Genomic DNA, 545,311 nt, shown 5'->3' on the forward strand with positions numbered 1-545,311 from the left:
CCCGGAGTGTCTCATGGAGGGAAGGAGGCTTCAGGCTGGGGGAAGCACAAAGGGCAGCGCGGCTCGCTTGGAGCCGCCTGAGAGGGGAAACGAGCCCCCGGCCATTGAACCGAGACCAGAAGAGCAGGCAGGGGAGCAGGACAGCAAATGTGCTCGGCAGAGGCCAGAAGGGGACTAAGCTGACTTGGGGCCGAGGGACAGCTGCTATAGATTAGCTCTGCCATGTTCAGACAGTCCTCACCCCCCGCCGAGACGCGAAAGCAGCCCCCCCGCACCAAGACGCGAAAGCAGCCCCCCGCCCCAAGACAGAGCCCATCCCCGCAGCCAGAGTGGGCGCTTGCAGTTTGTGTGACTTTATTAAGAGTGCGACACAAGTTGGGGGGGGGGTGATTACAGAGGGGTGGGGTTGGGGCAGATGTGCACTCTTGGCTCAGTCCCAGTCCCCGTCGCCTTCAGGATTGTCATCTCGGGGGGGTTCCTGAAACTGGATGTTTGCCAGCATGTCCCGCATGGCTGCCATGAGCCTATTCACCCCCTGGTTAAGGTCCTGCCCTGCTCCAGCCTCTTCATCCCCGTCGTGCCTGATGTCCCCCTGCAACAGAGTCGAGCTGGAGCAGCCAGGCAGTGAGCTGCCTGCCTGGCTGCAGCAGGCAGGGACAGAGACAATGCCGCTTGCCAAAAAGCATCAGGCTGCTCCGCAACCTGACGTTTACACACTGCATATGCCAAGAGCCACTCCCTTCACAGAAACACTGTGCAGTGCAAACTTCTGTGTACCGACAGCAAAAGCCTGCTCCCATCTACCCGCAGCCGCTGACTGCACATACCTGCAAGTTAAAATTTGGCAGCAGCGATCGGAAGAAGAGAGATAAAGTGCTTTCGTTGGATGGATGATTCGTTCTGAAAGACAGAAGTCACACCATAGTTAAGGGGGCAGTTTGGTACTCAGCCTCTCGCTGGGGCTGAGACAGCACAGGGATGCTGGAGAGTGCCATGCTGTCTGGACCAACACACAGACACCCCCACCCCCACCCCCTAATACCCAGCCCCGAAAGCAGGGCGTTGGGGGGGTCTTGGGGATTTCTTACCCCAGGCAGCCAGCAGCTGGCCAGCCTCTAGGCAAAGCAGTCATTAAAAGCACTACCAGGTTTGCTCCAAGCTGACCGTGCACTGGACAAGTACGGGCTTCACCCGAACGGTCCGCACGCAGCACAGCTGGCTGCGCTTGGACCTGTATTTACCCCAACCCACCTCAGTTAAGAAACAGCCAAAGTTTTTCAGTGGCCTTTGTCTCAATGGCTGCGAAAAGCCAGCTGCTGCCTTCACCGGTGACCACCAGGGAAAAGCGGCAGGACCAGTCCTGCCTGTACGCTCTGCCCGTTGGCCAGCGCCACAAGCCAGGCAGCTCTTCCGCCGGGATGGAGGAGGACGTTGGCTCCGAGCGCCCACGTGCACCCAGGCCCGGGGCTGAGGGTGTGCCAGGAACATGCTGGCTGTGCCGGTGCTGAAACAAGGGGTGGAGAAGGTACCTGTCTGGTCTGGTGTAGGAAATGATGGAGTCCAAAGGGGGTAGGGGGTCGAACCCCATCACAGGCTGCGAGGTCACCTCCTGTAGGGGGGAAGAAGAAAGAAGGGGTGAAGGCTGCATCACCAGCAGCAGCAAACACCAAGGCATGGAGATAGTCGGACCAGATGGACAGCCCTTTGTCTTGGGGAGCACAACAGAGCTGGCCAGCCTGGCCTGCCCACACATGCCCCCGTGTGCTGTCCTGGGCAGCTGGGCACACAGGGAGGACACTTTGAGGTCAGGCAGATGGTTCTTGCTGGTGGCTGGGGTTTAAGACATGCCCAGCATCCACACATGCAGCAGGGATGCGAGTGCCATCATGCCGCAGCGCTGCCCACGCCCCGTCAGGGCCCCTCACCAGAGGCAGAGCTGCTGTGGCCTCCTTCATCTCTGAGAGGATGATGTGCCGGTAGATATTCCTGGGTGCACTCTGGTACCGCATCTTCCTCCTAAAGCAGGGAGGGGACACACAAGAGGATTGCACCGAGTACACCTCAGCATAGCCAGAGTTCCCTTTGTGCTTCTCTAGGTGCATCGCCAGCTTCATCCCTGGCTCTGGGGGCTCGCGCCGTATCGGACCGAGCCGGCTTAAGGCAAAGCTGAAGTCGCTTGGCAGCTGCTGACCTCCGGAGGAAAGAGCGGAACAGCTCAGGGACACTGTACAGACCCCTCTCACCAGGTCAGCAGACCAAACTTTGGTTTAGGACAAGCCCATACGCCTCCCCCTCCCGCTTCTCAGAGCTGGAAAGCGTTCCTAAGCACTCACCTGCCCTGCGCAGTAAATCCTGTGAGCTACACAGCCATCCCCACTTTCCCCAGCCAGCCCCTCTGCCCTCTCTGGGTGATTTCCAGGGCACACGCACAGCCCAGGCTGGGGGAAGCCAGCGCAGCACATGCTCCCCAGTGAGATGTACAGCTCTTCATTCACATTTGGGCAAAGTACGGAAGAAGAGTCCTTCCCAGCCCCACAGTGTAATCCTTGGCATCAAGCAGCCACCGTCGGATAGGCAGCTGTGGGGCTCTGAGCAAGCCCCAGCGCTGCTGCTGCCCAGGACAGAGCTCCTCTGGCGTGCAGAGCTCCCTGGCCCCCTCCGTCCGCGTGTTCCAGCACCCACGCCTGCTACGAGAGCCGCTCACCTCTGCCTGCTGCACTCACTTGTGCTCAGACTCCTCCACCAGCGGGTCCCGCGCATCCACCATGCGCAACACCTCATGGACGTTGGTCTCCAGCCATGCCATGACAGCTGGGTCCTTCCACAGGGAGTGAGTCCTTCCCACGTAGAGGGATGTCAGCTGGTTCAAGGCGGCAGGCTGGCTACGGGAGACAGTTGTTACTCAGGGCACTCTCCTCCTTCCCGCCAGCAGGTCCCTGTGTGGGCTGGCAAGGGCTTGTCTCTGCACCATGCTTCAGCGTGAGAACACAAAGAGAGGAATCGCAGGCTCCCTCCTTTGCTTTTTCCATCTACCTTCACCAGTTTTTCTGCCTCCGTCTATTTTTGGGATAAGCATAGCCATGAGATCAAAGTTAACGCTGCCCTGACCTGAGGGGGAGACCGTTTGCATGTTTAGGAGGACCACGTGCCAGGGAAATCCAGACTGGCAGGAGACAGCCTGCCCCCAGAGCACACATATGTTGTTCTCTCTTACTACATGTACCAACAAGCTTCAGTATGAACTTCTGACCCATCCACATTAAGGTGAGGTGGGTCTATTAGCATTATCTGGTGGCCGTTTTAGAAATCCATAACCGAAGCATCTAACAGCCTACTCAGGAAAACCAAATATTCTCCTACGCAGCTTTGTAACCCCATTAGCTGCCTGAGCAAGCAGAAGCCCCACTACCAGCAAAACTGATTCCTTCTCTTTAACTGAGAACATCTCCAGGGCTTACCTTATCTGAGCATTCAGCCCAAAGAAGGAATGGGACGCAACCCTGGCATCAGGCTGCACGCTGCAGTGATCCAGCAACGGCATCAGAACTGCAGGGAAAAGTCAGAGAGCTTGCTTTCAACAGCCTGGCGAGCAGCACCACAGAACATGCACCCGGTCACGGCAGCCAGGACCCATGCAAGGAGGGTGCAAGGATGCTGCTGGGGGTTATGCTGCATTTGATCTCTGTGTGAATAATGGAAATATCCAGAGTAAACAAAAAAGAAAACAAACTTCCCCCCCCACCCCAGTAAAATAAGGTGCAATTTTCTGCACTTAATACTGCTGGCCTTGGAACTTGAACAAGGGTTTTATTTCAGTCACCTTGACAAGAAGCAAAAATGATGGTTTCAGCCAACACAAACTAAACCTCTGTTCGAGAGCTGGTTATTCCTGCCTATAAAGACACACCCTGCTCTGGGCCCAGAGGGGCTGTGTATCTCCTTTCACGGACAGCAGCACCAACTGGATGAAAGCAAGAGTGACGGGCACCCATAGAGAGCACATCTAAAGCAGAGCAGTGTCTCGGAGGGAAAGCCAAGAGAGACTTGCTGTCTCTGGTCTGGGCAATCCTGGGGTGAAATATTTTCCTGCTCCAAGACTTTGGTTCTCATCCTCCCCCACCTTGCACACTCGTGACCATCTCTAATGAAGGGGCATCAGCTGCTCGGAGGAGGGTGCGCAGCAGGGAGGAACAATCACTGATCTCTTCCTAACACACAGAGGGCTCAGGGTTGCAGGGGCACTACCTGGTTCCTCGCACTGCCTCGCCACGCTGCGGGAAGGCTGAATCCCACCATCACCACCACCCCCCCAGGTGTAGGTACAGCAGTACAGCCTGCCTGAGCCGCATCACACTCTGAGTCACAGCTCCCATCTCCCACAAACAGAGGCAAACACCATTTGCAACCCACAGGCAAACTGCTGCCTCCGCATTTGACTGCCTGGAATCCAGCCTTCGCTCTCACAGATGAAGACAGTAACAAAGCCTGCGGGGACGGACTTACCGGTGGGGACAGACTTACCGCTTGGGAACATGATCAATGCGAGCTGGATGAGCTGGGTGGCTTTCTCCCGGGCTTGGCTTAGCTCCAGCTCCGAGCGCTCCTCCTGCTGGCTCAGGAACAAATAGGCCAGCGGCACCGAGAAGGCGAAATTGGGCAGCTGGGACAAATTCCGGTGACTCTGCAGGATCAGAGAGAGATATTTACCGAGAAATGATGCTATGCAGAATGATCTCGATGTGGCCAGGCTGCACACAGGGTGGGGTTTCTTGCTTGCTGAATTAAGTTACTTTCCATCCGCTGACTTGGTGCCCCCACAACTGAGTAAGCAATTTTGAGTTTGTACAATTGTTTGTGGGGTACCAGGATTACAAGAACGCACACCCCAGCCTTTACGGGTCATAGCGATGCTGTTGGGATGCCAGCCTGGCTGTGAGACAGCCCTCAAAGGGCCAATGGGGTTACAAAACCCTCACGGCTCTGTGGCACAGGGTGCCAGCCCGGGCAGGGAGAGCCCCAGGAACCAGCCCTCCCCTCTCTGCCCTCCACTCTCACCAGGGCTGCCTGCTGGCAACTCACCTCCCACTCCTGGAACATGCGGGTCAGGAAGGTGTATTCTCTAGCTCGGAGGGACAGAAAATCAATCAGCAGCAGCACACATAGCGGGTCGTTCTCTGGATCAAGGCTTCAGAGGGAGGCGAATGCAAGGGGAGGAAACAAAATCAGTGTCACAAAAGCTGAAATAGCTGCCCTCATTTCTAAGTCCAACAAGACTTCCCCGCTAGCATCCAAAGAGCTTCTGTGACTCAGCAAGTGGAGATAACGGGAACACGATTGCTCTCTCATGGCCAGGATGACGGTGCAACGCCCTGCCCGGTCTGCAGCGCTGCAGAGGGGCAACAGTCCCCGTCACCACCTGGCAGGAGGATCAATGGCCACAAACCGAGCCGGCTGAAGCCACTGTTGTACACATCTGTCTGCAGAGACTCTGAGCTCTGCTATAACAACCAGCTCAGCAGCCAAGAGCAAGGGCCACCCAGGTACCATCTATTTAAGCCTCCTTCTCAACAATCACCTCTCTCCAAAGCAGCACCACAGAGAAGAGCATGTGCCCAAAACTGACCTGTGATGCTGCATCTACAGGGAGCGGGAACAAGTCCCCACCAAGCCTGGGAGCAGCAGTACCCCTCTGGGTCTTTTTGTGTTCTCCCAAGCCTGAGACACCCTGCGCCATCCCACAGGGAACAGGGTGCAGCCCGCAGCAGGGGCACCTACCTCAGTATCAGCTTGCAGAACTCCAGGGCTGTACGGGGACAGCCTCTCTTTTCCAGGAACATCAGGTGCTTGAAGAGAGCCAGGAAGAAAGCCCTGTGGGGGGAACAGCAACAGGTTTTAGAAGCCAGACTTGGAGAGAAGCACCTTGGGCCACTCAAGAATGAGGACACATGGCCCGTCCCAGCTCCTTGCCCCCTGAGCATCAGTGCTGCTGTACAGCCAGGGGGGTCCAGGGAACCTGGCCTGCTGCAGTATGGGGTGCCACAGACCCCTCCATGTTCCCATCTCTTATATTTTATATCTCTTTGTGCAAGTATAGGGACAGCAAACCAGTGGCCTGCTCTGCAGACTGGGGCTGACAACTCAAACAACAGAAAACAAGCCAATCCCCAAAGTCCACACCCTGCCTTGGCCCAGCCCACCCAGTTGTGCAGGGACGGTGACACAGAGTGTGCACAACACACACAGTGGGAGGACCAACACCCAAACTGGTGTTACGGATCACAGTGTTCAGGTCACAGATGGCACAAAGCCCGTCAGCGAGCAGGTACTGGAAACATGAGCAATCTCTAGGTACAGCAGTTTGGAAGAGATGACTTGGATCAGCTGACTGGAAAATTCCCAGAATAAAGTCACCTTTCCCCACAGCTGCAGAGCTGTCACTACGTAAAGAGCCAGGCCAGGAGCAGTGCGAGTGCTGGGGACAAATGCCGAGCAGGCAGCACACAAGTGACCAAGCACAGCCATACACATGCAGCGTTTTTGTGACAAAACCAAGTGCCACCTTGGGCTAAGAAGTACTAATCACACAAGAAGGATGTGACGGGGAGGAACAGCTACTGCTCCAGTAAGAAATCCCTCAGGAAAGAGGATGCTTTGTAAAGAAACTTCAGTGCAAGAGCTGCTTGCTCCCCAGCACCCATCTCAGGAGCCATGCTGCTGCCTTGCTGAGGGGCACTGCCACTGATGGCCAAGCCTGTTCCGACAGAAAGGGATATTCAAGGTCCCCCCGCCAGCGTGGATGACCCAGCAGACATTGTGAATCTGGGTCTCTGTGTCTAAAGTAGGCCAGGGTACGCCGCGACGGCTCTCCGGCAGACACAGGGCAGGCAGGCGTGCCGTGCCGCCTACCTGTTCTCTGGCCGCCGGTAGTCCAGCCTGCAGGTCCCACTGGTGAGACTGAAGACGGGGTGGAAGGCGCACTCCAGGCTGTACAGCGCCCGCTCTGCAGACAACGAGGACAGTGTCAGGGCACACCACAACCCCGGCACACCATGCAGCCCCAGTGCTCACAAAACAGTTGATTTAGCCCAGAAGACGCCAATAATTGAGGGCTCCGGCACACATGAAATAAGTTTGTTCACAACCTAGCAAGGCACGAAGCTACTTCAGGGTATGTGGCTGCAAGAGATACCCAGGCAAGCGAGCCCTGTTCCCTTCTGTGGGCATTAGATCATGCTCTGGTTGTGAAAAGCAATTCTTCTGGAGGTCTGAGATTGAAGCTGCTACAGCTGCCTCTGCCAGAACTATCTTCACATGAGGAAGCCAAAGATCCTGTCCTCACTTCACCTCTAGCCCCTCCTGTCATGCTGTAGAGCACATGCCCCAGTTACCAAACAGCACATCTGACACCAGAGACTGCAGCACCGCAGTCCGAGGAGCGGCCAGCCCCCAGGATGACCCCTGCCCCAGGCAGCCTGCGGTGCCCCACGGAGCACAGCCTGACACGCTGACGCTGGTCAGAGGCAGGTGAGGCAGGCTGGCCCGCAGGGTTGGGCAGGCTCCCCAGAGCAGCCTCTCGCCCTGCTGTTTGCTCACAGCTACCAAATCAGACCCTCCCTCCTGCAAGGAATGTCCTACAAGTGGGACCCTGCCACGTCCACACAATCTGAAGACGAATGCCGATGTGCCTTTCCCCAGGCACACGTGCCCAGCTCTATATGAAAGCCCCCTGCAAAAGCTGCTGGCCTGTAGGATGATGCAAGTCTGAGCTCTCATGGCCCAAATCAAACACAGAGCCAAACCAACCCTTCCGCTTTGCTGCTTCTCTCTGAAACAAAACCAAAACTGAACCAAAAGCCTTTGATTATTAATTCAGGCCAGGACATCTGCTCCTCACCTCAGCTCTTACCTACAAGATCGCGGGCCATTTCCTGATCCTCCTGCATCCGGCACACGTCACTGAGTTGCAGAAGGGAGTCCACATGGTACGGGTTCATCTGAAGCAGCAGCTGCAGAAGAGCATGAGCTTGATTACATGATGGCACAAATCACTGGTTTCTTGTGCACACTGCCTAGGAGGCAAGATCCGTAAGCATGGCAGGGAGGCAAACACCCTGACACCACAAATAAGAGAGAGGGGCTGTTCTTGCCCCTGGGTCTGAAGGGGAAGAAATCCTGTCCCACACCATCAGAGCGCCAAGGCTCAGACTGCAGTGTAAGGCTGGGGACACACCTCACACGAAAGGCTGAAACTATGGATTAAAAGAGCCCAAGAACGGCCGTGATGGATGAAAGCAGAGGTCTGTTGTGCCCTGTCTCCAAAAGCAGGCGCCTGAGAAAGAGTGCATGAAGCTGGGAACACATGAAGGCTCCAGCACATCTAAGTTGCCAACTTTTAGGGGCTCAGGGACCCCCACTGTCAGAGATGCCATTTATGTTAATGGCATCACCTCTCGTGAATTTGTTCACTTACTGACCCAGGTACCTTTCCCACACCTCAGCTATATGACACAGGAAGCCACCGCTTGGGCACACAACGCAAAGAACTTCCCGTCCCCGCGTTGGAAAGGACAGCAGGGAGCTCGCTCTCTCTCCCCGCCCCACGCAGGATCCGAGCCCTCGATCGCAGCCTCCCTCAGGCAGCTCTCTCCCAGCCAACCCAGCTTTTCCAGTGCTGAGGCCCGGCCCGGCCTTTGATCATCTTTTCTGTTCTCCTCCAAATCTCTCCCCGCTCCACCATATCCTTTTGAAGGTGAAGGCCCAGAGCTGCACACAATTTTCAAGATGCAGGCAGCAGGCATAATTAAATTTTTGTTTTATTCTCTACCCCTTAACAATTCTGAGCATTTGGGTCAGGCTTTTGCTTCCTCTGGGTGCTGAGAGGACATTTTGGCACATCTATTACAATTCCATGATCCAGCTCCTGAACGGCAATGGGTTAAAACCATTTTTTTCCAGGCTTCAGAACAGACGTTTAACCACACCTAAAACCCTTTCACTAATTATATTATAAATGATGTACCTTTTCCAACCACCTAAAACTCAGTTTCACTATGAAAATACCAAAGCTACTTCAAATCCCCTCATGGTTTAGTTTCCGGACTTTTTTTCATTCCCTCAAAACTGAAAAATACAGCTTCAAAAGCTCCAGAAGTTGTACACCTGCAGGGTAGTGGCCAGCACGACCACCTACAGTACAAAGCCTTTATGTTCTAGGCCGGCCCAGCCCAGCGCCTTTGCCTCAGCACCACCTGCCTGATGTTTTACTCCTTCCTTGCTTCCTCTTAAGTTCCTTTCTAGTCCTCCTTTCTGGAAGGGATGGAGCACCTAGGGTCACGGTGATGGGAAAAAGTGCTCTTAATACACTTAAAACTTCACCAGCAAGACTGTTTTAACCCACTAGCAAGAGCAGAAAACACACTCACCGAGCAGCAACCCCCCCCCAAAATACTGTTCTGCATGCTGAAACCACAGCAGCAAGGCAGAACCAGGCTCCAGCTAAGTGAAGACTCTGGTTATCACAGATAAACTGTTTGGGGGTTTGAAGTACCTCTGGCATCGGCAAACCCATCTGTTAAGATTCTACCCTTAACAGAAAAATGGAAGGCTAACGGTGTCTTACAGGAATATCTTCAAACATAGCCAGACTCACTTAACAGGGACATAAAGACTAAAATGTACCATGGAAAACCCATCCTGCTCTGCATGGCCGTGTGAGACAGCATTTCAGCCATCCTGAGGACGCCGGCCCTCGGGTCGATCACTGCTGCATAGGAACTACCCTGCATTATTTAATGAGAATCCCGCAGTCCAGTTAGCAGGCAGAATTGATGAGCTGGAGAGAGCAGTGGCCATGAGCAGAGGGTGGGAAAGCAGAAGGAAGTAAACTATTTAGTAGACAATGGCCTCTTTAAGAAACTTCTGCAGGGCATGTATCCGAGCTCATGTGCCCAGGGTTTTCAGAGCAAAAATACCTCAGTTATGGTTCAGTGGGGTGCAGAGCAATTTTACTGTTGCTTATCACTACAAACCATAAATGTTACCATACAGTTTAATGAGCTTGGACACGCATGAAAAACTTTCAACACAAAGACTGTTTTGCTAAAATACCAAGAAAAGACACATTTTTCATCCATTCAAGAGTTTATAAATAGAACAGCTGTTAGTTTAGATTCCCATTTAAAGACTGGTTTATACAATATTTTTCCTTTCCCAGCTGAAGAGCTGAGACAAGGGAGCTTTATTCCTACACATCCAGCCAAACGGTCAGTTCCTGTGGGCTCCTCTTCCAGATGGCTACCTGGCACGCTTTCAGGCAGAGCCACCAAGGCTCGGCCACCAGCCACCGGACCTCCTTTGCACCAAGGTGGTCACTTACCTTATAAGGTGGCAGCGTTGCTTGCCAAGCTCTGCTTTCTCGCCCCACACAGAGAGGGCACAGGGCTCTACCACTCAACACTAGACTGGCAAAAAAATAAGTGCTGGGGATGCATCAGCCCACCTGCCCTGCCAGGGAAAGGGGCCACAGGAATGCAGCAGACAACAGCACGGGCAACCTGATTTCACAACATACCACAATGTTGTTGGGGTCCATGGACTCTACAGCATCCAAGAACTTGAACTGCACTTGCTGGTACTCGCGATGGTGTTCGAATGTGAAGTACTGCACTCCCCTCCTGGTGTCCACCAGCTGCATGGCAATACCTAGAGGGTGCACAGGAGACGTGGGTACCACTGCTGCCAGCCTGCGAGCACAGCAGCAAGAGCTCTTCTGCCTTCTTATTACACAGAAAGCTCATTACATCACTGGGTGCAAAGCCAGAAGCGTTTCTAGGAATTCCCACAGAATTTCACTCCTCTCCCTCCTCTCGTGAGTCAAAGCCCCAAACCCACCCAAGAAGCCCAGGCAGCTTGCTCTCCCCACAGATTCTTCTTGTTATCCAGCAATACTGCTGTTAAGAAGGGAAGTATTCATCACCTGCTACCTCCAATAAGGGGAAAAAAACTCCCCTCAAATGTTAAGATGCAATACAACAGATTTCTCCCTGTGAAGAAAGGAGCTATTTCCATCAGCTATTTCCATCCATTTCCAACAAGCAGTTCCCTTTCTGCATCAGCCAGTGTAAAGCCTGGGCCAGAACGATGAAAGCAGCTCCAGTTCCCGAGGCTCTAGGAAAGCCAGGCTGGCAGGAGCAGCCATCCGTGCCAACACAGGCATGGGACTGACGCACCCTGTTGGCTTAGTGGCAGCCTGGTGCTCTGGGAGGTGGCACCAAAAGCCTCACCTGTTTTGCTGTAGCGTGGCCAGGTGTTCTTGGGAGCTGTCAGCCACGTGCTGCGGACATACTGGCGCTGCCTTTGCCTTGGCCTGAGGAAATAAACACAACAGGTCACAATTTCTCTGTACCAATAGAATGAGGAGGGCTGAAACCAGCCAGAAAAAGGGTGATTCAAGTGGGGGGGGGGGAAAAGAAGAGATCCAACTTCTTCCCCAGCTGCAGCTCTGCCACACAGAGCTTTCGCCCAGAGCTTTACCATGTTTGCCTTCAAGACACAACATAGCTTCACTCAGGCTCATGCCTTACTTGAACCATTCATCTTTGGGCCAGCCAGTGCCTCCAGCATTTCCACTTCAATAGTTTCTCTCCCCTGTTTTTGTTCCTGCCAAGTTCTCAGCTGCCTCTTTGCTTCAAACAGCTTCCCAGGTCCAATTAAGAGAGCCCCATATTCCTCTGACTCATCTCTCTTCCCAGCCGTGCCTTCAAACGTCAGCTGGTTTAGTTTAAGCCATAGTCACAAATGCAACCAATTTACTGGCTCAGGGCAGGAGGAATTCAGAAATGATGGCTACTCTAAGCAAGCCACCTCTTCCCACTAAGAGACTGCTGCTCCTTCCTCAAACACTAAACATCCTTCCACAGACTTTCTCAGAGAAGGCTTCTGCTTCCACCATCACTGCTCTAAGCTTACACCCTTCTCATATGCACATTTTTCAACCAGCTCAGGAAAGCAGGGATTTTCTGGGTAACACTGACCACAGTGCCATGGATAACTGCATAGAGACCTCACACCCAGGAAGCAGTAGTTTCCCCAGGGCCCTGAAAGCAAGTGCCTGAGATCCCCTGGAGAGTATTCAGGGTCCACTCTGTAAGGCATCAGAGACTTTGGAATAGCAACAAGAGACAAATGCTGGACAAAAAAAGACAAAAAAACGGTCTAAGAGCCCATGAGTTTGAGTGAAATGACTTTAGAAGGGTGCTTTGACAATAAATGAGAGGGGAAATTGACAGAAGAAAAAGCAAATGCTAGCAAAAGCCTGGAAAAGTCTTACTCCCCTCCTCACACACACCAGACACAAAACAATACTCTACTGTCCCAACAAGCAACTATTAAATGAGTAAGACACCTCGAACCCAAGACACCCTGAACCCTGGCGTTCCTGCCTGGGTGTGGCACCAGGGGCTCAGTAAACCATACCAAGGGAAGGACAGACACAGCGATGTGGACTTTGAAAGGGTTTTAATATTAAATTCTGGACTAACCTCTGATCACCAAGAACAGCGCGAGCCCCAAAATATCTCTTCAATTCATTCTCTGGATTCAAGTTTCTGAGAAGGTTGAAACAAGAAAAGCTACCATCAGTTAAACGTAGGCAGAAATCTCACACTCGAGTCCTTTCCACCAACACCAAGTGCTCCGAACCTCAGTCTGTCTCTGGCCAAGCCCCTAAACTGTCACACACCCCCATGATCTGATATAACACAGAAAGGAGACTAGAAATGGTCGGAACAGGAGGCATCGAAAGCCCTGTTCAAATCAGATGCACGCTTCCTTCTTGCTCTGCTCCAAGGAAGGTGCTGAGCTAGGGAATACTTCTGCTGCCCTCTCCAGGCAGCTGGGGCCCCAGTCCGGGACACGGCCAGGACAGCCTCCCTTCAGGAGCGCATGCTTGGGGCACTCCTGCCCGGAAAACAGCAGATACCTGCTGCGAGTCCACCAGCGGCAGCCTGCCGTTTGGGCCAAGCACCCTAACCACTGTATGGAGGCTGGCAAGAATTAAAATACTTTTTTTTTTTTTTTTAAATACAAAGATCTTGTATCAAAAGCATAACAACACCTACAGTTTTCTTGATCTAACATTTGGCCCAGAGAAGGAAGGCATATTTAAGAGGGGTTTTCCAGTGAGCAGGGCTTGAAGAGAGGGCGAGAGAAGGCTGAAATCCAGCACTGCCAACGCTCACCCACTCGGAGATTATCCAGCTCTCAGAGGCTTCTGAATAATGTTTACTTGACCAGAGAAGGCACTGAAGCTTAAAACTACCTCTAGGTAAACACATATTCTGGCTTCACCGCAGTGTCACTGAACAGGCTGTGCTAGCACCAAGTGCTCATCAGCCTAGACTCAAGTTTTGATGCAGCACAACTGGAAGTTTTAAAACTGAGACTGGTAATTTGTCCCAGCTACAAGCGTAAATGTTTTCTACAACAACAGAAAGAGCTGCCAGTGCCTGCACCAGCCCAGGGCTCTGAAACACGCCGGACACACCACCCAGCCCATTCCCAACAGGCTTCCCAGTGTGACGCAGGCCCAGACGTTACAGATCTTGAGTTGGAGGTGGATTTATTCTTCAGCTCTTGGACACGCTGGGCACATAGTCCACTTTGTTGGCGGTGACATGAGAGAAAGGTTGGACAAGTCTAACTTGCTTTCCTGGTGAAATTAGCTTCTGGCACTGCTCAGCCCTCCTTGGAGGACGGCACATGCTGTACTGGTGTGTGCTGCTCACAGCACCCGTCTGAGTGCGGCCAGTCACCTGGCCAGGCAAATTTGCTGTCAAAGCTTTATGCACCCGGGCTCTCAGCAGCTCTGCAGAGATTCTCCTACAGAGTCACAGAGTTTTTTAGGCTGGAAGGCACCTCTGGAGGCTAATCTGATCCAGTTGCCCGCTCAAACCATGCTTGAGAATACGAGTCACCACTCAAAACTGAATGCAGCTCCAAGATCAACGGTTAGAAAAGGGGATGTGTGCAACCATCGCCACAACACCTTTCAAGCAATCCTGAATTCATAGCCAGATCGCACTGGGAGGTTCCCAACTTCATTCCTCAGGGGAACAGATACCCCTGTCACACCCAAAGCCAAGACCAGTAAGGAAGTACTTACTACCTGTGTTCTACATAGAGCAGAGGCCTACTGTCAGCAATTATTCCACTCTGGGTCTGCTGTGATAGCCCGCTGGTATCCTCAATCTTCTCCAGCAGGCTGTCGATGTCTTCCAGGTCATTGTCTTCCTTAAGATAGGCACATGCAAAGACAAGGTAGTTATTACAGAATGAGACCGCAGCAGGCAGGTCACCCAGCAGAGATCACACCCAGCTGCCTCCAGGTACTTCAGCTTGTCCCTATCTCTGTGATACTCACACAGCCCCCGCTGCTCACCAGGCTGCTACCCCATCGCCCAGCTTGGCTGTGCAGATACTGTCTTATCAAGGCCTCCAGCTCTCGAGTCAATACTCCCTATTCCCTCAGGAATCCCACCCAGAGCCCCCCTTCCCTCCCCAGCTGCCCCTGAAAGGGCTGGCTGCTCACTCAGGGTGTCACAGGGCTGTTGCTCTTCACACCATCGTCAATCTGAACGCACCAGCTGAATACATCTAACATGGGCAACAGCTGGCAGGGTGTCTGGTCTGCCCCTTTCCACCCAGCTTTCACTGGACTTTGTCTGGTTTATTTATATTACAATTCATATAATATCACAAAATGTTGGGGTGCTGATTTTAATCATAAATATTTAAATACTCAGCCTTTGCCATCTACTTTCCATGGAAACACTATGTTACTGCTGTGACCCTTGTAATAACGTATCAAAGGCTCATGATTTTAAACCAGCTCTAACATACTGCACTCTGGCTTTCCCCACCTTCTAACAACCCAAGAATACACCCAACAGCACACATTCCACAGTTGTATAACACTTTTATCCTGATTTTCCTCTATATTTTCCCCACAAATACCAAGTGACACATTTCTTATGTGGCTGTTTCACATCCTCCTCATGATGTACGTGGGTGGAACACGGAATTCCATTCATGACACCCAAACAGCACTGCAAGCTTGCCTTTTCCAGCTAAATATAGCCACTCCGCATGGAGTGGATACATGAAAAGCTTGTATTGTGCTTTGCACTTCAGCACTTGAACCAAGGCAGCATTATCTCTAGTTAGCAAATCAAACTGCTTGTTTCCGAGTATAAAGTTTGCCTAGAGCCTACAGCTGGCAGATGTTACCCTATCACTCATTCTCAGACTGGGAAATGGGCTCTGTGATTGGATTTTCGCTCCTGAGCTCTCTCAGCTGATTTCCCAGGGAGGAGGTGGCCAGCCAGGCACTTACACCGCAGCCACAGCATACCTGCTCAGCATTTCAGCATGCTGTGGCTTAGGATGTTTAACAAAGGATCTCCCTTGAGGGAATAGTTAGACTCCTAAATCTTAGCAGAAAACTAGCACCCACTTGAATTTTCTCGCTGTTGAATTTAAAAGACCAATGACTGTATTCCATTCAGTTTTCTAGTCTTGCTCAAGTAGGTAAAGTATATTCAAGCATGCACATTTGCCTCAGTTTCATCCACACCACACATAGACACTGGATGAAGTTCTCACTCTCCAAGCACACTTCCTTAGGGGTAGACAGCACTGAGAGAATCACTGTCCTCTTGCTCCCTTCACCACTGAGGGGATCGAGCAGGTCCCACAGGAAGAGCACTTGGCAGTGCATTTGCTGATAACGCACTAGCAGACGCTCCTGTCAGCATTCAGCTATCAGACATCAAACTACAGAGAAGGTGTGCGGCCACGTGCAGGGGAGAAGGGAACGTGAACAACGGCTGGCAGCGAGAGCTCTGTATGGCTCTGCAGAGCCAGGAGAGCTACCTAAGTAGGGCAAGGAAAATATAATGAAAATGGCAACGTTCTTCGCACAGTACCCCCAACTGTGTGAAGCCTTGGAGCAGAGATGAAAGAAGATGCCGCCACTGTGAGGATTTCAGCCCTAAGCATCTGCAGCAGAGCTGTGCCAGTCCGGCTGCTTGAAGCACTGCAGTCAAAAGCTGTTGTTGCCATTTTATAATTTTAAATGAGTACAATGCAAAAAGGAGCATTTTTGCCTCAATCTTTGCTGCAAGCACCTCGCAGTTGCCACTCTGTCAACCCCGATGTAGAAGTCAGCACAGTCACTAACTCTCAGAGCAAACGCAGACATACCAGAGTCTCCCCTGCTGAGGATTTCTTGGTTTTCCTTTTCTTTCTTTTCTTTCGTGGCTTGTTACTCAACACAGGCTGCAAAGATAAACGGAACGGCTGTCAGAGCATGCCCACGGACTGCAGGGATGAAAGCTCCATGAGTAGAAAAGTATTTCCCACAGGAATCAGCACACCAAGACGGCCCTTAAATGAAACCAATATTTACCCTTTCACGTCTGTCAGCAAGTGGAAATTAAGACAGAAGGAGAAAATGGAGGAAAGCACCAAAGGTTTACAACACCAGAAGTTTACAAACGTTAAGGTTAAACCTCACCTGACTTTCATATCAACATCCGAGACTACAAAATCAAGCAAGAAAGTTTAGATAGACCAGGTGTGGAAGAAACATTTCAGCTCTCCTTCAGTCTCCAAGATAAACTTTGCATCTGCCTTTCCAGCAAGCATGAAACTACTAGAAACTACCAGTCACTCCGATTTCCACAGAAACCAACACCTGCCTGAATGCACCAGGCAATACGGGCTCCTCTCGCTGCAGACGCAGCCTCTTCAGCTCACAAGGCTGCATGGTATTCCCTAACACAACAGGCAGGCACACTGCTGTCCACACTGACTCCTCCCCAGGGTGTACAGAAATGAGAAGCACATTTCCAGGATCTACACAGGTAAAACAGGAATGCTGTTACTTACTGTAACAACCCCACAGCTCCTGAGCTGATTTCAGAACCAGGGGAACATGCAGCCCTAATGTGGCTCTGTCAAATGGCAGGGAGAGGCCTGCCGAGGGCTCCCACGTTCCTACCCAGGGAAGCTCTGAGAGAAGCAGCAGGTGCACCCTGCAGGGCTTACGCAAACTCACCCGGTCAGGGCCTGCTGGAGCCACTGCTCACGTGGGAACCAACTGAGCAGAGACCACACTGTACACCCAGAACATGGTGAAGCCCCTGAGCTGCATGATGCCACCAGCACAGCTGGACCATGCACTGACGGTGGCCTTTGCTCCTCTGGTACCCAAACCCATGGGCACACACCCCAAATGCTAAGTTCTAGTGGGTGACGCCAGGGGGCCAATCCCCCTTCACCCCCCTCGACCCGCATCTCCAGTGCAATACAGGCTAGACTTGCAATGTCAAATTGTTAATTAAAGTGCCCCTTTCCTTACATTCTTCCGAAAGGAGACATTCCTGAGCAGATACAGATCACAGGAGGGAATCAACACAAAACAACAACAAAACGGCTCAGCTCGCTACAGGGAAGAGCAAGTTCAGCATTTAGTTTACATTCCTTGGAGTCTTCACATACTCCAAAACAAATGCTTCACTGGGCATTTACCCATCAGCCCAGCCCCACATACGATGCAGAGCTTAATGAATTGTGCAGCGAAGGGAGTAGAGAAGCAATGCCTGTTTCAGAGCCCCATGGTATTTTCCTTCTCATGCACTCTGCCTGACCTCGGTGCTCGTCAGGGCACAACACAAGGCCTTCCTCAGGAACCTCCCCTCTGCAGCTGTAAAATCTCCCCAGACCCTAGGCACAAACACAAGCCTCAGCACTTCTTCTCCTGGAGCTGCTTGCTCTCCTCCAGACCTGGAGCACCAAGCACCTGGGTTTAAGCTCCTTGTGTGTGTCCCTCCCCTGACGCTCACATCCTCAGCCTCTGACAAAACCCAGGCGCAAAGGAAAAGAAACTCTTGCCTGTCACCACAAAGCTCCTCAGCATGCACAGAAGCAGGGAGATAAGAAACCTTCTCTCTGCACCTCATGTGACAACTGCCATCATTACGAGATACCTGTGGTTTAGTTACCGTTTGGTCCGGTTGCTCTGCCTCCTCCCCATCTCCCTGCCCATCGCCTTCAGTCTCTTCAGTTACAGCCCCTTTGTTGTTCCCTTCTCCTGCATCCTGCTCGCCGAGTCGGGCATCCACTCGCTCTTCTCTGGATGGTGGCTCATCCTCCAACTCCTCGGCAGTGATCTGTGCAAACAGACAGACAAGCTGCAGAAAAAGCTGATGTGGGACTGTGCTCTGCCCTCTCCTGCTCCCCACGCGACAGAATTCCCCAGGGATCTGATCTGTTCTACTTCCACCTGCAAACGGAAGATAAACAAGTCGCAAAAGCAGCACAGGCCTCAGCTGCCTGCCTGACTTCTCCAGCAGACAGATGGGGACAACCCCTCACTTCAAGTGTGTCACCCAGCAGGCACGTGAACAGCTCCGCAGCCATCAACTTGCTGGAAGCGAGTGCAAGGCCACAATGACACGTCCACTGCATAACACGGCCAGCAGAAAAAAAGCACGGCCCTATCTGGACTCTGGTCTTCCTTGGGAAGAGCCCCCAAAACCAGCCTTGCCTACGCTTGCACAGCCAAGCCTTGGGGAAGGACAGGGAACCACTGGGGCTGGCCAAGGTGCCCAGAGAAGAAGGACCAGGCTCTGTCACCCCAGGGACCCATCTGTGCCCCCAGGGCCTGCCTGACTGCTGACCTCCAGCACTAGGATCTTGTGAGGTTGGGAAAGGGCAGGAATAGTCCCCAAAACAGTTTCATCCACTACCTGACCAACCCAATACTCAAGCGCAGCTCTGACAACATCGCAACCCAGACCACCCAGCCCCTCTCAGGCCTGCCTCCAATTCCTGCCCAGTTCAGCCCCAGTTGCTGCCCCCAAGCCCTCCCTATGCCCCCCATCTCACCCCAGCTCCTTTCCTTTCCTACCCTTCCGCTCACATCCCCCTCAGCTGAGCATCCCCCAGGCCCTCTCTGTCACCCACCACCCCAAACCCTTCAGTCCCACCCTGGTCACTGACCCCAAATCACTTCCTCCCACAAACTGCCATCTCTGTCACTCCCACCCAGCCACTGCCCCCCGGGTCACTGCCCCCCTCTCAGCTACTGCCACCCAGCCTCTCCGTACCCCCCAGTCACCCCACACACTCCCAGTCCCTGTCCCCAAATGACCCCCTCACAGTCACTGACAACTCTCAACCAACCCCCAAGTAACTGCGCCCTGCGCCCCCAAGCTGTCCCCTCCAGCCGCCCCTGTCCCCCCAGCTGTTCCCTCCAGCCGCCCCTGCCCCCCCCGCTGTCCCCTCCTGCAGCCCCAGTCCCCTCAGCCCCGGCACACACACACATATACACACACACACCCACACACCCCGCAGGCCCCAACCTCTCCCCCAGCACCGTCCCCGCTCACCAGCTCGAAGCGGTTGCTGACACCAGCGCGGGCGGACCCGCGGCATCCCCTCCCAGGGATGGCTGGCGGCGACCCCTCCCGGCCGGGCTCGGGCTCAGGCCCAGCCTCCAGGCCCAGCTGCCCCAGGCCCGGCTCCTCCTGGCCCCGCTGCTCGCCCCGCAGCCGCCTCAGCGCCCGCCGCGACATGGAGCCCGGCGCCACACTGCGCCTGCGCGCGTCGCTGCCCCCGCGCCTGCGCCGCCCCGCCCACTGCGCATGCGCCCGGCCCTCAGCACGCCGGCGCGCCCCGCCCTCACCGCCCCGCCCCTAGTGCGCCGGCGCAGTGTGCGGCGGCCGGGACCTGCTTCGCGTCCCGCGCCAGCACCGCGTGAAATATGTCGCGGCGGGTGCGTGGGGACCGTGCGCTTCCCCACGGCGAGACACGGCCCGGGGACACGGGTGGGACACTGGGACAAGCCGGGGGGAGCCCGGCGGCCGGGGGCACACAGTGGCGCGGGGGCCAGCATGGGGTGTTCCCACGAGCCGTGTGTGGGATCACGCGTGGGGCACAGCGGGGGGGGCAGGAGGGGCGGCCGGAGGGGGGACACGTTCAGGTGGGCCACGGTGGGGCGCTGGGGGTGGTGGGCCACCCGCCCCAGACCGGGGGGGATGCGCGCGCCCTCCACGCCAGCCCACCCACCCACGCAGGAACAGCCACGTGGCCCCGGGGCAGCCCAGCGGGTTTATTAGCCGGGGGACATACAGAGTGGCCGCGCCAGCCACGGCGCTGGGCATCCCGGCACCCGCCTGGCACACCGGGCCTGGCACAGCAGCGGGGCCAGAGGAGCGGGACTGGCAGCAGTGGTGCCCGTGGCACAATCCGCCCCCCGGGGCCATGCCAGCGTCCCGCCGGTGGCGGGGACAGGAGGGGACAGCAGGCACCCTGCCGTGCCGCTGGCCCACGCCACCCCCTGGTCCGTCAGGTATATAAATATAGAGGCTGTATGTATACATCCTATGTATATATGTACATCCAGGTGGCCACGAGCAGGGTCTAAGTCGGGGCAGCTGGCACCCCTGCGCCGTGCCCTTCACTTGTGCCACGAGTCGCCGTAGAGGGAGCGGGCCTTGGTGCGCCGTGGCGCAGCGTTGAGGACGGCCACGCTGCGGCGGCTGGAGCAGATGACATCGGTGACAAAGCCGGCGCAGTCGCTGCAGATGTCACGCAGGACAGAGCCCTGGGCATAGATGTGGGGGAACTCCTCTTCCACCCGGCGCCAGCACGTGCCCGGGAGCGAGCTGTGGCACAGGTGCACCGTCAGCCCCGGCACAACCGAGGGGAGGAGGGGAGGAGGTGGGGGGAGGAAGGCTCAGGGCTGTGACACTCACTGGAAGGTCTCTCGCCTCCGCAGTGGCAGGGCTTTGGCCAGCAGTGAGCCTGGGAGGCTCTCGAAGCCCAACGCGTAGACAGGGATGTGAGCCAGCTTCTTGGAAGGCATCTTCATCTGCCAGGTGTGCAGGCATCAGGGCAGGACAGGGACAGGGATGGGGCAGGACAGGGACAGGGAGGGAGCAGGACAGGGACACCTTGGCACTGGCCAGAGCCAGTCCCTTACCTTCAGGCTGCAGGAGCTGCATACAGACCTGGGGGGACAGAGAGAAGCTGGTGAGTGGGACCATGGCGGGGACCCCCCTGCCACCCTCCCAGCCCTGTGGCATGGCACGACACTCACCGCTTACAGAAGAGGCATGCTGCGGGCCAGGAGAAGAGGGGGAACTTGGCCCTGCAGCAGCAGCAGACCTGTGGGCAGAGCGGGGTGAGAGCCGGGGGCCGGGCAGGCAGCACTCAGCCCCTCTGGCCCCAGCTCCCACCTTCCCCTTCCGCAGGCTGCTGTACAGCTCCTTGCTCTGCAGGAACTTCTCCATCTCGGCCTTGACCAACACCCTGCGCACGTTGATCATCTCCTCCACGGTGAGGGCTAGGCTCTCCACCGGGTGGCTGAACTCCTGCGGGCAAGTGGGGACGTCAACCCGGTCTGCCACAGGGCTGCAGCGCACGGTGGGGACCGGAGCATCCCTGTGCCATGGGCAGCACCTCCTGGCATGGGCAAAAGATCCTGGCACCAGCAAAGCATCCCCAGCACGGTCAGGGAGTCCCCAACACCAGCAGTGTCCCAGCATGGACATAGGGCACATGGCATGGCATGTCTTAAGCCCCACATCCCGAGCAGAGGGAGTGGGGAGGCCATGGGGACTCCCCAGGTACTTTGTGCCCTCATGCCAGACTGCTGTGTGCCCATGGTCACGTTCTCACGGTATCCCCAGCCCTGGTGTCCCCAGCCTGACCCAGCCCTACTACCAGCACTCACCAGCCAGAGATGCTTGGAGCTGGTGCTGGGGGCTGCGCTGGATCCATCCTCCGGCCTCTCCTCCACAGCACCGAGGGCAGCCCGGGGCAGTGCTGAGCCGTCCGGCAGCGGGTGGCAGCTGGCAGGGACGGAGCCTGCAGGGGGAACAGGGAGGCCGTGGCAAGGCCACGCTGCCCAGTGCCAGCCCTGCCGCAGGGCACAGCACAGCCACCCCGGGGACGGAGGTGCTGCAGGGCTGGGGACCTCCGGCAGGTACCTGAGCGGGGTCGGGGCTCCGGCTGCAGCGGCTCTGGCTCCTGGGGCGCAGCCTGGCTGCCCCCCAGCTGGCTCTGCAGCTGTGCCAGGTCATGTTCTGAGAAGGAGCGGTCCCGCTTCAGCGGCACCTCTGTGCCCGGGGAGTCCTCCTCCTGCAGGGCCATGGGCACAGTGTCACCCCAGGGACCCTCTCACCCCTCCTGTACTCCCGTGTCCCCCCAGCCTCCACCCTCCCCAATGACCCAGGAGGCACACTGCGGGGGTGGAAGGGTCACCCCTTTACCCCTCAGCCTCAGGGCTGGAGGGAGCTAAGAGCTCTGCACCTGCAGGGAGATGCCCCCTGCACCCCCCTGGGCTGCGGGCACCAGCAGCATGGGCACCAGTGGTGTGAGCACTGGCACGGGCACTGGCAGCATGGGAGCTAGCAGTGTGTGTACTGACACAGGCACTGGGAACACGGGCACCAGTAGCAGGGGTACTGGAAGTGTGAGCACTGGCACAGGTACGGGCAGCACGGGCACCAGCAATGTGAGCACTAGCACAGGTACTGGCAGCACGGGCACCAGCAGTGTGGGCGCTGCTGTGTCCCCTCTCTTGCCTCGGAGAGGTTCATCTCCTCCATCTCAGCCAGGGTGGGTGCCTTGAGCAGGACACGTGGCCGTGGGCGTGCTGGCACGGTCACTGGGGACCGGGAGAGCTCGAGGCAGGAGCTGGAGGCCAGGCGGCCCGAGCAGGCGTGGGGGATGCAGGGCAGGGAGCTGTAGCCTGTGGACCAGGATGGGGCTCAGTCCTGGCACAGCAGGGACCTGCCCTGGTGCCGGGTGCGTGGCCAGCAGCCTGGCAGGGAGGGAATGCTGGTACCTTTCTGGCCATGGTATGGAGTCTCCACAGGCCGAAGCTTCCTCTCCTGCCTGATCTCCTCCAGGATCTTCTCATGGAGCGTCCTCTGCTTCTGGGGCAGGGGCCGCAGCCGCCGCTCTGATGCCTGCAGGATGCACCGATGGGACCTCAAGTGGTGGCTGTGGCTTAGGGACGACCACCCGCAGGGCACCCAGCCGGGTGGGCATGGCACCCATGTGACCTGCCAAGCCCAGGCTGGGCACTGCCATGCCATGGCGGTGTGCCGGTGCTGGCACTCACCTGCTTCAGTGGGGGCCGGGAGCGAATGAAGTCGAGGATGAGCTCATGGGCGTCCTTCTTCACCCGGGGGGGGATGTCTCCATCCACCTGGCAGAGGGGCCACGGGCAGTGTCAATGCCAGGGTGGCATGGCAGCAGGGCAGGGGACTGGCATGGTTTCACCCTGGCCATGCTCACCATGACTTTGCGGAGTTTGTAGTTGCGGGCACGGATGTCTTGCATGAGCATCTCGAAGGGGGTGAGCTGGTACTCGGTGGGCAGTGGGTTGAACTGCTTCTCCTGCACCTTCTTCAGTTTCACACCATGCCGCAGCTCCCGCATCAGCTGCACCCACAGCCGAGCCTGGGGGATGGACAGACATGGCATCAGCTCCCACACGGCTGCGGCACAGCCCCCCACACCCGGCCATGCTGCCGTACCCAGTCAGTGTTGCGCAAACTGCCCAGCTCCGCTGCTGGCCGCTCCTCCGCTTCCTCGTCCTCCTTCAGCTTCTGCAGCATCTGCCATGGCACGAGACGGCGTCACCCTGCCCCAGTGCCCAGCGGCACCGAGGGTCCGGCTGGGACCATGCCACAGGGCCACAGCTCTGATGGGCACCCCCATCCCTGCTATGAGCTGTCCATGCCGGCACCAGCCCGGGGCAGGTGGGAGCCAGGGGTACCACGGCACAGCACCCCGGGAGAGGGAGCTGGCAGCCCTGGTTGGGGTGCAGAGAGGAGCACCATGCGCACCCCAGTGTTTTGGGCTCACGGGTGGTTTCCCCGGCCAGGCAGTGGTGCCAGCTGTGCTGGCAGGTGCCTGCACTCACCTCCTTGGCATCGCGGATCTTGGCGAGGAAGGCTTTCAGCTCCACGGTCTCGGCAAAGAGAGCCCGGCAGACAGCCTGGTAGTGCGCCTGGGCCTCGGCGGGGTCAGCCAGGCGGGCGGCACAGCACTGCATGGCCTGCCCAAAGGTGCGCACGGCGCGCAGCGGCCCCTCGCCCCCCTCCTCCTCCTCCTCCTGCCCCCCGTAGCCCTCATCGGCCGTGCCGCAGCCACTGTCCTCCGAGTCGCTGTTGGTCATCAGGTCAATGAGCTGCTCCAGCCGTGGGCTCAGCTCCCGCTCCTCGTTCTCATCCAGCCCCCAGTCCAGTGCCCGGTAGATGGCGAAGCCCAACGACTGCACCATCTGAGGGGAGATGGCACTGGCAGGGCCCCAGCTGGACCCCAGCACTGGCCGCACCGGGAGGAGCCCCTCGGCACACATGACCAGCACCAGCTGCCCCCCGCTGCCTCAGACATGGGTGCTGGGTCTCACCCCCTACAGCACCCCAGGAACCCATCACTGCAGGGCAAGGGGGGGACAGGTGGCCATGCCCACCCAGGGACCCCCATGCTGGGTGTGACAGCAGATGGGCCAGGTCACCAGCAAGCTGCAGCAGGGCTGGACAGGCGTCCAGCCCCCACATACCTGGGCTTCAGCAGAGGGCGTCAGCAGCGGGGGCAGCTCTAGGGGGAGAAGGGCAGAGTCACCACTAGCATCTGCAGCCCCATGCTGGGCATCCCACCCAAGCATCACCTCCTGTCCCACACCCCAGGGCTGCTGCACCCACCCAGCCTCAGCTGGGGGGACCTGGCGGGGTGACCCTGAGTGGGTCCCAGCCTCAGTAGCTCCTACCCCAAACTGGGTCCCCCATCCCTAGCTGGACCCATCCTGACATAGCCTCAGGACATGGCTCCATGGGACAACGGTGACCTACGTGTTGAGTCTTGGCATCGGCAGTGCTGGTTACGAGCTGGTGGCACAGTCTCCGTTGCCCACCCTGCCCAGCCGAGCATGGTGAGCCTCACTCAGCATCACAGCACACACTGGCCCTGGGCAACGAGCCCAAACAGGCACCAGCCACTCAGTCCACTGCCTCCAGCCAGACCCAGAAGGCACATAGCAGGGGCAGTGTCACCCCTTTATCACTCAGCCCTGCAGCTGAAGGGAGCTGAGAGCTCTGCACCTGCAGGGAGATGTCCCCTACACCCTGCTGGGCTGTGGGCACTAGCAGTGTGGGCACTGGCAGTGTGGGCACTGGTGTGGACACCAGCAGTGTGGGCACTTGGCAGCATGAGCACCAGGAGGCAGGGGTGCAGTGAGGATGCACAGATCACCCAAAGGACATGACATGGATGCCTGGTATGCGCTGCAGTGATTTGTGTCCTTGTGTTTGTGCCCAACAATGCTGCTTCCCACTGCAGAGACAGCACAGCCAGACTATCGCATATACACATAGCACTGTGCCTACACACACACGAGCCCATGAGATGCTCGTGGGCAGCTCAGACCTCCCTGGCAGCTAGAGGGCTACAGGATGAGGAGCAGGAGTGGCTTTTTCATCATCCCCAAGGACAGTGCTCTGATGCCCCCAGCTCCACTTTCCTGATAGCAGCTGCAGTGCTCCTTCCCCAGCCCAGGGAAGCACCGGCCATTAGCTGTCCATTTAGCTGATCGATGTGGCAGCGAGCAGCAGCCGCAAGAAGGTGCCGGCCATGTGCTGGCTGTGTATCAGCAATGTGCCAGCCAGGCCAGGTGCTGCTCGGGAAGGGCAGTGCGAGTGGTGGAGATGCAGGGTCCAGCCATGCCATGTCACACATAAGACCAACATCACTCCCGCGCCCCAGGCTATGCCTGGCTCCCGCTGCACTGCCAGCCCTGGGATGCTCTGCCCTAGCTGGGAGAGGATGTGGCAGCACATCCCCTGTGATAGTGACATCGGCACCCCGGATCTGACGCTTGGCCGAAGCCCCTCTCACTGTCCATGGCTCGGTGAACTGGCAGGAGCTGGACCAGTGGGCTGAGCCTGGCTGGTCCCAGAAGCTCCCTCCAGCTGCTGGAGGAAGTTCCCATGGGGTGAGGAACTAGAGCAGCTCAGGCGGGTGCTGCCAGCTCATCTGACCCAGACTCTGTCCTGTGCCCGGGTGGAGCTGCCAAGCCCTGTGCCAGGCTGGTGCCACCACCTGCCGCGGCTCTGGGAGGCACCTGGAGCCCTTCCAGCTTTGGGCTTCACTGTGAAGGGCCCAGATTTGTCCCTGGGGAGGTGGCTCAGGCTGGCACAGGAAGGACTAGGGAGCAGGAGGCAGCACGGTGGCACTGACAGTGGCTCAGGGAAGGGTGTGGGGCTATTGCCATGTGCAACCGGTGGAGCTGGTGTGACCACACCGTGCCTAGCTGCCACAGCCACGTGCCATGGCAGTGTGTGGCCCTGCCCTGGGCACGGAGCTGCCCCATGCGCCCCAGGCCCCATGAGCCTCCTGCACCCCGCTCCCCATCTCCCACGGCTCAGCTTGTCCCCTGCCACTGAGAACATTCCTGCCCGGCCACCAGCAGTAAGGACATGCCATGACACTGCAGTGTCCCTGTCCGTCCACAAGACCCCAGGAGACCCTGCAGCGTCCGACAGCGCCAGGCACCGGGCACTGTCTCTGGGCACCCTGGCCTCCCCACAGGGCAAGACGGGCGAAGCCATTTGCCGTGTCTGTCATTAGGCACACGGGTGCTCACGCCGCACCAGCCGGCTCTGCTGCTGGCAGCCGGCCGAGCCTGACACAGGCCGGAACCGCCACGGCCCTGCCCGGCAGCGCCAGCCGCCCGCAGAGAGGGCATGGCTGACAGTCCGAAGGTCAGCGACGGTGCTGCCCCAAACCGCCACTCCCGGGGGACCGCAGGGACACACCAGGCAGTGGACAGTGTCCCCTGCAGGGTCTGGGGGTGCAGGTGTGTGTAGGCAGTGTGCCTGGCTCTGTGCCGTGCACCTGCAGGTGTGTGTCCCCGCGCCTGTCGGTCTGTCCTTGCCGGGTGTCCTGCAGCCCCGCGGTGGGGTCCGGCCCGGTGAACCCCGCACCCACGGGCACTCTGCACACCCCCCACCCTGGGGCCAGCCTCACCAGATCAGCCGGCCAGGCTCTGCCGGTGGCACTCCAGCCCTGCCCCTCCGGGCCACCAGCCCACGGCCTGCGCCAGTAACCGCAGTGCCAGCGATGGTCCCTGGCCGTGCCAGCGCCGGTGCCGATGCTGGTGCGCTGGTTCCTTGCTAGGGCCGGGGCTGGGGCCTCGCCTCCGTCCTTGCCGGTGCCGGTACCGCCTTCCTGCCCCCCGGTGCCAGCCCTCTTGCTCGTCCTCTCAGTCTCTCCGGTGCCGCAGCCGGTGCCCCCAGTGCCGCACCGGTCCCCTGCTGCCGGTGCCGGCGACGCCAGTGCCTGCCTCCCCTCCCCGGCGGGGCCGCTACCTCTGCCCATCCCTCCAGTGCCTGCCCCCCCATCCCCGGTACCGGCCCTACTCCACCGGTGCCGCTCCCTCTCGCCGGCTCCACTGCGGGTGCCCCCCTCCCCGTGCTGGTATCCCCGGGCCCCAGGGCTGTGCAGCACCCCGTGGCGGTGCCGGTAAACAGCACCGGCGCAGCCCCGCTCCCCGTGCGGCCGCTCCCTGTTCCACCCCGCGTTGCGGCGGTCGCTTACCGGGCGGCGGGGCGGGAAGGACGACGCTCCCGTCGCCGCGGAGGCGGATGTCGGCGGTGCGGAGAGGCGCGGCGGGGGCGGCGGCGGCGGCGGCGGCGCGGCAGCTCTGGAAGCAGAGCGCCCAGGCCTGCTCCTCGTTCAGCGGCTGCTCGTAGCACTTCAGCACCTCCTCCAGGGACAGCTCCCGCGGGGCCCCGCCGCCCGCCCGCGCCATCGCCCCATCCCCGCGCGCCGCCGCCGCCGCCCGCCGCCGCCGCCGCCGCCGCACCGGGCGGGCGGGGCCCCGGGAGGGGCGGGGGGCGCGGCGCGGCGGCGCGGAGCGGAGCGGAGCAGAGCAGCTGGCGGCGGATCGGACCGCCCCCGCCCCCGCGGCTTGGCCCCGCCCGAGCCACCGACTGCCGCCGCCGGGGGGGCCCACCGGGAGGCGGCGCGCTGGACGGAGCGGTACCGAGAGGCACGGCAAGGCTCGGCACGGCTCGGCAGGGCTCGGCACGGCACGGCTCGGCAGGGCTTGGCACGGCTCCGAAAGGCTCGGCAGGACTCGCAAGGCTCGGCAGGGCTTGGCACGGCTTGGCACGGCAAGGATCGGCAGGGTTCGGCATGCCTGGCACGGCTCGGCAGGGCTTGGCACGGCTCGGCAAGGCTCGGCTCTGAACGGCTAGGCTCGGCAGGGCTTGGCGTGGTTCAGCAGGGCTCTGCACGGCAAGGCTCGGCAGGGCTTGGCATGGCTTGGCACAGCTTGGCAGGGCTCATCCAGGCTTAGCACAGCTTGGCAGGGCTTAGCATGGCTTCTTACAGCACGGCAGGGCTTGGCACGGCTCAGCATGGCATGGTGGCTGAAGGCACCGGGATGGGGACCTGGAACCTCTGGGGGGACAGTGTCCCATGGGAACACAGTGTGTGGGGACAATGCCCTGCAGCAGCTGGAAAGGCTGGCATGGCACGGTGCTGATAGCTGGCTCATGCCCAGGCACCAGCAGGTCCCTCCAGACCCACGGCGTGGGCAGGATGGTCCTAGCAGAGCAGAAAGGCCCATGAAAGGTCAGCTAGAGCAAATTAAAGCTTTTGTCATGATGAGATTCCCATTTCCATGATGGAAGAAGCATAAAACCGCGTCTCAGCCCCATTAACCCATGAGCATAAACTGGGGTGAATTCCGGAGCCGTGCTGGCACGGTTGGGAGCGGGATAGAGCCACCACATGGGTGCTCATCTACTCCACACGGCCAAAGAGCTGTCCCGGGGCCAGAGACCTCCAGCAAAGAGCCTGGGATGGTGCCTGCAACGCCGTGGTGGAGAAATGCCCGTCTCGGAGATCCTGAGCAGTGTCGTCTCTGTCTCTGGGGAAGGAAATGGGAAAGCAGGGTCAGACAGCTGGGAATCACAGCCCTGCGCAGTGCCCCGGGCTTTGGGAAGGGGGAGGATGGATGCAGGTGATCCAAAGTGTCTGCACATCTTGGTTTTACCAAAATGCACCATTGCTGGGGCAGGAGCACATTGCAGGGGATAAGGAGCACATTGGGATCCCTGGCTGGATCTGCGCGTTGCAGGAGAGCCGCACGGCTCTGGTCCCCCAGGAGCAGCTCTTGGCTTCGGTGCTGGACGTCTGGGTCTGGCTTTCCTCACCAACAAGGGAGATTTGAATGTGACATTTACCCTGTAATCAGCTGGCTTTGGAGCCTGCTTTGGGAAGCGACTTTAGGGGGAGGAAAGCTGCGTGTGCTGTGCTGAGCTGGCTGCCGGCTTTCCTGCGCCACACACACCTGCCAGCGCCTCTGGACACAGCCAGAGCGGCACCGTCGGGGATGGGAGCGGGGAGGTTGTGCAGCGTTTGAAGGCAGCGATAACCCAACCTGCAGGATTCATGGGAATCCATTTGAATTATAAAGCACAAAGTCCTTTGCTATGGGTAAAACTGTAATTAATATAAGATCAAGATGTAATTAAAAGCTACTGTCTCAGAAAATAATCAACAAAAGCCAAGTGTGTATGTGCATAGGGGAAATATAATTAAAAATGAAAGAAATAGGGAGAAAAAAAACAATGAAGAGGTTGGGAAATGGTTGCATAGCACTCCAGCAGGGTTAGATTTCCTGGCTGCTGCCCACCCTCGGCAGTGAAGCAGGACGTGCCCCAGCGAACTGGCTGCGACAGAGGGCAGAGCCCTTCCCCAGCAGCCTGCAGCAGGGCTGTGTGCTGTGAGCCCCGTTTGTTTAACATATTCACACGGGTTTCATCTGTCACATGCAAAAAAAAAATCCTTACAAAGCCACAGAAACCTCAGAGGAGCACTCAGAGAACTCACGAGGTTGGATGCACCTATTCCACTTTCCTCAGATGCTGCAATAAACTGGGGGCCGCGAAAGAGAGTTTTACACGGTAGCTTGCTCTTGTTGCGTGCTGTCCTCAGATGTGGCCAGAGTTCAAGGAGCTTCCTGGTGTCGCTGCCTGGAGTGTGGCCTCTGGCTCCACACAGTGATGCTGAGGTCTTGGCTGCACCTCCCTGTGACCCCTCAGAGGGTTTCTTATCACCTTGGCCATCACGGTGATGGTTTCCTCCTGGTTTTTCTTCTTTGGTCAAACCAGAGACAAGTCCCTGACTGTGCCCGGTGTAATGCAGCACTTGCTGCTCCCAGACTTTCTGGTTCCCTGAAAAGCTCCAGCCAGCCCCAAGTCAAATGAGCCACCTGGTCTGGGGTGGAAGCAGGTCTGCAGCACCACTGTCTGTCAGGAGGCACCAGGCTCCTGGGGCACAGACGCTGTAAGAGCTCCCCAGTCTCTTCTCTGCATGAATAAACTTCTGGAGCACCCCAGAAACCTGAGCTCCAGGTCAGTCAGCCTGCTGCGGCCAGCCATGCTGAGTGATCCCTTTGCAGGAGCACAAGTGCTCCTGATGAAAGCCATGGGGGCTGTGAGCACTGAGGGCCAGCCCTGTCCTCAGCTGCAGCAGAGAAAGACCCAGGACACAGACAAGCCCATTCCACCCAGGCAAGTGTGGCTCATGGCTGTGGTGCTTGAATGGATCAGGCTGGATTCTGCAAAGCCACCCACTTTGCGGAGTCAGTTTTACTGCATAGGTTCTGGGGTTTTGCACTCCTCTTGTCTGGGTGCGAACAGCCAGGCTGAGTCTTTCTTTGAACAAGGGAAGTGAGCCTGCCGGCTCTCCTGCCCTCCTCCAGAGCTGCCAGTCCTACCTTAGGGACCCTGGGCCAGCCCCTGCCAGATCTGCCCTGCGGGAGGAGAGCAAGGTACTGCAACGGCTCAGGGGCTGGAGAGGCAGAGAGACTGAATCAGAGTGTTTGTTAAAGCTCCATTTCCTTTCTAGAGTCTTCTTCATTAATATTTTAATTAAAACCAGTTCTTGGTGCAGACTGCATTAACTCAGCATACCTCACAGATAATGCATTGCGGTATTAAATACAGCGAGCGTGGCTCTTTGCAGGCCAGTAAACCAGTGAGGCCACAGAGACTGGCCGGCAGTGTTGAGAACAGACATTTTCTGTTCCCTTTCCACCTGCAGGCAATGGCTCCCCTAGCCCACAGGGCGAGACCGCACAGGCGAGGGGCTGTGCAACACATGGGACACGGGTACCAACCAGCCTGTCTGCAGGGAGCCAGGGATGCTCGGGCACGACAGGACAGGGGACATCCTGGTGGCCCTGAGCCCCCACGTTCCTGGGATGTGTGCTGGTAGCTGGAGCTCAGCTCAGCTCCCCAGGCTGTGCAGTGCCCACCTGAGAGCTCAGAGGCAGGCAGCTTCCCTTCACCTCCAGCCAAAATTACCCTCCCTGCCCCACCCCACGCTCTCCTTTTCGTATCTCTTTGTACCTTGCTAAGTAATTCCTTTTCTTCTTCCCCATTCATCTCTGAGATATTTGGAGGCAGGTCCCTTCCCTTCCCCTTTCCTTTCTCCCCCAATGCAAATATTTCGTTTTATTGCAGATGAGTCCTTCCAGCTTCTTAATCACATTAATTACTGTCTCTAACCTCCCTCGATTCCTCAGTACTGACCTCCCATCTGACGCAGTACTCCCACTCCCCTTGGAGCCCATTCCTCCCGTCTGTCCCTTCCCAGGGACAACATGGAGGTGCCACCTCCCACAGCCAGGCTCCCACCCGTGCCTCCGCTCCCTCAGCTGTCACCATGTCCTCCGTTCCCCTGCGTAGGCCATTCCCACCATGTGCAAAATGAGCCCTTTGCAGATGTCCCCCACCGGCAGGGCTGCTGCAGGAGAGGTTTTGATTTGCTTTGCCGGCTCAGGGCTACCTCAGCTCGCCAGTCAGCACCAGAGCTCAGGGGGGCACAGGAGGGACGAACAGCCCCTCCAAAACCCAGGGCTGCTGCAAATTTGATGATGGCACCGGGGGTTTAAAGGGATTCAGAAATGTGATTCTGGGAAGGGTTTCACTTGCTGTCTCCGGGCTGAGATTCAGTGCTGCAGGTGCCCCTGGTGTGGCAGCAGGCTGGCTGTGGGAGCCCATTGCACTGCCAGTGCAGACCCGGAGCCTTGTGCTGCCTGGAAGGGCTTTCTCCAGCTCTCGGCAGCAAGTGCTGCTGACTCACCTGCTCCCATGGCCAGCACTGCAATAAAAACATCCCATGGCCAATTCCAGCACAGCATTTTTAACGTCTGCAAACAGAAGCTAGCCTCCTGACGGTGAATACCCTGGGGTTGTTCATCTGCCTGTACGCTGCCATCCTTATCAAAACGAATTACCACCTTCTGCTCCAAACCCTCTGCAGGGCACGCTAAGGGCAGCTAACCAGCAGCGGTTCATCTCCAAGAGGGATAAGATGAGAGGAAAATCCCTGTGGGAATTCCACACTGCTCCCTCTGAAACCTTTATTGCCCCCAGCAATGCCCAGTTGTGTGCGGCTGGGGATTTCTGCCCTTAGGAGTTCTTGTCGCCTTCCCTGGGCGGTACAATGGGCACGCAGGGAAGCATCCCTGAGGGAAGCAGGGCTGCAAGGAGCTCTCTGCAAGGAGAATCAGGCCGGGAGCAGGGAAACACTGTTGGACCTGGTGATAGGACCTGGTCCCAGGGCTGCTGCACCAGGAAGAGGCCTGAGATGTGGATGGCTGCCCCCAGCCCTGGTGGCCCTGGCCCCGCCAGTCTGTGGGGGTATCAGTTGCTGCTGTGCTAAGCCCCCCCACAGCCAGGCCTCAGGGTGAGCATCTTCCCCTCAGGGCCTCTCAGGGGAGACCCCTTCTCCTGGCGACCTGGCCTGAGCCACCCTGTCCTACACACACTGCCGCAAACAGCCTTCGTAGCGGGACGTATGCCCCTCACCGCGCCCTACCTTAGCGCATCCCACCTCGCCCATCCCGCCCCGCCGAACGACACCACCCACTCTCCCCAACATGGCTGCCGTCGCCTCCGCCACTACCAAGATGGCGGAGGGGGCGGGCGGGACCACGCCGCGCTTCCAGCCAATGGGAAGCGCCTGTCCCCCCGGCGGGCGGCCAATGGCGGCGCAGGGCGGGCAGGTTGGTTCGGCGGGGAGCGAGCGGGCCTGCCGCCATGGCCGGCCCAGGCGGGAGGACGTGGCGGGACCTGCTGGGTAGGTCCGGGCTGAGGTGGCGCCGGGGCTTCTCTGAGAGAGCTCTTGGCCTGGTGCTTCCTGCAGGGACAGCAGAGGTGAAGGGTGGGGTGAATGTCCCCTCTCTGCCCTCATAGACCCCCATCCTCCGGCCTGCCTGGCGCTCTGGGCTCCTGGCAGCCCCTCGCCTCAGCTCTCCTCAGCCCTGCTCCCCCCAGAACCCCTCTCCCAAAGGCTGGTGGCCTTCTTGCGGCCCCGCCGCACCTCCCGTCCTGGGCTGGGGGTGACAGGGCAGCACCTTGGTTGCTTTGGGCCGAGGGCCTTTGGAGGCCGATGGCTGCCAGTGCCTGGCAGGGCTTTGGCTGCTTGTGCTGAAGGCCATGGGGCTTTACCTGCAGAGCTGCCGGAGCAAACCAGGCAGAAACATCCCGCACTGCTCCTGTCACACAGCTGGCTAACCAGGGTCTGGCTGGGGCTGCCTTTGCTCTGTCCGAGATGTGTGCTGCAGCAGCAGAGAGCGAGGTGTCCTCGGGGGTGCTGTTGGAGCAAGCTGTGGTTATAAAAGAAATCCATATTTCTCAGCAGGGAGAGCCAGGAAAAGAAAAAGTGCCTTTGGGAGTGGAGCGGAGCTCCAGGAAGCGGCTCTGCGCCTTCTGGATCACCATCAGAACCTGAACGACCTCCTCTTGGAGGTAGGAGCACAATGGTTCAGGGTGTAATGGTCAGGCTGGGAATCACAGGAGATCCCAGCTGGAGGTGGGTTCCAGGGCCCTTCTTACGGCAACTGTAGAGTGAATGTCCTGGGAACACAGTTTTCATGGTATGTGAAAAGAAAGAGCAGCACTGTAGGAGTAAGCTGAAGTTGAGAGGTCTGTGTTGCAGAAATGAGATTATTTTTTTTCCTTTATCCTATGTTTTATTGTTCTAGACTAAAAATGGTCAAGTATGGTTTGGATTTGGGACAGAGGGAAATCTGGCACCATTTTCTTGGGGTCAGAACCGACTTCTTGTTCTAGAGAGAAAAAAAAAACTATCTGGAGTTGTTTGGGTTTTCTCTGAATTACCAGCCATTTTTGACTAAGGTGACTGTCTTTATGAAAACCTGTGTAATTTGCCTATATAGATGCTTGAGCCAACATTCTGACTTGGACATGTTCTACCTTCTGCTCACACACTGGAGAGAGCTTTTGACTTTGATAACTGCAATAGACAATTCAAATGCTTCCCACAGTTCAGCCACAAGGATGTTTATTTGTCTGCGTAATATTTCTATTCCAAGATAGAAATTCTGTTCCTGGTGCTGTTGCTGATCTGTTGGGTGACTGGGGACAAGTAACTTTGATTTCTATCTCCTTTTCTTTGCAGAAAATGATGATAACTATACATATGCTTCTTGTAAGGTGCCCTAAAATCTTTGTTTACTGTGACGGTGTGGGAGCTTGGTGTTAGTTTCAGTTCAGTTGCTCCAGCCCCCAAGAATGCCAGAGCTGCTCAGTATCCTTTAGAGGGAATAGGTTTGTGAATGTGTGTCAGAGACACCTAAGGCTGTTACATTTTTATTTGGCTTTCAGGTGGAGGGTTCAGCCAAACCAGCTGGACAGGATAGTGCAGAGCACCAGGAAGTATCGTCAGAATCATTTATAGGTGAGTGAAAGCATATCTATTAGAGACAGGTTTGGGAAATCATGTACTGAAGTTTTGCCTGTTAAGTATTACAATCCCAGTTTTACTTTCTTTTCATTGTTCTGGTCTCCCATCCAGCTACTTGTTTCTTACTTGTCTGGTGATGATGCACCTGGCAAGGGTCTGATTGTTGAATATTTTGATTATTTGAAAGTGTAACTGTAAGCCCCACAAGACTAAAATACAAAAATCTGTGGTTAGCAAGGAGTATTCCCTCTCTGTGGTTTTTCTGCCCTTTTATTTTTATGTACAGTAAAGGAACGATACATAGAAATGAAAATGATTTGCCCATTGCTGCAAATTACATCTCTGCCAGAAGGGGTTTAAGACTTGGGACTTATGTCTTCATAGTCACGTTTTTTAACCCTTTTTTTCCTCTCCCATGCTGACAGCTTTCTGCTTTGGTTTGTTTAGTCTCTGTTCTGCAGGAACAGGCCTCAAGATTGGGTGTGCCCACAGCAATCTTGGCAGCCAAAAATGCTGTTACCAACATCGAGCGGATCTGCCAGGCTTCTGCTGGCCCCTCTCAAGTCCCACTGCTGAACTTGGACCAGAGAGTAAGGGAAAAGGTTTACATTTAATTTATCAAGAAAACAGTGATGTTAGGTTTGACTTTAAATCCAGTTTATCTGTTCTGATAGTCACCCAAATGTGTAGGACTTGAGTGGATGATTATTAATTTCTGTGTCCAATATGCTCACAGAAGTACAGCGTTCTCCTTTACAGGAAAGCAGCTGGTTTTGACAGCTTGGAAATGAAGTTTTTTGTTTGTTGCTGAAGTGCAGTGTTACACAGGTCTCTTTAAGCAGATCCTGTGTTATCACCTCTGGTGTACCTCAGACTCAGTCTCTTCAATGCATGATTCCGTTTTTATTGATTGTCTCAGTTTGCAGTGTAGCCAGTTGTGGGATGGCCATCTGTGCAAAAGCTGTGCCGTGACTGCTGGCTCAAGTTGCCTCTGAGGAGATGTCAAGTGCCACTGCTGTCAGCCTGGCTGCTTTAGCTAAGCCTTAAGATGAAAAGTTTGGGCCTTTCCCATGAATCCTCTCTACCATTCAAGCTTTTAAAAAACAGTAAACGGGGAAAAGCAACAAATTGGTTTTCTAGGAACATGTTATTTACAAAGGCAATTATTTCTGCTTCATTTCTGGGGTAATTCCAGAAGAGGTTGTCTTGCTTGCTTCAAACGGTCAAGGATTTACTGGTGAACAATGTGTTCTGTTGCCCACTCTTCTGTCAAGAAATGTGGAAAATGAAGGTAAGAACTCATGGAGAAACGTTGCTGTGTTACAGACAGACCTCACACAGACTTAATCTGTGGGATGTGGTAGCGTGTTTTCAACCCTCCTCTCCCATCAAGGCCAGGGATAACTGCTAAAGGGACTGTTGAAGTGCTGTGATTTCTGTTCAGTTTCCCTCGCTGGGTTTTTTTGGTGACCTAGAGCAGTCTTGCAACTGCTCATCCCTGCTCTGATTAGCTGCAGTCATGAACTCCTCCTGAGAATGAATGTGGTCTTTCTGACCTTTCAAAAGCATGAACTGACTTATAAATGGTGTTGGTTTTTTTTTGTTTTGTTTATTTTAAAGCAAGTTCACTGGGAGCTTCCTTGTCTCTGTGCAAGGATTTGCTTTGTGTGGCCGCTTCAGAAAGACTGCCACAAAGGAGAGTTGACATGTACTGGTTTTGGGGAGCTAGGCAAGCAGCACTCCTGCCTCTCTGAAGGAGATGTTTAACTGTTCCTGTTTGTACTCTGCATGGCTGGTTCTCACTAGGAACCTGCTAGGAAGGGAATGGCAATACGGTGTCTGGAGTTACAGCATGGGTAAAGGGATTAAAATCATCTGAGGTGACACCACAGGTAAGAGACGGTTTGGGGGTATAGTTTTTTTTTCCTATTTAGTGTCACTGCCTTACTGTTCTCAATGAAATACACTAGTAACTTTCCATCAGTTGGCATGCAAGTTTGCTGTCTGGGCTAAGCAATTCAGATCAATTAACCAGGCAGTGTCGAAGCTCCCAGCCGGCTGTGGGAAGGCACAGTCCCAGAAGTCCTTTATGTACTTTGCCAGCAATATTCAGTGTGTCTCTGGCATTCTGGTTCTCTGGGAATGGTGATAAGCCTAAGTGAGTTCATGCAGAAAATGGCTTGAGAGAAATATGATAGCAGGTAACAGGTTGCATTGCTTCACAAATGTTGTGTTGTTTTGATTTCATTTGGGTGGTTTGTTTTCTAAGATAAGTGGTGCTCTAAGTGGAGTTAAGAATGTCTTGTGAGCAGGACAATTCTGTCTGCTCACTGCTCTGGTGGGAAAGAAGGAAGAGGCCGGTCTGCCAGGATAAACAGGCGTGCTGTAGTCTCAAGTGTCGGATCCTGGGCTGAAAATAGAATCCTGTATATTTTGTAGGCTGATTAAGATCTCCTCATTCTCAGGTAGACACAGACATCAAGTGCTGCTGTGTAATTGAGATTGTTATGGTAAAGAATTAAGTTGTCAAAGACAAAGTGTGTAGGCAAGTCTAGGGTCACGCTATGAGGCAGCTGCTGGTTGCTGCAGAAAGCTTGTGGAGCTTTGGTTTTTCTTTGGAGTGACTTGTGTGCCCAAGACTCCCAAGTACCTCTTCCTTCATGAGGAGTGAAGATTTTGTTTCTGTCTGGGACCATTTTTGTAGGGAGGCTGGAATGAGCAGAAGTTGCTGCTGCTGCACAGTTTTCCCTGCCAGGTGCACCCCACAGTCCTGTTTTGCTGGCACAGGACACTCTCCAGGACACACCGTTCCAGGCAGGAGCTGGAAGGGATGGTGCAGGGAGGAAAGCAGGGCAGCAGTTTCATCCGCACAGAAGCAATGCCTTATGCTGATTTTGCCAACAGCAAGCCTGGTGTTTAGAAGCAGGATGGCTCATGTGGTGTTTGATTTTCCTCTGTGTCTGTTGGCCCCTCTGCCCGTACAGTTGCAGTGTCTTTTTGTAGTCTCTTATTGGGAAATAGATTTGAGAGCAGCACTCGCTCCACAGAGACTTATAAACATTCAACAGGCTAAGTGGTAATTCTCTAATCTGTTTCTGGATCTGAATTAACAAGACTTGAAACTTTGTGATGTTACCTGTTTTCTGGGATATCCACTGCCTCTTTGAATATGTAGAATCAGGATTATTCCAGGGGGGCAAAGATGGATATAATTGTTACTTGACCATGAAAATTTAAAATGATGATGCATCTACAACCCACAACCATTCAAAATTTATAGGAAGGAAAAATCAAATATAATCTTTCCTCATATGGTATTTCCTATGTTGTTGTTTTAAAATTTTAGTAAGTTCTGGATAGTCTGAATAAATGGAACTTAGTTTTATTTTTTAATATATAATTTACATTACCCAAATGTTGAGTTTACTGCAAAATGCAGACTGTGACCTAATTGTGACATCTCATTAGGACCCTCCAGTGCTGGAAGCTGTGTGGCATCTGCACAGAGACGGCATCGTTGGACTGGGGGAGCTGCTGGAGAGGTAAGCAGAGGTTTATAGGCTTGCAGATGTATTTAATCTCTTAAAGCCTATTGAAATGTAATCGAGGATTAGTTATAAGTATTCTGGACTAAGAATATAGTCAGATGCTGGCAAGTGATCAGATTAGCAGGATTTAAGAAGTTACCCGGGTTTGAGAGGTTACTCTAGGTTAATTAGTGCAGTTTAAGGTGCAGTGGCTGATTTGAGGGCTACTGAATCAGCCACAATGTGAAGCAGAATGGTTCAGTGACAACCACCACTGCAGACTGTCCTAGGTGATGTTTCATCTCGTGCTTTGTTTCGCTGGCACAGATAGCTGCATGTGGGTGGTTACCACACTGTGTGGGAGAGGGCTCTGTAACCCAGCTCCTTCAGTTCATCTGGCCATGCCTCTGGCTCTGCTTTGGAAAGCCTGTAAAAATTAGTGCTTGATGAGAAGTCTTGCTTTGCAGAAGCCATGTGCTTCCATCTTCATAAAACCTTACAGTTTATTAAGGTTTAACAGATCTCCAGAGAACAGTTATCCTAAGAATTGATTTATTTTTTTCTCCCCCAATACAGACCTAACAACTAAAACCAGTTATCCTTTGTGATGTTCGGGTTGTTTTCTTATGATGTCAAAGGAATGTTACAGTGATCTTTTAGGGTTTTGATATTGGTTTACTTGTCTATTAATGTGATAGGAAAAAAAGCCTTCGGTGCCTGCTGTGCTTCAAATTTAAGGCAACCAAAGGGATAGATTAAGAGCTTAATTATTTATTTTAATCATTTTTGTCCAAGTATCTTATAAATCAGAACTAAAGTCTTTCCTCTAGCAAAACTTTCTAAACCAAAATACTTCAGTGTCAGAGATGAGGAAATATTTGAACACTCAATTTCACATGTGTATTTTCCTTTGGATGTGTTTGTTGTGGAATCTTTTTATAAAGCCAATAAAGCTCTTGCTGGTCCAAATCAAATAAATGAAATGCCACATCTAGGGCAGAGTTCTGCACAGAAGGCTCTTTCCTGAGTCTGAGAGAGGGTGGTGGGGAAAAAAACAAGCCTTAGAAAAAGCAGGAAGGATTGAAATGAATGTGCTTTTGTTTGTTCTCAGCAACCCAGCTGCCCCAGCTGCGGTGGAGTGGCTGTGCAGCAGCCTTTGTGGCCTCTGTAAGCAGGCGGAGGAGTCCTCAGAGGATGCAGCACTCGCTGGGCGTGTTCTCTCAGGCAAGGCTCTCAACTGGGTGCTGGTGGAGCAGGGCCTGGCTGCTGGTCTGCACAGCTTGCAGCAAGGGCTGTATGAATCAAAAGCTTGGAGGTGTAAGAACAGGGGCCTTGCTTTGCATTTTCTTACCTTGTTTCAGTGAGGGGAAATACGTTTTTATATTTTGTTAATTTAGCAAATTTTTTCCCCCTTAAAAGATAATTGGCTTGAATTTCTATATCCCTTGGAGTTACAATATGGAAGAAAGCGTAACTGCGAGGTGTGTGGGGCCACAAATTGAGAATGTGATGCTTCTGCTAAGTGTCTGAGATACTTTGGACCAGAAATGTTTAACAGTCCCATTTTCTCCCTCTCATTTTCTATTACTTACTTTGTGGTTTTGTTTAGAAAAGAAAAATCCCAACATAATTTGATTGAAGAGCTGTAGTCAGATCTTTGGACCCGTGCAGTTGGTCAGGTACAACCCGTATGAGTTTTGCAGTGGTAATAGAGCAGAAGACCTGTGAATTCTTTAGCGTTTAAAATCCTTTAAGTTTCTGTGCTCCTTTCATCCATTGTTCTAGGTCCTTTTGCCTGGGAGTCATTTTAGTCCAAGAAAATAAATGATTCCAGCTGACTGCTGCTTTTCAGACACTAGTCCTCCTGGGAAACCGAGATGGGGAGGCAAAAGAGCAAGTATATTGAAAGGGGGATGCTGAAACACTAATTCTTTCTTGATTTACAGACTTTGTGATTGTGTTTCTTCAGAGTGGCTTTCAGCAAACTTCAGCTCTGGGAAGGAAGCTGGAATTCAAGAAGGTCCCCTATGTAAGGACAAAATTAACCTATTTACAAACAGTTGTTTAAGTAGTTCCATTCTATACCTCCGTGCCTTGCTGAGTATAAATAATTTGGAGCTTAGAACAGCAAAGAAAGGATGGTGGTCCAGGTGCTGGAGTGGGTGAGAAGGAAATGGTGAGACCAGAACAGAGACTTTTAAGCTCACCAAGGTTTTTTAAAGCTTCCTTGGTCTCACCTTGATTGCTCGTTTTTTTTTCTGATTGAATGTGAGACGTGGAATGCTGGTAACCATGGGAAATGCTTGCCCTCTGTCTATTGTATCTGTTCTACAGTAGAGCCTGAGGTAAAAGTTAAGCTTTAAACTAAGAGGGACAAAACTCTTTCTTTGAGCCAGTTTACTTTTTCTGTATATAACTGCAGCGCTTTTAAATTTTAAATGGTCTTAATTTGTCAATTTTGTACAGATCTGTCATGCTGTCTTGCAAAGAATGTTGACATGTAAGTGTTTTTGTGATTTGTAGCTTTGTGCAGTCACTGCTGTTTGCTAGACTTATGTTGCTTGTTCGTTGTTAAATCTCTAAGGAGAAATCCTTTGCCTGGGATGCTTTTCCTCTGTTGTGCATATTTGTCACTGATTTTATGTGCCTCTGCTTTTCCCCTTCACTCTTGTAAGGTGAGTGTCTCCTAACACTGCAGGTAGTTTCCTGCCTTTAATGCCAGCTCTTTTTGATGCTCCCAGCTGCAGCATCAGGTAGATATCTGAGCTGATTTTTAACAAGTTTGATTTGAAGCAGTTGTAGCACAGAGAGTAGGCTAGGATAACTTTTTCTGCTTAGTAAATTTGAATTTATGAAGTCCCATGCATGTAAGCTGTTTTGCTGGGTTGCAGTTTGGATTTGCAGACTAATGTTTTGTGAAACCTATCATTGATTATTTTATGCTGAGCAAAGACATGTAATGTACATGTGTAATCTTTAAATGGCCAGTCTGCAAGAACTGTGCCACAGACAACGTGCCTGTCTTGGCCTGGACAGTCCTGCTGCTGCTGCTATGACCTCAAGCGTAGTAGTGTCTGATTTGCATTGCAAATCCTGATGCAGAAACACACACATGAGGGTTATTTTTGTCTTGTGTCATGGATGATCTTCATGGTAGGTTGCTCTATCTGCTGTACAGCAGAGGAAAAGCTCACTTACACCTCCTTGTGTGCCCTGCGCCAATGTATTAGTATAATCAGACTGGGTGGCTGCAGTTACTTGCCTGTCTCCTTAGTGACAGCACTTTACTACCACTTTTCTTGCTGGCGTCTTTCAGCAACATGCTCAGTGCTGCTGCAGAGCTTAGAGCTTTCCCCCTGCTGTAAGGTGACCAAAAACCAGGACGCAACACCAGCACTGCTCCCTCCCTTGTGTATCTCTTCCCGCGGGCACTGCCAGCCTTACCCCATGCCTCACAGGGGTCGTTGTCTGTAGACCAGAGATGCTTTACAGCCTTTGGAGTGCTTCTAGAAAGGGAAAGCTGTAAGAGAAGTGCTTTATTATTTAATATGTATGAGTCCCATCTTGGGTGGCCCTTTAACAGTGTTGGTAGTTGAAAAATAACCCTTATAAACACAGGACTAGGGGGATTTTGGAGGAAGGAAGCAGACTGTTGGCAGGCAGACAGGACTCTGCTAACCCGCTCTTCGTTTGACCTTCATGTTTGTGCAGCTTGCACTGCCACTGGCGGACTTGCAGTCTGTGTGTCTGAAATTGTATTAAATGAATTTTATATAAGGTATTTTTATTAGTGCATACTTTTAGGTCACCTTTGAGGAGTTTCACTTAACTAATCAGCTGCTTTGAAGAACATTAGGATCCTTTATGTAAAATAATTCACTATTAATGAAGACCTTCAGAGGCAGAGAAGGACAGGGGAGAGTAGCATGGGAGCACTGTGCTTCACAGTAATGATCTTGCTATATTGAACTCCTGTGCCTGAAGATAAGTAGAGTTTATCTCCTTTTCTCCATTCTCCCCTACTTAACCTTAAAGTATTCCTCAGCAGGAGAAGGAGAGCATTACATGCTGACACTGTGGACTGCCTTATGAAAGGCACGTGAGGGACACCTGTTTTGCTGCCCCAGCCCAGTAAATTTCCTTTTCGGGTGCTTCACTGAAAGATCTTAATAAACAAAACAAACTTTTAACAGTTAAAAGAGGAGGCTTTTAAAGGTAGGTTTAAAACAGAAAAAGAAACAGAAACAGAAAAAGTGCTGCTGCAGCAGGCTGTAAAGCAGAGTCTCTTAGTATGTGGCCTTTGAGTGGTATGGGCTGATCATCAAGACACCGTACTGTGCAAGCTGCCAACCTGTTTGACCTCTTACCAGTCATTTTAGGACAGCTCTAGCTTTTGGAGGAATTTCTGCTAAGCAAATGTGAAGTCCCACTGCTGTTACAAATGCATGGCACTCACAGCAGCATGCTCTTTGTTCGGCGAGGGCGGTTAAGACCGTTGTTTCCAGGGGTGGTTAATTCAAAGCTTGCTTGTGCAAATCCCTGCCTCCAGACAGAGTCTCTTCTTGTGCAGCTTTGCAGCATTCACACTTGCAGATGCACAATTAGGATTGGGTTTGGAAAGGAAATACTAATTTATGTGCATTTTTAAATGGCTTAATTATTAGCACATTCTTGGGAATGGTTTTAAATTGGTTCAAGGTTAGTGTTAATAGTTTTTGAGTCTGTGTCACTTTTTAAAAGAAATTTGTAAGAATTTAGCACTGTTGAATGGCTTCTGCACATTTCCCTAATGGGGTCACCTTCTTAAAGGTGCACAAAGTGCTTGCTCCTGTTAGTTCCTGCGTGTTCTTTAGTGTCACAGTTCCTACAATTTCCGTATCTCTTACTGTGGTTTTGTGTCTTTATTTGGGGTTACAGGGGTGCTTGATGCTGTTGGTAAAGAGAAGCAGGAAGACGTTTCCACATTGCAAGCAATGAGGTTCTGGTGAGAAATGCTGTTCCTCCAAAGAATGTCAGGAGGAGGTTTTTTATCCACTGTTACACTTGTTACTGAAACAGGGGGAAATGTTGTTTCCCCTTATGTTTAGTATTCTCCTTTCTAATAAAATATGTGCAAATGAAAATGCTTTAAAAAAGATAAGCATCAGGTAGGAAAGGGTGTTCTAGCAGTGTTGGAACCAATCTTGGAGCACCCTCTCGGCACACGGTGAGTTTCCCCTCTCAAGGTTTCTCACTCTGCTTCTGTGCAGAGACACCTGGAAGGTGCTGTCATCTCCTCCAATTCCTGCTTCTAAACCTGTTTAAAGTACTTTGTACATCCCAGCCTTCAGTCCTGTCCTGTGCAGGAGTATATGTTAAACTCAGGTTTGTAAATCTGATATCTACATAAACTAAGTAACCAATAGATTTAAAAAAAACACAAAACAAACCGTATGAAAAAGTATATATCTGGCAATTTGGTAAGATAGATATAAAAGAAAAACTAGGCATTCATCCTAATCAGTACCTGGTTGATCATATGTCCTGTGCATTGTTCCTGAATATTTCCTTGTCATTTGTAGGCTGAATGTGTTCAGTGTGTCAGTTTATAAAAGTGCAGTTCATCCGGATTCCTTGCAGCAGTTTTTTAGACACACCCTGACCGAGGTTCTTACCTACAACCCGTTGTTGAAAGGTAGGAATAGACGGGGAGAAGTGAATGTCTCCAGGGTGCGTTATTGTGTGTCTGGAGTTTCCTCCCACCCAAACCTTGCTGAATGGAGTCCAGCCTGGAGGAATCAGAGCCAGAGAAGTGCCTGACTCTCTAGCTCTTTCCCAGGTCTATATAAACAGGGTACCAGATCATACCAAAAAAGAAATTCATCTAGACTTTAGAGGGCTGTAGTTCAGAAGAAAACTTCAGATGGAAAATCAGTGCCTTCAAACAGAGCTTCGGCCAGCAGCTTGTGAACAGATATTGGGAGTAATACCTATGAGCAGCCTTTACGGAGTAGATGTGGGAGATCTCTGACCTCTGGGAGCAGTTCTGGCCAAAGGAGAAAAGGGGCGGGAGAGGTGGTGCTGCAGAGCGAGCTTGGGGCTAAACTAGTGTGGCCCCTGTGTGTGGGTTTACGCACAAGATGTGGCCTTTCCCTACTGATGAGGGGTTTCTTTTGATAGGTTAGAGATAAAGGCAGGAAGGCTTCTAATCTGTAAAGGCAGAAGATAGAATCCTTCTAGTTGTGAAGCTTGATGTTTTTGGGAAGAAATATGTTTAGGTCCCAGAATCTCTGGTAAAGTTACTCTGAGCTATGATCTAGAGCTGCTTGCCTGTTGTGTGGGAGAGCTGTGTCATTGCTGGTTTCCAGCTGAAAGAGATTATTGAAGAAAAAGACAATTCCTTGATGATTCCCTGTGCACACGCTATGTTGGCCTATGAATGTGTGATTGCACGAACAGCTTTGAGATGACATTCTCATAGCAAAATGGCAGGGTCCTTGTTGCTGGTGTTCCGAAGACAAGTGGGTGAGAGAGGACTTCTGTGAGCAGTTTTTAATGTATCTTGGTTAACTTTATGTGTTTTGGGGGTATTTTAAAATCTGTTGCTGAAGAGTAAAATTTTCTCTTTCTGGGTACAGTGTCTGATGCCATTCATATGCAGAAAGAGTGGAGCTTCACAAGGACTTGTTCACTGCTTACTACATTGTATCGCAAAGTAGGTCTTCCAGGTTTCACAAAGAGAACTTTATTACATTGGGTTTATACTCATTGAAATATCCAAATGAGATTATTTAAAAATACTGCGTTTCAGTCGCAGAATCTGAACCAGCTGCCAGAAGTTGTAGGCAGGAGGAAGCATGAAGAAAAAGTACTACAAGGATTTCTGTTCGTGCAAAGCTCTTCAATTACCGTCTTTGTTCTCATTAAGATGTGAATTTTTATTGTTAGAGAATATGACATGACTTCTGAAAGAACTGGGATATTACTGTTTATTTTAGCCAATGCTGGTTCCAAGCCAGGATGGTATCTCACCCTGGAAAGCTGATGCAAAAGATGCACACAGGATAGCTTTTTCAAAAGTTATACAAAAGACATCTGCGTGTTAGTCTTGACAGTCTGATTCACTCTTACGGGTGGCTGTATGTCATAGCTAAAATGAATTGCTATCACTCTTCCAGCTGTTTGTGGCATTCAGTGCAAAGGAGTCGATCAGCCAGCTGCAGCAAGTCCTGGAGACTCGTGAAGTGAACTGGCAGCATGTCCTCTCCTGTGTTTCCACGTTGGTAGTCTGTCAAGCTGAGGCTGAGCAACTGTTCAAAGGTAAGGAGGTACTGGCAAGCCTGCAAGCTAGTGTGTGCTTATTGCTTTCCAGGTACCGAAGGGTACTGGTGTACTACACTGACTGGTGTAGCAGCATAGTCATTTGTGGTTGCTGTTTTGAGATCGCTGCATGGAAAAGAACAGCAGAAAATCTGCTTTTCCTTTCAAACGTTCCATGTCAGTGGCAACATGAACGCCAGGCCTTGTGCCTGACGATTCTCAAACTTTGTGTGCAGCTAATAATGGTTTTGATAATTATCTTAAGTATTAATTTGAGTAGCAATTACGGAAGCTTAGTTCTTCTATCTCGCCTTTGCTAGCAGACCTTGTTTATTAGAGTTGCTTACTGATCATCTCATTGCTGGACCCCTACAATTCCTGCAGGTTGGAATCCAAGAGTATTTGGCTGTTGAAAGTGTATGAAAAAAGTATAAGCAAGTCCCAAAGGTTCCCCAAGCTGCAATACACATCCTTCTTCATTTGGCACATGTTTATCACAGATATTTATCTTCATTTACTATATAAAGTTACAGCACAGTTGTCAAGAGCAAGATTTGAGGTTAGTGTTTTATGTTTCTAGATCTACTGAGCCATCTCCTGATAAAGGCCTTTGGGAATTATGATATGGAAAATATGATCACTGCGTTCCTGATAGCTCGTCAGGCTGCTCTAGAGGGGCCTGCTGTGTTCATGCCTTACTCGGAATGGTTTAAGGTAAGACTAAAAGAGGCCTGACTAGTAATTATTAATTATGTGAGGAAACCTGCATGTAAGGAATATTCTGCTGCACAGCAAAAGCCTGGTTTCAAACAAGATTGCCAGGAATGAGAGAGAGAGAGAGGGGAAAAAAGAAAGAGTAGTAAGTGATTGTATTGGTATTAGGAGCGAGTTAGTATTTATTACTGCCTTTTTGTCTGGAAAGAATGTATTTATTTGGCTTGCTTTGATTTTCCTTTCTTTCATATTTTAAGTCCATCTTGCCTTCTCTAGTTACTTGTCAGGAATGCAGACGTGTAATTCCTGTTACAATCGTAATCTTGGATGTATTTCAGTATCTTGATAACCAACACAGTTGTTATTGCATAAGTTGTGGGTTATTGCAGATGAAGCATTCCTATTTCCTGGATGTTTGCATGCAGCTGTAATTGCTGTGTTTGACCTTAAAGATAATTGGCTGTTAGCTTCCAGTTGTAAACATTTAGGTATTTTAGGTATGCAAATCTCCACATAATTTAAAGCTGTAAATTCCTTTGTATGAGTTTGCAAATCTAAGCTCAGCCTTTGATAGAGTGTTCAGGATGTATCAAAAGGTAAACTAGTTGTGTTCCATGTAGTCTCAAACTGGATTCTTTTCCATATAACTCCCAGATAAACCTGTGCAGAAACCTGCAGATTTGTGGTTCCCTCATGGCTCTCAATCCTCTGGTGCATTTTGGTGTTGCTTTGTTTAACTCCTCTAAGTGTTCTTATGGTAGCACATCAAAATGTTGAGCATGACATGGCAGGCTTTCTGGAAACTGGACAACGAAACTCACAAGAAAACTTCTGTAGAAACTTTTCTGCAGAAAGATTCTCTTGACAGCAAACAGACATCTGTAATGGATGTCTGGGAGTTGTGCACTGAGGTACAGCATTGCTGGGATGGGGATTCTTTCTACGCTGAAAGGGGCTGCATTGTCATTTTCCTCTGTTTCAGGCTTCCTTTGGGAATGCTGGTGGTCACCATGGGAGCAGTAAGAAAGCTCTGGTCTTCCTCTTTGAGTTCTTGTCAGAGCTAGTGCCCTTTGAAGCAGCACCGTACTTGAAGGTGAGGAGATGCTAATAGAGATCGTTTTCTAAAAACCAATAAAGAACTGCTCCAAAGTGGATGTACTTGTGTCTTTGACTAGGTTCAGCTTACTGTTATTACAGTAATTGCATTATATGTCTTTGACTGGGTTCAGCATATTATTGATGATGTTATAGTAATTGCATTACTTCTGATACATTATTCAAAACATTTTCTTCCTGAAATAAGGAAGCAGAAAATTCTTTTGTTTACTTGACAACAAGGAGAGTTCCTTTCATGGAGTTGAATTCAAACAAGTTCACTGAAGTGTTTAGTGGTCGTTGTTGGGAAAAATTGCATGTTAGTTGCCATGAAGATGGCTTTTCTTAAAACAATAACATCTTCTGTGGGGAATGTTTGAGGTAAATGACGGTAAACATTAAGCAGAATTTTACACTAATTTCCTTTAAAAATGGAAAATCTTGTGATTTTCATATTTCAGGTCCATATAATGTACCCACCTTTTGTGCCAACAAAACATCGGTCGATTCTCTTGGAGTACATCACTCTGGCTAAAACCAGACTGGCTGACCTCAAGGTTAGTAAAAATTGTCTCTTTGAAGAGAGTTCTTTCTGGATCTGTCAAAATACTAGCTGTGTTGTGACCATGTGCATCTCTCCATAACATCACACAGGTTGCTATAGAAGATATGGGGCTGTATGAAGACTTGTCTTCCACAGATGAATCTGTGCAGGTACTGCTGGTCTGGCAGTCTTCTCCTCAGTCATGCCCCTTTTGCCCTGGAAAAGAGCTTAGGCTATCAACCTCTTTGCCATTCCTACCAAGCTCGAGCACGCTGCTGAATCTTTTCCCCGCTTTAAGATGGAGGGGTTAGCGGCTGTAAATACGCAGGCTCTCCCCAGATTTCTTGAAAACTACTTACCTGGGGGACAAATAGACTGTGATGAGGCTGCAGAGGAACTTGGTAATTAGCCAGCTAGCTACTGGCCAAGCAACACCTACATTAGTCCTCCAGTCAGCACCCGCTGTTGGAAGTAGGGAATTGCTGGCTACCTCTTTCCCATCCTGTACTGAGGGTTATAGTAAACAAATGGAAAATTCTGTGGGAGGGGGTTTAAGGGACAAAGGGAGATCTAATGTTGTTGTGTGGTGCTGGGATGGAGAGCACAGGCTTGCAGGAACTGGGGCTGCGCTAGCTCTGCCAGTTGACCAGAGCATATACTGCAATGAAATCTAGTCTTGTGATGAACTGAAAGTCGTAAGTGAAAATTTAATTTAATTTCTTCCAACTCTGATCTGTTTGTCGGTTGAGAAACTGGCACAGGTGGTTGCAATCTTAAGATGTCTTATGGCTCAAACAGGAGTAACTCAGGGCGGCAGTCCTGCCTGCAGTGTAGTAGCACAGACTGGAAGCAAAGATTATGGGTCTTGATTCCAAGTGTACAAACTAAAATGGAATAACAATAAACCATATTCAGAACAGAAAAGATATTGTCCCCGTGGGGGCCAACTGAAAAACAATGTGATGTTAACCAGGAGTAGCTGCTGCAGTTGCTGTAAGAGGTGTGTACAGAACTACATGGACCTTTGAGCTGTCCCAGAACAGCTGTTATAAATTACAGCCTTATTGAGGCAGGCTGATGGTTCAGGCCCTGTGTCTCTATCCTGCAGTTTTACTCTGCACATCAGGTAGTTCTTGTTATTCAACTGCCTTCATTCAGTCACTTCCCTTCACAGCACAGACAAGCAGGGAAGATCATCGTCATCCTTGATTTCTCACAATGTGTTTCTCTTGTTACTTGCATGAGCCAGCCCCAGGGCCAGGCACTTCGTGATGTTGAAAAGGCCCTTCAGATATTTGAAAACTCAAGGAAGATACCAACATCTGTGATAGAAGCCAGGTACCGTGTGCTTTTCAACTCTTCTTGGTTTTAGCTACAATAATAATAGTGAAAGCCAAGTCCAAATGAAAATAACAAGAAAAATTGAGGATGTGAGCGCAATGAAGGTTTGGGGAAATTCCTTCTGTGTTATCCACTTCCTCCATAGTCATCTAAATAGAGGCTAGTTGTGCAGAGAGCAAAAAGGCATATGCACACCTGCACGAGAAGTCCACGGTTGTTATAATAAAGAAAAAGCAAAATTAAAGAAACTAATAACTCTTGGCTAATCTGCACTTGATTTGTCTGTGGTTGTTCATGTCACCATGAATATTTCTTATCTGCAGGAGCCTAATTCTTGAAGTAATGAGATGGCACTTCGCAGCTTTGGCATTGTTAATATTTTGCTATATTTATTTTCTGTCTCAGTATTTTCAGGCGACCATATTATACTTCCTGGTTTCTTCCTGCTTTGCTCAGGCCACGTGTGGTTAGTATTTGGTTTTGGCTTTTTTTTGATCCTCCCATTTAGATGTGTGTTTGTAAATGGGTAATTTCTGCCTAACCTGCTTGTTTTTCTATTGCAGCTCCCTAAAATCCCAGATGCACGCATGGCTTTTATAGATTCTTTAAAGAGGTATTGAGACTTCCCAGTGTTATTTTCTGTGCTTCTGGACTTTCCCTTCAGAACATTTGACTTTACGTCAGTTTATCGGAGACTTTGACACTGTTTACAAAACGCTGAGTGTTGGCTAACCCTCTTGGCAGGGCTTCGTGCCCAGGCTTGTGGCTTGCAGGTTGTGGATGGGGTAGCTTATCTGTATAGGCGAATATTTTCAGTTCTGTAATTAGCCCTATAGCCACTGTGAAACCATTATCTAGGAGTCGTCACATGCAGCCCTCTGACTGCAGGCCAGATATATTTTTATGCAAACTCTGGAGAATACTGCTGTGTATAAAACTTCACCAGGAAGATGAGCCCCCCTGTGAAAGGCTCACCTCTCTTTGAGAGAGCATATGGGAAAAGTGAAAGAAAAAACTTAAATGTCTGTTGATGCTTCTTTATGAGCTGCTCTTAAGGACACCAGGGTAATGCCCCAGGAGAATGCAGCCCCCCTCAGAACTCAGGCTTGCCCTGTATGCATGTTTAAAAGTGCTTTTCTGCATTGCAGAAACAGCTTTATTTTAAGTTCAGTAATCCCTGTGTAACCTATCATGAAAAAAAAATGTTTGCAACAGTGTCTACAAATGAGGCATTTAGTCCTGCCTTGTCATTCCAGTCAAACTCTAAAATTAAAGACTGGATCATTTTTTTTTAAATTCTAAGAGAAGCAGATGAGTTCTAGGAGCCTCATGTAATATGGTTTTAATACTGAGGGCCTGCCCAGCAGGTGTCGGAGGTCAAACTTTGCTCTCCATCACATTAGTGTTTTAGATGTGTGAATACTGCATGTCACATAACTTACACTCTTACGTGATCTTAGATGCGTACTATATATGAACTAGGTATTAATGCATGCATTAATATATATAATATTGTTTTTGTGTAGTGTGTTACACATGTATAATAATTGCTGCAAAAGCCTTGGATATAAATTTCTGGCCCTTGTGTCAGATGATGATTAAAAAATGCTTCAGATGCTCTGTATGGAGATGGAGCTTCTAATTACATTTCACAGCATAGCTGTTGTTTATGCTTATATTTAATAAAGCTGAAGTTTGAATGTGGTTATGTGGTATAATAAATGTCTCATTTATTATTATAGAGCTGATAAAATACCCTTGAACTTGTACTCCACGTACATGCAAGCCTGTCGTGCTATGAAGGAGAAAATGTTACAAGGTAAAAAATACATTTACTTATGGATCAGTTTGAAGAAAAGATAATTTTTCCATTGATGCCCTCCTGAATTGAAAATGTTCAAAAAAATTATGGCTGACTAGGTCTTTAATCTATACGTAAATATGTGTACATTCTTTATGTCTTACTGAGATGTTAAATAGTTACTCTCATAATGACTTTCTCTGCCTACCCTGCTTGGGTGGGATTTTTGCAGTCCATGCGGAGCTGTGTGCTGTGCTGAGGCTGCAGATGATGTCTGAGCTAGCTGATTTAAATCTAGCTCAGATACATCTCCATGAATCGGCGTTTGCAGCTTGAATGCTCCTCAGCTCTGGCTAGCCCGGGGTGTGAACCTGCAGTGTCGATTCCCTTGCGCAATGGCACTTGTGCTGTCTGAATTCACCATCACCCTCTTTTAAGAATGGATTGCTCTGTGTGACTGATCTGGGGAAACAGGAGGGGTGAGGACTGGAGCCAGCGGTGAAGGGATTGCATAGTTTACATGTGTTTGGGTGGGAGTGCCCCACTAATTTCAGGTCTCATCACTGTAGCCACGTTGCTGGTGCAGTGTGTGTTGGTGTAATAGATATTTAATGAGCTCTTCTGCCTCTTTCAGCAAGTGGGTGTTTCAAACCCATCTTAAAATGGGTGATGTCCTCACCACAGGTTTGTATGAAATGAGAAGGTCAGACTAGTGAGCAGAGATCATCGCCAGAGTGCGGTGGAGATAAGTGTGCTCTGTGTACAGCGGCAAATCTGTAATTGACTCCTACTTGGGTCACTTTAGGCGTTTGAAGCATTCAGGAGATGCTGTAGCTCGAGAGGTGTGACAAAGCAGTCCTGGGGAACCGCAGATGTGCAGCAGTCTGGCTGCGGAGGTTGTCCTGGCAACCGGCAGGGATGAAGGATCCCTGCCTGCTGGGATCGGGATCGGCAGGATCCCAGGGGGTAGCCAGGGCTCTCTGCAGGAGTCCTTGAATTGCCAGTGACCTCTAGTGGTACAGTCTGAGCCGTGTCCCCTGTGTCCTGATCCTGTCCCCTGCATCCGCATCAGCTTCATCTGTGTCCTCTCGTGTCCCCTGTGCCCCGATTCTGTCCCCTGCATCCTGATCCATCCCTGGGGCTTTTGCACAGAGACTGGATTTAGGGCAGGATTGAGTATTGGCCGGCTTTAAGCGTGCCCTGGTTGGTAGTGCTCACTCTTGCACATAAAGGTGACTCAGCAGCCTCCTAACACCTTGTTGCTTTACAGTGTGTTTATACCAAGTATTAATTTTAACCTTTGTTATTTACTTCTCTTGTTCATGGTTGAGTTATTTCTGAGCTGTGTACAAGACGCTGTTGCTGCCTAACAAACTGTATGGGTGGGGTTTTTGGGCTGCACTGTGGCAGCTTGTTGCTGGTGGCATTCTCTTTCTAGTGGTAGAAAGAATTTCCTTTTATTTCTTTTAAACAAAAACCTGAATAGAGTAACATGTAACATCTGGAGACGTTGCATGGTGTTGGCGTGAGGAGAAGCTAATGATGTAGTATTCATGCTGTAATGTCTGTCTCTGTATTTTGAGACTGGTTCCAGTCTTTTGAGGACAACAAATGTTTCTTTGAGGGGCAGAGAGCTAAAGCAAGTAGAAAGAAAACTCTGAAAGGAGAACTCTTTTGCCTCTTGTCTTTGAAAACTGAATTCATTTCTGCAACTATGTGTAAACTCATAAATGATTAACCAAATAGCACATTTTTGAATGTAAAAACAAAGCTGTATATGTGACAGATTGACAGTTTGGGGTTCTGTTATAGCTTATAGAAAAGGAAATACTGCTTTTACAGAAAATGTATGGAGAGACTGCTGAATGCATGTTATGAACTGATATAATGTACAAAGGTGGGGATAATGTGTTGCATTTCCCTCTCTTCTTGTCTAGATGAATCACAAGCAGAGAGCAGCCATTCCAAAGAGCCAATTGAGCAGCTGAAGGCTGAACTGGCTGAACTAAGGATGCTGACTGTGGACCAAGCTAAATATGCAGGTATGCAGGAAGGCAAGTTATAGCTACCCATAATTGACTGTTACAAAAGCTGGGTTAATAAAATGTGGCTAATGCTAGCCAAAGCAACAGCAGTAGTTACTTGCCACGGGTACCTGAAGATCGTCATCTTTCAGATCTGTATAATCCTTTCAGCTATGAATATATATGTATATTTTAATGTCTGATGTATTTCCGGTGCTTCTGTTCAGAGCTTTAGGTCTGCATCTTTGCAATGATCACTTGGTACCACACTGATCTTTGCCAAGATGGGCAGCCCCATTCCTAGGGCTTGCCTGGTGACTTGGGGCCCCCTTTTGAAGGCTGTTTCTGGTGTGGGCCCTGATCAATTAGAATATTTATTTCACTTGCTCTTCTTCCTACTGTCTGGAGTTGTAAATATTTCATGTCTTCTATCCTGGTTCTCCTCTTCTCCTGTTACCTTCCCACAGATGTACCAGCACAGATTGCAGTGATTTCCGACAGACTGGCAACTGTCTTGGGCCACAGCAGTGATCAGAACGAAGCTGCTGCTTTGAATTCTCCAATCCAAGTTGACATTTCTGCCCCAAGGTTGGAACCCTGCCATAAGGGTGTGAGTACCACTGGGCCTGGGGTGAGAAATGAGTGGGGTTCTGTAGGTTAAAAGTGCAGCTGGATAGTCCATGTGAAAGGCTGATTTGTCTGTGAAAACAGGAAATACGCTTCTTTTGTCTACCTTGTTTTGCCCTGCAGAGATTACTGTATGTTTTAACCTCCTGGAAGCTGTTGGATGTCTAATGGTGAGATCTAGAGACACATTCTATCAGAGCAGACCTGTGATGAGCTAAGCGTTCTTCACCAGGCTTGTCTAGAAGTTTGTTGTGTGCTGGGATCATTCCTGGGTTGTTAGGGACTTAATTTTTCATCTCTTCTTAGTGCTAGTGGATCTGTACAACTTGTAGCAAATGTAATTATCTGATCTGTCTCCCTATTTTACTGTCAGGAAAAAATATATATGAAGCAGACAACTAGATCTAGATATCCATCCCAACAAGTAGGAATTAGCAGTGTGTCTCTAATTCCAGGTTGTCGATCTTCTGCTGACATCATTCTGCCAAAACCTAATAGCTGCTTCATATTTTAACCCTCCTGACAGGTAAGATGCAAGTAAAATAGGGAAATAAAAACTGGTTAATACACTAGAGCTCTAACACTTGGCCAGGGGTGAGGAAGGACTACTGGTTGTTCATACCCACTATGCCAGGCTGGTGTTTGCTGGCTGCTTTATTCTGAGTTTTTGTAGTCTAAGAACTAATGCACTTTAATGCATATGCATAAATAAAACACGTTTCTTCTCTGTTTTTAACTGATCCCTTCAGAAAAAGTGGCATTTGGCTCTGCTTTGTGCTCTGTGACAACATATAAAAACTTCCTACAAATACTAGGTGATCAGGTTGGTGATTTCAGCTCAGTGGTGGGGATGGGGAATGAAGCAAGTTCTTTTTGTCCAAGAATTACCTGCTGGCTGATGCTAGAGATCAGGGGAGGAGAGCATGCTTTTCTTTGACAGCTCATACTGATGTGTCTTTGGGGTGTCTTCTGGTGTGTTTGGTGCTTTTGGCACGTTCAACCTTCATCCCTAATGCCATACCTAATATGAAATGAGTGAGGCATGAAGTCTAATGCTGCAGGCACAAGAAGAGCAGCACGATACACCTTCTCTCTACCTCCTGTCCCCTTGGAAGTGACTCGGTTTGATTCTGGCCTGGGGTTTTTTTGATTCTGGCTACCTGAGGGAGTGGTAGCACTCCTCTGCCACTGGAAGGACTGTTAATAGCAATCTCCTTCACAGTGTGACAGAAGTCTGTAAACATTATGGTCAACATTTCAGTGTAAAATTGCTTTGTTGGAAAACAACAATGTACTGACAAGCTGCCTGCAATCCCAGCCGTCAACAGTACTGAACTAGGTGGCTGCCTCTCTGGAGTGCAGTGCACTTTGGCAGCTGGTGCATCTTTTCCCCTCTGTTTAACACTATTTTGCCCTGGAGCAGATGAAGCTGTATTGAAAACCTGGGCTGAAAAGTAGCTGGGATAAACAAGTGTCCCAGGAAATTGTTTCTAAATCCAACTCCCCATTCAGTCACCCCTGAGGATGTTTTTTTCTGTCAGCTGAGTGGGAAAGTCCCTCCTTCCCTCTGTTTCGCGACAGGATCTTATTGTATTAATTCCTTTTTGCTCTTGCTTTGTTTTTTTGATCCCATTTATTGCTCTGCTTCTGTTTACCTTGTGCTTTCTGTCTGAAAAAAGCTAACTGTGCCCCAGGCAGCTTCCTCCTCCTTGTTATCATCTCAGAACACCTCTTTGACTACATGTTATCAAGTATTAGAGGCAGGGCACTGGTGGTGTTCGTGTCTTTGTGTAGGGTTACTCTGTTCAGATATCCCAAAGGTGACACTTCCTTCGAGCATATACATGGAATGATAATTATCCTGTATTTACAAACAAGTATGGCTCAGGTTCACGGTGTTTAAGTATTTTTAAATACCTCTTCCTGTATTGGGGATAAAAGGTAAAATGAGCATGTGTTTTTTACCTTCTGCAGGCAGGGCCCATGTCTCTCCTTGTTTGTGAAGATGATGTGTGGACACAGGAATCTCTTACCTGCTCTTTTGGGCAGGCTCTGCCAGCTTATTTATCATCAGGTTAGTTTTCCAACCAACAATCATATGGTTATAGTGTACTAAAGGCTATCCTACCTCCATTTCCTGGGCTGTGGGGCATGTACCTGTCTGGACTGCACCATGGAGGGACTTGACTATCTTACAAGCTTAAAAAAAAAAAAACAACAACCAAAACACCAAAAAACCCCACAAAAACCAAAACTCTTTTCAGCCAAGTTATACTGACTTGCTCTCACAAATGTTAGCTGAATGTTTTCCTACAGAAATACTACTGTAGAAGGTTAATGCATTCAGAGATATATTTTAACAGAAGCTAAAATAAGCAAGTTTATGAACAAGCCAAAAGAAAAATAGTAGAATGTTTGATTCCTAAACTTCCACCACTAATTCACCAATAATTCAATTGTACCCCCCTTTTAAAAAAAATAAAAGTAAGACCCCCAAATCTGGGGTGCAGTAATGCATAGTTTTCTTTTACAGCACTGTTGTTTTTATTTCCTTTACCCTGTGATACTGCAGAGGTGAAATTAAAAGGCTGATAGGCTGGATTAGCTGTCACAGAAACTAAAAAACCTTGAGTCTGAAATTCTGCTGGGCTGAACTTACAGCCAGTTGCTTCAAACTACTGTTACAGAAACATACTGATTTTTCTGCGGGTTGACCAAAGATAGCTGCACAGTTTCAAGGAAGGGAGAACACTTTTGGTGTAACTGGTATCTCTCATCTGGTAAATTGACATTGCTACACATTAGCAATGGGCAGAAGCAATGTTTTGCTACTTGACTGATTATGAGGGTTTTGTTCTGAAAAAGGTTGTTTTGTTACAAATGAGACATCTGTCTCTCTTCAGTTCTCTACTTATCTTTGGCTTGCAGGGTCCTTCCCTGAATGATGCTCATATTTTAGGACTAGCAGCTTTTGTGATCCATTTAAGTGAATCCAGAGCCTTAATTCCTGAAGTGGAAGCCAATTTTGGAATTTCTCAGCCTGTTCCTGAAAAGGTCCTTTCCCTTTCTGAGTACTGGAACTGCTTGCTAGCATGCAGGACAAAAGAGTCGTTGGTCTTCTGCATGAGGTGAGATCATGCATCCACCACATCCTTGCTTCCCCAGGTGATGGGTTTAGCTTTGCTGGAGGGATGCTGGCAACACTCCTGTGCTCCTGCGGAGGATTTCCAGAGCATGTGTAGATGTTTCTGCTGCACAGAGGTGCTATGCAGAGAAACAGGCTGGTGGTGGTCCTGCATGAAATGGCATCCTGATGATCCTACTGCTTGCTGGAAGAAGGACTGACTGGATGCTGTCAAAGTTTTTTTTTTTAGTCTCTGCTTCTGAAATTTGTGCCATTAATGTACCTGGGGTTGGGAGCATATAAATATAAGTGGTCCCAAAACCAAATAGGTTTGGAACATGTTGGTTAAAAGCATTTTTAACACTCAGTCTTTGTTTTGACTCTAGACTTTATGACTGGGAACAGATATGATTGAACCAACCAGATAATGGAGTTCTTTCTTTTTCTCTATCAGGTTTTGCACTGCAGCAGCGTCTTATCTCATGTGCAAGTTTTCATCCTATTCTCATGGAGATTTGTGTGCCTTGCTTCCTCCTAGCCTTGTTAAGAAGGTAAAAGGAAAAAAGTTTTGCTATTACTTATGAGAAAGATTGGTTTCAGTTCAATTGCTTGCTGCAGACCCCTGTGTAACTATAACTTGTATGAAGAAAACTGTATAAAAATGCATCTTTGTACCCTCCCGTTTTACCACTCTGTGTGTTTGCTTGTTTGGCAGTTTCACACAACCAGAGGTTGCACTAGGCCTTTTTTTGTGATGGAAATGTGCAGGGGGTTTATGTCTTTTTCAGCTGCAGTACATCATGCCACGGCTGAGCTTAGAAGCTCGGGGGATCCTGTGCGAGGAGGCTAAACCTGACCTAATCTGGAGTTCCTTGTCATGCCCCTCTCTGAACTACAAAAGAGCCAGCCTTTGTTTATGGAAGCAAGCACGCTTTCGAGAGCTCTTGAAGGAAAAAACATTCCAGGTATAAATCTTTTCTATTACTTAAGTTCACACTGTAATTTTTGGGTGTTTTTTTCAGATCTGCCGTTTTCTTATAGGTGATAAAAAGCTTCCTGTAAAAAGTTACTGCCTGAAAAGCTGGTCTGACAGCTGAAGGTGTCGTGTGTGCTAGGTTATGGGCTCAATGTTGTTTGTAGATTTTGATGGTGATGAGAAGGTAGAAATAGAAAACTAGAGGTAAAGCTTTTGTGTCCTGCTCATTGCAAAAGCAGAAAGCTTGGCAAGGTATACTGCATCAGTAAGAAATGGATCAGAAGCTGAAGAGAAAAGGCCTGTCCATAACCTTCGCTTCCTACTGTGTACTGTCTATGAAGTGACGGTGAATCAAAGGACTGAAAGTACATGCTTTTTGGTTTTTTTGTGCTTTGGTCTAAATGTCAGTGTTCTCCTGAACCACCTGTGTATCTTGGATTGTGTGGCTCTGCCTTGCCGTGAAGCAGGTTAACATCTTGGCTATTCTCTTTATGCCATCCTTGCTATGTATCTGATTTGACAGGATTTCTTTTTTTAACCTAGTTTATATAAAACCAGTTTGTCTTTGTGCAGAGGAGTTTGTCATGTTACTAGAATGACTTCTTATGCTTGGCTAGCTTGATGTACAAGGGTAAAATACCTTTGCATTATAACCTTTCTTTGATGCTTATACCAGTCTGTCTGACTATGGTGCTTTGTTCATTTTAGCATTAATTTCTAATAACATACATTAATTCTGGTATCTAGACTTCAAGAAGATGAGCATGTTTGAAAATGTCAAAGGGGTGGGTATGTGTGGGTCTGTGCGAGAGATGCTTTATATTCTTGCTTTGAGTCAGTTTTTGAATGCCAGCGGGGTTTAGTTTCGTTTTCTTGCAAGGGAAACAGTACATGAACTTCTTTGGGTCGATGTCTCCTGTTTCATATCTCTTAATCTGCATGAGGTTGTGTCTGGGTATGGGTGAAGGTGGGTTTTATGTTGGGAAGAAGGTGGCTGTTTTGCACAAGTTACTTGTCTTGCTGGTCTGACCTCTTCCCCCAAATCGTTGCTTTTCCCAGTTGTCTTTCAGAGAGTGGCTGCTGTTGGAGCTGGAAGTGTGCCCCGAGAAGGATATTCTGTCTGCTTCAGAAAGGTAAGTGCAGAGGAGCTCTGTTGAAAAAGGAGTAGTTTGAGTCCTTTCCACCCAAATTAGGAAAAAGCATTGAAGATCAGGAAGTAAATTAAAAAGCTGCTGTGGGACACAAATGCCTGTCAGCTACTACGGTTTGTCCATAGTTCAAGCAACGCTAGAATGAGGCGTGTGTTTTAACTTGAGGAAGTTCACTGGGATAACCTCTGGCTTGCATGTGCAGTCCTTCCAAATAACTTTTCAGAAAACCTCCCTGTTTCTGGAAGCAAGAGATGACTGACACCAGGACATGTGCTGTCTGGTGGATGATTTTTTTTATACCTGTACTTAAGTGGGTGCTTTTATCTGTCATTCCACTGGGTGGGTGAACTTCCTTTTACATCAAGGGAAGGGCACCATTAAAATGTTGTGATAGATTTCCTGACTTCTCTTCAATACTGCAGACAGGATTTCCATTATTGGGCCATCTATCAATGGTATCTTCCTGCACCTTCTACTTCTGGTGGCTGTGACGGAGACCTGGAGAAGGCATGTGGCATTATTATCAATACCATTCTGGATTCCTCACAAAGGTATTCTGTGTCATGACTTGAACTTCTGCAGAAGCAATGGTTCTGCTAACGACCTTGCAAGCTAGGAGCTGTGAGCTTGTGCCTGACATGGGGCTGTGGAGGCGATTCCCTTCTCACAGGTCTGGCTGGAAGTGAAAGCTGGGAGGTGGCTCTGCATGAGTCACCAGTCTTTGCATAAGAATCTTGCTTTAGGTGACAGAGGTCTGAGGTTGCAGTCACAGATAGTACCTGGTCTGGTTTTTTGGTTGTTTTTTTTTTTTTAAAGTTGAATTTGTATTCAGATTTGTTCAGCCAGACAGGCATCAGTGCCCCTGAGAAGGTGGCTGAAGCTGGAAAATAAGGAGGGAGGGTTAGAGGAGAGTTGCTGTCTTGCCTACAGCTTATTTAAGGAACACTAATGTTAGAGCTTTATGTTCACCTGAAGCCATTTCACTTTACTTGAATTGTGTTATCTTCCTGAGCTAACAGGGTTAGTTACCTGGTGTGTCTCTTAATTTCAGGTTGGACCTGGGTAGCTGTGGCCAATCTAAGATGAGAGTCAATCCTGATATTCTCTGCAAGCTGCAGGTGACTTCAGATTTTGATGTGTATCTGTATGTTCAATCCTTGAATTTGCTCAGTCAAAGTATTTCCTGATACGCTGGTGTATGTAAGGCTGATGTTCAGTTCTCGCATGTGAGCAGTAGCATGGAAATTGAGAGTTTTTTTCTTGATCTCTCTGTGTTACTTCAGAGAAACATAGAGGATTTGAATGCAAACTAGTGTGTAGCCCCGACAAACTGTTTTCCCACCATCTCCCTCTTTAGGAGATAGTGCTGGAGCTGGGGTGTAGGCGCAAGTTACTTTCTGGATGCTTGGATGCCCAGAGACACTTCCTGTTTGAGATTCTCCAGGAAAGACTGAAAGACAGAGAACCTGGCTCTGCTTTGGGTGAGCAGCTATGGAGGCAGCAGGAGCTGCTGCTGCATAGAAGGTAAATGCAGCTCTGACGGCTGAGAATGCCTCAAACAAAACTGCTGTTCGAAGGAATTATGGTGTGTCCCTGCGCAGCTGGGTAGCCTCCCCTCTTATTCCACAGCAAGTGAAAATGACACTTTATGTCACGGTACTGGTTGTGCAAGAGATGCTTACTCCCTGGTACCAACATGCATTAACTGCATTTCAGTGTGCCATCTTGAGCGACGAGTTGTCCCTGCCACTAGATTGGATTTCAAAGACCACGCGTCTTCATGGACTCTTATTTACAGCCAGCAACACTCTTAATGCCACCACTTGTGTTAACCATTGTTAATTACTCTTTTTGCTGCTGTAACCTAGGTGTGCATTTCTGGTTTTGAGCCATTGATGGTATCTTTGAAAGTAGTGCGTATATCATTGAAGTGCAGTTTTTTTCCTGGGCAACTGGGAAGATTCCATGTGCAGTTTCTGTCAACATGTTTGAGATCTCTTAGACTCCCCAAATATCAAAAGGCACGTGCCCCAGGAGTGTGGAGTCTGATTCTCTTCCTGATGTTAACCTCAATTTTGTTTTTGTTCTTCCCTACCTAAGGATTCTGGTAGGGCTCCCTGCATCCGCTCTGATCAAGACATGTCGAAAAGGAATGAAAACCATGTTGGACTGTGAAGACTTTTTTTGTTTTGTAAACTCAGAGCTGGTATGTGTTGTTAGCCAAACGATAATTTCTTGTTGATAAATGCTGTAGGCAAAGACCTTAAACTTGGATTTAGGACAGGAGTTAAAATGCAGCCAAACTTAAACTTAGCTTATATCATACTGTAGGGAGGCTCAAGTTGTTATGCTTGATACTTCCCAGCTCCTAGCTCTGCAGAGGTCCCCTCAGCATTAAATAAACTACATTAAACTACTGCCTGCTGTAGGATGACTTTTGGGTTCATTCACTTGGAATTACGGTGGCATTTTACACTACTGAGAGAGAATCCTTGGGAAATAGTGTCAGCAAATCTGGGGCAGAGCCAGCCAGCATATCAGTGGTGGGAGCTGGGTGTGCACGGTCCAGGGGTAAATTCACCAGTGGGTGATCACAGCAGAGATGTGGTAGTAGCTTGGCCAGTTCTGGAGAAGTAGGAGTGTTCTTTCCAGTCACGTTGTTTGTGATGACATATGTCTTTGGTGCGCATGCATGTGCAGCAGCCTTGGGGATGCCTTCTCTCCTTTGTGTGGATATGTTGTCCTTCTGTGCCACCCTGTCTTTGTTGGTTGACGGTGGGTTAGAGTGAAATCAGCAGTGTTTTCGTGGAGGCCTAGAAGTAAGGGGCTGAGCATGCACTCTTCTCCAATATCTTGTGCCAGGACATTAAACTACTTTCCTGTGTGGGCAGTGAGATCCTGCTCATCCTCCTGCGTTACATGCACTGGAGAAACATTCAGAAACATCCCTCCAGCTTCCTGGGGGAAGATCAGTTGACTTGCAGGTCCCTCAGGGCACTGTTTTGTGCTCAAGGGATAGCTATCACTTCTATTTATTCACCCTGGCCAGCCTTTTCAGGCCCTTCTGAACTAGCATAATAGGCACAGCCAGAAACCTCCATTCATTCCAAGACAATCAAACTGCTGCTGCCATCCACAACATGTGGTAGGGCTGGGAAGGGCTGCCTGCTTTGCTTTCTAGTGCTGGGACTGTAAAGCACTACCTAATCATTAGAAATTAAGTTTCTGCAGGCTGAACTGATACTCAGGATCTCACTGGGTAATTTTGTGCTACCTGTTGTGCCAGACACCCAAAATGTTCAAAGAAAATCACAATTCAAAACAGAAGGAATGACTTCACACCCCCCCCCTCTTTTCTTCCCACAGAAGAATGTCTGTTCCAGAGGGTATGCGCTCTCCTACGACATCACTGCTCACTTTTTCAGGGTAACTGCTGCTTTTGTCATTCTGCTCCATTGTCCAGCTAGCCTGACTATGCTGTTCTTAGACACAAGATGTGCTATTTGTATTCTTGTTTTGAGAATTATTGTGTAGATTTCAAAAAGAAGAGCAATAATCCAGGAAACAGAAGAGAAGTAGCAGGAGGGGAAGTAGTGGTAGAGATTAATTTTAATACAATATAGCAAAGCTGTTGGGGGAAGGAGAAGCTGTTGGGTGCACGTTGCTTTTGCTGGGCCATGCTGACCCCTACAGTTATCTTTGATTAGTTTACACATGGCTTGGTGAGGTACTTCAAAGCAGCAAAGATATTTATGTAGTCATCTCGTAATTTATCCTCTTCCAGGGCCTGCTTAATGCCAGCTTGGACTGTGAAGACTCAGTAGAAGAGGTCAACAATGTTCTAACAGCATGTAAAACCAAATGTGCCATTCTGCTTTTTTCTGCAGCTGTAAGTGTTATTATTTCGTCTGAAGAGTACTAGATGAAAATTCAGTACCAGTTCAGACCACTTGTTTTTAAACTTCCTTTAATCTGAAGTGTGGGGGTAGTAATCCTTAATGCCTTTGGAAAATTACAGTGGTTTAGTACCCTTGGTATCGCTGATCCCAGCTCTGGACATGCAGCCTTGCTTCTGGGGTGTCACCACAGTAGTGGAACAGAGGCTGTTTAAGAGTGAAAAGCTGGAAGCTTGTCTTGGTTTCAGAGCACTGTGCTGGTTGTTACATGCCAAGCAACTGAAAAGTCCATAAAGCACAGCTATTTTTTTTTTCTTCTATGTCCTGTGCGTAACTCTTCATGCACTGTTTTACATGAGGATCCATGGTTTTTTTGCATGTGGTAAGCACGTATATCACCTTTGCAGAACTGTTCTTTTATTATGACTGGTCCTGCTAGAGAAGTTTCAGGGTGCCATGGTATGGACACAAATGATGCTCTTTGCACTTCCAGGATGTGAAACTTCTTATATTTCTTATGTGTGTATGTAGAATTTGGACTATAAAGGGGAAAGCCCCTTTCTCAGAGTATCTGGTTGAGATCGTGTGCATACCTGACTGCAAATAGCTACTGAGTATGCCACCACTAATGCTGCTGGCTTCCGTCTTTCTTCTTAGCTTTGGTGGCCAAGGCTGGAGCCAGTACTTTGCTCTCAGTGGAAGAGACTCTTTGGGACTCCACTCGCAGAAGAACTGGAAAGACTGAGGGAATGGCAGTCCTCGGCTGCCAGGTGAGGGCAGGAGTGTGGATCTGCAGGTGGGAGAACCTGCTCTCTTGAGGGATCAGCGCCTAGGAGGCCTGTTCTCCGAGCCAGGCTGAGTTTCAACAGGCATTATGAAATGCTAATGTGGATGGAGGCTTGTAGGACAGCTATATACACATTCCTTTGTAGAGTTTAAACTCAAAATGGGTTGTTATAATTATTTAGTCTGGCCTTCCATGTAATATGGGTCAGAGTTTCACCATAGGAAAAGAATCTTTTTAGAGACTAGAAGGCAGAATCCTCATTAGACAACACTCGAAATAGCCTTTAGCACAGTGTTGAGTCATTTGCTTAGGCTTCTGCACCCTTTGCCCTCTGGATTGGGTGAATCTCTGGTCTCCTGAAGCTACTGACTGCTCCTCTGCTAGATGCTTCCTTCTTTGCCTGTCATTACGCTGGCTGTTCAGCTTTCTGCAACTTTTCTCCAAAAGCTGGAAATCTAGTATAAGAATCTCCTTGCAGCATCGTTTGTTTCTGTAGTAGACAGTTAAATACCTGTCCAGCCTCTGACAAAAGGGATTTGGGAATGCTTCTGTCTGTTTCTAGACTTGTTGTTTGGTTTTTGGTTTGGTTTTGTTTTGTTTTTTAAACTGTCTCCATGTAGCATGCAACTGCAGGGGAAAAAATTTGGAGAGAACAATTTTGGTTATTTGATCCCAGTCACAAACTTAACACCCTTTGCCAAAGCCCCTGGTTTCCTCATTTATAGCTGTGATTTTTTTTTTTCTTTTTCTTTTTTTTTTCCCCTCCAAAACCATGACATGTTGGTTTTGTTCCCTAGCTTCCTTTCTTCTGGAGTCGCTTTCCCCCTCTCTGGCCCTCCTTGGATTTCAGCCGCCTTCTTCCATTGTATCATTCAACAGCATTCACCACGTGGACGAGAGAAAAATGCACTGAAGAGACTGGGGACTGACACAGAGCAGGCAAGACTGGATGCATTTAAAATGTCTGCTGTTCCCTACACTTGAGAACTAAAAGCAGAATGTCTTTAGCTGAGGAACGGTTGTCCTGAGATACTGCCGTATCCCTGGTAAACCCTGTTGTGAAATCTTGCTGGTGGCTAGTTGATAAAATGCAGCTGTAAACTGCCAGTTGCAAAATACTTATCCTAGAGTCAAAGTTGTTTCAAATGTAAACTTTTAACTCTGATACTGTGTCCTCTGTGAAGTCAGGGAGAACTATTAAACAGCTGCTTTAAACACTGATGGCAAAGAGAGGGCTGCTGCAATTGAGAGCTCAATCCATGGCATGCCGAGGTCACCACTCCCTCTGACAAAGGAGCAGTCCTTGTGGATTTTGGCTCAGACAACTTGGCTAGGAGGTTCAGGTGATGCAGAAGGTTGGTGAGACAGGAGTGCAGGCATTTTAATGGCTCTGGGAAGACAGACTGGGAATTTCAGTGTCAGATTTCCTGAGGGTTTTCCCAAGTCTGTTCCAGGAAATGCCTTTGCCATTTCACCATGCTCAGTGCCCTCCGTGCACAAGAATTCTTGGAAATGCTCTGCTGAGGAGGAAGCCTGGCTGCTGCCTGGCAGTGCTGCCTGATCTTCCAGGGGAGATAGCCAGGACCAGAGCTCAGTGTGGGGAGTGTCCCTGTACAGAGACGTTCACAGGTGAATAGTGCTGAAGCGGAAGCTGTGCTTTACGATTTACTCTTAAGTTTTATTGCTCCAGGCAGCAGTGATGGTAGCAGCTCCTTTTGCTACAGGATTGACTCCTCCACTGTTTATACTGGTCTAGAGCCAAAAGCTGCTAGTCGGGAACTGGTTTCACTGGGTTGATATGAGCATTTGGTAGATGTGGAATAACAGCAGCTTTCACCTCAAAGTCTGCCTTGAGATAGGAGAAGGATGCCAGGAAAAGTGAGAACAGTGGGAGGGCTGAGTGTAATTGGGGTCCCAGCAGCTGCCTGGTGTTCAGGCCTCAGGTCAGACCCTCTACTACTGCCCCAATATCTATGGGGTTGCACAAATATTTCTGTGGTGGGGACTTGGTCCCACACACAGGACTGGTGTGAGGTCAGGTGCTGAATCCCTTCAGGCAACAGACAAAGGGCAGATCTCTCTCTGTTGAGAGTGTTGTGAAATTAGCCACCTTTTGGGGATGGCACACTGTAGTTAAATGCAAGGAACCCAGGATTTCCACATCCAGAACTCCTTTTTGTTTGATCCATCCACGTGTAGCAGTCTGTGCCTCTGGAGAGCTCTCAGCTGAAGTGAAAGGTCTCTCGCTGCCATGTTCCCTGCCCTGGTCTGACCGCTGTGCAAGTGCAAACAGACCTGCGGTGCACAGAATATGCTGTGTGGCTTAGCCCGCTCCCTGCTCAGACAGAGACAGGAAATGAAGGTTAGCTTTACAACTGGTTTAGCAGCACAAATAACTTAGTTAACTTTAATTTCCTAGGATCGCAAAGCCACTGCATCCTTTGATTTGCATGGTAGGGATCCAGAAAAGTGATAACCAGTGTATGTTGGGACAAGATTACAACGGGCTTGCTGAGATGGGAGGTTGCACAGCGTCTGCTGGTGGTATGCCGTGCTGGCTATGGACCAGCAACTGCTGTCCTCCAGGTTTACATCTGTGCTTGCTCGTTCAGTTTTACCTGTGTTTGACAGAGGTTGTCATCTGTTGTCCAGCTTTCTGACTGCAGCAAGCCTTGCTTCAAGAGTAGTAAATATAGTGTGGAATTTACCCTTAGAAGCAATGAACGATGAAGTCAGGCTGCAGTCTGTTGTCTTCAAACACACTGCCTTCACCTGGAAGGAACAGCAGTGTTTGTAGTTCATCCCAGGTCCACCCTGGGAACATACTTGATGAAATGTTATTTCCCTGACTGGGACTGGAAAGCAAAAGTTCTGGGTCACCACCACAGATACAACTAACAGGCAGTCTCTCTTTTCCTTGCAGCTTCTTGTTTCTTTGCTGTTCTTTGCGCTCATGGATGTCATCTCAGCAAAAATAGCACCAAAGGTAAATTCAGCCCTGAGGGAATTCTCATGACACAAATGTGTCTAATCGGCTTGGTTTGCTGCCTAAAAATGCTTTGTACCGGTACTGTGAAGGCTGGTAGCTTGTTCTGCCAGAAGGAAGGGATCAGCAGCATCCCAGACAGAGCCTGCTGAAAGCCTTTCTGTCCCTATCAGATTAAACCTGTGTTTTCCTCTAACTGATGTTATCTCCCCTTTCACTATAGTAGCTTTTATTTCTCTTCCTTGAATGACTTGCTATTTTCAGTTCAGACTTTACACCTCCCAGGTAGCACAGGGACCTCATCTCTCTCTCTTAGCTTTTGTGTTGTGCCTCACAGTTGTTGGAGGACATTTTTCCTCAGGCTGGAAACATATGTGGTATTTCATAAGAGCAGGGGTCCCCAGCAAGGAGGAACATTAGTTTCCAAATGATTTAATGCTATTAAATGAAGCAAAGATGACAAGTTTCTTCCAGCAGCTGTCTGTCCTAAGCATCCTCCCACCTGTGAATGCTTGTTCCTGTCCCTTTGCTGTCTTCTCAGCTTTGAAGTGCAGCCGTTTGTGTAGTCACCTAACAGATTTGATCAGGGAGCAGATTCAAGTTAAAAATAATCATTTTGTCTCATGGTCTGCCTCTGGGAGGGTCTGGAGGAAGAGTCATTGAGGAAAGAAACATCTTGAGCAAACAGATCTGGGAGGTTATTCCAAGTAAAATGAGTAATACAAAAAACCCAGCCATTCAACAATCCCAAGACATGTTGTCACTAGGAAGGTTAGAGGGGGAAAAACCTGCTCTGGGGAGTGGGGTGGGTTGGTGCAGGACATGAAGTGGCTCTGTGCTGAGCACTGCTGGGAAGTGTGCTGGTGATGAGTCGGTTGCTCATGGGTGCTGCTTCCCCCTCTCTTGCAAATTGCTCTCTGCTGAGCCCTGTGGTGGCCTGGTTTGGTGACAAGGCACTGTGTTACTCCAATGCCTGATTGCCTGGGGGAGTCCAGGCTGCCAGGCCAGGGGAAGCACTTGGGCTGAATTTGTAAAGGTCCTTTAATAGAGCACTTCATGGACACACTCTCTTAAGAGGGGTTCCTTTCTGCTTTGATGCAACTAAAACCTAAGCCTAACTTGACCTGTCCTTTCTGACACCCAGGAGGGAGTGGATTTTCAGACTTCTCAGGAATGGTCCCTGGAGATCTTGCAATGCCTGGAAGAGAGGGGCATGTCCTGGCCACTTCTTTTCTATTCGGCAGAGAAAGGTGAGCGAGTCCTGCCTGCAAGGGTGGAAAGGTGAGGTTCAGTGCTGCCAGCTGCTCTCCTCTCTGTGATGAATGAATGTACCTGTAAGAAGGAACTGAGGGGCCTTTGTAAGCAGCACAAAAAACACTTGCCTGAGTAAAATTCCAGAACATCCTGCTTCTCAACCCTGCAGTATGGTGACCCAGCTGATGATCAGGAGCAACTGAAACTCAGTATTGTTCCCTGTGGTAGAGAAAGCCTCAGCGGGGAAGCTCGCTTCTCTCAGTGGTCACCCCCACCAAGCACCAGTGTTTGTTGTGGGCTGGAAGGAAACTGTATGGCCCCTGTGCTGCTGTAGAAGTATGCAAGGTGGCCTGAGGACTACTAAAGATGCTTAGTGCTTCTCTTTGTCCATTGCAGACCCTAGGAAATACCATGTCCTCCGCAGTGCAGCCTCGGACCACCACATCCAGCTCTTGCCTGTTGCATTCTACAGGTAATGTCCTGCTGGGTTCGGAAGGGAGGTGCTCGTGTACCCATGGCAGGGGCGTTGGGACGAGATGACCTTTAAGTCCCTTCCAGCCCAAACCATTCTGTGGTTTTGCGGCTGATCATTTGCATGTACAACAGCTGGCACAGAGGTAACTATGGCTGGCCTGCAGGTGGGCTGAGCAATTACATTAGCTGTGCAGGAGAGAATACTTGATCATGGCAGAATTGCTATTTAATGAGTCCTGTATCTTCTGCTAGAAGTTTCTCTTCATGCTCCAGAAGGGAGTGTCCCTGGCTGCCTTCCTGCTCCTGGCAGGGGGGCGGCCCTGCACCCTATGGGACTTGTAAAATGGACAGCGGCAAGAGCACCAGCTGTGTTTGCCTTCTGTCTTTCCGCGTTTGAGTCTACCACAGAACCAGTGCTAACCAGACACCGGGTGTGACCTCCTTTAGCCTCACCCCTTGCTTTCACCATGAGTTGCTCGCTCGAGAGCCCACCTTCCTCTACGTGGCGCTCGATCTGTACATCCAGCTGCTTCGACTCTTTGTGGAAGGGAAAGATCTGCCGCGGTCTGACCAAGCAGGCCAGAGCCCAGACCCCACAGAGCACGTGAGTGAAGCTGACTCTTTCGTAACTGTGAATCCTAACCTTTATCCCTGCCACTTGCAGCATCCCTCCTTGCTCCCACCTTCCTCTACAAAGCAAAGGGCGCTTGTGCAGCTGCCTTTGCAGGCAGTCAGCTTGCTTGCACCTTGGGGTTCAGAGAAGCTGCCTTGCTGCTGTCTTACTTGTACAGAACCTCAGGGTGGATGTAGTCACTACTGATGTGCAGAACCTGTGAATAGCCCCTAGGTGTGATGTAATGGTTCCTGTTTCACTTTGGAAGGCAAGGACTGAGGGCTGGAAGTGACATTGCGCTTGGCCTTTATCGGCTGTCTCTGTGTTCTCCAGGGGGATCCCTTGGAGCTGATCTCCACAGCCCGGCAGTTCCTGCTTGGTGCGATCCCACGCTGCCCTGCCCAAAGCTTTGGAAACATACAACCGGTGTGTTAATATTTTTCTTTTCCTGGTGTGCGAGAGCTGGGAGTGCTGCTTCTGCCTGTGTAGCCTTTCCTGGGTACTACTCCTGTACTGGTGCTGCTTGCTTAACCTGTGACACACTCAGCGTTTCCCCAACGCATTTAGGAGTGGTGGAGGACACCTGCTGCTCAGTCCAGTGCTAAAGCCACATCCTCCCTCCCAGGCTGCAGGCTCCTTCTCAGCCATTTTAAATGCTCATTCTTGCTCCCGCTGCTCGCTTAATGCTTGGTCTTGGGGGGGGAAATACCAAGCCCAGCAGAGCGGCACCTGTTGAAGTTTCCCACAGCAGCGGGTTGTCAGCCAGGAGACGGGTATTTCTGTGCCAGTTGGCAACAGCTTCCCTCTCCCTGCACTACAGCAAAACGCTGCAGTGTTGCTGTAACTCACCTTGAGGAAGGATGAGCAGGTCTGATAGCGGCTGCTTGCCCTCTCCCCAGCTCCTGGCCACGTGTGAAGAACTTGACCCAGCACTGAGAGCCACCCTCCTGCACGCCTCGAGGCCTGCTGTGGCCATGGAGCTGGAGGAAGAGCTGGTCCTGTTCTGACTGACGGGCAGAACACCCGGGCTAGGACAGAGGGACAGACAAGGTGCTACCTTTCACCACTGCTCTTTCTTTCAAATTACTTTGTAAATAATTTATTACAAGCATAACCATGAAGCTCTTGTTACAATAAAAAGTAGGTTACAAATTTCAGTTTAGACTTGCTTTGGGAGTTGTAATGTTTTGTTTTTTTCCAAAACAAAGTGTTTACTTAAAATTGCTCCACTGTCCTACATACCCTTAGAGCCACCTGAGGGCACTTCTGTACAGGCAGCAGCTTGTGCAGGCAGGGAACAGTTGTGGCCAACTCTGTTTCTACAATGGTGTGCGTGGGGAGAAGGGGGACCACGAAGGGGTGCTGCCGAACATCCATTCCCCTGGGATTAGACAGACTCTTAGTACAACACTGCTGAATCAGACGTGAGCATGGAGAATCACAGCATGATAACAAGCTTTTTCTGAGCAAGCTGAAGCTAATTCCACTGAGTTCTTTGGGAGACTAAAACGTAGATTAAAAAATCTCCACTCTGCTATAAGGTTTCTACAGGGCTGGACTGGGAAAGCTTCCCCGTCCCCCTCAGGTGGGCTCCTGCTGCGCAGTCACTTCTGGCTTTACCACCTGACTTTCCGAAGTCCCTGAAGTATTTAGGAGGAGAATGGGCTCTGGCTCCAGTGGCTTGGCTTTGTCCTGAGTCTGGGTCAGAGGGTGCACCATGGACATGTGGACATTAAGGTTATGGGCCTTCTCAAAGCGCTTCCCGCACTGGTCACAGGCAAACTCCAGCTCTGTCTCAGCTTTGTGTTTGGTCATGTGGTACTTGAGTGATGCTCGCTGTCGGCACTGGAAACCACAGATTTCACACCTGCGAAGGCAAAGTGGGGTGTCGGCACCAAGTCCAAGGACCCAGTCATGGCGTCTGCCCTTTGTCACACTGAATAAGCCCAAGAGGGGATGAGTATAGCCTCAGAGCTGCTCTCTCACAGCATCTCCCACAACTACCCCAGCCACACAACACGACTCTGCTCCTCAGGCCTGCAGCCCATCACCAGTAGCCGAGCAACTGCCTGCTAAACTCTGAACAACAGGAATGGAAGGAGGCACAAGACTTGCTCAGCAATGGGAAGCTCCAGAGCTGGAGCATGCATGCAGATGGACATTTAAAACAGTTCAGCCAGGACGCTGCCTGCCACAGGCAGGCTTTGTATCGGAGAACTGCTCTGTGCTAAGGGCAGTGACTGCGGGAGCTCAGCACAGCTTCCCCACCCCTCCTATCCCTTTTCTTAGCTACAAACAGATGGTCAGTGTGCACTTACTGCAAAGGCTTTGCTCCTGAGTGCCGCATCTGATGGACCGAGAGGTGTTTCCGTTGCTTAAATGTCTGCCCACATTCATCACAGATATAATTACGTACCTCTGCAATGGAAAAAGGGAAAGAGTCATTGATTCTGCCAATTTCTTAGTACATGAAACACACACACAGCTGCCCACGCCTGCCAGCGGAGTCTGAATTCCTCCCCTGCCTCATATCCTCCACGTGATGGCTTGTTGCAGGTTTACAGGCAAGACAGACTGTTCTGCACCCCACGCAGAGTCTTGCCACGGCACCTACAAGCCTTGTGCAGCGAAGTGCTGGGTGCCTGTGCTGCCCATCGCCTGCTGGGACACACCTGTGTGAATGAGTTTCACATGACGCTGCAGGTACCGGTCAATCATGAACACCTTGTTGCAGCCAGGATGAGGACAGGGCCTCTCCCGAACCTCTTCGTGATGCTCTTTGATGTGTTTCTGTAAAGAAAGGACAGAGCTTCTAACCACAGGGCTGCAGCTTCCCCACTGGAAAAAAACTTGGATCTCCCCAAAAACAAGACCCCCATCTTGGCAGGCTCACGCATCAGTGCTGCTTCACTGTAAAAAAACAGACTTGCATCCCAATCTACTCCTGGCAGCAGGGGCTTTAACAGGACACAGCAGAGCTTGTTCCAAGAGCTGCCACCGAGCCAGCAGCCCACTTCCAGAACAGGAGCATGAGAGCCAGTGCAGTTCCTGTTGTGTTTGGGAGTGCAGAAAAAGGCCTTGGACTCTCAGCAGACTGTTCAGTGGCTCGCTGCCTCCTGCAGAGTGAGGCGATGAATTAAACCTGTCACGGAGCCTCTCTTCATACGGAAATGGCTCTGTGGTACTCCAAGCTACAGTTTCAGGACAGGAACTCACCTTCATGCCATCTGCCCCTCTGTAGACAGCCGTGCATCCCTGGTAAGGACACTTGTAAATGGTAGGCAGCTCCTCCCTGCAAAGCAGAGGCCTGCTGTCAGCCAGCGTGCCGAGCGCCGGGCTGTCACCCAGCTTCCACCTGCTCCTTATTACCTTTCACATTTGATTTTTTTTTTCCAGCCTGGCTTAGGCCCTGGCTTCTTCCTTATTTTGGGCTCTTCTGCCTTCTTTGCTTCTTTGCTGTCGCTTTTCTTGCCAGAAACCCTTCCAAAGAAGATGAAAGAAGACAGACAGTGGTTTAATACTTGATCTTGGGTTTTAGCCCTCTCAGCTAATCGCCCCCGAGCGTTACACCGGGTCTGACAGCTCAGCCCGATGTGTGACGTGGCAAAGCAGGAGCACGCACACAGTCATGCAAGCGCAGTAACTAGGGCCAAGCCTGGGGGTGAGGGAGGTGGCCCAGCTTCAACCCGATGGGGAGCTCGGGGAACACAGGGGCTGGGGTGACAAAATGACCTCCAGGCAGGAACACATAAGAAACACGTAGGGAACAGAGACCATAAAGCAAAGCAATCGCGATGGCCCAGCGGAGCCCACCACAGTGCACACACAGCAGAGGCGGGCACCAGCCCCCCCCCCCCATCCACAGAGAGCTCTGCTCACCGCGCAGGAAGCCTCTTACTTCTTTTCGGGGTAAGGCTCGAAGGAGTCATCTGAAGATTGCACATTTCTCTTCTCATTTTCATCATCACTCAAGAAGTCCCTGAGAGAGAGAAGATGCACTTTACTGACACAGCACCGGGCTGGCACTTCAGCAGCAGCATCCGCAGCAGCAATGTGTGTTCTTCACTCTCAGCGCATCCATCTCCCCCACACCACGGCACGGCAGCAGAGGCTCCACGTGTGCTCCTCCCCCATAATCTCCCCAAGCAAACACAGCACTGGGGAACACAGCAAATAGCAAAATCAGGTCCTTTTAGGACTAGATGTCTGTAAGAATAATTGAACCACTGTCAGGAGAACAAAAGACTGGCTGTTACTGAAAAGATCTATTCATTGTTGAGGGATGTTGCCACCGCTTTCTATGCTGGGAAAATAATTTTGTAGAGCAAGAACATCATATAGTTGTCTGGCGCAGGTTAATTAAGCTGCAGGTCACTCCGTATTTCCTCATACGTAGCAGCCACATAGGCTTGGGTTTTTCTTTTTCCTCCTTTTAAGTCCTAAGCCATACAAGAAGCAATTAATCCTGAAGCCAGGAAACAGGCAATAAATTGTTGTGGCACTTTGGATATGACAGCTGACAGATTGAGCTGACACACTGAAATAAGCCTGCACTCAGCCGTTTGGTACTTTAAACACAGAAAGACTGCACTCAATTACCAGTTATTTACATTATTCACTTTAAATACCTATGGTTGAAGGATTTAGCCAAATCTTTGATCATGGAGACTACTAAGCTGCCAGTGTCCCTCCTCTTCCCGGGAGCAAACAGGGCGATTTCTCTGAGTGCCGCCTCTTGCCTGCGTTCTCACACCGACCGCTCTTCTGGAGCGGCCGCAAAGGGGATTGCTCTGAGGCTGAGGGGCTGGAGCAGCGGCATCCAGGACCAAGCAAGCCCCCACTGCCCCCTGCATGACTCCTTCCCCAGAGCAGAGAGGGGGGAATGAAACAGGACCTGGTTTGCTGGAAGCAGCCAGAGAGCACACACGTGTGCAAACACACACACGCCGCTGTGCAAACCACCACCCGCAGCAGCAGAGGCGGCAAGGAGGGGAGTTCAGCGCGTCAGCAGCGTGAGCTTTGTCACAGCTGCCACAGAGCCTGCGCCTCTGACACTGGTTCCAAGAGGCCTTGAGGGCCAGGTCACTCGTGGAGAAAAGAGCTCTCCGAGGCAGGTCATTTCATACTCGCAAAGAAGACATTTACGCTATTTTAAACCCACTCTTCTCTCACCCCTCAGAAAGGTCACTGAACTCGTCTTTTACCCGCTCATCCGACGTTGCAGACAGAACCTGCTTCCCACTCAACTGTCCTAGGGAATGAAGGAGAACACGGTGCGTTACAAGGAAAAGCAGCAAGAACAAGCCAGCGGAGACAGCTGCTGAGAAGGAACCAGCCCCTCCAGGTTCACTCAGCGTGGCTCATACCGCCTGAAAATATGTGCTCCACAACAAGTTAATGATTATTTAAAACCAAACTCCATGTCTCGTGCTCAGAGACTGCTCTTCCTGCGCCCTAGGGATGGGAAAGCCTTCAACCTGCAGTTGCCACAAGCATCTTTTGGTTTCCCCAAGACTCCTGCTTTGTAACTGAAAGACTTTTCCCCACATATGTCCCAGCTGCTGTTCCTCTTTCCAGCAGCGGACACCTGCAGCTGTCAGAGCTAAACACAGCCTGATTCTGTAACTCAAAATCTCTGTTAATTCCTCTTTTCTGGAAGCAGCATTTCATGGGGGCTCAGCAGTAAACCCATGTTAACTCAGCCCACAGCAAGCCCGCTCAGAGACTTCCCTTTGCGGACAGCAGGGCTCCTGCTGCTTGGCATCAGCTGCAGCGGGGCAGGGGAAACCCCTCCATGCTGGCATATGGAGAGGGTTTGGGTTCAGCAGAAACACACGTCTGGCAAATGTGGTGCAGGAGAAGCAGCAACCGTTCTGCACCACTCAGGAGGCACACATTACCCAGGACAGCAGCCTCCCGCCAGCCAGGCGCAGCCTGCTAAGGAACAGCCAGCTCTCACTGCGCCATCTGAGGGGGAAACAGCGCACTGGCTGAGGAGACCGGCTCTTTCTGGGTGATGTGGTCAGCCAAACCCGCATTCCCCCTTCCCCTCTGCAAGGCTCAGCATCCCTGGTCAGAGGCGATTCTCTGGGCAACCGGCAGTCCCCAGCTGGGGTCCGCATCCTCCCTGAGGAGCGGCAGTCTCCAAGGAGGGGTCCCAGTCCCATCGTTGCTCCCTGGGCCAGCTCTCCAGCTCCTTGCCCTTTCCCAGAGGCCTGCGGGGAGGTCAGAAGGCAAATCCCTTACCTGTGACACTGCTCAGTGGTGACACGGGCTGCAACAGGGCTTTCTCCTGTATGGAGGCCATGCTGTCCAGTTGCAAGTGAGATGAATCCCTGTCCTGCGGCAGCTCATTCTCCACGTTCAGTGGCACCGATGTGGTCCCTTTGTTTGCGGGCTGCTGGCAAGGAGTTGTCCTTACTGGAGCATGCTGGGGTTTGGGAGCAGAAACAGCCTCAGCATTGTCTGCGCCTGCCCCGTTGTCAGTCAAGTGCTGCGCCGTGCTCTTGTTCCATTCCCGTTTGACAGACAAGGCATTGTCGACAAGCACCGTGCTACAGTCCGAATCTGTATCCATGACATAGTCGTGCCCATCCCCACAGCCCCAGACAGCACGGATGATGCCGCAGTACTCGGAGGAGAGCACGCTCTGCAGGCTGGGCACCGACGTACAGCTCCCGGCGTGCGTGTGCGTCCACGTCACCAGGCTGTGCAGGCACTGGGGGCTGGAGGTGATCAGGTCCACTGTGGGAGGGGAGAGGCAGCACGCACACAGTCAGTGCCCTGGGCCAGCAAAGGGCACTGCCAGCTGCGGGGAGAGACAGGGAAAGACCCGCTCCCCCCACCCAGGGAGGGGACAGGGCTGCGGACCCGCTCCCCCCAAGGCCACACTGCACCATAAGGCAGGTGGGAGACACCCAGATGGACCGGGGGGGGGGGGGCAGTCCCATTGACTGCCAGCACTGTGAATTTTGCAGCTGAAAGTAAATTTCCAATCACCCCCAGTGTCTGCAGCAGCGGGGGTGGGCCTGGCACTGCCACCAAAGCCCGCTCTGCCTGCTCTCCGCACCCTCCACGTGAGCCCACACCAGTTCTGCTCCGCTCAGGGAGGCCAATGCCAGTGAGGATCCTCCTGGGGAGCTGGAGGGGAGAGCTCCTGGCCCAGGGAAGAGGGGGAATTGTAAGCAGCCAGACTAGGGCACGGCTGCGTGGAGGGACACAGGAACCGCCCTGCTGGGTGGTCGCTCCTCAACACCCGTAAAGCCCAGTGCTTTGCTGATGGTATCACTGAAAGCAAAGAGAAGTGGCTCTGGGAGCAGGGACTCACCCAGGCAGGAGGCACCTCCATCTGCACCCGGCTGGGCCTGGGCCGCGCCGCTCCTGCAAAAGCCAGAACAGCACAGTGGGGTCTCAGGGGTCATGGAGGGACCCGGCATCAACACGGGGCAATTTATCGCTCCTGATAGCTCCCGGGAAGAAAGAAGTGCAACGTACTTTCCTTTTGACTTCACATGGCCTGTGGGAGACGCATTCACCCTCTGGATAAATGTCCTGAGGACGCTGCGGCATTTGTAGAACTGGGCATGGCACTTCTTGCAGACGAACTGGGGGAGCGCGGGGTCCTGCCGCACCGCCACGCCGACCAGCCGCTGGAAGTCGGTGAAGAAGACCTGATCCACACGTCGCTGCTTCTCCGAGTTCTCCCCCATGACAGGCACCTTCCCGAAGGCATTGCGCAGGCTCCTGGAGGAGAACTTCCCGTGGCAGAGGCGACAATACCCAGTGCTCAGGGCTCTGCCGATTCCTGCCAGAGAAGGACCGAAGACTGGGTGCCTGCTGCGAGAGTATGGCAGCTGGCTATGGCCCGAAGGAAGATGTTCCCATTCCCCTTCCCTTGCTCTAGGCTGCCTCCAGAGCCCTGGCTTCAGCATGAGCACAGAAAAGCCAGGTAGGAAGAGAGACACCTTCCCCTTGACCCTCCCCTGCCGACTGGGGCACCACTGACCCTAAAATCAGCCTTTCTGGGAACCTCCTTCGAGCTGTAGCACATCCCGGGGCTCGCTCACATACGCTTGTGCTTTTGCCAAGACTGTCCCTCAGCTTAAGTAGTTCTTCTCCCTCCCCAGCGTTTATCTCCCAAGTATTTATAGCCAGCCCTCGGCTGCCACAAGCCTGAGCCGCCCCGGTGCTCACAGCCCAACCGAGCCGCCATTTCTCAGCCGCCTCGATGGTGCCCTGCAGCAGCGCAGGGAGCTGGGGGTGCGGGGCTCCTGTTCGGGGAGCGAGGCCAACCCGGAGCAGCGGGGCAGGATGCAAAGCATTCCCATTCCTGTGGCATCCCTACTCTGCAGAGCACGGCTGCATCCCTCTGCTGCGCCCTGACCGCCTGCCAGCATGAGGAAAACTCCCGGCTCCAGCCTCCTCCCGGCCCTGATGCAACACAGCTGTGCTCCAAACCCTCCGGGCCGCCCGCCGGGACAGGGAGGGAGCAGGGTCCTGCCTGCAGCCCCCACCAGCCCCCCCGCCATCGCCAAGACCACACAAATGGCTTTCAGAGCCCTTTGGGGTGCAGCTGCACACTGGGGACTGGTGGGGCCAGCCAGCAGAGCCCCCGGTGAGGGCACAGAAGCAAGGAGGAGCAGGAACCGTGGGGGTGAGCGCTTTGGAGGGCTCAAAGCTGCCCTCCCTGATTTTAAGCCCAGCAGGGGCGGGAGGGACAGCCACCCCCCCCAGCCTGGAGGGACATGCAGGCACTGCGGCCCCTGCCACCAGTGCTTTGCCCTCAGACACCCAACTCTGAGCCGTTTGAGGTGCAAAACTTATCTCCTGCACCCAGCCACACCGGCAGTGACGCGCTTGGCTATCGGCTGCCGCCACACCGGGGGACAGTGGCAGAGCCCCCCAGGATGGAGGGGAGGGTCAGCTCCCATCACTGTCCCCCGGGCTCTTCCCCCGTGGTGCTGCCGAAGCTCCCCCTTACCTCATCGGTCACCAACACCGGGAGCCCCAGCACTTTCCGGGGGAGGATGCTCTATGCAAACAGCCAAACCCAGGTCCTAGCATGGGGCAGAGCCGGAGAGCCCGGGGGGGAAGAGCTGGGGGGGGCGGAGAACTCGGGGGGGGGGGCGGGGGCAGAGCCCGGGGGAGCAGCGCCCCGGAAAGACCGCGGGGGGTGGGCTGCTCCCCGGCAGAGCACAGAGCCCCCGGTGCCCGGCAGCACACGCCCACCGGCACCCACTCACCAGCCTGCCCCGGGAGGCGGCCCCCGGTGCCCCGGGGGGCTGCGTGCCCGCGGTGCCCGGTGCCCCCCGCAGCGGCTCCGTGACCCCACCCGCGGGCACGGCCAGGCGGGGGTCCGGGCCGCCGCGTCCCAGCCCCACGGGGCACAGCGCCCCCCCCGGGCTGCTCCCTCGCCCCACTCGGGCCGGGCCTCACCTGCCTCCGGGGCCCCGCCGAGGGCGGCGGGCCGTGTCCAGGCGGCGGCCGCTGGGGCCCACCCCGCGGGGGCCTCGAGCCGCGCCGCCGCCGCCTCGGTCCCGCGGGCCGCCGGACCGGGCCGTCGCCGGGGCTCGGGGGCCGCCGCGCTGGGGCCGCCCGCGGCCGCCAGGAACCGGCCGCGCCGATCGCGCTTCATCGCCGCCGCCGCCGCGGGCCCGGCCCGCCCCGCCCCGCCCGGCGCAGCGCCCCCCGCCGGCCGGGAGGACCCCGCCGCCGGTCCGGCCCCGCCGCGCTCCGCCGGTGCCGCGGGCCCGATCGCGCCGTTCCGGGCGGCGGCCGCCGCCATGGCCGCTGCGGGCGGCGAGGGCCCCGCGGGGCCTCCCTGGGCGGGCCGGGCCCTGCAGAGCGCCATGAGGGCGGCCAGCGGCGCCCTGGAGATGGACAGCGCCGGGCGGCCGCGGGTGAGCGCGGAGCGGGCCGGGACCCTGGGGGCACCGGGAGGGCCGGGGGGTGCCCCGAGGTCCCGGGCAGGCTGCGGGGTCTGGCGGTCCCCGGGCCGCCTCCCCCGAGCCCGACACCCCCAGGCAAGGGCCCGATCCTGCCCCCCCGCAGGGCCCGGCGGGCTGCAGGGGTCTCACCGGTGCTACCGGGGTTGCGGGCCCCGCCCCCCCGGCTGCCCCCCTCCTGCCAGCGGGGCTGGGGCTGCCCGGGAGGGCCGCGGCTCACCCCTCCCCTCTGGCAGGAGGCCTACGTGGAGTACCTGAAGAGCATCGCCTTCATCGCTCAGGCCCTGCAGGAAGAGGCGGCGGGGACAGGTAGGGCAGGACCGCAGCCCCCCGCAGCCCCCCTGCGCCTCCTGGCCCTGCGGGGCTGGCACAGCCGTGGTCAGCGGGTGCCCTGCAGGTGGCCCTGACACCCGGCATGTCCCCCCAGACGGGAGTGAGGTGGTCACCCCCGACACCCCCAAGATGCTGAAGCTGGCCGAGCAGTGCCTGGAGAGAGTCAAGTCCATCGCAGCAGCGCTGGGTGAGCGAGGGGTCCTGGGGTCCCGCTGTGGGGAGCCGGCCCCCCCCCCGGGGCCAGGTTGGTGGGGGGGCACAGCTGACTCCTCTCTCATTCCCTCCCCAGGGAAAGCCCAGGCAAAACCGGCTGTGCAGGAGCGGGGTGGGGGCCCCGCGCCCCTCCCCCGGCACCGCAGGGTCTTCTCGGACGAGGGGGGGAAGCTCTCTCCTTTCCTGCCGCCGGAGATCTTCCAGAAGCTGCAGATTGCTGAGGCGCAGAGCACACGGAAGTACGGGGGCTCGGGGGGACACGGGGGGCTGGCATCTGCCCCACGCCTGCCCAGAGAGGCCGTGGGGCTGGGGTGGGTCATCCCCAGGCTCCCGCTCTGCTGGGGGGCACGGCGGCGAAGAGGCCCCAGCGCGTGTCATGGTGGGTGCTGAGGGCTGGTCCCCGGCAGGGAGCTGACGCCGCTGGAGGAGGCATCTCTGCAGAACCAGAAGCTGAAGGCCGCCTACGAGGCACGGGTGGCGCGGCTGAACCCCAGCCAGGCCCTGCAGAAGACCTCCCTGGCAAGTGGGGAGCCCCGCTGGGTGGGAGGCTGGGGCGAGAGGACTGCTGCTGGCTGGGAGGGGAGGTGGTCCCCGCGGTGCCTGGGGGACCCTCTGCTCCATGCCTGCCACACTGGCGGCCGCAGGTTTTGGGCAGGTGACCCCAACATGCTGCCTGCTTCGCAGACACTGTCCCTGCAGCGGCAGATGATGGAGAACTTGGTGATCGCCAAGGCTCGGGAGGAGACTGTATCCTTCCCGGCAGCAGAGAGCTCAAAGCGCCGGGCTCCGGCACAGCCCCACGTGCTGCCCAGGCGCCGGTGCCCTGTCCCTGCGCCGCAGCCATCCCACGCAGGCTTTTGGGGTCCCGGTCCTGTCCTGCAACCGGCTGATCAGGGGGATGGAGGTGGGAGAAGGGCTGATCCCGGCCCCCAGGCTGCCATGGCTGTGCTGGGGCAGCGGGTTGTGCCAGGGTGGTGGGCGAGTGGTGCCAGCTGGGTGCCGCTGCGGTGCGGGGCCCCCAGAGCCTTAACTCTGCCGTGGCCCAGCTGCAGCGGAAAATGGAGGAGCGGCGGCTGCGGCTGCAGGAGGCTGCCAACAGGTGAGCGGGGATGTCACAGCCAGGACCCGGGGGATGTCACAGCCAGGACCCCGGGGTCGCGCTGGCAGGTGCCCTCACCCAGGACCGTTGCATCACCAGGAGGTTCTCCAGCAGCGTGGCCCTCACGCCTGAGGAGCAGGAGCAGAGAGCTCTCTACGCTGCCATCCTCGAGTACGAGCAGGACCATGTGAGTACGCGCTGGAGGCTGCTGCTGTGGGTGCCGTGGGGATAGAGGACCATGCTGTGGGTGCAGGATACGTGCTGTCCTTGGGTGCCGTGGAGCAAGAGGCCTTGGCACCCCTGGGTGCTGCTGGGGCAGGGTGCTGTGCCATTCCCAGGCGGAGTGGGGGCTGGATGCTGTGCCATGGGACAGGGTGCTATTCTGTTCCCTGGCACTGTGGGGGCAGGAGGCTGTGCCGTGGGGCAGGGTGCCACGCCATCCCCACTGACCAGCTGTGGATGCTCACCAGGACTGGCCGAGGCAGTGGAAGGCCAGGCTGAAGCGGAGCCCGGCGGACCTCTCCCTGGTGTCGGGGCTCTTCTCCTGCCTCCTCAGGTAGTGCCGGGGTGGGAAGGGGCTCTGCCACGGCTGCTTGCTTGTGCCCCCTGCCCACCCCCTCCCTCTGCTTCCAGCTTCCCCGAGCACCCCATCGCCCAGCTCCTGCGGCAGCTGCAGTGTGCGGTGTACGCCCGCCTGTACTCGGCCATCAGCCAGGGCACCGCCGACACCGCGCCCGCCTCCCCCACCAGCCTCTCCTTCCTCTCGCTGGATGCGGGGGGCTCGCTGCTCACCGAGCCAGGGGGCCACCGGCTCCGGGCCTCCCGCAGTCTCCACTGCATGTTCTCAGTGCCCGAGCACGGCACAGCCGGGCTACGGCACAGCCTGTCCAGCATGCCCCTCACCGATGGCAGCCCCGGCACCCCCAAGGCAGAGGGTGGCTGGCCGGGGCCGGCGGCAGCCCCCCAGACCCCCCGGGAGAGCTCCTTCGAGGACCTGGAGCGGTTCCTGGCATCGCCCGAGGGTTGGGCCCCCGGGGAGCCCCCAGCCGGCCCCGCGAAGGAGATGGCACTGCCGGAGCAGCTGAAGGGCATCGTGCGGGACATCCACAACGCCATTGGTGAGCAACAGCTGCCGGGGTCGGGGGGACCCGCGGGGGCCAGGAAGGGGGTCTCCCCAGCCATGGGCTCTGTGGGGTGGGGAGGAGGGGCCCCCTGCACGCCATTGCTTTAGCTGGGGTGAGCTCGGGGTGCAGGGTGGGGAGGATGGGGGGAGTCTCACGTGCACCCGTCAAACACGCTGCGTAACTTGTCCCTTCCCAGACAGGCTGCTGTCCCTGACGCTGCTGGCCTTCGAGGGGCTCAGCACTGCCGCCAGCAAGGACCAGTGCCTGGCCTGCCTGGAGGAGGCCTTCTTCCCGCCGCTCTGGGCCCCACTGCTGGCCCTCTACAGGTACCACGGGCCCTGAGCTGGGCCGAGCCAGGCCCCCCCGGCCCCTGCCCCAGCAGCCCCTCGCCTCTCTGCCCGCAGGATTGTGCACCGGCCCCGCGAAGCAGCCCTGGCCCAGAGCATGGAGCAGCACCGGCACGCCAGCCCCGCCGACATGGGGCTGTCATCCCGGCTCTTCCCGCCAGCCCCTGGCTGCCCTGCGTATGGCTCCGCCATCGAGGACCTGCGGCTCATCCCGCTAGAAACCTGTCCTCGCAGAAAGCTGGAGTGCATCGGTGCGTAGTCGGGGGCTCTGGGCTGACAGGGGGGTCAGGGGGGTGGCAGGGTGATGCTCAGCACCTGCTCTGTGCCACAGTGCGAGCCCTGCGCGGCATCTGTGAGTGTGCCGAGGAGTACTGCGGTGCCCGGGACAGCCGGACCCCCACCTCTGCCGCCATGTGAGTATGGGGGGCACAGTGGGGAGCGGGGTGCTGGGGTGCCGGTGTGGGGCTGGGGGTTCCCGTGGCCACCGTGGCTGATGGTTCCTGTTGCCAGCAGTGGGGCGGATGACCTGCTGCCCATCCTGTCCTACGTGGTGCTGCAGACAGGGCTGCCGCAGCTGCTGCCCGAGTGCGCCGCCCTGGAGGAGTTCATCCACGAGGGGTAGGCGCCGGGGGTGCTGGGCCACATGGGCACCCCGGGGGGGGCACTGTCCCCGGAGCTGGAGGCGTGGGGATGGGAGCTGGATCAGAGTGTGGAGTGTGGCTGCTGTGGGCGCAGGGCTGTGGCGGGTGGCTGTGGCGGGTGGCTGTGGCGGTGTCCCAACCCTGGCAGTGTCCTGGCCGCAGCGGTGGGGTGACTGTGGTGGTGTCCTGGCCATGGTGGTGGTGGTGTCCCAACCTTGGAGGTAGCATGGCCATAGCAGTGTCCCAGCCGTGGTGGTAGCAGTGTCCTGGCCATGACAGTACGGTGGCCATGATGGTGTCCCAGCCATGATGCTGTGGTGGCCATGGCAGTGTCCTGTGTCCTGCCTATGATGGTGTGGTGCCATGGCAGTGTCCCTGCTGTGATGGTGGCGGTGTCCCAACCATGGTGGTGCAGTGGCTGTGGCAGCGTCCCAGTCTGTGACAGTGGCAGTATCTCAGTGGTGCTGGCGTAGTGGCTGTAGTGGTGTCCTAGCCATGGTAGCATCGCAGCCATGGTGGTGGCAGCATCCCAGCCGTGGCAATGCAGTGGCTGTGGCACTATCCTGGCCATGGCAGCATCCCAGCCGTGGCACTGTGGTGGCCGTGTCGGTGTCCCTGCGACGGTGTTGGCGGTGTGTGGTGCAGGTACCTGATCGGGGAGGAGGGGTACTGCCTGACGTCCCTGCAGAGCGCCCTGTCCTACGTGGAGTCCCTGCAGTGAGGCGGCAGCGGGGGACCCTCTCCCCGCCACCCACGGCCAGGTACTGCGCCCGTTCCCGCGGCAGGGGGGTCCCCGTGGCCGGCGGACGTGTCGCCGGGGGTTGCCGCAGGGGGTGCCACAGGGGGGTGCCGCTGGAGGTGCCCCCACTCCCGTCCTCCAGGGGGCGATGTCGACGCGGGGTCAACCCCGCCCGGGAGGCCACGCCCCTTCGATGTGACGGCGGCGGCGGGTGGCGCGGCGCGGGAAGCGGAAGGGGCGCCGGGACGGGACGGAGGGGAGCGGGGGGCTCACGCCGCTGCACCCGCAGGATGTGCGCGGGCTCGGCGCTGCGGCAGGAGTGCGGGCAGCTGTACCGGCAGCAGTACCGGCGCTGCCTTGAGCGGGCGCTGCGGCAGGGCCAGGCCGGGGCCTGCTCCGACGCGTCGCTCGGCCAGCGGCTGCGGCGGGAGCCGGCGCTGCTGGCGGCCCTGCAGGAGGACGCCCCCGCCGTGCTGGCCGGCGCGCTGCGGGGCCGCGGGGACCCGGGGCCGGCGCTGCGGGGGCTGGCCCGCGCCTTCGCCCTGCTGGAGCTGGCGGCCGCCAACCTCTACCTCTTCCCCTGGCGCAGGGAGTTCGGCGCCGTCCAGGTGAGCAGGCGCTGCCGGCCGGTGCCCGCGGCGGGGGGCGCCCCGGGGTGCCGGCCCCAGCTGTGCCCCTGTTCTCCTTGCAGACCTTCTCCGGCGCCTACGTGCACCTGCTGCGCCCGGCGCTCCCTGAAGCCGACTTGGTGCGGAGCTTTGCCCGGCTGGGCTACCGACGCGACGGCCACCGCCTGGTCCTCTCCCGGCTGCCCCCCGCGCCCGAGCTGCTCGCGGCCGCCTGCGGCTTCTTCGCCTGCCGGTTGGAGTGCGAGATCCTGGCGGAGGTGGTGCTGCGGCTGCAGCCGCGCCGGCTGCGCGCCGAGGAGCTGCTGGAAGCACGGCGGCTGGCGGGGGACCTGGAGGCCTGCGTGGAGATGCTGCAGCAGCTGGGGACCCAGTCCCAGGCGGCGGCTGCCAACTGCGGTGACGGTGTGGATCTCTACCGGGAGATGCCGGCCAGCTCCGAGGACTCGGAGGGAGAGGATGCAGCCCCCCCAGTGCTGTGGAGGGACCTTGGCAACCCACGAGGCGCTGGGGACGTACCTGGGAGGTGCTGGGACCGCTGCGGAGATGGTGAGCTTGGGCAGGAGCCAGTGTCCTCCGCAAGCAACCCGGACCCGGACACCTCCTCTCACCTCTACCTGGACCAGGAGCTCAGCAGGGCTGGCAGCCCGCTCTCTGCCCTAGCCATGGGGAGCCAAGAACCCCAGACACCAGGGGAGCCCCAGGATTTGCCGCCTGCCGCCCCCCAGGAAGCCCCTGAGCTGCCCTGCTACCAGCTGCACTCCTGCCTGCGCCAGGGCGCGCTGCCCTCCTACTGCTGCACGACCTGCCAGCAGCTGCACACTGGTGCCTGCGCGGCTGGGCAGGCTTGCCGCACCCGCCACCACGGGCAGGAGCTGCGCAGCAAGAGGCAGCAGCGGCTCTGGCTGCAGCGGACAGAGGTGGACATGCTGCTGGCAGAAGGCTCCAGGCCCTGGTCCTAGCACCCTGGGGTGCTGGCTGTTCCCATCCCTCCCCACTTGGGAGGGGATGGGGACAACCACCGCTCGGCCCAAGAGACACCAGACTTGCTGTGCCGGGGGGCAGCGGTGCCTGTGCCACGCTCTGCTTTGGCCCTGGGGCGGTAGGAGCCTGTCTGGCCCCTGCTCCAGCCCCGGCGCTCCTGCTGTAAACGGCTCAGTACATCTCAGTAAAGCATGGCTGCCTCGCAGTGTGGTGGTCTCATTCTGCCCTGCTGAGGGGGGGGTCGGGGGATGCAAAGTCCATGGGGAAGGGACATAACCCACGGTGCCATCCAACAGGACGTTGGGCAGCAGCTGTCACCTCCCAGGAGTGGGGCAGGGCTCTGCTTAAGGCCGTTTCAGGGAGGCAGAGCTCAGGGGTGTCCTTGTCCCCGGAGCAGGGCCACCCGGCCCAGCAGGAGCTGAGGAATGAGGCAATTCACTCCCCACTGCTGGCAGGTGCTTTTATTGATGGCAAAGCTGGGGTGGCCCCACGCAGCCAGCACCGGCCGAGCCCCGGCCTCTCCCTGCTGAGCCCCGGGCCCCGTTGCCTGTCCCCTGCCACCAGCGCTGTGCTCGCCCAGCCACAGCTGGAGCCTGCCCAGCTCTGGGGCAGGAGACCACATGGGGTGGGGGTGGGTTGCAGCGCTCCCCTCCAACAGCCAGCCGTCCCCACGCCGGTGCAGGGAAGGAAATTCAATTCTGGAGCCGTGCCGGGAAGGGATGGAGCCTGTGGCGTTGGTGCTGTTCCACCAAGAAAAGCCATCCCAGTTGGCGTGCACCATGCTTCCTCCCGCGGGACAGAGCTCAGGGCTTGCTGCGCTTCACCTGGCTCTCCGTCCCAGCGCTGGAGGTGGCTGCCCGCTTGTTGCGGTGGTGGGGGAAGGTGGGCATGAGCTCCGGCTCACAGGCTGCGGGGCAGAGGCCGGGGCGTCAGTGGGGCCCAGAGCATCCCAGCCCTGCCCCATGGGGTGTTTACTTACGCAGGGGCTTCTCCTTGAAGTAGGAGCTCTCCAGGCAGTCCTTCGCTGTTGCCCTGGGGGTACAAGGGGACATGGCAGGCACCCCTCCGAAGGCACTGACCTGCCCCCAGCTCTGGGGACGGCCTTGTCACAGGGGCGGTGGTGCCGACAGCTCCATCTGTGGGCAGGTTTCCTCCCCTGCCTGCCCCAGGTCCTGCCCATGCAGAGCTGCCACCAGCTCTTACCGCTTCTTGGGATCATACATGAAGAGGAAGTTGAGCAGCCGCAGCCCGGCCTCTGACAGCCAGGGGAACTTGTGCTTGAGGTTGTTGTAGGGCTGCTTCCGCAGCGTGTACTGACTCACCAGGGGCAGTTTGGAGAAACCCTGAGGGGATCAGGGCATGAGGCAGAGGCAGGGGGAACGGGCAGGGGGTGCGGGAAGCAGGGGACTGCTCTCACCGGCCAGATGTTTTCGTTGGGTGTCCCGAGGAGCTGCACAATAAGGTCGATCTGGTGGATCTCGGAGGTGCCCGGCAGCAGCGGCTTGTGGGCCAGCAGCTCGGCGAGGATGCAGCCCACAGCCCTGCAGAACAGAGGACACCTAAGTGTCAGTGGGGGCAGGAGAAGCCCCTCCACTGACACCCCCCCCCAGTGTGGGTCTGCAGCCCCACAGGCCCCTGCCCAGCCAGCCTCAGCACCTGCTGCCCCGCCCTTACCACATGTCAATGCTGGTGGTCTGGGTTGTCATCCCCAGCAGCAGCTCGGGTGCTCGGTACCTGCGTAGGAGACAGCACTGTCTCAAGGGGACCACGGTGGAGCTGGCACAAGCAAAGCGCCCGCTGCACTGCAAGGACTCAAGCGCATCACACCAAGCCAGCACAGCTTGGCCCCTAGCACTGGCCACTCACCACAGCGTGACGACTTTGGGGGTCATGGGCTTCGGCGGCATCCCGTAGGTGCGTGCCAGTCCAAAATCAGCTGCAACAGAGACTTGAGATCAGAAGGGAAGCAAGCTCCTCATTCTGACTGCATCACGGAGCAGAGGGAGAGCTGCAAGCACATCCGTGGCGAGAGCCAGACTGGCAGCTGCCGGTGGCTCACCTATCTTTACACAGCCTTTGTCAGTCATGAGCAGGTTGGACACCTTCAGATCCCTGCCGGGGAACAGAGAGCTGCTGGTCAGCGCCGAACCCCCACCCAGAGCTACTCCACACTGTGCTGCTGGCTCCCAGGACACAGGGGCTGCAGGTGAAGGGTGCTGTGGTCCGAGGGCTCAGCAGGCTCCCTCCCACCAGCCCCTTCCCCCTCTGTCCCCTTTCCCGCTGTGCTCACCCCGCTGCTCCCACCTGTGGATGATGTAGTTCTCGTGAAGGTACTGCAGGCCCTTGAGGACTTGCAGGATGATGCACTTCACCTGGAGACAGAGAACAGAAGCACCAACCTCTCTGTGAGAGCAGCACCAGCCAGGCAAACCCTTGGAGGTTAAACTCACTTGGGTGCCCTGCAGTCTGCCACACCTGTCACTGCTCTGCAGTGCATCAGTCCCCGTGTCCTCCCGGAGTAGCTCGCAGGCTGCCTGGGAGCATGTTTTCTCCCAACTCTGTTTCCCTGCCAGTTTGCTCCAGCCCAAAACCCAGCCTGAGAAGTCCCTGGAGCATCCTGTAAGAGCCAGCTAAGCCCAGGCTCCCCACGCAGCCCAGGAATCCCAGCTCACCTGGCACTGCCCAGCCCTGCTGAAGCCACAAGGTCCAGGGAGTCCACACCGGTGGCCAGTACGTTCTGGCTAGAGTAGCAGTACCCTTTCAGGGGTGATGTACCTAAAGCCCAGCACAACCTTTACCTGAGCCTCTGAAAAAGGTGTCTGCATGTTCTCCAGAAGGCTAGCTAGGTCCTGCTCACAGTAGCCCATCACCAGGAAAATGCTGTTATAGACAAGATGCAGTCAGGAGCCTCGCCCTAGACACCTCTCTGGTGCCCCAGTGCAGGTCTGTACTGCAAGAGGTGGCTCAGGGGACCGAGGTGGGTCTGAAAGGCAGAGAGGGCAGGAGACAATGGGAGGACAGAGCAGGGACTCTCACCTCTCCAGATGGTTCCCAACAACCACCTCCTTCAGCTCTACAATGTTGGGGTGCCGAAGCTGCAGGAGCAGGGTTATCTCCCGCAGGCTGCTGATAGGCATTCCTGCAGAAAGCAACTGCACGAGTGCCTCAGGCAGGGGCTGAGGACGCTCCCAGGACGCCATAGGAGCCACCCCCACCACAGCTCCCTGCTCCTCCATTACCGTCTTTCTCATTGTCCATCCGCACCTTCTTCAGAGCCACGGTCTCATCTGTCAGGGTGTCCCGGGCACGGTCTGGAAGAGCAGCACCGGCCACGCAGTCAGCACCAGCAAACAAACACTCGTTTTATCATGAGTCAGCGGGACCCCTGTGCTGATGAGCCACCCCCCAGCATTGGTTCCCCCAGTAGCAACCCCCAGCCCCACATGCTCTCACCACCAGCATGCAGGCAGGCGGGCCGCAGCCTACCCAGCAACCACCTCTGCCCCAGGCCTGGAGCGAGCGGCAATGCCACACTTACACACGATGCCATAGGTGCCCTCTCCGATCCGATTCAGTTTCTCGAACTCCTTCACACTCCGGCATCTTCCCAGCTGGAAGCAAAGAACCACATCCCAGGTGAGGGCTGTCTCTAGGGCAGCCCTCAGGGTCTCTCACCAGCCTTCCCAGGGACACGCGACCTCGGGGGCAGGCTGGCACCCTAACCCACGGCCCCCCTCCCACCGGACAGGCCGCCGGACCGCTCCGCTGCCTACGGGCCACACCAGCGTGACAGAAGCGCGGCGGGCGCCGCAGCCCGGGCAGCGGCTGGGGCAGGGGCGGCTCCCCCGGCCCCCTGCCCCGCACAGCTGCTCCCCGCGTCCCCGGCAGGGGCGACCTGGCCCTCGCTGCCCTCAGCAGGCCCCGGGCCCACCCGGCGGTCCCCAGGCCAAGGGGACCCTCCCCCCGGCCCGGACACCTCCGGAAGACGCGAAGGCCCGCCCGGCCTCGGCCTCGGCCTCGGCCCCGGCCCCTCACCCGGTCGGCCGCTGGCACCTCGAAGAAGCCCTCGCCCCGCAGCCGCCGCAGCCGCAGCGGCTCCAGCTCCCCCTCGGCAGGGCCGCCCTCGGCAGGGCCGCCCTCCGCCATGCCGCCCTGCGCCGCCGCCGTGACCCCGCCGTGACCCCGTCCCGCGCTGGCCCCGCCCCCCGTAACCTCCCGCCAGGCGGCTCTCTCGCGAGAATTGGCGCGCGCAGCCCGGAAGCGGCGGCGGTGGAACCCGGAAGCGACGCCGGGGCAGGATGGACGGTGAGGGCGGGTGGTGAGGGGTCCCGTCGCGGCGGGGCTGGGGCTTGTCCGGGTGGGCGGCACCGAGGGCGGGGGCAAGCCGGGGCCGCCGCGGGGCCGCCGGTGCCTGAGGCTGCGCTCTCCTTCCGTTCCAGACACGCTCTTCCAGCTGAAGGTGAGCGCGGCGGGACCCTCCGCCTCCTCTCCGTCACGTATCGCCGCGGCCGGTCCCGGAGGGCCGAGGATGGCGTCCGCCCCTCCCCGGGAGGTGCCTGGGGACCGTTCCGCCCGCTGACTCACGCCTCGCCGGGGTTTCTCCTGCTGCGGCCCAGAACAGACGGAGGCCCCAGCCCGCGGGGACCCGCCTTCCCGGGGGCGCGGGGTGCCGGGGGAGCCCCGCCGGTGCCGGCGGCTGCGGGAAGAGGGAGCCTGATGGCCGGGTTTGTTCGTTGGGCCCGCTGTTCCCAGGCTGTTCCCGGTGTTTCGCTTCTTGGAAGATGGGGAAAATGGATTGCCTGTTTACCGTGTGCTCTGGGAGCCTCCGGTCCTTGGGGGGGGTCCATCTCTTCGGTTCCCCCCCGCGGCCAGGGGGTTGGGGTGGCTGTGGGAGGCAGCTGGGGGGGCTCCACTTATCAAGCTCCCTGGTTCTGTGCCGTTGTATCCTGGCACTAACCTGCTGGTTTCTCTGCAGTTCACAGCGAAGCAGCTGGAGAAGCTCGCCAAAAAAGCTGAGAAGGACTCCAAGGCTGAGCAAGCCAAAGTCAAAAAGGTGGGTGGGACCTTGCCCTGTGCTGTGGGGAGTGGCTGGAGATCTTTCCTCCTGCCATGTTCCGCCAAGGGACTGGGGAAAGTGGCAGGTTCCCCTCCCCAGGCCTTACTGCACGCAGCTCAGCCTCCAAGCGTTCCCAGAGTCCCAGGTTCCAAGAGTCCTATGCTCAGCTCTCAAATCCGCTGGCTGGATATGGGATGTTCCTGTGTTACTGAGAAGGGTTTAATTCCTGTTTAAGGGCGTGCTCAGTGATTTGAGGGTCATAGGAGAGCTGTTTCCTGCTGGAAGCCTGTGAGGCAGAAACAGAGGGTGCTTGTTTATAAATCTGGGGTGGATTCTTTGTGTGAGTGGTTGTCCTTTGCCCTTCTAGGCCCTTCAGCAGAAGAACGTGGAGTGTGCTCGTGTCTATGCGGAGAATGCCATCCGCAAGAAGAATGAGGGGCTTAACTGGCTCCGCATGTCTTCCCGGGTGGATGCAGTGGCCTCCAAGGTCCAGACGGCCGTGACGATGAAGGGGGTAAGAGCCTCTGGGGATGTGAGGGGCTTTGAGAGGGGTCTGTGCCCTGCAGAGAGTGAACATTGGCTCTTCTCCTCTTGCTGCCTCAACCCATCTTGGACTTCCCTGTCCCCGCAGAGGATCCTGACAGGCCTTGCAGTTAGCTCAGACCCTCTCAGTCAGGTTCAGCCTCTGCAGAGCCCACCCAGACAGCCTCACAGCGGGGCTGCTTCATCAGGTGCTCACGCTAGATCCTTAACCTGTGGCTGCACAGAGGGAGAGGCTCGTGCCTGGAGCCTCTTGCTTTGTGGCGTGTATGAGGGTGGTGGGCTGGGGCCCGTCCCACCAGGAGCGCTGCCCGGGGTCTTCAGTGACTGCGTGTGGCTCAAGAAACCTGCAGCCAGGCTGAACCTGCAGAGAGCTGGCTGCAGTGTCCAGGGAGCAGGCTCTGTCCTGCCTCATGACACTGTTGCTGGCATCAGAAATGGTGGCTTCTCTCTCGCTGACCTTGGTTTTTAATCTCAGCCGTTATCTGTCTTGCTTTTGGAGAGCATCTGTGAAGCAATCTTCTCTTGCAGGTGACAAAAAACATGGCCCAGGTGACCAAGGCCTTGGATAAGGCTTTGAGCTCGATGGACCTGCAGAAGGTGTCTGCAGTGATGGACAAATTCGAGCAGCAGGTTCAGAATTTGGATGTTCATACATCGGTAAGTGCCGGTGGTCTCTGAGGGGTCCGGGAGGGCTGGGAGCTGCTGGCTTTGGGGGGCGTGGGCTTCTCAATGTGAACCATAACACGCTGGCTCTGGGGAGAGGGCTGGGTCCCAGCTGCATTTCAGGCTTCCGCAGCAGTGCTCTGTTCCCCTGGGGGGCTCCAGCCTCTGGTAGTGGGGAACCCCCTTGAGCTGTTACCGCCGTTCTGTTCTCTGTGGGGGCTGAGAGACACGCTGGGGAAGACGCATCTCCGCTGCTTGGTGGGGAAGGAGCTCGCTGTGCAAAGAGGCCTGCGTGGATGGCAGCAGATGGGGAGGAGAGGGAGGGGGGCTGTGCCATAGCTAGCTGCTGCTCAGAGGGGGCCTGTGGCAGACCCAGACCTCGCACCCCTCCGCTGTAGCCCTGCTGTCAGGCTTGAGGCTGTTCTGGCTGGGAGTGCCAGTGGCACCGTGGGATCTGCAGCCAGTTCTTTGGGGGAAGAAGCCGGGCTGGGCTGAGCGGCTTTGGCCGGTGGGGCAGGGTGACAGGCTGTCTCTTGTCTCTGTGCAGGTCATGGAGGACTCCATGAGCTCTGCTACCACGCTGACCACGCCGCAGGAGCAGGTGGACAGCCTCATTGTCCAGATCGCGGAGGAGAACGGCCTGGAGATCATGGACCAGCTCAACCAGCTCCCCGAGGGGGCTTCGGCAGTCGGGGAGAGCTCGGTCCGCAGCCAGGAAGACCAGCTGTCGCGGAGGTTTGTTCTGTCCTGGGCCCTTCGCCTTGTGTTGAGGCAGCTTGAATCCTTCCCAGGGATCCCTTACCAACATGAAGGGAATGAGCGAGCCCATCGCGGCCAGCTGAGTGGGTGCTGAGCCCCGTCTCTTGTGCTCAGGCCAGCTGGAGCCCATCAGTCCCTGTGGTACCCTGCACAGGCAGGCGAGATGGTTGTTTGGGGCTGTGGAACTGCTTTGGGCGTGGGGGAGGGGGTGGCTTTTGGCACTTGGCAGCGAGCTCTTATCGACAAGGTGCAGAGCAGTCTCCCCCTGCTCGGTGCTGGCCCTCACGCAGCTGCTCTGGGAACGCTTGGCGCTGACCTTCAAACAGCCGGGAACAGGCTGTCTCCCTGGAACTGCCCCAGGAGCTGATGAGCTTCCTCTCCCCGTTTCCTCTCTGCTGCTCCCCACGCAGCCCCCACCCAAGCTGTCCCCAGCTCCTGGGAAGGGGCCAGGTAGGCTGCAGTGGCACGGCACCCAGAAGAAAAGTCAGGAGCCCCTTCTCCGCGGTGCCTTGCCTGCATTGATGACCGACGCTTCGTGTTAACCCCAGGCAGCTGTGGCCGCGTGCTCCAGGGCAGGATTTCTTGCACCTCAACCACAAGCGGGAGGTTTCTGGGCAGGGGTGTTCTCTGCACACACCAGCTGGAGGGTCCTTCTGAGCCGCGGCTGTTTCCTGCTGCTCTCATGTCGGTTTCCTCTCGTGCTCTCCCTTCCAGGTTGGCTGCCTTGCGGAATTAAGGTCTCCTGTCACCCCTGTGGACTGCTGCCTCGCACTGGTGGTACGGCGTGTGGGGTGGAGGGGCCCAGGAATCCTTCCCCACAGCCTCTGCTACATCTTTGCTCTGACATACTGGCCAGGCAGAGTCGGCCACCCCCTCCTCCAGGAGCACATCCCCAGCCCTGCCTGCCTGCGTTTAGACTCTTCTTTTTGGGTGTGACGATGACTATTTTTCCCAGAGCAGGCAGCGATCCTGGCAGGGGGGTTCTGAGTTCTGAGCAGACACAGCCTCTCTCTGGGCTTGAGGAACGCTTTGCTGGTTCTGATTTCAGGGTGTCTTTCATTTGAGGGTTGCTGCTGGTTTCTGACAGTGTCCCACGATGCAGTGTCCCACTCCTGGTTGAACACTGAAGGAATCCTGGAGGCGGGTTGCGCTGTCTTCTGGGGCGCAGCTCGCCTGACTCCGTTGCACGCCTGTTATCTGTTTTAGACCGGGTCTCTGAGCTGTGGGCTGCGTTCTCCGCGGGGCCCACAGCACGGAGCTCTTTACAAGAAGCAGGGAGATCCCTGTGCGGCTGCCTTCCTCTTGCGGTGCTTTGGGAAGGGCTGTCTTCCTGGCTGTGGTGGTTCTGGGAAGGTTAGTGCCTTGCAGGGAGGGGAGGTTGCGCTGTGGTATCTCTTCCCTCGCAGTGATCTTCCCGAGCCGCAGCTGGGCGCCCTGCTTGCGGACTTCACCTCGCCAATCGCTAGCTTCTTGTCCTGCCAGGCCAAACCTCCCTGGAGCTTTGTACCACAAAGTGACCTTTGAAACGCTTGTCCTGCCCTGCGCGAGCCTGTGTGCTGTGTGTGTAAATCCATGCGTTCCTCATCGCCAGCCGCTGCAGTCTGGAAACGGTTATCCAGGCCCCGACCTCCCGTGTGGGCCAGTCCCTGCCCCGTGTCCAGCAGCTGGGAGCTCCCAGGCTCACAGCTGTGGTGGCCACAGCCTTGTTCCCAAATGTCCCTCGGGTGGCTGGGTGTGATGGTAGATGCTAAACCATCCTGAGAGTGTGAAACCATCCCGAGAGTGTGTCTGCCTGTGCTGGCTGTGGCTCGTTGCCTCTGTCTCCTCCATGTCCCCACCTTGCTGCATCTGGGGTGAGAGGGGGCTGCTTCCCCTGTCCCCTCTCTCACTGCTTGTGGGGAATCCTGGCTGCTTGTCCCTTGGACCCTTCCCCATGGAGCCGAAGTTTTCTGTCCCCTTGTTGCTCTGTGACTTCTAGTCACCGCCATGGTGCCAGACTGATGGGAAGCTCGCTGGGAAGGAAATGTTTCCTTTGGCTCTGCCGAGGAGGCCCTTTGACCTCCTTGCCACGGACTGTAAATGAGGGCCGGGTGGCTGCCGGGGCCATGCCAAGCCGTGCCAGCCAGGGTGGGCAGCTGGTCCCGCTGCAGCAGGGCAGCTCTGGTTCATTGCTTTTAAGGGGAATTTTAAGGCATGCACAGCTGCTGCTTTGGGCTGTGCTGAGAGGAGGGAAGGGAAGCGTGGGGGAGAGGGGGAGGCAGCTCCCTCCGGCTCCTGGTGCCGCCGACTCACTGCAGGCCAGGGGCCATCTCCCCAGCACTTGCAACACAAACACTTTTCACTGTTGATTATTTCTTCTGAGTTCAGTGGCCTTGGCAGTGTCTCACGACTGACAGAGCCTTCTTCCCCGACATGTGCTGGCAGGGGTGCAGGGTGCTTGTCCGTGGAGGTGGCTTTGGCTTACAAAGTCACTTGAGCATGGTGAAGTGTTGGGCCTTGTGCCACCTCCCGCTGGGCTGGGCAGAAAGCAGGAGCCCTCCTGGAGACTTGTGCCCACACGGTGGAGTGGGGCTGCTGCTGGCTCCTGCTCCCCTGCACAGGTGGCACCCGTGACCTGTGGGGCTGGGGGCTGGGACGTGCCCTGCAGCCCGGGGAGCCCCGGCCCTGGACCCACTCCCCATTTCAATGTGATGTTTCTCTGTGGTTTGGTTTTTTTTAAGCTTGTCTCATTTGCCGCGCCCCTGTTGATTACCTTTTGCTCTTTTCAATAAATGATCCCTGAATATCCATTGTGCTGTGGCTAGGGCTTCAGGTGCAAAGAGAGGGGGCTGTGGTCCCCTCTGCCTGTGGCATAGCGTGAGGGCTGTGCCCTGTCCCTGGCCGAGCACCCATGGCTGCCCACCTCTGGGATCACTGCCTCCAGGGGTGCCGGAGGGGAAGTGCCCCCCACACCTCCCCTGCAGGGACCAGTTTCCTTCATGTGGCCAAGCTGGGAGGAACCAGGGTGCACAGGAGCCACTGCGGCCCCAGTGCAGGCACCACCGGCTCACCGGAGCTGCTGGCTCCAGTCGAGCTCCTTTTCCCCTGCACAGCTTTCGGTCTGCCCAGCTCCCTGCGCCCTTCTCCAGCCCTCGTGGGGAGATCCCCACTCATGCCCCACAGCACGAGCCCCAGTGCTCCCCATCCCGGTCCTGCCCCCGGCACCTGCCGATAGCGGCTTTGCCACCGGGACTGATGGCTGTGGTTGCCATCCCAGCAGGGACCGGGTGCGCCCCTTCCCGGTGCCCGTCCCTTCCCGGTGCCCGTCCCTTCCCGGTGCGGGGCTGGCAGACAGGCTCTGTGCCTCAGCCAGTTTGTGAATGCCACAGGAAGACGGCTTTCCTTCTTCTGCCTGTTTTCCTGGTGCCCAAAGCCGCCTCTGCTCTGAAGACCGGCTGTTCCCAAATGTGAGAGGAAATTACTAAGAAGATAATTGAGTAGGCAATTAATTAGCTAATTATTAGTGTAAGCATCCTGTGGAGGCAGCCCTACAGCCACCTTGGCCGCGTGTTGCGGTGATGTGTCGCTCCCCTGGTGCGGTTACTGCTTCCCGCTGTCCCGGGGTGGGCACCCACTGGGGCAGCTGGCAGGGTGCCGGCGTGGCCGGTGATGTGCCAGGGTGGCTCATAGCCTCCCGCTGGGAGCAGGGCAACGGGGCCGGTGGTCCCCGCAGGGCCCCAGCACGGATGTGTGCTGCCAGCAGTGCTCGAAGCACAGCTTTATGTCGCTCGTGGTGCAGGTGGGAAGGGGCAGCAGGGCAGGGGGCCGGGTGCTAGGGGAGCAGGGAGCGCAGCAGGGCCAGCGCCAGCACCAGGGCTGCCGGCAGGAGTTGGGCTGTGCCAGCACCGTTGCTGTACCCATAGCTGGTCCTGCACGTCCCCTCCAGCTCCTCAAAGGCGATGGGAGTCTCACGGGCAGCCATGCCTTGCAGGCTCGTCTTCACCTGCGAGGGGGACAGGGTGGGTTGCAACAAGGGGCTGTCCCGGTGCCCCACGCAGCCCCTGTCACCTTGCATATCGCTGTGCCATCCCAAGCCCCGAACGTCCCCATGCCCCCGTTCATCCCCTACCCAATGTGTCCACATGCCACCTCGTGTCCCCATACGTCCAAGTGCCATATGTCTTGATGTCCCACTTGTCTCCGCCATTCCATGTGTTCCCGTGCCCTCTGTGCTCCCCATGCTCTGCTCACCTCCTCCACCTTCTTGAAGACGCGGAGCAGGTTCAGGGACAGGGCCGCCTTCACCTCTTCCTCCGTCCAGTTCCTTGCCAGCAGCTCAGCCACCAGTGCAGGGTATGTGGAGACATCCTCCAGGCCAGTGGGGACCCTGTGCCACCCCACAGCTGTGCCGGGGGCAGGTGGCCCCCATCTCCCACACCACCCAGTTACCCACACAGGGCACAAGGGAACCCCCAGCATCGCAGAGTCCCCATGGCCAGGGACTCACTGCCCTGTCCCGTGCCCATCACCCACTTCACCTTGTGACCCCATCGTAGTCCCCGCCGAAGCCAACGCACTGGACACCAGCCACCTTCTTCACATGGTCCATGTGGTCTGTGGGTGTGGAGGGGCCGGGGTGAGCGGTGCTGGCAGGGGGAGACACTGCCACCCCCCACCCACCCGGGGACCCACCTCACCTGCAACATCAGCCAGCGTGGCCTTGTCCGCGCAGGTCACGTACTCATTGTAGAAGTTGACCATCACCAGGCTGCCTGTGGCACCCTGGGGGAGAGGTGGCCCTGAGCCCTGTGGCCCCCGCCACCGGCACCCTCCCCGTCCACAGCCGTGCCCCAGCACTCACCACCATTGCCAGCACATCATCAGGCACGTTGCGGCGGTGCGGGCAGAGCGTGTAGGCGGACGAATGGCTGAAGATGACAGGGGCTTTGGAGAGGCTCAGCACAACCTTCATTGTCTCCACTGAGACATGGGCCAGGTCCACGATCATGCCCAGGCGGTTCATCTCCTCCAGCACCATCTGTGGGGACGGGGTGGCTGAGGGTGCATGAAGGGTTGTGGCAGCCCTGCATGGGGGGCACTGTGCACCCGGCACACCCGCTGCCAGGCTTAACAACCCGGCAAGAGGCTGGGGGTGCCAGTACCACAGCCCCCCCCCCCCCAGCTGCTGCTCCTGGACATCACTGCTGACACTGTCCCCACTCACCTTCCCGAAGGGTGAGAGGCCATGGTGCACGGCTGGCTCGTCCCCCGTGTCCACCAGCCAGTTGTCGGCCCTAGGGAGCAGGGAGAGCATCAGGGGGGACCCCCAGCCACATGCCCCTGCCCAGCTGCATGACCTGTCCCCCCCACACTGGCCCTGTCACCCCATCCCCCACCAAGGACTACCAAGGGGTGTTGCAGCTGTGGGTGAGGGTCATGTAGCGGACGCCCAGGTGGTAGAAGGTGCGCAGGACACCCAGGCTGCTGTCGATGGAGTGGCCGCCCTCCACCCCGATGAGGCTGGCCACCTTCTTGCTCTGGAAAGCCTGCTGGATGCCTGCAGGAGGTCAGGGAGCATCAGCGGGGGGGGGGCATGGGGGTACCTACATCCCCTGAGGCACCCACATCCCGGCCCTGTGCCCGCTCACCAGTGCTGTCAACAACGCAGGCGAAGGTCTCAGGGTAAAGCTGGCACATGCGGTGCACCACGTCGATCTGCTCCAGCGTGCGCTTCACTGCGTCCTTGTTCTGCGTGTCACAGGGCACGTACACCGACCAGAACTGCCCGCGACGGCAGCCGGTGAGCACGGGGACCCCAGACCAGTGCCCACTGCCACCCACCCCAGTGCCCTCCCTGGTGCCCCCTGCCCATCCCGGTGCCCCCACCAGCCTCGCCGTCCCACCTGCCCGCCTACGTGCCCGCGGCGCAGTTTGGGGATGTTGGTGTGGGTGTCGTTCAGCAGCATGAGGTTGGCCTCTGGCAGCCCCAGCTGGTTGTTGAACCTCTCGAGAAGCTGCCAGGGCAGGTCATTGTGCCTGGGCAGGGGAGAGAGCGGGAGTGAGGGGCCGTCTGTCCACCTGCCCATCTGTCCAGCCAGCCTCCTGGCTGCCCATCTCCCTGCCTGGCTGCCCACCCATTCCCCACTCAGCTGGCTGTTGTTCCTTCCATCTACCTGTCCTTCCATCCATCCATCCTCCTTCCCACCCATCCATCCTCCCACCCATCCATGTTGCAGCACAAGCTATCAGGCCGTAACAAGGCTTTTTACCATCAGTCAGATTCTCCTGTCCATGCTGATTATCCTGCCTCCAGAGACCAAACCACACCACTCCCCCTCCATCTGACCACCCATCCCCCACCCCTCAGTGCCATTTAACCACTTAGCTAGAACGAGCTACACCTGCACATCATCCATGTCAATCAACCCACTGCCCTCGAGGCAAGGCCACAGCTGCATGTTATCAATGCTGATCAACCCTCCGCCTTCACTCCTCTACACATCCATCCATCCATCCATCCATCCCTCCCTCCATCCCTCCATCCATCCCTCCATCCATCCATCCCTCCATCCATCCACCCACCCACCCACCCACTGGTCCATCTGCCCACCCATCTGTGCCTGCTGCCCAGCCAGGAGCTAGGGACAGGTCACTCCCAGGGACAGCCCCCCGTGGGACCCCCTTTGCTGGCTGGCAGGAGCTGGGGGCTGGCCGGGGATCCTCCATGCACCCTCCACATACCGCCCCCGCTCAGTCCCTGCTCCCGGCGGAGCCAGCCTGGTGTCCCTCCAACAGGGATGTCACCGGTACCGCCGCGGGGCTGTCGCCACCACAGGGATGCAGGGATGTCACTGCCATGCGGCGTCCCACACCCAGCAGTGTCACTGGGGAAGTGCTGGGCGCCAGCCGCACGGGCCAGTTCCCATTTCTCCCCTCCTGCATCACGGTCCCCACATGCCATGGCTCCCCCTGCCCCGTGCCCCCTCCCAGGGGCCAGGCCACGCCAAGCTGCCGTGGGACCCCAGCCTCCTGAGGGCTCCAGCATGAGACTGGGGACATTCCCTAGGACATGGCCCAGCTGGACCCGCTCACCCCCAGCAGGAACTTCCCCGGTGCAGCCTCGTGCCCGCTTCCCGGCATCCTGCCTGCTGCTGGCCCGGTGCACCGCCCGGGGATCCCCTCGCTGTGGCCCCGCGGTACCCGGCACCGGGATCTCCCCACAGGGCCCTCCCCGCTGGGGTTTTCTGGCTGGGTTTTTTTCGGGGAGACCCGCAGGGCGGCCATGCACGCCATGGAGCCAGGCAACCTTTGCTCACCCGTCGATGACCGGCGTGGTCATCATGATGCGTTCAGCCTCTTCCCGGTGATGCTGCCCGGCGCAGGGCAGGAGCAGGCGCAGCGCCAGCGCCAGCGCCAACACGCTACCGCCCGGCATTGTTGGCTGCCCGGCGCTGCTGGCGGACGATCTGGGGTGACCTGCCACCGCCACGAGGCTGCTGAGTGCACGCACCGGGGCAGCTGCCCCAGCTCACCGTCTGTCCTCGCCCGCTGTAAATAAATAACCAGGAGACGCAGCCGTAACCCCACCCCGTGCACCCTGTGCCGTGGCCCTGGCAGCGCCCGGGCACCAGGACGGCACGGCACAGCCTCCCCCAGCCGGCCCCGGGCAGCAGGGCCGTGCCGTGCCGTGCTGCATAGCTGCGGTGACGCTCCCAGCCCCTCTAATGCAGCCCAGATTTTTTTTGTTGGGAAAGTGCCGGATCCATCCCCGCCTAGGCCTCCCCAGCGCCGGCACCCGCCGCCATCCCCATCCCAGGGCTGGCACCCACCGGCACACCGGGTGGGTGCTGGCACTGCCAGCACCCCCATGGCCGGTGGGCAGGCCCTGGCACCCCTGTTCCCCGCTCACCCTGTCCCCGGGATGCTGGGACAGCTGCTGCCTGCGATGGCTGTGAAACGTGTGTTCCGGCTTGTGTGCCGGCGGCGGGGCTGGGACGGGCTCCGGCCACCCCAGAGCCACCCCCTGACATGGCGGCGGGTGCTGGGGAGCAGCCAAGTGCCGGCACACCCCGTGGCTCAGGCCGTCCCACCACGGAGGGGCTGGGGGGCAGCAGCCAGGATGGCCCAGCCCTGGCGTGGGGCTGCCGATGGTGCCCCACATGTGCCGGTTCCCCCCGCTCCACCGCCCTGCTGCAGCGCTGCGGGGGAAACTGAGGCACCTCGGGTGCTCAGCCCAGCGCCTGCGGTGGGGGCACCCCGGCTGGCTCCCGCGGGGCTGCAGTGTCACGTGTGGCACATGGGACGGTGGGGCTGCCCACACGGAGCCACGTGGAGATGTCCCGCCCTGCTGCTTGTCCCAGGGCGCGCCGGGATGGCAATTCCTTCCTCAGGTACGTGAATCCCTTCCTCTGGCACGTGCTGGGGCCTGCACCCCCCGGTCAACGCAGGCTGCTGGGGTCCCCGACACCCTTCCCACCTCCCGGTGAGTGGGGTGTCCCGGCCCCCCGGCTCTCCTGGCTGCGGGGGCAGGTCTGGCTGCGTGAGAACCCCATCCCACCCTGGGGGTCCCTTGCACCGGGCTGCCCCGCAGCCCCCCGGCCCCGCAGGCAGCGCTCTCCCGGCGATGGCCCCAGCATGGCCGGATCCCTGGCCCCCCGGCAGGAATGTGCCGGGGGGGCCCAGCATCCTGCCCGCTGGGACGGCTTCCTCTTTTCCTGATATATAAGGCCGGTTGCCAGTGCGTCCCCGCAGCGGCTGGGCCATGGAGCGGATGGAGGTGACAGAGACCTTCGCCGGCATCTCCCTGCCCGGCCACCTCCACACCCAGGAGTCCCTCAGCTTCGCCGCCACCTTCCCCTTCCGCCCCACCGACGTGGTCATCGCCACCTACCCCAAATCGGGTGAGGGCTGGCAGGGCAGGGGCAGCCAGGGGCGAGGAGGGGGTCTGGCAGGGGTGGGTGACTGGGAGGGGACCCAGGTGGGGGAGTCAATGAGGCTAGGGACCCCCAGGTTGGAATGGGGGGGGGGGCGGGGGGGGGGGTACAAGCTTGACACCAGGACTGGGAGCTGCCTGCGTGGCCGGGAGGTGGCAGGGCTCGGGGCTAGCCCCCCCCGCCAGGCAGGACACCCCCGGCTCCCGCTGCCCTGCAGCCACTGCTCCCCCTGAGCACAGCGCAGGGAGCCCCGGCCGTCAGCACCCACCCTGCCAAAGCCCCTGCCCTGCGGGTGGGGGGCAGCCACCCCAGCCCCAGGTTGGCCCCAGCCCCAGGCTGGTGTGACCGGTGGGGGCGCTGGGGGTCCCACATGGCACTGCCAGCTCAGCTGGCACTGCCACATTATGCCATGGCGAGCCATTCAATGCCATGCTGTGCCATACAATGCCATGCCATGCTCTGCCCTGCTGTGCCATTCTGTGCTGAGCCATGCCATGCAGTGCTGTGCCATGCCATGCCATGCCATGCCATGCCATGCCATGCTCTGCCCTGCTGTGCCATGCAGTGCTGTGCCATGCAGTGCTGTGCCATGCCATGCCATGCCATGCCATGCCATGCCATGCTCTGCCCTGCTGTGCCATGCAGTGCTGTGCCATGCCATGCCATGCCATGCTCTGCCCTGCTGTGCCATTCTGTGCTGAGCCATGCCATGCAGTGCTGTGCCATGCCATGCCATGCCGTGCTCTGCCCTGCTGTGCCATTCTGTGCTGAGCCATGCCATGCCATGCCTTGCCATGCTGTGCCATTCTGTGCTAGGCTATGTCATGCCACACCATGCCATGGCGCACCGTGGTGAGCCATGCCATGCCATACTATACCATGCCATGCCGTGGTGTGCTGTGGTGAGCCGTGCCGTGCCACGCTGTGCCATGCCGTGCCACACAGTGCCCTGCGCAGGGCTGGCGCTGCCCTGACCCCCACCTCCCCAGGCACCACCTGGATGCAGGAGATCCTGACGCTGCTGTTCAGCCGCGGGGACGTGCTGCCGGCCAAGACCATTCCCAACTGGGAGCGGGCGCCCTGGCTGGAGCAGATCTACTTCAGGCAGGCGCTGCGGGACACGGCCACCCGCCGGCTCATCACCACCCACCTGCCCGCCCGCGTCCTGGCCCCTGCCCTGCAGCACAGCAAGGCCAAGGTGAGGTGGGTCTGGGACGGTCCCGGGGGGTCCCCGCAGGGGCATCCCATGCCCACAGGGCTTCCCACAGCCAGGGTGATTGCCGGGGCTTTCTGAGCAGGGTGGTGGGGAATCCCCCCTGGCCATGGGGCTGACACCGTCCCCTGGCAGGTGATCTACGTAGCCAGGAACCCCAAGGATGTCGTTGTCTCCTTCTACCACTTCCACCGCCTGGCCAAGTTCCTGCCTGACCCCGGCTCCTTTGATACCTTCCTCACACGGTTCCTTGAGGGCACAGGTAAGGGCTGGGGGGGTCCCCGGCACCCCAGGGCTCGGCCACGAGGCCCCCCCCCACTCCCTGCCTCCCTGCAGTGCACTATGGCTCCTGGTTCGACCATGTCAAGGGATGGCTGGGCCAGCGGCAGCTCCTAGACATCTTCTACGTCACCTACGAGGAGCTGCACCAGGTGAGCCCTGGCGTGCCCGTGTCCCCGTCCCCGTCCCTGCTGGCTGCCCAGGGCTGACCGGTCCTTGCACCACAGGACCTGCGCGGCACAGCACAGCGGCTCAGCACCTTCCTGGGCTGCCCACTGGGGCTGGAGACGCTGGGAGCCCTGGAGCAGCACTGCAGCTTTGCCACTATGCGGGACAACGTCATGGCCAACTACACCCTCATCCCCACCGAGATCATGGACCACAGCCAGGGATCCTTCATGAGGAAAGGTGAGGTGGGGGAGGACGTGGCAGGGGACACGGGGGGCACTGGCCCCAGCTGCAGCCCCCCTGCTGCCCCATCCCCTCTGTCCCACAGGAGTGGTGGGCGACTGGCGCGACCACTTTTCCCCCCAGCAAAACGCCCTCTTCAACCGCCTCTACCAGGAGGAGATGGGGGACTTGGAGCTGCCCATGTGCTGGCCCATGGCCTGAGGGGCTGGGGGGGCCGGCATCGCTCAGCCCTGTCGCTGCACAACACGATGGGTCCCCCACCCGCCCAGGTGCCCTGCATGGGTAGACCCCAGCACCCCCATAACTTATAGACCCCCATGCATCGCCCCAGGGGCCAGGACTGCGGCACAGCAGGGGGTCTGGCATGGAGCAGGGGTGGGGGGACACTGGGTGCATGACACCTCCCTGGGGATGGGGGACTTTTCCGGCCATCCATCGTGGCCATCCCTGTGGCCTTCCTTACACCGGAGCAGGAGTGCCTGGCCGTGACCCCCCTTCCGCCCAGCCTGCCCTGCGGAAATAAATATTTATTGCTGTTTCCAGCCAGGCAGCGTGTTCCCACGGGTGCGGGGTGGGAAGTGAGTGGCACCAGCAGTGCCGGTGGTGGGAAGTGCCTGGCGTTATCAGGGGCCGCTCTGGGTAGGGCCCCATCCCCAGGGACCCTCTCTGCGGCGGGGACAATGGCCGGGTGAACAGTGCCGCGGGCCATGGCCACTTGCCAGCTCCCGCCGTGGGGTCAATGACACGGCTGCACGGTGCCAGCATTTGCCGGCCGAGCCCACGGCACAGAGCTGGCTCCTTCGGCAGCACCCAGGCCCCCTGGGCCACACGTGTCCCGTGTCCCCCCCCAATCTCTGGGGCCCTCCTGCCCCAATGCATCCTCTGTAACCCCCCAGGCACAATCTGCCCCTCGCCTGGCCCCAGCGCACCCCCCCAGTGCCACGGGTGGCAAGACCCTCCCTGGGCACCCGGTGGCACCGATGCCTGCCATCCCTGCCTGCCGTGCCGCCACTCCCCTGCCAGCCGCACCGCCGGTGGGTGCAGCCTGGCTGGGTGGCGCTGGGTGATGCTGGGCACCCCCAGCCCCGTGGGTTCACCCCACATACAGCCAGCCCCACACATGGGGGTGCCGGGGCAGACCCCTGCCCGCGCCAAGGGCCAGCTGCCGCCACAGCCTCGTCAGGCACTGGGTTTCTATGGTGACATCTATTATCCTGCTGTATAGGAGATGAATCAGGAGCTATAAATACACGGGCTGATCCGGGAAGTGCAGGCAGCGTGCTCTGCCGGCGTGCAGGAGTGCCGGCAGCGGGCAGTGCCACTGGGTCATGGCACTTCAGCATGGCTGTACCAGTGGATGGCTGAGTGCCTGCCTGTACGGGCACAGGCTGGCACCCCTGTGCTGTCACCCTTGGTGCTGTCATCCTGGGTGCCAGCAGCATCCCTGGCCCCGGAGCCCAGCTTGGTGGCACCCATGTGGCAAGCTCTTGGGTGGCCCCTGCCCTGTGAAAGCTGCACCAGGCCCCAGTTTCAGTCCCTGTGGTGGGCACACCCCACACCAGTGGATGTAACTTCCCTGGGAGCATCTGCTGGCACTAAGATGGCAACAAACAGCGCATGGCACAGGGTGAAGGACACGTGGCATGTGGCACTGCCACGCAGCACATGGCAGGAAGCAGCTGGCACACAGGAAACACCCGGCTTTCAGCGCAGCACACGGCGCACAGCACTCGGTGTGCCGCACATGGCGGCAGCGTGGCACAGTGCCCGTGCGTGGTGCACACCATATGGCGCAGCATGGCACATGGCCCATGGCATGCAGCCCACAGCCCATGACCCAGAACATGGCACATGGCATACAGCACGTGGCACGTGGCACACTGCATATGGCACGTGGCACACGGCACACAGCACAGGGTACATGGCACACGGGGTGGCACATGGCGCAACATGGAGCACATACCATGAAGCACACAGCGAGTGGCACGCAGCATGCAGTACCTGGTATGTGGCACGCAGCATGTGCCACACAGCACATGGCACATGGAACATGGCACGCAGTGCATGACATGGCACATGCAACATGTGGCACGCTGCATGGCACACGGCATACATTGCATGGCACGCAGCACATGGTGCATGGCACACGGCACACAGCACACAGCGCAGCACGTGGCACACGGTGCATGGCACGCGACCCACGGCATGTGGCACATGGCATGTGGCACATGGTACGTGGCACGCAGCACGTGGCCAAGGCCATGTGCCGGGCAGGAGCAGGACGCCGGCACTGCCTCTACTCCCGCTCCTGTGGCCTGGATTTGGGGCCGCGGCAGCCGGCAGTGGCACAGCAGGTGGCTGGCCGCTCCGGCACAACTTGAAAGCGGCAGCTGCTCAAAAGCATCACAGCTCCAAAGCGCCAGCGCTGCCCCGCACGCTGCCAGTCACGAATCCCCCGAAATACAGGGGCAGCCGGAGCGGCCAGCAGCAGCACCCGTGGCCATGCGGGCACTCGTGGCTGGGGGCTGCGTTTGGCTCTCGCTGTTGGCCAGGGTGTCACGGTGAGGGGCACAAAGGGGACAGGTGGCCCCCGGGGCTATCCCCCTGCCCCACTGAGCACCTGGCAGGGAGGTTCGGTGTTGGCACCTGGAGAGCAGTGGCACGGACACGGCTGGATGCTTTATTGGGGGGGGTCCCGCATGCCGCGGGGGGTTCATCATGCAGCCTCCAAATGACGTCACAGCAACAGACAAGCGGGGACTGAGAGGACCACGGGGACAGCAGGATCGGAGTGGGGATGGGCTGCAGGGTGCAGACCACCAAGACCAGACAATGCCCAGCGGGGACCCCCGGGCAGTGCTGGGGGGGTGGTCCCTGCACCAGGGCCCCATGTCCCTGGCCAGGTGCCAGTGGGGACATGCTGCAGGTGCCCCCCCCACCTGACAAGAAGGGGACTGTGGCAGGGCTGGGACCCGGAGGGGACGCCATTCATCCCTGCACCATGCCGGGGGGGAGGGGGGGGCCCTCACTGGGGCGAGCTGAGGTTGGAGTCGGGGGTCTCAGGGCGGGGGCAGCGCGGGGGGAAGGCTTTGTAGCTGTAGTACTCCACAACCTGCTTGGGCACCTCCGCCAGCACGCACTTCGCCAGGGCTGTCGGTGATGCCTGTGGGATGGGGGACAGCAGGGGACACCGGGGGGGGACAGGTGAGACCGGGGCTCACCGTGCCACCTGCCCACCCCCACGTGCAGAGCAGCAGCTGTGAGGCACTGGCTTGCTGCGCCACAATGCTCTGTCCTGCTGTGAGGATAGGAGGGGATGGGAGGGGACAGCAGGGGACAGGAGGGGACAGCAGGGCCACCAGTGCCCCACTCACATTCTTGAACTCCCGGAAGGGGACAAACTGGACGATGTCGCGGAGGACAGGTTCGCCCTTGGGGGAGCGCAGGATGCCATCATCCCCATCCAGGATCTGCATGTCGGTGAAGTCGGCGTTGCCCACCCCCACGATGATGATGGACATGGGCAGGTAGGAGGCGCGGACAATGGCCTCCCGCGTGTCCGCCATGTCCGTCACCACTCCGTCCGTCAGGATCAGCAGGATGAAGTATTGCTGTGGGAGGACAACAGATGCGCTGGGGGGCGGCCCGGCCCCGCTGCCAGCCCCATGAGGGGGAGCAGGACCAGGGCTCAGCTCCAACGTGGGAGCAGCCACAAGTGGCACGAGTGTGCTGGGTCTCAGCCCAGCCCCGCGCCAGCTGCCGGGGGTGGCAGGTACATACTGAAGCCTCCTTCGTCCGCTCCTCATCGGCCGCCACGCGAGCCACCTTGGAGATGATGGGGGCCACATTGGTGGGGCCATAGAGCTGGATTTTGGGGAGGCAGCTCTGGTAGGACTCCACGACACCCTGGATGCCTGCGGGGAATGTGAGGGGTAAGAGGGGGGTGTCCCAGCAGCACCAGGCTCTGGCATGGTGGGGTGTCACAAGACAGGCATCCCCGGCCCCGCCGGAGCTGGGCTCACCCTCACACTCATCATTGTCAGGGTTGAAGTTGATGGCGAAATCGTGGGAGACCTGGAGGGTGAGAGGGGAGGGGGCAGTCGGTGCCCACCCCCCCATCACCTGCCATGGCCAAGGGTGCCTGGAGGGACGAGCCCATCCCTGGGGTCCCCCAGGACCCCGACCACACCCTTACCTCGTATTTGGGGGGGATCCTTGCACCAAAGCCAAGGGCTGAGAATTTCTTATCACTGCAGGGGAAGGGGTGTGAGAAGCTCTGGCAGTGCCAGCACTGGGGTGGCCACCACCGGGGTGTCCTGGCCCCCGGGGACCCGCCAGAGCAACAGACCTGTCGTAGTCTTGGCAGATCTCGCCCACCGCCACCAGCGCCTTGAGGTACTCGTTGGGCTGGTAGGGGTTGATGTAGTGCAGGGAGCAGCTGTTTCGGGGGTCCCCGTTGGAGGCCGTGAAATCGATGGCCACCTGGTGGGGGGGCGGCAGTGAGGGTCCCCCCAGGGTGCACGGAGCCACCCACCGGTGTGTCCTGCTGAGGTCGGGTGGCTCTGCCAGCCCCGCTCACCGGCACTGTGGCACAGCCACAGCTCGGGGGGAGCCAGGATGTGCCGCCCATGGTCCCCTGCCCTGGGGACAACTGTGTGGCCCCGTGCTGGAGCCCCTGCCCAGCTCCCCATGCTTTGGGGTAGGGGACGTTGCTCACCGTGAAGTGGATCTGGCAGCCACCCATGATGTAGTCCAGGAAGGAGTAGACCCTGTGGATCTTCCAGAGGGACCTGCATCAGCTGGTCCTGTCCCACGCGACCCCGTGACAGCCTGGCACGGCTCAACACGGCACGGCACAGCACGACACAGCATGGCATGGCACAGCACGGCGTGGCATGGCATGGCACAGCACGGCACGGCACGACACGACACATAAGCACTCACCTTCAGGTCCAGCAGAACCACAACCCCTGAGTTCTTGTAGTTGCGCTTCTTGATTTTGTACTTGGGGTTCATGCAGTCCCACTGCACCTGCGGTACGCAGCACCCACGCGGCCTGCGACCCCCACCCTGGGGACACGGCCCCATGCGCCCACACCCCCCACCATCACCTCACAGACCCCTGACCCTGCAGCTTTGCAGCACTGTGACCCAACAGCCCCATAACCCTGCAGGCCCCCCAGCCATTAACCCCACAGCCCCATAACCCCGCAGCCCCATAACCCCGCAGCCCCATAACCCCGCAACCCCATAACCCCGCAGCCCCATAACCCCGCAGCCCCATAACCCCACAACCCCATAACCCCGCAGCCCCATAACCCCGCAGCCCCATAACCCCGCAGCCCCATAACCCTGCAGCCCCATAACCCCACAGCCCCATAACCCCGCAGCCCCATAACCCCACCTCTGCAGCCTCACGGCCCCACGACCCTGCAGCCCGCCAGCCCCAGGGCTGACGTCCCCAGAGGAGCACAGACCCACCATCCCTTCGCCAAAGAGGGGCGCAGCGAGGGGACAATGGTCCCAGAACCAGAGAAGGAGCTGGGAGGTGCCTCTGGGAATGGGATCTGCTGGCAGCATGGAGGGGTGACCCCACGGGCTGTCCCCGTGTCCCCACACCCACCTTGTTCTCCCCCATCGCCTTCTGCATCTCCTCAAAGGTGGTGAAGAACTCGCCGATGAAGTCGTGCTTGCCCCGCGAGTCGTAGTCCCACACCACGCACTGCAGCGGGGGACGGCTCAGCCCTGCCCGCTGCGGGGGGCCACGCACCCACACCCCCAGACCGCACCCGGCCCCGGGGGTCCCCAGCACGCTGCCCATGCGGGGCCGTGGGGAAGCTGGGATCCGCGTGCCACCGTGGCAGGGATGCGGGCCCCCTTCACCCTTCCTCACCCTCAGCTTCCTCTTCTCCTCGCAGCTGCACAGCGAGTTGAGGGAGACCTTGAAGGGCTCCCAGATGGGGCTCAGGTTGTTCTTCACCACCTGCGGGGCAAGGGGCTCAGCGGGGCCGGGCAGCCCCCAGGGCAGCCGAGGAGCGAATCCTGCCCGGGACCTCACCTCGGTGCGGTACACCAGCTGCTCGCTGCGGTCGTCGTCGATGCGGTAGATCTCCAGGAAGGGATCCGACTTGCTGAAGAGATCCTGGAGGAGGGAGGATGGGGCAGAGCACTGCCTGCCCTGCCTGCCCCACCTGCCCTGCCTGCACGGCCCCCCAGCTCCTGCGGGACCTGGCTCACCTTGTCATCCAGCTTCTTGGCCCGGAAGGCGAGCTCCACGTAGCCGTTGTTCCCCGAGATCTCCTCCGAGATGACCTGCAAGGTGAGGCAGCCGCAGGGTGCTCAGCGCCTGGCAAGGCTTCGTCCCCCTGTCCTCCCTGCCTGCGTGGGCAGGGTGGTGGCCTGGGAGGGGACAGGGTGCCACGTGCCTCCCCCAGCATGGCGGGGACCCCCAGGGTGGCTGGCAGACAGCAGTGGGGACCCTGAGCGCTGCCTGCCCCCGAGAGCCCGTGGGGCTGGGCAACAGGACATGTCATTGGGGACGCCCCACATGCTCCAGCTCAGTGCCACTTCTGTGTCCCAGCCCGATGACATCCCAGCACACCAGTCCAGTGCCACCTATGTGCCCCAGTCTGGTGCCACCCACATGCCCTAGCTCGGTGCCACCGCAGGGTCCCAGCCCGGTGTCACTCCTGGCATGTGTTGGGCCACTCACGGTGATGGTGGACTTGCCGGCGAACTTCCCATATTTGAGGAACAGCGGCTTCGTCACCCGCTTCTGCGCCACAATCTGCAAAAGCGTAGGGGTCAGGGAGAGGACACCACTGGTGGGTGTCCCCGGTGGAGGGTGGGGGCTCACCTGCCCCACGGTGCACTCCATGCCCCCCAGGAAGTCATCGTCATGTGTGCCCACACCGGCATGCCCGTGGCTGTCATACACCTCGAACCGCAGCTTCTGCACCTCCTCAAAGTAGTAGTCCACCATGAAGATCTTGGCGAAGACGGGGTTGAGGTTGCTCTTGATGACCTCACTGCGGTCCACCTGCACAGCGGGAGCTCAGCTGGGGGCAGCGGGGCCAGAGCCCAGCCTGGGGCCCCATCTAGACCTGACCAGGACCTTGGGATGCCAGAGCTCGCCCAGAGCCGGGCACGGGGATGTGGGGTGCAGGGATGAGGGACATTGGGCAGCTGCAGGAAGGACCGGCCCTGCACAAGCATTTCCCTGCCCGTGCTGGTTCTCAGGCAAAGGGCACTGGGAGGCAGCCCCATCGCCAGCCACGTGTGGCACGAGGACTCCAGCCCTGCCAACCCCCAGGTGCTGGGAGCGCTGCTCCCTCCAGGGTTTGGGGCAAGCCCCGTGGCCAGTTCGAGGGGATGCTCTGGCTCTGGGCCACTGTTTGCCAGGGCTCTGCTCAAGCAGGAGCAATGAGCCAGTGCCAGGACGAGCCCCTGTGCTCCCACCTGGGCTGGCCAAGGGCAAGGGCCACCACCCACTGACCAAGGGCAAGGGCCACCACCCACTGGCCACCGTGGCCCTGGCAGGTGGGTGGGTGCTCAGCATCTCCCAGCCGCGCTGGCAGTGGGTGCTGAGCAGCTTCCAGGAGCCTCCTCCGCACCCTGTCCCTGCCAGCGTTGACTCAGCAGGACACATCCTGGCCAGGGCACCCCGCCAGCCCGCCGGCCCCTGCCCACCGCCTGCCTGGCCCGGCAGCAGCTGCTGAGCCTGCACTGCCGCGCTGCTGGCAGGGCCACCCCGTGTGGCACCGGGTCTCCTGCACGGGCACTGACAGCCCCACAGCTCCATCACGGTGCTCCGGGTCTCGGTCACCTCAGCCCCTCCAGTGCCAGCCCCTGCTGGTGTGGCTGGGGCCATTTCGGCTCTCAGACCTGGTGGGCAGTGGTTGAACTGGCTTCAGCTGTTGTCTGGGCTGGGGGACACGGGCTGGCAGGGACAGGGAGGGGGCAGCTCAGAGTCCCTCGGAAACATGGCGCAGGGGGGCCTTGTTGCCCTTGCATGGCATGGCACAGCATGGCATGGCACAGCATGGCGTGGCACAGCACACGGAGTGTGGCACGGCATGGCATGGCAGGGCACAGCATGGCACACAGAGCGTGGCACGACACACTGGCACAGCTGGGTACAACTGGCTCGGCACGGCACAGCCCGGGAGCCGCAGCTGGCACGGGGCCCCTCGCCGCCCTGGCTCCAGCTCTGGCTCGGGCGAGCAGTCGATCACACGCAGCGGGATGTAGCGCTGAATGTGCCGGCTGAGCAGCGGCGATCAGCCAGCGTGGAGCTGCTGGCGCCAGCCCAGAGCCGAGCCGTGGGGAAACGATAGCAGGGTGCCACGCCAGCACCAGCGCCGGGCCCAGCCGCGGCTCTGGCGGGCGCCAGGGCCCCTGGCACAGCACCATGCGGGGCACACGGCTGCAGTGCCAGCCCTGCTCCCCCCTGAGCCGCTGCCCCGGGCAGGGTGAGGCCAGCCCACAAGGCCTGAGCTGCCCCAGTGGTGGCTGAGGTGTCCCTTGGCCATGGCGGGCGGCCCTGGAGCTGTGCTGGAGCCACGTGCCATGGGCACCCCAGGGACTCGCTCCGGCCAAGGTGCCTGCACCGAGTGTGCCACAGCACCCTGCCCTGCCCTCGTGCTCTGTGCCCTACGCCCTGCACCCTGCTCTGCACCCAGCTCTGCACCTCACACCCTGCTTCCCATCCTGCACCCTGCTCTGCACCTTGCCTCCCACCCTGCACACTGCTATGCTCCCTGCTCCGCACTCTGCACCCTGTTCCCCACCCTGCACCCTGCTCCCGACCCTGCACGCTGCTCCCCATCCTGCACCCTGCTCTGCACCTTACACTCTGCTCCGCACCCTGCACCCTGCACCCTGTACCTGGCACGCACCCTGCACTGCGAGCTCTGCACTTTGCATCCAGCACCCTTTGTGTGCACTCTGCTCTGCACCATCTCCTGCAGCCTGCACCCTGCTCTGCGCCCCACTCTGCACCCACACCCTGCTCTGTACCCTCCACCCCACTCTCCCGCTTCTGCGCCCTGCTCTGCATCCTGCACCCAGCTCCGCACCATCTCCTGCCCTCCGCGTAGTCACTCCTGCCCTGTCTCTGTCCCCGTGGGCACTGCAGCCACCCTGGGGCCGTCTCTGCTACTCTCCCCATCACAGAGACACAAACCTTGCACCCAGCACCCTGCCCTCAGCCCCGCCACGACCGCAGTGACAGCCAGCCCCTGCCCTGTGGTGGGTGTCCCCCACCTGCTTACCTCCATCCACTGGCCCTGGGACTGCATCAGCAGCAGGACGCAGGGGTCTGACTTGTTGAGTGTGTCGCGGTCCAGGAGGTGCTTACAGCTCACCCGCAGCTCCACCTTGGAGAGCACGGCCAGCGGGGCCTGGGGGGACGGCTCGGGCGCTTCGCCCATGGTGGCCATGGCGCGGTGGGTGGCCGGGCGCGATGGGGGGCAAGCGGCCCCGTGGGCGAAGGGCATGTGGGGGGAGCGGGGCGGCACAGGCGGCCGCTGCCTTTGTTGCTGTCAAGGAGCGGGGCAGGTGCCCGTCATGCCTGGGGCACGGTGCCCCACGGTGCCGGGCGTGGGGCCAGAGCCCAGCTGCGTCGGGTCGGGTAGGTCCCTGGTGGCAGCGGGCACTGGTGGGGGCTGGGGTGGGATGCGCTGGTGGGTGGAGGGGGCTCCGGGGACCCTCTCCAAGGTGGGGTGGCCAGTTCCAGTCCCGATCGCTCCACAGGGCCCTGCGAGGTGTCAAAGCACAGTGGGGTGAGCCGGAGCTGGGGCACCCCTTGTGATGCTGCCCACGCACCCCCCAAGCACCAGATGGGTGCTGCTGTGTCCCCCGTCACCCACCAGCCCCCTGGGCTGGCCAGGGGTCCCACAGGGTCGTGCTTGGCTCTGCCCCAGCCCCACTGCAGGGGCAGGATGCATCCCGCTAGGAAGGGGCACCGGAGTGGGGCTGGGGGGCTGTGCAGGAGTGGGGGCTGTGCAGGCAGCCTGGGGCCCCCACCCCAGAGTACTGGGGAGCAGAAACTCCCCCCCTTTACCCCTGCGGGCAGCGCAGCCGCCCTGGGCAGGGCTGGCCGGAGAGGGCAGTGGGGACACCGGGCCCTTGTCTGCGCCACCGGGTGATGCTGGCAGCGCCGGCCATGTCCCGCTGCCCAGGCGGGGCTGGTGGCACCCCAGGGTGACGGTGGGATTTCCCCCATGCTGGGGACGGGGGCCACCTGCTACCCGGAGGCTGGTGACACCCAGCCAGGCAATGTTGCGCTGGTGGGTCATCAAGGGGCTCTACCAGCCCCGGGCTGGGGCTTGTCCCCCCCAGGCTGCAGCGCCTGCGCCCACCCCTCTGCCCATGCCCCCGCACACCCAAAGTTTCCTGGCAAAGTGATGCAGGCCCCCCCAGCACATGGCTCCGGTGCCCCAGCTCCGGCGGGCATCTCCCCCCTCCCTGGGAGCGCGGGCACCCCTGGCATCCCCCAGCGGAGGGGGCGCGGGCTCCCCCCCACCCCACCGTGCCCCTCACCTGGCTGCCGGTGGGCTGGGCTCCGCAGGCGGCCGGGCCGAGGGCTGGGTCGGTGTGCCAGCCGGAGCCAGCGTGCCAGCCGGAGCCGGTGTGCCAGCCGGAGCTGCCGCCGCTGCCACCTCCACACAACTGACTCAAGCTGCAGCTCGGGAGCGGAGCCCTAAGAGGGAGATGACAAGCTCCGTTAACTGCCTCGCTGCCGGCACCGGAGCAGAGCCCACCCGCGGGCACCGGGGCTGAGCGGGGTCCCTGGCACTGCTGCCTCTGCCAGGGCTGGTGCTCCCGCTCCGGGCGAGCCCCCCGTGGCACAGCCCTCGCTCCCAGCACCCCACAGCCCATCGCCCTCCCCTGCTGCTCCCCGTGGGGTGCCCGAGGCCCATCCTGGTCCCAGCCCCCTATGCTCTCAGCCCACACCCCAGCACAAGGATGGGGTGCCCCAAGACCACCGGCTGCCCTCCCCGCTTGCTGGAGCAGCTGGACCCACTGAGCCCCAGGCACCCCGTCCCTCAGCTGGGGGCTGCCCCAGCACCCCCCACCCACACACATCACCCCAGTGCTGTGGTGCTTTCAGCTTGGCTTTATGGAAGATGATGTAATTAGCCTGTATTTGGAGGGATTAAAATGCAGATAGGGCTAATGAGCACCAGGGCACTGCAGAGTCCCGGGTTTGGGAGCTAATCCCCAGCCCGTGTGACAGAAAGAGGCCACCTGCCTTCCCTGCTCCTCCTGCAGCCCCACAGCACGGCCCGGGGGGAGCCCACCCGTGGGGGGACACAGGATCCCACCGCAGGCTTGGGCCGGGGGGCTGGGACAGGCCAGCAGTCAACCGTGACACTGGCAGCCCCATGCTGGGCAGCCCTTGCCCCCCATTTTTGAGCAATCTCGGGTCATCCAGCTGTGCTGGGACTCGGGGTGGGGGTGGGCTGGTGCCCCTCTGCCACGGCGCTTCGTGGCAGCGGATCCCCAAGTTTGTCACCGAACTGCTAATGAATACAAATGGCTCAATTATCCCGACACAGGCGCTGGGCAGCCAGAACAGCCCCGGAACCGATTAGCCAGCAAAGGGGCCGGGTCAGCGCTCCGCTCCCCGCAGAGCTCAGCTGCCGCCTGCCCTGCCGTGCCAGAGCCCCGAGCCCCCAGACCCTCCTCCAGGCAGGGGCCGGGCTCCTCTTCAATGCCACCAAGGTAGTTTCCTAACAAAACAGTTTTAAAGAACACATGGAGCAGCAGCAGGGGTTGAACTGCAGGCGGGGGAAGGCCCAGGGCAGGCGCCCCAGCAGCGGGCGCAGGGCTGTGCAGTCCCACAGGCCAGTGCCGGCATCACACACTGCTCCCCTCCAAAACCAGGGTGCAGGACCCCACACGAGCACTGTGCTGCCACAAAGCTTCGTTAAATCTGGTTTCAGATTTCATTAAGTCTGAAATATCGGCACAGAGACAGGTTAAGTGGGAAGCAAAGCTTGCCAGGGAGGGGGCACCTCAAAAAGAACCCTCAACTGGCAGCCAAAGCAGCCCCCTTAGTCAGGCGGGGTCCAGCCTACGAAGCTGCTGCCCTGGAGACAAAAGCCGAGGGGCCTCCCTGAGGGGCTGGCACAAGGCAGGGCCTGTTTCCCTTGCTTTCAGGGCAGTTCGAAGTCTCTCTCAACACAGCAGCTGAGGTTTCCCACGTCTGAACAGCACAGCACCCCTCCACGCACAGCGGCCCACGATCTGCACCAGCACACACGCTGTAGCAGAGCCGGCAGGCGCAGGGCAGCTTGCTTCTGTACGTTTGCCCTAAAAAGACAGCACACTCTTATTTCTACATTTTTTTTATTGACAGTTCTAGGGAGAACAGTTCATTTCTTCTTCTCCACATCCTGCTCTGCCGCTTCTTTGGCTCGTTTGGCACGAATCCCAAAGAGACGGGCGTTGGCCCGGGCCATGCGCAGGCTGGCAAAGGCCTTGAAGTTCTTCTCGTCTTCCGAGATAACACGGGCCTTCTCCCGTTTGAAAACCTAGTGGGAGAGAGCGCCAGACAGTCAGACTGCACATCAGAAGAGACTGTATTTAAGGCTTAACACAATTAATCTCGCTAGGCTTTTACCACTAGCCCCGTGATGCTGTGAAGAAAAGAGCACTTATGCCATCTACAGGCCCTGCCCTTATTGTCGCCCCACCAGGCACCTCATTTCAACCGTTTCCTAATTTGCCAGCGCACGTCAGCACAAGACCAGAACATACCACGGGGAAAAAAAACCCCAAAACAACAACAAACCAACCAGCACATGAAGTCTTGAGTCAGGTTTGTCAGCACCTTTCAGAACCGGCAAGGGTTTTGAGACAAATGGTGACTACGCAACCTGCCGGGGCTGTCGAGCCACCAGCGTGCACCCCTCACCCCAAGCGGCAACACCACGCGCCCCAGATTTCACAGGTACCAGCTCCTTCAAGGGATGAGTGGACTAACAACCCCCTGAGCCCACCCGGAGGACGCAGGGCTGAGCACAAACACAACCATGCTTCATGTGTGCCTTAACCTGTGCCCTCACAGGAATCGTGTGATTTGGGGGGCTCCCCCGCAGCTCTGTCGGGAGAACGTACGCAGCTGTGCTTCACACGTCATTAGGGCAGCAGTGGGATACATACAGGACTGTTCCCAACCAACGTGTCTTGACCTCAACCCCTGACATTCTGGGTGCAGAAGAGAGCTCCAGGCACTAAACACAGCTTGTGATTTAAGGACTTCCACAGTTAACAAAAATTTAGTGGAGCTCTGTGTAATGAATTCTTTGCAATCTGCTTTGCAACACTGAGGAACCAAACAGATCAAGGTACTCTTGGCAAAAGACAGAGACAAGCTCATCCCTTTCCTGGCTTTCTTTTATCCAGGATGGGAAGCGTCTGGAGACAGCAACCCTGAGCCCTGGAACAGCGAGAAGAGAATCCTCTCCGTGAAGTTTAAGTCTCAGTTATGTCACGCAGAGAATGTGATTTAGTGACACTTACATTCTTGATCGGCATAACTGGTCCGGTCAGCTGAGTCGCCATCTTGAGTTCCTCAGCCTGCATAACAAAATGTCAAAAAAAAATATTTAGAAAAAAAATATAACTTCTCAGGCTAGTTCCTCAGGAGCGTGCTCTGTCTGCAGGTACCCTGCTACAACATGCTGTTAAAACAGTTCTGACGAGATTTAACACCGCCTGGTAACAAACTCAGCATTTTAGCCGCGCAGCTACAGGAATATCTGGCACAGATGTGCCGCATCAACAACCTGCATTTTGCCTGGCTATTGATTAGCCCGGATCTGGCCAGAGGAGCAGCGACCTGTCAGGAGTTCTGCCAGCTCTAAAAACACTGACATCTACTGTGCCATTTTTAGTTTGATACCCAGCATATTCCTCACTGATTCCTTCTAAGGCTAATTCCAGCTTCTTTTAAGAGAGTGGCATTAGACAAAAATTATTTAAGTTTTAAACTGTTGATTTCAAATGAACAAATTTGAAATGGCATTTCAGACACCCGTATCTGTTACCTACTGGTACAGAAGCTCCAGACGCTTCTTCCCCTGCTCTGAGCAGCAGCGCAAGGACAGCGGGCTGCTGCACTACGGTGAAGCGGCTCGGAGCTGACAGACTCCCCGGAAGATTGAGGATAGCTTTAGCGCACCACCTAATTTCAGCACTTGCACTGCCCCGTGGGAAGCGTGTACTCACCACAGGCAGAGCCAACCAAAGCCAACCATACTCCGGATCTCGGTGAGATTTTAATGAAAAGCGTATTTTCATGTCAACAGCAACAACCTTCTCGAGACTGCCTTACACACGGCTTTCACTGAAGAGTCTCTCTTCGCCTCCCTCACCCTTTCCATGCAGCAGAACACAACTGCAGATGGACTTCTCAGCTATTCTGACAATTTAGCTTCATAAACTAAAATTCAACTGGCTGGGTAACAATCAGAGCTTCAGTAGACAGACCACCCAGCCCCAAATCTGAGCTGCACTCCTTCAGCAGCACAGCAGTCCCTAGGCTAAAACTCTGCCCCAAAGCACTGCTGTAACCCAGGAGATCCCCGTCAGTCTGCTCTACCAGGCCTGGCCTTGTGCTGGGCTCAGCCCTACGTACGTGCACGGGAACCATGCTGCCTCCGAGAAGGGCTGCTCCCCCAGGGAGGTTACATGATAACAAGCGTTGAAGAGCACCGCCTGACCACGCAGCACAGCACTAGGATGGATGGGCTGAGGCCCGCACCTCTGAACACATCACCAGAAACAGACCTCGTGAAACGCTGCTAACTGAGAAGTACTTACAGAGCTGTCTCCCTTCTTGGGCATAGCCGGCTTCCTTGGGAAGAGGATAAGCTTGGAGTGGTACTCCTTCAGCCTCTGCACGTTGGCTTGCAGGGACTCGGTAGACTTGTTACGTCGCCGGGGATCCACAGAGATTCCAATAGTTCGGGCAAACTTTTTGTTAATGCCAGCGAGCTGAAGAGAAGAGTGTGTGGTGTCAGCATCCAACAGCTCTCAATGCCAGCGTGCTGCTGCCGGGAGCTGCTCCAGGCGTCAGCCAGACCAGGGATCAAGCACAGCCATCACAGGCTGAGCAAGGCCCAGCATCCAACCGAATGGCCCAGTGGCAGCACGAGGGCCTGGCAAGCGGGACCGACTGCGCCACTGACAAAGGGAACTGTGGTGCCTGCATTTTAATGCTTGAAAACGTTCCACAGGCTTTGCAGTAATTTTTGCAGATGTTCTCAGGAGAGCAAAGTGCAACCCCCTGAGCAATTATGAGGGGGATGTTTAACCTCTGATACAAACATCACAAATTTATGAAGTCAACATCCAGATAACTGGCTCACCGAATACTGGAAGCTCCATTAAAGAATTATTTTTTGTAACCATCTTGCACAAGAAATAACCTCATTTTTTGTTTCAAGACAAACATCTGCGCACCATTTTGTATTCCACCATTAACCAAAAATTAAAGAAAAATAAAGTAACACAGCATTTGGCACCCAGAAGAACAATTTTACTGCCTCAATACACTAATTCCACTGTTATAAATGTTTTAATTAGATACTAAACAACTCGCAAGAGACGGCTGTGGATGCTGGCTGCCAGCAAGCACCGATGTTTCTTCCTGCCCACTGTATGGAGATACGTGGGTGAGGGTTCCTGCAGACCACCACGATCCAACTTTTAACAGCTCATCAGCTCAGCACAGCCAGGAAGGTCACAGAGAACAGCTTCCTGAAGCAATGGAGGGCACCAAACACTTCCCACGGACTTTCAGTGTTCCTAAACCACCTCGTAGCTATTGCATGAGAAACAGCTACTCTACCAGGCTACGCTGAACAGTTCCCCTTCCTGACACAACACCCCCTACTTCTCTTAGGAGTAAGTTGAGCATGGTTTACCTCGTACACAACACAAACAGGCTAGCTAAAATTTTTAGGATTAGCAGAAACAATTGACTAAAATTTTTAGGATTAATAGAAACATGTTTCACAGAGAACCAAATTGATTAAGAAGCTGTTAGTCCTTCCCGGCCCCCAGGAGACTGAATTATGGCTCTTCCAGAATCCACTTTTAATGGAATTCTGTATAAGTGGCAGTCTGACCTGACAAATGGACATATACTTTTCAGAGCAACCTTTTGCTCTGGCGTACGCTGCACCACCACTCCACAGGCAAAGGAAACGCCAGAGCAGCGCTTTCCATGCTCCCACAGAGCCAGCAACACCAGATGCCTGCCCTGGCTGCCCAGCATCAGCAGATACCGACACCTAAGGCAAGACACTTGCCCAGTGTCTATGTGCAGAAGAACAGAACAAGCCAACCGAGCTCAAGCTCAGAGTTAACTTGGTTGGGATCCGTGCTCTGTACTTACTTTAAGCTCTTCTAGGCTGAAGCCTCTGCCAGCACGAACTTTTTTGTGGTATCTGATAGTAGGGCACCTCACTATAGGCCGGATGGGCCCAGCCACGGGACGGGGCGCAATGCGTCGAGCCTTCGCCTGGCGGGCTTTCCTCCTGGAATGTTGACAGGGACAGCGATCAGGAAGAGAGCATTCCTGCCAGGTGTGCCACTCCTAGGCTGCCAGCTGACCTCCCTTGAGGGGAGGCATCTGCCACATGGGCATCTCTCGGAAACAAACACAGCCCTGGCCTGACAGCTCAGACAGGCTGACACCTGCTTCTACAGAACAGCTACAGTCATCAGGTATACAAGGGTTCAAGGGAATCATCAATGTGGTACAGCGATTCCGGAGATTTCTCATCATTTGACTGCAGTTACAACGGCCAAACCCCGACCAGGGACCCCACACCAACCGCGCGCCTTGCTGCAATCCCAGAGCCTTTAACGAGAAAGTTCAGGGGAACGGCTTCAAATAAAGCTGCAGCACTTCAGCTTCCCGAGCAGCCCGATACAAGCGGCGAGCCAAGCTCCCCCAGCTCCCCGAGACAACGCAGGCAGCAGCCGGCCCGGCAGGAGCGCCCCGGGAACTCACCTGCGGATTTTGCGGGCGGGCTGGTTGAACCAAGTGGCCACTCGCCGCTGCCAGTCCTTGTGGAAGTGGGGCTTCAGGATCATGCCATTGCGGCTGGGCGCCATGGCTGCTGGGGCCTGCGGACACGAGCAGAGCTAAAGGCGGCCGCCGGCTCCGCCGGGGTATCAGGGCTGCGGGGCCCCCCCAGCGACCTGGCGAAGGGCCGCCCCCGCCCGCCGCGCCACCCAGGGAGGCCCAGAACGCCCCCGAGGCCGCTGCCCCCGGCCCAGGCCGGGATCCTGTCAGCGGCACCTCCGGGCGCGGGCCCAGCCCGCGGCCCCCGCGCAGGACTCCGAGCGGCCGCGGCGCACAGCCCGGGCCCAGGCACAGCCCACGGCGGGCGGATGGCGGCGGATGGGTTCCCCGGCCGCGGCAGCGCCCCGACTCACCTCCCGCCACCGCAAATGGCCGACCGGAAAAGGAAGCGGAGGTGCGGCGCGCGCCGGAAGTGCCGCAGCGACAGCCAATGGGCAGCGCCGCAGCAGCGGCCCAATGAGGACGGGGCCGGAAGTGCCCAGCAGCGGCTCCACCGCGCCCGTAGTAAAGATGGCGCCAGCTTAAAGGGCCCGCGACGCACCGACGGGGAAGCGAGGGGCGAACGGAGCCCCGGGCCCGCACCCAGGCTGGGTCCGCTGCCGGGCTCCCGCGTCGAGCCGGCCCCCTCGCAAGGCTGGCCCGTGCAGCTCTGCCCAGCACCTCCAGCATGGGCCGGGCACACGGCCGGTGGGATGGGATGGACACGGGGCAGGGGTTACACCATCCCCAAGGTGCCTGCAGGACTGCGGTGGACTCTGGTCCCCTCCACAACGATGTCCCACAGCAGCACAGCCCCTGCTCTGCCATCCACCCCAGCAGCACTCTGCCACCTTCCCCACTTTGCGGGGAGCAGCACAATTGCCCATGGGGCAGGAGACGGGTCAGGGACCACCACGCACCTTGGCAGAGCCCAGACCCCCCAGCAGCGCAGCCACGGCCTCTCAGCCTCGGAGCGACAGCATGCCACTGCTGCCACAGCCACAGCAGCTGCACCTTGGAAGCCACCAGGACCCTGCACTGTCCTGCAAGTGTTCCAGCAATCACCTCAGCACCCTTGTGGCCAAGGGTTTCTTCAGGCACCTCAGAACATGGCCACAACTTAAAAAAAACCAAACAAACAAAAAAATCAAAGAACATTTGAAATTTCATCTGCTGCTGGAGAAGTGAATTCACAGAATGAGCTTGTGAAGAAATGCACAAGTTCAGAAGGGAAAAAAAAAAAAAAATACAGGCAGTAGCATCCCAGATGTAGAAAACCACTTCTGCTCCAAAGGAGAGGGAAATCACCCCCACCAGCAGCAAAAAGCCCCAGGGAGGGCTCAAGGCTCTGTGGATGCAGGTGGCTGTATGCAGGGACAGGGGAGAGGATGCCTGGCAGAACAGAACATCCTCCCCACCATCACCAGGAGAGGAAGAGCCTCCCTGCTCCCAGCCTGAGGACAACGATTACATACGGCCTGAAGGGTGGGAGCTGAAAGCTGTCAGCGGCTGGGCTTGGGTCTTTTCAGGTCACAGACAATCCTCATGGAATAACTTGAGACAATAATCCTTCCTAAAAGATTAACCCAGTCACAGCACACCAGGCACCAACAATCATTTTAATGCCTTCCCTGATGAATGGCAGACGACCATGTCATCACAGCTTGTTTTGCAAGAGCCATGGGGATGGAGCCAGAGGGACTGGCAGCTTTTTACCGAGGCTTCCCAAGGAACACACCTGCTTTTGCTCAAGCTCCCGAGAGCATCCCTGGAGCTCTGAGCCAGCGGGGCCACCATGTCTTCCAACATGGAACTCTGAGCTGCTCTCTGCAACACTAGTTTCTAACATCACACTGCGGGGTTATGCTGGGTTCTGCACACAGGTTTTCCTCAATTTCTGCTTGTGGGACACTTGCTATAAAAACTGCATATAAAGTTACTGGCCAGAGTTCTTCTCCTTGTCCTGTATAACTGTAGCTATAAGCTTCTTCCTATGTGCCGAAACACATTAACTGCGTCTTGACACATTCTGCAAACACAGCAGCATGTTATGCACAGTTTATTCTAGTGAAGTCTTTTTTTCTGTTTCTATTTTATGTTCAGCAGCAGAGATGACCAAAGGTTACAGTGGAGTCGCACAAGAACTACAGCACCTCAGCCAGCTCAGCCTCACAGGGGTTTCACTACACTGACCATTCTGGCACTGACAGGGACAGCCCTGCACTCTGGCTGTGCCACACAGCGCAGGCAGAGGCTTACAGGGACTCCTCAGGATCCTTCACCCTTAAGAACATGTACACTGCTCCCATGTACAAGAAAACTTGCCAGTGGATTAGACTTGCCCAACTCCTAATCACTACTACCCTGCTGAGAATTGATTTCAAAATCCTAAGGAGTTCTCCTTCCTGCAGGAAAAAGCTCATTAGAAGAGCTAACGTAGCCATCCCTTAATTTTTGGGTAACAGCAGCACAGAGATTCCCTGCTCAGTATCTTTGATTCTGGAGCTGAAAAGAGAGTCTGTGTCCAGAAGAAGCCTTCAGAGTCCTCCCATTCCACATCAGGAGCGGGCTTCATACTGGTCTCAGGCGTGGTTCTTCCTCCTCCTCATGGTTTGGTGGCTGCTGGGGCATTTCTTCATCTCTTGTGTCCTGCTTGTCTCGCTCTGCTTGAAGCCAGCTCTGAGGAGCTATCATTTTCTTCGGCCCGTAGGGTGGAGGCCCAATCAAAGCTTCAATGTCATCGTAATTTATCACTTCTTTCTCCAGGAGGGCATTAGACAGCTAGAAAAAGTAAATAAGACATAATGAGGCACAGGCGTTCAAAAACAGAATCTCTGAACTGATGTGAACTTCTCCCTGCCAGCTCAAGTGGGATCTCAACATCTGGACGCAGCACGTGCTGCAGCCCGGGAGGAGCAGACCCCTGGCTACCACACCACAGGCAGGGCGACCCAAAAGCCTGCTGGAGCCAGTACAAAGTTCTCCAGGCTGTCGGCACCTTTCACAAGAGCGTGTTTGGCCAAGAACACACAGTATGACTGGAGGCAACAAAACAAGATCTAGAGAATGATTTGGCGAGGCACAAGCCCAGGAACAGTTAGAGAAGTGCCCTTCCTGCCACTGTCACTGCACCTGTGGCCCTGCCTGAGATGCCAAAGCAGCAGCAAATGAGACACAGTCAGATCAGCACCCCTCCCCTGTATGCACAGTGCTAACAAAGAGCTGTCTGCTCCTGCAGGCACAGGCTGAAGGTCATCAGAAGTTCCTCTCCAGAAAAGTTGAATTCTCTGGCCCCTCTGCCAGCAGAAGGGCCACACCGGAGCAGCAGGTGACTGTCAAACATGGAACTGCTCAATTCTGCTGACAAGATGCGACACACTGGCCTGGCAGCCAAAACATTTACTCTGTAGATACTTTGGCTTAACTTAAAAGTTTTTCTGTGATGAGCCTCTAGCAAACATCTGACTCCTGTTAAATGAAAGAATCAGAACAGAGGAGGCCTGCAGAGAGGAGACCCCCTAACGATGCCTGCCTTCAGAGCACTCCCAGGGCACTGTTCCGGGGACAGGGCTGCGATATGGCCAGCAGCAGGGTGTCTGAGCCAGCAAGCTCTGGCTACCTTACTACGCACAGCAGGCCTGCAGTTGTGTAGTTGAAGGGGATTTTGTTGTTGTTGTTGTTATTTGTTTAAAAAGATTTAAGGAAAAGGACTGTTTTATTTCCAAAATATGCAACACTTGAGTTGACTCCTGGTCAACTGACTTTTGAATGTTATTTGACTCCTGACTTTTGGATGTTATGGACCAGACTTCTGAAGGAAAGATCAAGTAGATACACAGGGTGCTGCAACCCAAGAGTGGCTCAGCCCAGAGCGATGGGTACAGAGCTCCTGGCAGAGAGATGGGGACATGCCACAGTGACTGGTGTGGGGACTGTCAGGACACAAAGCGGAGGAGGTAAAGCTCTACTTCTGCAACAAGGATGCCTTGGTATATCAGGTATCAAGGAGCTGGCAGATGAAAACTGCCTGGAGTCACCAGAAAGCACGGACCAGCACCAATCAGCCAAGGTGACAGGTTCCATATTCCTTCACCAAATCCAGAAGCTGTCCACTTGATTCCTGTACATCTATAGGACCCAGAAGGATGAGCTGTTCCTGCCTTTGTACACTTCACAAAAAACAGTCACTGCTCTCCAGGAAATGACACTGCCAAGAGGCTAGCAGAGAATTGCAGGTGACGGACACAAATTCTAGCTTTGATCGCTTCCACTCTGACTCCTCTACCCTGCAAATACCAGCTGGTGTCAGGAAGCAGACTACTTGCTGCTGGAAAAGGCACACATCTCTCCCCATGTCTGCTCCTAGTCTGGGGGATATGCAGGAAGCAGTCCCTTGTTCGCAACACAAGCCCCAGCACATCCACTACAAGACTTTCTAGGACCACAGAGACACTGCAGCAGCCGAACTGCAGAGCACAAGAAGTAGCAAGGCAAGAAACACCAGTTAAAGAAAACCCCACAAAACAAAAACAACCAAACAAAACCCCCACACAACTCCAACTTACTGTTTGCAGCTTGTCCCGGTTCTCCAATAAGAGTTTTTCTGTGCGCCTGTAAGCCTGAGCCACTAGGACTTTCGCTTCCTAGAAGACAGTAACAAAATGAGAGATTTGGAGCGTAGGTGGCAAAAAACACAACATGTGAATAAACAAGGAGAGCACTGAGGGATGGATCTGCAAACTGAGCCAGGCAGAAAGCTGTTCCCATCAACAGAAAATACAGACAAACCATCTGAAAAAGCACCAAAGGAGTACTCACAACAAGGAATGGTAAACTCCTGCACTAGTACAACTCTTCAGTAGAGTCCCAGCTGATGGGAAATGCAGTCTACCTCAGGAGGCTGTCCAGCAGCAAAAGATGCAGCTCAGCACAAATCCCAGGGAAGCACAACCATAGCACTTCTGAACCACAGTACTTTTTCATTTCCAACTATTTGACTTTTCAAATAAGGCTATTTTTTTTCATTAATGAAGCCCAATTTCCTGTCAAAACAGGCTAACATTTTTCAGTCTGAGACATTGTTTTGGGTAGATAGTCTCTCTAATCTAGGAAGTGGAGACATTTAAGTTGTGCAACTGAATCTTTAAGACACAGGTTTCTTGTAGTCTAAGCACTGCACAGTCATGCTTAGATATACAAGGGGCTCTCGAGGGCCTGGAGAGACTTCATGCCACAGAATCTTTCCCTAGCTGGGTATTTATCTGCAGTTCCACAACTCCCCAATCTCCCCAGACTATTCTTCTTCCCCTGCAAAGCATTTCTCCTTCTCTCCAAACATCACAATTGCACCTCCTGTCTCCCAGAAGCTCACCAGGGTCTCGTCCACACTGGAACCAGGACTGCAGCTTTCACAGTCAGCTTTATGCAGTGCAGCATATTCCACAGCCCCTCACTGCAGCTGCAGGCAGCACAGTGCTACTGGGCTGAGCTCACAGCTCTATGTGATCTTAGCTGTTCTTAAAGCCTCACTGCATAGTTTCAATACACTGTAACAGAAAAGGCAAGCACTCGCTTGTTGAGATTTAATCTTTACTAACTAAAAGAAAAATGCAAACTGTTTGGGTGCAAGTTACTTGTGTGTTTTCACTGAAGTGAAGACAGTAAAGAACAAATGGGAGTATGTAACCAAGGGTGCCCTTACATGGTCCATCATCTGCTGAAGTCCCTGGCTGAAAGGGCGCCGACCAATTCCAGCTGCACTCTCCAGGTCTGGGAAGGAGAGCTGCCCAATGCTGGGCACCATCCCGTACTGCTTCACCATAGAGTAGGCTATCTGGGTCACCTTCTTCAGGTCATCCTGTGCTCCTGGGAAAGAGAGTGATGCAATGCTTGCCAGCTCTGAGCTGAGCGCAAGAGAAGCACATCCTGCACAAACATGCATTCCACTGGTTGAGAGACCAGAGGACCCACAGCGGTGAACACTCCACCTGCTGATGGACCTTCCCACACATGCTGCAAGACATGCACAACGGTGAGCGGATCTGCTGGCAGAGAGCTCACGTGCAGCGCTTACCTGCCACTGCCTGCTGTTATCCTACTTGGATATAACTAGTTGGAAACACGGCACAGAAAGCTCTAGGCCTACCCATGTGCCAAAAGCCTCACCAGGTAATTCCATCTGTGGCCTTAGGCTTTGGAACAAGTCTAAGACAATACAGTGGCAACCAACAACAAGAGACCTCTGTGCTCACAAACGCAAGCCGAAGATCAAAACATGCAATTTGACATTTCTTCCTCCTAGTGCAGAAAACCTCTTGTCTCTTGCTCAGATCACCCTTGGACAGAGCAAGCACGGAAGTTCAGGCTCTCAGCACAACCTCCACCTGCCTGTGCCTGGGTCTGGCTCCTCACCTGTAGTGACTTTGTTAAAGGTGATGGCCTCAGACACTCTTCCCCCCAGCGCCATACACATCCTCTCCAGCAGCTGTTCTTTGGTGAAGAGGTACTGCTCTCTCGGAAGGATCTGAGCAAATCCAAGAGCTGCGTTTGTTCGAGGGGCTATGGAAACCTGCAACACAGAGCCGATCCCTCAGTTCAGAGCGCAAAAGAGCTCCTAACTACACCAACAGAGGGGAAACAAGGAGGCGCCTGCATTCCCTGTGAAATTTGTCGGAAGCCACGGACGGGCTGATCTACAGAGACATGGCCAAGGACTGCAGTATGTCACCATTCCTCTGCTGAAGGCTCTGCCTTCACAGCTACAGACATACACTTTGTGCTGAAGAAATGAAAAGGAAATTGTCCTTAAGAGCTAGCCAGTGAAATTCTGAGATTTAGGAGTTGCTTTGGAGGCCAGAGTTTGTAAGCCAAACAGTTCACTGTGCTGCAGAATCACTGAGACTACCTGGAGAAAGACAGGATGTCTTCAAAAAAGTAAGAGCCATTTCCCCCACCCATTAAATGAGAGTAATTAACAACAGTTCAGCTTATACAACAGGTCAGTCGAAGTGAATTTGCTGCTGGTGGCCAGCCAAGGAGCTGTTGCCCTTGTCATTTCCAGTCCCCACCTCCCCCCACTGTCAAGGCTTTTCAAGGAGATGTGCACCAGAGAGAGTGCACCCCGGGGTGCCAAAGCAAGGCCTTTCCCTACAGAGAAGGGCTTCAGGCAGGCAAGCTACCAAGAATGTCAATCTGAAAAACACATCTCTTTCCATCAGTATCAGAGCAGTTCCTGCAATGATAACTTCACTGGCTGCAACATGCTGGCAAGCCATGGCAGGGGAAGAGATCATATATGCATGCACGCACACATGGAGCAGTGCTTTGCGCCTGGAGCTAGTGCACGAACTGAGCAGCAGTGTCAGGGGACTCAGTTGCTCCAAAGAGCTTTACAGTTGGCTTTTAACTGCAAGGCTTCTCCTACAGCTCATTAATCAGCTTTGCACCATTGCTATCATCAATAGAGCCTAATAACGGACTTCTCCACAGCCTATCTTAGGGACATGGCTTAGTGGTAGACTCGGCAGTGTTAGGTTAAACAGCTGGACTCGATCTTAAAGACCCTTTCCAACCTAAATGATTCTATGATCCTGTATTTGCCATTTATTTTGCTGCAGTATTCACAGCTCCAAGCTCATGGAGGCCAGGGTAATGCAGCAGGATTCAACACAAGTACTACAAAGCAATCAGTGCATCTTGGACAGGGGAACCCCAAAGTACTGTTTTCCCACCCCGTGACAGGCTTCATTACACAACAGCTGGTAGTGGAGTTACCTTCATCACAGCCTCGGTGTGCTCTAGCAGCCAGCCAACCAACGCATGACCCGATTCATGAAACGCCACGACCTTCCTCTCTTCTGGTGACAAGATCTTACTTCTCTTGGCGGTGCCTACAGGAACGCAGACAAGGATTCAGTAAGAAGCTGGCAAGAGGTGTAATTGGTAGGGCATAACCATGTACACTTAAGTGCACAAGCTAGCGCAGAGTGTGGCTGAACAGCCAGCAAGTTTCATATTGCACTCCATTCTAGGGAGAGGCCGTAAAAAGCCCTTCAATTATGTGCTGTGGAAGAGGTGCTCTCTGCCCCTGCAGCAGAAAGCAATCCACAGCTGGATTGCTTGAAAACACTGGCAGAAACTTTTTCCCCCCTCTCCTCCTTACAACAGACTTAATCATTAGGCAAATAATTTAACATTTGATTAGATCACAGCTCTCGAATGTAAAGCTCTGTTCTGTTCCCAGGTCTGCCAAAGGCATGTTACGCTGTATCTCTGCCCAGGGACAGATCTGCAACAAGTCAGTCTACCATTTGGAGGGGAAAAAAGCCCCAAACCAAACCCCAAAACAACAAAACCCGAAACAGACAAGCTAGATATCACACTGATTTCGCTGTATGTTTTTTTTCAGTCCCTTAGGCAGAACATGAGAGAAGCAAGATGTTGCATTATATATGAGAGGCCCCCGTTGAGATTCTTGTGCATTAGGAGTGTTCAAATCAGCAAAAGACCAAGAGTATATACAAAAATCTTTCTCCAGACCCTGAAAATGTCTCCGATTACACCTGGCATGCTTCATATAAGCTTATTCTCAGGCCCCTGGGAACTAGCAAATTAAACCATAACTCACACTTAATACTTCCTCCAAAAAGGTGATTTTTGAAAGTTTCGGTTTTCCAACCCAGTAGTCCATAACACAGAATCAAGTCCAATTAGGATTAAAAAAACAAATAAATGCTGAACGGAAGTAAAACTTCTAGCACGTAGAAAAGATGTTAACTACAGAATACACTGCATATCGAGCACTCATTATAGCTCTGCATGTGGAAAGCAAAAAGGTACCAGTACTTTAAACCCGATGTCTCCGCACAGTGCCAGGAACAGTAGGGGGTAGAGCAGGCAGAGTCAAGAGCAGCCTACCTGATGTCTTGGAAAACAACATTCTATTAACATTAATTTTTAAACAAAGTCAAGAGCTTTATTAAACAGGGAAACAGCAAAATTAGTGTGGCAGATCTTGCAAAATTACTGCTCAGGAGCCCTGGAAACCACTGTGCCCTGCAAGGCATGATGGTGATGGAACAGCAGATTAATTGCAACAGCCTTGATTTTCATCAGTCAGTCCCTTACCCTGTCTTCAGCAGTGTCTGCGCGTGTGCCTGAATGTCTCTTTCCATAGAAAGATGTATATATACACTATCTATATATATACAAACACACAGTTTAAAAATTCTGGAAGCATTCCTCCATCAGCCCACCAAGGTGGGAGGGACTGTACTCTTCACAACAGCACGCACTGTGCCTACAAAGATTATTTCTTTTCCTACATAATGTAATCTCCAGGCAGGAAAGTTCTCTGAAGGCCTATACTTTCCACACTCATGAGACAAACAACCCAGGAAACAGCTCTGGTGCATCTTTGCTGGCCTTACACAGTGTATACAAACCCTAACAAGAAAAGAGGCTCCATTACATCTTCTAAAGACAACCGCTAAAAGCCCCTGTGCAGTCAGCAGGTTTCCTCCCTCACTCCCAGGAGACCTGACTTACTAACTGCTTTCTGTTCCCAAACTAAAAACACAATGGGAACTACCACAGAGAGAAGTTCTTACTCCTCCCTTACAGCAACACAAAGCTTTAAGGCTGACAGAGCCTCTGGACTTGCAAAGTTCTCTTTTGATTCCACACCACTCTTATTCAAACCAGAAGCTTATAATGGAAAGCACAGTAATATCTTTTTTTCTTTCAAGAAAAGCTTTTATAGCAACTGAAATGCCCTCTGGATTATGAAACCCAGAAGCATTCCTATTACATGGCGAGGGTAAATTTAATATAGGGGCCTGGAGGGTTGTTTGGGGTCTTTTAGACTTGGTCTAGAAAAAATAGCCAGGTCCTGCTAATATGAAAGAATCCGATTAAGCAACAAAAAGACTTTATGGCCTCCTACACACCACAGAGCCTTAGTGAAGTAAGCCAGCTTGTCAGCAGTGAAACTGCTGAAGCTTATGCCCTGCAATGCCCACCACATTAATCCCAGATATCCCTTCTGCTACACATCCCCTGTGGCCTTACTTTGCTTTTTTCCTTATCTTCCAAGTCTGGGGAGCTAAGGCAAGGGTAGAATTCAGCAAGAAAAGCCAAGCAAATCTCTACAATTTTGGTGGTTTTTTGCCTGCAGATGGGAAGTAAAGCACACCTTTGCTCTGGCTGATGGGGACTTCTGCATTACAGGTAAGAGTCATCTCGCTGTCCATTCCTAGGAGCTGCTGAGTACAGTTTCAGCTTTGTGCAAGCATGGCCATGGTTACCCGAGCACTCCAAGGGTTTCATTTTCAAGAGGCAGGTGAAACTGCCTGGAATTTTCTCTAAAATTTTCTCTTACATGAGGAATTGTTAAGGCATTTTCTGATAAAGCAAACTGAGAACTAAATTTCAGGATCAGGAAATGACTGACCTAGTACAAACATCCTGTTCCATACGCTCTACTAAGAAAAGCACAGAATGCCAGCCTGTTTGCTCAGGCTCACCTCCTGGTAATGACACTGCAGCCTGGAAGCAGTTAAGTGTCTGATTATGAAAACCATGGCTTGGCTACAGGGCAGTTCAGATCAAACCCCACCAGACTCAAATCCCTCAGGTGAAGTCAAGAGTTCTGGGAACTCTTTTTCCCCTCCCTATAATATACTGCTACAGGGTAATCTCCAGAGGTTCCTCTGCTGGCAGTCGCACAAGCGACAGCGAAAGGCTGACAGGATGTTCTCAGAGGGAGAACAGTACTCTACTGTCTTTCCGTTTATTCTGCCAATTCATCAAAGCCTGGGCTTTGAGGCCAGAAAGAAAAATCTCTAATTTCTTGCTGTTGAGGATGCGTAGCCTGTTTGCTATTCGTGTTTATGTAGCAGGTGTCCAGAACAGCAAGAAAATCCCAGAGATACTTCCACTCTTTTTCTTCAAAAAAACCCCACACCAAACCCCAAAACCTTTTTAAACTAAAAAAAGCCATACAGATTTGAATTTCTCTCTTTACTGTTTTGCTACTGGCCATCCTCCCTGAGCTACAGGTTCAGGTGGCCTGCAGATTCAGGAAGATCGATCCATCCGGGGTCCTGTTCGGAGAACTTTCTGTGACTATCGCATCTAAAGGCCTTCAGGACGGCTCCACAGGACAGAGCACAGTTCGGACCCATCCGTCTTCCTCAAATGTAACCCACTCAACTTGAGACATCTCTCAAGAAGCGTGGTACAGACTAGCAAGACAGCAACAGAAATGGCTGGATCACTTACCGGCAATGACTCTTTCCACAGCATACTCAAAGTTTGAAGTATCGATGGATTTGTGACCTTCTCTAGCAGCATGAAGAGCAGCCTCGTTACATATATTTGCTATGTCAGCTCCTGTAGACAAGAGTTTACAAGAATTACATCAGATTTGTTATGTGACAGAGATCTGAGAGGACAGAACAGGCAAGAACAAATCTGGAGAAGGACCTAAGGAAGCCAAATAGCCTGCGCTTTTTTGTTCCTTGGGAACAGAGAGTAAACCTAGTCCACGGTGTTTATGTTGGATTTGAACAATACAACAGCCTTGGCAATGAATGCTGCATTGCCACACAGAGGACAGAGTTCAGCAATCAATTAACAGGCTAAAGCCAAGGCTGGCTCTCAGCAACAGGGGAGTGGCGTGGGCAGTCTGGGTTGGCATGGGCTGCTGCACTGTTCATACAGCAACTGCACAACCTCTGTGCGGAAGAGAAAAAACATCTGTTCTGAGTTTGTGTGTGTGGGTGACGGTGGCGGGGGGCTGCTGAAAGAAGTCACGAAGAGGCAGTGTGCTGGGGCCTGTTAGAGGGGAAACCCAGAAAGGATATTCCAGGAACTCCACATAAACAGGAACTCTGGAGCCTCTTGCTCAGCACTGTTCCAAACTCCCAGGGACCTACCCTGGAAACAGGCTCAATACATGAGCCAGGCAGAGCTGTCCAATTTCTACTCTGACCAACAAAATAATTGCTATTCATTCCTCCTATTGCTTTCCCGGTTACATGTATCAGCTTAAGAGTCTTTCCCCAGAAGCACAAAATTTCATCCTCCACAACAGCTTGGGCAGGAGCATAAGCAGTGGTTCCTCCCCTTAGGAATTAGGAACCCAGGCATTATAAAAGCGTATTCTTCCCTACTCCCACACCCTGCTAGTCCCAGAAGCTTCAGAAGATTGAAAATAGCCATGAACAATTGCTCATCAGAGCTCACCAGGGAGCTGGTTAGATTCCCACTATTTCCATAGAGATGGAGAAGACTTGAAGAAAAAAGCCTTTTAGACCAAAATACTGTTAAAACTAAGCAACCAAGAAACTCCAGCTTGAACTGCAGAACCAGCGTAGCAGCAGGCAGAGCAGCCCCGCAAGGGCACAGCACATCATACCACTGAAGCCTGGAGTCAGTTCGGCGAGGCGCTGCGAGTAGAAGCTGGCATCTTGGATCAGTTTAAGACCCTTCAGGTGCTGCTCAAAGATCTCTCTTCTCTCCTGTAAAGAACACAGAACACCTGAGCCCAGCAAGCCCTCACAACGTGGCAGCTTCAATGCAGCCTGTCGCAGGGAGCAGGGGAGGAGCGGACCTCCGGCAGCGGGGACACGGTGACATTGCCACCAGAGGGCAGGGCTGTCCTTACAGCGTTTCAGTGCTACGGGAGCCCTGATAAACACCCAGCTCTCAAATTCAGAACAGATGTGTGAAGGCTTACCGTGAGTCACTGCTTTCTCTCTCAGGGCGACTCTCCCCTCCTAACTTTCACTCTGATCTGTCTTAACTTTTCTCTTACCATAAAAGCACTCGCAGAAAGGAGCTCCAAATACCTCTACCTGCTCCCTCACACACTGCAAACTGAAACCCCCATCTACTAGCTGCTTAGCCTGCAACCATTTCCCAGAGAAGGTGGGGTGAGATGATGGCTGGCAAGTAGCCAAAGAGTGACTCATTCAGCTGGTCCAGGAGATCCAGATTATAACAATGGGCTCAGTTGCCAGGGTTTTTTCCCCCTTCCTCCTCGAGGGCAGCTGCACAGTTCAAGCTTCCGGTGCCAGATTCTATCAGGCATTTAAGGTATTTCAACTGAAAACTCTGAGGATGACAGTAAAGCACAGATGGGAGAAGAGCCTGTGCTGGCAGAGCAGACAGATCTTTACTGCAGCTGAGCCTATTCCCAAAACTCTGCTACAAATGTCAACACAGCGGACAAGGAAGGCTCCTAGTAAATGGATTTAAAAAAGCATTCAGAAAGAGAGTGTCACTTTAACAGGCTGCCTAAAGGAAAATGAGAAGCCTTACAAGGATAGCGAGACCTAAAGAACAAATAGTGATCAAGGCACATGACAATTTAAGCTCTGGCACAAGCAAACTTGCCAGTTAGGTAGTTCCCAGTTTCCTGGAGAGAAGACACATAGTTCTACGTCTGCATGGCAAAGAGAACCTCACAAAAGAATTCACTGCCAAAGCTCTTACCAGAGCAGAGACACTTAAAAACAGCGAGTTGTTGTTTCAGAGAAACAAGCAACTGCCTTAGCACGTCAAATCCTTGATTCAGAGCACATAAATAAGGGCAAAGAGAAGCTTACCATCTCTGTCTTCTCCAAGCTCAGCCATTGCCAGGCCAGTGAATTACCAGCAAGGACTGGGACACTTAAGTCATTAGGGTTATGGTAAGGACAGGGCAGTAGGTGGAATATACCTGGAGTGTTGGAAGATCGATAAAGATGTGCCTGTCAAGCCTCCCAGGCCTCATCAAAGCGTTATCCAAGACATCAGCACGGTTGGTGGAAGCCAGCACTATGACATGATCTGTGGTCCCCATTCCTGTAGACAAACAAGCAAAAACCAAAGGTGAAGATTTTCACCATCACAGAGACCGTGTTGCAAGTATACAAAGGGATGGGGCAGGGCAGGATGCAGAGAATGTCTTACAAAGCTTCATCACAAAGCCAGAGGGTGTTTACCGCATCCTTTGGAGCAGCTGAGACTGAGAAAGCATGCTCCTAGCTGAAGAGGACAAGACAGGAAGGAACCTCCCAAGTCACCCAGGCCAGCCTCTGGTCATTACAGACTCTCACAAATTCCTTTTTCATGTACTTAATAAGCCTTGGTTTAAAACTTCCCCCCCTTTTGCCACATTTCAAAATTGCTTCAACTAGAAACCACAACAGAATGAATCTCTATTCTGATGAGTTAGGAGATGCCTTCTCACCCCCAGGCTTAAGTCAACTCCTGCTCCTTTTGCTCCAGGTTGTACAAACAATGTTTGCTAGCTGAGACAGCCTTTCCCTCCCAAATATTTCTGTGGAAAACCCTTTCAGCTTTTGTTTACTTTTAGCCTTCAGTCACAGATAGACCACCAGGGAAGTGATGGGCTTTCTTCTGACCACCTCGGGTTAATGCAAAGAGAACATAGCCTTGCCACCCAGCAAGGGGCATGTTACAGCACGATTTGATCTCTGTCTTCTCGTTCATCTTGTATCACTCAGAAGGCACCCAGGCATACTGCAGACCAGTGCAAAGACCAACCCTGCAGAACTCACACAACAAATGTGTAGGCAGACAAAACACAACCAAACAGCTTTGCAGTGATGATTAGCATACACTAGCTCAAGCCACAGCCAGAGAAGGTTTTGTCTCCATGTCTGAAACAAGGGAGCATCAGAATCTACAGCCGTGAGAGCAGCCTGCAGTATGGAGGCATCAAAGCCGGCAGGGCTTCCTGGGGAAGCCAGAGCACTAGCAGCTGGAGAAGGGCAGAAAGGGGCAGGCGGTAGTGCTGCCTGGGTGGGGAGCCAGAGATCATGTTGAATCACTCAACCACAGTGCTTATTTATTACATTCCACCAGGTGCCCGCAGGCCCCTGGGTATGAGTCACCTGCTTACAGCAGATTCAACAGCCCTGGCATACAGCAGCCTTCCCAGGGAAAGGACGCGTTAGTCCCATGTGCTTCCTTTGCTGCCAAGTCACATGCTGCAGAGAGGCAGCTTTACGCACGTAAGCTGGGTGAGCTTCAAGCTCTCTCCAGCTCCACCAGAAGAGCTGCCAAATGTGTCAGCGTACAAGAGCTCAGCAGACAGATTAAGGTTACAGGTAAGTCAGAGGACTGGCTCTGTCAGCTTGTGCTATAGCAAACCTCACTTCTTCCTCCCTGCAGGATGCTGTCTAAATAAGCTCCTGGAGAGGATGAAGCAGACCATTCTTCAGACATGTATCACACTGCACTTTGGAGTGTGATAAATAAGCAGAGACTGGCAGGCACTTGGGGGATAGCAAGCTTCATTCACACGGCAGGATTAGGTGGTACAGTACATTATCTGCTTTGCAGCTGGGAAGACTCTCTTAAAATAGGTCTAACTATTAGAACAAATAAAAAACCAGAACCGCTGAGAGCATCTGCCTCACATCAGCTTCTGCCCTACTTGCTCTCAAGCCTGTATGCCAGCGCTGCGAAACACTGCTCCATGAAATCTACATGCAGCCTCCGATTCGTACTACTGTCCCCTATGCAACATCACCTGGCATGTAACAGGCTTTGGCTTCCACAGGCAAAGATCAACAGAGAGAATCTACGAAACCAACCCCTCAGTCACATCAACAAATGAAAAACAGCTCTTTAAAATTTAGCCTAAAGAGAGCCGTCATATCTACAATGTTTACAAATGAAGCCACTTCAAAGGAAAAAAGGGCGCACTGGAAATGGCAAGCGCATTATTACACTGCGTAATTCTCCAGCCATTTGTTCAAAAGCCTTTTGGACATCATCTGTGAACAGTATCATTGAAACATGAGCACCTTCATGAGGGAAGCCTTGGGGTCAGAAACTTGCATACAGCACAGATCAGGGGGGAGAGGTCTTGTCTGAAGACCTTGGGTGAAGAGCTGCTATCAAAACATGTCCTGCGTTTTCATTCACAAAACACAGATGAACCCAGGACTGTCAAGCTCCTCTCAGATGCATTCAGAACAGAGGAGATATCTGGGTCACATTCCTCTTTGGCTTGTTTGCGGCTTGTGAGGAAAGATTCACTATTCAAACCAGGCACCTGTTTTGACAAAGACTGGAGTACATGCGTCACTCTCATTTTAAAAACAGCTTTTGTACATACAGGCTCCCTCCAGTCCCTCCCCTTCTCCCACCAGACTCCTGGTGCTGCCAGAACATGAACATAGCTGTCAGAGCGAAGGAAACCAAGGTCGCTTGTAGAAGAGCACTACAATTACTCTAAAATCTGCGTACCAGAATTATAGCGTATCAAACTGCACATTCATCCCATACAGCTTAGCATAATGGCTTTTTTCTTGGTGTCCTCAATCCTTCCTCCAGCCTGCAGAGCAGGTCCCATACAGCTCTAACCCTCCTTTTCTTCCTCTACCTCACCTCAGAGTGATCTCATTCGAACACACAAATTTGACAATCACTGCCGATGACTCACAGAACTACTTTTGTGCACGATTTTTTTTTTCCAAATTAATAGCTAACTCTATGGTGTTGCCTTGCAGAACTTCAACCATCAGTTTGAGCTAAACACAGCTAAAACAGAACTCTTAACCTTCCATTTCAAGTATTCCTCACTACAAACACATCACACTCCTCTGCCTGTGCTTGGGTAGAACTGTTAACCTCCTAAAAAAATCTTATTCACTAACACCCTGAAAACTATTTTGCCATGATGCATATAACACTTCAGTGTTCGTTTAGTTAACATGCTCTGTTAGATAACATTTCAGTAACGTGTGCCAAGATCACTGCTGATGAGTACAAGTCAACAGTGAGACCATGTTTCTCATACTAGCCTGCCAGTCCTTGCCAGCTGTCTCCCACTTGACACTGTAAACTCCTTGGGCTACTTTTTAAGTATGTGTTTGATAAAACTTAGCAAAATGAGAGACTTTGTACATGCCCCTCATAATATAATAAATAATGAGACAAATAATGAGACAATACAAATTTAAAAATAAACTAGGCAGCACACAGCAAATAAGGGACTATTAAAGTACATATTGAGGATAATATTCACCTTCTAAACTCCCCTTCCAGGAGAGTTGTACCTTAATTTCTGAATTGAGACTCACCAAGAAAACACTCTAGAAACCATGCCTCATTTCTACAGACTGCAGGAAATCAGACATTTTCATTTTCAGTATAGAGATGTGGATTGTACCGACTACGTATTCCTAAACAGACTCATGGGCTTCCATTTAATTCAGTATTAAGCTGTTGCCAGCTCACCCTACAACTGTCAGAAGAGGAAAAAAAAAAAAAAACCCAAACAAGCCAGGACTACTGCTGTTCTGTGTGTTAGTACTGGCCTTTTTGTGTTGAGACCATCTACTATACAGATACAGCTGTAAACGGTTATATTCATGGCAAGTATGTATATGTGCTTGGCCAAGTTGCCTAAGTTAGTGCATGTGCAAAGTCCCAGGGAACCGTATACACATATTTAAGGTAATCTCTGCTATCTATGGAGGAGCACTGTGTGTTTCAAGCATGTTCCTCTGATAACCAGATTTCTGTCTGGTTGTTTAGGACCTACTTAAAGCTCATTCCTCTCCTTCAAAACCTTCACGGCACCTCTGCTGAAGCAGAGCGTGATCTGGAGGGTCTCTGTACAGCAGGACCACTCTGTGCTGTCTGTACCACACTGTGCTCCTGCTTACCATTTCTCCTCCTTCTGCAGGAAGGGCAGAGATCCAGAATTACAGATCATCTTGTGTGCAGTATGGAGGAACATCTACCCTTCGCTGAAACCATTTTTACAAGTCCCAGCTTTTCTCCTTGAAAAGACAGGGTTGACTCCAGGGCAACCTCCAGAAGGCAGCCTTGCTGCTCTGATCCATAAGATGCACTTCAGCAGGGCTGCAAGCCATTTCACTGCAAACATTCAGGAAAAAAGCAAGCAGTTTTAACTCCTTTAACAAGGTCTGGGGAAAGTGAGATGCCTTCAGTGCAAGACGGTTTTTAGTTTCTCATATGAAGAGCGTGATGAGACGTGTCACAGCTACAGTCAAGGGAAAAGACAGCTCTGTCCCACGAAACAGCAGACCAACACAAACACTCCCTGATGGGCAGGCAGGTAGTTTCTCCTTACCCTGCTCTGCAGTAGTAAGATTTAGCAGCAGAAACATTGCAAGTTGGGTCAGTGCTGCAGGCTCTGACAGAGTTCTGACTAAGAATAGCCAAAGGATCATTCTTTTTGGCACTTGTGTGAAAGCGTCTGAGAAAAGGGCCGATTCCAGATACAGTACAGCCAGAAACCACACAGAAGTGTGGCATCAGACCAGGACTTGCTTGCAAAGCTTCTCTCTTGCAGTTTAGATATGGGCTCCTGTAGTCAGGCAGACAGCACAGAAGTCGAAGGACAGGAGAATTGATCTATTACATTGCTTGTGTCCCTCTGGGACAACTAAACTTTAAACCTTAACAGGCTTTAAACCACTACCTGTCTTAAACTGAATATAGCAAGTATCCAATAACATTTTATGGCCAGCTGGACCTAAATGTTACCCTCTACAGACAGCAGTGCCCTTGCTGCCAATTCATTTTCTTTTGGTTCCCCAGTACTGTAAATAATTCTTCTCCAACTGCCAGCGGGAAAACGTACTCCAGAACTGAAGCCATTTACTACAGTAAGAGTCTTTGGGGTTGCTGCCCTCTGCCAGCCATGATCTCTAATGCACATTTTCTGTTGATTTCATTAGCAGGTGAATGCTCACGTGGCTGTTCGTGCAAATTCACTCTGGATGTGACACTACACTCTACTGACTCAGGGTCTTTGGCAGAATCACAAAACCAGCTGGTGCCAGGGTTTTAAAATTTACTAGATTTAGCCCCAAACCCTTAAAAGCCTATATAAATGTCTGGATTTCAAGAGGGTTATCTCCACAACTTAGTCATAGCACATACTCAGAGATCTGTTCTGAACTCAGTTACTTCCTTAGGCACCACCAGCTCTGGAGTAGTCCTGCCTAGGGGACAGATGAAGAGAGATATGGGGCAGCACCTTTAGAAACGGGGACTAATGATGGGGTACATGGGTTCAGACTCCTGCTTGAGGAGATTCCTAAGGGTTCTGCAGCAAAGCCTGGGTCAGAGTGAAGAAAGTACTGGGCACATGACTTCCACAAACCCTGTGCTGAACAGCAGGTGCTGCTGCCTCTCCGCACTCAGTGCGGCAGCTGGTGAAGGGGAGAAAGAATGCACTTCAAGTGAGCGATACGACCACCCCTGAAACCAGAGCAAGGCCAGCCAACAAGGTCACACCAGTGTCCACAGCAGAACAAGACATCCTGGCTTTCAGGGCCACAGCCCCTCCCACTAAGCAGTAGTCTGAAACACAGTTACCTCTTGTCATGCAGGTGGCCTTTTAGCACGACCATGACCAAGCTGTAGTTCTGGGTTTAGTCCTGAACAGACTGCAAGTGCAAGCTGGCCTTGCCCCAGGGAAGAGGGGAATGAGATTTGTTTCAATGCAATGCTAATTACTTCAGCAAGAAGAGAATGCTGAGGAGGCATGGCAAGTTCAAGCAGGAAAAAGATGTACAGGCCAACAGGTTGGATCTCTAAAGTGATAAGGGCCCAGCTGCTGAGAGGCAAGAGAAAAATACTGACCATCCATTTCTACCAGCAGCTGGTTTAAGGTCTGCTCCTCCTCAGCATTGGCAAACCCAGATATATTGGTTGAGCGTTTCTTGCCCACAGCATCAATTTCATCGATGTACACTATGCAGGGTGCGCGAGCCTGGGCTTCTCTGAAGAGACTCCGAACTCTGGCTGCTCCAAGACCTACGGGGGAAGGGAAGAAGAAATGAGCCTTGTGGCTAACATTGTCAGCAAAGCTGGAGAGCAGCATTACTGGCCCCCAAGACACCTGACTAGGCAAACCCTCAGTATATGACTCCCTCTTTCAACATGCCCAGCACAAAGAAATAGCCACAGAACTCATAGGTTTAGTCCTTAGGCACAGCTCCTCCTGGAGCGTGCTGGCTTTTAACTGAGCTCCTAAAACTGCAGAGAAGTCCTACAGCTGCTCTATGAGGAGCTCTGCTCCCAACTCTTAACATGAACTCCTGTTCCTTACACAGGTCAGGAGCAGAAATATTCTGCATTTTCCTGCACGTTGACCCGTGTCAGGTCTCAAGAGATCGAGGAGGAAGGAAGAAAAGGAGAAAGATGGAAATCCCAAGGCACAAAGAGGCTATACTTTCCCCATCAGCAGGGAGCAGCAGAAAATCCATCAGCATTCTTATACAAGGAAGGAAGCCTCAGTCAATGGCTTTAATAATAGGTACAGGGAAGTCAGAGATAATGCTTCAGGTGAAGAACCATGGCTGTAACCCAGAAAGAAGCAACTCACAATTCAGAGGGCATGCAGTTTAGATGCCACATAATTAAGTACCCTCTTATCACCAAAAACCTTTTATCATTTCAGGGGAAGTATCCAACTCATCTTCCCCATGCAAAGACTAAAATTCTGCCCTTCGGCAGAGGCCCAGCCAGCACCCTCCAACTCCACAACAGACCAAGTAACCTCCACACCCTCCCGAGGAGCTCACCTCCTATCACCTCCACAAACTCAGAGCCTGCCATGGCCAAAAACGGCACTTGTGCTTCTGTAGCCACTGCCTTCGCCAGCAACGTCTTTCCACAGCCTGGTGGTCCAAGTAACAAGGCACCCTTGGGCACTTTAGCCCCAAGCTGAAGGTAACGATCAGGATTCTGCAAGAACAATACAGCTCTGTCAGACCACAGCTGAAGGATCTGCACAAGAATACAGCCTCCCAGAGCCTCCCAATACTGTTTTCAGCCTGAGCAACTCAGACCTCCTAATGGGAGCAGCTACATCTGCATTCCTGTTACAGAACGGGAAATATATAGATTAAGTCATGCTGATTACAGCATAAAAAGCTGTCAGCTAATTTAAACAGAGGCTGCTCAGTATCATGAAGGATGAAGAGAAGAATATACCCTCCCTCCCCAGGTCACCCATCTATCCCAGAAGACAGGTAGCAAGCAAACACTTTGTTCTACTTTTATATACCTTTAAATAGTCCACAAATTCTTTGACTTCCATTTTTGCCTCATGCATTCCCGCTACATCCTTGAAGCCAATCCCTTTTCCAGATTTCCCATCCACAATAGTGAAACGAGCCATTTTCAACTGGTTCTGTGGAAGTACAGCACAAGTACTGAAGACACGCTCTGACTATAGACACGTCAACAGTCTGGAACAGCTATTTGCTATACTTTGGGAGATGGCACAGCACAAGCTACCCTTACCAAATAACACCAAAATGCCCAGCAATCTGTTGGTGCTTTACTAACTTCTGCTTTGGAAATACTTCACTGCCAGACTGTTGACTCAAACTTTATTTATCCACATTTTGTTTGGAAGAGACAGAATAAACCTTCAGGAATAGTCCCAACACAATCCAGCCCAAACTCCAGGTAGAACAGGCAGGGATACTTATTAAAAACATGCAGAATGTCCAAAACCTTATTCAGGATCTTCTCCCCAATTTCTAAATGCTCTGATCCTTAATATATGGGGGACAGGTATAGTTTTGAGGAATATGTATTGATGGCAAATAATTGCCAGTGGTAAATAATTACCAATACTGTCTTATAAATGCATATAGACAGACACACTGCAACGCTGTCTGATGCTGCCACTAGTTTCTACTGCAACACAACCCAGGACAGAACTATAAGTTCTCAAATTTAAGAGACACCACATTTCAGCCTCCTGGTGTGCGTTAAGCCACAGTGACAGTCAAAACAAGAATTTAGTTAAACGCCTACTTGTAACTGCTCATTATGTTCTACTGAAAACAGCTACTCAGGATTTTTTTTTTTTTCATTGGAAGTTTATAGCTTCTCACACCTCAGAAATGTCAGCTTATCCAAATGAAGAGTTAAACACACAGGGTCTAGCTGTTCCCACTTATGCAAGGACAGAATCTAGTTTTGAAGGCCCTCATTACTCCACGCTTCTTTAAAAATACTCTTCTCCTCTGAGCAGCTGCATCCCTTTGTGTAAAGAGAATCCCAAAGCCAGAAGAGAACTGCAGAGGAGACAGAGTGGAAAAACCCAAAAAGGGACTGAATTCACCATATTTTCATCCCCAGATCCCTGTGGTCAATGGCAATGCACCCTGGGCTGATTTCTACAGTTTCATCAGCTGATCCAGGCAAGGGTGGAAAAGGGGAGGAGATGTGACTGATGTTGCAAGTGAGGCATGTGGATGAGCGGAACAGGCCAACACATAATGAAATCCAGAATCTGAACATATTTTATAAATTGAGAACTCATTTTGCAGAAAGCAGCAATTCCTACTTCTGGCTGTATGGGAGGCATATTGGCAGGACCCAGTGAAAAACACCATCTGCAGCTGCAACTCATTAGCAAGCTTTGAAAACAGCAGAGCAAACTGGACTGCAAATGCACTGAGATCAGCCCTTCCTGCCATTGGGGAAAGAAAGGGCCTCAACTAAGGCCAGTTACAGTACAAACTAAGTCAGATGATCAGGGCAGGAAGATACACAAGATGTCTCAAGACTGGAGAGCCCTTGGCACCAGTTAATTCTCATTCTGCATTGACCTTGCTGGGGAAAGGGGAGGAGATCTGGCCAGCAGAGGACAAGGCTACCCACAAGCTGCAAAACAACATCAAGATCCAGGGTACTCACAAAAGCGTTGAATCCTCCTACACGGCTTGCAACTCTAATAAGGCGGAAGATGCTCCACAGCATGGACACAGCCACAAGTGTCACTATCAGGGAAATGATGTCACTAAAAGGACAAAAGCAACACAAGTACAGATTGAAATGTTCGGCTGCAACTTGGTAAATATTACTCAACATAGCTTTTTTCAGGATTTTAAAGATCCTGACATGTAGGCTACAAATGCAACGATAAGCAGATATGACTAAGAAAACAGAACCTTTACAGGTTGGTTTGAGATACAGATATATATATAAAACAACAAACCCCAACAATTACATAACCTAAAAAGTTAAACAGAGGACACTGCAAATACTGCTTTCAGCTGTGGAAGAAATTCGACCTCACCACCCCCCTTCAGAGGCATTTCAGCTTATAAAACCTTCAGGCAGTCAAATCACACCCAGAGCAGAATCCGGTGAGGCTGGCAGTCCATCCAAAGGGAGCTCACTGCAGGAGACCTGTGCCTGGCAATACTAGGGAGATTCCAACTCCATAATCCGGGCAGAAATCCCAGTGCAGGTCTCCCATTAAGAGGCGGCTCTACCTTGTCTGGTTGGCCTTCCCTGGTCAAGTCTCTCAGCAACCCTCATTATTCATTTTCTGGATCTTTTGCAATACCAGTTGCATTAGGAGGGAGATTAAGAGCAGAGATGACACTGCAGGTCTAATACAGTTACAAGACAAACACGCAGAGGACAAATATCCCATAAGCTCTGAACAAAGGATGCTTTCAATAGGAGGAAAACTGATCATGTCATGTTGAGATTGTGGGACCCTGTTGTGCTTCACATGCCTGTGAAATCCATCTGGTGTTGCTGCACTTCTGTGTCTTATCTTTAAACTAGGAATGTGCGTTCCATCTCTCAGAGGGATGATTTACTGAAGCAAGGGCATCGGCATAGGCTATACATCCAGCTGCATTTGTTTCTTCCCAGTGAGATCCTAGGCAACACCAGAAACTGAAAGGCACCTTCAGTTTGTCAACTATGCAAACAGGATTAATTCTGAGACATCAAGCACCCACATCTCAGAGTAAACTGAAACCAAGCTGTAAGTGCTCTGCACCTCACAGGTTCGAACTCCAGACAGAGACTCTGACTTCTCCAGACATTCATCAAATCTCCTGAAAGACTTCAGAGCCTATCATCACTCTCAAAAAAAAAAACCCCAAACAACTCTTTTCAGGGGCGGGGGAAGCAGCTTGTGTTGGTGGCTGACTGCCTTTTCAGTCTACTCTTCCCATTTCACACAAGTTTGGAAATATTGGCAAGCTCTCAATTTCAACTAAAGGTCTCGGACTATATGATCAATTAAAAAAGTTTATCTTCATATAAAACATGTATTAAAAATGTGTAAATGTTCAGAGGACAATTAGACAAAATCCATTCATATATGAACATGACATTTGTTTCACATTTTGGTAAGGTGGCTGGGAGGAAGAATTACACACACTGGCCATTCCTATCTACAGTGGGAAAGCCACTGTGCTCCAAAACCCTATGAGCTACTAAAAGCAGATGACGCACCCTGCATGGTGCACGAGCAGGTGACCAGGCCATCTCGGCAGGTAACTGTAGCGGCATGATGCTATCTGTTGTCAGGATTCAGGACTTCTTTACTTCGCAGACAGGACTTGCACGCTACATCTGTTAGTACTTACAGGAAGCAATTAGTTGAGAGCTCTCCAAACACTGGAGTCCCTCCACACATTTATGGAAAGCATCTCTCTACATCAGTGTAATGGCCATCAGTGGTGGAGGCGGACTTCTTCCACAGCCCAGCGAGAGCTTCACAGGTCTGTTTTGTACTCAGGACCCCATAAATCTTGTTTTGCAAATACAAGCTGCTGGTCTCTACAGAAGGGCAAATAAGCCACCTCAGCAGCAAGTGACCACAAAACGTTAGTACACCATATGAAAGCACAGAATAAAGCCCAGCCAGTGCTCTATAATCTTTTGACAGATCTTCCCTCTTCTCACTCATTACAGCTTATTTCAGAATTAAAAAAAAAAAAAAAGCGCTCAAACCTTTAAGCAAAGAATCATGGTTTCAGGTAACAGAAAAAGGCTGAAAGTTTAATAGAAGTACTCCTCTCACTGAGATTTTGTACACTAGCATCAAAGCTGCTCGGCTCAGTATGGGGCACACAGCTGGAGCAAGCACCAGTGCAGGCTGTCCTCTGATCTACAGCTGCCGGAGAAGCAGGCCAAAAGTAGGTGTTTATTTTTACAGGCTGAACAACCACCACAGGCCTTCCTTGAAGCATTTTAATGGGGGAAGGCTTACTGCACCACCAGCATTCTCCACAGACCAGGGTGTAACATCACTTGTTGAGTCAGGATTTCTACCACACTCTGCACTTGAATAATTCATTCTAAGGACAAAAAGTGCTCAGCTGTGCAAGAACGCAGACTTTCCTCAGACTTGCTGACACTGGCCTGAAACATTCTGGTGTGCTGCATGCTGCAGTTCCAGACACCTTCTTAGGACCCTCACTTTCAAAACATTAAGGTACATCTAGAGCATGCCTATTTCTGAAAGACGGCATAAGTGCGCCAAAACAGAGACCATTTTTTTTTGTTCTGTATTTATATAATGTTTAGTGACTTTTCCCTCCAAGTGAGGGATGGTGCAACCAATGTAAGATCAACAGTAAGCACAAATTTATATCATACTTTCCATAAAAGCCAGGATGTTTGTAGGAAACAGGGATTCTCTCTCTCTCATCAATATTCAGCTCATCCTCCGCAGCTCTCAGCTTCTCTTCAAATTTGTCAATGTTTGCCACCCTCATTGTGAACAACAGGGTAACATTCTGGGGACAGGCAATCAAAAGCACATATAAGTACTGTAGTGTAAGGATACAGCAATGAGAAGTAGCGCACAATGTGGACAAATTGGATAAAAGTTAGCCTTATGTTACACCCTTTGACACTGCATCAATGAACTCATGAGCAGATAACCGACACTAGGGCCCCCAAATGAACTTGGGAACACCTCTAGCCTTTTCAGCACCTTATGAAAGCATAAAAGTCAAGAACTAAGTCTCACCTCTCTAGAAACAAGGAGATACAACAGCTTTGTAGACAAGCTGAAGGACAGAATTAGTATTATAAACCCAGTTATACCAACACCTTGGGCTCTGACAAAAGTTTTGAATTACATATGGAAAACTACATCTTTGCAAAGGAGGGATCTTGTGCTCCACTTGGACTTCTTGGATCTCGTTTCTGTATCTGTCAAATTATTTCATCCAGCAGTTTGCAAATGGATCATAAGCTACTGAACAAAATGGGATGTATCCCAGAACAGTATCTTAAAATAATCTCTTAAGCCAGCTTGTAATGACTCTTAGTCGCAACTCTTGGAAGTAAGTGCATGATCAAACTTCACTTTGTTTGCATTTTGGAAGATTTAAGAAGGAAGTTTGATGGGAGTTTGACAGAACACATGAAACCTAAAAACCAAATAGGGAGAGAATTTTGAAACAATATCTAGTAATAAGAGTTTACAATCTTCTAGACACCTTCTTACATATCAGGCTGAGCTGGCAGAAGAAGCTAATGAATTTTCCCAGCTTTTCAGATATAGGTAGGATTTTCTTCCAGTTCATTATGGAAGAAAATTTCATTTTTACAATTTAAACTAAAGTCTTAGCTTTCAGGTTTATGTGAGTAACAGAAGTGCCCCGAAGTTCAAATACAGGAAAGACAAAAATTAATGGAGAGCAAATTTACCAGCTAGATTACTGAACATACGTATTCATTAATTACATTATTTTCAACAGTATAGTCTAAAATCATTCAGCTGCAGAAAGTCACTCACAACTTGTCCATGGGGAGTTCCTCCTGGGTGCAGATAAATTTCCACAATATCACTCTCTGGCACCACTTCAATTCTCTGGACCTCCCCCTTTGCCAGCATCTCATTCACAAAGTAGTTCCAGGAAATGTTGGTCCCTTCTCTGTTCTCACTGACCATGAATCGAAGCATCAGCACTACGAAAGTTATGATGAGAAGTGCCCGTAAGCGTTCAAGATGCATCTGATGTTCCCTTTTCCTGCGCTTTTCATCCTCTTTAGAAAAAACAAGATACCAGAGAAAAAAAACAGACATGAGCATGTCATTATGAAGCTTTCTGACCCAAAGAAAGGACAATTAAATGACAAAGATCAAACAATAGTACCTTTTGGGGTTTTTTTGTTTCCTTGCACGTTTGGTTTCTCCTGAAGGACTAGACTCAGAAGCAGTACCTAACTTACATTGCATGGGCAATTTTCTGGCTTGGCTCACAAAGGAGGTAGTGTGACTTGCCCAAGGTTATGCAAGTGTGTCAGTTTTTTGGATTGCGTGACATTCCCAGACCTTTCTGGCTTCTAGACTGTCCGACCACAGGGCCTCAGCTGTACACATGAAACAGCACCAAGTCAAAAGCCTGCTTATGAAAGTGCAAGCACTCAGATGGAAACTTAACAGCTACCTGAAATGAAGCACATTTTGCATCCTGCTAGCCAGCAAAAAATCTGCTTGCATCACATTGCTGCAGCTATATTCAGCTGTTCCCCAATACCCCAAAAGCCACACAGTGAGGCACTGTGCACACAGATTACGGAAAAGATGACGGAGGATCACCTCTTTGACTTCCAGTTAGAGGAACCGAAGCATCAGTGAGCCAAAGAAAGCCCCTCACTCCCAGCAATTATTGATTGTGTACAAAGACAGACAGCAATCTCAGACATCTTTTGCTCTGATCAGCATTTCCTTTTTCTAAGGCAGTCTAATCCTGGTGCAGGAGGCTTCGGATGGTCACAGTCCACTAGACCCATTATAATCCCACCAAACGTCATCTATTCTAAAACAAAAGACTATCTCACTTGCCTGGCCTAATATGAAGATAGGTCAAATAAAGCCATCAGACCCCTTGCTGCCAAAAATCAAAACTCAAGAATGACTATAGGCCACTTTTACAAAACATGCTTCTACACTGCCTCGTCCTCAGGTTGTTGCTAGCACATCCACTGGAAAATATTAGGAGTGAGTAAAGCCAGTCATAGTGTCACTGGTAAATCACATAACACAGTATTATAAGAGATAATTGCTTGCCAGTGAGCTCCTGACCTGCTGGCACCCTGTGTCATGAGACCAACAACATTTCAACTACCTAAGAAAACATCTGCATTTGCAGTAAACCTGAAATAGCACAAGAGACACGATATGCAGCTTTCCTATGCATATAAATACACTGCAAATCAATCTTACTGTCTTAAAATCGCGCAGATTTTCTCCCATGCTTACAACTAACTTCATGTTTAAAAAGGTCTGATAATTTGTCCACATTAAGGATCTGTATTAGAGGCATTGCTGTGCTAGATGTGCTTCCCCCTGCCTTTACTGTACTACTGGCATACTGAAGCGATGAGAAAAAGGGATGGTTTACTTCAACTATTTGCCATCAAGCCTTTTTTTCAGACTCCCAACGTTTTTTTGCACTGCGTCAGCAAATTTAAAATTCTGTGGTCTGCAAAGGACTGCCACAGCACAGTTCAATGTCAGCTGCTAGCTAGTGTTTGAGTTAAGATGACAATAAATATCTCCTCCTCTTTCCAGTCATATGTGGAGGTTCTCAATATATAATTTAGCACTTGTTCTTGATATACAATTTAACATCAACATGGCATACATAAATACTATTCTACACCCAGAAATAAATTAATTCTGTGCCACTGGACTGCTAATGCATCTGCCTGCTGCAGCCCAGATTCGATTTATTTGCAAATTCATAACAAATGTTCTGACACTAGCATTTATCACTAGCCACCAATTAAACCCTACACACACTGCAACAAAACCAAGGGACAAACATATGACCCAGGCAGATGCTAAAAAAAGTACCCTGTCCTTCAGATACGCAGCATCATTTTTCACTTGTTTCCCAGCTCTGGTCCACATTTAACAGGAAAGGCTTGTTCCTAAATAGAAACAATGCAGCTTTTCAGATAACGCCATAATTTCAAAAGACAGTGACAAGCTCAGACACTGCGTCCAGCCCATCCACTTTGTTCTTTGATACCATCTCCTCACTTCTGCGTTATCTGCTAGATCCAGCTTTATTAGAACAAAGCAATTCATCACAAAGCTGCGGGATGACATCGACTATAGTCTTATTAAAGAAAATTAAAATACAGTACGGTAGAGGCCTTATTCTGGGCAATACCCTGAAAAGCTGAGCATGTTCTAGATAAAAAAAATTCTCTAAAGAAAAGAAACTACTCTAGAAAGTGAGTATTGATAGAAAGTCCATCTATTGCTATGCAAGTGCCTTGGAGATGTGAGAGTCAACTATTGCAAAAGCACTTTTCTGTATTAAATTTGAGACAAAGCGAGGAGGCATATAATATGTTCTAAAGCACATATAACTGAGGATATGGTCACAAAAAGATCACCACAAGGTAAAAGCTGGCCATTAGGTATCTCAGCACAAACATTTTCTCCAGTTTCTAGGAATTAGACTTGTCTAGGACCTACTTGTCAACCTACAGCTGAATAACTTCAGGAAAAAACACCATTTCTAGAAAGCTAGAAGGCAATGCAAAGCTTTCCTCTACTCTGCATTTAATCAAGGACAAAATCAATCTATTTCTAAGCTTACGTAAAGTATGACTATCTTTATAGTACAACATTCATGTTGCACCATAAGCTACCCCACAATATTCAGTAAATGAGAACCAGTAACTGGATGTGACACTGGCAAGTAACAGCTGTGGGAATACTTCCAGCTTTTCAGTCTCAAAAAGCTTCCATGAAGCAATGATTTGCCATTAACCCCAAATCTGAACTCTCTGATTAAAATCTTGCAAGGGCTGCAGTGACAGTTCGAAGAGTTCTTTTTAATAATTACTGCAGAGACAAGTATTCCCCTGGAGACATGGGATAGCATTCCACCTCCCAAAGTCAAGCTATCCATTAATCACAGGAGAAAAGAGGCCACTGAAAACAGCATGTTACTGTTTACTAATTTTAACAGCTACAATACTTCAAGGCGCTGTGCTCACAGTCACCCTGTGCGGTCTTGCAAACACCAAGGGCCCCAACCTCTAAGCTCTGACTTGTTTAACCAGGAGTCTTGTGATACCTGCACTCGCATCCCCATTGAAGACTTCAACCCAGTTAAATGGATCAAGCAGGCAAAGGCACTGCTCTTGCCTTAAAGAGACTGCAATGACACGAGTCAGGCTAAAAGTCAGCAGCAGCTGACTGCTTTTACTTCAAAAGTTTGTTAGACCAAGAGGATTTGACCATTATGTTTAAGCACAACAAAGGAAAAGCCAAGCTATCACATTATTTGATGACATCTAGGCAAAAGTTTATCATATAATTCATAAAAATATATTACAATCTGTGTGACAAGCATGACGTTAAATGCCTTCCAACTCACAGTACAGAGGCCTGGAGCCCTCCATCTACAGGTTTAGCCCTCACTCAAAGGTCCAGGAAACAAGCAGCACAGCAGACATCCATGAACCCACTCAAGACATTACCAGCCCCTGCAAGCATCACCTAACGTCATAAAATGAAGGAAATGATCAGCTCTTCCGCAAGCATTACTGACAAGACAAGACAGAAGAATGAGATCTTCACTTGGGCCACTTCTGACACCTTTCTTGAACTGCCCCACCAGGCCAGCAGATACAGGACATGCCAATCACCTGTACAGCTTCACAGCTAAAAATCTACACCAGAGAGTCTGAAAACATGCTTATCTAGAACCTAGAAAATCTTTGCATGCACTTCAGTTCTCAGGAGGAATGTACTCACAAATAAGCAAAGAATTTTCTTTGCAGAAGTGGAAGAGTCAAATTACACTTTTTAAATGGAATGCAGCTGTTGTCAATCTACAAATAGCAGAAAGTTGACAACAATACCAAGACCCACAAATCCACTCGTATTTGAAAAATGTTTGGTGAAAACCTACTGGTACATGATAAAAGTACCTCCTACAAGGCTCAGAACCCTGGCTGTCAGAAGTTATGCAAGGTTTTTGTCTAGTACACTAAAAGTATTCCGCTGCACCCCGCACCTCCCATTTTTGTCATTAAATCCCTCATCTCCTTAAGTTTAAGGCACAGAGAGGGCACTCCTCTAATTCTCAACATCATCTGGCACACCACATAGGTCCCAGAACACATTTAGTGAGATAAAACTCATTTTCAAAAAGTCCCATACAGCAGAATACCTGGGGTTTAGGCAGTATAAGACATGCAAAAAAACAGTATCTAGGAAGATTGATTTAAAAAAAATACGAGAAAAATTCTGAGCAAGTGCCATTAGTAACACACCTAAGAATTCTTGAAGGAATCAGTTTTTACCTTTGAGCTCTGTATACCACTAGAAGTAGACACATCCACAGTGTGGGTAAATGAAAAAAAAACCCAAAAAACCCATAAACAGAATCCAGCTTAAAGAACAGAATTTAGTTAATACAACTTTATTAAGTCAAAATACTTTACACCAAAACCTTCTAAGCCAAACTTGATTGATACTACTGTTCCCCTTTACAAAAAGTGGCAAAACTTAAGGTAAACATCAATGAAGTTATTTGCATAGGATGCAAAGTGGGACAGAAAGAATCAGTTTCATGATCCGTCTTGAACCTCGTTATTGCCTCATGTAAGCCAAAATACCCCTTCAAACTTGTTCTTAGCCATAGGCTTGTAGAGGTGGTAATTTACAGGTTTACAGTACCAGAGATAGAAGCAGTACGGTGGACCTTCCATGCTGTCTACACTTACCCCTCACTCACACACATGGTTTCACTAAGTATCTTCTTGACACATACATACCCTCGTCCTCCTGCGGAGATCTCTTTTTGAGTCCTCCATTCTTCTGGTTACTCCCCCGAGAGCTTGAAGTAGTAAAATAGTAAGTGCTACCTGCAGGCAAGCACAGTTAAGTAGTTATTGCCAGAGGACCTCAGGAGACAGTGAGAGAGGGGGACAGAGGATGGCAGAAATACACACAAGCTCCAAATGCATGGAAAGCTACGCTCCACATCCACTGAAGCGCACAGCTTCCTTTGTGTAGCAAGGAAATGGGACAGGCTCACCACAGGGAGTAATGGGAGGGACAGACTCCCTCAGTTTCCTTATATAATATAAATTTTTCGACAATCCCACCAAAATACGGCTTTGTTCAGAGATTATTTTAATGAAGCAAAGAAAAATTATCTGGAGAAATTTATTCAATGCTGAAACATGTAGATGTTTTCCAAGGTATAGCCATAGTTAACACTGGTATGATCAGTTAAGAACAGCCTCAGACTAGGAATTGTAAATGCTTATTAAGGAAATATACGTACTGGAGTTAAATGCAGGTTTCTCAGTAAATGCTGTTAGGATACTCTTAACAAAAGCCAAGAAAGTAAGGCTACAAACAGTAAGACTCACAGTTGCTGCTATAAAACAATAAACAAAGGCTTTCTGCACCAGGAAAATGCAAAAAGTTCAGAAGCAAGACAACTGTCTTGACAACAGCAGCTTCCATTTCCCATGGTCTTTCGAGAAAGGCTCCAGAAAGGGGAATAAGCCCAGAAACTGGGCTGCTTGTCCACTGCTAATTCTACTAGAAGATTCACTGCCATTTGAAAGATTATGCATATACTGTTATATTAACTTAAAAAAAAAAAAATCCTTTCAAAGGTAAAGCAGCCCAAGCTCACCAGGCCCACACTGGCCAGAACAGCTGTGACAACTTTCATTCAAATCTCAAAGGCATCAGCAAACCTGTCTTTCCAATTTGAGGAGGGTAGCAAGAACAATAATTTCCTTTATTTTACCTTGCTGAACTTTTGCTCTAAGAATTCAAATAACATTTCCTAACATACACTTTCAACTTGTTCCAGTGCAAGGTTTTCAACAAGGTCATATGACATGATTTCTGACCAAGGTGAACGACATTTTCGTCTTAGGCTTTGCTAATGAGGCAGAGAAAGATTCTCTACTTTAAAGTCTGCAGTTTTTAAATTAGCTTTTAGGTCTAATGACTCAAGTGCTTACTTAATCATGCTGAGCTTCTTGTGGAAAGGTGCCATTGTTCATCCCTGTCACCAAACAAAAAAAACTAGAACCCCTGCAAAATGCACACAGCTCCAAAGCCAAGAACAGAACGGCTTTATTTCAGTTTCAGAAACACACACAGTGAAGGTAAGAAAAAGTCAATACTCTTACTAAGTACTACCTTTTCCCCTCCCCCACCTGTACGGTTGGTCTTTGGGACTCACCTAAGAGATTCCAAAGCCTGACTGGATCTTGAATTATATGTTGTTTCCCCAGGACTCCACTGAGACCTTGACGCGGGGGGAAAAGTGTGTGCGACAGAAGGCTCTGAGGGAAGAAAAAAAAAAAAAAAAAAAAAAAAAGAGACAACTATTGTAACCTTTCTGTATGTCATGAGACTAAGATTTCTAAATGTGAAAATATTGTGGGTAAGCTGCAGGACCTGCTTGCGCTGTGCACTTGCCACAAGAATTTGAAAATATTGTTTATAACCCAGTTCAAAGAAAGCACATGCATAAATAGAAACATACTCAAAACACCTGAAAAATTTTTTTCCTCCCTGTACCTCCGTTCTTCATTCTAAAGATATGTTGGAAGTAATTTCCAACTTAATCCAAAGATACCCTCCCACAACCGGAAATCTTAAGGACTACTACTTTGTAACCCTACTGCATGGCAGTAAGGACAGCACAGCTATTTACCCGTGGTAATGCAGCAATAATCCTGCAGTTGATATTCACATTTAAAGGCAAATTCACAACATCTGAACTAACGTGTACTAACACTTTCACTGAACACAAGTCTTGGCCCTTCTCTGATACATGACTCCCTGTCTCACCACCCCTCTACTGCAAAAGCACAAATTTCTGTGCAGCACACCAGACAGGAACACTGACTGCTGAAATCCCTCACCCTTTTCTTCTGGTTTGCTGGGCAGTGACAGCTTGTGCTGGCCCGAGACGGCCCCCTCTTGGGATTAGTACTTTCTAGAACGGAACTATCTTAAACTGATCACAGGAAAACCTGGCACGATTCACAAAGCGGTCCTACAACTGTTTTTCCTCCATTGCCTACTTGGGTAGCCAGTGCTTTTTCCCTGCACTGAAGAAAACCACAAAGAAGACTGAAATCACGTTGGAGGCCTCGTTTAAACAAGACCCTTACCTTCCGCATCAAGGGGCTGTGCTGGGAGGGCCCTGCCATACCAGCAAATGGGGAACACACATCTGTGGCACACACCAAGACGGTGGGTGCTTATATCCACGAGACGCAAAGAACCAAGCAGGAAAAAGGTTAGAAACACACCCTTTAATCAAGGTTATCTAGCTTACGACAGCCTGGTACCCCCCAAGGTACTGCAACGTAGCACTGAAGCGATGGACCTTGGGCATGGCCCAACCGGCGACACCTCCCACGGGAAGCCCTGTCTCGAAGCAAGAGGCCGTTTAAACGCAAAGCCGCCGGGGCCCTGAGCCTCCCACCCCGTTCGCCTGCTCCCTGGGGGGACGCGGCCCGGTCAGCGCCCGGGCGGGCTGCGGGAGGCCACCGAGGAGGCGCAGGGCTTCGTGAGGCGGCGGCGCCGGGCCCCAGCAGCCCGCAAGGCCTCCCCGCCCGCCCAGGCCGGCGGCCCCCGCCGCTGCTCGGCGCTGCGCCCTCCGCCGCGTACCGGGGAGGCGGGGCCCCGCCCCGAGGCCGGCCCCCGCCGCTCCGCGGGCCCCCCCGCCGCCCCGTTACCTGCAGGCCGCGTCCCGCGCCGAGGGGACGGCCGCTGGGCCGTGGGCCGGCCCAGGCCCAGGCCGGGGCGAGCGGCGGGGCAGGCCGCCGCCAGCAGCCCCGGAGCAGCAGCAGCCGCTGCAGCGCCATCAGCCGCCCGAGCGTCCCGCTCCGCCCGGAGGGCGGCAGCTGCTAGCGAGCGCCGAGGGGTCGCTGAGAGGAGGGCCGCGCCCGCGGGCAGCTGCGTTCGCCGCCGCGCCGGGAGCCAGAGGCCTCAGCGGGGACGGAAGTGCCCGATGAAGAGCAAGCGGCCATGTTGGAAAGGGGCCGGCAGCGGCGGCACTGCCATGCCTCAAGATGGCGGGGGCAACCGTCGGCGTCCGTCGGCCCCGCCCCCAGCCGCGCGGGGGCTGCCGGCCCGGCCCGGCCGGTTACTGCGGCAACGGGGAATCCCGCGCTCGGCGGCTGCCGGCCCCTCTCCTGAGGCCCGGCCCGGGCCAAGGCCCAGCCCAGCCCGGGGCCCCGCGGCCCGGCCTCGGTGGGGCACGTCCCTCGGCTCTGCTTTGGCCGGGGCCCAGCCGGGATCCTGCGGCCTGGCCTTCGCCGGCCCCCTAAGGCGGGCTGCCTCCTGCAGACGAGCCCCAGGCCACGGCTGCCTGCCCAGGTCCCCTGGAGTAGCCGATTCCCACAACCCAGCTAGGCCTTGTCCAGGCCCTGCAGTCCAGGCAGCCCCCCAGCCCAGCCTCGGCCAGCCCTATCTTCACCGCCCCAACAGATTTAGGCAGGAGGAGAACAAACACCTGGCAGGAGCGAGCAGGTTCCTGCAGGCACAGGAGAGAGTAGAGGCTGCTGCCACCCGCCATTGCTGTGGAGGCATGGCACTAGGAAAGCAGGCCATGTTGGGTCTCATGGTGTGAGTACGTTAACTAGCTCCACTGTGGGATTTTTGTTACTCTTAATGTCACATCCCACATAATTGTAACATCTGGGAAAAGAAGGAAGAAACAACCTTTGCAATCTTGGAGTCAACAGAGAGACCAGCTCCCTCCCTTTGCAGCTGTTGCTGAGGAAGACTCCCCTTCTGATAGCTCAAGGTATGAATTAGCTGATAGAAAACAGCATTTAGTACCAGCAGCTGAGCATGATGAATTAACAAGCACACTCAGAAGTAAAATGAGTGAACAAATGTATATACGTTCATATGTTTGCTCTTTGTCATGCAGGTTAGCTGGCTCCTGTGGTCTATTTTCTGTGGAAAAAACGTTACAATGTGTTTGACAGCTCACAGCAGCCAAACTACAATGAGACTGATGGTCTGCATGCATGTTGGTGCACGTGTGCGGTTCTAACAGTGGTGGAACCCCCCCCTTAAGCATTGCACCAGAGCGTGTCAAGGTTATGAGTAGTGTTAAGTTCCCTATGTACAGACACCACAAAGGTCATTGTATTTTAAGTCCCTGATCCTAAATCTTGTGTAATCTCTTCCTATTTTGCACTAGTGAACAGCAGAGTGGGTGGGCTCAAAGTCGTCTGCCAAGTATTTCTTTGGGGCAGCAAACATCGTCTGCCTCCTGCCACAGTTACACCCTTCTTGCTCTGCTGAAATTAATATTCTGTTTGCAAGGCCTGCAGATCTGATCTCTCTAGCCTGCTTCCTTTGATGTGCCTTCAAGAAGTCATGTTTCTTTCTTTTCTCCTGTCTGCCTGACCAGGATGGTTTCTGCAGTTTTTTCTCCCTCCCTCCTGTCCACGTCTCTCCCGTCAGGTGGCTTCAGAACAACTTTTAGCTATCGTCACTGTTGTTGGTTCTCCTAACTTACCTGTCCTAAAGAATCTCAGGCATTCTTGAATGGGAGGTTGCAGGGCTACATAAAATAATAATAAATATCTCCCTTCCCAGCAGGTCTGAATTAGCATCCTCTTTCTAAGAGTCTCTTAGGATGTTAATTGTCATCTGCCCCCTGGGATGTGTCTAAGTAAACCTTCTACCAGCAAGGTCTATTAGCATGTTAATGTCCTCCTCACTCCTGGAAGTCTCTTTGTATCACTGGCTTAATCGTCAAACAGCTTAATTTACAGACACAAAATTAAACTGGTCGCAATTAATCCATATTGGCTGGTCATAGCTTGCAGTGTCGCAGTAGGGATGTGACAGCCGGCTGTGGAGACACCAGTGGCTCCTCCACCCCGCAGATACCACCCGGCACAGCCAGATTGGCTGAGCTGCCCAGGGAGATGCAGTGTGGCGTGCACTGCTACCTGCCTCCACTCCATGCTGGCCACGTGGGCTCTTCTAGCATGCTCACTGTCTGTAAAGAGAGTCACTGGCACCTGCTCTGCCTGGGGAGGAAACTCTGCCCCTCGTCCTGGCTGAGACTGGAGGCTGTGAAACCCAAGGCTGGCCCCTTTGAGGCTACAAGGAGCCCAGGTCCAATACAGGTACGCACAAAGCTAGAGGTGAAATGGGTGCTGCAGAGCTGCGGTGGCTCTAAGTGACTAGACCAGTGAAGGACAGCGGAAAAAGCTCTGGCTCAGCACAAACACGGGCACAGCACAAGCCCTCTGTTCTATGCCGACCCACACTGCTGCAGAGCTGAGTGTCACATCTTCACCCACCCTGCAGAGGTATCCATGGTGGGGGGTTACTTACACTGCCACTGTTTGGAGGAGGAAACGGCTCTTTTGGAAGTGCTGACTGTTGGGGGAGGCTCCCTGTAACACAGGCGCAGAGAAGTGCAGTAGTTTCAGTGGGGAAACAGGATGCACCAGGAACCATGGGGCAGTGGGGCCCCCCAGTACCCCCAATCACTGCAGGGTACCAGCACCATGTGCATCCCTACCTCTGCTTCACTCAAGGCACATCACACCTTACTTTCATCCATCTTCTGATTAGACCTGTTGCTAATTAGACCTGATCTATTTTTAAAGAGTTGCATCATTTAAATAGAATTACAGCCTGATTAGAAGTGAAGCAGTGCAGTTTGCTTAACACACGACTTTACAGACTTCTGCCGGGCTGTCCTGAGAGAGTGCCAAGCGCGTTCCATTATGCCTGCCTTAGGTTTGCTCCAGCTTCAGTGAAGACAACCTCACACCCATTTAATGGTGGAGGGCAATGAGAGCTGAATGGGTCCAAACTCGAGCACAGATGACCACCCACAGCTGAGTCTGGGCGGGCTCACTGACCGAAAACAAGCAGCTTTTCAGGTCTGTAGGCCAGCTGGACTCTTGCTGTGACACTCCCAGCCACAAGATGCAGGCCTTGGTGTGACAAAACTGTACTGAACTATGAGGACTGGTTATTTACAGACGTGCCACATAGCTGGAGTTGACGCAATTCCTATTCTTCCTTTCACACTGTGCCTCAAAGGCAACCAGATGATGAAGCACCAGGAAGGAGGGCTGGGGATCCTTGCCTTGCTGGTGGTGACACAAAGTGATGCCAGAACGGAGTGTCAAGAGGTTTTGCCCTACGTGCAGTCAGCAACTGCTATGGCTGCACTGTGACTTTTGTGTGGACGGCTCAGGCTGTGCTGCGTACGCGGAAGCGAATGCTGTCCTCTGTGTGTGTGAGAGATGACCTTGGGAAAGGTGGCTTCAGTTGCTGCCCTTGGACTGCAATATGCTCCTTTGGGAGTAAGCCAATATTCAGAGAAGACAGATATAACCTGATCCAGGCTTGGCCTCGCTGGGATGTGCTCCAGCCGTGACATCACTCAGCAATGCCACGTGTATTTACTACTGGGGAAAGGTGCTGGATTGGAGTCTGAAATCCCTGGTTTATCTCCTGAGCAGGTTAGGAGCAGGAAGCAGCATTAGCTGCCCCATCTCGTATTTTTCAGGCCAGGAGTAATCAGTTTCCACAGCCAACACTGCTCTGCTAGGTCTGAGAATTCACATCTCCTATTTCCACGCTCCCTGTAAGACAGCCTTGCTGCCCTTGTTCTTGCCCCCCCAGGTCTCAAGAAGCTCTTTGCAGGATGCTGTCCGTCCCCCAGCTTAGCTCAGACTCATTCCAAAACAGCAAACCAAGTGAATGGATACCTAGAATCAGGTGGCTGCTGTGTCATCCACAGACTTCACATCAATAATGAATCAAAGGATTAAATTGAGAGCTGAAGCTGCTAGAAGGTAAATTCAGACTTTCTGAAAGATGAAAAATTGCTCTGTTACTCACCCAGCAGTGTAAGCCAGGACTCCTCCATGGCAGGACAAAAATGCACAGCCCGGCACTGGGTAGGAGGCCCCAGAGTATTCCAGCACCCCTCAGCAGCGTGCATCTCTGTCATGTACCAGATGGGGTTTTTTTAGATTACTTCTTTGCAGATGACAAGTCAAGGTCAAGGGATAGATGCTTTCCTTCAGAACAGCAAGGCCAAGCACCTAGGAAAGCCTTAGGCTCAGGAACAAAGCACATGCTTAAAAGACCACACATCTGTCCCTCAAGCACAGTGAAACTGCTTACCAGGGAAAGCTCTGTTCAGCAGTCAGCTTTTTATGTGAGCCAGCCCAAAACCATCACACCTATTCCTCCAGGAACAGCTTGGGATCGCTGCATGTTCCAGTGCTTCCTTGCCAGACCCACTTCTTGACCTGCTCCCCTCCACGCACAGGGGACACCGTGGCCCTTAAACCGCTCCTCCCTGGGTGCAAGGGGGGCACCCCAGCCCCATGGCAAGGCAGCCCACGAGCTTAAGGCATAACCGGGACACAGTGCTGGGGTACAGAATTTTATCTCTGAGTCACCTCTAAAGACCAGAGCATTTAACTTTAAGATAGGTAGGTGACAGATGGCTATAGGCAGGGGATCGCAGGGTATCAGCCATATAGCAGCAGTGACCAAACTGTCTGCCAGTCACGGCTTACAAATTACTAGAAAAGCAAAGTAAATGCACGCAAGAAGGACTGACGCCCTGGGTACCTCTCAGCTTAGTTGCCGGGGTAGAGCGGGAGGCGGCAAATAGCTTGTTTCTGACTCAAAGGCCACGAATGAGCAGATTGCTCCACGGGAGTGTGTTCCCTGGAGAGCTGCTGAAGCGTGCAAAGCTCAGGAGCAGCTCAGGAATCCATCTGTGTGCAGGAGGTGGCTGAAGTCATCTCCAAACCTCGCAGACTGGAGGAGGTCAGTAAGCTCCAAGTGAGCAACTGTCACTGCACCTCTGAAATCCATAAGCAGCCTAGAAACCTAAAGCCTGTCATTACAAATTGTAAAAACAGTAATTAGAACAGGACTGTCATGAGTTCACGCCTAGAACATCATATATGAGGCATTTACCCAGCAGCAGGGGACCACTGCCCTCAGAACGCATCCTTCTTTAGGGATGCAGGATGCTCCATGGACTTACTGTTCGCATAGACATAAGGTCTCGCAGGGAACCATCTAAATAGACTTACTATCCATGAGAGCAGCTCAGAGCTTTGAGGGGTCCATCAATACTGCTGCCTGTGCAGGCCAAGGGCATGGGGTAGCACGGGAGCAAAATCAGCTCCCGGTTTGCTGCCTCTGCCTGTCCTGACCCCAGCGTATGGTCCTGGTGCTTCACTGGGACTCAGCTGATTACACAGTGGGCTGCATCGAGGATTTAAACTTTCAAAAGAATACTGTTTTGGTACAAGTGAGCTGCTGCATTAGTTTAGCCTTATTATTTAATCACATGTCATAGAGCTGTGAGCAACCACCTCATTATAAAGCAGGTGAAAGCCCAATATTTTATTTCTTAATGGCATCACAGGCAGAAGGGCTTGTTTTGAACTGAAGTTGTCCTTTAACGATGACAACAGCAAAAAAATACAAGGATGGCATAAAAGTAGTTTTATTTAAGAAAAATGAGATTGTGTGCAGAGTTAGGAAGGTTTCTGCTGCAGTACCAAGAGCATCAGCTGTACTCCTTGCTGGCTTTCCAAATGGCTGCCTTTCTAAATGGCTGCTTTGTTTGCCAAAACCATCTTTCTTCAAAATGTTAATAGATGACATTAATTAAAACACGAGCCAAGCTTGAAGTAAAGGTTCTTCTAATCAAAGTTCTTCTAAAGTTTTATTCTCTTGGCCTCTTTGATGTTGGCACTTGACTGGTCACACAGGATTTACCCTGATGTGTGACTGTAGCAGTCATAAATCACACATTGACTAATCTATTAAAAATAGATTCCCATCTTTGCATCCTGATAGGAGCTGAATCAGCAGAGAACTGCACCCACATTAATGCAGACCAGGTATTTCTGACCTTATGGGTGACATAATGGTTCCTTCCACCACAAGACAGTTGCTGTAGAGCTTCACAGGAGCTCAGCTGAAGCAGTGAGATGGTTACCTACTGGTTGCAAAAGCAGGTGAGCAGCTGACACAGGTGCCATCTCCAGAGTTAGAGAGGAAAAGAGTAACAGAGCAAGGACCAAAGGGTCACAGAGCTCTTTCCCCAAAGTTAGTGTCCTTTTCTTTTGCTGTAACAGACAGAAATAAGCCTGAAAGCATATTCCCCAAGTGGCCTAATTTCTCTGCCCTCGTGCAATGTTCTCTTTCCTCCTCAGCACCAGAGTATTTGTTTTATTTTGGGATTTGAGAGCTTGCAACCTTTAGTGAAGGATAAAGGTGCTCTCAACAATTAACTATAGCTTTATTTCCTCTTAAGAATTGCAATAAAGTTGCAAGGAGCAAAAACCATCCCAGGGTAGAAAAACCAAGCAGGGTAAGCGTCCTCATTGCAGAAGTCTCACCTAGAAAACCAGCAGAACAACCCCCAGCTGAAACCATTCTCCCCTCCTACTCCCACTGTTAACTTTCTTTCACCAAGCACTTTTAATGTCCCTCCCTGAAATAGGCTGATAGTCCACACTGTTGTGTTCAAATAGAAAAAGGTCAGAATGACACAGAAACGATTTAACTTCTTCCCCACCACTGGATCTTTGTGACCTGGATGACATTCAAAGCTGTCACGGAAGCAGTTACAGCCAACTATATTTAGGAAATAAAACATATTTCCCCTCTCATCTACTCAGAGGCACCAAACTAGCAAACACTTGCAGTGTTTTCAGTGAAGGCAGACAAGAAGCTTAATAGAAGGGAGGACAAAAAAAACTACTCCAAGAACCTTTTCTTTTGACTGTTTTAGTAGGTCTTATGGAAGAGGAAGATGGGTAGAGATAAAAAGACTAAGCCTAAGTAGAACACAGGACCAGCTTAACAGGCTCAGAATAAATCTCTCTCATGCTGTTATTTAACACTGAAGTTGTCCACGTGCTCCTGAGCCACTCCTCCATCACTACTGAGCCCAGCAAAGGGATTTTTCTTCCTGGGGGACTGCTGGCACATGAGAACAATCCTTTTGGCTGCCAAATGCCAAAAAAGCAATCAGAGTTATGGACCACACTCCTGGAAGAGGGGGTTTAAAAAAACAGAACAATTACCGATGAGGTCACTGGTAGAGCTGCTGCCTCAAGGGTTCCCCATCCTCAGCAACCAAAACAAAACGCAGTGACACAGCTGTGCAGGCAGCTGCCACCCACACCAGGGCACCTTGGCCACCTGGTCTGGGCAGGGAGCAGTGCATGTTATCCCCATTTTGTACTTGCTGTGAAGATCTACCCCATAAACTTCATCTTCCCTGGGGGATACTGCAGCATTTGTTTTACCCTGATGATGCAAAGGGGCTCTGGCACTAGATGTGTGGTGTGAAATACAAGGTATACAATAAGCATTCCTATTCTGCAGAAGGGTCGTGCTGAGCTCAGGCATGGGCAGTGAGTAACAGGATCTACCGGTACTTTTGGAGTTACCTTAGTGCTGGAGAGCATGTGTTTAACAGGTGGGAACACAGCGACTGTTGGGAGCAGATAAGACAGCCTCGCTGGGGCTGGAGGCAGCGCTGCAGCCAGCCAGGACAGGCACCAGCGGTGTTTTCTCAAGTACAGGAACCGAGCCGTCATGTGGCTGCTTGTCTGCACGGCACAGCAGAAGCACGCCTGCACTTCTGCTGCTTCCACAAGCCCAGTGGGACAAAGGCAGAAGGCTTATCCAGCAAGAACGGCCATCCCCATTTGGAGAGCCAAGGGTTTGGTTGTTTTAGAAGAAACCCTGGGAATAAAGACAGCACAAAAAATTGCTATTACGAAAGGATTAAAAACCCCACCAAACCAGGCACAACCAAGGCAGCCTGCTCAGGAGGAAGCGACCTGTCCCAGGGCCAAGAGGGAGCAGGGCCTGTTTTGATGCGCCTTTACTGTACGGTAGAGACCACCCAGGCCTGGCAGTGAAGCCCCACTTGGCCGCCTTCTCCCTGGAGGGTGCGGGAGCTGCGCTAACCCCGGTGCCGGTGCCACAGCCAGGCCTCGGCACCCACAGCTCCAGCCAGGGCAGCCTGGAACTTCACCCGCCTGGTCCCTTCTCTCTCCGACCCTGGCAGCGACATACGAACAATGGTTTAGCTCAGTAACTTCCAAGAGAAGTTTCTCGTTAACACAGCCCCTTCTGAAAGTAAAAGCAAACATTTAGCATCAAGAACTTTTAATGAGGACGTAATTAAGGAACTCTGCCACAAACCATGAAGCGATTTGTATTGCAGCGTCTATCCACATGCTGCGGCCACACCATGCAGATACAGCCGACAGTTGGATGTAAACACCAAATTAACGCCCGGTGCCTCCTGACCAGCGGCTCAGTAACGTGTAACTTACCGTCCCCTCGAGCCCACCCTGGCCCTTAGGGTATAGCCCCCCCGCCAGTGCCTCACCCCGACGATGACTTTCGAGTGTATCGGTGCGCAGAGGCCCAGGCACTGGACCCCGCACCCTCCATCAAACCGGGGAGCGCCCGTTCGCCGTGCCTCTGAGCAAAAACAAGGGGCAGCACCCGAGGCGCGGCAGGTGCCACCACTGAAGCGACGGAGCGCCTGGGCCGCGCCGGCACCCCGGGACTGTCCGCCCGGAGCGGGGCAATCCCGGCAGCCGATGGGGAAAAGCGTGGGGAGGGCGGCGCGAGCGAAGCGCCTGTCCACCGGGGTCGGGAAGCATCGCTCGCCCTCCCAGAGAGAGGATGAGGACAGAGCACGGGACTGACCCTGCACCACCTGCCGCCGTTCGTGCCGCTTGGCAGGCCGGGGCGGGTGGCACGACAGCAAACAGCCTGCGTCCCGCACCCCGCACGTACCGCCGGGGGAGGAGGGCCAACCCGCCCCCCCTCCGGGCCCGCCCCGGCGCCCAGCGCTGCGCACGGAGACCCCACCCCGGAAGCACCGCCACACTCCTGACCTCTGCGAAGCTCGCCAATGAGCGGCCACGTCGCGGGACACGTTGGCCAATGGCGGCCGCTCCCCGCCTCCCCGCTCCCGTCGGCCCCCGCGCGCAGCGGCGGGGCTTGGCTTGGGGGGGGCGCTGCGGCGCCGAGTTCCACCGCCCCCCTCCCTCACCCCCCCGCGGCGGCACTGGCCGCGTTCCGCCAATGGGGCGCGCCGACGCGGCGGGCCAATCAGCGGCAGCGTCTCAGCGGTGGCCGATCGGGCGGGCGGGCGGCAGCGCTGCGAGCCGAGGCCGAGGCCGAGCGCGGCGGGGCCATGGAGCGTGCGGCCGGGAGGCGCCGCCGCTACTGCCCGCGCCCCCTCCGCTAGTTCCGCGCCGCCGCCGCCGCCCCCCAGCGCCGCCGCCGCCGCAGTCCCTTCCTCCCCCCTCCCCCCCCCCCGCCGCCTCCTCTATGCGGCGGGGCCGGCGGAGCCGCAGGCCTCGCTTCCCCGCGAGGCTGCCCTCGGCCCGCTGAGCCCGGAGCGCCGGTAAGGGGCGGCGGGGGGGCGGGAGGCCGTGCCCGTAGGAGCGAGGCCCGGGCGGGGGTGGGAGCGGGATTCTACGGCCTGGTGGTCGGGGAGAGGGGCCTAGGCGGGGGCTGGGGGGCAGCGGGGGGCGGAGGGTCCGAGAGAGGGGCCAGCGGGTGTGTTTGAGGGGGGGTGCGGGGAGAGGGCGGGACGGGGTCGTGCTGTGGGGAGAAAGCGACGTGCAGAGGGTGAGGCCGAGGGGTTTTGAGGGGGGGGTGATGGTGAGGGAGATGAGGGGCCGTTTGGAGTGAGGAAGGGCTGTGGGGGGCTGCGGGTGGAGAGGGGAGCGCGGGGGGGCCCTGGGAGCGGGAGGGGACCTGGCGGGGCAGGCGGTGGGAAGGGGCTGCGGGGAGCGGGAGGGACGGGGCTGGCTGGGGTGAGGAAGGGTTGGGGGGCTGCAGGTACAGCTCGGAGGCTGTTAAATATTTCGGGGCTCGGGGGCTTGCGGGGGCAACGCGGGCGGGAGGAAGAGGGGGCTGTGGGTCGGGGTCGCGGCCTGGGCCCGTGCCCCCGCCGGGCTGTGTGGGGGCGCGGGTGGGCAGCGCGCACGTTGGGGTGAGCGCTGGCTGGGGGAACAATACCAAAAGTTGTCTGAAATGGTAATTTCCGTTTCCCATTTCATCATCCCTGGGTAGGCGTTAGCCCTGCGTGTGTGTGCGCAGAGGATGGAGCTGAACCGAGCTGCCGCCAGCCAGCCTGGCTGATCCCCGTTTATTTATTTATTTTCTAGTTTAATCTTTAAATTGCTTGGTATTTTTCTTCTCCGAGGAGCCTTTGTGTGCCGGGGAGGGGCTGCTCGACACCTTTGCCCCTTAGCAAAGAGAACGGGGGGGGGGGGAGAAAAAAAATAAAGAATCCCAGCCCAAAACAGCTGCACTTCTGCAGTCCAGAATTAACCTCCCCCAGTCCGGTAGATTGATTGCATGTTTAGAAAGGCAAATCGCCGCTCTCCCCCAGCCCTCGCCTCGAAGGGAGCGGGGATGAGCTGAGCCCTTGATGCCCTCTGCCCTTTCCCAGAGAGAGCAGCTGTCCTGTGAGGGGGGTGTGCGTGCAGAGAGAAAATCGGCCTGTTCATTGAGGCACAAGAGTCGGTGTGTTTACGGATTGGCTTCTACTCTAAGCTTGGAGATCTGTTTTGATATCCAGTTGCAGGAAAAGGGTTCCTCCCCCCTCCTGGTTTTGTACACAGAGTACTCTCTTACCACTGGGGACATGGCCCTATAGGCAGAGAACAAATTCCAGGCAGCTCTTGAAGCAAAATTCCCTCCTGAGATGACTTCTGAAATTGGGTATAGACAGTTTTTATTTTTTCTTCCTGTGTAGGCAGAGTTACTTAGCTGAAAACATCTTGCCAATGTAATGCTTTGTAGTGGCTGTGTGCTGTGCTGAAATTTGTATAAAATTAAGGAACTTGGGGTTAAATGTATTTTTCTTTCTGGTTTCTTCATATAATGGAACGTTTTTATGTAATTGCTCCAATTATTTCCTTTGGGGGGGGGGGGGGGCGGAAAACCCCCACTCCATGAAGTCATGGAGGGGGAGAAGATTAACTCCCGCATGTTTTCAACTGGCATTGGTGCATTCTTTTGTGTGTGCTCTACCAGGAACTAAATATTTGACTTGATTAAAAAGAAAAAGTTGGCATTTTTACAGAATGGATTTACTGGCAGATTAGAGGTGTGTTATTGGAGCGCTTTTAAATGGTTGTGGTGGCTTGCAGGAGCAGGGTTTAAAATGCTACGTGGAGCAGGGAAACTCTGAGGCACCTCGTTTCGTTATGCCTGTGAAACGTCGCCCTGAAGCTGCGTGACCTGTTTTCCTTCCATGGGGAATGCTCTGTCAGTGGAAGATCTCACTCTGAGAGGTGGTCCGTGACTGCGTGGGTGTGCGCTCAGGGCTCTGGTCGAGCTGCTCCTGTAGCACAGTTACCCTCACGGCCTTCGCGTCTCTGTCCCTAGAGCAAAGCCTTGTCTGCGCTAGCCTGTCTGTCCTGGTGCCTGCTCTTGCTTAGGCGTGTCTGGGGTTTGTGGAGCTCAGCTTTTTGTATGAAGAGATGCTCCGGGTCTCTGCTGCTGGGAGACCTTGTCAGTCCTAAAGGAGGTAGTGCAGGAAGGTATAAAACTTGCCAGGGCACATTTTGTCTGTGTCCTACCTGGCAAAGGGCGGTCTGGGCTTCGGAGGAGTTTGCTGTGAACCTGTATTGTTAGGCTAGCTGGGACTTGCATCACCTCCAGACTTGTCTGAGTAAGTGGTAAGGGTTTGGTTTGCGAAATTCACAGCAGACTGAGTTGCCCATGCAGCGAACACCGCACTGGAGTTTGGAGTGTGTACAAGCCCTTTGATGTCTGCCCTCCCACTTGATTAGTTCCCAACTACACACAGACACACACCCCCCCCCACACCCCCACACCCCCATTTCTGTTCTAAATAGTGATTATAGGAGCCCTGGTCATGTAAGTGTTAGCTGCTTTGACAGGCTGGAAACTGAAGATGTTACGTTTAGTGTTTCGCAGTTGGTTTTACCATTCAGTTCTGCTTCTGCTTTTAAAAATGAACTCTTGTCTGTATCTCCATTTCATAAAAAACATGGCTCAGGGTGAACTGATTTTTTTTATGTGCTGCTCTTTGTTTTTACGATGTTGTAATAGCATTTTCTCAGACTTAAACATACAGATTGTCCAATATGAATGTTGGTTTTGGATGGGGGAAGAGAAATAAAAAAAAAACCCAGAACAAAAACCCCTCCAGCAAAGTGCTGGTCTTCATTTCTTCCTTCATGTGTGGTAGACAACCTGTTAAGATTATTTTATTTTCTACTTATGTTTTAATTGACTTAAGTCCCCAAATATGCTTCTAAACAAAACGGAGCAGTGTCGTGCAGCGTTCTTCAGCTGTTCAGTAGAGCAGACAAATGTATTTCTCTAGGGTCAGTGAAGACTAGTTGTGTTAATCAATACTGTAGCAGCAGTGTTCCCTTTTCAGTAAACCAGATGGACTGCTTACAACTGGTGGTGATTATTTTAACTGTGTAATTGTAACATGGCTGCATGATGACAGTGTTTCCTGCAGACACTTCAAAGGAAGGTTCCTGACAAGTATATCTTTACAGCGTTTAATCTGTATTCTTTGTCTTTAAGTTGTGGCTTTTGGACATGTGTTTGAAGTACGAAGATTTTTACCTCCTGCTTTTCTGTACATTAAAAGGTGATACTCTATGATAATGAAGTGTCTCAAGTATGGGAATAAACCCAGGATTTTGGGGGCTCCCACAGTGGTGTATTGGTTTCAGTTAGTTTTAGATCTGTGCAGGGACTAAGGCAAAAACTAGGAAGAGCGTTAAGTAACTTTGAAGACACAGCAGCAGGTTTTTTTGAAGTAGTGCTTGAATCTTCTAAAAGCATGCATGTGGGTTTGTTTTGGGGAAAATATGTTCTGTGGTGACTTGAGTCTTAACTGGGACGGTCTAATTACTTGGTGAAGAAATCCTTCTCCAAGGGAACGAAATGCACAGGACCGGAGCTGGTTAATTACATTTTATAAAATTACTGAGTGACTGCTTTCTTCCGAGGTTAGCCCCTCTTCCTCCCTCCGTGCGGAGTACCTGAATTTCAGGCTTGACAGTCTGCTTTACGGATTGAAATTCTTCCTCAGTATTAAGATTTAATGGTGGTAGCTACAGAGCAAGTGGTGACAGGTACTATTGCTTTTCAGGACAGCAAAGCAAATAATACCTGGAAATACATGGTGGTTGTTATTCTAATTGTATTCCCTTGATGAGGCTCTGGTAGAGGTGGCCTGTCTGCTACCTCCATTATAAGTGAGAATTGTATGTATTTCAGTTGTAAAAGGCTGTGGAGAGAAACTGTGTCTCCATAGCAAAGATTTTAGTGTTTCGTGATACACTTGCATATATTTTTACCCCATCTAATTTAAAACAGTCTGCACAACACTTTACAGGAGTGATTTGTATGCAGCTTTTAAATATTTTCTTTTTCCCTGCAAGAGAGATTAGCGGCACGGAGCTGCTTTTTCTGAGGGCGCAGAGCACTGGGATTCTCAGCCAAGTGTTACGTAATTTGTATGCCACTGATGTACGGTCATAAAAAAATACTCGCATAAATGATAAAGGAAAGCTTGTGTAGTCAATTATTTGAAATCGCAAGCATCCTAAACAGTATGGGTTTGTGCAGCTAGAGCCTCAATAAATATGCTTGGGCAAAATGCTGTCTTTGGTATCCTGCTGTGAAAGGGGTAGGAAGCTGTCACTGCCCATGGTCTGGAGGCTGTTTTTGAGTGTTTTCAATCGTACCTGGAATTTTCAAGCTTTCCTGTGTGAGAACTGGTGTGTTCTGTTGTATTTTCTCATGCAACTGTTGGGTATTTAAAAGTCTTTAATTCGTCTGAGTCTGGGTGGTGGTGCTAGCTTCATCTGTGGCTAGTTAGAGGTGATGCCAATTTGTAATCTTTTACAAGTGTATAAAAAAATAAAAAGAAGCTTAAATGCTAATAGCAGTGAAAAATCTGTTCAGCGTATAGAGTGTGCGAAGGAAGCAGGCACACACGTTGGTCTGTGTAGTCTCCGTCAGCTAAGCTGAGGGCTTTTAAAAATCTGTTCTAATTTTTATGCTGTATGTGGAATGGCTAATCCCATAAAAGCCTCGCACCTTTTGACAGATGAAACGCTGCTGTTCTTAACTTATTTGAGCGAAATATTTTTATAGATGGTATTAGCTCTGTGGCTCCAAGGGTAATGCAGTCCTTACACGAGAAAGATCTTGCTTTGATCTGACAGCTTTCAAGATCCATTTCCAATCACTGAGTTCCATTAACTCTGTTTATAATGGTGCCCTCAGACTTTTTTCTGTTTATGTGACTCTTCAGGGTGTTAACATTTCTGTGTATATGAGTTCTCTTTAATAAACTGAAGGAGTAATTGGGGTCAGGAAAGGAAATAATCCTGTTAGAAGGTGCAGTTAATTATATCAGGTATTTTGGGCTCCAGAATTCTTCCTCTTGATTCTTTAATGTTTTCTCCAAACTGTAGAATGTAGAGAAGTTTGTCAAGTTGCCACGAAAATGGGACAGTGGGGCAAGGTAGTGTCTCTATGGTTAATTTTGGGACCGTGAAACCAGTGCGACTGCAGGCTTGCTGACTGTGAGGGACATGGAGGAGCGGAGGGGAGGCTGCCCCAGTGCAGCCTCCTACCCCTTCTGCCTTGTTGCGACCTTCAACATGATCTTACGAAGTCCCATGTCTATCAAGCTTGGTGTGGGAGCCCAGATGGTGGGTGCTGGCTGTCAGCAGCCCTCTGTGCCTTGCTCTTCTGGGCACCGCTGGTGTCTTGCCAGACCTCACGAATGAGAAACTGTCCTGGGTTTTCCTGTCCCTTTCGGTTTTGGTAGTGAAAAGATGTGAGCTCCTGAAGAGGATTTCTGAAACCTGTGTCTTTTCTGGTTGATTTTCATTTTCTTAAGTTCATCATGTGAATAAGTTGTTCCACTCGTTGCAGTGTAGCTGTTGTGAACGGAGGCTAAAATTGCAGTCTGTGAAGGCTGAGGAATTGGGAGCCACTACCCCAAAGTAAACAAAAAGTGTACAGTAGTCCTTAGCGTTACGGGGAGCAGTGATGGAGAGTGAATTAGCTGTTGTAGCCAGAAGAAAGTGATGTTTTTTTCTAGGTCAGGGTTGAAGTCACTGTCAGGGTGGTGATGTGAAGCATATATTACTGTCTGCATTGTCCCTGCCATATGGATGTGTGCAGTAGTGCCCTTGGCATTCATGCATTGAATTATTTATCCTCTGAAAATCTGTAGGCAGCCTTTCTTCCCCTGTCTCTAAGAAAACCAAACTGATCCGATGAGTATTTTTAAAATAAATCTTCCACTATAAATTATTGCAGTGGCAGGAGCAAGCTATTGATTGCATATTGTGTTTGTATTAGTAAAGCAAAGGTTACAACATCCGGCATTTTGTGGAAACATTGAGCTATTAATTCTGCTGCTAGGTGCAAGAGTGTTCATGCTGGTGCTGGGTTCAGTCAGAGGTGACTAAAATGCATGCCTGTTTCTTCTTCAGCAACAAAATTTTACAGACTTTGAAAATGGAAAGGGTAGAAAACTTTTTAGTATGTGTAAAAGAAGCCTTGTCTCAGCTCTGTGCCGAGGGAACTGATGTTTTTCCCACATATGGACAGCGAGACAGCACCTCCTTTCCTCTTGCGTTGTGTTGGATTTGCTCTGAGAAAAATGTTAGGGGGGTCCTTGTTTGAGCTGTAGGCTTCAGGTCCTCAGCTGAGGACATCAGGGTCTGCAGGGTGTCATGGTGGGGCAGTTAAATAGCTGTGGGTAATCAGGGGAGGGAGGGAAGGGGAGCAAAAGCTGAAGGAACCTGGCTCTAATTTTTTTTAAGAGACTGATGGCTTTGCAGCATAGAAAAGATTGAAAAATAATTTACCTTTAGAGCAGCATAAAGCTGCTAAAATTGTGTCGCAGGCATGGTGAAGGAGGGAGATGTTACCCTCTAAAATATTCACCACAATCCAGGGGCAGCCTGTCCCTGAAGGCTTGACAGCCTGTGCGGCAAAAGGCTGAGGAGCTTGGTTTTGAAAATACTGTATTGCTCTGAATGTCTTGATATGAAATGAAAGTATGTGTAATTAGGAACTCCTAAAAAACCCAAACCAACAAAACCATTAAATAGCTTTAAAGGAAAAGAAGGTGAATGGAAACTTCATCATTAAGTATAAAATGCTTAACAACAGTTCATGGTGTAACAACAGTTCATGGTGCATCTTCATTTTAAATAAAGCATGCATGAAAGTGCCGCCCCCCCCCCCCCCCCCCCCCCCCCGCCCTGAGCACAGAGTGTTATCAGCTTATCTGGGCAGGAGTTCAGAGCCATAAAAACTATATCCTGCTTACACCTTCCAGCCTATCCTATGACCTGCTCTGTGTAAACAAGTTGTACCAGGAGCTCCAAATTACTAGCAAGTAGCTGGGTTTTCTGCAGGCTGGTTAGGTCCAGGAGGAGCCCAGATAAAGTTCCAAGAAGTTCGCCGTTGGGAATGGCCTCCTGATAGCTGCCTTCTACAGGGAGGAGGTAACTGATACGCTGCTGGCTGTGGCAGTGACCATATCCTAAGAAAAGCAGTAATCTTTTGGGTAGACTTTACACTTTCGGTCTGGTGTTTTCCATGTTCTGCAGGATGATGGCTGTTGCAGATTGTGAAATGTCAGTGTTGTCGTAACAACACACACCGCTTGCTGCACCGACTGCCGTTGCGTCAGGTCTTGGATGGACTGAAGATGTAAGCCTATTTATAAAGTACTGCTATAGTTACAGCTTTAGATGGATGGATGAGATTAGCCATGCTAATGCTGGGAATAGATCTAGGTAGATGAGGGGACTGGGTGTGTGTGTGTGGAAACAAACATCCTGCTCGTGGCTGTGCTATGGCTGTTTAAATACCACTGAGTGAGCTGGTGCTCTAGTTACGGCGTTTGGCTGCTTCCCATAGCTAGCTGTCTCCTTGGTTTCATCTTGCAGCTAGGCACAGGCAGATACATTTAACTGAACTAGATTGTGGGTCTATATGAGCAAGCCTGGGTATTTTTGTGTGTAAAACTCTTGTCTTTCTGAGCAGTTCAAGAGTTGAATGCACTAACCAGGCTTGAAGATGAAAGCCTGTTCTCCTTGGACGTTGACCTTTTTGTTCCAACTCGCGTGGTTTCTTGTCCTACCAACTCGAAAGGGACATGTGAGAATATGCTAGTTTTGAAAATGAGGATAGCATCTCTATTTTTTCTAGTTTCCTTCCTTGCCATAGCCTGTCTCTCCGCACATGTTGGGGTACTGCGTGCTCACTGTCCTAGTCTCTGATCTGTTTGACGCTCTCTGTTTTGCCACCTGCCCAGAAGGCTTCTGACTGGGATCTGAGGTGCCCTGCCTTACTCAGAGCTACTCTCTGTTGTGGGTGATGGTGGCAAATCAAAATTGCCTTCCCCTGTGATCAGCACTTGTACTGGGGTGTTAAACTTGTTCTGTGGTGAGAGCTAATTCAGCCTTTGAGTTAGCCCTCATCCAGAGCAGAAGAGATCAGACAAGAATTCAACTTTGTGGCTTTTTCCTGGTGTGCTGAGTAGTGCTCCTTAGATAGAAAGCTACAGGTTGTAGTCTTAAAATGCTGAATTTACTTCTGCAGTCTGTTCTGTCTGCTAGCTTCTCCTACCTCACCCACCATAATATTCCTTCTCCCTTCTGTCTGTGCCTCCTCCTTCCCAGGAGCCTCATCTAATGGAGGTTCTGCTTGCCTCTCTGCTCTTGCTTTGGTCCTCCTCATCCAGGATTCTTGTTTCTAATTTTAGCCTGTCTGCCTTTTGATGTTCCTTCCCGTCTGTTCCTGCCTTTCTCCTTTTCTCTGAGATCATCCTGCGTCTTCATCTCCCTCTGGAGATCTGGGCCTTGTTTTTTGCATGGTGGGAGGAAAGTACTTCAAAATGGGAGCAAAGCTGCAGTAGCATTGAGAGGTGAAGTATCAGAGGGCATGGAGACTTCTGCCAGGGGTTGAGAGTTTGGGGTGCTGGCAGCACTGGGTCTGCTGTTGCGTGCCTATTGTGCGTACCACTAATGGCTCGTTACCTCCTTCTACCACCTGTTGTCTCTGGTTAGGTCAGCTGTCTGAATCTTTCTGTTTTATGGATTCATCCTGTATTTGAACGATGGGGCTCTTTTCCACGACATTACCAGTAATAGTTGTAGGCAGAATTTACTCATATGGAGCAGTGCAGGTAATTGAAATCCGCAAGAATCCTTCTGATAGTCTCTCCGGAGCTGTTATCTTGTCCATCTGGTGCTAATTCACTTGATGCAGCTTGCAATAGAGAAGGGTGCATGGGAGGTCTGCTGGCAGCGTTGCATGAATAGTATTGCCTAGCAGCCTGGCTTTCCTCTCAACCTCCTGCCGTTTGCTAGGGCATGAAAGCTGCAAAGCTGCATGGTTTTCTCTAGAATTTTACTTTGTGTTAGCATGCATTTGCTTACATTTACAGAGAAAAATGACTTTTCTAATGCATATGCGTTTTGACCCAGTGAGCCAGTTCTCCGCAAAAGGGTGCGGTGTGCATCAGCAGAAAGCAGGGTGCCCAACCTGATAGCTGTGGCATCCAGAAGGTGGCTTGGCCTGGTGGGATTCATCTGCTGGAAGACCAGTGAGGGTGGTGTATGTACGCATAATCTGATTTGTGCACGGAATATAAATACTTGCTGTTGCAGACATGCAGCCTGTGGTTTTAGAAGTTCTTTTGTGAAAACAACGTTCAACCTCTCCACCACTGCAGCAAAAAGCTTCAGTAGAAAACCGGTTCTAGCAATTAGTGAAGGTTTTAAAAGGAACCTAGCAACTGCTACTGTAGTTTGATTTGCAGATTTTTATTTGATTTTTTTTTTTAGTCTTCAGGTTTGCAGCTGTTGCATTGTATGGAGATAGTCTGCATATTGCTATAGAGAGAAAGGATGAGGGAGTCGTGGATCAGTGACTAAATCAGTTGAAATGATAATGGTAATGCTGCTGTGGGCTCTGCAGCAAGTGATCCTCAGGGAAAGTGGAGCATGACTGGAATATATTTGGTATGTGGATTTGGTGTTTGAGAGTAACCTGAGCTCACCTGTAAAGAGTTTTGTTACCAAGATACTTTCTGACCTAACTTGCTTTTGTCAACATTTGCACCAAATGATTAACAAATGATGCTCTCCGTGAGTGTGGTTATATAAAATGTTAATGTGCAGTGTTTTTTCAGATCAGCTTTATAGCGTGCACAGGGCTTTAAGTCAAACTTCAAAGAAGGTAGTTTGCTTTATGGTTGAACCTATGAGCAGTTTTATGTGCAGGGTGGAGTGAACTTGTGGAGAATATTGCAGTTTTCCCACTGTCATAAAAAGTTATGATCCTCATGATTCAAGTATTGTTCTGTAGGTGGAGGAGAGAGACAGATGCAGAGGTCAGTGGGAGCGTGTACGGAGTAAGTTCAGATGTGTCAGTGGAGTGAATGCAGTCCTCTGTGTTCCCGGCTTGCTGAAACGGGTTCAAAAAGTGCCTTGTGCTCTTTCTGGGTCTTCCTAAGAAACCTGCACCTGTGTTACTTGCGGAACAGGCAGGCCATTTCTATGGGAAAGGAACTTGGCAGGGGGAACCGTGAAACGCGGCTGAGAAGGGTGCTTTTTTCCAATGCAGTATTTTAAACCGTTCTTAAAACGTGGCGCTTCAGAGTGGAAAGGAGACTGTAAGTCAGTTTATAACCTACTTTCTTTCTTTGGGCTTTTCTTTGGGGTACAAGCCAAGTGAGTTAAAGAAATAAATAAGTGGCTGCCTCTTGAATGAGCTTCATTCCAATTAACTTCACTCATGATTCAAAAGATATTTTAAAACTGAGATATATTCCCTCAAGAAAAAAAAGAAAAGGACTGTAGGCTAAGTGATCACGGTGGGAGAGTAGGATAACCTTTTAAAGCCTTAATTGTGGGCTTTTCTAAAAGTATCTGACAAGGGGTTCTGATTGACCTGTGCCGCTTTTAAACTGCGGTGAGGTATAAGGCTCTCCTAGCTGTGGAGTCAGTGCTGCAAATTCTGAGGTATAAAACACTTTTCAGCTTTCAGTAAGTAAGTTATAGCTGATTAAAATAAGGCACTATTCCAGTTTCAGTCAGATCTCTATAAATATTCCAAGTGACTTAACCTCTCATTTAAAACATTTTCTACTGGGATGGGGAGGTATAAATGTGCTCTTTGTTTGCAGCCAGGAAAATTAAAGGATCACAACATTCAAAGCTGTACATGTTAGATCTTTGGAAAAATTGTTTCTTAAAGAATGTAGACCATATCTAAATGTGCAGATACCTTTGTTAAGGTGGTTTGTTTTCCATTCTGTTAGCTTGAAGAATTTTATTCTGAATACATTAAAACTTGGGGGGTGGGGTGGGGGAACTATGATCTTTATCTTTGGATGATCCATTAGCTGTTATAGATTGCCTTTTATTTATTTTTTTGTAAACATATGTGAATGTAAACATTTTATCCAGAATGGCCTTGCAAATGTTCTTGCATTAACATATATTGTCATGGAGAATAATTTTCATTTAACTGTAATTTACTTTATATTTTCCTCCCTGGTTGCCATAGAAACGCAGTCCGATGTGCCAGTGACTACTCACAGGAGCTAGGTTATGTATTGCCTTTATAATGGACCTCTGTTAATCATGCTGCAGTTTGCACTGAAGGAACCATGATATTTGCAGGAGGCACTTTATTTATATAAACTGTAAGATGCCTGTGGTACCTTGGCTTAATATTCAGAGTTATCAAGGGTGCTTTTCTGTTCTGCAGAAGTTTTGTCATAACTATCATGTATTATGATGATTGTGGAATTGATACATATTTACTTAAATTTAATGTCAGTTAGACTTCATTTTCAATTTTCGTTTCATTTGCTGTAATAGCCTAACTAGTAACACACTTTCCTATGTTCAGTGTAGGATCTTAAATGTTTGAAATACAGCAGTGAAACATTTGTTATCCTTATCTGTGCATAAAAAGTTGACTTGCTTTTCATAATAATGTGTCTGTGTCTTTACGGTGGTGGTTGCAGCCAGGCAAACGCCTTCTCTTCCACCCCAAGCCTGGCTTCTAACAACAGTGAGCTTTGTCTAACAGAGTGATACCAAAGCACTTAGTCATGCTTATAAGGGAAAAAAAAAGTTTCCTTTTGGCTAAGAGCAGGTAGAAAGAGGGTGAAGATGGATTTTAGTCATTTGTTGCCTGTCTGTGGATTTTGGGTCTGTTTTGCACCTCTCGTTTCTGGCTGCCTTGTCCATGTCTACCTCACACCATGGCTGCTCTTCTTCTGTACTGTGCCCACATTTCCTTTTGATTTACTTCCACTCATGAACCCCCCAGGCTCAGAAAATGCAGATGTGAGCATTATATATGTCGACTGCAGCTGGCAGTAGGAAGCTGATTTTACAGCTGAAGATGGTGGGGCCATCCCAAGGCAGAGGTGATTTAAGGCTTTAGATGCTACCCCTGCATACAAGCTGTAGTGTCGTGGTGGGCTTTACCCTCGTCTGAAGGGGCTGGGGGCTGTAAGGGGTCCCGTAAGCACGTAGAAGCGTGTGCTTTCTTGTCTTTACTGTGACTTCAAGGGTAAAGTACAACACGATCTCCAGGAGTATTTGTGCTCAGGTGCGTGATGATTTTGGACAGGCTGAGAAAACAGAATGATGCTGATCTCTGCCTTTGTCCATGTCTTGTTGAATCCTTGGGAGGACTTGCCTTCCAGCTACCGAGATAAGAATCATGGTGGCATTGGTTCAAACTGAACTTGTCAATTAGTGAATGATTCATTTTTGCTTAGGGATGAGCTAAAGGAGAGAAAATCAACCACATGGGATTCTCTTTTGTCTGTGTGCTTTCGTGGCAGTAACCTTAAATTGTAACTGGAGAAGCAAATTTCACTTGCCTTCTGAATCAGACTTCTCAAAATGAATTTCTGGTTCAGTTTTAGGTCTTAAAGAAAATTTGTATGTTAGCCCTTTCTTTCCTGCTCTTCGTGGTTAGACTCCAATTGTTGGTTACCTAAGTCCGGATTACTCCAGGACGCGGATGCTTTCAGATACATATGGTCTCACAGTTATTTCTTGGTACTTTACAGAAAGAATTGGGCAACATTTTGTTCTGTAATGCAGTATTAAGAAACCAAGCATTTTTTTCTGTAATGGTGTGTAAACAAGTAGTGGTAACATCCTATTTGGGGGAGGTAGGGCTAAGGAGGGAAGGCAGGGCTGAATCAAGGTTTATTTTTCTTATACCTACCCACCATATTTTAGTACAGCTTTGCTTGCCTTCCATGAAAGCTGTGAGCTATTACAAATGAACTATGTTTTTTTGAGGTGTATAAGCACAGTGCAGCGTGTGTGCTGTGGGTAGGGAGCAGCCATTTTAATAGATGTTACTCACCTCTGTTCTCCTTGCGTATTCCTGTGTCTTTCACTCTATCATGTTGGTGCTCCTTTGCTGTTTACAAGAGGCGGATGTGATTCATAGTCAAAGGCCAATCTAATTTTAATAAAAGTCTGAAAAATGGCTTGTCTGTAGTCAGGACTTCTGGATATTGTGTACACTGTCGTCCCCCCCTCCCCCCGCCTTTTTTTTTTCTACCTGTTGTCACATAAATGACAGAATTGACCAATAGTTTGTGTTCTTCAGTGACATGTTTATTCGGGATACTCAGATTTACCTCTTTAAAGGACGTAGGTAATGCATTATGACAATGCCAGCATCTCTAAGCTATCAGATGGGGCAGTCAGACTTGCTGGCAATTTATGAAATAATTAACACTTGTGCTAGGTAATTTGTAGGTTTATCTGAATTTATTGCGTTTTTGTTTTAACTTAAGCTGCTTGAAAATCAAGTGATCCACACTAAATGCTTTATAATTTGGAAGTATTTTGTTTGAGAGTTAAGTATGAAAATATGTAGTTGTGCAAGAAAATATTACAAAGCAATTTTTCATGCTGGTGTTGAGCTGATATTTCCAGTATCACAGGAACACCCTCATGGGAGTAAAGGTAAAGGTGTATGATGTATGTTTAGCCCGTGGTTCAAGTCAAGGGGATGGTGTTACATTGCTAGAGCATAGCTGGGCATTCTGCTTAACTTGTTTAAAACAACCAACCAACCAAAATACCCACATGACCCATAAACTGTAGATAGATGGGTGTGTACGATGGCTAATTTGGAGACAGCTTATGTTTTTTGACTTCTTCCCAGGTCTGAGGCAGCTATCTTGGCAAACTTTTGAGGTGTTTTTTTTCCACAGGTGTGGTCCTGAAGGGCTGCTTGATGAATTGCAACGGAGCACAGTTGTAGGTATAAACAAATGCATGTGGTGACTAAGTTACCTTTTGTGGACTCATTGAATAGACTACCTGATTATTGGGTTAAACATTTATTGCTTAGGGAGAGAAGGGCAGAGTGGCTTTGGTGGCAGAGAGAGTATTTGACTTTCTGAAGCTTCACTTTGAGGATATTTTAAGGTTCACTTATTTGCTCTTGGGTTTGGTCTGACAGCTAATACGTTACCTTATCAGAAGTCATGAAGAAGTGTTAATCGCAGATAAAACATTATAAAGCCAGACTGTCGTTCTGCTCCCTCCTTTTTGTGGACACTTTGGTTGACTTTGAGCTACTTGCACCCCATGTCATGCCTTGAAGAAAGCGTTGAATTTAGCTTCATTAATTGTGCTAGAGATCTGGATGGGAAGAGTGCTTTCTAACTCAGCCTGGACATGGTGCTGTTACCAAAAAATGGTGCAAATTTGCTTGAGACGGGGGGCAGCGTAGACTTCAGAGGAGCTGCCTTGTGTGCAGTCATGGGAAGAGGGATTTCTTCAGGGAGTGGGTGTATTGCTTCCTTCTGCTGTGAACAGCCTCTTAATGAACTGCCCTCTCCAGGGTGTAGGGAGATTAACCTCCCATGGCTAACTTCAACCTGAGAGACTTCCACCGTATCGCTGTCTTCAAATGTTTGTGTCTAAAAATACACTTGTGCTGCTGTGCAACAGACTCAAGGCATGTTAATATTATTTCTTAAAGGAGGCAGCTTGTGTTACTGGATGAACTACTGTGTAAATCGTATATTTGCTATGCAGAATTACCATTTTGTTCTTCCAATGGAAGAATGTTCTGGTTGGAATTCCCTCTCTGACAACAATAGCAGAAATGGGGTGGGGTTGTTTGAAAATGTTTAATGGTGAAAAGTTTTAGAGGAGCAAACTCTGCCAAGCTGTGCAAGGCTTTGCCGCGTGATTCCTTCTTACTGTTTAGTCTTCTGCAGAAACGTCTGTGTTCTCACAACTGGCTGGTTGAATGGTTTTGACCACTTCTGTCTCAGAAGCATTCTGTTTAAGAATGCTTTGTCTGTATTGGATCTCATTTGCTCTACTACATTCTCTCATTCAGCTGTGTTCGTTTGGTTGTAATTTAGCACTTGCTTCTCTTCGGATGAGGAAGAATGAAAGCCTACCAGGCTAACACCTATAAGCAGGTGTTTTTCATGTTACTTCTACCTCTGTGTGTGATTTATCTTGGAGGCAGACAGCTTGCTGCCCTCAGTCCCTCACTGTAGTTCCAGACAAATTCAGATGTTGTGCTTCAGCATTTGGCTTGCGAAGTCTCAGTGGTGATGCTTCTGTTTATTATAAGGCTGGTAACTTAGTTTCTAGGTAACTTTGGAGAGTATTTTATGGTAGCAGTAGCACAAGGGCTAGTTTAGACAGTGCGGATAGCTGTAGGTGAGTTTAACTGCCTTGTGTGGAAGGACTTGGTAGCTGCTATTTTTGCAGCAAGTTTTAACTTGAATTCTTGCTGTTTGTGCTGCTGGGGAAGCTGCAGTGGGGCGTTTCGAGGTCTGGGATATAAAATGACTTGCAGCAAATATTGCATAAGTAGGTGTAGCTTTGGTCTTGGCACTTGCCGTTTTCTGTGTGTTCCTATGAGAGAGGCTGTTTTTACCTCTCAAAAGCTATTTAAGATTCAGGGTATATTTTCCTCCTTTCATGTTTGGCTTACCTTGACTCATTTTGATCCAGGAGCTCACCTGCTGCATCTGCTAGACTTTTATCTGCTACACCTGCCTGTGTTTTCCCCAAGATCTGCTGTTGATGCTGATCAGCAATAGGGCTCAGTCGCAAGCTACGTAGACAACCTAAACCATTTGTAGGGAAACTTTCTTTGAAATATGGATGGCATTAGAGGGACTTGGTCTTAAAATTAGAAACTGTTTATAATGCACAGTTGTAGTTGTTTACCTTGAACCATAATTATCTTATTTCCTGAGTTAAAAACGTCACGTCAGCTTGCTGAAGCAAGATTTGATGACAAAGGAATTGTTTTTAGCCACCAGCAGAGCAAAGAACGCTTCAAATGTGTGTCTAAATATGATTTTATAACCTGAAGTATAGCACACTCAGGATTTTAAATTGGCTCTGGAAGTTGTGTGGGCTTATGGGTAGGCCATTTGGCCAGGGATCAAGGGACTGGGTTTAATCCTAACTCTGTCCTTTTGTCCTCTGAGCGTTTTCCTTGCCACCCTCTGTGCTGTTTGTTTGGACGGCAGTGTGTTTGAAGGAAGGGATATGCCCTTTCCCTAGGTGTTTGTTGATTTTCTCGGGGTGTGGTTTTGTGGCAGGGCTGGAGGGGGTTCACTGCTGCTGTGGCGGGGGGCGAGGCTCACCCACCCTCCCCTGCGAGGGCTGCCGCTTCCTGGGGTGCCCCGGCCAGCTCAGCCCCTTGGAGGAGCAAGTGGGAGACCAGTGGGCAGAGGGAGGCGAATAGGCTTTCTGCTGGGCTGGCGGGATAAGCCAGTTTATGGATGAACTTCGGAAGTATCCCGAGGGATCCAGCAGCTGAGCAGGGGCAGAGATGTCCCTGCTCAGCTTGGCTCAGCTGTAACCAGTAACTTCGCCCACAGCCCTTGAGCCCCTCCTGAGGAGCTGGGGTACCACTGACGTACGCAGACAGACATTTGACTTCCTTGTTCTATTATTCAGTAATGCTCTCTGGTGAGTCTCTTGCTGAGGTGGCCTGTGTCCTCCTCTTGCTGTTTTCCAGTCCTGCTTTCTGTAGCTGGGTAGGACTGCAGCAGCCTGCTGCTTCATCACTGTTACCCGGCGCTGCCAGGGTGTTCATTTTTCAGGAGAAAGGAGAACGGGAGGGGAGCAACTTCTTTAATGATGGCAACTGCTACTTAAACTTGTTCAGGTCTTATAATAGAAGGGGTGTGGGGGGAAATCAGTGGAAGGTAGGTGCTTTCAATTTATATGGTATTTTGAAGAATCTTTTTATTCTGACCTTAATTCGCCAGGACCTAGACAATAGGGGAGAGAAGTTGTGTGTAAACCAAGGAGGCACTTCCCCTACCGTTTCCCCTTGCTGTGTAATTTGAGGCGATTGTAAGGTGCTTGTCATAACTCTGGAAACTGAAGAGCTGAATGCATTTTAACAATTGTGTTTTTCACGTGGTTTTCTGGGGAACCTCCTGGGTCATCAAGCCAGGTCTGCTGCTGCGGCTGGTAACGGTGTCATCTAATCCTTATAATGACTGTACGTATCTGGTTGTGAGCCTTTGAGTGAGACCTGCATATTCTTAAGAAAAGAAACCTGTATCTGAGTTAGTGAAGTGTGTGGTTGTAATATTCATAACACTACACTGAATTTTCTTGGCTGAGGAGGTTGTATAATGCTGCTTGGAGTGGGTGATTGTGCACTCCTTGGATAAATTTCCTCTGTTTTTATCTTCTTTGATAGATACTATGTGTACATTTTAAAAGACTGAACAGTGACTTCCTTGACTCCTCCTTGGCTAATTAGTATGTTTTAAAATGGGATACTTGCATCCTTTTCACAAATCAGCTTTCAGAAAGGAAAGGAAATAGTTCTGTTATTAATAGTAATCTGTATCCAGTTTGTCACTGAGTTGCATGGTTGCAAATGTTTGAGACTCTAAAGGTGACAAATGTGTCTTGTCAGTCTTTTTTTTTCTTTTTTTTTTTCCTTCCAAAGAATGGTCTCTGTTTTCTCAATGTGTTAAAATTGAGCACAGAGTGAGAAATTGCAGACTCATATTTTTAAATACAGTGGTGCTCTTCCTAGCCTAGCAGCATCGTTAACCCTCCTTCCTTCCCTGAGAAGAACTTACAAAGGGAATTTGAGTGGATTTGAGTAGTAAGGGGCTCTTTGTAAAAGTTACAGGGAAGGTATTAAGTCTGATGGCAGGAAGTATGTCTTAGACCTGCTTCAGATTTGTATTTAGGAGGAATGACAAGGAGAAGGTACCTGAAATTTGACAGCAGCTGTGATCTAACTTTAAATTACTGGTTTAAACCCAGAGAACATACTTCTTGCTTTCACTGGGTTGTTTAAAGCGAGCATCTTGAAGCTTAATTAGGACAGGTTGAAGCTTCAAGATTTTCTTAGCTTGGTCTCGTTCTGTTTGGCATGGTGGGTTTTTTTGAGCTCTAAGATGGGCAGTGCTTTTGCCTGTCTTCAGAATTCACCTTTGAGTTCCCTTTTGATGGTGTTTCAGTGTGTTTTTATCATGTGTCTTTTAGCTCTCAAATGGTAGAAATTCCCCTAGGCCACTGGGGTTATTTTTGTTTTTAAGTGCAGGCAGGATGGCTATGATGAATGTAAGCTAGGAAACTGGCAGCTCAATTTGTTTGCCAGATGAATCTGTTGCAATTCTTTACCCAATTCCTGTCCACAGGCATCTATAAATCTGGCTGTTTTTTGTTAAAAGCTTAAATTCTGTAGGTTTTTAATATATGGTAAGTTTTCTAGTAACTGCTTAATTTCTTTTAGTTTTCCCATAAACCTTCCTAATTGTCAACATCTGGGAATATTACTGCTCATGTGGTTGACTCTGGTAGTGCTAGTTTGCCTTTATTTCTACTTGTTTGTATGCCTAAGAAGAGCATTTGTTCTCTTTGCCTCCTGCCTTTTACGTGAACTTACTGAGGTTTGGTTTTGTGTTGACCTGAAATTCTTCTTCTGGATACACACATTCTGAAATGTTTGATTTTCAGTTATGTTATGCCCTTCATTTTACATGCCTACATGTATGTTGCTGTACTTAAGCTTTAAAAACAGTGCTATTCATACTGGCTTTGTATTGTCAGGCTACAGAATAACTGGATTGGAATTTTGCTACTTCTCAGATGGGGCTCAGCAAATGTTTAGGATACAGAGGTTGCAATTTCTGCTCATTATCATGTGAACTAAAAATAATCATGGAACAGTTTTGCTTTGAATATCCACACTATTGTCTGTCCTGGGTCTCTTCCAAATGGCTTAAGAATTAACAGCTTACTACACACTGAAATAAACAGCTTGAGGGTTCTGTACATCTTGTTGCTGAATTTTATGGCTGGATAGCTCACCAGTTCAGGTTATTTGAAAGTAGATATGATGCTGCTGTTCTGTGCTGATTTTCTCGGAAACGCATTCTCGTGGTCTTAATGTGTATATTCATTTTTGCTGTGTACCAGTAATAACAGTGTGTTCTTCCAAAGCAAGACAGTGGGTTTTTGCTTTGCACGTGCAGATAATTTAATAAAGAAATGAGCCCGATGATGCATCTTTTTGGAAGAGATTCAGCCAGGCTGGAAAGACCCAGCAGTCTTAGGTAATTACATTTCATATTGGAGCTCTAAAAAAGACAAATGATAAGGTCTGGGGGATTATTTGGAAGCATTGGGGCTGACAAACAAGGACGCCTATAGCTCCCTGGGCGGCTGAAGTGACACTGGATAACCATTTTTGGGTGCCCAACCATTTTCTTATTTCCATCCATGATAGAGATGGCCATTTGATGTACATTAATGCTGGTATAGGGCAAGCATTGCTAGTGTAGTTAAGACGTCTTTATCTGTTCGGTGATAAAAGTGTGTAATCTTTAAAGTATTTAACATTTTTTTTTTTTTAGAAGTAGGAGAGTTTTCTTTATTAATTTATGCAGACTAAATTGTAGCATGGAAAACAGCATGTCCTTTACATTGGCAGACCAAGCCTTGTCTCTGCTTGCTAGTACAGAAGGGCAAGCTGTAGCCTTGAGCTTCAGTCCAAGGTTGGTTAAAGAAATCACAGAAGCTGTATTTTGACTTAATACTTTCCACTCATCAGAGAAGCCACAGAAGAGGGTGGTAAGGGTGAAGGAGGAGAGATGAGGGAACATGCTTGTATATTTCCAGAACTCTTAACTTCGTGCACAGAATAGAAAAATCTGGTTCAGTGGAAACTGTTCAGGCTTGCTTTGCTCTTCTGCCACATCACACCAAGGAAAAAAGAGTTACTTCAATGATTTAAGCTTTCAGGTTATGCTGGGAGCTGGGACACTTCTGACAGCCCCAGTTTTTTACCCTACCAAGTACCTTTAAGGCTGCTTTCACAGATCATTCTAGGAGAAATGATAGGTAGTTTTAGAGGTTAGCAATTTGAGATACTCTTGAAGGTAGGGAAATTTAAAGTCTGATGTGAAGAAACCAGATAGCCAGTAGTAAAGTTGGTGTGTCTAGTAATTTCAGAGTTTATTGCTCAGCTACATGTTGTGTGTTTGTAAGGGTCAAACTCAGTGAAATGTTAGGCTTCTGCTGCTAATTGGTTTTTTTGTTTAATACAATTCAAACACAGCATAAAAGTGTATAACTACTTCTTTTGACCTACTGAAATGAACTACAGAATTTTTATTTGGACTTCTCAAGTCTCATTTCTGTAATGGGACAGAAACCTACTGTACACAAGTGTCATTTCCCATTCTCCTTGCAAGCACAATGTTCAGAGTATTTGTGAAGTAGACAGCAATGGTGTGCAGTGATCCTTGGGGTCAGCCAAGAATATTGGTGATGGAAGTGGAGTCCAATCGTTGTATCAGTGTATAAATGCTGCAGCTGGTGTCGTTTAATGAATAGAAAAAAAGCACAAATGTTGAGGAATACCTGAAACACATTGAAAGTAGTTATTTGACATCACAGATTCTGGGTTTTTCACTGGGTTCATTCACTGGAGGTCTCTAAACAGCTTAGTTGTTCCTGGATTGAGACTACTGTCCACCTCCAGTTTCCTGTGGACTCTGTTGTCCATGTCAGACTTCCAGTTAAAACACTTAAAAGGACAATTTGGATCCACAGGAATTGCATCTTTCCCTTCCATCGTGCTTGTTTCGGTGGGAAGAATTGAGCCTCAGACTCTTCAGCCCACACAGAACTATCTTGATCTGTATTTTTGAGGACAGTATCGGGTTATTTTGTATTTTATCAAGTGGCAAAGATGACAGGAGCTTTAAAAAATGTAGATCTCAGCATACATGTTATCTGCAGGGCAAAATAAAGGAACTTTTGAGAACAAGAATATGTTACCTACTTAGTTTCTGAAAGCTATCAAATTAAATTTTACTTGATGTTTCAATTTTGTCATGATCGAACATACTGAAAGGTGGGTTTTTTCCTTTTTTTTTCTTTTAAGTACTAGTGGAGTTCTCTGCACTTGTGTAATTGGTACTGTATGAGCATAGCTGGCTATTATAATTGCTTCAGAAATACTTGCTTCTTTGTAAATTCTAGTGAGTGGCAGTTTTTGTAGCTCATATCACTACCAGAAATTTCTTAAAATGTAGGGACAGCTGCATGTGTGAGCAACTGTGACTGGTCTCACTGAACATAACAGTTTGCTCAGCATGCATTTGTTTGGAGGTGGTTGGTCTGTAAGCTGCTGATAGGATGCAGGGCATTTCAGTTAAAGGCATGTTATTTATCTCTAATTTCTGCCTAGTTCTTGGAAAGAAATCTCCCCCCCCCCCCCAATCTCCAGTGCAACACCTCTCCTTTTCCTTCCTCTTTCTAAATAGCGTCAAGCTGTGTAGAGTGGTCTGGGTGTGCTTCTCCAGGCTCTTGAGTGAAATCGCCACAAATCTGATGATCTTTATTGGCCGTATGTCTGTCAGCGGGCTGGAGGAAAGCCCTCACTGCTGCGGTGGGCAGGACTGTTCTTGGCTTTCAAGGTGGTGTGAGAAAAACCTACAGAATGAAGGGGAGGCAATAATTTCTACACTGTTTTTGTATATGTGGCATTTTATTTTTTTCCTCGAACTCTAACACTTGTCTGGATTCTTAAGCGACATGGGTGCTGTAACCAGGCAGGAATAGAATCCCTGTTGTTGCAGAAGGTTCCTACAAATACTCCTAGAAGATCTGTAGTTGATAGTAAGTACAGGGGGTTGGCAGTGCTGTCTGCTTATGGATTCCCCCCATTTTCATTCAGATTCTTGAATTATAATGTGATTTGTTTTGGTTTTTTTACAGTTTCTGAGAATAAGTGTTCTTCACCATTTCAGCAGGGTGAAAGATCAGTTTTTGTATACAGGGTGCTGTGCAGGCAGTCTCTCACAGTTGTTCTGAGCATGCCTATGGGGGTGCGTTGGAAACCATTTCTCCCACCCCCCCCCCAGTTTGTTGTGCCTGTGCCTCCTTGAGTTCTGTATCTGAGGTAATGGAGCATATCTGAAAGCGTGAGCTCATTGGTGTCTTGTGTGTTCCCCAGTGTATATTTTTACTGAAGCCCTCAGAGAGATGCCTTATTGAAATTCTGTCTCTCCCTGAAATTATTTTGAGGGAAGCAGATGAGCGCTGTGGAAAAGGGCTGTCCTACTCCCTAGAGATTTTTTTCCATTCTCAAGTTGGTCTAAACCAGAATCTAAATATCACACTGATATCCTGTTATGCTTCTTAGTTCTGCATCACCATAAAATCTGAATTGATGCAAGCCTGTCTTTAAATCAAAATACAACTTTTTGCTTCAAAGAAGCACTAACAAAAAACGTAGTTGCTTGTGGGGAGTTTGGCCTCTTGGTTGCTTGAAATGAGGCTTTGGCAGATGGCTTCTTTCTTACTCCCTGTAACATGGAGATTTAAGTAGAACCCTTTCTGCATTCTGTTGATCAAATTTAGAAATATTTAGATGTATAAAATTGTTGAATCTTGAACATATTTTTTAATAGTGACCCTTCTAAGTGACTCTGCGCCTGTACAGAACTGGCCTGGGTTTTTTTTTTGTTTGTTTTTTTTTTTTTTTTTTCTTTTATGGCTGACATCAGTGTATCGAGCCACCTTCCACCTTGCTGCTGGAACTAGTTAGTGTTCCTCTGCCAGTTTGCAACTGCCTGGCCAAGCTGCTTTGATGCAAGTAGTCTATAGTTATCTTAATGCAAGTATACTTGGGTTTTTTCAGGTCACATCTTGTGGTTGTAAAGCATTTTCCACCTTCAAATACTGATTGCTGTGAAGTTACAAGATACCCTTTTATTAAAGAAGTTTGAATTACTTAATTCCTGGATTTTTTCAGTGAAAGCCAGCAAAAGCTGTACCCTGCACTCTTGATCTGAAGCTTACTGATTGGTGTGGGCATGCAGCAAGAAGAATCAGTAAGTGATCTGTGGGGAGCTGCTGAGGACTTACATGGTCAATGTTACAGAACAAGAGTTGGTGGGAGAATTTAGAGGCTGAAACTTTTTTTTTTTAATGGAACTCTCTGCTTACCCAGAGTTTCCAAATTACTTCACATTAATGTAAAATAAAACATCACAGGTCTTGAAAGACTGAGCCTGTTTTTAAAACAGAACCTGGTCACCTTGAACACTTTAATTATTTGGGATTTATACTACCATTTCAATGTGAAGGAAGACTGAATGTCTGCCATTTTGCATTGCAAAATGATTTCTGTGTAGCTACAGTTAGCTCGGCATGCACCAGAGTGTTGTCCAGTGGTCAGCGTTTTAAGTTCACAGAAGGGAAAACAAGGATTGTAATGTTAGTTTGTGAAGTGATATGTTTTTGTCAGAAGCTAAGAAAATTGAGTGGATAAATGTGTGTAACGTTATTAGTTTAGGCTTTTGGAAGTGAAGCTAGTTTTAAGTTGACATATAGGATACTGCACAACAGCAGTGCTGTGTGAGGGACCCAAATATGTATAGCCAGACAGGTATTACCCATGATCTGTGCGTTGGGCATCTTCCACTGAAGTATTAGCTGTACTTCAGAAGTAATTTCATAACCATTTTGTAAAAAAAATAAAAATAATGGTACCCTATTCCTTATGAAAGTTGTTTGGCTCATATGTGGTCACTATTTCAGTGTTACAACACTTAATGTATGTTTTATATATGAATTAAGTAATGAATAAAATTGCTCTACATAGGCCAGGAAGCAGGTGTGAATAGAACTTCAAAATTGTGTATCGGTACGTCACTGGACAGGATTTCTGTAGACTTTTTGATAATTTTGTTCACAATTGATCATAGTCACTGCTATCAGCAAGTAGCACTACTGAATTTTGAGATAATGTATTTGGAAGTTCAGCTTCCCCCCAGCCCCAGTTTATCTTTTATTACTGTTTAAGTGGATAGCTCTTATTAGAGTTGTGACTTCTGTTACGGAGAAGAAGAATATAACAGGAGCAGAGGAATCGTGCTGGAAAAAATGCTGTGTGGATATTGTCATCACACTCCATAGGACTGCAGTTCCCCATCAGGGGATCCTTCAGTGCCCCAGGACTCGCTTGCCTTGGGAAAACACAGGAGGTAGCTGTATGTCTTTATCTCCTTTGCTTTTTTGAAAGAAAAGTGCCACAGAACTTTAATTTGTTTCCTTTTTTGCTCCTTTGGAAAAGTTCACCTGCTGCAGGATTTACTTTGAGTCATGACCACGCGCCTTTGTGTGTTCCTTTGGATTTTCTGGTTTTACTTTGGCCTGCTCCTTTTAGCTGTGGTTCCTAAGGCTTGCCTCAGCTTAGTTGGTAGCAGCTCTGGGTTGGATGCAGCTGTGTTCATCATCTGGAAATCTTCCCTTTGACTTTTCATCAGGGAGTGAAAGTTTCTCAAAACAAACCAGGCTTTCCCAGGGCTCCCAGTCCCCTCGGCTCTATATCCCGGTCAGCCGTGCAGTCTCTCCTGGATGGTTATTTAAAGACCATCCTGTTGGAAAGCAGGTGTCCAAATCCAGCTACATCAGCGAAGTGCTTTGTAAGGTGATGGGCAGCAGTGAAGTATAAAATTGAACTGCAAGTCATGAGCTCTACACAGGCCAGTCCTGTGGACTGCGAAGTTGTGAGAACATCATAGGAAACTAAATCTGTTGCTGTTTAAAGAAGCGTTGCACTCTGGAGTGTGGTGTGAGGGAGCTGGGCCTTGGAAGTTGTGGAGGCAGAATTCGGGAGGATAATAATAGACTAAAACAAGGTTTTAAAAGTAGTGGTTGGCTGTCCCAAAGGAGCTCCACAGTAAAGGCATCTGTGTGTGAGAGGTTTTACAAAAAGAACACAAGAAGCAGAATGTAGTTAGGAGGGGGACCAGTATGTGAAGGTCCTAGGAGTTAGGGTGGTGGTCAAGTTGGGGAGCTTTGGCACTTTGTAAGGCGCAGCTGTAAGTGGAGTAGGTGAACAAAAGTGGTAGGTAGTTTTGCTGAAATGCACGTTTTGTACTTTGTAGTTCCCCACTTGTAACTTTATATATGCGAGGTTTTGAGTATAAAATTGGTTTTTAGAACTTTTCCTTTCAGAAGAAAAGGTACTTTGGAAGAAACCCAAATTTTCCGTTGTCAGCTGGAACAGGGGTTGGTCACTGTGTCCCTTAGTGTGGTTTACAGAGTCTAGAGTTCAGGTGGGACGTGGGATTTGAAGAAGGGAATTTGGCATTGAGCACTATGGCATTGGCAGTGAACCCTTTAACCTGTTTGTCTGAACCAGAATAACTTCAGTCGGATGGGGCAAAGCCCAGTGCCTGTGCTTCAGGTTACTGCTGCTTGCCTGGCACAGCTGAGATTTAGCAGTTGTAGTCTGCGGTACGTCATCAGCTTATTTCTTTTTACAAAGTTCCGCTATTGAGCTGCTTCGCTGTGGAAGCATAGCAGAAGCTCAGGTATTGCTGTTATATATCTAATGCATGTTTTGAAGAAATTTTGCTTTTTTGTTTGGAGCACATATTGACTCTTTCCGTATTTACAGGTCCCTTACGGGTAGAAGTAAGAACCCGCTAATGCTCAGTGGATATCAGGAAGCGTTTTGGTTTGACATGGATGTAAAAAAATCCTGGGATAAGACAATGTTTTACGTGTGGCTCTGCCCACGCTTTCTGGTCTTCCACATTGCAAACCCTCAAAAGTGCTTATTTGTAGTTCGGGCTTGCCCTTGCTCGTATAACTTGGACAGGCTCCTACTGAGCTGTGCTGTCTGAAACTTGTCCCCTCTGCAGCTGGGGAGCAGGTCAGAGCACCTGAAAACCAGTATTGACTTCTGTGGAGATCTCATCTGGAACAGACTAGTTTGCTCTGGCTGGGAGAGAAATTTATTTCTGAGCAAACGTGCTTGTCAGGCATGCAGGCGAAGCTGGGTGACTCACAAGAGAGGCCGGGTTTAGCTGCAGCCCTAACGCTTGTCAAGCAAGTTGGGTTTCTGCACACGCTGACGTGACAGTCACCTGAGACTGCTCAGCTCCACACAGCTGAGCCTTCCTCTGTCGTGAGAAGTGGTGAAGGGCTCAGGTACTGCATTTCGGGCTCAGAATCGTCTGCCAACCCTTTCATGTACACATTCAGTTGCCCAGTTAATGAATGGAATTCCTCATTGCTGTGGGTGCTGAGAGCTCCTGGTGGTTCGTGCCCGATGTCACTTTGGGAATTTGTAGCTGGAAAAATATCCTTGAAAAGTGCAGCAAGACCTGTTTAAAAAAAAAAAAAAAAAAAAAAAAAATTAGAAGCTTGTAATAGATTAGCTGCTATTCAGAGCAAGGATCTGAAGGTATGTTTAAAAAGAAAGTGCTTGTGTCACGGGTAATTCCACATAAGTTGTTCAAGAAAGTGAATTACTGGGACAGGGCACCTGGTAGCACAACGTGGGCAGTTCACTCTCTCCCTGCGTAGTCTGTCGGTTCATGAGTTTCTCACAGTTGGGGGGGTGACATACATTTTTTCCGTAAATAAAATGACTGTAAAACCACACAGATGGTTACAGAAACCTTGAGACAAGTAAATTTTTCTTCTAATCAAATAGAAGAAAGTTATGGAACTTGGCTGATGCTCTGCTAAGCTTTTCACAGTTTCTTTTATTATTCTGTTTGTGCAGATTCCCAATCAGAAACTTTATTTCTGGATCAGGCAAGGATTTGTATTTAGTAGCCTTCATGTACTCAAATACGGCATGCTTGTGGTGAATAAAATTATGTGCTTTAACTTTCTAATGAACAAATCCCTCTGTTTTTCAGATTACACAGTGTTTTTGGGACACATCTCTGTTGGATTTTAATATATGTCCTGCTAACAACAGCTTTCAACTATGGAATCGGTAAATACTTACCTTGCTTCTGTCCAAATTTTCTGTTTTATTACTGAACAAGTGCTTGTGTCCATGTTGATGTGTTTGGATTGGTTTTGTGCTGGTTTACCCCCTCCACCCCCCCGCCTTTTTTTTCTTTTATTTTCTGAAATTTGAAGGTGAAAATTGCAAACTTCCACGGAATAACTTAAAGGTACTAACCCAGAATATATTGGGAGAAGTCTTTAGTTCCAAGATGCCCTTTCACTTTTACATAACATCAAGTGTAGCAAGTTTTTCCCTAACTTAAAGTTAACTTTCCTGTGGGGGCAGTTCCAGCACTGGTTTGTCCAACAGACTGTGTAGTTTGTTGGTGCTGTTGACTTCTGAGTGTTAAATACTCTCCTGCCTCTAGTATATCATGGTTCTCCACTTTGAAAAAGTCTTTGTAAGAAAAAAGTTATTAAAAAGTGCCAGTTGCACAGTGTTATGTCTCCTTGTGATTAGTATAATTGAAACAGATGGCACCTATGTTTCATTTTGGGCAGAGAAACCTCCCAATATGCCGAGAGTACAGTTTGATTTTGCATTAGGATTCAACTTTTTGGTAGCATCAGCAGATGTAGAAATAATAGGCTGTCTTGGAGTGGAATTTAGGGGAGGGGAAAAAAGATTTTTGCCTCAGTATTTCTGAGAGAGGTGGGTGCTGTTCTCTGGAAAGCAAAATGATGTAGCTGGTAGGAAGGAGTTTGTTCTTGCTGAGTTTTTTTGCAGTGCTGGCAGTTTGGTGTGTTGCAAGCTGAATAAAAGCTGTTGTTTGCTGCTGTCCATGAGCTCAGCTTTGCAGTGCCTGTCGAGGTGGTGTTATGGAGGGGAAGCGCATTGGTGCAGGGTTCAAGGTCATCCTCAGTGTGCCCAGAAACGCTATGGAGAAGGCGCTCAGTGGATAACCTACGGTGTGTTGCTTCTGCTGTGGCACCTTGGGTACTTGGCTGACCTCTTGGTTTATGCTGCAGTGGGATTATTTGTGTTGAAGTTGTTAATACGATAAAAGGCCATTATTGAAGGAGAGTTTCTCTATGTGGAAATACAGGTCTGCTCTGTTAGGTGGCTTTGAAAGCTGGTAAGTTTCTTTCATCCTGGATTTTCAGAAACCAAACAAAAGAATCTTACTCCTCAGTGTTCTATGTAGTAAATCTTAGTTATTTATTATTTAGCTTGTCTGTAATAATTCCAAGGTATTTAGATGGAGAGAAGATGTTATTTCAGTTTCCCTTGGTGAATATTAATAGTGGTAGAAGCCTTTCACAGTGAAACAAAACGGACTAGGCATCAGTAACTCTCCCCTGCTGCAGTTAAGTAATTAAAGTGTATCAAGTGTGAGACCTTTTGCTGTAGTGTGCAGTAACTCTTTCTTTAATGGGTGCTCTGCAGTCCCCTGAAAAACTGAACTGAATCATAACATCAATTATAAACCAGGTTGTTTACTACCTATTACATTTCATAGTTCGTTACGATGATTTTTCATTTAGAGTTTTGAAGTAAATGGTGTTTTGCTTTCCTGAATGCAAACCGTGCTTTTAAAAACAGGATAGAATTAATTGCAATACCTTCCACTTTATCAAAAACTTAATAAATGTTCAAACATATTTGCACAGTATACTTGCCCACTGGGCAAAATGGCTTGCTTCCTGACAGATTACAGAGCATTACGGTGGCTTGCGTCTCTCCAGGGCCTTTTGTCTGCATCACCTGCCTTTTGGCCACTAATACCTTTTAGGGTTATTACTGAGCTTAAATTATGCGCTGCATTGCTGTGGTAGCTGCCCTTTAGAAAAGTTTGCCGTGTAGGCTTTTCTCCATCTTTAGCCCTTTTCTCTTTGGATGTTTTGTACTTTATCTGAAGCTGCGCTGTGTTGATTGTGGGTCTAGCTGAAACCGTGGATGGAAGAACTTGACAGATGAAGGTTAAGGATGTATCATGTGACAAAGCATTCAGACTGCAGAAAGAAATAATTACTTAGGAAGTCAGATGTTTCTCTGACTTCTGAAACAAAACAAAAAAGAGTGATTTTGCTTTGTGGGTTGTGTGAGCCCTGGGAGGAGACAGTTGAGTGACCTTTTCCAGTAAAATTGGTTTTTATCTGCTGCTCTGCAGAGACAGACAATTGTGTTACTTAAAATGCATACTGGTCTGGGGTCTAATAGCTCCATTCCTGGGCCCCTGCAGTATGGAGATACTGGCGAGAAGAGAACATCAGAATCCTCCAGTGCTGGCTGAAAAAAAATTACCCAAACCTGGCATGTTCTGAAACTGTAGAGGTGAGTTCATAGGCTTTGTGCTGTCGGGGAGGCTGTGGCATACACGATCACTGCAGTTTATCACGCAGGTTCCAGCCAGTGCGCTGATGTGCAGTTTATGCCATCCTCTGAGTAGCCCAAAGATTGAACAGAATTCATGTCTGGCCCAAGCTTGAGTAAAAACTTCTCCTCCTAAAAAGCAATGATTCTAAAAGCAGGTCATCATCTTTGACTCCTGAGGCTGTGTATGCTTAAAACCCTGGGGTGCTTCCATACCCAAGTGCCAGACTAGCAGTGTGATGATGTGTCACCTTCCGTCTTGTCTGAGGAGTAGCTGTTGTCATGAAAGTGCTCAGCTTTCGTCACTTGTCCATTCGTGACCATGAGAATGAGGTTGCCTTTGCTGTAAACCTGTGAGTGAAAATGCACTGGGGCACAAAACTGGTTTGTTTTTTTTCTCCTCTGTCCAAGCAACATGATCTGAAGAATGCTGCATGGATTCCCCACTGAAAGGGACTAAGGAGCCTGACTTCCAGGACCAAGTTTACCTCTGTAGTAAAATCCTGCTGTGTTCACTATTCCGACAATGCTGTCCCATGCTTTGAGGCTTGGCTAATGGAAGTAAAGCTTCAGTGCTGGAAGGGGACTTGGAGGGGGTACCACTGTGCTGTCCCCTTCAGTTGCAAACCTAATGCAGGGTGTTTCTGTGCCTGGGAGGTGGTTTGTTCCCATCACATATGCCAATACCAGTGGTTGTGATGGTGTGCTGTTAAGCTGATGCCCAAGATATTCAGCATTTAAATAAAACATAAATGTTTAGAGGTTTATGTGGACTGTTTGTGGCATGATGTGCTGACCCAGAAGTAGTTGCATTGGTGCAGCTGGAGGACCAGTAATGTTGCGGTATTTTGCAGGGAGGGAGCGGAGGACCTTGTTCCACCGTAGGAAGTACTATGAAAGTCTGAGATTTCTCCATCTTGGTAGATGGCTCCTTTATTGTGAAATACAGGAGATGCTACAAACATTGCTAACCCTTAGTTCTCTAAAAGAGACTTACGGGGTTTTGTGCATGTTTTTAGGTTCTCCGTCCCCGCACCCCCCCCATCATCCTGTGCTCCCCCCACCCCCCAGCTTTCTGTAGTAGAGGACCTATCTAAATGAGTGGAGAAAAAGGGAGCTCAGTTGACTGTGTGAGTTGCCAGCTTCATGCAGTATGAGCAGCCGCAACACAGCACCTCTCATGCTGCAATGAGTAGGACAGGTATTTTCTCACTAAACAGTTTTGAACAGTTTGCTCAAAACAAGCCAGGTCCATCGTGGTAGCTGCTTTTTGCTTGTTGACAGCAAGAAATTGCTCCATTGCACTGGGCTTGTTTTGGGGTTCAATGACTCGACTGATTCGCAGAGCTGGTCCCCAGCGCTGGAGCTGATGGCTGGTGTGATTCGTGCTTTCCTGATGTCTTCAGTAGGGGAAGCAGAGGGGTCAAGGCTTTCTCCAAGCAGCAGAGAGATTGCAGTGGCTTTTGATGGTGGTTTTGGCAGTGGTATTTTTACGGAGTTCATAATGAATATGTAGGTGTAAGATTAAAAGAATGAATAAGGTAGGGCTGCTAAACAGAATTGCTTTTCAGAGCTGCAGCCGTGCCTTGTTCTGACCTCCTGAGAAGGATACAATTGTAAAGCTGAGGCCCGTAGTGGAAAAGCAATTACAATACATGCTTCCAGGATTGAATTGTCCTCTGAAAGTCAGATGCTGCAATAATGGTAGTGTTGTTTAGGTGAAACGTGACTTTACTTAACTGCTTGGTGTTTTTCTATTAATGTTCTTTAATATGTTCATATACAGTTTTCAATTCTTACTGCTTTGGGGAAAATAAAGCTTAGTGTTCCACAAGGAAGATATTTCTTTGCATAGAAGTGTTCTTCTGAGCTCTCTGGCTTTTTTCCACATCTTTCAATTCTTATCCCTTCCGAATTAGAGGGGTTGGAAGATAACACAACAGAAGTGCAGCGTATGGTTTTTTTTATTTAACATGTCGGTCACAGCCGAGCTGAGCAGGGAGGCTTTCTGTGTGGGTCTGGGGTATGGTTCGAAAGCACTGTTTTTTGGGGGTGAGAAGCTGATGTGTTATGAAGCAGTGCCTGGAGAGGAGGGGTGGGGAAGCCATGTGCAAGTGGAATTAGTAGTCCTATGTAACATTAAAGAACTAGAGCTGTGACTTGTGGGTTTGACTGACTTTTGCTGTGGTTTGCACCCCAACCCTGAAATGGTGGAGCCCTTTCTGTCATAAAAAAATCTGATTTTGAAAGTGCTGCGCAGCAGCTGGGTGGCTCTTTGGGTGCAGGTTTGCCTGGAGTGATTCAAATGAGGGAGTTTGGGTTTGTGCTGCTGTGTGGCTCAGCCAGGGAAGGCTGCAGCCAGGGTGGACAGGAGATGGATTGGTGGAGAGTGTTTCCTACCCAGTGCTCTTCTCTGGCATCGTGCTTGTATGCTGTCATACCTGCATGAATGCAAGGTGGGTTTCCATGGCCCTTAGAAGTGGTAAACTTTTCTGCCTTGTCTATTTTGTGCTCTGTAATGGACAGCACTGAAGTTAATCTGAATTTAATTTTTAAAGCTGTATCTTCACAGTAAGCAGAAGTTAAGCAGAGGTGGCTTTATTGTGAGCCTAGATTTCTAGCCTGGCTAGAACAGGTCTTGAGTTTTTGGATACGAAACACTGCTGAGACATACAGAAAATCCTTCCCCTGTCCCAGTGAAAAAGCTGGATTCTCAGGTGTAATCTTAGCCTGAGTGTTTGATTTGAGCATCTGAATTGCTGCTTTTACAGTTCTCTGTATTTTATCAGAACTTGTTAAGTTGCCAGTGTTACTTATATGCCACTTTTGGCAGATGTCACCTACATGTCCTCAGTCTGAACGTACCTTTTAGTAGAAGTGTAGGTAGGGAGGCTCCTTTCTTGAGTGTCAGGTGTTAGAGAGTGGAGCTCTTGAGTTAATTTACTTTCACTAACCTTTCCATTGCTAATAAGCTAACCTGGCCCATGTGCATAGTGCAGCCTTTAATGAACAGATCTGAGCTAAGCAGGAACTTCTTTGAAAAAATTTATTGCTTGACTTGTTCTTTGGGTGTAATTCAGATCTGTGTGTTCATCATGGCATAGAGGGAGTTCTTGGTAAGAGCGAGCAGTCCACCACCAAATAAAACACTTGTCTTTGTTCTTGTGTTCTGTTTAGAACTAGGCAAAGCTGTGGCAATAATTACCTAAAAAGATAGGAGGTTGGTGTGTGTCCCCTGTCGGAATCTACTTGGTTTTGAAAATTTATTCTCTGAAGGGGCTACATTGTGACAACAGAAATCCTGGTTTTTAAAAGAAGTGTACTTGAGTTAGGGTATTTTAGGTTTGTATCAGCTAAGGACTCTACACTTAAAAATCACAGTTGCGTTTAGAAACAAGCTTGTAACATAGATGGCACACAGGATCACAATTTCCAGTAACTGGCGGAGTCTTATTTCTTGGGGGAAGATTCCTGAGAGACATAGAGCCCAGGTGACACACGGAAGCATGATTTTGGGAAGGGAATCTGCAGGTTATTTGGTATGTAAATGGCCAGTTAGTGTTTCGTTTTTGTGCAGCAGTGTTCCTGGGTGCACCCTCTTCTGAAAGTAAAAGTGCTTCCTGGCGGGTTCTGGTGTGGTGGGTGAGGTGCAGCCTTTGGAGTAATGGTTTTATTTATTTATGAGTGTTTTGTGTAGCACCAAAGTTTATTCTTGAAAGGGACTGAAGTTACAGTCTCCGCCCTGAGGACGTGACACTCAGGGTGTGAGATGACAGGCTTTGCAGGGGAACGGCAAGATTACACAAAATACGGCTGAAATCGCTTGTTTTCAGAAGATATCCATCATGCTGTGATTAAGTGCAGATGATGCATTTGGCAGCAAGAGGTGTGCAATCTGTTCCTACCCTAAGGAGCTTGCAGACCAAAGGCCTGCTGATAAGACCAGACTCACTGTTGTACTTCTTGAATGAATAATGGTTTAGGGTGTTCTTGTTCCATTAACTTTTGCTCTTTTAAATAATAGTGTAGACAATTGTGAGCCTGGTGATTTTGACATTCAAATTCGTGAATTCTTTAAGTCGGGGGAAGTAGCTTTTTGTGGGTTTGGGGGAATGCATTCCTGTGGCATGAATACTGAGTAGATGCATCAGCGACTTGGGCATCTTCCAACCCCAGCCATTCTGTGATCTTCAGTGGAGCCACAAGTGGGACAGTTGGTGTCCGACAGGTAAAAGTCAGCTGCCTGACACCCCTCAAGGTGGGAATCGGTGGTGTGAAGTAGCAGGAAACACAAGTCTGAATTTTATGGAAACCTTGCATGGAAGGTGATTTGGCTGAACCACTGAAGTGTCTAACACCATAACAGAGAGGTGCAGTCTGTTTCTGTAACACGTACATACATGTAAGAGGGGGAAATGATTATTGCAAGCAAATGCAGAATTGAGGGATATGCTTTATTGATCCCCTTAGAAGGGAACTCCTTATAAAAACAGGAAGTGCTTCTGAAAAGTAAGTCTTAATTGTCAAGTGTGAAGATGGAGACTAGGTGCCATCATTATTTCTGTTCCCTTGGTTAAGTTCTTGGCAGAGCTTTAATTTTAGAAGGACAGGACAACAAGGGCTGAGATTTGCAGGCTCAGTCTAATTTGCTACAGGCTTAATTAGATGCTTGAGAACACAGGTACTCTTGAAAATTTTTGCAACGCTGCTTGTTATCCCTGTTTTATAGTAGTGTGCTGGACTTCTCCAGAAATTCAAAGATCACTGAGTTGTATTTAACAAGTTAATGTTTTAATTAGTATTTTGATCTTGTGTTGAGACTGGGCGGGCTAATTGTTTCCAATTGTGGAGATGTGCAGAAGCTGGGAGAGGGATTTCTTGGGTGTTTTGAAGAAACTTGCATCTTGTGGACATTCAAGCGAGTGAGGGGGTGTAGGCTGTTGTCTGTGCTCACGGTGGCAGAGGCTCTGAGGGGCTTGAATTCCCAGAACCTCCCCCTGTGCCTGGGTGTTTTGGGAAGCTGACACGCCTGGCTTTTCTGTCCTCAGAAGTGGCTTTGGTTTGGTAGACAAGTACTAGAAGCTCTGCTTTTACTCAGAACTGTTTAATCCGCATTGCCTGCCTTCACCGCTGCCCAGGCTCATCCCGGCTGTGGGCAGATGGCTGCAGGCAACTGCATCGGGGCATTTTGGGAAGTCACAGCCTTTTTGAGAGGGCCGTGGCAGAAACCAGAGAGTAAAGCAGTTTTCTGAAGCACTGTGGGAATGCCTAAAACTCTCCTCTTCCCCTGGGAGTGGTGGTCTCAGCTGTAATGTTTTTAACTCTTGAATTTGGAACAGACTTAGAAGCTCACCTTTGGGGGTGGTAGCTTGTTAAGTTGTCAATACTATTGCCTGTAACCATCTGTTCCTACCACTAAGTAGCTGCAAAAATCAGTAATTTATTTTTTTTTTTTTTAGGCTTGGGTGTAAATCTTCTTCCTTGTTATTTTAATGGTCTCCCTCATTATAAAAGACAAGCATCTCCACAATGCTGGAAAGGCAGAACAACATTCTTTCTTTAATCTTTCATCAAAATTTATTTGAAATTTAAATTCAAATAGTTACCAATATTAGAGGTTGCTTTGGAGCACAGTAGTTGTTTCTGGTGAAGTCAGTGCGTGGGTCTCCCTTATCAAACAGGAATGTGCTTGTGTAACTTCACCTTTCTGGGTTAACCGCTGCTAAGAGGAATGGAGATGGCAGGCGTGTGTACAATTTGTTTTGGGATATTGCCACTGTATATGGATGCTGTGTTTGCTTTTGCAAGTAAAACTTGTCATGGATTCTTATTTTCTATTTATTTTTGTCCTAGTGAGTTACTAATCCAAGTGGGCTGGCATTGGTAGTTTTGATAATCAGTTGCTGGTGGTGGTAGCTAGGGTTACAGAGGAGAGGTGGTCTGGTGGTTGTCGTATGGCAGTCACAGGAGCGCTGACAGCAGCATCAGTTGTTGGACAGACAAGACGGGACTACTGCATGTTGTACCTTGAGTTATCCAGGGCTGGGATTTCACTCCGAGATTCAAACTGCAGAATCAAAATGGATTGACCTCAAATAATGATGTTAGTGTTTTGGGACGTGAGATCCCGGTTACTGGGGTTGTCTTCAGTGCTGTCACATGGTGCATAGTAATGACACTTTTCTAATACAGGAAGGCTTTGCAGCCCGAGGCCAGGTGTTCTTCAGTTTTTATTCTCTTCCTTACTGTGTCACTGGAGTTCAGTTCTGCAAATGTTTGTTTTGGTGGTTATCTGAACTACAGAGTGTATGCCTGAGGGCTCTGTTGAGGTAATGTCCAGTTTTCCCTTCTTCATACCATCTGCATGCTCACCACTGATGTTGAAAGTTGGGTTTTGTCTGATCTAAAAAACAGCTGTTGGATTTAGATGGGGTGTGATGTGATGTGTCTGCCTGGACTCATCCTGTTATACAGTAATGTAAAAATATGGTATTATCTTGCAGTAATATACAAGCAGCAGTGACCTGACCAGCTCTCTTCTCTGGTCAGGCACATGCTGCTGCATCTCTGTGGGCTTTGTTGGAAACCTTCAGGTGCTGTGCATGGCTGAGCAAGGCTGGGAGCAGTGCTTGGGTGAGAGTGGGTCCTGTGCCTCGCTATCACGGCAGGAGAGCAGCCTTGGTACGATGAAGAAATGGAGAAGCTCTTGAGGGATTTAGTCCTGGCTGTAATGAATGGTTTGGAGGATTTGCAGGATAGGAGTGGTCTCCAAAGATTGACAAGGAAGCCCAGAAATGTGCATCTGTTGTTCTGGCAGCTGTAGCTGCCATAAAGAAGGACCTGGCATGCCACTATTAATTTCTTGTGTACCCTTAGAAAATTTTAATACTTCCAGACTTCAGAGTTTTTTAGGAAAAGTTGTTACTCTAAAAGTTGTCACTCTAAAAGTTGTCATGCATCTTGCAGGGGGGCTTGAACTCTCTGGGGCAGAGCTCAGGTGTCCTTAAAAAAGTACATTTTCTGTGACTTGCCTTGGCTTCAGATGATAACATTTAAGCTTAATTCTGAATTTCCTGGAATTCTTGACAGTCAGTTTGTTTCTAAGTTTGGTGAAAGGCAGGAGGGCAGTGTTGAGGGCTGGATGTGTTTATGTGCACTTGGGCACTCGAGTTTTTCCCCCAAGGCTGACTCGCGGTCCAGCGTAGTTGAGCTCTAGCAGTTGGTCAGATGCTGACAGCAAACTAACACGGGTGGGTGGGTGTGTAATTCTTGGAGGAACTGTAAGAATTAGAGGAGCTGGTCAGTTTGATGCATGTGGGTAGGTATGGTGGGAGGAGTTCTTTTGATATTCATCATTTTTGTCCTTTTATATAATTTTTCAGCCATTTAAAATAATGGTATAAGGATTCAAAGGTCAACATTGAATAGCTCTGGTTATTCTCTGCTGGACCTAGACTTATTGCTGGTGTCGTATAAGAAATATACTTCCTTTTCATGTTACACGGTCAGAAGAAAATGATTTTGTCTTCAGTAGTTTTTACCTCATTCTTGTAGTCTTGCCAATATCCTGTATTTGTTTTTTGCAGGAAGCCTTTAAACGTTTTCTTAATTGGAATTAACTGTTGTAATGGAAATGCACATTTTGGTTGAAGATAATGTAGGAAGTAAATATTCACAGAAATTTTATTTTAAGTTAGTGGAAGAACATTCATTGGAGAGCTTTGCTTTGGAACTTCAACTTCTGAGAGGCTAAAAGAAAGCTTTCTTTGCTCTTGGGTAATAATAAAGGACTAAACCAACTTTACTGCTCCCGAATTATCTTGAGCAACTAACCTCAGACTGATAGTAAGTCTGTTATTGTATTATAAATGATGTTAATTAATGTAATGATGCAGATTGAATGCTATACAAAAGTTCTATGGAGTCAAAATCAAATGACAACAGGTAATAAATAATTTGGCAAAATAAAGACATGAAAACAAATAAAGAATGAAAAAATATTAATCATGTATTCTTTTCCTGTCAACAGTTAGGACTGCATCTGTATGTAGCAGCTGGCCAGTCCTGAATTCATTTCTCCTCTAGTTTTTAACAATGTTTTTACGGCAGTCTGAAAGATCTCTGTCTAAATGAACTGGTAGCAGGGACATAGTGCCTCTGGGCTTCAATTTGGTGAGGTATCACACAGCTAAGTTCTTTCTTTCTCCCAGTAGTATCTTGGTTATTTAGTGCTTTAATGTAAGGAGTACTTGAATATATGAATTATAGACTCAACGGTTTGGTTAAAGATACAGAAACTTTCCTCGTTCCCTTGACCTCAGTCTTGCTGAAGGTAGGAATGCATTTAAATACCTGTAGCTCTGGGTGTATGTATGCAGCTCTTATGTGTACATGCATATGTATTTTTAAATGTCCCCTATTTCAAGGTCATCAACAATTAAAGTTGAAGTGCAGACTGGATTTCCTGTAGCAAGATACCTGTTATTTGAGCTAATTCCCATGATGTGAAAGGAGTGTGGGATGGGGACCAAAGGTTTTCATTTGAATCCTGTGTGGTGCTTTGTACCTGCTGGGATGAGAAGAGTCCGTGTTGGCAGTCTCTTCCCACAGTAGTCTTCAGAGCTGCTTGATCTGTTTTTTTTTCATACTTGTGAAACGGCACCAAGCTTTGGGACGCTCCTGCGTAAGCTTAGGCAATGATGAGCAAGACAATTAATTAGATCTTCAAGAGAGATAACTATAGCAATGAGTTGTGCATAATAGTAGCTTGGAATTCCAATGACGTGTTTGCAAAATGCTGTGCAACATGCATGCCTTGGCTGAAGCGTAATTATTTCTCAGCGTTGCATGCCCAGATGCCTCTGGGCACTGTAGCAAAATTTAGTAAGCAAATTGTGTGAACAAAAAAGCTCAACTTTGATGGTTTTGCACACACCAAAATAGTTGTCAGTGAAGCGATCAACTGCTGGTTTGGTCATCTGTGGGTGGTGTCTTCAGTGTACTTACAGACGGCAGTTTGCCATTTGGATACCTCCAAGATGCTGCTGTAGACTTAGACTTACTGGTTTGTAATCCTAAATTAAAGGAGGAAAAAGAATTAAAATTAGATTGCAAGTATGGGGATTTTCTGTACTGTTCCCATACAAATTGTGTACTTTTTGACCAGGGATGTGGGCAAGTCTACCTTCTTTCAGAATACTGTGCTGCCCCTAATACTCCTGCCCCAGAGAATTTGGTGGCTTTAAAGATAGGTGTCACTTTAAAGTGAAATGCTTTTGTTAGTGAAACTTCACTTAAAATCATCCCCCATTCAGAGCTTTCTTTTGCTCGCAGAAATAGTTTCTATATTCATATTTAATTTACAGTAGCTCAGAGGAATGAAGAAAGTACTGGACTTTTTTTCTTTTTTTGTATAGTCTTTATTAAATTTCTTTGGAACAACTCTTGGATATAAACAAGGAGGACACAGTGTACTGGGCAAAGTAGTGAGACATTTTTTGTTAAAACCGTAAGTGTTCATGGCTTTAACATTGGAAGGTAAAAACTGGTGAAGTTCATCAGATACCTTAAAGCAGTTCTAGTTACCACTTGTTCTTTTCCACCTCCTTTTCTGAAGCGATTCTTTGTAGCTTTACCTCTTGATACAGATTTAGATTGTTTTGTTGGGGTTTTTTTGTGACTGAAAACCTTGCATTTCTGATGATGACAGTAAAGAGCTGTGTTCTGTAACTTAGGAGAAAGTTTGGTCATAATTCAAGATGTGGTCCTGGAGAGGCTTCAGTTAGAAGGTGTTGAAAGATGGCTGTATTTCGCAGTTTGCAAAGTTGGAATTTTTTTCCCTGTTAAAACCTTGGGGATCCCTGGGAAAGGAGGTTGATCCTGGCTTTTTCTGCTGGGTGAGTAGGAATCTAAAACTTCACCCCCCTGCTTTGACCTAGTTATGAAGCCCTTGCCTGTAAAAGTATTAATTTGTGGACTCTGAGCCATTTAGTATTAGGCTTGCAGAGTAGTGTACACTTTTCTGCAGAGCCACCTTGAGTTTAGACGTTAAAGGATGGTGATAAATCTGATAAACTTGGTAGAATATATATTCTAGTGTGCTATAAACCCTTCTTTGTTACTCTGGAATTAATCAATGACTTTGACTTCTTTTTTCCCCTGCTGAGCTATACTTTCAGAAGGTATAATTAAAAAAAAAAAAAAAGCTATAGTTTTCCTTTTTGTTCAACTCTGCTGTTGTTGAACTATGTGTGGTTTGGACTTCAGCCCTCCACAATGTTGGCAGAAGTTCTTGTCTGGAAAGAAATAGTAATTCTTTTGGGGTTGAAAAATGGGGAAGGAAAGATTGCTGTAGCAGAGATGGTTTAAAGCACAATAAGTCAATATGTGTGTATGTGTCTCAGTGTACGCTAAGGTTTGTGTGATTTTATACAGAATGTTCCTTGGTTTTCTGAGGTTTGCTTATTTTTAATTTATTGTAGCCAATCTTATTTTTAAACACTTTATGTGAAGTTTAATGCACTAGCTAAAATTGCAGTAATTGAAATAACTGAAATTTAAATATTGCATTTTAATTCAGCTAAAATGATACAAAGGGTGACCTTAAACTGTCTTTTTAATACAAAGTTTTTCCTTTTGCCTTCTGAGTGCGTAACAGAAGACTACATGCATGCCTTTCAAGCAGCTCATGTCCTCTCTTGGGGTCACAGTCTTAAGTCAGCAATCTGTGTGCCAGGCTATTCTCAGGTGAAGTCTTTGTGGAAATACAGATTAGATGAAGAGGAGGAAGGAAGGGGTGCAGACGGGCCTGGCTGCCTCTGCCATCGTGTGTGGGTGGTGGGGAGCAGCTCTTCTGAATTATGGACACCTTATTGGGCTGGTGGTTTTGAGCTCTGAACTGGTGTCAGCTTGCTGTATATCTGGTCCTGGGGCATTAATGCATACCTCTTAACTTCATGTTGGTTTATGGGAAATAACTGAACAGCCAAACATACAGTGATATTCATCCCATTGAGCTTACAGCCACAATACCTGCTGCAGGCCAGGCTCTGCTCAGAGGGATGTTGTGTTGTGTTTACAGGCTGGTGAGTGTGTTGGTGGTCTGTTAGTGCCAGCCTGAAAGATGCTGTGAAGGTGCAAATAGCATTGTGCAGCAACACAAGATGTTCTGTGGCACTGTTCTAGGTGACTGTGCTGGTACATCTGCTTTTGTTTCAAAAACAAGCAAGTTTACGGAAACAAGTATATGTGCATATACAGACTGAAAGGGGAGATGTCCACTTCTTTCAGCTGAGAGAGTTGTCATCTCTTCTTCTGGAGAGATTAAGAATGCTTCTCTTAACAGCAGCGCTTATGCAAAGATTATGGACAAGATTATTGCCCTGTTGATGCTGGAGGTCAGAATAAATTCATAAACCTTGCTGGTTGAGCTTCTCCTCATTCCCCGGCAGAGACACAGACAGCAGCTTTCCCGGCTACTCATCTCCAAAGAACTGAGTCCTTGTGGAAATCTGTATTAAAATGCAGGACCAAGCTTAGAGTTGCTCTTAGTCTAACAATGTTAACTACTGTGTAGTTTATTCTTTTATTGAGCTTTGTTTTGCTGTGTGAGTGATGTAACTGCTGTGGCTGGGTGGACTGCTGTGTACGTATGGTGCTGGTGGCCAAGCCGGAGTGCCTGGCTGCTCCTGGGAAGCAGCAGAGCTGGAGCGTGGCTCCTCTGCGTTGTGGTGCCAGGAGACAAGGCCACAACACCCAAGTCCAGGGGCGTTCCCAGGGTCCATGTGTGAAGCTCAGCTTGGATTTGCGGAAGGGTCTTAGCTGGGATTACTTTTTTAACGGTGCATTGGGAAGACTTGGACCATTTGAAGAAAGCAGATGTGGAACTGATGTGAAGTGTGAGTGGACTGCTGTGTCACAATTAAAATTTAAAAATGGGAAGACTCAGTACTTGATTTCACTATAGGGCCATAACACTAATAACTCCAGCTTAGAGCTGTTGTAACAAATTTTCTGACAAGTTGGAGATACAGATGTCACTGTGGGTTCACTGCGTTCAGTAGCCTCCTCTGTACCTTTGCAATTTTAGGTAGCTGATGAAGCAACATAGTGTTGAAGTACTTGAACAAAGAATGTATCTGGAAGTGGCTAGTGGTCATTCTGGCAGATACTTAAGACCAAAGCTGCTATTGTTTTTCTCTTAGTTAAACAACAGTCAAGCTCATGCTGTGGCTTTTTTCTTTTCAATTGCAGTATAATGTTAGCTTTTATATATCCCCCGGGCCCACACCCGGGTGTGTGGTGGGCCAGCACACAGATGCATTGTTCGGGGTCCTGCATTCCAGGGAGATCAAATGCTCCGTGCACCACATCAGCTGCACATCTGCAACTGCTAAATCCTCTGCAGTCCTTCCGGATCCAGGTGCCATACAATTACTAGGTTAAAGGCATCAAGAGCTGCTGCTTCTAGGTCCTTTCTGTTTAATTCTGCCTGCTTTGATTCACTACAGCTGGTGAAACAGTTAGACTTGGTTCAGGCATGTGTGGAAGAGAGCTCATTTCATGCTTGGAATTGTAATTATGTTCTTTTCTTTCAAGCTGCCAGCAGTAAAAGATGTCTTCCAGTGTGTATTATCTAAATAAGCTGTAGTGTTTAAATGTTTTCTTATTTCATTTTAAGCATGTGGCAAAATAAATTGTGCTTACTCTTCTAGTTTTGGTTCTGGAGCAATTAATTCCCCATAGCTCTCTCCCGTGATTCAGGCATGCTTATTGTCTCTGTGAAGCTGTGATGTTACGCTGCTTTTAAATAGCTGTGCGAAGGAGAGTGTTGTGTAAGTGTAATGGCCCTGCCCTGACTTGCCCAGTTGGCACTGGTGGTGTCTCTGTGTGCTCTGACTGCGGTCGGTATCTGGTGTTAACAATCTGTTCCATCCCAGTAATCTTTTATACTTAAATAGTAGCTGCTTAGTTTTAGTGAGTTTTCATGTGTTTAATATAAGTGAGCAAGAGACAGTACAGTGCAAACATTAGTTCTCTCTTTTTAAAATAGCCTTTTCTGTGCCTGAGTTTTTCCACAATGACTGGATCTGTTTCGGTGTGCCAGTTAACAGTGGGCACCACAGTGATGCTCCAGGTTTACTTCTGGAGGCTGCAGGTGTGAGATTTTGGGCACACAGGTTTGTGTCGCGCTCTTGGTACCAGTCAGCTAGATTTGGGGAGGAAAGAGCCTGACAAGAACGCAGGTGGTTTTAACTCGTGCTCGTGGGTATATCTGCAGCTTGGATCTGACTACCCTTGTAGGTAGCACCTATTACCTCTCTTTTCTCACTTCTCACCTTTATTTTTCACGTAATGCCAGCTGTACGGGTCAGATCCTTCCCTTCCCTTGGAGGATAAATACTGTTCCTTGAGAGCCTGTCTTTCAGCGGCCTGATCTTTGGGAGGAGTATGTTCCCTCAAACATGATCCACAGGAGACCGCTCCACTTCTCTTCCCCTGATCGCTGAGAGTCCTGTTGACTTGGAGCGGTAGCTGACACTTAACATGCAGGATAGTTCTCCAGTGGGAGTTTGAAGGCTGCTGTGGGGCAGTGCCTTGGCTCATGGATGCGCCAGCTTGCCTTAGGTAGGGAATGTGCTTCCCTACCTATAGTGCCAGTGAACAGTTCTCTGAATGTACCTGATCTTCTGGAGGGGCCCCTGCATGTGCTGTGACCACGGCGAGTTTCTTTAAAGCAGTGTTTGTGGTCTGGTCCTGGGCTTTTGACTTCCTTACAAAGATAAACAAGGGGGTTTTACATATGCAGCTGTTGCAGCCTTTCTCTGATTTTTGGGTGTCTGGAGTCAGCACTCGGATCTGCTTTCCCTTGTCTCTGGAGTCTGTCTGCCTCATCTTGTGGTCTCAAGATGAGAGTGCCTGATAGCCATTTCAGTGTCTCTGTGATTGACTGGAAGTCACAGTGGATAAATCTTTCATGATTGGAAACCACTCAAGCCACGAGGTGGCTGATGATCACTGGTTATTAGTGGAGAGGTTCTACCAAACAATCAGAGAAAATTGAGTGGCAGAACATGTAATTTATGACTTCATCCCAGCACTGTGGGGGCAAGTCAGTGAGAACTGAAACAGTGAAAGAATTATATTTGACAGATATTTTAAAGAATGACTCCAGTTAGTGTCATTTATTGCTGGAATGTGTGGACAGATCTCGAGTCAAAGCCCTCTTAGGGGCAGTGCCAAAACCAGATATGAAAGAGTGTGCAAGAAAATGAAAACGCAGTATGTGGCCAAGGGCTCAACTTTTCTGACAATGGGCAAAAAGAATGTTCTGAGGTTTTTTAGTTTTTTTCAGGCAGTTTCCTTTGATAATAAAGTTTACAAATTCTACTTAGTGTTTGTTAAAACCCCTGAGTGAAGGGCATTTGTTGGAGCTTGTAAATTGAGCAGTACTTCTGTTGCATTAAAGACATTATCAACCTACAGAGAAGTCCAGTTAGAGAAACTTTTGGAATATTCTGGAAGTAATTTTCCTTGCATTTAATAAGTGCTTTCAAAAAAATGCCTGTAAAATTATCACTAGGATATCTTAATTTTTGCCTAGTGATGATACATGGCATAGGAGAAGTCTGTTGCCCTTTGCTGGAATGTACATTAAAAATACCTGGGCAAAAGTTTCATGGCTGTTCATGCTGTTGTATCTTCCTCCGCATGCATGTGACGGATAACTACTGTTAACTCCAAAGGAGGAAAAATTCTAGAAAAACATTCTTTCTTTAGATGTTTTGTAGTGGTAATGCCTCTGAAGGTATTAATCTCTCTTGTCACAATTTGGCACTCGCTCTAGTTCCCAGCAGGAGTTTCTCAGCTAATCCCCGTCTGGAAGATTTTGCCTTACCTTACGTTAATTTCTGATCCCCATTGTGGCCTGACATTGTTTGAGGGTTTGTATTCAGCTTAAAGCACATCACAGGCCTTCCTATCCCACTTTGGGTTAAAACATCAGGACAGTTTTAAGTCCCTGTAAGTGTTCCTGGAGCACTCACCTGTGCTGCTCACACCTTCTCTTCCAGCCCTCACCAAAAACTTCATATAGTGGACTGCGTCAGTGTGTTATTCCCTCATGGCCCTGGAGAAATTATGTGAGAAATTTCAGATGCAGGATTTTCTTAGCGCAAGTGGCTTGCTTTGAGAGGGAAGTGGCAGATGTTCTCACTTTAGCCCACGAATGAATCAAACATCTGCCTTTCTGCTGGAGTTGTCCCCAAATGCTACCATGCTTGAAAGCCCTTCTAAAACTTGTTGGAGCCAGATAAGCCTGTGTTTGGTGTGCAGTTGGAAATGGAGGCAGCTGCCATCAGCGTGGCTCCTTGCGAAGGCAACGGGTGACCCAGGAAGGAGCGAAGCTGTGGCAGCATAACTCCTTCCTCTGCTCAGCTCGAGCATCTGAACAGCATCAGGTGATGCTTCCCGTGCAGGCTGGCTCGTTCTTGGCATCATAGCTGACCCGTGTGGTTACCTCAGTGTCAGACCTAAACCAGCAGTGCTGTAACTGTCTGCTCCGGAGATGTGTTTGGATTTGGTAGGTTTGCCCCCATGTAGACAAAAAAATTGCTGTCATCATGTGTTGGTGAGGATTGTCTCGGGTCCCATTTCTCTCTATGTAAGTGCATGAAAACACTGAGGAAAAGGAAAAAATCCCAGGCTTTAACCTTCTCAGTTGTAGCATTTCTCCTGTTGCTTACCTTTTTGACTAACAGACTAGTCCATTTTGTGACTAGGAGGATGTGAAACCATAGGCCTGGATTAGGGCTCTGTACTGCAGGCAAATGCATCCCGGTATGGACTCAGCCAGTCTAAGGGAATGAGTTTGCTGGTTTTATTCTCAAGTTTTCTAACTTCTCCGGAGCTAAAGTTTCTGCCAAGTCTCTGCTATCGACCCAAGGTGGCAGGGGAGAAACCGTTTAACTAATTAAACATTTTTAATTACCTTTTTGGGGGTTTAGATTTGTAAAAACAGTTCAAAACAAAGTTTTCAAAAGCAGTCATCTTCCAGGCTTAGCCTACAAATACACCCAGCTTTGCTTGGTTTGTGCTTGATTTATTTTTTTTTTCCATCGCGATGGAAGTGAAGCTGCTGGCGATGCAGTCCGAGAGGCTTGTGCTCCCTGCAGGCTTCAGTGCTTTGGCTCTGCCTGCCTGGCTGTGAGCTCTGCCTTGTGTCGAAAGTACTGAACCTCGGCCTCAAGTTCAGACCTGGTCTGCTTCTTGTCTTAGAAGAAGTAATTGTGAAATTATCTGCCTCAGCCCTGCCATGCCTGGGTGAAGATTCTGCCTGGGCTTTGGAGAATGTTTGTGGTGTCTTGAGAAAGGGAGCTGGCAGTCACACGCTTTGTAGAGGGGGGAGTGTGTAAACTTAGTCTAAAGATAATTTATGGTTTCTAAAGCTGCTGCTGAGTAAAACTTTCCAAGGCTGGCTTCTGACCTAGCTATCATCAGTGCTAAAACTGAGAACAGTCATCTTAAAGTAGCATTTTTAGTTGCGCTGAGGGGAAGGAGGAAAATAGGCTACCTTGCTGCTTAAACGTTTCCTCTGCTGTAGTTTTGTAGCGCAAGTGCAACTTTTTTCCTTTCAAACTTGAACCACAGGGTATCTTTTCCGTTACCTGAGCCTAGACTGGTTTAAACTTGGCTTATCACTTAGCGTATCGTGGGTTTTTACTGGGTTCATTTTAACAGCAAATGTGAAGTCAGGAGTATAATAAGACCCTTCTCGGCTGTTTCCGCACAAATGCGGAGCGCGTCTCGCTCCCTCCCTGCGTTGCCGCAGTAGCATGCCGGCACCGGGAGGGAGAACTTCGGGTCACACCGGGTTGAGCTGTTGGCAGCGACACCCGCGTGTTGGCAAGAGCTTTCCCAACAAGATGCTGGAGAGCAGAGGAAGATTTCTCCTTGTTTTTGCAAATTAGCAAATGAAACCCTAAATAAGTTGCTAAACTCAGTTTCCTTCTGTTGGGTTAAGAGGAATGGTGTGCTTGGAAACCTTCGAAATCTTAATTGGCCTGAGCGTGCTAAAAACACCTTCTTTCCACCCCAGGCGCTGCTTGTATCTTTTCAATACATTTGGCTCGTTTACTGGCAAATCGTTATTATAACACTTGAGAAACTGTATAGCTTCAGAAAAACAGGATGTGTGCCCTGCCTTATATTTTGGATTCTCTTTCCAAGTATTTTTCAGGGTTGCTAAAAGAAAAAAACCAACTCCCTTTCGGGGAATGCGTTGGAGCTCCGCGCTGGCAGGACAGATAGTGGCACTTGGGCGGCCGTTCATCAAATGATTGATAATTGGGTTAAGGAAAGTGTGGGTTTATTTGAATTGAACGTAGATATCAAGGCAGACTCACCAGCCCTTCCCTCTTTCTGGTTAACTGAATTTCTTTTTGCAAAGGCCAAGTCTCTATCGGCTCCTAACCAGGAGTTCTCGCTGAGGTCACGTTCAGATGCTGTCCCCCTTCCCCTCCCAAGCTGGGGGCGAGTTTCTTGTCACTTCATCTGACTAATAATGGTGATTCCTCCCCACAGAAGGCGCTGGAGTTTTTTTGAAGTACAGTATTGATACTGTTTTCCAGGGTTTTCTGTATTAGGTGGTTGGTTTCTGTTCTTCATGGCTTTGTCCACTTAATTTTGCATCTGATTTGGCATTAAAATTTTTTTTTTTTCCACATAAAGTTTCCCATGAGTAGGGCTGCAGTAGCTGGAGAACCGCAGGTTGTGGTGAAAGTCCCATTCTTATTTCCGTTTGGGCAAGAAGCAGGGATTGTAACAAGCTCTGGTAGTGCTCGGAATCCTGACAGATAGTACATGTGAGGGTTTGTTGGGCATGGAACAGGACGGCAGAGAGCGAGACGGAGGAAGACTGAAAATTTCACTCTAGCTCTTTGAGATGAAGTTTATCTGGACAGACTGGCCAGCTAGAGCTGGAAATGTGAGGCTGTTTCTGCAGTTATTAAATTATTTGTTTGTAAGTAATTTTCAGAGTGGAGAGCCAAAGTTTGGATATCTTCTAAGACAGTGTGGTTTTTCCTCTAAACCAGTAGATGAGATTGCCCCAGAAGGAGCTGACATGCATCTGAGGTATCACAGCTTCTTGCAGCATGTTTCCTTCCTGGCAGTAACTGAATATGCATCTGCTGATTTAATTAATGTAGTCATCGTGATATTTTATTTGAATCTAGAGGCAAGAAAATCTTTTCAGAAGGACTTACATTTTCAGGTATGGCAGAGGAATTTTTATTACTGTTTTCTTCAGCTAATTATAACTGAGCAATGGGTGGAGGAGGAGCTTGCCAGGGACGGCAGGAGAACCTGCTGCCTTTCCAAAAGCAGCCTCCAGTCTTGGCTTAAATTTTCTTCTTAGTCCATGCTTTATTGTTTTTAAATAGTGTTTCATTGCTTTTGAGTATAACCACAATATAAAATGCTCTTTATCTCAAATAATATGTCTGAGCTTCTGTGAAGGTAACGCTTTTTGTGCATGCAGCAGCAAGGTTTCTGGCTCAGGGGCTCTCCTGATCCATTTCTTTGGCCATTTTTGTTTCTTGGATTTTTCTGACTTTCTCCCGTTTACTCTTTCACAGGGCAGGGAGTGACAAGTTATTTGAGATCTTGCTGTTGCAATTTCTTGCTTTTACGGTTTCATGTAGAGAGCACTTCAGTTTTTACAGTTCCCCAAGGAAGTGATGTGCCGTTATTAAAAGGAAAACATTGACTTACCGCATTTTAGACCTGGCCTACTGGCTTGTAATTGCAGTAGGCTTTAAAGTGACAGTAAATTACTTGTTACAGTCTCCAGCTGCCGTGTCCCAGGGTAGGATGGTCACAGGGCAGTTGATGGGAGTTTTGCAGAACAGCCTGGTAAGCCCTGGCCCCGGATGCTCACAGTTGGCTGCCCACAGCCACCCACTTCTACAGATCTTGGTAACACCATGCTTGAGTAAATGTGGTCTCAGGGCAGGTGTCTTATCATCCTGAATGTGTACAGATGTCTGTGGGCTGTGAGTACACAGAGGCTTCTGGATGAGGGAGAGCCAGAAGCTGGAGAAATGGTCTCACCATGGGGAGTGTGTATCTAGTCAAGCACTACTGGCACTTTAGCGCACAGTGATTTGGGTAGCTTGGTTTCAGAGCAAACGCAATCCTTGCTTTATAAAATTGAGTCCCCTTTGCAGTACTTCTCCTTTGCCCTTCCCAAAAGCTTCCCGCACCTGGCAGGACACAACGCAGCGCCTGGGGTGGCTGGTGAGGAGTGTGCAGGGCACTGGTGGCCAGCTGGGAAGAACAGGTAGTGGTTGGGCTCTTACCTTCCTGCAGGGGTGAGCATCTCCTGCTTGGCTGCCTGAGCCCTTCTCTTCCTTCAGGCTGGGCTGCGTGCTAGGGAGAGGTGGGCATGCTGCAGCTGTGGGCCTCATTTCCTCAGGAAACCAGGCTAAAAATACAGAAGAAATGCTATGGGAAATGTTGCACATCATCAGTCCTAAACAGCGTCTGTTCAGCTTGTCCCTGAGTTACGTACATCGTTGAAGGCTTGTGTTAGATGGAGGCTCTCGCTGGCTGTTTCTCATTTCTCTATTTTCCTTTCACCATACATGTACCATTTACAACTCTGTCTCTTAAAAACAAGCCCCCCTTCCAAATCCTTACTCCAAGTTTTAGTTTCCTTTTTGGTGACAGGAGAAAATTCAAATCAACAGGAGATTCATCAATCTATGGAGAAAATAAAGCTGCAGTTGGAGATGGAAGAGCGGACAGTAGAGGCCATTAAGAGCTTACCTTTTAATGAAAGTGGTTCACCTTTTCTCATGGCTTGCTAGCAGTGGAATATTCTTTGACTGGAGTGTCATGGATAGAAAATGACTTGTGGCTGTGGAAGGCCGGGACACAGTTGGGCTCTGCCACACTTCGCCTGCATGTGTGGGTACAGTGCTTACTGTTCACCTGCCCATTTTGTAGAAACAAAGCTGCACATGGGTGTTAAGTATGTTACTACTTGCACTTCGAGCATTTCACTTCTGTAGGGATTTGGTAACTTGAGGAGGTCCAGCCCTGCTCCACTCATGGAGGTGAATGACAGGAGGAGGAGGATGGGGGGCAGCTTTGCAGCAGCATCTCCTGTTCCTCGTGCCGGGTGCTCTTCTCTGGTGCTGGCAGATGCTCAGAACGAAATAAAGGATTTCATGTCTGTCTAGTGTCTGGCAATCACATTTACATGCACTTAAATTCTTAAAATAGTCCATTTTTATTAGAATCAGGCTGTATAGCCCTTGGGTTCCTGGCATGCTGCCATGGTGTCACTGCGCTGGGCAGAAGCTTCGTGATTGCTCTGCAGCAGCCACCCATGGGTGGGATTCCGGAGGCCCTTCACGTGGGCAGAAACAGTAGCCTGTCTGGCAAGATTTTTATGCGAGTACTTTATTTTGTCTCTTCCAGTTGCTTAGCATAACCTGACCAGGGAAGGAGTCTAGGTCTTTAGGGGTGTGTGTGTGTGTATATATATATTTTTTTTTAAAGGAAAATCTGAAGTGGTTGTATGCAGAGAAAGAAGTAGGGGTCTTAAATAGGGGCACAACCTTTGGGTATCATCATCTGCTGATCCCAGCCCTTATCCGTTATCTCTTCAGAGCAATGCTGGTGGGGGAAGAAGTGCTCCTATCCCATGGGTTTGCATGGGAGCACTTCATGGGATTCCCAAACTGGGATCACGTAAAAGTGCAAAAAGAAATGCTTCAGTGGAAACTGATCTCAGTCAAGAGATTTGCATGAAGAAAGTTGACTTCCGTGGCTATTAAAGTTCCCATTTAAAAAAAATTGATTGATTTCTTTCAAATATTAATTGAAAAAAATCACTTGAAATATGGATGTGTTCTCCTAAAGAGCTTTAAAACATCACACTGAAGTAATAGACAAATTGAAGCTGAAACATTACATTTTTTCCACAAATGTGGACAGACTCCAGGACCATAAAAAGAGTTTGGAAGGGCTGTAAAACACATGTTAAACAATTTTTTACTTGAGGCACCTCTAGAAATATTTCTTTTTAAATAAATTAAATATTAAACTTGAAAAAATAATCTTTTTTTTCTGAAAAGACTTTGGTAATTAGAAACAGAATGTTTCTTCCTTAGCAGATGAATCTTAAGCTATACAGCAGCATGGTAAAATAAAATTCTAACTGTATAAAACAGTGATTGTACTTAAGGATGTTCCTTTCAAAAGCAAATGTTTGACTTTACTGGCATAAGTAACTCCTGTGGTGTGTTTTTTTTCTTTAATGTTTACTATGGTATATATCCTAAACCAGAGTTAGAAAAATAGATGATTGTGAGATTCAAAATCTGTGAAAAACTGGGCAACTTATAGGCTGTGTTGTTCTAGTGTCTTTAACTCCCAGTCTCATCAGAGAACCTTAATACTTGATGCTGAAATTAGTTTATGAATTAAGTACTTTTGGGTTTTTGTACAGGAAGTAGAGCTGGCATTACTGGTAAGTGTAAATGGTATACTTAATATATTTTAATTTTAAAAAATTTTAAAGACTTACATAAGCTTAGCATTGTTTGAAGAGGAGGATAGACTTTGGATCTCAGCACAGATTTGTTAATACAACTCAAATGTTGAAGCAATGGGAAGTTCTCAAATTTTTTGAGTCTAGATACATCTTTTTAAATTAGAGGGTTTTGAAAAGGGTGCCTCCTGACTGGAGACTAATTCAAGCTGTATAAATGCCAGTGATATGTCATGTGTTAAGTATGTATTATTTTCAGTTTTTACAGAGGAGTAAATTTTGATATTTAAACTTTTCCAAATGTCAACTGTTTCTGCACAAAATAATCTTGCCTTAAGCACCCTTAGTTTCAGCCTAGGCAGTAGGTGCATAAAACTCTTCCGCTTGTTACACCTGTTCGTTGAAAATCAGAAAACCTTGTGGGAGTTGAAAAGCAAGAAGGTTTTCCCTCCTGCCCATCTCAGAACAAAGTCATAAAGAAGAGGACATAGTCAAGGGTTGTGAAAACAAGCTCTTAAAGGCAGATGTGTGCAAGACGTGTCTGTGCAGAGGTGTTGAGCAAAGGGAGCGCAGGACCCATGGGAGGCACCGGTCAGACCCCAGCATGTTGGTGGGCAGCAGGCATTGCCGAGCAGTTGCAGTGATCCATCATGGCGTGGTGTTCAATACTTAAAATTCAGGATGGTTTATTAAAGCATTAACTTAACATTTTCAACAAAGTCCAGTTTCTGTCTGAAAATGAGGAGCAAGTACTCTTTTAAATGCTCACCCCGCAGCTTTCTAATGCATGGTGTGGTCCGAATAAGCAGCAAGCTGTGTCAGTATTGAAATGCAGATGTCATGTATCCCTCTTCTCAAAACGGGTCAGATTCAGTGCTAAATCAGTAGTGTTGTCAATATGTGCCAGTTTCGTTGTTGGTTGGTGCAATAAATGTTCTTATGGGAAAGAAATGTAATGTTCAGTTGATTCAGCAGGCAAATTTAAAATATTTTTGCTGTCATCATCAAGTTTCTCTGAAGAAGAGGCCACTCTTGTTTGAAGACGAACACTGGTCTAAGCTGTTCCGTGGGCCTTGTGGTAGGGAGAGAGTAGAATACTAATTTAATTTGTTTTGTAGCTCTAGCTGCAAACCTGACAATTTTTCTCTCTGAAGCTTTATTGAGCAGACACATAGTTGGTGTGTTGGACTTGAAGAACTAACAAAAGAACGGCTCAAGTATTTGAAGAGGGTAAGGCTAGGATTTATTGGTCTGAATGTGTCCATAGCCATGGAAGCATGTGGTGCTGCTTCTGTTTATCGCCAGCAACAACTTCAAAGCCTCTGTGGAAATACTGGCGTTTTGCAAGTGAGACTTCAAAAATGCCCCAGAAATAATGGAAGAATGAAAGTGCTGTGTAGCCTGTGCGTGTAGCTGGGCCTGCCTGCACAGCAGGTATGGTCTCATCTCAGCACCTTTGCAGCAGAGAAATCCCGATTCTGATGCTGTTTGGGAGGCTCTACTCCCTGCTGTCTCCTCTCCTTATTTCCAGTTCCCAGCTGCTAAAGAATCACCGAAGTTATGTCCTTTGGTTTTTAAAAAGTTTTCTTCTACACATTGTAATAAACGTCTTGCAATTAAGAGGATTATTTGTTGACTACTTCAACACTGTGTGTCTTTGCAGTAAGGCCAGCCGGTGTTACAAGGGGTCATAACATGATGGGCACAGAAAATTTTTCAGAAGTTCAGCTTTTTTTTTTTTAAATACTATTTCTAAGAAAAGCCCAGAAATCATTCCTGTCACCTGGTGCAACGGATACTACCACTGCATTAAGGTGTCTGGTGCTACCAGCAAGGCCAGCATGCTTTGAGCCTTGGTCTAAAACCTGTAAGTCTAGTCTTTCCCCACTCTGCTCTCTCCAAACCTGTGCTGGCATGGTGTTCGCCAGTGTCTGTCTAGTATCTGTGCATATTAGTCCTATACGAGAAAAAGTACTCAGTTCCTACTGTTAGCCTGAGTAATCATTAGGGCTGGTGACTTTCAGTATTTTTCCTAAGCCTCAGCAGAACTTAGCTGACTTAATCTTTAATGAAAATGTAGAAAACAGCATACTTCAGACTTTATATAGTAACCAGACCAACCAGTTCAGTTGTCCCACCTCCCTGGAAGGAATTGCTAAGGAGCTTGTTGGTCTAGATGCTTTTAAGTGTGGTGTTTAAGGTGTAAATGTGGTCAACCTTTTACACATGAAAGCTTGCTTTTTAGCCAAAAGATACTCACCTAGCAAGGAGGGCAACTTCAAAACTGTTCAGAGAATTGTTCACAAACCAGCTATTTATTTGAGAAAGTTAATTTTTCTGATGGCTTGTTTCTGAACTGTCCGTTCATTGGGCATAATGCTAGGGAAAAAAAGAGCACCGTACATTTTCTTATGGATGACGAGTGTTGCTTGCAGTTTAATAGCAAGTGGTTTCATTCTGAGAGGCAGCTTCTCCGTCTTGAAGGGCAGAGTTGAAGGAGTTTAAAACCTAAAAGCAGGGTGGTGGATTCCAGGACTGTCCACTTTACGTTGTCTACAGGTAGTTGTGGGTGATGAATTAAGGCTGCTGAGGAGTAATAGGGAAAAATTTGGGAAAACAGGCAGTGTCTGGTCAGACTTGTGTTTCTGCATTTGAGCTATAAAACCTGTCTTCATTGAAGACACTTCTGTTTGTTTCCAAAGCATGTTAATCCCAGGAGTGGCTGAAGGGTTATGGATTTGAGCGTGAGGGGTCGTGTCTGTGTTGGCTGAAGGGCTCTGTATAACCTAACACTTCGGTCCAGGCAGACCTGGGAAGCGGCAGCTGGATCCTGGCTACATGGGGGCAGAGAGTGGGGCTCTGTCTTGGACCCATGCAAATAAAAACTAGTGTGCTCCCACCCTCCGTTCCGTTTGCAGGAACAAATTTTGTTAAAAAAACCAAACCCTTCATATAAAGCTTAGTTTCAGAGTTGCAGTTGAAAAGGCACTAAATTCATGTATGGCATTTGCTTCTCTTTATTTTTAAAAACTGTGCTGTTTTCTAGCCTTCATGTGGCACACCATCAAACACCAAATGCTGTTCACTTGTTTACAGAAGCTGTACTTGGTGAGCATCGTGTTTGCTCTGCTGTGGCTCTGTATTGCCTTAGCTTTCAGTAGCTGGGTGCAAACTTAGGAGCTATTAAAGAAACTTCCACAGACCACTCGGTTTCTCAGACTGCACTGAAAGTATGTGACTGCTGGAGGGGCAAGGTACTAACAGGTCAAAAGGAAACAACTTTTAAAGATGACTTTCTAAAGAGATGTCTGTAAATGTTGGATCGTTACAGTTGTGAAAATTGGTAGAAATCCAAATGGTCACCAGACATTGTAGAGGTATTGTAGAAAACACTGCTTGGGGAATACAGTTAGGGATTTCAGAAGAACTGCTTTGGGAATACAGCTATGGATTTTAGAAGAAGTGTTTGGGGAATATAGTAGCGTATTGTAGAAAAATTACTTAGGGAGCATAGTAGTGTATCTACAGCTTTAGAGTGCCAAAACACAGTGGAGAGGTTTGGTTTCTGCACGGTGTGTGACCCTCTGCACAACTTAATGTGGATGTGATTTGAGTCAAGTTTTCAATTCCATGTGAGCTGGGACATGTGGTCCTGCCTCGAAGCACCTCTCTCGCGCAGCTGCTCTCTAGCTATGGGGAGGCACGTACTGCGTAAACCCCCAGACTGGGCTCGGCTCTAAGCAGGCTGCTCGGCGGCCTTTCCTCGCTGGAAGGCACGGTCCCGGCAGGCTCCCTTGAGGAGGAGCTCGAAGAGGCTCCAAGAAAGGCACATGAGCGGGGCAGCCTGCCAGCTCGCGCCTCTGCTCTGCGCTGGAGCACGTCGGCTGAGCCGGGCATGGCAAGGACCGCTCCCCTCTTCTCGGGGTGCAGGGGAGCTTGGGTCTTAATGCGGATGCAATGCCATTCAGCTTCACGGTTTTGGTGCACCCCAGCTGTCCCAGCCAGGCTGCGGGAGAGCCAGGCGAGGTGTGTGTTTCCTGGGGAGAGTTAATGTTTGAGCTGAAGCCTGTCTTGCCTCCTTGTGTGGAGCAGGACCGACCCAGGCATGCATGGGGCGAGGTGGTCGCAGCCTCCCTTCCTGCTCCCTCCAGGAAACCAGACTGGAGGAATTTTTCACATCTGGCAGTAGCAATGCATTTTGTTTTTTTTTAAAGGCAGAACAGCTTTTCAGTGATGTTAATTCGAGAGGAGCCGACTCAGTTCTACCTACCATAGCGTTGCGTGATGGGCTGAGGGCCTGACTAAGAGTGCTGGGTGGATCTCAATCCTTCCCTAAACACGCGGCAGTCGGGGTGGCTTTCCCCTCCTCTTGGCAGCGCAGCTGTAGCTATGCATGTCTCTGCTTCGTGAGTCATTTCATCTGTTTCAACAAGTTTCTGGTCCTGGGCAGCAGCAGAGTCCGGTGCTCTTCTCTGGGGTTGCAGCAGTGATTGTACAGTGCTGTTGCCTTACAGCTTTCATGAAAAATGCCCTGTTTTAAGCAGGAGCCAGATCAAAAACCTGCTTGAATGTTGAATATAGAAGTATCTCTATTGGGGTGGAGGAAATGAAGACCTTTTCTGCATATTGGAATGTCTGTTACTAGTCTTAGTTTTCTCTAAACCTATTAAAATTTATATTCCATGTGGGCTTTTTCTGCTACAGTGCAGGCGTAACTACTCATCAGTTGTGCCAGCGCAGCCGTTTCTGGGCTTGTTGGAATTGGATTAGAGATAGAAATTTTTATTTATTTATTTATTTATTTATTTAAAAAAAAAAAAAAAAAAAAAAAAGGTTTTTTTTGTCTGGCTGTGTGTGTTTCCACCTGAGTGGGTTCCTGGATCTGAATTGCAGGCACGGTGGATTGACAAAGAGGGTGGGTTAATTTGACATGATGGCACTTTTGAGCAACGCCTTGGGTGTGCTAGGGCACACCAAACACCGCGTGATGACGAGTTCAAAGCTCATGAAAAGGGGTCTTCAAAGATGGTGCAGTTATTAAATGCCATGTGGCTTGCCAAGATCTTGTCTGTGTGCTTTCTGTTGAATGATCCACTTAATGCATATTTAAAAACAAAGCTAAAAACCTTAAGATACTTAAATTGGTGTGTGTGAAGGCACTGGAGATCACCTGGTTGTCCTGGTTTTCATCGTGCTTCTGGTGGGGTAACCTGTCTGAAACTTGCTCCCTTGGCTGGCTGATGTGCCTGTCTGCTTGCCAGCTGTGTAATGGTTTATGCATGCATGGCTGCTGCCGTACAATCTGCAGGGACACGTTCTGGCAATTAGTTGGGCTTTTTTTTTTTTCTATACTTAAAAATACCTTATAGGGAAAACGAATCAAATTGACTCTGAGCTTCTGGAGATGCAGTGACAGAAATAGCAAACGTTTTTGTTGTGAACTTGCTGGCAAGCGCGAGGCATCCCTGCTTTCAGTTTAAAGGCTTTTTTTACCCCTCCGCTCCCTACAAATACTTTTCAAATTCTGTGATCCTGTTTGGGCAATGGGGTTTCTTTCTTGAGAGGAGTTTTCAGGGCATGCCCATGTTTTACTGTTCCTCAGACAAGCCGTGGTAGTGCTGCAGCTCAGGAAACCCAGCTTTGTTGGTAGAAGCGATCTGTCCCGATGGAGATGGAGCCCATGCATGTGTGGTGGGAGGGCCGGGGAAGAGGAGCTGTGGGTGAAGGGGGCCGAGCATGGAGCAGCCCCTGCCTCCCCCAGCCCACTTGCTTCCTCTCAGACAATAGCCGGCATTCCATGTATATTCTTCCTGGGAATTAACTTGTCCCCAAATCACAGAGACATGTACGCACCAATTTGGTAAGCTTCCTTGCACCTGTCTGATGCACTTTACAGCCTCAGCATCACAAAACTGTTTGTCATTCAGGGGGGACAATGTTCTCTTGTGTGCTGGGCTCCCAGCAGGGAGGGGATGGGCGGCTGTGGCCGGGGCACGGCCCCGCTGGCGGATGGGCTTCCCATGTGAAATGAGATGGGAAAACAAATTGCTTCCAGACCAACGTTTCACACAGTCAGGAGCAGCGATCCTGCTCGAGCTGTGTTAGCGGCCTGGTTCACGTTTTCCTTAGCTAGGTTAAATATAAAAGGGTGTAAGTGTGGGTGAAGAAAACATGAGTAAGGGAAAGAGCTTTTTGAGAACTCCTAAGGGCTCGGCTGGTGTGCTGCCTTCTTTCTGGAGATGGGCTGATGGTACTTGAAACACTGGCCTTGAGCAGATCCAGTGCAGAGGATGCATAAAGATTACTGCTAGTGCCGAGGAACTTTCTGGTCACATTTGCAGAAATACCTTGGGTTTTGTTCAAGGTTTCTTTTCTGGTGAAACTTTCTGCATAGTGTCCTTCTCACAAGGACCTCTTATGCCTGTAAATACCATGAAACCTTGCATATGATGTTTTTTTTAAGAATAGCTTTGTGTTGTGTGGGTGCCTGGAAGATGTTTTCACTGTAGGAGAATCCAGTATTTTTTCCATGTTGGGTAGGTATATGTTAAAGAAGATGCAGCAATGTGACAATAGCTTTCTTCTTCTGATAATTAAATAGAAATGGGAGTTCAGGATTGTAAATAAACATGGGAATTAAAGTTCAGTGGAGGTAATACAAAAGGTAAAGTACAGACTCACCTGAACTGTCTGTACCTTTGTAAAGCACAGATAGTCTCATAACCTGTTCCAAAGCTCATAAAAGAAAAAAATCTTACTGTTATGTAGCACAAACTTGCGAGTTTTGGATAGTTACGATGAAGAGTGTTTCATTTGGGAAAATTGCGATATTGCTACTATATCCAAGTGGTTTGTGGAGCTTGATGTTTGTTCTCACTCGGTTATGCTCAGTGAGAGAGAACTGATCTGCAGTTCTTGTTGCCTGTGTTTGCAAATGTTGCAGACCCAGTAGTTAAAATTTCAGTAAAATTTTAAAACTTTTCATGAGTTGGGAGATCTTGCTATTTCTAACTCCTTCTAGGTAAAGGAAGAAACAGAATTGAGTTGGCTGCCCCATGAGGAAAGAAGCAAAAGAGAAGTATTTCCATTTTCTTGGTGTGCTTTGTGAATTAATTCCCAGCCTTATGGCGTGCTCAACACGGTGTCACTTTAAGGGCTACATTATAATATTTCATTAGTGGCAACTGCAGTATCAGCACAGCAGATGATCACATTTATTGCTGGCAAACCCTAGAAGCACAGCACAGGAGCAGTGTGCTGGGACTCCATTCATGTCCCATGTCCCTGCTTGGGTGGGGGCAGGAGGTGAGTGAGGGGACACAAGCCTCCTGTGAGGACACTGTGTTCAGGAAAAGCAGAGGTGGAGTTGCTTGTGGAGCAAAGGATGGGTGGCAAAGGGAGAAATTCCAGGGGGTGGCGAGGAGTGAGTTGCAAGGTTGTAAGGAAGGAGCTTCTGCAGCAAATCTCCAAATGGTGAGCCAACACTGCCGTTGTCCTCCAGCACACTGAGTGACACTGACATTGGAAGCCCGGACCAGTGAGGGTAATGTAGTTAGCAGAGTGTTACTTTCTCATTATATTTGTTTAAGAGTTCTTGTATTAAAATGGGTGAGAGAAGAGTCCTCTGCCTGGTTCCTGCAGAGATGAGTTGGTGTTTTCATCGGCTGTTGATCATGGTCGGCTTTCTGCTTGAGCCTCAGGGTTGGGCTTCTGAAGCTGAGTTGGAGAGTGATGTGTCTGAAACGGCGTTGCCACTGTTAGACAGGGAAGCAGAGCGATGAGGGTTTCCAGCAAGGCCTCTGTGACAGTAGCTATGCCGTAAAGTTCCTTTCATAGGTTGTTCCTGAGAACAGGGATCTACAGCTACTGACCTGCTGCTGGCACTGTGCTCTGAGCTGCCAGCCAGCAACTGAAAACCAAACACCCAGCAAAGCCCTGCTTTGAACAGGGTGGCCTGGCAGGGGGTGTGTGGTAGTTCCAGTGGCTCTGTGCTGCTTCACAGGAGGCCTCAGGTGAAAATCTCCTGCTTCGGGTGCAGTGGCTGCTTGGCACAGAGGGCCATTGTGCTCCGTGCTGCGAGCCTCCCCGCTGCCGCATTCACTGGGCCTGGCTCTCCAAAAGCACCTGATAAAGATAATGCAGCCTAATTGCTTAGTCTCTCTTTTGCCTTCATCTGTTGCCTGCATGTCCCCTGTGTTATGAGAAAACTGTTACTGAATCGAAATATCGCAGCTTGCACCAAGTTGAATGAACCCTCGTTTGCAGGTTTAAATAGTAGAGAGAAATGACAACCTTTGTTTCAGATATGATTGTGTGAGGGCTGGGGAAGCCCGTTTCCCGTAGCACCACCTCCTTCTCGCCGTCTCTGCTCCTCTGACAGTGTTGGCTGTGGTGCAGTTCCAGACTGTTTGGTTAAAACCCAACATTACCTATTAAATTAATTGCTCTGCTGAGCTAACAGCTGTGGTACATGGGGAGAGGCAGTGTGGGTGACAGAGGAGTCATAGCCCTCTTGCCAGGGCAGATGTGTAGAATGTTCAGTTGGGTTTTCATTGGCCGGTGTGTCACAGCACTCTCCCGACCAGCCAGCTGCAACAAGGTCTTTTACCATCTCATACCAACATACCCTTTGTGCCAGTCCCTCTGCTGCCTTCTCCTCGTCTCATCTCCTCATCCCGTCTTCATTCCTCTACAGGTATATTCCTCCAGTGAAGAGAGTTGAGCAAAAGCCTTGAGTAGTGGTCCCCTCTGAAAGGTCATGATGTTGAGGTCATGCAGATTCTGTCACCACTGTGAGTGCAGGCTTGGTGTTTTTTTCAAAATGGTAGATGCTAACATGCATCATTGGGCAGTGCCTTTTGAAGAGGAAATGTGGTGCTTGGCGGTAGCTCATCAGTGGTATCTTCTGGGCCAGGCAGGCAGGGGCTCCTGTTGTGTTCAGCTGGTGGGAGCTGGGAGATGCTGCCTTTCAGGGAACATCTGCCCTGGTCCTGCTTGTGCTCTTTCACGTCTGCCCATGTGCCATGGAGTGATGGCTCCTGACTCAGACTGTGACTTCCTTGAAAGCTGTAGAAAACTTGTCCATACCCAAGCCATTGCCAGCACGGTTAACAAACCCAAAGTGTGTGCGGGCAGCATGCAAAAAGCACCTAGCTTCAGTGACCATGCGGGCAGCCACCATTTGGTCTGGAGGTGCTCTTACCAAGGCTGGCAGCTGGAGCACCGCTATCTATGCAGCTCCAGCTCTGTGAAGGCTTTGGGGCTCGTGTGAAGGGTGGGTGTCAGATGCCCTGTGCTGGATGATGGAGTGCTTTGCTCATGTCTTGTAAATGACAAACCCTGGCAACAAATAGCAGGACCACACACACTGAAAATGCTGAAAGATGGGATCTGTGAAGCAAGAAGCTCAGTGTAAGGTGCCATAAGCTTTGGGTTGAGCACCAAAAGCTGTACCAAGGGAGGTCAGAGATGGCCTCAGCTTACAGGATTTTTAAGGAAACCTCCGATTCTCCTCAGCTCTGTCTAGTTTATTAGAAGAAAGGTAAATGGTCTTAAAATCTTAAAATGCAAAGCTTTATTTATTATTTTTTTCAGTATATAGAAGTTCATTCTAGCAGCTCACAATCCACATATGGTGCCATGTCAAACCTTCACGTTGGTTTTGGGTTGTATCTCTTTGTTGTGTCTCTTGGAATCAGACCATTCTCTCTAAGTGGAATCAGTATTAAGCAAGGTGTTGACCTGAGGAAGGATCTGTAATCACCAGCGCTGTGAGCTCACATAGGCCTGTACAAGTGCGGGAGTGCAGGGTCTTCTCGGAGTCCTTTCCAGCCCTGCACAGCACACTCTGCTCTCCCCCCTCCCCATTCGTTTGGATAGGCGCTGCCTTTTCTTTCTTTCTGGCTTTGAAAGCTTGCGCTTTCCATCGGCTCGAGCTGGGTGTGTGCATGGCCCCTTCCCGCCCTGCTGCCTCCGGGCACCTTCCCGTTGTACATTGCCTTCTTCCTGTGTCTTGCTCGTGCTTCTGTCCTCATCTTCATCCCATGCCTGCTGCCCAGACTGCCCAAGCACTTCTTGACTTTAGTACTTCTACCAAAGTTTTACAGCCTCAGTGCAGCTTTCCTGCCTAGATATCTGCTTGCCTGTCTTTAGCGCGTGCTTGAGGCTTTCATCAAGACATCGGTCGGTGGATTCCACCCAAGTACTAAGATGAATCAAGTCTTTGCACATCTTGGGTGAAGGAAAGTGGGTGTAGGTGGTGTATGGGAACACCTGCGTGAGGCACTGCTTTTCACTTGTACCCAGGTGAAATTTTGTGCAGGGCTGACTGCCAGGTCAGCAGGTGGCTGACGTTTGTAGGACAGCTGAAAATACAGATATTGCTCAGGTTGCTTTGGGATCTCCTCTAGATGAGTGTTGTTTACTTGTGAACAAAGCTTTGGTGGCAGTTGTGTGGCTGTGCCCGCAGCCGTACTGGGGGAGCAGTGGCCCCCACTCAAAGCCAAGGAGTGAGTGCTGGGACACTGTAGTGAGTGATGCTACAAGGACATGGGTGTGTGGAAAACAATCCAATCACTTGTCAAATGCTTGGTGTCCCTCTGAAGGGCTGGTAGATGCTGTGATACTGACAAGACTCTTCAGCCTTTATGGTATTGAGTGAACATGGGGACCGGGTGGATGGTGACGAGGTGGCACTGCGCTGGTTCCAGCGCACTGATGTCCAGCATCTTGGGCATCGTCTCTCTGTGTATGGTAAAAATAGCTCTTCAGCTTGTCTGAGTGTGCAGTAGCACTAACAGAGGCTGCAGGATAGGCCAAGCTCAGTTTTGTGTCATAGTTTGAATGCCAAAAAAAAAGAGAAAACTCGCCTTCTTCCGCGAAAGAGGTGAGAATGGTTGTTTATAGCTGTTAGGTTTTGGCTCAGTTTGTTGCAGGGGAACAATGGAGGGTGCGGTGGTGACTGTGGTGGCTTAAGCCTGATGTGTTTTGTCCAGGGACTGCCTGCATAGTCTGATGATTAAAAAAAACCCCAAACCTGCCCTGTGCTCAGGCTTCTGCAGAGCTGAGCTTCAAGGGACCTGCTGCTTCTAGCATGGGGCTGTAGCCAGGAACTCGCTGGGCCACAGAAACTGCAGCTTTTTCACTCCTGCCGTGGAAGGCGGGTGGCCTCTTCTAGTCAAAGGGGGTTTCAGGCTGACTACATCACTATTTTATTAGTAATGTATTTGGTACTCTTTAGAATTGGGATTATTGTGCTTAATGCAGTGCCTGGCACGAAAAGGCATGTATGTGTTTAGAGAAGATAGTGCCAGGCTGGGGGGGATGTGGCTCTGCTGTGCAGCAGGGCTGGTGTGGAGGAGGCTGGCAGGAGCTCTCGCTTGTATGTGGCTTTCTTGATCCAGGCTGCAGGAAGGGAAGGAGGAAAGAGAAAAGGCTCAGCTTGCTGCTTGTTTTGCTCTTCTCAGCGAGCTTCATGTCCTGGGTATCTGGCCCGGGGTGGGTCTGTAGGGGCCAGCTGCTGAGACCGTATCTCAGGGAGCTTCTCAAACATTAAATTGCTCCAGGGAGAAGCCACATGTCCTTGCGATCAGCGACAGGCGGGATGTGGGCTAGGAAAAAGCTTCTGACCCGGGTGTTATCCTGGACAGTAGTAGCGTGTGCGAGCTACTACTCTGAAGCGAGCGGTGCGGGGCCGAGCACAGGGTCAGCCGGTCTGCCGGGCGGCACAGGGGGAAAACGCTGCAGCGAGAGGGGAAGATGTAGCAAATACAATATTGGGAAAGATGAAAAAATGAGTGGGTGGCAATGAGAAGGAAGAGGAGGAGACAACTCAGATGATGAAGGAAAACAGGATCTTCTGTAAGAGATGGCAATACTGGAAGGAAGCCAGGAAGGAAGCCTGAGGAAATGGAGAGAGCACTAAGGCAGCCAGTATTGCTCTGATAATTTCAGCAGGTATTCCTGGCATTCAGTTTCAAGAAGCTGCAGAGCATTTGAAAGCCTGGTAAAATCTGGTGACATGCACTGATAGTTTGAATATGTTTATCTGAATTAAACTTTTATTGTCTTGACTTTTTTTTCAAACGGGATTTGGTGCGTGGTTTCGACTTGTCCAAGGAGGAGGGAGCTGACCTTGGGAAGGGCTTAGGGTGCTTGCCCGTGCCATTGTGGCTAGGAGAAATCATCACCTATTTAGACTTTTCTGTACTAGGCAATTTAATGGATTTTTCTGTGGATTCTGATGGGGAAGCTTCCCTGCCAAAAAAAAAAAAAAAAGTAAATAATTTTTGGAGCTGGTGCTTGTCCATGTGGGCAGAAAAGCCCTCTGCTTTGCAAACGGTGCCCAAATTCCCTCCTGGTCTGGCAGCAGCAGGTGCTGGGCTCCCACCTTGGCCCCGAGAGCCGCCTGGATCCCTCTAGCCCGGCTGAGCGTGGTGAGCCAGGCTCGGAGAGAAGCAGCTCCTGCTCCGGCACCGCAACCCATTGGTTAGTAAAAATAGCTCGGCTGCTGGCGTCAGTGCCAGGCCTCGCATCTGGCTTCCCCAAGCAGCTCCAGCACACCCGTCCTCCCTCCAGACAGGGTCTGCTGGAGGACACATGGTGTATTACGGCTGCAACACCGTCCGCTTCCCCTCCTGCCTCCAGCACTGTCGTGACAGCCCTGCTGTGACAGCCCTGCTGGCTTCAGCCTTCAGGAAGTGCCGTTGTGCTGGTGGCTATCTGCAAACCACGGTTTAATGAAATAATATCTGCTGCTGCTGCTTGGTAGCCCTGTCTAATAAAATGGGAAATAATCTTGAATGAGTTAAGCCAAAGGTGTCTCTCTGAAGGCCGTACCCTGCAGCTGGAGGTTTTGTTCAGAGCTTTTTGGTTGCTTAGGGAAAAGGTGAACAGCTGAATGAGCGTGCAGACTGTGTCTTGCTCCCTTGTTGCACAAGTGTTGACTTGAGTAGGTGTTTAAAAACAGTTTTTTAAAGATGGCCGTTTCCAGTGTCATGATTTCTTTTTTTAGTTTTGCTTTTTTTCAGCGTTTAAGCTACTGAAAACAAGGAGATACCTAATGAAGTGCAGCAATGCTCTCTTTGTAGACGCAGAAAGAAAACGAAGCAACGTTGCAAAATTGCCTTGAAAATTTAGTGGTGGGCTTGCATCTGCTCACCTGTATGACCGATAGTGGACACTGAATGTTTTACATCCTTTTCTAAAAAACCAAATTACTGGGGCCCCAAATGGTATTGCAAAACTGTTGAATCAGGCAGACTCATGGTGTAAGGTGGCCCTGCAGACTGAACTCCTTTCCCAGCCAGGGCTACTGCCACTGCTCCCTGCCCCAAACGCAGACCAGCCGCCTTTGCCATCTGATCAGGGATTCAGCCAGTGTCTCACACGTGCCAGGAAGAATAATTTACATGAAAAAAATGCTGTGGATGTTTTCTGCTTTGATGTCAGTCTGCGATCAGCGCTAGCTCACTGCTGGGAGCTTGCTCTGCACACCATTGAAAGCCTGCAGAGGATTTCTCTTCCTGTGCCACTGGTGAGCCCGGATGGCTGCCTGCTACCTAGCAGATGTTTCTTCAGTTTGCAGCCTGTAATTCCTGATTCTTCTCACGAGAAACATCTTGAATGGAGCTTCAGGATCTGGTGAGCTTAAGGCAAGCTCCTCTTCATGCCATCCCCAGACCTCCTGAGCACCGCACCTCTGGAAGCATCCGTCCTCCCAGCCGAGGGAGTGCAGGAGAGCTGGGCCCAGCCCCACCGCTGATCCGGTGCCATGCAACGCAGTGGTGCTTTAGGTAGGCTTCATTCCATGGCCTTAGCTCCTTTTGCTTCTTAGTGTGGAGTTTCAGTTGATGAAATTTTTAGGTTTGGAAACGATGAACTAGTTCAGTAAATGTGTGAGTTTTTACAACTTCAGTATAACTGATGTTGCTTTTACATTGAAACTGTTTCTGGAAGGCAGAGGGTGATACAAACCTACCCTGCTTCCAGATTTAAGCCTGAGGAGGTCTGCACATGCGTAAGGAGGAGGGGAACAAAACCATGCTGGGCACCTGTGCACAGCTCTGGGCGTTTTGGACCAGGACAAGATTTCAGAGGGGCCACCAGCAGCCCTGAAACCTGGCACAAACCTCGCTGCTGTAATCTGGGAGTTTTCCTCACTTCTGTTTAATGTAGAAGATAATTGAAGAAGTTTTGTTGTAGTAACTGGAAGAATATTTCCAAGTTATTAACAGTTTTGTTTTCAAATTACTTGCTGTGAAGTGTACAGTTTTCTTTTTCGGGGAACTCAAAACAATTAGCAGCATACCTTACGTAATTACTGCTTTGCTGGAAATTTTGTGTTTTTAATATATACACAGGGCACATGTTCATGTGCTTTAATTCGGGAATGTTAGCCTGTTGTTTCTGAAATCTGCTTGTTCAAGTGCCATCAGTATGTTTTTATCTTAAGAAAATGTTTAAAGTATTTACTCAGTAGAGGATAAATGAGACTGTCTAGTGGTTGTGTAACTTGGGAGTCTTCAGAGATGTGGACAAGCTGAAGGAGGAGTAAGTAGGAGTAAGAAGTATGCACCGTTCAAGACACCTGCAGATTTTGAATGTCATCCTTTTATGCGTTTCACTTCAAGGCCCCACGTAACCGTGTGCTCCTCTGGTTCCGTAAGGCAGAGTTAGCATTTCTGAGTGCTGGTGAGGCCAGGAGATCAGATACCTCTTTGGTAGCATTTGTTATGGTAGGGTTTCCACGCCTCTCCACATTGGTTCGGCACACTCATCTGTGCTAAAACATGTGGTGTTGGAGGGGAGACAGAGCTACTTTCCACCTTTTCTTTAAGAATTTAGATCGAATCCTGAAGTTACATGGGCAAAGTCCAAACTGGGCGTTAGTCTGGTGTCAGTTTGTCCCTGCATCTTCAGCTCTAAACTCTTGGGCACAAGAGCAGGGGTATGAAAACCAGCTGCTGGTCTGCTGGTGGTGTGTCAACGGACGCTTCTCAGGCTTTTAAGGCTGCTTTTTCTTAACTGAGACTATTTGGCACCTACCTGATCTACAGAGCTATTTCATGACAGACCCTGAGATTTTTTTTAAGCACTTAAATAACATGATTTTTGCTGGATTTTCTCTGTGCCTCTTAAGTAAATGAGGCCTAAGTAGCCAAGCCTGGACCAGGCGGTTCTGGCTTCTGCCTAGGGAGCTTCCAGGCACTGTCATTTCCCAGTGCCCATGTTCTTTAAAGTAGGCTGTCTCCAGCTGCAGCATTTTCAGGTAGACTCTTTTTTTTTTTTAAAAAAGAGGATTTTATTCCATAAGAATAAAAGCTCTTTGCTTAAAATTGTGCTCTGTTACTGGTTTAGTATTGCCTTAAATTATTTAAGGTATAGTGATGGGTAAGGAAATAAACCTGTATGGTTGAGAGCTGTGATCTACAGAGAGTTAATCTCTTTTCCCTCGGAGGAAGCTCTGTGCATCATGTAAAGCATTAGCTTTCATTTCAGTCATTGATTAACAGCTCCCAAACCTACTCTATAGCCTGCAAATCTTGAATTTTGAATAACAGAGTTTATAGCTTACAGTCAGAGTGGCATAATTTAGACTCAACTATTCTATGCTTTCTTTGTTTGGTCAGTCAGCTTGAAAATCTACCTGTCTATGATGAAAAAATAATAATTGTACACTTTGTGTGAGCTGAGGTTTAATTTATTTTAATTCACTGTTAAGCATGCAGAAGTCTGTTTTTGCACTGGGGAGTGGGCAGGGGGAGTTGCCCAGCTCTCTCAGCTGCCTGTTTGTGGTTGCTGGATTCCAGGGGGGGGCTTGTGGGCCCTAAGGTGCTGCTCTTCTCCCAGAGATTAGTCTTTTTTATTTCTGCTAGAGTCTGATGGTTGAGTTTTTGGAGATGCATACCTTACAGGCTTGTCCGGGCCCTTTCCTTTCTACTGGTTTAATGTGTTCTCCTGCCGAGGTAGCGTTGGCCAACCCAGCTGCTGCTGGCTAAGACAGCTCATGAATCCACAGCATTTTTGGTGTGTTTTGCTGCTTCCATCTGCAGCCCATGCTTTGCCCCAGGTGAGTGCTGGGCTGTCAGCCCTGCCAGCTCCTGCCCGTGGCGGTCGGCACCCCAGTGAGAGGCAGAGCCAGAGCTCGGGGTGCTCCCAGGACCTGCTGTGCCCCTTGTCTGGCTGAGCCATGCTTGTACTGCCGTGGTGGGGTGTAATTCTGTGTGGTAATGAAACATTACGCTGAGCAGGCCAAGGAACTAAAGCCTTGTCTCCATGGCTCATGTTATTTTGCTTTTTATCTCCCATCCTGCCTCTTAATTTATAGATAGTATTACCCAGCCCAGGACTCAGCTTTGGGAGATGCTGCTACTGGGGAGTCTGGTGATGGAGCTCTCAGGCTTTGAGGCTGGTGCAAGAGGTGCCTGGCCTTCGGGGTGGGCAGGGAACCCTGCCTGCTCTGCCTGTGCTGGGCAGCCACCGTGGGGGCAGGAGCTGCATGTTGGGCTTCCTCACTTGCTGCAAGTTGTCCAGTTTAAAGAGTTTAAGTATTTAGACTTGAAAGAGCACACGTTAATTGGAAGTAATGCTTTGGAGTTAAAGGAACTCTCGGGTGGAAAAGCAGCTATTTGGTACACATTCCTGTTCAGTGTTGAAGGAAAGCACGCCTGTATAGAAAACAAACTAACGTGCTGGCTCACAACAGCTTTTCAGAGTTGGTTGAAGCTTTAACCTGTCCTCGCAGCAGCAGCAGCTTTACAATTGGACTCCAAAATAATTTCTCCTAGAAACTGCGGGCTTTTGGGAGGTGCGGTTGTCTGGGATTTTTTGTTGTGTGTGTTTTCTTTTTTTAAAAAAGTTATCATATTCCTGTGCTCCTGGTCCTGTTTTTATGCATTTAAATGTGCCATCAGCTTTTTATAATTGCTTCCAACTGAAAATAAACAGCAAGCACTTTGGTGGAGGTAAAATACTATTTTATTTCAGTAGGAGACTGGGGAATGTATCGGTAAACAACACAATTCAGCTTCAAAGCCTTTTCAGCTAAAACGCATTGTTCATCCTTTGAGCCGTTCTGCCTCACACCCTAATAAAAGTGGAAATCAGGCATGGGGGATGGGGACGCAGCAGAAAACACAAGCTGAGAAGTGGAGATCAAAAGGACAAACAGAAGCAGAAGGCAGCGAAAGGGAGGCACAAAGAGTCACAGCTGAGCGTACGAAGCCTGAGAGTGATGGAGGAGAGAAAACAGCTATTAGAAAAGGCGAAGGAACAATGGGGTGAATGTAGCACGTTTTTAGCTTTCATTTCGGTTTAACAAAGCTGCCTTCCACCAGCATAACTCCGCGGAAGCGGTGGCCTTAATTCATCTTGAAAGTTGTTGGCTTGCTGCTCGCCAGGGCGCTGGCTGGAAACACGCTTCGGCACAGAAACTGCCCCTTGCCGAATACATGAATGTCTAAGTGGATGGACCCGTTCGAGGGCCGCAGTGATGCTTGCTTTCTCCCAGTTCACACTGTGGCAAAAACGTTTCCCAGTTTGAGTTGTTTTGGGTTGGTGAGAGTTGGAGTCGAGGGGACTGTGGGAGAAAAGAGCTGCTGCTGACAGCGGTTCTTTTCACTTAAATTGTGTCTTGCAAAGCCTGAACGTGCTCCCTAAGCACACTAACAGCTTCTCCAGCTGATTAAACCAGTTCTCAAAACCTGGCAGCCTGTGTGCAAACCCAGCTTTGTTAGTAAAGCCTCAAGGCTTTCAGTGCAAGTATTTATTGTAACAAATAATTTATACTGGATTAAGAATGAGGAATATTGTTTTTGTAGAGCCAGCAGTACATGTTGCTTAGGCTAGCACCAGGCAAGAAGGCTGGCCGGCGGCATGGCCCCCTGGCCGGCTGCGCCCTGGCACCGCGTGCCCCCGGCATGTGTGGCACGCAGGCTCAGTCCTGCCCTCCCCGGCTTAGTGCTGGAAGCTGCTTATTCCCTCTCCCCATCTGCCTCACCCCGCTTGGAGCTGTGCGTCTGGGGGGGCTCATCTATGGCAACCCCTGTTCCGGGGGTGCAGGGAGGTCCCTGGGGAAGGAGCGGGGTTTATCTGGCAGATGGGGAGGCGACTCCTCAGCCTCCACGTTATTCACAGTTAACTGCTGCTGAGCTGGGGGTTGAGAGGTTTTCGTTTTCCACCTGCACACGGGATGAGGGCTGTGCTGCTGGGGAGTTTGCTGCGAGGCGTTCTCAGGCAGGCAAAGCTTTCCCTTTGGCCGTAGGAGTTTCTAGACCTCGGTTTGATTGCGAAAATAATAGCTGGGCAGGTCAATGCAGTTGTATCCTGCTCCTCCCTTACAGCCCGTGTTTGCTTTCCTTTGTTTGGGCCTTGTCTTGCTCCGACTTGCCTCTGCCAGCCTTGCTGGATGCGGCTTTTGCAGAGCGAACGCTTCTGTGTGAGCTGCTCTCTACCTGGGCGCTTAATTAAAAGGAGGAAAGATGTATTCCAGAAATACTTGGCTTTCTCGTCTGACATGTAGCGTGTTGCGAGGCTTGCTGAGCTGGTGTTTGAGAGAGGAAGCGAACGCAGCATTCAGCTGACATAGCATCTGAATAGCCGTTTGGGGCCCAGGGAGCGATAGTTCAGGAGGGGGAAGGGAAAGTGAAATGGATGCTGAAATCCTGAATCTGCTTCTTAAATTTCCTCTCTCCCTGGAGAGGGAGGGAGCGAAGTTCAGCGTTGCGTGTTTGGCTTGGCTCCCTGTTACCTGCTGTCTCCTCCTTAGCTGTGCACTTGTGGCACAGATAAAGGATGGAGGGTTTTTTATGGTGTGAGAAAGTACTTTTTCCTTCAGCAACATTTGCTTGTTTGTGGTTGAATCGCATTAAAAAAAATAATCCACCATTATTGAAGAACGAGTGGGCGAATAGCTGCATCAACTACCATGGTAACTTTTAAAGGGCTTCACCCATAACTGTCAGAGCGAGATTTTTAGTGCTATAGTGACTTTTAATGTAGAGTAGTTTCCAGGCCATTTAATTATTTTGTCTCCTCATTTAAAAACAAAACAACACAAACCCCCTCGCTTCTCTGAACTACCTTTCTGCTGATGTTCTTTCTGACCTGAATACATCTGTACGGTGGGGCCCCGTGTCAAGTACCTTACTGGTGCTCGTGTCTAAGGAGTGTACATGCTGCAAACTGCTGCTGGCCACGTGCTGCACGTCAGGCAGCCTGTGGCAGAGGGTCCTGCTTGTGTAGCCCTCGTGGAAGGAAGCTCCACGGTGGGTCTGGAGTCTAGCGGGTGGCTGGGAACCTTTCGGGGACCCATTCCCCTGCAGGAGGGCAGTGGGAGGGCTCTTGTCCTCCGGAGTACTGCTGTGCTGCCTGTTTGTTTTGGCAAGGTGGCCCAGTCCTCCCAGCAGCGTAGTGGGGTGTTGGCTTTGGGACACCTCTGTGGACTCGGCCCTGCATTTCTCTGATGGGACCCATCTCCTCCCACCTGAGGCAGCAGCCCACAGCGTTGGGAACCTAGGTGTGCCCAGTCACCCAGGAGGAATTTGGCGGTTCTCGGACTCCACGTGCCACCCCTGCTTTAGTCTCCCATGCCTGGGGGACAGCACAGCTGCAGAAATGGGTCTGCAGCATCATCTGTGAAGCACATCTGCATGCGTGATGGTTGTGAAGCCACCATGTTGCTCAGCAGGCTGCCCAGGCACATGAAGGTCACCATGCAAACCGTATTCTGCTCGGCTGTCTTGCTTTCCGTTGCTTTATGCTGGGCTGGCAGGAGGAAAATACAGGAATACAAAGGCGTTTAGTGCTAAAACATCACCGATGGCGTGGCTTTGTGGGAGCCTCCTGCAAATGAACGTGGCATGGCAGGCCCCTGGGCCTTGCACTCAAGTTGGTGTTGCATCTCTGAGTGTGATGGGGTACCCTTAGAGCTTTGTGTTCAGTTATTTCAGAGTGTTTCATGGCATTGGGTTCAGACGGTATCAGCTCTAACTGCATTTGTAACCTTCTGTGTGAGGAAAACCTGGTTTCTGGTCATGTCCCTGACAGCTTCCTCCGCAGCACCACCCATCTTAGCTTTGCTCAGCATCCCAACAGAGTTTAAAATGGTTTCATTCTGAATAATTTATCTCCTGGGGAGAGAGATGGTGGAGCAAAGTGGGAGCCGTTGGTGAGGGGCGCTGCAGCAGGAGGCAGGGGTGGGGGACTGGGGGATGGGGTGCTGCCCACCCCCAGGCGCAGCGTGCCGTGCGTCGCAGCCCCATGGCCTCGAGGAGCTTTGTTGCTCCTGGCATTTTCTGCCAAACAAAAGCTCCGGGTCCTGGGCAGAGGCTCCCGTGGGAGCCCTCCCGCCTCCTGACCCGCCGCTCTGCCCTCTGGTCCGCTCCGGCACCTCTTTGTTTCCCTGCAGGCCTTTTCAGCAGGCTCCCCTGGCCCCGTCACCCTGCCTGCGAGCGGCTGGCAGTGGTGCCTTGCCTGCCCGGGCAGTGGGTGCGATGGGCCGAGGTGCAGGCAGGTGGCTGAGCGGCGGCACGGCCGGCTCACCGGGGCAGGACACGTCTGTCTTAATGGTTGCGAGCTTTAGTAAAGAGTTTCAAAATGGAGGCAGCTCTGCCTGCCTCCCCATCGTACGGCATGGGTATGCGCTGCCCTACTTCTCGCTGGGATCAGACAGCCCTTTCTGAAGCTGTACAAAGAGGTTTGAATGCATTAGTTTACATGGAATTAATCTCCAGATTCCAAACATGCTTTCAAGCTGGTTTGGCCTTATTTTCCTGCAAAAGGAGGCCAGCTCTGCGTTGTAGGCAGTGACTGTTGTGAGAGTTGAGCTGGAGCAGTGAGAGACTAGCACAGGCACCATATTCAGTCCATTAGAAGGAATTTTTGGCTGATGGACAAAACAAATTGAAAAATCTCATTCTTTGTGTACCACATCAGCGGTGACAGAAAAACAGAGCAAGGTTGTGGGGTGATCCTTCTAGTAACCACGGTGCTTTTCATAAGGGATTTGAGGTCCAGGTTTTGATAGGAAAATGATAAAGAATTAAAATGTGCCACGAATGATTGTTTAGAAAACCTAGGGTGGGGGGAGTGCTGGAAAAGTGTTGTCGTCGGAGGTCAGGAAAAACTGGTACACTACTGAACTGAGGTGAGGTGCTCCCTGCAACAGGTTGGTCTGAAGTTCCTGGTGCTCCTTTGTCTGCTGCTGGAGTGATGCCATCCAGGGAGGGAACAAGGAGCTCAAGTGCTCCTGTTATTTTTTGGATAGCCTGTCATCCCTTAGAAAGGAACAGTTGTGTGGGGGTGGGGAGCGTCGTATTTAAAAGTGGGTGAAATGGAAATGAGCCAAAATTCTGCAAATTTATAAGGAACAGCAAACACTGATTTCTTTGAGAAAAGGTCGGTGCGTTTACTTGTAAGCACAGCCCTGGTAGGAGTGTGCGAGGAAATGGAAACTGTGCTCCACTATGCAGGGTTTTTTCATAATTTAACCAGGCAAAGATACACAAAGATGCTTATTTTGGGAGATGGTGGAATGTTTCTGTAATAATTTCAGCAAATTTTGGTTCACACAGAGCATCTGTAAGAGTAGCACACCCACAGTTTCATGTAATATGTTCTATTTGTTGAAAAAAATTGCTTTCCCTTGAATTTGGAAGTGGTTTAACCCAGAAGAATCTATGCTGCGTTTATTTTTCCTCCTTGTTTAGTATCCTAAATCTGCCAGGTCCTCGCTGCTTGTCTCAGTGACGAACATAAGGCGTTTCTGTCCGAATGATACCTGTCCCGGCTGCAGATCATGTGGAAGCCCACGCTGGACTGCGACGGGCAGAGCTGAGAAGCACACTGATCTCAGCTAGAGGAAAATAATTAGAAAAGGAGCTGAGATGGTTCTCAAAAGGAGAGGGTTGAAATGAATGCAGGAATATCCCTGCGGGGCCTTCGCAGTGCACCTGGTAGCCTGCTGTATAGCTAATAACTCATATTAGGAAGACTTCATTTTGGTCTGACAATTTTTTCCCCTTGTTGACATTGAACATGTAGAAGCATGTAGCGTTTGAAACACAATATGCAAAGCACTGTATTAGTAACCAACTACATAACATTCCGGTGTTGCAGCTAGGCTGCCTACAGTGTGCTGATTTTATAAGCCTCTCATATGAGCTGGCAAAGGGGAGGACGTGGAAGTGGTGAGCTGGAGTCACAAGTGAGCACGAGCGATCGCCTTTAACCATTTACCCAGTACTCAGGCTTCCAGTGGCTGCCGGAGTCTCTGTGTGTTTGTTCTTTCCAAAGGGAGGAAGATACCAACCTTCTGCAGCTTCAGCTGGTGTCGTGTCTCTGGAACCGGGACGGAGCATTTATTTTTGTATCGGCTCTCACGGTGGTGGTGTGGTACGGTTGTACCTCTCAAAGGCGGTTGGTCTTAAGAGGAGCGAGGCTTTGGGCATGTGGAGTCACCACGAGGTACAGGGAGGTATCAGCTGGTGAGCATTTGGCTGATTGCCTCTGGGCAAGCAGAAACCGGATTTATCTTCAGCAGATAAGCAATAGCAAGAAAACACGATGGTGTGCTTTACTGCATACAGGAGTCTGTTTTTTCTGTAAACAAGTTCTTTTGCAGAAATGTCTGCTTTCAGACAACTGGCAAGGAAACTGAGAAGCCAGGTAGTGTGAAAACGTTTGGCTAGAGAACAGGGCTCTTAGTTGGCCATCTTGGCTTGAAAAGGAGATGCTGCAGATTGCTCTGCCACTTTAAAATGAATTTGAAAAAAAATACATTCAGATCAGCAGCGATGCTGGGCTAGAGTACAGCCAACTTGCTACAAATATATGAAGAAGAAGCCACCAAAATAGAAAATTTCATCATTGCTCACGGGGCGGCAAGAGCTGAGCGCAGCACGTTGCTGAGAGCGATTGCAATAGTGGAACAGGAAGTCTCCTCCCCCTCCCCGGGCTCCGTGCAGAGTGCTGATCAAAAGGATGTAAAGCTTGTTTACAAGATGTATGCAAAATATATTTGGGAAGAAGCGTAAGGACTTTACAGACCAGGATGCACTAAGAATAAATGATGTCACGTTAATATAGGTTGCAGACTGAGGCTACAGAGCATGTGACCCAAAGTCTTCTTAATGTCGAGGAGCAAACCAAGAAGGTGCCTTTCTCTGTAGGATTGCATCTGGTGAGCTGCTCGAAATACACGCTGAGAAAGCTTCCTGTGTGCCTGATAATGAAAGCTAGTTGTCATGAAGTCTCAACAGTACTCCAAGAGCAGCCTTGTGCCCGCAGCTTTAGGAGCCAGTGGCGCTGCCATCCTTGGGATGGTTTCTCTTGGGCTGAGTGCTTTGAGTAGCGCTCCTGGTACACAGTGGGAAGGAAAGCGTTTGGCGTTTGAAAGATGCATGGTGTTTTTGAAGCCGCTTCGGAGTCTGGAGTGAAATGGCAAAGGTGCTGCTAGACTGATGATGGATCGGTGATAGACTTGCCTGTGTTTGTGCGTATAGAAACAGGTCACTTCTGCAGTGGTGATAAAGTCGCATTGTACAGCCTTCAGCCTCGTTCACCTTCCTCCGCTTCTGTGAGAGAGGCACTTTCCTACCTCACAGGGAGTCTTAAGGCTTAATCCATTGTTTGTAAAGCTCTTTAAGATCCTTGTTTGGGAGCACTGGAATCCGCAGGATTAAAAACAATTTATTTTTGTGTATCTTGTATAATGTGCATCTCAAAGACTTTCCAAAGAAGGAGGAATTGTGAGCCAGAGGGAGATGGCAGGTCTGTAAGGTAAACACAAGGGAGGAAGTGGCTTGGAAGAACAAAGGGGGTAAAAGCAAAAGGCTGGTTCCCCGTTGTGGATACTTGGCTGCAAGGAGGGTGGGTTTCCAGCCCTGGAGGAAAGGGCTGGATGTAGTAGAGCTGTCTTCCTTTTAATCCTATTTAAAGACCCATCTGGTCAGTGCTGCTGCCTTGTTGTGAAGGACAGCGTGCATGTTTTCCCTCTACTGTATATGTGCCCTTTGGTCATATGTATAGGGAAGTGGGAATCTCACTTGTTCTCACCTGGTCTGTTTTGTCAGCCCTAAACTATCAAATAATCTCATAAGCATTTATGTCAGTGATCTGGACAAGGATGGTTATTTAAAACCAGATCTAGAATGGTCAAGGAATGGCCCCGCTTTCCCTCTCACCATGCTGTCTGCAGGTACATGCGGTGTGTGCCCTGGTTTCTGCTTGCGTGTCTGTGCCCTGTCCTCGGCAGGTCCATGGGTGAAGGTGCATCTTCCTGGGGGAACCCCGTGGGGGGGGAGACCTTGGCCATGAGGCTCCTTGCATCTACCAGAAAAATATCGCTGGAAGCATTGCCACTGTGGACCTGCCCAGTGCTCCTCTTCTGGAGAGGCTGTGCATGTGTGCAGACATTGGTGCTCTTGCTCTCGGAGGGGGCTTTGCCACCTTCCTTATCCTCACCTGCCTTGTCCCCATGTCCCTGGTGCAGTGCTGTTGTCCTCCAGAGCAGCTGCCACAGCTTCTCTTCATTTCCAGAACTTCACATGCCAGGTCTAAAGCATTGGAGAAGAGGTGACCCACTGCTTTGGACACAGGCACTGCCTTGGCTCCCGTGGGGGAGCAGAAACTGGCGATTACATTCTTTCCCCAGGTGCAGGCCTGAGTATTTTGTGTAGGTGTGTTGCCATCATGTGACTTGTTGCATTTTAAACATGATGTTTTACCACATGAATTTGTTTAGGGTCACAGAACATGTTTCTGTTGTTCTTGATTGTAGCTGCATATAAGACGGGGCTGAACTTAGACTGCACTGGCTGGGATTTCTGGTTTGGTTTCTCACCAAAAGGTGCCCTAAATACTGGTGATGTTACAAGCAAGCGTCAAGGCAGCGGTTTCCAAATGATGTCCAAGCACCCTCGAGACTCTCAGTATTTTGTTATTTGAGCCCTGTGATGATTTTACAGAGAGGGGAGCTCAGCAGAAGTGGCCACCAGCTGTTACTTGAGTGCAGGGGAGACTTGTGTGGGGCTGGAGATGGCTGAGGCTGTGGTGTATGTTGGCAAGTAAGTGCAGGTGTGGCACAGGGAAATTCTTGAGGTGTGGGTGTGTTGGAGCCGGGGAGGGTGAGTGACCAGTGCCAAGGGCTGAGTGAGGCCAGTGACTGGCGCTGCTCACCTGCAGATGATGCTCGGTAGCATTGTGATGTGATACAAGGGTTGCTCTGGGTCCCAGGGCCACTGCTGTTTTTGTTGGCCTGGCACCATAAGGTTGGGTTATCCTAAAACCAGTAGTATTTCTTGTTTCCCAGTACCCCTGGGGTTGATGTGCTCCCTGTGTTATAGGAGCCCCTGAAGGTGATTTGGGTAGTAGGTGGGACCAACTCCCAGACTGGCTTTGCCATAGCATAGCTAATGAGATTAACATAGTTATTCACTTAAAAAAGAATAGAAGAGGCTGGTTGGTTGAATGGGACTCAGAAGACTCGTTTCATGCATTGGGAGCTGGAAACACAAGCTATTTAGCTTAGCAAGGAGAAAGTTGAGAGCATCTGGTGGGTTGGAAGCCCATGTGTTATTGACTGCCAGAGCCTGGGCAGGGTGCTGGGGAGTTTATTCGCCTTCTGAACATCTGCTGCCCTCGGGTTTTGGGCCGACCTTGCCTGACACCCATCCTGCTTGCTTTGTTCTGGGATGTTTTTTAAAAATCGAGGGAAAAGTCCCTGCCTGCTGGAAGTTGAACCTAAAGAAATTAAACTGAAAAACAAAGCACCAGATTTCTTGGGAAGGTGGCTGGTGTGAGATGAGCTTAGCTGGTGGCTGTAGCAGATCTTGCATTTCTTAAACATAAGGACATTAGGCTCCCCTTTAAATGCTGTCTTGGTTTTATAGTATCTGTTGTAGTTGGTCTGTATTTGTAGACAATGCAAGGAGAATTAACTCGGGGGTGTTCTGTCGCCTGTTGGGCTGTTTGCCGAGATGACTGCAGCAAGTCCTTTTGGCTTTGAAAACAGTTTTTATTAATTTGAACTATTTTCCTATTTTTGCAGTTCTTTCTTCACTTACCTCCCTTATGCCTGTGGCTCTCTTGCCTGCTCCACTAATTACTTCTTGAAAAACAGTTGCTTCACGAGGGCACCAACTTAACCTATTACAGGTGCAGCTGTGCCAAATACGCGCAGTTCCCTTGTGATCTTTGCAACAGTTATCTTGGCTTTACCCCCTCCCTGTGATCTGGTAATCTGTGCTGGCTTCCCTGCTTCCTCTTGGTTCTGTGCAACCTCGGCTGAAGGTTATTTGATGGGGACTTCAAGTGCTGTTCGAGCTCTAGAAGTCACATTTCCCTCAGAATATATTTTCCCTTTTGTTCCTCTTGATCTTGCGACTATTAAGTTGTTTTAAACAAAGATTACTTTTTTTTTTCTTTTGCACCCTCTGCAACAATGCACGGTAGCTTTGAACAGGCACCAAAATTTTCTCTAGCACAGTAGAGAAATAATTCCAAACTTGACATAGACTTTCTCTTCCCCATGACTTCATTCGCTGTACGCAGAGCTGGTGTGCATCCCCCCGTCCCCAAACCATCGCAAAGTTTTTGTAAAGCAAACGGCATATTGTGCGCGTTACAGAAACCCAGTGCACGCAGAGCAGAGCAGAACGAGGGCAGGTTTCCTCGAATGCCCGGAGGAGTGGGAGTTGAGCGTTTCAGGGGAATTTTTAATTCCTTAGGGTTAATCTGTGGCACATGAACAGCCACGCTGGAGTTCTGTCTTTGGAGCAGAGTTTTTATGAAACTCCACCGCTGACACTGGGAGCTGCTGGCAGATATTTCAGTTTTTACTTCTGTCAGATTTAACCTCGGCCGATGCAAAGCTTGGATGCAAAGCCGCTCTGCACATATAACAGTGGGAAGATTTGCTGGGGTTGCTATAGTGAAAGGCTGGAGATGACTTCAGGAGTTTAAATTAGGCCTGTGTGCTGGTAAACAAGGGCTCCGCCTATAGTACAGGCTGCTGCGGTGTTTGGAGATGTGTCGGATGGTGTGGGAGGTGGCGTGCGCTCGCTCACGGGGCGAGCAGGGGTGCTTGCACAAGCCTGTCAGACTGAGTGTGCCAGTGGCATGCCCAGCGAGGAGCGGGCAGGTGCCAGGGGCTCGCTGGTGGGGTGGCGTGATGTGCTGTATTTCAGGGAAAAGAGAAGCTGGAGACACTGGTCGTATTCAGAAACGTGCTACTGATTTTTCGTGGTTGAGCAACAGCCGGTTAGTTATTCCTGGTGCCTGAACCTCCTCTGCTGGGGTCTGTGCCCTGCTGCTTTACTCCTGTAGTCTAAACCAACAGGCTAGAGATATTGCTCACTGCAATATCCCAGCCACACTTTTATTGTCCTCTCCTTCTCGACTTCATTACATTTTGATCTCTGTAACCTCTTTAACATGTGTAAATACTGAAATGAGATTATCTTTAAAGAGCCCTTTATTAAAAATGTACTGACCTTCCTAATCAGAAGAAATGTTCGCGTAGCTGCTTTTCTCCTTTCCTGCATTTCAACAAGCAGTGAGGGCAGAATGGTGAATCATCTCACCAGGATGACAGCTCAGGCTGAAAACTGGGCAGGTTTTTCAGACACAGCACCAATGTGATGCTCTCTGTGCAGCACATTCCCAGCACCTGCGGCACTGCCTGCTCTGTAGCACGGGAAGGTGGGGTTGCTCCCACGGGAGGGTCCCAGGGACATGTACCTCTTGCTGGGCTTGCAGTTTAAAGCAAGCCTGAACCTCATTAACCTTCAGCTTGGTGGCCCTCAGTGTGGTGAGCACGGTGCTGAGGCCCACTCTGCTCAGCTCATGATCAGACTTTTGGGGTCATCAGTCGCAGCCGCTGCGAGCCATGTCCCAGCACCTACCGAGGGGTTTGTGCGTGATGCGCTGGTCTCCAGTAGATCCGAAGCTCCTGATGAATATCCTCCCTGCTTCCCCTCCCAAACCAGCCCTGGGTCTGAGCAGGTCGAGCTGATGTGGGACCTGCACCCCAGCATCGTGCCGGTGCTGAAGCCCCCTGGTCGATGAGGCCAACCAGCCCTTCCTGCTGGGCTTCAGCCCTGCAACCCTCCTGCCGGGAGGGTGTTTTAAAGCAGAGGGAGGATGAGGTGTACAGCTGCGTGCTTGCTGCAGTGGGCTGTCGGTGCAAAGCCTTCACCAGGCAGAGAAGGCGTACCAGCTCTTAGGCCCTGCACAGCGGCTTTGGGTTCCTGGCAGAGGGAGAGAAGACCTGCCAGGAAAGACTGGCATGTGAGGGGCTAAATTGCAAATAGTTTGAAGCCTTTTCAGTACGCGCTTTTAATGAGAGCTTTACAGATATTTGAATCCAGCATTTGTTGCGTAGAGCAGGGGCAGGAGAGCAGACAGCTTCCCCAGCGAGGCAGCCGTGGCCCTGTTGCCACCTGAAGAGCAGATGGGTGCTGTGCCCCTGCAGCTGTGGTGCTGCCCATCCTCAGGTTCTCAGCCCTTTGGGCAGCGTTGGTATTTCTCCTGCCCTGGGCAGCAGAGCCCTTCCCTTGGGCCCTGCGGGCAGCTGTGCATAGTTGTGCCTGGGATCCTGGGTTCCTTGAGGGATTGCTGGAAACTCCCCGCATCCGTGTGCTGTTCATCGCTTCAGAGCTGAACGCTGGATGAGCAGGGTGGTCTTAACTGCTTTGGCATTGGTAATCATTGCTGGAGCTGCTCAGCCTTTCCTGTATGGTTCTGGTGGAGTCTTTGGTGTGCAAGGATGATCAGAGAGGTTTTTTGGTGGTGTGGTTTTTTTCCCCTTGTAAAATATATTCCAGCTCCAGTTTGTAATGTGGCAAGAGGGGGAGCGAGAGAAGGGAACAACAGCATTAGCGGATGTAGAAGTAGCTGGAATGAGAAGCTTTTGTGCCATTAATAACAGTCCTGGCTGGCAGCCAAGGCTGGGAGTGTGGGATTAGCCTGAACAATCAAGACTGCAGGATCAAAACAAGGAGGCAGGAACAGCGAGGTCACACTGCTGCCATCTGCGCTGCCGCAGTGGTGGGAGGGAGCGGAAGAGGGGGATGCGCTGGAGGAGCGATGCCGGTAGCGCAGGCGGTGGGGCACCCGCCGCCTCCCCAAAACCAGCCACCGCCACCGCCCCGGCTCAGGGCTTCGGGCTTCACCTCCCGGGGCTCTGCAGGCACCTTCCCGGCGGCGCTGCCAGCCCGTGGAGGGGGCGGCAGCCGCAGCCTGTCATTTTTAGGAAACGGCTTCTGAAAAACAGAAGCGCCTCGTTAGGGCTTGGTCGTGCACTTCTGTGCTCTGGACTGAAGAGCCGAACGGCCTTTCTGGCCGTGGCTTTGGGACGAGCGTTTTCGTGTGACAGTGCCGATAGGCCGCCCCGGCGCTGGCGTCGCTGCCGTGCAGCTTGTGCATCCATCTGGTGACCGGGGGTGGGGAGAGGTCACCGGACGGATTCAGCTGCAGCTTTGCTGTGTGCAAAGGCTGCCTTGCTCTCTCCCACGGCGTGTGGGGCGTATGGGCCTTGCCGGGGCTCTATGTGCTAGTTTACATCACCCCTTTAAAAAGAGTGACTTGAGTTTTCTGCCGAAAGATGATTTTCAAAGCAGATGGAGGCAAATTTGTTCTGTTTCACTCTGGTCTCCATCAGCTTTTGCTGAAGCACCTTCCAAGAGCATCAGAAAGCAAAATGATTCACATCGTTTACATTGCTTCTCCTATCTTTTTCCCTCTGACCTAGTAAATCTTACTGTCCTGCAAATGTAAATACAAAAGCTGAAATGCAATGGAAGCAAAGCAGTGTCCCACAAACAGCCTCCCAGCTCTTGCTAAAAATATCTCTGTGCGGTGCAGTAACTCCCAGGCATTCTTTTGTCTGACTGCTTTTGAGTTCCCTAATTGAAGTTGGTTGGAGGGCAGTGCACCAGTTTCCTGAATAGCTCAGATGTTGATTGTGGGTTAAAAAACAAGAGCAAAATTGTTTTCTCTTTGTGCAGCCGCACTTTTATTTACCTCCTCCCCCACCCCTTCTAAATCTCTGTATTTTTACTTGCAATTTGATTTTGTAAGACAACTGCATTCAGTACATCAGTACATCTGCGGAGAAGGGGCCCAGGAGGCAGCAAGCAGGAAGACACAGTTTTCGGTACGTGATGCCACGTGCGTGTTGGAGCTGGGGTGCCGCTCCATTGGAAACGTCCAGGCTGGCGCAGAGATGCAGTGTAAATGGAGCTTAACGTAGTAGGAAGTGTTAATAATGGTTCCTAATTGCCTACTAATAACTAAATCTGTGGGATTTGGCAGCAATTGGGATATAGTTTTCTCCTGCAATCTGTCTGTTCCCTCCAGAAAGAACAAAGTTGCTTCATTGACATACAGCAACGAATCTTTAAGTCACTGAAGGTACTGGGGGAAAGTTTTCCAGATTCCGTGTGGCCTCCACCCCTCCACAGAGCCTGCAAGGGTGCTTCCCCAGGCGAAAGCTGCCGTGTCTTGGTCCAGCTCTCCAAGATGTAACAGAGGAAGAAGAATAAAATCAGACTGGTTTCTGCCTTTCTGTTTGCTTGGGGGGTTTGTATTTTTCATTTGAACTTGGAAACAGAGAAACCCAGGCTCGTTTCAAGCGCTTCCAAAAGGCTACTAGAAGCACCCTGTGTGCAGACAAAGCACCCAGATGACTGAGGGTGGGTCTCTGGGCTCTCATGGGGACAGAGAGGAAAAGTTTGTGACCAGTAATTTGTGATAAGTCATGGCCGGTCCAAGAAGCTCCCCAGAATATATCTGTTGGGTAAATGTGATAAACAGCAAGTGCTCAGTGCTCCTCTGTGGCCGGTAAACAAACACAAATGTTGCTTTCACTACAGCCTCAGTAAATTAAAGGTTTGAAATTGTGATGGAGATTGGAGAGAAGCTGATTTCAGATGCTGCTTCAGGAGCCGGGATTTATTCAGGCTCTCTGTGGTGGGAGACATTTCATAGCTGCTCAGCAGCAGCAGGAAAACAAGCACAAATTTTTCTGTCTTCAGGGATAACTGCAGTGAAGCATGCAGGGGGGAGGGCTGTGCCTCGCGCTGGTACCGAAATACCTCCCCATCCCCCATGCGTGTCAACAGGCCCCGAAATTTCCCCAGCACGTGGAGCTGGGTGCTGGGTGCTGCACCTGCCCGCAGGCATGGGGACCAGTGCCTGCAGCCCCTGGCGTGGGGGAGGCAGTCTCCTCCGGCACTTTTTTGGAAATGGAACATACTCATAGTTCGACACACATGAAAATAAGATGCCAAACGGGTGCGAGCTGGTGGCCTGTGAGCTGGGTTCGCTGCCTCTCGCTCTGCCGTAGCGCAACGCCAGGAAAATGTGTTTGGAGGAGCCCGCAAGCATGTGCGGCAGCAGGGAGAGTGGCATCCTGCCTCCAGGCACCCCACTTTTGTGTGCAGTGATTGGGGGGCCCAGGTGCCGGCTCCCACCTTGCTTTCCTTGCCCCCCTTTCCCACAGGCAGGTGGATTTTATAGGGGAAAAACACCCTTATTGCCCAAAGCCTCCCTTCCTCTCCAGAAACCTGGCACAGTGGGTGCCAGCGCCGTCTGCTCTTGGGAGAGGTGGTGGCATGGCCGGTGGTGCTGCGGAGGAGCCCTGCCAGAGGCAGTGCAAGGGAGCCAGGCTGTTGACGCTGGGGCAGGAGGGTTGCATGCTTTCCTCTTAGCTCCTAGGTTAATGTTTAACCTGTTTGTGTTTCAGTACTGGGTTGTTCAACGTTACAGGGCACTTTGTATGACTGTAGATGAGCAGCCCCGTCCGAGGGGTACGGATGTGGAGGAACGTGAAGAATTTCATAGGGAGGAAGATGAGATTTTTCCCTTTCCCTGTGGAGGGAAACCAAGTCTGGGTGGGTGACATTATAATGCTTTATATACACAGGCAGCTCCCTGCTTTGGGAGCATACAGTTTCCACCTGGGCAAAACATTTTGCTCTGACTGTAAACCTTAGAGGGGAGAGTGCTCAAATGGAAAAGTTGACGCAGCCTTATCTGCGGCACGGCCTCAGTATGATAGAGGAACCCGAGCCCTGGCTTATGTCAGGCTTGAAGCTTTCCGCTTGCCATCCAGCAAACTGCATACCGTTGCCTTGGAGCCATTCCTTCACTGGGGGCACATCCTTCAAGGAGCGCAGTTTGGTCAAGAGTACAGGTCTGGGTTCACTTTAAGTATATATCAAGTGCTGCCTCCTTGCAGCAGCCCAGTGTCTCTTGAATGGTCCTCCTTGGAGTGCCACGGCATCAGGCTCCCAGTGAACGGCAGCATCCCTTTCCCAGAAACTTTAGCCCTTGCCTTCAGTGTGCAATTATTCTTGTAGGAGACATTCAGGTCATCCGTCCCCCTCGTGTAGTAAGTGACACTTCTACGAATGACTGATGCTTAGCATAGTCAAGGGTCACCTTACCCAGCGCTCAGTGCCGAAGGCTTTCATTGCGGTGTGCATGAACAGTCTTTCAAACTTCCTGCCGGCTCTGCTGCCGGCAGTTCATTAACAGGAAAAAAGAGGCTGGAACTAAATTTTCCAGCAGTGCCCAGACCCCATCGCATCTCTGCCTGATGAGGTGGGAGCCACTGCCAGAGCTCACCACTCCCCTTGCACCATAACCCCGATAACTGACCCGAAACGGCGGCTGCGGGGTTAGGCTGACATCTGGCACGCTACCGGCACCGCTGCCAGGAGGGGAGGGAGGTGGAAACGTTGGCTGCAAGGGAAGGAGCTGGAGGAAGGACGGGAAGGGAGGGGGAGGGACAGAGCCAGGAGCTTCTGGAGCTGCGGGGTGAGACATTAAACCAGAGAAGGGGCAGAATATAATGCTCAGTGATTTTTGTGCAAGCAGACGGCTGCTTCCACAGGACGTCTCAGGGCTAAAGGCAGTGCTTGTTTTCTAGCAAGACACTACAAATAATAAAAATAACAGTTGCAGTTAATTGCCATGTATCCATCATGCCTTGGTTTTCATTTGTCTTAAGGCAGGATGCATTTGCAGATGAATTTAGAAAATAGCTGAGGATCAAATGTTGGTGGTTTTTTTTCTTTGGCACTGATTATTTTGCTGGCTGTTCATGTTCGGTGATGCAGATCTGCATGTGCATTCAAAGCCTGTAGGTAATGTTACAATTTTCTTCCTGCTATGAGCTTCTGTTTTCTATGCTCACACCTTTCTGGAAGCCTCCTTTCAGGCTACAGTATTCCCTGCTTGGTTTTGTATTAAAGGAATCTTTTTCTCTAAGGGTTGAGAAAAATAATTTCCTTTTAGCTTTTGGTACATAAAGGAATAATACTCTTTTCACCTGCTAAAAAAACAGACCAACATTTCAGAAGGCTGAGCCTGCTACAGTGCGTTTTGTTGAGGAAAAAGCATTTCCCTAAGTGGAGCAGCTTTTCCTGCTGAAGCAGATGTTGACGATGTGTTGTCCTGGTCAAAACCCCGTTCCCCAGCTCTCGGGGTGGTGTGTGTGTGTGTGAGGACTCCCCTGCTGCCCACTCCCATCCCATGCCACCCAGCATGTGGGTTTTGGGAGCGGGTGCGTTCCCGGCATTGTGGGGCAGAGACGGGGGCTGTCCTGCTCTGAAGGCGACTGGGCTTGGTGCTCATGGCTGACCCAGCTCGCCGCGAGCCCTGCTGTGCGAAGTGAGATGGGAGGAAGGCTACAGCGCCCGGTTGTTTATTGAGATCGCCCGTTTCTGTGCCAAGATTGCCACAAACCGGCTTCCTTTTCTTGGGTGCTCTGAGCACGTCGTGTCTGCAAATGGGGGCTGGTGCTTGTGCACCCTCATAAAGATCTTAATTTGTTCAGATGGGAATTTACTATTTTAAAATGGCTTTGATTATCATACGGAAGAATTGTTTACTGGCTGTACATATGCTATGCTGTCTCTGTCCCGTGCTTTGCTAAGAATAGAAACCAAAGCATTACTCTGCGCATCTTACAGCTGTGGCTGTTGAAAAAGTGACTTGCCCAAATGTTTTGTATGTTTGTGGCTGAGTAGGCAATGAAGCTGAAGTTCAAAACTGCCACTTCTCTGCTCAAACCACTAATCAGCATTGCTTCTGAAAGGACTATAGATAGTGTGTGCAAGCTGATACTACAAAAATAAACTTTTCATAACCTCCCTTTGGTTTCTGTAAATCCCCAGACTTGCAGGCCTGCACCATTATCTATAGGCACTCACAAAGCCATCCTCACCACGATGTTCTCACCACTCTATTTAATTGCAGAGGAGCCTTTTGGAGTAGCCTTTAAAAATCCCTATCACCGTTGCACTATCTTCATTAAATGAATGGGGCTGTTGTACATCTGACAGCTGCCATTTTAATGCTGTGGTATTGTATTTCCTTGCAGGAGGCTCAACCTCACGAGGCAGATTAGGACTGAGAAAATCCAGGTTCCATTAGAAACCATTGGAAATGAGTTCCCAAGTTGTTCTAAGGTAAATCAATAATGAATATAATCTCCCTGGCTGGACATAGTGACCGAGCCAACAGTTCATTTAACCACTTTTGGTTTTTTTTAAAGCACTTCCAAAATCATTCCTGTTGAGATTTACTTCTCACTCTGAATTGCTGTTATGAAATTCTCAGGCAGCGTTTGTTTTTGAGTGCTGCCAAAACTTTGGTAATTTCCTCATCCCTATGCTTCAGAGGAATTGTAGTCACTGCTGTGATGCCCAGCCTTGCTTCAGTACCGAGGTAGCCACTAAATTGCTGTGAGTTTGGGAGTGGAGGATGTTGCTCAGCTTGCACGCACCTCCACTCCTAGACGCGCTGCTCAGACCCTGCATCTTGGTTCTGCCTCCTCACACAGTGCCGTGTGAGCCCTACGTTTGGTGTGTCCCCGGCCCCCTTGCCTTCTTCCAGTCAGTGTGTGTAGCTGGGAGTGTGCTCCATGCTAGAGGCACAAACATAATCCTTCATTCGTCACCATTCCTGAGGGCTCTGTCGCGCTGCCTCTGCTGTTTTGAGACTGACCCTGGAAGGGAACAGGAGTTCGGTTACAGAATAATCAAATTGAGAAAGAAGAATCTGTTTCAGTATTACAATAACAGTTTTTTCTAATTCTTAATGTATTTGAAATTAGCTTTAATAAGCAAATTGTCCTTTCTCAGAGCAAATATTCCAAACTCATGTATCTTTCAAGCTAAATATGATAAAGGACCAGTGATTTTTCCTCTTCTGTTTGAAGTAATGCTTGAGTGAAGTGAGGAAGATGATTAACTTGTAAATGAGTGCAAGAATGCAGCCAGCTCCAGTGGCTTTCCATGCTGGCACTGCTGGGTTGCTTGGCACTGTGAGCCTCATTGGGATCAGGCATGAGCAGGCTATCGTGTCTGTTGGATTATCCAGCACACGTGGGATGGCGTTCATGTGAGCCCTGCTTGGGGCTGGTGGCAGGCGGGTGAGCAACACCCGGTACTACACAGAGCTTGGAAGGGCAGAGTTGCAAATCACGCTGCTTTTTTTATTTTTTTTGGTACCAATTTGAGGTGATGCAATGAGTTTTTGTACTAGATAACTGTTTTGTGTCACATGATAGTCATCTTTTTGATTCTCTAGTAGCTGCCTTGTGATGAAATTTATAATCTTTTGGAAACTCAGCCTTATTTAGCAGTACTTGAACTGTCAGATAGTAAAATAATGTTTCTTGAACCACTTGAATGGGATAAGACTTGGCTTGATGTATGGCTGTGGTCTTAGAAAACCGGTAACTCCTCCTCCTCCCCCTGCACTGATATTACTATCAGATTTTTCTTTTTAGCTGTGGCAAAAAGAAGATTGAGTTGCTAGAGCATGATCTGTTTTGATCAGTAAAAATCTCAGCACTGCTAATTTAGTCAGCTAGTACGTTACAAATGTAGGTTCTGTGTGCTCAAACTGTTCTTAGTTCTTTTACTTAATAAGTTCTCCAGATAGTTGCCATGGAAATAGTCCTGGATTCTGAGAGGATGTAAAGGTCCTGAGGATGCTGGAGCAGTGGCAGCAGTGCATGGTCTTGCACGCTCCAGGCTCTGCTCCTGGTCAAAACCTGGTTTTCCATGGTGGTGCCACCTCTAGGATGGGAACCACCTTGTTCCTCCCGTGGCTGTCCCAGTTTCCCCCTTCTGGAGTTTTGGGCAGAATTCTCCTGATATTCATAGTGAAGAAAAGTTGAAGAAAATGCTCACTGCTGCTTTTCACTGCTCAGAGGTTAATTACAATTTTCTATCTTGTGTTTGCCCTGAATCGTGCTAATGTGAAAGGCTTTGGCTGTTGCCTTTGCCTTAGCCGAGCCTCTGTGGCTGTGCTGGGGGCCTGCACGGAATTTGAGAAAATTTCCCCTGCTGTGCTGCCGGAGTGCTGGGTGCGGGTCTTGCTGCACCGGGCAGTACCGGCCCCAGCAGTGCCGCAGTAGGAGCCTCTCCCAGGCCCCTGCTGGTGCCGCAGAACAAACCTGCTTCCTCCGGGCCTGTGTTTTCTTTTTCACCAACTTCCTTTTTGTGCAAATGTTGCATTTTCCATGAAGTTTCCTTGCGTCGTTTTCAGACACAATCATTGTACGTCTAAACCAAACCTGGGTACTTCTTGTTGCTTGAAGTAAGCCAACCAGTCCTAATTGCAGGAAAATACAGGTTATTTACCTGGCTTTGTAAGACTTGAAAAATGCTGTATTATTTAAGCTGGAATTGACTTTAGTTTGAAGCAGGGCACAAATGTTTGATGCAGCATATGGGATATGTGAGTCCTCTTGGGCAGCAGGATAGGACCAAGTGCAGGAGCTGTAAAAACAGCAGGTCATCTTCCTGCACCTGGTTTTTGCCAGAACAATTTCCTAGGGAAGCATCTCTTTGCAGTGGTAGACACCCTGAAGAAGCTAAAGTTAAGATTTCACTGCCTTCATATAGATATCAGGCCAAACAAACAGTGTGTATATATTTCAAAGGTTTGAAGAGTGGCCATGGTAGATTTAGTTTCGAGGCAAACAGTGGAAGAGGGGTGCTGGTGAGTTGTAGGGACAAAGCCTTGAGGGCTGCTTTCCTGCGTGGTGGGCCAGTACAGAGGGATGCCGTCCCTTCCTTTGTGGTGAAATACAGGTGAATCAGACTTTGGCTGTGCACTTCCAGTTATTAGCTGGAACAAAAATCTACTAGAGATTTTTCCCTTCGTTTTTAAAATTTAATTTTATTTTTTCCTCTGGAGAGCTGGTGTGCTTTCTCTTCCACCCCCCGCCCCCACCCTCAATATTTACATATGTTATTGAATAGCTCTTGCTGTGATGCCTAGGAAAACATACAGTGCATCCTGCCCTTCGCGTGGCATAGTAACAGAGACGGAGAACCCTGTCGCACTGCTGAGACATCCCACCTTTCACTCCCCTGGAGCATGCTCGCCCCAAAACCCTACACGTTTCGGTCATCCCGGTGACTAGGGGAAGTCTGAAAGGCAGGTTTTAAAAAGCCAAGTCAGCACTTTAACACAGATTGTTGAGACCCCAGCAGCTCGCAGTAAGAGCCCACCTTCCTGTTCAGCTTGGGGAGGAAGCCAACCAACCCAACCCAGCCAACGGTCCTGCATCCTTTTACACTGCTTTGGGTGTATTAAATTAGCAAGCAGAGTGACAGCTGGGCAGGAGGCTGGGAACAATGCAGATAAAGTTAGCTTTCAGCGATGTGACCCTCTCCAGGCTGCGCGCCAGAAGACTATAAATAATTGATAGGAGCAACCACCCTCGCCAGCACGCTAATGTACAGCGTGGTTCATACAGCGAGCGGAGCTGCATTACCCATTACATCACCGCTGCTCTCAGCCCGGGCTCTCCTATCAGCAATGTAATTTTACTGCTTTTAAATAATAAATTGCACTGGGAGTTGAAATACTCCTTCGCCCCATTCAAGCCTACTAGGGTGTGCAACTACACAAATGAATTTTACATATGGTAAAATAAATTTTGTATCAAGCTAAAGAAAATTTCTTGCAGGAGGAGTTTAGCCCCACGGTCTCGCCCAATATCGGTAACAGGGGTTTAGGGCATCAAAGGCAGGCGGTTCCAGCTAGTGACTTTTGATCTGGCTCGGTGTCTGGAATGATTTTGAAGCTTGACTTGGGGTCACTGGCCTAAGTTCATGGGTGGTTTCAGGGGGTAAAGTTCTCCAGTGTTGCAAGTCAGAAAAATCCCCTTGGCTGCAGCCGTTTCCGTGAGCGGAAAGCGTGCGAGCGGCATGCATGAGCTCTGTGGTTCCACAGCACAGGAGCTTTCACTTTCAACGGCTGTAGTTTTCAAGTAGTGAAAAGACCTTGATGTAACCCAAACCCTGCTTTTTTTTCCCCATGGTCTTTAGAGAAGTCCTGCAACCTCTGCTTATCCACGTATTTGTGTGGAGAAGCTAAAATGTGCTTTGAATATTCCAGGCTCTGGGGATGGGGAGGGACAGGGGAATGTCTACATGTGGGGGCGCTTTTGGTGGACTCTTGCAGCATTTTATGCTTACTTGTGTGGGTCTCCAAGGGCTTTGAAAGTATGATTTTTTTTATTTTTTTTTAAATCATGTAACTGCTACACTAGAATCTGTAAGCATCAAAACCTGTTGTGCAGATTGTGGTGCCCCATTGCTGTTAACTTAGTGGTGAATAAATGGAGAAATCAAACTGGAGAGCAGTCAGCTGTTGGTGTGGAAGAGATGAGTGACATTATGGGAAAGCACGGAGCAAGGACCTGTGGTGTGTGAGCAGAGCAGGCTGGCAGCAGTGGGGCACAAAGGTGAAAGATGCTGAAAAGCAGGTGCTGAGGGTGATGCAACTTCATTCAGTGGGACATGGTGCACAGTGGGAGGGTGGGCTCAACTGAGTCCTGTTGGCTTCCAACGTTGCCAAGGAGGGTGCTGATCCCGCTGTGGGAGTGGGGACAGTGAAACGCAGCACTGGGGGTGTGCAGTGTCCTGCAGCGAGACGGTAGCTGGGCAGGGAGGAGAGCCAGTGGCTGGACGGTGCTCCCAGGAGGTGTGCTGGCAGGCATGCTCTCGGACATTGTAATTTCGGGACAACCAGCCTTTTTTTATAGGAGAAATAAAATTTTGGAATGGTATCATAGGAGATGACTTAATTTGTTGAAAGAAGGTAAGGAACAGACTGGCTGAGGGTATGGGTCAGGTAAGATTGGAAGCACATATTGATGGTACAGGGTGCTGGCATGACGGGCTTGTATCTGGATGTAAAATTTCTTCTGTGACTCCTCAGAAAGATCACCTTGCTTTGCTCTGCACTGAGTATGAAGTAGATGTTTGGGACCTGCTTTCAGGAGACATCTGTCCTATGTGTGCACCTTTACAAGTCTCAGAATCTGTGCAGGGTTACTGTGAAAACGGTGGCTTTCACACCTTCTAGGGCAAGACTTAAAGAATTATTATTTCCAAATCAGGAAGTGAGCAATGTTGCAGAGCCACATAAGACAGCATAAGCTGCTTACGGTGGATTAAAATGACTGACCGTTTAGCTATGCAATTAGATGGGGAGATGGTGTGATAATTCATGAGTAACTAGCTTACCTGTCCCGTGATATTGTTTATCTCCAGGCACATGTGCACCAGTTTCCATAGGGTGTTCGAGCATTTGCTTTTAAAGGCATAGGTCCCTGAAAAAAAAGGTGAATGTATCTGGTTTTTGTACGGTTTTCTGATGTTTCTTAGCTACCCTGGAACGTCAGGTTTGCCCTTCAGTTAAACCATAGCTGTTTCCAGAAGAGTCCAGGTGTGTGTCACCCCATTGGGCAGGCGGCTGTGCCACAGCGGGGAAGTGGGGCTGCCCGAGGCAGGCAGAGCTGCAGCTCCCGCTCAGAGGGGAGGTGGCTTCCATTTCTCAGGGGGGTCCCAGGCTCCTCTGGCACAAGGCCACAGGCTGCCAGGCCTGCGACGATGGTGGCACCAGCCTTTTTGTGCCCTTCTGGAAGCGAGACACCCAGTCTCTTGTCCTACCGATACCATTAAGAACGAGTGCAGCACCCAGGAGCTGCCCTGCAGTGGGACCTAACAGGAGGCAGGACAGCCCACGGGAAACGAGGGTGTTTTCCAGGGATGCTGAGCTGCATCAGCATCTAGGCATTGCATGTGCTTCCAAGAGGATCTTGTGGTTATCAGGCAAAGGTCTTCAGATGACGAGGTGATGCTTGTTCTCTCAAGCTGTGGAGCATGTCCATCCCTGCAGAGGTTTGAGGTGTTATTGACTTAGATTTGCAAATGCTCTGGACATAGGGAAGCTTTTATAGGGCAGTAATGTGTAAGATATTTCAAACTGTTTATTGGGCCTGCCAGATGGCTTTGGGGCTCTGGGGCGGTCTGACTGCCTGCAGCGCTGTGGTCAGTCAGTCCCTGCTGCGGCAGCCATCCGTCCGGCGCATCACTGCTGTGAGGCTCTGAGTTCCAGGACCAGCAATTCAGCAATGCCAGGTTTGCTTTTCCCCATCCCGAGAACTCTGCCTTACCTTCTCCGGCTCAGCAGCATCTCCTTCATCTCTCACAGGTGTACAGCTTAGCAAACGTATCCAAAATGCTTGAAGATTTTGGCCAGCTCCAGTTTGGAGAGCTGGCTGATCGAGGTGTGGTGCACGTATGGGAAACGAGCTCAGCCCATGCGAATGTGTTCAGCGTGTCTCTTTTCATAACAATGTGACTGGATCAGTTATTTTCTTGGGTGATGGTGACAGGTCACTTTGTGGCCAGACAGGAGCCCAGCCCCGCAGATGTACTGGCTGTACCTGGGGCACAGTGGTTCTCGTACTGATACAGCAATCCAGAATTTTAGTGTCTCTCTGAAGATTTGACTCCAAAAGCTCTGAGGTACACAAACAGTCATGCAGGCTACAGAGAGGGACTTCCAAAAAAAAAAAAAAAAATTAAATAGATTATAAAGATGCCAAATAGACATCCTGGAGATCTGCTGAGGGCAGAATGCTAGCCTAAGCCTCTGCTCGTGCAAGCAGAAGAAAGGCAGGAAGCAGGAGATGCTGCTGCACCTCCTTGTCTGGGACGTCATCAGCCTGGTCCCACGCTGGCTGACCCTGGCCCACACGGTCCCCTTCTCCCCCTGCGGTTCTCAGAAACTTCATCCTTCCCCTGCATCTCACCTTTCCGAGCGCTCAGGAAAGGGGCTTTGCTATTCTTAGCATCTCGGCAGAAGTGCTGCCGCTCCAGCGAGACGCACACAGGAGCCTTTGATAAAAGGAGCAGGGGAGTAACCATGGCAGGCTCACTGAAGCTGGTAACCATGGATTACAGAAATTAAAGGCATAAAGCAAATAGCAGGATTATCTTTGGCGTGGTGGTTTTCTAGTGAACAGAAAGCATTACCTGACTTCCACATTTAGGTGAGGCACTGTAAATTACCTGTAGTTAAAAAATAATGCTAATTAAATTCAAATGCAATAACGATTAACACTGCTGATCTCAATTCACTGAATTTCCCTGCAACTCTTAATTGACAGAGAAAAAAAACCCAGCCCTGTACAGAAAAAAGGAGGGGGAAATTCTTGCTTCTGGCTCTGTGCTGCATCCTTTTTCTGATGCAGCTGTCAAGTTTGCATTTTCCATTTCCCTAGCCTTATTATTTCTTATTTTTAATGCAGGGCGCTTCACAAATCTGATGAGCTTGATTTGCTGGTCCCTTTGTAGGTGAGCGTGCTGCGGGCAGGGTGCCTGGTGGGCCAGGTCGGTATCTGGGGAGCTGGCCTGAAGCACTGCCCGTGCCGCACCCAAGGGACCTCGCCAGCTGCGCAGCAGACAGGTGGCACGTGGTGAGTGCCGACACCGAGCTCCCCCGGCACCCCATATCCCCCTGCACCTTCCTTGCCCTGATGTAGAAGACACTCTGCCTTTCTCTTCCCTTAATCATCCGGAGGAGAGGGCGAAGGAGCCCGGGTGGCTTTGTGCTGCAGGAGCAGCGTTCCTCGGGTCCGCTTAGCATGCAAGCTGTGTTCTTTGCACAGCAAATTTTGCTTTCAAGTTCAGCGAGTGCTAAGACTCTGCCTAAATGGGCCTGCTAAAGATATTTTTTGACATTTGAAAATCCTATTAAGCCCATTTCTCCCCTCTCCTCTCTCCCTCCCGGTGTGCCAGTTTAACATGGAGGCACTGCAAAGGTTTCTTTAGCCGGCCGGGTCACATCCTGCACAACAGACCTCAGAAATATGGGTCACAACGAAACGAGGAAAACAAAAAGGTTATTGTCCTCATGTCTTACGCTGATGGCTGATTGAGGGACTCCCTAAACGGACAGTTTAAGATCTTAATGAGGTACCAAACATGAGGTAATGCAGAATATGCCCCTTTCATGCTGTCTGCTCGCCAGCATGGCCTTCCAGAAATGGGTTCCTCCTGTGTGTTCATGCCTGATGCTGCTTTAACTCTTCTTTACCAGGGGCACGGGCCTGGCAGCACATCCTTAAAGCGGAGTTTGCCACGGTTCCTGTTCACAGTTCCTGCATGAGTCAGTGATAAAGCCCATGAGCGCATTGTTTATTTTCTTATTTACAAATAATTCTCCTAAGTTGAGGTTATTGCTCATTGGCTTTAAGCACAGGGTTGTAGGCTGGAGCAGGTCTCCTTTAGCCTGCTTCATGCTGTGTGAGGTTATCTGCAGATTGTTCTCCAGGCTTTTTAAAATTAAATTTGAAGAGGGATTTCTATTAAATCCTGGTTTCTGGGAAATTTCTGAGAGTAGCCTGCAGTGGGGCAATCACCAGTTGTCCAGGTAGGTGTGTAATTACACAGGTTTTGGGGAGCAGGGATGCAAACAAGTTTGCATACATTGAATTACAGGCAGTGTTTTAATAGTATGTTTTTTAGGTCTTGGCTTTAATCCAGAATTTTTTCGTGCTATTATCCTCTATTTACAGCTTTCAGAAATCAGCTGATGTCACTGCACATATGTTTAGAGCCGTTGCTAAGGTGATTAGCTCCAGAATTCAACGCCTACGCAGTCCTGATGAAAAGCTGAGAAACTGCTCGGCAGCGTCTGTTCAGAGTGGTGCATTGTCGGCTTGAACTATTAAGAACCATAAAACAATATTACCCAATTTTAGGGTAAATACGTTGGCCTTGACTGATAGTCATGCGTCAGGTTTTACAGGAACAGAGGCTTTATCTGGCATGTTTAACGAAGTCTGAGAACATTTTTCACTGAGAAAGCATTTAAAATTACCCGATTCCTAATTTCCATGAGCCTGTGCAGTGTTGGCAGGGTTTCCTCTGCCTGCCGACTTGGGAGGCAGAAGGTGGCAATCCAGGAGCAGGACTGCTGCCTCGTAGATGTCTAATGTCTGTCCCATCGCTCGGTCAAACTTGCAGAGCGCACGCAGCAGAACAGTGGACTGCAGCCCAAGTGTGGGTGCTTTGCAGCTGAAGCGTTGCCCAATATCCCATTCAGTGGTCAGCCGCTCACGTTAAACTGGGAACTGTCCTGTAACCACCACAGTGACTGGGACACACAAGACGGTATGTCTTGCTGCTTCCCAGCGTTGCCTGCTTCTCAGCTGAACAGAAATCACTCCTGAGAGGAGATGACCGCCCACCACCTCAATTTCCATGTTTTCCATTTTCAGGCATCCAGCTTGCGCAGTGCTCCAACAGAAGGACCCTGTCTCTAGTGGGAGTCAGTCCTCTTTTAATAGAAATTAAAGTAATTTACCTTCCTCTCCCCTTTTAAAGAACAGTATCAAGTTGCCTTTACCGGTGGGGCTGATGATCCTGTTACCTACTGGGCTCCTGCTTTCAGTGCAGCAAAGAATAGCTTTTATTCATGGCAGAGAAGCCATGAAATACAATAAAGCTGCCCATAGCCTGCACCAAGAACAGGCTACCAGATTACATTTTAAGAGCGTTGTAGGCGAAAACCACTTTTCGGTTTAAGTCGGTGCATGAAATGTGTATGAAGAAATCTTTTTTCCAGTCTAAGGTACTTTGCTGTCCTTTAAAAAGAATTATAATAAAATAATCTACCATTTACAGTGTGAAGAGATGTGGATATGTATATGTATTTTTTCCCCCAGTCATCTAGTGCACAGTAAGATTCTTAGATGATAACAAACATTTTCTTCCCTGGGAGCTCACTGTTCTCTCACTGATTATTTTTTTCCTCTTTCCCTTTTTTTAAAGCATACCGGCTAAGGCTTGACCTAGTTTGGCTGTGATCACAACGTGAAACAGTGTAAATGTTCACCTAACATAGCTACCTATATTTTTGTTCTATAGGCTGTGCAAAAATAGCCATGCACAGCAACGAGCTGTGTGTGAGTACCAGTGCAGCATGTGGTTTTGCAGGGACCAGGGCTGAAAAGATGGTTTTGCTCATTCCCTTCCCTGGTCTCTGTGTCAGGGGCTCTCTCAGGGTGCAGGCAGAGGTTGGACTGGGCAGTGGGAGGGGAGGTGTTTGTCTGCAGGAGTAAAACCTCGTTAACAGCTCCTGTCCCCCACTGAAACGAGGAGGCTTGGCTAATGGAACAGGTGTGCTGGCACCACTGTGGGAAGCACACATCCCTGGGTAGCTAATTTTAGCATAAAATATAAATTGTGTTAATTACTGACTGTGGGAGAAACACTGGGTCAGGGGTGTGCAAAGGTGCTTGCATCATCCGAAACACATTTGTCCATTCGCAGGGTGAACTGGGATGTGTTGCATTTGCCGTACAGCTGCACCCCAGCACCCCATTACTCTTGCCTGGGCTGGTGGCTGCTGCCTGTGGTCACATGCTGCCCCGCGCGGGTCTGCAGCGTGCGTGTGGCCAGGGACCTTCCCAGGGGGTGTCCTGCCTGCCCGAGCTGGTGCACGCACAGCCCAGCATCGCTAGGCGTCCTCCCTGCAGCTTAAATGCCCCCAGTCCTATGATTTCTGGTGTGGCCTTTTCTTTCAAGAAGTGGCTTGATGGGGATGGTTGCGGTCTCGTTGCATGGATTCCCCCGTTGGGGTCTGTACCGATCCCCTTGGAAGTTTCTGATGAAGGAGAGCAAATAGGTTGATGCAGCGCACCATCCTTCCACCCAGCCTGGCTCCCGAACTGTCCTCGGGCCCCTTCCCGGCTCCTCCTCCCCCAGCTTTCCTGTCCTGGGCTACAAAGATGTTCCCAGGGCTTGGGGAGGGTGAATAGAGGTTGCACAGCCCAGTTCCCGCTCCACTCCGTGGGGCCTAGAGCCCGGGAACAAAACCCAGATTATGGCCTTTCTCTGCAGAGCTGAAGGGGCCAGGGGGACATTGATATGCAGATCCTGTGTGTCGGGGAACCGCAAGTGGCATTGTTTTGAAATGTCCACATGTAGGGTTCATGAAGCGATTGAGAAAAGAAACTAAGTGAAATATTCCGTGCTGAAGCGTGATACGAGAAATGCTGTGGTGATGTAGCAATTTTCTAATACAACCATATTTCCAGGAGGCCTTGACTACTAAACTACACTGTTTATATAGAATTTGCGCGCTTTCCCAACCTTCTAATTTTCTAGGGTTCACTTTAAATGGATTTATTTTTTTTGTTTGTTTAGCTCTCCATTTGCAGTAATGACATCAAAAATTTGAAAGTGATGTTTGGCTGACTTTTGTTCTGCTTACCTGGGGCCAGGCTAACGCACACAAAAGCAGTGGGAGGACTGGTGGTTATCCAGTGCTTTTTAAACAAGATTCTTGTGCTTTACCCTCTCCCGAGAGCAGCACAGCGCTGTTCGAGTGCACCCTGCTCCTTCTGCACACCTCTTGGCTTGTGGCAGAGCAGGTGGCTTCCCGAGGGGCTGCCCATACTGAGCAGCTGGGATGAGTACCTGTTCGTGACCCACTGGTCCTGAAGCTCTGTAAAACATCGAGGTGAGCCCTTTGCTTTGTTGTGACACAGGGGTGGCAGCGTGCATGCGGCACACCGCAGGAAAACGCTTTCTACACCAAAACTTGATGTGAGCTGTGGGAGCCAGAGCCCATCTCGTAACTTTCCAGAGGAAAAAATGCACTAAACAAGAAAAGTTGGTGGGCTTGGTTGGGCCAGCCTGTCTGCTCTCGGGGAGTTACTCGCTTGGTGTTTGCTACTTTGATGTTGTTTCCTTGCACAGTGAGCCCCTGCTAACAAAGTGCTTGAGAAAGCTTGCAAGAACACAGCAGCCAGCTTGCTGGGATGACAGGCAGAGCATGCACACCCTCCGTCTGAGCTGCTCTTTCAGCTGTGTGTGCCTGCGGATGGGCACTGCTGGGGCTGACACCAAAGGCGAGAGGTTGAAGGCTCAGTAAAATTAGAAAAGAGCTTGGCTTTTTGGGCTTGTTTGTTTGTTTGCTTGTTTTTTTAAACGGTGCGTTGAGGCGGGTTATTGTAGCACGAGTCGCTGGCTTGCCTGTTGCTCCTCATAGCATTGCAGGTGTGTGGGAGCGTGTTGTGCTTCTTTCCCATAGCAGTCCGGGGCTCAGTGATGAGCTAAGGGGTAAAAAGAGGATTGAAGCAGTAAGGGTCCAGCAGGCAGGTGGGGGGGAGCCCCAGGTACACCTGGCATGTGAATTAACCACCGGCTACTCTGGGAAAAGGAGAAGGCAGCTGGGTGGTAGGTTTGCAGACAAGGAGCTTAGCAGGTTTTGAAACCCAGGAGGTCAGTTTTCTGGGCTAGCTTTGGGAGCGGGGAAGCACTGTCCTGTCCCTTTGGTTTGGTTCAGCTGCTTCAGAGCGCAAGACCCCCGGTGAGGGCGGCCGGCTGCGGCACTGCTACGAGAGCGGCTTCCCGGGTCAGCTTCTCGCTCATCTGGCTCTGAAGTTCAAGGCTGCTGCTCGGACCCTCCTGGCAGCTCTTGATCTGTGATGGCCTTCGAAAAGCTAAAGAAGCAACAGATAGCCGAGGTTTTATCTTAGTATGTAAGAGTTTTAGGAATTGTACCTTAAATAAACAAACCAGCAAACCAACTCATGACTCCAAAATGGCATTGCATGGCATCATGTGTTCTGTGTAGCGGAGAAGTCTGTGGTTTCTCCCCTGCTTTGGAGGAACGCAAGCATTCCTCGAGTGAGAAGGTCTGCACTTACCAGCGCTGCTGGGCCAGTCATGCTGCCAACTTCTGCAGAAAGAGGGAAATATTGCACTTTTTTTTGCTGTTTCTAGAAAAGTCTTCTGTCTTGCTTTCAGCCTCGCTGCTTTGAAGAGTGCTGGGCTCTCTTCTAGTCTTCAGCCTGCTCCCGTGTTGGGGCATTTAATAGCTCCTGCAGTTCCTGGCCTACAGACATCATCTTCTGTGGTCTGGGTGCAAGTGGGGATTTGCATGTGTGCGGGAGGGGTGTAGCCACGCGCACCTGCCTGAAGATTTGAGCTTTTATTCTGGGAATCCAAATATAGTGCCATGTGATCAAGTGCTCATGAAGAAATCAAGTAATCCATACTTGGGACAAGTCCAGGGTTTAAAATCGGTAATAGCCTTGTTCCCGGGCTCTGCAGCATGTGCTGTGCTGAATACATTTTGAGAGTCAAGGTCTTTGCTTCTGATGGTTTAATTTGGACAATGAGTATCACTTAATAGTAGCATTTTATTACATTCGTTTCACTCTTACTTTTCAAAGAATTCTTCTGATGCATTCAGGCTCCTGCCCTTTGGATGCTAATGGACTTCTGCTGAGATTTTGTTTTTGTTATTAGGTAGCACCAGGGCTCCCATTTGCAGGGGCTTGGTATGAAGAATGCTCTGCCCTGAGACAATGCCTCCATTCACCGGCCCTGATACAATGGGGGTGGAACAGTTATAATGTAAATTAGTATGCAAAGCCCCATCCTAATCAATGCGTTTTGCTCGGTGTCTGTGCGCTGCATGTACCACTCCTGCAAAGTGCTGAGTTGTTCCTTCTGCACAGCCAGACCGTCCTGCACATTTCAGTGCTAAAATAGATGTGTTCCTGAATCAGTTTTTAGAAAGCAAGAAAAAATTCCCCGTTCACAAGAGTGGAGCATCTGCAAAAATCGTGGTAGATGGAGACCAGCTCTGTGTGATATCCACAGCTATTTTTGCCTGTCCTTTTTGAAGTAAAACCACTACAAATAATGGTTGGTCCTTGCCTCCTACATCTGTGTGGACTGCTGGAGCAGGGGGACAGTGCAGTGCTGGCTGTTGGGGAGAGCAAAAGGTGCTCCCCTGAGAGAAGCCTGGCTCACCACCCCGGCACCGCACAGTACCGGTGCCTTTATGTGCAATATTGCTCATCTTCCTAAGAGCTGCAGGTAAGCATTAACCTGCAGCAGATTATTTTTGCAACCTTTCATATATTCTTTTAGGCCATGCATGTTGGCCCTTGTTACTGACCGTCACAAACAGCAGCTACATGGCAGAGGTTTTGTTTGATGGAGTGATAACAGCGTTGTTTTGTCCCAGCCTGTAGTTATTAATGGCTTTTAAATGCTCTTCTGGCAATAGAGCTGTGTAGTGTAAAGTGAAAGAAAATAAGGAGTTCTTTGGACTGGCCTGCACAAATCTAGCGGGCTGGAACATGAAGTTTCCCAGTCTATAACCAACAAAGTAATTGTGCCTGAGCAGGGGGAAAGCCTGGCAGAGGATCTGCAGCTGTTTGGTGGCAGTGGTTGAGGAGACGGAATCATCCCAAGGTCCAAACTGAGGCAGCTCAGGGAGAAGCAGAAAGGTCAGGATCCTCTGCCAGGCTTTCCTGGCATCTGTGCACCATGCTCCCTGTCATTTTGTGAGTGTCGTGGTGCTCTTGTCGCCCAAAGCCGGCTCACAAACCTGCCTGCGTAAGAAACCGTTGCTGTTCAGTGATAGCCAGGCCTTGAGAGAGTGTTTGGCTGGTGTTTCTGCATTGCTGTAGCAGGACAGCATGGCATGTTAGAGGAATTTGCTGGAGCTTTTACCAGAGGAGCTGTAAGCAGAGGCTGTGCATGAAGCAAGCATAAAATCCCAGATTTTATAGCAACCTTTGCAAAGCGTCATCGTAGAGAGCCTGGAACAAAGCTCTGATGCACTGGGAAATACCTGTATCTTTTGTGAAAGCGGTGTATGGTTCTCCATTTGTTCCTTTGATATAACACCTTTTGATCTAATGACAGAGTAAATTAATCCATCAGAAAGTGGGGAACAGGGACTCGGATAAATCCTTGCAGAAATAGGGGAAAAAAGGCTAATGGAGGAGCATGGTGCTACACATAGGGGCTACAGCGTGATACATCCTCACTAGATAAATGCGTGGTTCTAGCCAGGCAGAATTGGTTTGTTCATCCAAAGGTTAAGCTGTGGTCCAGAGGAGGATACCAGATTAATTTAATTTGCTGTCAGTCATCCTAGCAGAGGGCAGCGTAGCCACATTTTGCTGTAAATCCAATACCAAAATATCCCATAGATCCCAGTATCATGGGATGTGCTGGATGCATGGCGTAGGCGCAGCCTAGGAGCCCTGCCTGGGCTCATGCGGTGGTAAAGCATTGCTTCTGCCAGGGTCAGTGCCTGTGCAGACCCGGTGCGTCCCGGCACAGTGTGGCACCTGGTGCTGCAGCGTGGAGCTTGTATCTCATGCAACATCCCTGTGCCGTGGGAGCTGCTGGCGTGCCAGTCCCTGTGCCGTGGGAGCTGCTGGCGTGCCCGTCCTGTCAGCTCCCACGGGGCAGGCGCATGGGCGCTGTGTGCAGCAGCTCGGCCCTGTGGGATGTATTGGCTGAGGCCGGGTGTGACATGGAAGCAGCTCTCTGGGTGCTGTGTCAGAACCGGCTCCGGAGCAGCATGGCCGCGCTGGTGCAGTGCCGCATCCCGGCTAACAGCCCTGAGCTGGCTCGCCTCTGCGCCGCAGATAATCTCAGCCTGGATAATCTGGCCGCGGAGAGCTGGGAGTCAGTGGCATTAGTGAACCTCTGGGCCCAGAAAGGTGTGGAGGTTGTGGGAACAACCTGGTGATGGTCCAAGCATCTGCCAGAGAGGACTGGGGGTGAAGCGAGGGCTGCCCGAGGTGGCAGAGACCTACTGTTGCTTGTAAAAAAACCCAGCAAGATCAGGAAACACACGGTTTGTCCTTACACCCTCTGGTTGGTACCTAAAGTAAACAATTAACGCTTTGTGTTGCAAAAGCTGGTTTTAATCTCTCAATTTCAGTCATGAGGCTCCAAGGTGAAAGGGTTTATAGAAACTGAAATGAATTGGGCCCGTCCCCTTCAGCACTGGGGGGTGGCTGCCAAGTGATGTAGTCCTGGCATAGCCAGACTGTGTGATCCAACATGCCAGGAGGCACAAGAGGCCGCTCCGCTGCCCGGGCTGGCCTGCGGAAGGGTCTGGAACACAACAGGTGCCGTGGCTGGGACAGGAGGCTCCAGAGGTCCATCCCTGGTGGCTCCTGGCATGGTGCAGCAGCCTGTGGTGGAGTACCACTGGATTGGTTTGTTAGCGACTGGCATTTAAGGCAGTTGTAGCTGAAGTCTGGCCTTAAGGAGTCTTGTCACTCGTGCTATTTTCTGTGAAGGCTTGTTTGACCTCTGTCAAGTGGCAAATTAGCCAGGCAGTGTAGGTTGGAGACCTGGCCCTCAAGTCCAGCCACACTGAGCTACTTTACTGAGCTGCAGCTCTTGTGAGCATCAGCACTGTGACGGTGTCCGGGTGCCAAGCCTGGGAGTACAGGAGGGTCTCGGGGCTGTGTCGAGGTGGTGCCATCACCATTCTGCCTCTCCAGCTGCCAAGAAGAACAAGTCCAGGAGCTGATGCCATCCAGAGGAACTCCACTGCAGAGGGATTTTTCAGCCCAGGCAGGTTCCGTGATTCAGCTCACGGCATGGCCCTGAAAGCGATTGCTCCTGATGGAATGAGATGACAGGCGGCAGGGGAAGTGAAGGTGGCTTCAGCCAGCAATTCTGGCAAAAGCAGCACTCGGTGAGCGAAGCCGTGAGCGCCCGCTGTGGCGTGGGGCTGAGTCGATCAGAGGCAGGCAGCAGTGACAGCGGTTTCGGTCACCCAAATGCCTATTGATTTGGCGTTAATTCAGGACACAGTTCAGGGAACTGCTGCCTGGATGTTCGCAGTGGCTTTCTGTTCTGGCTGTGACACAGGCAGCTGCCCCCCAGCTGCTGCCCACGTCAGAGGGATACCAGGCTGGCAGCAGAACTGGGTGTAAAAAATTGCAAAAAGTGGTTTAAAACTGGATAAATTCCTTGATCTACTTGGTAGTGAGCATTGGAATGGCTGATGGAAAGCAGGAAGAAACCATGGCGATGTTTCACGAAAAGCAGTGTAAACCACTATTTCGCTGGAAAGCAGACAATTTTTAAGAAAATGTGATAGCAAGTCATTAGAAAGGCTGAAAAGCATATTGAAAACTTGCAGCGTTGCTGTAGGAATTTAATATCAGTGAGGTTCCCAGGCAGTGACTCCATAGAAGTGCAGGGACAGGAGGCTGGAGGAGTCATGTGCATTTAAAGGAGATGAATGAGAGATGGCTTGGGACGTGTCCTCATCACAAATGAATAAGTAAATAATGTGGGTCTGACCTTTACTGGGTGTCATGATGGTGTTTGCAGCCTGTGTTCTTGTGTAACGGCCACTCACCCTGATCAGCAAACTTAACTCTGCGGTAAGATTGGTTTTTTGAAGTTCTTAAGGCTTCTTAATGGACTTAGAGGGGGATTGTAAGAAAGATGGGGACAGACTTTTTAGCAGGGCCTGTAGTGATAAGACAAGGGGTAATGGTTTTAAAAAAAAAAAGGGTAGATTTAGATTAGAGATGAGGAAGAAATTCTTCCCCGTGAGGGCAGCGAGGCGCTGGCCCAGGCTGCCCGGAGCAGCTGTGGGTGCCCCATCCCTGGCAGTGTCCCAGGCCAGGCTGGACGGGGCTGGGGGCAGCCTGGGCTATGGCAGGTGTCCCTGCCCCTGGCAGGGGGGGACTAGATGGTCTTTAAAGTCCCTTCCGACCCAAACCGTTCTGTGACTCTGTGACGTAGATTTACAGGGTAACCTGTAAATTTTAAATTTAAATTGTTTGCCTTTTATTGTATGGGAGAATTTAGCACTGAAAAAAATGTAAATCCTATGGAACTCAGAATCAAAAAATGTTAAAGGTAGCAAAGAGTTTTAGGGCTTGCTAAAACAGACAAATAATACCAGTTTTTATAAAATGTAGCCGGGAATAATTTCTACACAGGGGCTACGTTCAGCTGTCCTTCCGAACCTGAGCTGCCCTGGCCACTTGGGAAGGAGCTGCATTCCAGAGCGTGTGGTGGGGTAATCGCCCTTGAGATCTTTCCTTGCTGTTTGTTTCTCTTGCTGCTGTTGTATAGAAGGAGGGTTTGTGGGGGAACACCAGTCGGTGAAGCCCCCTGGTGCGCTGCCGTCTGGGCTGTGGGAGCTGCTGGGCACGGGCAGGTGTTTCCTGGCTCCAGCCGTTCGGTCTCTGATGGCTCAGGGCACACCGACCCCAGCTGATCAGCTGCTGCAGCGCAGCAGTTTGGAGTGATGGGGTAGAGATAGACTTTACCCATACAGTGCTGAGGTGTTAACATTTTCCTTTGAATTTTAAGCAAATTGCTTCATGTGCAGGCTTGGTTGTGACTCACACCCTTGGGCTGATGGCAGCAGCAGCGTGTTTAACTTGCACTACAGTGAGGGCAAAACTCAGCTGAAGACTGGAGTCACGTGCCGCAGGTGCAAAAGACGTAAGGATGGGAGAGAAAACCAGCCCGGGTGAGGTCCCCTGACCCAGCGGACGGACCCCTGTCCATCCAGCACGGCAGTGGCAAGCCAGCTGGGAGAGCCTGCTTCCAGCTCCAGACTGGCAGTGTTCCCTGCAGGCACACACACTTATGGACAATATATTATGGCCCATCAAAAGTAGAAACAGGTGCTTTCTAACATTAGAAAATCAGAAAATTGTCCTCTTCATGGCATAAAGGTCTTCCTTCTGTGCTCTGTGAAATGCTTAGTGTGCCATTAAAATGGGAGAAAGTGGGAATGGTATTGTGGGTGATCTTTGATTCCACATTGACAGACTATGGAAAGCTGTACTGCTCATTTAAAAAAAAAAAAAAAAAAAAAAAAAAAGCAGGGGGCACGAGGAAAGTCAAGCTGAATTAAATGTGCTGCTTATAGCTGTTCCTGTAAAATCATGTGGCGGCTTAAGGGTCCAGCAAGGTGGGGAAGTGCGAAGCTGTAAATGGGAAATCTTACGGGAGGTCTGAGGCTCAGGAGAGAGAAAAAGGAGGAAAAAAACCCCACAAACCCAGAAAGGTTAGAGCCAAAGGAATGGGCTTGGCTTCAAATCCTTGCACTTTTACTTAACTTAGTGAAAATAGGTTGTTACAGTGTATGGATCATACAGAAACAGGTTGGGCATAGGTGGGGATGTGAAAATGCCTTTGGGTTCGGTCAGTGGAAATCTCTGCCTACATAGATGGGCAGTGAGATACGGTGATGTGATACGAATGGATCATATAGGTCCCGTCTGAAGCTGCTGCTTCTCCTCGCTCTCCAGTGGTCTCTGCTGGAGTGGGAGGAGAGGGAAGGCTGGGGAAGCCTTTGAAGGTCACTGTGCTCCCGAGCTGTTCAGCGTAATCTGACTCGCAGAGCAGCGCACCAAGCCCGCCAGCCATCAGAAGAACATGAAAGAATTTCTGTGCAGTTCTATTTATATTGATATTCTCAAAAACATGGCGAGTGAAAAGCTTTTAGAACCATTGGGGAGTTCATTTCAAGTATTGTAGCTATGCAGCCTGCGCTTTCCTTCCAAAAACAAAGACAAGGGCAGGGAGGACCGGAGCATACGGACTGAGGTGCTTTGGTGATTGCCTCTCCAGCAGCACCGAGCAGCCCGGTGGGGCAGGAGCCTGCACCGGGGCAGGGTACAGAAGAGCCCGTCTCAGGCTTTAGACTGTGGCATGTATCTGCGCTGCTGGATCAGGCTGCTCTGTCCCGGGGCTGTGTCTGCTCTGGCTGAACGCTCCAGTGGGAGCAGGTTTGTACAGGAACCCTGTCCAGACCAGGCTCTGACTAATTCAGTTCAAACCCCAGTGCATGATGCGTGCAGGCACTTTGTCCTGGTGCCAGGCAGGGTTTTAAAATGTGGCTGCGTTAGCTACCTTGAAAAACATCTCGGCTTATTACTGCAAGTTCCCTTAGAAAAAAATGCTCACACAAGAGTCGTTTTTAAAGTGAAAACTGAGCTGCTTGCTGCAGCAACGGGTGCATCCTGAAAACCTTGACAACTGCCTTGTAAAGTAATCTTAATGCCTATCTGTCTTGACAGCGCCTCTTAATGGCTTACTAATAATGCTGTAAGATTTGCTGGAGCTCTGCCACAGCCCTGCTGTAGGTTTGTAATGGTCTACTAAGCTCTCCTCCAACCTGAGATCCCCCCAGTTTTCCACGATTTAACAATTCCTCCAAACTGGGTAGCTTGGAAGGTATTTTCCAAGTGTCCTGTTGTGGGAAGGCGGCTGGAGCGGGCAGGGAGGTGTCTTCTCGGCAGTGTTCAGGAGTACTTTCAGTTGTGGTAGAGCTGTGGGTTCATTATCATCTATAGCCATTTTGTCAAGGGTGATACAGGAGCTACAAGGATTTCTAGGAATTAAAATAATTACATGAATTCCACAAGCAAAAATTCCAGCTCCATAAACACACATTTTGCTACAACGTTGGTTTTGTGCCTGTCCTTATGGGAAAGGGGTCGTGTAATCCAGACATACAGCACTGGATTAAATTATTGTGTGCTGTAGGGTATTAAATCTCAGTTTTTGCTCTCCTGTGTGTGGGGGAGGGGGATTACTGGTACAGACCAGCATCGCAGCTAAGCTGAAGGATGTTTTTTAATCTAAAGTAAAATAGCAAGCAGAACTCTCACTGCATACCTGGGCTTTAGTCATCACCAAAGAAGGTTTCGTGTACAATCCTGACAGCTCTGCCAAAGGGTGGGTGACTCCGGAGCATTTCTGGGGGGAAGAGAGATGTCAAAGCGAAAGCAAATGGAAGGGAAGAGCTTAGCTAGTGAAATATTTGAACGGTCAGCTTTACTTGGTAAATGTTTGGGAGAATATGTAGGTTCAGCCAAGTAAATGAAGAATCCTTGGACTAAACAGGGAACAGAATTCATCGTAAGTCCGGATTTTGTATTTAAAAAGTACTGACATGCTGTGTGCTCTAGCAAACAGGCAAGTGCCAGGCTCTCCTCTCTGGCCAGTCCTTCCTCCCACTCCCCTGGGGTTAACTTACGCCGTGTTAATAATTACTAGAATGTACTTTCAGGCAGGTTATTTGTTTTCCCTCCTCATGATGTGCAAGAGCGGATAATGAAATTAATTTGCACACTTTGTGAGTTTGCAAAGCTGGCTTCAGCCACGTTGCCACGATACTGTGCGGGTGCCAGCAGCTCCCGGGGCCGGTGTTTGCACAGCCGGGGCAGCAGGCTGCTATCGTGGGTAAACAGAGCTCGGAGGGGAGATGGGATGTACCCAGCCATGAGAAATGCTCTCTCCAAAGCCAGCGTGGAGCATGCAGGCTGTAAAACCCCTTCCCAATGCAGAGCGTTTAACTCTGCTGATGCCAATCAGTTAAGCAGGTAAACAGCCAAAGGAAGCCCTGAAATTCCAGCGTTGCTCCTGCAGATTGTGGAGCTCACGGTACTGGCACTCAGGCACAGCAGAGGAGCCTGCCGGTGAATTCAGATACCATACTATACCCTTGTCTTTAAGTAATGAGTCCCGTACCCTCCAGCTCGGGGTTTGTGGTATGCAAGCCACGGCGTTCTCTGGGAGCGCTGGGCAGTGGTCCTCAGTGCTGGCCAGGCTCTGCAGGGCTGTTCTTGGTTACAGCTTGCTGACAAGGCTGCATGGTCTGCGGGAAGCTCTGGGGGGGGTGGCAGGGCTTCACCGTGCAGAGGGTGGGCACTGCAGCTCTGGGTGTTTTCTGTCCCACTCGCCTCTGTGCTTGGCTGCGGGGTAAAAGCAGTTTGCAGGCATAGACCTGGCTGAGCCATTTTCTGCACCCTAATTCACCGCACAGGTGTGTGCAGTAAGGGACCAAGCCAGGAGCGTGAAGCACCAAGACTGTCCAAGCCTGACACCCCTGTCCTGCCCTTGAGACCCCCTGGGGCTGAGCCCCCTGTCAGCACCCTGGTGGGCATCTGCGTCCTGGCACGGGTGGGAGTGGGCTCGGTGTGGCCGTGTGCTGGGCTGGTACTGCCATACAGCCCAGGGTTGCGTCCTGGATTTTGAGAAGGTTTAGTCCTCAGATCACGGAGACAGAAGCTGGTTGTGCTCGCCTCTCAAGGCTGTTGTTCACAGGCGGTGTGGTGCCTGGTGCAGTGTTACCGGGAGAACCAAATGTCTCCTTTGCCTGCTGTGATCCTGATGAGAGCACGTGTGCGGTCTGCCAGGTGCCAGCCACGTCTGCCTGGTGCAGACCTGGGGGACCAAGTATAAATAGTACTGCTCTGGTCGTACCATTCCTACCTGTATCTTAATGATTTATGCTCCAAGGCTTGGCTCTACAGGCCCCTTAATGTGTTATTTTAATCTGTTTGCAGACTGACTTTGGGCTGCTCTTTGGGCAGAGACTACCTTTCACTGCTGGTTTCTGGTTTTTTTCCCCTGGGGTCAATAAGCCTGACTTTGATCCTTCCCTTTTCCAAATTTTACTGCCGAGTGCCATGTTGTCACGTTGGGCTCCTCAGCCTGCGGGAGGTGGGCGAATCCAGGGCGCAGCTGGGAGACAGACCTTTCTTTTTTAAGGAAGACAAGGAGGCGGCAGAGAATCTAGTTGTTGGGGTTCCCCCCCCCCCCCAACTTGCCACACATATGTTTTGTCGGCGTATTGCCTTTTTAGAGATGCTTGGGCTCCTGGGCGAGCCACGGTGAGGATGTGTGGTGGTGCTGGGACATCTGCAGAGCCTCACGCTTCCCAACATGGCACGTGGCCGGTCAGCTGCTGAAATGCAGCTCCAGATAGTCTCAACTTGGCTCAGTTTTCGGCGAGTGTTTAAGCAGTAGCTTTATAACAAATTGTCTTACAAGAGGCCTCGTGTACGTGTAACTTAATTAGGCTCAAAGTCAGGAGAGGCTCTCAATTTTTTTTGAAGGGTGGAGGCCCATGCCCTTACAGAAACGATCTGTTAAAGCAGGCCCATTTTTACAGCTTTCCATCGCTCCTGCTCTGGTGACACATTCAACAATAGCTTTGTAGAGAAAACTGAATACAAGAATATCCCCTTTTTGGTAAATGCATTCCTATGTCTTTATGTACAGTAGGTCACCTTCGAAAGCACTGTAATTTGAGAGATGGAGACAGAGGAAGAAGACAGGAGAGCTGCAGAATGAACCTTGGTTCGATTCTTCGCAAGCCAGCAGCAGGGTTGTGTTGTGCCCAAACCTTCCCTGCCATCCCCTGGAAGAGGATGGCCACTTTGTTCTTACGTGCTTACAGCTGGGGTCCTGGGCAGCGTGCTGAGCCAGGTATGAGCCTCCTGGCACCGGTGCGGCCGTGGGCAGGGACCCTGCCGGCACCCGCAGCAGCGGAGGCACCGCTTGTTGGACCAGGAACAGGAAAACCAGCCAGGGAATTTGGCTTCTGAAACAAGGCGAGCAGAAGTGACGAAGGTAGCAGGCAAGGTGCTTCTCCCCGTATGCCTGGCAGCCGGCAGCGGAGGGCATGTGGTTTGCTTGGAGAAACTCAATGCTTTGTTTTTTCCGCGTTGGCTGCAGCGCGCAGAGCCCCACAGAAGCCACAGCAAGCTTTTTTCCTGTTGTACAGCTTGTTAAATAGCAGCGTGGTGGTGGTCTGTCATCAGCAGACGCACAGCTACAGACGGAGCTCTACTTCCAGCTCGGGCTGCAATAATCTGGGAAATCTGCTGTCCGTATCAGTGTGTCGGGGCTCAGGGAGCCGCAGCATCGTTTTAAGTAGTACAAAAAGCGTGGTGACAGTTTTGCTGGGAGGGGGAGCGGCGGTGGCTGGGAGGAAGCATTAGCAGTTCAAAACTGTGCATGGAGCCAGCTCGGAGAGCAGCACCGTGTGTGTGTGGCTGCCCTGCAGGCCAGAAATGTGTGCAGCAGACCTTCCGTAGCGCTCGCTCCCCCTTCCCTCCCTGCCTGCACTGCAGCACAGACCTTTGAAACTGGCAGAAGCCTTTCCCCCTCCGTAGCCCGGTGGTTGCCTGGCATTGGCTTGGTGCCGTGCTTGCTCCCTGAGGTGTGGTGTGTTTGTAAGAAAGGCTTCCCTGCCCGGGTGCTGCCCTGGCAGAACATTGAAACTTTACATGGGCTAGACTATATTTCCCCCACCAAGTTCCTTGCATGCTTACAGGCTTCCCAGTTTAATGTGAGCTATGAATCAGTCTTCTCCATATCTTGAGGGAGAATGTCACATGAGCTTGGTGTTTTGCTGGGAGCACAGCAGATTTGCAGCTTTGATGCATTGTCCTGCGCTGGGTTTTGGCTGTGGTGGTGGATTTGGCTGCTGCACCTCGTGGTGGACAGTGATGCCTGCAAGTGCTGAAGGTGGGAGGTCTGTCTGCTCACGGCCCTGGGCTTGTTAGTAGAGAAGGAAACTCCTTCAGAGCAGAACATGGCTTAGGCACCTTGGGTATTCTCAGGATGTGCATCTGCTACCATGGCGTTTGGGGGTTTAGGGGAAGCAGAAGTCCCATGCGTGAAGCCGGAGCGGTGGCCTGGCAGCGTCAGTTGGAGGGGTCCGCCAGCTCACCGGCTCCACCTCTCCGCTTGAAGGCAGGTTCTTGCCAGCACTAGGTCAGGGGGTATTACCTTGCTGTGTGTTTCCAGTATCAGGTGTGTGTGCCTGTGTGTGAATAAAACTTTGAGAAATGTGTTAATAGAAGGCTTGGGAGACTGATGTGGCACTTCTGATGTGAGCCCTGTGTAACTGGAGTCTTCTGGTTAGTCTGGAAAATCAGAGCATCCAAGTTTTTGCTGTCTTCCCTTCTCTACTGGAATAACACTTCAGGGTTCTGGGGTTTTCTGGTTCTGTGCAACTATTTTTTTATGTCCATCTCTGTTCAGTTCTTGCCCTGTTGTTTAAAAGCTGCCAGTAGTATGGCAAACAAATACCAGTTTTGCTGCAAAGTGTTTTGTATATGGATAAAACATCGATCTCGAGCCCACTGGCCTCAGTTGAAAAGGAGAGAGGCAGACAGCCAAAACAGAACTCCTGTGTTTGCAGACCCAAATAAGAGTAAATCAGTGAAGTTCTGTGTTTGCTTTTTCCGTAAAGCCTGATGCCTTCAGGGCCCCTGTCTGGAAAGTGGTTATGTGTGAGGCTTGTTTTGTTGCCTGGTCCTTGCTGCGAAAGTCACCAAAATATTCCTGAAGTTCCTGTGCTTGAAGGAAGCTTTGCAGTTTGCATCAGGATGCAGAGGTGGGGAGAGGGAACCTGGGAAGAATTGTGCAAGAACGGGGAGGAAGAGAAATGTTTTGCTGAGATGATTATGGTCTTTCATGCTCGCAGCTGGGAGATGATGTTACTTGGCTGTTGCAACATCGTGGACTGAACACGAGTTTAAACACAGACATCCTGAAGCATTTGTTCAAATCTGCCAAGGGTCGAGCAGAGCTTTTTGTTAGGGTGTAGCTGGTGTCTGCAGAGCCCGTGCTGCGTGAGGCTGGTTGTAGCAGAGCTCTGAGCTGAGGGTCTCCTCGACTGGAAGGATCCTGTTGCAATGGCTGTGGCACCTTTTACAAAATATTTTTGGTTTCTTTCTTATGTAATGAAAACGTGCTTGGTTATTGTCTCCTCTGGGGTTTAAGGGCTTAAGTCATGTAGGTTTCTTTGTAGTAGAAGTTGGTCTTTGTCTTAGACTTGTACGTAATGAAGCATGGAACACAGAAAATTGGACGGGACCGGAGCAGGAGCCTTGTTCGGGGTTTTACTGCGGTGTGCACGTACATTATATGTGTTTGTGTTTTTGCATGTGCATGCTTGTACATATGTATATACAGAGATACACCCTAGTAATATGTAGTTTTTATTTCATTAAAGCAGCTCAAACTCACAGGACTGAGTCTCAGTTCACTGCTAAAATCCGCCTGCTGCGCCCCAGCCCAGCTGCATTACGTCAGTGCAGATACCGAGTTCCTGGAGGGAAACAAGGCACAAAGTTATTGGTGATTTAGCCACGTAACAGAGACACCTGTGTGAACTTAGATGGCCAAAACCAAGCACAAATGCATTCTTCTTTCTGATACCTTCCTGAGCCTTCTCTGCAGCTAAGCAGCAGATGGGGCTCACAGGAGCTAACATGAGCTTTCTGTAGGAATGGTGTTCACCCCGCAGCCTCCCCTTGGGACAAGTCACTAGTGCCAGGAATGGGAAGATGGAAAACACGCAGGTGGGGAATGCAGAGCAGTCCGGCCGAGGACGGAGCAGTGTGTGCCAGCAGACCCTGCCAGCCTATCACGCCTGGGTCCCCGGGCTGCCACCGGGACAGTGGGGTAGGTGACGCAGCTCGCTGCCAGGGCACCGTCGCTCGCTGCTGCTTCATCTGTTGCCCTTTGGTTCACTGTGATTTAGTCGGCATCAAATCAAGGATAGTGATGGTCAGGAATTTGTCTGCACTGACATGTTTCTCCATCTTGAAAATCAGGCCCAGCTCATTTTTGGGGCTTGGCGAATGCTCATGAACCCCTCGAGCTGCAGTTCAGCAGAGCAAGCCACAGCCATAGCACCCTGCCAGGCACGGGGAGGGGGCAGAGCCTGGCTCCCCAAACCGTCCTGGGAACAGAGCAGATTGTGCAGATTTGTGTTGTTTAGATTTTGCCAGAATAATGCAGCTCTGGGGAATCCCCGTCTTTCCCTGCTGGTGGGACCTTCAGGACAGGCTCTCGGCACGTTGGTGCACCGTGTGTGCTGTGGAGGTTCGCCCCGCTTGCGTCATGGTGAGCTGCAGATATGAGCTTTGCACTCCTCGTACCTCTCAGGCCATCAGGGTCTTTTTCTTTTTCCAAACCATCCTGCACACAGAAAACAGGAAATTTTTTCCCTGTTTTCTGTGTGCAGGATGGTTTGGGCTGCGTTTTCTCCTCTTAAATGCATGTGACATGCAATATGGTGTGCAGTCTGCTTAAAGTTAGCATTGCCGATCACTGTAGGTGCACAGTATTGCTTTCTGTAAGTCCTTGGGATGTAAATTAGGGAAATACTTTTCCTCCCATATACAGCAGCAGTGGGAATATCCGAGTGGAGTTCATCCCTGTTTTAAGGAGGTTGATGTGCAAGAAGTCCGGTAGATGATTGTGTGGCAGATGTGGTTACAGCTCTTACCTGGTTGAAGCCCAATGGGTTTCTGTGCGAAGCAGAGAGGAGATGGGCCAAGTGCAAAGTCTTCCCTCTCCAGCAGGTTTTGGTCTGAGCCGGTGATCTGGAGCCATCCTGCAATTCGTTCTGAGAGGACACGGCGTCGTAATCGGCTCTTCCACTCTGACTAATGGTGGTGTGGCAGGGCCACACACTGCTCCAGCCTCCCTGCAACGCACCAGCCGCTCTGAAGTTTTCCTCATCACAGCTGATCCCACTCCCAAACCACAGCTCAGAGAACTGACTGAAACAACAGTTTTGTAACCTTGGCCAGAAACCAGATAATCAGTGGCATCCAGAAATGTAGCAATATCAAGAGGCAGCTGCATATAGGTAATTGAGGGAAGAGTTTGTGGGAAAAACTGCTCCCGGAGAAACCACACAGGCAGAGTGGTTGCTCGTGGTTGCAGGGTACTGTCAGGGCTCGCTTTTCAGACTTAGTGTATCCCAAGAACGGTCCCAGCTGGAGTATTCTGAATCACAGGGTAGTTGGTCATAAATTTCCAAATATAATCTTGTTAGATAATAACACTGAATGGAATAGAAAAACTTCAGAGTTGTCGGAATTTGAGACCAGTGCCCGGTCTTCTGATGCTGGGCAGGAACTGACACTGGCAGGTTATGTGTAGGGTAGCAGTTTAAATTTAACCCATTAGCAGGGATGGTTTCATATAACAAGTCATGGCTGGAGAGCCATTGAGGAGCTGGATGTTCACAGCAGCTGGTGAGGTCCTGAGCATCATCTTGACCACGGTCCTTGAAGATATAAGTGCACATCTGTGTGCACAAACTGCTCAGCAGGCTGAGCTTCTCCATTGCGTTGTTTTCTGCAGGTCCTAAGAAACACCAGGAAGGGGCATCTGTTTACAAATGATTGAAATACCAGTAGCTGCTTTAATTCATGTTGCCGAGTGTACTTGGCTGGGGCATATTTCAGAAACCAACGAAGCCTTGCCTGAGCCCCAAGCCAGTCCATCCAGATGTGAGTCATTAGAGGCACATCAGGAGGTCAGGAAACACTGTGTGGGTTAAGGCGAAAGAAATATTTGAGAAAGGTGGAAGAAAGGAAAGTTATTGTGGGGACCAGGTACTGATTTTGAGAACAGGAGAGAATCCATGAAAAAAGGTGAAGAAAGATGTTTCATCCTGATAAGGACCAATATTCCCCTTCAAAAGTCAGGAACAAAAAGAAAGCAAGTTCCCCAGGGTAAAGAGGGAAGATGTTGAGTCGAAGGTGAGGGCATGATGGAGCTGGGAAACTGGGGTAACCCCAGATGTGACATCAGGCAAGTGTGCTTTCCAGCCGGCTGGGTTCAGAGCAGGGAAATGTGGAGATCTCTCAATTTCCCTTGTCTTGGATAATGGCTGTAAGAATTAGCACCTCGTGCTGCACTATCTTATTAATAGCTAATCTTTGTGATTACCCATTGTAAGGCTGCTGAATGAAACACACCTGTGTTTGCACTGCTGGCTTGCAGGCCTCCTGCTGCTCTTGGGCTTATGTACTGATGGTGGAAAAAGACGGACTTTACTCTTCCAGAGCCAAGCTGGAGCACAAAGAACAATTGTTCCTTGTTCCCCAAAGTGCATGTCCCATCGGTGCTCACAAGCAGTTTTAGGCACTAGTCGTGAGTTGTGTAGGCCTAACAGGTGAAGGAAAACATGGTGAAGAGCCTGTCTTTGGTGCTGGGAGCATGCTGGTAAACCAGCACTGAGCAGGATGCAGGTGGGCAGTGCTGGGTGGAGGCTGTGATGGTGTCTTTTTTGAACGTGCAGCCTGTTGGTGATACACACCATGATTTTTGGTGCGGACTCAGCAGGTGCTGTGCTACTGCATGGCTGGGAGATGGTCTTTGCAGGGCTGACAAACATCTCAGTGAAGGTACCAGCAGGCTGATGGAGAAGGACACAGTTCAGCATATTGAAAGACTTCAACTTTTGTTTTATTTCCTGTACTTTCCGGTGCTGGGGAGAGGGAGGGTGTCAAATTTTGGATGTGATCTGTGTGAGTTGTTATTTTAAGGCAATATTCAGAGATTTAAAGACACCTCTTTTTCTGGACAGAGTCCTCAAAAGGAGCCTGAGGTTTAAAAATTTTCGTGTTTTGGTGGGGCTTGTTCATACTCCAAATTTTTCAGACCAAACAAATGTGTTGAATTTGTGCAAATAACGTCTGTGCCTCTAATTGCCATCCTTGTACTGGAGTTTTTTGTAAGGGGTAAGAGCCTCCAGCCAGCTTTTTTCTTATTGTCTGGCATTTAAGGAAGTCTGCACAATCTTCTTTACTCCAGGCTGCAGGGTATGGGCAGGCTCCGATGCACAGATCTTGGGCATGTGCTAATTTGTTGTGGCTTCGGATAGAGATGGCAGGAGCCCGGCTGGTGTGCTCGCAGCGGGGTGAGAGGCTGTGCAGGGACCTGCGGGAGGGCAGGCTTGGAGGGACGGTGTGGGCAGCCTGTGGTGCAGGCAGAGCCAGGGAAAGCTGGCGCTCCACCTTGGATATACATCTGAAAGCATTTGAGGACTTCAGCGTTTTTTGCATTTTCTGTTGTCACAGACATGGATGCTGCTCTCTGTGCCCGTGAAGGCAGGAGAGGTAGGGATAGAGGTTTGGGTGTACACGGGGTCCGCTGGGTTTGTTAACGGTGGGGAATCTCCCCCATCAGGCACGATGTTGGCGTCGGCTGGCTGGGGCTGAGCGGGCTCTGGCCATCCCTGTGCCTGTCCCGATTTGCCCATGGCCTTCACCGGGAGCCTGGTCCTGGCTAACTGGTGTGACTGGTCCTGTGCTGCCTCCCAGCTGCCCAGATGGCCTGCTGGGCCGAGCATGGAGCCAGCAGTGCTCTCCTCCTCCTCCTCCTGCAGCTTGGGGGGACAGATGACCCCCCCTTCCCTTCCCATCCCTTTTGGGACCATTGCCTTTTGAGGTCCTCCACAGAAATGTTTGGTCTTAGTGTGTGGCTTCGCCTTGGCATGCCATGGGCGGAATAAAAACCATTTTCAACTGGTTCCTCGCCCCGGCGAGGGGAGAGGAGGGGATCGTGTGTGCTCGGCCAGACTGGCTCTGCAGAGCCCTGCTGTTCCCGGACGCACAGCTCCAGCCCCGCTCCTGGCCGTGCCCCCCACAGTCCTGTTCCTCCACCCTCCAGGAGGGTGCTTGGGGATGCTGTGAACCCCCATCTGCCAGCCCCTGCCGTGGGGGGGAGGCAGCGGCCAGGAGGGTCCCCAGCCCAGGAAGGGCCACAGGGCAGCCCTTCTCCCGCTGGGCTGGGTGTCGTGTCAGTTTTTCCAGCTTTCTCCCTGCAGGCAAAGTCGTGTGTGCCATGCTCCGGCGGCTGGGACCGCAGTGGCCTTCCCTGCAGGCACTTGGGGCCGCTGGCTGGAGCTGGCTGTCCCAAACCAGCGAGAGCTGCCACGGCCGGGCTGGCCGAGTCCCAGGGCTGAGTCCCCTGTTCACAGCTGCTTCCCCAGGGGAGAGGCGTGGGACCCGGCCTGGCCGGCTGCGGCAGGGTGCTGCTGGCCGGGCGAGGGGCTGGGTGCAGGGGACGGCGGCGTGCGCAGCTGGGGCTGGCTGCTGGCCAGAGGTAAACAGCTCCTTTGTTTTCCTGGAGAAGTACGAGGGATTATATTCTGTTGAGCTCACTCGGTCTCCCACTTCTTATTGTGCAGCAGACATGTAATCATTTAGTTCAAGGAGCTTAGTTAATTGTTTACAAAATAGGAAGGGTGATGATTGTCTCTTGGTAAGGAGGTGAGGTTGAGAGGGGTGTGGTGGAAAGGGGGTGACTTGTCCAGCTCCCAGATTAGGAGGGATTGAAGCCAAATCGTAATTCTGCAGCCCTAGATTTGCGACTTTGAAATGCCTTGCCGTCGCTCCCGCAAGCTGGGGATAACTCTTCCAAACCAGGAATTTGTACCTCCCTTCTGACTCTTATTAGACGTGCTTAAAAATGAAACGAAGACTGTGCGAGCCTTGTTGGTAATTGTTGTGCAAATGTAATACTCCCTCCAAGCTGTTAAACAGGCCAGTGCTCTGTTTACATGGAGAGGCAGCCAGCTTTCCAAGTGTAATGAGTCAGCTAGATGAACAGAAGGGGTGCAGAATTAATCTGGCATCCGTCTGGCCTTTTCTCAGTTAAACAGGTTTTTGAAGCTCCACGTGAATAGGTACCTACCCCGGTTACAAACAGCCACAAAGGCATCAGGAGTGGGCAGAATTTTTTCGAGAATAAATTGACAGCGTGCAGGCCATGAAACAGTTGTAGCGAGGCACTGGAAACAACGTGGGGTTTAATTTTGGGCTGTTTGTGGTCAGGAGCGGAGTGTGCCCTGGTCCCAGCCGTGCTGGTCCCTGCGCTCATCACTGGTGTTAAGTGAAGCTGCTTGTTTTTAATATCCTTTCCCGAGTGCAAATTTCCATTGCCCTGCACATCATCTGAATTTCCACTTCTTAGATTTGCAGTGAATATTGAAGGGAATCTGATCAGGTGTGTGTCGACTGTGTGTCCTCCGTACAGACGCAGTGCTCCTGCCCAGTCCTGCTCCTCACAGGCATGTGCTCAGGCACTTGCTGGTTTCTCCTTTATCTGCACCTTAATGAGCACCAGTAGGTGAAACTGAAGGGAAAAAGTTCTTAAACTTTACAAATTGATTAACGATGGCTGATGATCATCAGTGATGATGAACAGTGATGTTCTTGAGGCTGTAAATGGCTGGAGCTGCTTCTAGAGGAAGCAATTGCAGCGTCTGGGACCCCCATAGATGTGCAACACTGAGGGAACGCCTCGGGCTCCGGAGCAGTGCTTTTGGTGGAGTATCACCGGCGCCAGGAGAGCCTTGCTGCTGTGATACGTGATGTCTCTTTAGCCAGCGAGCCCCTGGTTGGGTGTGCGGCAGCACAGAGGCCAGAGCCGCTCACTCTTGCCTTCAGGTTTTGCGAGCTCCAGCCTCTCTCTGCCGGCACCCAGCGTGCCCGAGGACGGCTGAGCTGCCTTTTTAAGGTGCTGTTTTCAGTCAGCCCTTGTGGTGCTTGAACTTTGGCACTTGTCTTGGGCTGCAGGCCCTTCAAGTGATGAAGAGCAGAAATTTGGAGACACAGATTTCTGTAGTTGGTTCCCATGCTCTAACAGAAGATTTTCTTTTTCCATTCTCTCTTTATGGACGTGCTGGGTTGGTATGCTGAATTTTCTGCACTTTCCCTGCTGTTTTTGCTTCCCAGCTGCAGTGATGAGGGGGGCTGATCAGCCTGCTTTTGTCTTTGCCAGTTCAGGTCCTTTCCTGCTCGTGCATCTAAAAGGAAAGGGCTGGTGACTTCTGGTTGGGGGTCCCAAAACTCAGCGCCATGGCTGTCCTTGCGTCGAGCAGGGAGACATGAAGAGGTCTCAGTCCCTGGAGCCTTTGTTACAAAACACGGGTAACCACCATCCCGTAGCACAGGCAAAGGAGCTGGGGCGGAGGATTAGCCACCTTGGAAAGCACGTTTCCTGCTGAAAATGCCTGCTCCGGGATGTCTTAGCACTGTCTGTGCCGAGTGCCTTGGTCTAGGAGTTTGTGCTGCTGCGGGGCTGGGCTGGGGCCTCTGAATCACTTTTTTTTTAAAAAAAAAACGAAAACCAAAAAACACCAAACCCAACCCAACCCAAAGGGCTCTGAAGCACAAATGAAACATTTAAATTATGAAGGGATTTCCAGAGAGCTTCTAAAATACGAGGCTGATGAAAGCACCATGCTAGTGTTCCTCCAGCCCTTAACCCCCTCTCCTGCCCCGGCCGCCGCAGGTGCAGGGACCCAGCACCCAGTGAGATGGTGCTGGGCTTTCCTGGTGCTGCCCAGGAAGGCGGTTCAAGGTCCACGCTGCTTCGTCCCCCAGCCCTGAGCATGCAGGAGGGGTTGGCTCCTCTCCTCTCCTGTTTTCTTTCACTCTCCCCGCCCACAGAATTCCCATCTTGTGATGGAGCGCTGCATGACTTTGTTCCTGGACAATTTCCTGCAATTGTAGCTCTGCAGAAACCCAGCCGCTATTATAAGAAGTTAATGGGTGCAATGTGTAGTGTTGTCAGGTGGCAATTAGCTGGGGAAAGCATTTTCAAATGGTGCCTGTTTATGCTGTTTCAGCGTAAGTACGACGAGACCTTTGCTGTAGGGATTGATGTGGGTCACTTCTTGGAGATATACTGTTGCACGGATGCTTTTTAGCCTCTGGTCTCAGGAGAGGAGATATTTTTGTTCACCTAAAAAGGCCTCGCCTGCCTTGGCTTGAGCCAGTATTTCTGATCCCTGTTGCAGCTCATGCTTCGCTGTATTTCAGATGTCAGTTGTCTTTTCAGCCCTGTAACCAGGCAACACATGGCAGGAGCAGGGAGCGCTTTGTTATTCTCCAAATTGTCTTACCTAAGCCAAGGTATGGCAGCAGCACTGGTGCCAGGGTGAGGAGCCTGTGACAAACTGTGCCGGGAACACTGTGACCCCCTTGGCAATTTCTGGTCTCGTCTCATAATGGAGACGTGTTCAAAAAGTGCATTTTATAAATGGATTTTGTAATTGGGCGAAGTGTGTATTGGTCCTGCGAGCATCTGGAAATTCTGTGTGACAAACTGGAGGGTCAGGGGTGTCCCTGCCCCGGACATGCACCTGGGAGGTCCATCCCCGTGTCCCTGTACTCTGGACAGAGCTGTACCTGCAAGAAACTTTTTGTAGGCTTGGAGTGATGCTGTGGGTGAAGAACAGGAGGGATATTGCTCTCTGTTTGGGCATGATCTGTTTTAGGCTATCCCTTGCACATCAAACAAGTCGTGTCTGCAGCTGCAGGTCCCAGCTCGCTTCTCATTTGGAAGGTGGCAGAAGCCAGCAGTGGTTTTGCCCGCTCTCATCTGCGGTGTGCGGCATTCAGAGGCGCTCAGCCATCCTGGTGTTGCCGTTCAAGGGCTCGGTGGGAGTTTATCCCCATGGGAAGTGTCTTGCCTTTTTTCCCCCAGTGGAAAGATCCTTTTGAGATGTCTAACTTCTTTTTTCCTCTCTCTAAACAGACGGTTGATGATGAGGCGATGGCAGCATAAATGAAGATCAAGTAAGGAAGGCAGAACGATGCCCAAGGGTGGGTGTTCTAAAACACCACAGCCAGAAGATTTCTCTCTCAGCAACGACATGGTGGAGAAACAAACGGGGAAAAAGGTAGCATGTTTGGTTCGCTTACCTTCCTTTAGGGATGCTGCCTCTTATGCCTGATGTCTTCAAGCCATGGCTGTATTTCATGTGGCAAGAGGTTGCCATGGGCTGTTACTATCAGAATCAAATCAGTGTATTGGCTCTCTGCCAGCTGATGCGGTCCACTTCATTTCTCGGTGGCCGCAGTACTTCCCAGGAAGTGCTGCCACTGTGTAGGCCCGACCCGGCCGAGCCATGGGGGGATGCTCTGCAAGATTCTCTTGCAAGTACTGTGCATTTGTAAGCTTCTGTGCACTAAGCCATGGAAGGACCAAATGCAGCGATTGCGCGAGTGCGTGCTGTGCGAGGGAGGAGTTTCTCCTCCTCTGGCTGCAAATGCTGTGCCGGTGTCAGACTCGGCTGGTCTTGCTTCACCCAGAAGTCTGAGCGTGGCCTGACCAGGGCTCAGCATGTGAGCTGCTCTGCTGAAATTACTGTTTCTGTGGTTTTATTTGAGGTGTTTAGGTTTTGACTGGGCTTGAGGTGAGGTTACTGAGATGAAATCTGAGTTCAAGGATAAAGAAGTTCATACTTTTCCTCTTCGTTCCCAAGTTCTTGTTTTGCTCCAGGCTTTAGCTCTGCTTCCTCTCATTCAGCTTTTTTTCATCCTTCTCAGTATTGGTAGTTTCCAGTAAATAGTTGTGCAGAATGCTGTGTACAAATGTCACCTTTAAATATAAATTAAAACCTGCATCTGCTGTATTCTGCCAAGGAAACAACTATCATCCACTTCCCTTTGATCTCCTTGCTCCAGTTTCTCAGCATTCCCCCAGGAGTTTCTGCCAGGCCCCGGGAGCTGAAGCCGAGCTTTGCAAGCACCAGCGATGCTGTGTCTCTTGCTCTGTCACTTCCCCTGCCACCCCACCCGCACTGATGACAGTAACTCCTCTTATGACTGAGGTCATACTATTGCCAAAATGAGGAAAATGACAAATAACCGATGGGAAAATCCCAGGCAGAAATTTGATTATCCGGCACGCTGGTAGCACCTGCCCCGTTCCCCTTTCTGTTGGCCATGCATGCGCAAGTCCAGAGCAGGAGCATCGCCTCTGTGCGGGCACTTTGCTGGGCACAGCATGGGGCTCCTGGGAGGGGGGTAAAAACTGGGAGCAGGGGCGTTGGAGGTGAAACAGCTGCCCTGTTACATGGGGAAGATGTCAGCATTTACCCTGGCAAATGAGGCTGAGCCCGGCAGCGCAGGATATGTAAATACGGGGTTTTGTCTGCGCTGCGTAAGAAGCTTAATGTTGGCGCAGGTGCTTCAGGGGGGAGAGGATCAGTTATAATATGAATCAGCTCCCATTTTATTTCATCCACTCACGGTAGCTTAAAGGCTGCATGTTATTTACAGAGCAGGTTTGTTGAGCAGTGCTAGGGACGCCGGGAACTGGAGTTATCTCCCGCTGGCTAAATAACTAGGACACAAATGATTTTATGCTTCCCATTCAGAGGCATCGGTGCAGACCTGTGGAGAGCGGTATTGAGTAAGGATGGGGAAGAGCCTTTCTGCCTGCTTAATTCGGGCCTTCTCAATGGAGAAGGCTCTTGTGCTCTGGGGATGGAGCTGAGATCCAGCCTAGGTGGCCGAAGGACACGGTGCAGCGATTCACCCTGTTCAAGTTAACTCTGAAGTGGGAGCTGGAGCAGTGACTCAGGTTGAAAGCACTCGGGCGTAAGACCTCCTCCTTCCAGACAGCGTCGTACCTGCCTGTCAAGCAAGCCTCTGCTTTTAATTTATCTTGCCCTTGTCAACACTCCAACGGCCCGAGCCTGCTCCTTGGCACAGGCTTGCTGGCGGAGGCTGGCTAGGGAAGGCAAGAGCGGCTGCGGCAGAGCCCCGGCCGTGCCACACAGAGGGACCCACACCCACCGAGGCTGCTGGCGATGGTGCACGGGGAGAGCACAGTGAAGCTATAGCTGCATCGCCACTTGAGTGTTTTCCTCTCAGTGCGACCTTGGTATCGACACTTCTAGCGTTAAACAGGCCTCATGTGCCTGGGCTCTGAAGCTGTAGCACTGAAGGCAGGTGGGGGTGCGGGGTGCAGGGTGCTCCTCGGCCCTGGTGTTGCGGTGGGCTGAGTGCTGCAGGAAACACGTGAGTTCTGCATTTGAGCACGGTACAGCCAGGCTCTGGGGGAGGCTGCCCTTTCTGCACAGGGCTCCTGCTTGGTGGAAGAGGGTGTGAGCTGCTCTCTTTCAGTTGTAGAGCTCACTGTAAGAGGGAACTCCTCCTAGCTCTCTGCTCCCTGCCCTTCCATGGGAGGGACGTATTAACTAGTGAGATGTCGCTCGAGCAACAAGAGTGAAGTGCTTCAGAGGCTGTGTCTCTGTTGCCCTCCGTGGCCAACAACATGAGATGGTCCATCTGCTTTGCTGCTGTGGAGCAAGGAGCAGTTTCTCCCGGGGTTAGCGGAGGCAGCGGGGCAGCCGGTCGGGCCCTGGCAGCCTTATATGGCTGCGCACAGCCTGCTCGGGGCGGGCGCTCGACAGCCCCGCAGGCTCCTTCTGCTTGAGTTCTGACTGAAGGATTTTGTAAAAATAAGCATGCCATATATGAATAATTCTCCTTTCTGGTGTAGATCCACAGATCCCCATACCAGGAGCAGATTACTCACGACTTAGGCTGTGCAGAGCACCACAGCAAGAATTATATCAGTTGTCGAAACCATTTCCTGATGTGCCTGGGACCGCTTGCTGCGTGGTTACACCGTGTGCTCAGAGGCTGCGGCAGAGGATTTGTCTCTTTATGAGGAAATGCTCCCACTTGCGCAGTTTAAATTGTATTTTTGCTGCAGTGATTGAACTGAATGCCAAGCAGAACGATGTTTGACCACCGGTTTTTGCTTGTAGGAGCTAGCAGAGGTTAAAAGAAGCTTTTGCTTTTTCTCCTTCCTTTTCTCCCAATTTCAGAAAAGCAAACATAGTCCTTAGTTCTTGATTCTTCTTGAAACTTACCGGGCTGTTAGGGCTTTCCAGCGCAGTATGGACAGGCGCTGGGCTCTGTGTCCAGCACAGAGTCACTCGCCAAGGTGTGAAATGTGCAGGAGCACTGGGTGACTCGGTGATGTTCCAGTGAAGATGAGCAGCCTGTAGTCATTGCAGGGTAATATTTCTTACAAACCTCAATGCCTGAGGCATACAGGAACGGGACTTCAGTCCCAGTTGACTCCATACTTCCAGTGTTTTGTTGCAGCATTGATAATGACACAAATTCAGACTTTTTGAAACTTTATGTGTATGTGTTGTCCTCTGGTTTTGGAATGGATACAAGGGACCCAGATTTAGGGAATACCAGGGTTCACTTTCCAGAATGTTCACTGTGCTCTCGGGGTAAAATTGTGTCCATCCCTTTTTTGTGATGCTGGGTGAGAACTACTCCTGCCACTTCTCTCCCTCTGCAACTGGCAGAGACCCGTTCGGGAAATTACATGCTGCTGTCACTGTTCGAGCAGGGAAACTCCTGCTCTTGCAGTATTTGCTTTTTGCAGCGTGGGTTGTTTTGCCCACGGCAGGAGTTTGGTGTGCTGGCTTGGCATGGGGCATCACCCGGGGGTGCAGGCGTTGGAGCCCTTGGTCCTTTTGGGTTTCTCCTCGCAGGCTGCCGGTGCTGGTTTTGTTCGTTGCTGCTTACTTTTTACTAGCATTGCAACCTGAAACACTTTCAACTCATTTTGGAGAACAAAGGGCTTTGGGGATTTCCATCGCTGGTAATGCAAGTCTTTGCATAAGCGGCTGGGACGTGAGTCAGGTTTTTTCAGTGTGAAGCGCAAGCACGGCTCTGGCGCAGCTCTCGGCGGGCGGGCAGAGGCAGCGGTTCAGCGTTTGTGTGCGGGCACTGATCGCACAGCCCTGCTGCGTGCGACTCGGGCGGACAGAGGGGAGGAGCAGGCTGCAGATGCACAGCCCATCCTGTAAAGCAAGCTAGAGACTTGCTTAGCTTCTCTGCTGGAAATACGGATTTCTTCGCATGGGTTTGTAAGTGGCTCTGCCTCACAGAATCTTGCATTTGGAAAGAACTACGTGTTTGGTTTTGCTCTGAATACCAGTGTTTGGACAGTAATCTGACCTAGCTGGAGTTTTACATGAAAGTGAAAAGTGGCTTTTATTTGTCTGTGTCATAATGACCTGAGCAGATCAATATCGGGGTCTCGCTCACTGATTAGAGATCTTTGTCCTAAAGAGAAGTTGGCGCAGACCCAGTTAAGCCCTTCCACTCCACACACCACGTGCATGGCTTATACCAACATAGCGTCTCGCATCGGGCCAGTTCATGATCAGTTTGTGCTCCAAACCACGACAGCTGATAACAACTTATGAGGCTTCTTTTAGCTGTAGCAAGTGTAACCCAAGGTGGGTTCAGTTATTCCTGTAGTAAGTCATACTAAGAACATAAAGTGACAGTAGGGGATTTTTCCTGAAGTCACAGTCTGCCGTCTCCCCTTTGCCAAAGCAACTTTTAGTAACGCCTACAAAGGGGAACTTGTTTCTGTTGCTGAGCTCTCAACAGCACCCCCAGTCCCCAAACTCCCTCTCTTACTCTCGGCAAGAGCTGACCCAGCCTTGGAGAGCCCCAAGCCTGTCTTACACACAGACATTCGTACAAGTTTCTCTGCAATGTCAATTGATTTGGATTTGTTCCTTTTGTGAAACCTAGTTCAGATGAGTCTGAGCTTACTTTAAACATGAGAAGACCTAAAAATGAAAACAGCTTTTACTCAAAAAAAGGACGACATTCTTCATTACCAAATTGGAAATAATTAGGGAAGTAAAGCTTAAAATAAGAACATGAAAATGCACGTTGCTTTCAGGAATATGACTCTCCCAGCTGCCTTAATTTCTCTGCGATGGTTTCACCGCCAACTGCTGCAGGCATCCTCAGCGGGTCGCTGCTTTCCAGGGGGGAGCAAAGTTTGGATCTTCCTTGCTCCAATTAGTATAAAAGGTTATCATTATGCTACTGTACAAATTAATCTTCAAAGCAGTGCTGGGACTGCCACCGCTTCCTTCGTTCCTCGCTATTTAGTTTTGCTGAACTGACTGGATCGGCAGCTCTGAGCATTTGGACGAATGCAAACGAAGCATTGCCCGAGCGTGCCCAACGCTGGGTTTCGCAGAGCCGTTTCCATCTCCATGCCGGGCTCACCATCTTGCCTGGGAAGGCTTTTTGCCTAGTTCCTCTGCTCTGTCTCTCCTCCAACATGGAGTCTTTAACAACATTGCAGAACTTTCTAGAATAAGTTGCGTTTTCACCTGTCGGCACTTTTTCTTATTCCCAAGTGCAGAGATCCCGCACAGCATTAACATAGCAGCCTGACCTGGCTTGCGGGCACTGCAGCCCCCCGGCACCTGCAGGTTTAGGCTGTTGCGCCGCAGCGGCCAAAGCCAAAGATGAAGGGAATTTTAGAGAAGGTATATTTTAAACAAGCTGTCACCAATTGTTTGCATTTAAGCGGGGTGCAAGAGCAGCAGTGCTGCCAGCCGATGCCTGGAGCTGGGTTGCCCACGAGGCAGAGTGCTTTTTGGGCAGCAGAGGACATGACGTGATGGGTTTGCTCCAGCTGAAATCTGTTTAAAGGTAACAAACAATGAAAAAAATGTAATTTTTGTATTAAGCACAATTGACCTCTTGTTGGAGTTCTCAATGTGAAACCTGGTGTCTGGAAAAAATGCTGGGAGTGTAGGAAATCCCACTGCAGGGTGCCGGGGGCTCCGCTGCATCCTGCCCCAGTGCTGCGAGAGCAGGCAGAGCATCCCGGTACTGAGGTGCAGGAACAGCCTGCCTGAAGGGGCTGGGCGAGGAAATTGCAGTACAGACAGCGAGCGCGGCGGCTGGCAGAGGGAAGTGTCGTTTTTGAAGCGTCAGCTGTGACTGATCCACCTTGGACTCTTCTAGAAGTGTCTCTCCTACTGAGGACTGCTGCCGCTCGGTGCTGGCAAACCCGAGCTGCCGGTGTTGGGCGTGAGAGGTTCAAATGCACCTTCAGAGCCCAGAGAGGTGCCGGGTTTCACCGGCACTGTGATCCTGCGGCTCCCGATGCTGGAGCAGCTCGGATGCCATGTGTGCAGGTGTGCCCTCAGACCTGGGCACCGGGGGGAGAGACATGCACGTGGTTGTCTCTGCTTTTATGCTCTTGTCCCAGGCCCCAACTTCTAAAGGGTAAAAAGGGTTGGGGTGATGGTTGTCTTGAAGCACAGTTGAAGTTTTTGAGGGGGACGCAGGGGCCATGTCTCTGCAGTTGTTATCCCCAGGGAATGTTCCCCCCGCATCAGCATGGCCTCTCGGATGCTCAGTGGGGTTTGAGTGTAGCGTTGCTGGTTGAGCCTGTGTTAAACTGGGGAGCAACAGGGCAGACCAGCATACCTACTTGCAACAAGGCAGCTCTGGGAGGCAATCCATGCTCCCTGGCCTTGCTGGCACCTCTGAGCTGTTGGGAACAGCAGCTGGCATCATTTGTTGTTGCAAACTATTTTTATTCCCGTCAGAAAAAATAAGATTAAAGCTTTTAAACCTGGAGGGTTTAAATGAAATGCTGGAGTGTTTGTTTTGGCTGTAGTGACTTTGTCCCGTTGCACTGCTGACTCCTGTGCTGAGGAAGGGCTCTCAGCACTGCTCTCAAGCAGGGCTGCCCTTCTTCAGGCTCCAAACGTGCCTTGGCTCCCTCCAACCACAAAAGCCACTGTCAGATAGGTTTGTTTAGCTTGCTTTACCAAAAAAGGGATTCCCCAACCCATTTTTTGGTCCTCACTGGAGCGCAGGCGAGAGGGGCCGAGCATTGGGTGTGCAGCCACAGGGTTGTCAGGCTGCCCGTCACGAAGGGGATGTGCAAGCAGAACCCGTTGGTCCAAGTAAACAGTTTCTCTTTAACCTGCGGGTGAAGTCTGGTTGCCAGACAGAAACTCAGAAAGAGGAAGGAGCAACATACACAGTGACGACGCGGTCTTGTGACTGCTGGCACAGGAGCCACCTGCCAGGGTGCTGAGTCTGATGCAGACAGCATGACTGGGCTTCTGTAAACAAGGGAATTTCTGTTAGATTTACTTGTCTGAGTTTCCAGCGATGGTCTTGCATGATTTAATGCATTGAGATAATCTAACTCTATATCTAAAGCTTAGGGTCTAGGTTTTGCTAGGTTATTGAAATCAGATCTATCACAAAGCTGCTTGTTCTGGCCTTGTTTATAGAGCAGTGGCACAGTGCTCAATCCAGAAGCGCTTGCTTAAAATAATACTGTTTCTCATGTACAAAAAACAAAAGTGCATGACTTCAGTCTGTATACATTCACAGCATACTGAACTCCTGAAGTTTGAGTTATGTACCAGCTCTTGCTGTTCCTGTGAAAAATCTTGTCTGTCTCAATACTTTGTCTTGCTCGGGATGTTTCTTCAAAATTTCTTCCTGCTGCTTGTACCAGGGAGCCCCCGACATTGCCTTCTTCACCTTGCTGCATGTTAAAATCCAAACCAACCCGAATAAACAAGACGTAGGTTGGCCTCTCTGAGAAAGCAGTAATGCTCAGCCAGCATCCGCGTTGCTTTCCTTGCATTTATGCAGCGTTGGTAGGTTTGTTCTCAAGGTAGCTTCTCCTTCTAAAATCCCAGTTGAAGCTTGCATGGGAGACAGACAACTAAAACATTCAGCCTCTGGGAATGCCTCAGCTGGTGTTTGCACATAGTTGGGACTTAGAGTTGATCAGCCCCAGCGTATCCAGCAATACCCAGCATACCCCAAAACACAGGTCTGGGGGGGAGTGAGCTTTGCCAGGGCCGGTGCTACTGGAACTGCTGCTTCGCTGCTGGATGTTGCCACCACGGGACCCTTTGCCCCATGACGGGGCAATTGCAGGAGCACCTGCGGAGCTGGGAGCACCTGGAGCTTCTTGCCCTGGGATGGAGGGTGCTGCCTGCAGATACCGGCAGGGCCGTACTGGCCTTTCTGGTACAAATCGTGACGCTGACTGTACAGTGCAAACCTTGTAAGTGCATTTGGCTGCCGTGCTGATCCTGTAAACAGTCAGCAATGTTAACAGACTTATCGGCTGCCAGAATATTCTCCAGAGTAACATGTTATCACGTAGGCTCAAATAGTAATGCTGTATTCTTGTGCTAGAAATACTGCAGGCCCCAAGGAGCAGCCCTCAGCTCCTCACATTGAACCAAGGGCCTTAACGCTGGGTTTTGTGTGTGTCCCAGGCGTGTTCTTTGCACTCCCCTCCATCCCACTTCTGCTTGGGATTGGGAGCCTTTCCCAAATGATGGGTGCGGCTGTGATCAGAAACCCTTGGGTTCCCCAACCCCAGCCTGTCTTCCCCTTGTGCTCACAGCAGGCACACCCCTGCGGCACACAAGGTGTTGGCTCCCGGTTTTCACGTGAATTGGTTGCAGGTTTGGCACCACGTGGCAACCTTAGTTGCCCTTGCTCTTCTCTGGTGCTGGCTGAGCTTTTTAGCTCGGTGGAGGCTGCTTTCCGCAAGACACTAAACCCTGGTGCTGGAAACCCACGGTAGAAAGGAGAGAACAAGTGCTGTGTGAGGCTGGTGCAGGACTTTGGGGGTTTAGGTGAATGCAGTCCGTGGAAGGCTCTTATTAATCTGGTCTCTTCTCTTTCTAGGATAAAGATAAAGTTTCTCTAACCAAGACTCCAAAGTTGGACCGGAGCGATGGCGGCAAAGAGGTGAAAGAGCGAGCGACCAAACGGAAGTTGCCTTTCACTGTTGGAACAAATGGAGATCAAAAAGACTCGGATACAGGTACAGAAATGACATATTCCACCCTCAAAACATGAGTGTTGGGGCTGGTGGGGAGCACACAGTGTCCGACACACAGGCAATCCATATTGAAGTGTTGTCTGAAATTTCCTGTATTTTAGTTGAAGGAAGAGGCATGTGGACAAGAAGATAACTGTTTTGGTATGCACGTAGACATCTGGACCTGAGTGGGTTAATGCCGTTAAGTTCTTAATTATGTATTTAACTGGACCAAGGGGTGGCTTCCCTTCCTTTGGCTGGTGGTCCCTTCTGCTCCGTTTCTAACTAGTCCAGTTCATGAACTGCAGCTTAGACAAGCCAAGAAACGGTGCTGGGCTTGTTAGTAAGAACTTGGAAAATAAGAGAATAAAGCTGAGTACTCTTTTAAAAGAAAAACAACAAGCAGTAAAAAAAATGAGTTTGCATGTGGCTGCTTAAAGTAAGCCTGATGCATATGTGTATGTCTGTAGGAATACATATGTATACCTCTCTAGCCACGTTTTGTTGTTTTGAGGCTTTAAACTTGTTGTACTTCACTGTCTTAAAATGAACAATTATTTTCAATTGGTGTGTGTAAAACTGCCTGGAGGCCATACTGATGGGCTGGAGGTGTGACTTTGGTGACTGGACCTTTGAGTGTTCAGCTCGGCTCGCTGGGGCTGATGCAGGTGGTCCTCAGGACCATAAGGATATTAAGGTGACCTGTTTGCCCCAGTTCTTGGGGCTGCCAAGGTTGCAGCATGTTTGCAGCGTGACTGAGCGGCATGTCCTCAATCCACGCCTTGTTTCTGGGAAGCGTTGGTGCCGCTATGGGTATTTCAGCCTGGCTGTGTCACGGTCAGGCAGGTCACATCTCATGGCAGAGAAGTGGCTGGTACTCGTGGCTCTTGCCCACCGTGGTCCCACGTAGCTGCAGAGATGTTGAATGGGCTGTTTGATTTGTAAGTGATTGGGAAGAGCTGTCGCAAAGCTTTGACAAGGAGAACATGATGCTCTTTGCTTGTAAGGGGCTAAGCTACGGATTTATGGGCAGAGGTTTGAGTAGATCTTTTGTACATTTCTAGGAAATACGCATTTGGAAATAGTTCTGGTCAGGTAAGGATCAATAATTGTGCGAAGAGAGAGACTGGACTAAAAGTTGGGAATATGCTTATAAATGGTGAAAGATGTTTTGCTGTTACTCTCCGGTGAGCATGTGAGGTGGTCTGGCACGGGATGCAGCGCATCGGCCTTCCGTGAGCTGTCGGCCAGTCTCCCCTGGTTCAGAAACTGGGAGGGCAGAATTTAAAAGGTCACGAGTGCCACCTGGGACATGCAGCCACTGCAGCAGTGAGGGCTGCTTCACAGGCGAGGTGGCATGTCCTGGGGCTGGCCCGGCATTTCCGTGGGTTTCTGTGTGCTGGATGGTGATTTTCACAGTTGCTGAACTCCCTGTCCGGAGAGAAAGTTTCAAAACATTGATTCATTTATTAGATGACAGCTCATACTGATGGCTGTTTGCATTTGTGCAGGCGGGCGAGCAGATCGCAGAAAGGATAAATTGGGGTTTGCCGTTGTGGGAGACAGGGTGGTCCCGGGCCACTGGGGAGCAGACGGGGTTACAACCCAACGCGGGTGGTGTTCAGCCCCTCCTGACAGGCATGAGGGGAGTTTGTGGTGCTGTAGTTTCACTTGCATAAATGAAGGGGGGTGTGTCACCTTTGGAGGGAGGATGGCCAGGGCAAGGCAAAGCTGATTAGCCAGAACCACAGCTCCTGCTTTTTGTCAAGGGTGTTTCTGCCATTCGATACTTGGTTGAGAATTTAAATGCAAACTCGCTTCAGGGCTGTCTGACCCTCGTGACAGCTAAAATGTCATGGTAGGGCTCCATCAGCTCGCTTTCCGTGTCCCCCAGCAGCAGTTATCTGCTTTTCAGAGGGCTCTGGTCTCTCTCTGGCTGTAGAGATGTTAGGAATGTTTCTCCTGGCAGCAGCGAGAAGGAAACCAAATTAAAAAGAGAGCAGCAGGGCAGGGAGCAGAGTGCTGCTGGGGGGAGGCTGTGGCTGCTGCAGGGTGCAGAGGGGCTGCAGCTCAGCCCGTGAGACACCCCTAGCCATCAGCTCCCACGTTACCCCTCTGCTTTCAGCAGGCGTGTGACTTGATCTTCTGACACATCTTCCTCTTCCTCTTCAGGGCTTGTCCTTCCTGGGGAAGCGGGGGTGCAGGCGGCAGGGCCGAGCCGAGGGGCAGCAGCAGCCCAGCTCCCTGTCGGCACGCAGGACAGCCAGAGACAAGGAGGTGGTGGTTGTGCTCCAGGATGCGTTTAAAGACAAGCTGGGCTCGACAAATGCTGGAAAGGTGTAGGCGAGCCTCTAGCAACCTGTTTGGTGGAGACTGAAGGGAGGAAGTGACTCAGCCACAGGGGAGGAGGAGATAGCAGCAGGGAGCTGCGGATAAACGCACGCAGAGTCAGGCTGATACTTAGCAGGAGCCAGTTTCTCTTCTCTGAGATCTTTTACTTCAGGAACCAGATGCTTGAGATGGGGAAAGACTTACTGGCACCTTGCTCTCCTCTTGCACCACCCCACTGCAACCGTGGGGCGTTTCAAGCCCTTCTGTTCCTTGGCCTGGCTCAAGACCGGCTGGAGCAGGTAGAGGCGTGTTCATCAGTGCACAAGAGTTGCATGCTTCATACGGGGGCGGCAGGGTGCCCCCGAGCCTGTGCACGTGTAATCAGTGGCACTCATCTAACGACACGCACCGGGCAGTGCACACTCAAGCCTTCATGGCTAGCAGGCTGCCGGAGGACGCTTTTGTCTCAAACAAAGGGGCTGCAGTGCACACACCCTGCAGCCCCTGCTACCTCCCCCCTGCCTGGGCAGAAACACTGTTTGCCCGCATCCCTGGAGGAGGAGGAGGCTGTTTTTTCTTGTTCTGTTCCTAAACTTTGGTTTCAGCTCTTGGGAGAAGTGGGATTGCAACATCGGTGTTTGCCATGCCAGTTGCAGAGTTGACCTTAGGTGATTTATGTAACGCAGTCGTGCTTCCTGGGCTGCTGCACACAGGCTGTTGCGTGTGTGTGAGGGTAGTTTTGCTAGGGTATTCCAGAGCAACATGGAATTTAGCTGTAAGGATGTGGAGCTGGGAGCTAGGAGAGCTCTCTTTTTGCCTGTAGTGGGCTATTTTTTCCCCTTCTTAAATGTTTAAGCAATAGCGTGAATCCTCGTCCCGATTCATTGCAGTGACTCATTTTCCTTAGCACGGTGTATCTGTTGCTTTTTTTCCCGAATAGCTCTGGCTCAGCTTTGACATCTGTACACTGTACGTGGGGCAAGAAGGCATCTGTTAATGGGTTTGCCTTGCCGTCAGAAGGCAGCGAAGCCCCCACCGGCCGGGTGTTGGGCAGCAGCCGGGTTGCCCGTCAGAGCCGTCCTGTGTTGGCAAGATGTGCTGCAAGCTGTTGGCGTGCCGTCCGGTGCCGGGACAGCCAGTGAGAGCCCGTGTGTGTTATTGCCTCTGTTTGCCTCCTCGGTGCACGGGCACCGTCCCCTCACCAGCAGGTTGCAGACGCTAACCTATGCCTCTCGCGTGCGCCTGTGCCGCCTGTCACCGGGATGGCTTTTCCAGTTGCACCCAGGTGTTTGCCGGGGATGCGTGTGGTCCTTCGCCCCGCTGGAGGGGGGCAGCTCGCCTGCCCCTCCTTTAACCCTGCTCTTGCAGCCCACTCCTTGAGCTGGCTTAGGAGGGTGTGCTGCTGGCAGAGTGCTGATGTGTTCAGAAAGCGAGCAAGTAAGCGATTTCGTTCTTGATCTGTTTTTATTTGCAGCAGCCCACTGCCGGCGTGGCGTGCCTTTGCTGTGTCCTGATCCTGAGCAAGCACTCCCAGCACTGCTCCAGGTTTGTTCCTGTATGGAGACGGGCTTGCTGTGAGCTCCTGGAGGTGCTACTGGCCAGTGCTCTTTTAGTATCATTTTGGTACAGTAGGTTCAGTGCTAAATCTTTTCAAAATTATCTCCTTCAAAATGGTTTCTAGAGCAACAATTCTGGCTCTGGGGTTCCTCGGAGTTAACTAAATAAACTGTCTTTAGAAGGGGAAAAATTGCGTAAAGCTGTGAGCTACCAGACTCTGCACGTTACAGATCCAGCACTGTGGGAGCAGCATCTCTCTGCCTGAGACTTCTTCCTTCTCCTTTCGCTCGTGCAGCATCTCCCCACATCCACAGACGTTGCCGAGAGCCTACGTGCTGCCTGGCAGCCACCAGACAAGTAAAGCCAGCTTTTTTCCCAGAAATTTCAGCAGCTTGTGAGGCTTCGTGCAGCTCCTTGTTTGTGTGCTGCCCTGAAAGGGAGGTGAGGCATTTTAAAAAAGAAATACTAGAAAACTGTAATATTAAGAAGCATGCGGAGGAGCGTCCTGCAGAGACGAGAGGGCGAAGGGGGACAGTCCTGCTGGGAAGCCACCTGCGGGAAGGCGGCGGGAGAGGTGGGCACGGGCGGCTGGCGCAGAGCGGGGGGCACCGGCGCTCCTCCCGGTGCTGGTGCCTGCGGCACTGAGCCGCGGTTGAGTCATGGGCTGACTCAACGGCACCAGACTGCTGGCACAGGGCCGGCGCTCCCGCCTCCTGCGCAGCCTGCAGAGCCGGCGGCAGCGCAGCGGCTTCGCGCGGGCAGCTTTGCTTACCGCTCTGTGTCGTGCGTACCAGGTCAGGTAATGCTGCTCGAAGGTCAGCTGTGAAACGCACAGTCCGGAGTGCAAAATTAATTATATCCACTCGTCCTGCAGTTTCGTTTGCTGGATGTCAGGCTGTCACTTGAATCCCTTGGCTCGAGGTGGAGCTGTGGTTTCCAGGCCTTTAGTCATCATTGGGGAGAGTTAGGGCTTAGTATGAATCTGTGAGTTAATTTTGGCTGCCGAGAGCTCTTCTTGGGAGCTGGAAAGACCTGAGCAAGGTTGGGTCAAAACTGCTGGTCCGCAGCAGTGTGGGGTGCCCCATTACCTCCCTGGGTGCAGCTGGTCTGTCTCTTCTGAGGATGCTCTCAGGAGAAGTGAGGAATACACTGGAATTTATTTTACTTTTGCAGGGTTACTGCTGGGGTTTTGTGCCTCTCTCCCCTCGACTTCCAGCGCTGCTTCTTGGGCTTGTGCAGAATCATGAGGACAGGGTTTGTGTGTGTTTGGTGGTGAAGTCGGTGCCTGTAAGAGAGAAGCTCAGTTTTGTCCAGATCATGTCCAAACCTTGCCACCACTAAATAATACCCAGGGTTAAATAAATGTACTCTTTAAAGCAGAGGCACTGAAGCCATCCTGTGCTCCCGCTCGCTGCCATGGCCACGCAGAGCTAGTGCAGCGTCTGCTGCTCTTGGCTGGTGGGAGCTGCAGGTGGGGTGCCCAGCCCGCAGCCAAGCGCCTCCCTTGCTTCCCAAACACCAGAGAAATCCTAATTGTGAAGTGTTTTGTCACAGAGACTTTCATGTCTCTGGCAGCTCTTGAGCTGAGTGCTTTGCAGAGCTGAACTCTCCCTACAGCTCCCTGAGGAGAGAGTGGGGGGAGGCAGGAGGGGTTTGCATGCTCTGAAAGTGCTGCGGGAGGGGATCTTGCGTGGGTTGGATGCAATGTCAGCCCGGAGGGCGATCAGCTGAAAGCTGGAGGCCTCGGGTCCAGCAGTGATGCCAAGCTGCCTCCTCCTCCACAGCCCAGCAGCGGCACGCAGCCGAGCAGGAGCCCTGTTGTGTCCCGCTGCCTCTGACCCGAGCTGTGCTGCTTCCAGGCCCTGGGAGGGGTCATCGGTGTGTGGTTTAGCAGCATTGTGGCTTCAGGTCATGGGATTTCTCAGCTTCGCTTGACGTTGTTGTTGTTGTTGTTGTTGTTGCTACAGTTGTTTGAGTTGAACCAAATGTCACGGCAGGCTGCACTGCCATGGTGGGGCAAGCGGCGGTCGCGGTGGCAGTGCCATGCATGCTGCGGTGCAGGGCACGGAGCAGGAGGAGGCTTCTGTTCGGGAGATGGAGAACAGCAGCTTCCCGTGTTGACAGAAATAACAATGGCATCATCTGCGTCTCTTGTGGTCTCGTGGCATTTGATGGTCAGCTCAGCTCAGGGGGGCGGGGAGAGGTGGCCGGTCTGTGGATGGGGGGAGGAAAGATGGAAAACGTCGCCTGAGAGCCCGGCAGGCCCCACGGCTGAGATGTGAACGTTCTTAAGCTGTTTCTGTGCCTCACTTTGAAAAAAGAAATAAAAGCAATAGCATGCTTTTAAGTTCTTGAATAATAAAGTAGGTGTAAGCTGGGAATAAGAAGCTGGTGGAACCACTGTGCGTCCCCAGCCCTCCTGTGCCACCAGCCCCTTGCTCTCTCTTGCCACCCCTCCGGGCTGCCCGTCACACGCTGCCGGTGTTTGGACGGGGTGTGGGTGACACCAGCCCTGGGCTGGCACTGTGCGGGGGTGGGCAGGGTCCAGCCAGCCAGCTCCCCTCTGGCTTGGAATGTCTGGGAGCTTCCTTGCCCCCACCCTGAGGTGTCTTCTCGACCAGGCAGCAGGTTTCTGAGGGTTTCTGTTGCAGTCCCCGCGATTTCTTTAGAGCCCATGATATATTTATGTGGCAAGCAGCCCTACCCCCGGAGCAGGTACTGCTGGAGGTGCTGTGGGTGCCCCTGCCCCTCTGCAGAGCACCTGAGCGCTCATCCCAAGGCTCCACCTTGGCACAGCATGGGTTTGCTTTTTGGGGAAGAGGGGAGAGGCAAACCCCCTGAGCTGATCTGTGCACCCCGACCTTTCCCTGGCTCTGGAGGGCTGTTCAGGAGCCCAGGGCTGAGCCTGGGGGCCCGTAGCTGGCTGGGGAGGTGCTGCTGGTGGACTGGGGTTGTGTGAGCACGGACAGCGGGAGCTGGCCTCGGAGCTTGAAACTTCTGCAGCTTCTCAGCCTCCTTCGTGCTAATCCCCCGAGTATGTTATGTGGCGCTAATTGCTAGGTTAGAAAATGCTTGATGAATCAGATGACCTGAACCATCATCCTCTCCTGGAGCGGCTGCTGGGTTGCCTAATGCCTGTGAGTGTTCTGAGCGACACTGCATGGGAACGGGCTCGTTAGTCACAAGTAGCGAGGCTGGCGAGGGAATCCGTGAGAAGCAAATTGTTGGCTTATTAAAAAATGCATCTGCGTACGAAACTGTTATTTGTGCGCGTTTTCTGTCGCTGGCTTCGGTCTGATGTGTGCAGCTGGAGGGCTCTAATGGGCTGTGCTGCATTGGGTCTTTCTTTGGTTGTATAATTTCAGTCCTTTTACTAAAATAGTCAAGAAACTGTTCTCACCTAGCAACCAGGGAGAGAGTGAATGTCAGAGCTTCTCCGTTTCTAGCTGGGCTCCATAATGCCGGTACAGTGTGGATAGACTGGCAAACACCAGCCTTCAGATCACCCTTAGAAACTCCCCGTGTGCATCAGCCATCTGGGAAGTGCTGTGCGGAAAAGCAGGTCGTTTTATGACGAGAGCTGCCATAAATCTCCCTCCTCCCCTCCCCTGGCATCACCTCCTTAACATGCAGAGTGAGAGGTTGCAGTGTGCTGTGTCTCTGTGAACCAAAAATCTATCAATGATGGCTTTTTCCTTAATACAAGAGCTTTTATCAGCGCTGTCTGCAGAGTGTCCTGCCCCCAGCTCCCAGGAGGGGAAGGCTGGCCGGGTGGCTGTGTGGAGCCTTCCTCCCCCATCCTCCCTCCTTCAGCTCTTTCTGCTGCGTGGGAAATGAAAGGTCTGGACCTGAAAATTGGTGTCTCTCAGAATTATTCACATTTAACATGGAGATTGTTGTTTCTGATGTAAGTCTCTCAATTCCTCTCGCAGCAGTTTGTTAGCCAGTGGCCACTCTGGTGAGAAGATGCATTTACACATTTCTGCACAACTGTGTTGTCTGACCTACAAGCCTAGGGAAAACACTTGTATTTGGATCGCAGGCTGTCACACAGCGTTAAACCTCCCTAGCCGAATTAGTACTTTTAAAAATACTGCAACCACTGGGGTCAGGGCCTGCAGATTCTCTGTCCCCGGGGAGGCAGCTTGAGCAGTGGGGACGGTGGGCTCAGCTCCACGCACAGTGACCTGACGTGGTCATAAACAGGCTCGTTCCTCCCGCTGGCACCTCTCCTCTGCTTGTGACTGCCAAACCCAACATCTCCGCCATCCTTTCAGCTTAGCTGTGCAGGGTGAGTCTCTGGCTCCAGACTCTCTCCATCCTTCAGATTAGGGAACACTTACTGCTGTACAGGAGAGGCTGGGGGCACCTTCCTTGCCATTCTGCCAAAGCAGACCCTGCTACAGCCTTTCCTCTCGTTTGCCTCCTCTGTTTCCTTTTTGGCACCTGCTTTCATTTGGCTGATGAGCCAGACATCATCTCCCATCCCAGCCCCCAAGCCCGTTTGTCCTGCAGGCTCTGCAGGGTGTCCGTGATCTCCTGGTGCAAATCGTGCCTGCCCCCGCACTGGCTCTGGGGCGCAGCTCTCCAGCTAAAGTGCCTTGTTCCTCTGCTTTATGGTGGTCTCCTTGCAGTCGTGCCAGCCCTGTTTGCCCTTCTCCCAGCTCTTCAGCCTCGGTTCGCCTGGCTTCTGTCCTGCTCCCCTGCTGCCCTCTCTTGTTTATCTGCCCGTGCCATTGTGCTGCTTCCCACTTCACGCTGCTGCTGTGCTTAACCTGCTGCTGCTGTCCTCCCTGCACCTCTGCAGCGCTGCCACCTCAAAGCCTTCGCATTGGCACCGTCCTGGGTGCTGGTCCTTAAATTCTGGGGTGCCCGCAGAGCCTTGGGATGTGCTTGTATCGTGCGGCTGTAAACCTTTCGACTCGTGATCAGTTCTTCAGCACACACCGGTCCACATCTGCAGATGCCCTGCGAGCATGTGTAAGCATCCGCGCGCTGGGGCTCTGGGCTGCCCGCGCTCAGGTTAAACCTGCTTTTCCCCTGATCTGAGCTGACATGCTCCAAAACGTTTTATGCCCTACAACTTCTGCAGTAAAAATGAGTCACTCTTACGCATGCTAGGCTGTGGATGGGGAAAGCAGAGGCTTGTGCGGTCTCTCGGGGGTGCAGTGCAGTCTCTATTGCTGTCTGTGCCGTTCTAATTTATTCTTATTGATCTTTTGTTTGTGTGCTTGGTCGGCAAATAAACTGTTGAAAATCCCCACTCATCAGCAAGCCAACAGTCAGTTTCTCCGTGCAGCACTGAGATGTTCAGCATGAGCTGCTTATTTGGAAATGGTATTTTTCCTCAGGGTACCACCTTATATGCGTGTGTTGTCATGTCGGAGCAGTTTAAACAGATGCTTTTTGCATTACAGGGTACGACGCGTTTGTGGGGAGCGAGGAGCTGTGCTGCTCAGCCACAGCTCCGGGTTGGAGCTCCCATCCCTGCAACCTGCCATCGTCTCACACTGTGCGTTCGAGAAACCTCTGAAAGATTTTCCATCGCTGCCCTTTTCTCTCCTTCCTTCCCTGCCTCTCTTCTCTCTCCCATTTTGGCGGGGGCCGGGGGCCTGGCACGCAGAGCCAGCCCAGCAGCACCGAATGCCTCTGTGCAAAGCAGCGCCTGCCCTGGGACCTCTGCGGAGGCCTCCAGCAGCCCTGGATTTGTGCTCCCCATTGCGGCAGCGTGAGTGTCGCATGACCCGGAGCCTAATTTGAGCATGAGAACCACCTGTGGGCTAATGCTCAAACGCCTTTGTCCTGGGAACCTGCTCCGTTTCTGCCTTTCGTGAGCCTCTGGGGTTTAGTGTGATGAAAGGAGGGAGCAGCAGTTCCCGGGCTGTGTTTGGCAGCCACAGCTCTGCTCAGATCCTGCTTTCCCCTTTAAGCTTGTGCACGCGGTTCCTGCTAGCGTCAGCGTGAGGGAAGAGCCGAGCAGGATCCCCAAATTAAACCACGGCAGCGCCAGGCTGAAGCTTGTACTCCGTAGGTTTGCAGAAAGCTGAAGCAAACAGCAAATGAGCTGCTTTAAAAATAGCTGAATGGAGGTGTGGCTGAGCCCCGGGTGGGTGCACAGTGCATCCCTGGCTTGCTGTGGTCTTCCTTCCCGCTGGGATCGGTGTGCAAGGTCCGGCCACCATCTCTGGTGATCGGCAGTGAGATAACCCAGGGGAGGGGGCTCCTCTGCCCACCCCCTTGTACCTCTGTTTTTTGTGCTTCTATGCAGAGACTGGCATGCATACAGCCTTGCTAACCTGTATTCGTGTTTGCTGAGGTATTTAGCCACTGTGAGTGTTTCTCTTAATTTGTTCCATGTTGCTGCAAGGTGTTACAGAAAAGCATTTAATTACAGGAGAAGGAGCAGCCTGCAGGAGCTTGAAGCCATTCAGCAGAGATCTTTGTGCAGGTGCCCCTTTTAAATCTGCTGAAAATCAAATTCTGATTATAAAGTCTGAGTTGAAATAAAACACATTTGCAGTTCTGTTAGCCTGGGACCAGCCAGGGCCAGGGAGGCCAGCCCAGAGCCTTCCTGGGCGCTTCTGCTGAGGCTGAGGGTGGGAAGCGGAGCTGCCAGCGGCATGTCACACGTCTGCTGGGAGCAGCTCCTTCTCTATCCTTCCTGCTCACCTTTCAGACCCGCTTTGGGGCCTCGCTTCTGCAGTCCCTCCCTGTTGCCCGAGCATCGTGCCACGCAGGGAGCTTGGGGCTGCCGTGCTGCCCGTACCGGGGTGCCAGCACTGGGAGCCATCAGCCTTGCCCTGCTCCTTAGGCCACCCGCTTCCCCCCAGCGCCTAAAGAAGTCGGATTAATCTCTGTGCTGCAGCAGCCATCTAATCACCCGGGGGGTAGTACTGCTTCTCTGTGCTGCCTTCCAGCCTCAGGGGAGTGGGAGGAGGGAGAGATCCCTGTACTGCTGGGCAGGAGGAGGCACCACGGAGCAAAGCGCTGTGAGCAGGACTAGATGTGATCCTTCAGTAACAGGGATCTGCGCAGCACCGGGCGATGCCGCCTTCCCACAGGGAAGCACGCGTGAGCCCGAGTCCTCGGCTGCCTGCACCAGCCCTCGCTGCCTCACCACGAGTGAGAACACAGCAGTCGCTTTCCAATTTATTTTTATCTTGTTGATCACATGCCTTTTAATGTTAAATGTTCTGTGGAGGAGGAAATTTCTGCAACTGCAGAATTAATAGGAGTTTAGGGGATTTCAGTAGAACTTGATAATCAATTTTTGCAAATCACAGGTTCATGCTGACAACCTGCAGTAGCCAAGTAATATTAATGAAAATGTTCCCATTCTAATTGTGGCTTCCCTCTGCACAAATGGATGGAGCAGCCCTCTACCACGTACAACCCTTGTGCATCGCTTGTACTTCAAAGACACTGCCCGGTGGCACTGGCTGAGGTGTAACCCCTGTGAGCATCTTTGTGCCTCGCTTTGCGGCACGGCTGGATGCGGCCAGCAGCTGCCTGCTGAGCCGAGATGTGTGCTGAAGCCAAGCCTGGCCAAATGGATTTAACAAGCCTGCTCTGAACAGCAGCTCTGGAGCCTAACGAGGAGGAGGAAGGTGCTGCCTATGCAGATCAGCCGTCCCTGTGCTCAGAGCGAGCGTGCCTGGTGGGACATGCTGCTCAGTGGCATGGCTCCTGGAGCTGCCTGGGCTAAGTTGTTTTCTTACCATAAGCGCATTGAGTTTAATTTTATTTTAAGCCATTCAAAAAATATCCACTTTCCTGTGATCCAGTTTCATCTTCTAGTTCTGTTACAGCTGCCAGGGTGACTTCAATGTGGCTTCAGAGAGTTAGACCGGGATTTTCCTTCAACACCCAGATGTGTTTCCAGGGCTTGTATTTGAAGAAGGGTGGCTCGTGCTGTCTGGTTGGAGAGGTTCCCTGTTATGGAGTTGTTGTTTCTTAAATGTACAGGATCCCAGATGCAGGGGGTCGATGGAAATCATCTGCTCTGGGTGAGACCTTTGCAGAGGGAGAGCAGCAGAGGATGTCATGCTGCAGGGAAAAGGTTTATGGAGCTGCCTGCTCATCAGCCGAGGGAGTACAGGATATGCAAGCAGCATGAATTGAGCTGGAGCAGTGGCAATGTCCCCACACGTTGCTGCCCTCATCTGCCGGAGACTTACTCCGCTGGCAGATTGGTGAATGAACGAGGAAACCTGTGCAGAGGCACAAGGTCCAGTGACTGAGTTCAAACCCGTCCTTTGGTAGTTTCGCCTGTTGTGCTGGACTTTGCACAGAGGCAAAGCAGGCTCTGTCCCACTCCTGGTCACGTGCCAGCGACCTGCAATGGAGTTTGACAAAATGACAACATTGGATGAGCAGAGCTGGGTTAGAGGTTGCAGGATTTGCCTTTCCCCAGGCTGGCAGACCCTGCCCTGGCAAGAGGTGGGGGTAGGGAAGGGCCTGGGTGCAGCTAGTCGGTTAAGCTTGCATCTGTATGATCCGTCACAAATCATCTTGGACCTCTGCAAGCTCCCCATGCACTTTTGACTGCCAGTTTCAGGGTGCTGGAGCTTGGGACTGGGCAGACACTGGGTGGTCATTTAGTGGGGTTTCCCCTCCCTGGCTGCTGGGAGTTGAACCCTGGTTTCTTGGAGAGCATTATCAGATGTTTACTTGTTTGCAAACACCCTTGTATCCACCTGGGATTCTCAGAATATCTCCGGGAAAATAGTAAGTATGCTTAGAGTCAGATGTTTGGGTAGATGAGAGCCCTTGCCTATGCTGCCTCACTGCAAGCCTTGGCTTACCGTATCAGCAGCATGGTCAGACCACGTTGAAGTGTTTCTTCGGGGGGCAGGTACTTGCAGGCTCGCCGTGATAAATAACCCCTTCAATTCCTCTATTCTGGCAGTGTCTGGCAAGTATCAGTCCCTGCTGGGGCTGAGCCTGGCAGGACCCAGGGGCTGCTGGCTGCGCGAGTCAAAGTTCTTTTGCATGAAAAAGATTTTTACTTTGTGCTTCAAAGTCACAGGTGGGTTTTGCTCTCTTGAAAAACAAGCGGGATCAGTTTGAGAACAGTGTTTCTGCTTGTACAAGAGGTTTTGAATCATCTGTACTCGGTATTTTCATTATGTCAGGGATGCAGCGAGGTGTTCTGCTGCTCGCGTTTCTTGAGCAGCATCGAACCGGCCTTGGTTCTGACTGATGTTCGAGCATGCAATGTGAGGGCAAGGAGCTGCTCACCTGCGTTTGATAACTTTCATAGCTGGGGCTGCTAAGAATGTCATTACCAGCTCTCTGCACGCAGCGGGAGCCCTGCAGTTAGCCTGGTTATAAACAAATTATAGCAGTGCTTAGAAATAGGTGTGAGCAAAGTTGGATTTGCCACTTGCACACACCGTTACCTTTCTTATGCTTCTTTGTGAGTTTAGGACAGTTGCCTGGTAGGAGGGATGCAGCTTGGCTGCTGGCAAGCAATTGCCATGCTGCTCTGCAGATAGGTACTCTGTCTGTCTTGCTTGGCTGGCTCCGTGAAAGGAAACTTAATTTTTGTTTCCTGAACTGGCACCTTGAAACTTTGCTCACCAAATGCATCCCTGCAGTGGGACTCTGTCATGGCTGCGGCTCTGCAGATCCGCTGGAGAGCACGCGGCAGGATTTGTGCTTTCACCAGATAGCATCAACAAGCAAGCAGACCAGAGGCACAGAGGAAGGGCTGCTGACTCTCCTTGCATGGGAACAGGATCAATACTGGCATAAAGAAAGCTGGAAAAATACTTAAGAAAAGCTGTGGAATCAGGCTTGTTGCAGAGGCTAGGTGTGCGAGCTGGGCTGAGTTGGGCAGCGGGGAGGGAGGCAGTAAGTTGCACAATGCTTGGCAGGGTCCAGTTCCCACCAGCTTGCAGCAGGCTGCTGTGTGGGTTGCTGGGAGCGAGGCTGGAGGTGCAGGGAGAGGCTGGGGTTTTGTCTCCTTGTGCACATGGCATGCCAAGCAGCAAATACCGGCTTCAGAGGCAGTTGCACTCAGTCCCTCAGCAGGAGCTGCCTTTGTGGCTGGATGATTTAGGAGACCGAGTGTCAGGCTGGGATTTGAGGGGGTGACAAGCCAGGCACAGGGGTTTCTTCTTCCCCTCCTTGTTTGGCAATTTTTCAGAGGGATGTAGGAGTAGATGTGGCTGAGCAGTCGTCGGCCTGACTGCAGGTGGGTGCTCTGCACTAAGCTGGAGGCAGTCACTTTGGGAGGAGAGGGCCAACCCGGTGCTCCCCGGGGCAGTGCGCCCCTTTGGCTGCAGTCCTTGCTTTGGTGGTGGTGATGAGGAGGAGGAGGAGGTGAGATGGCAACGTTTCTAAGCTGTCAGCCTTGTTAGCACTCTTTGTTGATACTTTTAGATGCCTCCAGTTCAGTCTGTGCTGTGGTGGTGTAAGGCTGCGTACGCTCCTGGAAGCACCATGGCATGAAATGGAGGCCCCTAGGAGCAAGATGGAAGGTACCGTGCTGGCAGCAGCCCCACGAAGGACCCACTCCCTCCCTCTTGTACTGCTCTTTGATGGTGGAGGGAGAATTGGTAGAAGCCTGTGCCAGGAGAGGCTGTTGGAGGAGCCGGTGGGCAGCAGGAGCGGTGTGTGTCACAGCAGCACGAGCCTGTGCGGCTGGCCCAGGTACCGGCGCATCCTTCACTGCAGGCTTCTCAATTTGTGAGATACAGAAACGAAGTTGGAGGGCTGTTAGCACTTTGCTCAGAAATGAACATGGTTTTCAGTTACAGCAACATTCATGGCCTGTGCTTCTGTGTCTTCTTGCACCACAGAAAAGCAGGGTCCAGAGCGGAAGAGGATTAAAAAGGAACCCGCCACCAGAAAGCCTGGCTTGCTCTTCGGAATGGGCCTTTCGGGGATCCGGGCAGGCTACCCGCTCTCCGAGCGCCAGCAAGTCGCTCTCCTTATGCAGATGACAGCAGAAGAGTCTGCAAACAGCCCAGGTGAGATCTGGAGGGTGGTTTTGCTCAGCAGCGTGGGGGGCAGGTGCAAGCTTTGCAGCCAGAGGTTCACAAATACCTGAGTGTCGAGTGCCCAGCGCTGGGGGCACCAGGCACTTCAGGTAGCTCCTCGCTGGAAGCAGAGATGAGCTGCCACCCCCGGGGTGGTGCAGTGGGGCTGGGGGGCTGCTCCATGGGGGCTCCCCACTCTCAGCACCATAGGTGGGACGCTGGAACGAGGCAGCAGGACACCCACTCCCACGGGGCCCTGCCAGGCACAGGCTGCCGCTGGGGTTCTCACATGGCTGCGGCTGCCATTCCTTCTTCTAGCGTAAGGCAGGAGCAGATATTCCACAGGCCACATCCAGGCCACCACTGAGCCTGCCCTGGCTGCTTAACTAGAGCTTCGGTTCCACGGGAACCTCCTCCACGTCAGAGCTTCGCATTTTCCACTGGCGTCTCAGGCTAATTCAGTAAAGGAACATTGTGAATAAAGTTAAAATATCATCCTCTGTGGGTTTTTTTTATGTTTCTTCTTGTGGAGGAGGAATAAGACATGTAACCACTGCAACTGTAACTTGAGATGCAGAGCAGCTGGAATGTGTTTACCACGGATTTTGTATTTTAGTAATTTTTATCTGTTGCATACATGACCCCCCAGGGTTTTTAGACACTGTGCTATCTGTACGCGCACATCTGCATCCTACACATAAACGTTGCAGCTTTGAGCCACGTATGTTGTTCTTAACACCCATCTAGCTGCTTGCGTTGCTGTTACTTGGGGCGAGGGGGAAGGCAAAAGGCTGTGTAGTCTTGAGAGCATTCAGATGTTCTCCCAGGAAATGTGCGGTCTCCTCCCAAGGCTGCCAGACCTCACATGTACTTGGTAAAAAGGCCACTTCCCTGAGGAAATGAGGTTTTAGGGTAAGGAGCTGCATTGTCTGCTCCTAAATCATGGGATTGCCCACGGCCTTTGCAAGGCCTGCAGTTCTCTCCAGTGGGCTTTGGCAGCCTGCAGTTAGTATCTGCGTGACACACGCGGAGGCTTTCCTCTGTCTTCGCAGCGGCTGCAGCGGCTGGGCGGCCTCTCGCGCGGCGCTGCCGCGGTGACACGCGTTGCAAGGGCGCCCTCTAAGGGCGAAGGGCTGCCCTCGGGCTCACGCAATCCTGCGATCGTTTCGGTTGGAAAAGCTCTTGAAAGATCATCAGGTCCAACTGTGTTAACTAACCCAAGGCTGAGTCTGGTTCTCTTCTCCCTGCAGTTGACACAACACCAAAGCATCCCTCTCAGTCTACAGTTTGTCAGAAGGGAACTCCTAACTCTGCCTCCAAAACCAAAGATAAAGTAAATAAGAGAAACGAGCGAGGAGAGACTCGGCTGCATCGAGCTGCCATCCGAGGAGATGCCCGGCGCATCAAGGAGCTCATTATTGAGGGTGCAGATGTCAATGTGAAAGACTTTGCAGGTAACCAGCCCGCTGGCACCACTGGCGGGGTAGCCCACGGAGCTGAACCTTTTCCCACCCGGTTGCATGTTCCGCTTCGAGAAGGGCTCCCACCAGCGAAAGCAGAGCAAGCAAAACATGGGTTTGCTACTTGTGAAAAGAGAGGATTAACCAAAAATAATCATTTTACCCTTTGGGGAGGAAAAAGTCGTGTTGTCCTTTAAAAAAAAAAACCCCACAACCTACTACAGATTTATCAAAATAATAAATCCTTGTAAAGCATCGGTTCCTGTGTTGGAGTTCGGGAGCTGAATTCCCAGGCTATCCTGTCTGCTCTGAACATGCTCCCAGCCGGGGCGGTGATGCTGGGCTGGGCTGCATCTGTTGCGATCCCTGGGGCTCCACGCTCTGAAACTGTGACCGGGACCCTCGCGTGTGTTTTGTTGTGCCCTTGCACATGGGTGCCACCTGGGAATTCTGGAGGGGAATTTGCAAAGGGAGGTGGGCTATTTTAGCTCTTTTTTTTTTACTTAAAATACAAGAAGTAATGTGCACCAAAATGTTGCAAAGAGTGAGTTTGTAAAGCCACGGCTCCAGAGTTGAATGGCTGATGCCTACAGCGTTCTGGGTTGTTAAGTACCAGACATGGGAGTGCTGCTGATGGGGAGCAGAGTGAACGGGAAGGGCGAGGTCAGGCTCCCAGCTGTGCTGGCCAGGCATCCGAGTTAGAGGAGATGTTGACTGTCCTGAGCCTCAGCTCAGGAGCAGCACCACCTCCTCTGCCTCCTCCTCAGCAGTGCTGCCAAGCTCCTGCTTCTGCTGCTGGGAATGAGGAAAGGAGCCTGGGTCTGCTGTGGCCGCAGCCAGGCCTGGGATGGGAACAGCCCTGAGTCCTGTGGCGAGAGGGCAGCTGTGAGATGGTGAACGGTGCCGTTGGTGCACACCCGTGCACCAGCAGGGCTGAACAGGCGCGAGGCAGCCTTTCTTCCAGCACCTCCAGGAGCTTGACTTTGCTCCGAGCTGTTCTCTTCACACGATTTTGGGGCTATAAATAGATATGCGTGTTCCTCCGCCTGTATGATTAATATCAGTGCTAGACTGAAGTATCAGTTGTGATTAATTCTGGTCACAGGTGCCCCTCTTTAAAGCACCGAGTGAAGGTAACAGAATGAACTCCCACGACGCTATCAGCAAAATACCGAAGGAGCCACGCACGTTCTCTGGGAAACTTCAAAACAGTTTCTGCTTAAAAATAGTCTGTTTGAACATGATAAAATACTTCTTTCTGTGTTCTTTGGAGGTTTGTTTGAGAACTAGAGCCACTGTTACTGTGGAGACCTGCTGTTTGGTTTCTCCCAGAGCTGGGGGCCTGTTTTGCAGCGGCATGGCTGCTTGCTTTGGAGAGTGCACAGAAAATATTTGTGAAGTCTGTGTGGGGGATGTTTCAGAACGATGTCTGCAGCTCAGAGCCCAGTCCTGATCTGGGCGGCAGCGTTTCCCTTACAGAGGAGTTGGAAGGGGAAGGGATTTGAGACCTGACTTCCACTCAGCATCAGCAATTCTCTTAATTTCCTACATAAAACTCTGCCTTTCCATTTCCTGCGGCTGTGTCCGTTCTGGCAGATGATCTGTCTGTAGCACATTGCGTGACCAGAGGGAAAAGTGGGATTGATTCAACCACCGCCTGGTTGCAGTAGCAAGGCAGAGCTGCACGTTTCTTCCTGCTGTGCCATAGGGAGCCAAGCAAACGAGCCCCTCATCCTGGCCATCAGAACAACAGACTCCTTGACACACCGGCACCTGCAGCGCCTGGGGATGGAGGTTACTTGTCACTGTCACTGACTTTTCTCTGTGAAGGTGATGTCCGTGTTCTGAGTGTCCCTTTGCTTGCAGGCTGGACGGCATTGCATGAAGCATGCAACCGGGGTTATTACGATGTCGCGAAGCAGTTGCTCGCTGCAGGCGCTGAAGTCAACACAAAAGGGTTGGATGACGACACCCCGCTGCATGATGCAGCAAATAACGGGCACTTCAAGGTTGGTTTTTGCTGGATTTCATAGCTGTGTTTTTAATGACTTTTTTTTTCCCCCTTGTGCTTCAAGCAGCCAACTGTGCAAATACAGAGATTCTAGTTATTTTATTATCGTTTGCTGCTGATAGCCGTGTAGCGGGAAAGAATTTCCCTGCCCCAGTGCTTTTCAGTGGTTTATTTGGAGTTGCCCTGTGCAAGGGATAGTTCATTTTCTGGAGGTGCGGAGAGAGCGTTGTGTCTTGTTCTTCTCCCTTCCCTCCTGCCCAGGTTGGTTCGTGGTGCTGGCTTTTATCTCCTTTGCCACTGGTGACTGTCAGTACCACCAGTGTGCCCTGAGGACAGACTGCTTGAGGACATCCCCTGTTAGTTACATACGGAAGTTGTACAAAGAGCCTGGAATCGAGACGTGATGAGTGCTCAATTTCTGTTTTCAGGTGGTGAAATTGTTGTTACATTATGGAGGGAATCCTCATCAAAGCAACAGGAAGGGCGAGACGCCTCTAAAAGTAGCTAATTCTCCCACCATGGTGAATCTGCTCCTGGGAAAGACCACGTACCCCTCTAGTGAAGAGAGTTCAACAGGTGAGATTGACTTTTATGTGAACATGGGAGTGATGTTTGTGGCCTGCAGCTGTCTGTTAATACAGAGACATTAAGAGGACAGTGAAGTTAGACTCTTGTCAGAATATCTGCACGCTGCTGCCACGGTCAGGAGTCCATCTGTAGCTGTAACCCAAATTCAGACAACATAACTACCAGCTTTAGCTCCGGGAGCTCTAGCTGTTTGCCCTGGAAGCCTACGTTGAGATCCCTTGCCTGGTGCAATCGAGATGTAGGATTGGAAGCCAATTGCAGGTAAATTGATGTCTTACCTTTAAAATGTGCGTAATATTCCAGCTTGTGCGTAGAGAGGAGGGTGTTTGCGTGCACGTCGTGTGTTCCCATCCCTCCCTCGCGCTCGGCTGTACCCGTGCTGACGATTCAGGTTGTGCTCCCGGGCTGTCCCTCAGCAGAGCGCCCTGCTAGAGCCTGTCCCGCGGGTGCCACCATTGTGGCTCGCCAGGTGGGAAACGCTGCAGGTTTTAACCAGTGCTCATTAGAGTTCCAGTCTTATGGGGAGTCTCCACTATGCTGTGTGCAGTCGTACCCCTGTTAAGAAAAGTTCTCTCGATACAGCCAGGTGGTTGTTTTGAGGAAGACCCCGTGCAGGTTTGAGACCAGGTGGCTCTTCCCTTCTAAAAGATCATCTCCCAGCCTGGCATTTAGAGCTTTCGGTGGCCAACTTAGGAAAGGCCAGGTGAGGCCAAAGGACGGCAAGGCCGTTCGCAGGGGTTCACGCCTGTGGCAGACCGATGATGTTCCCTCCCCGAAGCCCCTCACAGCCCTTAACAGATTGTTCTTCTCTCTCTGCAGAGACCTCAGAAGAGGAGGATGCCCCTTCCTTTGCTCCCTCCAGCTCTGTTGATGGCAATAACACAGACTCAGAGTTTGAGAAGGGTTTGAAACACAAGCCCAAGGCCCAGGAGCCTCCCAAAACCATCACCCCGGTGAAGGATGAGTATGAATTTGATGAGGATGATGAGCAGGACCGGGTCCCGCCAGTCGATGACAAACATTTGCTGAAAAAGGATTACAGAAAAGAGACTAAAGCAAACAGTTTCATTTCCATACCCAAAATGGAAGTGAAAACTTATACTAAAAATAACACAATTACACCAAAGAAAGCTGCCCACCGCATCCTGTCGGACAGCTCGGACGAGGAGGAGACCAGCGTTGCTGTGGGGACGGGGGAGAAGCTCCGACTTTCGACCCACGCGATATTGCCCAGCAGCAAGATTCGGGAGCCCGCCAGCACAAAGCCACAGAAGGAGAAAAGCAAAGTAAAAAAGAAGCGGAAGAAGGAGACGAAAAGCAAAGAGGTTCGGTTTGGCAAAAAAAATGACAAATTTTGTTCCTCTGAATCAGAGAGTGAAAACGTGGAGAGTGAGGAGGATGATAGAGACTCTCTTCAGAGCTCTAGCTGTGTAAAGGACTCCAGGCTAGTGCTAAAGGAATCCTCCTTGTTTAACTCTCTGTCTGCCTCATCGACCTCTTCTCATGGGAGTTTAGCATCCCAGAAACATAATCCTAATCTGACAGAACAGCACTCCAAGCACTGGAGGACGGACAATTGGAAAACCATATCTTCTCCAGCTTGGTCAGATGTCAGTTCCTTATCGGACTCCACCAGGACGAGACTGACGAGCGAGTCAGACTACTCGTCCGAGGACTCGAGCTTAGAGTCGCTAAAGCCAGTCAGGAAGAAAACAGAGCACAAAAAGAAAAACACCACACACAATACTGTTTCTGAGAAAAAGAATTCATTCCATAGCAATGTGGATGGAGCAATTCCAAAGCTGGACAAGGAGGGGAAGGTTGTTAAAAAGCATAAAACAAAACACAAACATAAAAACAAGGAGAAGGGGCAGTGTCCCATCAGCCAAGACATTAAAATAATCAAAACGTTTTCTTTTGAGTTTGAGGACTCTAAACAAAAGCCTGAGAAAGGCTTGATAGTAGAGACAGAAAATCCAGTCGAAAACAAATTGAAAGTGTTAAAGCATGAGCGAGAGCACAGTAAGAAGGAGGAGAAGCTCCCCAAAGGTAAAGCGGAGGAGAAGGAATGGTTGTTTAAAGATGAGACTGGAAAATCCTCGAAAGAGGAGAAATCGTTAAGAAAAGTCAAAGATGGCAGTAAAGACATGAGCAAATCCTTCAGAGAAGGATTAAGTAAATCAGAAAAAGAGAAACCTGTAAAGGAGAAGTCTCCCAAAGAGGAGAAGCCGAGACTACACAAGGAGGAGAGAAAGAAGAAGTCAAAGGACAAGCAGTCAAAATCTGAAAAGAAGAACGAGCTGAAGGAGGAGAAGGTTTCTAAACTAGAGAAGGAAAAATCCTTCAAGGAGGAGAAAGAAAAATGCAAAAAAGAAAAACTTTACAGGGAAGAATCTGGATTTGACGAGTTTAATAACAAAACCCAGTTTCCCGAAAGTGAGGACACAAAGTTCAGCCTTTCAGATGATCAGCAAGAAAGGTGGTTTTCAGACTTGTCTTCTGATTCATCCTTCGATTTCAAAGGTGAAGATAGCTGGGATTCTCCAGTAGCAGATTTCAGGGAGATTAAAAATGACACCGTGGCAAAACTAATCATAGAACCTGTGAAAGAGGAAATTAAAGACAAGAAAAAGGAAAACAAAACAAAAGAGAAGAAGGAATACAACGAGAAACGTAATGAAAAGGACACTTTCTTAAAGAAGAAAGAGAGGGACTATGTGGACAAAAGCTCCGAGAAGAAAAAGGACCAAACGGACAGGCACAAAGTTACTCCTAGTTACTTGCCTGAAAAGGATAAGAAAAGGAAGGATTCTGCAGAGAGTGTCAAGGAGAGGAAAGAAAAAGACACAGGTGAAACCAACAAAGACAGAAAAGATACCTCTGATGGCACTAAAGATCGAAAAGATGCCAAAATGAAGCAGGAGGAGCCCTATCGAGATGACTTTAAAGAATATGGCTGCGAAACGTTCTTCAAGGATAAGTCTGACGCTGAATTCAGTGGTAAAACTCTGGAGAGCTGGGAGAGGCACCATTCTGGGAAGGAAAAGGAGAAGAAAGATGCTCCCGATAAAGAAAAAAAAGAAAAGGTGAAGCCAGAAAAATACAAGGAAAAATCCAAAGAAGGCGACAAGGAGAAAAATGAAAAAGTTGCTCCTGAGAAAATGCTGAAAGACAAAGAGCTGGACAAGAGTTTCAAAGAGAAGAAGGAAACTAAAGAGAAGTACAAAGACCTGCACAGCAAAGACAAAGAAAGGAAGAGTTCTTTCGACCAGGTAAAAGAGAAGAAAGAGAAAAACTTCTCCACAGATCGAGAGGACTTCTCTGAGAAAAAGGATGAGAAGAAAGGCAAGGAGAAAAGCTGGTACAGCATTGCAGACATCTTCACAGACGAAAGCGAAGATGAGAGAGATGATTACAGCTTGACTGGGTTCAAAGTTGGTGACTCTGCTGGGAGCGAAATGCATCGCCTGGACAGTCTGCAGGAGAAGGACGACGGTGCAGCTGCCGAGAAGGAGCTGTACCCCGACAAGCACCGCAAGTACTCCTCTGACCGGCAACATCCAGGAGAGAAGCAGAAGGATAAGGACTCCAAGGAGAAGAAGAAGGACAAAGGAACATCAGAAGGAGGGAAAGAGAAGAAGGAGAAGAGTTCCTTTGAAAAACACAAAGAGAAGAAAGATAAAGACTCTACCGAGAAGTACAAGGACAGGAAAGACAGAACGTCCATAGATTCCACTCAAGAGAAGAAAAACAAACAGAAGCTCCCAGAGAAGGTTGAAAAGAAACATGCCAATGATGACAAGGTGAAAAGCAAGCATAAGGAGAAGCCGGATAAAGAGCATTCCAAAGAGAAGAAGTCTTCGAAAGGAGGGGAGTCAGAGAAGAGCCTGCTGGAGAAATTGGAGGAGGAGGCTCTGAATGACTACAGAGATGACTCCAATGACAAAATCAGTGAGATCTCTTCCGACAGCTTCACAGACAGAGGTCAAGACCCAGGGCTGACCAGCCTCTTTGAGTCTTCTAACCTCTCTCTTACTGATGCTGCTGAAGAAAAGTTTAAGGACTCTCTCCCTTTACCCTGCTTGCAGGACAAACTCAAGGAGAAGGAGAGACACAGACATTCCTCATCTTCGTCAAAGAAAAGTCACGAGAAGGAGAAAGCGAAGAAGGAGAAGACAGAGAAGAAGGAAAAAACAGAAGAATTCAAAGATTCCAGCAGCAGAAAGGATTCCACTCATTATGAAAAAGATTTCTCGGTGGATGGGGAGGCTTTTAGCACTTCCTATAACATGAAGGCAGAGCCTGATGAGGAACCAGAGAAAAGCATTGATTACTTATTTTCTGAAAAGAAAGATAAAAATGATTCTGAAAGAGAGCTGTCAAAGAAGGCGGAAAAAGAAAAGACATACAGTTCCAGCACCATCAGCACAGTTAAGGAGAAAAAGAAGCGAGACAAACACAAGGAAAAATGGAAGGAGGAAAAGGAAAAGCATAGAGACAAACACGCAGATGGTTTCTTTAAACATCACAAAGATGAGCCAAAGTCAACACTTAAAGACAAGGACAGTCCTCAAGTTACCACCTTTAAAGATAAATCAAAGGAGGACAACCTCAAATTCGGTGAAACCAAACTGAAGGAGAAGCTCAAGGAGAACCAAGAGAAAGACAAATCAGAGTCCATAAAAATAAGCAACGGGAATGAAAAAATAACCCTTTCCAAAGACAGCGGCAAGAAAGATGCCAGGCCAAGGGAGAAACTTCTGGGAGACGGCGATTTGATGATGACCAGCTTTGAGAGGATGCTGAGCCAGAAGGACCTGGAAATCGAGGAGCGCCACAAAAGGCACAAAGAGAGAATGAAGCAAATGGAGAAAATGAGGCACAGGTCTGGAGACCCCAAATTAAAGGACAAACTTAAGAGCTCGGAAGATGTGCGCAAGAGGAGCCTGGATCTGGCAACAAAGAAGCCATTAACGCTGGATACTCAGCTCAAGGACAAGAAACTTAAAGAGTTGGGTCCGCTGACTCCTATACTGTCACCGGAAAACAAGGCGCAGCCTGCTGTTGGGACGGACTCGAAGGACTGGATAACAGGTCCTCAGCTGAAGGAGATCCTCCCGGCATCTCCCAGGCCGGACCAGAGCCGGCCGACGGGAGTTCCGACCCCAGCATCTGTCGTCTCTTGCCCGAGCTACGAGGAGGTGATGCAGACACCCAGGACTCCTTCGTGCAGCAACGAAGACTACACAGACCTGATGTTTGAGTGCGCGGACTCGCAGCACTCGCTGCCCATATCCACGATGTCCATGAACGCCTGTTCTCCATCCTTCTTCGACAGATACGCGAATGTTTCCAGTGGGCTCCCCGAGAACCCGAGTCAGACCCCGACTCGTACCATACCCTCCACAAACCTGTACCGTTCCATCTCGGTTGATATCAGAAGGGCACCTGAAGAAGAATTCAGCGTTGGAGATAAATTTTTCAGACAGCAAAGCGTCCCGGCGACATCGAATTATGACTCTCCAGTGCAGCATTTGATGGAGGAGAAAGTTCCCCTTCCTTCTGTTCCTGCTGAGAAGTTCCAGTGTTTATCTCCTGGGTATTACTCACCAGATTATGGGGTTTCATCGCCAAAAGTGGAAGCTTTGCACTGCACGCCAGGGGCTGTCAGCAGCGTCGCCCAGTCGCCTGAAAGTGTCTTTTCTGGTTTACAAGCAAAATCCTCCCCTTCGCACAGAGACGAATTGCTGGCTCCTTCAGTAGAAAGTGCTCTTCCCCCCGACCTCGGCATGCCCTTGGATACCACGGAAGAGCAGCAAGCTACTGCCTCCATTATGCCACCAGAATCTACCTACTTGCCACCAATTGAAGAAAACCATTTTAGTTCGGGTATGCCAGAACAAAACAATATAGACTGGGTTAACCCTCCTTCCAGAAACCCCAACGCCACCATTCCTCCCAGCCTGATGGGTAACCCAGCAGAGCACTCTGTCACCTGGTCCATGGGCTCAGAGCTTCTGATGAAATCTCCCCAGAGGTTTTCCGAGTCCCCTAAACCTCCACTCTGTTCCCTAGAGCCGATTCATCCTACACCAGTAGCCTTCATTCCCGCAGACAGCTCCTACCCCGTCTCTCCCATATCTTACCCTCTATCAGTGTCTGAACCGGGGCTCGATGAGGTCAAGGAGGACGCTGAGGAAGCCGTTCCAGGAGAAACAGCAAACGCCGAAGAGCAAGCTCCATACATGTCCCCTACTAGGTTAGACACGTTCTTCAATAACTGCAAACCCCTTCCGGAAGAAGCACCTGAGATACCTCCAGAGCCCCCTTGTATGCCAGCAGAACCTCAGGCAGAAGTTGTTAGCACACCAGAAAACACCTATTTGGAAAACAACAATGCCACGCCTGCAAATACAGAGGAGGCGGTAACGTGGCCTGATCCCTTCACCAACACAGAAGATGACTTGGACCTTGGCCCCTTCTCCCTACCAGAGCTGCCGCTCCAACCCAAGGATGTTGCAGAGGCAGAGATGGCCGAGGCAGAAGCGGTGGAAGAGAGCCCAGCAGCAGCTTCGGAAGCAGGCACTGGGATGGGGAAAGCGAGCACGTCCGTGATAGCGTCCGGGGAGCCAGAGGAGCCTCTGGCCAGCCAGGCAGCTGCTGTCCTGCCCGTGGAGACGGAGCCACAAGCCGAGGAGCAGAAACCAGAAGTGGCTGCGCAAGAAGCCACCTCGGAAGCACTGAACGCAGCTGAGGAAAAAGGAGCGGAGGACTCGGAAGCACAGATTTTCCAGCAGACCCCGGCCGAGTCTGCTCAGGCAGAGAGCAAAGAGGTGGAGGCCGTGCACGAAGACCTCTCTTCTTCTGGTGGGGTGGCAGAGAGCAGCTCCCAGCCCTGTCCCCCGCCCACGGCCCCCTCCGAGGGCAGTGTTTCACAGGAGGGTGCTGCGGCACGTGGGGGGAGCCAGGTCCCTTCCTCCCAGGCAGATGTACCTCCGGGCAACGCTCAAGCAGAAATCGCTGAACCAGTACAAAAACCAGTAGCAGAAGCTCCCAAGCCACCCAAAATAGAAGAGATTCCTCAGCGGATTACCAGGAACAGGGCTCAGATGCTCGCCAACCAAAACAAGCAGAACGCTGCCTCTTCTGAGAAGGAATTTCCTCCCGTTTCCACGCCCGCCACACGTGCCAAAGGCCGCATCACAGAGGAGGACGATTCCCAGGCTCAGCACCCGCGCAAGCGCCGGTTCCAGCGCTCCAACCAGCAGCTGCAGCAGCAGATCAACACTTCCACCCAGCAAACGAGGGAGATGATACAGCAAACACTGGCAGCTATTGTAGACGCTATAAAACTGGACGACATTGAACCTTATCACAGTGACAGGTCCAACCCCTACTTTGAGTACCTCCAGATCAGGAAAAAGATTGAAGAGAAGCGGAAAATCCTCTGCTATATTACTCCCCAGGCTCCACAGTGCTACGCTGAATACGTTACCTACACAGGCTCCTACCTGTTGGATGGCAAGCCTCTCAGCAAGCTCCATATTCCAGTGGTGAGTCGTCTTCTCTCTTTAAACAGCACCATCAGGGACTGTCCCCTCCCTTGCTGCTACAAGCACGGCCAGATTGTCCCCTGTGTGCCACGAGAGTCTTTGCAATGCTGAGAGTGCCCCAGCCACAGCTTTAGCCTACTTTTAGAACACGCTTGTGATGACGAATCTAAGTCTCACTAAGTGGATGGCTGCGTGATAAATGCATCCTTTGAGGTGCTGCATTTTTGCAAAGAAGACCTTGGGCTGTGCTTAGGAACCTGAGTTTTGTTCAGGCTTTAGAGCCAGTTTGTATAAATCCACTGGATTTGAAGCTGGAAGGCAAAAGTGCTTGTACAAGCAGTATAGTAATTGGATAATGAACCTAGAAGGCTAAGAAAAAGACAACTGGGCTCTTAACTCCTGTTTTCGTTTTCCCAAGCTCTGATATCCGACTGGCCGATAGCACTCGCTCCTTGGCAATGGGATCTGCATTTCACTGCTGTGCTGCATGAATGGACTTGCTAATACAAATGCATCAATAAACTTAATGCTGCAGGCAGTAAATCCAGGATCCAGCCTGGAGGAGGAGGGTCGATACGACCGGCTACGTCAGGCTTCGTTCCCTGCTGCAGGCAGGGTAAAATACCCGGGTCTGCGGGTATTTCTGTCGCAGCGTAGCCCATGCACAAGTTACCGTTCGCGTGTGTCCTGCAGCAGTTGTAGCCTGTGTTCACATCTGCCTGTTCCTTCCTAGACTGACCCAGAGCCACCTGCGCCTGTTCTGCGGTGCGGGGCTGTGCCGGGGCAGCGCCTCGCTCCCCGGGGAGGCGCAGGACAGATCGGGACACGAGCACCCTTCCCACTGCGCGGACTGGGCTCTTCCCGGCAGCGTTGCTCCACGTGTGTCATCCTCTGTGTCAGACACGCTCCGTGCCGCAGGGGCAGTCTGTAGGGTGCTTTAGGCTCTGGTTCTGCAGGCCGAGCTCGCCTCCCAGCACTGGACACCTCTTGCCGTGTTGCCTCACCCCTCGCTGTGGTCTGAGCACCGGCAGGACGTTGTCCTTTGCCACCTGCCTGCTGAGGAAACAAGCTCAGGCGAGCTCCGCATAGCACCCCGCAGGGCGGCACAGAGCCCTTCTCCGAGCCGTGGCCGGTGTGCGTTTCGGCTGGGTGGCTGTGCCGCAGGCAGGGCCCCTGTGGCTGGGGAAGCAGGCACCCGCGGGCCTGCACGCAGCAGCGTGGCTGGCTCTAACCCTCCGCTGTCGTGTGCCCGCAGATTGCCCCGCCACCGTCGCTCGCGGAGCCTCTGAAGGAGCTCTTCAAGCAGCAGGAAGCCGTCCGGGGGAAGCTGCGGCTCCAGCACAGCATAGAGCGGGTAAGGGAGCGCTGAGGGGAAACTCCTGCTGGGGAAGAGGCCTCCGATTCCTTCTGCTGGGGAGACAGAGGCTGCCACACTCACTGCTTCGTTTGCTTTTCCTCAGGAGAAGCTCATCGTCTCCTGCGAGCAGGAGATTTTGAGAGTTCATTGTCGGGCAGCAAGGACTATTGCCAACCAGGCTGTGCCCTTCAGTGCCTGCACCATGCTGCTGGACTCCGAGGTCTATAACATGCCTCTAGAAAATCAGGTCAGTGCCTGCCCTGCTAGGGAAGAAGTGTCTCAGAGGTGCTGTGCAGGACCCCGAGGGAGAGATGTGCTTTTCTGGAAGGAGGGATGTGTGCAGGAGTTACTAATGCTCTTCCTGCTCGGGTGCCTGTCGCCCACCGCAGCACACAGATGCTGCTGGAGCCCTCCCCAGCACGTGCCCAGGTTGCACCAATTTCTGGTGTCGCATGTTCTGGGATACCCCGTGTGCGTGCCAGGGAAGGAAATACATCCAGGAACATGGGGATCCAGGGAGCATCATGTCTTGTTAGAAGCAGAGATGACTCACCATTTATCAGTGAGTCGCAGGATCCTCTGCCCTTCTTCTTGATCTGGATCGTCTACACACTTGAAAGGTTTCTTTTACTGCACTCCGGGATACCTCTTCCTGTTGAAGGAAGGGGAGAGAGCCATTAAATTGATTTGTGTCTGAATAGTGGCTTTGAAAGAGCCAGGCTCTGTCTCACAGCCCACAAGAAACAGTCATTTCTGCCTTTGATTTCACATCGTTCAGTGCTGGAGAAGGGGAAATCACGTCCAGTTTCTGCAGCCGGCGGCCGCACGGTGGCCCGAGCCATCCCACCAGCACCTGCAGCCTGCGCCCTGTGGCTGCTGCCAGCCTGGCCGCTCAGGGAAGCAGGCTGCTGCGAGGCCAGAGGGATCCTGTGCAGGGACAGGATCCTGGGATTTATTAGTGACCTGGTGTATTGATCCAGGAGCCTTGATTTCTCCCGCAGCGTTTTCCCTCAAAGTGTCTTGGTTTCTGCAGCGAAGACGTTACTATCTCGGGCATGAGTAGAAGGAGACAGAGAGGTGCGGGTGCTGTGACGGGCTGGCACGCGCAGATTCTCTGCAAACCGAGTAGAAATGGGGAGTGTGTGCACGCGTGTGCACCTCTGAGGCTGAAGCCCTGGCAAAGGGCTGCAAGAGCACCTGGGAGCAGCGTGCTGGGTGCAGGCACCTTTCTTGTTTCTGATGAGTGTGTGTCCTAAGAATGTAGCTTCTTAGACCTGTAACTGCTTAAAGTAAAAAAAAAAAAAAAAAGAAGAAAGAAAGAAAACCCACCGTTTAATTCCCTTTTGCTGTCGTTTGCTTAGGGAGACGAAAACAAATCGGTCAGAGACCGTTTCAACGCGCGACAGTTCATTTCCTGGTTGCAAGATGTGGACGACAAGTACGATCGAATGAAGGTGAGCAGGGCAGGTGCTCTGAGCTGCCGCTGTGGCATGTGGGCGGCAGCAGGTCCTGCTGCTCTGTCTCCTGCTGGGAGGGTTTCTCCGAGAGGGGGTCCTGGCTGCTGCTGTAGCCTGGATCCTGCCTTCGTGTCCCGAGCTGGGCCGGGCAGCGTTGCGCAGTGAGTGACGCTGCTGTGCACGGCACAGTGGGGAGGTGGGAGCTTGGCTGGGGCTGGGGAAGCACGGTTGCCTCTGCTGGGTCCAAGAAGGGGGAAAGCAGAGACATTCTGCTGAGGGTCGGCTGGCTGGCTGTTGTTTTCCTTCAGCCATGTGGTCTGGAGCTTTCTTGGTCAGTTAAGCCCTCGGGGCCTGCTCTTCACCAGCGATGCATGCTGCAGCAAGCTCAAAACCTACGGCAAACTTCAAGGTGGCAGGAGCCCATGCAGGGATTTGCAGAGTGCTCTGCAGAGCTCGGGGTGGCAAACTGGCACGGTAGGGAGCAGGGACGGTTGTGCTTTCAGCTGGTGACACGCAGGGAGTTGGCAGCTCCCACGAAGGGAGCAGGACCCTGTTCCCAGGCAGCCAAGGGCCGCTGTTGGGGCCGATGGGGACTGGCTGCCGAGGCTCGGTGCTCTCGAGTGCTTATGAGCCTTTAAGAGCTGCGCCACAAGGCCCTTTCGGGTCTGCCCCAGCCGGAATGGGGCTCAGCAGACATCCCAAGTCCAGGTTTCCTTCCTGCGAGGATGCATGTGGTGCCCCTTGCTCGGCTTGCTGCTCTGCCCGCTGCGATGGCTGCAGGTCCCCTGCCCTTGCTGGGTGGGACCCGCAGCAGGAGCCTCCTGCCCTCTTCCCCCCTCATCTCTGCTCGGTTTTATTTTCCCCCAATCCAGACGTGCCTGCTCATGCGACAGCAACACGAAGCTGCCGCCTTGAACGCAGTGCAGAGGATGGAGTGGCAGCTGAAGGTGCAGGAGCTGGACCCCGCAGGGCACAAATCCCTCTGTGTGAACGAGGTGCCCTCGTTCTATGTGCCAATGGTCGATGTGAACGATGACTTTGTGCTCTTGCCGGCATGACAGTTCAAAACCAGGAGACATCACTGAAAACTGGCACGGACGGGAGCCCTCCGAGGTCGGGCGGTCGAGCTCACATTCACCCTTACCGCTTGCTGATGAATCCCTGGTCAGAGGAGGAGGAAGCAGCTATCGGCAGAAAACAAAACAATAAGAAAAATAATTGCACTTTCTTCACAACGTGTCCCTCGCTTCCGGACTGACGGCAGCTCCGCCGGGCAGCGGGCCGGGGCACATCTCCTTTCCAACCGGCTGCTGCGGCAGGGAGGCAGCCGGTCTGCGCGGGCAGCGAGCACTCACCGGCCAAGAGACTGGCAGAGGCGTGGAGGGAGGAGGCCAAGGACACCGTTTGTGTGTGGCAGAAGCTGCTGAGCGGGGCCAGCAACCACGTGATTCATGTACTTGTGAACACCGTGATTTCCAGCTCTCTGTTTTCCACCGGTCGCGGATCTCCTGTTGGAGAAGCTGCAGTAGGAAACCATGGGGGGAGGGGGGGGTGTTTTGAGTTTCTCGTTCCATCCTGGGTATGTCTGAAAAAAAAAACAAAACAAAACAAAAAAAAAAACAAAAAACAAAAAAAAACAAAACCACACAAAAAAACAACCAACAAAAAAACCCAACAAAAACAATTAGAAACAAAAAGCGTCCAAGTTGGGCAGACGCGGCTCTGAAGGTGTGGACGGCTCCGGCTGCGAGGTGGGGTGCGCCCGCGGCACCCCCGCACCAGCCCCTCGCCACCGTTTCGGGAGAGCGGAGGAGCTGCCTGTGCACCGTGCGCCGGGGCGGCACGGCCAGCGGCGGGCGGGGAAATGGCGATGCAGAGAAAGGACTTTGCCAACTGTGTTTTTAATGGAGTAAAATCCATGTGGTTTATATATTTTTTCCTTTAATCTTGGGCATTTCGTTTCTCTTTCTGAGAACATAACTTGAAAACACTACAGAGCCAATACTCATATAAAGAAAAATTGTATCCCATAAATGCTGTACAGTTTTTATATACATTAACAATGTACTTTTGCTGCCTTCTAGATAATTTATTTTGCAACACATTACTGCACAGTTGTAAATAACTTATGTACTGTAACATCACTTTCAGTTATGTGTAAAGAAATAAATAAATTAATTAAAATTATCTTTCTATGTATAGTTCACCCTAGGCAGCACTTTCCCTGTCAAGGAACAAGCACGGCCCGGGACGGTGCGCGGTGTTACATGAAAGCCCGTCAGATGCACTCGGGTAAGCGCAGGTGGTCCGGCCGCGGTCCGTGCTGCAGGGATCTCCGGTTGCTGACCTGACTTCTGTCACCGCCTCGTTTGTCTCCTCTTTCCTTGGCCTCTTCACGTGCGGTGGAATTGCAAGCCCTGCGGTGCCGACCCTGCAGCTGCGCCGCAGGTTGGGTCGCAGGGAGAGGGGAGCCCTGCCTGCTGACGGGGGGCACAGGGCAACGCGGAGGAGGCTCTTCGGGCTCGGGCTGCTGCGTTGACAGACCCCGCAGCCGCTGCGAGTCCGGGAGCTGGTGTGGGGCTGCCAAGCCTGGAGAAGGACGGTGGAGGCCGGCGCAGTGCCAGGCTGCAGCTCGCTGTGCCGGGCTGCCGGCGCTCGGTTGCGGGCAGGGCAGGCAGGGCGATGGCACCCTGACCGGTTCTGGGGTGCTGCCACCCTGCGTGCCGGGGACAGGCGCCTGCCAGGGTGCCGCACCGGCCATGCTCCCGGCAGCCTCCTTTCTCTGCTTTTTGATACCGAACCTCGGGAAAGGGTTGCGTGGGCCGCTGCCGCCCTGTTTGCTGAATCCACCCGTGCTCGTGGGGCTGGTGAGGATGGTGCTGCCCTGCCGGGTGCGCGGTGTGTGCGCTGCAGGCGCTTGCACATGCACGGCGTGTGCACTGCGGGTGCGCTGCAGGCGCTGCATGTGCACGGTGTGTGCGCTGCGGGTGCGCTGCAGGTGCTGCGGGTGTGTGGTGTGTGCGCTGCAGGTGCTGCATGTGCACGGTGTGTGCACTGCGGGTGCGCTGCAGGCGCTGCATGTGCACGGTGTGTGCGCTGCGGGTGCGCTGCAGGTGCTGCGGGTGTGTGGTGTGTGCGCTGCAGGTGCTGCATGTGCACGGTGTGTGCACTGCGGGTGCGCTGCAGGCGCTGCATGTGCACGGTGTGTGCGCTGCGGGTGCGCTGCAGGCGCTGCGGGTGCGTGGTGTGTGCACTGCGGGTGCGCTGCAGGTGCTGCATGTGCACGGTGTGTGCGCTGCGGGTGCGCTGCAGGTGCTGCGGGTGCGTGGTGTGTGCGCTGCGGGTGCGCTGCAGGCACTGCATGTGCGCTGCCTTGTCCGCAGGCCCCAGCCTGGCGTGGACGCTGCCTGAGCTGCCCAGCCCCGGGAGCCAGCCAGGCGCTGCCGCCAGCCAGCGGGCACGGCCGAGGCCCGTCCTGGCAGAGGATGGAAGCGGTGCCCGGTGGGAGCCCGTGGCCTTTCGGCAGGTGCCATCTTGCAGGTGGCATTTTCTGCCATTGCACGGACGGAGCAGAGCGCCAGCGCGATGCTGTTGTCTTGGTGAATGAATTTTTAAAAGGAGAGACAAAACAAAGAACCAGTTGGTGCTTTGTTGGCTCTTCCCCCTGGCTCACCACGGTGCTGGGTGCCAGTGGGGCTCCAAGCAGTTCCCTTCTGGGGGGGGCCAGACCCCCCCGGCCCCCTTTGGGGTTTAGGGGGACCCGGGTGCCTTTGTGGGCGTTCACAGCTGGGCCTTGGCACCCCCAGCTGCACCCCAGGACCCCCAGCGCCAGCTGGACCCATGGGTCCCCCTGTGCCGAGGGGGTGCCTTGGGTTGGAGCACCATGGGGTGGGGGGGCAAACTGGGTTTGGGGGGATTAAGCTGGGGCTGGGGGTACTGAGCCAGGGCTGGGGCAGCCTGAACTGGGCTTGGGGGGGTACAGTGGGCTGGGGGGGAACTGAGTCAGGGCTTAGGGGAGTGAAGTGGGCTGGGGGGGACAAACCGGGCTGGGGCACTGAGCTGGGGCCGGTGGGGGCACTTGTCCAAGCTTGGCAGCCCCACACCAGCTCCTGGACTCACCGCGGTGGGGGCTCGGAGGGGAAACCAGGCTGGAGTGACAGCGCTGGGGCTGGGGGGGACCAGACTGGGCTGGGGGGGGGGGGGGGAAACCAGGCCAGAAGGGGAGAGCTGAGCCTGGGGGGTGTGAACTGGGCTGGGGGAGACAAACTGGGCTGGGGGGAGGCAAACTGAGCTTGGGGGGAGACCTGGGGGGGTTAAACTGGGCTTGAAGCGGGAGCACAAGGCTGGGGGGCTGAGTCAGGGCCTGAACTGGGCTTGGGGGCACTGAGCCGGGGCTGGGGGCTGGGCTGGGCTCGGGGGGGGGGGGGACAGAGCTGGGGCTCGAAGGGGCAAACTGGGCTGGGGGCGAGTGGGGAGAGGGGCGAACAGGGCTGGCTGGGGGTGCTGAGCCGGGGCTGGAAGGGGCGAACCGGGGCTCGGGGGCCGCGGCCGGCAGGGGCGAGCGCGGCAGCCCGGGGCGGGGGTCCGGCGCGGCGGGGCGGGGCTGTCGCGGGGGCCGGTCCGCGCCGGGGCCGCCCCCACCTGCCCGCGCCCAGCCCAGCCCAGCCCGAGGGTCCCGGCGGCGGCGGGCGATGGCGGCGGGGGCGGCGGCGCGGCCGCGGGGCCGGCGGGCGGCGGGGGGGTGGGCGCCGTGCGCGGCGCTGGCGCTGGGGTGGGCGCTGGGGTGGGCGCTGGGGGCGGCCCCGTCCCACCGCTGCCGGCCCGACGCGGCGCTGCTGCCGCCGCCGCTCCGCCGCCTGGCGGGGGCCGCGCTGCTCCGTGCCGCCGTCCCGCGGCTCCGCGGCGGCTGGAGCCCCTGCCAGCTGTACCGGTACCGGCCCGGGCCCGGCCCCGGGGCCGCCCGCCCCAACGGCACCGGGCCCTGCACCCGCGGCTGGCACTACGCCCTGCCCGCCGCCGGGCTCCGCTCCAACCTCGTCACCCAGGTTGGGGGGCGCGGGGGGGCTGGGGGGAGTGCCCGGGGGTGCGGGGACACCCGTGGGCCGGGGGGGGGGATCTGTGGGTCGGGAGGAGGCCGGGGGGATGGACGGCTGGGGAGGGGGAGTGCCGGGGTTTGGGGGTACCGGGGGTCCCCAGGGGTGGGGGGATCTGGAGGGGTCCCCTGGGGACAGGAGGGGTTGAGGGGTGTGGGGGGGTCGGGTCTGGAGAGGCAGTGGGACTGGATGTCTAGGGGGGTGAGTGTCTGGGGTTTGGGGGGTCCCGGGAGTGGGGGACACCCGTGGGGCTGGGTGTGGTCTGTGGGGCTGGAGTGATCAGGGGGGGCTGGGGAGGCTGTTGGGGCTGTTTGTCTTGGGGGTACCTCGGGACTGGGGGCTTTGAGAGGGTCCCGGCGGGTCCCAGGGGTGGGGGGTTCTGTGGGTCTGGAGGGGACAAGGGGAGGGGGCTGAGGCGGTGGATGTCTTTGCGGGGGGGGGGGTCTAGGGGGTACAAACTGGGGATCCCAGCCCCTGGAACAGGGACCCCAGCACGGGTCCCCCAGGAAAGCCCTGGCTGTGGAGGGGGGGTGTCCTGGGATGTGGGGGGTGAGGGAGGTGGCTTGGGGGGAGCAGGGGTCCTGGGGAAGGGAGGGGGTCCTCAAGGGGAGAAGGTGGGAGACACCCGGGGCGGGGGGGGCAGCTGGGGGGAGCGCTGGGGAAGGGGTGCTGAGGGGCTCTAAGGGCCACCAGCACCATCCTATCTGGCCTCACATTTCTGTTTGGGGGGCGGGGGGGGGGGGGCTGCCCAGAAACCCCTCGACGCACCTCCTGACTCTGCTGGCGGGGGTGGGGGTGGGGTGTCTGCCGGGCCGCCCGTGCTGACGTCCCCCCTCCACGTGCCCCCTCACCCGCAGTGGGACCTGGTCTGCGCCTCGCGCTGGAAGGTGCCCCTGGAGCAGACCACGCACTTGCTGGGCTGGACGCTGGGCAGCGTTGCCGCTGGCCTGGCCTGTGACAGGTAACCGGGGGTCCCCGGGGGCGGGGGGCTCGAGCCCAGCCCCGCTCACAGCCCATCCCCCGGCAGGTTTGGCCGCCGGGCTGCCTTCGTGGTGTCCCTGGTGCTGGCGGTGCCCTTGGGGCTCGGCGTGGCGTTGGCCATCGACTTCGTCATGGTGCTGGTGGCGCGGCTGCTCTTCGGGGCGGCGCTGGCTGGCGCCTTCCTCTCCCTCTACGTGGCACGTGAGTGTGGTGCGGTGCCCTGGGGACCGGGGGTGCTCCGGGATGCTCTGGGGGACAGGATGCCCCGCACCTGTGGCACCCACGGTGCACCCCTCCCCCCCACCAGGGCTGGAGCTGTGTGACCCCCCGCACCGACTGGGGGTGACGATGGTGGCCGTTTTCTTCTGGATCGCCGGGGAGCTGCTGCTGCCGGGGCTGGCTGTGCTGTGCCGGGACTGGCGGGTGCTGCAGGGCACCGTCACCATGATCCTGGCTCTGCTGGCTGCCTGCTGGTGGTAAGGCCCCCCCGGGCTGGGGGGTGCGTGCTCAGGGAGGGGGGTGCCATGCCCAGGGAGTGCAGCGGCAGCACCCAGCACGCCCTGCCCAGGGCCGCGGCGGGGATCAAAGGCTGCTGGGGGCTCTTCAGGTGGGGTGCGGGACCCCCCGCCCTGGGTAAATGTTTGCTCAGGTTTGAACTTGAGGGTTTCTGGGCAGTGTTGCTTTGAAACCGGGAAAGGGGGGGGGGGGTCAGCGCTGGCGGGGGGCCAGGCTCCTGGGGAGCCCTGTGACACCAATGCTCGCGCTCCAGGTGCCCGGCACTGCTGCTGGAGTCACCGCGCTGGCTGCTGGCCACGCAGCAGCTGGAGAGGGCCAGGAAGACCTTGCAGGCGCTGGCCGAAAGCAGTGGCCCTGGCGACGACAGCTCCTGCCACGAGGAGAGCCTCCTCGCCGGTGCGTGGTGGGGGCTGCCAGTGTGGCTGCTGGGCCCCCTCCCCAAAACTGTGGTGCCGAGGGTGGTGGGATGGTCCTGGCTCTAACCCGGCTCCCCTGTCCCGGCAGAGCTGGAGTCCCTGTCTGAGGGGTCCCCGCAGCCCCGGTACCACGCCGTCTGCGAGATCTTCGGCACCAGGGTCATCTGGAAGAACAGCGTCATCCTTGGCTTCACGGCGTGAGCAGGTGGGGGGGTGCCGGTGGGGAGGGGTCTGGCCCGCGGCCCCCTGACCCCAATCTCCTGCAGGTTCATCGGCTCTGGCATCCGCCACTGCTTCACCCGCAACCTGGCCCCCCACCTGCCGCATTTCTTCTCTTCCTACTTCGTCCTGGTGGGCACCGAGGCAGCTGCCTGCCTCTTCGTCTGTGTGACGGCCGAGCGCTTCGGGCGCCGCGCCATCCTCCTGCTCTGCGCCATCCTCACCGGCATCTCCTCCCTTCTGCTGCTGGCCCTCACTCAGTGTAAGGATGGACAGGGACCCCAGCCCTCCCTGCAGTGGGATGCAGCCCCCAGCTGGGGGTGGGAGCAGGGTGCTTGGTGGGGGTTTGTGTGCAGGATTTGACCCCTGATGGTGCTTCCCCCCTCCCCCCCCAGACCTGCTGGACCTCATTGTCCTGACCCTGTCCGTGGTGGGCATCACTGCCTCCCATGCCGTCACCATCCTCAGCATCTTCTTTGCCAGTGAGGTTCTCCCCACCGTGGTCAGGTAAGGGGGCAGCCGCCACCCTCCCTGTGCTACCCTGGGGTGGGGTGGGGGGATGCCTGGGGAGGGTCCCCCGGGCCCCCTCTGAGTGTGTTTCCTCCCGCAGGGGTGCAGGGCTGGGCCTCGTCGTGGGGGCCAGCTTCGTGGGCAAGGCAGCCGCCCCCATCACTGCCATCCCCAACAGCCGCGGCTTCTTCCTGCACCACGTGGTGTTCGCCTCCTTCGCCATCCTCGCCGTCCTCAGCATCATGCTGCTGCCAGAGAGCCAGGGCCGCAGCCTGCCCCAGTCCCTGCAGGATGGCGAGAGCCAGCGCCGCCCCCCCCTGTTCCGCCAGCCCCCCCGCGAGGACCACCTGCCCCTGATCTCCCCCCACAGCATCCCCCATGACTACTCCCACCTCGCTGCCTCCACCAAGGGGTTGCTGAGCTCCCCGGCTGCCCCCCACAAGATATAACCATGTCCCCCCTCCTCAGGATCTCCCCGCTGTGGGGGAACTGAGCACGGTGCTGGGACCCCCGCCCGTGGGTGCTCGCGGGGGCGGTGGGGCGCAGCAGGACACATGCAGCGGCCGGGCTGGGGGGGCTGCGCACCCACCCCATGGCGGGGCTGGATCCTGCCTCAGGAGGAGCTGTGCTGGGAGCCCTGGGGCGGGGGTGATGCCCCCCCAGGGTGTCTGTGGCAGGCGCCCGTGGGCTGCCAATAAAAGTGCCTTGTTTGTAGGGGGGGCAGCTGGCATGGTCGGGGTGCACAGTGCCCCTGCCACCGGCCTCCTTCTCTGGGATCTTTATTATGGGGGTGACCGGGGGTCTCCTCGCCCACCCCACCCGGCTCTGCGGGGCCTTTCCCCGGGGTGTGTGTCCCCCCCCAGGGTGCTCGGCCATGTGCTCGGCCCCTGCCGTCCTGGGGTTTGCTGGCACGGGGGCTGCAGGCAAGCAAGCCCCTGCGCAAGGCCTCTTGGTGCACACGCGTGTGCAAAGCCCCTGCAGCCGGGTGTCTTGTGCACGGCCATATGCAAAGCTGCTGCACCTGGGCATCACGTGTGTGCACAAGCCCCTCTGCCCGTTCCCTGCCCCAGCCCCTCGGGTGGGCAGTGGGGTGCCCTCCTCCTGCCCCCCCCCAGGTCCCTGCTATTGCCCGTAGAGGTCGGCCAGGCGCCGAAAGCGTGGCCCCCACTCGTTCAGGTAGTCGTAGTCCTGGTCCTCGTCTGTCAGGCTGGAGACGATGGAGCTGAGGGGGCTGGCGACTGAGCCCGAGCCCTCGTAGTCGTAGATGAGGGCCGTGTCATAGGGGGGCATGCTGGGGTCGCTGTCGGCCGCCTCCAGCCCCTGTGGGGACAGGGGGACATGGTCAGCCTCGCCAGGGATGGGGAGCTGAAGGCAAGGGGGGCTCTGAGCCCCATCCCCACCTCGTTGATGAAGTCCTCGATGTCGGAGGGGCTGCTGGGCAGCTTGCGGGGGGGCTGGGGAGTGACAGAGCTGAGCGGGGTGTCCCTGCGCACCGGTGGCTTGGCCCGCAGTGAGAAGAGCTCTGGGTGCCGAAGCTGGTTGATGTCATAAGCGTCCTGCGGGGATGGGGGGGTCAGGGGTGCGGGGCTGGGATGGGCACCCCTCTCCCGCTTCCCTGGGTCCTGCTCACCTGGTCCTCCTCGCCCCCGCCCTGCTCGTCGTAGTTGAGGATGTTGTCCCGCATGTCGTCCTGCGAGCGCTGCAGCAGCCCCTTGCGCAGAGCCCGCCGGCGCCCGCGCGCCCGCGCTGCCCCCAACGCTGCCAGGACTGCAGGCAGAGGGGGGGGGCATGGGCTGGGGGACCAGGGGCGTGGGGCACGCAGGGATGGGTTGGGACAAGGGGCGATGGGTGGGATGCAGCTGGTTGGGAGAGTGGGATGGGGATGCAGGTAGGGATTTGGGGTGGGGTGGGCTGATGGGGTGGGATGGGTGATGAGGGAAACGGTTGAGGGGAGGTTGGTGGGGGTCAGAATTGGGTGATGGTGTTGGGAGCCATGGGTAGGGACAGGATGGGATGGGCCAGGAGCAGGATGGGGACATGGGGACATGGGTAGGGACAGGATGGGGTGGCCAGGAGCAGGATGGGGCGATGGGTGGGGGGGCGAGGTCGTGGAGCGTGCTGGTGGCACTCGGGATGGGTGGGTAGGACCAGTGCTGCGTGGTAGAGCCACGGGGCTGGGGCAAGGTGGAGGGGGCGAGGATGGTGGGGGTCTCACTCACCAAGGAGGAGGATGCTGCTGCCGAGGATGATCAGGAGGGCCCCGAGGGTGATGCCGGCCCCGGTGGCGGTGGCAGCCAGGACACCGTCCTCGCAGGTGCCCTCCCGGCCGCAGTGGCACACCGAGACGTTCAGCAGTTGCTGCCGCTCCCGTGGGGGGGTCCCTGAGTCCCGGAGCAGCAGCGGGAGCGAGTAGGACCCCCTGGGCAGCTCCACCAGCACGGCCAGCACGGCGTGGGTCACTGCAGGAGGGGCATGGGCAAGGGGTGAGCGGGGCCCCTGCGGCCCCCTGTGCAGCAGCCCACCCCCCGGGGCACCCCTCACCATTGAAGCGGGTGATGCTCCAGTTGCGGGCAAGCTGGGGGTGCTGGGGGCTGAGCTGGAAGTGGAAGGGGGCACCGTGGGGGGGCCGGTCATCGTCCGTGGCCCCCAGGAGCAGGCTCCCCCCGCGGCCCGGCCGCCCGCAGACCACCCCGGCTGGCAGCTGCAGCAGGGGCGCGTGGTCATTCACCTCCAGGATCTCGATGGAGAGGGTGCCGGTGGCGGAGAGCGGGGGCTCGGCTGGGGGCACAGAGCAGAGGGTCAAGGGGGGAGGCAGGAGCAGGGGGACGCAGCATGGGGGGGCCGCTCACCATCATCGCGGGCGAGGACCAGGGCGATGTACCAGCCGCCCTGCAGGAAGGCGGAGGGGTGCAGCAGCTCCCGCTTGGTGCGGACGGTGCCAGCGTGGGGGTCCAGCTGCAGCCAGTCCGCCGGGTCGTAGAGCAGCGCGTAGCTGTGGGTGCAGGGGGTGCATTACACACCCCCCCCCAAACACCCACCCTGGGCTGCGAGCGCAGGAGCCTCAACGCAGCAGGTGCCGGGAGGTGAGGCAAGGGGACCGGGTGCCGAAGCCCATGGCCTGCGACTCACGTGAGGGTCTGGAGCTGGCGGGTGTCGGGGTCGCTGGCGGTGTAGGTGGTGACAGGGGTGCCCGGGGGGGCCCCCTCCAGCACGCTGACCCGCCGCGGGTTCTCACGGAAGATGGGCGCCTCGTTCACGTCCCGCACCCGCACCCGCACCGTGGCCAGTGCCCGGGGGCTGGCGGGGGCCGTGGGCTCCAGCGGCTGCTCATTCTGCACTGACACCGTCAGCTCGAAGCGGTCCCGCACCTCGTGGTCCAGCGGCTGCCGAGAGGGGCCACGGGTCAGCCGAGCCACGGGACCCCCAGGCCTCCCCCCGCTGCCCTGCACCCACCTTGGCCACGGAGAGCACGCCATCGTTGGTGTAGGGGTCGGTACGGATGGCGAAGGCACCCTCGGGGTCGCCCTCCAGGATGGTGAATTTGGCCAGCCAGTTGGGCGAGCCGGCCAGGTCTTTGTCGTGCACGAAGACCTTGCCCATGTCCACACCGGCCGCCTGCTCCTCCACCTCCATGGAGAACTGGGGGAGAGTGGCGTGGGGCTGGTATCTACCCCCTTGGGATGCTGCTGCCCCCGAGGGGGCTGGCTGCCTCCCCACAGACCCCTGCATGTCCCCCCTGGCCACTACCTCCTCCTTGGTGAACTCGGGAGGGTTGTCATTGATGTCCTCCAGGTAGATGATGGCCATGGCGGTGGTGGTGAGCCCATCCCCGGACATGTCAGCTGCCTGCACCGTCAGGTTGTACACCCCCATGGTCTGCGGGAAAGGAGGGGGGGGATGGCCCTGAGCCCCTCCAGCCCCCTGGACACCCACCATGTCCCCATGCCTGGGGTCTGCTCATGGCTGGAGCTGTGGTTTCACCAGCCAGGGGGTCTCTGGCTACCCCCAGACCCAATGCTGCCTGTGCCCCCTGTGCCCGCTACCTCGCGGTCAAGGCCGGGCCGTGTGGTGCAGATGTCGCCGGTGGTGGCGTTGATGCTAAACATGCTGGTGGCACCCTGCTCCAGGATGGAGTACCGCAGTGCCGCGTTGTCAGTGTCGGGGTCATCAGCATCAGTAGCATCCACCGTCATCACGCAGGTCCCTGTGGCCACAGGAGCCCCCTGGTGAGTGCTGGCAGGGGGGATTGGCTCAGTCCCCAGCCCCCAGCTGGACCCACCTGGCTCAGCCCCCTCAATCACATGCCCAGTGAAGACATCCTGCCGGAAGAGGGGCCGGTTGTCGTTCTGGTCCACGACAATGATCTCCAGGTCGGTGGGGTCCTCCAGCGTCACACCGCCCAGGTCCAGCGCGAAGGCTTTCAGCTGTGGGTGCAGAGCGGGTGGGTTGGGGCCTGGCTGGGGGGGGCGGGGGAGCTGCAGGCAGCCAGGTAGCATCCTTACCCGGAAGCGGTCGTTCTCCTCCCGGTCCAGCATGGCATTGAGGAAGACCTTCCCGCTGAACTTGTCAATGGAGAAGATGCCCAGGGGCTCCTCGTCCACCCCCGGCCCCTTGATGCTGTAGATCACCCCCCCCGGCTGCTGCTTGTCCGACTTGATCTACCCCAGGGAAAACAGGGCTGGCAGTCCCAGGGCTGGGGGGGGCTGTCTCCTGCCTGGGGTCCCCCTCTGCCCTGGGTCTCCCCCAACACCGTGTTCCACTCCTGGGGGCTGCCCAGAGTGGCCCCCACTCTGCCACCTGAGAGAGAGGGTGGGGGGCTCCCCACCTACCTGCACCAGGAGGTGAGGGATGCGCTTGTGGTTCTCCGAGACGCTGATGGGGGGGATCACCCAGGCCCTCTTCACCCGCCGTGGACCCTCGTGCTGCCGCCAGGGCTGGGGGCTGCCCAGGGCCGCGGCGCCTGGCTGGGCTGGGCTGGCACCCTGAGGGAGACACGCTGCTGCTGGTGTTGCTGGTGTGGTTGGTGCTGCCGGTGACCACAAAACCTCTGGAGGGGGTTGCGGTGCTGGGTGCACAGGTGCCGGGGTGCACGGTGCTGGGCCCCCCTGGTGGGTTTGGGTCTGGGGGAGTGGAGTGGTCGCCCAGCTCCCCAGGGAGCTTAGTGCCAATGGTCCCCTGACATCCCAATGTGATGGTGGCGGGTCTCCCACCAGGCTCGGTGCCTCCCAGATGACCCCAGTGGTGCCCTGGGCACGGCCCCACGCCACAGCTGGGCCCCATGGGACCCCTGCAGTGGGGACAAAGGGGCTGTCCCGGGCTGGCGGTGCCTGGCCGCAGCCCCAGCCCATGTCACAGCATGGACGTGGCAGTGAGGGCAGAAGGGGCAGGGGCAGGTTTAGGCTGCACGGGTGGCCCGGCTGGGCCGCAGAACTGGGGTGCTGGGGGGGATAGGGAGCTGGGGGGCTGGAGTGGAGCTGGGGGATGTGACAGGGAGGAGATTAGGAACAGAGTCTGAGGAAGCAGGTGTTATGGGGGCTGCAATGGAGGGGGGGGAGCTGGGTGGGACTGGGATGGGTTTAGGAGCTGTGAAGGGCTGAGCTGGGGGGGTCAGGGAATTGGGGGGTGTGGTACGGGGGTCCAGAGCAGGCATGGGGCTTGGAGGTGAGGGTTGGGAGGGGCGCAGGGAGGTGCATGCAGCCCACACCACCCACCCCCAGGTCCATGCCACCCTCGTCCTGGGACCCGGGGGACCCGGCTGTTCCCTCCCTAGGGAGGGAGCACATCTGGGCAGCATCAGCCCTTGCACCCACATCTGCACCCACCCGTGGCTGCACCCACCCCGGGTGCCGGGGTGTCCCGGGGTGCCCCAGGTCCCCGTGTGTGCATCCAGCCCGGGGTGGGGGAGTGGGGCAGCGGGGATGGCTGTGCTGGGGGTCCCTGGGGATGGTGTGGGGCTGTGCAGGGTAGGGGGGCTGCGTGCCTGTCCCACGGGATGGGCAGAACAAGGAGCTTGTTTTGAGGCTGTGCCGGGAGCTGCCCTGTGGCTTCCAGCTGTCCCCCTGCCCTCCCCGGGAGAGACTCCCCTGCTGCTGGGGGGCTGCTGGAGCTCAGGGAGGGTGGGGAGGGTGTGAGGGGGGGCGATGGGGGCTCTACTGCTGGGGGGGGGCCTGCCTTGCAGGTCCCCTTTCCTTCCCCTGCCCTGAGCACCCGGCCATGGGCTCCAGGCCAGAACCCCAACAGCCCCATGTGGCTCGGGCCTGAGACCACGGCGAGGGACTCTTGGGTGACATGCGTGGACAGGGGGGTGCAGGGAGGGGGTCTGGGACCACAGCTGGGATGGGAAACGGGGGAGCAGAGTGTTTCTGAGTGCCTAACCCTCCCCCAAATCCCATCTCCTGGTTCACAAACGCAGGCAGTGTGCCGGAGCTGCAGGCTCCCCGCTGCCGCCACCATCTGTGGGGTGGGAAATGCCTCCAGAGGGGCAGCAAGCCCCCGTCCCCCCCATCCCCATCCCCGCCGCCCCCCAGGACATGCCTCCACGGGGTCTGGGGTCCAGCCGCCCCCCGGCACCGCGTCTGGGTTCCCCATCCCGTCCGACCTTCCCGGGGCATAGACCGTGGGGGTCCCCATCCCTACCCGCACCCCATCCCCATCCCTCCCCCGTCCCCCCGCGCCCCTTACCCGAGCGCAGAGGGGGGCGAGCAGGCAGGCGAGGAGGAGCGGGGGGCCCATGGCGAAGCGGGGCGCAGGGCGGCCGCCAGCCCCGAGCTGCTCGCCGGCCCCGAGCTAAAATAACCGCGGGGCTGGCTGAGTGACAGCACATGTGCTGCCGGGCGGGCCGGGCCCCCCCGGCCGGGCAGCTGTCCCCGCCGCCCCCCCGGCGCTGCCTGCAGCCCCTGCCCGCCGGGGGCCCGCCGGGGCGGGCGCCGGGGGGCCCGGGGGGATGCAGAGGGGGGCGCCGGGGGGGCCCCGCTGCCCGGGGCGGGGGGCCGGGGTGCGCGACCCCCGGGGCAGGGCGAGCGGGAACGCGGCAGCTGTCGCCGGGCGCGCCCCGGGGATGCCGCGACGGGGCGGGCGGGAGGCAGAAACCCGGCCCCGCTGCCCCCGCCACGGCTGGCCTGGCACCGGCACCGGCACCGCCACCGCCACCGCCACCGGCACCGGCACCGGGACCGGGACCGGGACAGGGACCGGTTCTGCCCGCCCCGCTCCGCCGCGCCCCCCGTCGGGGCGAGCCCGCCCCGGCCCCTCGGCCGTACCCGGGGCCGCCTGCGCTGGCGGCGGGGCCGGGGGGCCGGGGCGGGATCGAGACGGCGGCATCCAGCGGTGTCCCGGTCCCGGTGGGTCCCCACGGGGCGGAGCAGCACCGGGCTGCTCCTGGAGCCCTGGCAAGGCCCCCGGTCCCGCTGCCGCCCTCGAGCCCCAGCGCCGGTCCCGGTGCTGCTCCCGACGGCCGGGGTAGGTCCCGGTGATGCCCCCGACCCCCAGTGCCTGCCCCGGTGCTGCCCCTAACCCGCGGGGCCGGTTCCGGTGCTGCCCCCGACCCCCGCTGCCGCCCCCGACCCCCGCTGCCCTTCCCGGCGGCTCCGCGAGGCCGCGGCACCAGGTGGCAGCATCGTCCCGGCCACCGGCCCCGGCCCCGGCGGTCCCCGCCTCCCGGGGTCCCGCAGCGGGGAGCGCCCCCCGGGGGGGGTCTCGGGCTGCAGCGGGGCTGGGAAGCCGCCCTGGGCCTGGAAATTCCCTGGCTAGGGAATATGCGGCGTTTCGGTGACACTGGTGGCATCACCATGTCCCTGCTTGGCTGCTGTGGGGACCCCCGCCCGGCCGGTGCCTCTCCCCTTCTTAGCAATAAGGGCCCTCGGTGCCCCCCCAGTGTGCGGCATCATCTGGGGCGCGGTGCCCTCGTAGGGCACTGACACCGGGTATGGCACAAGGTGTGGGACGAGGGACACAGGACATTTCTTCTGTCCAGCCCCAGCAGCTGAGCGGTGGTGGCAGGGCTGTCAGTGCCCCAGGGACCGTGGGAGGGGACATGGAGCCATGCCATGTGTGGGTGAGCGCTGGGCACCGGTGACCGGCGGCATGGCTGGGCCCTGGCATGGGCAGTGGCGCTCACTTGCCTGTCCGTCTGTCCAATCCCATCCATCCGCCTGTTCGCCCCGCCACCCCGCATCACCGTCACACGAGGAGCTGCCCCGCTGGTGCTGGCTGGGGGTCCTGGCAGCTGCCGCTGACCCTAACGCGCCGTGGCAGCGGGGTGGTGGAGCAGATGTTCCCTGCCACCGGCACCGCGGCACGGGGGTGCGGGGGTGGCAGACGTGACAGGCTCTGACAAGGTGCCAGTCTCAGCTCGTGGTGCCGGTGCTGCCAGTCACAGGAGCTGCCTGGCGCCAGTGGCATGGCTCTGGCAGTCACGGCCTGACCTTTGCCCCTGCACCGCCATCCCCTCCCCTTGCAAACTGAGGCTCCCACTGGGGGGGCAGGGCTTTGGGGTCCCACAGGTGCTGGGCCCAAACCTGCGACCTCCCTTGTCATGCCAAGTCGGAGAAGGGGTCACCCTATTTTGGAGGGGCCCAGTCCCCCTGTCCCAGCTGACACCCTCTGATGTGCCCACGCCACTGCAAGAGCTGTGGGTGTTGGGACCAGTCATGTCCCTACTGTGGGTGCAGTGGGACCAGTCGTGGCCCCAGCGCAGGGACTGGGGGGGCTGGGCAGTGCCCTGTCCCCACCATACCCAGTGCTGGGGAGAGCGAGCAGCCAGGAGTGCGGGTTGAGGTGCTCAACCACGAGGTGCCAAACACAGCGCAGCAGCTATAAAGTCACTGGAGCTTCGGGTTTTATGTGGCAATAAAAGATAATGTCAGCTATAAAGCGCGGAGCAGGCCCTGGTGTGCCAAGCCGCCTGCCGAGCCGGGGCAGGGGTGAGCTGCTGGGCGCGGGGGGAGGGGGGCATGGGGGCGTGGGCAGCCCTAGGGGACACCCCGGCAAGGTATCACCTTGCCCGGGGCAAGCAGGTCCCCAGGTGCCCCAGGGTGGGCTGCAGGCAGGGGGATGCTGTGGGATGGCCAGCACTGGTGGGGCCAGCATTACTGGTGGACACATAAAAGATGCTCCTTGGGGTTGTTGTTGTTTTAATGGTTTTATTGCGCGATGCTGGGACGGGCCTGGCAGGCCTTAATGAAGGAGATTGATGGCTTAATAGCCTGTAGCCATTACGGGGTAATTGAATGGTTGTGTACATATGATCAGACCATTAATGCGGACGTGGCTCGCAAGCGAAGCGCCCGGAGGAGCCGTGGGGGGGACATGTGCAGCCCTCCCACACCCCTGACGGATGTAGCATGGGGGGAGCAGAGTCCATGGCCTTGGGGAACCCCATCCATCCCTGAGGTCCGTGCTGTGTTGGTGTCCCAGGGCCACATCCAGCAGTGAGGGGATGGAGCAGGTCTCCAGGTTCATCCAGTGGCACCGGGTCACTAAAACCCGTGTCCTGCCAGCTCAGCTCCCAGCCTGGGCTCTGGGCCACCATAACCAGGTGCTTTAACAAGGCTTTTAATTAACAGGCGCCATATATAGGGGTAAACAGCAGTGAGGGAGCAGAAGTGGAGCTGTGGGGGTTCTGCATGGTTGGCAACCCCAAAGCGGGGCTGACCACTGACCTCCCTGTGAACGCCGCCACCGAGGAGAAAACCCAGCAGAGCTGCCACTGGGTCCCCGCGCCAAGGTGTGAGTCAAACTACTCATTTTAGTGTGTGACAACCAGGTGTTTTACAGTATTTGCTACCTGTGATCATCCATCAAAGCAATCGATAGCGTTCCTGCAGAGTTTTATTAATGATCTTGTCACCGGGCTGGTGCTGGGTGTCTGGGGTTGTCGAGAATGATAGATCATTAAGAGCTTTTGCTGCTATTTATTCTCCAGTGACCTTGTCTCTCTCCATTGTTGCTTGCTTAAGAGTTATGAATGTGAGACATGATAATTTGATATTGATCTATTTGGTAAGTTAAAAAATTTACTGCATCGTCAATGTTTTAACAAAGGATCTGCCCGGTCCCTCCCACAGACCGGTGGTTGCTGAACTCCATGGCGAGGGGGCAAGCCAGGCACCGTGCCAGCATCCGTGGGCTGGAGTGCCGGGCCTGCCGGCCGTGGGATGGTGAGGGGTGGCTGCGAGAGCTCTGCCGTGTTCCTGGTGCCCCTGCGAGACCCTGTCCCAGCCCCTGCTGAGCCTGGAGTACCGACACCCTGGTGCTGGCACTGCCCTGGAGATGCTGCCGCGGGCAGGGTGCAGCAGTGGCCCGAGCGGGCGCACGGCTGTTCGGTGTCATCACTTGTGCTCCCTGTCCCTTCCCAGCGCCTCCAGGGTCCTGTCAGCTGGTGGAGAAATCTGGGGCTCCCTGTCACCCCCTTGGCACTGGACAGGACCAGACCAGCATCCCACTGCTGTGCTACCTCCCAGGGCACTGGACCCACTGGTTGGGGACCCACAGCGCACGGCCGCCATCCCTCGCTGCTGTTATTGATCGCCACCGCCTGCTGCCGCGGGGCTGGCAGCTCACGCATGAAGTCAAACAGGGACAAAAATCCGTTTATAAAGGTACGGCTTATCGATACTGCCTGTCCTCCAGGAAATCGATGACCTTCAGACAGGGGCACTGGTGTCAGCCGCGCACACACATGCAGTGTAATTCATGTGCTGCATCTGCTCCCCAGTGCCTCCAACACCCTGCTCGGCTCTGCCCCCACCCCACCCCAGCCCGTGACCCCCCCCCCGTGGCTTGCACCCCTCGCCACTCCGTGGCCAAGACCAAAAGCCGAGCCCATCTCCGGCGCCTGCCCAGCCACGCTGTTCCTCCCCATCTCCCTGGGCTCCCTGCATGTTCCTCAACGCTTCACGGCTCTTCTGTCACACTGAGGTCACCGCAAGCCCCTGGCAGCCATCCCGGCCCCTTCCTCCCCGGGTCTTTCCCCTCCCCGTTATGGGGTGGGTGCCACAGCGCTCCTCAGCACTGGCCAGGGCAGCGGGGCTCTGTGCCGGTGGTGTCACTGCCCCTGCCATCGGTCTGCGCCGGGCACGGGCTGGCACGGGAGCGCCTGGCTGCGGGAGACGTGCTGGGCTGGTAACCGTAAGCCAGTATTTGATTTTTACATTTATTCTTTACTTCTTCACTTCTGCTGGGAAATGGGAGGCAGGGCCTGGTGGAGCAGGGAGGTGGATGCTAACGATTCACAGCAGGTAACGGGGCATCCCATGAAGAGCAGGATCCCACCAGTGAGAGGATCCACTCGCCTTCTCAGGCTCTCCTCCCCTGTAAACCAGACTATCAGGAAAGTTGCTCAGTCCATGAGAATGGGCAGAGAGGATGCAAAATTACCAGGCGTCACCGCAGCTGGCTGAAGACAGTTTAATCTAAAGAGTAATTTCATCTGGCAATGAGTTGCACGTGGCCTGAGGTAGAGCTATAACGAGGACGAGCATCCAGAGGCAGATGAAGGCAAGGTGGGGAAGCCAGGGTGCCCGGACAGCCCTTCCCACCCAGGCAGAGCAGCTCCACCGGCTTGGCATCATGGGGCTGAGACCCACCGAGGGCCCGCCGGGCTCATCTGCCCCAGCAGCTGCGGCCGGGACCAGCTCGGGGTGGATGCAGGGGTGTCTGTGGTGTCTGCTTTTCACCTGCCTCCCACCACCTCCATGGGGGCTAAATAGAGCAACTTTGGCCAGCAAGTGCTCACTGCCAGCACTGGCATGGCTGGCAGTCCTGGCCCGGGACCCCCCAGCATTCATCCCACTCTCCCTTCTAGACCCAGGGCTGCTCTGAGCCCCCTGCAAAGGGCTCTTGCACAAGAAAGGTGGCCTGCAGCTCTGGCTCACTTCAGCCAAAGAGACCACATGGGTTGAATCCTACTTTCACTGGACTTTATTTGTGGAGCAGCCTGCAGTAAGCCCAGACCTGCCACTGTTAATCACTGCTGGCACCTCCTCAGCGCTGTTGTAGAGGGGGAACGGATGCGGCGGAGGACCAAGCGCCCCGGGCTCCCAGTCCTGCCCGATGCCGTGCACTAGGCTGGGTAAAAGCGCTGCAGAAGCTCCTTCTTGTTGACTTTTCCCATCTGATTGCGTGGGATCTCCTCCACCACGATCAGCTCGGTTGGGATGGTGTACGGTGCCATGGTCTCCCTGCAACGCAGAAGCGCAGTCTGTTACGGCTGACCAAGACCAGCACTTCCAGCTCATCCTGAGCCCCCTCAAATGCCACCAGACCTGGGGGTTTGCTCCAGGACCCTGCATCCTGCAGCAACGGAGCCACCCCAGTTCTCCAGGCAGCGGGGCCACAGGTGAGTGGCTTTGGGCAAATAGTGGCCATACTCTGGCTCTTTCCTAAGGGCTCAACACAGACCCTGAGAGAGCAGCAGGGCTGACTTTACACCAGTCACACGTTGCTGTGCTGCAGGTGGGGGCTAGAGAGCAGCCCCTCTGCCGGGTGAGCTGTCCTGGGAGCACCTGTGGCCCCATCAGCCCCAAGCGGCCCCACCGGGGACCCCCCACCCACACACCCCCAGGAGCCCATTCAGGCTCAGCTCTGAGCTCCCAGTCCGCGCTGAGCTGTGCTGTGCGGGGTTTGCTCCCAGCCTGTCTCCAGGGGGGAGCTGTGTCGCCAGCAGCTGGTCCCGGGAGGGGACCCCTCGGAGGTGCAGAGCTCATCTCTAGCCCTGTCCTTGCCCCTCCTGGGAGGACTTTGCCCCCTCCCCCCCGCCCCCCCCCTCCATAGCTCATCTCTGGCCCTGTTCTCCTCCTGCCTGTGCTTCCCCGGCTGCACCCTGGACCTGGCTCATCACTTGCTGTGTTTTGGGCTGGTGAGGGACCCTGCACCTGGTACCCAGCTCCGCCTGCCGCGCTCGGCCCCGCCGCGGAGGACACTGCCTGCGCTGCGTCACCCTTGGCCGCCCTTTGGGAGCCAGCCCTGCCATGCAGCACCTAGAGCACTCGCAGAGCACAACGCACCCCAAAACACCCAGCTGCCCCTCGGGAGGAGGCACGGAGAGCCTTCAGCAGGTCAGCTGGTGGCAGAGCCCCCAGTGCAGACTCACTGATCCTCCACGATAGAGACAGCATGGGAAAGCAGCGCGGTGGCACGATGGATGCTGCACCCCGGTGTGTTCCTGGTGCCAGTCCCCAAGGGCAGGCACCACGGGTTGCCCACCTGGCTAAGTGCGTGCCGGTGACTTGCCAGTGACTCGTGGCCATGCGCTCTGGCCCACTGGGGGGTCTTCCCGCTGCGGGAGGGAGTCTGAGTGCTGAGCACCATCCCCCTGCCATTTGCAGAGTGCAGAGGGGGGGCTCTCCTGCCTTCTGCTGCCTGTGTGTCACCAACCTGGGGCCGTGCCCAGCTCCAGCAGTGTCCTGGCACTGACTCTAATGCGAGATGCCAAGTCTGCTGAGCCCTTCAACCATCGCCCGGCCCTCCTCCTCCCACCCGCCACCAGCACCCCCTGCCATATGGATGCCTCTAACTCGGGATGGCGCCTGTCGCTGGGAAGCACGACTGGAGGCGAAAGCTGCAAAATGAATCACTCTGAAGAGGGACATGTGTCTCCTGCCAGGGAGCGCGAGAAAAAGGGCCAAACGAATGTAAGTGACATAAAAAATAAAGGGGAGAGACAGGGTGAGAGGGAGAGAGGCAAGCGGAGGGAGCTGGAGCAGTGCCTGGAGCCGGCGCTGGGCAGGGAGAAGCAGCCCCGGAGGACCCTGGGTGGGCAGTCAGCCCCTCCGACTTTCTGGGGGCTTTTGTTTCAAGGGCTCTCACTCTTGCTCTGCACAGGCAGAACAGCACCGTGTCTGCCCACTGATCTGGGGACGGCGATGGGAAGAGACGTGCAAGGACAAGGGGGAACATCCTGGGAGGGGGGCAGGCAGTGGAGCACATGGCTGGCTGAGCGTAGCCCCCTGCCCTGCATCAGGGACCCCCAGAGCAACACTCGGGTGACCCATAAAGTGCAGCCATGATGGTAGATAAAAGGATCTGCTGGGGTCACCGACGTCCCTGCCAGGAGGCTTAGGGATGAGCAGTCACCACACAGCATGGTGACGATCTCCCTTCCCAGCTCTCCATCGCTCCTGCTCTGTGCTGAGGCCATGGAGGGCCCTGGATGGAGAACCCCGGAGCACCAGACCCCGTACCAACCAGGACAGGCTCAGCCTGGCTGAGAAGGGGTATCTCGGCTTGCACCAGAACATCAGTAAAATCAAGCAAAAGCTGCTGGTGGCTGTGGGCTGCCCTAGGCGGAGCAGGAGCCCCAGGTGAGTCTGGTGTCCCTGTGCACTCACAGCCCAGAAAGCCAACTGTGCCCTGGGCTGCACCCCAAGCAGCGGGGTGAGCGGGTTGAGGTTGAGGGGGGGATTCTCACCCTCTGCTCCACTCTGGTGAGGCCCCCCCTGCAGTGCTGCATCCAGCTCTGGGGCCCCCAACATCAGAAGGACATGGAGCTGCTGGAGCGAGCCCAGGGGAGGCCACGAAGATGATCCGAGGGCTGGAGCACCGCTCCCCTGGAGACGGGCTGGGAGAGCTGGGCTGGTTCAGCCCGGGCAAGAGGAGGCTCCGGGGAGACCTTAGAGCAGCTTCCAGCACCTACAGGGGCCGCCAGGAAACCTGGGGAGGGGCTTTGTACAAGGGCCTGTGGTGACAGGACAAGGGGGGTGGCTTTGAGCTGGAAGAGGGTGGATTTAGATTAGAGATGAGGAAGAAATTCTTCCCCGTGAGGGCAGCGAGGCGCTGGCCCAGGCTGCCCGGAGCAGCTGTGGGTGCCCCATCCCTGGCAGTGTCCCAGGCCAGGCTGGACGGGGCTGGGGGCAGCCTGGGCTATGGCAGGTGTCCCTGCCCGTGGTGGGGGGGTGGAACTGGGGGGGCTTTAGGGTCCCTTCCAACCCAAACCATTCTGTCATTCTATGACCAGCAGCCAGAGGGTTAATGTGTGTGCGCAGTGCTGAGGTGCCAAGGGACACCCTGGCAGGGTCTTGGCCCCTCTGCCCCAGCAGCCACCCATGTGCAATTCATTTCTTTGTTTGCTTCTCTTCCCCCACTACGTAACTGTTTAATCAGAGCAGCAGCCGGCCAGCTAGCATCTTCCTTGCATTTGCTAAATCGCAGTCCCCCAACTGTGATTTTTGCAAATCCAGGGGAAATCTTTAATTGGCTGCTGCACAGACCCTGATGAAACAAGTGCTCCTGCCGCTTACAAAATAGCGCCAGCCTCGCCAAAAATATCCGCAGCCTGAAGGAGGGAGTTACCAGGAAAAGAAAGAATCTGCTATTAAATATTTTGCTAATGAAATATTAGCGATAAACGCGGTGATTCTGCTTCCTGGCTCCCGCCTGCTTACGCTCCCATGGCTGATGCCTGAAACCCCAGCACTGGCCGCACTCTGATTTAAACAAGGAGGTGTGGGTTTTCATGCCAAAATGTTGCAGGATGGCAGGTGGCTGCTTTGCGCCATGCTCATCAGTATTGCGATGACTCCAAGCAAGGTCTGTGAGCTCTGGTGTCTCCCTCCCTCTCCAAATCCCATGGGAGAGGTCTCTGGGGTTAACTGGGCACTGGGCTGGACTGGCTTCCAGTGGAGAGGAAGGCAAGCAAGGAGCGATTGCAGCAGCACCGGGAAAAGCTGAGCAAACGTTCTTGTTGCTGAGATAACATGAAGCTTCCCTTGTCCTGGTGCTCACTCTGTGCTTTTCTGCAGGCAGCTGGGCTCGGGGCTGTGGGGCAAGAGCCACTTGGCCGCACCACACAGGTCATTTATCAAAGGCACTTTTGGGGTGAGAGGCCCATTTATTTCCATTATCTCACATGCTCGGTGACCTCCAGGTTGGAGCTGTGGTCTTTTCTCCATCCTCAGAGCCTGAGGCACTATGTCATTGCCGGCCACCTCTTCACCCCTCCTCTGACATGTCCCTAATGAGGATGCTGCAGGCTTTGAGCCCGCTTTCCCTGTGCCGTGCTGCTCACCATGCACTGCCCCATGGCACCTTACCTAGCCCAGACTTTCAGGTCCTTCACAGAGAGCATCTCACCCTTGCGCAGCTGCACAACAGCACTGACCCGCTGACCCCAGACCATGTCCGGCGGCCCGATCACAGCTACATCTGCAGAGAGAGCAGAAGACTCAGGCTGAGAAAGCAGAGCAATTTCTGGGGTCAGGGGTGGGGTAGAAGAGGGGTCCAGCACTGCTGGCAGGTGCCTGCGGCAGCGGTGTGCAGGGAAGAGCCGTGTGTGGAGGAAGACGCCATGGGATATTAGTACAGGAAAACACCGGGGACTTATGTGCTGACACAATTTCCAAGAACAGTGCTTCTCTCCAGGGAAAAGGCAGGAAGCCCCATGGTGTTTGAACAATTTAGAGTCAACAGGGAGCAATATGATGTAGAGAGCGGTGTAGAGCCGGGGACGCCACTTCTGTCCCTTCACACAGGGTCATGCACAAGGGCAGGAGAGAATTAATTACGGTCTCACTTCCAAAATCAGATGAGATTTTGGAAATGAGAGGTGAGAGCTGCTGCTGACTCAGCACCCGGCCACAGGCTTCATGACTTCAGCCCTGGGAGACAAGTAACAGCAGGCTTTAAATGCAGCCTGCTCTTTGCTCAGACCCAGCCTCCCTACGGGGAAGGCTGGGAAAAAGCCTCCAGGCATGAGCCCCCGGGCAGCCCCGCGTCTGCACCCCGAGCCAGGTCTGAGCCCAGAGCCAGGCTCCCATGTGCCATCCCTTCTTGGCACAGCCTGGCACGGGGACCAGGGACCAGCAGCATACCTGTTATGTGTGGGTGCGCGAGCAGATGACGCTCCACCTCCAGAGCACTGATTTTGAAGCCCCCGTTTTTGATGATGTCTACCGAGGTGCGGCCCTTGATCCAGTAAACGCCGTCCTTGTACGCTGCTGTGTCTCCTGAAAAGCAAAACAAGCTCAATCAGAAGCCATCCCCTTGCTTCTCCTCTGCCTTTCCTGACCTGTGGATGTGACACTGGTGATGCCCTGGGCAGGCGCTGAGCCCAGCTCCCTGTACTGGCCTGTGGGGACAGCTGCACTTAGTGCAAATATCACGAACATCTCTGCAGAGACCGCCAGGGATGGGGTGTCAGCTTTCCCCACAGGACAGCCTGCTCCTGGGGTCACACCGAGGGGAAGGAGCCCTTGCTTTTCTGTGGAAGGAAAGGGAAGAATAAGGCTGTGTACCCAGAAGTCCTTTAATATGGAAACAATGAAAATGGGAGCCATCGCTACAGGTGGAGATGTTCCCCAGCACGCTCTCAACATGGGCCACAAGACAAGCAGTCTCCAGCTCAGCCCCTTCCTCGTCTTCCTGGCAATCAGCACATCACAAAGATCTTGGTTGTCCCTTCCCCGTAGGATGTGACACTTCCTAGACCTCTGCCATCCTCTGCCATCATCAATGCTGCTGAGGGTCCCCATCACATAGTCCCCAGCCTCCTCTTCCTCCCACCCGCTTGCCTGTGCCAGTGATGAGACACCCGCAGCCAGCAGCCTGCAAGAGCTGTGGTGGGTCTTTCCTGGCAGCTCCGGTGCCGTGAGTGCCCTGATCGCAGCCACCAGCCCCTGCCACCCCCTGGAGCCGCCCTTGCGCTGGGGACGGCCAGCTGCTTGTGAAGGGGCCTTTCCCCCACCCCTGCATGGCTACCACTAATAATAAAAGGTGGGGGGTGATGTTGGGAAGAGGAGACCGACCTAAGCAACACGTTGGATCTGACCTGTCCTATCTGCGGGGGAAGAAGGCGTGTGGCAGGTGTGATCCGGTAATTAGCTGCTCGTGCTGAGGCTGGGAAGATTGAGGAGAGAGGTCATGTCAGCACAACCTGGCTAAATGCTTAACAAGCTGGTGCACTTTGATAGCTACTTAAGATGATTACTCACATCCTGCTAATAGAGCCTTTGCCAACCGGTGGGCAAGGGGGGGCTGGGGACCTCGCATTTCCATTTCAGAGCCTTGATGGCAGCACCAGGGGGGCCCTTAGCTCTCCCCTGCGTGTCAGTCTCCATCCTCTCCTTAATGATACGCGCTGCCATTGTGTCCACACACCCGGCCCGCTCCCCGCTGCGGCTTCACTCGCAGACCTCATTTCACTGCTGGCTGGAAAGCTCAAACACGGAGATGACACGGAGATTGGCAGCGGGGAAAAAGCAGCTTCCAACAAAGCAGGGTGAGCCGGCACTGCTGGGTCTGCAGGAGCTCCCCCTGTGCTTGCCTTGCCCCCGGTCCAGCCACATGTGCAGAATATGGGGAATGAGGACGGCTGGGGGTCGTGGACCCCAGCATCCCTGTGGCCGGGAGCCCGCAGGGCCAGGAGGACCTGCTAAACCTCTGGTGAGGGGGAAAGCTGTGTAAGGAGCACACCAAGAGGGCTCCGAGGGCTCTGGCACCCGTCTGAGACCTGGGAACTTCCTTGGGTGGCCCAAGGAAAAGCCTCCCTGCTGCCAAGGACCATGTGGACCCCCATCCTCTCCTTCAGAGATGAGGTCCCCTCTCCTCCCAGGGACTCACAGTGTCACGCCAGCAGAGGTAGGCACACCCCACCATGCACATCGCTGAGCTCCACCGCACTCCCCTCCTTCTTGGTGCTCCTTTGGGCCCCCTCAGCGCTGCTTTGCAGCCCTCCCAGCACGCTTCACAGCCCAGGTACCGCAGGACGCGTCTGTCGGCTACGCAGCTTAACAACAGCCCCTTTCCAGCTCACATCTGGCACGCCGCGGAGTTTGCACGCGGTGTGTGCAAAGGCAGCGAGCGCCCAGAGATTTACGGTGTCAGAGCAACGAAACATCGGAATCAGTTCTGAATTTGGGCTGCTCCCCAAAAGAGCTGTGTCCCTGCTCAGCTGGCACATGCCGCAGTCCTGAGCAGCTCATCTTGCTCAATTCAGCCAGGGAATGATTAATTGTTCCTGTACTTGCCTGCCTGCCTCCTGGCACTCCTGTGGATGTTGAAGGCTGTCTGGAATATTTTAAAAGTTGTGGGAGAGTTTTAAACTCGGGCTCTCTGGGTGTTTGGCTGCTCGGGGTTGGAAGGAATTCACGACCGCTGTGATAAACTACCTCCTGCGCTCAGTATCACTGTAGCATGTGTGACTGACACAGGACCAGAGAGTGAACATTAATTAAAACGTGGCGCTGGGGACCGGAGAGCCATGAGCTTTCGGCAGGGAGATCAGGAGCTGCTTATTCATGCAGAGAAGACAGGGAGAGGAGAGGGAATTCAGACCTGGTTCAATGACACACAGATCTCATGTTGCTCTTCAGGACTTAAGCACATGAAAGCTGCCACATTTGCATTTTCCTCTGCTCTGCAATGAGAGAACAGTCCCAGGGACAGGTCCAAGGGACAGTTGGGACCATGAGGCAGATCTGGGTGGGGGCAGGAGATTTCTCTGCACCAAGGTCTCCTGATGTGAAAGCTGAAAGGCTCTGTGCCTGTCCAGACAACTCATTCCCCTTATCTCTGCTTACAATGAGCAAGGACTGAATTCACACCCGGCGTGCCGTGCTCTTGAGTCTGCTGGGGACGTGGCAGCCATGGTGATTTCTCCAGAGCCTGTTTGCAAAGCAAACTGCCAGGGCAGAGCCTGTCACCAGGGTCCCGTCTCTGCCCCGCCCCCACCCCCCCACGCACGGGGCTCAGGCAGAGTGGGACACACAAGCCCCAGCGTTGCCCGGCCTCAGATCCCACTGCCGGGGAGGGAAGACTCTGTGCTTTACTGGTGGCAGAGGGATTTCAGGGCACATCCGGACCATAACAAGACACCTGAGCTGGCAGCAGCTCGAGCGCACAGTGCCATGCGGAGCACCCGCCCCAGCCCTGCAAGCTGCGCCGAGGTGATGCAGGCGCTGCACTGGAGCGGGGTTGTTAGGCTGGGCGCTGCACCGGGCTGGCTCAGCTGGCTGAGGGCTCGCCCGTGCGAACATCCCTGCACGGCCACTGCCTGCATCCCTGCGTGGCCGTCCCCTGCCCTCCCGGCTCTGGCAGGAGCACGGGCAGGGTCTGCTCACACCTGCCTCACACTCAAAGTGGCACTGTCAGCTCCAAAATGAGCTTTTTGAAGGAGATGCTCCCCAGGCTGCTGCCCTCCCAGATGTTCCCCACACAGCCAGGGACAGGAGGAAGAAGACAGACAGGACTGGGCATGAAGAAGGAGGGGAAACCCCCTCCTCGCCACTCACTTTCCATCCCTGTGCCCCCCACACTGTCGCTGCTTCTCACACGGATCCCTCCAGCCCCGTCAGCAGCATGGCACGGCGGGTGGTTAGCATTATTATTGTGACTATTGTGAGCTTCTGGGACCAGCTCTGTAATTTCCCCCTGTCTCTTTCTTTCTGTCTCCTCTCTCCTGTAAGCCGAGCGTCAGGGTCTTGCTGTCACTTCCCAGGCTGACAGGACAGAGCACGCTCCGGGGGACTGCCGTCCGCCGAGGACAGCCACATTACCCTCTGCCCCGCGCCATCTGCTACCAGCCGAGCACATCAAGACAGCGTGTGCGCCGGCACATCCAGCACAGCAAAGCGCTCGCTGCCTCCCAGGCCAGCGGGGATTTCCTGGGCCACTGAGACTAGTTAAAAGGATGCTGTCGTTTGCTTAATGACTCTCCCCCACATGCTGCCATTAAACAGTGCTAAGAGCATCATTTCCAAACCCGGCACTGCACCAAGGGCTCGTGGCAAGGGTCGCACCCATCTCCCCTGGACTCCCAACGTGTGTCCTTGTGCATGAGCCCACCCAGCCCCTGCACACAGCCCTGCTGCTGGCGCTGCGCTCCATCCCCTGGCTGTCCCAGCTTTTTCTGCTCCGTTACACAGGCTGCCCCGCCAGCAGGCTGCAGACCACAGTGCCCCTTGCCCAGCAGCTCTGAGCGCTTTGCCAGTGTGGGTACCTGCTCCCCAGCAGGCAGGGGCAACGGAGGTGCTGGGGGGGCATTTCTAAGTGGTGAACGGAGCTCTCCCCCATGAGATGGCACCACCTTCCAAACCACACTTCTGCTGACACTCCTTTCCTGTTGGCCATGTCCATGGCTCCCAGGGAGCGCTCAGTGCCACAGCACAGGGACAGGAAGGATGCTGTGGAGTGGTTCATCAAACTGTGGGTTCAATACCTGCGTGATGCTGCTCCTGAACCACCATCTCCTCTTGTGTGAGATGGGAACAACTGCCCTTGCTATCTATCACCCGCCCATCTCTCCTCTCATGCCTCACGCCAGGGCTCCCATGCGCCCAGCCTGGCCAGAGGCCAGAGACGTGCGGCTGGAGAGGACCCCAGCCACCCCAAAGATACCCCAGCCAGCTGGAAGATACCCCAGCCACCCCAAAGATACCCCAGCCACCCCAAAGACACGCCGCCTCCTCCTGCTACACCAGCCTCCTGCCCGTGCTGCTCCGGAGCTGCGCCCCTACTCTGCTGTCAGGAGGACCGATGTGAGCTTGCAGAGTAAGACCACCTCACTTTGGGAAAGGTGAACCCCAATTGCACCCCACCACCTCTCCACCCTCGCTCCCAAACCCCTTCCTGCTCCCTCCGGCACAGGAATCGCCCCGGCAGCACACAACAACACAGCCATGCCTGTGCTCAAACACTTCCCGCAGCACCAAGCCAGAATCAGTATTTCCTTCCTCACAGCCAGCTGCGCGGGGACGGGGATTTTGGCTGATGAGAAGATTATGGTCTCTGACACCACATCTCCACCTCTGCTTGCCCGGGCCACCTCCAGCCGGGCTCCTTTCATCAGACAAAGCAGCCAGCGGCAGAAGCCTCCATTGCACGTGGCTCAGCGTCGGTGCTGCGGCGCAGCTGATGCTGCCGAGGCCATGGGATTATTGTTTCCCTGACAGCAGCCATCACCGCTACCTTTGGATTTGTTTCAAGATGCTCAGTGGGCATCTGTTCTGCGAAATGTTAAAGGCTCTGCTGAGCTGCATACTGAACAGGCTCCTGCGCTGGGCGAGCTGGGGGTGGGCTGCACTTTGCTGGAGTTTCAGGCAATTTTGTTTTTTATATACGTATATATATATATGTATATATATGTGTATATATATATGTATATTTATAAAAAATCATAGAATCATAGAACGGTTTGGGTTGGAAGGGACCTTAAAGGTCATCCAACCCCTCTGTCACAGGCAGGGACACCTGCCACTAGACCAGGCTGCTCAAAGCCCTGTCCAGCCTGGCCTGTTGTATACGTATATATATATATATATATATATATATATATGTACTAGGCAGCAGACTGGCCTGAGTGGCATGGCTCCGAACAGCGAGAGGAGGATGTGGCCAGGCCATCAAGCTGCCAGGGGCTGCCCATTCAGCACCTTAAAGCAAGCCATGGACATCTCCATCAGCCTGCAGACTCAGCAAGTAAGCACCGCTGCACGCTGACCCATGGCTCAGCCTGCAGAGACCAGAGGCTGGCATGAACCGTGCCATGAACCACCAGGCACTGAGTGAAAGCCATAAAAGACTTTTTCCAGGCTACCTTTGTTTTAAAAATGAGGCTTTTGGGTGAGATCTATTTATAGGGAAGGGCTGTCTATAGATAGTGACTTGGCACTGGCCGCCGTACTGTGGAATCATAGAATCATAACATCATTTAGGTTGGAAAAGACCTTTGAGATCACCAAGTCCAACTGTTAATGCAGCACTGCCCAGCCCACCATTAAACCATGTCCCTAAGCACCGCACCCACGTGTTTTTGAAACACTTCCAGGGATGGTGACTCCACCACATACCTGGGCAGCCTGTTCTAGTGCTTGACCACCCTTTCAGGGAAGAAATTTTTCTTAATAGCCAATCTAAACCTGCCTTGGCACAACCTGAGGCTGCTTCTTCATCCTATCGCTTGTTATCTGGGAGCAGAGTAGGTGCACACAGATGCATGCCTTGCCCAAATGAACCCAAGCAGCAGCCACGCTGCAATGGAGACCCTGTTTCCCAACTGAAACCCCAGACATCTCCGCAATGAAGTTCTTCAAGTTGCAAAATACTTGTTGCAAAGACGAAAGGGCTCTTGTGATTCTGCCACTACAGCCTTTAGTTTGTGCACCTCCTTCACAGAGTGGAGAGATGTCCCGGTGACTAATGGGGATCCTGAGCCACTTTCACGAGACGTGCTGAACAAGAGCCTCTTCGCTTCCAAGAGCCGAGCTACTGGAGCAAACCCTGCCTGGAGCTCCTATGCCAGCACCCTTACCCAAGGGTCAGCTTGTTCCTGGCAAACACAGCAACGTTTCTACATCAAAGGTGTCATGAGCAAACAACTATTGACCAAGAGAACACTTTGGCTGGAGAAAGGAAATGCTGAGCAGCTTGGAGAAGCTCTGAAAGTGGAGAAGTGCACAGGAAAAAAATGAGACTTTCCAGGTTAACCATGAGGAATGGTGACTTCAGCCCAGTCTTGGTGCAGAGCTGGGAATGTCTTAGGACCTGCTGGAAAACCACAATGAACGGTGATAGTGCTGCCCTCGTAACAGGTCTGGCCCACTGGGCTTCATTAAGCAAAGACCTCAGCCCTGCCCACGGTGCTGAGGACAGGGTGGCACCCGGGAGCTGCACCTCTGGAAGAGCCCACCCTAGACACAGCCGCTGCCAATACATCCCTGCTCACGAGGGACAGGTGTCACTCTGATGCCTGGAAGGACATCGAGACAAAAGATTGTTTGGCAACATGTGTCACCAGCTTTGTGGCAACGACAGCATCGGCTGCGCTGCGACATGCCAGCTTCAGCTGCGGCTCTGCGAGCCGAAAACTGCAACACTGAGATGACACGAGAGCAACACGGCACCACACTGACTTGCAAATTGTCACATGGCCTTTCCTGCCTTCTGGGAGGTTTTTTGCCATCCCCGCATTACTTATCCACCTATTCCTTTGTGTTTAAAGCAAAAGAGAAGCACCAGGCATTTCCTCAGGGGCTCGCCCTGGTGCCCCAGCCGATGGGACACAGGACAGCACAGGCACCCGAGCATGTGTCCTGCAAGGTTTGCAAACCAAAGCCACGCAGTTACCAACGCCACAAACAGAGCCTGGCCCGGGAGTGCCAGACCGAGTGGATTTTGCTGTTTGCAGCTGCAATACGAATGACTCACTCAGGACCTCCCGGGCTGTGTTGCTGGGCAGGATTGAAACTGGGTAGATCCAGCACCGGTAATGCTCGGCATGGCAGCATTTGTGCACTTCAGCAGTGGGGAAAAGCAGCAGGGAATGGAGGCCAGTGCCCTGGACTTGGGTCCAGCCTCAAGAGCAGTCCTTCCCGGGCTCTGCTCAGGCACTGGCAGCCTGGGCTCACACCAGGTCCAGCCTTCACAGGGGCACTAGCGAAAGATGAAGATAGCAGCAGACAGCGCACAAACCCTTTGCTGGAAGCATGCGGGAGGCTTTATAAGACACATTGTGCACAGCTGTGGTGTCAACGAAAACCTCAGCCCTGCTTCGTTGTCAAAACTGGTCCAGCTTGAGGACGTGGCCCCTGAAGGACAGGAGAGCTGGGATGCTCATGACTGTCTCCCCAGGGCACCTCACAGCTGCAGGGCCTGCGAACATCCCTGCTCACAACTACACAGTGCTTTTGCAGACCAGGTGTCGCTGCACAACAGAATATACCGAGAAACAGCAAAACTTCCCTTTGAAAGGGAATCTATTTTGTTGAGAAGCAGGATGGTCCCCAGGAAAGCATTCTGATCGGTCACAGTCCCTGCTGTGACACTGCTGACACTCTGCTCCTGCTGCGCTCAACACCTGCTCATTTGGGAGCCTGTAAGCTTCCCGCCCCCCGTCCGTCCCCTCCCAAAAAAAAACCAAACCCAAACCAACCTCCAGGAGGAATCCCCTGCTGTCACCTGTTCTCTTGGCATGATGATCCCTCATTTCCAGAGAAGAGCTGGATGCTCACCCTCCCGCATTCCTCTGCACTGCCAGTACCTGGAGAATTGCTGCTCTCACCAAACGAGCATGTTGGGGGGACTGGCAGGCTCCCAGCTGGCAGACCCCTGGGAATCTTGCAGGGAAGCAGTCAGAAAAAACCAGTCTTTGCCCTTCTCTGGTGCCTTTCAGCTGAGGATCTCCAAGCACGATGATCCAGAGGCTAATTAGGCAGAAACAGGAACAGCTGGCAGGACAGGGGAGGGATGCAAAGGGGCCTCAATTGCTGCTGGAACTGCAGCGGGCAGGAGGCTGTGTGCCTCCGCTCTACCCTGGGATTAACTCTTACCTGTCTCCCACTTCCCTAGAATGGTTGTTGATGCTCCTGGCCTGCCCCAGGCTGAGGCAGAGCTCACCCTCCGGCAAAGAGACACACGTTGGGGATTAAGACGATGTTTTCCAGGTAGGATCGGTCCAACAGTGTGGGCAGGCAGTGAGGAGCCTGAGCCCCGATCCTGATGCTCTTACCAGTTTGGAGAGCAGAGCAAAACCCTGGGGGCCCAAACCCCCTCTGCCTGAGCAGGGCTCTGCTGGAGTGAGTCTTGCCCCCGGGCCAGGTTTCAGCAGCACGCACAGCTGCACAGGAGCTCGCAGGGGCCCAGCCGAGGCTGCTGGTGGCCACCCTGCCCACTCCAAGGCAGCTGTGGCGCACAGCTGGCAGGCAGGTCCTCCTGCCTTGGAGCCCAGCTTTCCACGGCTGCAGACCAGGTGAACTGTGGGCTGTTACACGCAGCCCAGCAGCAGACCGCAGGAATACTCCTTCCCAGTCTGAACACCGAGTTTTTGGCTTTGGGAGCCCCCTGGAGCAACAAGCTCCACGTGCCCATGACGCCTCATGTCTTTCCATGAGTTTCAAGTTTCCGTGCTCTTTCCAGGCCAGTTCCATGTCTCACTGGTCTCCTAAATTGAAGGAAATTATTTATTTGTAGGTAATGCAGGCACAGTGGGACCGGGAAGCTGCAGAGCATGGCATGACAGCGTCACTCCTGCAGCCACTCTGCCCGTCTTCCCACCCCTCTGAGCACAAGCTCCTGGCGCAGGTCCCAGCCCCAGGCCCGATGCTCAGAGTTTCTTCCCACTGCCAGAGGCTCCTGTGCTTGAGAAAAGCCACGTAAGATGCAGGGTGGACAAACGATTAGAAGGCAAGTGCTAAAGGCCGTCTGTGGGAATTAGTCCTCTCTGTGGCCAAGTGCCCACCTTGATGGGCAGAGGGACAGGAGGCTGTGCGATACATCTCCGTTCTGGACATAAACTTTTCCCTCCCCCCATACAATGAAAACTGCATCAATAGATCCCCCATCTGCTCACATACATCACACACTTCACTCCAGTTTATTAGCTGGAATAAATCATAAATATTTCATTATATATCAACAACGCTCGACTCCGGGAAGGTGCAATCCATCACCTCGACACTCCTTGCGACCTGCCGCCATGCAATAAGCTTTCCAGTCTATTAAACAAGATTGATACAGTGTGCTAGGATGGACTAGGGGAATTTATTTATGGAGCACTGGGAGAGCGAGGGCATTGAACACATGGTGCTGCATGGGCAAATCGGAGCTGCTCCCGTTAGCCCCTTGGATGGGGCAGCCCAACCAGAAAGCCCTGGAGCAGCAAGAGGCAGAGTCCCCCGAGCGTGGCATGGGACAGCCACCGTGGTAAGAAGATGCCATGCCAAAGCAGGCTGCAGGCTGAACCCCAAGAAGCCCAGATCCAGATGCAGGTCCTGTGCCAGGAAGGGAAGCTCCTGCACCCAGGCTGGACTGCAGGGATGGATCGGCAGAGCTCAGGCAGAAAGCTCCCACCTCTGCCCTGCTCAGCACCCCCATGCTCAGCGACATAGAGAGGAGAGCCCAGCGCTGCTGTGGCCGCACAAAGAGCAGCAGCTGCTGTTCTGTGTTGGTGCATGGGTTCCTCAGCACTATGAGAGCTGCTGGGCCCAGAAATATTTACTGTAGTGCCAGGATTTTGTTGCATTTTGTAGCTCCAGGCTCATTTAATGCCACACCTTCTCCTTTACTTCTGCCTACCGTGAAAGCAAACAAGCTCTCCAGTTCAGCGGTGGCCAGCAGCACACGGAAGGGACTTTTCCAATGCACAGTGCAACCCCAGCGCTGCTACTTGACCTCTACTGCCACCACATCGTAACATGCGGGGCACTGCCACCCACGCTTCACCCTTACAAACCTTGCTGCTATTGCACGTGGCAGCAATGCTCCCACAAACTGTTGTTATCTCCCCTCCATCAGAGATGCGAAGATTAAGTGATTCAACGAGGATGACACAGAGCAGCTCTGAGCCCAAGCTTAGTACTCGCAGCCCCTTTCCACGCTGGAGCTGATGGAAAGCCCAGCACCAGCCCGGCAAAAGCATGCTTCCTCTGGCAGGGACCTTGCAGACAGCTGCAGGTCAGCCCCCAGCTCAGGAATCCAACCTCATCCATCCAAGAGAGACCTTGTCTCGCCAAGCCACGTCTCCCTTTAGGAGCAACAGCGCCACTGCTGCTAGTAACTCCGGTTGGATGTTGGGTGTGCTGAGTTACCAACGCCTGCTGGATGCTCAGCAAGATGCTAACCTGCGCAGTGGTAATCCGGAGCCTCTCCGCGGCATGCTGCACTGCTGGGATTGATTAGAGGCAGCCTTGCTCCTGGAGGGGATTGACACAGCCTTGGCAACGATGATGTATGTGTACATATCTATTTAATGAAATGCTAAATGATAGGCTAAATAACAGAAGCAACTTTAGCTTGATTTATTGCATGGAAATGAGTAATGTTTGTCACTGCTGTCAGCCATCTTGGCTAAGAACAGAGGTTACGGGCACAAATTGTAGCTAATTAACAGTAATTAGCACTTCTGAAATTGTGGATTTTGGCTCCTTCGCAGAGGCCAGTTGTGCAGCAGTGCGTGTCCTGGCTCACGTCGGTCACCTGGCTGGGGGGCCGAAGGCTCGTCACCTCTCCCCGCTCACTCCCATGCACCCCAGCACTCCAGCACACAGGTTCTCTGAAACCAGGCTGCTTTCCCAGCCTTGCTCTGCTCCTCCTCTGCTCCCCCACTGCTGTCTTGCATCCCCAACCGCTTTAGCAGGAAAATGCAGCAGGAAAACCTTGGGCTCCTCTGACATCCTCCCGGCATCAAAATTAACCAAAGCCACCCCCGGACCTCATCCTTTCTGCAGGTTCTTGGATCCTCTTTTGAGTTACAAGGGGATCTGAGAAAGCTCCTGCTAATCCTGATCCAGGGCATAAAGTTGAGATCTTGAACTTCTACTTCTGCACACCTTTTCCCTCCTGCACAGACCATGATGGTGAGACCGGCCCAACACCCAAAGACCAATTTGCTGCTGCTGCTGGCGCCTGTCACAGCAGTGGAGCAGCTCCCTGAGGGTACTCAAGTCCATCTACCTTCACCTGATCACTTGGACCAGCAAAATGCATTCCCTGGGCTCGCAAAAGACAATGACGAAAAATAAACGGGCTGCTTCTGCCAGGGCAGGGGGCTGCTGCAAGGCACCACTCCTGTTGCGGTGTACCGAGGGTTTGGTGTGCGCTGCAATCATTAATAAAGCATCAAAGGCTCCTGAGGGGGAGAGTTTGAAACTTCTTCAAAAAACACATGCATATTAATAATGCACCAATTATTCATGAGGAAACCATTTCCCCTCCCAGCAACTTCCAGGGCTCCTGCTTGCTCGGGTGCTGCCTGGGTGCAGTGCAAAAGCCCTTCCCAGCGACCCAGCCCTGGCACCAGCTCTCCACTGGGAGAAGTGCTGGCACTGTGCTTCTTAAACCTGCAGCTACCCTGGCACTGCCAGCCCCGGTGCAGCACCTCAACGCTCTCGCTGGCAGCAGCCCTACCTATCTGCTACCTGTCTTGCTGCCAAAACCCTCCAGCGGAGCCAGGGAGTCGCAGAAAGGAGAGCGGGCGGCTCAGCAGCTACAGCCCAGAGATATGTTCCTGCAGTTGCGAGCGGGCAGGTCAGCCCGGAGAGGAGCCGGCTGCTCCCCTCGCAGGTCTGAGAGCCCGGCGAGCCCTGCTGACGACGCTTTGCAGGGCAGTGATGGGTTTCCTAGCAAACCCCAGCCCACAGCCCCCTCAAGGTCCACAGCAAGCTTGGCTTCAACCCCCTGGAAAGGAAGAGCTCTTCAGCCTCTGGTCAGACGCAGGAGCTGCCCTGAGGGGTCTGGATGATGCCTCTTGCTCTCCTGACGTGGGCTGCACAGCCGCACACAGGGAGGGTTGCTGCTGCCTTCACTCAAACTGCCCGGCAGCGGTGGGTGCCCTGGAGGGAGCATGGACAGCCAAAGACAGCGATACAGCGAGGATGGTATCGGTTGTGCCCATGCCTCCCCACAAAACAATATCTGAGAGTAATAGGTGGCTGTCATGCTTTGTGGGCCACTGTCCACTGAGGCAGAGCAAAATTTCGACACTGTTACAGATTTCTACCTGTGTGAAATCTGGAGGTAATTTAATGGCTCACGAGAAAGGAAATAAATCTATTAGAACGGAATCGCTGTTTGTTTACGTATCTTGCCATGAACATCACCACGAGCAGCAGCAGCAGCAGGTGTATGTGCAAGCACCATTTATTTACATAATAAAATTGCCAAGTAGATTTGTAGCTCAGGGGCATCCCTGCCTCTCCGTGCGCGTGCCTAACTCCCATTAGCACTAATGGCAGGCGCTGTGTGCTCAGCAAGCGGGGAACAGACCCTCCAACTGCCCTAATGGCTGGTACTATGAGATGTAGGGATGTAGACTTGGTCAGGGGATGAGAATTACATCGCAGCTTCAAGCTGCTTTGCAGTCCTCCCCATCTGCAAGAGCTGTCGGGTCTGCTGTGAGCTGCCTGCTCCTGGGAGAGAGGGGGTTAAGCAACTGACTTCCCAGTGTCAAAACTTCTCCAGAGACCCCTGGAGCATCCAGCAAGAGGAAAAAAGAAAAGCAGAGGAAAAAAATGAAAAAACGCTCCAGCCTGGAATGAATTCCTGTCATGCTTTGTAATGGGGAAGTTTGTTTGTATTCCACAGGCAGCAGCACTGAGCCTGCTGTCAGAGCCACGCTGGGAGAAAGGGCAAAACCCTGCTGAGATGAAAGAATGTGAAGCACTGGTACAGCCTCCCCTGGCATTTACACCTGGAAAAAAAAAAAATCACTCAAGGGCATCTCACAAAGAGCTGTGCTAATAAGGCACTCCTCCCCACGATGTGTGGCTGCCCGGGTGGAGTGGGAGATGGAGTGGTGCAGGGAATGCTAGCAGCATCTCCAGGTACCTGGGAGGCGAAAGCTGCAGATAAGAAAAGTCTGATTTCAACCCAGTAATCCTGAGCTGCACTCTCCCCATCTCTGCTTCCAGCTAGGGGAAAGGGGGGAGTTGGGGACTTGCTGCTGGACAGATGAGGAGTGCAGTTACCACTCGTCTTGGCTGATAAATCAGTGATACCTTCCCCTCACACACACATTTTTTAAAGGTTCCTTGAGTTTCTGGTACCTCTCAGGCAGCAGGGCGAGAAGCCAGGATGATGCCTGCTGACCCCATGCTGCACCGAGGTCTGCCCTCGTGGCTCGCTTGCACAGCGCATTCCCTTTGCCACCCCAAAGGGTGTTGGGTGCAAATCCCCCCCTCCATGCTCTGCCCTACACCCCAACCTGACCGCCATGAGTGGGCTCACGCACCACAGAGACCTGCCTCTGCTCACAAGAGGACTTTTCTCCTGGGGGACCTGGCTCAATCAGCCGAGCACAGGAGAGAGGGCAAGGTGGTGTTTAGGCAGGGACAGGTTAACCTCTTGTGTCACTTTGTCCTGCTGCACCGTGCCTTCACGCAGGATTCACCCCAAGGGTGCAAAGGGCTGGTTTAAGGCTGGCGGTGGTGTTGGCAGTGCTCTAAATCCCAGAGATGAACAGAACTAGCAGCTTGAGCTTCATCTGCAGACACATCAGGGGAGCTTGGAAAGCATCATCCACTGCATCCCTTCCAAATTCCAAACCCACTCCCACCCCCTGCAAGACAGGTTTCCCAGCATGCACAAACGGCCAGCAGGTTTTGGCTAGCAAACACAGAGGCCCATCTCCATCCTACAGTTTCAGGACCTCAGGGATTGCTGCATATGGTCCCTGCTCCAGCCTTGGCTTAGGTTGGCATCAGACCCCCTTCCATGCCATAAGCCAGCAGACAAAGTCCTGGGCACCAGCTTCCAGCCAGGAGAGGACAGGACCAAATGGATTAACAGAAAACTCAGACCTTGGCAAAGTCTGGCAGCATCCTGGGTCCTGCCTGCCCTTGGCATCGGTGCTGTACCTCATTTCTGGGTACACTCGGCACATGTAGCTCAGCATGACTGGGAGCCTCTCCAACCCTTCAGCACATCGCAGACCTGAAGGACAAGCAGCAGATGAAGACTCCACAGGCTGCACACCCTGCTCCAAGGGTGCCATACTCCTCTAACAGAAAACAGCAGACAAACCAGCCAAGCCTTTGAACGTCTCTGCAAGCCAGGCAGCCAAGACTTTGCAGGTTCACTCATCATTACCAGGAACTCATGGGTGACTGATATGACACAAGTACGCTGGGCAGAGGGAGCCCCCCTGCCTCCTGCAGCCAGAATTACTGCAGATGGGTTTGCCCAGAGGACAAGCCAGAAAAGAAAATGGGTAAGTAAAAATGAAAAACGTTTGTGTGGTGTTTTTTTTCACATTAGCATTTAAATATTTATAGAAATCCCTGCAGACAACAAGATGAAAAAGAAAACTCAAAGACTAATAAATAAGTAAATGCTCCAAGGTGTGGCAGCCCAGCTGAACACAGCTGCCACTCAGCTGGCGAAACTCTGAAGAGCGTGGTAACCATACGTGCACAGCTAAAAATAATAATTGTGATAATAAAAACATTAGACTAAACCCCTCTGCTTTGGCTTCTGCCCTCTGCAGAACAGCTGAGGGATCAATTACACCTTAGCTAAAGAGTGCAGTATCTCTTCTTTTCTGTGCAGTGACTTGTCCCAGTCTCCGGTGAGACAAACTATTAAATAAAGCAGAGATAATGATGGGAGGCTGTTGACTAAGAGAGGCAGTGGTGGGATACGAGGAAAGATATCTGCCTTAAATTGTTTGCTTAAATATACAGAAGCCTATACTTTTGCTTACAGCATACTACCATTAGTCGTAAGTAAATATGTTCTCAATTGTCTTGAGCGAAATCCAGAGGGATGACTCTTGTGGAAAGTAAAGAGCCTCTCAAAGCCAGGGATGTTCAGCTCTTCATCAAGCACTGTTACCAGCCCAATAAAATACCTAACAAAAACCTCACCACTTCACAGTGCTCAGTCTTGGATCACGCTTGCTAAAAGTGATCCCTCGCTTTCCCGTGCTGAGGAAGGAAGGAAACCGGGCCACTGGCTTCCTGGCTCGTCCTACGAGCTGTAATCAACATGGCAATTCCCTGATCCTGCTCTGCTCACCGCTGTGTGCTGGTTTAAGTAAATCAAACACCAAAAATTGTTCAGCAAGCTAAACAGATTGTGTGGGCACCGGCAGAGTGCCTCAAGCAACAGGAAACCCGGCAAACAAGGAGGAAGGGAAAGCTGAGGATGCAAAATAAAGTGGAAAAAAGACAGACAGACAAAGGTGGAAGGAAGGTCTATTTTCAACAAATTTCCTCTTGAGCTGGGCATCTCTGGTGACAGGTCAGGGCTGAAGATAACCCCCATCATCACCCGAACCTGAAGAACAGGCACCCCTGTGGCAAGCAAGGCAGCCCTTCCCACCCGTGGGTTGCTTTAGGGGAAGCTCCCGGTGTGGGATGCTGTGCAAAGCAGCCCACCAGGACACAAACAGTGTGTGTGGCAGCTGGGACACAGGACCCAAAACCTGCAGTGCAACTGTTTGAGCATCCCCACTGACCTGCTCCTGCTCTCTGCCCCAACTCCTCGCAGCCTCTGCAAGGCGAAGGCCCTACAAAATCTCAGAGTGAGCAAACGAGGAGGTTTAGCTCCTGCCAGATGGTTGCCAGAGTGAAACCTTCCTCCCAAGAGCTGGGCACGGCAGCTTGAGCGGGATGAGGCCAGGCAGCAAGCAGGCTTGCCTTGGCAAGGAACTGAAAAACGAAGCACAAACAGTCTGTACGTAGATCACAACTCTTGTCTGGAGCAGCGAGTTGCCAGTCTGGCATCTGCAAAGCTCAATGCTGTTTGCATTTTGGGCGACTGCTTCAACATTCAGTCTTAATCGTTACCTCTCCTACCCTGATGCTCTCTGCGGGGCTACAGTAAATCCAGCCCATCAGTCACTGCTGTAGACAACTCTCTGAAGCACCGGTCCTTTCTGCTGAAGAGGCTTTCCAAAGCCTCATGGTCACGGGGCAATCAGTGGTAGTAAAGACACAACAAACACTTAAGTCTTCACAGCACCCAAACCATGAGCATGGACCAGTGAAATTCCCTGGGGCCCCGTTCCAGTCGTACTCAGGACAATTTCATGCCATGGTCCTCTCTTCTGCACGACTGTGCAGGGATCTCACTCAGCTGATTTGATTCTGACCTTTCCCTATGGGGTATTTAATTTGGCACTGGAGGAAACATGCTATTTATACAGCAGTAAGTAGCCACTTGAAAGAAAGCCTTGCCAATGATCCCACGGGCTCTGCCAAGTACCATGAGAAAGACGATTGTTCAGCCCATTTCTTTACCACATCCTGAGCTCAGTCCTGCACTTTCCCTCTTAGCCCACTTGCTGGCTTGCAGTTCTCCTGCTAGATCTTCTGACAGGCTTGCAGAGCTCAGCTTGACGTCCCTACAACATAACCCAGCTGGAACTGCAGCCAGGACTCCTTGCAATAGTCCCTGGGATGGGATGGGAAGAATCATTCTCAGTGACCAAAGCCTAAATGAGCCCCTCTCCCTTCAGGCTGCCGTAGCACAGCTTGAAAGGGAAAAGCAAACAGGGACTGGAAGGGAACAGCCTGGATTTTGGAGATGCAGGTGCCTGCTGTTCCCACCGGCTCTCAGTTGGGGTGCAATTGCTCCGTGCCTCTGAAAAATTGGACGTCGTGTAGCAGAGGTTCTCAAACAAGTAAAGGGCTGGCATCCAAGATGTTTGATACAACTAGAGCAGAGCTTTGCAGAGAGTAAACAAATTCTGTGCCAAAAGCCGCTCTCATTTACAGCTACAAAAATCCCAAGTCACTCTCTGAACTGCTGAAAACACCAGTCTTGCAAGCAGTCAAGGAAACACAGGGCTTCATTTCTCTGTGTCCTGATGACCCTAAGACTTCCAGCCATCAGGTAAACCCGGCAATATTGTCTCCTCAAGAAGAACGAATAAATACTGAGGCAGGAAGCAGAAAAAGCAAATTCCCTCTCCACAGTGTTAGAAGTGTGTGTGTATAAGGAACATTTTGAGAAGATAAAGGAATCTTTACACACAGCTGATATATTGGACACCATGCCATCTTTATGTTTTTACTTCTTAAATGAGGGCTGAGTGGAAATGTGAGCCCAGAACACATCTGGTTTGGCTTCACCGAGAGGTGCCCAGCAGGTGCCTGCAGCCTCTCCTCCTGTCCTGTGCGATATCCCAACGGGATAGCCTTCCTAAAGCAGCACATGGAGCTGTGTTTGGGGTATGCTTGGCATTTTTTTCGGGTGTCCCTTCACGTCATCTGTGGGGATGTGGGTCCAAGTTCTAAGCCGCTAGCAAAGGGAGCAGGTGAGCACTGCCACCCTGCCCAACTCATGAGCTTAAGCTATGACAGACTCAAAAAGAAGCTCCCTCAGCCCAGCCTTGGACGAAGACAATGCTTCAGCCAGCGGGCTTACCAAACTACATCATCTGCAACACATTATAATTAAAGAATTGTTCCTTTAAAGCTAGAATTTGCATTAACTGGATTTGCGACTAGGAAAGACACTGCAAACAAACAGAAAACCTGCAGATTAGGATGCTAATCAGATGCATTTCTATTTATAATCTGCCTTGATCAAGCTAAAGTATTTTCTGTTTCAGGTGTCAGTGCTACACCCACGAATGCAAGCAATTCCCCTGGCAGGGAAACACCTGCTAGTCTCTGGAGACAGGCGAGTGCCAGGGAAAAAGCCTATGCCGGAGGGACGGGGGGTGCGTCGCTTGCTACTTCTCCTGCCCCTTCTCCTTGGGGACCAGCCTGAGAAGAGGGATGGGTTGTGTCTGGCCAAGGATGACCTAGCCAGGGTGTTTCCTCAAACACCAGATTTTTCTGTGCTGGAAAACTGCAGGCAGCTTTGCCTCTTCCATCAGAAGTGGTGGGCTGGAAATCTCCAAAGAGCTGTGGCTGGGAATGGCAAGGATCTGCAGCTGGTGCCAGCGGCCATACCCAGCCAGGGACTGGAGAGCTCAGTCTGCAGAGGACAGATGGACATCAGGAGATCCCTGAAACCTGTCTGAGAGAGTCACTGGGCTTCTTCCCTTGGGATTCACAGCTGCAGCAAGAGCAGGTCCCATTTCTGCAGCAACCTGCAGTGCTAAGTAGGATGCTCCCAGCTAAGCCAAGGCTTATCCTTGGTGCCCGAGTTTATAGATCGCAGAGGAAAGGCCTGAGCTGAGAACGGCATGTTCAGCAAGCAGAGGCAGATGCACAGCGTGCTGCCGACTGCCCAAGCTTGGCAACATCTGAACGCCTGCCAGAACTGATGGGTGTTTCTCATTTCTCCTGATGGTGTCTTACTCCAAATTAAGAACTTTTTCCCTTTTTTTTCCCTGGAGCTCCCTCTTTCACTCCAGAACATCCATAAGGAATAAAGAGATAGCAGGTCCACCCTGTTCTCCTTTTCTTCTAAAGCCTTCACTAATGCTATATGGGAAGTCTTTGGGGCCATAGGAATTATTGTTAATGAAAGTCCGGGGAGGGTTGTGACTTGCATAAAAGGATCTAGCAAGAATTCGGTGATAAACCAGGACTTAGCAATGTGAAAACCAGCTACAACGTTGTTTTTTTAAATGCAGCTTAAAGAAAGAAACTTAAAAGACATGAGTCATCATTTTGAGATGTGCATCAAACAAGTTAAATAACTCTTACTTTCTTAACGACATATTAATCAAAGTGCATTGATTCTTGAATCAGATTCTACTACCAACAAGCCTTCTATCTTCTCCATCCTGATGCATGCATTAAGAGAGTTTTACTCTGACAGATACAATATAGCAATCAATAAAATCTTATTATATGGAGCTGAGATACATGGATTTGTTGCAGGATTTATGCACTACTTTCAAACCTGGTGCTATTTCATGTCTCAGCCTTAATCTGTAATTGAAAATAAATCTCCCTGAATACACCAGATTCTAATTTTCTGGATGTATGGGCAAATGTGAATGGAAGCCGGCCTTCCCTCAGGGAGAAGTCTGCTTTCTGATCGTATCACTCCCCCTGTGCACACCACTGTGTTGCCAGATTCTTCTGGAGAAAGCACCCTGCCTGGCCCTGCGCAGGCAGGAAAACATGTGCGCAAACAGGCAGCGCCTGGTCACCACGCTGTGCAACTCCATCACGCCTCCAAACCCTCCGTCCCCTTCCCCACATCTCCAAAGACACTCACTGCCCGAGGATTGCTGCCTCCTGGGCAGAGACAACGCAATCTGACAGCACTAGAGCCTGAGTGACACGAGCATCGCAAGGCTAGGTTGGATGAATAAAGATCAGGGAGAAGGATGACGGGAGACGCGGGTGTTTCTCAGCTGCTTTCCTCCAGCTCCCGGGGTTTGCTCGGGGATTGCTCATAGAATGGTTTGGGTTGGAAGGGACCTTTCAAGGTCATCTAGTCCAACCCCCCCTGCAAGAAGCAGGGACATCTCCAACTATATCAGGTTGATCAGAGCCCTATCCAACCTGACCTTGAATGTTTCCAGGGATGGAGCATCTACCACCTCCCTGGGCAGCCTGTGCCAGGGCTTTACTACCCTCATTGTAAAAAATTCCTTCTTTCCTTATTTCTGTCTTCCATCCTTCCTGCTCAGCAGCACGTGAGCCTGCGTGGAGATTGCCTCTCACCTCACAAGGCGTGGGACAGCTGGGAAGGTAATGCAGGCATTTTTCCTTTGGGTTCGTCTCAGTCTGCAAGGGCTCGGTGCCGCTTGGATGTATGACAGCAGGTGGATACCCAGCAGTCTCCCTGGAAATGGCTGGAGGGGACTTTGATCTAAGCAGCTCTGTCAACAGCGTTAATACAATAAAAATAATCAAATTCACTCAGATGGGAATGAGAGAGATGGAGAGATAGGCAGACAACAGTGCAAATCGGAGGCAATAAAGAGGACAGGAGCAACAGCAAATCACCTATGCAACACCACGAGTTCAGATGCTTCTCAAAAGACCCGCAATCTTGAATTCATCAAAAAGTCACTGCAGCATCATGGCTTTTTTTCTGCTTTCATTTTTTTCCTTTAACACATACACACGTGCTTGTTCCTTTTCTAAGCAGAGGCACAAAATGGGCACATTTTCAGAGGGAGGTCTGCATGGCCTCCTGCGTGGCACATACACGGTATCTGCCTCTCATCCCAGGGGAAGGAAACACAGGTTTGCAGTTGTTGCACTAAGTGCCTGGTCTTTCCAAGATTTCCCTAGAAACCGAGCAGAGAGCTGCAGAAGCACGCTGAGGAGTGCTGGCGGCTAGAGTATGCATCGCTATTTTTTTCCTCCTATCGTGGAGGGAATGACCATCCTCAATATGAGGCTGTTTTCTCGGGAAAGACAGTTCCATGGGAGAAAAGGGGATTTCAATAAAGGAGTTGTCAATCAGACAGGAATATGACTGCTCCCATCAAAGTGTTGGCTCTTCTTTTTTTGGGTCCCTATACTTTCTGAAAAAAAAAACCCATGATAACTCAATTTACAGGAACAGCAACCAGAAACAGAGAACTGGCCTGAGGAAGGCACTAGGGAAATAAACAACATGCAGCTAGAAAAGACTTAAAAATGCAAGACTCCTTTGTGAGCCTCGCATTGGAGGAAGCAGCCCAGAAAAGCACCCAATGGAACACTTCAGCAGGTGGCTTGCAAGGTTTAAGCATCGTCCCTCACCCCAGGGGCAGGTGTGGAAAGGAACCGGCACTCAGACTATGCAAGCCCCATGCAGCAGTTCCAGGTTAACTCTGATCACAAAACCAAAGGAGGGAACGAACTCCACTGACTCTTGGCTTTGGTACCTCCGAGGATGGATACCCAGGCAGAGCCCCACGCTGGTTATACTCAGCAAAGCCAGCAGGACATACCACTCCGTGAGATGGCAGTAATGCACGGGGAGGGTATGCACGGAGTGCACGGAGCCCGCGTTCGGTGCTCAGCATGCAGAGACATCACATCGCCTTCTGTTTAATAGTACAGCAAGTGCCAACCGCGAGACACTCCTCCCCACGTGCCCCATCCCTGTGCGGTGCCACCCCAGAGCAGTGCCCTTCCAGTGACAGACTCCCACAAAGTGCTGCCAGGCAGCATGCCAGGGCTCCCCCTGCTATAATTATTCTTCATTCGCTGACCCACTGGTATTTTGGATCACCATTAACAATGACAGCTGAGGAGCTACCCGCACGGTCTCCAAATTTACCCTCTCAAACCTCGTCCCTGCCGCAGCTGAGTGCACATTCCCCATGTCCTTGGGGGACGTGGGGACCTGGTGGCTGGCTGCCTGCAATCACACCGTCATCTGCTTTAGCTGACCTGTAGGTCACTTGGGTGGGGACCCGCACAAGGGTCCGGCAGCGAGGGGAATGCTAGCACGGTCTAAGAAATACCATCACCCATTTTTTGGGAGCACCATGCACACGCGTGCAGCCTCACTTTTAAAACACTGACCTGTACGACCTGCAAATGTCAGATACAGCAGATCATAGCCTGGTAGCGGCCAGGCTTTGCCTGTTTTGGATTCTGTCAGTGTAGTCTCCGCTCTAAAGTCACCCACCTCTGCTTAACGGGGATAATTCACCTTCCAGATCCCAGTTGCTATGATGGGACACAACCTCCTCGCTTCCCTGAAGTGTTTTTTTTACCACCACAGGGACATTAGCCATTTCTGAGTGATCTCTGAAGACTGTCACCGTGGCAGTGGCAGCAGGGCGAGCAAGGGGCGACAGGGCTTGCTCACGGCACTGCCAGCCAAATGAGGCTTAGGAATAAAATAGCCCCATTGACCCAACATCCACCAGAGATGCAGCAAGCAGTCAGGGGAGGAAAGAAAGGAAAGAAAGGCAAAGAGTGGGGAACGGGATGGGGAAGAGGGTTAAAAGTCTGCTGTCCTCCCTAGGCAGCTGCAGGGACATTGGGGAGGCAGCCTGGCCAGGGGTCTGCCACTGAGGGTGTTCAGTCAGGTACCCTCAACCTGGCCCAAGCCCCCCAACGGCTGTCTCCACTCCTCCCCCCCCCCCCTTATTTCTAGCTCTGAGTTTTGCTCAGCTAGCGAAAGGGTTAAGTTTAATTTATACTGATTTCTATTTAATATCATTCTCTCCCCGTAGGAGCCGGCAGCTGTGAGCTGATTGTACTCTCTCATTATGCAGTCTGTATCACTAATGGCCTGTGACAAAGGCATGCCATCTTCCCGGCCTTACCCCCGAGAGCCAATTAAACACACATACTCCCTTCCTGTTTGCAGCGCATTACAATGAAATTAAACTGAATTTCAAAATCATTTTCTCCTAAAGACATCTCTTTGCAATAATTAATGCATGCTATTCCTTTGCATCTGAAATATTCATCAGGAGTGTCGACCAAAAAAATTTTTAAAGCTGATTGCCCTGTACCCTACACATTGCCTGATGATGCTCCAGTCCCAGCCTGCGGTACCTGCCCGGGATGGGGACCCATGGTGACACTGCTGGCAGGGCAGCTCCACGTCTGCTTCTGGGTAACAATAATAATAAATCACAGCTTCTTCAGGAACCATAAATAAATAAGACTACACAGAAGGCATCAGAAACCCAGCCTGACTCCTGACTTGGTGGCACTGCTAACGCACAGTGAAAGAGGGGACTGGCAAAGTCAGAGCTGTGTATATGCTAAGGCCAGGCAGAAATGAGCCAGCCTGCCCGTCTACACCGGCAAGATTAACCGGCGGTGGGGCTCGGTGCAGGCAGACAAGCGCGCTGCCTTTATCTACCCCACTGCCCAAACAGCTGCCAGCCGGCAGCGGGGGCAGCAGGAAGGTGGGCACGCCAAGATACCAACCAGCGGCCGGGGCCAGAGCCTACCCACCCATCCTGCGGCTGGTTTAGTTCTCAATCTAAATTGCAGAATGGCCCCGGGGGCCAGGAACCTCTGACCGAGGAGTCTCTGATGCTCGCCATGCCACACGCAGATCGGGAGGTGTAATTTGAAGCACATAACTTATTCATGGCCTGTCAGATCTATTCCATTTGGGAAAGGTCTTCAGCCTGGTATCCTCTTGAATTTGTTATCCCCCATGATAAGCAGGATTAGCCATGAGTTCTCCTCCGAGAACTTGCCATCCCAGCCACAGCAGCTTCAGGTGGGGACAGTCCCAATGGCATCTGCTGCTATCACAGGGTAATGCGATCTTTCTTCTGTTTGCAAATATTTGATAAAACCTACCAAGGCACACACTGGACCCACCTGCAATAGGTATTATTATTATTAGAGTATTACTGTCTAGTGAAATTTGATTTGAAAGAAGCAAATATCAGAGGTTTTCCCATCCCTGGAAACATTTTATGCTTCAGAAACTGTTCCCTTGCTTGAAAGGGAAAGGCAAATCCTAAGAAAACCCAGAAAAAGACACATTTCTTTTGCATTTCTGCAATGTATCACATGTAAAAATAAAATAAGCCTTAGTTTCAGATTAAAAGGTCTCATTATTTGGAAGACCGAGACTTTTCACTTTAAAAAAAATGTTCTGGCAATTTCAAAACCCTTGCCTGAACTGCTCTCACACTGAAGACACTCGCTGTGATTTTTCCCCAGAAAGTTCAGCTTTCCATCAGTTAGTATTTTCTGACTTACAAACAATGGTTCCTTGAAAAGCTCCCTCGTGACGCCGGCGACCAAGCCCATGACCCCAGCCCACCCCACGCGGCCGCGCTGCCCGTGCTCATGGCTTCAACCCTACGCACCTTGTCCTTAAATACTCAGTCATAACCAGGAGAGCAAACTCCCCCACAGACACCCAGCAGGAGGCAGGACAGATCCAGCACCTTGGAGTTTTCCACTGATGTGGTCCCCATGTAGATTAAGCTAAATCCCACCCATTTACAAAGTTTAAGTCCCCATAAAACATTAAGCACCAATATAGTATGCTTACAACCCCAAACATACCCCATTACTTGGCTAACTGTAGCCAACATAAGCAAAGCCCCTGCCCGAGCCCAGCGTTTGGAAGCATGTCCAGCCTGCATCCCTGGTCAGGCTGTGACCACCCATCTCCAAACCCCCACCAGCAGCCAGGGAACCCCAGGGACCAAACCAGAGCTGCTGCCCCCCGTCTCCCTGGGCTGCCCTCTGCCAGGCACCACGGGGAAGCCATCCCAGTACCTGTTTTGAACCAGCCGTCGGGTGTGAAAGCATCTGCTGTTTCTTTGGGTCTGTTCCAGTACTCGCGGAAGACGGAGGGTCCCTTCACAAGCAGCTCCCCTTCTTGCCCCTCAAGACCCGGTGTCACCTAGGACAAGCAGACAGTGAATGCATCCCAGGGAGCAGCAGCAAGGAGTTGTCCCTGCAGCCGCATTGCCTCCACCACCTGTCCCCCAGCACCATGGTTTGCTATGCAGCATGGTGGGGGGCAAGCAGGACCCACACCATGTGCCCTTCCAGCCTTTACCAACCTCCGATACAGCCTGTCTACCTGCAAGACCTCTTTCCTCAGATGGAAGGGCTCACCTAAGCACCTTTGATATTAAAAAGCACTGAAAATAGACATCTGTGTTACATGGAAACATGAACTGCCATCCTGGAACCACAGCCCAGGCAGGCTGACGCCTTCCAGCTGCTGGCAGAGAGCAGAGGACAGATCTTGCATGCAAACATGTGGGAAATACTCTTGGGAAAGGGACGGTCCTTTCTGACCCCTGGATGGCCTGATGCAGACCGGCTTCATAAGAGCTCTCTGCACCCTGCTCCCACTGCAGCACCCATCAACCTCTGCCAGGGTCAGGTTCTCTCCCAGGACGTAATTCAGGGACGCCTCACCCCAATCCCCACTTGCTGCCCTCGGAGCTTCAGCACAGTCTGGGGAGTAGGATACTGGGGGTGCATCAGCAGAGGCAGCGTGTCATGCTGTGCCATCTCCAGGCACCTCAATCCAGGCACCCACCGGCTCAGGGGCCCCGTCTCCCATCTCTCTCTGGCAAGATGGCCCTTCCCCACAGCTTAGGCTCTTGGGGGATGGATGAAACCAGGTCACAGAGGCCGTGTCCTGAAAGACCCACGCATCCCCAACTCCACGTCCCATCCCCAGAGTGCTGCCGACCTCCAGGCCTGTAAATCTGGCAGTGACAGCAGCAAGCCGAAAGGGCGAGTGGCTGGCTCAGCCATGGAAAGAGCAGCCACAGGGGCCACGGGCCACCAGCTGCACTGCTTGGCACTCGCAGCAACCTGCTGCTGGGCTGGCAGTGGCGAAGCCCTGCCCTCCCTGGGGAGGGGAAGCACGGACTGCTGTCCCACAGCAGCTGTGAGATCGGATCCTCATCTGATGTTGAAGGCACCGCCACCACTCGCTCTAGATGCACTGTATCTGGTGTCTCAGGGGCGAGGACCACTGTCCTGCACACCACAGCCAGGCAATGCAGCCTGGGGGCCGCCACCGTGAGGCAGGGGGAAGCAGGGGACGATGCGCTCCCATGGCTGTGCCACGCTGCTGTCTGCTCTGTTGATAGATAGAAAACTTGGTTTTCCAAAACTGTCAATCTAACACTTTTTTTTTCCTGAGGAGGTGGCAGGAAACACCATCTGATTTGTTCTCCGGAACACGCGGCTCCTTTCAGGCTCACTAGAAGGCAAACGCTTGTAGTGACAACTCAGCACCCTGCAAACCTGCACGGGCAGGTTTTCTACGGCAACAAAACAAACATCCTGCTGTTATGGAAACTGGAGAATCACAGGAAGGTCACAGGCTTGCCTGACATGGCATGGTATCTCATCTCCGCTGCACGTACATCGCTTTTTAGTTATAAGGACAGAGGCAGGCTATGGGATGAGGCACTAGAGAGGCACAAACATCACACTACTTGTGGGACTGCGGCAACCTAAAGTCCTTTGCAGGGAAGATGTGCAAAGCCACTCCTGGGATGGAAGGTCACCGTGAGATGTGCTTGTACACGTTGCTCCATCCCTTTGCAGAGAACATTCCAGTAACAGGAACTCCGAGCCACTTTGTACTTGAGCTGCTGCAACACGGCCAAGATACATCTGGGACCCCAAAAGACAGCAATGCCAGAAACGCAGCCACAAGGGAAAGCAGTAATAGCAGAACTGGAGTGCCAAGCAGAGTCGCAGAGCAGGGCAGGCTTTGTGTCTCAGCACAGCCTTTGGATGGAAACAAAGCTCCTCTAATGTAAAATACTTAGAAAGCTGCTTTTAAGGCACAATTTTTGTTTTAAGTCGTTCCTTCCTGATGTCCTGTCTTGGAGGATGGGGTGACATGAGGATCTCTGCCCATACAGCCCAGGCACTTCTACAGAACTGCCTACATGCCTCTGTGTGTCCCGGGCTGGGCTGAGCCCCCGGAGCTCTGGCTGTGCATCATCCCCACTGCCTGGAAGATGCTGCAGGAGAAAAGCTCATTAATGCTGATGACAAGAGTTTTGCTGAGTGATGGCAAGGTGAAGATGGTGCTGGATGAGTTCTCCCCTGGGGATCTGAAAGAGGGAGCCTGAAGACCAGACCATCCACAAGCAGGACAGCACAGAGAAACGTGAAGTCAGGAGAGCCCAGGCCCAAACCTCCATACCTGCAGCAGCAAAAGGGCAAGAGGCACAAAGCCCGCGTGGGCAAGCATGGCAGGGATGTGGTGGGTGACACAGGACCAGCAAGGCAGGGTTTCAGTGCTGTTACAGAGGCTGCATGTAGTTTTACAATGCAGCTTTTTCTTCTCGTTCCTTTTCCTCCAGCCATGGAATCAGAAAACAAGCAACTTCCCTGAGCAACCCAGTGCCCACAGTATTCCCAGTTCCAGTTTTGCCCATCACGTAACCCAGTCTTTACAACCGTGCCAGCAACACCTTTCCTCCCAGGGGGAAACTCCACCACCCATCTCCCTGCAAACGCTGTGCAAACGCCGCCGCCACTGTATCCCATCCGCCCCTTCTCAGCTAGAGATAACTGACTATCAAAATCACCCTCACATTAAAGGCGCTTTAATTACTAGTGCGAGCCTGCAAAGTTAATCCCTTTAGCCGTCAGGCCGCTTCTGACTCCCCCAAAAGGGCTGGGGAGGGGCTGGCAGAGGTAAGAACGGTGAAGACCTGTGAACAGTTGCCTGAGCTTCATCTACAGATCCTGCCAGATTTTGTCTTCTGCTTGTCGGCGCTGAACACGAGAACGGGTGGAAATTTGGCTACTAGAAGTGTCTCCAGCCCCCGCCTGCCCAGCTGAGCCCTGCCCTGCACAGGCATTGCACAGTGCCAGCCCCACCTGCACCGTGCCCCGGATCAGAGCAGCAGAGCTGCCCCAGGGACCAATCCTGCACAATGTTTACCTGCACGCTGCAATGTCTTGTGTGAATCAAGCCTTGAACCAGCTCCAAATTTCTTGTCATATCAACTCAAATTTTGGCAGCGGCTCAACCCACATCTTATCTCGAGCAGAGCTCCTTGGCAGCAGGCACCTCCCTGTTGTGTAATTTAATGATGTTATAGCTGGCTTGCAAACAGTAAAACAGAAAGGCCGTGACGTTATCTTAATAGGATTTTGCTTGCTGAACTCCGAATGTCACCGTCACTGCTCCCCAGTGTAGCAGAGGGGACACAAACCACCCCAGTGCCAGCAGCTTCTGCTGCTTACAAACAGCATAAATTAAAATTCAAAGTTCAAGGCATTTAGCTCCTACAACCCCTTGCATCTGATCCCTGCTAAAATCCCACGTACACCAAGCTAGCTGGCTGCTAACCCACTTTGAAAGCAGGATTTTGGTGGCAGCAGCATGGCTAGTCTGTTTGTTTCCTTCCTTGTCAAATCTCAGCGGCACCCGTTGTTGATACACTGGATCGACGTTGCAAGCAGCTGCTGAAAGCATCAGATTGCTAATTGCACAGATATCCTCCTCTCCCAGTGCTATATTTTAATGCATGTTTCAACCGCTTTAATGCATTCGAGCAACTTTAACACCCAGGCACAGCGTGCCCCCGAAGGTTGCCGTTTGATAGCTTTCTGCTGTAAAACCGATTCGGCAAGTTGAGCTGGGCCAGCCGGCATACTATAGATAAGATTACATTTTCCACGCATGAAAATAAAAGGTTGTAATAAATCCTTTGAAGGACTAAAACTGAGTGATTATAAAATTCATATTTTCCCTGCTTCCATTTTACCTCTTTATTAAGAAGGAAGCGAGGGCAGTTTGTAAATAGCTGGGAATCCCCGCTTGGCAAGCGGCCCTGGGATTTGTTCAAAGTGGCCATTTGTTTTCTTGCGGTCTCTGATATACGCTGCCCCACGCTCCTCCGGGAACTGCGGGAGAGGAGCTTGTAATGGACTGTAATGGAATTAGGGGCTTTTATGGAGGTAGGCTCAGAGCAGCACGTTTTTCGCTGGGAAGCAGGGGAGGCACGGTGGATTCCTAAGCAGAAACATGTGGAAGCCGCAGAGTGAAAGCTGGAAGGCGAGGCTTTAAGGGGAGGTAATAACTTGTTATTGGGCTGATAGGATTGGGAGGAAAACAGACAAGGTTTTAGGAAAAAAGCCAAACACCTTCTTCAGGCTGCAAACAGTAAGTTTCAGGACACATTTAACTTCTACCAGACCCCTCCTTCCCCGCACCCCCCCAAAAATAATAATCTGAACCTCTTTCCTGGGTGAGTACCAAAGGCTGCGGATCAGAGCATCTTCTTCAGGAGGGATGTTAAAAAGGACCTTGCAACTCTCATGCCCCAGAAGCACAAGACAGTGCAGTTGCAGAACAGCAGTTTGCCTGAATGGGCTGAAGAGGAGCAGGGCACCGCAAGGGGGTCTTCTTACCCTGCAGAACGATCATTTTCCTTTTACTCTTCTTTACTTACACCTCTGTCCCTAGGTCCCCACTCCCTGTTCCACCCTCCTGCCCACTTTCCAAACCCTCCGCGGTCCTGGTTGCATGAAGAACCAGTTCCCAGCAGCCAGCCTGCGCCCACAGCTCCCACCATGCTGGGCTCTGAGCAGCCCAGCTTCTTTCACACCACTGCTGCCAGAGCAGGAGAGAATAGCCTGGGGCATGCACCGGCTGGGCACCATCACTGGTAACAACCAAGAAAAGCAAAAGCATTTACATTTGTGGGGAGGAAAGAAATGCCTCTGCAGCCCTGCCGCCTCCGCCACAGCCCTACTGCACTGCTCAGCTTTGGAAGTGCTTGGCATTTTTCCCCACCTTGTAAATAAGTGATTACTGTGATCAAAATAATTAAGCAACCTAGCCTTTTAAGTGACTAATAGAAGACAATAATTTATATGCATGAGGTTTATGGAAGTGATGAAGCCCTTTTAGCAGTTCTCGCAAAGTAGTAACTTTTTTCCATTGTGGGTTGTTGGTTTTTTTGGGTTTGTTTTTTTTTTTAAACATACCAGAGCATGGAAAATAAAATAATGAAGCCAAAGTACTGCCGCGCCTGCCCCTGGCACCCCAGGGTGAAGCTGCGGAGCATGGGTGCCCTGCCACACTCACCACCACACTGCTGCCGAAGCTTGCCTGCTACCAGCGCTTCCAGACACAGGCCCTGTCCCTCATGAGACCACTCACCCGCCCTTTCAAGATTTTGGTGGCCCAGAGTGCTGCAATAGAGCAAAGCCCTGCCCCAATACAGCATCCAACAGCTCAGCCCCCACTGACCTGGAGAAAGCATGGGAGCTCCAGGCTTTGCTCAGACTGCTTTTCCAGACCTGGGGATCACGCTACATCCAGAACTGGTACGGTGGGTGATGGCATGCTCACCTGCCTCCAAAAGGAAGCTGGAAACCAATAATCTGCTTGACAGTGCCTTTTAATCACTGTCTCCCTGGGCCATATTTGAATGGATGTCCTAAAGGTGTGAGGCTTGCTAGAGCATTACCAAATTCCCAGGCAATTTGAACTCTCATGCACATTCATAATTAAAAATTCCCTGCTAAGTTGCTTGGTTTTGTAAAAGCATTATCGTTCCTCTGAGCTCCGTGTCCTGCAGCATCCTGCAGAAGGCTAGCAGGAGGCAATTTAGACACAGAACAATTTTCCTCCTGCTGGAAAAAGGCAGATTTCTGCTCCTTGGGGACACAGCACAGAGAGAAAGAGGGGAAAAAAAACCCAACCAAAAAACCCCAAACCCAGGCTGTAATCTACAAGGCCACATTTCACATCTGTTTTTGCAATGTTAACTTTTATAAAAGGGCTGGGAATAACACAATCAATTTACTTTTCATTTTGGAGGGTTATAAATTTAAAAGCAAGACTGGTGCACAGTGGAGCTGGAACACTGAAACTTATTTTCAGAAAACCCAGCCCTCTACTTAAAGCAAATGTTGCTCCACTGAAAACAAAAGTGACTGTATATATTTTTAGGCAATACTGATTTTTGAAAGTTACCAGGACTGATTAACTCCAGATGATCCCAAAAGAACCACAGAAAACAGTTTGGGAAAGGTCAGTCCTCCCTGCAGTTGCTCCATGGACCCAAAACTTCTTGATCTATATTAACACCATAAATTAGACATGTAACACTATTCCAGAAACGCCATCAGCTCTCCACGCTGCTGTTCTCATCCCTCTTGTTTGCAGGCTTCAGAAGATAATAAACGAGGCGAGATGTCAGCACATCTTCCCACTCCCTCAGCTCTCTTCATTAGACAAAGGCTCCTGACGTGCCCTCACAACGCCCGCTCTGATTTTGTGCTCGGGGGCAGGCAGAGGACCAGGCAAGGATTCAATTAGCAGCCCACCTTCGGTTCGTTTTTCATAAGCCTCACTTAAAAGTTGAGGTCAGCAAGGCTGTGATGTGCTGTGACTACAGACGATCACGCTGCCTCTAATTGCTTCCTTGTGCTAAGCCATCCCGCAGTAGCCAGTGCCTCCTTCCTTTGGCTGGAAGCGCTCTGGGGCAGAGATCGTCCCTTTTTCTTCTGGTCTCTGTGCTTCAGCATCTCCCCACCACATCCAGGGCTCTTTTGCAAACATCTCCAAGACACGCTACAGCAGCGACAGCCTCCACAACCCAATGGAAGTCCAACAGGCATATCATGGGAGGAGGCACGCAGCCTGAACCCATAGCTCAGAAGGACTCACCTGTGAAGTTGCAAAAATCAAGCAGAAACAAGCACCAGCAACTGTGTTGGCAGGAGACCTGCTTTCATCCCGTGCCTCCCAACACCAAACATGAACACCCCAATCTCCCAGGCTCTCCTGGCACAGGCAAGGACACAGAAAAGGGTTGAAGACCAACACTAGCCAAGATGGGATGAGAGAAGAATCCACCCATCTCTTGTCACTCATGCTGGGAGAACCAGGACTGCCAGCCTAGTGAAAGGGACCGGTCATCCCCCTGCTACAAGGAGAAATGAAAGCATAAAACAATAATAAAGAGATGGACAGAGATCTTGAGGGTGCTACGACAAAGGTTAGCTCAAAGGGAAGACTTGTGGAAAGAGGGTTCTTCTTGACAGATTCAATTTCAATGTGCAAGAAAATAGTCTTCTGGAATCAAGGCTGCTCCTGGGATAAGAAAACTTTTCAGCTAAGAAACAAAGGGACATGATGCTAACACAATTTGCCTCCCTCCACTTCTACTACCAGGAGGAAATAAAACGCAGCTATTTTCACAAATTAAAAAAAAAATAATCAGAGGACAGACAGAAAGAAGGAAGGAGATATAAATACCTATGAGAATGCAATTACTGACTGAGTTGACTAAAGAACTGGATGAGATCAATGAGAAGCAACTAAAATGTTTATACAGTAATGAAAGCAGCCTGGGCAACCAAGTGGAGAAACTTGAATTACTTGGGCAGGACACAAAATAGGATACCGAGGAGACGAGAGGAACATAGTGAAACAGAAATTGTAACGGGAACATACACAACTGCAGTGTCTAACACTGTGAAGGCTTTGGAAGGAGTTTTTGGAAGGAGCAGAGGCAAATGGAAAATGGGAAAAAATGCGCACAGCTTGAGTTTACCAAAGGTGGATTGCACCAGAAAACCTGAGGAATGATGTTCCAGATAGAAGAAAAGCAGCAGATCTGATTCAGGCTGCCTTCAACAACACATTCCCCACGCTGCCTGCCCAGAAGGTGGCTACTGACGGGACAGGTCACAGGGCTGAGAGCAAGATTCATGAGGTGGGGCCAAGACCCAGGTAGAGGAGACTAAGCCCAAAGCATCCCGCAAGCCCCTATGGTAGCCAGCCAGCCTCGCTAGCCAGCCTCCAGCTCTCCATCGCTCAACTTGAATGTCACCCCAAGTCTCAAGTCACAGCGTGACCCTGAATCAGTGACTTGCTGTCCTGATGAAGGCACTGTAAGGGGCTTCAGCACCATATGGCATGTCCTGCACCTATAGCAGCAAGCCGCTGATGGTAGATGGAACTGGGACACTGGAGGTAAGGTTCATCACCGAGAGACCTGCGGGAGGTACCAGTACCTGCAGATGGGATGCAGCAGGGATAAAAAAACAGATGGAAAACTGTACCATCGGGAGGAGAGATGTCTGGGAAGTGTAGGAGCACTGAGGACAAAGAACAAACTGGTTTAGGCTGAGGTCTTATCAGGATAGGAAAGGAACAAACCAGGGTGGCTCCCTGGGCCAGGTGGTCACATCCCCACCAGCATGTCCATACCTGTCCATTTTCAGGAATGCCAGTCACAGCTGGCACGTGCCTATCTCTAGCTTCAGGAGCTACACACCGGAGAAGAGCCAGGTACATCTGCACCAGCTGCTTCAAAATACCTGGATGGATGAGAAAGAAGAATCAACCACACAAGAGGTACATGTGCAACAGCACCTCTATGTGGGACCTGGCCCAGAGAGGTGCCAAGTATCCAAGTCATAGAATCATAGAGAAGTTTGGGTTGAAAGAGACCTTTAAAGGACATCTAGCCCAATCTCCCTGCAAGGAGCAGGGACATCAACTACATCAGGTTGCTCGAAGCCCGGTCCAACCTGACCTTGAATATTTCCAGGGATGGAGCATTCACGATGCTCCTCCTTGGGTCAGCAAAAGATGGGGAGATGCAAAAGGTCCACGGCACCCACCCCCAGAGGCAGCAGCCATGGGGGGTGCCCAGACCTTGGAGGAAGCCTCCAAGACAACCCTGGCAGCTCAGTGGTGACCAAGCACCTCCCCACCGCTTCTCCAGAGATCTGGGCTGAATGTCAGTGAGGTGGAGCCATTCCTGGTCCTCTCCACAGGGGCATCAACAGCCAAGACCTCCGGTCATAACAAAGGGTGACGGTGCCAGCTGCCCCCAACACCCACAGCCCTGCAGAGGTGCTGGCAACCAGCAGCAAGCTGCTAGCAGATGGCAGAGACACAGGGGGCACGGGGAGGAGGGGCCAGGACATACTGGTGGCTTTCGGAAGGGATGGCCGCAGCCGAGCCGGTTCCAGTCCAGGACGACAGCTTGCATATGGATAAACAACGAGACAATTACAACCTGGGGGGGGTGAGGGGCGACGAGAAAAGCCCATGGCTGCAGCGTCCTCCTGCTGCCAGCTCCTGCAACCCATACGTCCTGCACAGCTCCCTCCGCAGCCTCATCACAAGAAAATTACTTGCCATAAAAGCCCTGGCTAGCGCACTGCATTAGATACAGCTGTGAAACCATTTATCTATTGATAGACCCCTATTGTCAGGGACTAGGGTTTGGCTTTCGTGTGAGTGAACAATCTGGGGAAAAAGAAAAAAAAAAAATCAACAAAAATGACAACCCAAAAAACCTACCAACCAACAAACAAACAAATAAAGAAGGAGAGAGACAATACCCGACAGCTTGCAGGGTTTCCAGGCCTCTGCCAGCTGGGAAGCTAAGCATATGAAATATGCATTGCACTGAACAAAGCAAACTGAAACGTTCAGCACTGGAGAGCTGTAACCCTTTCCTGTGTACCAGAGCCAGGCATGGGGAGAGCGAGATCCCTGGGCTGCCAAAAGTTCAAGGGGGTGGGGGTGGGGGGAAACAGGAGAAAAAGCATCCAGGGCCGTGGGTAAAGATTACTGAGCCTGCCTATATGGTCAGACAGACTCAACAGGCAGCTGCTTAAGGTAGGTTGAAAGTTTAGGAACTGCTTTGGACATGAGCGGCTGCAGGAGTGATAGCTGGGATGGCTCAAAGCAGGCAAAGCTGCTGCCGTCTCCTGACATCCACCTCCACACCTCTGCTCTCCAGGGATGCGTCAGAGGGGAAGCACTTCTCCAAGCACTCGAAGGACAGTATGTCTCCAAGGGACCATGCTCTGCATCACCATGCTCCTGCACAGGCAGGAGCTGGGGGACACTGTGTCACTGTGACACCAATGGCAAGTGCCACCTCCTGCCCACATGGCCCCACCGCAGATGGCCCTGTCCCACACCAGGTTACAGAGCATCCTCAGCTGGGAACAGACCACGCAGTGAGGGGATCTCATAGGGCTGGAGCACCTTGCTTCGGCGTTGGCAGTGATGGTGCAGATTCAGGCAGGGCATGGGTGACAGCCTGATCACACACGGCTCCATGTCAGCTCCGTCAACCAGCCTGCAGCCCAACGTGTGGCAGCAATTAGCAGAAGCAGCACAAAAGCCAGCCAGAAAACCTGAGCAAACCGGGTGCAATGGAGCACAAGGCTCATGAGAGCTGCAAGGAGATTGAAGGGCTGGAGCACGTGCATGAAAGGAATCCAGCACTCTAATCAAGGGATGGGAGAAAATGAAGGGAAGAACAGAGATCCAGCAAACTTTCAGCTAAGTAGATTATTGATCTTCAGGGTGTGCCAGAAACCAGCTTTGCAAATTACAGCAGTCCCCTGCTGCAAGCTCAGGCAGTTACCGGATGGCAGAGCAGAAACACTCCCCACCTCCCAGCTCCAGCCACCCACACACCTTCCTCTGCCACTGCCGCGATGCCGCTGAGCTCCCGTTTGCATCTCACTGCGGCAGGACACCCAAACATGTCCAAAGGGTGGCATGAAAGGAACCGGTGCGATGCCCCGCCATCTAATGGGAGAGACAGTGTCAGTGGGGAAGAAACAGCTCAGCAAAAGTCTCGCTGTCTTCTGTTGTCAAGAGGGGAGCAGAAGGCAGAAACCTCAGCCCAACACGAGCGGGGAAGGCGGTGACCTTGCAAGGCTCATACAGCTAAGCAAATCTTTTCCTTGGCAAAGGCAGGCACTCTTTCTGCTCGCAGTCGGGAGGGTTTCTGCACAGCAGAGCCAAGGTGTCAACGCCTCGCAGATTGCCCTGACAATGCGCCTAACCCCCGGCATGAAGATCACCTAGGAGCCGAAAGGCTGGTGAGAAGAGATGCCTTGGAGCCCAACTCCTATCAGGGCGCTCAGCATCCCAACCAGATCTTGCCCTCAGTGCTCACCCTTAGCCCTCTGTACTGCCAGGCATGGCCACCCCACAGCACGGCTGCCCCACAACACAGCCCCGTGTCCCCACTGCGGCCAGGACTGGCTCTGGCTTGGCAGTTTCATTATCATCTGTGCAGCGGCACAGATGTGCACTGCGCTTTCTGTGTACAAAGAGAGGTCCCTGCCCTGAAAGTCATATAACTGTGGCAGACGGCAGGCGCTCCCTGCGCCGGCCCAGCTGCTGGGAGGTGTTTTTTTCCAGCAATCCATTATGTGACATTTGGTAATTTTTCATAGTATCAATGCCAAACCAGAGAGAAATGCCCAGAGCAGGGATGGGGCTGTGGATGCTTGTTTCAAACCCAGGCAGGCAGGCACTGGGAGGGCTGTGTGCCTCCTGCCACCAGCCCCCCCGCCACTGTCCTTACACTGGGACCCCTCTGCCTTTGCCAGGTCCACGCCACTGTCATCCTAGTCCTCGACCAACATGCTGTAAGCCTCAGAGCCCTCCTGCGAGGGAGGTGAGAAGTATTTCTTTATCTCTTTTCATAAGAGACAAGGAAAAGGCCACACCAGGGTCCTCCAGTGGCACAGGCAGAGAGGGTGACATCAACTGGGTCTTCTCATCCCAGGGACAGCCCCTTTGCCATGCAGGAGCTGGTTTTAAACAGAGCCAGGCCTTTCTTAGAGTGGTGGAGCGTGATGAGCACTCAGACTGTCAGATCCTCCTTGTTTTAAATAAATTCCACTGACATACTCTCTTCTGACATAAATTATTAACCAAGCATGATGCACACAGTGTGCCAGCAGCAGCATCTCAGGGCAGGAACAAGCAGCAGGTGAGGCTTTCTGCCTGTGACCGCAGGTGTGAAGCAGTTAAATTACACCATCACTGGGAGAAGAGGTGTGCCACCGCGGCTGCCACCTGCCCGCAAGCGGGCTACGATGGAAAGTCACACTCCATATAAAAACCAAACGCCTGGCATCTCCACGCACCCCTCTGTGCCAAGACATGCTGAGAGCGGAGACCATTTTTCCCACCTTGCCATGGCCCTTCTGGCAGCTCAGGGACAGAGGCAGCCAGCTCTGCTCTGCTCCTTGAAATGCTGTGGATGTCCTGGAGGTACCCAGCCAGCCACCGTCTCCTACAATGGCCTTAAGCAGATGGGACCATTTCTCTCCCTTTATCAAGAAGAAACTCCCAGTTAAGCTGGGACAAGGGTCAAGGTGAGTGAGATAGGGAGAGCCTTTCAGAGTTACCTACCCATCAGCCAATGCCCAAGGCAAACTCTACCATCTCCCCACGTCCTCCCCAGCTGATGTCTTGAGAATTCACCAGAACACCCAAAATAAACCCAAGGGAGAGCCTGATGGAAAGCCAGCCATTAGCAAGGGGTGCGGGGCCAACGCCAGCACTGGCGGGAGCTCCTGGGAGCACTGCGAGACATTGGTATGGACCTCAGCTGCCTGCGCCGGGGACTGAAGGGTGCATGTGAGAAACGGCTGAGATACAAGGGCAATTCCTCTGCCCCAAATATAAACTCAAGCAGCCTGAAGCCAGAGAAAAGTTATGTGAGCCTGAGCTCTCTGGAGCACTTTGGGGGAGGTGGGTTTCCAGCACCAGACACAGGTCATCTGGGCTCCCCTTCTCTGGTCACTCAATACAACCAGAAAGAAGGGGAAGGAGTATTGAGCAGGAAAAAAAAAATTACCTATTTTTCCTCTCATAATTTAGAAGAACAATGTCTATGTTTTATCCTGGAAGTAGCTACACTTTGGGGATTCTTGTGTCTGAGACTTAATTTGTAAAGCACCTAGGCATCCCTTAGGGTAAAAAAAGCATTATAGGATCATTATTAAAATGGACACATATTTCATATCTCAGTTCCACACAAGTGGAAAAAAATGGCCAAGATCTAACTCCAGGATGAGGGGACAAAACCGTGAAACATAACACTCATCCAGCAAAGTGACAAAACAGAGACACTGCTTCCTACTTACTGAGCGTTGCACTGATGCGCTGCTCCAGGTCTCCTGCTTTGCCCACTGCTCTGCCATGCCACAGCAGTGGCACAGAGTAAGAAGCAGCAAACTTTTTTTTTTTTTTTAATAAAAGTCAGAATCCCTGGCCAGAGTGGTCCCCCCTCTCAGCTTTCCCCTGGGCTTGTTTTGCATGTTTGGGGTGGGATCCAGCACTTCATTACAGCATCAGAATGCAGAACATAACCTGCTGCAGCCTGACTACAACCCACACATGGGGCTGCCCATGATCCCACTGGCTTTTCCAGCTGCCAGCACAGATAACCTAAAGGAAAAAAAAAAAAAAGCTTTCCAAGCCTTTCACCAGCACTTAACACCAGCAGCGTCCCTGGTATGCCCTGCCACAGACCGGGAAGCTCCTTTCAAACCCTTGACATGTACCTGGCTAGATGAGAAGCTATTTCCCCAGAGAAATGAGTGAAGCCACACATTTCAGGTTGAATCTCATGCCTGCCTGTCTCCCACCCACACGGCGCACACGGTTGCTGGCATAATTTCTCTCAGGTATACAGCATCTATCTACTCAGCAGAGTCCGTACATCACCTGGCTATTGATCTGCTGGAGGCGACATGACCTGCACCTGCAATGAGGGTGCAAAAGAAGATGCAGCGGGAATGCAGACCCTGTTCAGACAGAGAAAGGGGCTGAGGCAGCAAGACACCCTGGACCCCGGGCTGGGGGCTGCTTCTGCAGCGGGGAACGGCCAGCACCCCAACAGAGGGGCAGCTCACAAGGAAAAAAGCCCAACAGCTTCACCATCAAGGATATCCAGTTTCTGAGGTACCAGAACTGCTGGTGCAGATATCACCTGGCAGATGGAGCTGGACTTTCATGGAAAACTGATGGGTTTCCCCCTGCACTGTTTCAAAATGAATGCAACCCTCAAGGCCACCAGTCCTGCCCTTCCAGTTCTCACTGGTAAACCTCTGATCAAACCCAGTGAAATAAACACAGACCCTATTTCTAGGGTGAGAAATCACTCATCCTCCCCTGCAGACTGCAGATATTTAGTGACTCTTTAGACCAGAAAATCGTCCATCTGAATCCCCTTCTATGCTTTGTTCTTACCTTCTACAGTAGACTTCAGCTTTTTGTCCTGGCTTTCAAAGCGCAGGCACTGCTCAACTCACTACTTTCCTCTCAGTCATCAGCAGCCTTAGCAGACACAATTACCATCATCTTACACTGTAGCCTGTAGCCCTTATGCTGCTTTCACCTCCCACCCCCATGCAAGGGGTGCTGTTCTCTCAGGTGGTGCTCACCTATGCAAGGACAACCCTTGCGTGGTTCCTAAAGCACCATGACTATTGTAGCCCATAAAAAAAAAAAAAATACCACAAACAACAACAAAACAAACAAGCAAGAGAAAACTCTTAAATAACATCACTGAGTTCCTGGGAAGAACAGCAGTGCAAGCCTCAGTCCTTGGGGCTTCAAAGGGCTGGGGAGGAGAGAACTTTTCATGAGACAAAGCGAAGCAGCAGAGAACACGGCTGAGCACTACCTGTGTGTTCTTTTCATCTCCCTGAGCATGGATGGTGTAGGAACGACCACCGTTCTTCAAGGTCTCAGTGGCAATGCGCACTTCCACCCCTGGGAGCGGGGTGCCCACAGAACCTACAAAAGAAAACAAGACTGAGACAGTGGACAGCCTCTGGGAAACAACAAAATCGAGGATGCAAAAGAGCAGCTGCTCATCTATCAATGGCATCTGCAGACTGTGCTGGCACTAAAGAACTTCCTAGCAGGGGGTTACCCTTCAGGAAGGCTTCGATCATATCGTATGTCTGCATGCAAATGTCACTGCGGTGCAATACGCTGTTGTTCGCTGAGCAGGCAGTGTTGGAAATGCCTAGGAAAACAAATGTGTCTCCAGCCCTGAACAGTCTCTCTTGGCCATTCTTTGAAGACATCAGCACAGCTTCGTAGCTCAGTAATGAAGCTGTCTTTTTTTAAAAAAAAAACCACCGTGAAACCTACACAAAGATGCGAAAAGAAAGAGCACAATGATTACTACAGTGGCTCACTGCTTCTCTATAGCCTGGACCTGACAGAGAAGGCAAAGGCTTAACAGTGTGAGAATTGCAAGGGATTATCTCAGTTTTATGAGACATCAATACACTGTATATAAAACATCACAGGAGAAAAGCAGAGATCAAAACCACACCATTCTTCCACAGGTTTCAATTTTCAAAGCCAGGGAATCTGACACAGTGTCTCAAACAACTGCTATTAAGCTCCAAGATGGTTCTGTGACCCAGAGCTCCCCTACCTGCAGCCTGCAGCGTTCCCACCCCTTGGTTTAGTGCATGCTCTTCTTGGTGAGCGTCTGAAAGCACAAAAGAAAGGGCAGCTTTGTTGCTGCAACCTCTGTCTGATGGGGGGCTCTGGGCTCAGCAGCAACCAGAAGTCATGGGCATCTGCTGGCTCAGCAGGTTTCGCTCTGCATATCAACAGCACAAGAGGCTTTCATTGCAAGATGAGGCCCTTGACTTTTGCCTCCTGCCAAGTGGGGAGAGAGACATCAGCAAACAGCAACCTGCGGCTCAGGAGAACTGGACAGGTCTGAGCTTAAATCAGTAAGATTTTTTAAGAGATGATCAGTTTTTCCCCCTGAGAGCCTCCAGCTGGTGATGCTTTCTGGGTCTGCTAGTATCAGCTTGGCGTTGGAAAGTCCTTAGAGCACGGTGTGCAAGACCTGGAGCTCAGCACTGTCTGCCCCTTGTCTTCTGTATTTCAGGCATCTGGGTTCCGGTGGCATTTTCCCTGTCCTGGTCTCATTCTCCTGTTCAAGCCCTGGAGATCCGATAACCGTGACATCATGATTTTGTTTGCTACATCGGTCAGTTGCCATGGAAATAGATATGTCGTCGTAGCCCAGATTTATGGCATCCCTGCAGGATCAGCTAAGAGCAGATGGACTATGAGGGAGTGAGATTTTATTGCAGCAAAACTACCCGAACAATTAGCAAATCTGGCAAGAAATAAACAGAAAGCGACATGGCAAGTTCTGTGATGCATGTCTGTTCAGCTTGAAATTGCCTTCAGCATTCAGGTCAGCCAACATGCAGCCAGGTCCTTCTCTTACCACAAGCATCGCCCGGGCTGCTCTCCTCTCGTGGCCAGGCACTGCCAGGAGTCGGAGACAGCAGACTGCAGCAGGGTAAGGAGGGAGAAGCATGAGCCAGAAGAAGTGTCCGGAGGTGCTGTGTAGAGGTATTTATGTGTTACAAACACTCTGGTACCTGCCATGGTAGACTCCAGGAGGACTCAAAGCAAGTACCAAGTCATGGAAAACACACCAAATGTTTGCATGCCGAGCTTGCTGAAGCCACCTTCTAGACTTCTATGGGAACGTTTTCTCCAGTATGAAAAATGCCAACCTGCCTGCGAGATGTGGCATGGGACGGCAGGCAGACACTGCAGAGTCAGTCTTGCAAAGCTCACGGAGGGAGCAGTAACCAGTGCAATGAACTGCCATGGTTGCCATCTCTGGAACCTTTCAAATCAAGATCAGGTGGATGCCTTCCTGGAAGGCTGCTTCTTCCCTGTGTGCAAGCTACCGACCTCAATGTAGAAATGTAATGGGCCGATGCACAGGCTACAGAACTCAATGATTAGTGCTCACTTCTAGTCTCAGGCTTTGAGAATGAACTACCAAAGATCAGCACAGCACTGTCAAAGAAATCCGAAGACACAGAGAAGGCAACACATCCCCCATGCAGTGTTTCAGATCACTTACAAATACAGCTCCATCAATTTATTTCCTACTTAGCTAAAGTAAAACCAACATTTAAGATAAGTTCCTCATGGAGGGCTGTTTCCTTATATTCAGTCTGGAAGAGGCTTTCTGGTATTTCGGAAAAATGACAAACTTAAAAATCAACATCTGTAAAGGCTGAAAATGCTCACACAACATTGATTAGAGCTACATGAACCTGACAGTATTTATCACATTTGTGCAAAAACAATGACTGGAGCTTCTCAGGCCCATCTGCTTTGTCAAGATGCATGCCGTGCCGACTCCAACAGGTCAGCAGAAGGTTGAGCCTGTTCCCAAAGGAACAGCACCAGAGGTCCTGGCTTCACCAAGACCACAATCAAGGGTGATCAGAAGGCAGTCAACACTCAGCACTGGCTTCCTTTTTTGCCCAGCCATACTCCCAAGGGGAAACTGGGGAGAAATCCCTGCTCCTTCCCCTCTTGCTCCCTCCCAGCTCTCTCCAATTTGCAGGCTCCTGAATGTTAAGAAATGCTGGCAACATGCCCGCAGTGTCAGCTCAGCCAGCATCAGCCAGGCTGCAGTCGGGAAGGAGTGACACTATTATTCTTTCACCAGTTCTCCTCTGTTTAAAAAAGTTGTCAGCTCTTCCCAGATAAATTTAATTGGCCCTGCGGTCTGTGTCCTTCGGTATCTGGGGACCTCAATGCTGTTATGTGCAGTGGTGTCCTGGGAGAATTGAAACAGGCCAACGATAAGGCACTCAACGATCTCACTGTCAACAATACACGGAGTCCCCGCTGTAGGAGCTATTAGCCGCCTCTGATCTAAACCTCCAATTAAAGTGGTGATTAGGCCCAGTGAGGCATTCTGTGTCCATGAATTATTCATCTCCCTTCACAGTAACAGCACCAGGGGGGATTAGAATGAGAGCTGGTGAAAACAGAGGCATTTTAAGCAGGGTTTTAACCATATACAAGCAAACATTTATCTTTCATATCTTTCATCTTTTCTTCTTCTGTAAATTAAAGTCCCCGTCTGCTGTCCCTGCCCCTTCAGACCTGTGCTGCTGGTGGAGAGCAGTGCCACACTGCCAGAGACACTGGGGTGACATGGGCAGGACAGGCAGGTTCCGAGGACTCACCCCTTCCCCAGCCACACCAAGCGGGTGGAAGCGGGCAAGGAAAGCCCCAGAACCTCTCCTCAGAGGCTCATGAAGCAGCAGAAAAGGACATGTGCTGCTTCCACTCCAGAAGAAATCCCCTGGCAAGCGTGAGGACCCCTGGACTTATGCACAGGGTAAAGTGCCATGCTTGCAGTGCTCCTTTTTCAAAATAAAGCTAGTAATCATTTTGGCCAGCGTGCAGGTCTGTGGTCACCACTGCCTAGCATCTGTCCCTGTAACACCAGTACCAGTGCCGTCTAAAGTCTTTTTTCTGGATACTTCACTCTTCCTCCTGCCCAGGCCCTGTACCCAGCCCCTCATTGCATTTGACTCTCAGCTGACTCTCTTGCACTGGATGCTCTGTGGTACCTGGTGACCTTACATCCCAGCCTCTAATGGGGTACTATATCAAAAGCTTTTTCACAGCTCCAGTAAATTATGCCTCAGCTTCACCCATCTGCTTCCCAACTGACACTTCCTGAAATAAATTAATCAAGCCTATTCGATTATATCCTTCTTTCTGTAAGGTCTCTCACTGATCCACACCTTTGTGAGATGCTTTTCTCCCCTCTTGGGGCTGCAGTGAGCCCCTGGGCAGTGGCTGGAGTGACGGTCAGCCAGCCTTTGTCACCAGCCCCTCTGCTCGTAGGTGGACAACAGAATTTGCCCCCAGCTCCCCTGCAGACACTGGTACCCTCACAGATCCTGCCTCAGCTCTATTCAGGAGCAGAGCCATGCAACTCTGGAGTAGGAGCTGCCCTTTTGGGTGATAACATCTGTCTTGCCCATGTCACTTTCAGTCTTACTTCCTTTCTCCTTCTGTCTCCTGGGAAACTTCTAGAGCCTCCACTCATCTTCCCTCCTGAAGATGAATTAAAAGCAAATATAATCAGGCCACAGGGACATTCAAGTGATCTCAGCACTGTCACCCTGTGGCATGGGGCTCACGGACAGCTCAAGCTCATACAGGTGGGAATCTTGTTTCCCTGCATGCAGGGATGAGACTTCTGGAGGAAGGGAAGACTGGCTGGGGTGGAGGAATGACAGTTACTGTGCAGAAGTAAGCTAGAGTTTGCATTTCACACAGCCCCTGAGCTGTTCTCAGGCAGAGGAGCCAGAACAGGGGAGCTGTGGCTTCTCTCCCTGTGAGATCCCTGCAGGGGCACGGCTTCTGCATCCCGGGGGACTGGGATGCTGTGGGAAGCCATGATGCCCAGCACAGCCCCCCTGGGTAACACCAGTCCCCCCAGGACACTGGGGACCAAGACGATGCATATGGTGCTATGCCTGCACAGACAGCATGCGGGGAGGAGAAGGTGGTATAGTGGTGGGCTGGGTTGCTCGGCAGACAGATGGCCACGTTTTTAACCAAAGGGAGGGTGAGGGCATTTTATATTTTTAATGTTGCAGATCAATTTAATTCTAGGTTACATAAAGTACAGATATTGAGAGAAGTCACAAAGTGTAGCTAAGACAAGTAAGACAAGGAGAGAACAGAACCAGAGTGTACAATGAGGTGTGACAATTTCTAATTCCTGAAGAGTCAAGAAACTTGCACTAAAATAAGAGCGAGCAGACATCCTATTTTAAGTGTTCAGTACTGATCAGTTGGACAACAACTGCTGTGTGGAGAATCCTGTGTCAACACTGTACATAAATACAACTCCATAGAGCAGAAGCTGAAGATGCAGTCCCATCACAGTACTTGAACTTGTTAAGGCTTTGGAAATAATAAAGCATCAGTATGGTCTCTGCCTCCTGGACAGAACCAGCCTGGCTGGTCAGGCCATCATGCACCACCGTGAGCTCTGCATACACACCTTTGCCAATCCACCACAGCCAGGGAAACCCACCAGCCACTGCCCATGCCCCCTCCTGGCTTCCCAATCCCAATTCCCCTAGCAGGATCATTGTTCCTACCGTAGCCTGTTCCCAATCATGACAAACAGCAATTAGATGTATACCCTCTGTGATGAGAAAACCCAACAACACTTCACAGCCAAACGCCTCCAAACAGTGTGCACCCTCTAGAGACTCCTACCTGGGACACGAACTCCATGCAAAGGGTTAGAAAGCGCCATCCCAATCTCAGTCATCCCATACCTCTCCAGCAATGTGTGCCCAGTGATCTTCTTCCACTTCTCCAGGACAGGCACAGGCAGGGCTGCTGAGCCTGACACCATTAACCTGCACAAGGAAATCTCGTGTAAGCAAGTATCCAAGATCACCTTTGCTCCAGGGAATGTGCAGTCTAACATAGGGTTACATAAAGCCCGTTCCTACATAAAACCTTAAGACAGACACCCAAAAGCCTTTTAACCAGTACCAAAGATGTTCCTCACATACAGAATATTCTCTGTCTGATATGGGTTTTAAGTTAAGAAAGGACAGCTTCCTAAAAGAAGATCCTCGGGTTGCAGGACAAAGTCCTCAGTCTTGTGCTATGTAGGGTGACATAATGAGCGTGCAGACCCATTCTGGCTTTCCCATACAAGACTAGCTCTTAATTAAATAATGTCACCCTTATTCTTGCCAATGAGACACTAAAGAACAACCACCAGCACAGCAAAGAGGTGATGCTGAAAACTCGGCAGATCCACTGTGGAGACAGCCAGCCACCAGCAGCTCCTGCCCAAAGGGGCATTGCTCACCCACCTGATGTTCTGCTGGCAAAAGGCATGCACAAAATCCTGGACTTGGGGCTGAGAGAAGTGCTTGTCATAATACTCTATCAGCTTGGCATAGATAGTGGGCACTGCCATGAAGACACTGATACAGGGAGCTTGGGAACTTAGGAACTTCTTCCAAACCTAGAAAGGAAGGACACACACGTATAAAAATACACCTCAACCTAAAGTGTAGAGAGAAGCAATTGTCCACGTTGTCAATGCTACACTCCCTCAGCACCTTTGAGAAGAGGTTCACAAGTGAGGGCGCTACAAATGCTTCACAGGGCAGTAAGCCCTGCCCCTGCTCCTTTGTATGGTGCAAGGAGAAACTGAGGTACAGGAGTGCAACAGGCTTGTCCAAAACAAGGCCACCCTGGGCTGGTCACAAACAGCCAAACCTCCGCTATCTAAGACTTCTGGAAAGTGCAAACAACTGAAAGCCTGTTGTGTGCACCTCATCCACGTCCGGAGCAATGGCTCTCAACCTTCATCATGCCCTTTTTGCCCAAAGCACGATATTCAACTTTCTCATTCCACCAGAGGATCACCCACCTGCTTTCACTCTCAGTGAGCACAAGATAATGGAAATGGCATTTTTTAGTACTTTCATGTTACAGCCAAGAATTTGCTCACGAAGCCTTAAGCTTATGACAGAATCAGTTAATTCCCTTATCATGCGCAGCTCTTTAAAGGCTACACAAAGCCACCAGCCTTTCAAAGCATGGGAGCTCTTCTTTGGAAAGACACTATGCCACATCTGAAGAACACGACACGGGTATGAGCCCACAGGCTCAAACCTTTGAGTGAGAAATGCTTTTAAGACAGGTGGCAGAGCTGGAGAGAGAGATACCACACTGGAACTGGGAGTGAGACTCCACTGCAACAGAAATGGTCATCATCTGGGGCGTGGGTACAGAGACAAATGCCCCCAGTGAGCTCAGACCAGCCATCAGAAACCTCAGGTAAGCCAACTGCAGTCAGGAGGCAGCAGCTAGCCCGGAGGGCCACTACACCAACCGTGCTCTTCCCAAGAGGAATGGCCCCTGTGGGACAGATGTCTGTCAGCTGCAACTCCTGCTGACCTGTGGGAAATACAAATAGAGGCAAATTCCAGGAGCTAGCTCTGCTCCTGGAGTGGATGAAGACTAAGGGGTCTGCCCTGGCTGAGCAGCCCCACCTAGGAGCAGCTAGAAACAAGTAGGAGCCATAAATATTGCAACTGGGCCCGTTCCTTCCACACCTCACCACTCTTCCCCCTAGGTAAGCTCTTCCCCAAGACAGGAATGATCCGAAGACATCAATAAATAAAAGGCTACAGTGACGGCCACCTCTTTCCTTTTGCCCCGGTCCCTGCCCCGTTGTTGACAAATGTATTTCCTAACAGCTCCTGACAACACGTACCGCCTCTCCCCTCCCTGCCCACATATGCTCAGCTGCACACAGGCGCGTGCGACAGCGAGAAAAGGCAGGAATTGATTGAAGGTGAACAAGTGATTCTCCTTCATGCTGTCACTCTGCCCACTTCCCTCTGTCCTGCTTGCTCGGGCTCTATTTCATTACTTTCTACTTCGCTGCGCTGGCGCCGCCTCCCTCCACATCTCTCACTCCACTGCTTCAGAACAATCAACTCCTAAAAAAACCCCAACCACCACCATGTTGTTATTCTTAATAGAGCAGGACACATCCAACAAAGGCACCGTCCTGCCAAACAGAAGGGAGTTCACGCTGCCTCCGAGCCTGGAGATGGTCCTCAATGGGGTGAGACAAACGCACAAGGTGGAAAACCCCTGGACACCTTGGGAGCTGGGACATGAGCACTGCAAGATCCCCTCAGAATCAGGGTAAGCAGAGGAGGAACAAGGCTTGCCCAGACCAACGGGTGACATGTCTGGAGAGGGAACATTGCACTCCCTTGCAGAAACCAGCACGATCCCCTAAAACAAGCCGAAACAGGCAAAACTGCATTTAGAAATTCAGAAGGATCTAACCCCTACCATACCGCTCCCAGCCTCTTTTCCTAAAGATCTTTTTTCTCTTCAGTGCCCCAGTATCTGTCCCATTCCATGCAGCAGGATGGAGAAGGACATCCCCAAAGCCAGGGGCTGAATGCACGGACCTGCTCTCCCCAGCCTGGTGCTTCCTAGAGCCATTGCTTTGGGCATGGAGAGATGAGTGATGGGATCAGGGATCAGGACTGTGCCGAAAGAATTGAACGGAAACAGATGCTCAGGGCTGTTCGATCCTTGCTGTGGTATCTTCTTTTGCCTTCACCAGTCCAGAGCAGCTGTGAGGAGCGCAGGCAGACTTCCAGTCTGGCCAACGCAGCAGTTATTTTCACATGGATTTGGATCTGAAAAAACCCCCAAACCCATCACTCCAAAACACAGATGATCTCTCCTGCACCCCAGAGTCCCCTGTCCTCATAGGCCTACTCAACTCCTGCCCTAGATAAACTCCTCCCCACCACCGCGCCAGTCACAGGAGTGGCTTTTTCTGTGTCAGTCTGACTCGCTCCAGCAACAGCCCCTTCCTGAAGATAAGCAGCTGCCTTTGGATTTGTGCCACCAGCTGCCGGGGTGATCTGCTGACAGCCAAACATCTCCACCTGCTCTGTTCCTGCTCAGCCAAATCTGGATCCTTCCCACGTGTTTTAATGGTACTAAGCACCGAGCCGTGGTACAAAGCTGGCAGCCCCAAACTCTCCGCAGACCCTGAGCTGTCCGTAGGGCTTGTCACTGCCCAGCCAGCTGTAACAGCTATTTCTGTTTTATAACTATAACTTCACGGTTTGAGAGAAGGATCTGGGAAAGTCTCACTACCTGGGACTAATCAATCAATCCCAGGGCTTGGACAAGAGGCCTGCTTTGCCCATCCAGCACACTATCCTCCAACACCGTCAGGTTTACAGCAGCACAATCAATCTCGCTCTTCGTTATCCCATGTGTCACCATCACCACATCAATTACCTGTGGACAGCTTATTGGCAGCCCGTCATTTCATTTTATTTTGCTCTCCTGATACCTCAGGACTCCAAGTGCTTTTAAAAAGCCATGGATTCTGGAGGCAAACACAGCACTGCATGCCAGGGTTGCCGGACTTTACAATGAGTGTTCACTGGACACAAGGGAAGCAGCAGTCTTCCCATGGAATATGTTCAGGAGATGGACTAAGATTCCTTTTAAAATAAACAAGGGCTTGACACAAAAAGTCTCTAAGTGGAAGAAAGCAAGAGTGGGAACAGCAATAACGGCAGCAAAAGCCCAGGGCGGGCTTACAGGACAGGGCTGCCTGAGCCAGCAAAGAAGTGGGAGACCTTCTGTTCCCAAGAGTCTTCCCGTCAGCACGACATTCCTGATTTTCTTCCCCTCACACTGCACAAAAGCATATCTGGGCAGTTCCATGGGCTGGCCAGTGGGATTTTGCCATCAGCAAATGAAAAAAAAAAAAGAGAGAAGATTACACCAGTGGGTACAAAACAACCTCAGTGAGACACAGCTGTAAGATTTTTTCCCACGTATTCCTTCCAGCACACAGATGGCATGATGGTGAATGACAACAGAGGAACACACAAGCTGCTCCAAGAGATGGTCATTTCACACAGCAACCTTCCCAACCAGCCTCCAGATCTGCTGAGATCACCTGAATCAAGAGATGCAAGCACAGAGGAGAAAAGGCAGTAATTTTTTTCCCCCCTTTACAATGGCCTCACCTTCAGAGGGACATGTGCAATACCCTAAGCTAGACAGAAAACACCAAATCTACCAACACCCAGACATCTTCTAATGCAAAAAAAGAAGAGGAGATGGCAACAACCATTTGCATGCTAAATCCTGCAAGAATTTGCCTGATACAAGACTCCCAAAAACATCCAGAAGAGACCCAAGCAACAATGCCCAAAAGCCATAAAGGAAGCGAATATCAGCATGGATTTTCCCATCAGACCACAAACTGGTAATAGACAGCCTGCGTTGCTGCCTCTAACAGATACAACAGCTCTTCACTTCTATAAAATTATTGTATCATTTTCAGTTGTTATTGAATTTTTTTTAAACCTTTTCAAAAGTAACAATACCTCTAATGCAAAGTTAAATCATCCCTTTACTTCCCTTTTGATCAGGGAGATGGGTTTGTGTTTTGCATTGATCGCTGCCATGCGGGTAGCATCGCTGGTGAGGAAAAAGGCTCTCTGCTATTTTCAGAGTATCTGTGAGAGCAACAGGCATCAATGTGGCTGCAGCTGAACCAGCCCCTTGTTTGGCGAGACCCGGTGCCTCAGACCAAGGACAGAGAGCTCTTGTAACTCTTCGGAAGCACCGAAGGGATGGCAAGACCATACACCCGCATCTGACGCCAGTTCACCCCTGACAAAAGGCAGACAGGCACAACATACGACGGGAGAGCATCAAGGGGAGCTCTGCTCTCTCCCAAGGACTGAGCCGCAGACTCGGTCGTGAGCAATATGCAGAAAGAGAAACATTCTTCTCTTCAAAGGGAAATTGGGCCCTTGGTGGCTTCGTCTCATGTTTGTTATAACCCCAAACTGTTTGCGCTCTGCGTGACTCTGGTTTTAATCATTTATTCATCAGTGCAGTTTGATGGCCCCTCTGCATTCCAGGCTGAAGCTTTTAAACCCTTCCTATGCTGTAGGCATACTGAAAGGAGCAAGTGCTTTCCCTGGGACCTGATAATATAAGTAAATATGACAGGCTCTGGTTCCATTTTTTATATTTCCACACACACATCAAAAGACATTACTCCGTAACAGATGCTGAGGACAGACGGCAGATCTGGGGAGACGGGGAGAAAAACTCTAACTTTTTAAAGCCAGGTCTGCAAGAAGTGATCAAACATAATCCATTCACTAGTGACCTGCTCCTCCCTCCATCAACTCCTCTTTGAGTCTGAAATAAAATTACTCCTCTGAAGCCTCCTATTAACAGACGAAAAGACAATTGCCTTTCTCCAGCTGAAACTGGATGGGAGAGACAATCCCCAGCACGCTGCCAGCAGCATCTTAGCAGTGCTCGGTTATTGGAGATCAGACTCCTCTGCTTGGATCTGCTTTTCTTTTTAAAATAAACTAAAAAAGCTGCCCAGAGTGATGTTTGCAGAAGTGACAGATCCAGGGGAGAGGCTCACTGCAGTGCATGCTTCTCCTTCCCAGAGGCAACTGTGACTGCTGAGCCATAGATCTCCCTGCACAGCCCAGCGAAGGTATAAAGCACCAGTGCCCAGCCTCAGCCCAGCCTGGTTTGCACAGATAATAGCAGCAGCAAGGACAAACAGTTTGCCTGCAGAAGCAGCTTGCAGGCTGCTGGCTTCATGAGGAAATCAGGAGTGTAGTGCAGCAGTAACCCTGGAGCAACACCTCACGCACAACCTTTACAAGGATCAGGTCTGCAGCACCCTCCCACCACGGGATAAAAGCTGCCACAGGTGACAGCACACAACACATCAGGAGAAGCTAGTCCCAAATCACATGCTAGCTTTGGGCACTCATCATTCTCATCTCACTAGAAAGAAGGGTCCAAATAAGATTAACAATTTTGATGGCTTTGTGTGTGACATTGTAAAACTGGGTATGAATTTTAGAGGGCTTGGTCCTTGGAGGCACCTTAAGTCAGACATGCAGTAATGCTGGCACCAAAACAACAGCTCCTTTTGGAACTTTAGGGCAGTAAATCTGCATCTCAGTGTATTTATCATGGAAGCAGTTGCAGGGCACAGACAGTGTTGTCATTCTGCAGGCAGCACACCACAGCTTGAAACCCACCCAGCAGAGCCAAGTGGACAGCACACCCCACAACTAGGTCACGCAGAGCTGACATTTCTATAAGCTTCCCCCATCACTCAGAGCAAGTTTTTACCTCCATGTTTTTGAATACTTTTATTTCCCAATCCGCACTTAAGACTGAAAGACCGCCTGGGATCTGATCTCATGTTTATCATTGCAAAGAGCTGACAGAGAACATCTTTCCCTTAAGGTGAGATCAGAGGTGGTCCACAGAAAAGACAAGCCATTCCCATGGTTCAAACTCAAGAGTGGATCCACTTCAGCCAAAAGCCTCAGCAGAGGATCCTGCAAAGCCGACACTGACCTCACAATTCATTCCAAAAGGCTCCTGTTTGCAGGGTGCCCAGCACAGCTGAGTCCCAGTCCAAAACAGGGCCATCAACGTGTGACTGTCACAGCAAAAGCACTGGCATGGAGGATGCCCAGCTTCTCTCCAGACTCACTGACATTTCCATCGAGTAACAGTCACAACACAGGGCGAGCTCAGCCTCAGCAGCCATCACTGAATTGATGCAGGGAAAGGAGATGGAGAGGGGGAGTCACTAGGGAATGGATGCTCTAGTGTCTGCAAGCCCTGATGCTCACAGCAGCCTTCAAAAAGCACTTGCTCACGGGCTTTCTCCGACACCCAGTAAGGAGAAGGCTCACCTTGCACTCCTTCCTTAAGCACAGGCATTAATCTCTTCTCCTCTGGCCACTAATCTGCACAAGAATTGTACAAATCCAGCATCTTTTAAACTTCTGCTCCTACACAAGAAAAAAAGGCAGGCATTTCAAACAGGTTCAGATGCAGCTGATAAATGCTGGCTGTCTGCAAACAGGAATAGTGCAGCTGGAGAAGTAAACTCCGCTTGGAAGCAAGTTATGATGGGAGGATCATATAGGGATGCTTAGGCTACAGCTTGCTGTGGCTCCCAAGGAGGTTTCTGCCCTCACAGTTCTCATCCTTGAAAAAGGAAAAACAACAACATCGGAGCCACCCTGGCCCCACACAGCTGCTGGGAGGAATGCACTTTCAGGCTCACTGCTGCTTTCCTGCCTGCTCCAGAGTCCACATGCCCACAGCAGCACCGAAACGTCTCCCCTGCCCAGTCAGCGCTGTTATTCCCAAGCACCAGAAGCACAGGCAGGAGCACCAGGTGCTGCTCCTACAGTCTCCAGGCAGGAGTGTGGGCAGCAGCCCGAGAAGGGCTCCCCGTGAAGACACACTGCACCCCAAGGAGTACACACACCAGATGACTTAGCACGTCACATACAACTAGACTGTAATGCTGGAAACTAAGGGTCCATTTATAAACCCTTCATTAATACATGATTAATAGATGCAGCCATATTTTTTAATAACTTACAATAAAAAGATGCTACGAAAGGCTTAAGCAAGACAGTCTTAACAGATGGTGCTATAAAGTGAATTATAACATGTACAGTAGCTAGCGCAAAGTAATGGATGTCCTCATTTAATAAAAAGAATCTGATTTTATGCAGCAACTTTCACGCTTGAGGCACCTCAATACACTTTAATGAGCCCTTGTGGCCCCTGCAATAGCTTGCATGCTGCCACGGACATCAGATGCTATTTTAGTAAGAGAGCGGACGTTGGTCAGGACACTGGGGTTACTCCACAGTTTTGATTTTTAACCTTTCCTTGGACAGCTACCAAAAGCAGATGGAAGGGTCTGAAAGATGCCACCTCCTAACACCGCACTGCAGGGAACGACAAGCAAGCCTTAGTCCGGGGCTTGAAACATCTTTAACCCAGAAAAAAAAAGAGCATTATTATGACCACCAAAACCAGACTGGCATCTGTATCCATGACTATAAGGCACGCCGCAAATTATGTAATTTAATAAACACTGTAATAATAAAGTATTTATTTTGTATAATGAAGTGTTAGTGATTAGAAACCAAACACACACTGGGCATGCTGCTGCGGTTTCTCTTGAACCCTTGCCAGTATCACTCAAGGCTAAATATGTCTGCAGCAGGTTGAGAGTAAGTTCCTAGCCTTGTTTTGATCAGCCTGTCAAGTGTTTTAGCTGCCATTCGAGTTTCTTTATATCACACTATAATTGGCTGCTTTCTCAAGGTGCAGTGAAGGAAAAAAAAAAGCCACACAGCAAAACCCAGGCTCCTTTTGCAAAATTCTCCACTGAAACTCTGCTGCTTTTCTGAAAGCTGATTTCAGTAGCAAAAGGCATTTTGTAAACAGCTGGTGAAAATAGACTGGAACTGAAAGGCAGCTTGCATTAAACTCCACAAGAAAGCCTTATTTACCCTCATGTGCTTTCTTTGTAGTGTCGATCAAACCACTTTCAGCTCCCAGGGGAGGCCCTCGGAAAAATAAAGGGAATAAAAAAAAGGAGAAAAGCAAATTACGTTCTTCAGAGCCTGAACGCACCTGAGAACCCTCGGAACGGCACTCGCTGCAGCAGGCACGCTTGCCACGCCGACCTCCCTGCCCAAGTTCAACCTCCAGGGTCAAGCGGATGTCTCCAGCCCTGTCCCCACTTGCCCTTGATTGTCAAGGCTGGGGGAGAGCTTTGATCAGAAGAGGCAGGCGGGGTGCCCAACTCCCCCCGAACCTGAACCCATCCTTCAACGTCAGCTCATTCATTTGCAGATGTCGGCAGAGAGCAGAGAAACACGCGAGGGTGTAAGGGACAATCAATCACCGATGGCACAGGACGTGGAGAAACGCGCCCTCCAGAGGGCTTGGCTTTGCTTCCAGCACGCTCCTCTGCCACCTCACCAGCATCACCAGGGCTGGGCACATGCTGAGCTCCAGCTCTCGTGGGGCACGCATCCCTACTGAACCCTGAGCTTTTGGGGAGACACCCTAAAGACAGATGAAGGCAATTTGGCAGTGACCAACGAGGAGAGCACTGGCTACAGCTGCCAAGGGACCTTCCTGCTTTCTTCTACCACGGCATCCTATCTATTTACTCTGGAAATGCAAATGCAGAGAGCTGCCCTTCCAGGACTCTGGGCCTGTTCCCCACCAAAGCACCAGTGCTCGGGCAGCAAGTCGGTGTTCAGGTGTCAGGGCCATCTTGAAACAAGAAAGGAAGCGTGCATTTTCGGTGGTTGTTTCTCCGAGAAGCAGAAATAAGCAATGAAGAATCACATGGTCCTGCAGTTGCTCAGATCAGAGCCCTGGCTCACCCTTGCCTAGCAGCAGCACAGTCATAGGCTTCTGGGTGTATCCCACACCTTTGCACCTTGTCCTTTCGGCCAAACAAGGCCACCCAGCATATGAATAAATATTAATAGGCAAAGCGGCCTGTTTAGCTACAAAGCACAGGCTTGACAGGCTCTTTTTTCACTTTCCCAAGGAGTTCTGTACTAACAATGCACGTCTCCTTCCCGCTACGAGTTGGCAGCAGCACCTGAAAACCCAATTGATCCGTTAACAGCGACATTGCAGACTCCGACATCTCTCATACCACCCACAACACTGGGAGATGCAGATGAACAGCACTGGATCCCAGGGGCTGGTAACTGTAGAAACTGCTCTACCTTATCGTTGGTTGCCCCTTTTCTTCCTCTCTTTAGGTCGGCTGCCTGCCACCACAGCAAGGAACAAAAGAGAAGCAGAGCACTGGGACTGGCATTTCCTGTCTCAGCTAGAAAACAACATTATAAGCATGTCTACTGTATTCAAGCAAGGTTTCCCTCCTGCCACCTCTCCTGCAAGGCTGCATGAAGCTCTCTATTTGCAAACTCTCTCGCATATCACTGAGTCTAAACCAACAGATCTGTTAACACTTGTTTCTCCACAGAGGAAGAGCAATGCTTGCATGCAAGTGATGACTAGCGGCACTTCTCTTACTTGGACTGCAAGAAACTAAAGCATGTGTTCTGTCATGTAATGTTATATAAAACACAGAGGACACAGGACTGGAAGGGAAAAAAATGCGGGCTACTAAAAATGTCCACAAGCAGCATAGCTTCAAGCAGCACATAGCTAACATGCAGGAGAAAAATCCAGTATTGCCACCTTCCCTGGTACTACTAAATTAACAACCCTTATTCCAGGTGCACATGCTCTTAGTGGGTATATAGAAGCCCACCTTTAGTCAGAGACCCTCAACATCACGAGGAGGGGCAGCCTAGCATTATGATAACATACATCACACTTAAACAAGTTGTATCCTCCAGAACAGCACATTTACCCCAAAACTGAGTGTTCAACTAAAAGCTTTATTAATGGACACTGCGAACCACATGCAGCCAATAGCTAAAGAGACTGGAAGTCTTTAAGAACTTATTTCCAAAGTTGCTCTAATTACAATGCATGGGGTCTTACTGCTGAATTTCAAAGGCTACGGCACAATCCCTCCAGGCTTACCATCTGTGCACTGAATTCGGGTAACATGATGCACGTCGCTCCCACCCAGAGAGGACAGAGGAGCTTATTGATCACCCCGTGGACATGATGTAAAGGCAGCACATGCAGAATAACATCCTCCTTCTTCCATTCCCATTTTTCAACCAGTCCTGTGGTCTGCAGAAGAAAACATACAACCCAGCATTAGGGCAGGAGGAAAGACTCTCATTGCTTGAAAAGCCCAAGGTATCTGCACCCCAGATCCCCTGGGCACAGCTGGCGGCAGAAATCCCACACCTCCTGGAATGATGCCTGGGCACAAAAACCCCTTTCCTTTAGGGTTAGCACAAGCAAAATTCCCACCACAACATACAATATAATCTATATAAATAGAAGACACAACTTGTCAGTACGTGTCTTCATATGCATCAGCAAAGTCCTTCCTCATTACTGAGAAATAGTCAACAGTGATTTTAAGCAAGGCCTACAAAACTATTAGCCTGCTGCTGCACACACAGCATTGGCAGAAATTGTAAGCAAAAAATTAATCTTCCCAGAACTCTGTAGACATAGTTTGGACACCAATGACATTGGGCTTTCAATACCTGTAAGGGATAGTCAATAGGAGCAGAAAATCACTGTCTAATAAAACAGAAAGTAGGCTTTATGTTAGCAAAAAAATATTAGTATATCAAGCTTCTAAAATACTCTGCTATGAAGGCATAATTATCTAAAGTGTTAGACCTCAGGCTTCTGGGTGAACAATGCTCCTCAGAGCCCAGCATTAGCAACTGGAAAGCTTATTTCCAGCCATCTAAAAATAAAAGAAGCATTTGAAGAGTGGAATTTAGTCATGTCATTCACAACCCTCTTCCACAGGGCAGGGAGCAGGTTTTAGGCTTTTTGCAAGACAGCTCAAAAGATGGTGACTGCTCAGGCCACCTCCCAAATCATCAGCATATTTGTAAGGGAACAGATTCTTTGCCCAGTATAGCCAAGCCCTGGCTCTATCCATCAAGGCTTTCATACCACTCCCGACATTGCGGTATCTGAGCACCCAGTAAGCTTTTGGAGGTATCCGTAAGGCACGATGTATTCCCTGCCCTTTTTCCCCTAATGGCATGAGTCTATCAGTTGCAGGCAGTGATAACCAACTGGTGAGGTAGTCAGCAGGCTCATTCAAACTTTTAATTCCTTTTGGCTCAGAGAGCTAATGGATTTTTTGCCTTGGGGATATATAGCTGAATAATGCACAGACTTCACACAGTACTGGGCTGGGCTAAGTTATATTCCTGTTAGGGGCAAAGATTCTTTCCTAGTCACAGTGGAGAAAAGAAAACTGCAAAGAAAGCGGTCTCATTCCTTCTGCTTTCCAGGAAAGCAGGGAGAAGAGTCCATCTGCCTCAGCTAAAGCCCAGCAACACCAAAAGGACCAAGTTTAGAGCCTCAAACGCTCTTCTGTGTGTTCATCTTAAAAGTGTTGAGGACTCCCAAGATACAGCCCCACAGCTCCGTGCAGGAATTCGGTTGTGCTAAGGTGTGCTGTGCTTTGGAGTTTGCAGCCCCAAATCACCTCTGAAGGCCAAGACCTCTGTAACTGGAGATTAACTTTGCAGAGAGAAAGCAGCACTCACCACAGCTTGCACATTCTCATGGGTGCTGAGGACACCTTTTGGTCTTCCTGTTGTCCCACTAGTGTAGATTATCATGGCTCCCCTGTCTTTCCATGAGGAGCATGTTGTCAAGGGACCCTCTTCCACTGCTGCATGACTTGTGGATCCATCACTATGAGACCTAAGAAGTGGCAGAAGTGGGACCCCCAGCTTCTCCGCACTAGGGGCTATTTTCCCCACATATTCCTCTGCTGCGATGACTAGAGCGCTCTGTGAATCCTGAATCACATACTCCAGTTGTTGCACAGGGTGTTTCTTGTAAAGGGGCACTGCTATGCCCCCACTCATCCAGGAAGCCCACTGGGCCACCACATATGAGGCATCATTGGGACACAAAAATGAGATCCTCTCTTCCTTCAAGTCCTGGCTGGAGCACTCCAGAGCTCTACAGATCTCCTGGGACAAGCGTAGACTCTGGCTGAGAAGGTCCCTGTAAGTGTGCTCACCATTTTGGTCAACGATGGCGATTCTATCTCCGAAAGCCAAAGCCCTAGAGAAGACAGGGGTAACATCGCTGCTGTAGGTTGCCAACGTGGTTTGCAGACCCCTGTGGGGACAGCCAGCCCTATTCTGCCCACGCAACCCCCATCTGCAACGGTGCAAGTCCCGGACGAGGCATCGAAGGGGCTGGCTCACTTGGGGGAAGAGCAGGGAGACCAGCATCCTGCCAGCACCGCTTGTTTTGAAGTGATTCTGCAGAAAGCAATTATAGGAACAGATAAGTATGTGCAGCAATTACCCAGGTTTATTCCCACAAAGGAAAAGTGGCAGCCTTCATTTGAATAATACCCACTGTATTATTAATGTTTATGATTCAGACTGCTGCATTCCCAGTGTGCTAAGGCCCTGCCTGGATGGAACAGGAAACAGAGACCCTTCCCTAAGTAGTCTCCACATCCCTAAAAAAACAATCTAACTTTGAGAAACAGTTTTCATTGATCAGTAATCTTAGGACACTAAGTGGTGGCTACCTGAGGTGCCGTTCTAACTCAGTGAAACTAGCATTTAAAGAAATTAAATAATTGCCACAGTCCTTAGCTCTCAATTTGCAGTTTCCACCACCTTGGTAAACCATTGCCTTGCTCTGTGCTTCAAGTCAGGCAGCACGGAGCTAGACACAGAAGGTTTAGCCCCATGGAGGACTGTTTCCTGTGTGAGCTTTCCTTCAAGCAACAGCACATCTAAGTTCAGGAAAGTGCCCAAACCCTCCCAACTGATGGGTCATCCATCACAAACCCTGCTTCAGCTCAAAAGCTTTCTTATGTGACAGACCAAGTGGTTAGCAGCTCCCAAACAGCCACAGCCCTGCTCACACCGAGCAGCTGGTTTTCCCAGCAAACAGCAGCAGGGAAGCACAGCCACACACATGCTGACCTGTGGGTTTGGTACTGCACTTCTGAAACTACCAGCCTGGCAGCACCCAGAGCCAGGCAGAGCATCAGGACAAGCTCAGCCGTGGCATCAGGCTTCACCTGGGCAGCCAGAGCTTCATCTGAGCCCAGCCTATCCATCACTCCAGCCATTCTGCTGTAGCAAGAGCTGTGACATGATGCACAGGGGCATTTCAACAAAGAAAATCTCCAAAAGGGAATGGGGAGGAATACCAATGCCAGTAAAGAATTTACAGGAAGACCATGGGCTGGCACAAACGTTGCCTATTCTGCCATTGTGCTTAGACAGCACGATGACATTAACCTATCCACTCATGGGAGAAGTTAGCAAAAAAGCTTTTGTGGTGACTGGTGAGAAATAACAGAAGTTTGCTCTTTATCCCTCTTTTTATCATCCCTCTCTCTTTCAAAAGGAAAGGCATATGTAATAGTATTGGACACTACCTGGATCATCTCACAGAAATATCATGGAAAAAGTTAACACACAGCACAAAACCCTTAAGAATATAACCAGGAGACAGAAACCTCAAGGGACTACAGGAACACCTTGCAGAGGAGACCACTGGCACACAAAGACAAGAGGAAGAAGTGATAAACTGAGAGGACAAAGTGATAAATTGAAAGGACTTGAGGAGATGCCTCCAAAGAACCCTACCCCCCTTCTGCACGTAGCATGGATCTCTGGCTGGAAACTCAGCAAGAACAAGCACCCTCTCCATACAGAAACTGACACCAACATGGGAGCACAGAGGAAATCACAGGGCTGTGGCAGAAGAGAAAGGGATTTACTGCACGGCCTATCTAACAGCTGCTATTAAACACCACCACTGAAGTATCCCCCAGAGAGATGCTATGACAAGAGAAGATAGCCAAAGGATGATGACTTCTCACTCGGTAAGAGTGTTCATGACACTTCCTTGACACTGGCAATAATTACTTGATTTAGCACAAAAATTTTTAATAAAAGTCTATTAGTGGTGCAGCTCAACTCCAACAGCCTTCCAGCTCAGCTTCCCACCATGGGGAGGAGCTGAAACAAACAGGATCCAGAAAACTGGCAGCTACACAGGGAAGAGCTGAATACGGCTTAAGCCAGCTCAGGCTGCACAGGCAGCAGTGTTTATTTTTGCATAGACATAGCTGCAAGCCCTGCAGTCTCCCATCCACCTTCAGAACATTTTTCCAGCTCAACATTGGCTTTGCATGTATTTTCTTTTGCATACTGACCTCAATTTCTGCTTCTGCAAAAGAAACTTGTGATTTAGTGCGGAAACATCTGGGAGGGAGGGTGAGAGGGGCTTTAAACCCAGAGTGCGGTAACCATGCGCACTCATGACATATAGCATCAGGATGGAAAAAAAACAAAACAGGTCATGACAAAACTTGCATGACATCTTTCCACTTCTCTGTAGAGACTAAAATATAAAAAGGCAACACCACTCATAACCTAAACCAAACCTGCGCCCAAGGCCAGCTCACTGCCGAGATGTTAATGCCCCAGACATTACGAGGGGCATTAATTGGAATCAACCATTTGCCAGGATCATGCCGTGCTCCAGGCCACTGCAGCTAAGTGCACTTGGCACACTCACTGTTCCTCGTACAGCTCTGGAGCAGGTGTTAGCTGCTGCTTCAGAAGAGCGCCTTCCAAAAATTACATTATCCCCCTTTCACCACAGCACCAGTCCAGATTTAATGGAACAATAAACAACAGCACCTTTAGCCAGGCCTGCGCATTTATGGACTTCACAGAACTAGTGCTGACTGCGTGTGTGCAGGCTTACAGACACTTGGGTCAGGGTGAAGGAACACCAGGGGCTGTGCCCTTTACGGTGCCCTCTGCTCAGGGATAACTGGTAACACAGAGTCTGGCAGAGCAAACCTAGAGACAAAGTCTGTCCCTGGGAGCCTTGGGCAGAAGACGGTGGCAACGCAGTAGATGGGCCTTTCATGCCCTACCATAGAATCATTTAGGTTGGAAAAGACATTTAAGCACAAGTGTTACCCCAGGACTGCCACATCCACCACTAAACCGTGCCTCTCACACCCAGCCTCACATGGCTGAAGCAGGAGGGGAAAACGGCGGGGGGGGGGGGGGTGTCGGGGGGGGGGGGGGGGGGGGGGGGGGTGTCGCCCCAGCTAGAAGCCATGAGGCTGAACCGCTCCATCTCTCCCGAGAAGGTCAGGCTTTATTCTTCTTTCACCCCGGGTGGATTTCCCCCCCTCCAGCTCTCTGCCCCTTACCCTACTCACATCCAGCCTCAGAGCTGCCGCAGGAGCCCCTCGCCCCACAGATTTCCACACTACGGCAGGCACGTGGGCCTGAGCCCCCTCACACGGGCCGCTGCGAGGCAGGGGGCGAGCCGAGGCCCCTGCTCGCCCCAAGCACCGCCTGACGGAACGTTTATCGTATTTTAATTAAAAACAGCGTTAATGGCAGCGACACCCGCCCTCCCCTCGCCCGGCAAGGCGCCCCTGCCACAGGCCGGCGGGACCCGCAGGGGAGGAGAGCCGGGCACAAGGGCCCCGGCCCGCGGCTCGCACCGGCCCGCGGCTCGCACCGGCCCACGGCACCGGCCCACGGCACCGGCCCACGGCACCGGCCCACGGCACCGGCCCACGGCACCGGCCCACGGCACCGGCCCACGGCACCGGCCCACGGCACCGGCCCACGGCACCGGCCCACGGCACCGGCCCACGGCACCGGCCCACGGCACCGGCCCACGGGCCCCCTGCCGCCTCCCGCAGCCGCGGCAGGGCCTCACCTGGCGGCGGCACCGCGCCCCGGGACCGCTCCGCCCGCGAACGGGCTCCGGCGGAAACGCGGCCCCGCGGCCCCCGCGTTCCGCGCCCAAACGTTCCACCCCCATCCCGCCCCCGTTTTACGGGGATTTGGACCCAAACCGCCCCCTGGGGGCGGGGCTGGTCGGCGGCCCCCGTTGGCTTGGCAGCGTGCCTCTGATGTCACTGCAGCCCCTGCGGCGTCATCACGGTGGCCTCTGATGTCACGGCGGGTGGCTGTGATGTCATGGAGCTGTGGCTCTGCCGGGGGCGGGTGCCCAAGGAGCTGGATTATGGCATGGCTGAGGGATGGCCTGTGCGGAGCCCGGAGCCATGGGGCCTCCTGCGGGGGACAGATGTCCCGGGGACACAGAGACATCCCGGGACACACAGACATGCCCAGCCATGCGGACATCCCGGGGACATAGCAGTCACGGTGGTGGCACGCGGCGGCTGAGCTGGGGCTCCCCAGCCATGGCAACACTGCATCGCGCTCCCGCCGCAGCCCCACGGCTGTGTCCAGCACCCAGCCAGGCTGGAGCGAAGCCCCACGCGTGTCCCACGGGAAGGGGCACAGGGCAGCCGGGCAGCACAGACCCCCACCCCGCGGCACCCGGGTTGTTATTTTCGGTCGGTCTGGCTGCAGATTTGCTTTTGTCTCCGCAGCAATGGGGGCTGTGCGGGGCAGCTGGACCCTCTCCCAGCCCCCCGGCAAAGCCTGGCACACGGCCGGGGCACCCATGGGTGATGGGCACAGAGCAGCAGCTGTGGTGGGATGGAGCAGGAGTCCCCACACGGCTTTGCCAGCCTTAGCGCCGGGGATGCTGCTGGTCCAGCCACGATGCGGGCAGCGGGGCAGCCCCTTGCACAGAGGCATGGGGCCTTTGTGCCATTCAGGCTGCCATGTGCTGGCCCTTCTCTGGTGGCACGTGTCCTGGCGCTGTCCCCTCCCAGACTCCGCAGCCCACTCCTCCACTGGAGCTGTGTTTTTCCGGCTGTGCGCGGCGGTGCATGAAGCGGGGCGGCCGGGGTGACCCCCACCCACCTCCCTCAGGTGCATTTCCACCCAGGGCCGGCGGCCGTCAGCCCAGCCAGGCGCAGCGGAGCTGGGAGCGGAAGCGGGGACAGGAGCCCAGCCTTGGGCAGGGCCCAGCCATGGTGAGGTGCGCACCCCCAGTCCTGCGCCAGCCATGCTGCACCCCATTGCACACCTTCCCAGCACGTACCTCCTTATGGCACAGCTCCCCATTGCACGGCTCCCTTCCATTGCACATCTTCCCAGTGCACAGCTCCCTGTTGCACGGCTCTCTTCCATTGCACGTCTTTCCAGTGCACAACTCCCTGTTGCACAGCTCCCATTGCATGCCTTCCCATTGCACAGCTCCCCGTTGCACAGCTCCCATTGCATGCCTTCCCATTGCACACCTCCCCGTTGCACGGCTCCCTCCCATTGCGTGTCTTCCTAGTACACAGCTCTCCGTTGCATGGCTCCCTCACTGTTGCACGGTGCCCTGTTGCATGGCTTCCTTCCCATTGCACAGCCCCCCATTGCATGACTCCGTCCCTGTTGTACAGCACCCTCCCCACTGCACACCTCCCCACTGCACGGCTGTTGCATGGCTCCCCATTGCACACCCGCCTGTTGCACAGCTCCCTATTTCATGCCTCCCCAATGCACGGCTGTTGCACAGCTCCCGCCCCATTGCATGCCTCCCCATTGCACACCTCCCCATTGCACAGATCTCTAGTGCAGAGCAGCTGCAGGAGGGACCCGGCAGCTCTGGGCAAGCCCCCAGTGCCAACAGGTGCCCACCTCCCCACCAGAGGGTTCAGGCACCTGGTGCCCATGTGCTGCCCTGCAAAAGTGCCTGTCTCCTGCCACCGCCCGCTCCAGCCCTGCCACCACTGCTTTCATTCTCCTTTTTGCACTTGCCATCTGTCATCAGCCTCCCCTGGTCCCCACAGGCTGCAGGGATTACCGCCCCCCCCCCCCCCCCGTGGGGGTGAGCAGGGGTGTGTGCCCGCAGGGGGGTCTCTGATGACAGAGGGGTGCCACTGTCCCTGCAGTTGTCTAGGGGCTGGCAGGGACAAGGTGCATGGAGTGGGGACAGGGCTGTGACAGCCACGGATGCATGTGCCAGAGGATGTTCCTCGTGACTACACAGCCCCTCCATGTTGTGCAGGGACCCCTGCCCAGGGCAGGTGATGGGGCCATGCTCCCCCCCTGCCCATGGCAGGCTGCCGGGCCAGCTGGCTGCATGTACAGCAGATGTCCACCCCAAGCCACCCTCTGCCGCTCCGTCCCTCGGCACCTGGTGCCCACCGGCCATCTGGAGTCGGCCACGTCCCCAGAGACAATGCTCAGCCGTGGCCACCACAGCACCGGGCCACCACCATCCATCCCAGGGGCTGCCGGGGCCACACGCTGCTCCCCAGGGCCGGGAGGGAGGGAGCTGCCACCCGGCAGTGCCGAGCCAGCCCCAGCCCACACCAGCACCGGGGGAGTGGGTTATGGTTTATTCAGCAGTGGCGGTGCCATCTCACCCCGTACCGGCGTCTGGCTCCATGGGGAGAGACGCGCGGTGCCCAGCCCCATTCTCCATAGTGGGGACACCGCACCAGGGAGTGGGTCAGTCCAGATGTGCTGTCACAGCTGGGAGCAAAACACCCAGCGCCTGCGGCTGCTGCAGAGCAGCCGGGCGCCACAAAAGCTGAGACCCATGTGCAGCGCAGCCCTACCTGCCCATGGACCCCCCTGGCCTTGGGCTCGTGGGGCTGCTGCAATGGTCCCCAGGGCACTGGGATGTCCCCAAGCTGCCACTGTGGTTCCTCACCTCCCTCCCAGCTGGGTGGGAGCCCTGCAGCCCATGCCGGTGGGAAGGTTTTCCGCTTGCTCCCCCCGCTGCCTTACACAGCTTGCTGATTAATTATGGATCCAGCAGAAAGCTTTTATTACATTAGAGTTTACTTGTGGCAACATCCGTATTTATTAAAAAAAAAAAAAAAAAAAAGAAAGTAATTACCCTGGTGGTGTAAACACCGCAAACACCGCTGGGTTACAGGGAGCTCGATGCTCAGGGTGAGCACCGTGGCTGCCGGCAGCTCCAACCCAGTGCTCCATGGTGGGATGGGATGAGGGCACAGGGGGCTGCCACCACGGTGCTGCTTGGAGTGAGGATGGAGCACAGTGAGGGGAGAGCCCATCCATCCCTGCTGGGACACCCCAAGGCCATGGGCATCGTGTCCCCAGCCCCATCCCACTGCAGCCCATAGGAGGGACACAGAGCCAGAGCCCATGCTGGAGTCCCCAGCTGCTGCTGAGGAGGGAGTAGTAAACAAGGTGGAGTGAAATGTTTGATCTTCATCCATCTGCCGGTGCCTAATCTCCCACCCGCAGCCCTTGTCGCCTCCCAGCCCCCCTAATCTGCTCCCTGCTGGCCAGCAGAGGGTCAGAGCTGGGGCTGCTGGCCATGCCCCCTGCCACACACCACACACCGCATGGCATCAGCACAAGAGGGAGGCGGCCGGCCATGATGCGGGAGCCCAGCTAGCAGGGCCATATGGTGGGAGAAACCAGATTAACTGTCCCAGTTTCAGGGTTTAACCCCTGTGCTGCTGCTGCAGTGGCGGGAGGGCACGAGCCAGGGGACAGGGTCCTGCTCCGTCCCCCTGTGCCTACATCCCGTCCAGCACAAGCATCCTCTGCCAGAGCCGCTGCCTACACCGGGGAGGCAGGGAATGGGTCTGTCCCCAGGAGCTGGCATGGGACAGGATTGCCATCGGGACTCCCGGGGGATGGGAGCAGCTTGGAGACGCTCGGCGTGAAGTGGAGCCGTAAGTGCCTCCTGCGTCACGTGGCGAGGATAAGTGCAAAATGGGCCTATTATGATAATTGCGCGAAATTATGATTGATGGAGATTAGCTGCTTATTTGAGGAAATGGCAGGCACACGTGTGACACAGGCAGGCCAGGGGACGACCACCGGGGGACAGGGGCATGGGCAGAGGGGCACGCTGGGATGGCTTCTGGGGCTTTTGCTATGGCATGGACTGTCACTGCCATCCCGGGAGCTGCCGCATCCCCAGCTGGTGGCTCTCAGGCTGGGACATGTCACTGCATAGGGACACCAGGTGCTGCATGGCAGGATGGGGATGCACAGCCCCATCCTGCCCCATGGAAGGCACCTGGCATCTCCTGCCAACCCCATTAAAGGCATCCCTGATTAGCAGGTAAACCTGTTAAACAGTGATGGCAGGCAGGTCTCTGTGTGCCGGTGCCTTGAACCGGTGCTCCTGGTGCTCTGCCCCACCAGGCTGTGCCACGGGGCTGTGCCGTGGGGCTGGGGACAGGGCAATGGGGCAGCCCCAGCACACCTGCAGCTCTCAATAAATGTGGCTTTCAGTAAACGACTCATTTTGGATGAAGTTGAGCAGGGTGCTGGGAAGCTTGGGGTTGGCAATCCATCCCCAGCCTCCTGCCTGGCCATCCCCACCGGTGTCCCTCGATCTCAGGGACCCTCCTGGGGTACTGGCACTGGGAGCACTTGGGCTGCAATGGATGCTCAAGCCACGCTCCTGTTTCTCCCTTCAAAAAGACACTGAAACCAGGAATTTGGGAAAGAAAAGCTGGAGATGCAGGGATGACTGCAATGCCAATGGCTGGCCAGGACGGAGCCATGGCATGACTGCACCGCTGGGGCCAGGATTTTGGCATCGGCTGGGCACACGGCTGGAGGGCACCCCAAAACCACCCACCCATCACCAGAAGTCCCTCCTCCACTCTCCCCTTCCCAATTTCCCGGGCCTCCCTACGCGGCAGACGGATGCTGGGTAAGAGGTGTGTCTGCGGGAGCCGTGCTCGCCATGCAGCATCGCCGAGCGGGTCTGCGTCGGCGCTTGCCATCCCTGGGATGGGCTCTCCCAGCTGGGCTGGGGGCACAAGTGGAGACAGACGGGTCTGAGCCTCTCCACATGATGCCAGCACCATGGCCAGGCTCCTGTGTCCTCCGCCGAGGGACGAGGACATCACCCAGGTGGCCACGGCGAAGGGAAGGGGTCCCCGGTGGGTCCCCCACCACTGGGCACGGTGAAGCCAGCTCCTCTCTGCTGTTTTCCCCTTTTCCTCCCCCCTTGTTTGGCTTTTGGCAGCGGAGCCACTGCGGCGGCTGGGGCACACGGTGCCGGGGAAGGTCTGCCAAGCGTCGGCAGCCCCCCGCAGCCCCCCGGCCCCCCGTGCCAAGGCTGGTGGCTGGCAGAAGGGCTGCCTGCGCCTGGCGGGGCTCTGTCAGCTGCGGGAGGATCCCTGTGCCGCGCTCGCTGCCAATTTCCCTATGAGCTGGCACCACAGGCAGCTCCGGAGGCACCGGCGGAGAAGGCTTGGGAGGACGGATTGTGAAAGGGAGAGAGGAAAAAAAAAAAAAAAAAAAAATGGACACATGCCATCGCTGGAGCGGCGAGGCTGCTGCTGCCAAAACGCCAGCAGGCAGCACGGGGCCAAAACCCGCTGCGGCAGAGAGGAGGGTCTGGCAGCCCATCCCAGCGCGGGACACATGGAGGACGGGCAGCGCGGCAGAGGCACGGCGTGGCCGAGGCAGGACGGGTAGCAGACAGTGGAGCCGGAGAGGAGAGAGGTATTTGCCTTCGTTTTAAAGGCTGCGTGCGTGCAGGTGTCTGCTGCTGGGGCTGCGCATCCCGGCTGGCTCAGCCCTGTGCAGGCTGCCCATGGCCTCCCTGGCCGTCCCACCGCTCTCCTGCCTGCGGCCTGCCCCGTGGCTCTGGCAGCCCTTCGCTGCCTGCAGCCGCTGCCTGGCACGCGCAGGCGAGGGCTCCGGGTGCCGGCTGGGCTCGGCCGGTGGCTGCAAAGGCGGATTTACCATGCCCTGGCCGTGCACGCAGGGGCCGGCGAGGGAGGTTGCGGCTTTGTCTGGCTGGGCTTTGTCTGTCGGCAGCGGCGGGGCCGGGAGCTGCGCAGGCAGCGGGCAGGGGCGGCCGTGGCGGAGCAGGGACAGTGCGAGCTGAAGTCCTGCTGCCGGCAGGGCTGGCACGTGGGAGCCATCCCCTGCTGCCAAACCGGGGCTACCGCGGAGCCGAGCCTGGGGACGAGGGAGCGGTGTGGCCGGGCGAGAAGAGAGAAAGGGAGGGTGGGCAGAGAGCTCTCCGCACCCACTGCCATGCTGAGGAGGAGGAGGAGGAGGGAAGGGGAGGATTGCAGGACACCAGGGAGAGGTGCCGGGAAGCTCACGGTCCCATAGCCACAAACAGCATGGTGCTCGAGGGGCCGTGGCCACAGGGTGCTGGGTGCAGAGGCTGGGGTTGCAGGTGGGTGTCACGGGCTGTGGGTGTGGGTGTGTGTTGGGAGCCCTGGGGAGGGGGCTGAGGGGTGCAGGGCAGAGCTGCAGTCCAGCAGCACCGATGCTGCCGCGTGCTGGTCCGGGTCAGTGAGCGTGGTGCCTGTCCCGTGGTGCAGGAGCAACGTCAGAGCCAGCAGCAGATGCCAGTATGCTGGGAACGCCGTGGCTTCACAGCTCTGCTGGCACCCACACGAAGGCAAAGGGCTCCAACCAGGCCCCCAAGCACCAAACCTGGCTGGCACCAGGGGACGGGGCCAGCACTGGGGGAAGGAGCCGACACTGGAGGGAAACAGAGATGTTGCCAATGCCAAGCCCCTGCACCACCCAAATTCCTGCCTGCTGCTCTGCGGCCCTGAAGGACCTGGGCTGTGCCCAGCAGCACCCCTGTGCCCGGGGATGTCCTCTCTGCACCAACACCACCAGGACAAACCTCCCTCAGGGTCCTTGATGCCAGCACCCATTGCCTGCAGGAGCCAGGGCAGGGCCCCTAGCATCCAGCTCTGAGGGCATCGGCATCTCCGTGGGGGGGATGTGGAGTGAGTCAAGAGGAGCCGTCCTGTCCCACCCCATGCTTAAGCATCGCTGACTGGGTTGGTCTGTGCCTGGCCACCCCACAGCCAGCCCGTGCATTACACCTCCAGAGTGGAGGAGCAGCTCTGCCCATCCCTGCATTGGATATTGGGATTAAACACAGCACCCTGCTTGCAAGGGACAGACCATGCTGCAGCCAGGTCCCCAGAATGTCCCATGGAGAAGGATCAGAAAAGGTCCATCCAGCAGCCGGACGGCACTGCCGCAGCCCCTCCACCGCCCGCAGCCTCCCAGGGCTGCTGTTCACGGGAGGACGAAGCCCTGCGCCCGCCCTGTGCTGCCTGTCGCAGGGCTTGGGGGGGCAGGAATGCTCCCTGTGTCGCGGGATGCTCCCCCCATCTCCCCCTCTCCCTCATTTTCCTCCATATTTCACAGTTCCTGCTTCCTGCACAAGGCAGGGGTCTCCAGGGACTCCAGCCAGATGTTCTCTGCAGCACACCACATTGCTTTCCTAATGAAATATTCATGGAGCCTCTCCGCCTTTTGCCATGAAAGACTTCTGCAGCTCCCAGCCATGGAAACGCTGTGCAGGCAGCATTCCTGCAAAGCTGGCCGCCCGGGGCTTCTGGCCTCCCGCTTCCCGCTCAGCACCTTCCGCCGCTTCCTTCCTCTTCCTCCTGCCGTAGGCAGTGCCGGAGCGGGGCCTCGTCCCTCTCACCTCGTGCTGAGCCATCACCGCCGGCACAGCCAGCGCCAGGTTCTGGGGACACGGGTGACCCTGCATGGCCATCACACTCCTGAGCCTGGCTGTGGCTGCGGGGGGTGGCGGGTGGGTGCACACCCCAGTATGGCACGCGACCCCCCCTCACCCAGCCCCTCTGAAACGGCCCCGGGAGTCACACCCTAGCATGGTGTGCGACCCCCCCTTAGCCCACCCCCCGCCCAAACGGCCCCGGGGGCAGCGGAGGCCCCGCACGGCCCCCAGTGCTGCCGCCGGCTCCCAGCCAGCCCACAGCATTAGCGATGCTGTGCACTATAATCCAATTAGGTTGTTTATGCAAACAATCAGGTTTTATGTTTCGGTAAAAAGCTTAAATAACCTTAATCAAAGTGAAAGACCTGAAATTATCGCCAGCAGGGGCTGTGGTTTGTTGGGTGGCAGGCAGGATGCGCTGCCCGGCTCGTAGCACCCTGCCCAGCTTGTGCCCACTGCCAGTAGCCCTGGGACCTCCCAGGGGAGGCTCAGCACCAAGGACCACGTTGAGATGATTTCCTCCAGCCCAGCGTTGCTGCCAGAAGGTCTGAACTGTCCCTGTGGCAATCCCAGCATGGGGGGTCCCAGTGCCTTTCAGCATCACCTCCTGCAAGCCCCATCCTGGCCCTGCAGCCAGGGGGGCTGGGGGTCGGAGTCCCTTTGCCTGCAGCCACCCACTCAGTGAGCCCATGGGGACGCAGCACACCTGCCTCTTCCTCCTCCTTGCCCGAAGATCATTAACTGAGACTCCAGAAGCATTAATCAACCAGAGCAAGACCCCAAGGAGGGAAGGGCGGGTGCAGAGTGGCCATGGGGGGCACCGGAGAGATGCTGGGACACACGTTTGCTGTGCCAGCCAGGGAACACATCACTTCTACAGCTACCTCTGGAGTTCCCTGCTCCAGGTGTTAAGCACCCAACCCTCTGGTTCTGGACCCCTGGGACCTCTTGTCACCTAACACCTATATGAGTCTATAAACATGGGAGCATCCCTTTGCATCAAGGTGTGGCGTCTGGCTGGGGGGATACAGGAGGTGCCAGCCAGCGACTGATCCAGCACGCTGCCACCAGCCCACCTCGCATCACCAGCCTGGGCTGCACCAACAGCACTGGACAATGCCGGTACTGGGAGAAAATGCCTACTGCTCCAGCTCGGGTCAGGCACAGCAGCACGAGGTGGCGTGGGGGACTGTGCCATGCTGTCCCCATGCCCACCCAGGCATGGTGAGGTGGGGAGCAGGGTTGCTCTGGAGAGCCATGCCTGCCGGCGCTGCCTCCTGCACACCCCGAGTTTCTGGTGGAGTAATAAGCTATGCATGTAGTGTAGAAATAAAACATGTTCTGCAGAACAAATGATGTTAATTTGCTGAGAGGCTCTGAAGCTGAGTATTAGCGAAATGCCTTGAGGGAGAGAGCGGCAGCTGTGCTGGAATTAATGGCAACGTGCCGAATTAGCACCGCTATGCATCATAGTCAGAGGGAAAAATTACCGGAGAGAGGGGGAAAACAACCCCCTCTGTGTACCAGCCCCGACCCCGAGGCACACTGCGGAGCAGAGCGGGCTGTGCTGGGTCCCAGCACCTGGGGGCTACCCTCGCCCCAGCCTGCCCTGGGCGCACGGTGGGGGAGGCTGCTTGCTTGAGCCCAACAGCCTCCTCTGCAAAGGTGTGTCCTTGGGAGTGCTCAGGATCCCTCTGAGACAATCAACATCCCTCCAGGGTGCTCAGCTACCCTCTGGGATGCTCGATGTCTCTCCAGGGCGCTCAGCATCCCCCTGGGATGCTCGACATCCCCTCAGGGTGCTCAGCATCCCTCTGGACCAAATGATGCCATTGCACCTCACCCCGCTCCAAGGGACAGTCTCCACCAGGGTCTGCATCCCTGCTGCTCCCCCATTCCTCCCCCTCCTTTCTGGGGGGCTATTCATCTCCTTGTCTATTTATTTCTTCTATTTATTCCTGGTGGTTGAGCACCTAAAGTCTGTAGATCCTCATTGATTACTGACAGTGCATCTGGCTTACGGCTCTGCAGCCTCCTCTGGAGCATCCGTCTTCCTTCCCCGCTGCCTTCCGCCCCACCGCCTGCCACGGTGTGCCCCAGCTACCGGCAGCATGCTGCAGATTGTGCATTACCTCTTAATGGACGGTTCCAGTAAAATCCACACCTCTGATGAATATTTAACACCGACATCCGTCTCTGCTGCCTGTGGGGGGGTTGGTTCGGCGGGTCCTGCGGCGGCTGCTGGGTCAGGGCTGCAGAGCTGGCTGTGGCCGCCGTGCTGCTGGATCTCACCAGAAATTGGGCTCAACCCTGGCGTGGCTGAACCCAAGCCCACGCAGGCAGCAGCGAGCAGTCAGCCCAGTGGAGACTGGGGCTGCTGACATCCTGAGCCCATTTCCCCGTGAATTCCTCATCATTCCACATGTCCGTTGCAGCCCGCGGCTGCTCATCCCCAGCATAAAACATCTCCCAGCCTAAAACATCTCCCTGTTTGTCTTGTCACCCTCAGCCTCTTCTCCCACTTTTGCCTCTGCAGGTCCCCAGCTCAGTGGGTGCTGCCTTCCTTGGGGGACAAGGCCACGCTGGACAGAGCAGCCCCAGCCTGGCCCCGATGCCACCGTACCGTCCAGCCCTGTCGTGGGACAGTCCTGGGGTTGGGGCTCCTGCCTGGCAGAGCTGCGGGCCACGCCATGTGATGGATGTGCATGTGCCACCTGTCTGGTCCTTACTGGGATGCTCCAACCCCTGCTGGGCACTGAACCCACTGGGATGTTGTGACGGAGATGGGAACCTCCCCGCATCAGTCAGGTGCCAGCATCCGCAGGAACATGTCCAGGCAAAGGAGGTTTATCCATCTGGAGGCTTATCCATCCAAACACCAGCACATGTGGAGCTTTACCAAACATGCTTAGGCCCTGCCAGATGCCTCAGGGGCCAGGATTTGGCCTCAGGAGGAGAAATGTGTCCCCAGCCATGTTCCAAACCACGGGAGCATGGGGGCTGATGGTGGCATCAACCAGCAGGACCTGCATGGACCCCCCGAGGGCTGCACCAGGAGCTGCTGTGCTCACCCAGGGCACTGTGAGTCCCAACCCCAGCCCTCCTGCCCCGTGTCCCAATGATGCTCTGGGGCAGCTGCCCCATCCCCACCCCAAGCTGGGAGCTCTGGGTGCACAGGGCTCGGCTCCACAGCACAGGGCCATCCCACCCCTCCATCCTCTGGCCAGGAATTTGGCTGGGAAATCTTGTGAAGGGGTTGATTTTGGAGCAGGAGGTGAGAAGTGAGAGGAGGGTGCTGCGGGTGCTGCGGGTGCTGAGGGCATGGGTGCCCAGGCACAGGCAGGGCGGTGGGGGCTGCCGGTCACTGCCAGGTTACATCTGCTGGGGCACGCAAGAGTGACTCCAGATGCATTAGAAGTGCCGTGCTCCAATTTCAATTTCATCGTCTCACAATCATTTTCAGGCTCCTCTTAGTGCCACATTAACGAAGCCTGCTCGTTTGAATGCATAATTAGCCCAAGCATTCTACCTCGCTAATTTTGAAGCAAGGGAGGGGGGGAAGGGGGGGGGGAATTTGCATATTAATTTAGCAGAGGGAGAGAAAAACTGTTTACCACTTGCTTCTTGCTGTTGATCACAGCGGACTTAACTCTTTCCCGGGTGCCATCTGGAGCTGCAGAGCTGGGCACCCAGCCGGCACGTGGGACAGGATGCAAAGGTTACACAGCAGCAATTAAATCCTCCTCATGGCACTGCAGCCATCCAGACCACCCTGGTTGCCTTTGCTACTGGGAGCCAACTGGGGGCACTGGGGCTGCAGCTCCTGGGAGCACAGGGCAGGAGAAGGGTGGCCAGGGCAGAGATGCAAGCTCCAAGGTGCACCCCAGCCCTCCTCCTCATGTGGCCTTGGGGTGAAAAGTGCCATCATCACCCCAAGCCCAGGGTGTCAGGGTCCCATCCTGCATCTGTCCCTGCCATCCTTGGCAAAGCTGGTGCAGTGCCAGGCTCAGGGGTGTCTGACAGCATCACCCCTCCTGCAAAAGGTGGCTGGGTGCATGCCAAGAGCACTCTGTCACCCTCGGCGTGTCCCCTCCAAGGCGGCAGCTCTGTCCCCACATCCCATTTGCTTTTTAGCATCACTCACCCATAATATGATGTCGGATGCTCACATGTGCCATCCCCAATGGCCCTTTGCAATGGGGTGGCTCATGGCACTGATGTGTATGGGATGCCCCACAGATATGATGTACCCACGGACAAGTGCGGGCAGCTTTGCTGAGCACTGAGAACTCGCTGCACCCTCCACTGCCGTCTCCCTTTGTTTGGGAGTCTGTGGGCATCTTGAGCTGAGGTTGGTGGTAATTTGTCTGTCTCCTGCAGCGGGCTGTCATCTCGCATCTGCGAACCAGTTCCATTTGCACTGCCATTAAAAAATCTCAGGTCTGACAAGTAGTAAAAAAAAATTGAAAAAAAGGAGAAAAGCCTAAAAAAACCCCAAACACCCTGCTGAGGAAATCCTCGGCAACAGGATGCTGCTGCAAATACCGTGGGCTCGTTGCATCTGTGACCACCCTCAAACTCAGCGGTAGCTGGATTTGAGGGTGGTCGCAGATATGAAAAGCTGTATTTTGGCCTTTGGACATGCATCCCCATGTGATCTGGGCTTTGCATCTCCGTCCCCACCTCATCCAGGCTCCTCAAAAGGGCTTAATGACCCCTGGAGAGCCCCTGTCCTGATGGGGCACCCTGTCTCGCTGGCTTGGGAGCCATCCTGGCACGTCACATCGACTCGGGGGACAGCTCCATCGCTGGCATCCCGGTCTGGCTCTTCCATCCAAGCCAATGCAGAGAAATGCACAAGGGGTTTATCCTGCACCTGTGAGTGCTCCCAGGTCACGCAGCCACAGGGCTGGGGAACACCCCACATGCGGACATGGGTTCCCTGGCATGGCTGGAGCACCGCGGGCGCTGCCGTGGCACGTGGGGCTGGCTTGCAGAGGGTTAACAGTTGATTACAGCCTTTGTCTCTGCATCAGTGTACATAATGCGCCCCGCATTTGCATACTGCAGTGTGCGCTCAATTAAAATGAACTTTTAATTTCTTCTAAGTAAATTACTTCTTCCCGGTACGTGACGCGCACAAATGTCAGAATAATGGGAGAGCCTTAATGAGCTGGGAATGAGGGGCGGGGAGGGGAGCACTGGGGGCCCCAGTCCCCCCTGGCCACTCCACAGCCTGCAGCATCCCTGCCCAGGGAAAGGACGGATCCTGCCTTCTGCCTTCCCTGCTGGGTCCTGGGACACCCCTGCTGCCAGCATGTCCCCTGGGCAGGGCAAAGGTCCCCATCTCCTCCTCCCCGTCACCTCCTTCTGCCCGTGTTCCTGCAAGGGGCTGGGCTTTCCATGTCCTGCCTGCATCCTGGCATCCAAGGATGTGTGGGGACACAGGGACATCGGGGCATCCTTGCAAGGGGCTGAGCTCTCCAGGTCCTGCCTGCATTCTGGCACATCTGCATCTGCATCTTCTGCCGAGGGTGCCCCAGGCCACTCTGCCCTCCCCACAGCAGCTCGGGACAATGCTCAGAGAGGGACATGGAACCCTGCACCCCAACCCTCCTGGCTGCCTCCCACCCGGGGCCGGGGCCTGCCGTGTGTCTGCAGGGGCCAGATGGCAGGCAAGATTACTGGAATTTGATTTTCAGATAAATCACAAACCTGGATGAGCGAGTGCTGCTCCAGATGCATTATCCGTAATCCCCTGGAAGGGAACCTTTCGGAGGAGACGGTCCCTGTGCCAGCTCAGCAGCAGCTGGGTAATCCCGGCCGGCGGCACAGCCCCACGCAGCCCGGGGGGGATCAGCTGCTCCCTGGCCACTCCACGGTGTGTCACCCGCGCTTGCCGCGACCCACATTTGGTCCCGCTGAGCCTGGGTGGAAACAGATGGGACCAGATGGAATCACACCAGGAGCACATGGGCACCAGGACGAACCCATGCCTGTGGTGCCCATGTCTGGCTGTCATGCCGCCCCACTCAGAGCTGCAGAAGGAGGCCAAGGGGATACAAGGGGTCGCTGCCAGGCTCCCGCCATCCCGCTCCTCCCCATCAGTGATGCCTGGAGCATCCCCACGCTGCCCAGTGCTTTAGTGCAGGGGCCACGGAGAGCTCTCCTTTGCTCACCCCACCATGCCCAGCAGTCAGCACCAAGAGCATTGCTCAGTTAAGTTGTAATGATGCACATCCACTCATTGGACTCATTAACTGGAACGCTGGAGTGAGTCCCAGGCTGCAGGGCCAGCCCTGGTGAAGTGGCTGAGGAAGAGGAGGGAAGGGACAGGTTGGCCACAGACAGGACCTGGCACCTGCCTGTGCCTGGGGGTCCCAGTGCTCTGGGCTGCCTGTGGGAATCAGCACCGCAGAGCTGGGGAGGGGGTGTGTGCGCAAACACTGGGCTCCCCGGCTCTGCTGGGGGCCATGCTGGGGGCTGCAGCTTGCCCTTGCCCTTCGCTCCACCCTAGGGCTGTGCCTTGGGGGCACATTGAGCTTTTGGGGGTTCTTAGTTGGGCATCAGCTTCCTGAGCCCCAAGGCTGCCTTGTCCCTACCCTTGGGAGCAGCCTTCTGCAGCTCCCCCTCTCCTTCAGAAGCACAAATTCAGAGATAGCCCCCCACTTTCTGCAAATAAATGCAGACTGCAAGTGGTGGGAATGCAAGGTCCAGCACAAAGCCCCCCGTCTCCCCATGCTGCCCAGTCGAGCGCAGCTGCAGACCCCAGGGCTGACCCTGATTTCCCGGGCAGCGGTGGCAGGGTCGTGCCCACCCTGAGACAGGCCATCCATCACACACCGGGAACGGCAAAACAGGTGACGGTGCATCACAGCACAGAGCAACCCTAACTGGAGGATGCTGCCAATCAATGGGTGCATTAACCTGAGCCTGCACCCTCTCCCTGGGGGCTGGGGGGAGGCAGTGGATATTAATTCCTCTCCAGCTCCCAAAGGAAGAGGAGATGGCAAAAGCCAAGGGAGGAAAGCAAAGCTTTGCCTGGCTGCTTTTGATGCCCAGCTTTAGCATGGTCTGGGAATGCCACCAGCATGTGTATGAGGACAGTCCTCAGAAGGCTCAACCCTGTCTCCACTAAGGGGAAGGGCCCCCCAAGCTGGTTGTGACACCAAGTGTGTTAGCCAATGTGTATTTTGGGGAGACAACAGCAATACCAACCCATGGCCATCGCTGGATTCTGCTTTTTACTTTTTTTTCCCAAATCTCCTCTTTTTGCATCCTCATTTACTGGTAGCCTATCTCCCTGGGCTGGTGGCCCATCTCCATGGGCTGATGGCCCTTCTCTGCAGGCTGGTGGCCCACTTCTCCATGCCCTCGATGCGATGGAGCTGGGAGGCAGTGCTGCTAAACACCAGCACCTCTAAGGGCAGGCATTACCCATTCACTTGTCCACCTCGCCAGGCTCAGTGGTCCCCCAGACCCTCTGCGGCAGGGTCCCAGTGGCAGCCAGCGTGTACTGGCGTGCGAGCGAGGGAGCGTGTGCCGTCAGCAGTGTGCAAGAGGCGAGCAGGACCACGCTTTCCCCCCAATGCCAAAATTTACATTGAACCACAAATTAATTTCATAATTTTTTCCTCTCTAATTATGCCAACATCTGCTGCAAGGCCCAAGCTGTGCACATGCATTTTAATACATCCCTCCCCCCTGTCTCTCTCAGCACTGAACTTTTCAGTAATTATCGCCAGGAGAAGGGCTCTGTTCGGCGGGAGGGAGAGCGAAGGCTGGCAGTGGGCAGGGGGACGTGGGTGAGGGCAGGCAGCGCGGGGCGGGCGGGGGCTGTGCCCGACCCAGGGGTGTGGGAAGCTGCAGGCAGCAGTGGAGGATTTGCCTTACTAAAGACTGGGGTTTATTTCTAGGAGAAAAGGGAAAGAGGAAGGGTGAGGCTGCTCTGAGGGTAGCTTGGGAGAGTGAAGGGTGGCAGGATTGGTAAGACAATCCACTGCAGCCTGGGCTGGGCTGGGGCCTGGAGTGCCAGCTCTGCCCCAGGGATGCTGCACCATGCTGGGTCTCCACGAACTGCCTCTGCCCCAGGGATTCTCCCCACCAGGGCAAGGCCAGCCTGGGGCTAGAGGTACCTGGCCCACCTTGGGGACAGTGAAGGACCCCTGCCCCTGGACACCTTGGTCCTGTTTTCATCCTGGCATTTCCAGCTGCACAACAGGCTCTCAATACAGGTCTTTGCTCCTTGGGATGTCCCACCTGCACAGGAGGGGAGTGCTGGGATTGTGTGAGGTCTGGGGGTCCCCGTGCTCAGCCTCCAGCATGCTGTCCCCTGGCCTTGTCCCCGTCACCGGCCTGTGGGTCCAGGTGAAGCTGGTGGCATGGCAGCTCACTCCCGTCCTCTGCTGCACATCTGCTCCCATTCAGGGAGATGTTTCATGGCCTTGCTGGCAGATGCAAAAGGTCATTTGGCTGCCGAGTAATTAAAACCTGGCAATTATCAATTTAGAACAGCAAGCTCCTGGCCTGGTGAGTGCTGCGTTCTTCCTGTGTGAGCTGTGGGTTGCAGTCAAGGGGCAGACACAGGGCAGGCGCTGGGGAGGGGATGGGGGGATGATGAATGTCCCTTGTGCTGGGACCTCACCTTCAGCACAGGCAGCTCACTGGAGGGCCTGCAGGGATGCTGTGCGCTCATTAGATAGTTCATCAAGTGTTTTAATTAAAAGGTGCGGGGATGAAGGTGCCTCTCAGGGTGCAGGGTGAGCTCAGCTACTGCGCTCCAAGGAGGAAAAGCCTCTGTCCTGCTCTAGGCACGGATGCATGGCCCAACCCCAGGTTCGGCCAGCAGCTCGGAGCTGCCTCCATGATGGGAAGGGGCCTGATCCTGCCCAGGACTGAGTGCCGAGTGCGCCATGGGCCATGGCACTGACGGCATGACCAAGGGGGTGCAAATTCTCTTCCCTTTTCCCACCTCCCCGCTGCCAAGGGGGGCCCATGGCACGGCACGAGGCACCCCCTCACCCCACGGAGCATCATCCCAGGGGGCAGTGGGGACATCCTGCACCCCACCCAGCCACTGCATGGGTGCTGGCCCAGCACGGTGCCGGCTCTCACGGCAGCCCAGGTGTGACAGCAGGAGTGGGGCCGCGTCAGCCCCGTTAGGCTGCTGCCGCCCGCCCAACTCGCAGCCGGGAACAGATGGCAGGCGACAGAAGCTGCCGATGAATAATACACATCTAATGAGCGCCGCTCCCAGCCGCCCGCTCCTCCGTGCGCTGCCCCACACGCGCCCGCTCGCTCCATCTGTGCCCGTCACCTCGCACGGGGCTCTGCACCAGGGTGCCCCTGCCATGCACCTGGCACCCACAGGTCCTGCCCCATACCAAGGTGTCCCTGCCACATGCCTGGCACCCACGGGTCCTGCCCCATACTGGAGTAACTTTGCCATGCACCTGGCACCCACGGGTCCTGCCCCATACCAGGGTGCCCCTGCCGTGTGCCCAGCACCGATGGATCCTGTCCTGGGCTTGGCTTCCCCTGCCACCCTGTGCGTGCTGAGGCAATAGGATGGCTCAGGGAAGGGTGCTGGGGATCCACCAAGCACTCTAGATACCTTGCCTGAAAATGCTGTGGTGTCACTAGTGTCTCTGGTGTGGGGCTGGCAGGGGAGGAGCATGTGGGTGCCACAGCATGTGGCAGCCCAGCATCCACGCTGCAGGACCAGGAGCAGAGGAGAGGAGGCAGGATGGGGATCGGCTGCCCAAGCGCCTGCTCAACACCTACCCATCTCAGTAATGAGACCCCCGCCAATTAGGGCTCTAGGGAGGGCTGCTGCCCTGGTTTTGGGCTTTGGCTGCTGCATCTGGGAAACCAGCATCGCTTGGGCTGTGGAAGCCTGAGTTTCTCCTAGTGGAGAGCATGCAGGCAAATTTTCCATCATCTGGGCATGTGGGTCCTGGCTTTCCAGACCTGGGCTGCTCCGCTTGCCAGCTCTGAGGGGTTTGTGCCTCCATGCCCTGATGCCTTGGCTGATCTCCCAGCCGTCAGCATCGCCCTGCAGCAAAGCTCCCACTTTGGGTCTCCCCTTGGCCCCCCATCACAGTCCAGGTCCCTGCCTGGAGCAGCACCGGTCAGTGGACACCCGCAGCCACCGCCTTGGGAAGGGGAGGAGGAAGGTGGAAAACAAAACGCTGATGGACTGTAAAGCTATTGAAGTGCCAGCAAGTAAACTCCATATTTTTAACGGCATTTAAATGCCTCCAAGCAGATTAATAAGGTCTAGGTAATAGCAGAACCAGTCTATATTTATTCTATCTTAAACGCCAGTTTGTCAGGCTGTATTAATATTGATGGTAAGGCTTGGATTGAGGACAGTAAATGCTGGGACTTCACTTTATCTCTCCCAAACAGGCTGCCTCAGCCCCTTTATCAGGGCTGCGGCTGCGGCAGCAGCTGCCTCTTCAAGGGCTCAGCGCATCCCCTCTCCCCCTCCCCCCGCTCCCTCTTTTTAATCAGAGGAGGAGAAGTTGCTGGCTTGATCGTTCCATTTTTATCTCTTTTATTTACTCCATTTTCATGTCTTTCAGTGCATATTTTATTCCCATCAAGGCAGGACCATTGATAGCTTAAGCTGTCCCCCCTCGGCTCCCCCCGCACAGTGTGACGGGGAAGGACGAGGGGTAATTACCAGGGAAGTGTCCCCCCCGCTGCCCCTCCTGCCCCGCAGTGGCCGCCCACAGTGTGGCCCCCGGGAGGGGATGAGCTGCCGTTTGGGGGGTCTGGGGAGTGGGGGTGTAACTGCTGCTGCCCCCCAGCCCCACCAGCATCTCCTATTGGTGTCACACTGCTGCTGTCCCATCTCCACTGCCACCAATGTCCCAGAGGACTCAGGACTGACCCCTCCATCCTACCCCATCCTGCCCCATTGGCACAGCCCTGGCAATGCCACAGGGCAGCACTGGGCACGCCAACACCCCAAAAAATGCTTAAATAGGTGCTGGGTTTCCTGGGGCTGTGCCACGGGGGGAAAGCCCGCTGAGTGCCATGGGGTGGAGGGGTCCCACGCTGGCACCCCATGTGGGATGGCTCAGGCTGCGGCGGAGGCTGAGGACAAACCCATTTTCTTCCTGAATACTCCCCAAAGCCCAGATTCCTGCCTGGCTCTTCCTTGCCAGCATTTGAAATTCAAAGTACGCTCTGTCTTGATTAGTGCTACAAATCATCCAGCTGGGGAGCAGCCGTGCGGCCACGTGGCTAGGGCGCGGGACCGGCATGGATGGCATCACCTCCCCAATCCCTGGCTCTGAATATTCACAGCAAACTGTTTGTACAGCCCTTCCCTTTCAAGAGTGGGAAAAATGATGCAAAGAAATTTGCAAATGATTTCAGATGGGGTATAGCGCTGGCTCTCAGCTCTGCTTGTAATGAATGCGAAATAATCATAATAAATGCTAATTGCAAGAGAAGGGTTGCAGCCTGCCACAGGTTTTAAAGATAGTCTGTAAAAATCCATGCAGGCAGCAGGACAAGCTTCGGCTCCTGCTGTGCGCATCCTTGTCCTCTTGCTGGGGTGGCTCCTGGCTGGCCCCGGGCACCGTTTGCCAGCTGCCATAGGCACCATGGCCGGAGAAGCGCCTGCTCCCACATCACCCTCCACCACCAGCAAAGCAAACAAGTTGAATTTAACAGCCATTAGTCCTGGAAACATCAAAGGGCTCCTCTGCTGGAAAATGAAAATCCTCATTAACTAATAAAAAGCCCATCGCTCACTCTGCCTTTAATATAATTAACAGCAGCCAAGACTTCAATTAAGGTTTTATCCAAACTTCAAAATGCCACTCTCTCTCTCCATAATTACGGCGGGTGCAGTGGTTCCAACCTTCACCGGGGCTCCTCTGGCCATGCACACACGTGTGTGCTCACCCACACTGCCAGCCATGCACACGCGTGTGCCCTCAGACCGTGCCGCCCCGGGGATGGCATTGAGGCTCAGGATGCCGCGCACAGCGCAGTGGGCGCATACATCCCAAATAGGAAATGTTTGTGCAATTGATGCTTGGCAGGAGCCGGGTGTTTTGCTGGGCGGCTCTGACTTCAGCAGGGAAATATGCTGCCGGCGGGGAGCGGCGGTGCCGAGCGATGGGAACGGGCCAGTTCTCACCACTCTCTCCCCCACGCCAACCGGGACAGCAGTGCTTGTGTCACTTCGGGAATGGGAAAGGCCAGGGCTGGTGAGTCTCGCACCAGGCTGTCACGGGGCTATGTCACCCTGTCTCCCAGCCAGCCTCCTGGGGGTGTGGAGGTGGCCCCGAACCAGGAGACAGCCCCGATGTCACATGGAGGGAGGGTGGCAGCATTGGCTGGGTGCCCTGAGCCCACCTCGGTGCCCACGGGAGGATGCTGTGGGCAGCAAACCCCTGCCACCCTACCCGGCACCGTGCCACTGGCATTGGCATGGCCGTAGGGACAGTGTCCGGGGACACAGCCCCAGCTGGGCACTGCTTGGTGGGCAGGGGACCCCTCCACCCAGTCTGTGCAAAACAGCCTGTCCCACCTCCGAGCAGAAGCAAGAGAGCCAACTTCATGTGAGCAGGGAAAGCAGTGACCGCATGGCTTAGTCCACAAATACATCTAAACCACAACTTTTGTAGACCTTTTTTTCCTCTTTTTATTCACCTGATAAATCATTAGCTGGGGTTTTGCCCTGTCTTCCTCCCAGTTCCCAGCCTGGCTTTCCCACATGCCACTCTTTGCAGCCCTGAGGCTGTGAGATGTCATTCCCCCAGCCTCACATCAGTGCCACCAGCTTTGATTTGCAGCACTCAGGACCCTGGAATGTTTTTAGGGCAAGAGCTGGGAACTTTTCCCTGCTCCTTGGGGAGGCAATGGCCACAGCGCAGCTCCAGAGATGGCTTGGGGATGCAGAGGAATGCTCAGTTCCCCAGGGACACACAGGGATGCTGAGTGCCCTGGGGATGCAGGAGGATGCTGCATGCTCTGGAAGTATGTGGGGAGGCTTGAGCACCCCAAGGATGCTGGATACCCTGGGGGTGCAGGGATGCTGGGTGCCCTGGGGATACAGGAAGATGCCTGAGAACACCAGGGACACACAGGGATGCTGAATGCCCCAGGGACATGCAGGATGCTGAAAGCCCCAGGAATGTGCAGGGATGCTGAGTGTTCCAGGGATGCTGGATGCCCTGAGGATGTAGAGGGATGCCTGAGCATCCCAGGGATGCAGGGATGCTGGGTGCTGTGTTATGTGCAGGACAGCATGTCTCCCACCCCGGATGGCTATGAGCCCTTTCTCCCACGTGACCTTCATGGGGACAAGGTGCAAGGTCCAGCCCCACCAGGTGCAGCAAGTCAGCGCTGCCATCCTGGGACTCAGCACAGACAAGGGAGAGTCCGGCTGGGTGCGTCAGGGGAGCAGACACGTCAGGAGACAGATACGCAGATGGCAGCTCTCTTGGAGAGACGGGGACTGTAATCCTCCCCATGGGTCCCATTATCATCTCTATCTGGTGAAAAAACTCTCATCCTGGATGTGTCTAATCCTAATCACTCCCTATCGCACAGGACCACCTCAGACGGGCCAGACGGACAGACGAGGCCTCCTCCTGCCCTGCATATCTGCACAGGCAGCCCCCGGACGTGGGGGGAGAGGCCACCCCTTCGCTCCTAATCCCTCCATGAGGCCTTCATTTAAAAGGGGATTTGCTGTTTATTCCCTCCGCAGGCTGCGTGATCATTACAGGGGTCAACATCTGATCTGGGAGAGCCTTGTTAAAAAATAATAATGGCATGTTAATTTAGGGGGGTGGGGTGGGAATTGGGGGGCTGGGTAATGCACTGGTGAGTTTCCAAGCTCAAGAGCTTTGCTTGGGCTTGTTGTCTGCAAGGAAAGGCTCAGGTCTCTGTGGCGGTGGCCAGCTGGGGATGCTCACAGAGTCATCCCCTTCGACCCTCCCAAAACATCCTGGAGGTGGTAAAATCCATCCTGGGGGTGAGGACTGATGACACAGCCCCCCCCTCCAGGCATTTCCCTGGGTGGGATTGAGATTTGGGCAGCACACAGCCCCTCTCCCCCATGCCAGCCTCCCCATGTGCATTTATTCCAGCCCTCTCCTGCTCCCACATCCATATTTATGGCAGGAATGGGTGCAGAGCAGGAGGGTCATCAGCTGAGGGGGTGTCTTCTGCTGCTCACCCAGCCCTGGGGGGGTGCCTGGGGCTGGCGGGGGGGTGTGTGTGTGTGGATTAAATCCAGAAGGGAAAATATCCTGCAGCAGGTGCAGCTTGCGACAGGTCTGAACGGCTGCCAGCCGGCTTGGAAATCCCAAACACATCTGTGCTCATCAGTTGGACACCAGATGGGCCCTGGGTTAGTATTTTGGGCTGGGGTGAGCTTGGGGAGGCTGAGGGTGAAGCTGGGAGGGGGCTGGCTGCTCCAGCCTGGGATGCTTACACCCTGCCTGCATTCCCCCGTATACTTAGCCTGGTATTTTTAGTGTGTTTTGCCAGCCAGAGGCCAGACCCCTCTCAGCGTGTGGGGTAGGTTGGGGCTACACCGGCAATCACAGCAATCCCTGCCATGCACCATGGTTCTTCGAGCCCCTGCTCTGCTCCCAGCTTCTCACCCCAAATCCCCTGGCAAAACCCAGCTCCTCACCCCTCCAGGGTCCTGCGAGCATCCACCAGGCGAGAGCTGCAAAGCCCTGCATGCACAAAAGCCCTGCCTAAGTGCTAAATATTATGAAACCCCAATATTCTTAGCCACAGCCACACATCTAATTCCCCGGTGGATTAGGACCATCCCAGGCTCGAGAGCATCCTGTCTCCATCCCAGTGTCCTCCTGTTCCAGGCATCGGGCTGGCACAGGAATGGCCGCATCCTCCTGAACCAATAGTTCCAAGCACTCCTGCAGCCAAACTGCGCTGGGACCAGCCCTACGTGCCCCAGCTCCCTGAACCCCAGCCCTGTGCACCCCAGCCCCACAGGATAAGAGCTGGAGCTCCCTGTCTGCTCCCCACGGCAGCAGATGCAGCTTGCCAGCCTCCCAGCTCCCTGCTATTTTTAGGAACATGTCAGTGGCTAAATCTGGTGTCGCGTGGGCTCGAGGCCTCCCAGCGCAGCAGTGGCTGCCACCCTGTGCAGCACTTTTGGGCTCCGTGTCTCCCCGTGCAAGCTGAGAGCATCATGAGCACACGTGGGGCCATGTTCCCTGGCTCGGGTGTGCTTAGTGTAGGACCACGCTGCAGGATAAGGAAAGCCATCCTGGTGCAAGGATGGCTGCAGCAAGAGAGGCGTTTCCCAGCCCCATAGCACCAACCCCTGCCCAAGTGAGTGTGGGCCACAGGGTGGGAGACAGCAGAGAGCACCGGCACCCCCAGCCCTCTTTAACAACCTGCTCCTGAGCCGAGGACTGAGAGGTATGCCCTGACCCCAAGCACAGAGATTAAGTACCCGTGAGGATCCAAAATGGTTTTCACCTGGTCTAACCTACAAGCAGGGGGATGCTACTGCCCATGTCCCTTTTCCCACAGGGCTGGGGTGATCAGGGTACCTCTTCCCAACTCATCTCTCCCTGAGCCCCGTGTCCTGGCTGAGCTGGGAGTCTGCAGCTGCTCTGATAAGACGGAGGAAGGTGTTGAATGAAGAAACGTGGCTGTGGGAAGTGGAGCCAGCAGGGACTTGCATGCCCATGAGGAGGAGGAGGATGTGCCTTCTTCCAGCACTGCCTCTGCCTAGCCAGGGCTGAGCCAGGGGGATGCAAGGGGCCCTTTCCCTCTACATCTTCCCCCAGTCCTACTGCCCCTGTGCAGGAGCAGGCACAGACCAATCTCCACCCTCGTCTCCATCCCCGTCTCCATCCCATCCTCTTCCCCACCTCTATCCTCATCCCCATCCCCATTCCCACCCCTTTTCCCCTGCCCCGAAGCCCCAGAGGTGCTGGCACAGCCCTGGGGATGCTCAAGGATGCAGCACTCGGGGGCGCTTGTGCCCAGGGCACAGAGCTCGGCACCCCGGCTGGGAACCGCGCATCCCCACGGCTGGCAACGGCCGTTCTGCTCCTCTCTCCTCCTCCCCCCCTCTCTCCCTTTCTGAAAATTGATAATTAACCTTTTGTCCATGGGGCTGTTGTGTTTATTTGGTGCAGGCGGCTGCAGGGCGCTGATATGGAAATCGCAGCCGGCAAGCAGCTCCCCGTCCTCCCGCAATCTGCAGCCTCGCACAGCCGTTGGGCAGAGATAAGCAGGTGCTTATTCACAGCCCCGCAGCTGCCTGTGAGGGCAGCCCTACCTGATCACTCCAATCTCAGTGAAAAACTACTTGAGGTTGGGCTGCCGTGATGGAGAGAGCCGATAGGGACCGCGCCAGACAGCTCCCCCGGCTCCCCAGCTTCGCCTCGCCCGCGCCTCCTGCCTCCCTCTGCCCGCGTCCTCTCCGCTCCCTCCGTCTCCCTGCTCTGTCTTCCCTCTTATCTCCCTCTCCACATCCCTTTGATTTCTTTTTTCTTTTTTTTTTTTTTTTTCTTCCCTTAAAGAATTTGTCTTTGTGTTTCATGTGAACTCTCAGCGGCTCCCATCTCCCCGCCTTGGCCGCCACTCTCCTTCCCATCCCTGGCTCTTGCCTTCGCTCCCGCATCCACATTTCCCCAGCGCAGAAGAGGCAGATTTGGACACGGCTGTATGAAAGCCCCATCCCAGCCGCACAACTGCCGGCAGCCAGCACCGTGCCTCCCACCGGCCCAAAAGGCAGCGCCTGCTTTGGGAGGCGATGGTCTCGGTTTTGGTTCCGGCAGCTGCCGGTGGCGCTTGGCTCACGGGTCATTGCTGCCGCTTCCTTTGCCCTCGGCGTTCCCCGTGCCAGGGCGGCTGCATCACCCGCGGAGGGCAAGGGAGCGACAGCGGGGTGCTGCAGGGAGCGGGGCACCTGGGCAGGGGCAGCGCACGGGGCCGAGGGGGGGCTCGCCAGGGCATTCCCCGGCACCGGAGAAACATGCCATGCCGAGCACAGGGCTGGCCTGGCCCCGGTAAGTGCGAAGGCGGACAGTGGGTGTCACGGTGGGGCCCCGGCTGCTCCCCTGGGGCTTTCTGCCTTCCTGCTGCCCTCTTGCTCTGAGTATGGGGGTGGTGGGAGCCCGTCCCGCTTCTCCTTTACTGGGGGGAAGTTTCTGCTTGGCCGCAAACGTCTGGCTCTGATTCAGAGAGAAACTGGCTGGGGTGCCAGCAAGCTCCCCAGAGGGTGGGCAGGAGGGGGCTCACCTGCGTCAGGGCAGACTCCATGCCCTCAGGGGTTCCCCCCCGGCTGAGCCAGACCCTGGAACCCCAGGGGTTCCCCCTATGCTGAGCCAGAACCCAGGACCTCAGGGGTTCCCTCCATGCCAGAGCTGACCCCAGGGGTTACCCCCATGCTGAGCCAGACCCTGACACCCCGGGGGTTCTCCTTATGCCAGAGCAGACCCCAGGACCTCAGATGTTCCTCCCATGCTGAGCCAAACCCTGGCATCCCAGAAGTTCCCTCCATGCCAGAGCAGACCCCATGCCCACAGGGGTTCCCCCCATGCTGGGGCATTCCCCAGCCCCTGGCAGCCTGTTGCCACTGACGCAGGGTGCCTGCAGCTGCCCAGGCAGGTGCTCACCTGTTTGCCTGCAGAGAAAACCCTCCCTGCAGGTGACATGGGGACACACACAGCTGAATGGGATTTCTCTGGCTGGCCCTGAAACCCTCCAGTTTTGACTTGCTGCCCCGGGACGCTCCCCGGGAGCAGCTGCTCCCATTTAAACTCCCGTGCACTTTCTGTCTCCCATTGCAGCCGAGCCTGCCCCTCGCTGCAGGGCAGCTTGGCAGAACCCCGAGGCGATGATGCAGAGCCCACCTGGGCCTGCAGCCACCCATCCCACCAGAAATAAAAAGGAAAGAGGCAAGAGCATGAAACACAGATGGAACCCCCACCAAAAGCTCTGCCAGTCCTCAGTCCACGTGGCTGGGCTGCTCTGCCCTTGCTGGTGCATCTCCAGGGCGCATAGGATGGAGCTGGGATCTCCCAGTATCAACGGCACACAGGATGAGGGTCTATGGCAGAGGCTCACTGCAGCTACCGTGTCTCCCCTCGAGTGCGCAGCCCTGGCTGTGGTGTGGGCTGTGGTTTGGAGCCATGTGGTCCTTTCCCCTAGCACATTGGCCCTGTGCCGGGGGTTCCCCTCACCTCCCTGCAGCACCCAGACCGTGCCTGCCATCCCGTGGGGCCCTGGCTGTACCCAGAGGGCAGAGATGTTGCCAACCATGCTGGTGACACCCCACTTTGCTCCACTCTGTCCCACAGCCTGTGCCCCCGCAGCACAGCACCCCTGCGCCCCCGTGCTCTGGGACCCTCATCCCCACTTACACCCCACTGTCCCTTTCCTGTCCTCCCCCCTGGGAGCCCCAGGCTGGGGGCATGAAGCGGGGAGCCCCGGGTACCATCTGTGGGAGCCCAGGTGGCCGCCGAGACGTGCCATCTGCTCAGCCACCTTCAGGGACTGTGCAGGCGCTGCTGTATTTTTAGGACACGTTTCCTCCCTCCCACCTGCAGCCCAGAGCCGCCTTTCGGTTTTCTAACAAGTTGTTTCTCTCGCTGGTGGCTGTTGGGGAGCTTGAGCTGTGGCGCTGGGGGGTGGGTGGGGGTGGCCTGGAGCCTGCAGGGACGGGCTGCAAAGCGGGGGTCTGTACTGGCCAGGGGTGTTAGCCCGAGTGCTGAGCAGCCCAGGGCGATGCCTGGAGCCAGGCCGGTGCAGCGAGCCTGCCTGGCTCAAGCACAGCACCAATGCTGCAGCTGCAATTCAGGGGACGTCCTCATCCCCAAGGCTGTCCCCATGCAGAGGTGCCAGCAGGTTGTAGGGCTGCAGCAAGGAGGGGAGCCCTCCACGTTGCAGCATGCTGGTTGCACCAGGCTGCACCGTGCTGGCTGTGGTGTGCTACACAGCAGGGGCTGTGCTGCACCGGGCTGCACCACGCTGTGCTGCTGCTACCCCCGTGTTGCACCGGCCATGCTGTGCCGGCTGCACCATACTGCACTGCGTTTCCCACGCTGTCCTGCACCATGCTGTGGTGCATCCTGCCGACCGTGCCATGCTGGGCTGCGTCATGCTGGCTGTGCCACAGCGGCTTGCCAGCGCAGTGCTGCAACTTGACAGCCACACCGTGCCGTGCCATGCCACACCGTGCTGGCTGTGCTGTGCCGTGCCGCATGGTGCTGCCTGTGCTAAGCTGCACCCTTGACAGCCCTGCCGTGCTGCACCACACTGGTCCTGCCACGCCATGCTGCACCACACTGCCCATGCCAAGGTGCACTGTGCCAGCTGTGCCATACCACGCCACACTGTGCTGGTCCTGCCGTGCCATGCTGCATGGTGCTGCCTGTGCCAAGCTGCACCGCACCAGCCCCTTTTGCAGCAAGGAAGTGAAGCCGGTGCGAAGGGGAAGTTGTTGGAAAGTCAGACCGGAATGGCTGATAGGGAAGGCAGAGCTGGGCTTGGTCGCAGATGGTTCCTGTTGGGGAAGGACACGGGCGCAGCTGCCCAGCCTCCCCCCACCCGCTGCATTATCACTGCCCGGCAGCTGTTCACCTTCCCCCTCGCCATGGGACACAGCTCTGCTGCCACCCCGGCCTCATCCGTCACATGAACGGCCCTCGCAGCGGGGCAGGCACCAAGCTGGCAGGATACCCCGTGCCCTGCCGGTGCTCAGCATCTCCCTCCCCGGCGCGGCTCCTGCACCAACACGTGGGAGCAGGCTGGCTGCACTGGCCCCTGCAAGGCTCACAGCACTGGGGCACTGACACCCATTCTCTGGGATCCCCGGGGGACCCCCCAAGCCGGACAGCCACCCATCCTGGCCCAGGGCAGCAGGCAGGACTGGCCAAGGTAAGGCTGAGGCAGAGGTGGGAGGAAGGTGGCTGGTGGCCGTGGCTGTGCCATGTGCCATGCCATGATGCAGGTGACTCACCCCAATGTCAAATGCAGCCTCGGGTGGGCAGGTGCTCCCTGAGGGTGGCACGTGGCCAATGCCCATCGGTGCATCCCCATGCACTGGCACCATGGGGCACCATGGGCTTGCTGTCGCAGGGACCCATTCAGAACCTGCTCTGCAATTAACCTTTCCATAATGAGTAATCAGCCAGGATTATGTTTTATTTACAGGGTTTCAATGCTGTTTTTATTGGGTGTTTTCGTTCATTCTGGGGTCAGCAGCTCCCATGTGCGTCAGAAGCACGTTCTCGTGCTCGCTCCCTGGCAGCGGCCAGATCCTGCATGCACCAGGTTGGTGCCATAGGGTCAGGATCCGACCCCATGGGTTTTCCAGGTGCTGCTGTTTGCTTGCAGTGTGGCAGCATTGAGGCTTCGCAGGGCCAGGGAATCCTACAGCCCTGTGCCAGAGCATCCCCCTGGCAACGGTGTGGCCATGCACAGGGCAAGGGGTATCCCACAGCCCAGCCTCGGCCAGGGGGGCGGTCACAGTTCTGGGGGGGCCCAGGGCGCTCCTGCTGGGTCAATGCCCAGCACAGGACAGGAAAGCGGCTGCCGGCTGAGTCACCGGCATTAATCTGCCCTGAGTGAACAATAGTGGCCCTCTGCCTCACTTCCCCTCACACATCCCTCTCCCCAGCGGCACCATGCTCCGGCCACAGCTCCCTTCCCCGCTGCCCAGTCCTGACACCCACCCCAAGAGTTGGGGATGTGGTGAGGACAGGCTCCAGGGCAGAGTCTGTGGTACGCCCTGGGTGCTGCATCCATTGTGCCATGCTGGTTTGTCGTGGATGGGAGCTGTGCTGGGGTCCCTGTCCCCAGGTCTGCCACTCGTGGCAAGGTCTGGTGCACCCCCAGTGAGGGCTACCCACCGACAAGGTGCCGGGGGCTGGGTGGGCACAGCACTGCTGTGGCGGCCCGCTGGGCACCGTTGGCCAGGAGGCTGCAGTGAGGGGAGTCGTGCAGATTGCTGCGGGCTTGCTGAGCTGCCGGTTAGGCTCTTGGCAGGAGAAATGTTTATTTTGTTGGCTGAATATCTCTGCAAACTTCCTGATTTCCTTGTGGCCGGTGAGGCAGCGATAGGGCTGGCGAGGCCGTTGCCTGCCCCACGCTCCAGCTTCAGCGCGGAGAGCTGTTATCTCTGATGAGCAGCGGGCAGGGAAGAGGTGGAGAAAGGGAAATGAAATACAACAGAGGTGGCACATTTTTTGCTCTTGATAACAAGCCCTGCTTTTAGCCTGGGAACTGGGAAACGATGCAGGTGGCCAGAGACAGCCACAACGTCCCCCACTGCTGCAGCGCATCTGGACCTCGTAACGAATCCCAGACCTCCCCGCTGCGAGGCTGCGTCTCCCCACGCATGGCATGGCACACATCGCAGCCTCCCTGCTGCCGGAGCCTGGTGTCGGGGTATTTTGGCCCCGGGGGAGTTGTGAAAGCAGCCCCAGGGCTTTGCTCCCAGGCTGAGCCCTGTGCTGGAGCAAAGGCAGGCTGTGCTGCTCCACCTCCTGCTAGCTCCGATTGATTTTTGCAGGGATGTGAGGTGTTGGAAGTGCAATGCAAGCTAATTAAATTCCCATCGTTAAAGAGCCCCGTGCAGGCGGTTGCAGCCTGTGGGATGGGGAGGGCTGTCAAGCAGCCAGGAGCCCCATGGTTTTGGGGGGAGAAAGGGAGTGTGAACCCACTGTTAACGTCACTGGAGCTGCTCGCCAGGCAAGGGACAGGGAGCGTGGCTGTGGTGCCATAGCAGGGCTGAGAGATGCTCTTGTGTCCCCAGACTTCGACATTGCAGGGAGGTCTCACATGTCCCAGGTGGTGTTAGGGGCCAAGCCTTGATGACGTGGCTCTTGAGGCTCAGCACCACCATTCCCCTTGCCCAGCCCTGCAAAGAGGAGCAGTGCCATGGACAGGGGACCTCCCAAGGTGAGGGACTAAAGGAGCCATGGTGGGGGACATGGCTCATCCAGCATACTGTGCTCACCAGGGCAGCTCGGAGGATTTTACTCAGCATCTCCCAGATAAATCCTGCTGGCCAAGGCTGAGGCTGGCAGGACTTGCTGACAGTGCTGCTGCCTGGCACTTCTCCCATGGGGATGCCACCAGCACCCTAAAGCATCGGCTCCCAGAGGCAGGGCAGTATGTGGCTATCTCCACCTTGCAATTAGAACACTTTCCAGACTCTCTGTGGCAAAGAAAATCTGGAAACTTGGCTCCCAGCAGCCCCAAAACCTTAAAGCACCCAGAGGAATGGTGCCGTATCCCAGAGTCTCCTGGTGTTTAAGCCAATCCGGTGATTTTTCGGATCCTGCGGCACAGGGCAGGCAGAGATGATAAGCAGTAGGGGCTGGTTTCCCTTTGAGTGCCATGAAGCAGGAATGAATCTGTCAGCAAGGAAAACAGGATTTTTTTTTTTCTTTTAATGGAAGATGCATTTTTTCCTTTTCTTTATGGAAGTTGTGGGAAAGCCACAAAGCCCCTGAGTCTGCTTCCTGGTGGCAACGGCTAGGGGGGCTGCTCCTTCCAGCCCTCAGCCGAGGAAGCGAGGGGCCAGGGCAGCTGTGGGATGGGTGACCCCGAGTCGGGGGATCCCCACGAGTGGGCACAGAGGGAAGCCAGGCAGAAACGAACCCCCTTTCTTCAGAAAGGCTGGCGAGCGGCACTTCCTGCCGAGCAGATGTCACCGCAGCGGATGCAGCTGCAGCGGGTGATAGCCAGCGGGCAGGCGAGCTGTCTTCCCTGGCTGCTGGCTCCCCACCAGCCCCTTATCTCCCCCATGCATTCCCTGATGAATTAACGCACAGAGAGGTGCAGTGCCAGCCAGGGCTCTTGCTGCAAGCAAAATGCCAAGGGAAGAACGCCTGGGGCTGCAGCTGGCTCCCGGCACTTGCTCTGGGCTGGGTTTAGGCACTGAGATTGAGGCCACCATGTCTGTGCACGCAGCCAGGGCAATGGGACCATCTGTGGTCACGCTGACCCTTCCCAGCCTGGCAGCTCCCTGCCTCGAGCACGGCATCCCCACTGGGATGCTCTGAGCAAATGGGTCCCCAGTCAAAATGGGAATCCCACCAGTGACGTGGAGCTTTGCTTCACTATGGCTGCTCGTGAGCACCTGGCCCCACACTGTCCCCAAGCTCTGCTCAGCGCTGTGCCAGGCAGGCACCCCTGGCAAGGCCACATCTAGTGAGGACCGCAGAGAGGCACGCGGAGATGGATGCTCTGCTCCCCAGGAGGGAACACATAGAGACTGAGAAACCCAGATGGACAGACAGACTCACTGGGGGTGACACAGGAAACCTGTGGCACACCAGGCACTGAGTGCCTGCACGGCTCGGTGCCTTCACCTCCAGACAAGCCTCCTGCGACAGCCGAGCCGTAGCAGGACCCCCAGCATGGTGTGGCAGAGGGGCTGCGGGTGTCCACGGGTGCTGCCCACTGCAGGGCAGGTCTGCGTGGCTGCCGGTATGCCGGCGAGGGGATGACTCACCAGTGCGGTGAGGGGGAAGGTGTGATAAACCAACACCGTGGGCTTTTTTAAAAAGCCTGAGGCTTGCGAAGGGGGGACGCAGCCTGAATAGCAATCAGCTCTTCCAGGCACGCTAGGAAAGAATGGGGCTGAGCAAGAGCCCAGGTTGCAAGAGCTCAGGGAGAGCCGGGGAGAAGGGGGACAATACGGTGCTGGCAGGAGGCAGAGTGAGGGGCTGAGCGAGAGCTGAGGGGAGAGAAATGGTGGGTCAGCACTGATGGTTGGGCACCCATGAGGTGTGAAAAGGGACCCAAACACCGTGGTGGCTGCAAAGGCACAAGTGGGGCATGGCATTGGGGCTGCCCTGGTGGTGGCAGCAGCTGGCAGCACCCACCACGTTGCCCCCGGCCCACGTGCGCAGCTCCGATAGCGGGCAGGGGTCATGTGTGTGGCCAGATACAGGGCCCGGATGGCATGTGGTGGTGACCGTTTCCTGCGAGGCTTGGTGCCAGTTGCCCTCATCCACCCTCACTGAGCACCTTATCTGCTGGCATGCACCACGCCAGGCCCTGGTGGCCCCCTTCGCCCCCAGGCCATGCCCTGGGGAGCTCCTTTGCCTGGGGCAGGTCCTTGGCACATCCCCAAGCTGCCCCACTGCAGCCTTTCCCCACACACACCCAGCAGGGATGGAGGACATCCCTCCTCACTGTGGATTGGCCAGCACCCACCAGCAGAAGTGGTGGGTGATGGTACCCACACCCTCCTGTGGGACTGAGGCACCCGTGGGGGCGGCGCTGGCAGCAGCAGGCAGGGCAGGCAGCGGTGGCCACTGGGCAGGATGCTCAGCGGCAAGAGATGCTGGCTCCTCAAAACAAAGGGAGCGGGAATTGCCATAACATGTGCAGTTAATCCCCTGGCTGTTGCACGCTGTGCCATCAATCACGCGCTGGCGTGACCCACACCGAGTCATTGCAGGAGTTTCCATCCTCTGACGGGTGGGAACCCGGCGGGGCCCCATCCTGCCCCGGCTCCAGATTTGCCGGGGGAAGGATTGCCAGGCCCTGCACTGGGACGGATCCAGGCAGGCTATCGAGCCCTGGCAGGCACTTATCTCTCAGCCCGGCCGTTGCTTTCCTGCCGCAGCGGAGAGGGGCCACCGGATCTGGGGCCAGCAGCTCTGCCAACATGGGGCTGCTCCCATCGCCTGCCCCGCTGTGCCACATCTGCCCCATGCACCCAGGAAGCTGAGAGATGGGGGCTGTTTCCCCGCCAACACTGACCCCAGGGATGCCAGACACCCCCTGAATCCCCATCCGTGGGACCTACGCGTGTGGTGGACACCCATGGAGCACATTGCAGCACCCAGCTGGCAGCCACCAGCCCTGGCTGGGCAGGGAGAAGGCTGGGAGGTGGTGGGTACGAAAGGGTTAAGCCGGGGAAGTTTGCTCACTCTAGGCAATGATTTAAACCAGACAGAAAGGTTCTGTCATCCATCACGCTAACAGCCAGATCATTGTGTTTTAAAGTGTCTGTAATTGCAGCAATACAGAGACTGGGAGAAAGATAAAGGCTGGGAAGATGCAAATGCAGAGGGGAAGCACCAGCCCCTGCAGCCAGCAGGGAGAAACCGGGGGAGCCCTGGGGCCAGCCCTCCCCACGGCTGGCTGAGCAGGGACATGGGTGGGGACAGCCATGGGGACAGCCGGAGGGTGGCACAGGTGTCCTCCTGCTTGGCCCAGCTCCCCTATGGCACAGGGAGGGTGCTGGGGAATCCCCACTGCAGATGGGAGCACCCACAAAGCACCGCAGGGAAACAAAACGAGGGACCAGCACAGGCAGGGAAGGGTCCAGAGCAGGTGCTGGACTCGGTCTGCTTGGCTCCAAATATTACTTCTATATGACCTTTATCTTGTGGCAGCTTATTTATCCCCGGCTTAGCGCTAAGTGGCACTTGTCTCCCCATCTCCTCCCTGTCAGGATCTAGGGATCCTCCGGGGACAATGTACAAAGGATGGTGAGATCCCACCCAAAGCAGCACTTGTCTCCTCATCTCCTCCCTGTCCGGATCTAGGGATCCCCACCCCCCCACCCCGGGGACAATGTACAAAGGATGGTGAGATCCCACCCAAAGCGTGCAAGGAGGTGGCCACAGCCATGGCCACGGGTGCCTGGGCTTTGCCCCAGTGGCCAAGGTCACGTGCGAGCACACCGGCAGGGAATTATTAACATTCAGACGAGGCCCGCTGAATAAAGCGAGCTAACACAAATGTTTATTTTCACAGTAGTGAATTATGACTTCAATAGACCAAAATTACAGGCTGTGTGCACAGAATAGAAACGAAGCGGACCCTGCCACCCAAACGCCGCCAGGGGAGTTGTGGCATGGCTCCCTCCTGCCCATGCTGTCCCCTGCGGGTCACGGAGCTGACGCCCGCCTGGCTCCATCTGCTTTTGCTGCAAAGACCCTGTGGCGTCGGGCAAGGCAGCGCCCAGCCAGCAGGTATTTGGTAGCATCCTGCAGCTACGCTCCACATTAACCAGGAGATGGAGAAGTTGTGGCTTTTCCAGGCAGGTTGCCGTGAGGTGCCCTAGGCCAGGGTGATGGCAGGTCAGCAGGGACAGTTCGGTCACCGCTGGGGTCCGTCTGGGCTCATGGCACAGCCCTAGCTGGGTATTTTGCAGGCAGGTTTAGCAACGTATTCAATGGCTTGAACTGCATCAGGGTGGATGTGTGGGACAGCCAGTTCAGCTGAGAGCATGGTCACCCCGACGGTCAGGTTCCTGCTCCCCTGGCGAGCAGCCAGAGCCCAAAGGAGCTCTGTGCTTGCACCCCAGAAGTGTGGGGCTCTGCCTTGGGAGCATCCTCGGGTTGCCTCAGTGATGGCTGGTGCGTCTCAATGCGCGCGCCAGCAGAGGACTGCACCACGCACCGCACACCGCGTGTCCAACTGCACACGCACTGCCAGCATTTGCATGTGCCAGCCGGTGCCGCCTATGCAAAGCTGGGGGGGTGGCGGGGCGTGCGTGCAGCTGTGCACAGGGGCGGATTTTCCTCTGCTGCTCATGGGCCCTTGCCAGTGGGGCCATGACATTCACGCACAAGAGGCTCCTCGAGAAAGGTCCCATAGGGAATGAGAGCAGTGCAGGCAGGGGCAGGAACGGGGACAAGCCCAGTGCTTCAGGCTGGGAAGGGCAGGCAGGGCAGGCAGGCGGTGCATGCACGGTGTGTGATGCTGCCCAGACGCTGCGCAGCGTGCACACACTGTGCTGACTGGTGTAGGATACAAATGCTACCGAGACTCAGGTCCCACAGCTCAGGCAGTGCAAGAGCATGGCAAAGACCCCTGCCGTGGGCATGCAAAACCCGAGCTGGAGGTCGGGATGGCTGAGAGCAGGGGTGGAAGGGGATGGGTCAGGGTGCTGCAGTGGGGTGACATCGGGGGAGCTTGGCTGTGGCCATGCAGTGATCATTTACTGGCCATGCAATGGTCATGCAGTGGCCATGCAGCATTCACGTAGCGGCCGTGCAACAGCCATGTGGTGCCAATACAGTGACCACACAGTGGTGGTGCATTGGTCATGCCAGGGCCATTCACTGGCTGTACAGCAGCCATGCAGCGGCGGTGCCACCCAACACTCAGGCAGCAGTTGTGCAACAGCCATGCAGCAGTGACTTGCTGCCTGGCAGAGCTGCCATGGTCCCCGGCGCCCAAGCACTGGGGAGCGAGCAAGGATGAGTAATACAACAACCATACGGGCGGCAAAGGCTCCGCACAGCAACTCGCAGAGGGAAGGCAGCTGCCAAACAGAGTAATTACGCAAAGAGGCAGGGCCTCGGCGCACAGGGAAATTAGCAGGGCTTGTGTTACCCGGCGCACAAGCTTCGTAGTAGGACTTGGGCGGGCAGGGGGGGATTTTTAGTGGTCCCCCCGCAGCTGGCACAGGGTGTGCAGGAAGGGCATGCCGGGGACCTGGCATGGGCAGGCAGCGCACTGAATGCATGGGTGCCGTGCACCGCTGTGGTGGGAGGGCCCTGCTGGCATTCCCGCGGTGCCAGTGCCACGCAGCTGCCCTAGGGAGCCCTGCCGAGGCCAAGTGGGGTGGGGGGCACCCCAAGGCCTGGCCAGGAGGGGCACATGGACCACTGAGGGCTGTGCCCATGGGGCTTGCAGCTGCTTGTGTGACTACTCCTGCTGCATACCCCAGCCCTCGGGCCTCTGGAGAGGGAAGCAACCACACTCCCAGCCCCCCACAGCCCCCCTGCAAACACCCCCACCTCACTCCAGCCTTTGCAAGTCGCAGTTCCAGCGCCTAGACTGTTCCCACGGCCCCAGACAAGCCCTGGCCCCATCCCCTCATAGTACCCACATCTCATGCAAACAACTCCTGGCCCCTTGCAGGCCCCCCCCGGACTTATGCAGCCCCCCCCCCCTGCAGCCCCCCTCCCCCAGCTTTGCAACCCTCAGTCTTCAGCACCGCCAACCCCTTGCAAACCCCAAGTGTTTTGCAAACCCCAGTCCCCTGCTGCCCCCAGGGCCCACGTACCCCCTGCACGGCTCTCTGGTCCCAGGCAGTCCTCAGGCCCCGTGCAGCCGCCAGTGTTGTGCAGCCCCTCCATGTCCCCGTGCAGCCCCCCTGGTGCCAGGCAGCCTCCCATGTCTCTGTGCAGCCTCCCGGTGCCAGGTAGCCCCCCGTCTCCCCGTGCAGTCCCCCGGCACCACGACCCCCCCCCATACCCCCGTGCAGTCCCCCGGCACCATGACCCTCCCCCCCATACCCCCGTGCAGCCCCCCGATGCCGTGCCCCCCGCCATGTCCCCGCGCAGCCCCGTCTCCCTGCGCAGCCGGCGCCCCCTCCCCGGGCCGCGCACCCCGGGGCCCCGCTCCGGTGGCGGCGGCGGCGGCGGGGCGCCCCCTGCCGGGCGCGGTGGAGGCGCCGTCTAAGGCAGCGGCGCGGGCGGGCGGCGCTCACTCCGGGGCGGGCGGGCGGCGCGGCGGCAGCGGCGGGCGCTGCGGGCGGCCCGGCCCGGCACGGAGCGCGGCCGCGGGCGCCCCATGGCCGCGACGCGGCGCCGGAGGATGCGCCGCCGGGCAGCGCGTAGGGGGTGAACCGGCCCCGCGGATTTACGGGCTTCTCCGCCCCCGCCCTCTCCCGCTTCTCCGGTGCCACCCCTCCGGGGGGGGGGAAGCGCCCCGACCCCCGGGCTGGCGGCCCCCGGTGGCCCCGGGCGCGGCGAGCGGCGGCGGGCAGGTGCCGGGGGCAGCCGCCGCCGCGGGGCCGCGCTCCGCCCGCGCCGGCCTTAACCGGGCCGGGGCCGCCGCCGCCGCCGCCGGGGGCCGCTGCCGGCTCTGCCCGCTCCTGCCGGCCCCTGTCTTGGGACTTACCTCACGCCTCCGCCACACCTCAGGACGGTAAGTGCCGTCCGCGGGCGGGAGCGGGGACCGGGAGGCTCCCGGTTCCCGGCGGGGCTGCGGAGAAGGGCTGGAGGTGCTCTCGGTGCGCAGGGCACGGGGATGCTGCCGGTGCCCGGGGGATGCTCTCGGCGCGCAGGCGACGGAGATGCTGCCGGTGCCCGGGGGATGCTCTCGGTGCGCAGGGGACGGGGATGCTGCCTGTGCCCGGGGGATGCTCTCGGTGCGCAGGGGACGGGGATGCTGCCGCTGCCCGGGTGAGGCTGCCGGTGCGCAGGAGTCCGGGATGCTGCCGCTGCCCGGGGGGGCAGCGCCGTCCCCGAGCACGGCCACCCCCAGGGCGCGCAGCGGCGGAGCGGGGCAGGGCGAGCGGGCACCGGAGCCGCCGTCTGTCCGTGTGGCGGGCAGCGCCGGGAGCGGCTCCTCCAGCACAGGCGGGCCCGGAGCGGGGTTGCCGCCACCGGGGGCGCCGCTCACGCAGGGGCGGCGGGATGTGCACCCCGCTCCCCGCCCCGCACCCGGCAGCCGCTTACCGAGAGCCGGGGTGGCCCAGCTACCCGGGGAACCTACGCGAGTGTGCGCTCCCCCCCGCACCTTCCCCGCAGCAAACCCTCCCCACTCGTGGCTCCCGACTTCTGCCCGGCAGGAGAAGTCGCTTTCATCCCTGCAACCCTCCTCCTCCTCCTCGGACCACCAACCCGCCGGCTCCACATCCTGCTCTGGCCGCCACCGATTCCAAGATGTAGCCACGTTTCGTGGCGAGGAGGAGCTGATCCACTCGGGAGAGTTTGAGGGAGGAAACCCAGGGCTGCTCGGTGAAGTTACAGCTGCGGCAACGTAATTCTGTGTTTACATGCAAGGACACAGGGGCCGTGCAGGGGACACGCACCGTGTCCTGGCGTGTGCCGGGGAACAGGTTTTTGGATGCGGTTTTGGGAAGGAAGGTTGACTTGGGGAGCCTCCAGCTCTCCGCTCCAGCGCTGCCCTGCTTCTGATCCTCGCAGCCATTAATCACTGTCCAGCTCTTGCTTTCCCTTCAGAATTGCATTAAGCGGCGTTTGCTGGCACGCCTGGCTGCCCGCTCCGGCCTGCCTTGGGTAAGGGGATGCTGTCGGCGTAGCGATGGAGCGAGGCTGGCACCGTGGCTGGCACTACGCTCCTCCGTGGCTCCTCCGTGGCTCCTCCGTGGTGCTGGGGCCGGGGCACGGCCAGCTCTCCCCATCACTCCGCCGCGCAGCCCTCGCTGCTGGATGGTGCCTTCGGACACTGCAGAGCATTTCTCTGGTTAAACGCACCTTTTGTTGGATTTCCCCCCACCCCCCACCCCATTAGCCAAGAAAAACTTTGCAACTTTCCTTCGCTTTTGGAGAGGAGCTGCTGCTGCTGCTGGGTTTCATTTTGTTTTTTTAATTTGAGGTCACGTGCATGTTGACAGTGTCTTTGAATCTAAGCGATGGTCTCATCTCTAGCTTAGAGCTTTTGAGCTCTTCCCTCTGTTGTTTTCTCTCTGTTCAGGAACAAAGAGATTTTTCTGCCTTTAATTAAAAGGAATATTAATTCTCCGCTCCTTTGTCGAGCAACTTGAAGACACTCTGCAAACATCCGTCTGCTCGGCACCGCAGCGGGGTGAGCTCTGCTATGGTATGGGGCATGGAGATACGGGGGAACCATCCCAAAACCCCACAGCAAGCGCGGAGCAGCGGGCGGGGAGGATAGAATGCTGACAGCCCTGGTGCCCGCGGTCCTCGGGTGAGGAGCCCTGCGGGGCCAAGCTGCCACCCAGGACAGGTGCTTGGTGCTTGGCTTTCCGGCGGCGTATAAGGCAGGTCCCCCGTGCAGAGCATTTCCACGCAGGGAGGAATTTTGAGTGTTGCTTTTGCTGTGGCTGGGAACACAAGTGGAGATGAACTTGGCTATGCAAAGGGGTTTTTCCCTGCCTGCTGCCTCCCAGCAGGCCTTGTCGGTGTCCACGCTGGCAGGTAAGGTTTTATCTGGTGATGGCCACGTCGGGTTTGTTTTGTTTGAAAAACATGTGACTGCAGATGTTGGCTTGTAGAGAGGGAAAGCCAAGATGCGTGGGGCTGAGAGGCTGCTCCCCTGTGGTGCTGGGTGCTGGCACGGGGTGGGTGCTGTGTTTGGGCAGGGTGGCACTGAGGCCTCATGTGGGTGCCGGATTTGCATCTTACATCTGGAACTTCCAGAGTGCAGGATGGAAAATACTGCGATGCTCAGCCCAGCTTTGAGCAGCCCCCCAGCCTCTGCCCGTTGCTGCGGCATGCTCAGCACCACCAGGTCAGGGGCAGCCCTGTGGGCACAGCTGGGGTGGGCTGCCCGCCTCCAGCATGCCAGTGAGGGGGCTCTGGCAGGTCCCACACGGGGACACGGGCTGGCAGATCTCTGCTGATGTCCCCCATGTCCCTTCCCTGGATTTCTGCTTCTGAGCATGGTTGTTTGCACGCATGGAAAACCCCAGGCAGGATCCGGGCAGCGTGGCTGCACAGCGTCCGGCTTTGCCATGGAAATGGGGTCTCGGCTCCACTGGCTGCCGGCAGCCGGCTTAAATCCCGGGCAGTCGGGAGGCAGCTCGGCTCTCTGACCATGGCCGTGCAGCATCCCCTGCCCCGCGGCTGCCTGGGGAAGGGGTGCAGGGTGCTGCGGGACCCCCCGGCAGGAGAAGCACCCCCTAAATGTCTGTTATTACATCTCCTAATGGGAGTCAGCGGATTGCCGGTGAGCCAACCAGGGCTGCCAGTGAGGCATGCACCAGTGCTGGCAGTGGGGCAGGGAGCTGGCCCACCCCAGGGGACACACACCAGCCTCTGCCACCGGCACCAGCACTGCTTCTGCCCCTGGCCAGACCAGCACAGCTGCAGTGTGCACAAGGTTTTGGGCAGATCATGGCCTGATCCTGCAAATGGAGCTGCCTGGGCCCTGGGAAGGAGCTGAGCTTGGTGCAAAGTTGGGCTTAAATGCTGCTGCTGGGGTCGAGGGGGCGTGAGTTGGATGCTGCAGCTCTGGCCAGTGCTTTCCAAGCTGGACCATGGGCAGGAGCTGGGTTTAGCTGTCCCACCAGGCTGGGGACAAGGGAGTTCCCCATGTGGGGACCCATCCTAGCAAGCTTTGTGCTGGCCGGTACGGGGTGAGTCCAGGCTGGTAGCACAGAGGAGAACCCTCCTGCCCGGGTGCCGCTGGCGTTAGTGCCATTGCCCAGTTCAGGATTTATTTTTAGATTTCCTGAAGCTTGTTTTCTGCCGTCCCTCCCAGCACGCTCAGGCTCCCCAGGGGCAACCCCACCTTGACAAGCCCGCAGCTTTCCTTCGGAAGATGCTGACCAATGTTTCCAGAAAACATCCAAGGGATTTCCTGTTTATTTTGCAAAATTCTCATTAATATTTTTTCTTGTGGTATTTGATTCAACCTCACATGGGCAAAATCGCCTTGAAATGTAGCCCGTGGGTAAAAAATAGACAAAGAGTCGGTAATGCAGCAGCCCCAAGGCTGTGGGGATGCACGGCTGGATCCAGCACCACCATGAAGCCGTTACCATCCTGGTGGCTGTGGAGCAGGATCCGGCCCAGGTTCCCTGGGGAGCCAGCAGTGCCTCAGCATTCCCACGCTGCAGGGACCTCGCAGGGAGCTCCCCACCAGCGCTGGTGTCTGGAGCGGGATGTTTTCCCTTCCCCAGCCTCTCTCTGCCTCCAGAATGCCCCGAGTCCCCTGGCTGCTTGTGCCACTTGTCCCCACTCCAGCTATCCAGGCCACCTTTGGGGCTGAGTGTCCCTGTGCACATGGCTGGGTGGCTGCAAAAACTGGGGCGTTTTAGCCTGAACCTCTCCCTGCCTTCAAACAGCATTCGGCTCCGCAGCTGGGGCATCGGGCTGGTTTTGGGGTGCTCCTTTGGCAATGCATTGGTGGATCAGTTGCCCTTCCTGTGTGGCCGCCACCATGATGCACCCACAGCCCTTCTTGCACCAAGGAAGTGGTTTGCAGCCAAGATGTGGGTGCTTTCCAGGTGGGGAGCAGCTTGGCCAGCACTGCTGGTGGGGTCAGCCCCAGCCCTGTGCCGCCAGGCGTGCTGGGCTGGCCACAGCACTCAGTTTACTTATGGTGTTTAGTCAGTATATTGAATTTCCAGGAGTGTAAGGCAGCTGGGGAGCCAGGGGGAAGTGTGTGCATGCCCACCTCCCCTGGCTGCCCCGGGAGCTGTTGGTGGGACAGGTCAGACGGTAGCACCAGGCGCAATGCTGCAGGCAGCATTTGCAGCAGATGCTGTGTCCCGGCTGGTGAGCTTTGCAGGGGTTGTTGGCCATCCTGCCGCTCCTCCAGCACCAGTGGGTTAGGGGAACCCCCCAGGCCAACCCTTTGCATGGGGAGACCCCAATTCGCAGCCCCTTTCCATGCTGGCTGGCCACGTCGCCGCCAGCCACTGTTGACTCACAAGCTCCAATGTCGAGTCCCAGGGCTGAGCCTGAGATGCTTTTACAGGCAAGGCTGAAATGCACAAAATGTTCGACTTGTAAAATATGTAGCGTGAGAAAATAGCCTTTTCTGCTTTCCTCCTCGCTGCCGCCGCTCCCCTGCCCCATCTGCTCGCTTGGAAAGCTTCCCACAGCTGGGGGGGCGAGGGGCTGACGGCGCCCGGGGTCCCTCGGCAATCACCGCTGGCCCAGTTTGGGGACGGCATCCACCCCGTGCTGCTGTGTCTACATAGAGGCGTTGCCCCTCGGCAGCAGGAGAGCTCCTGGGGGCATCACAGCTGCCTCGAGGATGCTTTTGGTCCATGAGGATGTTGTCCGCATGAAGCCTCCTCCATCCTCCCCGTGCGCTTTGGTGTCCTGAGGTTTCTCTCCCCCAGGATACGTTTTGAGAGCAAACGCGGGGGCTGGTGCTGGGAAAGCCAGGCAGGCTGTGCAGCGGTCGCTGCCGACACAGGGGATGAGACAGGCAGCACTGGCGCATCCCACGGGGCCCAGGGTTTCCGAAACGGGGTGGTGCAGCACTTCTCGGGAGGGTGCCGGGAAATACCCCTGCGAGGCACCCGGCAGCACCCGGCTGGGCTGGCAGGGAGCCGCCACGCCGGAGCTGGCCACGAGCCACAGTTTTCACCAGCCACCTTAATCCATCATTATCTGGGCACATTTCGGATCCTTGCCAAGAGCAAGGTGGGAAGGGGGGGTTGTGAGCATGCTTTCCCTATTCCCCTGCCATCCTTTTTGCTGCCTGTGTGTAATTAACAGAGTAATTAAAAACAGGATGAGTTAATTGGTATTCATTTATGTGGCAGATGTTTTTAATTGAGATACGAAACAATTTACCTGTTTACATAAACAATAGCAAATGAAGGCTTGTAAAACAGAGAGGGCGCTTTTATTTTTTTGGCTTTGTTGTTGTTGTTGTTGTTTTGAGGAAAATCAAACCCATCTCCATCCTCCCCGGCTACGCCGGGGTGAGCGGGGAGCTGGCTGGCACTGCCGGTGTGGAGCTGAGGCAGCGGGTTTGGGTCCTTGGGCTTGAGAACTGGGGTTTGTTGGGCTTGGGGTGCACGGGGAAGCCTGGCTCCGGGTGGTGATGTCCCACAAGGAGCCATGCTGTCACTGCTGCGCTGAGGGAGCTGGAAAGGGGACTGGGCATCCAGGTCCCTGCTGGCAGCCGCTGCCCCGGAGCTGAGCGGGGAGCTTTGCCCATGGTGCATCCAGCAGCGCCGGACATCCCTGGGATGCTGGCCCGGTGCAGGCAGCGCGGCCGGGGGCTGCTCACGTGTCAGGGCTGTGGGGAAAGCAAAGCAAATCAGGATGTATCTGAGCATAGTGAAGCCTGCTTTGGTCCTGGTGTTGGATGGGTGGGAACATCCCAGCCCGGGCCAGCGGTGTGGAACCTGTCCCGTGGGCAAGGCAAGGATGGCAGGGACAAAGGCTGGCTCACCGACCAGCGCAAAGGGCTGTCACAGTGGTGCAAGGATGGCAGGTCCTGCTCAACTGAGCAGCCAAATTAAATGGCAGGGGCAATGCCCAACTTTGTGGGCTGGTTGGCACGGCACGGCCACCCACGCTGGGCCAGGCAGCCACCACCCTGCCAGCTGGAGGAGCAGGGCAGAGCAGACTTGTGCCACTCGAGGCATGAGCATCCTTGTGAGGATCCCTGGGATCCCTGACTGCAGGCAGAGTGCAGGCAGGGCCTGGGTTCCTGCAGGGCTGGGCACGGCAGACACCTGAGCATGACGTGGCATTGCCAGCACTCCCCTGGTGCCACCGGCGCTCCCCTGGCACCGTTGGGCACATCTGCATCCCACCATCCTTGCGGCAGCCTTTACCCGCGGCGAGAGCTCCCTGTGGTGGAGCTCCCCATGCTGACACACGGGCCAACACCTCCCTGGGCCCGGAGCTGGCCAAAGCCGGGTTTATTTACATCTTGTGCCGAGGATTTAATTAATTGGATTTCCTTTTAAATGGCTTCATTTGCACTGACGAGTGCTGGGGTTTGGATAGCTCCTTGCTAGCCTGGCTCCCCAAAATATGTATATGGAACACCCTGGCAATGGGTGCCCAGGAGTGCCAGGGGTGCGCAGCATCCCTTCAGCATCCCACAGCCGCTCTCTTGCTCTCTCCCCCTCCACATGCAGCTGGGGATGAGCCACCTCCAAGCTGCCTGCTGTCACCTACCCCATCATCCCGGTGAGGGGATCAGGATGGGTGCAGGGTGCACGTGGCCAGTGCTGCTGCCTGGCTGCCGGCGCTGCACACTTCCCTAACGTGCTCCAGCTGGGACAGCTCGGTCCTTCGCCATCTTATCGGGGAGTTGTTCTTGGCCCGGTGGCAGCAGCAGCTGAGGAGCAGGAATGCTTGCTTGCCTTTGTTTCAGAGGCAGCCTGGCTTAAGAGACGTCACCTCCAGCATCTGGATTTCATTTGTGGCCATTTGGAGAGCATGATGGATGCTGGTCTTTTAATTCCCTTTTAACCCCTTCCTCACATGGGAAGCTTCGTCTGGCCTGGGAGAGGAGGGCTGCAGGAAGCCAGAGCTTTCCAATCGCCACAGCCAGGGCAGCTCCCTGCCCTCACCATCACCCTCCCCGGGGAGGTGGTGAGGAGAGCAGCCAGCCTGTGTGCTGGCTGTCATGGGGCTCACTCTGGGGCTGGCACAGCTCTATCACCACCTCCAGCTACTCCCTGGACAGGCACCCTAGGCTGGGGCACAGCCTACAGCAGCGGGACGGGCTCCCCGGGGCCCTGGGAAGCAGCAGGCAGCATGCTGGGCTGGCTGCTGGCCCCCATTCCTCAGGCTGCAGGGTGCCGTGCAGAGGTGCCTGCTGGGTGCACAGCTATAGGACGCCATGTGGTGGTGCCTACTGGAGTGCTCAGCTGCACAGTGCTGTGCATTGTTGCCCATTGGTGTGCCTGCCTGTGTGATGCTGCGCGTCGGTGCCCACTGGTGTGCCCGGCTGTGTGGTGCTGTGTGTTGGTGCCTGCCAGCGTGCACAGCTGTGTGGCGCTACATGTTGGTCCTGCCAGCGTGCGCAGTTGCACCATGCCACATGCACAGCCGTACAGTGCCATGCATTGGTGCTTTCCGGCACCCGACACTGCCTGCTGGGGAGCACACAGCTGAGCAGACCCCCGGCCCCAGCTCTGGCGAGAGGCAGGGGACCAGCTAGCATCAATGCACAAGCCAGGGCAAGCAATTCAGGGCTTGCCGGTGCCCAGCGGGGTCACAAACCCCAACCCCTGTGGCACCACCGGGGCAGCACAGGGCTGGGTGCCATGGGCAAGCCGGGGCCAAGCCAGGCTTGATCAGCCGGTAGCATCCACGCTGGTGTGTCATCACCTCTGTGGGGACCGCTGGTGTGTCATCACCCCTGTGGGAACCGTGCCCGGACCAGTGTGCAGGGGGTTAAACCCTCTGGTGTGACAAATGGGGGTCTCAGGGTCGTGCGGGGGTGTGCGAGAGGTCCGGCATCCACTGGCCCCGGGAGGCAGGGTGGGGGACACCCACTCCTGCCAGCCAAGGAGAAAATACTAATCCTTTTATTTTTATATTATTACTTATTCATCTGGGCTGCACAGGCCTAATGGAAACCAGATGGAGGAAAACAGACACAGCCCCGAGCGGCTGGGACAAATTACCCCAAAGAAAGAAAAAAAAAAAAGAGAGACAGAAGAAAAAAAACATTCCAGCAGAGTTTGAGTCATGTTGGGGAATTATTGTTTGGAGGCACTGCCAGAGGGCTGCCCCCCAAAACCCCTTTCGCCCACCACCAAGCTTGCCCCATCCTGCAGAGGACCTGGGCTGGTGCCCCGGTCTGGCTGGATCCCGCGGCCGTCCCGGGCTCTGTTCGCTTTGGGCACTGAGAAATCCCATCGGGTTTGAGCCGTCCCTCATCCCCGTGCCCACATGGTGGTGTTTGCATTGCAGACATTGGGGAAAATTTATGACTTAGAGAAAAAAAAAAAAGAAGGAAAAGACAAGAGAAAACACAGCCAGGCCCCGTTTCCCTGGGTGCTTGCTCAGCTTCATGGAAACTTTCGTCTCAATGGGAAGCTGTGGAAAAATTGTGTTGGTGCCAGAATGAGTGTGTCCAAGTTTTCCCCTTGGCATGGGCATGTGTACGGAGTCAGGAGACTGAGGGGGACAAGGATGGGGGTGAGGATGCAGACAGGGATGGGGATACAGGGAGGGATGGTGTCAGGGATGCAGGCAGGGATGCAGACAGGGACAGTGCCACAGGCAGGGATGGGGACACAGGCAGGGACCATGCGGGGGATGCAGGCAGGGGGGAACATCTTGCAAGCTGCAGCCTCCTCCCTCTTGCAAGCAGCAGCAGAGCCCAACCCACGGGCGCAGCCCCTCCGCACTGGGAGCTGCACAGGCTGGTGCAGGTGCACTTACCTGGGCAAGCTGCCACGCTGTCCCCAAGCTGCTGTGGCTTGTCCCCATGCCCGGTGGCTGTTGCGTGGAGAGCCAGGGCCTGCACATGGGTGGCTGCAGTGTTGCAGACGTGAAGAGCATGTTGCGATGCCTCACTGCACTGTGCTCTCTATGTGATGCCAGCCAGCACCCAGCAATGCAAACCTGGGTTCAGAGGGGGCAAGAAGGGCGACGGGGTGGCAGTGGTGCCCACGCAGAGCCCTGCATCACGGGGAGGTGCTGGCCCTGCCTGCTGCGGGCGGAAGCTGGCAAGCAGTGGCAATGCAGGCTGTGCTTTGCCGAGCTGGGTAGCAGGCGATGCCTGGGGGATGCTGAGCCCAGGAGGGATCATGTGGACACCTGGCAGATCAAGGTGCTGCGGCTGCGCAGATGCAGCCACCCAGTCTGGGTCGTGCTCTGTGCACGCTCATGGCTGGTCGTCTGCCGTCAGCACTGGATCCTGCTCCACTGATTGATAGGAGAAGCCTGGAGGAGCCTTGCCCAGAGATAGGCATTTCCATGAAAATGAAAATATATGTTTTTCAAAACATACCATTTATTTTGGCAGGCCTGTAAGGAAACAGTTGTTTTATGGGGAGGGATGCTGCTTGGTCTTGGGGTTTCTCCTATGGCTGCAGTGGGAGAAGAGAACAAGGAAAGAGATACTGGAGTGTGCACATCCAGGCGGCTGCAGGATTACGGTGTGCTATGGGCAGGGAGGGATGCTCCCCTGTGCTGGAGCTGTCTGGAGGATGCTGTGGGACCATGATGGTGACTGCCCAAGATTTTGGCCCTTGTCACTGGCTCTCCCATCCATCCCCTGGTCCTCTGTGCATGGCATCAGCTGTGGTATAAGCCCCGATAACATCTTGCTCAGGATGAGGCTCCAGTTTTATTTAGCCTGGACAATGTGCTCTTGCAGGGTTCAATTAATCTCACAACAGTTGCGGCGGATTAAGCATGCATATTAGATTAGTGTTTACCAGCCTTGCCTGGTGGGAAGCGTGCTGGGGCGCAGCGGGGACCCCGGGGCCGGGGGGCAGCCGTGGTGGCTGCTTCCTTCTTTGGCTGGGGCCGACGGCAGCAGCGGCATGGGCTCCGGGTGTCCTGACAGATCACTGCAGCTGCCCACATTTGCGGCCACCCATCACCGCCAGCACAGCAGCCGTGGGGCCGAAAGCTTGCACTGGGGCTGCCACCACCATCTACAGGGGACAGCGCTGGCATGGTTCCCCTGGGGATGCTGCCACTGCCTGCTCTTTGGGGTTGTCAGTGCAGGGCACTGGGAGGGAGGCAGCAATGCCTACAGGGAGCCCAGCGCGGTGATGGCAGGGAGCCCTGCGCTCCCCCCTTTGCAGGATCTGGCGCCTCGCAGGGCTCCTTGGGGCTGCAGGGGGACAGCACGTGGGTGCTGTCATCGCTGCTGCCACCGAGCACCAGCCGTAAGGAACCCACGATTTACTGCCTGTGCATAATCCCTGCCTGGGATTACGGCAGCCCCGCGCAGAGCTGCTGGGGACAGCAAGGGGTTAGTGGGCTGCCAGGACTCTCCAGACGAGGGCAGGTACCTGCTGGCAGGAGGGTGCCAGTATGTGACAGCGGTAGCTTTGCAGGGACACACACGCTACGCTGTTTGTGTGCTGGGCTGGGCTGTGCCCTGTGTGGGGCAGAGTGATGTCCTGCCCTGTCCCCACCACCCTGCATCCATGCCAGGCCCCGGGCACCGTCCCCAGTGTTATGCGGCTGCACGTGAGGTCGGTCACCATCCCTATTGTCCTGCAGGCATACAGGACACCAGCCACTGTCTCTGCCCAGGGTGAGGGCTGCTGCCGTCCTGCTGGGGAGCAGAGACATCCAGGCCAGCCCGAGGGTCCCAAGGGTCCCCTCTGCCCCCAGCCCAACCACCATTGGGAGGGGAAGGTGGCGCTGCCCGGCAGACCCTGCTCACCGCCCCATGCCCTCTCCCTGCAGATAACGCGGAGACGTGGGCCGCCACCATGCCCGACTCGCCAGCCGACGTGAAGACACAGTCCAGGTCCACGCCGCCCAGCATGCCTCCGCCGCCGCCAGCTGTCACCCAGGGAGCCACACGCCATCCCTCCTTCACAGCAAACACCAGTGAGTACTGGGCAGGGATGGGGATGGGGAAGGGATGCCAGGCAGGGAGGCTGCCCAGCTCCGTTCGCCTCCAGGTCACACGCTGCACCCGGGACCAGCAGCGTCCTCAGACCCTGGCACGGTGCTCGGTGCTGGCTGTGCTGTGGGGTGCCATTACCCAGCCTTGCGCTGGAGAAGGTCTTTGGGCTGCACATCCCAAAGCCCCAGCTCATGCATGTGGCTGCAGGCAGCACCATGGCACTGCCCGTCACCAGCAGTGCCCTGCAAGGTGCTTGGGGATGGGGACATCCTGGTCTCCTGCCACACGGTCACTGAACAGTGGCACAGAGCAGTGCGTGGCCCCAGGTGCTCTCACCCGCAGCAAGGCGACTGGAGGATGCTGTGGGCTGGGGGAGTCCCCACGAGTCAGAGCTGGCCCCGTTGCAGGTCCTGGGCATGTGGGGACCCAGCTGCCCATGCGTGTGGCATGCAGCTGTGGCAGGGCGGTGTCACAGCCAGCTGCTGTGGCAGGGACCTCCTTCCCCAGCCCAGGCCATGGTGCTGATGGCATCAGAGGACTCGGTGGGGACTCGAGGTCTGAGTCCTCAGCCTCTGTAGCATCACTGAACTGGGGGAGCCCCAACATGCTGGCTGCACCAGTGGCACATGGGCTCACTCCACACCTGCAGGGCTTGCACCAGGTATCGGTCCCTGTGCTGGTGTCACCGACGTGGCACATGGCCAGGCAAGGCACACGCGGGGCAGGGGCCAAGGCTGGTCTCCCCAGCAGGAGTGGCAGCGGCCATTGTGAGCGGTGGCTCCAGCTCCGCCGAGATGTATCCCAGTCAGGCACATGTGCGTGCAAGGATTCTGCTCGGAGCTGCGTCTTGCTTAGAAACCCCAGCAGGGAAGAAAACACCTCTGAAACAGCCCCCCAGCAGCGGCGCTCCCTGCGGCAGCCCTGCCACCCTCCTGGCCAGGTGCTCTCGAAGCAGAAAGCAGCTCGTGCAGGGCTGCGCGTTAGGGGTTCTGTTTTCTAATCCGAACCCTGCGGCAGATGTGGCATCCTGGGTTCAGCTCGGTGCAGGACACGGGGCTGGGGGTGCAGGCAGCCCCTCTGCTGCGGCTCGGCCCTGAGCACAACGGTGTTTTGGTTGGTTTTGTTCTCGGGGAAGTGTCGTGAAGCTCCCCCTGTGCTGGGGCTGTGCAGGGGTGGCCCCAAAACGTGGGGAGCGCGTTAGGCAGCCGAGCAGCCCCTGATCTCTCCATCTGGCTGCAGTGGGATGCAGGGACCTGGCTCCATCCCCAGCACACCTGGGTGCAGGCAACTTTGCCCGTGGCACACGTGCCCCCACCGTGCCCACCGTCAAGGAGTGTTTCCTGCAGGGACCCCCGGCTGAGAGCTGCCCCCTCTGCTCTCTCATCATAGCGTGTTTTATTTTGCTTGCAGATCGAGACGCTGGCCCTCCGACGTTTCTGCCTCGCGGCCGTTTTCATGGTTGCTTGAAATGGTCGATGGTCTGTCTTTGTAAGTAAAATGAAGCATCCGCTCTCATGAGAGACCCGAGCCGCAGCCACAGCCCCCCCAGCAGGCACAGGGTCCGGCGGGGGGCACGGTACCGCCGGGGGGGAGCTTGGGCAGGGTGTGCTCCCCCGTGCCAGCCCCTCGCCCTGCCCCAGCAGGTCACGGGCATGTGAACCCCGGCCCCGGCTGAGGGACATGTGTGGCGTCTAACTTAGTAACACACCTGTCGCGGGAATAAAAGCAGTTGTGGCTGCTGGGTTATTTTCGGCACCTCTTTAGCGGGCGGCTGATACTGCCCAGCCGTAGAGCGAGCGGGAGCCTGCCCAGGCAGGCAGGGCAGGCAAGGCGGCACAGGCACCGCAAGGTTAGTGCGATCCCAGGAGCCGGGTGCCCGGTGCGCCGCGGGGAGAGGCGCGGTGCATGCCCGGGTGCCGTGGAGCAGCGTGCGGTCGGGAGATGGGGTGATGCGTGCCGTGCCCGTGCTGGCTGCTGAAAGGTCCCTGCACTCGCATGCTCTGCACAGAGGGCTGGCGCAGGAGCGAGGGGCCTGCTGTGCCACCCGTTGGCACCACCAGGTGTCCCCGCCTTGGGTCCCCTGGCATGGGGTGTTCCAGGCAGCTCCTGTCCCCCCGGCCTGGGCAGCGGGGCCTGAGGTGCCAGCGTGCTGCAGGCCAAGCTGAGCTCCATGGGAAATGGCTCGTGGCTTCTCCCTGGGGGGTGCTGAGCAGCTCCCAGAGGGGCAGGATGGAGTCCCGTATCTTGGCTACCTTGAGCACTGGGGAGCAGGATCAGGCCCTCGCTGCGCTGGGGCATGCACTGCATCCCATCCCTCCCTACAGCCCCTCACAGCACCGGGGACCAGTCCAGGGTGTGGCCCCAGAGATGCAGCAGTATCCTGAAGCCTCCTGGGGGATGCCAGCCCTGCAGTACCCACCAGGATGCTCCGGTCCCCACATCCCAGCCTTGTCCCCACAGTGCCAGGGCACAGCCGCCCGCTCTGACCTCCCATCCCTTCTCTCCCTGCAGTGATGAACGGGAGCAGCCACTCACCAACTGCCATCAATGGGGCCCCGTCCACCCCCAATGGGTTCAGCAACGGGCCAGCCACCTCCTCCACTGCCTCCCTCTCCACCCACCAGCTCCCACCGGCCTGTGGAGCCCGCCAGCTCTCCAAGCTCAAGCGCTTCCTCACCACGCTGCAGCAGTTTGGCAATGACATCTCTCCCGAGATCGGGGAGCGGGTGCGCACCCTCGTCCTGGGGCTTGTGGTACGTGTGCCAGGTGCAGGCATTGGGCTGGCGGAGTGATGCACCATCCGGGGATCCTGCACTGTCCTCTTGGGGTGGAGATGCTGCTGGAAAAATGGGAGCTGATTTTCCAGTGTCTCCTGGGATCTGCACAGCATGGTGCAGGGTTGGGTCTTGGCTGCAGGCGTCGCCAGCAAAGCCTTGAGCATGGTTTTCCCTCGAGCATGGCAGAGGAGCCTAGATGGGGGAGAAGTAATAAAGCATCCCCTTGGGCGTGCAGGGCAGGCGGGGGGCTGCTCCACGGCTCAGCTGGCAGTGCTGAGCCTGGGCTGTCCCTGCAGAACTCTACGCTCACCATTGAGGAGTTTCACGCCAAGCTCCAGGAGGCCACCAACTTCCCGCTGCGACCCTTCGTCATCCCCTTCCTCAAGGTGGGTGTCCCAGCGCGGGCGCTGCGGGGATGTTGGCGTTAGCATCAGCGTTGCCAGCAAAGGGGGATCAGGGGGTGGCTTTGGGGCTGGGGCTGGCAGCTGCCTGTGGGGCTGCCCATGTCTCCCCAAGCACGCGTGTGTGTCCCGGGCACACCCAGCTCCTTGCACGTGTAGAGTCACATGAGGCCGGGGCTGTTTGCAATAAAGCAAAGAGTTCAGCCCAGCTGGTAACCATTTGCAATTCATTAAAAATCCCCCTTTTTTTATTTGCCTTTTAATTTCGCTCTGACTCTGCACTGTCACCCCGCTCTGGAGGGATTTGCCGGCTGCTGGCACGCCTGGCAGCACCAGCACTGCCGGCAGATGTTGAAGCCCAGTGTCGCCTGTCCCTCGTTAGGAGAGGAATAGCGAAAAAGTGCAAAAAAAGCCCCTTTTCTCTGCATCCCCAGCCTCCTGGAGCAGAGGTCCATGCTCGCCACAGGAATCTGCCTGCAAAGCTGCCAGAGAGGTTTGCTCCTGGCAGGGGATGGCAGAGACAAAACATGGCCAGGCTGAGCCGGGAGGGACAGCAGAGCCCCCATGCCCTCCTGCTTGGGTTTGGGGTCTGCAGGAGCAGCGGGATGGTGCATCCCCAGGTGCTGGTGGCCCTGTGGATTGGGGCGGGCTGGGAGCCATCCCTGCTGTCCCACGGCCAAGCGCGCGGCGGCCCAGCCGGCCGCCCTGGCACCCCGCTCCCAGCTGTTCCCACCGTGGGCTCCAGATGTTTCTCATTATCCTAACTGCAACCAGCCGGGCTCGGCATGCTTCCCAGACTTGGGGGCTTGCTTGTTTTTGTGGGGTTGGTCCCTGGCTGGGGAAGGGGAGGGTCCAGCTCTGCTCACTGCAGCACGCATCTCCGGCTTCGGCGCTAACGTGTCCGACAGATGGGAGTCTGGCTGCGGATCAGCTGCCTAAAGAGAAACCCAGAGCTGGCAGCCAGAGCGTCCGGGCAGAAAGGGGTCTCTGCTGCTTAATTCCTGCTGCTCTGCATGCTCCTAGGGCTGCGGTGCCAGGGCAGATGCAGCAGGTGGGTGCATGGGGAGTTTGCAACCGGTCCTTGTGCCTTGTGGGTGGCAGATGGGCTGGGGGCTCCCCGGGCCGGGGCATCAGGTCCCCAGGGTGAGAGCCCTGGGGACAGGGTGGCACATGTGGCTGACCTGGCTGGGGTATGATGCTCTGCAGCCTCTGCCAGGATGCACGGGGGGCTCAGTTGAATCTGTGCCCGTGCCAGCACATGGCTGAACCCTGTGGGGGGCCACATGTGTCCCCCCCGGCAGCCCAGCTGACCTGGGCACGCTGCAATGAGTGGGGTCCCAAGGATGTCCCCCTGGGGAAGATGAGCAGGACCCCAAAGGGAAGGGTGCCCAAAGGCACCTCCTGCTCACAGTTGGCTGGGGACAATGCTGGGGGGGCTGTGCTTGGGTGCTGGGCTTTGCAGGGTGCTCTGAGCCACTGGGTGCTGGGCTGGGGGGGTCTGCAGGGCTGCAGACTGGACTCTCCTTCCCCTCTCAGGCCAACCTGCCACTGCTGCAGCGGGAGCTGCTGCACTGTGCCCGCATGGCCAAGCAGACCCCGGCCCAGTACCTGGCCCAGCACGAGCAACTGCTGCTGGACGCCAACGCCTCCTCTCCCATCGACTCCTCTGAGCTGCTTCTGGAGGTGGGCGAGAGCGGCAAGAGGAGGACGCCAGACAGGTGCAAGCCGGGGGGATGCGCAGGGTATTTTTTCAGGGATGCATCCCTGTCATCCCCACTGGGGCAGTGGGCACCAGTGTCCAGTGGGGACCAACCTCCTCTCCTCCACCCAGGACCAAAGAGAACGGTTTGGACCGAGACCCTCTGCACCCTGAGCACCTCAGCAAGCGGCCGTGCACCATGAGCCCGGCGCAGCGCTACAGCCCCAGCAACGGGCTGAGCCACCCACCCAACGGGCTGGGGCACCCCCCCGCCGCTCCCCCCCTGCCCCAGCACTACCGCCTGGAGGACATGGCCATGGCGCACCACTACCGTGACACCTACCGTCACCCCGACCCCCGGGAGCTCCGTGAGCGCCAGCGGCCTGCCGGTGAGTGGTGGCATCCCTGGTGTGCCAGGGTTCGGGGGGGTGGGCAGGGGATTGGGGTGCCCCTCCCGTGCAGAGAGAGGGGCGCTGTGGGGGGCTGACCCCTGCCCTGCGCTTGCCTTGCAGCGGTGCACGGGACGCGGCAGGAGGAGGTGATCGACCACCGTCTCACCGACCGAGAGTGGGCAGAGGAGTGGAAACACCTCAACAACGTACGTTGTAACCCTCCTCCAGCCTTTGCTCTCCATCCCCACCGTGTCCCCCAAGGGCGTTTCTCCCAAGCATCCTCTGCTCCCCCCAGCCAAAGTGGTACCCCAGCCCTGGCACAGCCTGGCATAGCCCAAATCCCCACCACAGCACCAGGCACTGCAGCCCCCCAGCTGCTTGCAGCAGAGACCCTCCCCCCCTGACTTGTTGCCCCCCCGCAGCTGCTGAACTGCATCATGGACATGGTGGAGAAGACACGCCGGTCGCTGACGGTACTGCGGCGGTGCCAGGAGGCCGACCGCGAGGAGCTCAACCACTGGATCCGGCGCTACAGTGACGCCGAGGACATGAAGAAAGGCAGCCCCCCCTCTGCCCGCCCCCACAACAGCTCCTCCGCCTCCGAGGCACCCCAGTTAGGTATTGAGCCCCGGGGCTGCGGGGTGCATTCAGGGGGCTGCGCCCCTCTCCAGGGTGCCCGTGCTGTTCCCCCGGGGGTCCAGTGCTGCCGGCGGGTGGGTTTGAAGAGGATCGCATCTCCTAACGGCGTCACCCCCTCTCCTTCGCAGACACTCACCGGGAGTTCGCGCCGCGGCCTCTCTCCGGGTACATGCCAGAGGAGATCTGGAGGAAGGCTGGTGAGTGTGGGGCAGACACCAGCACCCATCAGTGTCTGAGCTGGCAGGGTCTCTGCCCCTGCCCTCCCCGTACCGCGTCGGGGTCCCTGTGGCACTGGAGGGGCTCAGGGTGTGCTTGCAGCAGGGGGAGGATGCTCGCAGCCCTCCCAGGGTGCTGCTGCAGCGGGGGATGCACGCAACCGGGGCTGGGGTGCTGGGACACCCTGTGCCATGCTCAGCTGCCTTCCTTCCAGAAGAAGCTGTGAACGAGGTGAAGCGTCAGGCTATGTCCGAGCTGCAGAAGGCCGTGTCGGACGCCGAGCGGAAAGCCCACGAGCTGATCACGACAGAGCGAGCCAAGATGGAGCGAGCCCTGGCTGAGGCCAAGCGCCAGGCTTCGGAGGATGCCCTGACTGTCATCAATCAGCAGGAGGACTCAAGCGAGGTGGGGGCCGGCAGGATCAAGCCGAGGGGGGTGGGGGGGGGCGGCGGTGGGGTGGGGCAGGGTTGGTGACAGCACGGGTGTTTGGGACCTGCTCCTTTTGCAATCAAGTTTGCAGCATCTGTGCATGCAAGCATGGATACCAGCAGGGGCTGCGGCCACACCACGGGTTGGGAAGAAGAGATTTCTTGCACCAAGCTGGGGATGGAGTGTGCAGTCCAGGATGGGGATGCACAATCCAGGAAGATGTACATGGTCTGGGATGGGGATGCATGGTCCAGGATGGAGTATAGTCAAGGATGGAGTGTGTGGTCCAGGATGGAGGGACAGTCAGGGATGGGGTGCATGGTTGAGGGTGAGGATGCACGGTCCAGAGTGATGTGCATGGTCCAGGATGGAGGAGTATGGTCCAGGATGGAGGAGCATAGTCAGGGATGGAGTGCATGGTCCAGGATGGAGGGACACAGTCTGGGAGGGAAGTGCATGGTCCAGGGTGGGGATGCACAGTCCAGGATTATGTGCATGGTCTGGGATGTGAGTGCATGGTCCATGATGGGGTGCATGGTCCAGGATAGGGATGTATGCTCCAGGATGGGGGAGCATGGTTCAGGGTGGGGGAGCACCATCTGGGATGGGGATGCGTGGTCCAGGATAGGGGTGCACGATCTGGGCATGAGAGTGCCTGGTCCGAGATGGGGGTGCACAAGCTGGGGCTGAGGTTTGGCTTCACATCCCCACAGAGCTGCTGGAACTGCGGGCGCAAAGCGAGCGAGACCTGCAGTGGCTGCAACACTGCCCGCTACTGCGGCTCCTTCTGCCAGCACAAGGATTGGGAGAAGCACCACCACGTCTGCGGGCAGACTCTGCAAGGGCTGCCAGCCCCCAGCGCCCCTGCTGCCGGCGTGGGGCTGCCGCCAGGGCCGGGGCAGCCCGATGGGGTGGCCACCATCGCCAGCAGCCCCAGCGAGACGGGCTCGGTGGCCGCTTCCCGCGCCGGCACGCCAGCTACCCCGGCACCGCTGGAGAGCACGTCCCGCTGAGCCACCCTCGGACTGCTGCTGCTGCTGCTGCCGCCGCTGCCGCCGCTGCTACCACCGCTCTCCAAAAGACATGGACTGCACTCGATGCAATTTCCTCAGCTACCTGACTCGTGTGACCTCCGAAACGACCTCTCTAGCTCTCACAAATAATCCTCACAGATCCTCAAACTGGGCTTTAAGTGGAGTTAAGGCAAATACCGGTCTTCTCTGTTCTCTCTTCAGTCTTTGTTTTGGCTTTTTTTTGGTTGGTTTTCTGTCGGTTGGGGGATTGTGGTTCGGGTGGTTTTTTTGTTGGGTTTTTTGGGGTTTTTGTTTTCCTCATTTTTCTTTCCGGATGAGGGATTTGGCTGCAGCCTCACCATGCAGTGACGTGGGGAGAGGCCAGCCTGGCCCCGGCCCACATCGGCGCTGCCGAGGGGCTCGATTGCAGGAGGAAAGAAACTTCTTTTCTTCGTCTCTCTCTTCCTTTTTTTTCTTTTTTTTTTTTTTGTAAAAAAAAAAATAAAGAAAATAAAAAAGAAAACGTCGGACTCTTTGGCTTTAAGTAAGAAATTGTAAAAAAGGAAAAAAAAAGTAAAAAAAAAAAAGAAAAATCCAAAAACCGGACGACGCCAAGTCAAGCCGCGTGACGGACGCTCACCTGTAACTACCTTGCTAGCTAGCCAAGAACAGACCAGACTCACCTCTGCTCCAAAGGAAATCCAAAACCAAGGAAGATCCAAACATCTCTCCACTGCCAAAGTTCGTTTCGTTCTGTTGTCGCTTCCTTCCCCTCCCCACAAGGATGGATGGACGTGCCCCTGGGGCTTTAAAGAGTTTCTATTAAAATAAAGCAAAAAAAGGGTGTTTTTTTTAAAAGCAAGCCCCTGCAATGTGGGAGGGGGAGATGGTGGCTGGGAACCGCCCGGGTGGGCGCAGCTGGAGCCGGCACATCTCTACCTCTGCCCGCTGCTGCCCTGGAAAAAGAATAAAAAAAGAGATGAAAAGACTGATTTTTGGTTTTCTCCCTTCCCGAAGCCGTCGGGGGCTGCCTGTGGCCGGACCCCCCAGCCCCCCGCTGCCAGGCTGCTCCCACACCCCACGTCGGATTTATTTTGCAAGGATTTTTTAAGAGGAAAAAGGAAAGGAAAGGAAAGTGAGTGCAACCTCCTTCCTGGCCGAGGAGGCAGCCAAGGACAATGTTGATTATTTTGTATTTCTTGCATCATTGTACAAAGCGCAGAGGACGGGAGTGCAATACGGAAAGTCCCCCGGCTCCGAGAGGAGGGAAGCCCCATGTGGGGCAGGAGTGCTGTACGCTAATGTGAATGTAAATAGTGTTTTGCAGAGGTCCAAAAAAATAATAATAATAATAGTGATAATAATAAGAGACATTTGCCAAATAAAAGATGATGAGAACCCGCTGGAGGCTGTGGCATGGGGGAGCGAGGCTGGCCAGAGGCAAACAGAAGTCGTGTGCTCGATAGGAGCTGTAGTTTTTTCCGCATTTGCAAAAACCATCCTGTGTGTTTTCTGTAGGGGAGGAAGAGGAGGGAAGGGCTTGGGGCTGGGTCGGTTTTGTTGCCAGTCACCCAGGGGCCCGGCTGCTGGTGCTGCCTTCACGGCTGCCTCCTGCATAGGCTGTGCCATGCTGTGCCGTGCCGCGCTGCAGCAGGGCTTGGGGCATGGGGTACCCCTAGGTGACATTACTGGCCCTGTGCCACCAGCACCAAGCCCTGCTGCAGGTTTCTGTGCACCCCAAGATCTTGATGCATTCCCCCAGGGGTGGGTTTGTGCAAACTGAGACCTTGGTGCATCCCCTGGGATGTTTCTGAGCACCCCGAGACCTCGGTGCATCCCTGGAGAAGGGTTCTGTGCACCCTGAGACCTTGGTGCATCCTCCCGGGGGGGTTCTGTGCATCCTGAGGCTGGGAGCTTTGCCAGGTGCCCCTGGAGTGACTGCTCACTTTATTTATGGTGTGTCATATGTAATATTGTCTATTTTTCTTACGTTTCCTGAGAAGAGGTAATATATAAGAGTATTGCAGATGCACCTGCTGCGGGGCCGCCTGCTCTCCCAGGTGTCCATCCTGTCCCTGCCCTTCCCACCATGCGTGTCCCTGCGTGTCCCCACGTGCCCCCAGCCCTGCTCCACGCCGGGGCTCTGCCTCTCTACCTCCGCCTCGCCGGGAAACCGCGGACGAGAGCATTTCTACAGAGACTGCTCTTGCATCCACTCCCTTCTGCTTTGCTTTTTTTTTTTTTTCATTATTATTTTCTTCTTGCTTTTTTTTTTTTAATAATAAAAATACCCTACAGAACCTTGCATTGAAACCAAAAGCCGAGGGAGGGAGGGGACAGGCGGCACGGCGCTAGCAGACGTCCAAACCAGAACGACAGCTTTAAAGTGTAATATTTCCCAAAAAATTAGTGATGTGGGGAGGACGGCAGCGGCGGTGTGGCCGCGGGGCTGGAGTGATGCGGACGTGGAGAAAGCTGTGGTGGCTGGGTGCTTCCATGGGGTTTTGCTCCAAAATGGTGTTGGGACATGCGGGGGGGCCAGGGGACACATGCCCTGTGCCATGCCTGCGTCACATCCTTTGGTGGCTTTGTGGCATCTGGGAGGTGGCAGACGGATGAGCCGTGTGGTGCCGGCACAGCCTGGCTGGCGGTTAGGAACACCCTGGAGGCTGTGGGGCAGCTTGGGGACACAGGGTGCCAGGGTGACCGGGCATGGTCCTCTGCCAGACTGGGTCCCTGTGGCCACCCACAGCTCCCCTTCTTGGGTCTCCTCCCTGCCATCGCAGCTGGGGCTGGGGGACGGTGTTGGCGGTGTGGGGACAGCCTGCCCAAGGTCCCAGTGCAAGCAGAGCTAGGGCTCTGGGTGCTGGGTGCTGAGTGTGGCACCAGGCTGGAAGAATTGGCAAGAGAGATGTGGCTCTTTTCTGGCACTGAGTGTGGCACTGGAGCCCCATCCCCAGCAGGCGAGGGACTCTCCAACTCCTTACTCACATTCCCAACCCAAATTCCCAGCTGAAACCAAAGTGCCACATCCCTGGCGAGGCTGGACGCCCTGGAGCAGGGGTCCCTCACCTGCCTGGGCTTTGCTCCATCACTGCCGGAGTCCCCCACAACCCCCCCACAGCCTCTCCTCACCCTCCTCCTCCACGTCCCCCTTCTCCTCAGGGTGCCTCTCTGGATTCCCGTGGGTTTGAGGTCAGGGACAAGACACCGTCTTGTTCCCAGGTCCCAGGGACTGTGCTGAAGTGTCCCAGCCATGGTGGCAGCTCCTGGGGCTCCTCTGATGCCACCAAACACCATGGCCCTGGGAACAAGGTGTTGTGCCGCTGGCCCCTATCGGTCACGGCTGCGTGGGCAGCACCGGTTCCCTGGTCCTGGGGTGCAGGGCTGAGCCCTGCCCACGTCACCCTGCCAGCCCTGGGGACAGGGATACTGGAGTACCGGGGTCCCCGGGGGGCTGGAAACCAGCACTCCCAGCCAGGAGCAGGCAGGCACAGCGGAAGCCTGTCCTGCCCCACCACGTGGGTTTTGGGGGCCAGCCCAGAGAGACGAGGTGGTAGGACTTTCCTTCGGCATGCTGTCCCCCCCCTTGCTGTTCCCCGCTTTCTCTAAGTGTACTGTATGTTTGACCTGTGAAAGATGTAAACTTTATGATTCAGGTTATGTCTGTTCTTAACTCTGTATCTGTGTAATAAAGACAATTTAATATCAGCCGGTGACTCCATAGTCTGGGCTTGTGCTGGGTGCCCTCATGCCCCTCTCCAGGCAGCACCCTGCACCCCGCAGCCTAGTGGGGGGCATTATAATCCGGGGGGGCTGTGGAGTCATTATAGCCCCGGGGTCAGTGGTTGCACCGCGTCTGGCTCTGAGGAGTGGTGTCCACAGCGGGGGGGCACTCAGGGTTGTCCCCAGGGAACCCAACGGGATCTTCCATCCCTGCTGCAGATGCTGCTGCCCCTATGCCAGAGCTGGCTGCGGTCCCCAGCACCACCATGGGGGTCGATGGACAAGGAGGGCCGGGGGGAGTCCCCGAACCCAGGTGGGGGCAATGCCGTGCCCCTGCGCGGCCACGCGTGTGCTCCCCGGGTGCACACGCGTGTCCGCTGCCGCCCCCGGGACTCGAACCTGTAACCCCCCTGGCTCACGGCTGGTCAGGGCCGCCTCCCCCGCCCTGCAGGCACAGGGCGGGGCCTGGCGCCGCGCCCTGCCTTGATTGGACGCTGATGTCTGAAAGCGGCGCGCCGGCGGGAAACGCGCACGTGGTGGGGGGAGACCGGCACGCGGCGCCGCCGCTCAGCTGGTCCCGCCGGCTCCGCGGAGGCAGCGCAGCATGGCCGGGGACCGGGCGAGGTGGGCCGGGGACCGGGCAAGGTGGGCCCGGGGACAGGGCCCAGCCCGGGGACAGGGCCCAGCCCGGGGACAGGCGCAGAGGCTCCCGGGGCTGGAGCGGGGTCAGCAGCTTACTCGCGGGGGTGGGGAGGAGGAGGTTGTCCCTCTGTGGGCTCAAACCAAGAGCCCCGGGGTGGAGGGGTGCAGCGGTGAGGCAGGGCTCCCTGCTGCTCCTGCTGTGCAGCCTGGCTGCCCTGCTGCTGGGGCACGTCTTGCCCCCTCTTCCACTTCCCTGCTAGCAGGCTGTGATGCTTGTGCTTGGGGGTTTTTTTTCCACCCAAGGGAAGCTGCTTCCAGATCCCCTCTACAGCCCCCCTGGATTGTTAGCAAGCAGCTCAGTATGAGCTGGAGACCTTTCAGTAGCCCTTGCTCCTGCAGTTGTGGGCTCTTGCTGCAAGCCTGCCTGCAGCATCGAGAGCAAACGGCTGCAGTGGCACCTGTTCATCCTTCTGCTGGGAGCACCCTTAGAGCCTTTGCCTGGTTGCTGTTCTGCTTTAGGTTCTATGTTAAATGGCTGATTGTTTGTTTGTTAAATGACTTTTTTCCCCTGATCCTCCCCAGTTCTCTTTTCCTGGATGCTTCAGAGACCTGCTGGCAGGACCCACCATCTCTGGCAGCAGTGGAGGTGTCCTGGGACGTGACAGAGATGGCAGCTCTGCAGAAAGCTGCAGATGGTGACTCGGACTCCCCCCTGGAGGGGGACAGCGCAGAAGAGCTGGCTGTGCAGGACCCAGTGAGTGCCTGGCAGAATGTGGAATCTGTTTTCTCTGTTTCTCCAAGGAAACAGAAAACCTTCTACACCTCTCTTCAAGGCTTCCAAAAATTAAGAATAATCTTGGGCACCTGATGTTAAAATCCATGAGCTGAGAAGCTGGAAGTAGAGTTGTTGCTCTCCTGCTGCCTAGCTTTTGCTGCTGAGATGTCTTCCTGGCTGAGCAAAAGTAAATGGCTCATGTTTGTCACCAGCTTAAATCTCTGGTTCCCGCTGGCAGCTGTGGTGCTTCTGGGGCACCTCTGCTGCAGCACGTGCCGCTGTGCAAGCAAGCATGTGAAAGGAAATATTTGCCTGTTTGTTTTCTCCCTAGTGAAGCTGGGAGCTGAAGTCCCTGTTTGTGGGACAGGCTGTTGTCCCCAGCACCCAGCCCACCCTTGTCCCAGCCTGGGAGGGCACTGCTGGTGGAGCTGTGTGCTGTGCAGCACTGCAGTGTCCCAGGCCAGGGTGAGGAGTGGGGTCAGGGCATCCCAGCTTCGTGTGCTGCTGACACAGGTCTTGGTTTGGGTTGCAGGAGCTGGAGGCCATCAAAGCCAGAGTGCGGGAGATGGAGAAAGAGGATGAGAGGCTGAAGGAGTTGCAGATGAAAGCTGAAAGCCGCTTCATCATGAGCGCAGAGGCAGGTATGGGCAGTCCCTGGGTGTTGCTGTGTCCCCCCAGGGACACTCCTGGGGCATGGGGTGGCAACTGGAGCTGGAGCAGCCTGGGGCTGGACACATAAGGTGGGTGAGGGATGGGGCTCCCAGGCATGGAATGGTGCTAATGCAGGATATACCCGCTTCCCTGGTAGTGTACAGGCTAAGATGCAGTAAATTGATTAAATTTAATTCAGTTAAGTAATTGAGTTTAGCACCAATAGCCCCAGTAGAGTATTCACCCTGCGGGGGGGTTCTGTGAAGAGAAAGGGAGCTAGGGGATGGAGGAGGAGAGAGCAGTGTGGGGATTTGGGTATGCCCAGATGTGATGTGGGATCTGAAGAGCTACGCAGTGTGTCAGCTTGGTGGTGGCAACGTTGGTAGCAGACCTGCATGCACAGACATCACTCTGGCAGAGGGCTCCTGCAACTGCATGGTAAAGCAGCCCTTGTCTCTGCAGGTCCCTTCCTAAAGGCAACTGAGGAAAAGATGGAGGTTGACCAGCGTTCCATCTACGTGGGCAACGTAAGTGGGAGACCCTGGAGCAGAGCCTCTCTTGCTGCTCTTTGTCCAGCTGGACATCTGTCCTAGATCCCTAGCACGGGGGCCCATCCACTCCCACCAAAGGCTGGCTGGTCCCATCCTGAACTGTTCTCTGCCTAGCCCAGACTGGGAATGTGGCTCAGCATCTGCCTGTGATTCTTAGCCACTTGCAGATGATCTGTTGCAAGTGTCAGCTCCCCAAAATACCCCTCTGGAAGCTGCAGGTTGTGCAGTGTTGCTTGTTCTCTCAAAGCAGGGGCAGCTTTAGAGTCCATGGAGTCTCATAGATTTGGGTTTCCAGGCTGGAGCATTCAGCTGGAAGGGTCTCCTGAACTCAGGAGGTGGTGAAGCTGTGGTGGCAAGGTGTGAGTGGGGTCAGCCAGGCCCTTTGCCTCCTGTGATGGTGTGTGAATGCAGACCCACAGGCCAGGGGGTGCTGGCTGGAGGGGCCGGGGCTATCGTTGCAGGTGGATTACGGGGGCACAGCAGAAGAGCTGGAATCTCACTTCAACAGCTGTGGGCAGATCAACCGAGTGACCATCCTCTGCGACAAGTTCTCGGGGCATCCCAAAGGGTCGGTGCTGTGTGCAGGGGCCAGAGCTGGGGTCTCAAGGGTGCTGCCCTGTGCTCCCCAGCCTTTAGGAGCAGTGGGGTGTCCCTGGGGCTCTGCTCACCCTGTCCCTTGCAGGTACGCCTACATCGAGTTTGAAGAGAAGAGCTCTGTGAGGGCTGCGGTGGAGCTGGATGAGAGCGTGTTCAGAGGCCGTATTATTAAGGTAAGAGCTGGATGAGGCCCTGGGGTGCTGCACCCATCCTTCCCAGCCCCATGTGTGTGGGACTGTGCTGAATCCCAGTGCTGGCTGAGCCACCCACTGCCTTGCAGGTGCTGCCCAAGAGGACCAACATGCCAGGCATCAGTACCACCGACCGTGGGGGCTACCGGGGCTGCTTCCAAGCCCGGGGAGGGCTGGCCCAACGGGGAGGCTACTACAGAGGGCAGCACCCAAGGGTGCGAGGGAGGATGTACAGGTGAGTGGCTGGGCAGGGGTGAGTCTGGCATATTTGGATCAAGATCCCTGTGGAGCAGAGTGTCCCCAGGATGATGATACCTGCCCCTTACTCTGGCTGTGCTCAGCTTCTCGGCTTTGCACCCCCCACCCTGGCATGGGCAGGAGGAGGGAGAAAGGGCCCTGGCAGGAATATCCTCCTGGAGACCAGTGCTAGAAATGTCTCCTGCGCATCGCGTGCTGTTAGCATCACCCCGGTGTCTGTAGGGTTGGCAGGAGCCTGGTGGCTGGCCTGGATGGGACACTGGCATCTTGGGGGGGGGGGGGGGGGGGGGCTGTGGACAGCTGGGAGGGGGAAGAACTGAAGTGAGCAGCCAGCAATGGTGTGGCAGCTGCATCCACACTGCTGTCCCGGCATCCCTCGCATCCCCAGCACAGGCCTGGAGCTGTTCTCCACACACCTCCTGCTGCTCGTGCATCTGTGAGCTTGCTGTGGATTAGCTTCAATGATGCCCCAGCCCCTTCGGCACTGGTGGCGAGGAAGCGGGGAAAGAGCTTTGGAAGTGAAAGAAACACGTGGAAATGTGCTGGTGTCCCTGCAGGGATTTGGGGAGTGGTTGGGTGGGCATTGCATTCTCAGCCTGACCAGTCCCAGAGCCTGGCTTTGGGGCTCCCTGTCTTTGGGGGTTCAGTCTAGGTTGGCTGGGGCAGGAGGGTGAATCCCAGCTCTTGGAGGGGTGATGGAGCAGGTAGCTGTGCTTTTTGGCACAGCTGATATCTCAGCTGAGCGATGTTCCTGTGCTTTAGGATGCTCTTTTTGTTCCCGTTTAGGGGTCGGGCAAGGCTGCTGCCTTGGTATTTTCCGTACTAGAAAGGACTGGACTGCCCTGGTGATGCCGATGGGACTGAAATGGGGAGACAGGACTGGAGAGACTTAAAAATACGCCTACCCAAGCCAAAAAAAAAAGATTAATTTTAAAAATGCCATCTGCCTGGCTGCAAGGATTACTGGCGAGGCAGCCATGTGCCAGTCTACGGGAGGGAAGACTGGATCCACTCCACCCATCAGCAATCCCAGGAGGGTCTCACCTTCACCTTGCTTAGCGGTTTGAGTTTTCATCAGGAACAGTCTCATCCCCGGCCATGCGAAGGGAAGAGCTCTCCCAGATCACCAGGTCTCATTCTCATCCCATAGCAAAGGGCTGTACCGGAGGGTTTGGCTTGGCTTCTAGATGTCAAAATGCTCTCCACTTCGCTGCGGGGGCGGACCTGTCCTGCTCCACCCATGAAGCACCCTTTGCAAACTGTTTCTACAGGAGCTGCATGCTGCTTTCTCTTGCTCTTAAAGATCCTAAAGGCCTTTCCAAAGACTCTTTTTCTTCTCCAGATCAGCAGAGAAGGTCTTGGGCTGCAGCTCTAGATCTGACTGTTGGGGAGCTTTTCCTTCAACAGCCTTGTGGATTAGTGACCTTCCTCTCAGGAAGAGGATGGAGCCTAATGATCTGGCTTGGATCTGTTTTTTTAGCTCTCTGCTGCTGTTGTGCATCTGACCACTACAGGAGGGAAGAAGCATCCCTTGCTGTTTCTCTGGAAGCCTCTCTGTGGTGGTTAAACAAGACCTGGGTGTCAAAACTCTTTTATTACAAAAGCCATCAACCCTCTTTTCCCTGCTCCTGCTTGTGTTCTAAAGCTCCAAGGGTCAAAGGGTGCTGCCAACTTAGATTTTACTTTCTTTCTTGCAGTAGCACTATTTCAAAATCATCTCCAAATTTAGTCTGAACCGTCTTCTTGACTCCCATCACCTTTCCTCCTCTGGATTCCCATTTGGGGATGGTGTAAGCCCAGCTAGATTAGAGGGTCAGGACCAAAGTGCATCCCAGGAGCTGGGTACTAGGGAACAAGCGCTGCCTGGCACTTCCCCTTCCTGCTGATCCTTGTGTTTGTGTGAGCTCTGAAACTGCTTTTAGAGGAAAAACTCTGCTAAGAGAGGTAGGCTGTGAACACCAGCAGACTGTTACTGTGTGAAGTTCTGCACTGAAATTGGTTTTATTATATAATTCTCACACTAATCTTTCGGGATCCTTAGTTAGGATTCCTCTAACCCAGATGCAACTGACTCCTAAAGCAGCTTTTCACAGCTCAGGGGGCATTGCCAGGCTAAAAATCCCACTGAATTCCGTGCCCCCCCGCCCCCTTAAGATCACAAGATTATTTTTTTTTCAAGCTTGGGGACTTAACTCTTCATGTTGCATTGATTTTTGCCCTTTGCCCAGTGTGGTCTGTGCTGCTGAGACCGGCTTTGATCTGAGGTACCCTTAGGCCTAGACTACAAAACTGGCTTTTTCTAGGGCTTTAAACTTTCCATTTAGTAGCTTTCTAAATTCTTGAGACTTAATTTTTAATAAAAAATACTTTGGGGTGTTTAGACTGTGTTGTGGAAGAGGAAATGCTAAGCTCCTGTCTCTGGGAGTGAAAAAAAAGTGAAGATTTTTTTATATGAAAATGTTTTGGAATAGCAGTGTACAGCTGTGCCTTGTTTAGATGGTGGGAGAGGCTTGAACACTTTCATCTCCCGTTATTTGACAGGTTGTTGTTGATTAAATGTATTTAAGTTCTGTTTGAGAAAGTATTGTAAATGTCACTTATTTTTAAAATAAACGATCTTGCTGTGTGAACTTCATCTGCAGTGAGATGGTGCTGGCTGTGAGCTGACGCTCTACGCTGACCTGGCTTTCTCCAGGCTTGTATCCTTTGGAGCTGTGCAGCTATTTTTATTTTTAGCTATGTTTTATGTATTTTTAACCAATTGGGTGCTTGAAGCACAGACTGCAGCCTGTGGGGCAGAAGTGGAGTAGAGGTGTATAAAGTACTGAGTAGCTGTTTGGTGCCTATGCCTGCATTACCTCTGCTGAACATGCTGTAGCTGCGCGGCCTCGCAGAGGGCGAGTGTACTGCACAAGTGATGAAGCGGGGATGCCTTTCTAGTTTAGTTTGTGTGTTTTCTGTATAAATACCTGCTATTGATTTGGTAGAACAGTGGGGAGCTGCAGGGGGAGGAGATGCTAATAGAGTTTAGTTTGGGATGAGCCAGGCAGCTGTGCAATCCTAATGTCTTAATCTCTTGGTGTGGATTTATCCCAGCTGCACTACCTGTGCTCCCTGGCCTGGGCTAGAAATAACTGCTTGGTGTGCCCGGCCTGCCTGAATGAGGTGCAAAGTGATAACAGCAAATACTGTTGTGTGGGAGTCATCCAAAGATCTTCCCCAGGAAGGCAAGACCAGTGCAGGGCTTGACTGGGTTGAAGGTGGTGCTCTGAGCCCAGCTGTTTGCTGTCTGCCAGAGCCTTCTCGAGTACGTAAACAGTGGCTGGGGCTGCAGAGAAACCTGGAGCCTTAATTGCGGAGTTTTCTCTTTCCAAGAACTAACGCAGTAAGGGCATACAGGTCTGAGTGCTCCCAGCTAAGGAAAACCAGGCTGAGGAGCCCACTTATGTTTGAATTAAGCATTGCTTGTGATGTTCCTGTCAGAATGAGCAGTCCTGAGCAGCAGCAAAGGGGGTTGGCAAACAGCAAAAGGACTGCTGTGGCTGATGTGCTGTTCCTGCTTCAGAGGAACTGCTCTGAAGCACCATTACTTCTGAGGAACAGTGCCACTCTGCACCTCAGCTGACTAAAATCTAGGTTGACCCTAATAATAATCTCCTAGCTGTCTCTTGTGCAGCTGTGCTTGCTCTAATCACAAGCACAGCAAGAACTGCTGTTTTTACACAAAGCCCAACTTCTACAGAAACATCTGAGTTGCACAGAGGCACAGCTGCACACATTTCTGTAGGGAACAAACCTCCTATCTGACACAGTATCCTTCCTGAAGGGAGAGCTGCCTCTCACATGTTACCTGAAGGCATAAAGCTGAACAGCAACTTCTGTGCTATACTCAGGAAACCTTGCAGACATCAAGTTTATTCTACACAGAATAAAAATATTACACAGAATGAAGACAATATATACATCACTTTGTAGGCACACGCCTACATGTGGGGAATGTTCTCAGTGCTTGGATGAGAAGGGGAGAGCTTCAGCACACCTGCATCATCATGGAGTTCACCATGCTATCAAAAGCCCTAGAGAAAGAAATGAACACAGAATATTAAAGGAAGCAGCTAGTTCTGCACAGCAGACCTCTTGTAAAAAAGCCAATGGCTAACAGTGCCTCTTACTGGTTAACAAGCTGGCTCTCCCTAAGCGGAATATATGGTTTTACTCTTTAACTACAGCATGCTCCATTGAGTAAATAATTACTTTTGATTAAGTAAGGGCAGGTCTTATCCTGGCTGTAGGGGACCCACACTGGAGCAGCTTGTGAAAAACTGCAGCCCATGGGAAGGACTCACGCTGAGAAGTTCATTGCGGACTGTCTCCCATGGCCTGCCTCAGCAAAGTATAAAAGAATTTGTTCTTGCCTAGGCAATGGAAGCTCCCAACAGAATTAAAATTCCCTGTGAGATTACAGGTGAGAAATGGTGGGCACTAGCCCTCACATGTGAGGAATTACACATGCTGAATGCCCACCTGTCCTCACCCAAGGATAAGTGCAGTTGTTCAGTCTTTAAGCTGCTCTACTTACCTACGTTTATTTTCATATTTACCTATGGAACAGGCAATTTTTTCTCCTCAGGAAATTAATTTTCTAACACCAGTTCTGAGGTGGGAGTGAGAATTCAATGAAACTTCTCATGAGACTATCAGTTTTCTGTTACTCAGTAAGGGCCCAAAGACAACACAGCTGTTCTCCATTCAGGCAGTTAGAGCACACATCTGAACTGGGCAACCACAGGGGTTATGCTCTTGGTCCTATTAGATCATAGATACACTAAAAGTTCCACAAAGATGACAAAAGATCAGCATGGTCATCCCACTTACCTGGAATGGATACGGTCCCCAGGGTTATAAAAAGGGTTGCACATTATGTCTGTATATGAATTATGCAGCTTTCGGAACATCTGAAAAGGGATTATAGTTTAATTATTTTTTTTTTTCTTCTCAGCACTTTATGAATAAGCGGAAGTAGTAAAAACACTGATGTGGCAAGTTGTGCTGATTTCCTGCACTTACGCTGCGGATCTCATTGTCTCGAAGTGCTGTGTTTGAAGAATCCACCACCATAACAAACTTCACCTTCGAATTTGTCACGTAGCCGTATCTGTGCATCTGTTAAGGCATGTGCTTCTGACACACCAGAGCCTGGCAAAGCAACTAAACCAAGGCTGGAATACACTCAAAGAAATAAGCTGAAAGGAAACATGATGTTCCTGCTGTGTCCAGCACATAGCTAGGACTAGATCAGGCATGTTTGGTAAGGTTCTGGATGACCTGATGGTGATCTTACAGTGTCATCTGACCAGTACCTTCAAGCTACCCAAACAGTGGCTGAAGTAGTTTTAACTGATCCATTTTAAACTCTAGTCTGGATTAATTCATCAAGGCTCTGTGTGCACCAGCTGATGCAGGACACTAGAATGCAGGAACTGTATCCCCTTTCTACCTGACTTCTGCCATCTTTGAGTACTCCAGGGCCAGTAAGGCATGCCTTGCAATTTCAGAAGCAGCTTCCCACTAACTATTTTGGAAAGGTTTTTCTCTTAGGAAACATTTTAACGACACAGCCACCTTATTTATTCTTGTTTGGAAGACCACAATCAGAGACCTGGAAAGATCTTCCAATATCGGCCAATGTGACCCACCTCCAACTTCATGAATTAACAACCAGTTTATGGAAACCCAGAAATCAGGTCTGCTGATGACTTCCATCTGTGGGATTCAGAGAAAAAGCCAAAGAAAGCTCAAAAAACCAACTTTGTGACTTAAAAACGCTGGGGAAGCTGTGGCCGTGGAGTACAGATCTTAGGGAAATCAGACCTGGGATTTAGGTACTTGACCAGAGATACCTTCATACTCCTGCTGCTTTTGCTGGAGTTTTATTGGAGTCTAAGCTTTGTCCTAGTCGCAGCCAACTGTTTTAACTAATCAGGGAATAAACCACCCAGTTTATGAAAGGTGAAGTCTAGCTGCACGAGGCACTGTTCACACATTGCACTCCCTCATGTAGGCTAAAAATAATTTTTTCCACCACCTGGTTGGGCAACAAAACAGATGCTGAACTGACCAAGGCACCCACCTTGAACCGCTACCTGACAAACTGGTCAGTGAACAAGTCTGTACATTTTCTGCTGATGTCTTTAACATGCCACCAAATAGGAAGAGAGTTTTCCCAGGCAGAGCCCCTTGCAAGAAAGAGCTTAAAGATACATAATGGCATGGCAAAAAGCATTAGAAAGATACACCTTGTAGTCTTCAGTGGGGTAAAGAAGCCCTAGGTACAGTTCCCTCTGATCTACAAGAGCCTTGCCCATCGCAGAGATCTTTTCATCCACAACATCAAGGGAAGTGTGCACAGTGTAGTGGAACTTCAGCTCATTTTCAGTTGGAACACTCCGGATGTAGAGGGGATAGTTCTGAGAAGGAGAACAAGTTACACTAACTAGGACCAGCCACTCTGCTGTGTAAAAGCAATGGCTGATGCCACAACACTGCTTTCACCCAAAGCACTGCTCTGTTGGAAGTAAACTATTTAACCATTTTACTTTCACAGCTGTCACAGCACAACTCCCCTTTACACCTTGCGGTACTTGTGAAGTGGATCTGTCTCCATGCAGCAGTGGTAAAAGAATCATTTGCACAGGCACCGCACAAGGCTCAGATCTCTCCACTGCTTGACCTGCCTCCTTGTGCCAGCAGAGCCTGTCCCCAGCTCTTTCTGAGGAAAACCCCTCTCCGCTCCTGGCAGCAGGACACCCCAGGGCACCTTCGCACTGTCCTTGTGCTCCCTGCACCAGCTCCCCCTGCCCTGACCCCAGCCTGCTCCTGCCCAGCCCGCTTCAATCTCCAGTGTCTGCCCTGCTCCCGTCTGTATCTGCCAAGGCTATGCTCTGTTTCTCTTGCCCCTGCCCCACAGCCTCACAGCAATGCTGCTGCCATCCTCACCCCTCTTCAGGCCCCACAACCCCGCCTGGCCCTGCTGCTCCACTCAGGACCTGCAGCCCCATACTCTGAGATCCAGCCCCTCTCCCCTCAGGTCTGCTCAGGTCCCACCTGACCCCCCTGCCCCCCTCAGACCCCACAGCCTGACACTCAGCCCCACTCCCCTCACCCATGTTCAGGTCCCACCTGACTCCCCTGCCCCACTCAGGACCTCCACCCCCACACCCTGAGAGCCAGCCCCTCTCCCCTCAGCCCTGCTCAGGCCCCACAGCTTCACCTGTAGCCCCCCAGAGCCCAAACTCTGGGACTCAGCCTCGCTCCCCTCACCCGTGTTCAGGGCCCACAGCTCCACCCGGCCCCTCAGCCCTGCCCAGGCCCCACAGCCGCCCCTGTCCCCTCAGCCCCCCAGCCTGAGGCAGCCCCACCCCCCTCACCCCTGTTCACCTCCACCCGGCCTCGCCCAGACCCTATAGCACCCCCCCGCCCCCCACGGCCTGCAGGCCCAACCCCGCTCCACCTCCTTGGCGATCACGGCGATGCACACCGCCATCTTGTCCCCGCCTCCGCCGGCCCCGCCCCGCCCCGCGGGCGGGTCACGTGACGCGGGCGCGAGCCGCGCTGCCGTAACGCGCGGGGGGCGCGCGGGGTGGCCGTTGCCATGGCGAGGGCGCTGGTGCTGCCCCTCTGCCTGAGCTGGGCCCTGGGCCCCGCCGCGGCCGCGCCGCCCAACCTCCTGCTCCTCCTCATGGACGACGTGAGTGGGGCCCGGGGGGCAGCGGCCTGTCAGCGGGGGGCAGGGGCCCGGGCCACCGGGAGGAAGTCGCTTGTGGGAGGTGTTAGGATGGAGGGAGTGGAGGTTCGTCTCTGGGGAGGGCGGCCTGTTTGTGACCCAGAAGGGGGCTGTGTGCCTGTCCCCAGAGGGGGCTTGGGTACCTGGGAAGGGGTCACTGTGGCTGAGGGAAACTGGGGGCTTGGCTCCACAGAGTGCTTGTTATGGTGTGTGGGCTGGTGGGGCTGGTCACCAAGGCAAGAGTGGGGTGGTGAGGTGGGGTCCCAGGGCTGGCAGAGGGGTTCTGGCGGCAGCCCACCCTCTCCTAGGCCCAGGGTCCTTGGCAGGGATAGGTTGAGCACCAGCACCTTTCAGGCAGGGCAGCTGTTCAAAAATGTCCTGAGGTCTGGGAAATTTCTACGCGGTGCATGCAGGGCTGGTCAGAGACACTGTGGCGGTGGTCCCTGAGCTTGCAGGAGCATCGTGGCCTGTGGGCTGGGTCCAAAGCTGGACTGTTGCTAAGGCAGAGACCTTGAAATAGGGGTTTCACCAAGTTGGCTGCCCGTGAGCCTTATCCTGTAAATTACTCTTCTGGACATCCTCCTAAGTACACATCAAGGGCCACTTTTGGGCCTGGCAAGATTTGTGTTTTGAGAGCGTGTCTTGAGCATTTATTTGCTGCTTTGTGCTCCCTAGAGCTCTGTTTCACTGACTCTGTGGAGCAGAGCTCTCCCTGATGTGCACAGTCTCCCTTAAGTCATAGTTTCCAGGCTCACACACCATCCCTTCCAGGTGGCACGGCCTTCGTGTTCAGCTGTGTGCCACATCTGTTCCCTTTGTCAGCAGGCTGGGGCCTGTGGGGTACCACGTGGACAAGGTCTCTACTGTGATTCATGGTCAGAGGTCTTCAGCACAGTGATTCAGGCATAACTCAGGGGCTGATGTGATGATCTGGAGAAGTCTGGTTGAAATAAGCAGGAATAGTTGAGTAAGTCTGTAGGTACTTACTCTGAAAGCCATCATGCTTTGTTGCTTTCTTGAGTCCTTGCCATATTTTGTGTAAAAAGTGGTGAAGAAATGAAAGGAAGGCCCAGGCCCAGCGTATCCCTGCCCTAGAGACACTGCATGCAAACCTCTTGCTATTTCTTGTGTCAATGTCCTGATGAAAACAAATGAGACCTCTCAGATCTATAAAGTCAAGGCCATATGCAAGCCTTTTGGAATTGATGCTTACACACCTACATACCTTATCATCAACCTAATCATCTTATCTATCAGTCTGTTCATAATGGCTGAGCAATTAATTCCGCAGTCCTTGACAAATGATTCCAGTGGCTGGTAAATGTTGAAAAACTGTGTCTTGGTGATTTTTCAAACCTTGATTGAATCCTTCTGAAGCTAAGACTTGGTTTTGTAGCCTACAAAAATAACTGGCAACCGAATACCAGTGATGGATGTGGTTGTCATAGCACTGAATAAGGTGTATCTACAAGTGTAGACAAAGAAAGTCCAGTACATTTCAGGACATCTTTTAGAAACCCAAACTTGCCTCCTGGAAAACTAAACAAGAAGAAAACTCATTCTGCTAATTTTTATTCTCTGAACTGGGGCAGGGGGAAGGCAACAAATCTCAAGAGTGGAAGTAATCACAGATTTGTTTCCAATGAAAAGTCTTTTCATTTTTGCATGTTTTCATTTTTGTAGTGGTCTTAGCCACGTAGGTAAGGAAATACGTTAATTTTCAACACATTCAAGTTGCTGCCATCTTCCTGTTTTGCTTCTCTAATAATATTTTCATGTCACTTCAGGTGTGTTTATAGTTGAAATGCATTGTGTGCTGTTTTAAACTACTTGAAAAGCTAATGAGGGTGGGTGTGTGACTCAAAGGGCGGGCAAGCTCTTATCACCTGTTTGGTTCTGTTCTGCCATTTCAGTGTGACAGTTGTTTTCATGGTGTTTCTACACTCCTGTACAAGATAATTGCCTTGTAAGCCTCATTTTTCTGGCCAGTTGAGCCTCTGGCAGTCCATCTCAATTTTCCATTCAGGAATATTTCCCCCTAAGCTGGCACTTGTAATTTTCAAGATGAAAGCTCCTTGGGACAGTGATTATCCCACTCTAGAAGTGTTGGTATGGCATGAGACATGATGAGGTACATATCCTGACTGGACCTTCTGTGAACTATTTATTTATTTAATATGCTGTTCATTAAAAACACTTCTCCATGGTCTTTTGACTTTGGTCTTTCACTAACTTCTGTGACTCTGTCACTGTGTGTGAATTAGAGCAATGTGATAATGGTTTTTTTTTTCTCCTTGATGGTAAAGATGGGGGTGATCCCACTGAATCCGTTTTAATTCCACGTCCTAGTGTTAGGTGGTACCGTTTAACTGCTCCTTGCTCAAACCTCAGCAGCCGGCTCTGCAGCTCTCCAACAATTTTTGTTTCCAAACTGCACCACTGCAGTGTAAATGTTAGACTTTCAAATGGGACCAGACAGATGGTTTTATAAAGATCTTGATACATTATGCCCTCCATATCAGTTGCTCACCTGATACGCATCTGTATTAAAGAAAGCTATTGCCTTTTTTAAAGCATAATATAATCTCTAGCAACCATGGTGCCTAATTGCTCATTAAGTTGTTCCCTTCTAGAACCTTCTGTTTTAAGTCACTTTTATTTGTATTATTACCAGTAATAGTTTTCAGCAATGAACGCAGTCAACATGATGGTAATTTTATGGTTTTCCTGGCATGTGACCCCTCTGAATTAGGAGGGAGATACAGGGTGAAACCACTGTCTTACAAACAAGCAGAGTGACATATAATGCCTCTGGCAGGTTTCTCCCCAGAGCTTGCTTTTAAGAGAAATGCTTTCTCTCTTTTTCCTGCAGCACTGCTTTTGAGTTTAGACCTTTTCCTTGCATTTCTAGTTACTTGTACACAGATGAATAGATTGAGCAGGCTGACATGGAGTCCTGGAGTCCAACACAAAGACATGTAGCCAGGGACTGAAGGGTCAGATTTTGCAGGTGTACAACATTGAACATACCATGTGTAACTTCCTTTTCCTCCCTGGTATGTTTGCATTTGCCAGTCTTCAGGCACTTGAGTAAGATTGAAGGCATTAGGGTTCTTACCCTGTTGTGCTACAAGTGTTTTAATGCCTGTTAGTAAGTCATTTAATCTCATGTGTGCCTTGGTTTCCCATTTGCCAGTGAAAAGCATAATAGTTCCCTGCTTCACAGGGCTGGGGAATATAATTTTTATCACGTGAAGTAATCCCTATGTAGGGAGATGAGCACTATAAAGATTTAGAAATGAAGGGATACAATAAAAGTGTTATGTGGGCCCAGAAGCATTGTTGTTGTGTAAGAGTAAAAGTACTTTTACATCTTTTGGTGTGTTCTTTTTACAGATGGGTTGGGGTGATTTGGGAGCTTTTGGAGAGCCTTCTAAGGAAACTCCTAACTTAGACCAGATGGCTTCAGAAGGGATGCTTTTCCTGGATTTTTATACTGCCAACCCCCTCTGTTCTCCATGTAAGTAAACTGGAGTTTTAAACTAGCATATAAGCATGCCACCTTCTGAGAAGATTGGGACGTTTGCCAGCATCGGACGTGAACTAGTAACCAAACCAGTGATTACCCCCAGGGCAGTTTGGATTTGGTGCTTTGATCTTGGATTTTGCTCCCTTTTTATTTATGTTTTGATTGGAAAACCTACAATCTTCAGTTCATACAAAGCACTGTTTCAGTGATCAAATCAGTCCATCTAAAGGATTTTTTTACTACATTATGGTTTAGTATTCTAGCCTTAGTTGTTGCATTTTTTGATCTTTCTTGGTTTGGGATAAACAAACAAAGCAGTATCTAAATTGTTGCTGAACATAGTTTGTTGGCTTTGGTAAGACTTTAATGCAAGGAGTGGCAGCAGGTCATGTCCTGCTTTTGACCCTGGTGGCTTGCAAGATTCCTGGAGAAAGGGACAAGAGATAAAAGAAACGTTTGGGTCTGGGAGACACAGATATTTTTATCCTTATTGTTTTTTTCTGTGGGATGGATTTTTTTTTTCTTTTTTTTTTTTTCTCAAACCTGATTGGCAGCCAAGAACTGAAACAAAAATGAGGAACAGGGGCTTTATATTTGGGATTTCATTTAGGATATAATTTGGCAGTGTACTGATGACTTCCTTGCTCAGAAAAGGCATTTAAGATATGAAATCCTGCTAAGTCAAGTGGTGGTACTGCATGTGCTTAAAGTTAAACATCTGTTTAAATGTTCCCTGCAGTAAGGACCTGACTTTTATTGTCAAAGCTGGACAGTTCTTTCTTCACTATTACATGACTTTTGTTCAGGCAAGCTTGAAAACTTAGCCTTAAGCATCTAATCAGTTTGTGTTAGGATTTCCTCTTAAATATATATGTACATCAGGAGTTCCTTTTATAATTACTGAGATAAGGGGCAGCTGCTTTGACTATTGAAAGTAATTACTGTTTAGCCATGGGTAATTTAACAGAGGGGCCAAATTTCAGTGGGGTTTGTCCTCACTCAAATGGTATTGCATCAGAACCTGACTATCTCCTTGGCTCACTGAAGAGGAGAGTTGCTGCGTCTTCTAATGTGAGTGATCATAGTAGCTGGCTGTGGCAAAAGGACACTGACATGCTTCAGTCAGCATGCTGTCCTCAGCTTTAATGCAATAATGTTAATATTAAGCAGAGAAAGCATGTAAAATAAAATGTTTTTTTGTTATTTGCAGCAAGAGCAGCACTGTTGACGGGCCGCCTCCCAGTCAGGAATGGTTTTTACACCACGAATGCACATGCCAGAAACGGTATGGGCTTCATTCCTGATTTTCCTTCCTCTCTCAATTTCCCTCTGCGCTTTGTAGGAAGTTTTGCTTTGGACAAAGGCTTGGCTCGGTGGTCTTCCCCCATGGATCTTCCAGAGTGGCACAAAAAGATTGCCATGTTAACTGCTGCTAATAAGCGTGAAATGTATTGCTTCCTCCTCATCAAGCAGAAAACCTCCTCGCATTAAGAGACATAAACAAGGCTGGTTGATCCATTTGCTTCTACTGGCTGAGAAATGTTTCCTCTGGGCAGTCTAATTGCTGTCTGGTGAAAGAAAGTCACATGGGGTGTATGTTGACACCCAGAGTAAAGAACAAGCTGCTTGCAGTTTTATTCAGCAGCCAGTTTTCTAACCATTTCAGCCTTGGCAGTTTTATAGCACTGTTGTGCCCGTAGTGCTTCTACTGGGCAAGATTACCAGTTCATAACATCCCTGGGTTGATTTTTGTTCCTGTGGTTGGTTCCAGTGTGACAGATGCCATATGCTTGGGCAAGAACCAGTAGCTACATGCTGCATTCACACTGCGTAATAGCAAACGTGCTTGGCTATCTCGGGCCTGACCAAAGTCACACCGTAGATTCTCAAGGGCCAGAGAACTGTGGACGTGAGATGTAATTTCTTTCAGCTCTTGCAGTCTGAGCAAGTTTATCAATCATTTCATTTAGGACAAATACGCCTTCAGTTCAGAAAATATAAAGCAAATCTGCAAGAGCAAAGGCAACTCCAGTGCGCACCTAAAGACTTGCTGTCTTTATGAACCCCTGCTTTCAAGGGTGTTATCTTCATTCCATGGTGGCAGCCCCCTTTATTATTGACTGTGGTGTGCAAGGAGATGGAGTTCTCCCTTTGATCTCATTATTAATTTTTTCTCTTAATCTTGTGGCCTGGGAGAACTTCCAAGTAGTGATATTGCTGGGATTTCAAATTAATTGCTATTTCTGATCCAGTAACAGTGCTTCTAATGATAGGTAACCACGAGCTGCTTGCTCTAATATTTGTAAGAGTCAGAAAGATTTTTGTTTGTTTTATGCAGCATACACACCACAGGATATAGTAGGAGGAATCTCAGATTCTGAATTACTGCTTCCAGAGTTGCTGAAGAAAGCTGGCTACATCAATAAGATTATTGGCAAATGGTAAACTTATTTTAAGATGTCTTGCTTTGAGATTTCAGTGTGCATGTTTACATATTGTGAAGGAGCAGCAGAACAACCTGAACTGCAGGGGAAAAAAAACCTGTTCTGAAGCTCAGATGTCCAACTTTTGAAATCTGTGGTGGATTTTCCCCCCTGCTGTGATCAATTTCTGAATTGAGTGTCACTATTGCAAGTACATACATATATCTTCATACAAAGAGTTGAAGAGGTTTTAGGCGGTGTGTGTGTGTGTGTATTTATTTATTTATAAACCCTTCAACTCTTTGTGCTTTCATCCATCTATCACACAATTTAATCAAAAAATCCAAGATGTTCTGTTGGAACTTGCCTTGAGCACCTACATGCTTTTTATCTTTGGCCCCTGATATGTTGAGGTTTTTTGTTAATAGACTAAATTGTGAAAGCTGCTTTTTTGGGAGCTAGAAGCGTGTGATACAGAAGTAGAGATGCAGACATCTCCAGGGCTACATCAAAGATTGTTTTTCAAGTGTAGAAAGTCAGGGTGGATAGGAACAGGCTTGACTGGGACAATTGATACCAGGTGTTTTAAAAGACCTAGAGAGCTGATGACCGCAAATACTGTGTTCAGGTTTGGGCCCCTCACTACAAAAAAGACATTGAGGTACTGGTGTACATCCAGAGAAGGACGACAAAGCTGGTGAAGGGTCTGGAGCACAAGGCTTATGAGGAGCAGCTGAGGGAACTGGGGTCATTTAGCCTGGAGAAAAGGAGGCTCAGGGGGGACCTTATCGCTCTCTACAACTGCCTGCAAGGAGGCTTTAGCGAGGTGGGGGCAGTCTCTTCTCCCAAGTAGCAAGCAACAGGAGAAGAGGAAACAGCCTCAAGTTGCGCCAGTGCAGGCTTAGATTGGATATTACAAAAAAATTCTTCATGAAAAGGGTGGTCAAGCGCTGGAACAGGCTGCCCAGGCAAGTGGTGGAGTTGCCATCCCTGGAGGGATTTGAAAGCCATGTGTTTAGGAACATGGTTTAGTGGTGGATTTGGCAGTCCTGGGCTGATGGTTGGACTTGAAAATCTTAAAGGTCTTTTCGCACCTAGATAATTTTATGATTCTGTGGTCCAATACTCTGTGAATATTGTCCTTCAGCTTTATGAATTTTCATGGAAGTACAGTATAATCTATGTAGAGGATACAGAAGAACTTCTAAAAAACAATATTTTGTGATGTCTGCAAAGAATCGGAATGGAAAAGCCTGAAAGATACTCAGATCAAATGAGCCCGGTGGAATTACCAGTCTAACAGTTGAAACTGGTGCAGTTGTAACATTCGAATTTCAAATGCGCTCGTGGGCTGTAATGGAATCCCATGGGGTCTGGGGATCTCTGAACAGTTGATTCACAGTTTGGAACAGTGCTGTAATAAATAAATGCATAAATAGCAACTTCAAAACTACAAAGATACCAGAGGAGTACTGCTTGGTTAACAGAGTAATTGTTAATGAAGAGACTTCAGACCGGAGTACTGTCAGAGAGATACTGTTTAGGAAAGCAATGGGATACAATTTATCTAACAGTTTCATTAACAAGTTAGAGGAGAGCACGTTTGAATTGTGGTTGGATTGACTGGTGCTGCTGAAGCTGGAAAGAAAGCAAACTAACCTAAGACAGTGAATTATTTATTACCACAAATCCAAACAGCAGAGTGGCCATGAAGAATCGGATCAGTGGGCTGAATGCAATAAGATGCAGTTCAGTGCTAATAAATGTAAATTCATACACCCAGGGAAAAGAAATAAACAACACAAATACAGATTGGTTCCAGGCAGTTATTTGAAAAACAGCGAATCTGGAAGGACCTGCAGCTGTTAGCAAGAAGCAGACTAAATACGAATGTGCAGTGCACTATCATGCACCCAAGAACTGTTAATCCTGGACAGGACGAGGCAGTCTCTACCATTTGTGCATGCCACCTGCTTCCTAGAAAGCTGTAAAGAAATGCAAAGTCCAGTAGTTAAATTGGGGTCTTACCATAGCCATGCATAGAATTTTAGGGCTTTTAAGGACTTACGTTTTCCAGCAGAAGATTTTTATATCCTTCCAAAATCCCTTCTAAAAACTTTTCAGGGTGTCCTGTGACAGTAAGTTCCACAGTTTAATTATATGTTTGCAAGTCAAGTATTTTCCGTGGCTGTTCTAGAATTTGTTGCATTTCATTAAATATCTTTCTCTTATTTGTGTTGTAGGAGGGAGAGAGTAATCTGCATCTCTGTAATTATTTGATACTTTTTTCAATTCTCTCCTCCTGTGAGATCTCTTAGGACGTACTCAGAATAAAATATTTTTTTCATGTCCCTTGTTGTAGAAACATCCAGGAATAGCTTTGTATTATCATATGTATAAATGAGGAAGGGATAGAATCCTGCAGGTCAGACTTACAGTTTCAGTTACATCACTGAGATATGTTCATAGCTGGAATGACGACTGTTTTCTGTTATAACTCATTTTGGAATAGCTCAGAATAACTCTAGGGATCATTTTACTTCAGGGAATGCATTTTATGTCCCTTACATCCAGGAAGTGTGCAGGGGGTGATGGCACAAAATGGACAGGTTGCAGATGCAGACTTGTGAGTGGAAGCTGGAATGATTAAATAAGCATTAGTCTACAAAGGTCTCTTTTAGAGACTGGGAGAGGATGGGCATTCTGTATCTTCAGCATGGTATAAATGAAGGAAATGTAGAATTTGCAGTGTAGGAGCTGCGGAATACAGAGGAGCTTTATCTTGAAATTAAGGATGGAGAATTTTCAAGCTGCATGGTAGAATGGAACTGCCATCAGGAGGAGCTAAACATGTTTTATGTTCACATGTGCACGTAAAGAACTAATTCTCATTTACATTCAGATCTCTTTGTACCATTTTGGCAGCATGAGTACTCCATAAAAGGGATGCAGATATAATGGTACATTTCATGAGCCTTGCTTTGTGTTTTTACAGCTTAGTGGTATGAAAGTGACTTGTCGTAGATCAGAATCCTCTAAGTAAAACGTTATGTACATCTTTGCAATGGCTTTGGGCAGTGTGGTCCATCAGTGTGGATCATCGAGAGAGCATGAGAGAAGACACCAATGGAGGGAAATAACGGAAAGCAAAGATTGGACATTGGATTAAAATGGGATATATGCAAGCACTGGAGTAAGTCTGCATGGATGTGCTTGCAGCAAGTATGAGAAAGATCAAGAGAGCGCTCTGCAGTCATTTATTTGATTGAAGTGCTTCAAGATTTTTCTTCTTAGGCAGAGACTGTTTTCTTGCATGCCATTCTGATGAGATTATTTTCTTCCTTGTAGTAGAATTTTAACTCATCTGTTTCTTCTGTTCCTAGGCATTTGGGTCACCGGCCCCAGTTCCATCCCCTGAAGCATGGGTTTGATGAATGGTTTGGATCCCCAAACTGCCATTTTGGACCTTTTGATAACAGAGCACTCCCCAATATCCCTGTGTATAGGGACTGGGAAATGATTGGCAGGTAATTCAGCTACTTGCCTGGTAATGTTATTTTCTTTGCTTTCCCTGCTGACACTACAGTGCTGGAAGATAAGCGCTAGCGTAGAAAACCCATTTCAGTGAAAAGGGGTTGGCAAAACCAGCAGCTGCTTCAGAATCAGAGTTACAGACCTAGTTGGATGGGCAGTCATCTACAGGTGCTTCACTCTGTGCATAGGACTTTTACAGTGTGTCAAGCATTGGGAATATCCTGCCTCATATATGATCCAAGATCCTTATTAGAGAGTGCCCTGAATATCCTGCAGTTCAGCAGTATGCCAGTGCAGAAAAGATGCTTGTAAAAGGTCATGAAACACATGAACAGCCCTCCTGGGTCAGGCCCAAGGCCCATTTAATCCATTGTAGTCTGCGATGACCACTAGTATTGAACGCCTATAGAAAGGGTATAAGAAAGCATACGTGGAATGGTCTTTCTCTTGTATGGCGGTCCACCTTCCTAAACTGAAGGTTGTGTCCAGATCTTTAAATAGCCACTGACTCAACTTCTATGAACTAGTCTTGTCTCTTTTCTAAACCCATTCGTGTTTCTGGACTCTACAACATCCTGTGCCAGCATCTCATTTCTTGCTTTGCCCTCATACTTTTGAACAGCATTTTCCCTCTAGCCTGGGGATGCCCAATATCCAGCCTTAAAAGGCCTGGGTGGTGGTTTCCAGTGGAGCCAAGACAGAATTAAGGGAAAGCCTTGTTGGAAAACACACAAGGTAGACAGAAATGGGAAGGTATAGGTTAACTGTCAAGAGAGGTATGAGTTTCACATCTAGGAGAGGAAGCAAGGACAGTCCTTCCTGGGGAAAGAAGAGGTTTTGAAAAGGCAATGCTGGCACTCAAGCACTGTTGCCTGGGCAGTGCTTGCTGCTTCTCAGTTGTGGTTGTGGCACTCTGACTTTGCCAGTTAAAGCTGAGATAATCCAGACCTACTTCTGTGGTATGGATGCCCCTCACAGACTAGACATGGTAGTTGACCACTAAACTTTATTCTAAACTCCTAACCGCTTTTTGTAGGAATCCTGTCTTCCCCATCTCTACCTTACCATCTAAATTTAAAGTTGAAGCTTGTTAAATATGAAGCTAGATGTTTGATTCTGAGTACCAAGGCAAACCTGCAAGTTGCATGTGGACTGTCTAGGGATGTGACTGCTCTGGAGTGCCATCTGCCAAAGAGAGATGTTTGCTTATCCCATTGAGCCCTAAAGGCTTCCTGTGATGATTTCACTCCTCTACTTCTCTTGGAAGCTGGTTCCATTCTGTACTGAAAGACTTCTTTATTCCTTCTCTTCCTGTTTGTAATAACCTTTTGTCTGTTTGCATAACACCATTCTGTGCTCCAAGTCTGTCGTCTGTGCCATTCCTGTCCATTCACTTTTGAGTCGGATATCATCTTATTTCACTTGCTGTTACTCTCCTGAAGACTGCCCCCAGCCCTTCTTTGCTTAATTGGTGTCTAAAGATACTTCTAACATAATGTTTTCAAAGCAGTCCAAGTTCTGATTCCAGGATTGCTCTGTGTTGCTGGAAGTTGTTTTGTACTTCTGAAAATTTGCATTTTGAACAGCTATTTGAAGGAGTAGCAACATGAGATCTTTAAGCATACTACCCCTGTTCTGCTAGCTTAACAGTGAAAGGTCAGTGGCTCAGGTTTGTCCAAAACTCGCAGTTGTCATTAATTTAGATCTAGCTGTTTCACTGCTTTCTCTTGTAAGAAATAATATGGTGTCATACTTTTTAATATCTGAAGAGAGTTTGCTGGGTAGCAACTGTGACCTCTTTGTCACCTACTTATACAGTGAGTAAAGGGGAGGGGGGAAGCCTTTTTATGTTGTATATTCCTTAGGATTGGGGTTTTTTTTTCTCCTCTCTGATTCATTTTATCTTAAGATATTATGAAGATTTCAAAATTGATCTGAAGACAGGTGAAGCCAACTTGACCCAGATCTACCTGCAGGTACTGTATTTTAATACTGGTTTCTAAGCCACAGTGACTTCATGCTTCTTTTTTTTTGGAGAGATTTATATGGCAGAGGATGATTCTGTTAAATTCATTTTTATTGCTGTTTACAGGAAGCTCTCGATTTTATTAGCAAGCAGCAGGCCAGCCAGCAGCCATTTTTTTTATACTGGGCAATCGATGCTACCCATGCTCCTGTTTATGCCTCCAAACAGTTCCTGGGCACTAGTCAGAGAGGACTGTAAGTCTTGGTTTTGTGGGTATTGTTGGATTTTTTTTTAATTAATACCTCATGCTGCAGAAACAGAAACCCTAAGCATTGTTTTCTAGATCTGCGCATATAGATAATTTCTCAAAAGTGTATACGTGTGCTGAAATACATTAGTGAGGACTTTGCTTGGATTGTTCTTTGATGATTTTACTATAATCTGAAATAAAGATCATGTGACTAAAATGGGGTGGGAGGGGGAGTCTAAGCTCCTTTGCCAGTTGTGTGAGTAATGAAGTGCTGTATGTGGCACAGATGATTTTTTGGAAGGCTTTTGTATGATTAGTGCCTGTTTTAAAAGCCTATAAATCAGAACAGCAAGTAGAAAAGCATGCATGAAAACTGTAATTTACAGGTGGCAAAGAGCTCTGTAGTTATTGTGAGCCTTGCTTCTGAGAGTGCAGTTTCAAACCAGCATCCGTAAGCAAAGCTATGTTCTAAGTTTCAAGTCGATGGCAAAGTGGCTTTGCCTATGTTTGAGAACTTTACAGCTAGATTTGTATCAGTTGCTGGTCTCTGTCCAAGAGTGGCTTGCGTCTGAATGAATTCTGACTCTTAATACCCAAGAGAGGTTGCTCTCTTCAGGTAAGAGACGCGGGTTTTGCAGTGACAGTGGAAAACTCTGTTGCAGGACCTGATGCATAAGAGCAGTATTTCTGCAGCACAGGTATAAATTATGCCTGCTGAACATTGTGGCTGATTGTAGTGCATTATGCTGTGTGACACTTTTCCTCTTTTGCTGCCTTTAATGTTTTGCATCTACTTTTGCCTCAGATATGGGGATGCTGTGCGAGAAATTGATGATAGCATTGGAAAAATCCTAAAACATCTTCAGAAACTGGGTATCAGTGAAAACACTTTTGTGTTTTTCACCTCTGATAATGGGGCTGCTCTCATTTCAGCTCCTAAACAAGGTGAGTCTCAGATAAATAAACCTGGGCTGGGGCTGTGAAATCAGGGCTTGAATCTCTGTCTTGGGGGGGTGGGGAAGAGACATGTACCTGTGGTCTTCCTTTATGCAGTTAGGAGAAACCTCAAAATGCAGAGCGTTTATGTTTAGAGTTAGCTTATGTTCATTACTTCCGGTCACTTTTGGAGGAGTTATCCTTGTTTAAGTGGACTTTTGGCCTAACCCGGTGTGGTTGTTCACCTGTGTGCATTTCTACATGGTGCTCCGCTGTCAGGGGATGAATATTTTTTTATTTATTTAGGACCAGGCACAATATCCATCTGCCAAATGCATATTTGAGCTTTCTGAATAATTACAGAGTTCAAGAGTCCCCCCTTCTTTAGCTCTCATCAAAAATGTCAAGAAGAAAAAATATTTTTGTTACTTTGCAAGTTTTCTTTTGTTTAAATGATTGTTTCTCTCAGAGTCATTGCAAATTGATTTTATAACCCACTCTCTTCTATTTGGAGGTAGGTTGTCTCGTGGTTATTGGACCGCAGAGCAGGGAGTATCCTGAGTTCTGATTTCAGCTGAACCACTGTGTTTGACTTTGTGTAACCTGGAATCGGTCACAAGACCTCCCTGTTTTTCCTCAGCAAGCTTAGCTACAAGGTTGGGTTAAAAACCCAGGCATTTCTGCAAAGCACTTCCTATCTCTGAGAGTGAACATCCAGGGAATGCACAATTATTTTTCTCACTCTTGTATCTGCATCTAATACTGCTCTGGTACTTTAAACGGATTATGAAAAAAAGATACTATTTCTGCCTGAAAGCGTCAGATTTCCTTTAGTTACAAACAGCAGTTAACATCTTTAGAGGGAAGGAAAATGCTAGCAAAGTACTTTCTGTTTGTTTGTATGTTGTTTGGGTTTTTTTTTCTTTGTTTTGTTGATAGCAAGTTGTGTTTAACTGTCACTTTCTGTGCTGAAAAGACACTCCTACAATTTCATCACAAACAGATATTTTAAAAAAATCCAACGGAACAAACAAAAAAAACCCCCAAACAAACAAAGCCCAACCCAAAACAACCCTGGACATCTTATTTGAAGAAACATTCATGCAGAAATGAAAAAACTTAAAACTAGCCTAAACATTTCCTAGTTGACAGTGTCCCTTTGAAATACAGTGTTGCATATTGTGGGTTTTTATGGCTTTTTTTGTCTCTCTAGGAGGAAGCAATGGTCCTTTTCTGTGTGGCAAACAAACCACCTTTGAAGGTGGCATGAGAGAGCCAGCTATTGCTTGGTGGCCTGGACATATACCTGCAGGAGGGGTGAGTGTCTGCTTGTAACAATTCTGATCAGTCTAAGTGGACTGAAGTGAATGGAGTTGTTCTTGCTGGGTTCAGTGAGCTTCAGTTCAGACTTTTAACGTGCCCAGCGTGTCAGTCCAGATGCTTGTTTGAATAAGGAGCTGAATGCTGCCCCAAGAGAACAATGCCATTCTTGTTCGTTATTGTGAATTTGCATCTAGAGTGTCTAGGATCAACACTTCTGTGAGCGCCAGGCAGTCTGGTCTTTTTGTCTTCCTGCTCTATTTAAACCCTTCACTCTTTTCGACCATGGTATTTTTAGTGGGTTATATATTTGAACAAACTGAAGTATAAAGACACATTGCTAATGTGTGTCCCAGTTTAAAGGAGTGTTTTGCCCACACACACTCTCCGTGCCCTGAAGTATCAAGTGATTTGACCCTCAGGGCTCTCACTTTGGTGTTTGATAAAAGTTCCACTTGGGGGGAGGTTTAGATACCAGACTGTTGCTCTTTCCTGCCTGTACAGATATGATCACTTCAAAATAATCCTCCAGTGGCACTACCAGCCTCTCTTGTCCCAGTTCTCATTAAAGAAGGATGCAATCAATTCTTCTGCAGGCAGGGTTCACAGTAAATAATACAGATTCCTTCCCCTTTGTGAGCATCTCTCATCCCTGAAGAAAGTGATACTTCATTAACTGGGCACAGTGCTTAAGACTGCAAACTATTCATAAATAAAACATTTTTCTAAGTTGCATTCCTTTTGATGGTTTGATTGAGTCAAGATAATGATAATTTATCATTTACATTTAGGAGGAAGCCATCAGGTACCTTAGATCTGCAGCTGAGGGCAGGAGGGTAGTTTGGTTTCATCATTTTTTTTTTTAAAGCGTTCACAAAACCTACTAGGGATGTTTTATTATTTTTTTAAATTGAAATGAAAACAGTCTTTTTGTTTAAATTTAAACATTTCCATAAAGCCTTTACAAGCCAAGTACAACAGCCTTGGGCTAGCATACAAGAACATGAAACTGAAGCTGACTGTTTTGTTTTCCATGTCCAAACAAAATAATGTGCTAAAAGTAAACATGCATTATAAGTGGGGACAAGTAAATAGGAGATTTAAAAATTCTTTCCATTGTAGTAACTCAGTGTAATTAAGAACATGAGTAGAGAAATCACTGTGCCTGCTTATTTTCTAACTGTGACTGGCTGGTACCCTTCTCACAGGTAGTCTTTTGCATGTAGTGCAGCGGTGAAGCTTTACATGGCACAGAACACTCTCAGTAGCCTGGTGTGGTGCATGGCTTCTGCTTAAGGCCACAGCTGAAGCTGCTGTTTGAATTCCTGTTAACAGCCATTTCTGTGCAGAGTTAACGTGTTTGTGTCGGTGGGTGGACTGACCTACACTATACTATCATGAACCCACACATGCTTGGTGAGCTGGCGAGTGTGCTTAAGGTTTATTGGGGCACGTATGCGCCTGAAAATCCCCTCCTCCACCACTGCTGATATCATCCTTGGCACTTAAGCACATGCTTAACTTTAAATCCTTCCTGTCCTGGGCTCCAATTCGTGATGCTGCCTGCCAAATGTCTGCATCTGCAGGTGTTACATCCCAGATGTCCTCTTGGACTCCATTCGGGTACCTTGAGGAGCCTGTTCTGAACTCTGTCCCCAGGATGTGCTGCTTTGCTGAGTTAGACTCCCATATGATGCTACTGATAAATAAATATGTGATAGCTACTTATATGTCTTTTCTGCTTGTATTCTTGCCATCGAGGCTGCAGCACTGGTACCCACAGCAGCACTGACTACAGGTGAGAGGTTTGGCATTGCTTCTGTGTAATACAGCTCACGCTATGTTGGCCTGTAGGGCACCTGTAGTTATTGATTGATAATTGTCTCTTTCACTGACATGAAGTGACAGACACACATGTTTGCTAGTACAGTTTTGGCTTCTTTTCTGTATCTTACAGGGTCTGTAGCTTCAACGTCTTCTTGACTATGTTTTTAAATCAGTCAGCCTAACTCCTGTGTAGTCCAAGTAGCTGTAAAACATGGGGAAACTGCTTCAAACTCCTCATTGCTCTTTCTTTTCGAAAGTGTTGAAGGAAACAAAGGCTTGGGAGCCTTGAACCAGGGTGGAAGTGAAAAGCTTCTCAGGAGTGCCAAGCACAAAGCTGAAGGGTCAATTCCTTCCTACACTGGGGTTGCTCCAGGAGCCCTGGTTGTTCCTTTCCAGCCACAGACATTTTGAGGAGCGGACAGACAGTCAGTGACCATTTCAGCACAACTGCAGCCAGAAAAAGAGAGTTTGTGTCTCTGGCTAGTGAAATCCAGTTATTGAGTGAAAGGCTTATTCCACTGATGGGATCTGGCAGTTTATTAATGACCTTATTGATATATAGGGTTGGGGGGGGGTTGTTTTTATTAAAGAATACATTTGTTTGCTGAAATAAAGGAGTACCGTTTTATTTAAACAAAAGAAGTTAGGTGACAGGATTGTGAACACTTGGCAGGATATCGATAGAGGTTAGGATAATTGGTGCAGTTGGCTGATTTGCAGTTTTTTGGGGAGAGGAATGCCTCGGGAGTGTGTGTTGCTCTTGGCATCAACATTCAGTTAATTCTGGTCCCCCCTCAGGAATATTTATTCACACACAAACAGGCTTTCTGCAGTTTCCTCCTCAGCTACGTTTTCCAGGTGAATTCACAACAAATCAGCATTTCAACATTCCCCACATCACATCTGCCTTCTGGAAGGATCCAGCTGGAAAAAAAAAGAATCATATTCTGTTGGTATTTGAATCCTCCTTCTCTCTTCCCTCACCCTCCTCCCCTTCCTCTCTCGTGCCTGCTTCCTGAAGGAGAAAAGAACATATCAACCCAAAGACAGCATTGCAACCTTTTCTTCACTATCTCCCATGGGGCGCAAATTGAAATTGAATTAGACAGGGATATCAGGTCTGCTTGCTGTGATAACTGTAAAAGGATTTTATTTAAAAACACCCTGACATTTGTTCACCCAGTTTCAAATATTTAGCTTTCCTCCTTTCCATTCCTGGCGGGGGCGACTTTATTAATTGTCGCCTTTGATTCAGAGTTAAAGCTTGAAAGCACTGATAACAGCAGTGGTGACTATTTCTTCTAGCAACGTGGCCCACAGCAAAAGGATTTCATTTTCTTAAAGACGTTATGTGTATACTGAGAGTTTATTAAAAAGAAGGGGGGGAAGGAGGGGGGAAAAATCCGTTCTTACGTGCGTAATACCGGCTGTTTCTCACTGATACGAGCAATATCTGATCTCGCTCTTTTTTATATATTATTTATTTTCTCTGGGCTGTTGCCCTCTCTGGATTTTTCTTTTTCTTTTCTTAAAATAAATAAATAAATGGGAAAGGCAACTAGAATGAAAGAGCACTGTTGACAGGAGAAAATGGTAATTTTTTTATTTTTCTCTGAAAATACTTCAAAGTTTTATATAAATATTAACCTTTCCCCCCTCCCCCCTTCTTCAATGTGGTGCTGCAGAGCACAGATAAATCCAAGTGGCTGTGGCATGGGCATTTAATTTCCTTAAGAAGTTTTCTCTGCTTCACGGAAAAATGTTGTCTGAGACCAGAAACGTAATTGGATGATTAAAGAGAGTCATCTACATCTGGTTATGGTTAATAAGGGCCAGTACAAGAAGACCATAGTGGCCCCACAGGATTGTCACAACACGATGTATAAATTAGGTGATATTAGAGGCACAAGTCTCAGGTCACCGATTGCCTCTTGCTGCCTGTTATCAAAAGATTGAGGCGAGGGAATGCAGTGACAACAAGTAAAGTGACTTTTGGATTTGGCTTATAAATTGTGAGAGGTCTAATTACAAAAAGTGTCAGAAACCAGTTTGCCTGCCTGCTCCTGACGTAGCAGTTGTCAGGGAGCAGACGTGTGCCAGATCTCCTCTTTATTAGACTCCAAGCTCTGCATATGGTGTTCTGCTGACCCTGCAGCTCTCCAAAGGCATGCTCGGGGTAAATTAGCCAGCCGATGAGCCTACAAGGGGCTGAGCATCTTCGCTGAGATGCTGAGTGCTTGTAATCCCCTTTGACTGAGGGAGTGCAGCGTTCCCAACACCAGTGGCTCATGAAGCTGTCCAGCTCTGTAAGGAGTGAGCTGGTGGTTTGGGGTTTTGTACACTGTTTTTTAATGTGTCCGTCCTTTCTGAGTGCACAAACAAGACCAGAGAAGAGCCTATGCAAGGGGCCGGTCCAAGGAGCACGCAGCAGTGTCCCGCAGCTAATCCCACAGACGACGTGGCCAGCTTTGGTTCTCCCCAGCGGTGCACCTTTGCCGAATGGCCCCGGGGAGACCAAGGAGCAGGGTTACACCATCAGAGAGCTCAGTTCTGTTTCCCTCTCCACAGCTGTGTATCGGAAGATCCCCATTCTTTTCTCCATGTAGGGAGGGAACTTGACATATACATCTGCTTTTTGTGAGGGATTTGTGGGCTCACCTCTGTTTGTCACTGCCTACAAGGACAGGCTGAGCATGACCTCTTTCAAGCTGCCTGCTGCAGCAATGCCTGTGAATAAGGCTTAACCTCAAACGCCCGAGACCTTCTGCAAGACCTATTGATCTAGGTCAACTGATCCAACTGCTTTCCTGGGCAAGGATTTCCATGGTCAGGCTTCCTCTTGTGCTTAGAGTTTTGCACTTTGTTTTCTTCTTAAGAGTTGTGGAGGTATTCTTGTGTGCAGCTTTAACTTTATGTGTTCCTGCCAACATCTTTTGATGAATGAAAGCCATTAAATTTTGAAATTACTATAATCAAATAATGTGATATTGTAACGTTAAACTTGTAATTAGTCCCCTGCATGTTGCTTTCTCCAGTTTCTTTCTTTTTTTAACTTAATTCTTCCTTTGTATTCACTTTTTTCAGCCCAGTCTCTTAATAAAAGGCTTAGTGTCCCAGCGAAAATAGCATTTTTCCCTTTAGTTTTTTTTTCTAGAGTCAGCATCTCACAAAAATTCATTTATCATGTTATCATTTGTTTTCGTATTTAAGTAATGGGTGTCAGCTTTCAGGCTGGGAGTCTGTTTGTGAGTAGGAAGAGGATTCAGAGCTAAAAAGTCTTTGGTAGTCCCAGCATTGTAATGTTCACACTGCCATTCACAAGGCTGCTGCTAGGACTTGGATTTCAGTCAGAAAGTGCTTCTGTACTTACAGATGGGGGCTTGTATCAGATGGCTTCTTGTTTCCGAACAAGTGGTATGGCTGAAAAGGCTCTTTTATGTTGCATCTTGTGCTTGTGTGTCCTGGTGCGAAACAGTCTTGCTCTTGATTTGAATGTATCTGCTTTAATTTAATGTGTCACTGGCTAATTAAACATCCTGCAACAGGTAACTGCAGCATACTGCAAGCAGAGTGGGAGCAAAGATGCAGAAAGAATCAGTCAGAACAGACTTTTTAGTTTTTTAAAATATAAATAATTAAGACCAGAGAGATTAAGTATGGCTTCCAATTAAGGAAAGGGAAAAAAAAACAGGGGGGGAGGGAAAAAAAAGCTTGCACATCTCCATTGGCGCCAAAACCAGATGTTTTTCTCCCTTATTAAAATATATACTAAAAGTACCACAACTTTACAGTTCTTGTATTTCTGGAAATGGTTTGCAGATTAAGTCATTGGGCTCTTTTTGTTATTATCCATCTGTCCCTGTGCTTTCTGGGAAATCTCTCAGGGCAATCTGGATTCCAGAGATGACCTGGAGAGGCTAGAAATCAAGGACCCTTTTTAGCGCCCCTGCCCTGGGTTTAAGTGCTGTTTTTTCAATCCACAAATTACTTGCAATTTGCAAAATTAAGTTGAACTCTGCAAAAACATGCTCCTGTAAAGCGGGTACATACAGAGAAGTGAGAAGAGAGGAAAATGAAAAAATGAATCAAAATGCAAATGTTCACTGGAAGTGGAGAAATATGGATCATCTGCTTTCTTTTATTATTTTAATAGGAGGTTTGCTGGTGACCACATCACTGTAAAGGGAGATATTCTCAAAAGACGTTTAGCTGAGAGGGAGGTTCAGGAGCCAATGCTTCTGCTTGGCGGAACCAGCCTGTTTCATTTTGGCTTTTACTGAAGGTCTTTTTGCAAATGCGTTTCTGTTGATTTTTCAGGTCAGTCATCAGCTGGGCAACGTGATGGATTTGTTCACCACCAGCCTCTCCCTGGCGGGATTGCAGCCTCCTGGTGACAGACAGATTGATGGCATTGACCTTTTACCTGCCATCTTGCAGGGCAAGCTAATTGACAGGTTAGTTATGAGCCCAGAGCTCCGACCCTTGCATACTAACTGAAGTGATGCCAAATTTTGGTTTATTTTTTAAATCAGATTTACAGAAATATTTTATAAACTGAATTGATGCCTCTTTGCTCCTGCTCAGTGAGGTGGGGTAGCACCAGAGATTTACACTTTGTGCTCATTCTCCAGTGGAGCAAGCAGAGGTGGGATTTCCTGACATGTGGCATGTTGCCATACAGTGGAGTCTGGGGACAGATGAAAATGTCAGGGGGTTAGCAGGGATCCCTGGAACAACATATGGCAATAGGGGAGATAAAAGCTGAGAAACGTAGCCTGGGTAGGGGAGAATACATTATTTATTACTGGAAAAACATCCAAGAGTATGCTGGGTCCTTATAGCCCCTGCTCGCAAGAGGTTGAAGGTAAAAGCTGCACTGCTGCAGCTGATCTGGAAGCTCATCTCCTCCCAAGGTCCTGTTTCTGTGGATGCTTTTGCAAGAATAGATTTGGGTTAAAGACCTGGGATCTTTATGGGCATGGAGTGCTGTCAGCTGTTGGGTACAGGCACCAAGATCTGACAGCAGATATCCTTGGTGCTCTCATTGGAAGGGCTGGAGGTCAAGAGAGGTCTTGTAGTTGTGATTTTGATGAGAAATTTGGCAGCCTGGGAAACCTGAATATAAACATATTCTTTGTCTGTGAGATAGCAAAGAAATGTATGTATGGAAAACATACTTGAGTTCTTTTCTGTGTTGGATGTGAGCTTTTATTCTGTAAAATTGCATTTGTGCCTGTTAAGCAAAAAGCATGCCTACCGTATTACCTGAGAGCTCAGCCAGTGGCTGATGAGAGGCATTGCAGGTTCCTCAAACAGTTTATCCCATCTATACTTCTGAAAGTTTGTAAAGCTGCTTTGTTGTTTTAAAAGATAACTTCATTGCAGTCACCAACCCCTTGGAACTGGTGCTGTTTGTGTAACAATAGCAGTCACTCATGGCACATCATGGCTTTTTTTTTTTTTTTTTTTTTCCCCCAAACCCGACCAGGTCACAGTTTCCACAGCCCCCCAGAAACTTTCCAGGAGATGAAGTTGTTGTGTTCTTTTAATCTTAAAAAGGAAAAAAGTGAATGGGGCTAAAAGAAATCAGTAATAGCAGAATTTAGAGTATGTACTGTAATCCTCTTTCAAAGATGGATTTTTTTTTTTAAAGCAAAAGCCTAACCCCCACTTCTTCAGTCAAAGGGGCACATAATAGCTTGTCAAATAGTGAGTGTTTACAGCAAGGAAAGAGGAGACTGGCATACTTTGTGGCATATTTCTTTGGGCTTTTGTTTAATGGTACTGGTTTAAATCAGGTTCTGTACTTGGGCAGATCTCTCAAGCTGCCTTTATTTCACCGGCATTTCAGGTGCCTTAAGGATGCAGGAGTGGGCTCTGCTGGCAGTGGCATTTCCCCTTTGTTCACGGACAGTTCCTGGTGACAAAGGAGAAAAGCTCATCCTTTGTGTAAGGAACCTGCAGGGGAGGCTGCAATTTTAAAATAGAAGAGATCTAAGGCCACTCCTGTCATTCAGACATGGATATTTTAATCTTATCTTGCATTTAGGGATTGTTTTTTCAAGGTGGCATCACTAGAGTGAGTATTTTTTGCTGAGTGGATCTCTGAAGGAAAGACAAAGATGTATGTACCCTACTGACAGTGATAAACAGATTCACCGTCTTGTCCTGTCAGCAGCCTGAAACAACTGGAAAGAAGAGCTGACTAAGTCTGATGTCCCTGTGTGATGAGCTCCACCAACAAATCAAACTTCTCTCCTGCAGATAGTCCGTTTCAGTAAAATTTTGTACTCTTCCCTCAAACAACAGTAGCATGTTATTGGGGGATACTGCCAGGAATGATGCCCTAGGAAGGGGTATTGTGTGCATGTGGGTGCAGACCAAATGCTTCAAGCAAGGTGCATTTCTCAACTGTATTTTTAATTAGGAAAACCTTCGGGGGAAAAAATTGCAGTTTTCAGTGGTATGTTTAGATAGTGCCAAGGGAGGTTTTGCAAAAAAAAAATAGTCAGGAGATAATAAAGCATGTCTGGCTGCCAGGTTTTTCCATACAGAGTTTTCCTCAGGTGTCATCCAGAACAGACCAGCACCTGGTGTCCTCCCTGACAGACTCTCCTGTCCATGTGACACTAACGGTACATAGCTTGGTGCTGCCATAAAGTGGAGACTAAGCATCACAGAGTCTGCAGATCCCCCTTTCTCTTGTGTGCGCGCGCACACACACACACGCCACTTCTGAGACATTTGGTGTTTAAATCGGCATGCTCTATAGGAAATAACAGGGTCTGATAGTTCAAGGATTAACAATCACTGGCAGCCAAGCTGTATAATGTTTCATTCTTGCGCTGTGTGAGCTCTCAACTTGATGAACACTTTAAAAAATGTTAATTGAAAACGTTGCAGTAGAGACTATTAGGAGGCAGCCTGTTTCTGACTGATAGCCGAATCGGAAGTCAGACACCATTAAAGTGTTTGTCTCCCTTATCAGCGAGGCTGCTGCGGTGGTGGCTGCCTGGGTCTAGTGTGTTGGCGTTTCTCATGCAGCTCTGCTCTCCTTCTCAGGCCCATATTCTATTATCGTGGCAACGAGATGATGGCGGTGAGAATCGGGCTTTACAAGGCTCACTACTGGACCTGGAGCAACTCCTGGGAGGAGTACAGCAAGGTAACAGGACACTGACCTGCACCCTGGTCTCCTTGGTTCTGCCAGGGAAAAAGAACCCTTTAAAGCAAAGTTTTAATTTGGGGAATGTCACTGGGGCACTTGCAAACCAGCCTATTATTCACAGCCTCTTAAGAGCTACCAGATCTGCTGGTGAAGAGGTGTCACCCCTCTACTGAAATCGGAGACAAGTGAAGGAAAATGAGCAAAGTCCAAGTTGTTCTGAGGGGTGCTCCCTTTAATCAGAACTTAATGCCCCTTAATATTCAGCTTCTTTCCCTGTGGAATTCTGAGCTTTCATGTGTACCCTTACAAAGTTTGGAGTCCGATGCTGAATTGATCACGTATCTTACAATTTCTAGTACAGAAGACCTGGTGCCCTGAACTACTTAAATGGAATAGGGATGGGTTTGTTGGTTTGGCTTTTTTTTCCCCTTGAATGGGAAAAGGAAAGCCATAGGAACGGCACAGTGGAAAGAACAGCGGTTGTTGAAAACAGTAGAGTACATGTATTTAATCTATTATCAGCATTTTTGTGAGCCCATATCACACTATAAGATGTTTTACATTTTATTTGCCAAATAAGCACAGCTTTTGTAATTTCCTGGCTGATCTTCTCACAATTGGATGTTAAGCACTATTATTTTTCTTCTTTTGTATCTTTCTTGCCTCAGACTTGTGTACTAAACTCTGGGGCATTTCTTGAATGGCAGGTTCACACATGTGCCTTGCTGATTATACCTTTAGACATGAACTAAATGCATTATGGCACAGCTCTCAGCAATTTTGACAGCAGGCTGGTATTGGGGAGGGATTGTTTGTATGATTTTTTTTATGTCTTTTTTTTTTTTTTTTTTAACTTATGGTGGGTCCTCAAGGCATCACAGGTGCAGAAATAAGTGCTGATGACATTTGTCGATATAAAAGTGCATGGTTTCTTTCATTGGGATGTCCTGGGGGTAGAACGAAACGTCAGCTCCAAGGGAGTCATTTACATTCAGGGCTGTAAATATGTGCATTTGTCTTTTTAAGACTGTAATGCTCCAGGAATCAAAGTTTCTGTTTTACACAGAGGAAGGAGGAGGAAGGTTGGCTCCAGAAATGCATTGCACACTGTCTCAATGCTAATTCTACGCAGCTAAAATGAGATAACATATCTGTCTAGGTTAGTATGCAAGTAAAACCCATATATCACACGAGGCACGGTGTGGAGGATTTTCCCTGTGTGAGACACACTGGGAGCTTGCATGTACGTGTGTATGGGTACATGAATGGGCTTAGAGGCATGCTTTTCCCATGTGTGTGGAAGATAATGTCACACGTTATTTGCTCTCCATTGTCATATAAGCACATACACACAGTTACCTACCTAGCTGGGAAATAAATAAACGTCTGCGTTGATCTAAACTTATTTGTACATGTCTGAGTATGTGTGTAGCTGTGATAATGGGGACCAGTTACTCATTTCAAAGGCTCTCCTGCTGTGAGCAATGGCAGTTGTGCAATTAAGGAATATTTATTTCTTTCTAAGTCTTTGTTTAACCACTGTCTGATAAAAGTCAGCAATTATACTGTACATCAGAGAGATTATTAAAAATTCACTTGCTTTCCTGCAGCTTGTATCACATGTGGTTGATGTGGGTAAAATTGGAGCACATTAGTGGACAGGCTAGCCATTAACAACATGCAGAGGAAGCCGAGACTGAAATTTGTTCCAATTCTCCTCATGTCCTCAAGCCATTAATTATAAACCTTGCAAGTTTAAAAATAGGAATAAATCAGAATGCAGGACAGTTCTACAGTTCTGAGTCCTGTTTTAGGAGACCTGTAATCTCACCTTACAATACAGTTGCCTCTTTTAGTGACTGGTTTTCCCAGCTGTATTGGTATTGGACTACAGTTACGCTGCCAGAATATAAAAGGCCAATTTGTTTGCTAATTTAATTTGAAAAATGTATTTAAATACAAGCACGTCTGCGGCATTAGGAATTCTGACTGTTGGCAGGTTTGCCGTTCGATAAGTTTGATTTGCTATCCCAGTAGAACTTCAGCTAATGAGGCCTTGTTGTATGATCTTTAGCATGGGTTCCTACCATATTGTGAATCCAGTGTGATGACTTAGTAAACTTCCAAATATGATACTCTCTCTGTGTGAAGGTCCAAACTCAGACGTGGAATAAACAAGTGTATCTGGTTGGCATGTCACCCATTTGAAAGAGATCTGAAGTTGGCCAGATGTGTCAAAACAGCTGTCTGCAAATTTTTAAGAGGGTTGTTTTATGGGTAGTTGAGTATCTCATTATTTTGACAGATACATGGCATGTTTTAGCCAAACCTTCTTTCACTTTCAGAATTCCCTTAATTGACAGTGTGGGAAATCATTGATACAGAAAACTTGAGCTGTTTTTAATGCACACTCTGTGAGTTTTTGTTTGACTTTTAGATGAGATTATAGCATTAAAGCAGCCAGAACCATGTTTTCATGTTGATATTGGAAAATATGAAATTGGTGCATGTCCTGGGTCTGTTTAGGACTACCAGGTCTTTCAGGATTAACTAGAAGGAATGTGTGCAATTTTGGCCTCTAACCTGGAAAGCTATGTGTTTCATTGTGGCATAAGTTAGTTAAGTAATAAAATATGTATACACAAATAAAAATGTACCGGAGAGACGCAGTTTACGGAAAGCAAAGCCTAGCAAAGCAGAAAGGGATATAAATGCTTCTCTCCATATGGCACTTGGAATATTTACACTGGAACGATCCCATGCAAGCAGTACACAGGTTTACAGTCATCTTAGACTCCCATGACATTAACATGCCCTTACTGGTCTGCATCCTCTGCCTTATGGCCTGGGATTAAAATTTGTCATCTTTCACAAAGATGAAGTGTGCTGTTCTGTTCTTCCTATTTTTTGTTTGTTTATTTTTTAACCCTCAAGCAATTTTTTTCTAGTCTGACTCCTGTCATAAAGTCTCGTAATCTTTCTCAGTGCTGGAGGATACCTTGATGCTGTCTTTTCTGCTGGCTTAACTTGATTACTCTGGTAACTTGCATTCTTGAATGGTTAGTCTCTTGAAAGCATAAAGGGAAAGCTCACTCAACAGAAGCAAGTGAGTGTAAGCACTCTGTGGGACATTGTCCTGTAGGTTGCATAGGATGCTTATTTGGGTCTGTTTACCTGGCTTCCATCTCCTTTCATATAGGTGGCTCATGTTTACATAGTTTGACATCTCTGACATTCAAGACATGAGAAGTGGGACAGAGGTAAATGAAAGGAAACATTGCTTGAAAAATGTGTTTATATTTTTAAATAGTAGAAAAATTGTAAATAGTTTGGTGGGGAGAGAGAGATCTTCCTCCAGCCCAAGGGCTGACTCCCTGTTGCTCTAGGACTGGTGGATCTCAGTGCATAAGCTTTTCCGCCATCATTGACCAGCTTTTTTCTTGTAGCAAAAAATCAGTAGTGATAAAAATAGCCATGCACTGTGTGTTGGAGCGGAAGTAAGAACTAAGGATAAAGCTGGGGAGATCCCTCTCTTGTATGGTGTAACACGCAGGACTTTTACTGGAAGTCTCCTGTAAAATGCTGTTCTTGTTGCTTTCACCATCCGTCCTTTTAACCTGTAAGTCATGCTTGTTCATTACCAAATTTGAACTGGATTGCAAAGTGCATGACAGATCATGCAAACTTGGCGTTTCTGTTTTACTGCTGTTCGTGCCCAGAGCCATGATGCCAGGTGCACAGCGTCCCATTCCTCAAATACGCACGCCGAGTCTGCATTGTTATGAATTATTTTGTCCACTGGGTTGAAGGGAGAGGTACATTTCACCTTCCTTGTTCAGGAGAGGTCTGAAAGCAGGGGGAAAAAATGAGTATTCTCTATGGATTTATCTGAGTAGTTAGCAAGTCCTTCAGGAATTGCCTAATTTAATGCTATGTAGAGGAGGCAGGAGTATGAGCTGGCAGGAGAAAGGAAATTTCCTTCTGCCTGCCACAGAGACTATCCAGCAGAAAATAGTTCTTGTGCCCTCCAAGAGCAGTGGTGCAAGAAAGGAAAAAAATAATTAAGAAAAAAAATGTGGAAAACGCCCTTCAGTTTGTTGGAGAGTGGCTGATAACATCAACCTTTCTGCTGTCAGCTTAGTATCTTGTTAGTAGTCTTCAGTGGTTTTTCATGAGAGCTCCTGTGTCTTTAAATGATTGGTGTAGGTGCCTGCCAGAAGACCCTATTGTTTTAATGTAAAATGCCAAAGGGGTTATTCCTGCTGCAGTCTGTCTGATTGCCCTTCTCCTCTACGTGAAGGGATCGATAAAGCCTTTTCTGCAAGGGGGATGTGAAGTCAAGTAGAACCTCACAAATAATGACATTTGATTGTGGTCTTCTGAGCATATGAGCTAGCCATTGATCGCTTCTGCTTGAGAGCCGCTGGAGCCTTGCTGATCTGCCCATCTTCTGGGGTCTCTTCCAGACAGTTAACACATTAGAAGCAATTTTTGTTCAACAGGGTTGAAGCTTGGCAGTCACACTTTCAGGTGTCTGGTCATTCAGAGATCCAGTTTGGGAGGCTTTTGCTGGGAATTGCCAGGCGAGTGAGAACAACCACTTACCCAATGCTGTGGCAAGCAGCGAGAAACAACGTTCCTGGCTTTAATTAACTGCTGTTCTTTTCTCCTTCCAATATTAATACAGTTCTGCCGCTCTGGGTTTTGTGTGGCGGAATGAGGAGACATGACCAGGAGACAGACCCCAGATTTGCTGCGCCACTATCAAAATCTGCAGCCGCTTGTCAAGTCGGAGGGATCTGGGATAGCGCCAGTGTGACGAATTGCCAGAGGGCTTACGTTAACACAAGTGGTGATTCCATCGCTTGGCGGAGAGCCCAAACTGGCAACCAGCTGTATTTGTCTCATGTCTATATTGACATAGCATCTGTGGTCCATTTGCTCTGGAAATTAAAGCATAAGCTGTGCAACCAATAGCTGCTAGATTTTAGGAACGGAAAAACAATCCAGGTTACATGATTGCTGGGGAGAAGGGCAGAAAGACGTGCTCGCTGAAAGGTTTACCTGATCTGCAGGAAATGTGGGTTTGGGGTTTTTTTTAAAATAATTGCTGGAATTTGTCCTGCAGCAAACACGTCTGCACAGTGGTACAAAATACTGCGCCTGTGTAAGAGACTGGGTGCAGGAGCTAAGCTATTTCTGGTTGCCATCTGATGCTCTTTTATGGGCTCCCTTAGAAGGCATCGAGGCACTCCAGATAGGATATTCTGGTTTGGCTTTCATGCTTTTGTAATTGAGGAAAAAAGCTCCAAGAATTTGCTTAAACACAAGGAGTGATCTTTCTACTTTGTTTGATCAGTGTTACCTGTGAACATGCAAATTACAGTGGATGGTGTGCAAAGTAAAATATTAGGCATGTGCTTTAACTTGCTATTGATCCCCTGCATACTGTCATTAACAGTCTGACAAATAACTAGCTTGAAGGAAATAACAGCAGATGAAGTGGTAGTTGGTTTGGGGTTTGTTATCCTGGTGATAGGGCAGGCATAGCTACCTCTTTGCTCTTCTCAGACATAATACATCTTTATTTCTGGGTGAAGTTGCCATCTTGTTGACAATGCCAGGGAGCTGAAGCTGGTCCCTTGGTGTAAATGGGGAGAGCTCCTCTGCAGCCTATGGAATGATGAGGCTTTTGCTGCTGCTGGGAACCTGGCACATTTGCATTTATTGTTAAAGCCTGCAGTGTTCTTGGGTCCACAAGGCACGTTGTCGGCTCAGGCTTTTACCAAAAAACAAAAAAAAACCAATAAAAAAAACCCAGAAAAAAAAAAGAAAGAAAAAAAAGTAAAAAAGTTTTGTTTAATGAAGGGCAAGAAATGATCCTAAATGGTGACATGATTTAAAATTATCGTCTAGAAGACAGTCCCCTTCCTCATCAGCCCTGTTCCGCAGCCTGCTGGGGTAGCAGAGCTGGAAGGCAGTTCCTCTCCTACCCAAGGCATACACAAGGAGTTTTGGCATGTCCCTCTGCCCCAGCTCCCAGTACCACACATGACCAAATTTACATGCTTCCCAAACAACCACAGGCATTGTCCAGATGCTCCAGAGTGTGGATTGTCTCATCTTTAAATATTTCTTAAATCTCAAACAGATTTACTTTACACTGGTTTTGCTCCAGAAAAGCAAAGCAATCCAGACTTGGGGACCTCAGACTTTCAGTTCACTGGTATAGCTGGTTTTTCTCTTCCCATCCTGAGAACTGAAAAGGCTTTGACTTACAAAACAGAATGGCATAGAGCTATGGATGATAAATTAAATATTCTTTTCTGTCAAAGGGACAGAAGACTAGGCTCATACTTGTATCTGTAATGTATTACTTTGATGCAGGACAATGCCTTGATGAGGGGTGTAAGAATATAATTTTATGTCTTATTTTTTGCTCATTTGTTGATGAGCAGGTAGAAAATAATTTAAACTCTCTCTGTGGGCTGAATATTGGCAGTTACACAGTATGTAAAAATAATAATAGTCAGTTTTATTTATGAATATAGAAAGGCCTTAGAAATTTAAAAGGTGGTTTCAGCCATATTTTAAGTGTTTTATTTATCAATATCATAAAACGATATGCTTGATTTTATTTTTTAATTTATTTTATTTTTTCCCCAATAGACTACTTCTGAAAAGGGTATTGAGTGCTTAGATTAGAAAGACAGGTAGCTTTTGGCTAGTGGCATCAGGCAAGTTGTCACAGCACTTCCTTTCCTGGGAGCCTTTGGGATGTAGCCTGGGCTGTGTGCTGGAGTCTCAGCTACAAGGACTTTATGGGAAACAAAAGATAAAATGTAAACAGAGGATTCTATAAACAAATACCCAAGAGACTAAAATCTTCTTTCAAACTAAAGCATTTGCAGCTGAAGAGCATTGTACCAATTAGCAGGCTCTTAATTAAATTGCTTGTTTGATTTGCATCCAAATTATAATTTGGATGTTATGTAGGCTTTGATACCTTTTCATTAACCGTTCCTTTTGAGGAAAAAAAATAATCTGTTTTTCACTGTGTGTTTCAGAGGCCTGTGGCATTGCAAGGTGGAAAGGTCAATCATTTTTGTATCCATTTAAAGTCCATTATTAGTAGGCCACTACAACCTATCAAGCAACTCTCTTATTTTTCCAGTCAGTGATTCAGGAATCTATAGCTCTGTGCAGATAAATGGGATTTCATGGGCTTCTAAACTTCTTGCTTTATTGAAAAGCAGAATATTAACTGCTCCACTGATCAGCTGTCCATTAAAAACACAGGATATTTTTAGAAAATTGTTTGCCAATCAAATCCTACCAACATCTGTAGAGAGCCTTTTCAGTTTGTTTGTTTTATAAGCAAATGCTAGAGCTGCTTTCCCACCTCCATTGAAATATTCCCATTTACCTTCTCTCCATGTCTGTGTCCGTGTCTCGGGGCATTTTGAGGTATTGTAAGGAGCTCAGCATGTTAGCTGGAATTGTAAACCTGAGCTTTAACAAGTTCATTTGGTGCTAGTCCTTGCTGGCCTATGGGGCCCCCTGCTTTATTTGCCATTCAGTGAAATTAGTGCTTTGCATTTTTTGCTGTTCCTAGGGCTTAAATGGGTTCTGTTAGCCCTCAAGACTGCAGGCCAGGCTCTAGGTGGTTAGGGAGCTCGACACCTGGCTAATAACTGGCTGGGCTTCGCGAGATGCAGCCTGGCAAGGCATGCAAGGGCAGATGCAGATTGCTTGCTGCGCTGGACTTTAGAGCAGGTGGCTCGCTCTGTCCCTCTGTGGCCGGCAAGTACTTTTAACCCATTGCTGCTAGCAAAGGAAGAGTCCCAGTACTTGCGCCCTGCGTATCCACTGCTGGGATTATCCCAGCTTCTAACCCTGTAGACTTGAATGTTAGTGACAGGAACATCTCCAGACAATACAGTTCTTTCAGCCCCGATGTGCCTCAGTAACAGCTTGCTATGAATCGGATCAACAAATGCACCCATTTCTTTAAAATTATCCAGATTTGCTCTGTTCTTCATCAAAACAGATCCTTCAGGTCTGCTGTCAGATGCTGGCAAGCTGTTTTCAGGGAGGCTAGCAGGTGCCCATTGCCTCTCAGGGTGATGCCCCTTGGTTTGGCTGGATGTTTCCCCCTGGGACTGTTGCTTTTTGATGAGAACTGCCAAGTGATCCGATGCTCTCTGTGTTATTTCAGAGCCATAGAAACCAAAGAGAAGATAACTTTCCACATGCAGAATTTTTATGATTAAGTGGTTTCACCTCTTTGTCTTTTGTTTTGCCATTTCATTTTAATGAATATTTTATAGAGATTACTTTTTTATAAGGCAAGAATGTAAGGCCTGCTTCAGCTTTTACGTCAGTGTGATGCCAACACTGTCAACTTATTTTACACCATCAGATCAGAATCCATTTTGCAGACTGAAGTGGGCTCTCAGTTTAAAATAGTTCTGGGTGTTGTGGGTATGCTGGAACAAGGTGCTGAAGAAAGTGGCATCAGCTAAAATTTTGCTCCCTCCCCTGCTTCACCCTTGATGACCTTTCTCCTTTTCACCGCAGGGCATTGATTTCTGTCCCGGGCAGAATGTCTCTGGAGTGACAACACATACGCAGGAGGAGCACACTACCCTGCCACTTCTTTTCCACCTGGGGAGGGACCCTGGAGAGAAGTACCCATTAAGGTGAGCCAGTTAATGAAAACGTGGAAACTCAGCACTGTCAGCATATGCTTTGTATAATTAATTTGCCTTGATAACTGTTTCTTGCAATCTGCTTGAAAACTGTCCCAGAAAGCCATTACTGGTGAGAGTAGTAAAATGAAAGGAACAACCCTTTGTTTTCAAATGATCAGGTTATATGGATGTGCACGTGTCCATGGCTTGACTTGTCAGTCTGTTCTTGTTCTGTATCCTACAACCCAAAAAAAAGGTTTGTAAATTGCATGCTTTTGGACAGGACAGGACAGGACTGAGTGCAGGACAGCTGTGGAATAAAGTGGTGGTGCTGGCAAGCATGCGCATCAGAGCTGTGATTCTCTGTGTGTTTGGGGCTAGGGAAGAAATTACTAGTGGTCTTTGCACACTGCCATGTTTTTCCTCTGTGCATTGGAATCTGTGGTTGGCAAACGTGGTAACCTTCCTATCTCCTAGCACCTGCTAAAGGAGCTTCTCCAGAGAAGAGCTTCTTTAGCAAGAGGACTTTCTTCCCAATCCTGTTCCATCCTTGGACTCTCCTGGCTGTCTGAATCCATTTTGCTATAAGCCTACTATTGTAATATTTATCTCTGGCACACACCATGCCCTGAGAGATTTCTGTAGGGATTTATGTAGTCATCAGCCAGCACAGCCCACTTATAAACCTGCCACCTCCAAAAAAAGCTCCCAAGGTGTCCCCACCTCCCTCCCTCCTTCCTTCTACTGACTGAGTTTTACCCTGCAGCAAAACTAGCTGTAAACAGGGGCATGCAGCCTCATCCCTCACCGGTGTCTCCAACTTGGAGAATGTGGAAATAAATAAAGAAAAAATAGTGCTGCTGTGACTGCCTGCACAGAAATGGGTTTGTGCAGCAGCTTTAACAGAGAGATGTTTTCTGAGCTGACAGGACTGCAATTACTCAACTGTTTTAAATAATTGAGTGGATACACTCGCTCCATTGCTTTCAAAAGAATTGAGCCTGTGCTGTCCACTAAGTGTTTTCACTAGAGAGAGGAGAAGAGGAAAAATATTTTCACTTCTCTCACTTAACAGATGAGCACCCTAGAGGTGCATTATGCAGTGTATAAAGTTCTTCAGGAGCCCAGAACGTTAGCTCTTGCTTTCTATTGCATTTCAGCACTAATAAATAAAGCAAATTCTGCAGCTCTTATATTTTGAATTCAGCTCAGTGAAACTACATTACTGGGTTGGGATTCCAGATAAGACTGTCCCCTGTTCAGTTTAACAACTGTTTTGGTTTAGGAAGATGAGTGGATAGAAGTGACCTCTTTTTTTCCAAAAATTAAACAAATGGGTAGCATGAAGTGAACTGTAGTTCGCCTACTCTTTGTGTTTCCTCTGAATGTGAGCGAAAGGGGCTCTTCCCTAAGAGGTGTTGGCAGGACACCTGCTTCCCTGTTATTTAGATGTTCTTTACCACCACCATGGACTGAGCATTGAAATAAATTCCCGTGTTAGATCTGCAATCGTTTCTCATACAGTTCCATTGATTTCTGGACATTCACGAGCTGTTGCTTTGATTGAATTTTATGGTGAGATTATGACATGATTATGGAAAGCTGTGATGTTTAATATGCAGACCCTAACAGAAAGCCTCTTTTTAGTAAATGAATCTTCCTTTCTGCAGCACGTTCTGTTGCTATTGTCTCCTCTCTGGTCACAATGGAAAACTCATGGGAAGTGGGTCTCCTATATCAAATGTGGTAATTTAATTATCCTCATTTGTGGAGCTGTTACTGTTGTGTATTTTTATTTGGTTTAATTATCCCCCTTGGCAGACAGCCTGTTGGGAGTCCCAACACTAATGTTTCTCAGAAGGGAATCCAGCATTCTCCTCCAAGCGTGCATCTGTCTGTCCGTACACGCTGGGTGTGCTCATATCGCTTGTGCTGCAGCCCTAGGTTTGTGTGTTTGCAGTCTGTGTTAGCCACGCTCCTCTGTTCACCCTCCTGCAGCCCTGGAGGAACAGGACATATCGTACAGCTCCTTCACCAGCATGGCTGCTCTGGTGCATTGTTATGTCGCCAAAGCAGTTAGAAAATTCTGCATTGCACCCCCGATTTATTGGTACCTTTCCCTCTTTTATGTAATTTACTTTTACCATTTTGCTTTGTTAAACCTGTACTGGATTTTATTAGTTTTCCTGCTGCTGTGGAACAGCAGCATAGCACGCTGATGCCTTGTTCTTTCTGCCAGCTTTTGCTCAATTTTGATTTCATTTATTCCTTACTTTAGTGTAGACTTTTCTTCCTAAAATTATTTCAATAATCTGTTATATCTCTTGATTTTCATTAGTTTGGAGTGGGGTCACATGCAAAACCACCAGTGAGAGGTTTCATTGCTGCACGTGAAGGCCAGGCATCACATCTCACTTCCAGAGAGATTTACTGCTTATGTGTTTGGACTGTTCTAGGATTGTAGGGGATCTCCGAGCCAGGGCGTCTGACAAATCAGTCAGCTGCAGCAACGCTCTTGACTTGCAGCGTGCTTATGCTCAGCTAGTCTCATCTGAAATGTCTTTTGGTTGTGACACTGTGCACACTTAGAGACTTTTTCAAGGCTACAATTTCAGTTCATCTAATAACGTGGGGATTGGCCTTTTCAGTCTTCGCTGGAGAACTGGCTGCTAAAGGGATCACTGAAGGTGGAAGTCCTTCAGGATCTAGAGACGGCATGTAAAGTTTTCAGTTCCCTGGGTTTCATGGTGAAGCAGGACAAGTCCTTCCTCTTCCTGTCACAGTTCACTGGATTTCCTGGAGCCTGCCTGGAAACACTATCAGCAAAAGCTTATCTCCCACTGGAGCACTTTTCATGCAGTGGAAAAACTGGCCAGGCAATTACAGGCAGGTCCTGTCATCATGTTGAGGACACGTCTGGCAGTTCGGAGCCATATGGCACCCTGCACTTATGTTCCCCTTCATGTAAGGCTGCACATACATCCCTACCCACATCTGACTCTAGGAACAGACCCACCCAACAGGGTTGTAACTGATTCTTCCTGCTATTGCCCCTCTGATTTTGGCTGGACTGCCTCCTGCACGGACCCCAGCTTCTGCCAGGGGGGACAGTTGTGTTTACCTCTTCACCTTGAAAGATAATTACTGATGTTTCCCCAGAAGAGAATTACTCTTGTTTCTGTACAGTCTGGACTGGAACTTCCCCCTGGCAATCCAATCCATGGACTTTGCTTTTTGTTAGCTGGGATTCATAGCAGTGCCAAATGCATGTTACGGTTCTTACACTGCCTGAGCTTGCCCAGGTGACAGCACATTTACAACATCACATCAACAGAGTGGATGGAGCAAGATCCCTGTCCTGTAGTTGACCTTCAGGACTGACATGCTCAGTGCTAGCATCAGATACATTCACTACCAACCTCTTACCTCCCTCCCTCTTGGAAGGAGGAGGACTATCCTGAGGACTGCAGGACTTTGGGCTCCTAGCGTTGAGAGAAACTTGGCACCATAGGACAAGCTCAACATTTATGTGGCTGCAGGGTGAGGTAGGGCATGAATGCGCCTGCAGGTACTGACCAAGCAAAACTGGCATCTGGAGTGACTGGTGACTGTAATAGGAACACCTGCAATACCAGGGTGTATATGGGTAATATACGTCAAAGAAGTGTGGTTACTGGTAAATAATTTTCCTTTTGGTTGTGTAGTGGTAGTGTAACTGCACTGTTACATAAGTAAGAGTTACCTTGTTATCTGGTCCTTCTGTAGTGAGAAGTGAACCTTTTGTATCTTTTGTCATCCAAGCGGTTGACTAGATCTATGTAGGATGAGATAGAAGATCTGTCTCTTTACGTGCCTCCCCCCACCCCCCACCCCAAGCCCTGCAGGTAGCTTTCAACTTTAAAATAAAGTAAGATTGCATGTTAGGCAGCACACAAAGCAGAAGCATTTCCCCCAAGTCTAAGCAGTATTTTGTTTCCTCCCTAGATGCAATTACTAGGGGTTTTTGCTTCGTACAAAACCACTCAAACTGTGGGGTGCCCTTGTTACCAAATTTATCAGAATGCAGAACTGAAAGACCTGATGGGTCTTTTCCTTTACTGAATTGTGTTATGTTTGGGATATTGTGTGTCCACCAAGTACCACGCAGGGAACTTGTTTCTTCATTCAAACCATATGTGACAAGTTCAGTAAAATTATCTGTTAGTAACATCTTCACAACCAGTTGTCAGTTTTATTACCCAAGTCACAGATTACTGTTTATACACACCCTTACTAAAATATTTCATTGCCAGTCAGGAAGAACACAATAATATATAGCAAAAGCTGGCACAGCTTAAGATACAGTTAACAAAATACCTAATGCAGACTGAAGTAGAAAGTGTTTTGAGTTAGACTCCATAGCTGCAAAGATAATTTATAACAGAAATCTCTGAAATTCTGTCAGTTTGAGCAAGAGCTGCAAAGCTTTAGTAACAAGTACGTACAGCATGCTCACAGCTTGTTGATACTCCAGATTAGTAGTGACTTCTGCTTTGAGTGATTAGCCTCTGTTCAAAACTGAGTTTACTAACTTTTGAACATCAAAATACCTGTGTTTTACTTAGGGCGATAGATTTTACTATTATGGAAAAAATGGAAGCGATAAGGCTTGGTTGATGAACATAATTATTTTAGAACACATTAATTAACAAGAGAGCTCACAAGTGCCTATTTCAAGCAGATGGAAAATCCAGGAAATCATCAGAGAGGTAATTGCACTGGTTATGCAGCCAGAAAATAAGGGAAGAAGCTCCTGAAGGGAAGCTAAAGGGGAAAGGATCTGATGGAGAAGTTGCCAGTCTCACCTTCCTGATCAGAGCAGAAACCTCACTACGGGGAACAGAGAGAAGGTGCAGAACAGGGGAAAAAAATGTGTATAACAAAAAGCCAGAATCTTGCCCAAGAGAGATGCTGACTCCTCATCTTGAAAAAGGAGGAAATTGTACCAGCTGCATTGCAGGGACAAATTAGCTGCTGCCACAGAAGAGGTGGCATTGAGGTGTTCCTAGAACTGTGGAAACCATGGAGAGCTATGGATAAAGAGCCTCAGTGATGCCGGTAAAAACGTGGAGCATCAACCATGCAGGGGCTGCACGCAGCAAGGTTTTCAGAAGTACGCAAGCCAGGTGTCACAGCCAGTACATAGCCAGCCCTGGGGGGAAGAGGGCTGAAGAAAAAAATATGTCTGCAGAGAACAGTCAGTAGCCTGGGGACAAAGAATGGAGGCAAACTTGTCTCAACTGATAGCTGCTCTTTGCCCAGTCCGGGATCAGCACTCTGCATTGTGGCATGCCAGCTGATCAACCTGTAACTCATGCTTAATCATGGCAGACCAGCAGCCCACAGGTGTTTTGATGAGTAACTGTCTAAACTAGAGTGATGCTTTATAAAAAGGAATATTAGAAGGAAAGAGCCATATGAACCAGTTTCAGAAATGCAAAATGCAGTTTGAAATGGGTATCGTGTTCTTCAGAGACAGGCCCAGGCAGTGCTACAGCCTCAAGAAAGTAGCCTGAAGAAAATTCTGCTTAAATTATGATTCAAAAATACCACGGAAGCAACTGGCAGGAGGGTCAGATGGATCGTCGTTATTTTCTGTTGCCTGTCCACGCAGAGACTAAGGCTTTACGTAGTCACTGCCTTTATCCCCTCTGCAATGTGGTTGCTCACAGTGAAATCCAGCAGAAAAGCAAGATTCTCAAAGCTGAGGAGTTCCAGTTTCCATGAAAATAGATGACGAGATAGGAGGGTCAGCGTGATCACATCCTCTTGCTGCAAGGAAGGCTGTGGATACCACTAGAGAATCCACGCAGGTGAGAGGCATCATCAGCACTCCAAGTATTTGTGTGGCTGACTGGCCACATGCCGCACACCTCTTGGGGGTATTTGCATCTGGGTCCTGCAGATGCTGCTGGACCAGAGAGGTGGATTAGGGTATGGGGCACCCTTCAGACTTTGCTTTGATTCCTTGTTGGTTTTCCTTTGGCCCTGTGAGTCTCTCCAGTAATTGCAAGTTGCCACGTTTCAGCAGCAGAGCCCCAAACCTGTTGTCTGCTTCATGCATTCTGCAGACTTTAAATTGCAAGTAAACTTGGTAATAGAAGAGAGGAAGTGAGGAAGACTGAATAATAAGACAAGATCAAGACTTGGATACTACAGGGCTGAGCAGCCTCAAAGCACTGATAACCTATAAAATCAAATTACCTGAATCTGGGTGTATTTCACAATTAAAAATAATGTTTTTAATGAAAATAATTCCAGTGGAAGGAAGTAAAATATGCAAATAATTACCCATGTTTTATGCTTTTCCCATAACTTTGTGTGCATCTGGTAAAACATGCTATAAATCTGAAAGCTGCTATTAAGAGCCCACTGTCAGGTTTCCATGAAGCGCACTATATAATACCCATTTTGTTACGTTCCTTTCAATAACAACATGGTCCTGTCACTCCCAGGATAGACATACTGCACTGTGCCCATACATGAATCATCAGGACAAGGTATAAAACACCAAGATCCAGATTGCAAAAAATGCTGAAAAGGCTCTTCGACGTGCTCCAGTTCTGATCTGTTTGAGGGTGTATTTATGATGATGGAGAATCGCCCTCTCCCTTACAGCTCAGGATGCTAGCAGACCTGAAAGTGAAAGACTGGAAGAGTAAACCCAAGCTCTACCACCAAAAGTAGCGTGTGAGACAAACCCTTCTTCTTCTGAACCTGGATTTCAGCGTAGGGCATGGTGGGGTTAATAGCAGAGCAGGTTACACTGGAGTTGTTTGGAGGGAGGAGATGGGAACAGATTGCCAAGGCACAATTACACTAAATGAAGGAAGCACAGGCCACACCTGTGCCTGGGACCCAGTGTTCATAATCCAGCCCTGATTGGATCTCCAGAGACTTCCCGGAGGTAAAGTGTCAATTAGTGTAATGACCCTGGACTTTGTCCACTCTGTTCGCTCATTCTGAGTGTGGAATAATTTCATGTACGCTGGGGGATCTCTTTTAGCAAACTCCTCACAACACCACCTGCTCACCCTCTCATTCTTCCAGTGCTATTCCCAGCTCTCCTTCCTCAGGATTGTTGAACTAGAATACAAAATGCAGCATGCCCCGGAGGCAGTGAGGTCTGGATCCTCATGCAGACAATAATGCCCAAACATCTGTATAGATAATATCATCTTTTTTTGGAACAGAGAATGTAGCAAGCCCTGCCCTGGCAGCCCAGCGCTGCATACGCAATGGAAATGATGGAACTCCATGTAGGAGAAGTTCCCAGCTCTGTTAACAACTCAGACTGATTACCACGAAGTAATTATCTCTATCTTACATACAGATTAAAGGCACTCTTCTCCTGCAGGTTTTGTCTCAAAATGCACTTCTTGCTTAGGGCTGGAGGCAGTTTTAACCCCCTATATACAGTCAGTAAATACGTTATAAATCACTGCATGGATCGTGGATCTTGGTGCATGTTGTGAAGCTAAACAGGTTTGTCTCAGCAAAACCTGAGCTCCTCGGGGGTGAGGAATGGGGATCTGCATGGGGCCAAGTCAGGAAAACCAAGCCCCACTGCCAGCACCACGTGAATGCTGGCCCAGGACCAGTGCCATCCTGCAGGCATTGCTGTCCCCTGCTATGCATAGAGACTTGGTACATGTCAGGATGAGGAAGATTGTTCATGTGATCAATGGAGGCATCTGAAGACGATCTGTGATGATCTTCCAGTATTGAATGACACCTTACGGCACTCGGGGTCTGTCACTGTCGTGTACTTCACCACAAGGAAGACAGCTGGAATCGGATATGTTTTAAGCTAGTGTCAACAGGTTTAGCCAGCTTAAGAGCATGTTAAGCCCTACTGAGACAAGGTTTATAGGTTAGCAGTATGACTTGGAGCATAATCTATACGTGTTCTTCAGCTTTAGCCAGCTTTGTACTTATGTGAGAAGGGCGAGTCTTTTATATGTGCCAAGCTGTTTCTATCATGCTTTTGGGGAAGTCGTTCAGCCTATGCTAAGTGCTGAAATAATCTACAAGTGTAGAAGCTGCAGGGGAGAGCAGTTCAAAAACACCAGGAGCTGAGGTTAGGCCAAGATTTTCTGTCACTGCTGAGCTAGCTGAAAAAGCCAGGAGTGTCCTGAACATGGGAATTAAAGCAATAAGATGATTTAAATGACTCGAGCCTACTTGTTATACTGCGGCATTCACGTGTCTTAGGTTGCTAATGAGCAACAATGCTGTGGATAAATGCAGTAGTTAAGATTATAGCAAAAAGATTTTTCTCGTTGCAACAGGACTGGCATATTTGGAGCAAAAAGCAGCAGTCATGACAACATATTGTTTATCTTTCATCCAGAGCACAGCTGTGTTTTCTACTGGTCTGTCCAGATTATAGCTAATTTGGAATCCTATGTATGAAAAGCCATTTCGATGGATGAAATTGGGCTATCTCTTTAGCACTTAAATATTTGCAAAGATGCCGTGGAGCTTAATTAGTTAGCAGCAACATTATCTTATGGGTCCACTTCTAAAAGAAGTTCTTAAATGCTGGAGAGGTGACACAAGTATGTGACAGAAATAAACACATTACGTAGTTACAAGAGCAGCAGTAGGAAGCATTAAGTAATTGATATCTAGAGTATCTGTTATACTCTAACAATTGATTAAAATATGTATTAATTCATATTAATCCTTAATATGAGGATCTTAATAAGATGTGATTAGCTCAGGTTTGCAAGAGCTTTCAAATCATGGCACAATAGGTGCATTAGAAATCAAAACCACTGAAATACACGTGTCTCCCTAAACTGTGTTTCATCTCTGTTTCCATCACTAGACTGCATAGGCTTTAAAATGTTTCTGGCTCCCCGTTTCACCCAGTCTCCAGCTCAGATGTCCAACATGCTGTGTGCATCCCTGGTACTCGCCTGCGGTTTTGGGCAGACTCCCTCGGTGTGTTTGTCTCCGCAGCCTTTTCTCTCCATGTGCAGGCTCTCCCATGTTCGCTGTCCTCTGCGTGTCAACACAGGTTAGCTTTAAACCCTCTCTGCCTCTTTTAAAAATCGGGTTTGATTTTTTTCAAGCATGCTGCTGGGCGGGCAATCCTGTGAACTTGAAATGCGACCAGAGGGCTTCCAGATAAAATCTCACCAAACTGAAAGGCCATTGTGCCACCGGGATGCAACACTGGCTGAGCCAAGTGATTGCTGACTTGCCTGTCCTCAGCAGGGTGTGAGGCGGAGATGGATGGTCTTTGGCAGCTCCCAGACTTCTGCCTGTCCCTCATTTTTCAGTGGTCTTTGGGGCAGTGCAGGAGGAAGCAGCTGGCTGCTGTGAGAGCTAAGGTGGGATGAGTGGGGAGAGCAGCAAGCAAATTCGGGAGCTTCGCAAGAACAGTCTAAATGTCAGGGTGGTCCGTACAGATCACACAGGCGGTCTCGGTGATAGCCTCTCCACGAGGATACAGCTAGCTGGGTGTGAGAGCAACAGATTAGTTTGCTCAAGCTTGTCATTTCAAATTCCCTTCCGGTTCTCTATCAGCAAAGCTCAGGCCCATCCCCACAATCAGCTTCTCTCTGGATGGCTGCCGAGATGTGATATTTATAGGGTTTACTGGAAACTGTTGGCACATTGCTGGGCTTTAAAATGTGATTGTTTTTCAAAGAAGGAAATTAGCTGGAGCGTGGGGCTGGTGGCCAGCTTGGATTGTAAGCAAAGGGAGCCCGAGGTCAGGACCAGGCTGCATTGTTTCTTTTATCTTCAGAAGTAATTTGCCGCTCTCTGTTTTTTAAGTGACTCTTAAGGTGATGGACAAAATGAGATCATTGGGTAGTTATCCTCCATTTTAGAAATACTTGAAGTATTAGTGAAGTACACTCTGAACCACTTAAACAAGTACCTACTGGAGTAATCGGGTGGATAAATATTGGGTAATTTATAACCCTGTATGAGGGCTTGGAGCATAACAGATGGGTCCCAGCTTGGAATAATAAAAGCTGCAATGGAAGAATGTAGATGGGGCAGAACCCTGGGATGTTGCAAAATGAAGGAGATATTCTTGTCTTGGACAAGTCACTTCTATTCTTATTCTTCATCTTCCTGTTTGCATAATATTAGTTAATCTTGGTGATTATGAAGTTTTACTAGCCGGTGGTTGTGTTTGAACCCCTTAGCTTGAGAACACTCTTGAAAAACAAAATATTGATATTACCTTTGTTTTCCCTGCAATAAATGCTTCTATGTGATGCACGTGTTACAGAAAAGCACTTGGAAGAGTGGAGGATGAATGCTCAGAGAGCTGGGTGACCTCTTGTGTGATACACTGGAAGGATTGTCTCAGTAAACTTGTTTGTGTATTAATGTGTCTGGCAAGGTGTTTGTCCTGTTCTAGCAAGTCTCCCTTGATAATTGTTTAAGGCACAGCCTATGGACAACCCCAGAAGCACCCTTCTTTGTACATGCCACCTTTGCCAACAAGATCCTCCTCGGGAATCACCACAAGCTTGCAGCATATCTGCCCAACTAGGAAGCAATGCATTTGGGGCCGGCAGTTTGGAAAGTTGAAGCCACATGCTGAGATGATCTGCCAGGAGCCATGTGCTGCTTCGGGGAGGCAAGCCACCTGCCATCCTTGCTGCCCTAAGGAGAGCATCTCAGACCCACAGCCTCCAGACCCAGCCAAGCTGGACTCTGTCAGCCCAGATGTTTCACTCCCCTAGGAACATGTGGGTAGTTAGTATCCACTGCATGTTTACATACTCCTTTACTATGACCCAGGAAAAGTCTTCTGACCCTGCTTAGTGATATGAACACTGTAATGATGCCATGTATGAAGCCCTACTGATAACGTCTGGGGTTTTTTTTCGTGTTCTAGTTTTGCCAGTGATGAATACCAGAGGGCTATGGAGCGAATATCTGTCATTGTCCAGCAGCACAAGGCGACCATGGTGCCAGGGGAGCCGCAGCTGAACGTGTGCGACAAGGCTGTCATGGTGAGCGGTTAAAGCAAAAATATTTTTGAGAATCCTTAGCTGCAAATACATTTTGTAAAGGCTTTTATAAAATGTTACCTAATGTTGGGAAGGGATGGAGAGGAGATGCACACTTGCCCATTTGAAGGGCTGTCTGGCTGTTCCATGGAGGAGGCCTGTTTGTTACCTGTGGAACACAGTGGCATAGGAAGGTTCATACAGAGTGGGGTTAGGTCTGGGAAGTCTAGCAATGTGCTGTGATAAATTCTGTGGCTTCCTTCCTTAGAGGTATGGCAGTATCTACAACTGTAAATCCTTCTTCTTTCTAATCTCCTTCTTCAAACCTCAGAAGTCCTCTGTGTTTAGAGTGGTGGGACTGGGACAGTGCTCTTTTTCAGTGATGTGTGTGTTTGGTCTTGCTCAGACTCTTCCAATTCCACCCATGCCTGACTTTTCCAAAGTCTTTATGGCTTGAAACGCAACAAGCATTTTAAATTCTGTTTTCTGTTTCAAATTGCACGTTGGAAAGTTACAGTTTGGCTTTCCTGTCAAATGCTTCTTGGTTTGTTGAGAACCTGGGAAAGAAACTGGATAGTTTGTAGGAGGTAAAGTTGTCAGATTACAAGAGTTTGTGTAGTCTAAGGGGATGTGCCTGTAGACTGACACAAAATAGTAATAGGCAAAATCTTTCTGACATTGAAATAATCTTCTGAAACAAACAAACAGTGCTTGCTGCTTAGGGTCTATCGCCAGCCAGCCAGAAAAGTACAAAATGTGGAGCTGTGTCTCCTTAGTAAGAAGGCAAAGATCTTTTTTAGCTTTGTCACATCTTTTTATTTTTGGAAGTTAAGTAGGAAAAAGATTTGAAGGACCATTGTTTCTGTGTTGTTTTCTTTCATTATTCAACTTTTCCCTTAATAAACACTGTTCTGTGTTCCTCTGGGACTTTCTGGGTTCAGGCACTCTCCCCAGTGCCTGGCTTCTGCCAGAGACCTCCACTGGAAAGGCATTTCTTCTGTGCTAACTCCAATTCCGAAACTGTTCATAAATTGTAGGCGTGCTCTGCTGTTTTGTGGCTACCCTGGTGCAGTGTGTTTAGGTGCTGTGAAAACATCTGGTATCCCTGTTTGTCAACAAACAGTGTCTTTGGGTTGCATAATGGAAAAAGTGCTGAACTGGAGGTCCCATACATTGTCCCGTACTCCAGTCCTCTTTACCGGGCTGTTGAGGATCAGTCTTCTCCCTGAGCGTGCCTTGTTCTGTCTCATTTGGGTAGAAGTTTTGCAGAGCATGGGCTGCCACTTCTGCTTTTGCTATGGCCATGTCCAAGGCTTGGCCAGCCCCAAGAAGAGACAGCTAATGACTGCTCCAGTGCTTGGCCGAGCTCAAACCAGATTTCAGGCCGTCTGAGGCAGAAAGCCCTTCGCGGTGGGCTTTCCCAGGAGAAATGTTCAAATCCCAGCAGGAAATGTTATTAGTTTTCTGTTCTATGTAAACTCCTAACAGGCTAATTACCCAGTCACAAAACTAAAATAAACAGGCAACAAATTGTTGTCTTTTGAGACCAGAAATGAAGATAACCAAATCTTTTTGGAGTGATAGTATTGCTGGAGTTGGTGAGGCCCTAAATCTGTCTTTGGGGGATGCTGGCAGATAAATATCACCTACTAACACTATGCCTAATGCTGTCTTCTAAATTCTGTCACCTCTTTATTTGATATGGGTATTCAATATCATTTCTGGGACAGAAGAGGAGAGTTGTCTTTACTTATACATAAGCAAAGCAGATTTGTAGCGTTTTGTAGCTACTGCAGTCTTGGGATTGATGTAAGCACAGCAGCCTCAGCCCTCCTGAGCAGGGGAGGTGTTTGCTGGCCCGTCTGTGGTGTATCCCACTAGCAGTGTAGCTGAAGCTCCCGTGGAGCCAGTTCTGCTGTGTTTTCCTCCTGTGGAAGTGTAGGAAAAATTGCTCCATGCAATTGTTCCATGCTGGCTTGACTGTGCGTTTGACTTGCAGCACACATGGTGTCCTCAAGGCTCTCAGCACTTACAGCACAGATCCAGGAAAACCGATTTGGACTTCAAGACCGAAGCAGATACGATTTGTCAGGTTTTTTTCAAAAGCAAAAACGTTTCATTTGTTTCTTTGCATCTCTATTGCTTCTACAATGTGGTCAGACCTCTGACATTTCTAGCGGTGGCTGTGCATTTTAAATTTGAGAAACGGATTTAGAAAACAGCATTAATTGTTCTTAAACCGTCTGGAGCCCTGAGTGCAGTGAGGTGCCTTCCTCCAAAGCTCCCCGCTGTGGTCTGCTCCTTCTGCAGCGATAGCTGGTGTCTCACTGCCATCTGTTGTCAGCTGTATGGAATAGAAACCTCCTCTGGTATTTTTTTCTGGCGTTAAGCTTTTCTTCTCCTCCATAGGAATTTAATTGCAAGGAAACATAAATGACTTGAAGGATAAAAATAAGTAAAATGAAAGGCAATAGGTCAGAGCTGAACTGACCCTTAATAGGTGACAGCAGCAATCTCCCGTGGATGCATAGACCTTCAGAGAGGGAAGAACAGAAAATGAATGGAAAAACAGAAAAATCTTTTGATTTCTGAAGGCAGAATGGGAATTGTAACCTGCCATTCACATTACCATAGTCCCAAATTTTAAATGGCAAAACCCCTCTGAAATTGGAAAAGTTCTTTGATAAATTCCTTCCTCCGTTAATCCTTTTGGAAACTGCGGTTTGCGTAGGTTTCCTTGCTAACATCATTTCTCTGTTGTACACATGCTGGAGAAAGGTAAGTTCGAGAAACATGGAAATGAGGGAGGAAAATAGTTGTGTTCTGCATGCACTGGAGTAGTTGTCTCATAAATGCCTCCTACTCTATCTGTTCATGAATTCATCCATCAAAATGCTCATTAAAATACCTGCATTCTTATCTCTCTCACACCCTTGGCCTTCTATTGCTTTTTGCTTGTTTCCTCAAGAAAGTGCATGGATATCTTAGTGCTAAGAATGGTAACTCTTTTCTGGATCCCAGGAAAATTGGGGGTTTCACCAAAACCTCATGGTCTGGTTGCTCCATGAAAGAATCATCTTCTGTAGATTGTAGTCTTTCCCAAAGCTTTTCTTGAATAGTGCTTGAAGTTGGGATGTTGATGAGCCTGGGAGCATCAGCTGCAAGAGGAGTTTCATTTTTCAAGCAGGGCATAAGAACATCTTTGTGAGGATCAAAAAGGGTTGGTTAGGATTAGGGCTTAGCAGATACTTGGTATAATTCATCTTTCTGTATATTCTTTGTTTGGTTTTAACAGAATTGGTCTCCTCCAGGCTGTGAGAAGCTAGGGAAGTGCCTGAAACCACCTAAGTCTGATCCTAAGAAGTGCTTTTGGCCTCATTGATCTTCTCTGCAGCCGTCAAGAACTACACAGAAAAGCTATAACCAGCTGGACATAGTTTACAAAACATGTCTTCTCATGTTGGCACTCCTGTTTACACAGGAAGGGTGTTATGTATGTATGATATCATCATTTGATCTTCCAAAAGGGCCAGTGTTTATACTGCTAGTGCTCAGGGTTTAGCCTGTACTTTTCTGTTGTTTTAGTTGTTTCCGTAAATGGTAACTTTTCGGTGAAGACTTGCAACTGGAAAAGCTCTCTGGACAACCACATCTCTGTCACCACCTCAGAAATGCCATAGCTGCACCTTTCTTCTTGCTCCTTCCACCCCACCTGCTCTCTCAAATCATTGCTCATTCGGATGCCCCAACAGCAGCCATGGGGGACTGTTCAGGAAACTTACAGCCGCCAGAAAACCCTGCCCAAACTGCCCTTGTTTTGTTTGCCTGTAACTTGTTGTTTTAACATTTGATTTCCATTGTGAACTCCGGACACCAACTTGTTTTTCCTTTCTTCCTAAACTTGCGAGTCTGGGTGCAGCTGTAAGGCCCAGACCGCTGTTGTGCATTGCTGAGTGCAAGCAAGTGCTCCCTCCTTTTCCCAGCTGAGGGGCTGGCCCCAGGAAGAACACCCTGCCTTCCTTCCATCTGTGACTGCAAACATTCCCTAGGTAATGGTGTAAAGAAAACTGAAGAGAGTGTTCATGTAAGTATTGCTTTATTGATGGTGTGCAACACATTCTTGGGGAGCTGTGAGTCAGCTCGTCATTTCAGGGGTTTTCTTCATTTCCAAAAATGTGGGTCCAAATATGGTTTAAGTCGTGCTTCTAGTCTCATGATCTGGGCCGAGCCAACTGCAGGCTCAGAAATGCCCATTTACATCAGATGTTAACTCTTGACCCTGTTTCCAGTGTTCGCTCTCTGAGGAATTCTTGAGCAAACTTTCCACAGCCTGGGTGTAGCGCTTCTTTAAACAAAGTTCATGGTAAATGCCGATCCTTCGCACAATTTCACATTACAAGTTTCTCATCTGCTTTTGAGCCCATTTCACGCCCTTCACTATTGCTAATAAATGTGTCTCAAACAAAACCAGGCCAGATTACTCTGGGGCTTCAGGGAAGCAGCTAGAAGCACCCCTGAACATGCTGTTTGCACCACTCACAGCTCCACTTCTACCCCTCCAGTGTTTTTAGACAGTACAAATGCCTTCTCCGCTTGGCACTGTGCTGCCTTGGGAAAAATCGAGGTGCTCTATACCTGTAAACAGCCCTCCTTTCTTCCCAAGCAAAGCTTGAGGCTGGCTTGGGATGGGTTGAGAATTCTGCTTCTGTGGTAACTGCTGTGCTGCTGCCTGCCGCAGGCTTCTCAGCTGCTTGTCCTTCCCCTCCCTGTAATCCCAAATGCTCTCATTCTCTCTGTTCCCATGGTTTTTGCTACCTGTAATCCCCTCCACAGTAATTCCTAGTGTATATCTCGTGAAGCTGGGTAATCCTGTAAGACTGTAGTAAGAACAGCACTTGAGTCAGCTCTTACTGTTCCACATATCAGAAATCACAGCCAATATTTCATCAGCTGGCAGAGCCTCTGCATCTCTGTGCATCTGCAAATGGCATTTGTTTATAGTCCAAATTTCTTAGCTGCCTTACGATGTTCTTAATTGGCCTTGAATTATATCAAAGCGTTTCCTACTTCATCCATAACATTTTTACTTGTTTTGACATAGTGTGGATAACTCCAGTCTTGAGAGAGTCTGATCAGTGATGCTGGTATGAGAAGGACCAGTGGGAGGGCTTGCAGCAGTCATGTGCATCTGTCAGCACAGGAGACCGGACAAAACCAGTAACTTTCCATTTGCTGGGTCTGGTCCACCTCTGCTTTAGTGCTTCCATCGCCCAGAATTGTTCAGAGCCCTGCAGCTGGCTATTATCAGCAGATAAAGATACCACCAGAGGAGGGAGTCCATCACTGCAACTCCCTGAAAATCCTTGTCAGCCCTCAAATAGTTGTGAACATACCTGCTGCGAACTCTAACAGTGCTTTGTCTTTCTCTGTGCTGCGTATTGAGAGATCACATCACAGGATCACAGCTCATCGTCTGAGCACTAGCCCAGACATGTTTCTCATTTCTTAGCATTTGCAGTATGCACAACATGAGCATACTGGATGCCTGCTACCCTGCGTCCCCTGCGTGGCTGGCTGCTGCTTCATTCTTTACTCTTTCACAGCTTGCAGTTTTGAAGATACCACTTTTCCCCTGTCTGTGTGACTTGCTTGGACAAGTCATCCTGTTCTCAGTACACACACTGTTTGTCTGGTTACCCAGCACACAGAGTCCTCATTCCTCATTGAAATAATCCCTCAGTGCATAGATACTAGATGTAAACTTTGCACTAGAAAGCTGGCTGCTCTAAGTGAATTGACTTGATGTCTGTTTATTATCTGCTTTACGTCCATTTATTATAAAAGATCAAGCCTTAACGTGAAGAAGCTACTGCTTTCAATTTAAAGAAGAACAGTAGTTTTACAGCTGGATGGCTAGGAAGAATTTCAAGTCAATGCCTTTCCCAAAGATGTACAGATTTTAAAATTGTGAGATGAAGAGCTAATGAAAAAAAAATAAACTGCATTACATGGTTTGTCTGTGTGCACCTGTAAAACAACTGAGTAACACCTTGCTCTGGGACAGTCTCACAGATAGGCCTTGCAGATCATGGGACTGACTTGGGTTAAAAATAGTTTGTTTTGTTTTTCCTGTATTATTTTTAACATGGATCAATTTCCCAGTCCACACGGCTGCCCAAGTGCAATTCAGAGGCTGGTGCGGGGACCAGGGGCGTACATGGCCTGAGGCTGCATCCACCAGCACAGCTGCAGGGATGAGCACTGCCAGCCTGAAGCTTCGGTGTGGGGCAGCTCAAAAACACCGATACACACTTTGGATCACAAAGCACCCAGTGTGTATTACTGCATCTGCCCTTAATAGTTATCCTGAGCCTCTGATCTGAAGTTGGCCCACGTGATAGTTGCCCAGTTTGGGGCACTGCCCATCCCAGGGCAGTTGTTGGCTTTGCAGGAGCTGGCTGTGGGACCTGCCTGGGGTTCTGTGTGCAATGGCAGTCAATGGAGGAATGGGTCTCGTGGGGTTTACTGGCCGGTCAGGAACCTGCAGCAGTGAAGCTGGTTTGCTGGCGGCTTCCTTTCTCAAGCTGCAAGACATAAAAGCTAAAGGAAAGATGATGTCTAAGACTGCTTCTATGTGATGTTCCTTTCTTTATATTTAAATATGACTGCTAAATGATAAAAGCTTAATATCTGCTTGGGCTAAGAGTCCAAGGAATTTCTTTCTTGCCTTTAATTTCCAATTAGCTGAGCCTCTCGAGTCTCCCTGCTCTGCCCCTGAGGCTATGTTATCATCCAACCCTCCATGCAGAGAAGCTTCTGAAATTGATGTAACTAATAATCATGGAAAAAGTCTTACTGCATTTACACTCTATGGCTGCAAAAATGGAGCCTTGATTTAAAATCCTGCAGCGACAAATGGATTATTTCAGTGGCAAATTAGTCTCTGTAGACCAACAATTTGGGGATCTGAACACTGGAATTGGAAACCAGAAGATCAATTCCGAACACTTAAAGCCAAGGTTAATGCCCTGCAAACTGTATTGAGTGCAGTGATGAAAGATAACATGCCTCTGCATTTTAAATGGGAAGCCGAGGAACACAGTGTTAGAAATGAAAATGGGCAAGTTTGGAAAAGAACGAGAGCGAGTGATCCCCACGTATTTGCTAATAAAACATTACACAGTGTCTGGGGCCTGAGTTTCCAGGAGAGTGCTGAGAGTGACAGTGGGCTTCTGCTAAAGGAGCTGGGACTAACATCGTCAAGAAGGAGGCTGTTGGACTTGGGACACTACGGCCGCGTGGAAGCTGGCAGTTCTCAGTACCTGCCAAGTCAAGCTTTTCCTGAACATGGTGGACAGCTTCCAAAAGCCTCCTGGTTTCACATAAAGTGAAGCCGACAAGATGAGGATCTCCCGACGGTTAGAGAATACTCTTTTTTCCAGTGAGGACATCTTTGCAGTAACCATGAAAAATAATTTTGCAGCTGAAGAAAGATCTTTTGAAGGTGAGAATGGTTTGAATTGGGGCTTTGGGCCGGGGAGGGCAGTGCTGGGAGGCAGTTTATTGTCTGCAGAGTTGCCAGCAGCCTCTGCAGCACAGCTAGCTGAGAAATCTGTCCCCAGGGATCTTGCTGTTGTCCTCAGCACTGGGAAACTTTACAAACTACACGCACTTTTACTGTCAAGAGTTACTCTGCTTGTCCAGTATCTAAATAACTGTTTTGCAGTTAGAGTGGCTTGTTTTCCGTTTCTCTTAGCAGTTATAATACTTGGAAATAGACTTTTGTTTTTGGTTTCTGATAGTATTTGATGTGAGGAGTTTCTTGTATGTTATCAGAAGATGACACTGTGCCTATTCGTTTTTAAGAGCAGTTGTAAAGGAAGAACTGAAATCTCATTCTAAGTTCTTTTTTCCTTTGGAAAATGGCTATTTTAAACACCAAGAAAATTCTCCGTTTGCCTGTTTTCTTTATATCCCCTTCCACCATTTAAAGTTTTTTTGTTGCTCGAAGTCTAGTTCAGATTATATAAATCCTAAATAAAGGTGGATCCCTAGCCAAAAGCCTGTGGTCTCTTAGGAGTGAAAAAAACCCTTCTGCCATACAGCTTCTTGAGAGAGCCAATCTGGCAGCTCTCTATGCCTTTGTCCCTCCCGGAGTCACTTAATACCCTTCTGGGTGATATGTAGGTTGGTAGCACGATTCCCATCTGAAAGGGATAGGGGATGAAAAGCCCATCGGCCCACTCGCCAGCAGCGGGGAATGCGTGCCAAATCCATTAGTTCTGGATCAGGCTCAAAATCCCCTCCTGGCTCAGCCAAGCTGGCCAGAGGAGAGAGAGGAGTTTTGTGTCTTCTCCAAGGGCCTGATCCAACCTGCTGCAGCAGGCAAGAGGTGCTGGGCTCGGCTCCATGCAAACAAGGGTGCTGTGGAAGAGTAGAGCTGGTTCATGATGCTTTCGCCTCTTTTAGGGGGGCAAAGCTAGCTCGTTACTCAGTATGGACGCTTCAGTCCTGAGACCAGGGAGCTGGCTGGGGAACTGCATTCTTCTGCTGTTGAAATAAGATATTTCAAATTTGGTTGTTTTTTTTTTTTTTTTTTTTTTAAATGGGTTTAAAGTGCATGCGTTTCTAAAGCTGAAATTGAGACGAAACGTTCCAGCGGATTTGAAAGGAAATTTTCGTTCTCATTTCCCCTTGTGGGGTATGTTGAAATTTTGGGCATTTTGTTCCACTTCACACTGAAGTTTTCAAATCCTTAACGGAACAGAAACTTCCATATTCAGCACAGCTCTTCTTATTGCCCAGTTAAGCTGATCAGAGCTAGCTCCCAAGTTTTTATACCCCCAGTTTCTATGTTCACCGGATAACAATGTGTCTCGTCTCAGGATCTTAAATCACTTTTAAATCATTGATTACCTCTTTTGGCATCCAAAAGAGAGGCAAACCAGTGTTCCTCTGCTACAGTACCCTCTGGGGGTCCATATCTGAGGTGGTGGTTCCTCTGCCAGGCACAGAACAGCCCTAAAACTCTCCGAGCTGCAAGCAGATGTTGAGACACCTCCCCAGTGATATTCTGGAGCTGAAGTCCTTTGACATCACATTTGGAAATTGATCCTAGGAAAGTTCTTTTCAGATGGAAACTGCAGTAGGAGTTAGCACTGTTGTTTGTAAGGTTGAACAATTACAGGGAAAACTTACTTTGGATGTTAAAAACCAGTCTCTACTGGTAGGTGCAATTCATATCCTTTGAAATGGAGGATTAATGAGGTGAAGTTCTGACAGAGATCTGAGAAATGTTTTTCAAACCTGAGCTGGCATGTGGCATGATTTCTGGCACCTGAATCACTGGAAGTCCAATTTGGTGTAATCTTTATGCTCTTCCCGGCAGAACTGGTGGTGTATAAAAGGCCTGATCCCACGTCAGAGAAGGAGAGATCCCCCCAGCTGTTTCTTCACCCAGCTGCAGGACACAAAGGGACCCATGGGAGCTCTTGGCAGCTCATCCTGGTGAGAACTGCTGGTTTGCCCAGGGTCGGTTGGCATGAGGTGCCTGGAACCTCACTTAGCCTCAAGAAAAATGCGGTGGTGTCTTCTGCTAGTATCGGTGGTGGTTGTGTAGGAGGGTCACAAACAAGAAAAGCATGATGAAGACCCCAGCTTATGGTTCCTCCAATTAGTGAAGCAGAAGGCAGGGGTGCCTGGTGTTTGCACTGCAGGCAGGCTGCAAAAGAGCCCTTTCCCAGCTCCTGCTTATTTCCATGGGTAGGCAGATAAATTCCATCACTTCCATCCGCCAGGAAGAAGAGGAGTTGCTGGAATAGCTCATTGTCTGGTATCGTGGTTGGTAAGGTTACAAGAGAAACCCTTCCACCTCATCCAAGGGAGTGAGGGTGTTACGAAGCCCCTGTTCCAGTGGAAGGCTACGTGCTTTGTCCGTGTTGCTTCACTGGAACAGCTGCTAGAGAGGACTTTTCTGGTGCCAAAGAGATAATCTGACTTCAGGGAAAATCTTAGTCTGTAAGGGAATGGTTGTGAAAGGAGGCACGCTGACCTCCTGTGCAGGCTGTCTCTGGCAATAGCTTAACAAGAAAGGGAGCAATCTTTGTGCTGGCCTTCAGCTTGTCTCCGTTTGCACCTCAGGCAGACACCCGTTAGGTGGCTTTTGCAGTCTATGGATGAATTAGGAAGAAAACAGAGCAGTGGAGGACCCAGTGTGCAGCAAATGGTTCCCGAGGGTTTGCACCAAGCACTGGGAACTACACAATGGCCCAGGACGTGTTGGCTGCTGGGATGCGGGCAGAATCGGTTGTTTCGTGAGCTGTGCTGTGTGCATGTGCCCATCACAGCAAAGTTGGAGAGGATATCAGCTTCCCTTCTGACAGCTGCTCCTCCCGTGTGAGAGCACCTCCTGCAGCAGGGAAGACCTGCGGGGCTGTTGGGAGCGACTGGTCCAGCAAAAAGTAGGAGAAAGCAGCTCCACGTTCATTACCAGGCTGCTGCAGCCCTGAGGACCCATCCTATGGGATCCACATCAAATCACTGCAAAACACCTGGGGGTAGCTGCTGGCACACTGTCACCTGCCTCAAAGACAGGCCCTAACGGCTGTGCAGAGGGTGTGGAGCTGAAGCTGCTCCCATCGCAGCTATCAGCAGCAAAACACTGAGCTCGGTCAGGGGTGTTGCATGCTAGGACTGCCTTTGCTTCCTGCAGCAGGTTGTACCCAGATGCATTTGGACCAGATCCAAGTCGTATTTGCTAATGTAAGAGATCTGTACTCATTCAGCAGTGTCTCTCCTGCCCGAAGTGGATTTTGCATGGACAAACGGCTGTTCACCCATCAGGAGGTGGGAGATAGGAGCTGTGTGAGAGTGCCCTGACCTGCCGTACATACGAGTAACACCAGTAACTGCTGAGCTGTTAGTCCGGGACGGATGGCTGTGTTATCATCCTGTAATCCAACGGTTTTAACAAACACAAAATGCAAATCCAGGAGTTCACAAGAAGTGACCGAGGGTTAGAAAAGCGGGAAATAGTTCAGTCCTAACAAGCCTGCTGTCTATACAGGGTGCTGGGCAGGGGTGAGGGAGGGTGGAAATGTAACCCCTTGGGCATGGGACTCCTTTCTGAAGCTGGGGGGGGAGGGGGCAAGGCAGGGTCCCAGGGCTCCGTGCACTGGGGAGATACGGGTCCACACACTGCAGGTACCAGAACAATCTTCAGAGGAGAAACTGGAGCTCTGTACACCGGGATACCGGGGCTCCACACAGCAGAGGCACCCGGTGTCTGTGCACCAGGTTACAGAGCACCATGCACTGTAGGTGTCAGGGCGGTGCGCATTGAGGTGCCGGGGCTCCCTGCTTTGAGGTGGCGGGGTGCCATGCTCTGGGGATACCTGGGCTCCCTGCACTGGGATGCCAGAGTTCCATGCTCTGGGGTAGCGGGCTCCATGCACGGGGGTGCCAGAGCTCCACGCACCGAGGGGTTGGGGCTCTGTACCCCAGGGCAGCAGAGCACTATGCGCTGGGGAGGACCAACACTCTGTACCCCAAGGTACCAGAGCTCCAGGCACTGGGGGGGACCAGTTCTCCATGCCCTGGGGTACCAGAGCTCTGTGCACCAGGGAGTTGCGGCTCCGTGCATGGGGATGCCAGAGCTCCACGCATGGGAGGATTGGGGCTCCACGCGCTGGGGGGGGGCACAGTGCTCTGCACCCCGGCATACCAGACCTCCTTGTACCAGGGACTCGGGGGCTCTGTACCCCGGGATAGCAGAGCTCCATGCACTGGGGGGCCCAACGCTCCGTGCCCCGGGGTACCAGAGCCCCATGCCCCGGGGCACCAGAGCTCCACACGCTGGGGCAGGCCGATTCGCCATGCCCTGGGGTACCAGAGCTCCGCGCCCAAGGGGCTGGGGCTCCGCACCCCGTGGTACCAGAGCCCTGTGCGCCGGGGTTGGGGGTGCTCTGTGTGCACGGGGGTGCCAGAGCTTTGTGTGCGGGGGGTCGGGGCTCCGTACCCCGGGGGGCACCGGCTCTCCGCGCCCCGGTGGTCAGGGCTCCGTGGTGCGGCGGCTCCGTGCCGCGGGGTGCCGGGGCCCCGCCCCCGCCGGGAGCCCCGCCCGCCCGAGCTGCGCACAGCGCGGCCGCCATGAGCGAGGAGCGGCTGCGGCGGGTCCGCGACCGGGTGCGGCCCTTCCCCGACTTCCCGGTGCCCGGCGTGCTGTTCCGGTGCGGAGGGGCCGGGGCCGGGGCCTGCCCAGCCTGTCCCGGCAGCAGCCGCCCCCCCGGCGGGGGCAGCTCGGCGGGGAGCCGGGCCAGCCCCCGGCGGCACTAACCGCTCTGCCTCTCTTTGCAGCGATATCAGCCCCTTGCTGAAGGACCCCGCCGCCTTCAGGGCTTTGATTGATCTTCTGGAAGATCATTTGAGGGTATCTTTCCCCCAAATCGACTTCATTGCAGGTGAGTGACGGTTGAAGCATCCCTGCAGGCCGGCGCCCAGCACCGTGGCCTCGGGCCGCCCGCGGGAGCCGGGGAGGCGCCTGGGCTAACGGGCAGCGAATGCTGTAGCCCTCGGACACGGTGATCACCTGCGTGTTGGCCTTAATGTGTGGTAACGCTGAGACAGGTTATACCCTTAACCTACTCCTGTAGTTTCCTGAAATACTGGTTTGGGATGTGGCAGGCACCATCTGATGATATTTCAGTGCCAATTTCATAATTCGTTGCTTTTTCATTTAAAAAAAAAAACAACAACAAAAACCACAACAGTTAGGGAGTGCAGAAAGCATGCTGCGCCTGTAAGGTCTCGCACGGTCTCTGTGGCAGGGACGGACCCTGTTCCAGCATGTTTTCCTTCTCAGGGGGCCTTTTCGAGCCAACAGAAACAGCCTCTGTGGCGATACCGCCTTGCAGCACACCTGTGGAGGAGGCTGAGAATGAGAGTGCTTAGGAAAGCAGTGCTTGGGCTGGGCGATAGCCCAAAGTTCAAGGCGTCTAGACCAAACTGGGGCCATGTGCCTCATGATAACTAAAGTCTGTCCCCACAGCGAGACAAAGTCCTTGGTTGTGTGGCCGAACTGATAGCGGGGCTTCGCTGACCTTATCTCTTAAGAAAGGGAGCAACGGGGAGGTGAAATGGGCTGATGGGGGGGGATCGGTGGGGTGCCCTGAAGCCCATCAGCAGCACATCTTGCCGAACACAGGCAGCACAGGAACGTGGTGTGTGTTTTCAACCCACGGAAATGACGCCTAAGAGCAGATTGCTTCTAGACACCCCCCTGAACATGGGAGGATAAACCTGGGATGTTGTGCAAAGACCCGCCCTAGTCAAATGGCTCTGTTCTGAGTATTCGTGCTGCTCTGCTCCCCCAGGCCTGGACTCCCGTGGCTTCCTCATAGGCCCCCCTCTGGCTCAGAGACTGGGGATTGGCTTTGTGCCAATACGGAAAAAGGGGAAACTTCCCGGTCCAACCGAGTCCGTCTCCTACGCCTTGGAATATGGCAAGGTAATGCCCAGGGAGGAGAAGAGGGCTTCCAGTCTGGTCAGTGCAGGACAGGGGGTGTCAGTGAAGGGACAGGGTGATAAAACCAGTGAGGGGGTCCCCAAGCTGGGTTTCACAGCCAGCGCTGATGCCGGGGGCAGCCTGGCACAGCACAAGCTTCAGGAGCAGTGCTGAGCTTCACCTGCCCCAGCATGGCAGCTCCCTCCCTGAGCCGTGACACGTGGTGTCAGCGAGCCGCGCTGTGATTTTGGAGGGGGGGGGGGGGCTGGTGGTAAGACTTGGTGCTAAATTGCTTTCTTTGGCTTGAATTCAGGGGCACGAACATGGAGTGTGTTTCCCACTCTTCCAGTAAGTGGTACAAGTAAATGCCTTTATTGCATGGCTTCAAAAAGAGCGTTCGCCTCGTAACACCACAGCCTCGCTGATGGAAGAGCAGAGGTGTAAGCCTAATAACACGCTACCGCTGTAACTAACGGCAGCCAGGGACTAGCAGCAGAAACCCCAAACTTAGGTATTATTTATGAGGATTGTTTGGGCCAACCTCTGCCTGGGACAAGGACGTGCCTGTGATGGTTTGGGCCTGCCTTGGCAGCGCTGTCAAAGCAGAGCCCTCCAGCCCGGTGCATTACAGAAGATTTTCCCCCTGGAGAACTGCTTTGGGATAAGGTTTCATGATGGGACCATAACTCACTTGATGAATGTTTGGGATCTTGATGTGCCAGAGGGTTGGCCCAGCAGTCACCTAACCTGCTATGTATTTCCGTGACACTCCCCTGTAGCTGGAGTATGTGTTTTTTGGGCGTTTAGGTGCTGAGTGTTAAGGTTGATCTTTGCTGAAGAGTTGCCTGCATTCCACCATGTGTTAGCAGTTTGTGAAGTGTTTCTCTGTAGGGCAAGACTAAAATGAACCTGCTCTTTCCATCCTGCAGGCTGAACTTGAAATCCAGAGCGATGCCGTGGAACCGGGACAAAAAGTAGTTATTGTGGATGACTTGCTTGCAACTGGAGGTGAGGGAAGCAGATGATGTTAGAGCATGTGTAACCCCCGCAAATGTGTGTTGGTAGCAGCAGGAGTGGCTGTGGGGTTTGAAGCTTGCCTTGGCGCTGCTCAAGTGACAATGTTTGTGCTCAACCTCTGTGTCGCGCAGGTACCATGTGTGCAGCCTGTGAGCTGATGAAGAGGCTGAAGGCTGAAGTCCTGGAGTGCCTGGTGATCATAGAGTTAAAACTCCTGAAAGGATTGGAAAAGCTCAAGTCCATCCCTTTCTACTCTCTGCTGCAGTATGACTGAGGAGGAGCAGGGAGAAGGGAACACGCACCCTGAGCTGCGAACGAGTTTGGGTTTGGGGCTTTATTCAGTGACTCTTGATGTCACAAGGGGGTGGGCAAGGGGGAACCGTACAATTTTGATCCTGGCTAAGTGCTATACAGTCTTAAGTCCTGTTTTATTTTCCAAGCCACAGATTAAGATGTGTTGAGTGTAAAGATGGTTTTTGGAGTTCATCCTTTTGGGAAGAAGGAACAGCCTGATTGTTTTGGGGGATGAAGACCAAGACACAGCTTCACTGAATATGTATTGTTTTAGGAGACCAAAGTGAAAACACTGCTGCTGAGGCAGGAGAGGTGGGACAGCTTAGGGGACCCAGCATTGCCTTTTGGTTGAGCCGTGCCTGGTCAGCCTCCTGGGAACCCATTGCAAGTTTGCCAAAGAAACAAAAGATGGGCAAAAAGCGATTATTTGTCCAAGGGATCAGTTCCTCTGTTTGACCTCAGGGGATGGTCTGGTTGCTCTCTGCTGTTGCTCATGCCAGAAGAGCAACTTCTGCTTGCTGAGTATAAACTCCTAAAATCAGGAGGCAGCCTCTGCCAACGCAGCGGAGGTCATGGGTATAGATGAGCTCAAACACCGCGTCAGCTTGCAGCCTGGCTGGTGTTCTCCTTCCCTTCAGACCACAGGAGGCTGAAGGTGTCTGCCTTCCCTGGGTGCAGGATAGTTATTAGCAGTGGTTTTTCGCAAAACCAGGAGCAAGCTACGTCATGAGAAGTAGCACACAGCTGGGTGACAGCCAGTGAGGAAAGGGACATGCACATGCTCAGGGCTGTTTGCCTGCCTTCTGTCCAGCAGCACTGGCACCTACCAAAGCCTGCAGCTCCAGTTGGGACTGGCAGCTTTTGTTTAGCACAAATACCTGTCCACCACGAGGTATCTGCCTGCCAGTGCTGCCAACTCCTCTCTGCTGCGTTAGTCTTGGGGCATTGAAGGGACAATGCCAGTTTGGAGCCCATTCTTGCTGGTATGTTTGGTGTCAGATAAGGCAACAGGAAAGAAAGAAAAGGTGTTATGCCTGCAGCTGAGCTCTGGCAGTCTCAGCTTGCGTGATGGATGACGGGTTAGGACATGTTCTTCTATAGCATGGTTCGGTTTGGTCACAGGCATAGCTAAAACCCAGTATGCCAAATCTTTCACATACCTGAAAAGATTAGGGACTGTGTCCCTGTCCTAGCAGGAGCTGAACTCACTGGTAAAATAAATGTTGACTCACTCTTACTTTTTTTCTAAACAGTCTCAGAGCTGTTCTTGCAGTAGCTGAAGCTGTTAATTACCCTTGTGAGCATCCTCCTCCAAACCCAGGCTGTCAGTGGAGAACAAGGCTGTGGTGTGAGCTCCCCATTGCCACCCCAAATGCTTGGAAGGAATCACTTGCCCAGACTGAGCACTTCAGGTATCTTTTCACCATGCCTGGCACCATCCTCTAGCTGGGGTGGGGTACCCAGGCTGGTCCTGCTGGATTGCAGTGGAATTTCCCAGTGCTGGTGGGAGCGTAGACCAAGCTCACCTGCTGCATACCCTGCTCTTACACTTGTAAGCGCTATTGCAGCTGTTTTTGTCACCATTTCTTGAAAAGCCACTTCATCGCTGCTCAGTTTGCACTGAGAAACACTATTCCCCTGGGAGAAACCTACTCCAGGGCACTTGTTTTCACAGCCAGCCCCTGCACAGAGCCAAGGGAGGCAGCGCCTCGCACGCATACTTGGCACAAGGAGATAGTCCCTGCTGCGAGGTAGAGAAGGGAAAAATTAGTTCCACCCCAAAGAGCTGTGGAAAGCAGCTGCGCGCTGTGGAAGGGAGCGTAAGCCCTGCCAGTGCCAGAGCTGGCTGCGCGCGGGGCCAAGAGGTGACATCAGGGAACCCAGGGACAGTGCCTTCGCCTTGGCCAGGCTGTCAGCAACCATTGATGTAATTTGCTCGCAGGCTGTGCAGGCGTGGCTTACAGGTGGGAGGCAGGGGTCTGTCCCACGCAGCAGCACAGGAGCTCGCAGGAGCGTTCCCGGGGCGCACAGCGCCTGCCAGGCTGCCGAAAGCGGCTCCTCTCCCCCGCGGCGAGGTTGGGCAGCCTGGCCAGGAGCCCAGCGCCTCGCACCCCCCAGCCCTGCGCATCCCTCCAGCCTCTGGGCCAGGCTTAAACCCCCTTCCCTGAGAACGGGGCTACCCCCTGCCAGCAGTGCCGGCCAACTGGCTGCATGACGGCAAGCAGGGTCTTGAGGAGGAAGAGGAGGGCCTGCCTGCTCCCAGCACTTCAGGTAGGCATGCCTCCATGGTCCCCCACCCAGAGGGATAAAGGACAGTCGCCTTTCCACACAAGCCCTTGGCGTCCCACGCCAAAAGCAGCCCAGTTTGGCTCAGGAGGCGGTGCGAGGTGTGCCTGACGTGGCACTGGGGCAGGGGCAGCTATCCCCTCCTCCCCTGCACCAACGCTGCCCATCCTGCAGCAAACGCTGACCTGAGCCGGGCACTGGGCCAGGCCAGCACCTCTGCAGCACCTCCTTGTCCCTCTTCCCGAGCCGCTTCAGCCAAGTGGTCCGAACTTTTCCCTGGGGAAAAAGCCCACCCCTGCACCCACCCCCAGCCCTGCCTGTTCCTGTCCCCACGGGAGCTGCTCTGCAGTCCCCATTTACAAAAGCTACATTCAGTTCCCTGCAAGCCCACGGTCACTTTTTCCAGTAAGTCTTTCTCCAGGAGCTGGATGACCCAGCCCTTCCCTGCCTGTGCCGGCTGGCGCCAATTGCCATGGAGAACCGCGGAGCTAATACGGCACGGAGAGGCAGCTCACCGAGGAAGAGCGCTGGGTTAATACAAGTCAGCTATATTTAAAACATTTAATACAAATATGTTTTGACAAGTCCTGTAGTTGTTTCCAGTGAGTGCTGGAGATGAGTTTTCCCTCCCTTAAAAACAGACAAGGCCCAGAGCTCCAAAAACATAAATTTGTGACTTCTTCTCTCACTCCTTCCTGCTCGTCACCCTCTCACCCTGCCCAGTCCTGCCTCCACCCCACCAGAGCCCAGCTAATGGAAGAAACCTCCTACTTCAAACCTTCTGGAGAAGACAGCAAAGGCGAGAAGAGGGTGCTAGCTCCTCTTCGCTGTCTGCATTGTCACCCTAGGACGCAGGACTGCCTGCCCCCCCTCAAGAGTTAGGGGAGCTATGATCCTTGTGGACCCTGGCGGAGGGGTTACTTAAATTAAGGCATTTTGCTCTTCCTCAGACATCCCGGAGGACGAACCTCCCGTCAGCCCACACCAGATCCCAGAGCGCAGTTGAGATTTGCTACATTTAGAGGAGGTTGAACGGGGGAAGCCTCAGCCCTTGGGGGGCTCAGAGGGCTTCTGCCTCACTTGCTGCCTTGGTGAGCCTCTGGATGATGAGGCTGAGGTCCTTCCCTTTGTCCAGTTTGATGTAGGTGTCTGTCCTGATGGCATGGATTCCCACCCAGTCGGGCAGCAGCTCTGCGAAGAGGTGCAAATGTTTCTCCATCTCACCTGCAAACAGGAGCAGCAGCCACTGAGTCAGAGCTCAGCTCCCCAGCCCCCTCCTCCTGCAAAGACCCTCCTGTGCTGGTGAGACCACCCCTTGCTTTCCTACCGGGAGGCATCTGTGTGGCGTAGCTGTCAGCCATGCGGGCACAAGCCACCTCCATGGTCAGCGCCTGCTTCTTCTCGGCCACAAAGATGTTGCGCAGGATGCGGGCCATGGCCGGCAGCCGCCCCAGCATGGCGAGCCGCTCCTCTTGCTGTGGGTCCCGTGTCATCAACGCCTGGAGCTTCTGCGCCTCCTTCATCCGGATCTAAAGATGGTGGATTTAGATTAGATGTTGGGAAGAAATTCTTCCCTGTGAGGGCCGTGAGGCATCAGCACAGGTTGTCCAGAGCAGCTGTGGGTGCCCCATCCCTGGCAGTGTCCCAGGCCAGGCTGGACGGGGCTGGGGGCAACCTGGGCTGTGGCAGGTGTCCCTGCCCGTGGCAGGGGGGCGGAACTGGGGGGGCTTTAAGGTCCCTTCCAAACCAAACCACCCTATGATTCTATGATCTTGGGGAGTGGAGAAAATGGGGGTGAAACAGGCAGGTGCCCCCCAGCACCAGCGTTGCGGCCAGGATTGAATTACTCACCCTCTCAAGCAGGGCCTGGGACACCCCTTTCAGAGCACTGGAGGTGCTGGCAGGGGACGGTGCTTTGGAAACGGCCGGTTCTCCTGCACCGGCTTCAGCGGTTCTCAAGGCCAGGTTGGCAAGAGCTTTTTCCATCTGCTCATGTGGAAGGAGGAGGAGTTGGGTTACAGCTGGGAGCCGCTCGCACTGGAGGAAGGAGAAGTTTTCCCTCTGCCGCCCCCGCCACCACCCTGCAGCCCAGCACTGCCACTCCAGCACGTCCGACCCATTCCTGCGCAGAGGACAATTGGGGTGCTGCATCTATCTCCTCTGCCAGCCCCCAAAATCAGTACTGACAGCTCCTCTGGCCTGAAACCAGCGGCGGTGCCAGCCAGGCTTGCATTCCCACCTGCCTACATTTCACAGTGCTCCGAGCCCTGTGGCTCTGAAATGGTCCTTCCCGACCTTGGTGGTGACACCCTTCCTGGAGAGACAGCTAGTTTGAGGTCTGCCAGCCCCAGACGGAGCCAGACCCCAGTTCTGACTCACCTTAGGGATCAGCATCCCCCGAGCCGTGCTCAGCACCTCCTGGGCTGTGGTGAGCCTGTCCTCCTGGGGCGGCTGTGGCAGCTCTGCTGGGCTGATGTCCGGCACCTCATCCACTTTGAAGCGGGGATGCCAGCGGGTCAGCTTCTCCTCTGGCACCACCATGGGAGGGTTGAGGGCAGCCAGGAATGCCTGGAGAGAGGCAAGAGTTGCATCATGGCACCTGTGGGCCAGGTATGGGGGAGCCGACCGTTGTTCTGCACTCCCACTATGGCTTGGCAACACACGGCAGCTGGCTTGGAGGAAGATCAGAGCCAGATTCCAGCTGCCATCCTCCACATCCACATCCAGCTGCCAAGAGCATCCCACAGGAACCAGCCATGTTCCTCAGCCTGGATGCCAGCCCGCACCTTCCACTCGCTTCCTAGACAGGAAGCGGAGCAACCCCAGACTGCAAAAAACAGCGGAGGGTGCCAGGGGTCCTCACCTTGTGGTGCTGCTTGACAATGTTCACCAGGTTGTGGTTGAACTCCTTCCTGCGCTCCAGCAAGCGCAACGCCGACAAGTGTGGGCGGCCATTCACTTTCTCCTCTACAAGGACAGACACGAGCGTTACCTGCAGCACCTCAGCAAAGCACGGCAGCACCATGACGAGGCCCAAACCTCAAGAGCCTCAGGAAGCACAAGATCAGAGCCGTGCCGTGGGGCTGAGCTGCTGCCAGAATCACTGCCCCGTCATCCTTCCACTTGTCCCAAAAAGCATTTTCCACTCCTAACACGCTCAGGCCCTTATGCCTCTAACAGACCAAGCAGGGAGCATCCCTGGGGATTCAGGGATCCCAGCCAGGGCTGAGCGCACCCCGACTCTTCAGGCACCCCCCCGAGTCATACATACCTTCCCCCAGCACTGGCTCCAGCGTGAGTTGGTAGTCAGACTTCTTCATGCCGTTGCTGAAGGTGGGGATGTTCTTCTCCTGGCGCAGCCGGTACGAGGTGGGGTATACCGCCTTGATCTGCCCCATGTGCCGCTCCTCAAACTGCCTGCAACAGCACTGGAGGTCGGGAACCCCAAGGGCATCGGGACAGCAGGGCAGCAGCCCCGATAACTTCAGCTGGGACCCCCAAACGAGCTGCCCACTGCTGCTAACTTACTTGCGCATCATGTCCTGCACCCCCTGCTTGACCTTCGCGAAGGTGATGGTCTCGGCACGGTTGAAGAGCATCCCAGCAATGGTGTCCACACTACGGAACATCTCCGCCAGCACCTTGAACTTGTAGGGCAGCGTGAGCCCTGGGGGCAGGTCCTGCGCGAGGGTGTGGAACCGCTGGTACGCAGGGGCCTTCTCGCTGCTGGAAAAGGAGAGGTCAGAGTCCCCCGTGCCCAACAACCACTGGGCATGGTGACTGGTGCGGGGACAGCCCTGAGGGTGCAGCCAGGGACCGAGACTGGCCAGCATGGGGGTCCCACTGCTGACAGGGTGGACTCCAGAGCCCAGGAGCTGCGTGCCCACCCTAGACAGGGGAGACCCCTCTCCTCTCCCCATTCCCAAACCCTTCCCTGAGCAACCCATGCCAGTATCTGGGTCACATCACCCATCCAGGGGACGCCGGTGCCCCAGCGCTCACAGCAGTCAGGGTGGCTTGGACCACGCTCAGGGAAGCCCTTCGCATGCGGGGGGGCCCCAGAGAGCCCCAGACCCCCCTCATGGGGTGGCAAGACCCCTGCAAAACTGCTGCAGGGCTGAGCAGTGGAAAAAGTCTGTGGCAGCCACTGGGACAGCCCAATTTCCCCTCAAACCTGGGGCTGCATCCCTGAGGCTACTCCTCACCCAGCCTCTGCTGCAGGAGCTGCCACCCCAGTGTCCTCAGACGGCTGCGCCTCCAGCACGGCTTTGCTTCCCGCTTTCTTTTGGCGGATCCGCAGTTCCAGCTGCCGCACTTGCTCCAGACGGCTTCGCAGGCTGATTCTGGCCTCAGCGGGGACCGGGGGCGGCTGGGCCAGCATCTTCATCCTCTGCAGGCGGCACCGCAGCTCGGCCAGGTCCTCCTGGGTGGGGAGGGGGCACAGGGTCAGAGCAGGGCTGGTGCAGCGGCAAGGAACACAGCAAAACACGGGCACAGAAAGCTGGGCTCATCCCGCACCCGCTGCAGCTGCCTGGCTGTCCCCGGGGGGGCTGCGCTGGGCTGTGTACCCCCATCCTGCTCGCGGCCGGGGGAGAGGATGGTGTTGGGGGGGTGGTCCACTGCCAGGTCCTGCGCGGGGGGCGTCGGGGGACATGCCGCAGCTGGAGATGAGGGGCTGGTGGCCTGCAAGGGAGCAGAGATGTGTTAGAGGCTGCCGGGGGATGTGTGAGGAGCCCACCCACCGGGAACCCCTCCCCGATGTCCCCCCACAACCTTGCGGGGGGGGGCGGGGGGGGGAGCCAAGGAGGAAGCCTGCACTAGGGGCAGGGGACAAGCCCTGGAGGGGGGTGTCTGCACCAGAACGGGGGGGGCGAGCCCCGGGGGGTCTGCACTAGGGGCAGGGGTTCAGCCACCGGGGGGTCGCTCCAGAGACGGTGTCCCGGTTCCACGGCTCCCCCGACCCACTCACCGCCCCAGCCCCCCCCCCCCCCCAAGCCCGCAGCCCGGGGGCTGCACACATGCCCGCCCCCAGCGGCTCCCTACCGCGGCCGGTGGCCCCGGCTCCGCGTCCCGGTGCAGCTCCAGCCGCTTCCGCGCCGATTTCCCGCCCGGCTCCCCGGGCCAGGCCCGCGCCGGTGTCTCCGCTTCCATCTCCCGGCGGCTCCGCTTCCTGCCCGCCAGCCCCGCCGCGGCCGGCCAGCCCCCGCGGGCCGGGGTGCGCGGCGAGCCGGGCAGCGAGCTCAGCCCTGCCGGGGCACCGTCCTCCTCCGTCCCCCGCGGCACCGGGGAGCCGGCGAGAGCGGCCTTGGGCCGGCGGCCGCCGCCGCGCTTGGCCGAGACCCCGGCGGCCGCCTTGGTGCGGCCGAAGAAGTCGGTGAGGCGGCGCTGGGCCATGGCGGTGGTGGCGGCCCCGGCCGCGGTGGCGATCGCGGTCCCGGTGCCGGTCCCGGCGCACCGACACGTGAACCCGCTACGGCGCGCGCCAAAAGCTCCGCGCTTGGCGGGAACGCACGCGGCCCCAGCGCTGCCCACCGCGGGCCGGGAGGGGTCACGTGGGCGGGGATTGGCGCCACGGGGCTCTTAAAGGCGCCGTGTCCCCATATTACGGTGCTGCACGTGGGGGCCGGAGAGCGCGGACCCGGTCCGGGGTGGGGGTCGCCGGCCTCGCCCGGGGCCGCAGCGTCCGGTTCCGTGCGGCATGGGCAGGGGTGGCGGCTGCCCAGGCTCGGGCTGGTGCAGAGGGGGGAGGGGCTGCGAGCGGGGGGAGCCCTGAGCAGGGGAGAGTTGGGCAAACAGCATCGGAGATGGTGCTGGCCCAGCTAGCCCTTGGGCTGGTGGTCACCCCTCTTAGCAGCCCAGGGAGCTGCTTGCTTGCAGCTCTCGTGGGGCCCAGCCCTGCCTGGCTTCCAGCGGGAGCTCTGTGGTGGCCACGGGGTCCCCTTGAGGGACACTGCCGCCTTTCCCTACACTCGCAGCTCCGGGCAGTGGCCGGTGCTCTGGCTAGGGATAGCCGTGGGTGCAGGGGGCTCCAGAGGCACCCACACCAGCATTCCCCTGCCCCACGGCGTGCCTGGGTGCTAATGGCACTGCCCGGACGTGGGAGAAGCTTGCTCGCCCATAAACCGCCTGGCCGGGCACTCAGGCCATGCCCGCAGCACATTACGGGGCCGCACGCTCCTCCAGCATCTCTCTTAACGCCTGAGCCAGGCCGGCAAAGTGGAGCGAGGCCACTCAGGGCCGGATTCGGCGGCGCGAGGCAGGGCTCTGGGGTGCCGTTCCCGGTGCCCATTTACTCCCACAGCCTCCATCGCGCTCAGCGCCGGGCTGGGAGTGAGATGCCGGGGTGGATGCTGTGCACCACCCTTTCCTGGATCCATTCTGGGTGGGGGGATGCAGCCCGGGGCTTGTGCAGCGGTAATTTCCACGCCTGGGTCCCACGGACGTGGGGTTAACGCAGAGCTGGGTGGCTCAGCACCACAAATGCTTTATTTACGTGAGTGAATCCCTCTGGGTCCCAGTGGTGAGGGTCGCTGCGGCTGGGCAGAGGGGCTGAGTCCCTGCTCAGAGGGTGCTCAGGGGTGGTTTGGGCAGCCACAGCCTGTCCCAGCTCCCACGAGGGGCTGTGCCCAGAAAAACTCATCTGGCCGCAGGTGTTTGGGGGCCCTCAGGCCCACCCGCCCTTGGTTCAGTGGGCAACGCTGTGCAGGGGGCTGGGGCACATCTGGGGTCCGGGGTGCAGGAGAGCCCCAAGAACACTGGAGTGAGCCCAGGGAAGAGAGCAGAGCCCAGCAAGGTGGGGAGCAGGTTGGCAGGCAGCGAGCCAGCTGGATGCTAATTTATTAAATGAGTTCGGAAAACAAATGCGGGGAAGCCAAGGAATGCAGAGAATTTCATGGGCCGATGCTCGATGCTTCCTGTTAGGGGCTGGAGGTTACCAGCGCTGGCCAGCTGCTGCCCGCCACCCCGTGCCTGCCGGTGATGCCACCTGTGCCACCGGCTGTGCCCAGCACCCTCCTGGCCAGGGCTCAGCTCAGGCTGCGGCGGTGAGCGTGGCACACAGCCCCCGGGCTGTGCAACTGTGCGCCCAGCACCCCTCATCTGGGCACCCAGCTCGGTGGGTGCGTGGCCACCCATCTGCCTCCCCAGGGCATGCCGCACGCACCCATTTCCAGGGATCTGGGGCCACGCACCCAGCGCTGGGACACAAGATCCAGCCCCCGAGGTGCGCAGCCACGCACCCAGCACCCCTCATCTGGGCACCCAGCTCGGTGGGTGCACAGCCGTCCACCTATCTGCCTGCCCAGGGCGTGTGCTGTGCACCCATTTCCAGGGATCTGGGGCCACGCACCCAGCTGTGGGACCACAGCCCCCGGCCGCGCACACCGGCTCCGGGGGGCGCACGGCCCACCTGCCCGCTCCCGTGCGGGGCTCTCTGCCCCGGCTGCAGGGCTCCGCGCCCCAGCGCCGCCTCAGCTCCAGCCTCCTTCGTTTATTTATTTTTTTTTTACTACGAAGCAAACAGGAAACACATCAGCTTTTTTTTTTTTTTTTTTTTTTTAATAATTT

The 545,311-nt window shown here is 52.3% G+C and overlaps 22 protein-coding genes, 2 long non-coding RNA genes and 1 other non-coding gene across 56 annotated transcripts; 11 read left to right on the forward strand and 14 right to left on the reverse strand.

The window, feature by feature from the left end:
* Positions 1 to 330: 330 nt before the first annotated feature.
* On the reverse strand, positions 331 to 19,655 carry TCF25 (transcription factor 25). Of its 3 annotated transcripts, XM_037409304.1 has the most exons (18): positions 19,452 to 19,654; positions 18,063 to 18,230; positions 16,261 to 16,335; positions 14,165 to 14,289; positions 12,540 to 12,605; positions 11,283 to 11,365; positions 10,571 to 10,701; positions 7,907 to 8,006; positions 6,907 to 7,000; positions 5,776 to 5,868; positions 5,080 to 5,185; positions 4,522 to 4,681; positions 3,459 to 3,546; positions 2,724 to 2,882; positions 1,926 to 2,016; positions 1,530 to 1,609; positions 828 to 900; positions 331 to 592 (listed from the first exon to the last, which is right to left on the reverse strand). In XM_037409304.1, exons 1-18 carry the CDS (start codon positions 19,635 to 19,637, stop codon positions 431 to 433), a joined length of 2,040 nt encoding a protein of 679 aa, XP_037265201.1. In that variant the 5' UTR covers positions 19,638 to 19,654; the 3' UTR covers positions 331 to 430. The 3 variants fall into 3 exon arrangements, with proteins under 3 accessions (XP_037265201.1, XP_037265202.1, XP_037265203.1); XM_037409305.1 differs by lacking the exon at positions 12,540 to 12,605; XM_037409306.1 differs by lacking the exons at positions 331 to 592; positions 828 to 900; positions 1,530 to 1,609 and having other exon boundaries at positions 2,705 to 2,882; positions 19,452 to 19,655.
* Positions 19,656 to 20,437: 782 nt separating this feature from the next.
* Positions 20,438 to 27,962, reverse strand: SPIRE2 (spire type actin nucleation factor 2). The gene is made up of 15 exons (XM_037409582.1): positions 27,676 to 27,962; positions 24,644 to 24,681; positions 24,002 to 24,361; positions 23,613 to 23,693; positions 23,371 to 23,535; positions 23,195 to 23,281; positions 22,916 to 23,039; positions 22,653 to 22,819; positions 22,056 to 22,206; positions 21,800 to 21,933; positions 21,303 to 21,437; positions 21,164 to 21,231; positions 21,047 to 21,074; positions 20,820 to 20,935; positions 20,438 to 20,729 (listed from the first exon to the last, which is right to left on the reverse strand). Exons 1-15 carry the CDS (start codon positions 27,887 to 27,889, stop codon positions 20,522 to 20,524), a joined length of 2,076 nt encoding a protein of 691 aa, XP_037265479.1. The 5' UTR covers positions 27,890 to 27,962; the 3' UTR covers positions 20,438 to 20,521.
* Positions 27,963 to 33,164: 5,202 nt separating this feature from the next.
* Positions 33,165 to 70,256, forward strand: FANCA (FA complementation group A). The gene is made up of 43 exons (XM_037409136.1): positions 33,165 to 33,237; positions 33,799 to 33,908; positions 34,788 to 34,860; positions 35,314 to 35,456; positions 36,062 to 36,157; positions 38,335 to 38,408; positions 39,505 to 39,617; positions 40,340 to 40,422; positions 40,860 to 40,893; positions 43,311 to 43,377; positions 43,955 to 44,067; positions 45,011 to 45,087; positions 45,551 to 45,692; positions 46,273 to 46,406; positions 47,389 to 47,499; positions 47,963 to 48,058; positions 48,156 to 48,215; positions 49,295 to 49,383; positions 49,792 to 49,852; positions 49,950 to 49,999; positions 51,129 to 51,205; positions 53,125 to 53,229; positions 53,679 to 53,821; positions 54,294 to 54,364; positions 55,813 to 55,912; positions 56,767 to 56,966; positions 57,417 to 57,513; positions 57,751 to 57,927; positions 58,998 to 59,071; positions 59,512 to 59,640; positions 60,141 to 60,207; positions 60,447 to 60,613; positions 61,190 to 61,295; positions 62,456 to 62,515; positions 62,874 to 62,978; positions 63,643 to 63,755; positions 64,570 to 64,711; positions 66,696 to 66,758; positions 67,903 to 68,008; positions 68,409 to 68,484; positions 68,934 to 69,090; positions 69,433 to 69,525; positions 69,999 to 70,256. The coding sequence occupies exons 1-43, from the start codon at positions 33,198 to 33,200 to the stop codon at positions 70,104 to 70,106; spliced, it is 4,302 nt and encodes a 1,433-aa protein (XP_037265033.1). The 5' UTR covers positions 33,165 to 33,197; the 3' UTR covers positions 70,107 to 70,256.
* Positions 70,172 to 78,733, reverse strand: ZNF276 (zinc finger protein 276). Of its 2 annotated transcripts, none has more exons than XM_037409137.1 (11): positions 78,535 to 78,733; positions 76,594 to 76,903; positions 76,427 to 76,479; positions 75,346 to 75,843; positions 74,272 to 74,350; positions 72,998 to 73,078; positions 72,469 to 72,579; positions 72,316 to 72,391; positions 71,772 to 71,889; positions 71,418 to 71,517; positions 70,172 to 70,966 (listed from the first exon to the last, which is right to left on the reverse strand). In XM_037409137.1, exons 1-11 carry the CDS (start codon positions 78,731 to 78,733, stop codon positions 70,681 to 70,683), a joined length of 1,911 nt encoding a protein of 636 aa, XP_037265034.1. In that variant the 3' UTR covers positions 70,172 to 70,680. The 2 variants fall into 2 exon arrangements, with proteins under 2 accessions (XP_037265034.1, XP_037265035.1); XM_037409138.1 differs by lacking the exon at positions 78,535 to 78,733 and adding an exon at positions 78,080 to 78,166.
* A 107-nt stretch (positions 78,734 to 78,840) lies between these two features.
* Positions 78,841 to 85,354, forward strand: LOC119157973 (VPS9 domain-containing protein 1-like). Of its 5 annotated transcripts, none has more exons than XM_037409412.1 (16): positions 78,841 to 78,998; positions 79,280 to 79,352; positions 79,441 to 79,563; positions 79,666 to 79,828; positions 79,997 to 80,108; positions 80,274 to 80,336; positions 80,636 to 80,688; positions 80,788 to 80,875; positions 81,159 to 81,244; positions 81,322 to 81,806; positions 82,009 to 82,138; positions 82,217 to 82,410; positions 82,491 to 82,572; positions 82,670 to 82,777; positions 83,446 to 83,561; positions 83,829 to 83,931. In XM_037409412.1, exons 1-15 carry the CDS (start codon positions 78,882 to 78,884, stop codon positions 83,519 to 83,521), a joined length of 1,953 nt encoding a protein of 650 aa, XP_037265309.1. In that variant the 5' UTR covers positions 78,841 to 78,881; the 3' UTR covers positions 83,522 to 83,561; positions 83,829 to 83,931. The 5 variants fall into 5 exon arrangements, with proteins under 5 accessions (XP_037265309.1, XP_037265310.1, XP_037265311.1 ...); XM_037409413.1 differs by having other exon boundaries at positions 82,673 to 82,777; XM_037409414.1 differs by having other exon boundaries at positions 78,882 to 78,998; positions 79,471 to 79,563.
* Positions 85,355 to 85,595: 241 nt separating this feature from the next.
* On the reverse strand, positions 85,596 to 89,328 carry CDK10 (cyclin dependent kinase 10). Its single transcript, XM_037409096.1, has 13 exons — positions 89,185 to 89,328; positions 88,688 to 88,760; positions 88,389 to 88,460; positions 88,186 to 88,288; positions 87,948 to 88,029; positions 87,454 to 87,521; positions 87,209 to 87,261; positions 87,016 to 87,085; positions 86,824 to 86,883; positions 86,567 to 86,690; positions 86,353 to 86,492; positions 86,129 to 86,181; positions 85,596 to 86,056 (listed from the first exon to the last, which is right to left on the reverse strand). The coding sequence occupies exons 1-13, from the start codon at positions 89,293 to 89,295 to the stop codon at positions 85,953 to 85,955; spliced, it is 1,113 nt and encodes a 370-aa protein (XP_037264993.1). The 5' UTR covers positions 89,296 to 89,328; the 3' UTR covers positions 85,596 to 85,952.
* Positions 89,329 to 89,377: 49 nt separating this feature from the next.
* Positions 89,378 to 94,959, forward strand: CHMP1A (charged multivesicular body protein 1A). The gene is made up of 7 exons (XM_037409099.1): positions 89,378 to 89,454; positions 89,589 to 89,608; positions 90,125 to 90,202; positions 90,573 to 90,719; positions 91,277 to 91,405; positions 91,959 to 92,146; positions 92,885 to 94,959. Exons 1-7 carry the CDS (start codon positions 89,448 to 89,450, stop codon positions 92,904 to 92,906), a joined length of 591 nt encoding a protein of 196 aa, XP_037264996.1. The 5' UTR covers positions 89,378 to 89,447; the 3' UTR covers positions 92,907 to 94,959.
* A 683-nt stretch (positions 94,960 to 95,642) lies between these two features.
* DPEP1 (dipeptidase 1) lies at positions 95,643 to 99,689 on the reverse strand. The gene is made up of 10 exons (XM_037409095.1): positions 99,466 to 99,689; positions 98,053 to 98,185; positions 97,798 to 97,930; positions 97,556 to 97,706; positions 97,374 to 97,443; positions 97,011 to 97,187; positions 96,847 to 96,931; positions 96,688 to 96,763; positions 96,401 to 96,536; positions 95,643 to 96,152 (listed from the first exon to the last, which is right to left on the reverse strand). Exons 1-10 carry the CDS (start codon positions 99,582 to 99,584, stop codon positions 95,982 to 95,984), a joined length of 1,251 nt encoding a protein of 416 aa, XP_037264992.1. The 5' UTR covers positions 99,585 to 99,689; the 3' UTR covers positions 95,643 to 95,981.
* A 438-nt stretch (positions 99,690 to 100,127) lies between these two features.
* SULT2B1 (sulfotransferase family 2B member 1) lies at positions 100,128 to 103,531 on the forward strand. Of its 2 annotated transcripts, XM_037409097.1 has the most exons (7): positions 100,128 to 100,539; positions 100,876 to 101,049; positions 102,028 to 102,280; positions 102,431 to 102,557; positions 102,632 to 102,726; positions 102,802 to 102,982; positions 103,071 to 103,531. In XM_037409097.1, exons 1-7 carry the CDS (start codon positions 100,484 to 100,486, stop codon positions 103,184 to 103,186), a joined length of 1,002 nt encoding a protein of 333 aa, XP_037264994.1. In that variant the 5' UTR covers positions 100,128 to 100,483; the 3' UTR covers positions 103,187 to 103,531. The 2 variants fall into 2 exon arrangements, with proteins under 2 accessions (XP_037264994.1, XP_037264995.1); XM_037409098.1 differs by lacking the exon at positions 100,128 to 100,539 and having other exon boundaries at positions 100,872 to 101,049; positions 102,072 to 102,280.
* Positions 103,532 to 105,645: 2,114 nt separating this feature from the next.
* Positions 105,646 to 113,661, reverse strand: CPNE7 (copine 7). Its single transcript, XM_037409581.1, has 16 exons — positions 113,528 to 113,661; positions 112,258 to 112,742; positions 109,842 to 110,024; positions 109,698 to 109,772; positions 109,223 to 109,297; positions 109,044 to 109,127; positions 108,879 to 108,968; positions 108,609 to 108,707; positions 107,930 to 108,016; positions 107,703 to 107,762; positions 107,334 to 107,467; positions 107,181 to 107,235; positions 107,008 to 107,059; positions 106,766 to 106,899; positions 106,360 to 106,596; positions 105,646 to 106,148 (listed from the first exon to the last, which is right to left on the reverse strand). The coding sequence occupies exons 2-16, from the start codon at positions 112,480 to 112,482 to the stop codon at positions 106,011 to 106,013; spliced, it is 1,728 nt and encodes a 575-aa protein (XP_037265478.1). The 5' UTR covers positions 112,483 to 112,742; positions 113,528 to 113,661; the 3' UTR covers positions 105,646 to 106,010.
* A 1,661-nt stretch (positions 113,662 to 115,322) lies between these two features.
* On the reverse strand, positions 115,323 to 120,522 carry RPL13 (ribosomal protein L13). The gene is made up of 6 exons (XM_037409597.1): positions 120,446 to 120,522; positions 120,018 to 120,133; positions 119,397 to 119,538; positions 117,818 to 117,991; positions 116,516 to 116,572; positions 115,323 to 115,524 (listed from the first exon to the last, which is right to left on the reverse strand). The coding sequence occupies exons 2-6, from the start codon at positions 120,119 to 120,121 to the stop codon at positions 115,366 to 115,368; spliced, it is 636 nt and encodes a 211-aa protein (XP_037265494.1). The 5' UTR covers positions 120,122 to 120,133; positions 120,446 to 120,522; the 3' UTR covers positions 115,323 to 115,365.
* LOC119158081 lies at positions 119,707 to 119,788 on the reverse strand. Its single transcript, XR_005107756.1, has one exon. It is a non-coding gene; the product is annotated as a small nucleolar RNA MBII-202 (small nucleolar RNA).
* Positions 120,523 to 121,671: 1,149 nt separating the features above from the next.
* SPG7 (SPG7 matrix AAA peptidase subunit, paraplegin) lies at positions 121,672 to 163,734 on the reverse strand. Of its 5 annotated transcripts, none has more exons than XM_037409591.1 (18): positions 162,366 to 163,732; positions 158,770 to 158,874; positions 153,104 to 153,206; positions 151,668 to 151,757; positions 146,653 to 146,903; positions 145,503 to 145,642; positions 142,791 to 142,893; positions 141,142 to 141,267; positions 140,657 to 140,819; positions 139,713 to 139,886; positions 133,795 to 133,919; positions 132,490 to 132,592; positions 131,352 to 131,462; positions 127,845 to 127,960; positions 126,483 to 126,639; positions 125,773 to 125,936; positions 124,637 to 124,714; positions 121,672 to 122,852 (listed from the first exon to the last, which is right to left on the reverse strand). In XM_037409591.1, the coding sequence occupies exons 1-18, from the start codon at positions 162,513 to 162,515 to the stop codon at positions 122,643 to 122,645; spliced, it is 2,469 nt and encodes an 822-aa protein (XP_037265488.1). In that variant the 5' UTR covers positions 162,516 to 163,732; the 3' UTR covers positions 121,672 to 122,642. The 5 variants fall into 5 exon arrangements, with proteins under 5 accessions (XP_037265488.1, XP_037265493.1, XP_037265492.1 ...); XM_037409596.1 differs by lacking the exons at positions 158,770 to 158,874; positions 162,366 to 163,732 and adding exons at positions 154,044 to 154,132; positions 154,614 to 154,721 and having other exon boundaries at positions 122,519 to 122,852; XM_037409595.1 differs by lacking the exon at positions 141,142 to 141,267 and having other exon boundaries at positions 122,519 to 122,852; positions 162,366 to 163,734.
* On the forward strand, positions 155,042 to 156,698 carry LOC119158072. The gene is made up of 2 exons (XR_005107751.1): positions 155,042 to 155,686; positions 155,816 to 156,698. It is a non-coding gene; the product is annotated as an uncharacterized LOC119158072 (long non-coding RNA).
* Positions 163,735 to 164,089: 355 nt separating the features above from the next.
* ANKRD11 (ankyrin repeat domain 11) lies at positions 164,090 to 323,380 on the forward strand. Of its 10 annotated transcripts, none has more exons than XM_037409233.1 (14): positions 164,090 to 164,350; positions 191,243 to 191,322; positions 249,600 to 249,687; positions 283,513 to 283,657; positions 292,299 to 292,437; positions 307,128 to 307,298; positions 308,558 to 308,761; positions 310,634 to 310,776; positions 311,207 to 311,354; positions 312,186 to 318,919; positions 320,175 to 320,273; positions 320,380 to 320,523; positions 321,638 to 321,730; positions 322,606 to 323,380. In XM_037409233.1, exons 4-14 carry the CDS (start codon positions 283,571 to 283,573, stop codon positions 322,789 to 322,791), a joined length of 8,148 nt encoding a protein of 2,715 aa, XP_037265130.1. In that variant the 5' UTR covers positions 164,090 to 164,350; positions 191,243 to 191,322; positions 249,600 to 249,687; positions 283,513 to 283,570; the 3' UTR covers positions 322,792 to 323,380. The 10 variants fall into 10 exon arrangements, with proteins under 10 accessions (XP_037265130.1, XP_037265136.1, XP_037265127.1 ...); XM_037409239.1 differs by lacking the exon at positions 249,600 to 249,687 and adding an exon at positions 272,428 to 272,634; XM_037409232.1 differs by lacking the exons at positions 164,090 to 164,350; positions 249,600 to 249,687 and adding exons at positions 171,325 to 171,488; positions 171,594 to 171,696.
* On the reverse strand, positions 268,422 to 270,843 carry LOC119157867. The gene is made up of 3 exons (XR_005107686.1): positions 270,200 to 270,843; positions 270,037 to 270,117; positions 268,422 to 269,749 (listed from the first exon to the last, which is right to left on the reverse strand). It is a non-coding gene; the product is annotated as an uncharacterized LOC119157867 (long non-coding RNA).
* Positions 323,381 to 326,424: 3,044 nt separating the features above from the next.
* Positions 326,425 to 330,230, forward strand: SLC22A31 (solute carrier family 22 member 31). The gene is made up of 9 exons (XM_037408606.1): positions 326,425 to 326,778; positions 327,684 to 327,787; positions 327,854 to 328,008; positions 328,115 to 328,283; positions 328,577 to 328,719; positions 328,828 to 328,936; positions 329,006 to 329,220; positions 329,354 to 329,465; positions 329,569 to 330,230. Exons 1-9 carry the CDS (start codon positions 326,425 to 326,427, stop codon positions 329,915 to 329,917), a joined length of 1,710 nt encoding a protein of 569 aa, XP_037264503.1. The 3' UTR covers positions 329,918 to 330,230.
* Positions 330,231 to 330,590: 360 nt separating this feature from the next.
* On the reverse strand, positions 330,591 to 336,251 carry CDH15 (cadherin 15). The gene is made up of 14 exons (XM_037409434.1): positions 336,150 to 336,251; positions 334,298 to 334,450; positions 333,971 to 334,126; positions 333,748 to 333,892; positions 333,512 to 333,672; positions 333,216 to 333,344; positions 332,922 to 333,107; positions 332,598 to 332,851; positions 332,318 to 332,460; positions 332,010 to 332,246; positions 331,688 to 331,927; positions 331,099 to 331,235; positions 330,869 to 331,024; positions 330,591 to 330,788 (listed from the first exon to the last, which is right to left on the reverse strand). Exons 1-14 carry the CDS (start codon positions 336,198 to 336,200, stop codon positions 330,591 to 330,593), a joined length of 2,346 nt encoding a protein of 781 aa, XP_037265331.1. The 5' UTR covers positions 336,201 to 336,251.
* Positions 336,252 to 341,364: 5,113 nt separating this feature from the next.
* On the reverse strand, positions 341,365 to 407,738 carry ACSF3 (acyl-CoA synthetase family member 3). 2 transcript variants are annotated; one of them, XM_037409228.1, is made up of 10 exons: positions 407,667 to 407,738; positions 403,472 to 404,203; positions 401,859 to 402,014; positions 391,703 to 391,857; positions 391,089 to 391,234; positions 385,666 to 385,778; positions 370,958 to 371,084; positions 346,274 to 346,408; positions 345,497 to 345,608; positions 341,365 to 341,647 (listed from the first exon to the last, which is right to left on the reverse strand). In XM_037409228.1, exons 2-10 carry the CDS (start codon positions 404,171 to 404,173, stop codon positions 341,530 to 341,532), a joined length of 1,764 nt encoding a protein of 587 aa, XP_037265125.1. In that variant the 5' UTR covers positions 404,174 to 404,203; positions 407,667 to 407,738; the 3' UTR covers positions 341,365 to 341,529. The 2 variants fall into 2 exon arrangements, with proteins under 2 accessions (XP_037265125.1, XP_037265126.1); XM_037409229.1 differs by lacking the exon at positions 407,667 to 407,738 and adding an exon at positions 407,155 to 407,260.
* Positions 407,739 to 434,836: 27,098 nt separating this feature from the next.
* On the forward strand, positions 434,837 to 466,514 carry CBFA2T3 (CBFA2/RUNX1 partner transcriptional co-repressor 3). Of its 5 annotated transcripts, none has more exons than XM_037409156.1 (12): positions 434,837 to 435,224; positions 455,072 to 455,218; positions 456,648 to 456,725; positions 457,749 to 457,990; positions 458,311 to 458,400; positions 459,952 to 460,133; positions 460,247 to 460,503; positions 460,627 to 460,712; positions 460,929 to 461,124; positions 461,274 to 461,342; positions 461,576 to 461,766; positions 462,504 to 462,803. In XM_037409156.1, the coding sequence occupies exons 2-12, from the start codon at positions 455,098 to 455,100 to the stop codon at positions 462,801 to 462,803; spliced, it is 1,812 nt and encodes a 603-aa protein (XP_037265053.1). In that variant the 5' UTR covers positions 434,837 to 435,224; positions 455,072 to 455,097. The 5 variants fall into 5 exon arrangements, with proteins under 5 accessions (XP_037265053.1, XP_037265054.1, XP_037265050.1 ...); XM_037409157.1 differs by lacking the exon at positions 434,837 to 435,224 and adding an exon at positions 444,075 to 444,200; XM_037409153.1 differs by lacking the exon at positions 434,837 to 435,224 and adding an exon at positions 445,049 to 446,179 and having other exon boundaries at positions 462,504 to 466,514.
* A 291-nt stretch (positions 466,515 to 466,805) lies between these two features.
* Positions 466,806 to 472,589, forward strand: PABPN1L (PABPN1 like, cytoplasmic). The gene is made up of 8 exons (XM_037409435.1): positions 466,806 to 466,930; positions 467,754 to 467,925; positions 468,479 to 468,587; positions 469,060 to 469,124; positions 469,610 to 469,716; positions 469,831 to 469,918; positions 470,026 to 470,171; positions 470,981 to 472,589. The coding sequence occupies exons 1-8, from the start codon at positions 466,806 to 466,808 to the stop codon at positions 471,018 to 471,020; spliced, it is 852 nt and encodes a 283-aa protein (XP_037265332.1). The 3' UTR covers positions 471,021 to 472,589.
* Positions 472,590 to 474,088: 1,499 nt separating this feature from the next.
* On the reverse strand, positions 474,089 to 477,767 carry TRAPPC2L (trafficking protein particle complex 2 like). The gene is made up of 5 exons (XM_037408672.1): positions 477,705 to 477,767; positions 476,489 to 476,661; positions 475,262 to 475,349; positions 475,070 to 475,149; positions 474,089 to 474,270 (listed from the first exon to the last, which is right to left on the reverse strand). The coding sequence occupies exons 1-5, from the start codon at positions 477,735 to 477,737 to the stop codon at positions 474,225 to 474,227; spliced, it is 420 nt and encodes a 139-aa protein (XP_037264569.1). The 5' UTR covers positions 477,738 to 477,767; the 3' UTR covers positions 474,089 to 474,224.
* Positions 477,768 to 477,786: 19 nt separating this feature from the next.
* GALNS (galactosamine (N-acetyl)-6-sulfatase) lies at positions 477,787 to 526,661 on the forward strand. The gene is made up of 14 exons (XM_037408668.1): positions 477,787 to 477,941; positions 481,374 to 481,497; positions 482,717 to 482,791; positions 483,845 to 483,947; positions 487,313 to 487,456; positions 489,373 to 489,439; positions 489,556 to 489,683; positions 490,485 to 490,624; positions 491,829 to 491,932; positions 498,080 to 498,216; positions 500,825 to 500,927; positions 509,511 to 509,632; positions 520,533 to 520,650; positions 523,943 to 526,661. Exons 1-14 carry the CDS (start codon positions 477,846 to 477,848, stop codon positions 524,027 to 524,029), a joined length of 1,548 nt encoding a protein of 515 aa, XP_037264565.1. The 5' UTR covers positions 477,787 to 477,845; the 3' UTR covers positions 524,030 to 526,661.
* Positions 526,662 to 530,055: 3,394 nt separating this feature from the next.
* APRT (adenine phosphoribosyltransferase) lies at positions 530,056 to 536,709 on the forward strand. 5 transcript variants are annotated; one of them, XM_037408671.1, is made up of 5 exons: positions 530,056 to 530,154; positions 533,002 to 533,105; positions 534,018 to 534,151; positions 535,078 to 535,156; positions 535,297 to 536,709. In XM_037408671.1, exons 1-5 carry the CDS (start codon positions 530,129 to 530,131, stop codon positions 535,437 to 535,439), a joined length of 486 nt encoding a protein of 161 aa, XP_037264568.1. In that variant the 5' UTR covers positions 530,056 to 530,128; the 3' UTR covers positions 535,440 to 536,709. The 5 variants fall into 5 exon arrangements, 3 of the variants coding, with proteins under 3 accessions (XP_037264568.1, XP_037264567.1, XP_037264566.1); XM_037408670.1 differs by lacking the exon at positions 530,056 to 530,154 and adding an exon at positions 532,740 to 532,874 and having other exon boundaries at positions 535,281 to 535,439; XM_037408669.1 differs by lacking the exon at positions 530,056 to 530,154 and adding an exon at positions 532,741 to 532,874.
* Positions 536,710 to 538,272: 1,563 nt separating this feature from the next.
* Positions 538,273 to 543,267, reverse strand: CDT1 (chromatin licensing and DNA replication factor 1). Of its 2 annotated transcripts, none has more exons than XM_037409444.1 (10): positions 542,789 to 543,267; positions 542,264 to 542,428; positions 541,951 to 542,168; positions 541,274 to 541,468; positions 541,017 to 541,162; positions 540,609 to 540,712; positions 540,125 to 540,313; positions 539,597 to 539,731; positions 539,073 to 539,274; positions 538,273 to 538,969 (listed from the first exon to the last, which is right to left on the reverse strand). In XM_037409444.1, the coding sequence occupies exons 1-10, from the start codon at positions 543,137 to 543,139 to the stop codon at positions 538,806 to 538,808; spliced, it is 1,869 nt and encodes a 622-aa protein (XP_037265341.1). In that variant the 5' UTR covers positions 543,140 to 543,267; the 3' UTR covers positions 538,273 to 538,805. The 2 variants fall into 2 exon arrangements, with proteins under 2 accessions (XP_037265341.1, XP_037265339.1); XM_037409442.1 differs by having other exon boundaries at positions 541,274 to 541,471.
* Between the last annotated feature and the right edge of the window lie 2,044 nt (positions 543,268 to 545,311).

Source organism: Falco rusticolus, chromosome 15, assembly GCF_015220075.1.
Source record: "Falco rusticolus isolate bFalRus1 chromosome 15, bFalRus1.pri, whole genome shotgun sequence".
NCBI classification, from domain to species: domain Eukaryota; kingdom Metazoa; phylum Chordata; class Aves; order Falconiformes; family Falconidae; genus Falco; species Falco rusticolus.

Coding starts and splice junctions, on each gene's coding strand:
- PABPN1L (XM_037409435.1), top strand. CDS start 466,806: ATGGACAAGGAGGGCCGGGGGGAGTCCCCGAACCCAGGTGGGGGCAAT. Junction 467,926..468,478: donor AGCTGGCTGTGCAGGACCCA/GTGAGTGCCTGG, acceptor TTTGGGTTGCAG/GAGCTGGAGGCCATCAAAGC. Junction 470,172..470,980: donor GTGCGAGGGAGGATGTACAG/GTGAGTGGCTGG, acceptor GTTCCCGTTTAG/GGGTCGGGCAAGGCTGCTGC.
- ACSF3 (XM_037409228.1), bottom strand. CDS start 404,173: ATGCTGGTCTCCCTGCTCTTCCCCCAAGTGAGCCAGCCCCTTCGATGC. Junction 402,015..403,471: donor ATGAGAATGTGCAAGCTGTG/GTGAGTGCTGCT, acceptor TTTCTTCTGCAG/ACCACAGGACTGGTTGAAAA. Junction 341,648..345,496: donor GACCTGAAAGTCTGGGCTAG/GTAAGGTGCCAT, acceptor TCTGCGTTGCAG/GGAGACCATGGCACCGTACA.
- GALNS (XM_037408668.1), top strand. CDS start 477,846: ATGGCGAGGGCGCTGGTGCTGCCCCTCTGCCTGAGCTGGGCCCTGGGC. Junction 481,498..482,716: donor CAACCCCCTCTGTTCTCCAT/GTAAGTAAACTG, acceptor TGTTATTTGCAG/CAAGAGCAGCACTGTTGACG. Junction 483,948..487,312: donor AATAAGATTATTGGCAAATG/GTAAACTTATTT, acceptor TTCTGTTCCTAG/GCATTTGGGTCACCGGCCCC.
- ZNF276 (XM_037409137.1), bottom strand. CDS start 78,733: ATGAAGCGCGATCGGCGCGGCCGGTTCCTGGCGGCCGCGGGCGGCCCC. Junction 75,844..76,426: donor TGGAGGTGCCTCCTGCCTGG/GTGAGTCCCTGC, acceptor CCCCTCCCACAG/TGGACCTGATCACCTCCAGC. Junction 70,967..71,417: donor TCAGGAGCAAAGCCTTTGCA/GTAAGTGCACAC, acceptor TTGCCTTCGCAG/GTGTGAAATCTGTGGTTTCC.
- TCF25 (XM_037409304.1), bottom strand. CDS start 19,637: ATGTCGCGGCGGGCGCTGAGGCGGCTGCGGGGCGAGCAGCGGGGCCAG. Junction 2,017..2,723: donor GTGGAGGAGTCTGAGCACAA/GTGAGTGCAGCA, acceptor TCCCTGCTTTAG/GAGGAAGATGCGGTACCAGA. Junction 901..1,529: donor TCCTACACCAGACCAGACAG/GTACCTTCTCCA, acceptor TCTGTCTTTCAG/AACGAATCATCCATCCAACG.
- RPL13 (XM_037409597.1), bottom strand. CDS start 120,121: ATGGCGCCCAGCCGCAATGGCATGATCCTGAAGCCCCACTTCCACAAG. Junction 119,539..120,017: donor CCCGCCCGCAAAATCCGCAG/GTGAGTTCCCGG, acceptor TCAACATTCCAG/GAGGAAAGCCCGCCAGGCGA. Junction 116,573..117,817: donor CCAAGAAGGGAGACAGCTCT/GTAAGTACTTCT, acceptor TTTGTTATGCAG/GCTGAGGAACTCAAGATGGC.
- TRAPPC2L (XM_037408672.1), bottom strand. CDS start 477,737: ATGGCGGTGTGCATCGCCGTGATCGCCAAGGAG. Junction 475,350..476,488: donor CCCACTGAAGACTACAAGGT/GTATCTTTCTAA, acceptor ACAGATGCACAG/ATACGGCTACGTGACAAATT. Junction 475,150..475,261: donor GAGACAATGAGATCCGCAGC/GTAAGTGCAGGA, acceptor ATCCCTTTTCAG/ATGTTCCGAAAGCTGCATAA.
- LOC119157973 (XM_037409412.1), top strand. CDS start 78,882: ATGGCCGCTGCGGGCGGCGAGGGCCCCGCGGGGCCTCCCTGGGCGGGC. Junction 81,245..81,321: donor CTCTTCTCCTGCCTCCTCAG/GTAGTGCCGGGG, acceptor CTCTGCTTCCAG/CTTCCCCGAGCACCCCATCG. Junction 82,411..82,490: donor CAGAAAGCTGGAGTGCATCG/GTGCGTAGTCGG, acceptor TCTGTGCCACAG/TGCGAGCCCTGCGCGGCATC.
- CDT1 (XM_037409442.1), bottom strand. CDS start 543,139: ATGGCCCAGCGCCGCCTCACCGACTTCTTCGGCCGCACCAAGGCGGCC. Junction 541,472..541,950: donor GCTCCTGCAGCAGAGGCTGG/GTGAGGAGTAGC, acceptor CTCCTTTTCCAG/CAGCGAGAAGGCCCCTGCGT. Junction 540,713..541,016: donor GGAGCCAGTGCTGGGGGAAG/GTATGTATGACT, acceptor CTGTCCTTGTAG/AGGAGAAAGTGAATGGCCGC.
- SULT2B1 (XM_037409097.1), top strand. CDS start 100,484: ATGTCCCGCCCTGCTGCTTGTCCCAGGGCGCGCCGGGATGGCAATTCC. Junction 100,540..100,875: donor GATGGCAATTCCTTCCTCAG/GTACGTGAATCC, acceptor CTGATATATAAG/GCCGGTTGCCAGTGCGTCCC. Junction 102,558..102,631: donor ACGGTTCCTTGAGGGCACAG/GTAAGGGCTGGG, acceptor GCCTCCCTGCAG/TGCACTATGGCTCCTGGTTC.
- SPG7 (XM_037409591.1), bottom strand. CDS start 162,515: ATGACGGCTCGGTTCCTGTACTTGAGAAAACACCGCTGGTGCCTGTCC. Junction 158,875..162,365: donor ACATGCTCTCCAGCACTAAG/GTAACTCCAAAA, acceptor GGTACATGACAG/AGATGCACGCTGCTGAGGGG. Junction 151,758..153,103: donor CAGGCTTTGGAATCTCTTAG/GTGAGTCCCAAA, acceptor GCTTGCCTGCAG/GTAGCACTTACTATTTTACT.
- SPIRE2 (XM_037409582.1), bottom strand. CDS start 27,889: ATGGCGCGGGCGGGCGGCGGGGCCCCGCGGGAGCTGTCCCTGGAGGAG. Junction 24,682..27,675: donor CCTTCCCGCCCCGCCGCCCG/GTAAGCGACCGC, acceptor TTCTCCCCCTAG/AGCTGCCCCCGCTGCTGACG. Junction 21,232..21,302: donor GCAGCCTGCGGAAGGGGAAG/GTGGGAGCTGGG, acceptor CTCTGCCCACAG/GTCTGCTGCTGCTGCAGGGC.
- CDK10 (XM_037409096.1), bottom strand. CDS start 89,295: ATGGCGGAGGGCGGCCCTGCCGAGGGCGGCCCTGCCGAGGGGGAGCTG. Junction 88,030..88,185: donor GTTGGGAACCATCTGGAGAG/GTGAGAGTCCCT, acceptor TGTCTATAACAG/CATTTTCCTGGTGATGGGCT. Junction 86,493..86,566: donor CCAACGAAAACATCTGGCCG/GTGAGAGCAGTC, acceptor TGATCCCCTCAG/GGTTTCTCCAAACTGCCCCT.
- CBFA2T3 (XM_037409153.1), top strand. CDS start 446,104: ATGAACTTGGCTATGCAAAGGGGTTTTTCCCTGCCTGCTGCCTCCCAG. Junction 456,726..457,748: donor ATGGTCGATGGTCTGTCTTT/GTAAGTAAAATG, acceptor CTCTCCCTGCAG/TGATGAACGGGAGCAGCCAC. Junction 458,401..459,951: donor TCGTCATCCCCTTCCTCAAG/GTGGGTGTCCCA, acceptor TTCCCCTCTCAG/GCCAACCTGCCACTGCTGCA.
- CDH15 (XM_037409434.1), bottom strand. CDS start 336,200: ATGGGCCCCCCGCTCCTCCTCGCCTGCCTGCTCGCCCCCCTCTGCGCT. Junction 333,673..333,747: donor GATTGAGGGGGCTGAGCCAG/GTGGGTCCAGCT, acceptor CTGTGGCCACAG/GGACCTGCGTGATGACGGTG. Junction 331,025..331,098: donor GCGGGGGCGAGGAGGACCAG/GTGAGCAGGACC, acceptor CCATCCCCGCAG/GACGCTTATGACATCAACCA.
- FANCA (XM_037409136.1), top strand. CDS start 33,198: ATGGCCGGCCCAGGCGGGAGGACGTGGCGGGACCTGCTGG. Junction 35,457..36,061: donor TGCTGAACTTGGACCAGAGA/GTAAGGGAAAAG, acceptor GGGTAATTCCAG/AAGAGGTTGTCTTGCTTGCT. Junction 40,894..43,310: donor CTTGCAAAGAATGTTGACAT/GTAAGTGTTTTT, acceptor TTGGGGTTACAG/GGGTGCTTGATGCTGTTGGT.
- SLC22A31 (XM_037408606.1), top strand. CDS start 326,425: ATGGCGGCGGGGGCGGCGGCGCGGCCGCGGGGCCGGCGGGCGGCGGGG. Junction 326,779..327,683: donor GCTCCAACCTCGTCACCCAG/GTTGGGGGGCGC, acceptor CCTCACCCGCAG/TGGGACCTGGTCTGCGCCTC. Junction 329,466..329,568: donor GTTCTCCCCACCGTGGTCAG/GTAAGGGGGCAG, acceptor TTCCTCCCGCAG/GGGTGCAGGGCTGGGCCTCG.
- CHMP1A (XM_037409099.1), top strand. Junction 90,720..91,276: donor CGGCCGTGACGATGAAGGGG/GTAAGAGCCTCT, acceptor CTTCTCTTGCAG/GTGACAAAAAACATGGCCCA. Junction 92,147..92,884: donor GAAGACCAGCTGTCGCGGAG/GTTTGTTCTGTC, acceptor TCTCCCTTCCAG/GTTGGCTGCCTTGCGGAATT.
- DPEP1 (XM_037409095.1), bottom strand. CDS start 99,584: ATGCCGGGCGGTAGCGTGTTGGCGCTGGCGCTGGCGCTGCGCCTGCTC. Junction 97,188..97,373: donor GCCTCTCACCCTTCGGGAAG/GTGAGTGGGGAC, acceptor CCGTCCCCACAG/ATGGTGCTGGAGGAGATGAA. Junction 96,537..96,687: donor GACTACGATGGGGTCACAAG/GTGAAGTGGGTG, acceptor GGGGTGGCACAG/GGTCCCCACTGGCCTGGAGG.
- CPNE7 (XM_037409581.1), bottom strand. CDS start 112,482: ATGCCCTTCGCCCACGGGGCCGCTTGCCCCCCATCGCGCCCGGCCACC. Junction 108,017..108,608: donor AGGCGATGGGGGAGAACAAG/GTGGGTGTGGGG, acceptor TGCGTACCGCAG/GTGCAGTGGGACTGCATGAA. Junction 107,468..107,702: donor GCTGCCAGATCCACTTCACG/GTGAGCAACGTC, acceptor CCCCCCCACCAG/GTGGCCATCGATTTCACGGC.
- APRT (XM_037408669.1), top strand. CDS start 532,795: ATGAGCGAGGAGCGGCTGCGGCGGGTCCGCGACCGGGTGCGGCCCTTC. Junction 532,875..533,001: donor GTGCCCGGCGTGCTGTTCCG/GTGCGGAGGGGC, acceptor CTCTCTTTGCAG/CGATATCAGCCCCTTGCTGA. Junction 535,157..535,296: donor TGACTTGCTTGCAACTGGAG/GTGAGGGAAGCA, acceptor TGTGTCGCGCAG/GTACCATGTGTGCAGCCTGT.
- ANKRD11 (XM_037409233.1), top strand. CDS start 283,571: ATGCCCAAGGGTGGGTGTTCTAAAACACCACAGCCAGAAGATTTCTCT. Junction 307,299..308,557: donor AGAGTCTGCAAACAGCCCAG/GTGAGATCTGGA, acceptor TTCTCCCTGCAG/TTGACACAACACCAAAGCAT. Junction 311,355..312,185: donor TAGTGAAGAGAGTTCAACAG/GTGAGATTGACT, acceptor CTCTCTCTGCAG/AGACCTCAGAAGAGGAGGAT.